The sequence below is a fragment of the Rousettus aegyptiacus genome, unplaced genomic scaffold (assembly GCF_014176215.1).
Source record: "Rousettus aegyptiacus isolate mRouAeg1 unplaced genomic scaffold, mRouAeg1.p scaffold_m13_p_18, whole genome shotgun sequence".
Classification (NCBI taxonomy): domain Eukaryota; kingdom Metazoa; phylum Chordata; class Mammalia; order Chiroptera; family Pteropodidae; genus Rousettus; species Rousettus aegyptiacus.
In genome coordinates this window covers 17,647,609-18,198,745 of record NW_023416293.1, presented here as the reverse complement: position 1 = coordinate 18,198,745, position 551,137 = coordinate 17,647,609, and the positions used below count along the sequence as shown (strand labels likewise).

The 551,137-nt window shown below is 46.5% G+C and overlaps 8 protein-coding genes, 1 long non-coding RNA gene, 3 other non-coding genes and 9 pseudogenes across 37 annotated transcripts; 12 read left to right on the top strand and 9 right to left on the bottom strand.

The window, feature by feature from the left end:
* The first annotated feature begins 66,728 nt into the window (after nt 1-66,728).
* Nucleotides 66,729-203,852, top strand: LYST (lysosomal trafficking regulator). 9 transcript variants are annotated; one of them, XR_004955472.1, is made up of 54 exons: nt 66,729-66,835; nt 82,767-82,855; nt 86,179-86,374; nt 98,011-98,101; nt 99,797-101,906; nt 103,305-104,379; nt 105,718-105,879; nt 107,269-107,422; nt 108,994-109,220; nt 109,658-109,724; nt 112,236-112,345; nt 114,128-114,554; nt 117,328-117,472; nt 118,779-118,952; nt 121,898-122,058; nt 122,900-123,090; nt 125,435-125,680; nt 126,390-126,563; nt 127,591-127,740; nt 131,125-131,262; nt 134,497-134,695; nt 136,978-137,109; nt 140,692-141,307; nt 142,199-142,376; nt 142,939-143,108; nt 144,307-144,537; nt 146,894-147,060; nt 147,647-147,796; nt 151,848-152,003; nt 152,653-152,844; nt 155,413-155,591; nt 156,245-156,451; nt 159,315-159,491; nt 160,050-160,126; nt 160,269-160,457; nt 163,119-163,448; nt 164,480-164,553; nt 165,915-165,970; nt 168,052-168,204; nt 170,929-171,173; nt 175,281-175,347; nt 176,549-176,705; nt 179,540-179,680; nt 180,888-181,105; nt 184,320-184,550; nt 185,438-185,627; nt 188,603-188,739; nt 191,549-191,647; nt 195,405-195,544; nt 195,799-195,896; nt 200,386-200,542; nt 200,954-201,025; nt 201,896-202,280; nt 203,003-203,852. XR_004955472.1 is itself a non-coding variant. In XM_036235613.1 (54 exons), the coding sequence occupies exons 3-54, from the start codon at nt 86,186-86,188 to the stop codon at nt 202,032-202,034; spliced, it is 11,616 nt and encodes a 3,871-aa protein (XP_036091506.1). In that variant the 5' UTR covers nt 66,729-66,835; nt 82,767-82,855; nt 86,179-86,185; the 3' UTR covers nt 202,035-203,852. The 9 variants fall into 9 exon arrangements, 8 of the variants coding, with proteins under 8 accessions (XP_036091506.1, XP_036091505.1, XP_036091510.1 ...); XM_036235613.1 differs by having other exon boundaries at nt 163,119-163,264; nt 163,352-163,448; nt 164,492-164,553; nt 201,896-203,852; XM_036235612.1 differs by having other exon boundaries at nt 163,119-163,264; nt 163,352-163,448; nt 201,896-203,852.
* On the bottom strand, nt 128,276-128,394 carry LOC118613466. The gene has a single exon (XR_004955489.1). It is a non-coding gene; the product is annotated as a 5S ribosomal RNA (ribosomal RNA).
* A 2,584-nt stretch (nt 203,853-206,436) lies between the features above and the next one.
* Nucleotides 206,437-240,787, top strand: GNG4 (G protein subunit gamma 4). 2 transcript variants are annotated; one of them, XM_036235608.1, is made up of 4 exons: nt 206,437-206,516; nt 219,417-219,519; nt 223,285-223,392; nt 237,311-240,787. In XM_036235608.1, exons 3-4 carry the CDS (start codon nt 223,294-223,296, stop codon nt 237,437-237,439), a joined length of 228 nt encoding a protein of 75 aa, XP_036091501.1. In that variant the 5' UTR covers nt 206,437-206,516; nt 219,417-219,519; nt 223,285-223,293; the 3' UTR covers nt 237,440-240,787. The 2 variants fall into 2 exon arrangements, with proteins under 2 accessions (XP_036091501.1, XP_036091502.1); XM_036235609.1 differs by lacking the exon at nt 206,437-206,516 and adding an exon at nt 217,908-218,484.
* Nucleotides 240,788-246,648: 5,861 nt separating this feature from the next.
* Nucleotides 246,649-249,700, top strand: LOC118613328. Its single transcript, XR_004955371.1, has 3 exons — nt 246,649-246,811; nt 248,345-248,460; nt 249,596-249,700. It is a non-coding gene; the product is annotated as an uncharacterized LOC118613328 (long non-coding RNA).
* Nucleotides 249,701-263,794: 14,094 nt separating this feature from the next.
* Nucleotides 263,795-307,077, top strand: B3GALNT2 (beta-1,3-N-acetylgalactosaminyltransferase 2). 3 transcript variants are annotated; one of them, XM_016163410.2, is made up of 12 exons: nt 263,796-264,096; nt 272,625-272,772; nt 276,247-276,347; nt 280,321-280,511; nt 284,137-284,232; nt 293,823-293,933; nt 296,168-296,246; nt 299,230-299,413; nt 301,780-301,905; nt 302,492-302,651; nt 303,243-303,299; nt 304,670-307,077. In XM_016163410.2, the coding sequence occupies exons 1-12, from the start codon at nt 264,006-264,008 to the stop codon at nt 304,823-304,825; spliced, it is 1,500 nt and encodes a 499-aa protein (XP_016018896.2). In that variant the 5' UTR covers nt 263,796-264,005; the 3' UTR covers nt 304,826-307,077. The 3 variants fall into 3 exon arrangements, with proteins under 3 accessions (XP_036091498.1, XP_016018896.2, XP_036091499.1); XM_036235606.1 differs by lacking the exon at nt 263,796-264,096 and adding an exon at nt 264,356-264,483 and having other exon boundaries at nt 276,165-276,347; XM_036235605.1 differs by lacking the exon at nt 284,137-284,232 and having other exon boundaries at nt 263,795-264,096.
* On the bottom strand, nt 305,854-360,691 carry TBCE (tubulin folding cofactor E). 6 transcript variants are annotated; one of them, XM_036235602.1, is made up of 18 exons: nt 345,402-345,489; nt 337,824-337,940; nt 334,996-335,112; nt 334,697-334,781; nt 322,402-322,587; nt 318,830-318,918; nt 315,609-315,708; nt 314,493-314,595; nt 313,335-313,411; nt 312,483-312,578; nt 311,930-311,994; nt 311,781-311,845; nt 311,312-311,461; nt 310,669-310,822; nt 309,593-309,661; nt 309,033-309,092; nt 306,282-306,373; nt 305,854-306,124 (listed from the first exon to the last, which is right to left on the bottom strand). In XM_036235602.1, the coding sequence occupies exons 2-18, from the start codon at nt 337,831-337,833 to the stop codon at nt 306,032-306,034; spliced, it is 1,611 nt and encodes a 536-aa protein (XP_036091495.1). In that variant the 5' UTR covers nt 337,834-337,940; nt 345,402-345,489; the 3' UTR covers nt 305,854-306,031. The 6 variants fall into 6 exon arrangements, with proteins under 6 accessions (XP_036091495.1, XP_016018892.2, XP_036091494.1 ...); XM_016163406.2 differs by lacking the exons at nt 334,996-335,112; nt 337,824-337,940 and adding an exon at nt 360,603-360,691 and having other exon boundaries at nt 345,402-345,535; XM_036235601.1 differs by having other exon boundaries at nt 305,854-306,373.
* On the bottom strand, nt 351,003-351,121 carry LOC118613417 (annotated as a pseudogene).
* Nucleotides 353,850-353,968, bottom strand: LOC118613418 (annotated as a pseudogene).
* Nucleotides 360,692-363,118: 2,427 nt separating the features above from the next.
* On the top strand, nt 363,119-363,237 carry LOC118613403 (annotated as a pseudogene).
* A 4,025-nt stretch (nt 363,238-367,262) lies between these two features.
* LOC118613526 lies at nt 367,263-367,381 on the bottom strand (annotated as a pseudogene).
* Nucleotides 367,382-369,021: 1,640 nt separating this feature from the next.
* GGPS1 (geranylgeranyl diphosphate synthase 1) lies at nt 369,022-377,560 on the bottom strand. Of its 4 annotated transcripts, none has more exons than XM_016163388.2 (5): nt 377,353-377,559; nt 376,739-376,952; nt 375,628-375,720; nt 373,455-373,525; nt 369,022-373,215 (listed from the first exon to the last, which is right to left on the bottom strand). In XM_016163388.2, the coding sequence occupies exons 3-5, from the start codon at nt 375,695-375,697 to the stop codon at nt 372,454-372,456; spliced, it is 903 nt and encodes a 300-aa protein (XP_016018874.1). In that variant the 5' UTR covers nt 375,698-375,720; nt 376,739-376,952; nt 377,353-377,559; the 3' UTR covers nt 369,022-372,453. The 4 variants fall into 4 exon arrangements, with proteins under 4 accessions (XP_016018874.1, XP_036091500.1, XP_016018875.1 ...); XM_036235607.1 differs by having other exon boundaries at nt 376,739-376,856; XM_016163389.2 differs by lacking the exon at nt 376,739-376,952 and having other exon boundaries at nt 377,278-377,560.
* LOC118613440 lies at nt 373,994-374,111 on the top strand (annotated as a pseudogene).
* A 351-nt stretch (nt 377,561-377,911) lies between the features above and the next one.
* On the top strand, nt 377,912-491,363 carry ARID4B (AT-rich interaction domain 4B). Of its 7 annotated transcripts, XR_004955470.1 has the most exons (25): nt 377,912-378,325; nt 379,004-379,058; nt 422,982-423,092; nt 426,036-426,101; nt 429,388-429,478; nt 432,163-432,242; nt 436,838-436,929; nt 443,844-443,982; nt 446,505-446,584; nt 448,242-448,318; nt 449,302-449,456; nt 452,302-452,374; nt 454,035-454,129; nt 455,019-455,116; nt 455,857-456,100; nt 456,396-456,571; nt 460,476-460,727; nt 472,382-472,466; nt 474,768-474,966; nt 479,734-480,939; nt 483,543-483,656; nt 484,432-484,587; nt 485,939-486,154; nt 487,249-487,395; nt 489,602-491,363. XR_004955470.1 is itself a non-coding variant. In XM_016163384.2 (24 exons), the coding sequence occupies exons 2-24, from the start codon at nt 379,053-379,055 to the stop codon at nt 489,727-489,729; spliced, it is 3,930 nt and encodes a 1,309-aa protein (XP_016018870.2). In that variant the 5' UTR covers nt 377,912-378,160; nt 379,004-379,052; the 3' UTR covers nt 489,730-491,363. The 7 variants fall into 7 exon arrangements, 5 of the variants coding, with proteins under 5 accessions (XP_016018870.2, XP_036091491.1, XP_036091490.1 ...); XM_016163384.2 differs by lacking the exon at nt 484,432-484,587 and having other exon boundaries at nt 377,912-378,160; XM_036235598.1 differs by lacking the exon at nt 484,432-484,587 and having other exon boundaries at nt 460,476-460,619.
* LOC118613495 lies at nt 382,466-382,570 on the top strand. Its single transcript, XR_004955502.1, has one exon. It is a non-coding gene; the product is annotated as a U6 spliceosomal RNA (small nuclear RNA).
* LOC118613528 lies at nt 389,658-389,776 on the top strand (annotated as a pseudogene).
* Nucleotides 416,224-416,344, bottom strand: LOC118613476 (annotated as a pseudogene).
* Nucleotides 479,164-479,282, bottom strand: LOC118613473 (annotated as a pseudogene).
* Nucleotides 491,364-496,319: 4,956 nt separating the features above from the next.
* Nucleotides 496,320-512,637, top strand: RBM34 (RNA binding motif protein 34). Its single transcript, XM_016163427.2, has 11 exons — nt 496,320-496,433; nt 496,519-496,693; nt 496,909-497,045; nt 499,477-499,708; nt 501,419-501,478; nt 502,956-502,999; nt 508,990-509,073; nt 509,218-509,281; nt 510,595-510,634; nt 510,839-510,957; nt 512,301-512,637. Exons 1-11 carry the CDS (start codon nt 496,381-496,383, stop codon nt 512,577-512,579), a joined length of 1,287 nt encoding a protein of 428 aa, XP_016018913.2. The 5' UTR covers nt 496,320-496,380; the 3' UTR covers nt 512,580-512,637.
* On the bottom strand, nt 499,967-500,414 carry LOC107520064 (annotated as a pseudogene).
* A 3,714-nt stretch (nt 512,638-516,351) lies between the features above and the next one.
* Nucleotides 516,352-531,518, top strand: TOMM20 (translocase of outer mitochondrial membrane 20). The gene is made up of 5 exons (XM_016163425.2): nt 516,352-516,595; nt 520,663-520,709; nt 522,383-522,464; nt 528,903-529,045; nt 530,443-531,518. Exons 1-5 carry the CDS (start codon nt 516,475-516,477, stop codon nt 530,485-530,487), a joined length of 438 nt encoding a protein of 145 aa, XP_016018911.1. The 5' UTR covers nt 516,352-516,474; the 3' UTR covers nt 530,488-531,518.
* Nucleotides 517,005-517,138, top strand: LOC118613501. Its single transcript, XR_004955507.1, has one exon. It is a non-coding gene; the product is annotated as a small nucleolar RNA SNORA14 (small nucleolar RNA).
* Nucleotides 531,519-551,137: the final 19,619 nt, after the last annotated feature.

The window sequence follows — 551,137 nt, the reverse complement described above, 5'->3', positions numbered from 1 at the left end:
GATGCCAGGGGCCACTTCCTCCCCTGGTGGTGGCAGCCCCTGGCACTGCCCCCTGGGACGTCCCCCACACGAACAACACGAATAACCCCCCCTCAAATTCCCCTAATGTGGGAACATCCGTCTTTTGTTGAAACCCAGCTGATTCGAGTCATAACTCTCTCTCTACTTTTAGGGATGGTTGAAATGTCTGCAGTTTTAGGAAAACGTTAAAAACCTATCTTATAATTATACCTCACATGCACTCGTGTCCAATTAGGATGCATGCTAGTTACAGTGTAACCAGCAGGTGTGAATTATACAATGTACAAAAAGGGTAGGAAATGAGCCCCATGTGTCTCCACGCTCATTGTGATTTGCAGACTGACCCTGCGTGGCAGACAGCTTGGCCCACTCACGGTGGGGGGGGGGGGGTAGTTCTAGTTCAATGAGTTCAATGAGATAATCCCCGTCACTCCGGGCTCAGACTCAGCGGTATTTGGCCATGTGGCCACCCCATCCCCCCTCAGGGATCTCCCCCAGACCCAGATCCCACCCCCAGAGCTGCAGACCCGGCGCTTAGGTTGCCCACAGCCCGCCTGGCCCATCCCAGGGAACACCCGTTCCAAGGCCAGGGCCTGATTGTGGCCGCCTCCCAGGGGTCTCCGGTCCCCACAGGTCACCTCGCGGCCTCCTCATCCCGGCAGCCCAGCCATGCGGACCACAGGGGCGCCTTCGGCCGGCCTCATCCCTCCGCAGACAGGCGGGGTCAGCGTCCTCCCTCCGAGGGACTCAGGTGCTTGGTGGGCTGCCCTTTCTTTGGGGGGGCGCCCTGCAGAGGCCCGTGGGGACACGTGAGGGGCATGCGCCCACTCACGGGCTTCCTGCCCCTGGAAAGAGCGGCCCCAACGTGGCGCCATCCTCTCCACCCCCCATTCCCCTCCCACCCCCCACCCCCGTCCCACCCCGCTCCGGGCTCTTCTGGGCGCTGTGAGGAGTGGGGGCCCCTGTGCGTGCAGGCAGGGCCTGGCAGGTCTGTCTGTCTCATGCTTTGTCCAAGGTCATTCCAACCGCAGCCCTCCTGGGAGCAGATGCAGTCCCAGTGGTGAGTCCCAGAGGCAGGGGCCGTGGGCAGGGGCGGGGGGTTGTAGAGAGCAAGGCTCCCATAGGTAACGCCTCAGATGGTCACGTGGCCCTCTGGGTCCCAGGCACTGACGCCCTCTGCACGCTGCACCCCCGCCCGCCACCGCCCTCTGCCTCCTCACGGGTGTCCAGAGAGTGCCCCGCTGGGACAGGGCTCACCCCTATCCCTCGCCTCCTCCCACAGCGCCACCCAGGTAGTGTGCGAGGGTGACAGACACCCCGCAGCAGGCAAGGGACCTGGGAATGACAGGAAATAGCCCTGCACGTTCCCACCCTTGCTCCTCTGCCCTCGGGCTCCCTGCATGCAGCCCCGTGGGCACCCCGCCCTGCTGTCTGCACCGCCTGGGTGTCCCCCAAACTCCTTCCCCAGGGGCCCTCACTGCAGGACCCTGTTCTCGCCTCCAGTCTGGGTTGTTCAGTCCAGGGCGGTCAGTAAAAGACGTTTAAGAACGAAGTCGTATCACTTTATGATAACACCTCATGGGAAATGGGAATACAAGGAGAGGGTACTCAGCTGACGGTGGCGTGAAATCATGGTCTCGGGTTCTGGGAGCACATTTGTCAGAGCGATGCGACAGCTTCGTGTCAATGTCAGCATGGACGGCACACTCGAAATCACATCTCTTCGTGACTGAGCAAACCGTGACGAAAAATGGTTTGAGGACAATGACAATGTAAGGGGAAACGATTTTGCAAACTTCTTTTAGTGGGGACTCAAGAAAACACATTCGAAGATGCGGAAGGCGGGGGAGACAAAGCCAGGAGACCTCCTCGGCAGGACTGTCACTGCCCGGCGGCGGGTCTGAAGTGGAGCCCCGGCGGCCCCCTTCCCGATTGGCTCAGGATGCGGGGCACTGCCCAAAGCTTCACTCCAACGGGTGAGAGTCCCCTACGATGGAGAAGGACCCCGACGAGGGGCCCTTGTTAGAACAACACACGATCGAGAGGTGGAAGGGCCAAAGAGGCTAGATGGACACGCAGTAGGACGGGCTTCCTGGTGGCCTGAAGCGCCGGTGGGGATAGACGAGCCCAGGCGACGACAACCTGAGCCTCCCATTTCACTCCAGGCGGTTCTCATCAGACGCACTTTCAGGAAATGCCACTAGAGGGCAGGAGAAGCCGCTCAGTGTCTCCCTGGGCGGGGTCAGCCGGGTGAGAGGTTGTGGGGCGAAGGTTGCGGTTCTCAGGCCTGGAGGCTCAGAATCACTTCCCCAAAAGCTGCAGGGTCAGGCTCTCCCGTCGTCCTGCTCAGGAACTTTCTTAACTTTAGTTGCCTAATCTACAACCAAAGGAAGTCCAAATGTTACAGTTTCCCAAATGTGTTCAAGCCTCTTCGTTTTAATGCAGATTTCCCCCAAAACAGCCCAAAGTCATCTCTTACCCAACGAACAATGTACAACATCTGCCGCACTCCTGCCGCAGCACCCCCCAGTGGGTCTTTTTTTACTGTTAAATTTATTGGGGTGACATTCATGAATCAAATTATGTATGTTTCACGTACATAGCCCGATACTACATCATCCGTTCACCACCCAAAGTCAAACCTTCCGTCACCATACATATCGACTCCCTTTACCCTTATTAATCGCCCTCTTCCCCCTTTCCCTCTGGTCGCTCCTAAACTGTCGTCTGTGTCTCTGAGTTTTTGTTTGTCTTGTTTGTTTGTCCTTTTCGGTTTTCTAGCCCACACGTGAGTGAAATCACATAGTTCTCAGCTGTTTCTGTCTGATCTATTTCACTTGGCAAGATAACCTCGAGATTCATCCATGTCGTTGCGAGAGGCGGTATTTCATCTTTGCTTATGGCTGAGTAACATTCCATCGTCGGTATGTACCACGTCTTCTGTACCCAATCATCTATCAAAGCACACTCTGGTTGGTCCCGTGTCTTGTCCACCTTGCATAATACTGCAAGGGACATCAAGGCGCATATGTCTTTACAGATAAATATTTTCAAATTTTGGGGGTAGACACCCAGAAGAGGAATTGCTGGGTCATATGGTAATTCTATTTTTATTTTTTTGAGGAACCTCCATACTGTTTTCAACAGTGGCTATCCCAGTTCATATTCCGCCCCCCCCAACAGTATATGAGGGTCCCACAACCTCTCCAACGTTTGTTATTACTTGTCCTGTTGATGGTAGCCATTCTAACAGGTGTGAAGTGGTATCTCATTGTGGTTTGATTTGTATTTCCCTAATGGCTAGTGAAGGTGAGCATCTTTTCATATGTCTGTTGGCTGTTTATATGTCTTCTTGGGAGAAGTGTCTGTTCAGGTCCTCTGCCAATGTTTTTTTTTTCCCCGTGGGGGAGACTGTTAGTTTTTTTTAGTTGTCGTTTAGTTGTAGGAGTCCTTTATGTATTTCGGGCATCAGCCCCTCATCGGAGGCATTGCTTACAAATATCTTTTCCTGTTCAGGTAGTTGCCTCTCTGCCTTGTTGGTTTCCTTTACTGTGCAGAAGCTTTTTAGTTTGATGTAGTCCCATTCATTTATTTTTGCTTATACTTCCCTTGCCTTCAAGGTCAAATTCATAAAATCCTCTTTAAATCCAAGGTCCATAAGTTTAGTACCTGTTTTCTTCTACATAATTTATTGTTTCAGGTCTTACATTTAGGTCTTTGATCCTTGAGGATCCATTTTACTTTTTGTGTGTGGTGACAGATAGCAGTCTAGTTTCATTCTTTTGCATGTGGCTTTCCAATTTTCTCAGAACCATTTATTGAAGCGGCTCTCTTTTCTGCATTGTATGTTTGGGGCCCTTTTGTTGAAAAGTACTTGCCCATGTATGTGGGTTTATTTCTGGGCTCTCGTTTCTGTTCCATTGGTCTGTGTGTCTGTGCTTCAGCCAATAAATACCACGCTGCTTTGATTGTTACTTTGTAGTATAATTTGAAGTCAGGCAAAGTGAGAACTCTGGTCTTGTTCTTTTTCCTCGGGATTGCTTTGGCTATTCGGGGCGTCTTTTGTGATTCCATACAAATCTGATGATTTTTTGTTCTATTTCTTAAAAAAAAAAATGCCATTGGGATTTTGATGAGTATTACGTTAAGTCTGTATATTGCTTTGGCTACCATGGCCATTTTAACAATGTTGACTCTTCCAATCCATAAACAGAATATCTTTCCATTTCTCTGTGTCTTTTTCAATGTATTTTAATAACGTCTTGTGGCTTTCAGCGTATAGGTCCGTCACATTCTTTGTTAAGTTTATCCCTAGGTATTTTATTCTTTTCGCTGAAAGTGCAAAAGGAGTTTTTTTAAAATTTCTTTTTCTGAAATTTCATTAGTATATAGGAACACGATGGATTTTTCGACCTTGATGTTGTAACCTGCAACTTCGCTGTATTTGTTTATTGTTTCTAATAGTTTTTTGGTGGAGTCCTTAGGGTTTTCTATATATATAAAAAAAAATTGTGTCATCTGCAATACGCGACGATTTGTTTCTTCATTCCCATTTTGGATGACTTTTCTTTCTTTCTCCTGCCTGATTGCGTTAGCTAGGACTTCCAAAACCGCACTGAGGAAGAGGGGTGAGAATGGGCATCCTGTCTCATTCCTCAGAAGGGGGCTTCTGCGTCCACCCAAGCGTATTCAGCTCTTCCAGGACCAGATGCCAGGAAGAGTCCCCCTCAGAAGGCACCAACCCTGCGGACACCTAGATCTCAGACTTCTGGCCTCCAGAGCTATGAGACCAGACGTTTCCGTTGTATAAACCCCTCTGTCTGTGGCACTTCGTTACAGCCGCCCTTGGAAACCAGTGCACACGCGATGTGTTCACTAACACACAAGTGACAGGCTCCACCTCAGTCCTTACCAATGTGGGAATTCCTGGGCATGAAAGAGCATGTGGATTTCAGAAGGAAGCCAACCTCGGCCGCGAGCGTGCGGGGCCCCCAGCTGGGAACCCGCAGGTTCGCGGCTCCATCGGAACTCAGAACTCCCCCTTGCGCTAGCCGGTGTCGGCCCTGGTGTCAGGCCCGTTTGACCCAGAGCCCCTGCGGCTGGGATCGGCGCTCCCCACAAGTGATTGCAATGTGCAGCAGGGTGCGAAACACTGGAAAAAAAAGAAATCCCTGGAAAAATGAAATAAACCTGATGGGATTTTGACAGGGATTGGGTCGCAGCTGTGGATCAGTTCAGGGAGAACCGCCGTCTTAATAACACAGCCGGCCCCCAGCAGCCACACGGGCCGGACCGTCTCCCGGTCGTTCGGGAAGAGCTGTGCTCCGAGCCCCTGCTGTGCTCTGGCCCCGGCCTGAGCCGCGAGCGTCCTGCCTCTCACTGACGTGTCCACTGCACTCTGATTTCCCCCCTCACTACGAGGGCGCTGGCAGCCCCCCACGGTCTGCTGCGGGGCATTTCATTGGCGGACTCAGCGCCTTCCAGAAGGGGTTGATAACAACGAGCGGGGGATCGGGTTATCTATAGTAACCTGGGAATATGTTCGAACTGAGAGGTGAGCGAGTAAGGAAGCCACAGACACCGCGTGTCCTGCGGCCTGCCCTTGTACGGCCCGGCAGGAGACACACGAACTTCACCGTGGTTCTCTCTGGGGAGGAGGATCTGAAGTTTTCATCCTGGACTCGCTGCCGTCATCAGAACGCATCGCATTCCAGTGACGAGAATTCAGGTTGAGAGAGCGATGGGGAAAGATTGGCTTCGTGCTGCCGATTGCAGAAACTTGCAAATGGGAAGTTCCTTGGTTCCCCTTCAGGCCGTAGTGACCGTGGAGTCATCCTGTCCTTCGAGGGTCACGGCGTGCGCTGCACACACTGCGGGAGCAAATGCGCGCCTGTGGGACCCCAGGTCCTCGGCCAGGCCGGTCGCGAGCGGAGAGCAGCGCCGCCCTCGAGATCGCGCTGCCGGTTGTCCCTCTGGGTGCGCCAGCCACCGACTCCGCCATCAGAGCTGCTGCGCCCGTGGCTACTGTGGGCCGTGCAGCAGTTCCTGTTTGGGGACAAAAGCCCCATGTGAAAGTGACAAAGAGGAAGTGGTGGCTGTGGCAGTGAGAGGGAGGCAGAGGAAGGCCACCCGGCATTGTCCCCACCCGCGCGTGGTCCTCACCTCCCCCCCTTCCCACGTCGTTCCCGCCCGCGTGGCGAAGGCTCAGCAGAACGGGGGCTGCTCCCTGGTGCTGCCTTGGGGGCCCCTGGAGACCGTGGAGTGGATGAGACCTCCGCCCTGACTCTCCCCCTCCCTTCTGTCACCACCCCTCTCCACGGCCACCTCCGTCTGCACCACCCTTCCCACGCCGAACCGAAATGACCTATTTTTTTGTGTCCACCCCCCAGACGGGCCTGTGAGTTTTCTGAGGCAAGAACTCTGTCTCACTCGTCTTTAATTTCCTAATGTCTAGAATCACGCAGGGTACATACCAGGTGCACCTTAATGCTGGATGGATGGACAGATGGACACGTGCAGCTAATGCGATGGGAGCCGCCGTGTTCCCACCCCAGATAAACGTTCCACCAGCCCAAACTCTCTCCCTCTGCCGAGATGCATCTGCACACATCAGCCTGCTGCCCAGTGAGTGTGGGACACACAGGCGTGTCTCACCACACACACAGAGAACACCCTGGAGACACGGGGTGTCCATCCTCATTGCCCCCCCACCCCGCCCCGAGTGTCTGAAAACAAGCGGACTTACGAGAATGAGAAGACAAGCTGCAGACGGGGAGAAAATGTTTACAAAACACACATCCGATAAAGAACTGGTATCCAAAACACACAGAGAACTCTTAACACTCAACAGTAAGAAAGGAAAACAAATGGCCTGATTTAAAAAATGGGCAAGAGATCTAAACAGACGCCTCACCGAAGGAGATATACAGATGGCAAAGAGCATGTGGAAAGATAGTCAGCATCCTGTGTAATTAGGGACTTATAAATTAAGACAGCGATGAGGTACCAGGACACGCCCATCAGAACAGCCAAAATCCAGAACACTGACACCAGATGCTGAAAGGGACGTGGAGCAGAAGGGACCCTCGCGCTCTGCTCATGGGGATGCAAACGGGAACAGACACTCCGGAAGGCACCTCGGCAGTTTCTTACAGAACTAATCGTACTTTTACCACATGACCCAGCAATCACACTCCTTGGTATTTCCCCAAAGGAGCTGAAAACATGTCCGCACAAAACCTGCACCTGGATGTTTACAGCGGCTTCGTTTTTTAATTGCCAACACTTGGGAGCAACCAAGATGTCTGACAGCAGGTGATGAATAATAAACTGTGGTCCATCCAGATTCGGTGCTAAAAAGAGATGAGCTATCAAAGCGTGAAAAGATGTGTAGGAATCTCGAATGCCTGTTACTAAGCGAAGCCAGCCGATGCGAAAGACTACGTAGGTACTGCGTAATTCCAGCTCTATGACGTTCTGGAAAGAAAACACTATGGAGACAGTTTAAAAAATTCAGTGCTTTCGCAGTTGCAGGAGAGAAGGATGACTAGGTGGAGCACAGAGGGTTTTAAGGGCAGTGAAACTATCGTGTATGACACCGTAGTGGTTTTCAAACACTGGACACAAGCCACAGAATGTACGACGCGGGGAGCGAACCCTGACGTGAATCATAGACTTTCAGAGCAACGTGCAGCGCCGGCTCACCCACCGTGACGCAGGTCCTGCACTGCCACACGGTGCAAGTGACAGGGGGCTGTGCATATGACTGTCCTGAAACGTGCAAAACAAAATACAGTCAAATCAAAGGTTTCATTCGGGGACTGGAGGTCAAAGTGCTACAATTGTCAGGGAAGACGTGGGGCTGTGCGAGCAGAGCGGGCCCGGGCAGGCGGAGCCCCGCGCGGCGGTCAGCGTCCTGGGGCTGCCCTAACGGAGCCCCGCAGCGCGGCCGGCTCACACGGAAACTGCTCTTCTCCCAGTTCTGGGGTCTAGGAGTCTGAGACCGAGGCGTTGGCGCGGCTGGCTCCCTCGGAGGGCTGGGAGGGAGAGAACCTGCTCCAGTCGCACCCCCTGCCCCCGACCACGTATGCGCATGCGCACACACGCACGCACGCACGCGCACGGACGCACGCACGCACGCACACGCGCACGCCGCAGGCCCTCGTGCTCACGCGGCGTTCTCTGTCTCCACATTTCTGCCCTGACGACCTGAGTCTGCTCTTTCAGGCGTCTCCATGGGGCAGTCTTGGAACCTGGATGGTGGGAGAACGCGCAGAGGAATCCCGGGGGCCGGGGCCGGCCGGCGGGGTCCCGGCACCTGGCACCCCGCACCCCTCGCCCCTGAGCACCGTCCGCGAGAACCGCGCCCGCGCCCCGAGGTTCCGGCTAGACGCGGGTTTTGGTTCCGCCACCCGGTGGGGCCAGTTGGGGTCCCATCTGTTGGCTGTCGGTGCCTGGCGAGCCCCCGGGACCAGCCTGATCCAGCGAGGTCTGGTGGTCTCCTGGGCGCTGTGAGGGAGGCCTGCTGCTATCTCCTGAAAGACCCTAAAAACACTAGGAAAAAAAACACTACCAGGGTCTGGTTTCAGGTGCTTCTGGGAAAGAAAATGCGAAGAACACAGACCCTATCACCACGGGGAAGGGGCCGCTGGGCAGGAGCTGAAGAGGGTTCCCTGAGCAGGGCTCAAGGAGATGCTCTCTCTGTCTCGGGCCACTTGGCTCCCCCTCCTCGCCTCCCTGGACTCTGTCTTGCTCCTTGGGTCAGCAGCCCCTCACCCCTGCTCTAATGGCAGTGGGTGGGGCGGGGAAGTGAAGCAGGAGGGTCAAGTGTAACAAAATATGGCCGCACTGGGCAGTGGGACCACAGTGGACGCGGGACCACGATGGACGGCTGGACCACTCACCACCCAAGGGCCATCGTAGAAGGGGCCGCTTCAGCCTTTCAGAGCTGCGCACGAGGCTCCGCACCCCACGCCTGCATCTGGCAGTACAGGCGGTGCTGGCCGCTCCAGGCCGTCCCTGGACCCAGAGGGAGCAGCTCTCCCACGCTGCGGACAGCCGACTGGAGGCCCGGGGCTGGTGGCAGGTCCGCTGCCTTGAGTGCCCTCGGCCACTATGTACTGGGCATCGCTAAATGAAAGAAGAGCCACAGGTCAAGGTGCAGTGAGGCCAGCATGGGGCTGGCATGCTCCCGAGTCACATTATCGCTGTCACCCAACCAAGCCCAATAGACTAAATGCAACAGCAGGCCTGGAAGCAGGCCGGTGACCCGGGAGCCCAGAGCTTTGTGTTGGCGGTGGGCCCGGTGCCGGAGCAGCCTGCAGACACCGTGGCCCTACAGACAGACGGGACGGGCGCTCTGGTCCGCTCGGGAGGCTTTCCGCCCAGAGGTAAGGCGACTTAACGCTATTTTAGGACAGATAACTGTATTTAATGAATTTAAATATTTCAAACCTCATCTCTTTCCAAAAAGAAAAGGAGACAGTGGCCGGTCCCATATCTTAAGGGAAACTGATGTTTTGTCTGGTAAGGAAGGCTGAGTTCTGGAAGGCTCGCTGAAAGGCTCTGTAGCCATCTTCCTGTTAGGGAAGGGCAAAGTGGGAAATTAAACAAAATAGCCTTGAGCAAAGCAAACGGTCTCAGAGAGGACTTGGTGCCTGAGGGGCTGGGAGGAAAGGGCTGGCTCAGGCATCTGTCGCCAGAGCCACCCCCCTCCCCCACTGCCCCCAGCTCTGCAGGTGGGGCTCAGATCGTGGAACCACCCTCTCTTGCAGGCCAGAAGGTGGCCACCCGGTTCATAGCTCACATTTTAGCAAAGTTTTCACCTGGATTTTATGAGCATCCCATTTCGGAGCTCTACCTGCCATCGGCGTGTGCCAGTGGCACAGCCGAGGAATCATTTCTCTGTTTTGAAAAGCTAACAGTTGTTGGTCACGTATCTCATTTTGATAAAATTTGCTTTCACATTGGGAGTTTGAGCAAAGGTGAAACTGGTCTCCTCCCCTGGGACAGTGTATCCTCAGTTCACAATTAATAAGTTCTTTGAAAAACGTGAAGACCACCATCTCCGAGAATTAGGAATTTTAGCATGGGTCTGGTTGTGATTAGACTCGCTTTGCCGTATTTATTCGTTTACTACTGAGAGATCCATCCAGTGCTTATATATTACAAAACTTTATGGCTATTCGAAAAAACATTTTATTGAGACGTAATTGACATATAACATTACTTCAGTTTCTGGTGTACAACGTAATGATGTGATATTTGTATATATTGCAAAATGACCATCTTAGTGAGTCTGGTTCACATACTTCAGCATGTAGAGCTACAATCTGTGTTTCTTGTGATGAGAACTTTTCAGATCTACTCTCTTAGCAACTTCCAAACATACGATTGATCACAGTATTACCTGTCGTCGCCATGCTGTACCTCATGTCCCAGTACTTACTTATTTTATATCGTACGTTTTGATCCCCTTTACAGCTATTAAATTCCCAATAAAATGTGTTGCTTGCTTTGCAAGATGATGAGGCACCCAACGCCTGTATTTACTCTCTGGGAATACACAGAGCACTTAACGGGGAACCAGACGGCACCAAATCCACCCCAAAGCACGAAGCGGAAGGCCACTCAGGAAGCTGGGTGGTACTGGCCACGCGGCTTCCGCCAGAGCCCAGTCAGTCCGCGCTGGGACAGTTTCACGCCTCCGTAGTTAAATTCCACTGAGGCAGTTTGTCCAGGACCCACTGTTGTCACTTGTGACTGGGCTCCTCAGAGTGGCAGGAGCATGCATGGCTCTGGAGCCAGACGACGGGTTCCAGCCCCGGCTTCCCCCTTTACGTGCTGTCGCTCCCTGTCCGAGTCCCAGCGTCCTCCTCGTGAACGGGGTCCCGTAGCCCCAGGGGAGGCGGGGCCCGTGGCTGTCCACTCATCAGCCTCACACACGAGGTCGTCCTTGCAAAGGCACTTGGGTGGCTACTGCTGCTGCCAGCTTAATCCTGCGTCTGGGTCTGAGTCCAGATCGCAGGACGTTCACAGGGTGGACACCTTTCTGTTCTCAACACGAATGACAGCTTTTGTAAGCAGACCTCACCTGCTGTTTGGAAAGTCTCATGTCTGATTTCCAATTCGTGACACTTTTCCTGTAGCCTCAGCTCAGTTTCTCGCATGCCTCATCGGTGTGAGGACCCACCCTCATCCCCTCCATCCCTCCAGCCTGTTGCCATCCACCCGCTGCCAGGCCGTCCCGCCTGCCTCCTCCCCTCCCTTCCCCTCCCCTCCCCTCCCCTCGGCCTCTCAGCCAGCCTCAGAGCCTGAGTGCGTGTGTGCAGGTGGGCGTGTGTGCATGTGCGTGTGCATAACTGACGCTGCCCCTAAGGCAGAGTTGGGGAGATGGGACAAGAATTCATTTAGGCAACCAGACTTGATTAGGGACTTCCTAAGCGCGCGGATGAGGACACAGCGGTGAAAAGACAGACAAACCCCTGACCCCCGCTGGGGTGCCGCCCAGGGTGAAGCTGTCAGGGGCCGGGGAGGCAAGGCCCCGGGTGATCTGGCTCCTTACTCGCGCCGAGGGTGGCAGGTCTGGGGCCTCGCCGGTGGAAGCTCGCCTCTCCCGCGGGCGTGCGTCTCTTGTGGGGGTCAGGGCCTGGGAGGCCTCCGTGTCCCCCGCACCAGGTTTCAGGGAGACGTTGTGAGGGGGCGGGGCGGGTTTGCCCAGGCTGCGCCAGGGCTTGAACCTCGGGCTGGCCTCTCGTTCAGTCGTCCATCTGCGGAACAGTCGGGGCCGGCACTGGACCGGGTGGGGGCAGCTGAAGGCGCCGTTGCCGGGCAGGGCCGTGGTGGAGGCCGAGAGCCGGGTACAGTGAGAGAGCAGGCACCCAAAGGGCAGGGCGCCCCCAGAAAGTGACGCTCGCTGAGGGCCGACTGTGGCGGCCCGCGCGTGGGGTCCTAGAGACGGCACGGGGAGGGAGTCCTGCTCCTCTCCAGCTGTGTGTCCCTTGGTGAGTCACGCGACCCTCTCACTCATCTCAAGAGTGTCAGGAAAGGGCCGGCATGTGGGAGGCGATACCTGAATAACGCCCATCACAGTTACTCACCGATGCGTACAGCAGGTCTGGGGGTTCATTCCCTGGTAGGAATTTTAGCCGTCTTTCGGTTCAGTGGTTCCCCAACTTCAGTCTGCATTAGCGCTCCCCAAACGGGGAGTTCAGAGGCGGGTTTCTGGGCTCCGCCCCCCGGAGCTCTGATTCCACGGTCCAGGTGGGGCCTGGGGATGCGCGATTCGCAGGGGCTCCTGCCAGCCGGATGCGTTGATGCTGCCGGCCCGGGGACCCACCGAGGCCCGCGGGGGAGGCCGCGGGCTCAGGGAGCCGACCCGCAGTCAGAGCCTGCGTTCCCTGCCCGTGCTCGGCAGAGTCTAGGCCTCCCAGCCCTGGTCCAGGCCCGGGGCAGGGGACGGGGCAGCAAAGTGCCAGGCCCCCGGGGCAGCGGCCGCGTGCGGGCAATCAGACTCCCGGCGGAGGCCAGGAGGGTCCGAGGTTCTGGGGAGAGGGCTGAGCTCGGCAGAGAGCAGAGCGCCCTGCCCCCCACCGCCTGGGAAGGGAGCTGGCCCCGGCTTGGGGACCTGGGAAGCGCATGTGAGCTGGTGAGGAACGACGTGCAAGTGAGTGATTTCAGGTGCGTGAGTGTGAGAGCACGTGCGTGTGAACGGGTGTGACAGCGCATGCGTGTGAGTGGGCGTGTTTATGCTCGCGTGTGAGCGGGCGTGTTCACCTGCTCGGGCAGCCGTAACAAAGCGCCTGAGCAGCTTAAACAACATGAATCCATCTCTTTACGGCCCAGAGGCCGCAAGGCTGAGACGAGGCGTGGGAGGCGTGGGCGGGCTGGTTCCGGGGGGTGGGGGGCACTCCCCTTGGCTCGCAGGTGGCCGCTTCTCCCCGTGGCCTCACGTGGCCGTCCCTCTGCGCATGTCTGTGTCCTCTTCTTATGAGGACACCAGTCATAGTGGGTTAGGTCCCACCCTCATGGCCTCATTGTACCAAATTACTTCTTTAAAGGTAATTAAAGGTCCCACCTTCTGAGGTCTTGGGGTTTGAGACTTCGACGTATGACTGTTGGGGGCAAACGATTGAGCCCACGAGTCACGTCTGTGTGTGTGCGTGTGCCCGTGAGCCCTGTAAGAACACCGGTGTGTAAGAAATCTGGCTTTCCTGCCGCACCCTGGGTTTGTGTTCGTGGGGCGGCAGACGAGGTCTGGCCTGTCCCAGGTCAACACGGGTCTTCAGATTGCAGGGTTCTGGCCGGATTCCTCTTCAGTTCACAGGTGCGTGCCTTCCACCGAGCGCTGCCCTGTCACGGGGTCGCCTGGCAAGCCGCCTTCAGGGCGGAAGGCAGGCGGTCTGCGAAGGTGGCCCCACCAAGGACGATGCCACTCTCGCTCCTGCCTGAGCTCCCCTGCCACGTAACCATCCTTTGTGTGTCCCTGGGGCCAGAGTCCCCATTTTTTTCAAGCTGCAAAGGACATTTTTGAGACCCTTTCCAGGTAGTTAAGCCTGTTCTTCCGCGGCGCGGAACTGTTTGTGGGCTTGACGGGGCTGTGGCAATCGAGCATTGCAGGCCTCACGAAGGCGGGCCTTCCACTTGGGATGGATCGTTACCCAACAGGCCGTCCTCGGGCAGGGCTAAACGAAGGCTTGGTGGCGCAATTGCAGCTGGTGGCTGTTCTGGAGACAGCTGGACGATTGTTCTGCTGCTGGGTGCAGCACTCACAGAAGCAGGGTCCGGGGTCCGCCTGGACTTAGTATAAATGGAGGATTCTCAGGCGGGTAGACACTCAAGCCACAGAGCAGTGAGCACCATGCTGCAGGAAGCACAGGGCCCAGCCCAGGCCCCTCTGTAACTGGCACTCACAAAATGTTTGTTGATCGAATGCCTGATGGAAGGAATGGAAGATACAATTTCAAGAGAGGGAAATGTGTTCCAGGCAGGAAAAAGAGGGCTGGAAGTGACAGACATCGTCACCAGCTTCCCTCTAAAGGGGTCAGTGCAGCGGTGGCGCTGATTCTGACAGCTTTTTAGTCAGGGCACCTGTCAGTCTGCCTGGGCTTAAGGAGCACCCACTGTACGCAGGACCCTGGGAAGTGAGTAAGAGGTGTCTTTGATTTCCTGCTTACGTGTTATATAAAAAAAGGACATACTTGCATCTACAGACATGTATTAGGGTTCTCCAGAGAGAACCCACAGGACATGCATAGAAACGTAGAAAGACATATAATTTATGTGAAAATCTAAGGTGTACAGCAAGCCTAAGGCGATGTGAGAAAGGTTTGTTCTGAGGGGCGGGCTGGCGCGATCACAGAGCAGTCCCGCGATGTGCCGCGTGCAGGCTGTGGCCTGGGAAGTGGCCTAAAGCCTCAGAACCGGGAGCCCTGATGACCGAGTGGCGAAGGCCGATGTCCCAGCTCAGGCAGAGAGCCAGGGACCCCGCCCCTCCTGGGCCTCCCCAAGGTGACACACAAAATTAACCATCATAAGACCAAAGTGAAAAGACTGGAAGGGAAATTGGAACATCCTTGTAACGGAGTGTGCTGGCGCCATGGGATGGTGGCCAAGCTCATTTTTTCCTTCCTGACTTTCCGTGCCGTTTGGGCTGTTCACATCGAAGTCAGTTTTTAAAGTACGTGAAACCCCTGCTTGTTGTGACAGCTGCCGTCAGCTCGGGCCAGGTCGCCTGCCTTTGGGAACCCTAACCTCAGTCGTAGCGGGCGGGGGTCAGCAGCAGTGGGGGGATGGCCCCAGCAGGGCAAACTCGGGCCACTACGCGGGGCCACATCTGCCCATGGCGTCCTCCACTCAGTTTGTCCCAATAACCTGGAAACCCGGCTTCATTTTCACTGTGGTCCGTCACACTCTTCCCGCTTGTTCATTTATCAGACGTTCATTGAGCAGCTTTCTGTGAGCGGTGAGTCGCATCAAGCCCCGGCTCTCTGGCGCCGGCTTACAGAAAAGGGAGACGTTTCAGCAAATGGGGACGGATCAGGAGCAATGACGTGCTGTCGGAGCAAGGAAGGGGGGCTTCCTGGAGGAGGCGGTGCATCTGAGGTACATCCCGAAGAACAGCAGCAAGAGGAACAGTCAAGGACTTTCTGCAAAAAAAGGCGCGATGCCAGAAAGGCGTGGAGGATTCAGAGGGTCACGGAGGGTGGTATACGTCGTTTATAGGAAGGGACTTCGGGGACATGAAGATGTCAGCCAGAGCCAAGGGTACAAGAGGAAGGGGACATTTTAAAGTAGGCACGGTCATCCCGTTTGATCTCGGAAGCTAAGCAGGGTCGGGCCTGGTTAGTACTTGGATGGGAGACCACCTAGGAAGACCAGGTGCTGTGGGCGTAAAAAATAAAAAATAAGGGATCGTAGGCTGACAAGGTCCTTGCAATCTGTGAGGTCAACCAAGGGTTGCCTCGCCTAAAAAATTTTTTTTAAAAGGCACAGCCAACTTCGAAGGATCTGGCCTGCCCTCCAGGGGCGTGGACTCGTCCTTCAGCAGTGGCTGCTGAGGTCTTAGGGTGGAGTGAGGACCTGGCGACACTGGCTTTTTAGCAGCAGAATTCTGGTGGCGGCCAGCCGGCGGGGAGGGCAGAGCGAGGCCAGAAGGGCGGTGAGAAGGCTGGTGAGGGCGGGCGACAGAGTGATCCGAGGACCCAGCCGTGGGCGTCAGCGAGATCCTGTGTCACCGCGACTTGCTGGCCAGTCCGGGTGGGGACCGGCGGGGCGGCCGTCAGCGTCTGCGCAGGGCGACATGCCCACCCCGGGACGCCCCTCACGTCCATTTCTGCCGCCGACACTGCCCCCACAGGCTCCTCCGGCCTGCGCGGCCAGAACGCATCCTGCAAGGCTCGGTGGGGCTCACCTCCCCCGGGAAGCTCCCCACGGGGCGTCCTGCCAGAGGGCTCCCCCGCCCCCCACAGATTCCCCGCTGCGCCATCTGGCTTTGCTGTTATTTACGTGATTTTAGCCTCCGTCCCGTCTCAGAGCACAGAGTGAGCTCTCTGCAGAAGGGACACCGTGAATCTGCCCCTCCGTGCCTCGCAGGTCGGTGGGCCATGGAGTGACTGATCCACCGTCGGTCGCCCACCTGTCAGGAGGCCCAGCAGCCCCTGCCCTCTGCGGGCTTCAGTGTCACTGGGTGGCGGGCCCTGGGCGTGCACGCACAGGCCTCGGGCCAGTCACCTGACCTCGCCGATCTGGGCTCGTTACCTCCTTTCACCTTTAATGACAACGACGAGGCCTCCTTTCCAGGCTGGGCCGTTTGTGCTCAGAAGCTCCGAGAACCAGCCCTCGCCTCCCCTCCGCCTCCCCTCAGCCTCTCCCTCCGTCCACAGTAGATTTAGAAGAAATATCGACCCCCCCCATCCCCGGTGATTCGTTCCAGGGCAGAGCCTCCGCGGTTCCAGGGTGGCAGAGGGGGTGGTTGGGTGGCCCCGGGGTCTGGGCACGGCTGGAGTCCAGCCCGAGGCCCGGGTCAGGCCGTGCTCCCTCATCACTGAGAAGCAGTTACTGCAGCATTTCCCAAGGAAGCCAAAGCTGGGGTTTGGTTTCCACTCCGGGGGAGCAGCTTGCTGCTGGGGCACACGGCCTCCGCGGCAGAGCATACCCCACGGCACGCCACGGCACGCCAGGGCCGCGCTGGCGCGCTTGCCGTAAGTGCACGACGCCCTGCAGGGGGCAGGGGCACCACGATGGCTCTGGCGGGCTGAGTGCAGGGGCTGACGGTCCGCCCTGATAACCTGAGGAGTCTGGGCTAGCTTGAGGTCACAGTTCGTGGGCAGTGTGGGGGCAAGGGACAGCTAAGGACATGACGTTATGTTTGAACAGTGTTCCATAGAGTCCCAGAGGACAGTTCCCTGCTCACCGGCAGCCACCTGAAGGTCGGTCAAGCCCACACTAAGGTGGTCCAGGAGGTCGTGGCCTGGAGCCACCCTTTCGGAGTTTGTTCTCCGCAGGGGACCTGAGCTTCTTCCCCGCCCCCACCAGGCCAAGCCCACCCCGCCCGCCCCCAACTGGCACCAGCAGGCGGGCCAGGAAGCACCCCGCCCTCAGCCTCACCGGGCTCTGGGCTCCGAGGAGAAGCAGGAAACTGTCCCAGTTATCGCAGTCAGTTGCCTCAAAAAGGCCCCAGTTCCTGGGTTCACGTTCCTCTGACCTGATTCTGGTCGTGTTTGCACTGCTTGTGGGTGATGGATGGCGAGAGCTGTTTGCACCTTTTCTAACTCTTTCCCTTTGTGTAGACACCTCGACCTAAGTCGCCAACCACTGCCTGTGGGTCATCACTTTTATCAGACTTTCACCTCTTACTTCCAGGTTGCTAACTCACTCTCTCTCTCTTTCGTTTTATATATATGTATCTCCATCCATAAATAACTCCCAGCCTCAGCGCCGTCTCTCCCTAGAGGAGCTGTGGTCAGAGGAGCCCGTTGCCCACATCCGCCTTTACACGGCAGAGTTCCCGTTCCTCTCCGGGCAGCGTTCCGTGGTCAGGCGGGATGCTGGGCCGCTTCACACACACCTGTGGGGGTCACGGCCCAGAAGAACCCTGGACGGTGTGCCGCCGATGGCGGCGATGAGGACGAGGGCGAGGGCGAGGGTGTGTGTGTGTGTGTGTGTGTGTGCGCGCGCGCGTGTACGTGCATGCGTGTGCGCGTGTTTGTGTGCATGTACGTGCACACGTGCGTGCGTGTTTGTGTGTGTGTGCATGTACGTGCATGCGTGTGCGCGTGTGTGTGTATGTGTGCGCGCGTGTGTAGAGAGGGAGAGTCGGTCAAGCACTCTCACCAGGGGCATTTGTCAGCAGAGACGACTCCAGAGTGAACGAGCTCTGTATTTTGCTCACGGGATCATTGCCTCCCTTCCATGTAGGTGGTGTTCCTGGTGATGAACATCTACTGCATAATCCAGGAAAGGGCCTAGAAATCGAAGGAGGCCCGAAGAACTCCAGAATGTTCTGTAGGGGTCTCTGGTCTCCCTCTGGAAGGACCGCCCGTCCCGCCGTGGGTGTCGCACGTAACGACTTCCCTGTGTCCCTGTGACGCTGTCACTCATTTTCTTCAGTGCTCTCAGCTGCCCGTGTCCGTAGTGGAACCTGAGAGCGACCACGTCATGGGCCCAGGTCCCAGAAGGCTCTGCGCAGAGATGTTTGGTGCACACCAGGCATTTGGCGAGCGCTTCGTACGTCCTCCTCACTGAACCCAGAACCACCCCAAAAAGCACCTGCTGTTACAACCTTCATTTCCGAAAAACCGCTTTAGGCATCTGAGACCATAGCTTGTCCACGGTCACCTGGCCAGCAACGCGGTGAATGTGGAGTTTGAACCCAGGCGATCTGACTCCAGCCTTGTAGCTTTGACCCCCACAGAGCAGCAGCCGAGGGCGTGGCTCCCGCAGCCCCCCACCCCCACCCCGGGCTCAGGCCCTGGCCTGCAACTTGCCAGCTCCGAGCTCTGGTGGGCGAAGAGCCCCCGACCCCGGGCCCTCGTGTCTTCATCTGTGCAGTGGGGCTGGTGACGGCAGCACGAACCCGGCGCGGCGGCCGTGGTGGTCGGACGACTTCGCAGGTACGGACGGAGCGCCTGTCACGTCGCGAGCGCCGCCTGCGCCTGCTGCTGCTCCCCTCGTGCACCGCCCGCTCCCGTGCTTACGCCCCGACTTTGACACGGGAACAGACGTTTAAACTTCTTATTTTGAAGGAACTGCAACCTTACGGAAAATTTGCAAGAAAAGTCCAGTTGACACATTCCTCAGACCTAATGGTTAGGATTTTGCCACACATGCCGCCTTTTCTCTGTGTGTACAGGCTATTCTTGCTATTTCGCTAACCATTTTAGAATTAAGTTGCAGTATTTTGCCCTTAGCCTCTAATAACAGGAACATGTTCTTACGTAACCACGATGCAGTTGTCACATGCAGGAAATTTAACATGAATGCAACATGAGGCGTGGTAAACACGTCCACGGCCACATTTCACCCGTCGGCCCATGACGTCCTTTGGAGAAATGGCTTTTCCCTGTTTGGGGGACCACCCCCCAGTCACGCCTGGTTTTCGCTCCCGTGTCCCGCTGTCCCCTTTCATCTGGATCCGTCCTCAGCCCTGCCTTTCATGTCAGGGCACGCAGCGTCTGCAGAAGCCACTCGTGTGGGCCTAATTTGTACCTCGTGAGTAGGTACAGATTATGCACTTGGGCAGAAATGTTACGTAAGTGATATCTTCTTAGTGAGTCATGCCAAGAGGCACATGATGTTCATTTTAATCTGCAGGGAGGTACTATGAGACTAAAAATATCCGATTCCTCTCAAACTTGCCCCCAGCGGTTTCTAGGACAGCCTGGAAGGCCACACACCGCGGGACACGAGTGTCGAGTGTGCGGCTGGCAGCCCACACGTGCCCTCACGGTGCGTGTTCCTCCCTTGCGCCCCTTCCCCACTTCGAGGACAGGGTCCGCTCCTCCCCTTCCCCCTTCGCCCGCCCGTCACAGAGGTTTGCACTGAGCAGGATCTCCACAGGTACTTGTCAAATCAAAATAAGTAAAAAATATATGATCCGAGGTCCTGGATGTCTGCTCAGAAATAAGTGTCTGCAGTAGCCTTTCAGAAAGATTTCATTTATAGCTCACGGCGGTGGTACCCCCAACAGCCTCAGTTCCAGAAAGCACAGAGGGGAGGTGTATTTGTTTCTTTCTATCTGGCAGTAAAATCTCCCTTCCTCATTCTTTTCAGACCTCGGGTGCATTCGGCTGAGACGCCTAAGTTCCTGGCCTCCTATTACCCATCTTTATATATATTTGTTTTATATAAAGAATACAGATATCTTACTGTCATCTGCCTACGGGGGACTCAGACCAACAGAACTTTGATTGGAATATACGTTAAAACGAAAGAAGAAAGGAAGGAGAGAGAGGGAGAGAGGAAGAAGGGAGGAAAGGAAGAAAAATGAAGGTAACTAGGGAGGGGAACATGAATGTGGCTGCTTATATATTAATATGAATATGAATATTGACTTAAGTATGACCACACCTCCCAAGCCAGCACCTCCACGTGGTGTTTATGGGAGCAGGGAGTAAGCGACTACCTCACCGGAGAAATAAAGAAGTGAAATGTGGATGCACACTCATTTATTTATTAAGAGCCTAATGTGGCCTGGTGCTATTATTGCTGAGAACACAGCTGTGATTAAAGCGAAGCGCCCGCTCTCACAGGACTTATGTTTGAGTGAGTGCTAACAGGCAGCAGACGTTACCCACATGCTCGTGTGTGTGCACACGCACCGGGCAAGGATGGTGTAATACTTCGCACTGATAGCAGTAGTAAATTAGATTTACGGACAGTAATGTGAATAGAGCTTAAAAGCATAGTCAGTTGGAAGAAGGCAGAATATACTGGTAGCACAGTACAATGCACAGACTTAAGAATGCGTGTGCGGAATGATGCTATACGTGTATGTATGTGTGTGCATTCGGGGTACACGTACCCAAGAACACATGTAAATACGCTGGTGCGCAAACCTAATGGGGATGGGGCTGGAATTTTGGAAGGGGGATAAAGGGGGAAAATATAAAATGAAACAGGAGATCAGCTTTGCCTGGGTGAATGCAGGGAGGCCAGAAACCGAGGCGTCTCCCCTGAACGCAGCTGAGGGCCCGAAGGAGGGGGAGGGGAGACTGTCGTTAAATGCGAAGAAGTGAACGCGCTTCCCCCCCGCTGTGCTTTCCGGGGGGGGGGGGCGGAGGGGACTGGGGCTGTTGGGGCCTCTGCGTCTCCCTCTGCCCCACGAGGCTGCTGCAGGGAGCACCGGGGGGCGGGAAAGGAGCCCCTCCCAGTCTGTGGCCGCCGTCACTCGATCACCCAGCCGCGTTCACACGTCGCCCGCTGGATCTCGCTGGAGCTCAGTTTCCCCATCTGTGAAACGGGAATGGCAACGGTCGCCACCGCAGAGGGCGGTGCGAGGAATCCAGGGGCCAGCGCACGCCAAGCCCTCATCACGGGGCCCAGACCACCGTGCATTCTGGGAAACTCTTGGTGGTTGGCTTCCTTCTCTTTTGCGTCCCTAAAAAGATCACCAAACTAGCTTCGTCCCGGAACGTCTCTCTGCGTGTTTGGAACAAGGCTGACACACTGGTGACTTCTGCCGAATGATGCCAGCAGCTTCCCCCTGGCAAGCACCTCGAGCCCGAGTCTTCACAGTCCGCTCCCAGGATCCAGAGCTGGAGCTGACCCCGCTACAGACTTCACCTGGGCTGTGCCTGTGCACGAACCAGAGGAAACGCAGCACCGCCCGTCGGCCGCCTCTCTGGGAAGCTGTCCAGTCGCTTGTGCGTAGTTTTCAACGCACTGTGCTCAGGGCAGCACACTTTTTCTTACACTGTGGGATGGAATCGCATAAGCAGTTGGGTCAGAGTGCCAGAAAGAGGGTTGTCCGTGTGTGTGTCTGTGTGAGTGTGCACGTGTGTGTGCCCGTGAGTGTGTATCTTACTCTGGTGGTGACCAGTCCCCATTTCCGGTTTTCATTTTACGGCGCCCGCACTCATCTCTCGGCCCAGGCATAGTAGGTCGGCCAGTGTTCATGTGATGCTGGCACGGCAGCCTTGGCAGGAATCATGAGCACTGCTTTGAAATCCGTACTAATCAGATGGCTCAGTTCGCAGCGTGGCAGTAATTACAGGACAATCCTGAGTTCCACTAGGGACAGAGGGTGGAGCAGCTCTTCGTGGCTGAGATTACAGAGGGCAAACCTGCTCCGCCCGCTTCGTGGTGGAGGGTGGAGGAGAGGAGGCCCCAGGAGGAGGGGCACACGGAGGTGAGGTCCCGCCTACCACATCTCTACCCTCAAAAGCACAAGTGAACGAGGGTAACACGTCAAGGACCCCTCAGCGGCCCGCAGCGGACGCCTGGCTGTGAACTCTATGTGGCCGGGGACTGTGCCTCATTCACCTTGTTCTCCCAGCAGCTGGCACAGGGCCTGGGTCGAAGTAGCTGTTCAGCAAGCGTTTGCAAAATAGAATTGCAGATTGAGGAAATTCGATTAAAGCTTAAACTTTTTGTAGCGCGGCCGGCTAAAATCAACACCAGACCCTACGCACGTACGGGCGTCTCGCTACCACCGTGGTGGCTCCGGGGTGTTTTTTCCCTTTAGAAATGCAAGCTGCAGGGGCTTCGTGGAGGCCGTTCAGTCCTTCACAGGAACACGCTTGCCAGTGAAGCACTGTGTAGCGTCCGTGTCCTGCAAAGTGCCTCCGATGGTTCTTCCTTTTCCTCACTCTCCAAGGCAAGGTCACCGGGACATCCCCAGCCTCCCCGCGGGGTCCGGTGGGCTCAGGGCAGCAGCAGAGGAACTGCAAATGTCTGGGGAGGAGAGAGAGGTCGATCGGTCTTTCTCTAACCTGCTGAGTCAGACCCCCTGCTACTAAAAGAGACGAACCGAGGTTTCTTCTGCCCTCTCGCGTTCTGTATCTGGTCTTCGAATCATTTCACAGCATCCTGTTTTTCCAGGTAGCTGCCGACAAGCTGCTGTCCACCTTAGGCAGACACGGGGACCCAGCACCGAGCTGGCAAACTTCTCAAACCGAGTGCGACACTGACTCCCTTATGCTGTTTACTGTGAAGAGCTGCGTCTAGAATGAACACTTGTCCCTGCTTCCGGAGTCACACACTGCCACGAATATGCTGCTCCCTGTGGAAGGGTTATCTCCCTCGAACACCCCCAGGCCGTCGCAGCCAGTTTGGAACCGGAGAGGCTGTCTCTCTGGATAAACGACGCCCGCCAGAGAAAGCCTGTCTTCTTAGTCACCGTCCTGCATGCAGTGGGAGCTGAGTCAATATTCTTTTTCTCCATCAGCAGATGGATCTCAATTCTGAAAAGAATGGGCCGGCTCGGAGCCAGAGGGTCAGCCTCAGCACAGAGGACAAGGTTTCACTTTATTCTAAGTCAAGTTCTTCGTAGAGAAGGGGACAAAAACCACGGTCCTCACCGCTAGGTATCAGAAGGGGAAATTTAGAACTTAAAAACGGAGTGTCGTTTTGCTTGGCGAAGGTCGTTTTGGTTGAAGCGGGCGTGTCTGCCAGGGCGCCATGCTCTGCTGCCACCATCTGAGTCCTCAGCAAAGTTCGGAACCTCCCTGCCCCGTCTGCCATGGCAGCTGGCCTAGCTGAACAGCTAAGGCCACACCGAGGCCCCTGGCTTCAAATCCTGGCCCTCTGCGTATTTTCAGAGTGACTTTGGACAAATCGTTTAGTTTGGCCTCAGTTACCTCAGTTGTAAAACGAGAAGAATGATCATTCCTACTTAGAATGTCTCAGGACTAGATGACTTCATTTATGTAAACCTCACAGAATAATGCCAGGGGCCAAGGCGATCACTCAGAAGAAGGAAAAAAGAGCTAATATTATCACGCAATGGGGCAATCCTGCGCGTGCTGCAGGAGAGCGCGGGGAGAGCAGGGCGCTGTGCTGACCTGTCAGGCGCATCCAGGTCAGGTCCTCCGCCACTGCCCCCGTCCCCGCCAACCCTGTGTCAGGGTGCCTGCCACGAGGGCTCCTGAACACGAGCAGGAGCACTGGAAAGGGGCAGGAGGGGGACGCGGAGGAAGTGGGCGGGTGTGTGAGGGCACGTGGGGCGCGGCGGGGGGCACGACCCACAGCACCATGCCCCCGAGAGGTCTCTGCCCCTCGTCCTCTCCGGCAGCCGCTGTGCCGCTGGCCGTGCCCCACGGCGGGGCCGGCCCCTCCAGGACGCCGCGCTGGGTTCTCTCTCCTTGTCGGTCCTCTGTGTGTAGGGTGGCTTTGTCGCGAGGGTGGCCCCCAGCCTGGATCCCGAGGCTCAGGGGCGGCCCACCTTCATCTGGAAGTATTGTCCATCCTCAGACAAAGGTCAGCACAGTTCTTACAGGGACACACAGAAACCGTTGTTGACTTTGCAGGCCACTCAGCGCTGCCGTCACAGCGCTAAGCGCCGGAGCCGATCCCTACAGGCCGGGCGCGGCAAGGCTCCAGTCAGAGGTCGTGTGGGAGCACTGAAATGTGCACTCGATTTCACGTTCACATGTCACAAAATACTAATATTCTTCTCTTGATTTTTTTCCTCACTTATTTGAAAACATGAAAGCTGTTCTCGGGGCGCGGGCCCCGCAGGAGCAGGTGCGGGCGGCTGTTCTCGGGGCACGGGCCCCGCAGGAGCAGGTGCGGGCGGCTGTTCTCGGGGCGCGGGCCCCGCAGGAGCAGGTGCGGGCGGCTGTTCTCGGGGCGCGGGCCCCGCAGGAGCAGGTGCGGGCGGCTGTTCTCGGGGCGCGGGCCCCGCAGGAGCAGGTGCGGGCGGCTGTTCTCGGGGCGCGGGCCCCGCAGGAGCAGGTGCGGGCTGGGTCTGGTGCGCGGGCCACGTCGTGCCCATCCCCGCAGATGCCTTGTCAGGCCGCGATTTCCTTTCACGCCATGTGGACGTCGTTTATCTTTTATCTAGAAGGTGTCGGGCTTAACGCCAGCCTTACAGGTTCAGCGTGACACCAGGGAGTTTTCTCCCGGCTCTGACATGACTCCGATCATTGCATTTGTGCGTCTGTGACGTATGGTGTGGACTCCTGATAATGGATTTGGGCAGCTTTGAGCTTTTATTCTCTTTTCATTTCAATTTCTGAATCAGTGTCTGATGGGCATTTATGAATTTTTTATTATAATAAAATACGCATAAGATGAAAATTACCACTGTAACCATTTTAACGTGCACAATCGAGTGACAATAAGTGTGTCCTCAGGGTTGCGACATCACCATTGTCTGGTTTCAGCGTTTTTTCGTCACCCATCATTCATTCACTTTTCCACCCCTTTGGAGGTTACTCGTGTTACAGTGCCGGCTCCCAGAGGCAAGGGCCCCGCCACCTTGCAAACAACAGACAACATTAACATGCATGAAAAGAACCCACCTTCATTAAATTCTGAGTCAAAGAGAGAAATCGAAACAGCTAGACTGATTTTCGGGGGGAAGGGGAGAACAACAGTTATTTTAAATTTTTCTTAATATTTACTTTCTTGATTTTTCCCATGTCCTATTGTCATTTTGAACACACAGTTATAACCACCATCATTTTGCAGGTTTTATTCAAGGCTCATCCAAAACACCAAGGACATTCTCTTCAAATAGCTGCAACTTCAGCCCCTCTTTCTCAGTGAAGAGTGGCACCCCTAGACTGTGGCCACAAGGACCAAACCGTGGTGTCCAGTAAAACAGGTGTTTTCACTCTGTACACATAGACATCTTTGACATGTTGTTAAAATAACAAATGATGTGGAATATGACTGATACTGTACCTATGAGCCATTTCTACTGCCGTTTGTAAAATAACCCTCTATTTAATACAAGGAAAGGCCTAGCCGATCCCTGTCGCACTGCCCATAATGATTTGATTTCAGCTTTTGGTCACACGTCTGATTCCTTTAAAGCGGGCATCACGAGACTCGTGCAGAAAACGGATTTGTAGACCCCAGATCCGCATTCCAGAGTCCGAGTCCCACAAGACAGAGTTGGGGCTCTGTCAGGCAGGGCTTCCAGACAGCCTGGCTTCAAAATCCTTTTAGGTGGTTTTTCACCAATAGAGGCTTTCACTTCAATTTAAACTTGTCAGGGAGAAGGTGCCAGAAGGTCATGCTCCCGGCACGCCCAGTTGGCAGTCTTCTACCTGTCCTCCCAGTTCCTGTTTCTGTGCAGGAGGAGGAAATCACTTGACGAATCATGTGACTTGGAAGATCCAGGGTTGGGGTGGGGCGAGGAGTGAGCATGTGGGAGACTTAAGTCCCTGGTCACAGACAGACGTGGGGGAATCAGTTTTGACATAATTCTCGTCAGTGTTTTACGTATACAATATATGTGAATGTGTATACGTGTATATTTGTATGTACGTATATACGTATACCTGCACATACACAGGTACGTATATACAGAAACCCGTACATGCGTTTACATACACGTCCACATGTGTGTGTGTCTGTGTGTGTGTGTGGGGGGAGGTAGGGGAGGCGGTAGGTAGACGGAAGACCGATGGGTGACCTCTGAGCTGTGTGTTAACCTTAGCGTTTCAGACATCTTCTTCCTCCAAAAGGAGGGACGATAAATTGTTGGCTTAGATTCTCGAGCTTGACTGGAGAATGCATTTTCCCCGTGATCTGTTCTCAGGTGGAAGCGTCACGACGCCAGGGTGTGAATCCCACCACCGAAGCGCCTCTCAGCTCACCTGTGAGCATCGCCGTATGTGACAGGCGAAACAGCCGTCACGGCAGGCGAGGGGCCTGAGGCCTCCGGCGCGGAGACCGTGCAGGAGGCTGGGGAGCCGCCCGCTGGGGCCGCCGCGTCTGACGGCTCTCGTGTTGCCAAGGCAGCAGGACGGGGGCCTTTGCCGGGGACGGGTGTGGCGGAGGTGGACGGGGCGAAGTCCCTGTGACGGGACCGTCGGGTTTGTGGGCGCCGCGCTCGGCCTGTCCGGCTGACGCGTCTGGACCACGTCGCCGCGTCTGCAGCGTCCGGGGGCGTTTCCAGCCGGTGAGAGGACCTGAAGCATGGAACGGCTTTCGGAGGCGTCCGGGGCCGGCGCGCCCAGCGCGGGGCCAGCAGACTCTGCTCCAGGGCACAGAGCGCTGCCCGCCCACAGGGCCGGCCAGAGGAGCCACCGAGCGACCGCGGGGCCCCACTCAGAAGGGCCCCGGGCCGGTTTCATGCGCTGCTGCTGCTGCTCTCCTGAAGTCCTCAGATGTTGAACGGGGACGCCTGCATTCTCCCTCTTCCCCGGGGCCTCGCGAGTCAGGGAGCAGCTCGGCTGCTCGTCCCCAAACCGGGCGCGGCGCGTGCGCAGACCATTGGCGGTCGCCTAGGACCCCGTCCTCGGATCCTGCTGCCTCCTGCTTCCTGCTCTGCTGCCGAATCCACTTCTGATCCTGGGTGTTCCCACCTGGGTCCATGCTGCCTTCGCTTGACCTGCCTTGACCCCTCAGGCCTGACCTCTGAACCTGGCTTCCCTGAGTTGACAAACACTCCACAGGCCACCTCTTGCTTTTTCCCACCCGTTGTGACTCAGGGTAAATCCGTCACCCACCCCGGCCTTAGTCCGCAAACTCCTGACCCAGACACAACTCAGCCCTAACGGTCCGTTGGCTGGTTCTATTTATAGAGAGCTATTTTGGACTTTGGTTAAAGATTATTTATATTGAGCCCCAAATCTACTTCCCTGTAACTCCTATGCATTACCTGGTAAATGTGATTGCTAGTTATTGAGTCAGCAAGCAAATTAGTGCAAAAACGAACGTGTTGAAAGTGAGCACGTCGCTCTAGTCGACAGTGTGGAACAGTCCCGCCCCCTGCATAAAGGGCCGGAATGTTCCTCCAGTCACTGCTCGCTCTCCGTCCACAGCCAGCCCAGCCTCAGACTCCCAGGCCGCCCTCCTTCGGGCCACCCCCGCCTGGCCTCTCCGCCTCTCTGCTCCCCCGGCTGCCATTCACATGGGCCTGCGCATGGCTCCTTGTCCGGGCTGTTCCCTGACCCCAATCTTCCCATGTAGTCACCAGACCTGGCATATCACTTCAAGATGACAGAAGTCGTCCTAAAAAACTTCCTTCCCTGGGTTCTGCCTTTGCATCCCTCCCGCTGCGAGCGCCCCCGGCCCCACGGCCTGCGCTGTTCCCCGCGGTGGCGCAGCGGAGGTATTTCGGGTAACGCCGTGGGTGTCGCCACGCCACCATGGCCTGACCCGTGCCGCACACCTGCCGTCTGCATCACGATGTCAGCTCCAGCTCAGCGCTCTTAACGGTTAAGTCGCAGCATCTCAAACGGTGCAGTCTGGCATCCGAGCCCGAACACCTGGCCAGCCCGTTCCACACGGCGGTGGTCCCTAACGTGCGGTCATCAGAATCGCCCAGAAAGCTTGTTTCGTGTGTGTTGCGTGGTAGTGTCTCAGACCGCTGAACCAGAGACTCGGGTCTGGAGATTTCAAACGCCACCCAGGCCGAAGCAAGTGTGGGAGCCACGGCCCCACCAGCAAGCCACCCTCCCCCAGACATAAGCGTCATGGACGGAGGCGCCCGGCCCTCCACCCTGCATTAGCGCAGGTAGATGTCGTCATCCCAATTTTACAGCTGGAAGGAGTGAGGCCCTGGGGGACTCCGGGCTGGCTCCTGCTGGGGGGCAGAGTCAGCTCCGCGTCCCTCCCCTCGCGTCTGGGGGCTCGCTGCAGTCTGCTGTTCCTTGGCTTGTAGAAGAGTGACCCTGACCCCGGTCTCCATCCTCACGTGGCCGACTCCCTGTGTGCGTGACGGTCTCACACGTCCCCGGTTTATAAGGACCTGGTCATGGTAGAGTAGGGCCCGCGCTGTGACTTCATTTTAATTTGGTTACCCCTGTAAATACGGTCGCATTCTGAGGTGCCAAGGGTTAGGACAGGAGCATAACCTTTTTTGGAGACACAATTCAAACCACAACAGCCAGTGACTGGCGTCATGACTGAGCAGGTACCTGAAACTCAGACTCTCAGCTTCTTCATCTGTGAAATCGGGATTTAAAAAAATCTAACTATCAGATTAGATAAGGCACTTGAAATTTCCTTTTAAAGCGAGGTGAGTTGCTGCAGCCTGGGTTACAGGGGTTGGGCAGCACCATCAGCTGAGATTGTCTAAATCAGGGGTCCCCAACCCCCGGGGCCATGGGCTGCAAACCAGGAAGGTCCATGGCCTGTTAGGAGCCCAGCCGCGCCGCAGGGGGTGAGCGGCAGGCGAGAACGCGAGGCGTCACCTGTGTCCGCAGCCGCCCCCAGCGCCCGTCACCTGTGTCCGCAGCCGCCCCCAGCGCCGGCACCGCCGCCTCGGCTCCGCCTCAGACCGGCAGGCGTGAGATGCTCATCAGAGCGTGGCCCCCGGCGCCAGCACCTGAGGCAGGCTCCGACGGAAACCGCATCAGAAAACATGGTGCAGGTTTTCACTCAGATGCGAGGGTTTACTTTATCATTACTGAAATCAAGAACTAGACACCTTTGGTGCTGCTAAATTGGCCTTACTGTTTTGTTCGCAGTTAGCTGCATGTTCCCCCAACTCTCTGATCAGACCTCTTAGCAGCACAGATCCTCCTCCTCAGGGAGTCGGGTCAATTGGTCCCGGCCAGCCCGAGGGCTCTGCATTTCCCATCTCCTCAGGGTGCCTCGATGGACGAGCCTGGGAACAAAGGCCCGGTGAGCAGTCCCCGAGGGGCCAGGGTCAAGTCCCTGAACATGGGCAGCGCCTCCGTCTCCTCGACTTTAACCTTGTGCCTGACTCTGAGTTGAAACCTCAGAGCCCTTTCCAGCTCGAAACGCCATCCCTTCACTCGCGAGTTCAGACTTGTCTCTGTTACGATACGCTCCTTGAACTACCTCTGACCTCCCGGCCCCTGTCTTCCCGCTGGCTGGAGAGATGAGTGTGCTGTGCCCAGTGCGTGTCCAGCCCAACTCACCTGCCGATGGACCAGATGAAAACGTGGAGAAGAAGAGCAGCTGGCGGGGAGCCAGCATGGCGCCAGGCTCCGGGGAGGCGTCTCCGTGTGCCCGCCGGGGGAGGTCGCTGCGTGTGCCGTGTGCCGGCTGCGTGTGCCCGCCGGGGGAGGTCGCTGCGTGTGCCGTGTGCCGGCTGCGTGTGCCCGCTGGGGGAGGTCGCTGCGTGTGCCCGCCAGGGGAGGTCACTGTGTGTGCCGTGTGCCGGCTGCGTGTGCCTGCCGGGGGAGGTCGCTGCGTGTGCCGTGTGCCGGCTGCGTGTGCCTGCTGGGGGAGGTCGCTGCGTGTGCTGCCGGCTGCGTGTGGTCCGGGCTCATCTTTTAACAGGGTCACTTTGCGAATCATGGTTGAGGAAAATGGTTGGTTATTTAAATGCCTTGGCTGACTCAGTGTTTTACCAAGAGCAAATTGTTTTATTGATTTTGTTTTATTTCATTGAGAGAGAGAGAGAGAGAGAGACCGACCGACCAAGACCTTCCCAGTGGAAATGCAAAATAACGCAACTGCTTAGAAAACCAATTTTTCCGTTCCTTAAAATGTTAAATATAGAATTACCATATAGCCCAGAGATTCTCTTCTTAAGCATGTGCCTTAGAGAAAGGAAAACGGGTCTGCAGAGGGACTTGCATGCCGGAGCCCGTCGGCAGAGATCGAACAGCACCTAAAATGGGGGTGGGGGGGTGAAGCCTCAGAAAAAAGAAGACAGGAAAGCACTTGGGGAGGGCATACGGTCACTGCTCCAGCCCCGAGTTTATTTAGCACAGCCTTTATATAAGTTTTTGGATACAATAGTAAAGCGCAGAGTACAATACCATAGGAATGCTGGCATTGACATAAGTTCCTATACATCCTTCCCTCAGGGTACAAACATCCTTTTCTGGGCTGTAAAACATTCCACTATCTTAAAAGGATTTCTTTAGGAGGCAAACCTCCCCTCCAGGGTCAGTAACGTTGAACTCCACACCCTGCTTCCTAGAACCGTTGTTTAAGCAGCCTCAGCAGCTGCTCCATGGCTACCAGCTAGGTGACTTCTTCAGTGTCTCTTAATGGCTCCCGACACTTGCACATTCGTGTTCACAGCAGCATTATGCACAGTTACCCGGGTGGGGGCAGCCGGGGCGCCCGTCAGGGGGTGCCTGGGCGAACAAAGTGTGGCATGGCCACACGGCGCAGTGTCACTCAGCTGTGAGGACGGGTGAAGGCCCGTGACAGGCTGCCGCTTGGATGGACCTTAAGACGTAATGGTGAGCTAAAGGAGCCAGACATGTGAGCCGCGGACTGTGCGAGGCTTCTCTGCGACACGCCCAGGCAGGTCTGTAAAGACGGGCAGGGGCCTCGTGGTCTGGCGGGGCCGGGGAGGGGCATCCGGAGTGACACTAGTGCCTCCGGGGTGTTCTTCTGCGGGCGAAGACGTTTGAAACTGCAGAGAGGTGATGGGCGCAGCGCACTGGGGATGCCGAGTCAGCACTTCGAAGTGGTTGATTGTGTGTCGTGTGAATTTCACATCAGCAGAAACAGAAGGGGGAGGGGAGGTGGAGGAGGGGCGGCAGGGTCCTGGGGGAAGTGGGGGGGAGGCGACCTGACATGGGTTTTCTTGGTTTGAAGGGCAGTGTGACCATTGTGTCACTGAAATAGAACAGAGTGTACTCCGATCACAGCGACCGCGGATCTCCTCTGAGGGCTCGAGGCTCCAGCACTGCCCCCTTCAGCAGGAGCAGGCTTGCACGCCACCGGTCACATGGCGAGACGGAGCTGGGTCTGGGGGGACCGGCTGAGGCCCCTCCGCGGGCTCAGTCGAGAGGACTCTGCTCTGAGCCTGAGCCCCTCACGGGCTTCCAGCCCTGGTCAGCAGCCCTGGGGCTCAGGGGGCCAGCGGGGCCCCCGGGGGAGGGGGAGCCCTTCCGGGCAGCAGGATCTCCGGCCCACACGTCAGCTCTGGGCTGTGCGAGTCGTGTTTTTCTGAGTGCTTGCCAGAGTAAGGACTTGGACTGAGAAAACACAAACCCGATGTGGACTCAGGCTGGACAACAGGGAAGACGAACTGCCTGTCAGTCAAGAGAAGCATCTGGAAGGTTTCAGCACCAGTTGCTCGCCGCTGGGCTCTGCTGGGTCCCTTTCTAACAGGTGGACGAAGGTCCCAGGCAGCGTCAGCCACCACCACCAAGCAGGCCCCATTCGGGCTAGAATGGAGTTCTGCAGAACTCAACTCTCGGGTCAGACGCACAGGCTCCTCGAACGATGCACCTGACTGCTGGCCTGGATGTCCGCCCGGACCCCACCCGGGACTGGCATCGACTGGCTGGTGTCGGCCACCCCGCCAGCGTCACCCTTGATCTGGCTGCTCCCAGATCTCTGGCTGGGTCTGTGTCCAGCGCGGGCGCTCAGCGTTGACTCTGCCCGTTCCTGGACTCACGGTCCAGAGCCACGGCTGCTGCAGGACCTCAGCTGAGGAGCCGTTTGAAAAGAGGCCATTGCGGCTCCCAGCACGGCCTCGCTATGGGCGGAGGGAGGGCCTCGCCAGGCTGCCCAAAGTGCAGCTGCCGCCGGGGGCCTGGGGAGGCAGAAGCCTCCACTCGTCTGCACCAGGGCAGACTCTGCGGTCACCACGACCTCCAGGCTGCCCCCTCCAAGTTCACGCAGTGCTTCGCTCAGTAGATGACCCTCTTAGCTTTACAGCCGCGGATCCTGCCGGGGCCTCCTCCGCAGTGGGAGGGAAGGGGTGGGCCTTGAAGGGATGTCTGTAGGGTCTTTAGGTTCTGCTGCACGGAGCCTGTTCAGATACAAAGCTCACAGTTCCCCAACATCCCCATTATTGTTATCCTCTTCTTGTTGGAGTATTTTGACCAATGACTTCGTTGTTCACGAGCCTAAGACTTTCAGTAGAACATATTCTTTTAATCAAATAATGAAAATTAAATGAAAAATTTTATTCTTACCTAAACATTTAAATTTTATTTAAAATTGGATGAAAACTGAATAGTATTTACTTCTACTACTTCGCAGCAAAGTTGTGAGGCTGGAATCCTGACCCGCTTTCCCCCCTGGAAATGGTGGTCCTGCCTGCCTGAGTGCCACCGCTGATCCGCAGAAGGGATCTGTGCCACATCCTGTCCCCAGGGCCGACTCATGGCGCCTGTCACATGCTGCGGCCGCTCCTGCTGCTTAGTCAGAGCATCAGTCTCCAGGGCTGGAGCTCAAAGCCTCCGCATCACGTGGCGTGGCCACTGATGTGTCTTCACCAGAGCATCAGATGATGTTGATGCGATTCTGCTTTTATTTTTAACAAAGCGTCTTCCCGGTGGGGCCTGTCTGAGCCTCTGGGCCTGTCCTTGGCTTCCTTCCAACAACCCGACTAATTTCCTGTGTCGAGGGCCCTTAGGCGAAGACTTCTTCTCACGTGAGCCACCGCACTGGGGCCCGAACCTCCAACCTATTCAGTGTCGTGGGAGGGAGGGCTGCTTCCCAGGTGACTTGGGTCCTGTGACAGAGGCGCTGGGCTGGAGACCGACGTCCGGCTCGAATTCTGGCTTCGCCCATTAGGAGCCGTGTGACTGCGAAGTTAACTTCTCTGGGCTCCCACTTCTAGATCTGCAAAACAAGACTTACCAACAGGATTCAGAGAGGAATGAGCTTGGTCCCCAGAGTGGGACAGAGATGCTGTCACACCCCAGCCCTGGGGCTTGCTCGCTGGGGACGCCGACAGTCCCCAGCCTTCCGGAGCCTCCGCCGGCCTCTGGCCGCTCGTGGACATGAAGAGAGGAGCGCACGCACCGCGCCGGGGGTGCAGCTGGGCCCTGAGGGTGTCTGTGTTGACTGTAAAATAACGGTAAACCACACCATGTATTTCCTCTGTGGACTTGTGAAATGATCAGATTCACAATATATGTGAAAATGCACTGCGAACTATAAAGCGATGCAAAATGTCATCATCATTATTTAGAATCTGTTCTCTTGGACCTCTCAAACCTTGAAAAGGATGGGAAAAAAAATAAGGGTACAATAAACCACAAAACATCCGTTTTCTGGACTCAACAGTTATTAACATTTTCTCAATCTCTATTTATCTATTTATTGTCTATCTGCGATTTGTCGAACCATTGGCAAGCACGTTGCAGGCATCATGCACTTTGCCTCAGTGCCTTGGCTTGTATCTCTTAGTGACCCATTCTCCTGCATAGCTACGTACCCCGGTCACCGAGGCCCTTAACACGGATGCAGTGGCACTGGCTGACACACGGTCCGGACTTGCACTCCCCAGGAGCTCCGCGGTCTCCGCATAGCTCGTTTTCGTTCCCGTACAGGATCGCACGTTTCATCTGGTTGCCACGTCTCCTTAGTTCTCTTGAACCCAGTGTTGCGCCGTTCAGCGCGGAAGCCCCGGTCACATGTGGCTGTTAAGTACTCGAACTGTGGCGGGTCCAAACTGATCACACTAAAGACGCAGCGTGTACACCCAAAGGATGAAGTTACGTCATTCGTAATTCTGTGTACCGATCGCATGACGAAATGGTAATACGTGGAATATACTTAACTAAAATTGTGTTATTAAAGTTAATTTTACCTGTCTACTTTTTAACGTGGCTGTTTAAAAACTTTTAATTGCATATGTGGCTCACATTGTATTTCTGTTGGACAGCGCTGTTCCAGAATTGTCTCTCCTGCCTTTTTTTTTTTTCTTTTGTGACATGGACCTTTTCGAACAATCTAAGCCAGTTGTCTGTAGAATGGCCTGTAATCTGAATCCTCCTGTTTTCTTTCGACTGGATCTGGGTGACCCTTTCTGACAGGGACAGGAACACGACCTCCCTGGGATGGCCCCTCAGCTCATGGTGTCGGTCTGTGTCATTGCTGGGGCTGCGAAGTCCGATCACGTGGCTACAGCAGCACGCAGCAGATCTCCCCGATGCGAGGGCTCTTCTCCCCCTCTGTAATCGACAAGCCACCTCGGGGGTGATCCTTCGAGGCCGTGCGAACGTCCCGCTCCCACGGCCTTCTACCCGGCGGTTTTGGCACCCCGCGGCCCCCTCCGCCTCCATCAATTATAACGGCGGCGGCTGCAAACATCACAGGTGTCTTTCCATTTGAACTCAGTGGCTCGGCTAATTTTCTGTCTGTGACTTTTATGCTGAGATAGAATGAACAACTCACTACTTGCTAAATTTCATCATAATGCTGGTTGTTTAGCATTCCTTTCTGTAGAATCTGGAATGCAACGTAGTTTACATAATTTTTACTGATGATTACTTAGGCCGATTCTATTTTTTTGCTATCGAAGGGTGAACATCCTTTTCCACTGTTCGTTCAGTCACTTCCTTCTCTGAGTTTCCTTCTTAGAGCTCCTTCTTTGAGTTCTATTCCTAGAAGTGAGATTGCTGAGTGCGTTTAATTAAATTTCGACACATGTAGTCAGGTTGCCCTCCAGAAATATCGCACAGTTCACACTTTGAGTCAGCCATCCAGGATGCTTTCAGCTGCAAAAGAACAGTAACCCCAGCACAAACTGACTTAAATAATAGAGACATTTATCAGAACTCCAGGTGAAAGGTAATGATGTTCGCCTGATTTCATCTTTATAGAAAGACACTGGCTGTGACCTACCAAACAGACTTCAGGTTTATAGTCTGAAAAACACTGGCTTCAAACCCTCGAATTCCATTCTGGAGCTAGAGAGGGGTGACCACCCGAACGAAGTCTGCCTCCTGCTGTGGAGGGAGAAGGGTGTCCACGTCCCGATCGACATGGGGAGCTGAGCGCAGCTTCCCCCAAGCCCTCCTCATCCTCAGCGGCCTCCTCTTTGCCAAGCTGAGTGAGTCGACTCCCTCTCTTTCTAACTCTCGTCTGTACAGCGGTGGGCGTTCGTGGGCGAGGGGTCGTGCGCCGTGCAGGCGCCGTGAGCCGCCCGCTGGGGCTCGTTATCCGGAGCCACCACTGACCAGCTGTCTGACTCTGAGCAAGTTACTTAACCTCTTTGAGCCTCTGGCTCCTCCCACCTAACATGGACATAATATCCACCTCATAGCTTTGTTATGAGAATTCAAGAAGAATTTGCATGAAGTGCTGAGCACAGTAGGTGCGTTTCGAAAGGCAACTGCTTTTTCATTGGCGGCTGACCGTTGCTCCGATGGGATGAAACTGGGTTTGAACTCACCACACCTGGGAAAAGCCGTCCACAGGCACTCGTGTTCTGTGAGGACAGCTGTGTCCTGGGTCCCCAGACCCCACCTGGCTCCTGTGACATGAGAGCTCAGGGAAGGACTGCGGGGGCCAGTGAGGACCGAGCCCCACGACACCAGGAAAGTGGGGGACAGAGAGGACCGAGCCCTGCGAGACCAGGAAAGCTGGCGAGGACTCTGTCTCCCGGGGACTTCGTCAAGGAGAAGGCGGTAAACGGGGGTGAAAACCCGCATGCACTCAGCACGCTGTGTTCACGTGCAGTCCCCGGGCTCCTCGCCCCTGCCCGTTCCTGGGTTTGCGAGGCCCCGCCTGTCGGCCTTCGGGGTCCTCGGTTCGGTCTGTGCCTCTCGAGCCTCGGTCCACGTCTTTCCATTTTGGACCGGTGCCGGTGCCTTGCGGGACCCACTGTGAGCGCCGAGTCGATGGGAGGTGACTGGCTAAATAAATGTGACTTGTGACTATGCCGCGGAAGGTGCTAGAGTCACTGGAGTGTTGTTTCCCCCTGGGATCCGCAGCGGTTCGTGGACAGAACCTCATGGCCAGCGTCCCCTGGCTTGCGGACGGGAGCCTAAGTATCCAGGGAAAATGCGAAGTGGCAGAGGGATTAGGGGACAGAGAAGGGCGCGTGTGCCTGTAGAGCGGATGCCGTCAAGGGGTCAGGGCTGTGAGACATGCAGCAAACTGCGCGGGAACCGTACGTCCCCGTGGCCCAGCGCGGCCCAGCGCCAGGCCCGCCTCACCCCGCTCAAGGGCTTGGAGCCCGGACAGCACTGTCGTCTGCACGTGAGCTGATCTCAGCTGAGATTAACAGGGAAAAGGTGGCTGCTCCTAACTGAAAAATGGAGGGACGATGAGAGCAGGTAGATCCTGGGGTAACTCAGATCCCCCAGAAGCAGGACAATGTTCGGTTGGCGTCACTCGGCCAGACGGCGTCTTCGCTGATGCCAGCCGGTGACTCGTGCATGCGGCGGGTTGGCGTCGTGGCTTTCGGGCGACAGCAGTCGCGGCTCACGCCGCCAGCGGCCTCGTCCCCGTGTGACGTCGTCGCAGTGCAGCAGCAGAAACCCGTAAGCGAGGGACCGTTACTTCCTGAAGCAGGCGCCATGCCGAGCACCTGACGTGACTTGTCTCCTTGAGTCCTCACGCCGCGTCTGTAAGGTCGATGTCTTCGCCCTCCTTTCGGACGCGAGGAGCCAGAGGCTCCATCACAGGGAGGGTCAGCGATGCGCCCAGCGCCGCCCCGCAGACACGTGGGCTCCGACCACGAATCCGGGCAGGCGTCTGTCCCACACGGCCCGCTGTGCGCGGTGTCGCCTGCACACGAGACCTCGCTGGCACACAGACGGAACGAGAGTGCGGCTCTTTCCGAAACGGAAGCGTACTCCGTGCTGTTAACTCGGAGTCGAGATACCGTGAGACAATGGCGGTGTTGACGTTGCCAGTGACCTTAAAAGGTGTTTGGGGTTTTGGGGAAGCCACGTCTTCGACCTTCACTGTGGGCAACTGTCAAGTGGAAGTCATCTTCACTCTGTGACTAATAGGCTTTTCTGCCCCAGGAATGACTAAGGCACAAGACAGATGGTTCGCTAAAGCCCCCGGCTGCACAGGACCAACTCCTGCTACGCCAGCCTTGAGTCTGGGCCTGGAAGCGAGATTGTGTCTCTGCCTTTCAAAACCCGGTTAAAAGGGGCCATTTCTGCTACCGTCACAGCAAGGGGCTGGTGCTGTCCTTCCGATGCTCTCTGCCCTCCCCTGTGAACCTGCTTCCGGCCCGTGTGGGGAGCTCTCCGCGACCTTGCCTCCGGAGGGGTGTTGGCCTGGGCCAGGCCCCAGGGGCCATCGGGGCCCTCGCCTGCGTCACGCCCGCCTCCCTACCCCCGGACTCACTCGGTGTCACGGTGTCACGGCGCTCAGGGCCAGGGGGCGGGCGGTGCAAGGACCCCGTGCAGGCAGCAGGCACCGACACAGACCCCTCTGCAGTCCTTGCTGACGCTGGTGTCCTGCGATCACGGACCCTGATCAATGCGGATCTGGATGGTGGCGCGCACCGCAGCCGATGGCTTCCTTTGCGGCATATAAACTTCGCGGGTCAGCAGTAAAGAACCAAGTAAATCAAGTACCTTAAACCGAAATTGTTTCAATTGTTGAAACAGAATTACTGAAATTGTTTGAGTTCTAATTATCGATGTGCGTAGCCTTTTCTCAACGAAAATCCTGGCCTTTTCTTAAGTTTCTAAACATAAAGGACATCTGACGAGACCGCGTGCCTGCTTAACGCTCTCGGTGGCTCTCGGTGGCTCCCTTGCGCCCCCAGGGCTAAGCCCAGCCCCTTCGCTGTGGCAGAGAGAGTTCCCCATCCCTCCCGGCTCTCTCCTTTAGCCTCATCTCCCGACACCCCTCACTTCCGCCCCCAGCTAAGCCTGAGACCTGCCGTACCAGCTCACCGAGGTCTCTGTCTCTTGGTGGGCCCGGGGCACCCCCATCCTGAAACACCCCGTTCTCGCCTTTCCTCTCCACCCACTCTTGGCTGAGTGACTCCTCATGCGTCTCTGCAGCGAACATGGCACTTCCTCCTGGCCACTTCCCCCTCCGGCCCCCCCACACCCTCACCTCCCGCCGCCGCCCCCACAGGTGTGGGTGCCACTCCGTGGACCCCCACGGAACAGCGCAGTGGCTTTCATGCTGCTATAACCGACCCTGGATCCGCCCCTCTCCCTCTGACCATAAATCCCGAGAGCAAGGACTGTCACCTTCACGATGTGTCCCCACACCCGGCCGTGGTGTTTGGCACTTAGATGCCCGATAAATGTTCCCGCTTAAGTGTTACTCATGCCCATGTGATTTTCGATGTTTTTACTATTCAGAGTAGAGTTTCCATCCTCTGTGCACTCTCTGCCGGTCGCCGAGAACAACGGAGTGACTCACATTTTCTCCCACCAGAAGCTGATGCCTCCTCGGGCTCAGACGGCTGTGCCCCCCGCCACCCCGCCCCGCCCCCGCACGCAGGAGGAAGCCAGCCTCGGCCCCGCTGGGTCACGCCACGTTCGTCCCGCTGGAGAGCCAGCTCTGACTCGGCCAGGCAGGCGAGGAGAAGTGTGCCGGGGACCAGGGGGGTGTGCAGGCGCAGCGCCAGCGCAGGACGGACACTGTCACGGGGTGCAGGAGGGACGGGCAGCGGGAGGACACGACTGAGGGCGGTCGACAGGGGACCGCGACGATGGGCAAAGCAAGTCAGGCTACCGAGGAGGAAGGGCCACATTCAGACTGAGACAGGATGTGGCAGTTCATTAGATAAAGGGACGAAACAGAGGCTCGAAGTGGCTTCCGACTCCTGGGTCTAGGAAAGGGGGGGTGGCAGGCGACACCAGCCCAGAAGCGGGGATCGTTAGGGGGCGTGCGGCGTGGTTTGTGTTTTAGGGCGGAGGGGTGTGTGTTTGATGTGCCAACAGTGTACAAGTTAAAAAGCTCAGTTCTTCAAGTAGGACAGCATAACATGTTTTACGTGATCGTCATGTGCCGATCACTTTATCAAATTAACTTCTTTAACTACTTGCTACAAGAATGTGAGATAGATTCTGTTATTCTCCCCATTTGATAGATAAAGAAACCGAGGCTTAAGTCCCTTGTTCACATGCACGCAACGGCAGATGGGACTGGGCGCTGTGACCCCAGCACCCTCGCCGTGGAAACGGAGGCCGGCGAGGGGGCTCAGCGCTCTCCGTAGACTCCAGGGCAGTCGACAGTGGGGTGCTGATCAAACCCCGTATCGGATGAGGCGATCGAGAAAGAGCTGGGGCCAGGGACAGACGTGGAAGGCTGAGGGTGAGCAGGCAAGGGACAGCGACGAGCCCACGGGGACAGTGACACGGGGCAGGAGCTGCCGGGCAGGGGAGCGGGCGGAGTGAGAGGCGGCAGCCGTTCCGCGGGGAGTGACCGCGACGTGGAGCGCTGTACGGGGAGGTGGAGAAGGGGAAGCCACTCAGGACCACGGGATGTCGACGTTTATTGCTGGCCGTCGGTCAGGGTGATAATCTGTTTCCTGAGCACCCCGGGCATCTGCGGGGTGGAAAGCAGAGAGATGTCAAGGAGGAAGTTGGGTGACAGCCGCAGCGTTCACAGCCGTGCGTCTGGGACCCGCGCAGAAAGGTGAGGAGACATTCGTGCTGTGGCTTCCATCCTCCGAAGACGCAACGCTGTGACAGGCCGGGAACGATCACTGAGGCTTCCTGGGCCCCGCAGGGATCTGCCCGGCAGAGCCGAAGCCTCAGAATCGCTCCAGGTTAACAAGTGACGTTTAATCCGGACACATGATCCGAGACAGCCTGGCCTCCGGCGTGCTGGGGCCCCGAGCACCGTTTGCCGAAGATCCAGATCGCGTTTCCAGCTCCCCCGCCAGGCTCCGGCGGCAGAGAATGTAGCACGGCCTCTCCTGAAAGGAGCTGGAATGGTTTTGCGTCTGGACCATTCGACTCATACTTCATGCGCGACGGCAGAACTTACAAACCAGGTTCGTTCTCTTCAACTTCGCCCACTGCGAATTCATCTTCCAGCTCGGTCTGCAGGTGGCCTGAAGCTCAGGGAACCTAAGATGATCTCTGCCGGCCCTGGCCCCTTGGGAAGAGGAGAAGGATTTTTTCCTTCTCTGTGGTTAAATAATAAATGAACTGGCATCCGAGATGCTAAGACTGAACTACCATTAGGTGCTTAGTGAATTCACAGAGCGCGTGCGAGTGGGGGAGGGGCAGGACCTGCCGGTCGTCATGAGAAATCGTAAGATGTTAGCACCAAGGAAACAGAACCATCTAGCTCAGGGCCTTATTCTGCGGATGCATAAAATGAGGCCCAGAGAAGTAGAAGGATTTGCTCAAGTCTCAGAGCTCGTCAGTACCGGCACTACCCCCGGTACCAGTACCAAGTCTGGAGCCCGAATCTCTTCACCAAATCCAGTTCTTTCCACTGCACTATTGCGAAAGAAATGTACCAAAGTGTGTATTTCACAAAATGTTCTTGATTTTAAAAAATCGTTTGTAAATTATCCATTGTGTTTAAGTATGCCCAATTGATGTGATAAGAATTTTCATTGTCTTATAAAGCCTTGATTATCAACAGGGGTAAAGCAGATATTGTGAAACTTTTTGTGAATTTTAAAAAGTGCAAATAAAGCAGCCATGTTTAAAGTAAAAAAAAAAGAAAAAGAAAATCCACCCACAGATTTTGTCCTCTAGCATTTAGCCTCTAGTGGTCCTCACTGTCTCTGCTTGAGGCAGGAGAGAAGGGAAAGAAACCGGCAGCGAGCTCTCCAACAGGTACTGAGCAAGTTCCCCGGGGGCTTTTTAAGCAGTAACACAAACTTTGGGAAAAGTCCGCCTGGGCTTTGGAAGACCCAGTCTTGAACGTTTTCCCCGGTTTTGTTGAGATGTAACTGACGTCACTCTCGGTTCTCACCTTAGCTTCATCCTGTCTAACATGACATCAGACACATTATTACTTAAAATCTGTATTAGTTTCCTATTCCTGCTGTAACATTATCACAAACCCAATGGCTTAAAACAACACATATTTTTTAGATTATAGTTCTAATAGGTCAGAATGAGTCTGATAGATTACAACCACCTGCGGATAGGCTGGGCCCCTTCCGCGGCCCTAAAGGAGAACCCGTTTCCTTGCCTTTTCCGGCTCCTGGAGCCACCTGTGTCCCTCGGCTCGTGGCCCCTCCCTTCCCTCACCCTCTTCTGTCATCCCGTCTCCCACCGCTGACCTTGACCTTCCTGCTTCCGTCTGACATGGAATTGCATTGGGCCCACCCAGATAACCCGAGATATGTCCTCTTCTCCAGGTTTTTAACTTAATCACATCAGCAAGTCACAGGTTCTGAGATTAGGAAGCGGACATGTTTGGGAGCCAGTATTCTGTCATCCATAAATCTTATGAGGCTCAGACAATTCTGGAAATAATAATTTCCATTGAATAGTGATGAGACATCCCTTCCTACGATAACACTTCCTTGGCAACCCAAAACCGGGTCTGAGCCTCCTATGCGGGTTATCTCTCTGCCCTCATAATCCTGTAGAATAATTATTCGATCATCATTATACCTTCCACACTAGACTGTATAACTGTGTCCAGTTTACTTTTCCTGTCCCCAGCGTGGTGTCTGGCACACGATAGTTGCTCAATAAATATTTGCGGTCGTGAGGATTAAATGAGACCATACAAGATGCCCAGTGGTGTCTGGCTCACACAGGTGTTCGGCAGGTGATGGGAGCCTTTGCTAACACCCGTTATACCCAAGACAGAGAACTTCTGTTAGTGACAAGTAAAACGTCTCCATCTCTAACGGGAAAGTGCAAGGTTGCACGCTTTTAGCTCAGAGTCAAACACTCCCTGGGCAGTGAGTGGCAACGTCACGGTGCGCCTTTTCTGTTTTTATCATAACGTTGTCGTGCCCGGAACCCAGCTCACATCCGCTAGAGGATGAGGGCTCGCTGGCTCTCGGAAGCCCACGGGCACGGGAGCAGGGGAGAAGGAAGACGCCCCCACTTGTGTTTCTTCACCTCACCTGGACAGAACAGGAACTCAGCCCGGGTCTGTCGTTGCCGTGTGAGGTGCAGGGGACTCTTGGCTTCTGTCTCCTCTCCTCTCGATGGGCTGCGGCTGCTTTCCTCTGCTGATGTCGCCACCAGGCCCAGTGGGGGGACGCGTCGACGGCAGCCGCTGGGAGTCCTGGGCAGGCGTGTGGCGCTGGATTCTCGGACTTGCTGCTGTCTGGCCCTCGTGCCAACCATTCCTCTCTCCATTTCTGCATCCATAATATGCATGACTCACCTCGCAGATGCCAAGAAACTCAAAGACTTTGTGTTCCTGCCAATTAAGGGAGAAGTTAACTTAAAAAGCTGCTGTCGACATACCTATCAGGCTATTATTAGACCAAAGCCAAAGTCAAGGCCAGAGCAGGCTGCGACTCCATTTCGAAGCATGGAGTGGAGCTCCGGCGCCCGGCCTTACCGGCGAGCCTCCCTGCCCAACAACGTGGACTCAGACTCAAACGTGTCCCGATGTAGGGGCCCTGGACCCCTGTAAGTACATGCAGCAGGACCTGAACCAGCCACGTAGCGACGTGGGCCGATTGCGCCGCCAGCCAGAATCTGGCATGCCAGCCGTATTTGCTGACAAAATAAGGTCCCATTGCCCACGGAAGAAATGTCTAATGATTTGTTAATTTTTATAAAAAGTATAACGAAGAAACAAATATTAAACCAAGCTTAGTTTTGCATTCAACAAGATACTCTTTTTAAGAAGAAAAAACTTGTACGCTTAGGTCCCTGTGAGCTCCTGGAAGACTACCCTGTTTTATTTATTTTCAAATCCCTTTCTTTCAATTATCCTTAAAATCGTTTGTGCTAAATAAATGTTGACTGTTAATTATTCGTCAGACGCTACTTGCACTGTCTGTTGCAGGGGTGGAAAGGGACTAGAAGACACAGCCTTTGCCACCATGGGAGGCGACAGGCACGTGGATTAAAAAGACACAGCAAAGGAACTTCGTGCAAGAGAAAACACCGCGTTGACGTGGAGCTTGCGCGGGAGGCAACTGATCGCTCGTTCACTTACTCTCATTTTCTCACACACAGTTCTGAGACAATTATCTTCCGTTGTTTGAGCCCCCGGTCCACGGTGCTTTGCTGCAGCAGCCTAGCAAGCTGACACGACCAGGGGCCAGCAGAAGGCAGGGATCCAGCGGGGAGGGGGAGCCAGAGAGAGGCCGAGGGAAGACTCGGGAGGGTGTGGAATCCTGGGCGCCAGGGAAAGGCAGCGCCCGGGCGTGGAAGCGGTCGCCCAGTGCTGCCGAGAGCGGCAAGGGAGGGCAGGGGACGTCGTCTCTTTCACGTGGCAGTGCGCTGTCTCTGATGACCTTGGAAGGGTAGTTTCGAGGGCGGAGCAGCGAAGAAGCGCAGCCTCGCCGGAGGGAAGACTCCTCGTGAAGACAGGGCCTCGGGGACAATGTGCAGCCCGGAAGACCCACAGACGGAGGGGGAAACCGAGGGTGCCTGACGGGAAAGCCCTCGCGACCGCGAGCGCCTCTCGGAAGGACCCGGGCTGTCGTCCAGGGTGACGAAGAAAAAGGCCGAGCGTGAGAGGCTGATCTTCAATTTAGTTTAGCTTCTCGCGCTCTCAGTGATTAAACAGAATTTAAGAAAAGGAGATTTTTTTAAAAAAACAAATGCGCGAGTAAATGATAACAGGCGGAGTCCAGACGAGAAGGGTGTGTTGCCCGGGGGGAGGGCAGCGGGTGGCGGCAGGGGCAGTGTGACCCGCGCAGTTCGCCTCTGCGGACTGGCCGTTTAGGGGGAGAGACGGGAATGGCGCTGTTTGCCGAAGCGGGCGGGGGAGGCTGTGACTCAGGCCTCCACCCCCAGGTGGCTCAGGGAGCTGTCCCTGTGGCCGCTCACTGACCACCTCCGCCGATGGGAAGCGTCAAGGCAGAGACGTTTTGAAAACACCGTGTGTGGTAGTTTAAAATCCGCCATACCTAGTTCGAAGGCGATAAACAGATCCTCTTCATGTCGTTTCTTCCCGCCTACCTGGCGTTGAGACGCTGCCTCTGGAGCGGGGCATTCCGGGAGTTCAGCAGCAGCACGACATTGGCTCCTGGTAGCTGTTGACCTGTGGCCAATTGCATACTAACAATGATACAATAATAATAAATGTATCGAGCACTCGCTACGTGCTGGTCCCTGAGCCGAGCGCTTCAAGTCTGCTTTCCTCTTTAATCCTTATGTAGAACCATGAGGTTTAGACAAGCAGCCTTCGCATTCTGCGCAAAAGAGCCCGAGGCTCCCAGCAGTTAAGTGACGTGCAGCGTGACAGACGTGCTCTAGGCGACTAAGTCCCCCCAGTGTGACAGAGGTGGCCCTCGAAGCCACACATTCCGTTCACCTTCTCCGAGCCTCGGTTTGCCCGTCGCAAAGCGGGACTGGACACACGAGCCGCGCAGGAGCGTCCCGGGCTCCCCGACGTGACGCAGCGGCAGCGGTTCGAGGACGTCAGCGGGCACCACAACCCCGGGAACGTGGGCACTTTAATAGAGGGCGGGAGGGGGAGAATGCGCGCGACATGCCCACGTGCGTGTGAGAGGCAGAGAACAGTGGCGACCTGAGCCAGAAATGGGAGTCGGTGAAATTCTGGGTGTTGGTCAGGGAGAGTCTGCGGGGCGTTTTGCCTTCGCGCCTTGAACCCCATGGCATATAGTCGTTCTTTGGCGTGGCCTTAATTTTCAGGGCCAGGACCAGGGCGAATGAGGTGCCAGCTTCTGTGGAACGTTAAGGGGACCCCAAAAACCTCAGTTATCAAGATGAATTGTAGTCGCCATGCTGTACGTTACACGCCAGGACTCGCGGCTGCTCTGTCCAGCCCCCCACACCCCCTCGCCAGGCATCCTCGTCGTGGGTGGAATTCAGTCACTGCTGTGTCACCCAGCCCTTGACTCCAGCCCTCGACTCCGCTCTCTCTCAGGCGGCCCGCCTCACACTTAATCAGTGACCAGGTCTTGCCGGTTTTAACTCTGAAAGGGCCTTGAAACGGTCCCCAACTCTGTTACTTCTGCCCCAGCTCAGCCCCTCCTCAGATTTCGCCCGGTCTCCCTGCTTCGGGATGCGTCCTCAGAGGCGCCCTTCCCCACCCCCGTTAAGCTTCCGGGGGCCCCTTGTGCTTAAACCCCTGGCCTCTAGCCCCGACTCCTGCCCCCCTTCAGCGCGGGCTCAGGCTCCCAGCGCCGTCCCCGCGCAGATCCTGCCGGTCTTTCTGACTTGCACTTTGTGGTCTAGCAACAGTAAACTGCTGTTTTCCTGCCCCAAAAATGTTGCTTTTCAGTTCCAAATCCGGGCTCGTGCGGTTCCCGGGTTTGTCATGCCTTCCTCCCCTTTATCGGCTCAGATCCCGTGACATGTCCTCCAGGAAGCCTGCCCAGCTCTTCCTCTCTCTCAGACTGAGTTAGGTGTCCTTCCCTTGAGACTGTCTTTGTCTTCTGTGTAGCAAATCACTGCACTGGCTACATGGTGTCTCCTTATTCCCTCCTGGGCAGCCGGCCCCTTGAAGTTAGGAAATGCTGTATCTTTTTTCATCTTTGAATCCTGAGTGCTTAAGATAGCACCTGGCACTTGGTAGGCAGTTATTTAATGAGCATGTAGCGAGCCCATGACTGTTTATCGAAACCCTCGAGGCGAGTGCCATTCAGCGGGGGGTGGGGTAGCTCACGCTAAGGTCGGGGGAGGCGCTTCGAACACCGAACGGTGGGAAATCGCAGGCATTTCGCTTCAGAGCCGCGGAAGGTGAAACAGAAAACAGGAACTCGGGGTCGGGGGCTGGGAGGGGTCGGAAACGGCGTGGAGAGGCTCGGATCAGGAAGAGCCGCCTGGGTGACGGCCACAAAGGTGGGACAGCGACCTCGCCACGTCACGCTGCCGTGGGTCTAGAAGCCACCGAACAGGGGCAGAGTGAAGCGGTCGTTCACTCCCTCGGCCAGGGCTCTCTGAGCATCTCCCTGGGAGCAGGGGCTGGGGCCGCAGCGGGACGAGCGGGCTCATTCCTCTGGTCTCACCGAGCTCACCCGGAGTGGGCTTGGCGGAAGACGCCAGGGCAAGCGCGCGACCCTGTCATTACGCTTGGTGATGGGATCTGTGAAGGGACTGAACAGGAAATGGCAAGTAGGCCGGGCAGGTTTCGCTGCGGAAGTGGTTTCCAAGCCGAAGGTGGCAAGGACAGGGAGGTGGAGCCGCCGCGGCTGGAGGGGGACGAGGGGCGGAGCGGGGGGCTGCGCTCCTTAGCGGGGCAGGTGGACTCAGGTGGGCGGGGCGGGTTAGGGGCCAGGCTTTGCTCTGCGTGCCACCGCCGAGGACGGGCTCAGGAAAGGGAGTGGTGCAGTAGCGGGGTGCGATCCACATTTGGGGGGCACGCCTGGGCCTCGGGGCGAGACGAGCTTGGAGAGGAGCCCGGAAAGGGAAGGGAGAACAGTCAGAAGTGTATGAGACCAGCGTGAGGTATTTAATACTTCTCTTTAGGAAACACTTATCATTTATCCCATTTCATAGCCGAGGAAACCACGGTTCTGAGCTGGAAGGCGGACCATGTCCGCCCTGTCCCGGGGTCAGCACTGAAGCTCCTGGGGCCTCTTGGGGGGCCCTCGTGCTCAGTGACACCATGTAACTTCCAGATGGGCAAAGACTAAAAAGAATGAGCATGTCCGTGTTTGCAAGGCGAGGGGGGGAGGGGGGAGGGGGATTTCCACCCCCTGCAGAGGGGCCTGTGCACTGGTACAGTCTGTCCTTCTAGAAAAAAACGCGATGCCTAAACGATGTGTGTCCTCTTAGGGTCCCAAAATCCAGGTTCAGGAACCCTAAAAATAATCAACTACTGGACAAAGATGTCTGAACAAGTCTCATTTATTAGTGCTTGTAATAGTAAAATAGGTCATTGATAAAATAGACTCCAGGATTATGTAGTTAATAACCGGTAATGGAAAGACCACTGTATACTGCCCAGTGAGAAAATTGGGTGACGAAAAAATATAGAGTGATTTCATTGTTGTAAAATACGTGTGTATATATATATATACGTATATATGTGTATATATATGTATATATACATACGTGTGTGTGTGTGTGTGTGTGTGTATATATATATATATATATATATATATACACACACAGACAAAAATTCTAGAAGGTTCTACGTCCAAATATTAAGAGTGGCTGTCCCTGGAAGACAGGAAATCTGGAGACTTTTGTTGTTGCTGTTTATCTATAGCGTCTATTTTTTCTAAATCCAAACTTTTAACTTTTTGTTGAAGTACATAGTGCAGACAGAAAAGGGCACAGCTTCTGTGCTCGCAACTTGACGAGCGGTCACAACCGAGCACACCCGTGTGAACCGCACGCAGATCGAGAAGTGGACACGCCCGGCCTCGGAGAAGCCCCTTCGCGGAGTCCGTCAGGCATCTTCCACGCGACGTCATGTTTTGTGCGATTCTTCTGTGTGGTCGCACCGAGTTGCAGTGAATCGATGGTTTAAAATGTTTAATGTTGACACCTTATCTTTTATAAATATGACACCTTAGAGTTTATCAGAGTCATCAGCATTTTCATCACCTCATAAAGCACTGTTCATGGATCGTAGCTCCAAGTATTATTATCCTCACTTAATAGACGAAGGGCCTGGAGCGCAGAGGGTAATTGACCTGACGCCCGTTCACACGAAGCTAGCGGGTGGCCAGCACCGGGACTGGCTCGTGTCTAAGGCCACGTTCTGTGGCCCCACCTCATGGGATTGAGTAACAGTGGATCGAGTGAAAGAAATAACTCGCTCACCATTAGGCTCTGTCGACATTGAGACAATTAGCTGGGGAAGGTGTTCTAACTCCTTTTCTGAGAATCATTCAGAATACAACATGCAGACGCTTCCGATTTGGAAGGTGGATATCCCATAAGTATTCCGCCTATTTCAGTATTTACCGTCACTGGAGAGAATTTCTTTTGCTAATGATCTGCGATAGCATTTCCCATGTCACACTGTATGTACACAACACAGTGTTGTATGTGTATGTTCTGTACTTGTCATGTGGATTTTACAGTTGCATGTGGCCACTTTCCAGCTTTATGGATGACATTGATTATAGCCTCTTAGTGATCACATGCAGGAGTTTCACTTCTCATTTGCAGATGGGAAAATCGAGGCCCACTGGGTGGGGCTCAGAACGGCTGGCTCTTTGGACCACACCTCACTGAGTAAAGTGAGAAACTTTTTTCTCCCTAGAAACATAAACATCCTGATTGTTCATTAAACTGTGAGAGGGCTAGTGTTGTTTTCAAGAAAGTAGGACTGCGTGACTTAGCTTCACATATCGTAAAATCGTATTTCACTGTAAGATCCATGATAATCCTTCTTTAAAACAGTTGTGGCTTAAATCACAAATGTGATTGATTCTACGCGTCTGTATTATGAAACGAATTTCACAATCCAGTATGTGTCATAGGAATTTCCAAAGAAATTAGGTGAATTAGTAGATAAAACACGAACATTTGCCTCAGCACGAACACGAGCATCCTTGGCTTCCAGGTGAGGCGATGAGCCCTTAAAGGCTGAGGGGAAGCAACAGACAGGCTGAGGCTGAGCCCCCCCCCCCCTTTGTGTGTGTGTGAACTTTAGGGAGAAAACCACAGACAAGCAATTCTCACCTGCAGTCTTTGTGCATCTGAATCTGGTGCCGCATGCACTGTACGGGGAGTGTCGGAGGCGCTTGCTGGAAGTAGACTCTCCTGGTGACTCTCGGGAACCCCAAAACTGGAGGGCCTGTTTTTCCTGACTGCAGAACAGTATCTGTGGGTCAAAGGATGACTGATAAGCCTATTTGTTTTCCCAGAGACCTTGGCCAGGCCCTTTGAGTTCTTAGCTCTTCCTGGTCAGCCTTGCACAGCCTTGACCAGGCCCCGGGCCACCGCTGCACCCTCCTGGTGGGCCTTCCAAGCCTCCCCTTTGAGAGCCTCTTGAGACTCTCTGTCGTCACAGTTACCTTTTTATAAATAAACACTGAGCGGGGGGGGGGGGGGTAGGGACTAGGTAAAGAAACAGATGAAAGAGCTCTTGGAGCAGCTGCCCTTCTAATGACCTCTAGACATGAGGGAAATATCTTGGCAGCGAAGCGAGGGGCCCTCTGAGCTCCGGACGTCCCCTGTGCCAGCCGGGGTCCTCGCGGGGGCGGTGCAGGTGCACAGCTCGAGTGCTGAGCGAGCAGAGAGCCTTCCCAGCTTCCGCGGGCATTCCGCCCCTGAGAACCTGCCGCGCGGCACTATCTGTGTCTCTGCTACAGGAATGGCCGGGCTGGGGCTCTGGTCTGTCGACCTGGACTGCAGCACTCTGAGAGGTCTCCATTTGTCCCCAGGCTCAGAGAAGTCAGCGCACAGTGTGGAGGAAATGTGGAGTGCCCGGCGCCGGAAGGGGGCGGCAACGGCCGATGGAGAGCATGGCCCTCGGAGAGGTCCGTGGCGGGACAGAGCCTGCGGGCTGCGTGGCTGGTAAGGGTGAAAGTGAGTTGACCTCTCCTCGAGCCCGAAGGCCTCACGAAGTCCTCTGTCAAAGGGCGGCTGACACCTAGTGTGCCGATGATACCCGTGTTAGGCTCTTGGAATGAGAAGCCCCCCAATCCAGATGACCGCCCGTCGGGAGGGGCCCCAGAGAAAAGCATCAGCGAGGTTTCATGTCCATGCTGCTGTTGTTGTTAATTTTGGGTTTACAGGAAATCGCAGAGACAGTACAGGTTCCCCTGTCTCCCTACACTTAGTTCTCCCTGAAGCTAACGTCTCACACAACCACGGTCCGTCTGTCAAAACTGAGAAGTCGGCATCCGTGTGGCGACACAGACCTCGTTCGGATTCCAGCCGTTTATCCACGAATGACCTTTTTCCGCTGCAGGATCCAGCCCAGGACACCACATTGCGCTTGGCACGGCCATACTGTTTTATAGCTTTCAGAAGTCTGAAGAAATTATGGCAAATTGAAGAGTCGATTGAACTTTCTGCAAGAACAGGACGTTCGTTATATCACCTTCTGGCTAATAGAGGGGAGTGTGACCTAGTGACGATGAGGGAGGCTCGAATTCTGGCTCCAGCCGCGACGTCGAGTGGCCGCGTCATCCCTCTATGCCTGACTGTCCTCACTTCACAAGCGGGGTAATCATGGCACCCACGCCTTAGGGTCGTTCCGAGGCTTAAGTGTCTTACCTGGTGTAAAGCAACTGGAATAGTGCTCAAAAAACGTTGGCTGTCATCATAAATTATGTGCATAGACGGTCCCGACTTACAGTGGTTCTGCTGAACAGCTTTTCAGTGTTACGGTGGTGTGAAAGAGAGACGCGGTCAGGGGAAACTGTGCTTTGAACTTTGAATCGTGACCTTTTCCCAGGCGAGGCCGGGCCGTGGGGCGGCGCGGCCGCCGTCAGCCGCGCGCTCCCGGGGCTGACGGGACGCGGCGCCAGGTGCCAGGCGCCAGGTGCCAGGTGCCAGGTGCCAGGTGCCAGTGTTCTGTGGGTACTGTGTTCTGAGCGCGTTTAAGGGGGGCTTTGGCTAAGCTATGATGTTCGGCAGGTTAGGTGCATAAATTGCATTTTAGACTTAAAATGTTTTCAGTTCGTGGTAGATTTATCAAGTCTTGACCCCACTGTCAGTTGAGGAGCATTTATATAATGTTTCACCAAAAACAACTGTTTAAGTTCCTTTGGGCTCCTCCGGATCCCAGCTTAACAGGAAGTAACCGTGTCCTCACTGGGTTCATTCCCTGGGCCACAGAACATGCCACACTGTGAATCTTTCATGTCCCAGCAATGCACTCCACCCAGCACATCATGGGGCACACGGGATTAGGGGTTTTCAGCCCAAAGGAAGGATAAACAGGGCGGAAGGGTAGGCCTGTGGCGAGACTGCCCCCCCACGGCACCCGTGAAGGGGGCTCAGGGCCGGGGTCAGGCAGGGTGTGTGTTGGGTCTGCGGGGGCTGCATTTGTCAGCTCAGGGCGTTAGCGGTGACGGAAAGGAAGACGGCATGACGTCGTGGCGGGTCCCGGCTCGGAGCAGAGCGTGGATGTGCGGACCAGGGCGCAGAGGAGGCTCCGAGCCGCGCTCCGGAGAGCCACGCGGGGTGGAGGCGGGGAGGCTTCTCCACCCCGGCTGAGCTGAAAGGGGCAGGCACGGGGACCCGTGACGGGGGCTCCTCCCCGATGGCGGAGGAGCAAGCCCCCGCCCTTCCTTTTTTTATTTAATCATTTAAGTCAACTAAGTGTACAGTTCAGTGATGTCAAGCACATTCATAGTGTAATGCAGCCATCACTCCATCCATCTCCAGAACTTTTTGCTCATCCCAGACAGAAACTCTGCACCCGTTAAGCCCAGCTCCCCACTACCCCACGCCCCAGCCCCCGGCATTCTACCTCCGGTCTCTGCGAATTTGCCTCTTCTAGCACCTGTGTGGGTGGAATCGTATAGCAATTGTCCCTCTGTGTCTGGCTTATTTCACTTGCCATAATGTCTTCAGGGTTCATCAGAATTTGTTCTCTTTTTAAGGCTAAACAATATTCCATCGTATGGATATACCACACTTGACCCATTCGACCTGGGGCGCTCTTTAGGGGACAAGTGATTTATTTCTCCTTGAATTTTATGACAATTAATTTAATGCTAATTTATCAGGTAAAAGATAAAAATATTGTTTTGCTTTGACCTGTAGTATCCATTCTGTTTCTCTTTTTGCTTTGGTTGCCAGAAATCTAGCCCAAATCCAGAGCTCAGCTATAATCATCAGCTCATTGCAGGTAACTGGTTAGATTCACCCATTTACAGAGTCCTTGATGAATTCTCCACCTTAAATTACCCTATTTAAAAATTCTCTCTAAGTATGAAAACTACCTCGTGCCCTTTGAGAACTAGGCAGGGTATAAAGTCTGAGTAGATGAAAGTCGCACTACATACACCCGTAGGAAGTTAACTCTGCCGTGTGGCCCGAGTCCCACTTCGCGCATTTCCGCAATAACTGTACACAGCAGTTGTCACAGCACTGGACAGTCTTTCCGAGTCGGAAGTGTCTTAGAGAAAATCGGGTTTACTGTTTGTGTCACCCTGACTGACCTGTTTATCTGGCAAAATCAGGCCCTCTGGGAGAGGATCCCGCACTGAGGATGTATGTACACCAGGCGCTTGGGGGTCTGCACCCGCCCTTCAAGGCTCTCCGTAGCGCTCCGTGCTCAGAAGCATGCTTAGCTAACTGCTAGCGACTTGACTTGGCAAGTTCTGCCTTCCAAACGAGTCATCTGCGTCCCAGTCATGGACAAGGGCCCCACGGTCACAGCCGGGGCGAGGCGTGGTACCCTAGAGAGAAAATCATTGACTCAGTGCATCGCGCCGGTGGGTGATCAGAAAGCGGTAGAGCTCAGCGAGGCAGAGAGTGTCACGGTAAGTGACGGGCGTTCGGACCCTCCAGAGCTTCCTCGTGCGTTACGTGAAACAGAACTAGCAAAGCCTTCCAAGTAAAGAGGGTTTTTTCCCCTAGCGGTATACGTTGACAATGACTTTATTATTTATAACATTCTGATAGTTTGCAGGTTGGAAAATTAAGAGCTTTCTCTGAGTCCCTGTGACCCCGACGTCTCCGTTAAGTGTGTCACTGACTTAAACCAGAGCTGATAGGACGATGGCGCGTGTCATCAAACCTACGTCATTTCCCTGAGTGTGGCCGAGGAGCCACGGACGTGGCCCGGACAGGAGCAGGCATCGTAGGCAGTGACTCGTTGGAAGATATTTACTGAGCGCCTGCTGCATACGCGGCACATGACACGTTTGAATACATTCACAGCTCTTAGTTTCAGAACTAATCCTGACGACTCTGCCAGGCGCTTTAAGGCTCAGCCAGGCATGGGAATTGGGCACCTTAATAGTGTGCTGATATCACGCACAGGCATCCACGCTAAGAGCCATTTTCTGGGCCTCGCCATGTGTCACGATATAAATCTCTTCAGCTATGATCTGCATCCAGCATATACCAAGATTAGTGTCGATTTCCAGGTCAGGTACAGCGACAACCCTGAAAGTTCTGAGCAAATACATACGATACTTAATAGCCATTTAACGAAAGTTCTGAGCAAATACATACGATACATAATAGCCATTTAACGGATGCTCATCACACATCTCCTGTGCACGCCGTCCACACAGACGCACGACGCACGGCGCACACAGACGGCCGTCTGGTTAGCAGTGCAGAGCCTGGAATCGGACGTTAACAGGCCTGGATCAAGTGCTAGCACCGCCTTTAAAGCAGCGCGTCGTCGGGTAGGTCTCGGGTTCCTTACCTGTGAAATGGGAACAACAGTACCCGCCCGGGGGAGTTGTCGTGAGGATTAAGGGTGAGTAAGTGCCAGCCCAGGGCCCGGCTTGAGTGCCCAGCTGAAAATGGTTTGGAACAAGGTGGGCGTGGGGGTTGCACAGTGTTTGGAAAGAGCTAAATGCCACCGAATGGTTCACTGTAAAATCATTAATTTTATGTTATGTCAGTTTCACCCTGCAATAAAAAAAAGTTTTTAAAAAGTAGTACTTTATATATACATAAATGTGCATACACGTGAATCTGTTAGTAAGCATATTAATTCAGTAATCCATAAGGGGCATGGGATTGAAAAGATGATGATAGTGTTTAATAAACAATTTTAAAAGAAAATAACAGCATCGGAAAAAGGGAAGAGGCAGAGGTCAGCACGGAGGCAGAACAGTTTGCTGAAAGTTTGCAACCAGATGGCAGCGGCCGTGCCCAGGCTCAGGACTCATGCCGGCGTTTCCTTCAGCCCTGCGCCCTCCAAGGACTGCAGACTCCTCGGAGCGACAGTGCCGATGCTCTCACGGGGCCCAGCGCGGGCCCCCCGCCCCCCGACGCGAAAAGCGGGGCGCTGTGAGTCACAGGAGCCACCATGAGGTCACTGACTGGAAATCCTTGCTGCAGCTTCACCGCAAAGGGATTGGACTCGATTTGCCAAACTCCCCATGTGATCCAGGCAGGGCCACCTGCCAAAGAGACGGGAGGAGAGAGGGCCACTCGCTTTCCTGGCAATGCAGAAATTTCCCAGCCCCGTCGCCAAATGGAACAGCAGCACCGGGCTTCCGGAAAGCCATCTCCAGTGACGCTTCGGCTTCGCTGAGAGGGTCCGCAGAGCCCGAGCGTTTGGTGCGCTGCCTCCTTCGGCGGCTCATCCATTCTTCGTGGGGGACAGGGGGGACTTGCTTTCTCAAGTTCTTGTGGTGCATGAAGCCTGTGCCTTCGCCATCTGCTTCTGCATCTTCCTCCGGTGACATCAGAGTGCAGCCAGAGTTGCCTTGGCCATCTGATGGGAGCGCAGGCAGTTTGACTCAACTGTGCACGTTCTGCAATGCCCGGGGAACGAGCCCCCCCCGCAAGTCAGCCGAGCAGACGCCAGAAGCTAAGCACAGACAAGCGACCCAGGCTGCTTGGTGGCAAAGAACCAGTCCCACTGCAGCTAAGGGCGGATGGCTGCGAATGACTGTGCAGTGAAGATGCCGACAGAGTGACGGCCCGAGGGGCGAGGTCCTTGCACACCCGAAGCAGATAGTCAACGTGCAGGTAGGTTAGAGGGTTCCTGCGCCTTCCCAGCGCCAGCCAAGAGCAAGGCAGCTTCGGTGGGCAGGTTGGGCGCGGGCAGAAAGCTTTCGAACCACTGAGGAGGGTGGTCAGCAGGCGGGTTCCTGGCAGCCCCGGGGCTCTCGGGAGCTGGTTCCTACGAAGTGCTCGTGCAGAGTGGCCAAACGCTGCAGAAAGGAAGGAGAATGTGGAGTGGGTGGGCCGCGGCCCTCGTGGAGAGATGCCAGCTCTGAATCTCGGATGCCAGTAAACCGAGATTGGGGCATGGCGTGGTTACAAGGACTCGCCCAGTAAGCGGGTGCAGACAGGCTCACGTGGGGCGCCATCCGGTGCGGTACACCAAGCCCGGGGTATCCAGAACGCTCACTCATGCTCGCTCTCTCGCCCCTCGTTGCTGGCCCTCCCTGGCTCTTCGGCCTCAGTCCTATTCCCGACCTGTGTTAAGGGTGTCTGGGTCCCTCTTTACTGCCCCCCCCCAACCCATCTGAGAGACTAGAGACTGGTCCAGCTGGAGGAGGGAGCTCGGAACCAAGGAGTGGAGCGGGGGCTTGTGCAGGAATCAGTAAGATTGATTGAGTTGGCTGGAGTCTTAGAGGAAGGAAACCCATGGGCGAGATTCAGGGAAAAGCTAGGAGGAGCCCGGATGCCCGCCAGATCGGGAGGGGCCGAGCAGAGTGTGCAAGTCAGGGGTTTAGAGGTTGGGAGTAAAGAACAGAGCCCGAGTAGGGTCAAGGTTGGGAGGTGTCTTCAGCGACCTTTGTCTGAGCCAGAAGACCTGGAGAGCACCCAGCTGGGCGAGAGCAGAGTGGATGGGAAAACAAGGCCATCCACTCGGAAGCCAGCCACGGTCACCCCCCAGGGTCCCTGACCCTTTCTCTCCCCACCCTCCGCCCCATTTCTCACATGACTGCCAAAAGCTTGGTCATGTCCCCAAGCTTAAAGGACACTAGTGGCTTCCCACTGCCTGCCGAATAAAGCCCAGACTTCTTGCACGACACACAGGAGCCTTCGAGACCTGGCCCCTCCCCGCCATGGCGGCTCCATCTCCAGGAACTTAGCTGCAAGCACCCACTCACCCGGATGACTTGCTGTTCCTTGCGTAGACCTCATGATTGCCTTCTTTCTTCTTGACACTATTCCCTCAGTCCAGAATATTTTTTTTTTCTGCCCTGCCTACCAAACCTCTCCTCATCTTTCAAGACAAACTTACCTCCTCTGAGAAACCTTCCCCATCCCCTCCCTCCAGATCAGGGTTAATAGTTCCGTCTCTCCTGTGTGTGTGTGTGTGTGTGTGTGTGTGTGCGCGCGCACGCGCGCACATATGCATGTGTGCAATCAAATAAACATAAAATTTACACTGTAACCTTTTTAAGTGTAGAGTTCTATGACGTTAAGCACGTCCACATTGTGCAAACGTCATAACCGTCCATCTTCCTCTTCCTAACTGAGACTGTCCCCAGAAAATGTCAACTCCCCCTCTCCCCTCCCCCAGCCCCAATAACCACGCTTCCATTTTCTGTCCCTGCGTTTGACTACTCTAGGTGCCTCATATACATGGAATCATATAACACGTATCCCTTTGTGACTGGCTTGTTTTGTTTGCATAATGCCTCGAGGTTCATTCTTTATGGAGCATGTGCCAGAACTTCCTTTTCAAGGCAGAATAATAGTCTGTGGTATGTAGGCACCACACTGTTTATCCGTCCAGTTGTCTCTGGACACTTGAATTGCTTTCGCCTCTTGGTTACCGTGAATAATGCTGCCGCGAACATCGGTGTCACAAATATTTGTTTGAGTCCCTGCTTTCGATTCTTTTGGGTCTTTGCCTAGAAGTGGAATTGCTGGATTGGATTCTTTTTCATCAAAGGAAATCGTGTGTGTGCTAAGTGTGCATCTCGGTATGATAATGTAGCCACACACGCACCTCCCTGGAGAAATGTCAGCGACCACAGGGCAGACCCTGCAAAGGGTATTGGACTCTTCCTTGCAGCTAAAGTACGTTTTCTACATAGAGAAGTTGCAGAGCAGTTGAAAAAGATAGTGCTAATAACACTTGAGCTCTAAAATTAGCCTCTGGCAAAATACTCCTAAGAAAATCCTTGCAAGAAACCCATTAGCAGTTTCGCAGTTCTTACTTTGTTAAGACTTGTTTAGGAAGTTGGCGTCAAGTACCTGAGTTCTACCCTGCCCTGCCCGTTGCTAACAGTTGTTACATAGCTTTCTAGGCTCAGTTGGACCCACGGTCCTCTCTCAAAGGAAGCGAAATGGGACTCCTTGACAGATGAAGTCCACCAGTACCCGGTCATTCCCATTTGGCAAAGAAAAATCTTTGAGTCGGAAGCGGAACTCCAGGTACCTTCGAAGGGTGACAGGAAAACTACTGGTCGAGTTTTAAAACATGGCAGTTGAGGAGACAGTTTTCCATTAAGTAAGGAACATACACAGAGAAAGAAAGGCCCGAACCAAGATACTCTCGGTAAGAATAGATGGGTGAGTCCCGTGTAGCGTGTGTGCGTTACATCCAGGCTGTATCGATGTGAGGTTTTGTGAAAAGCTGTAGATAGAACAAATACTCTAACTTACTTCACATGGTTGTTTCCGACCTATATCGTACATGTCAGGTGTGGCAAAGATGGACTGGTGCCAGGTGATGACACTTTTATTGAGAACTAAGTCTTAGGAGAACTGACCGGCCAAGCTACTGTTAGACCTCACAGGCCACGTTCCTCTCTTCCCTGCTTTCGGAGCATCTGCGCTATCGCATCTTCAGAAGGCGAGGCAGAATGAGGCAAGACCACTGATTTTTTTTTTTTCACATAGACTGATGAATTAACTTTGAATGGTATATATTCCCTCTCTTCCATTCCTCCCTCTTCACTCCTTGAAATTAAAGAAGTGGCAAGTGAAAGGAATACATGTTCGGAACGACTACAGGATTCAGGTGGCGGAACGAGTCACTTGTACGTCTGAGGTAGAAGGCACAGGCCTGCCTGTGGGCGCAGTCAAATCAGAGGGAAAATGAGGGCAGCTTTTCTTCTGAAGAACTTCTGAAAATTAAGATCCACTTTCAGGGCTATGAGTTTATGGATCTATATTTCTTAATTTTAAAGAGTTCAGAAACAGCCTGGAAAATGGAAAGGAATTTAGTACGTACTAGAGGTGGCATTTCTAATGAGAGGAGGAAAGATGAGTTTAATGTTAAAACAAGAGATGATCCATTTGGAAGAAAGCGTTTTTTCACTTTCCGTTTAAATGCGTCTTTCTCTCTAATTCTCGGGCATCCGGTTAGGGAGCCGGTGAACAGAGGTGGCCCCGGGGGCCCCACTCAGCAGCTCTCGAGGCGAATATCGCTGGCGCTCATCCAGCTCCCACCGTATGTTCCATCTCGGCCAACCCAGTCGCCAGTGGCCAAGGATTTGTCTTCTTGTTGAAGACGTCTACGACGTGTCTGACCTGACGTTATCAGGTTTTGGGAAACCCCCACGTGACAGCAGGCGGGTCCTCCCAGGGATGAACATTCTAACGCCGTTTCTTTTTGTTCCGACGCGGCTGCGGTGGAAGGGTGCTCACCTGACAGACAGCTGCCTTCGCGGTGTGACAGGTCGGTTGGCGGGGCGGCCCGCGTCCCGCGTGGCGGGCGGCAGGCGCAGGGTTTAAAAGCCAGATTTCCAGCTGTTGGCAGAGGCGCGGCTGCCGAGACACGCGGCGTTGTCTGCGTCCCATCAGGACGGCCAGCTGCCGAGGTCCACAAACGGTGCCGCGGGCCGGACAGGAAACAGGTCAGGAGAGGTGATCCTGGGATGGTGCTTTGCAGTGCATTTCCTGGGGCATCTATTGCTCTGATTTGGTGACCTTGAATTCTGGCCGACGGTTTGAACGGTTTGAACGTGGGGAAGAGGCTGGTCTGGTGTGAGCAGCAGGAGCCGAAGCAGGGCCGTCATCATCGGCATGCTGATTTCAGGTCGCTGGTGTCTGGTTCTGGGGAGAGTGTCCGATGGTGGGCGGAGGAGAGTAGAATGTGGGGAGGGGGGGGCTTTTAGAAATTACATGGAATTCAAGAGAAGCCGAGAGGAGTGGCAGCTTGCGCATTGGCCAGGGTCCACCGGAAGGGGCAGTCACTCGCCACAAAGCCACTTCCCCTTTCCCCGGGGAGACAGTCCAGTGTGGTGAGACTGTCTCCTGGCTGAAGGCTGAGTTCACCTGCCCGTGGGCTTTGCTGACTAAACTGCTCTACCATGCCGACATCTGTGAAGCGACGTCATGATTTCTTAAAAATGTGGATGAAAATCCAGAAGATGATGTTATTCAATAGGGTCAATATTTTTTAAATGCCTTGCTCATTTAAGACCCTTTAGCAGGTCTTATCCCATAAACTGTTTTCCTCAGTTACAGTCCTGTAATTTGGAACCGCCCGTACCCCGCCCCGCCTTCTCTATTTTATATTTCAGTGATTAACTGGATGTTGTCACACTCCTAAACAGATGACAGCATGCATTTTCTCTCCAGCAGGATGGCACCCCTGGGCTGCATTTAGATGCTAAATGAGCAGCTGCCTCAGAACTCGATTCCTGGAATAGCTGCTTTAAAAAGACAAATGTTGGGCAGTGGCCGCCTGTTTACAGAAGGAACCCTGCTTTCCAGGGGAGGCCCCTGCTTCCTGCCCTGCTCTGACCTCGGCAGGAGCAGGGCAGGCAGAAGGCTTTTTGCTTCACTGAGTCTCAGGCTAACCTCTGATGGAGGGCGTGACCTCCTTCCGCCAAGGCCGACGCACCGCAGGCCCCTTCACGCGGCAGGTGGGGCCACACTCTCTCTTCTCTGGTGCCAGCAGTTTGTTGCGTGGATAGTAAGGCAGTGCTGCCTGGGACCAGAGAGCCTACAGACATTTTAGGGAAAACAGGCCTTTTAGTTTTTGATCTCGGATGCCTTTGAAATATCTTTGAAGTCTCAGGACTTAGAAATATTTAGAGTGCTGGTGGGGAGCAAATTTGGATGGCAGACACCTGCTGTGTGTACAGCCACCCCTGCCCTCTGCACCCCAAGTTCTGATGAGCTTGGGCACCAGAGGCCCTTAGAATCGAGCTTCCCCAGAAGATTCCGCACTCACTCACAAGCCCTTTAGGACCCTTGCAACTCCCACCACCTGAATCCCAGAGGTAAGTGTAACTTAGGCTTGGGGTGGGACCAAACCGCATTAATATTCAGTTCTAATTCCAAATATGTGGCAGTTCTATGTCTCTCGAATTAGTTTACATAGTGAACTGAGGAAATAACTTTGTAATTTTTCAAGCTTGATTGCTCTTTGGATAAAACAGTACTTTACTAACAAACGGGATACCACCTCAGAATGCAGACAGATATAAAATGTTTTGATATTTCAGGCACAAAAATCAGGATTTAAATAAAATCTCCCAAAGTGTAAACGACACATAACCTCTGACAACTGTTCACCATTTGACTATAGGTCATAGGGAATTCTTCCAGCTGCTTGGATTCTTCTGTATCATCATCTTCCTCATTTATTCTAAAAGCTTATTGAGCAGCTACTTGTTGAGTCAGGCACTTGAGAACACAAAAAGCTAAAATACAGTCCTCATAACTTAATAAACTCAAAGTATATTTGAGAAGACAAATAACAGTAGTCATTAGGAGGTGCAGAAGGTAGGGAAGACTGTCAGGTTGTGTTCTGGTTGTACTTTGAATTAATCAAATGATATTCTGTGTTTCATGAACCCGCTCATAACTTGAACTACCCCTTTATTTTTCTAGTCTTCTGAATGAGCTACCATGAGATTTAGAGGGTTCTTATGATATTTTATTTATTTTTTAAATATTTTTTTATTTTTCAATTACGGTTGACATATAATATTGGTTTCAGGTATACAACATGGTGATTAGACATTTATATACCTCATGAAGTGATGTGCCTGATAAATCTAGTACCCATCTGACACCGTATATAGTTATTACAATATTGTGGACTATATTCCCTATGTTATACTTTACAACTCCATGACTATTTTGTGACTATCAATTTGTACTTCTTAATCCTTTCCCCTTCTACAACCCACTGCCCAACCCCCCTCCCATCTGGCAACCATCCAAATGCTCTCTGTATCTATAAGTTTGTTTTTGCTTTGTTTATTTTGTTTTTTTAGATTCTATATATAAGTGAAATCATATGAAATTTATCTTTCACTGTCTGATTTATCCACTCAGCACAATACCCTCTAGGTTCATCCATGTCATTGCAGATGGCAAGATTTCATTCTTTATTTATAGTTGAGTAATATTCTGTTGCATAAATATACTATCTTTTTATCCATGCATCCTTTGATGGACACTCAGCTTGCCTCCGTATCTTGGCTATCGTAAATAATGCTGCATTGAGCATGTGGATGCACATGGCCCTTCGAAGTCGTGTTTTGGATTTCTTTGGCTAAATACTCAGAAATGGGATTACTGGGTCCTTCTTCATCTCTTGTTATAGACTTTGTTTTAAATTTTGTTTTGTCTGGTATGAGTATTGCTATCCCAACTTTTTTCATTTGTTTGTTTCCATTTTCATAAAATATCTTTCCATCCCTTTACTTTCAGCCTGTGTGTGTCTTTTGATCTAAAGTGAGTCTCTTGTAGGCAGCACATCTAAGGGTCTTGTTTTCTTATCCACTCAGCCATCCTAGGTCTTTTGACTGGAGACTTTAATCAATTTACATTTAAATAATTGTTGATAGTTATGTAGTTATTGCCATTCGTTATTCATATTTTTTATCTTTTTCTCTTCTTCTTAAAGGAGTCCCTTTAACAATTCTTGTAATATTGGTTTGGTAGTGATAAACTCCGTTAGCTTTTAAGTTGTCTGGGAAGCTCTGTATCTGTGCTATGATTCTAAATGATAGTTTTGCTGGGTAGAGTAATCTTGGTTGTAGGTCTTTGCTTTGCTTTTCATCACTTTGAATATTTCGTGCCAGTTTCTTATGCCCTGCAAACCTTCTTTGGAGAAATAAGCTGACGGTCTTATGGGAGCTCCCTTGCAGTTAACTAATTGCTCTTCTCTTTCAAGATTCTCTTTTTGTCTTTAACCTTTGGCATTTTAATTTTAATACGTCTTGGTGTGGCTCTTTGGATTCATCTTATTTGGGGCTCTCTGCACTTCCTGGGCTTATATGTCTATTTCCTTTGCCAGGTTAGGGAATTTCCCATCATATTTTTTGATGTTGACAAATTTCGTAGTGTAATGATATAAGAGGTTTTAAAGCAGAGTATACATACTTTTGGGAATTTAAAATGCTATCAGTGATTTAGTAGAGAAAATTACATTAAAGAATGTATTTTATTTAAACTTTTTAGTTTGAGATAACTTGATTCACATGTGGTTGTAAGGAAAGAATCTTATTAAAACCTAATCTCATCAGTTTTGCAATAAGGAGCGGATGTGGCCTAACAGCGTAATGGAGACATTCTGTATTGACCTCTTCAATAAAGTTACGAGGTACCTGTGAAAAGGCAATTTCTTAAAGATCCGTCTGCATCCTAATCAAGCACTCCAAAGCTAACTGTATGCATCTATAATTATTAATACAGCAGTTGCTTGGTCTGTGACCGAATATGGGTGATCTGGGTAATTTCGACCATGCCCCCGTTACTGAAATGGCAACCCTTCGTCCTCTCTACCACTTCTCTACCAACCCATTTCTGCTCCGGCGCAATGCAATGGGCATCGAAGTTGTCGGACATCCCCAAAATCACGATTAACTCGCTATTTAGATATTTATTTGAATTTAAAGAAAATCCTCTTAAACCATTCGATGAATATCGACCGCACTTCCTACCTGCCAGGTGATGCTCTGACGCTTGTGGTGCGTCATACAGAGGTCGCTGCTTTTGTGGAACTTATAGTCTAAATGTGGCCGACCATAGAAATAAACATAATAAGTGGGTAAATTAAGTAGTATGTTAAAAGCCGACAGGTGCAATGAAAGAGATGACATTTAGGGTCGCACTGTGCTGACTCTCAGCTCCAGATGCCACTGACAGAGAACCTGCATGTGCTTTAATAAAATTACTTTGGGGGCGTATTAGTCTTCTAGAACTGCCATAACAAAACACTGGAGACTGGTTGGCTTGAACAAAGAAATAGATTTTCTCGTAAATCTAGAGGCCCGAGGCGAAGGTGCGAGTGGGGTTGGTTTCCGGTGAGACCACTCTTCCTGGCCTGCAGACAGCTGCCTTCTCACTGTCCTCACATGACCTTTCCTCTGTGCATGTGTGCAAAGCTCAAGTGTCTCGTCCCCTCCCCGTCTTATTAGGACACCAGTCTTACTGGATTGGGGCGCCACCCTTATGACCTCATGTAACCTCCATTACCTCCTCAAAGGCTCTATCTGCAAATACAGGGTTAAGACTTCGACATATGAATGGAGGAGGGACAACTCCATCCTTAACAGATGGTGTTTGTGATATGAGGCATGCTCAAGTGTGGGGTCTGGCGCAGAGTCCTAAAGCTGCGTTGAGGTAGGCGCACCTCTTTGAGAAGGTGACTATCTGAGCAGAGATGTGAGTTATCCCTGTGGCTATCTGGAGAAAAAGAAGTTCAGGCAGAGGGAACAGCCAGTGCGAAGGCCATTAGGCAGGACGTGTCTAGAATGTTTGATAAATGGTAAAGAGGCCAGTACATCCACAGGAAGGCGGGAGTAGAAAGGGATGCGATTTTGGGGAGCCAGATGGCACAGAGCTCTGTAGGCCATTGTAAGGAATTTGGTTTTGACCCGCGTGAAATGGGGATCCTTGTAGGTTTTTGAGCAGAGATGTGACATGATCTGACTTACATATCCATGTAGTTACAAAATTATTGAACATGTTTTGATGAATAATTAATGTGAAATTATACACATATACATTAACTGCATCTTTTAGCACCCTGATTTTAGATTCTCATTTTAGAATCTCATTTTGGAGTCAAATTATCTGGAGAATTTCCTACGTACAAAGTTTTCCAGTGTTTGATGTATATAAAAGTAGGGCTTCCTTCTATGTATCTATTACTTTTTCTTTATTCTTTCTTCTACTGCATATTCTGATTACATGTTTTTATGTTATTTGAAATATGTTTAACTAAGCTTTTTATGATTTCAATTTTTCAATTACAGTTGGCATACGATATTATGTTAGTTTCAGATATACGACAATGATTAGACATTTATATAACTTACGAGGTGATCACCCCAATAAATCTAGTGCCCATCTGACACCATATGCAGTTATTATAAACTAAGTTTTATCTAATATGTATACTTAATATCTGTGTTCTAAGATACCCTTGAACAAAGTCAGTACTGTGGTAGCTTGGTTAAAGTACTTTATAACTCAGATATACAGACAAAAGAATAGCCACGAATGACATTACTTTGTACTTTTTACAAATAAATAATATTTTGAGGGCAAATTGTGTGCCATTGTCATATTAAGTCTGTTTCATTCTCTTTGGCCTTAATGAAATCACGATCATCTATCACCTTCCATTTAAGAGGAACAGAAACTGGCTTCTTAACATTGCTATGACTTCTTTTGTCCATTAACAAAAAAATGAGGCATTTTGAGATCAGAAGGTGAAAGTTGATGTGTAAATGAGTGGGCTTAGTTCTAGGTAAAATTGTGAAATAGGTCAAGTTAGGTTTCCCTTCCTCTTTGAGTTCAGAGAAATTCACCGAAGATCTCCAGCACCTAGCACAGTACCCAACGCATAGTAGGTGCTCATATACAGTTGTCCCTTGAACATGGGTTTAAACCGTGTGGTTCCACTTATATATGCAATTTTTTTTCCAGTAAATATCCACTTGGCCCTCTGTATCCCCAGGCTCTGCATCCATGGATTCAACCAAGTGCAGACGGAGGACAGTAGTTTCCATCCAGGGCTGGGAATCTGTGAACGCAGAGAGGCGCACTGACTGTGTGCATCGTTCTAGGCCATGTTACATCGGGGACTTGAGCATCGTGAATTTTGGTATCTATGAGGGTCCTGGAACCAATTTCCTGTGGATTTTGGGGAACAACTACAGTTAAGTTTTGGGGGAGTCAAAAGTTATACATGGATTTTCAACTGTGCAGGGTTGGGGAGTGTCAGAACCCCTAAATCCCCTACCCTTGTTCAAGGTCAACTATATTTGTTAAACAAGTGACTATTTCCCTGAGACATCTATTTCACTAACTTGTTAGGGATTTCATATTGTAGGGGTGGAGAAATTTTCCTTTCTTCTCTTCTAGAGACTTTGGCTTGTCTAATAATTAGTTGACATAAGACAGATTAATAGGAGAAAAAACAAATTTAACTTCATATATATAGGAGCCTTAAGAAAATATGAGACCCAAAGGCAGTCAGGCAATTGAGGCTTAGATGCCATTCTGAGCTAAGGACTAGGAGAGGGGCCTGTGCCTCAAAGGGATAAGAGGGAAATTGACAGGAATAAGAGCAGATGTTTGGTAATCGGATGTTTTGCCCTGCCAGGTAAAAATACTTCTCTCTGGTAATAGGACTCTTCCTGGTGTAGGCCCCCTATCCAAATTCTTTGAGGAAGTTAAAGGAGAGATCAAAGTTTTCCCAAGTCTGCTAGGTCTGATTGTCTTCAGCTCAGAATAATCCACATGCCAACGTGGCACGTTTTGGAGTGGCATATTTTGCTCCCCTTCAGTCTGTTCCCCATCGCTGGAGTATTTGCACTTTAAAAGCTTGCCAGAGGAAGTGGGCAACCTCTGTCCAAAGGTGAGAACTGCTAATGGCGGACTTCAGAGGTCATGGCGAGACTGAACTCCAAGCGGGGAATTTCCCCAGAACGCCTTCAAACCACATCACTGGGCAATTATTTACCTTGCTTGTCATTAAGTCAGATGGGAGTTTGAGGTATTAAAAGCTACATTTGGTACACAGCCTTAGAATATAATATCACAAATTATTTCTATTTCTTGATTCCTGTGCAAAAATGACTGAGGGGGTTGATTTTAAAGCAATTTCTGTCAATTTGTAGGCCACGTGTTCACAGGTTGCATTGTTAGGTAGCTCTTGAAACCTAGATCCTCAAATTTCAAAATTGAGCCTCTTTCCCAATATTTCGCACAAGCCGCATGGCCTGTCACAGTGACTGGATGAGGGGGGTTGCCTGTCATCCCCGCTGGGCCCGGCGGCCGGAGGCGATGCTACCGAAACATCGCTGTATTTAATCCACGTCTCCCATCTCGGAGGCACTGCTTTTTTAAGGCACATAATGTTGACAGTGCACTGTAAACAAATATATTGGAAGACGGTAAAGTTGGCAAATACACCTCTGCGTTGAATTATTACGACGGTGGCTTCGTAAACGTGTTTCTTGAAAGAAGCCTACGCTAACCTTTTCCAAGTAACTTTTCCTCCTTCTCCCGACCCCGTCCCATATTTCTCCGACCCAGGGAAGTAGCAGCACAGCCTAACTCACTCTCCCCGGGTTCTGACGCAGAGGGTTTCGCAGGGCCCTGGGGTGGGGGGAGGGAATGGGCACCGCCCCACCCACCTCTCTCCGCCACTGGCTGGGACGGCCCTCCTCCATTCCCCATTGGTTAGAACGGCCCTCCCAGAACGGCCCTCCTCCTTTTCCCATTGGCTAGGATAGCCGTCCTCTCTTCCCCATTGGCTTGGCTGCTTATGCATCACGGCTGCGACGCTGGAGCCGCTCGACTAGCGAGGGGCGGAGCGCGGGCGGGGCCAGCGCGCACGCGCAGGCGGGAGGGTCTGGTCGGACGGGGGGAGGGGCGGTGTTCCCGGTTTCCTGGGTTACCTGAGGGGGCGGGGGCGGGATCGCCTGGCAGCGGCGGCGGCGGGCGCGAAGAGGGTGACGGCTCGGGATTCGCCCCATGCGGGGGAGCGCGCGGCGGCGGCAGCCAGACAGCAGGTAAAGGGACGCGGGGCGCCGACGGGGCCGGAGGCGGGCTTGGTCCCGGGTCCCGTCCGTGGCCTACAGGGAAGGCGGTTGGCTTGGTGGTCATCAGCCCAGGCTGGGGTCGCGGCCCGGCGCCCGGCCTGGGGCTTCCTCTCGGGTCCGGTGCTCCGGGTCGCCTCCCTGCGGCCTGTGGCAGCCCAGAGCTGCAGCGGGACCTTGGCGGCGGCGGCCGCGCGGCCACCAACACTAACTTTATTTACCCGCGCGGGGTCGGAGGTCGAGCGGGCTGCTGTGTGGCTCGTGTTGACCATCTCGTGCTGCGGCGCCCGCTACCCCCGCCGGTCCCAGACTGCCTGGTTGGCGGCAGGAGTTGACACTGACCGCGCGGCACCACCCTGCGGCTCGCTGCTGGCGCTCTGGCCCCGCGGCCGCTCGCCCACCTGTCATCTCCCCGGGGCGCCCTGGTCCGCTCCTGTCTGTGACACCCTTTCCCCGGGCGGGAGACTATCCAGAGGCTCCTCTGAGACGTCTGCCATCTGTCCCGAGCATCACTGGAGCCTTGGCTGGGATGCCCCTTCGCCTCCGGTGGGATTAAACTGCGTGGGAAATAACCCAGGAAGCCCCCGGCAGTACCAAGCGGAGGCCATCGGGTTGTTTAGGGTTGGAGGGGCCAAGCTCAGAGGCTTTAGGAAATGCTTCCCAGCCCGGATTCCTACCGGGTTATAACAAAACAAAACATCCCCTATATGCTCAGCAGACCATACAGACCCGCTGGCTGACAGCACTTGCTAGTTGGTGAGGCTCTTTTTAAGCAGATAGAACATTTTAAGGGATTTGAATACGTTGATGTTGAATTCGGACCAATGTTTCCTTGAATATTGACTTTAACTCGCATTTTCCTAGGGTTTGTGTAACATTGATAGGACAAACTGAATTGGGCTTTTCTTCCTGTTGATTCTTGGCTATTCTGCTCTTGCTCTAAACTTCCACACCCAGAAACCTTATGCTAATAAAGACGATGACTGAGCGTTCATTTTATCGATGTAGTTAATAACGGGTATCTGATTTAAAGAGCTTCCCAAGTAGTTCGCAACTTTTTTTCATATAATTCTCTGTTGTCATCCATATTGGTACTGCAAAGATTGGAGAATTTGAACAAAAGGGAGTGTAAGGAGAAAATGAGTTACTATGTAACTTAGTTTACATAAAAGCAATTTATAAGCTATACAATTATGTATAAGTTTAGTACATATTTATTGAGCACCTACTGTGTACCAGACAGTTTTCTAAACAGATAAATATCTCCTTCATGGAGGTTACATTCTACTGGGGGATCTCAGATAATAAACAAAATGAATGCGATGTCAAACGGTGTTAGGGACTGCAGGGAAGGAGGCGAGGGAACAGGAGACAGTTGCAATTTTAGCTAGAGGTAGCCAGGGAAGACTTTCTGGAAAAAGATGACATTTAAGCCCAAGACGGGAAGGAAATGACAGGGTCATCCACACACCTTCTGCGGGAAGAGTGTTCCACAGAGGGAAAGGCTCTTGCAGAATCTTCCAGGCAGGAGTGTATGCACATGTTGGAGGAAAGCCGAGAAGCCAGCTTGGCTGTGAGTAAAGTAAGAGTCGTAGAAATGAAGTAAGAGACAAGTTGGAATCAAAAGTCAGATTGTGTAAGGCCTGTAGGCCTTTGTCAGGACTTGGGCTTCCACTCTGAGTGAGACTCAGCCCTTTGAAGAGACAAGGAATATAATCAAATTGCCTTTTAAAAGGGTCACTCTGACGGCTGGATGGAGAATAGACGTTTGAGGGAAGGGGTTGGGCAGCAGCAGAAGCAGAGACATCAGTTTGGGGCCTCTTGCCATAGTCCAGTCCAGAGATGATGCAGCTTGGGCCAGAGTGCCGCTGGTGGAGTGGTTGATGCCCAGACAAATCGAGGGTAGTAGAGTTAACAGGAGACTTAAAAGACCCCAGAATTTTAATCCTGAGCAAATAGAAAAATAAAGTAGACATGTACTGTGATGAGGTCTATGAGAGGGGCAGTTTGGTAGGGAGACGTTTGAGAGTTGGTTAGAAGACAAAATTAGAGGCCTTGGTAGCAGACTCTAGTGACTCTGTTTTGAAGACACTTTTTATGTTATCTTGACTGTACCAGGGGTTTAATATTTCCACCCATGAACTTCCACCTTGTATCATGCCCATTTTATGTTTAGCTCTTCTGAAACAACCTAGTCATTCTTTGGACCAAACGAAGTTTTGTTTTTATTTACTTGCACTCAGTGCGTGTTTGTCAGTTTCACTTACAGAGAAAAACATGTAATCCAGAATTTCAGAGTACTTTTTTATTTTGTTACTGTATTTCATTTGAACATCTTCATTAGATTAATCTTTTTCTGAATTATGCTTAGATGCTTGGCTTAAAAGTTCAAGAATTTTAAGGCTCAGAAATCTTGTTATCCAGTGTGGCTTCACTTGGACATTTGTGAAATTGCAAGGGAAATGACCTGTATTTTAATACTTTACTAATAAGCCAACAATATACAGAGATTATCATAATTCTTCTGTTTCATTAAAGATAGCTTTAAATAAATGGGCCATCACATGTTAAATGGAGATCTTTTAAGCAGTATTTGGAGCAATAGAATTCAACCTGTATAACGCATATCAAAAATATATCAGACTTTTAGAATTTAAGGTCTGCCCCTTACATTAAGAATCTGAGTAATAAGCCAATATTTTAAAATGGATTTTAAACCTAAGTATATTCTGCAAGTATGTGAAAATATGTCAGCTTAATAGCTAATTATAAACTGATCTTAGAGTCCCTGGGAACACCATTTTCTCTTCGATTCTTCTTTCTTTTGCTGTTGCTTCTCACCAGAGCTTGTCCTGTGTCTCTTGATTCTCCTGACCTGTTTTACAGTAATTGAGAGATCTGACACATTTGGAAATTTTGAATGCTTTCCAGGTCTAACTGGTGAGAAGAAAAACAAACAAAAATCTTACCTAATAATATGAAAGAGCGATGCTTAAGTGTGATCATCTTAATTAAACAAGAATCAACCCGTTTTCCAAAAGGCTAATCATTGTTTCATTCAAATATGATTCTTTGAAATTGAAGCTCAGAATGGATCAGGAAATAAGAGAATTTCTAGCCACTTTCAATGAGTGGAAGAAATACATGAAGTATAATTCATACACATACTTCGAAATGTTTATACAACTGCTGCCACTCATCTTTAAAAAGTAGAGTAGAAGCTTTTTGCCATCAACCTGAAGAATTGAATACTTTAAATTTAGAAGTGGGGTGAGGGGACATGAAGCCCAGAAACTATATGTTGAACATCTTGACACTAACTGATTCCTAGAAAAATTATAGAACAGATGGCCAAACAGATGCTTTGCGATTGAAAAAGAATATACTGGTTATTGAGACCCAGAATTGGCTTTTAAAGAACAAGTCATATCAGGTTAATGTCATACTCATTTTGCCAGTGATATAGTAATTTTAAATAATCTTTGTCAGCATCTGACATCTTAGCGTGCATTCCCATTTAGTATTTCATTTAACCTTCGCAGCATGCCTATGAAGTCGGAGCCCTGGGAAGGCACACGGAGCCAAACCTGGGGGATTTTAGAAAGGATTTGCTTAGGTGTGGGCTGCAGGAAAGGAAGAGGAGCTTTAAGGTTTCTCGATGGTCTGACTGGGTGAATGGTGACGCTGGTAATTGATCTTAATTTTAAAAATACAGGTGGAGGAGTAGATCTGGAGATGGGAAATTCATCAGTTCACATCAGTTTGGTGGAAATAGCTGTTCTATGTTCTTTGTTGGAACTGAGTCAGATATAATCAAATTCAGAGTAGCCTGGCCAATGGGAAAAGGGGATTATCCTGCTGTGACTTGTAGGACAGCTGTTTATATCTATCACGTTGCTCTTACACTGCTTTTAAGTATTTGTTTGTCTAGACTTTATTGGACCTTTAATGCGTCATGACTTAGATCAAAGATTAAAATCCTTTGCCGTTTTCTGGATTTCGTCTTACTGGTGCTTCTAAAGGCAGTAATGCTGATAACTAGTCTTGAATTTTTTTTCTCTGTTAGCTTACTTAAATATTTGGGAGAATATTTCTAAAGTCATACGTTCCATACTACTAAAATATATTTATTTTATCTACACCTTATTTTTAAAAATAGGATCCCAGTAAGGTATTTTTTGATAAAACCTGATTATGCACAATTTAAGGAAACATTTAGAATGTGTCATTTTAACCTTAAGTTAATCTTGAGGCTTACCATTACCATATTAGTATTTTCTAAATGTCATGCTTTCATAAAAATTCACACCTTAGAAGATATTTAGAGATCATCTAGTTTCTGTTTTTCAAATATGCGTGAGAAGAATGGTGATCAGAAAGGCTTAATAAGCATGTCTCCTGAGATGCCAGAGAGAGTTTGAGGCAAACCAGAAAACCCGCGTCTCTTGAGCGTTAGTATTCTTCCCGCTGTACCACCAACCCCTTGAATGCTTTTAATGCATGTTAAGAAAGTGCCCTCACAGCCAAAGGGTGGCTTATACCCACAGAAAGTAGTAGTGCTTGATTTCTAGTACGCAACTCGTTTATAACTTGCACTTTTTTCTTTATATGTGTCTACATTTAGGCCACATATAATGATAGATAAGTGGTGGAAACTCAGTTGTGATGAGACCCAGTGTGGTAGAAAAAAATACTAAGTGTAGGTCGAATTTGAAATGTATTTGCTCAGAAAGCGTTTGTAATGTGTATTCCTTTCTTTTTTCTGTTCTCTGGTCACTCCCAGTTTCTGTGCCCTTTAATCCTACTGTCTGTCCTTCTTCATGGCTGGCTGGCGAGCAACAGATTAAGCAAATGGATCTCAATTTGATCTCACTGTTATCTTTTATGATGTGTAATGTTTTATAACAGTAAACACATTTGTCTGTTCTTGATTGCCTCCACTAATTTTTTTCTGAAGGGAAGCTGATTTTCATTGTGTCTGTGAGAATCAGGAAGGAATAAGAAGCTCGTGCTGTCCACACTTGCAAGCTGTCTTTCAATCTTGTAAATATCTGTGCTCATTTTCTGAAACTTATTGTGCAGAATCTTTTACCTTGTATAAAATATATATTAAAAACTATTGAACGTTATGGTGTTGCTACATAAATTATTTTTATTATTTTCATTTCTCATTTAGGATAAGGATCCAAGCTGTGTTTTTAGTGCTTTTTTTTTTTTAAAGGAAGTGTGGAAAATCATCATGCCTGCAATTGTTAAAGAACTATAAAACTCTATACTCTGAATTATAATCTTTAACATGGGAAGAATAGACATCCAAAATTTTATTGCTGAAGTTTTTTTTTTTTTTGATCTAAAAATATTTCAGTAAGGTTTTTAGGTGTTTCTGTAGTGCTTGCTGTGGAACGGAGAGGGGCTTTTATTTCTCAGGGCTTTAGCTGTGGGAAGATTTCCTAAAGGAATTTGAGTATTAAAATGTTTTCTATCAGAGTTAGTATTAAATGAATTTGTGTTTATTGAGTTCGTACCATTTGTGGTACTGTTAGGCACAATGATTTTTTGAAGAAATAAGACCTGATTTCCCTTCTTAGGAAAGCATAATGTAGCTTGGAAAGAAACAGTACAGTCCTATCATATGATGTGATGAGTCCTACAATCGAGGCATGTAGAAATATTTAATTGACAATTAATGGGGATTTCCGTAGTAGCAGCCACATGATTTTAAAAAGTAGTGAAATAGAATCGAGAAAGTGATACCCTTAGGAGGGATGCCGGGGCAGGACAGTGTGTCATGGGATGTGTTTGCAGAGAGATTAGAAAGGTTAGATGGTGGAGGGAATTGTATAACGTGGTAATGAGGAGTTGGGCTCTTATTCCCCAGGAAGGGAAGTGTCATTTATGATTTTAAGCAATGCGAGTGACATTTTTAGCAGTTGTATAATTTGGATTATATGGAAAATAGGCCAGGCAGAGTGACCAATGGAGAGACTGTTGGTACCACCAGTGAGAGAGGCGAGGAGGGCCTGGGGGATGGACGCTTCGGCATAAGGTTCCTGCGGAAGGACTGGATTCAAGGTGATGATTGTAGTGGACAATAATTATTGATATTGTCACAATCTGCCAGGCACTGAGCTATGCATATTATATGAGTTGTCTCATTTAATTTTAATATGCACAGCAGCTTTAGGTGCTCTTAGGAACTCAGTTTTATCGAGCTCGTCTGGTTTTTCTCCTGAGTGACTGGCTAGAGGCCATTGAGTAAAGTAGGAAAGTAGGAATGAGAAAGGAAGGAGGAGTCAGTGTTTGCTTTGTGGAAAGACATTTTTATAGAGAGATTGCCTGGGCTCGGATCCTGCCGCCGACACTTAGTAGCTCTGTTACCTTGATCCGTTGCCCGACCTCACAGTGCTTCAGTTTCCAGCATGTGACAGATGGGGATGTGGTTGTGCTCACGAGACTGTTACGAGGATTAAACCGGCTCCTTTACTAGGGTGCCCGCAGTGAGCCCGACGTGCAGTGGTCGGTCCCCGTCGGTGCTGGCTGCGTCACCGTCGTCATCGTGACCCATGTTCTATAAAAGTCCAGAGTTCTCTTTGGAGGTGGATGAGCTACTCAGTGTGAAACTCATAGCACTTTCCTTCTGGCGGAGACATAAAGCCAGGGAAGGTGACGTACCTGCACGGGACTTCAGTTCCTTTTAGTGCAGCCTCGCTCGGAACCACAAGGTCTCAGAATTCCCATTCCCTTACGGTGCTCAGGGTCCAACGCAGATGAAGCAGCGTGGGACAGCGAGGCAGGGGGGTCCCTGCCCGATCACGGTGGCACTCCGTGCCAGATCGTGTCACTAACAGGCTCTGACGACCGGCGTTCTGAAGGGCGTAGTTTGGCTCTGAGAAGCTTCTCAGAAATTTCACGCAATGTTAGAAAGAACATTGGACAGGAATCCGAGGACCCAGCCGGAAGTCCTGCCTGACTTTTGGGAAATCTCTTAGCCTTAGGATTTGTATCCATAAAATGTTGAGGAAGGGACTAAGATCGTTTCGTTCTCTGAGTATTGATCCTAGAGTAGATTCTCATTCTCAAATAACTCATCGAATGCAAACTCCCCGGCAGTGCTCCTGCACAGACGGTCAACAGGCTGCTTACTCCAACATTAGTTGAAAAACTTTGAGTTTGGCGGTTACTTCTTGTAAGTGGCTGTGTTCCAAAGGTTCACTTGTAAGATGGTTGTTCAGCACGTCTCCGATTTGCCCTTCCCAACGGACAGTATTCTGGATGTCGTGCGAGGTGTTTATAGCCACAGGGCTCCACTCTGCCGTGTGAACTGTAGCGGGCCCGCCTGTGGCACTGTGCGACAGCCCCGGGAAGGAGGTTCGGAAGTGCTGGGATTGCTTCACTGAGCTTAGCTGGCCCCATTTGCCTCGCAGGCCACTGCCCTACTTTTGGAGCCCTTTCCAGGGCATGGGAGCCGTCACCAATGGCCCGGAGGTGTGGGAATCCCTTCCCCACTTAGCAGGCAGGCAGGGGACCGGGGAGGTGGGGCAGAGCCTGTGGCTGGCAGTTCCGGTTGGAACTCTGAATATGACTTTTGGAAAACTCGTTTTCCCACGGCGGGGGAGGCAGGGGTGTTTGTTACGCAGAATCCCCATAGTTCAAAGCCTGGAGGACCTTGAGTCTCGAAAGAGCTGGGGACCACCATCCAAACTTCATAAGGTTGTGTGACATCCTTACCATCTGAGATTTTTTAGTGTGGAACTCGAAAAATCAAGTTGAGTATTTGTCAGGAAGGGCCTGAGCTCTAAACAAATGCTATAATCTAAACAACTGTTTAAATTCTTTTGAAGTTAATTGGTTCAATGAAAGTTGAACATCCACCCAAATATGGTGAATTATCAATAATTATCTGATTGTGATTTGTCTTGCAGACGTTTCAGTTTGTGGAACCATTAACGTTATTGCTAACGTGGTTTTATGGATTCTCGGATTCAGTTTTTCAATTTAGAACTTTGTTAAGGTGTCATATCCTCATCCCCATTTTAGACTTCAAGAATTTTATAAAAAAGCCCACTGAAATATATTTTAATTTTTCATATTCAGTGACTATCAAATTTTACTTCAGTTTTCTCAAGAGAATATTTATTGTCCACTACAACACACATTGTAAAAATGCTTATATTAATAAAAAATCAGTGGAATGTAAATAATATTCTAACGAACTTTTTGTTAAGTCTGTAGTTGGGACTCATTCTGATGGTTATTGCTCAACATATGTAGTATGACCAGAAGTTTATAGGATAAAGTTTAGATTAACAGATATTTGCTTGCTTAAATAGTGTATAATTTAATAAGCTGATGTGCCTTAACTATCTTATTTCTTAAAGAGAATTCTGTTAATCTGATCAAGGTCAGTTTAGAGTCTCTCCCTCGCCCCCAAGTTTTCTGCATTTCATACATATAGCTCTGTGTTGTAATTACAAACGTTTGTAAAGAGAGATTTTAAAATCTTATTTCCAGGTGTACAGATTGGAGTCTGGTGAACTTGAGTAAAGGTTCTGGATAACATTTAGAGACAGTATTTAGTACTAAGGAAACGTCTTTGCCCATTTTCTGATTTTTAATTGACCTAACAGAAGAAGAAAGGCTGCGTCTTCTTGGTTACCTTAGTTCCAGTTAATTAGCTCCAAAAATATCACCAAACGCCCAGACAGCCGCCACGGCGCTAACCGTGGGACCGTGGGCCCGCGCACGTCCGTTCTGTCACCCACAGAGTGTGGGACTGGAGGACGCGACGTCTGGAGCTCCTGCCGCTGCGAAAATGTGTGTTTCTGAGTTATGTACATTCCTTTACTCGCGTCATTTATGAAGTGGTACACATTATGTAAATCATTTCTTTCTCCTAAAATTTTTTGATTTGTAGTGATGTGTTGCGAAGAATACATGAGATCTTTTGGACAGCCGCTAACCAGTCTGTAAGCAGCATGCACTGGGCTGTGGGGAGAAGGGATTTCGTTCAGTTCAGGATCCGTCCGTGCCAGCCAGCCCTTATTTTCAAGAAGGCTGTTTCAAACCATGGCGGATGCCGATTCACTAGGACTCGTTGAGTACTTATTATTCTGTACATTGTTCAATCCTCGCAGTAAACCTGGCATTTATAGCAGTCTTCTCCTTGTTGGTACATAATACATTTCTGAAAAATATTCTTTCCCATGGCAATTTCTCTAATACCATCGTAATCAAGAAATGTAGTAACCAAATGGATTTGGGAAAGGATAGGAACTGAGTCCTTTAGATGTTACTATTTGATGAGGAAAAAAACGTATGTTTTCTAACCCGGCTCTAACCTTTCATTATTACAACCTTTTCTCTTGTCTTTTTCCCTTTACTTCTTTTCTGTTGCGGTCAAAAGGCAGGGAGAGGGCGAAGGATACAGGTCCTCGCTGCTTTTACCTGCAGCACTTCCGTGGAGGCTGCATCAGCACAGAGCGGAGCATGAGCGTTCCCGGCTGTTGGGAGAGAAGGCTGCAGTGACCCTCTCTTCCTGCAGAGGGCACTCTCTGCTGCGCTGAGTTCCGCCGGTGCTGCACGTGTAAAATACAACTGTAACATTTACCAGGGATGTTTACTGACTTACATAATCCCCGAAGATCCACATGGCAGCTCTATTGAATAGACATTTTGTGGAAAAGGAAGCCGGACTTCACACAGCTCTGTATGGCCGGCTAGTGATTGCTGCCTTTGTTCTCACCGCTGTCACAGTGCTATTCGACTATTCAGAGCAGATGTCAGAAACTAGCAAAAATAGAATGAGCAAGCAGATTAGTAAATATTCATTGAAATGTTTATTGAATAAGTAATATTGGTTGAATTAATGAATGCATTAATGAGTTGGAGGAAAGAAACTAGCACAGTGGCCTCTTTCTTGCCTGTCACTGTGGCTACCGGGCTATTTGATAGTTCTCGAGGAGGGAACTTGGTGCCTTAGGGAACACGTCTCGTCTTGTTGCTGAGTGAGATTTTATTTTCAGTGGTAAATGTAATGTCATCAGTAGCACTAATTGAAACACAAAGTGACAAGACATGTAGGAAATGCCTAACAGGGAAGGATGTGTAGGAATGACTTGGGGTGGGGACAGGGGTTAGTAGTGCCGGATGTCACGAGGACGAATGTGCGAAAAGCCACGAGACTGAGGGTAACAGCTTAATTGTGTGACCTGCTGGAAAACAGGTCGTGGAATTAATCACAGAACCAGAACAGAGCTAAGGTGCAGAGTCAGCTGTGTGTGGGAAGTCTCACTCAACGAAAGCAGGGCCACCGTTGACTTATCTTATTGACCGTTTTATTTCAGAAGGCAAAGGAAATGGTCAGGGGAGCTATGAGCCCACTGTGCCCACTGCGAGGGCCTAATCGACAGGTAAACGTAGCAGGAAGCCTGAGAGAAGAGCCAGCCGCTCATTCAGCACATTCGGCAAATGATCGGATGCCTTCTCGGTGCTGTCGGCTCAGCAGTAGATGCTGTAGGCACAATCCTGGTCGTCAAACAGCTTTGGTCTTAAGAGGTGACAAAGAAACTAGCCTCATGGTTGCTTAACTGCTGTGACCTTAAGTTCCACTTCACGTCAGGCCCCTGCCACAGCGTCACAGCTGGGTGTTCTCAGCATCTGGAACTGCTTGTTTCGGAAATCTGAAACTTCCACTAGCCTTCCTTCTGCATTTTCTGTTCTTCAGTTTCACAGTAATTGACTACCTGTAGTTCTCCTTGTGTGGAAGTATCTGCCAGGCTGTTTCCTCCTCCCTACCTGGCCTGTGCCCTGTTTTTGACCATGTGGCTTTGTTCTCTCACTTGCGCCCTTGATTCACTTCTGCTTCTGCTGCCTCCACCCACCAAAAGCCGATTTCTAGATCAGGGACGCGATCCGCGTTCTCTACTCTTAGAGCTCCTGGAGAATCTCAGACAGCTGAGAAATCGATGTCACCAGAATTCATGGTTTTCAGGCTCTGCTCAGCTGCAACCTACCCGTAAAGTCTTTCATTTTTCCTTGGTCACTGCTCTCTCCAGCCTTGTTCTCCTGCTTCTCATTTTGTGTTTTGATACTGATTGTCATTCTCTCAGGGACTTGACCGGAGCGGCTCTTTCCGTTTGTATATCTGCCTTTCCTCTTGCTCTGCCTTTAGCTGTTCCATATTTACTCAAAGCTGCCTTCTTTGCCCATTCAAATTGAGCTCAGTGCCCCCGATCAGTCTGTAATACCTCATGTACTGGTTTGCCTTTGCCACCATGTTATCTTCTTGGGGACAGAGACTGGGATTACTCTTGCATTTTGGGTTCTTAGCATCTGGCATAAATTAGGTGTTTAGTAAATGATATAGCTAAGTGAAAAATAATAAACACAAAGAGGAATGTGGAGCAAAGCTGGAATTTAGAGAATTGGAAATACAGAATTCCTAAATTTCAAAGAGAAGATAGGCAAGATGCCATGGGCACAGTCTCCTGGAGGGACATTGGGTGTCAGGTAGCCAAGGACAGTCTTTACTGAGCAGTCAGAGATAAAGTGAAGGGAAGGTGGAGGTAAAGTGGCCACCTGAATCGGACTTCAAAATAACGTGCAAAAGAGGAAAAGAAGGGCATGAAACAAATGCATGTGTGTATATTTCCATATGTTATGTGTGTTATATATGTGACATATAAAAGGGAAATAACCCTAGGCGAATGATGAACTGAGGTTTTAAAAAGGTTAAGGCTGACCTTTCACATTTTATATGTAGAAAGTGAAAACAATAAGCAAATTAGTAGATTCTTCTTATTAACAAACCGAGCCTATAATCAGAAACGGGTTAAATGAAACTCCCAGTGCCTTCTCTGACGCGAAGGGGATCTCCACACAGACTGGAAGGGCACACGTAGGAGAATGCGGGGCGTTTTCAGTCTGAGACAGGAGGAGGGTGCGCCAGAACTCTGGCTGCTTTCAACGAGTTCACGTCTCAGGCTCAGATTCTGAGAAAATGCGTCAACGCCGTTGTCGAACTGGTAATCTTTGAGTAATTATGGTGAATTTGACAACTTTTAGAGGACTGTCGAGGAATAAAGTTCCAAAATTATGAAAAAGGATTCCGTAGCTTCTAGTGCACTTGTCACCCCCACAGAAGAGCATCGGGCTCGCTTTAAAGGTTCACGGGCGTTGACAGGAGGGAACAGGAGCAGGGCCCATCACGACTCTGCTCCAAGGAAGGTCACCCCAGGTCAGCCAGGCTCCGCTCCCCACGGGACGCCCCGCGCGGGTCGGGAGAACGCGGCCGCGGCCGCAGGTGCGCGCCCAGGGCCTTCGCCGTCGCCCGTCCTGTCGCCCACTCCGCTACATGGTACCAAGCTGGGGGAGGCAGTCAGTGACCGACAGCACTCGGTCTGCGGGGAGCCTCTGCGGCTGCCGGTTCTGGCCCGGCCACTCAGCCCGACGCCTCCCGCTGCTCCCTCTCGACGGCGACCTGGCTTCTCGGCCGGACCTGGAAGCGGCCACGTCTCTGCTCCCGCTGCCCATGCGCCGTCTTCCTGCGTCTGTCCTTATTCCGTGAGATGGGCTGTCACTCCGCCTCCCACGTGTGCCTCCATCCTCTCCACCTAACCTGCTCGTTCTGGAATGCTCTCTCACTCTGGTTTTTCATCTGTTTTCTCTGCTGGACAAGCGTGCTGGGCAAGCGTGCTGTCATGTTTCTGCTTACAAACATCTATAAGGCATTATTACAAATAGAAACCTTTGTCCCGTGTCCCCTTCTGGCTGCCACCGATTTCCTTGCCACCCTTTAGGGCGGAGCTTCGTAAAAGTTCTAAGCTCCATGCCTCTGCCGGCCACGCGCTCTGTCGCCCTGCGGGGGCCGCCCTGGCAGGACAGCAGTGCCCTCCGCGGGCCCGGCGCAGACGCCACCCTCGCCCCTGGCTCTCCTCCGCCCTCGCTGCGGGGCCGCTCGCGGTCTCTGTGCCGGGGGTGCCGCCGCCCCTGCCCCGCACGCGCCCCTCCTCCGGGGCCGGCCCCTCTCTGGGCGCCCCCTGTCGGGACTGCAGCCCCTGGGCATGGCCCTGTCACCGCCGGAAGGTCCGTCGGCGGCGCTGCTCTGGGACTGTCCCCACGTGTCGCGTTGACGCCCCTCTGCCTGCGGGACAGTCCGGCCGCTGGCCAGGCCCGGCCTCCCGCCCGAAGCCGCCCGCTCGGCAGCCCCTGCCTGGTGTGCGAGACACGTGGCACGGTTACGGTTCCGGCGCCGCGCCGGGGCCCCGCGCCCTCCCGGCCTGCCTCGGCCCGGCCTCCCCGTCGGGGAGCTCGCCGCTCGGCACACAGGCTGGAAACACCTGGTGGTTTTTGGGGGGGCGGGGGACGGGCAGAAAGGAGACTTCCATTCCTAGGGAGAGACCGTCCCCGGGGGTCCCTGCGTTTCCTCTCCCGCCCGGAGAGACCGTCCCCGGGGGTCCCTGCGTTTCCTCTCCCGCCCGGACCTCCGTCCCTGCGAGGCAGGAGCGCGCGGCTTTCCTCGCTCGGCCTCGGCGCCCCGCTCCCGGCGCCCGCGTGGCGGGTGTCCGGCCCCCGGCCTCCCGCCCCCGGCCCCCGGCCCCCGGCCCCCGGCCCCTGCCCCCGGCCCCGGCCTCCCGCCCCCGGCCCCCGGCCTCCCGCCCCCGGCCCCCGGCCCCCGGCCTCCTGCTTCCTGCCAGCGGCGGCGCAGCTCGCGCGACCTCCGCCCCGTCTCGGTGGCGGTCCTGTCGCGCTGCGCCCTTGTTCTGTTTTGCTTTCCCCGTAGCACTTAGCACTGCCTGGTCTTACGGTCTCTGTCTCTGCCTCTCCAGGACCCATGAGGGTAGGAATTTAGCTTCTGCTCTGTGCCCAGTGCCAAATAGAGTGGCCGGCGTATGACAAGTGTTCAGGAAGCAGTCGTCGAATCGGTGGCATGCTGATGAAGATCTGATGCCGTCCTGCCGGGAGGAGGTGTAGCCAATGCCTTGTCGGTTTTTGTTTTTCGTTTTGGCCACTTGTATTTTACACTTTACCAGTCACTGTAGTAGACATAGTGAAACCTGGTAATTTTCTGAGGTCACTTATGTGATTATAGGTATTTTGTAATTGTGCTTTTTATTTATGGTAAATTTTAAAAAGATGAAAGTTCTGGTAATGTTGGGAGCAAGTTTTACTTAATATGGCACTATAAACAATAATTATATTAGAAGTTGAAAAATCATAAGAATAATGATAAATTTGAAATTCGGCATTATGGCTGTAAAATGCAAAAAGTAGTAAGACAGCGTCCCTGGTCTTAAGCAACTTGTGACCTCGGCGGTAAGACAGTCACATAGGATAAGGCGCTACGAGGTGTCTGTGAAGTGTGGGAAGAGAGGCACGTATACATACTGCCCTAAAGGGCACCTTCGAGCTATTAAAAATACTGTATTTCCAGACTTTATGGATACCCGGTACGTTATAGGACGATAAAAATTAGAACGTCGCTGTGTGTAGAAACCGGCAGCAGAGTAAAGGGGACACGGCCGACCAGGCTGGCAGAGGGAAGGACGAGCCAGCGTACAGGGAGACTCCGCGGGGATCCACGTGGGGCTTTGCTGCATGCAGGGGTGAAAACGCCATGCCCCATGCCCTCGTAAGAGCATTAGAGAAGTCCCGCCTCTTGGCCTAGAAATGTCCCCTGTAAGAGAACAGATCCAGTCGTCTGTCAGCTTTCGCTTCTAATGGCCACGCTGTTAGCTAGAGTCATCTTAGCATGGCATGACAGATGGCTCCACCTGTAGGAGTCCAGGCTACAGGGTGCTAGTCGGCGGAGCAGTTCATACCATGCCATCTCTAACCTCGCGATTCGACTGCTCGTTTCCCCGTCCATAGCTTTAGAGGTAGAATACATGTGCATGGTTTTGATTAGCCCAGGAGGCAGCAGGAGCAGATTCGGAAGGCACTGGGACCCCAGCCCAGGCTTCTCCCTCTGCTTGGGCAGTTGAGCACGGGCCGCTGGTGCTCGGCCAGCAGAGCGGGCCCAGAGTGACCTGAGCTCCAGCCGGTGCCTGGTAGCTGCGGGCCTGCTGTGGGGCTGCGCCCGGCTGGGAAGAGGCGTTTTCCTGCCTCGCAAGAAGTCCTCACGGCAGCTCCGCCCCGTTTCCCGCCTGCTCGCCCTCCGGCGCCGAGATTAGTGTGTGGTCCAGGAACCGCTCACAAGCTGAAAGGAATTCAAGACAATTCTCTAGATTTGAGCATTTTGAAGCAATTAAAGATCATTCAGATTAAAAAAAAAATTATGATTCAAAATAAACCTTCACATCTGCCTTATAACTAAAATAAGGCCTCGGCCTGGACAGAACTGCGGAGAAGAGGAAAACAGGTAACGAAAGGGAAGCATTTTGTTGCTATCCCAGTAGGAATTTCTCCTCTAGTATTCTAGAAACAGCCTTCATTGTGTCATTCACAAAAGATTAGTTCATTTAAAAAATTCAACAAGGATATGAAATTTGGTGGTCGTTTATTCATCGTTTGGTGTTAGTATATTCTGAGTTCTCACATATCCTCAAATACCTTTCACGCGTACAGAAAGGAGGAACTTGGCTGGCCGTAACACGTAGATGATATTCCATTGCTCTTTGTCCTTTAGAGTCAACCGGTGATTCCCCTGGAGGCTGCAAGTTAGGCACTGGGGGAGGAGGGTCGGGAGCTATGAGCAGGCTGCCTCGTTTGCCTCGTTTAGATCAAGAATGTTCCAAGATTCGCTCTCTCAAGACCCCGTGTCTGAAGCTCCATGTGCTCTTGAGATTCCAGAATTCACTGGCTCTTTCATACATCAGATACGGAGACTGGCCACTGGTTTTTGTCAGAACTTTGTTAAAATTATTTGTTTCACTATTACCATTGATATGGCTTTTTTTTTTTGTAGGTGAAGCTTTATGCTAAGAATATTTGTTAATCTAGTTCATGAGCTCAAATTGCAAAGACTCTAAATGTTCCAGAAGTGTTGAAAGATTGGTGAGTATTTAATGTAGATTGGTAAGTATTTAATGTAATAAATATTAGCAGTTAAAATACTTGATTTGGTCTAAGGCTTTGAAACTATGTAGTCACATGACTTAACGAAACCCTGAAGTGAAAACAACTAACCTTTCCATGACTAGAGATGGATGTGTAAACCGCGGTTTATTCACACAGTGGCTTATTGAGAGTAGTTTAAAGGAGTGAGCATAATGTTGAGGAAAAAGCAAAGTTATGAAAGGATACATGTAGCCTACTATTTATATAACTTTTTAAAATACTTAAAAAACAGTACTGAATATTTTTATGGCTATAAACAAAGAAGTATAAAAATGTGTATGGGAAATGATAAACAACTAGGGAGGAGTGCAGCTTTCCTTACAGTGAGCTTTGATTTCTTTACACACACACACCCCTACACACACACACGTACACGTACACGTGTACCTGCAAGCTGGCCTGAGCATAGCATAGTGTTAATGCTTGCTAGATCTGAGTCTTGGCTATAACCTCATGTCATATATTCTTTGTGTACTTTTCTGGGTATTTGAAATATTTTTAAAGATCTTTTAAAACTGTGCTGCAATCGTCTTTTCAGTGTCGGCTGGCAGTGCTAACGCACGCACTGAGGGGGTGGGAGGGTGTGCGTGTCGGGCACGAGAACTCAGAATTTTTATTGTTTGTAGATGATAGAGTTTTCTATCTGGAAATTCCACGAAAAGCAGTAAGACAGTTCAGGGAGAAGTTTGGGTATATGATTACTGCATCAGAATAATCCACTTCCTGTATGCCTCCTAAATACAGTATCTATCCTAGTTAGAATATGTAATGGAAGCAAAATCCCATTCAGAATAATGGAGAAAACTATAAAACACTTTGATAGATATGTAAACATTTCCACTTCAAGGAAATGATAGAAGAAATATGCAAGTAATATAAGGATGTTCGTTGCAGCTTTGTTTATGATAATAAAAAACTAGAAATCACCTAAATATTCAACAGCGAGAGATTGGCTATATATCTATAGTACATCTGTATAATCAAATATACATAATATACACATGCAGTGGAATGCCATGCAGCTATTAAGAAGAAAAAGAGAGCTCATGGGAAAAGATTTCTAATCCATCTACATGAATCAAAGCAGGTTGTAAATTATTTATATGCAATACCCTATTTATGTAACTGTGTATATAGCTTATGAACAGTATAAAATCAGGAATAATGTACATTCTGCATATATTACATGCTTTTTATTGACAAGGCATCTTTGTAGGAAATAGGATTGAAATTATTAGTTGTAATATCTAAAAATTCATGTGAATGTGCATTATCTTAATTTTTAGAAGATAGGCCCTAATTATTACCACAATTTTTTTAGCGCTCGCATGGTTACTATTTGTAAAGCTGCCGTGGGCCTTGCAGTTGACGGCGTCTCACGAGCACCGTCGATGGCTGCGCTTGTGAACGAGTCGTTAATGCCGCTCACGGGGGAACTTGCTCCGAGTGGGTAATGTCAGCACTTCAGTCGAGTTACATTGTCAGCGCCATATCTGACGAGTTTTAAATGTTTCCTGGTTGTTTTCTGAAGCTTTCTGCTGATCCCATCTGGGAGATCAAGAAAGCACCCGCATCAGAACTTACGGAAGGAGGTCAGCAGGAGTAATAGAGTAGCACTCTGAAGAGTATTGCCTGGTGGATGGTCTTGACCCAGAAGGGGATAGTGTATGGAAAATTCTAAGTGCTTAGAAAGCACTGTGCTGTATTTAATTGGAAGGTGTTGTTGCTGTTGTTGTTGTTGTTGTTTTGTGGTACACTGAATAATTGTATATCTTAAATCAAGGACAGATTAGGAGAAAGAAGTGAATAAGGTTGGATAAATATGGACTGAACAAATTAGGTTTTTTTGATTTATTGAACAATTTTACTTTTAAAAAGCTTATAAAAAACCCAATAGTATATATAATCGAGGGTTTTGGGATAATGAGTAAAGTACACTTTATTTTTTAAATACTTTTTTGTCTTTTTCTTACTGTCCAATAATATTAAAAATAATGGTATCTGTTATACTAGAGAGGGCATCGTTATTGTAATAACACCCAGAATCCTGTGGGAATCCAGGAGTTAAACTGCTGGCCCCAGAACGAGCAGGAGCCGAAGTCGCAATAGGAATTTCTTTGTCTCCCCCTTTCATGTTTATCTGTTTCTCTTGGCCTCTTGTTGGTTCATTTCCACCAAGTTGCCTTCTCCTCAGTGTCACCTACCTCATCGTGACCACCACGGGCCCATCACTGTGCGACTTTGCCGCACATCGAGTCTGTCCCTCTGCTTACATTCCCGTGAGAGAGAGGAAGTCCGACCGGCCCAGCACCTCTCTGCAGGCTGCGCAATGCAAGTCACACCTTGCGGCCAGCGTGGTTGTTGGCTGCTCCTGGTCTGCGCTTCAGTCACTTAGGACCCAGGGACTGGCTGCACCTCTGGGCAGTGGGCACAGTCGTGTGGCCCACTGCTGCCTCTGCGGGGACCAGCGTGGGTGAAGGAAGACTCTGAGACGCACATTTAATTTAACATCTCCAGGTTAAAACGTTTCTAAAAGTTATTGGATGTCTCAAAATCACCTGTAGCCCTAAGATGAAACTATTTTGAAATTCTTTGGGCATTTTATTGTTTGTGATTTTTCCTTTCTAAATATTTATACACTTTTTATATTTGTGTTTTCCCCTTTCTTGTTTGCTTTACCTTATGGTTTTTCTTAACCTTAAAATGTCACATTGCCCTTTATTTGTTTCAACTGTGTGGTAAGAAGTGAAGGCGTAACTTCAGCTGCTCGATGCTCCACTTTCATTCACCTGGTGATAAACCTTTTCTCCTCCACTAAGTGAACTCTAGTTTTTTGGGAAGGGTGGGGCAGTGATGAAATGAAAAAGTTTATCTTTTTAAAAGATCCATTTATCTTTTAATACAGGTAAAGCAAAACTATTTTCTAAGTAATGGGTTTATTTCTGTTCTGCGGTGATGCTATTTAAGATAGAAAGTCAGACTCTGCCTTAACTGCCACCACTCACTGGCCTCCTCTGTTTAGGCGCTTGCACTTAGCCGTCCCGGGTCACGCTCAGGCATTTCACGCCCAGGACTAATTTCTGTCGTGCACAAATACCTAAGGAGCACCTGGCTAGGTCAGAACTATGTCTGAAAACATGATAAAGTCCCAGTGCCCAGTAACTTAAAGTCGGTCTTTAGTTAAAAACAAACAAACCCTCTTAGTTTTGAACGCACTGTTTTGTTTCCTAATCTTCTCTTTTGTAATGTTTATTTTGCAGCTCGGTCATGAGCACCGACAGTAACTCTTTGGCACGTGAATTTCTGACCGATGTCAACCGGCTCTGCAATGCGGTGGTGCAGAGGGCGGAGGCCGGGGAGGAGGAAGAGGAGACACACATGGCCACCCTCGGACAGTACCTCGTCCACGGTCGGGGCTTTCTGCTCCTCACCACGCTGGATTCTATCATCGACCAGGTAACATTTCCGTAGAATTTTTTTCATCAGTATATTATAGTTAATCATAGGCACATAAATTCTGGCTCACAGAGTTTCCGAGAGTCTCTGATCAAAGACAAAGTCGTGTCTCTCACGTCGCTCCAGCAAAGAAAAGTAACCCCATTTATGAATAGCTTTTATTTTGCTGCTTTACAAAATGTCTAAAATATCTTACAAAATGGTTTCGTATATACTGTTTTTTTTATCCTCAAATGGTGAGCAAACCATGATTATTAGTAGAGATATAAGATTATAATTCAGAAACATATGAATTTGCACTTTCAATAAATATCAGATATGTTTTGAAAAGTTTGGTGGAAATTATATTCAGGGAGCTTCCTAATAAATATGGAGTGGAAATAGAGAATCCTTTGAAGTAACAACAGCTGAGTCCTGTAGCTTGTATGCATCCAGTCTTTGTGTATTGCTGTGTTTGCTTCAAGTATGGGATGACCACGTGGCATTGTGCTGGTTTCTTGTTATGGAGTTAACAGAATTTTAAAGCGAGTCGGGGCTATGGACGTGGTTTCATCCAACATCCTTTTTTAGATGAAAACATGAGATGCAGAAACGTTAAGTCAGACGAGGTTCACTTGAAGCCCAAATGTTATTGTTATCTTTATTTCATTTTAGTAGAAAACATTTATTTATTTTATGAAAGAAAAATACCATCTGCTTTCAGGAAACTAATTAATGTAGTTAGATAATATTTTGGTTAACTCGAACTGAAAGACAAGAAGGTCTCTGTATCGCCAATATGACAGACATATTTAAACACTCTAAATGTTACTGGCTTTAGATGTACACTTAACCATTGTTAAATTTCTTTGTTGTGAAAGCATTTTTCTAATAAGTACATAGGTTGGGTAATAGAGTTAAAATTGAACAATGCCTCTGTTTACCCCGTAAGCAGAAGAGCCTAACGCACATAAGGAAGTGTTTGCTCACTGTGGCTTCCACCTGCTGTGGAATATCCCAGAATATTTGCAGGTTTATGTGTTTTTATTCTTTTTCATGGCTGTGACTTGTTAAATGCCTGACTAAATGTGACTTAAGTTTTATATATTTGTATGTCTTTTCTATAAATAAATCAAAAATCAGAAAAAATTTGTTAGACCACATGTAGTGACTTTTATTTTGAAATTTTGATGATTTAATATGCATATCATGCTCCATCTTTTTTAAGCTACTGTATAAATAGCATCAAAATATCAAATATCCAGGAATAAATATAATAAAATATGTATGTATGTATAGAATTATTGAGAGAGACTAAAGAAGACCCCAATAAATGCAGAGCTACATAATTTTCATGTATTGGAAAAATCAATATTGTAAAGATATGTTTCTCCAAATTGATGTATAGATTCCAAAGCAATCCAATCAAAATTCCAATGGCTTTTTCTTAAAGACACCTCCATTCACATATAGAATTCACCCATTTCATGTACAATTCATTGATTTTAGTGTAGTCACAGCTATGTGCAACTGTCACCAAGTCAATTTTAGAACTTTTTCTTCGCCGCAAATAGAACTCCTGTGCTGCGACACCCCGTCCCTCCCCTCCCCCTCGCCCCTAAGCAAACACTCATCTACTTTTTGTCTTTATGGGTCTTATGCTTTCTCTTTTAAGTCATACAATATCTTTCAATATATTGTTAAATGACAGAAATCATTCAAGTCCTAACTGAATTTGTTTTCCTATGGTGACATTTTTTAATCCCTTTTCCCCAGTCGCGTCCTTTCTGGAAGATGTGTAGCAATGATAGGAACAGTGGACGTAGAAGTGAAGTAAAATCAGTAGGCTTTAAAAAATAGTGCTCATCAGTTTATTGGATTGTTTAAACCAGGGAATGGAGGACGAGCTTGGATCTCTAAGGGGAACTTACTCGCACAAGGTTTAATCACTGAAGGCGGACTCAGGACGCGGGAGTCACAGCTGTGCCTTTCCAGGGGCGCTTGGGCTTCGTGCCTGTGCTGCCCTGCGGAGCGGCCGTGGGGTGGGGGATGCCCTGGGAGAGAAGCGGTTCCAGTCCTTGCCTTTCTCCTGCAGTCCTTTCGCTCCGTTCGGTCGATATTTAATATAAAGAATTAAACAGACTTTACTGACATCTAATTGACATGTAAAAAATGCACAGGTGTTGAGTGTATATTTGGATGAGTAATATATCCACCTGTGTCGCCAGCACCCACATCGATGTCTAGGACGTTTGTCATGCCCATTTGCAGCCCGCCCCTGCCCTGCAGGGTAACTGCTGTTCTGGTTTCTAACATCTGAGTGTAGCTGTGCTTGTTCTAGAACCTCACGTGAACCGAATCGTGCCGCGTGTGCGCCGTCTCAGAGGCGCACGCACGCTGCGTGCATCAGCGGCCACCGCGTCTCGCTTCCCACTGGCGTGTCGCTGTCTGGACGAGTTGTTTGTTTATTACGCAGTTGTGATAGTTCTTTACATATTCTGGATAAAAATCTTTGCTGGGTTGCAAATATGTTCTTTCAATATGTTCTTTCATGGCTTGCCTTTTCATTTTCAACAGTGTCTTTAGAAGAGCAATATTTTTCTTTTGGGAATAGTGCGTTCTGTATCCTGTCTAAGAAATCTTTGTCTTACAACCCCAAAGTTGCAAAGATAATTATTCTCATGTTTTTTTTCCCCCTCCTAGGAACTTTGTAGTTACTCTCTTTACTTCTAGTTCTCCGATCCATTTCGAGTTGATGTTTGTGTGTGGAGTGACGTAGAAGTCGTGGTTCTTTTCCGCCCTTCCTCCCTGGATGGTTTACTTGGTTGTTCCAACAGCATTTCTTCCTAAAAGTCTGCTCTTTCCACCACGAAGAACCTTGGTGCCTTGGTTGAAATCAATGACCCTATAGTTATGGGTTTATTTCTAGACTCTCCGTTCTGCTCTGCGTGTCTGTCGTGTAGTCTTTGACTAGTTCCACACTGTCTCGATTACTGTGGCTTTTAAAGTAAGTCTAGAAATTAGGTGGTATACACTCTCCAATTTGTTCTTCATTTTCTGGAATTTTTGACTACTCTGGGTCTTTTGCATTTCCATATATGATTTAGAATCAGATTATTTTTCCTACAAAAATGCCTGCAAGGATTTCAGTTGTAATGGCATTGAATCTGGAAGTCAATTTGGAGAGAATTGACAACTTAATAATATTGAGTTTCTCAATCCATGAGCATGGAAAAAACTGTTTGAGTCTTTCTAATTTCTCTGCAGTATTTTAAAGTTTTCAGTGTAGAGGTTTTACATATTTTTTGGTTCAATTTATTCTAAATATTTTATTATTTTTTAGATGTTATTGTAAATGGCATTTAAATTTTTTATTTTCCTATTTGTTGCTCATAGAAATACTTCGATTTATATGTCCTGTGCCTTTGCTAAATTCATTTGTTTCTATTTATCTTAAAATTTTTTTTAGATTCCTTAGTATTTTCTGTGTACACAGTCATGTCATTTGTGAATAAGGATAATTTCACTTTTCCACTTTCTATACCTTTTGTTTAATTTTCGTGCCTCGTGCGCTGGCTTCTGGTACAAAGGTGGATGAAAGTGATGGCCGTGAACACCTGCCCAGGGCGGCCCGTGGTGGGGGAGCATGCAGCACGTCACCGTTACATGCGATGTCAGCGTTAGGCTTCCCGTAGGTGCTTTTCATCAGAAGGAGGAAGCTCTAGTCCCAGTTTGCTGAGAGTTTCCATTCGGAATGGGTGTTGGATTTTGTCAGATGCCTCTTCTGCATCTATCGAGACTCTCATGTTATTTTTCGTTTTTATTATGTTAATGTGGGTGAATGACATCGGTGCTTTCTAAATGTTGAACTAACTCTGCATTTCCAGGATGAACTGCCTTTGGTCGTGATTTATTATACACAGACATGCTAACCTATTCTTAGGAAAAGCTCTGTTTAAATAGCAAAAAAAAACCAATATTCTTTTCAATAGTTAAAGATGGCAGAGTTGAAGTTTATATTCAGACCTTTACAACATTTTTGAAAGAAATTTTGCCCCGCCTGAGAAGTAACAGTCATCCTCAGCTGTAACTGTGGCTCCAGTGTCGACCAGACGGGTGGCTTTAGTCCATGACTGATGGCTCCAGCTCTCAGTGTCCCCACCGGGAACATAAGTGAGTCTAGCTGGATGACGTAAAGGTCTCTTGCAACATAAAAGTTATTTGTTTCCATGTAATATTTGATTACAATAGTTTTTTATTTCTTCTGTACCCCAATTATGACTATAAATAGCTAAATTCTGATGTAATGAGTAGAAAATTGCAATGATTTATTACCAACAGAATATGCTAAAATTGAACTAGTATACACACCATGTATTATAAATACTACTTTAAAATTTTCAGTGTTTTTAAGTTCCATACCTATTCATACTCTCTGCATGTTCTCTAGAGTTGTTACTTATTTTGCTAAGTGAAATGAAGTTTTATTGAAAGAGGGAATACATTTATGAACAATATATTATTTAAAAATTATAATAGGTTTCTTTCGTTTTCAGCTTTTTTCTGTGTAAGAGTATTTTATTCTTCCTATATTTTTGCATCATTATCACTTTACAATACTACATGAATAGCCTATTGTAGTAATATATAAAATAAGTAAATAGAAAAATGCCAGAACTTTTAGAGTGTGGCTGCGTGGTTCCTCCCCTGGGTCGCTGCGCAGATCATTAGTATCTACTTCGTGCCAGCGCCTCTGCTGCTCAGAGATGAAGAAGCAGGCTCTGTCTTTACCAGGAGCTCTTAGCTCTTGAAGGGATGGACATATTAAAAAAAAAAAAAAAATGGCGAAACACTGTGAAGTACTCGGGGAGTGTAAGGAGGGGGCCATCGGAAAAGGCCTCGTGAGGAATCGACACCTCCAAATTGACATCTCTGGGATTTGCAGTGTGACGCTCGAGGAAGCATTAGACCAAAGGACCTGCAAATGCAAAGCCTCCGAGGCTAGAGAAAGACCCGGGACAGCCAAGCAGCTAGTGGGTTGGGGTGGGAGAGGGTGGGCCCATTAAAGTCTGCTTGTTAGGGGTTGGCTGACACTGGAAAGCACAGGCCATGTGACGGCCAGCCTTCCGTACCATATTCGGGACACTTAATTTTATTCTGAAAACACTGGGGCAGTTTTTAAGCAAGAGAATAGACAATTAAAATTATGTTTCAGATTTGACAAGTAAGTCATTGGAAATATTAGCAAGAATTGTTTTGGTAGGAGAATAATGAAAACTTTTAAATTTGGTAAAGGTAATACTCAGTGAACTCTAATTCACTATACCTGGTTCTGCAGGTCCTCTTTACAGACCTGTCGGGACTTATCTGTGCCCAACCTGTCTGGCGGGGATGGGGGGCTGTGGGGACGCTGGCGCCCCTGCCTCATGGAGTGATCGATTGCCCCGGAAGCCTTAGCCGCTGGACAGCGGTGGTCTCCACGGGGATGATCCTTTAGGTCACCTCCCTTGAGCCCCATGTAACAGACTTAGGCATAATGAGCACATCAGTCGATTTCCGTGTAACAAACCACACTGCAGAAACTTAGTGGCGTAACGCAACAATGGTTTATCTGCTCGTCATTCTGCGAGTTGGCAGCCAGCCAGGCGCCGCTGGAGAGCTGCGTCTGCTCTCGTGGTGTCCGCCGGGCTTACGTCTGAATTCACAGTCAGCTGGCAGAAGACCGAGGGCCGCTGCGCTGCGTGCGGCTGTCGGCCGGGCCGCCTCAGTTCTCAGCCACGTGGCCTCTCGTCTTCCGGTCGGCCGGGCTCAGCCTCTTTTGGGGGTGGTAGAAGCATTCCGAGAAGGTGAGAGGGAAGCGGCAAAAAGACACAGATTTACGGCATGGGAACGTAGACTCCATCACTCGATAGGAGGAAATGATAAATTTACGGCCCTGCTTTATCGACCATAGTCCCTTCTCGGGCCACAGTTGTTAGCATTCCTCCCACACTCCCTCTTGGGGTGACTCTCAGAGTGTCACCCCATCATGGCCTCTGGCTCGAAGTCCGTGACCTTGCGATAGGCATGGGTTGTGGATGCAGCTGAGCCTTCCACGTTCAATACTTTGGTGGCAGTTTTTCTTGATTGAGAGACTTGTAAACTAAAAAGCAAGGTATCCGCCTTCCACACACCTTGTGTACAATGATGAGACGGTACAAGTTAACCACAATAGATATGTAAATGTTTTATATTTATACTTTATCAATAAATAAAATCCGTAAGTTCAATGAGGAGAGTGACAGGAGGCACACAGCTGTCACTGGCCCACTGAGACCCGGGTGGGCTCGCGTTCCCTAACCCGTGGTTCCCCAAGACTCCTGCCATCCGGAGGTATCTTTCTGTCCCACACTAGCCAGTAATTTGCTGCCCTGCCTCCTGCCTGTAGAGAACCAAGGGGCCTGGAGCGTTCTTTTCATTTTGAACTGCGTCTGTCCCTTTTAGTTTACGCTGTTAGTATTTTTTAATAATACAGCTTTCTCTAAAAATGTTGTGGATGTCCTCTCATCTCGATGGAGTTCACGCCATGCCTCAGTTGTCTTTGAGACAGACCTCTCTCTACTCCGGGCTCGTGTAGAACGGCGCCCTCAGAACTCATAGGAGCACTTTGGTCCAGCTGGCAGGGTCCACTAGGTACCACCTGTCTTCACGGAGTCTTAACAAAGAGTATTACAGCCAGTCAATCATTTTTTTGTTTGTTTGTTTGTTTTTGCTGGGAGCAGAGGAGGCAAACTGTGGTCTGTAGGCTAAATCCTGCTGTCAGTGATCTGTTTTTGGACAGCCCACAAGCTAAGAATAGTTTTTGTATTTTTAAAGGATTGGTAAAGACACAGAAGATTACAGGACAGAAAACATACATGACATGCAAAGCCTAAAATATTTACTGTTTGGCCCTTAACAGAAAAGGTTTGCAACTTGTGGTCTAGTTCAAGAAAATCTATTAGAATAATGTTCTATGGCTATGAGAAAAACAGTACTTATAACTGTCCTGAGAACTCAAAAACATTTGACAGAATTCCTCTATTCTTAACAAAACCTCTAAAAATAAATTAAGAATAGAGGGTTTCATATGCAAAGAATAGAAAAACCAATATTATTTTTAATGAGAAGCTCTAGAGTAGAACCAATGTAAGAATAACTATTACTATTACTACTTGATACCATGTTTTAAAAACATGAAATAATAAAGTGGACTATGAAAGTGATAGCTAAATGTGAAAATGGTAGAGAAATGGAAATATCATTTTTAAAGTGGTGTGTACAAGAAAATCCAAAATAGTATCCCGAAAATGTTCAGCAAAGTTACAGAAAATAAGACAAGCATATACTGTTTTCTTTAGCTATAGCTATACAGCTAGAAAGTAAAAGAGAAAATGATTCTGTTTATAGTACTAAGGAAGGAATATTCATGTGTGTATAAACACATTTATTAGAAATAATTATACAATTTTGATAGAAATAAAGGTTCAAAATAAATAACGCATATACATATAATTCTGCTTATGTCTAGAATATTACTTTTAATTAGTATGTCAAAATACTGATTTAAAGTTATACCATTAATATCAACTTCCACAGTCTTCCATCACATTCTGGGTACAAACCAAGTTTCTCACCCTGAGGTCCTTGAGCCCACCCGCCGCTGCAGCCTCAGCGATGTCAGTCTGGTTTGGGATCCCAGCCCGGCCCGTGCCTGACTCACTGGCCCTTTCTCTCCCATCCTGCCGCCACTCCTTCTGAATGGCCAGGGTAGGCGGTTAATATAAAACCAGTCTTAACAGTAGAGTTGCGAAAGGGACAGTGCCTGGCACCTTGTGGGTGTGTAAAGTGTGTTTCCTGAATTGGACTGAAAAATTAGCACCTGTTTATTGTCACTGTGGCAAATTAAAAAGGTATGACAGTCGTTTTCCCTGGAGAAGGAGAAACGTAAAAATATAAGTGTTAAATGAGGAGTGGTGCGATTTCTAGACATGGGACAGTCGGAGTAGCTGGGGAGTGGCTCTGTTTATGGCATTTTTGGCTAATATGGCATGTCGAGAACTTTCCTCTGGGATGGCATGAGGTAACACACTCCCCTGGGTGCTGTGTGTGCCTAGGACCTTGGGAGATACAGCTCAAGCTTGGTTTGAAACAGAGGGATGCAACTTTTGTTTGCCCGGGTGCCCACAAATAAGAGAGATTGTATGACTTGCAAAAACATAGGATTACGTACGTGATTTCTTTAGGACTGGAAAGGATAAATAAATCTGAGAATAGACAACAATTGAAAAAGTTCTAGGCCTGGAGGATTAGAGAACGCTGCCCCCGTGATGAACTGGGTTAGAAATGATTGACGGTGATGGGGTGTGAAGCAAAGGACGGTTCCCACTGTCATCTCGGGCAGCAGGGAGGTGAGGGGTGCCCTCCTCGGGATAGCAGTTCCAACAGAGGTGGCAAAAAGCAAAGCCCTGCACTTGCTTCAGCCTCATTCTTTTGAAAGGCCCTTGGTTTCCACGACCTGGGCGGCTTGGCGGAGTGGAGGCAGCAGCAGGGAGCCCAGAGCGCGGGGAACAGTCCCGGGGCTCAGTCCCGGGGCTCAGTCCCAGGGCTCAGTCCCGGGGGGCTGGTGCGTGGGAGGGGTGGGGGCGGGGCCTTGGAGGCGGAGCCAGCCCTGGCTCGGTGGGAGGAGCAAGAGCAGTTCAGACTGGGCATGCTCAGGCCAGGAGGCGGGAGCGCCTGTTCACTGGTCAGTGATGATTTGGCGGTGTACTGTTGGGGGGCGTAGAGTATGTGCTAAGGACAACATGTCTGGGGCACTTCTTCACACACCCTTGAGGTTTCTGGAAACTCTATTAGAATGTTGTGAGTTCATCCGCACAAGGTGAAGACGCTACAGGAATGACGTGCCCAAAATTGGTTTACATTTTTTTAAAAACCATGTACATTTTGCTGCATCTTAAAACATGTTGAGGTGTGTACCAACCTGAGCTGTGCATGGAATGTCTCTGGACAGCTTTAGGCTGGCTAATTTCTAAGAGAAGCACACAAAAACGGGGTTCTGTGATACCATTTTTACTTTGCATCCAGAATTTAGTCATTTGCACAGATAACGTTTATTAACACCCAGCTGTGTACTATGCATTGGGAGGCAGAGGGAGCGGTTGCTAAGGACTAGGGCCCGTGCCCTGCAGGACTAGGACGTGAGAGTGACAAGCTTCCCATGTATCTGGAGATAAATCAAGCTCCTTTGCGTGGGCCACGGGCCGCGTTGGATCAGACCAGCTCGCTGACCTGCACCCTCCAGCCCCATGCATCTCCAGGGCTCCCCCGTGCTGCGTCCCAACCGCGCTGGCCCGTGTGCTGCTCTGCACCGAAGCCAAACCCATTCTCGACCCCCAGCGGGCTTCGTAGGAGCCCTTTTCTCCACACTTTCGCATGGATTCCTTCTCCTCATCGATTAAGTATCTGCTCTAGTGGCCCACCCCGCACAGTCTGTCAAATGGGCCCCTTTTCGCTACTCCGTGATCCCTCTCCTCTTTAATTTTCTTCATAGCCCAGCATCTTTCTGAAACTTTCTTCTTTGTACCGATCATTTAGTCCCCCATGCTGGAGGGTCAGCTTTGCGAGGAGGCGATCGTCGTCTTCCTCGTCCCCACTGCATCCGAGTGTCCGGCACGTGCTGGGGGCTCGGCGAACGTGTGGAAAGAGTGGAAGAGGGGTCGGCGCTCGGACAGCGCTAGGTCGGCAGGCTGGCCGCCGTGCGGGACGCAAACGGGGGCAGGAGAGCGAACTCGGCTGCCGCGGGCTTAGACTGAGTCGGCGGCGGGAGGGCCGCACGAGCGAGCGGTGCGTGTGAGGAGGGCGCAGTGGGGGTGCGGCGACCGGGGGTGTTCGGGGGGACCCCTGTCAGCTGGACGTGGCGGGGTCGGGTGTGGTGGAGGTGGAACCGGGCTCGCCAGAGGAAGCATGTCGCGAAGGGCCCTCGAAGCCCGAGGGGAGTGTAGGTCTTGCTCTCGGGGGCCTCCGAGCCTTCTCGCGGCCCGCGCGCCGGAGGCAGGGTCTGCATGCCGCCCGTTGCTCCCTCACGCCCCTCGGCTCTCAGCCCGCTGTGCTTGGACGCGGACCCAGCGGCCCCAGTAAAGCCGCACTTGTCGAGGTCACCGGTGACCTCTACTCAGAAGCGCTTTCTCCGTCATCTCGCGCACTGAGGACCAACGGCCCCCGCCTGGCACACTCTTCTTGCCGGACCGTTCTGCCCCCTGATCTCTCGGTTCCACGTCCCTTTGGGGAGCTGCTGCTCGGCCTTCTCGCAGGCCCGTCCTTGGCACTGCCACCCCGGTTCCCTCGGTGTCCTTCTCCAGAGCTCCGTGCTCGTCCCTCTTCTCCTGTTGTCCTGTGTCCTCCATTTGGACATCCCACAGACACCTCAGACGAGATGGACGCGTTCAGGTGGTATGGCCGTAGACTCAGACATCTCAAACTCAGCATGTCTAAAGAGTGAATCCATCACTGTCCTGTCTTAGTGGGTACGTTTTCAGTCTCTCGGTGGCCTAAACCAGAAACCTTTGAGTTCTTTTAGATCTTTTTTTCTCCCTTATAACCGCAGACAATCAGCCACAAGCCGTGTCCGTTCTCCCTCGCAGTTTCTCAAATATGTCTCCTCCTTTTCAGTTTTGCTGTCAGAGCGCTTCGCATCCTCGTCTCCTGTCTGCTTTGCTGTTTCCTGCCCCTCACACCCGTCGCCCCCGCCCCACTCTGTCCTCCGTCCGGTGGCTGGATAGGGCTGTCTGACCGCAGACCTGGTGGGACCACCCTGACCCTCTCCCCAATCATTGATGTGAGGAATTGAGACTTGGCTTGGCATTACTTTCTTGACCACCCATGTCCCAAGTGTCCCAGCTCCAGCTCCCTGGCTCTAGAGCCACTTGCACACTTACAGCCCATACGATTGCTCCTTTCTGTGCACTTCTAAACCGAGCGCCTGTGCCACACCTGGGTACTCACGCATACCACACGCCTTCTGTTCTTTACCTGTTTGTGTGTGTGTCTTATGGACCAAATGAGGGACCTTCTCCAGGGCTTGGACCGTCTCCTCCAGGAAGGGTAAGACAGTAAGCGCTGTGGACAGTGTGCTGCCAATAAATACTGGATTACCTTCACTAATGAGTCTTTTGTTATATATGTGTTATTAATTAATAATGTCAATTTCTCTTTTTATAAAATTATGTTCTCTGAGTTTTACGTTTAACTGCATGCAGACTTCACATTTTTCTAGTAACTTTGTTATTGGTTTGCTAATTAAAAGGGCTTAATTTCATTTTCACCTAGCAAATTTGTTTTCTTCAAAGGTGAGGAATTCTAGCAATGTGCATGATGGTGTAACAGCTACTTTTGGAAAAATCAGCAAGAATGTGCTAAATACTGTCAGATACTCTTACATGCTTCTGACACTGGAAAGGTTTATAAATTGAAAAGTATCGCAGCTTTAATTGGATTTAAGATCAGTTCATTAAATTCTTCGCTTCTCAAATGCAGCCTTGCAAGAGAAAGGATTTTTTGGTTAAATTTAAGCCAGGGCATTAGGAATCGATGTATCTCATGACCCGAGAACATGAAGGATTCTTTCGTTTCCGACACAGGCGTTGACGTGTAGAGAAGAACTCCTTACTCTTCTTCTGTCCCTCCTCCCACTGGTGTGGAGGATACCCGTTCAAGAAGAAAAGGCAGCAGGTGCGTTCCTTCCCTTTATCGTATCGCTCGTGTTATCAGAATTCCACTGAGGAAAAACGGTCCATTAAAGTTACTTCTGCTTTATTGGTTGATAGAGTTCAGATTCAGAACAGTATTGTTATGAGTGGCATTTAATGTGAAAAATTCTTTAGACAAACTTTTTTATTTCTTCTAACTATACAAAAACCATGGTGCTTCTTACAGGATTACTGGAATGTAATGATAATTAGAAAGTATATGAAGAAGCAGAATACTTAGCAAAAGGAGTAAATCTAGGCATGCAACATGACATCTGTGAAATGGATAGTGAAAAATTCGAAGAAAGACATGAAAATTCCTTTGCTTATTTTAAGGACTGTTTTCTGTTACACTCTGTCGATGACTTTGGCACTTCAGTTTTTCTGTTTGGTTGCTTTCAGAGGGTAAATTTGAAGTAATCTTTTGTTTCGAAGCTGAGTAGAGCTACTCTACATCAAGATATATTTTTAATTTATGATTTTGAAAAAATTAAAAGATATACGTATATATCTCCCACATTAAGTATATGAAACTTAGTTTAAATGTTTCAGTGGAATGATTCACAGTTTTCCCCCTTGACCATTTCTGTGATCTGAACTGTGAGACTTTTAAGGCTCTCTCACGTTAAAAAAAAAGAAAAAAAACTTCTGTATTGTATTGTCTGTTAATGCCACGTGCGCAGCGTAATGAGCTTCTGATATGGCGCTCTTGTTAGGGCATCATCTAAGGTCTTGTAATGTCATCCTGCTGATCAGTTGATTCGCTAACTCTGCTCTTTCTTCTGAATTTGTAGAATCTACAAGTTGTTAATCACTTAAGATATTGGATTAGTGTTCTTTTGGGGATGTTGTCTTCATTGCTTGCATCTTTGCCAAGGTGCAATTTGTCAGACTCCTTCTAATTTTCCCCCTCCCTCTCCTAATTAAGGCACAGACCTCTTATTTACAGATTTGTATTTACTCATTCTAAATTGCAGCTGTATTTTCCACATAGGTCTGATTTCCAGTTATTGCAAAGCAAAAGGCCAGTGTCATTATCTTTTAATTAGTAAGAAGGATCTATTATTTCTCCCAAGAAATCAGTATCGCGTAGTGACCTCATGCCAGACCCTCCGTTCTAGGGACTGAGGACAAAACAGTGATGCCTGTGCCTCGTTCAGTGTCTGGCCCGCTCAGTAAATATTTGGAGCGAAGATCTTTTTTAACTTCAGTCTTAGAGAATATTTGGTATCTATTGAATTGTTTCGAAAGAATTTTGGAAATTCTTAAAGTTCTTAAGTTCTATCAGGGCTATAATGTAAATACTGTTTTTGAGAATATAACGTGCCCCATGTCTTAGTCGGTGGCACTTCTGGAGGAGACTTGTAAAGTGGCGTGAACAGTAGTGCTGAGTGCCAGTTAATCTAAAGAGCCTCTCATATAGATGTTAGAATGCAATATATGGTTTTAAATTGGATTTACTTTTCTAAGTCTGATCTCCCCAAACCAGTATGCGTCCTTTGAACTAATACCAATTGGTACTAAATGTAAGAAAGGTTAAGTGTGAGGGGAAGTGACCCAGAGACATGACAATAGTGAAAGGAAACCAGCCAGAGTGAAATACAATGAGGTCAAACGCCTCAAGTGGATGCTAAATACCAGTGGGGTCATGCTAAGTTTCCCTTTTGCATTTCCTTAGATTTTAATCTACCATTCTCCCCTGCTATAATCCTGACCAAAGAAAAGAACTCAAATTCACAAAGATCTGCTCAGGAAAAATTACATTTAGAAGGCAGTGCCCCATCTGGTCAGGTTCCTGCGAAATTCAGCGTTTTTCGGAAAAGCAGACGACAGCGTAAAATCACTCATCGCTATTCAGTGAGAGATGCCAGAAAGACGCAGCTGTCCACCTCAGAGTCAGAAGCCAACTCAGACGACAGAAGCGTAGCAGCGAATAAGCCGAGGCGGCCGCATCAGCAGCCGCGTCTTGGAACACAGTCTTCTAAAGAAGACGGCCTTGCAGCTCAGCCTGCCCGCCCGTCGGCCAAAGAACAGAGTCCTCCTGGTACCGAGGCTTCGGAAAGTTTCCAGATTATGCCAGGACAGGCGGCAAACACCGATGTTTTAAGCGAGCCAGCTGCCTTATCTATCATCAGTCACATGAACAATTCTCCGTTTGACTTATGTCACGTTTTGTTATCATTATTAGAGAAAGTTTGTAAGTTTGACATGGCCTTGAATCACAGTTCTGCCCTCGCAGCCAGTGTAGTGCCCACGCTGACCGAGTTCCTCGCAGGCTTTGGGGACTGCTGTCATCTCAGCGACAATTTAGAGAGTCAAATGGTTTCCGCAGGTTGGACTGAAGAACCCATGGCCTTGGTTCAGCGGATGCTTTTTCGAACAGTGTTGCATCTTATGTCCGTAGATATCAGTACTGCGGAGACGATGCCGGAACGTCTTAGAAAGAACTTAACGGAATTGCTTAGAGCAGCGTTAAAAATTAGAACTTGCCTAGAAAAGCAGCCTGACCCCTTTGCACCAAGACAGAAGAAGACACTACAGGAGGTTCGGGAGAGCTTTGTGTTTTCCAGGTGTCGCCACAGAGCCCTTCTTTTCCCCGAGCTTCTGGAAGGAGTGCTGCAGATCCTCGTCTCTTGTCTTCAGAGCGCAGCGTCCAATCCCTTCTCCTTTGGTCAGGCCGTGGACTTGGTTCAAGACTTCATTCAGCACCACGGATTTAATTTATTCGAAACAGCGGTTCTGCAGATGGAATGGCTGATTGTGCGGGACGGCGCCCCTCCCGAGGCCGCGGAGCGTCTGAAAGCCCTAATAAACAGCGTGCTGAAGATCATGGGCACCGTCAAGAGAGTGAAGTCGGAGCAGCTTCATCACTCGGTGTGTCCGAGGAAGAGGCACAGGCGATGCGAGTACGCCCACTTCCTGCCCCACCACAGCGACCTCGCGGGTCTCCCGGCTTCGGCTTTTAGACACCAGGTTTCCGGAAACCCGTTCGTGGAGTCCGCGGACGGCGACGAGGGCGACGGCGCTGGCGAGGGTGACGGCGACGCGCGCCGCCCCGCGCGGTGCTGCTGCGTCGCCGTGTGCGCGCACCGGTGCCTGCGCACGCTGCAGCGCGCCGCGCTGAGCAGCACCTGCGTGCACATCCTGGCCGGGGTGCATCGCGTCGGGGTGTGCTGCTGCATGGACCCCAAGTCCGTCATCGTTCCTGTGCTCCACGCCCTCAAGTTGCCGGCGCTGAAAAATTTTCAGCAGCACATCCTGAATATCCTTAACAAACTCATTTTGGATCAGTTAGGAGGAGCCGAGGTTTCACAAAAACTTAAAAAAGCCGCTTGTAATATCTGTGCTGCCGACTCTGATCAAGTGGCCAAATTAGAAGCAGCCCTGCAGGCGGGCTCCCGCGACCCGCAGCCGCGCGCGGGGACCCCCAGCCCTTCCTGCGGGGTTCAGGGGACCCTGCCCGGCGGCGGCTCTGAGGACTTGCTGAGCAAGTGGGACGCCCTGGAGGTGTACCAGAGCTTCGTGTTTGAGGAGGACGGGCTGCGCAGCGCGCAGGTCGCACAGCACGTCTGCGGCCTGCTCCTGAAGGGCAGCGTCGCCGTCCAGTGGAAGCTGTACAGCTGCGTGCTCGCGCCCGTGCTCCGAAGGGGCGTGGAGCTCGCGCGGCGCTGTCGGCGCCTGCGCGGTGCCGCGGCCCAGGCGCACGTGTGCAGCCATCCGGACCAGTGCCTGCCTGGGGAAGTGCTGCAGATTTATTTAAAAACGCTGCCTGCCCTGCTTAAATCAAGGTTTGTATGGCGCATGTGTGTGGATTCTTTTTTAATGTATGCTTTTGTATATCTTTACCCTTTATTCTTTCATAGGATTGAATTTTTAACAAAAAAGTTTCCATCCCAAGTCAGATATTTTTACATTAATTAATTTATCATTTATATTATTTTTACTGAGGGTTTTAGAGGAGAGGACAGAATGATTGATTTTAATCTCTCAGTGGAAGAAAAGTAAAATTTTAAATATATTTCTGAGAGAAAACGGACACAATACACATTCGCTAGCAATTAATTATTTAATTATTTTACACTTACTTGATGGAATATTATTAGCCATTAAAAATAATGGTTACAAAGGTCATGTTGAGACATGAGAAATTACTTAAAACATTAAGATAAATAAATTAAAAATATCGCCCACTTATTTACCACTATTCAAAGTATGCTCATACATGAAATGGTTATTATGTATTGAGGCAGTGGAATTAAGGGGATAATTATTTTTTAAATACTGTATTTACTTTTATTACCTAAGCAATAGATGTAGGAAAATCAGAAAATACAGAAAATCAAAAAGAAAAAAATCAAAATTACTTAGAATTCCACTAGTGAGTCGTCTAGATTTTACGCTTGTCAAGTCTGGTACTTCAAAAATGATTTTATAAATAAGCTCGCTTCTGATAAGTAGCCTTCCCTTTCAAATGAATGCATACAGCATTTTAAAAACTGACAATAAACTATAACCTATGTAGCATCATCTTTGCAATAATTTTCACAAATTCCTGTTCTGACATTATTTACATAGAACTGACTTTGATTTGAAAGTCTGTAAGTCATTGGCATGTTTGTGGACAACCTGGATGTTTGCCAAGCTGATTTATATTAAAGTCATTACCTCGATTCCAGTGATCCAGACCTCTGAGTCTCACCTGAGACAGATGAACATCTTCAGACCTGTAGTTGGGCTCTTTCCTTTCCTGAGGTGCAGATTCAAAACAAAGACCTGAGTGAGCCATCAGGCAGAAGAACGAAAGGACTCACAAATGCCTTTCATGTCTGCCTTCGCAGTATCCATCTTCAGTGCGGTGGTTGTAGGATTTAGAATTTAGATAGAATTTGCTATTTGGAGAATATCCTTCACTGGATTGCTTCAATTAACTTGGGACACATGTAATTCCTTCCTTGTAAATGCCGAGGTCATACATGCAGTGTTTGAAGAAGAACATGAGAGTAATTAGAAAGTGGTTTGAGATCTTGGTCACATCTCAGAACTTCAGCCAAATAATTGATTAAATAAAGGTAGTATTTGGCATATGGCACATGCAGCAGTGACATATTTGAATAGTATATGTACCTATTTATAAATGATCTTTCTCTATGTAAAACCTCTTGTATGTTTTTTTTTCTCTCTCACAGGATAATAAGAGATTTGTTTTTAAGTTGTAATGGAGTAAGTCAGATAATTGAATTAAATTGTTTAGATGGTATTCGAAGTCATTCCCTAAAAGCATTTGAAACTCTGATAATCAGCCTCGGGGAACAGCAGGAAGATTCTTCAATCTCAGGTACCGATGGCCTAGACACTGAGCAGAAGGAGTCGTCATCTTTAAATGCAGGTGCTTCTTTTCATAACCAGCAAGCTTATCCGGAATCACCTCCGAGTCTTCGCAAATTTTATGCCAGCCTCAAAGAAGCTTATCCAAAGAAACGGGGGTCAGCTAACCAGGATGTGCACGTCAACACGATAAACCTCTTCCTCTGCATGGCATTCTTGTGTGTCAGTAAAGACGCAGAGTCCGATGGCAAGTCCGCCGGTGATTCGGAAGCCACGTCCGGCGGTGACGGCGCAGCGGATGGGCCTCCGCTCCGCGGGCTGCCGCGCGTGTCTCTCGAGAGCCTCGTCTCGCCTTCGCGGGAGCACGTGCAGCAGGCGGCAGACATCTGGGCAGTGTGCCATTGGATCTACATGTCGAGTCCAGTTTTCCAGAAACAGTTTTGTAGGCTGGGTGGTTTCCGAGCGTGCTATAAGTTAATATTTATGATCATAGAGGAACTATTCAGAAGTCATAAACAGGAGCAAGGAAAGAAAGGAGATGTGAACGGGAATGAAAACCAAGGTGTGATCAGAACTTCTCGGTCGGAGATCCCCGTGGAGGAGGATTTCTCATCTCTGCCTGGGGAAGGTCTCCCCACGCCGTCAGGACCCGGTGTCAGCCCAGAGCTGAGTGCCGACCCGTCAGGCGACCTGGAGTCACAGCAGCTTTCCCCCGTGAACGTGGGACAAGTTTCAGCTACTGCAGCTGCTCCTGAGGAAGCAGGGTTACCTGCGTGTCAGGAGAGCGAGGTGTCCCTTCCGAGCGAGGCGAGCGAGGTGTCCCTTCCGAGCGAGGTGTCCCTTCAGAGCATCCGCCTCCTAGAAGCCGTTCTGGCCATTTGTCTCCACAGCAGCAGAGCCCATGAGCAGAAGACGGAACTGGAGTGTCCCGACCAGGTACTGACTTGTCGCTTGGCAGGCTGTTATGTAACGTGTTTTTTAAAGTTCGATGTCATGCTGCTGTCATTTCTTTTTCCTAAGACTCTAGTTTGAGAAGCTCCCGTTTGCTTAGACGGACAGAGTCCGCCCTCTAGACGCTCCCGGTTTAGTCTGGAATGCTGCACCCACATGTGACAAAGTCACCAGCCCTGATAGGCGCTGGTAACGCAGTGGATGTCAGCTGAGTGAGCATGATGTCGTGTTTCAAAGTCCAAGCCCTCCGTCCCCAGGGCGATGCCGTGTGGTGCCCTGCCGGGCTCCGGGGGTGTCCTCGGCCGAGACGCCCCGTCCTGATGCCCAGAGGCAGCTCCCCAGTGCTGATGGGTGTGGCTCTGGGGGCGGGGACAGCCGCACTGTGCAGGCTCCAGCGCGTCCCCTGGCTTCAGGTGGGGGCCGGGCACTTATTCCGAAATCGCATCTTGCCTGGGTTCCCCCCCGCCGACATACTCCGTTTCCCTCACGCCCTTCCCCGTTTCTCCTGAGAGCACATAACAGGGGCCCCCAGTGCAGGCCCTGCCCCTACGGAGCCTCGAGTGTGGCGGACCCTTCTGCCCTGTTGCCTTGGCCCTGACTGCCCTCCGGCCACCGGCTCCCCGGCCGCCTCCACGTCGCCGCCTGTCCACGCTGTGCCCCCCGGATGCCATTCTTTGTCATTCCCTGTGTCCCGTGCCTGTTCTCCATTGTGTTCTCCACGCTCCTCCGGGACACCTGCGACAGGCCCCTCAGGCACCTGCGCTCTGTTTTCAGGGCGCTGTGTGTGTGGCTCTAGTGCGGTCATCATCACATCTTGTCTGTACGTATCGCATGGGACCAGGAGTTCCTGACAGGAGGCGTCAGCCCCTTGTCCATCTTTACGGCCTCGTCACCTAAGACTAGGGCGAACAGATCTTGTTCCCGTCGAGGGCAGAAGAGAAGTCATGGAAAGGATCAGAATATAAGCGCATCTTAGAGTCTTAAGGAATTTGCAAAATCTAGAGATGGTTAATCAGAGCTGAAGTTTCAACTAATCTTTTTTGTGATACAATTAATTTATAATGCATTGAAATTCAAAATGAGAGTAAAGTGTATGATAAATAAAAAGGTTATTAATTGTAACATTAATTGATGTTTTTGTAAGAGCTAGATATTTATTTATACAGTTATTTTACTTTCATAGCAACTGCAAATGAATGGGCTAGCTTTCTCCTTGTTCTGTAAATATTACTTTATCGTTTATTTTGTCACTGCTTCGTTTTTTTCTTAAAGCATGTTATTAGTTCTTGAGACTGATTCTTGGTCTCGTTTATTTCACCTTAGAACTTGTCTGTGGAAAACATATTGTTTGAAATGAGGGACCGTCTCTCCCGGTCGAAGGTGGTGGAGACGGAGCTGGCGAAGCCCTTGCTGGACGCGCTGCTTCGCGTCGCCCAGGGGAGCCGCCGGGCGGGGCCTGAGCACAGCGACGCCTTGGCCGAGAAGGTAGGACCGCGGACTGCCGTGCTGCCTGGCCACTGCCCGCAGCAGCAGCCGAGAGAGGTGGGCGCGGCCGTGGGCGGGGGCGGCCGAACACACGGGCCAGCGCTCAGCGGTTCCGGGGTCCTGTCAGTCCAAGATGGACAGGGCCTGCGCAGAGCTCTGTCTCGTGAGAAACAGGACAGGAGAGCAACATGGCTGACTTTTTTCCCATCTAGTCTGGGATTTACTGAGAATTACTCCCGGTACGACAAAAGTGTGTGATCTGATTTGATGTCTTCCATGTGATAACCAGTGGTTTATTAAATGATCCTTCAGGGATGCTGACAACTCGAGTGTCTTATCTGATCATATATGGGTGCAGCCGATATTTCCAAAACACACCCTCACTTTAAATCACTCCACATGAAAATGAATAGTACTTGCATAGGCGATAGCAATGATAGTGTTTTAGTTGTTTTAATATTTTTTTTCTGAAACTGTGATGTACATTTAGTTCATTTTCCTCTTCTTTCATACTTATTTAATCTTCAAGTAATTGTTACCTATCGTTTATATGACTTAGTTCCTTAGTCTAGCAACATGTATGACATTTTATCATGTCCTGCCATAATATTTTATGTTAATGTTTGTCATAACATAAAAATTTATGGAAATAACTACTAATGCCTTTGTCATATTACTGAATCAGTTGGTTAACTGGAAAATGTTAAAATACTTTATTCTAACTTTTATTCATATTGCAATGATAAAGTACTCTGAGCATCTTTAAGTGAAAATGTTTTCTAAGTGAAGATATTTGCACACTTCTGTAAGAAAAGGAAAATTTCATGATGCAAGATTTTGCACATAAAGTTAATACTGTAACTCTTGATTGTCGAGATGCTCATTAATTGATATAAATAATTGTGAAATCTTAAAATTAATCCTTTGAAAAGTTTTCATGTCTCCTCTGGTCATCTAATTTTTAAAACATTTTATATAACAAGAATCCTGTGGAAAAATCTCTTCATGAACAAATATGTGAAAAATAATGTATATTCACTAGCATTAAGTTGTAAGAAGTATAATTTCACCTCATTATGGTTTTTAGCCATTTCCTATTATATAACTGGAATGAAAAATCTTAGACTTATTTTTCAGTAAAACTGAAATGCTTAATCTGTTAGAGACACCCCCCTTCCACCACCGTTTGTAAAGTTATTGAAGAGATTCTGGAAATTTTTGCTCCATGAATTTCATAATTTATGATAGTTAATATCAATTTGTAAGATTTTTTTTTTAAGGAACATACTAAAGCTGTTTTTAAAATGACTTTTGCATAATAGATATTCCATTACTAAAAATGAGCAAATGTTATATAACTTTTACCTTTTACTTATACCAATCTTCTAGGGTCATCAGTCTGAAGAACTGTCATCCCAACCTGGAGATTTTTCAGAAGAAGCCGAGGATTCTCAGTGTTGTAGTTTTAAACTTTGGGTTGAAGAAGAAGGTTATGAAGCAGATAGTGAAAGCAATCCTGAGGATAGTGACACCTGGGATGATGGTAAAATACCAGTGAAGTCCTCGTGGGACTTGCAAGTCAGATTACTGATTAACGAAGTGGTTCATTATATTACTTTAGGATATCGTATCGCCTTACCGTTTAAAAGGTGCACTGCATCTTCAGTTTATTTGATCTCCACAACAGATTCTGGCACTCACGTGCCATTTAAAACGATGAGGTTTATTTCGTTAGCACAAATGCTGGTTGAGTGTCTCAGAATACGGGGGAGAGAAAGTCCCTGCTCTCTCAGAAATTCTGGTGGAAGAGATAATGAGTGTCAGAAATAAACAGTATGAATAAATAAAGCAGGGCGACTGATGAGCACAGGATGTTATATATATTGAGGCTTAAATAAAAAAGACCCATCTAGACAAACATTGAGAGGAGGAGCATCTCGGGTGCTTTGTTATAAGGATTCAGCGCCATAAGGAAGGCAGACGTCTGCAGCTAGGTTTCTTCTTAGTTCTCCACAGCCCGGCTTGTCTGTAGGTGGAACCACATTGCACAAGAGCCCTTGTCTCTGGCCCAAAAGCTTAGGCGGGAGGGGAAAGGTATCTGATCAGAGCCAAGCGATCTCCATCTCAGAGGAGGCTCCGCCTTCTCACAGCTGGCCTTGACCACCCCAGGGCTGTCAGTCTTCACTAAGTTTACATGGCTTATCTTGCCCTAAGTGTGTTCTCTTTCCCATCGAGTGCCTGGTAGTAATCACTGATGTCCTACTTAAAGGGCCGGGTGGACCCATAGCAGGTGTTTTGTTTTTACCATGAAGAAAATGAGAAGAACTAAAGACTGTCCAGAAATTGAAAGTGTATATGTGTGTCTATGTGTGTGTACACATATATATTCTATGTAGCTTACTTGATTCATTAAACTTTTGGGTTTTTTCCAGTTTTATTGAGAAATAATTGACATACGTCACTGTATAATTTGATTTACTTGTATTGTGAAATGATTATCGCAAGAGGTTTAGTTAACATCATCATCTTATATAGAGCCAATAAAAAAAAAAGAGTTTCTTCTCGTGGTGAGAACTCTTAAGATCGTCTCTCTGAACCTCTTTCCTGTGTGTCATACCTCAACGTCAGCTGTGGTTAGCACGTTGTGAATATCTTCTCTAGTGTGTATTTGTGTAACTGGGAGTTTGTACCTTTTGAGGACTTTCAGTGAGACTGTTTCTTATGAAGAAGACAGGGTATCGAATTCATCTAACCAATAGCCAAGCCTCCTGTTTTCTTAGGTTAGAAAGTTTGGGATAGTATTTTTTTTTTTCCAGTGGGTAAGAGGAGTGTGTTAAATCCATATCACATGTCTATATAAAAATTACTGTTGATAAAATTTGTAGTTCTATTGAAGATCAAAATTAATTTTAAGACTACTCATGTATCTTCAAAATATCTCTCAGACTTATTCAGGAGACTCATAATCAAAAGTCACGTTGTAGGGAAAGGTTGGTTTTGTGAACATCTTATAAATAGCACTTCTGCCACTAGAACTCCTAAATGATGAATGAGATTTGAAATATTTATTCAGTGTTTAGGGGATAAAAATAATCTTTTCTTTTCCTCTTTTAGGGATAGAAGTAAAGCCTGAAGCAGAAGGTTTTGTTGCATCAAGCGGTCCAAATGGCTTACTCGAAGACCTCAGCCAAGGGGAAATAATATATCCCGAGATTTGTATGCTGGAATTAAGTTTGCTTTCTGCTGGTAAAGCCAAACTTGACGTGCTCACCCATGTATTTGAGAGTTTTTTGAAAATCGTTAGGCAGAAAGAAAAGAATATTTTTCTGCTCATACAGCAGGTAAAGGATGCAATGTGATGAGTATTTGTCACACTCATGTCCCGAGTACTAATCTTTCTTTATAACTCAACTTGCCTGAAGATTATTCGAGATGTTATTTATCTTTTATAATAACTTAGATGTGTTTTTACCTACATATAGTATTCTAAAAATCCTCTAATTCCCTACTTCTCTAAAGTAGCATGAAAATCGATGTCATTGGCTAACTAATAATGACTCCTACTACATTTCTGAGAATGGGTAATATTTTTTAAAGTACATTTAATTTTGATATATGGTCATCGTGAAAAATGAGAAAGTTATGTGTACTCCTACACACAGCCTTCTTTTTAGTTATTTTTAAATATGTATATACAGTAGATTATCAAATTATTACAGTTGCTTCATGCTTTCATGAGCTAAGAAATTTAATTTATGTTTTGTTTTTTAATCTTCAGGGAACTGTGAAAAGTCTTTTAGGAGGGTTCTTGAGTATTTTAACACAGGCTGATTCTGATTTTCAAGGTGCGTTGAAACTCTTAGTTTTAAGCAATAGTTTTAAAATTATTTTGTTGCTATGTGAAGTGCAGGGCTGATACTAATGACTTGCATTGGCGTAGTGCTGCTCTGTGACTTGTAAAGTAGCTTTATATGCATCATCTCTTGTTCCTCAGACCCACCTTGCAGCAGGCGTAGTGTAAGGATCTTGATTTTACAGAGGAGAATCTAGGTTCTAAAGGACGGAGCGAGTCGTTCAGGCTGGTATACACAGAGGTGGCCTTACAAGGACTGTGACTCAGTGTAAACACTGCACAGGATTCTGCTTTATCAGGTAGTGACCACGCACCTGCTCCCCACTCTGAACTTTCATAGATAGCTGAGAAATTCATTATGAACATATAATGTGATTAAGGCTAACATACAGGAAACATTAATGTGGGTTTGTCGAGTGTGTCCTTACGACTAAATTCCTGTTCCGCGTTCTCGGCAGACGTACCTCATGCATCACATTGGGGGGTTCACGGTGTCTGCGTCTCGTTATTGGTGATGTCGACTTTGATCACTTGGTTCGGGTGGTGTCTTCCAGGTTTCTCCCTCGTAAAGTTACTGTTTTCTCTTTAGAATTAGTAAGTATCTCTTATCAGGAGATAACGTGAGACTATGGACATATCCCTGTTTTCATGATAATTGAACCCACTAATTTTAGCATCCGTTGATGATTCTTGGCTCAAACAGTTAAGACTGTGATGCTTGACGAGTAGCGATTTTCTGATTTCGCCATTCCTTCTGCATTTATCAGCTGGGATTGTACAGGAAGGAAAAGCTTCCCTTCTCCCCCATTTACTTGTTGGGCACTTGGTGGACACTTTTGACCTGAAGACTTATTCCAGCTTAGCCATGAAAAACTCTATTCCATGATCTTTTAATAAGAGTTTTGTTGAGATATAATCATATAATATGCAATTCATCTATTAAAAGTATACAGTTCAGTGCGTTTTAGTGTAGTCACCATCACCACGGTCAGTGTTAGCACGTCTTCATCATTTCCTGGAGAAACCCCACACCCTTGACAGTCACTGCCCGTCTCCCCCCCAGCCCTCCCTCACACACGTCCCTCTGCCACCACAGATTTGCCTGGTCTGGATATTTCATGGGCGACAGGACCAGACTGTGCAGGTATACCTGGTGGCCCAGGGGCTGGCCTCCCACTACACATCTCAGCTTCTGTCTGGCGATTCATTCACTTTCTTTAGAGAAGAGTTTCAGGTTTGGGGCATAAGGGTAAATGCTGAGCTCTCTGTGCCCCGTACCCAGCATCAAGGCGAGGAGTGATGTTCACGGTCTTTTGCTAATCGTACTTCCTCTCCAGATTTCAGACAGGTCATTGGCTCTCCACTCCTCCGAGCCCCTTTGTAACTCAGAGATTCTAGGCTACAGCTTTCTCTTCTACCTACTCTTCCATTTTCAAGAAATATTTTTAAATCTCTCATCTGGTGTGCCCCAATGTCCACTGCCTCCCCCACATTTTTTTGCTGTCGTGTGCTTTTTCTTTTCTGTAACTCTACTTTTAGTTCAGTGACTTTCCCGTGGTAAACTAAAGCAAACACTCTGTGTGCGTGTGCGTGTGCGTGTGCACGTGCGCACATGCTCAGTCCCCCATTTTGAACAGGAAACTGTCAGTTTTGAACTGGAAAATCTAAGCACGTACACTTTATTTTGATCATATTACTTCCTTACTCCAAAACCTGTCGTGGATTCATGTTACTAACAGGGCCAAGTCCATGCCCTTCCACAGTCTCACTGCGAGCTTCCGGCCAGGCCCACCTCCTAGTACGCTAGCGCACACGTCCACTGCTTCTGCAGCACACGCTGCTTCCGCATGGCCTCTGTCCGCAGGCTTCGCAGCAGGGTTATCTTCGTCACGTCTAAAGTGGAGACGATATTTAATTTCTAAGGATCAGCTGAGATAATGCATGTAAATATACTTTGAACACTGTAACGCGTGCTCCAGATTTTAGCTATTGACTCAAAAGTCCTACGGATTTGTGTGCCATCGATTATATTTAATGCTAAACCTCATGATGGAATAAAATGTTCAAACTAGTTGTTTGCGATGTTTAAGCATTTTCATAATCTTCAGTATTTCTCTTATTTATGTCATCTAATTTTCTATTAGAAAGTGGTGGTTATAATGTAAACATTTTCAAGCTGAGAAGGCTGCAGACTATTTTATGGTACTAAACAGTGTCAACTTGTTTAACAAATACTCTGTTAATTCATGCTTCTTTAAATAATACCTTTTCTTTACTTGGAGCTAACCAGTCATTAAGAAAAGTAGTTTTGTTGTTTTTTATTGGTTGGTTAGTCGATTTGCATTTAAACATAGTGCTATTACTTCAGCAAATTTTTGGATTATTAGATTGTTTTTAATCCATTTGAAATGTGATAGTATTTGACCTCTTTCAATGAAATTGCTTATTTCATTTCTTTAATTGTGTTTTGGCTCTAATTTTCCCCCATCTTTCTTTAATTTAGCATGCCAGAGAGTATTGGTGGATCTTTTGGTATCTTTGATGAGTTCGAGAACATGTTCAGAAGAGCTAACCCTTCTTTTGAGAATATTCCTGGAGAAGTCTCCTTGTACAGTAAATATGCTACAATTTAAAACTGTTTCACCAATATCTAATAGAGTATTTCTTTAAGTATTTGGAAATCATTGGCTCTCTCTTTTGATGTAGTAATTGTTATATACTGTCAACTCCAGGTTGTCACTTGCGAAGTTCCCGATTGTTTATCATTCGCACATCTTCCCCTCATTTTGGTTAAAGAGAATGTCACTGGGGTCACAGCCCCTTTATGTGACCGCAGCCACCCCAGTCTTTGTGCTTAAGGAATGCTAAGTAATTTTAATTACTAAAGAGAACTTAACTACAAGGAATTACAACCATCTTGAGGATTATCCTTTTCTCAGAAAATCATTATTTGCTCTTCAGTTATCTCTCGTCACTTCTCCTTTTATGGGTGTAGCTTAGTGACTTTTAAACTGTTCTTTGCTGAGGAACCCATTTTTATGATGAAATAAAAATGCATAAGCCAATAAAACAACCCCTGGAGCGGCTTTCTCTGAAGGAGGTCGGAGGCCGGAGGCCCCTGAGCCCTGCCGTTTTCCCGCCTCACTCTAGCCATCGTGGGCCCCGAGGGAGCTTTGTGGAACCGAGGCCAAAACCACCAGTGTGGACCGCCAAGAACTGCCTGCCCGTTTATGGAGTCTTCCTGTTACTTTTTCCGAGCGCGTTTTCCACTGTGCTAATCAACATGAGGTGTTTTGTGCGTGAGCGTGGCGTCACCCTTCGTTGCACTTTGGGGTCGTCTTCTCTGTTTTTTTTACTTGTCCCCTTAGTCATTGCTTTTCATTTCCTCTCTCATCTATACGTTCTACATTTCAGTTTAAACAAAACTGATAATTATAAATACGACCTAAAAATCTTATTTTCGTTTACTAAACACAGATGAAAGAACATTTATTTAAGGAAAAGGCATGTAAAAGAAATTGGAAAGTAACCGAGTGCTCACTTTTATGAAGCCAGTCACAGCATAAACATCCCTCAGAACCTGGAGGTGCTGTAAGGCCTCTGGTTCTGGCCCTCACTGAAAAACAGTCGAGAGAAACAGCTGTGGTCCACGTGGACATACATGTCTCCCTTTGGCGGAGATGAGTCCGACGTCATTATTGTATTTAATTTCTAATACTTGAGGCCAACTGATCATGTTTAGGTTTGTACCATAAAAGCATCTAAACTTAAATTAACCACAAGAGAGTACCTGTTTTAAGAATGAAATCACTCATATTTTATCTTTACAAAAAATGAAATTTTTTATATTAAATTAATCGGAGTGACACTGGTTAGTAAAATCATGTGGGTTTCAGGTGCACAGGTCAGCGATGCGCCGACTGCGCGTTGCATCGTGCGCCCGCCTCCCAGAGGCACGTGTCCTTCCGCCACCACGTGTCTGACCCCCGTCGACCCTTCACCCCCTCAGCCCCTCCCTCTGGGAACCACGGAACTTGTCTGTGTCTGAGTTTTTGTTAGTCTTACTTGTTGCTTTTGGTTTCATTTCCTACATGTACGTGAAATCATATGGTTCTCAGCTTTTTCTGTCTGACCTATTTGCTTATTAGCAAAATCGGCCCATGTTGCAAATAGCGGTATTTCACCTTTTCTTAGGGCTGAGTAATAAATATTCCATTGCCTATATGTACCACATCTTCTAGAAAATTTTAATTATATGGTAGACAGCAAAGTATTTAAGTAGGAATGCTGACTAGTATATGGGTGTGTTTCTATTTTCATTATAACCTGAATTTAAGACTATTATGTACCTTGTCACAAGATCGTGAAGTTTTGTTTGTTTCTCTTTTTCCCTAGGAAATTCTTCTTCTGGGCATTCTGAAAATCGTCGAAAGCGATGCCGCTGTGAGCCCTTCGCAGTACCTGACATTCCCCTTCGTGCACACTCCACAGTCGAGCAGTGGTGTTTCGCCACAGGGGAGTCCTGGGATCCTCAGCAGCAAAGCCATGGGGTTACTGAGGCGAGCACACGTGTCACGGAGCAAGAAAGAGGCTGGCGGCGACACCTTCCCCCAGCAGCTGCTGTCCGCGTGGCACGTGGCCCCAGTCCACTTGCCACTGCTGGGCCAGAACTGCTGGCCACACCTGTCGGAAGGTTTCAGCGTCTCGCTGTGGTTTAACGTGGAGTGCGCCCAGGAGGCCGAGGGTGCCGCCGAAAAACGGAAGAAGATGAAGAAAAGAAGCAGATCATTCATTCTGCGGCGCGGTAGTGCTGACGGAACAGGTACGAAGACAGCGTTACGCGCTACGCGCAGCTGTCCTAGACGGCGAGTTAGGTGACCGGCGAGAGCACAGCGACGTGCCCTTCCCCGCAGTGCCTCCGTAGTGCCGGTCCCGGCTTGCCAAAGCCCGCGTTGTCAGAGAGCCTTGAAAACCCCATTTTCTTGTGCACTTTTGCTTGGGGGGGGGGCGGCGGGGAGGGAGGGCCACCCGCCCCCTTCCTGCCCCTTTCCTGGTCCCAGTGCTGGATTAGGGTGGCCCCCGACGTTAGGGAAGGAGAGGGTAGAACCCTGGGGCCCACGCCCAGCTCGCCCCTGCCCGCCTCTCAGTTCAGGCTCTACTCGGGCCGTGTCTCACCCCGGCGCCCCTCCTAGTGGCTGTCGCAGAGTCCGCATGCGTCAGCCACACTCCGAAGGTGGAGTCTGTCCGCCCCGGTCCTTCCGGGAGCCGTCGGGGTGCTGTCGTGCAGCCGCGACATGGCATCTGGTGGTTCTCTGAAACCAGTGCGCGGCGCTGGGGCCGGAGCAGCGGGCTCATCCACAGGGCCCGTGAGAGTGTGGCGGCCGGACGGGACGGACGCTGGGCCCCGCCTGTGTGGGGCGCTGGCCCCGGTGGCCCCGGAGCTCGCCCGCCTCCCTGGAGCTCCCTGGAGACGGAAGTCCGAGGTGACGCCGTCAGCGGCAGCAAAGGGCGGGCAGTGTCGCCAGTGTTCACAGTCGGGGCTCTGCATCCGCTCGTCCCTGTCGTCAGCGGAGCGTACTTACGTAGCTTTATGGGTTAGACCAGAAGCAGGTAGTTCGCAATGTTTCAGGTAGTTCTAGCTTGTGCGTGTGTGTGTGTGTGTGTGTGTGAACTGAATGTCGCCAACTAAGAACGGAGAGCTTTGAAACAGCATGGGACGTTACTGACGCCGCCGCCATCTGATGGGCGTTAGTGCCTCGCGTACACGTCACTGCCCAGCTCTGCACACCTGTCACCTTCGCCACGACTCAGTGAGGCGAGTGCCGCACCCTCTGTGTTCACAGTCAGAGGTCAGCAGCGTGATGGCTTTGTCTAGCTGGCAGGTGGCAGAGAGGGGTTTGCACCCACCTGTGGCCAGCACGCGCGAGACGGTGCCGATTGCTGTCCCTTATTTTAAGTGAGGGCAATCACAATGTAAACCGTCTCTTATAAAGCAAATAAGTATACACAGTGACCTGAGAAAAGTAAATATTGGGAAAATTTTTTATCGTGAAAATGTATTTTGGAAAGATGATTTTGCATAAGCATTTTAAAGAATATTTAAAAACACCATACATATAAAAACATTGGAGATGAAGAAAATGTTAATTATGGTGAGAATACATCCTTTGCCACTAAACCAACTGTGAGCCATTGAGCAAGTTATTAACCACTCACCACCTCGATTCTGTCACACTCAAAATGGGGATGATATTTACCTCATAAGATTGTTGTGAGGATTAGACTAAGAAATGTTTATAATAGTCCTACTCTACAGTTCCTGTGTAGGCACTCGTTTTTCTGGCCTCTTATCTGTATAAGTTTAGATTAGATATGGAAAGTTTTAAAAATACCATATCAGATATGAGTCTTCCGTATATCTTATATCTTGGGCAATAGTCGTCAAAATAGTCAATGAATCTGTTTTCCTGTTTAGAACACAAAGCGCAGCTCACTGCCACTGTTCCCTGAACATCACGCGTCAGATGCTACATTTTCTAGGATTTGGTATTTTCAGCAATCGAACTGCTAGAAACCATGCCGTAAATAGAATGATGCCATTTGTTTCCAAAGACTATCGATATACTAGAGCGATGCGAAAATAACAATAAAAGCGAGATATTTCATGTCAGTCTTTGGGGGCGAGGTTAGGACTGTCATCTGCACATTATCTTGGGGTAAATGCTCCAGCCGCAAATGCCACCAGTGAGTATTCTCAGGGCAAACGGGAAATGGGTTAACTATTCTTTTTTAAGACTATCGTCATTGATGAGGAAAGTAGTCTTAAAAATTGGTGGTTATGTCTGTTGAAAAATGGCAACAAATACATATGCAGTCAGTAACCAGGAGTGTTCGTCTTCTTCAAACGTCCAAGCCTTTGGGTGTTCACTTCGTGTTTTGGTCCATCTCAATTCACATACTGTACACTAAAGTCGTGCGTCATGGTACTAGGCAGCGTGGGCGCTGGAGGACTCAGCTCGTCAGACGTGGCCAGCCAGTGCTGGGTTTTACATGGTGAGAAAGAGAGGTCAGGATGAAGAACCAGAAAGCCCAAAGCGAAGAGAAGCACTGTAGAGTTTCAGAAACACTTAGCCGTTAAATTCAAAGCTCACTCATCAGGGAATCTAAACAAAGAACATTCAAACACCAGCATATTTCGAAAAGGAATTTTAATATGAAGAATTTTTTTTTTAAATTGTGCTATTGTAGTAGTTACGAGATGGCTTTTGGGAGTGCCCAGCCTGTGGTGATGGTGCCTGGGCCGGGTCCCCGATGTCAGGGTGGCCCGACCCGGGCGATCGAGGCGTTGACAGTGCAGTGTCGTGTTCACGCCTGCAGTTAGCCCTCTATTACCATATTTTAAAACATTAATAACTTTTAATGCGCTCAGTTACTGTTTCCGCGCCTCGTGCTTTTTTGGAGCTAACATCTCTACTCTGGAAATGTTTGCAGCAGGCCAGGTTCAGACATTCTGAGTACATAATTTACTACAAGCAAAGACTATGCTTTGTATTCTTTTAAATTCACTTTTCCACTCTTACATCTTTTTGTCATAGAGAACAACAGGCCAGAAGGCGCAGCGTACACGAATCCTGGTGACAGGCTCACAGAAGAAGGCTGTGTTCACATGATGTCGCTGGGGTCCAAGGCGCTGATGATGCAAGTGTGGGCCGACGCCCACGCCGGCTCGCTCATCTTCCGGTACTGACTCCTCAGCCCCCACCAGCAGATCATGCATTTAAATAGTTTGTGTGAGAGCCATTGGCGGGAAATCCGCTAATAAAGATCACTGCAGCAAAGCAGAACAATCCTGTTAAAAAAGGAGACACATTCTAACGGTTATTATTGCCGCTTTGTAACAACATATTATTGTATCCAGAAATCTGTGATTAAACTCTAAAGTACACTATGTTTCTCAGCTTTTAGACCGAATGCTTAGTGCAGTCGTATCTCTGGGGAAGTATTCTGTCAGTCGCAGTGATGTAAGATGTTACTGTCAGCTCCGTTTTCCATGCAGATTACATATTTAACAGCCATTTTCTAATGAGCTTATGTTCTCCTTGCCAGCCTATCCTTTTTCCCTACCTCCTCTGTAACTAGTAAAGATACAAGTCTTTTATTTGTATTGAGTGAGAATGAGTAGTATGAGACTATTTTCATAAAATGTAAAACTAAACAATGTCATTTAGGGGCGTATGCTTCGTTAATGTTATAGCTGGTACTGGGTACTGCATGTACATCATATCCTAATTCTCACAGTAATCCTTCAAAGTAGATTAGACCGCCAACACATCCTGCCGTTTACACATTTATGTGCAATATGTAATAAAAATTTTTTCCAGTTAGAATTGACATACAATATTATGTTAGGTTCTGGTATACGATGTAGTGATCAGATCTTTATATAACTTATGAAGTGATCACCCCGATCATTCTAGTATCCGTCCGACATAGTTATCACAATATTACTGACCATTTTCCCTGTGCTACACCTTACCCCCTGTGACTGTTTTTATAACTGGCAATTTGTACTTCTTAAGCCTGTCACCTTTTCACCCAGCCCCCAAACCTCCTCCCATCTGGCAGCCATCAATTTGTTCTATATCTATGAGTTTGTTTCTTTGTTGTTCATTAATTTTGTTTTCTAGATTCCACATGTAAGTGAAATGTATCCATTTTTGTATAAAGCAAATATTACATTATGATTTCTAAAAGAGCATTAATATGTAAATGGTAATGATAAAATAATTTTTATACAAATTGAGTTCTGAAAATTATTGCCAAATTATTAAGACTAGAAAATGAGCCTAATTTATCTTAGTTCATGAATTGAGATAATAATATAATAACTAAGAAGATTATGGTGTAAAAAAAGACCTCTGACTTTCTAAGTAAGTTTAAAAATAGAACAGATTTTTAATCTCACTTAACGATTGTTACGCATGTGGTAAACACTGGGATTGAATGATTCATGTTTTCAGCCTGTGCCTTTTCTCTCTCTGCGTAGTGTGTGCGTGGATTCAAATGGTGACGCGAAAGCTGTTTTACTGGCGCAGGCTGAATCTCAGGAGAGTGTTTTTCTCCCAAGCAAATGGCAGCATTTAGTCCTCACCTACTTGCAGCAGCCCCAGGGAAAAAAGAACGTCCATGGGAGGATGTCCATCTGGGTCTCTGGACAAAGGTATGAGGCATTCTTAGTGAATGTTTCTTAACCTCAGTTACGAGGTTTTAGTCTGCTGTAGTTTCTGAAACAGGCTACAGAACACTACAGATAAAATGTACTATACAGTGCCATAGGAACCTATGTCGGAGTTGGATATTTTCCCGTTTATCACCTCCATACAAAATTCATTTCCCGTAGAAATAATTGTTGAAAATTAATATTTGGGTTTGGGGAAGCATGCAGAAATCTGGACATTTAGACATTTATGTGAAATATATAGTTGATCAAGGAACAAACTATAATTTGGTCTTTCAAGCCTATATATAATAAAATTAATCCACAAGGAATTATTAGCTAATAAGGTGCTGGAGTCAGGTGGAGTGCTGCATGGCCTTTATGGAGAATTATGCCTCAAGTTCGTGAGAAACATTTTCAGGAATATCTTAATATAAAACTTAACACCGAGAGCGCCACAAGGTATTTTGGCCTTTCGAGAGTTGGGAAGTATTTTATTGAATAGAATAGCATGAAGGGGACACGGAATCGGGAGCTGGTGTGGCCTGGGGGAGGGCCAGGCCGGCTGGAGGGAAGGGCCGCGCTGCATTATGGGAAGGACAAGCGCATGGACGTGGCGACGGGGCCTTCGCGGCCAGGGGCCGAGGTTTGGTCTAATGGACCGTGAGGAGTCGCACACCTGCGGCGCTGCAGCGCTTTCGCCAGGTGCACCATCGACATTACCTCCCAGTTCTCACAAAAACCCCTCGAAGTGGATTAGCACGAACACACGCGCACGCACGCACGCACGCACACACGCCCTTAGCGAGCATTAACCTCTTTTCATTCATCGTTCATGCATCACATGTTTATTGAGGAATTACCGGGTGTGTGCCAAGCACATGCCACGTGAGGCCTGAGGACAGCCACATCCCCTGCCTCCTCGCGACCACAGTCTAGTGAGGAAGCAGACAGCGAGGAAGCGCAATTAAATTTATGCAGATTACAATGAATGTCGCGAAGGTAGCAAACAGGTCCCCGGACCACAGTCTCAGGTGGATCAGGGACGGCCCCTCTGCAACCAGATTGTTCACACTGACACGTCACTGAAGCTTACTTTCCATGTTCCAAATAAAATATTTTCTGAGATGCTCTCAGTCTTCACAGCTGCCTAAGCCTGAGTGGCAGCTGTCGCCGCCAGTAAATTGGTGTCCAGAGCCTCGGGCTGGACGGGTTGGAGCTGGGGAGGGGCTGAGTCCAGAGCCTCCTTCTGGACTCTCTCTCCTCCTCGTTTCTTGAACTCTCACCATGTGGCAGAGGAACACAGTCCTCCCAGCTGCCCTGCGAGGCGGTTGATAGCTCTGTGTTCCAGGGGAGGTGGCTGAGCCCCAGGGTGGGGCAAGTAACTTAGCCAAAGTCATGCCACAAGTAAGGGCTACAGCTGACACTTGAACCTGGACTCTGACCCCAGACAGTGCCCACGGGTTAAAACCCAAGGCTTTACCCCCCAACAGCCTATTTCTGAATTGGGCCAGCTGACAAGTATAGGAATCGTGAACTAATTATTAGACATGTTCAGAGCGACAGTTCAGATGATCGTTGTGGACAGTTCTGAAGTTAGTGGGTATAGTCACTTGGTTCACATAGTACTCGATCTTGTACCCATCCGCTTGTTTCTACATTACTTTGAAGGGATTTTTTTGCCATTTGTTACAAGTTAATGAATTCATCTGTTAATAGAGCAATGACCAAGCAACCAAGGATAAATATATTATTATTCTGTTGATTTCAATTTGGTACTATGTTTATTATTCTCTACAAATAATACATTTCAGAAGCCATTTTAATAATACATAATGACACTGAAAAACAACTTACGAATGCTTTCTATTAATCATTACTTGATGAACAGCACACAAATCTGGTAGGAATATGTGGCACATGGTAGATAATCAATATCTGTGGAATTCATCCTGCATTGATCCTGCTCTTAAAAATTACATTGTCATACGGCCACTAGGTAGCAGTAGTGTATCAGTAATGACCTTCTATTTGGTTTGAGAAAGATGCAGTGGAAGTTACTCTAACGTATGCCAGTTATACCTCAATCAAAAAAAAGCTATGTATTTCCTTTATTAAAAATATTCCTATTAATATTTAAATTTATGTTAAATATGAAACAGAGAGCCTTAGGGGAAAGTTTCTAAATAAACATATTCCAAAGTAGAATTTCTCATTCAGAGCTAACAATGTTAGCTTATTCTAAGTCTTCGTGTATTCACAAACTTTGCCTTTACAAGTTACCTTCATTATCATAGTCCAGAGTTTAAAACATTTGTGAAACGGGGTAGAGCTTGGCACGCTGCAGTTTCGACTGGAAAGTGATGTCCTCCCATTTTGTGTCTATGAGAAAATGTTAGTTTATCTTTTCTTGAAAGAATTCCTGTGAAAATAAGAAACCAATCAAAAGCTCCATAACGAGGTACCAAAAAAGTGAAAAAAAAAATCGCATTTCAGCTGCTATTCAGAGCAAAACTTGGAGGTGATATTTTTCCCTGATTCGTCTTCGAAGGCCTCACAGAGGACGTGGGATTTTAGGAATTGTCTACCCAGGTGGGAGGTGTCTTGGTGAAGTCAGGGAGAGGCGGTCGCGTGGTGTCTGTAAACCAGGATCACATGTGCAGACGCCAGGTGGCAAAGAAAGCTTGCCTCAAATGTGGGGTCACATTTCCTGTGACCTGGTGTAGGCTCGCCAGGCATTTCTGTTCTGCTCCCCAATTTCTAGGGCTCGAGGACCACCAGCACCTCAGATCGAGACCACAGAGTCAGTTCTCTTTCTCCCCATCACCAACTATTTGATGCTGAACCAAAAAGACTATTCAAGAATTTCCTGTGCTTAAACACTCGTGTGTTTAACGTAGTACTTAGTCCTCACCGAAGTAACTGATTTCACTTTTTTCTTAATGTAGGAAACCTGAAGTTACTTTGGATTTTGTGCTTCCAAGAAAAACAAGTTTGTCATCCGATAGCAATAAAACCTTTTGCATGATTGGCCATTGTGTGTCATCTCAAGAAGAGTTTTTGCAATTGGCTGGAAAATGGGACCTGGGAAATTTACTCCTCTTCAATGGTATATTTTTCCCCATCAGAGCATTTCCAAATTTTTCTTTCAATTAACAAGTATTAAACTAAGTAAATTATCTTGATAAAATATGGATCTCTGTTTCTTTACTTGTACTTAGTAAGTATTGTATTTTCTAGATTCCAAGATGACTTTAAAAATATTTTACATTTTCATAATCTAAATGTTTTCTATAATTGATAATACATTTAATGTAGAGATGTACATTGTACTCCTATACCTGCCCCCCCCAAAAAGAGAAGTTTATATTAAGTCAACTTTATTTTGTAATTCTGGAAAATGCAATTATTATGAGAGGTAATTGTAGAATGGTTGTCTATTTTATTTATAACTTTAGTATATTCTATAAAAATACCAAAACTTAGGAGAAAAAAGAAATACGATTTAAAAACACATCACAAACCTGGCGCATAATAGCATGCACACAGTGTTTATTGAATGGATGGATAGAGGAGATACAGATACCAGTTCACGTTACATTTTAAAAAGGAATTTACTGAGCTATAGTTTCTATTTATTAAAAAAAGGCTAAATGAAGCAAAACAAATTTTAAAAACACCCTGTTTTCTAGCTCAAGGAGCAAATAGAATTTCATGATTTTATTTTACCAGGAGCTTCACAGTTGGCCTTATATATAGTAATTCATCTTCTGTCTATAGTTAGCATAGGCTGTTTGCTCATCACACCCATTTGGAAACTGAAGCTTTATCACTTTTATAGGATATGGCGACTACTAAAAGGATCTGGCATAAAAAATTCTTGGCTTCTTTTTGTGGAAAATTCTGGCTGGAATATTTTAAATAAGTAACTTTGTTTTTCTGCTGTTCAGGAGCTAAGATTGGCTCACAAGAGGCCTTTTATCTGTATGCTTGTGGACCCAACCACACGTCTATAATGCCATGTAAATATGGTAAGCCTGTGATCGACTACTCCAGATATATTAATAAAGAAATTTTGCAGTGTGAACAAATCAGAGAACTTTTTATGACCAAGAAGGATGTGGACATTGGTCTCTTAATTGTAAGTTTTCATTTTACAAGTTTTACCTTTATAGTAACTGTACATATGTATGTTTATCGAATGTGTAATTAGCTATGAATTGGATTCCCAATATTTCTCTTTTTTGTTTCTCAACATTTTCTTTCCTCAGAATGTGTTTTTTTCTGAAGAAAAAAAAATTAGAATACCTAGACCTTCTCAGAATTGTTTCTACATTTCAAATTTCCATCCCTTTTTCCTTGAAACTGTATTCCTTTACTAAGTATCAGTTTAGTTTACACCTATTAATCATTAAAGATAAATGTTTATGATCTAGTACTAAAACTAGTAGATCTGGCTATGAGACTGTTTCTTCTCTTTTTATGAGAGAGACAGTTATACATCAGAGAGATTTCTCACTGAGGACTCCTGTTCTGGAATGTATTTTGCTGCTGTTGTGAATGAGGTATAATTTCATAAGCAAAATAAATTATACTTTAAAACTGTAACACTTGACTAAAGTAAAGAAGAAATTCTAGTACAGATATTTTGTAAAACATATGTCTTAAGTGGTGTTAAATATATATGAATAGATATATAGAGATAGATAGATAGATATACGTATATATAGATATATATAAAATAGATGTAGAGTAGATACTAATGGCATTTAACTAACTTGATATTAGGCATTCAATCTTTTTCTCCCTAAGGAGTATTTAAGAATGGGGGTTGGGCATTTTGGCCGTCTACTGTCCCTGAGTGGAGGCTGGGGACGCTAAATGTTCTGCGCGGGCAGGGTCATGCGACACGGGACGATCCTACCATCTAAGGAGCTCACACAAGTGTTGTTCAACTAATGCTGTTCACTCTCTAGTCTTTGGTTAACCCATTTCCTTTCACATGCCCCCCAAAAAAGTCCTTCATCCTTTTATTTGGCCTGAAAAGAATATACATTATATGTTGTAAAATTCAACAAATGATCACAGACTAAAATTCTACGGGTTTTGTGTGACAGCTCCTTTTCGGAAGCCAGGTTCTAAGCCCAATGTGGCAGTCGGGCTAGGGGGCCATGAGCGGGCCATTGGGGAGGCACGGGGCCTGCGCTGTGGCCTCAGGGGGGCCGGCATTTTGTCAGCCTTCTGATGACAGATGCACGGCTTTAAAAGTCTGTTTGACCAGCATGGTCGGGCGCCGTGGGCATCGTAGCGGTTTCGCTGGTACGCACATTTGCGAGGTGGTGTCTGATGAACGTGTCCTTAAATCGCCGTGGGTGGAGAGTGGCCAGGGCCCCGGCGTCTGTGCAGAGACGCTGAACGGCGTGACTTTTCGAGGCCCGGGGTCCCGCAGCCGCCGCCACTGCGCGCTCCGCCAAGTGCCCACCGTGTTGTAGGTTCGCCGTGATACCAGGATGCGCCCCCGCCCCGCCCGCACTTCCACGCTCTGCACTTACAGTGACCCGGGGCCAGCCGCGGTCCAAAAATGTTCAATGGAAAAGTCCGTAGATAGACAAGTCGTAAGTTTTACATTGTGTGGCGTTCTGAGTAGCGCGATGAAATCCCATGCAGCCCTCTCCGTGCCCCCCGGGACATGAGCCGCCCCTTCGTCCAGCGTCTCCATGCTGTAGGTCGCCACCTCCCACACCCCCCTCCTGTCGCGTAGTAGCCATCGAGGCCCCGCAGTCCCCAACCCCGGGTGGCCTGTTAGAAACGGGGCTGCACAGCAGGAGGTGAGCAGCTTCATCTGCGTCTGCAGCCGCCCCCAGCGCCGGCATCGCCGCCTCAGCTCCGCCTCAGGTCATCGGCCATTAGATTTTCATGGGAGCACCGGTCCCTGGGGCCACAAAGGTTGGGGACCACTGATCTAGGCGATCAGGTCGACCCTTGCAGTATTGCAGTGTTTGTATTCAAGTCACCCTCATTTTGCTTAATGATGACCGCAAAGCCATTCCCATAACTTTTATCGCAGTATAGTTATAATTGTTCTATTTTATTATTAGTTGCTGTTGTTAATCTCTTGTTATGCCTAATTTAGAAATTAAACTTTTTCATAGGTATGGATGTGCCTGGTGTGTAACGGGTGAACCGTAAGCTTTAGCTGTTGTTGGTGGTATGAATAAGTATACTTTCTTGTTTATTGTAAAATGATCAAAGCTGGAATGTCTCAGCCTTGATGTGGGGTTCAGTGTTGACCACAGAAATGAAACTGATCTTTTCCTTTGTGGGGAGCCACCTTGCTTCTCATGTTCATTTTTGTTTAGTGTAATGTGTCTTTTTTAAAACAGAGAAAATGATTTGATGGGTGTCTTTTTACTTTGGAATATTCATTTGCTAGTTGATAACTTTAGGCCGTGTTTAGTTACTGAAGAAAAATCTCTGTGTTTCAGGAAAGTCTTTCCGTTGTTTATACAACGTACTGTCCTGCTCAGTACACCATCTATGAGCCGGTCATCAGACTGAAAGGTCAAGTGAAAACCCAGCTCTCCCAAAGACCCTTCAGCTCCAAAGAAGTCCAGAGCATCTTATTAGAACCTCATCATCTAAAGAATCTCCACCCTACTAAGTGTCAGACTATTCAAGGCATTCTGCATGAGATTGGGGGAACTGGGATATTTGTTTTTCTCTTTGCTAGGGTAAGAATCGTTCGTTATAGTTTTATCTAAAGAGGAACTTTTTTATTGATAAATTTTAGCATTTCTTTTTGATTACAAAAAAAGCTGTACGTCAACTATATTAAACTTTTAGATAAAAAATTGCACGTTTAAGGTGTCACCAAGTTTTCTGCCACAGATGGTTAAAGTTTCTTGCAATTTATGAAGATTTTAGAAGTTTTCCATTGTCCAGAAATGTAATTAGAACAATTAAATGTTAAATTATAAGATTAAATTTGCCGATGAGAAAAAAACATGCTGTAGCGAGTGACAATATAGGAGAACTGTGTTCTTTAAAATAAAGTTTGTGAAACTTGTTTTTCCCATGACGCTTCCAGACGTGTGGGGAAAATAAGGGTTAACAAACAAGTACAGAAAATAATCTGTTGATCGATTCCTTATCAAAAATTTGAGGCATTTTGCTGACATTTCAGATCATTAATAAAATTCTGCTGACTTGTAAGATTGTTAATGTTATTCTAGTTCATTTATAGCATATTTCAGAGACTAAAGAGCATGGCATTTAGGTGTCCTGCTTTTGTTCGTAATTCTTAAATTACAACGCAAGTGGGACCAATAAAAAATAAGCTTTCAAGTGAAACTTTATGGATTGATATTAGGTAGTGGTAGATAGTCCCGTGAAATTTTTACTCTCAAAGTAGAAAAAAATATTCATGTTTTGTTTTTTTAGGTTGTAGAACTCAGCAGCTGTGAAGAAACTCAAGCATTAGCACTGAGAATTCTCCTCTCGTTAGTTAAGCACAACCAGCAGAGAATACACGAATTGGAAAACTGCAACGGGCTTGCTATGATTCACCAGGTGTTGACCAAGCGGAAGTGCACCGTCGGCTTCCACATGCTGAAGGTTCGTCCTCGCGAGACTCCTCGCGGCTTCGCGGCCAGGGATGCTTCTCTCTTTATCGAGGTCGTGGCGTTTGTGTTTCAATTGCTCGCGAGGAAAATGAAGGAACCTTAATTGTGTAAATTTAATCAAACTAAGGTACTCTTCCGCTTTTTTCCTTTTTTTTTTTTTTTTTGACAAGGGCTAAAACTATTTTTGTTTTAAGATGCAATAAGAAATAGGTTGTTCCCGTGAACCTTGTTTACTATAGTTTTTCTTGTTTTTTGCCCCCTCCTTTTTCACCATCATGTGCGTTTTCATGTACGAAGCCACGTTAGTGGCGGCACTTTAGATGCAGTCGTTCCTCATTTTCCATCATTTAAATAGTTGCATTTTAATTTTCACTAAAGCATTTCAGGAAAGTAAGAGAAAACACAGACGCACAGAGTGTTAGGTCGGGCTGGGCCCGGAGGCGGCTCCTGCGCCGGCCGCTCCCCCCGAAGGCAGTGGAGCCGAGACCCTCGAGGCAGAGACAGCACGGTTCGCTGCAGCCCCCGTGAGGGCCGCAGCCCGGCCCTCTGACACCCCGAGCTCCGCCACTTGCACGCGGTGGTGGCGCCACGCGGTTCAGTTCTTCCTCAAAGCCCTGTCGGCGGCATCGGGCGCTTGGACAGCGCTCCTGCTCCCGGCGAAGACACCGCCCCGGCCTGTGCCCTGCCGCAGCCCCCTGAGCCGCAGGCTCTCTGCGCAGGGGGCAGGGGCCCTGCCACTTTTGGGGAAAGGTTTTGACGCCTAACAGATACATTGAATTTAAAAAAGAAAAACAGTGGGGTTTATTTGAGCTCATGTTTGAAACTGAGAATTGTAAACATTTAAAAGTTTGTGTTTTTCTAATTGTTTCCATTGTTTTGCAGAACAAAGCTACTTTGTGACATTTAGACTTACCAGTTTTCCTTTAAATTCGCTGTCATGAGTGCTGAGATCAAAAGCTTAAAGTTTCTGTTAAATTTAGGGATCAGCCGATTAATGGATTAATGCTGATTTTCCGTAGACCCTTCTTGAAGGTTGCTGCGGTGAGGACATTCTTCACGTCAGTGAGAACGGAGAATGTGAGCTGGACGTGGAGTCGAATGCCATAATCCACGACGTGAGGCTGCTCGAGGAGCTGCTGCTTGACTGGAAAATATGGAACAAAGCAGAGGCACGTCCTTCTTTTCAATAGTAAAAAAACACGTGACGTAAATTTTCCTTCTTAACAAATCCTAAGTGTACAGTATGGTATGGACTGTGTACACAGCGGATCTCTAGATCTGCTCCGTGTCGCCTGACTGAAACTGTAGCCATCGAACGAACTCCACACCCCTCCCCCACCCCCCGGGCCCTGGGGACCGCCACTCCTCTTCCCGTTTCTGTGAGTCGATTCTTATAGATGCGTCATAAAAGTGGAATCATTCGACATTTGTCTCTTTGTCATTGGCTTGTCTCACTTAGCATCACGTCCTCAGGGTTCATCTGTGTTGTAGCATGTGACAGGATTTCTTTCTTTTTTAAGACTGAATAAAATTCCAATGTACATACCGCATTTTCTTATCCGTTCATCTGTCAGCAGGCATTTTGTTTGCTGCCTCATCTTGGCTGTTGTGAATAATGCTGCAGTGGACGTGGGTGTGCAAATGTCTCTTCAAGATTCTGTTTTCGGTTCTTTTGCATTTATTTTATTTTATTTTTATTTTTTACACCCACAGCACCCGGTATTCCCAGGCGGTCTCCCAGCCAAGTACTAACCAGGCCCGACCCTGCTTAGCTTCCAAGATCGGACGGGATTGGGCACGTTCAGGGTGATATGGCCGTAGACTATTTTCAATTCTTTTGATTCTAAATATCCAGAAGTGGGATTGCCAAATCATGTAGTGATTCCAATTTTAATTTTTCAAGGACTCTCCATGCTGTTTTTTTGGTAAGAGCTGCACCATTTTACAGTCTCACCAACAGTGTGCAAGGGTTCCGATTTCTCCACATCCTCACCAACAGTTGTTCTTTTCTGTTTCTTGATGGTGGCCATTCTGTTGGATATGAGGTGACATCTCATTGTGGTTTTGATTCGCATTTCCCTCATGGTTAGCACCTGTCTCTATGTGTCTTCCTTGTAGAGATGTCCATTCAAGTCCTTTGCCCATTTTTAAATTGGATTATTTGACTTTTTAGTTATTGAGTTGTAAGAGTTTGTTATATATTGGACATTAATCCCTTATCTGATACGTGGTTCGCAAATATTTTCTCCCATTCCTACATTGCCTTTCTACTCAATTGTTTCTTTTGTTGCACAGAGAGGCACGTGCTTTTAAATATTCCTCTAATCATTCTTCTGAAGAGTAGAACAAATTTGCTGCATTGGTGTGATGTCAATTGTTGTTGAAATGCGGAGATTATATTCTGTGCAGGGTTTTGAGCAGCCATGAGTAGTGCTGGGCTGGCAGGTGGGACTCAGAGCCTGGGCTGGCCCGGAGGACCTGGAGCAGTATAGTATGCAGGCTGCGGAACGTGGGCTCATTTGAGTCAACTGGACACTTGCATTTACCATAAACTCTGCCAGGGGATGCTGCTTAGCGTCTGCAAAAGTGAGGTTGCAGAGAGGGAACTGTGCACACCCTGAGTTCACACTCCAGTTGCCCAGGGGGCATAGAGCTGCATCCAGGTTATGCAGGGCCGGACTCTGCTGCCTCAGCTTCATCACAGGCATAAGCTGAGCCACGTGGTTTGATCTTGGGTTGAGGCTCAGCGTCTCAGCAGCTGCGTGGATGGGCCGGTCGTCACGAGGACCCAGCCAGGGAATGGATGTGGAGCTGTTCCCTGTCAGCCCTGGTTCACACAGTCTTCGTAGTAGAGGCTCAGGCGAGTTGCTTAGTTCTAGCATAGACTGTAGACTCCCTAGAGCTATTGAGGCTAGAAAAAAATTATTGTCACACATAATTAATTAAAGAGCAATTCAAAGCATATACCTTCAGAATTTTTAAAAAATTGGTTATTCCCAAATTTGACAGTTCTCCAAAATTACTCATATCAATAATGACTTGTGACGCTGAAAGAAACTTTCTAATCTGTGATTAATAAAAATAAGTTCGACCAAACATGCTAGAGGAAAGATGGAATTAGTTTTCTGTTTTTTCTTTAGAGAATTAAATTCCAAAATTACTGTCGTATGAAGAGGCAATCAAGTAATATGCAGCCACAAGACGTGGGAGGGAAGTATTACGGAGTTGTGTCAGGCAGCTAACTACACTGTTGCTTTTTCTGGATTTTGTGGTACTCATCAGTTTCTAAAACTTTGTAATTTGTTATGATTTCTTTTCTCATTCTGAATAAATACTTTCAGAATAAAAAATCCATACATATGTATGTATAAAAATATGTGCAGTATTGCAAGGAGAGAAAGCAAATGAACATGCTGATATGATATATAAACACTGACTCGAAGGCGGTGTGGATGAACACACGCAATAAATAATCAGACCGGAAGATCACACCTAATAAATACTGGACAGTCGTTTTTGTATTTCAAAGGAAGATGCTACTTTGTGATTGTTTGATTAAAAACAAACATTTTTTATTGAATTCAGAAGCAATACGAATATTTCTATAGGTCTGAAATAAGGTTTCCTTTCCTTTTCTGGTTTTTGTTTTTTTGTGGTTGTTTATTTACTTTGGTAGTATTGTATTTGGTGCTATTTTTCAGACTGAGTCAAGGGTCATACTCGGGCTGCTCTGTCTCCCAGTGTTCAGATGCCATTCTTAGGGCGTCTTGGCCCAGTCTTATGACGAGAGCAGCATGATAAAGCTGTCGCTGCGTTGGCCTCCTCGCTGTGTGTTACCGTCAGATGGTGGTGATAGGCAGAGCGAGGCCTGCAGCCCAAGCCCGTTGACTTTGCTTTTCGTTAACAGCTTTGTTGAAAGATCATTTGGGGTAATAAAATGAAGATTACCTTTCAGCGTTTGTTATCAATATAAGATTCCCTTTTCTCTATTATTATGGATAATTTAAGATTGATTCAGTATGGGAGAAGCGTTTTAAGACACCTTAAATAAATGCTAATTGGAGATGCGCAGTTTGTAATTGTGCAGAGAATTCTGTTACTTGGGCTTAAAAGTAAATTAATCCCAAAATGTAAATTTTCACATCGTTGGTGACTTTCAATTTAGTACAGTTTGTTCTTAAATTATTTAGTTAAATGCTGTATACACAAATTAGCATTGAAGTTTATACATTTTTAATAATGCTCTTTGAAAATAAATTTTTGTCAGTAATTATATTGATAAGGTATGTTTCTCTCCATTGAATAAATTTCAGGATAATTCACCTTTGAAAATACTGTATATCATTTAATGCCACAAAACAATTAATGTACTAAAGCGACTAATGCAACATCACATCTAATATATTTAGACGTGATGTACGGACAAAAAGGATGGTCTGGGAGTGAACATTAAGATTTGCTTTTCCGGCGGGCATACCCTCTGACCCTGCCTGCCACACCGCGGGCCCCCCGCCCCCAGAAGCCTGCTCACTGGCGCGTGTCTCTCTCCGCAGCGCGGCGTGTGGGAGGCGCTGCTGGCCGCCCTGGGCGCACTCATCCGAGCCGAGCACCAGCAGCAGGTGCTCAACGTGCGGCAGCTGCTGGAGGCGCGCGTCGTCCACCACTTCCTGCTCACCTGCCAGGTTTTGCAGGTACGCTTCCCGTTGCCTTACTCTTCGAGGTGTTTTCTGGAGTTACTTCTGTTTAATAACTCAGTTCCCTGGACCCAAATCTGCGTGAGACTTGCAGGGGAATTTTTTTCTTTCCCAGCTTCCCTATTCTCCCGGGTTCCTTCTAACTAAAACGTGACCCCATGTGCCTTAAATATTGAGTATGTACTGGCCGAAGATCTGTTATGTGCGCTGGAATTAGCATATTGAAAATATATCCAAAATATCACATGAAAACGTGGCGCTAACTCCGCCAGTCACGTTGGAGCGTCTGCTGTGACCTGGCTTCTAGTTACCTTCTTTTTCTCTGCCTTCGTGGATGTCCGTTTATCAGCCTGTTTGGTGTATTGGACTATGTTTCAAGTTCGTCTGTGTTGTCAGTGTCCGCGGCCGCTATTAGAGCGGGACCGAGTCAGACAGGTGCAGCTGTCCCCTGGCGTCAGTGTTGTTATTATGTGTTTGATGCCTTTGCCGCGGCGGCGCCACTGACTTCTCATTGTACTTGGGTTAAAATCCAGAAGCTGTGACGATACCCGTAAGAAGGCACGTGTGACCTGGCTGCCAGTCCGGCCTCCCCTCACGCCACTGCGGCCCCGAGCTGTCCTCTGCCCGGGAGGGAGCCTTCACCGGCCTCAGGCCACGCGACTCCCGCTGACCCAGAGCTACTGGACGCGCCTGTCGTCCGGCCCTAGCCCTCCCCAGCCTTTCCACGTCGTCACCCCCCATGCTGCGCTCACTCCCCTCTGCACACGCTCGCCTGTCGGTTTCACGTCGCTTGTGACACTGGTGGCGGCCGGGAGCTTCTATTTCCCTCTGCCAGCCTCCCGAGGGCAGGACTGATTCTTTTGTTGATCACACCATAACCCCAGCACCTGGCACACGCAGCGCCCAATAAATAGTTGTTGAACGAATGAATCCTAAAAGATCGAAATCGAAAGCTTTTTATCGCTTTCCTCGGCCCCTGTGGTAAACCGGACCGCCACCCCGGGAAGAGTGAAGGGCTCGCAGGCCCCGGGCCCACTGAACGATTTATGTACCATTTGTGCGTCCGCTTTGTTCTAAATTACTTAATTCGCATATCCTTTTTGAAACCTGTTGGCCAATTTCCGGTGAGTTCATGTGACAGTGTGAAGTTCTTATTCAGTCTTTCCACGTCAGAAAAGTAACATTGATAAATTCGGAGATTGTAATATATATTCTCACTTCCATGTTACTTTTAAAATGCTAGAAAAATCCAGATACCAGATCCTTTTTCTGAAAAGTATCTTTCTTCACCCTTTTTCATTCAAAGAGTCTGGTTATCAAATTAACAGTTATTAAGAATAGCTTTATGTTAAGTATGGTGGGAAGTGTATAAAGAAATAAGCTTAGTTAGCTTAACGGTGTGTCAGAGTGTTTAAGGCAGGTCGATGAACTGGCAGCGTATGGGGCGTGAAGTGGTTTCATTAGTTCATGGGCACAGCGTAAAGAACCTGAACTCGGGTGAGAAGAACGGGAGCATAAAAGTGGGGGGCAGACCTGCAGGAGATCGTAAAGGCAGAATTCATGGGGCTTGATCCCGTTTAAGGAAAAGCTGCAGGAGAATCAAACACGTCCTGTGAGACGTTCCGCTGGGCGGCGAGAAGGAAGCGAGCGGGGGAGCGGGGCGTGCCCGCCTGTGCCCCCGCGTCTGGGGCTCCGGGGGCTGAGACGAGCAGGACTGGGACTGGGGACAGGGCCTGGACGGCGAGGTCGGCGACGGTGTGCACGGGGTAAGAGCGGAGCGCTGGCGGCACGCAGTGTGGCCACCGGTCACGCACCTGCGGAAACTTCCGCCTTCAGGGTGGAGGGGGACGGAGCTGTAGAAGGGGACGGACGGGGAAGGAATGTCACGGAGGTGCAGGTGCGAGAAGCAGGAGACCCAGGAAGGCGCGAGCCGGGGCCGTGGGGCAGCGGGGGGCGGGGGAGGCGCTTCCGGGGACACGCGGACCCGGACGTCCTGGCTGGCGGGCAGGGTGGCCGTGGATGAGGAAGAGCCCGTGGCGGGACCAGAGGTGGCACCTGCAGGGTGAGAACAGGTGGTGACTGAAAGTCCAGCAGCAAAAGGAAAGAGAAACAATGCTAACAAAAGGGTCCAAACGGGTCAAGTGCAGGGTTTTTGTTTTGTTTTGTTTTGTTTTTAAGAAATAGGATGCCAGCAGCCGTTTGTCAGGACTCGGTGGAGGGGCCGGACTGACAGCAGGCTGGGGGACTTAGGAACGAATGACTGGAGTGGCGACCAGGACGCCGGGACAGCGCGGGCGCCGTTTCAGAGCCAGGCGGTGTCACAGCGGAAGGCGCACTGACGGGGGTCGGGGGATGTGTCTCGTGCCGGCACGGCCACCGGCAGGGGTTTTGTGCTTCTTCTGTCGACTCAGTTACATCTCAGTTCGTCGGACTAAATAGCTGTCACCCACGGGGAGGGTGAGGTGGAGAGCAGGATTTGCTTATGTCCGTCTTTACCTGCAGTGACTAGTTGGCATCCGGCCCGGTGTCATTGTTCCAGGTGATGCAGAACGAAGGAGGCAGAGGCCCGAGTCATGGCTGCACTGCCTACGTGCCTTCCCTGTGTCACATACGTGACCACCCTGAACCTTCGTGTTCTAGAAACGGGGGAGAAAACCTCTCAGAGCTGCCGTGAGAAAGCGCTGTGTGAGCTGGGCCCACTGTTAACGTAATCGGTTTTGTTATCAGAAATTTGCCCGCTGACCCCCTAGCGTTAGTGGCAGGCGTAGCGGGAGCAAGAGTGGCACAGCTCGCCCACACGGGCGACGTCTGTGTGGGGCTCCCTGCGTGGGAGGCGCCGCCCTGAGGGTTTACGTCACCTACGCTTAGTGCCATGTTACAGGAAACTGATGTTAAATGCGAAGGTATTAAACGTGCCCAGTGTCACACAGCGGGGTGCCAGGGTGTCAGCCTGGGCGGCTTGGCTTCTGCCCGTGAGTGCCAGAATGCGACTTCCCCTCAGTCAATTAAAGTGAACGGGCTAGGATCGAACGGGCATCAGTTTTAGTGAGTTTTTAATAGGATGGCTTGAGTCGAGAACCAGCAGCCCGATGTAATGGTAACTATGCCTGTCACTCCAGAGAAGTAAACCAACACAGTTGTGTCTTAAAAGGAATATTTGCTTAAATGAAAAATGTTGGCCAAGCTGACCGTTCTCTGTAAATCTAAAGAGAGTTTGGTTTTGTTTTCCAGGAACACAAGGAGGGGCAGCTTACGTCCCTGCCGCGAGAGGTTTGCAGATCCTTCGTGAAAATTACAGCCGAAGTCCTTGGATCTCCTCCGGACTTGGAATTATTGACAATTATCTTCAATTTCCTTTTAGCAGTCCACCCTCCGACTAACACTTACGTTTGTCACAACCCCACAAACTTCTACTTCTCTTTGCACATAGGTGGGTATAATCGTTTTTGTTAGATCTGGGCTACTCTGCTTTCATTTTTTCTTCCCACTTAGTTCACATTTGTTTGATATTCATCGAATGGCCTCGGTGTAGTAGAAACTGCCCTGATTATACACTGGGGTCGGGATGGGGCAGAGGGCTCTGAGATGAACCAGACATGGTCTCTGCCTTCAGAGACCTTAGTGCCGAGAGGAGAGAGGAGACATATACTCAGCTCTAGTAAGAAATGATATTTGTAAGTACCTAATAGACAAAGAAAAGGGAACTCATTAGATTTCAGAGGAGTGAGGGTTTCATCAGACAGCTGTGGAGAGAGAAGATTTAATAGCTTATAAATCTGACATGGGCATTGAACAATTTAAGTAGAATTTAATAGGTAGATTGGAGAATTAGCATTCCAGGTGACAAGAATGACAATAAAGGGAGGAAAAATAGAGAAAATAAGGAATAATGACTTACCTAAATATAGGAGATCTGTAGAGGAATAGTAAGAAATAAATAATACTATAAATACAGTTTGAGACTATCGTTTTTTTCCTCTAAGTTCATATTGGGTCCGAAAGTGTAAAGCCAGAGAGTTTGAACTTGTAGCATCCTTGTTAGGGTTCACTGCCGGGTTTCGTTTTGTGTCTGTTTTGAGCAAAGGGATATGGTGTAAGTATGTCTTTCCAGTAAAATTCAGGAAAGGGAAACGACCCGCGTAGAAATGAGTCGAAGCCCTGAGAATAGATAGAGTCACTGAAGAATAGCGGAGAGAGAGAAGGAAAGAGGAAGCTAAGGATGGAACTGTTGGTAACGCTGTTTAGAGGTTGGGATGAGAAAGAGCGATCAGGATGAGAAAGATGGAATAATCAGTGTTCCGAAAGAACGAGGAAGATGTCTCGTGAGAAAGCGAGGCGCACCGGACCTGGGGGGAAGCTAGACAGTCAGTGTAGAGAGGAAAACCAGGTGTAAAACAGCCACTTTAAGGAACGTGATCATGAATAGAACGATTCAGCAGCAGTAAAAATTCAGATGAAAGCGGACAGCATGGCTTCAGTTTGGTTCAGCACACATTAGTGAGTAAAGCGCTGTCAGGTTCTGGGCACCGGCTGATTCAAAGACGAGGACGATGTGGTCCCCCCCTTGAAGAGCTTCCAGTCCAGTGGGGCGGGGGGAGCCAGACGCAAACAGGTGATTACACCATGCGGAAGGCACGGCGGTGTAAATGTTTTGTTTCCTGGTAGCACAGAGCAAGGCGAGGGGGTGTTTCCTGGAGGAGGGTCGCCCGCTCTGAGCCTTAGGGGTGGGGAGGGTCGAGGGAAGGGCTCCCGGACAGAGCAAGCGGCTTCGATGAGCAGCCATGAGAAGCAGGTGCTGCCAGAGTGTAATGTAAGATAAAAGGTTGGAAAGGGGCCTGGGGGCAGATCGTGGAGATTCTCGTAGACAAGGCGCTTGGACTTCGTCCAGAGTGGTGAGGAGGCAACATGGAGCCCCTGGCAGGTTTGGAGCCAGGGCTGACATTTGGTGGAATTCTGGTAGCTGTGAGGATGTGAGGGTGACCAGATGTCCATCACGGGTGCCATTTAGAAGTCTGTGACAGTAATCCAGGTGAGAGCTGATAGGAGCCTGCATGACAGCTCTATGCTAAGGACGTGAAGAGTTCAGGAAACAGAAAATACGATCAGCGGCACCTGGGGACGGACTCGGCGTGGGTGCAGGGAAGATGGAGGTCGGAGCCGGCTCCGGGTTTCCACGCGCAAAGTGGGGCCTTTCACCAGACCAACCAGACGACAGAACAGGAGTGAACACAGGGCGGAAGGACGAGTCGGGCTCAGATGTGTTGCATTTGTGGTGCGTTGAAGAAATCCATCAGTTGAACTTATAAGTGTGAAGCTCAGAAAGGGAGGTTAAGCGACAGGTACCGATTTTGGAGTCACTTTGAACGTGGGAGAGGATATATAAAAACACGAGACACAGCCCCGGCCCATGAGCGAAGAGATCAGATTAATATAAAAATTGAATAGTTAGCTGTTCAACTATAGAAATAACTAAGTACAGCTGGAATTCAAGGAAAATAGAAATTAATGTGGCTAGTAATAGTCAATAATCTATAGGAAGAAATTGTCAAATGTACTCACAGATCAAATGTGCATTAGTATAAAGTATGCCATGCTTTTTTGCTTTGAACATCGGTTTATAAAAATATGTATTTAGTGATTTGCTTTTAAGGTTAATTTTTCGTTTTATCCTTTTTAAAAATTTTACCACCTCCAAACTTTTCCCAATTCTAGATGGCAAGATCTTCCAGGAGAAAGTCGAGTCGCTCATGTACTTGAGGCACTCCGGCAGCGGAGGGAGGGCTGTCCCCAGCCCTGGACTGGTGGTGATAAGCCCATCTGATTTTAGCGCTTCGCCGCCTGAAGGTAAAAGTAACAAGAACGAAAGTGTAACGCTTTCGATGTAGTTCTGGATGCTAATCGGCACATACAGGGGCCGTGCTTTAGCAGTGTAGTGCAACCCGATGTTCAGACGCAGTGAGTGACAGGTTCAGCTTAAATCTCATAGACTGCACTTCATCCATGTCACCGCGCTCTGCTGTCAGCACCTGCCACTCCACGAGCTGCTCAGGAGAACGTAGGGTCAGACAGGGCTGGTGCTGGCTCCCTCCTCCGCCCTCCGTCCCTCCCGTCACAGGCGTTTGTCCTTCATTCAGCTGCTGATTTACTTTCCCACTTCAAAAGCCGTGTTTGGCTTCCTCTCCGTTTCCAACCGAAACGCATCACGCGGGACACCTTCGCTGGCCGGATGGTTGGCCGTCCCGCTGCGGCCTTACGGTCACGGACGCTGGGGACTCCCCTTCATCTCCCAGCACGTGCGCATCGGTGCTGGACCTCGCCATCGTCGGGGATGCACCCCACTCTGACGGTCCAGAGTCCCCGTCTCTGAGAACACTCTCCTCGCTCCCTGGTTTCTTTATCACCCTCCCAAGCTCCCCTCCAGCCAGATGCCTTTGGCCAGTGGTTTTCTTAACACTGTCTTGGGTGTCCTTGTCCTCTTGGCCTTTCGTTGTTCTTCATCTGAAAACCCTGACCTTCCATCCATCTAACCATCCTCCCCCTGCTGAAAGCTGTTAGAGTCATTGCTGAGGACACCACCCCTTTACAAGGGTCTTCAGCTATAGCCAGCCTTTTCCATGTCGACCGCCCTGTAATTTTTCTGCATGTTCAGAAGCAATTCTCCCTTCTTTCTCCGCAGCAAGCAGATTCAAGTTTTTAAGCTTAGCGCGCTTTCCTAGGCTCCTGATTTCCTCCCGACGGACCTTATGTTTGCTGTCACAGAGGGAGAATCGGTGCCCCCGGCTGGCAGACTGCCTTAAGTCTGCTGTCACGGAGGGAGATCCGGTGTCCCCGGCTGTGAACAGGCTGCACGCTCCCTTCCTGACTGCTAGCCTGTCCCCTCCCACACCGAGGCGCTGCTTTCAAGGCCAGTCCCATCCAGGCTTGTCGCTGGCGGGACGGGGACACGGGCGGGCAGGACGAGACGCGCGGGCATTCATCTGCAGTTTGTGTCGCCCCCAAAGTCGCGGTTATTCCCTAGCACGTTTCGTGGCCTCTTGTGCTGTTTTAGGGCCATGTTTTAGTTAGTTTGGTAGGTAGTTTGGCACCATGAGTGACAGGAGTGAAGGCCCAGCTCTAGGGCCACAGGCCCCTCCCTGGAAGACCCCCCTTAGGGACCTCCCAGAAACACCTCCCAAGTTAGGGTTACAGATCACCCCAAATCCTAGAGCACAGAGGCCACAAAGCTGTTGGCTAAACCACAAACGTGCGCATGGAAAGTACTGCCCCAGCCTCATCATAACACCATCATAACATCATGCCTATGCCCGGAAGTGCATGAATCACAATTATAACAGACGGAATTCTGGGCAAGCACATGCGCGGTCGGCAGTGTTGTATAGCAGCCAGCTGTCAGTCAAGGTGACCTCGCATGCGGATCATCTAGGACCCGCCATCACGGCCCAGATCTAACAGACCTTCCCACCTCTGCGGTTACAGCCTCTGCTGAAAACCCGCTCCTCCCGGGGAGCCTGCTCTGCCTTTTATCTTCGATCTTTCCACCTCCCAAGCCCCACAGGGCGCAGCCTTCCTTAGCGTGGCCCGTCTCCGTCTAAGATGTACTTTCAATAAGCCTCGTAAACCTTGCCGAGCCGCGATTCTTTCTGCAGCGCCACGAAGACCTGAGGCCCCGTGTTCCCGGGGCAGTGCTAGAGTGCAGGGCCCCAGACGGGAACAGCTTTATTTGGAATTTTATAGGGGATGTGTATTTTTTCATTTATGCCTACAGCACCTGGTCTTCCTAGGTGGTCTCCCGTCCAAGTACTAGCCAGGCCCAACTCTGCTTAGCTTCGGAGATTAGACGAGATTGGGCACATTCAGGGAAAAGTGTATTTTTAAAATCATTGTGCATCACTCTGAAGCATTTTCAGATATAGTTATACCCCCATTTTTTCCAGATCTTTTAATTTTATTATTATTACTTTTAACATTATATTTTTATATTTTCTCCCTCCCCCCCCCCCACTCTGGTAACTACTAGTCCATTGTCCATGTCCATGTGTCTCTGTTTGTTTTTTCCTATTCATTTGTTGCTTTCAGGTTTCTATTCCACATGTAAATGATGTGATTTTTAACATTTTCTTTCTGGCTTATTTCTCTTAGTATGATTATTTCAAGTCGCAAATGGCAATGTTTCATCTCTTCTTATGGCTGAGTAATATTCCATTGTATGTATGCACCACAGCTTCTTTAGCCAGTCATCTGTCGTAGGACATTTCGGTTGCTTCCACATCCTGGCCACCATGAATAATACTGCTATGAACATCAGTGTGCAAATATCTTTTCAGATACGAGTTTTCAAGTCTTTGGGGTAAATACCAATAGAAGGATTGCTGGATCTCCAGATCTTTTGAACAGAAACTTTCGGCAGCCTTAGCCCTCCAGCCCAAATCCAGCAATAACTAGGAAAAGCTTCTGAGCTGTGGAGCTATTTTATTGCCATAAAGTCTGTGCCCTAAAGCAGTTCGTTCATTGCCTGTGTTTTCTATATCAGGGCTTTTCAAGCTTTAGCGACAAAAAAAAATCGCCTAGAGCTTGTTGAGTGCAGATCCCCGGGTCCCCCTTACCCGTGCTGACGCGGTCGATCTAGGGTGACGCGTGAGCCACACAGGAGGCGCCGACGCCCACGCTGCTGGTCCGTGGACCTCGCCTGAGTAGCCTTCGCTGTAAGGCGCTGGAATGAGTGATGTTTCTGGTCTCCCACACAGAATGTTAGAAGCAGCAGATTGGAGAGCTAGGGCAGGAAGCGAAAAAACGATTTTAATTACTCACAGCAGCAAGAAGTGACTGCGGTAGTGGAGGCAAGAACGGTCTGGGCCATTTGGTCTGGCGATGACAGCAGCCTGGCCGCGGGTGCGCGCGGGCAGCCCCGGGTCGTCGCCGGGCGCGCCTGCCCCTCAGCAGCCTTCACGGCGGCCGGGCCGAGGCCCCGCTTTACACGTGCATGAATTAACTCACGCCATTAGATGGTTTTCCCGGCGCGCCGACCGGCAGAGCCCACCCGAGTCCAGTTACACGTTCCCGGGAAGCCCACGCTCTTTCCACACGTCAGGCTGCATTTTAGTGGCTGCAGTAAATTCACCTTACTTAATTCATTTAAGTTCATTACCGTAGGACCACCAGTCCTAGTGATTTCGAGTCATTCAGTCTATGTTGTATTTTGTTAAGGAGACAGGAAAAGACATACATTTTTGGAAGATATGAATAAAAAGTAGTTAAAAGGAAAACAGTTGTGGACTGAAGAATTTTAAGTGTTAGCGACTAGAACATCGCCCCGCGTGGAGTCTCCGCCGTTGCTGGGTAAACGGGCTGTGGCTGGGGCCGCGGCAGCGCGGCAGGGACGTGACCCCCGGGCGCACGTTTTCAGGCCTGTTCCGTCTGCTTCCCCAGGGATCGGCCCCTCCGGCGTCGCGCCCCCGGCCGCCCTGCGGCGCTCGCGGAGCCTGCCCGCGCTGCCCACCGCTGCGCCCGCGCAGCCCCAGAAGCTGGCCGCGAGTTCGGGTTGTGGTATCGACAGCTTGCAAAGCCCTGCAGATCGTGGCGTCGACCCCCAGCCGGACACATGGGGTCCCCTGGGGAGTTCGGAGACGCTGAAGAAAGGCCCCGAAGACGCGTTCCTCAGTAGCTGTGAGTCTGCGAAAACCGTCTGTGAGACGGAAGCCGGCCCTTCAGGACAAGTCTCCGTCAGTGGCGTCCCCAAAGGAGCATGGGAATGTCCGGCCGCCAAAGTAGATGCTAAAGAGTCGGGAGCGGAACCCAGATCCGACGACGACAGCCCCGGGGACGAGTCCTGCCCGCGCCGACCCGACCACCTGAAGGGACTGGCCTCGTTCCAGCGGAGCCACAGCACGAGCGCGAGCCTGGGGCTGGCTTTCCCGCCGCAGGACGGGTCTGCAGCCGTCGGCCGCTGGCCCAGCCTCGCTGACAGGGACGCCGAGGTCTGGGGAAACGCCACCTTCTCCCTTGGTTATGAGCCGGACTACTCGCGACCTGCGGACGCTCACAGGTACCGACGCGTCCGCGCCCCCTTCCGCGCGCGTACTGTCCTCCGAAGACTCCGCACTTCTGAAAATGCCGTCGCTGTGTCACGTCTTACAGGGTGACGCACATGTTAATGACAAAGATCCCTCTCTCCTTATTTTAATACTAGATAACATTGAATTCCATATTTAACCAAAGGCTAAAACACAAATAGCTCTCAAAGAAAAAAAATCTTGTGCTTTATTTAATTATTTATGGTTATTGGAGAAAAACTCTCCGGTTCGGGGAAATTATAAGATTTATTGTTGTTTCTGGAAGCATCTCAGGCATCACGTTCCAGTGGAGCTGCCTGCGATGACGGAAGTGCTTTGCCTGTGCCGCCCACCAGAGCGGACACGGGCCGTGCGTGCCTGTCGAGCACTTGAAATATGGCTGGTGCAGCGGAGGGCTGAATTTTTAATTTAATTTTAAATAGTTTCAATAGCACAGGTGGCTGGTCGCTGCGGCATTGGACTTCATAGGTAGGTACACAGTAGAATCGTGTTTTAGCAGACTGTATGCCCTAAATATACTTCTAAAAGCTGATGGCAGATTCGTTCGTCACAATTAAATCAGGAAACGCTTTTTAAACCTCCTGAACTCTTGCTTCACACGTTAAAATTACTGCTACGTTCACACACCACATAACAACGTTGTAGTCACGACGGACCACTTGTCCGACGGTGGCATGACAGACAGCCTAGGTGTGTAGTGGGCTCTGGCACCGTGCTCGCCCTTGGGGAAGGGCTCTCTGCCACGCTCCCACGACGGCAGAATTGCCTGACACGTTTCTCAGAGCACGTCCTCGGCACTCAGTGGCACTCAGCACCATTCCTCCTCCCTGACGTGTCAGTAAGTCTCCCTGGGTCTGTTTCAGCGTGACGGAAGACTGCTTGGTGCCCATATGCTGTGGACTGTACGAGCTCTTGAGCGGGGTCCTCCTCATCCTGCCGGACATTATGCTGGAAGACGTGATGGACAAGCTCATCCAGGCGGACGTGCTGCTGGTCCTCGTCAACCACCCATCCCCTGCTATACAGCAGGGGGTCATTAAAGTAAGGCAAACACTGGACGTGTTGTTTTAATTGGGAAAAACAAACGTGTGTGTGAATTCTAATTTGAATATGTGTGTGTGTGTGTGTGTGTGTGTGTGTTAAAGTGGACCTAAAGCTTTATTTTATAACTTAAGAATAATGGACTGGTATATTTGTCACTTCTTATTTTATTTTCATATGTATTATCTAATTTGAAGTCCTCTGTCACGTACCGATTCATATCACCGTGCTTTTTAAGTCTGCCGACGACAAGGGGCTTGTAGCTCACGGGACATCTTTCCTGCCACATCTTAGGCATTCACGTCAGATCTGAGCTCAGATGTTTGATATTGTTTAATCACTTCAGTGCAGCCCAGTGTTAATGAGTCCTCGTTAGTATTGTGCAAGAGTCAGAGATGGGGTTTACTTTGTTTTGCTCTGCAGGTGGCTTTTTTTTAGCTTGTGTTCTATGTATTATTATTACATTACATATTAACATATTACATAATTTTAAACAATTTACAAATATACATTATATGACATTTCAATACATTATCTAAATTGTCTTAATTTTTTTCCTTAGCTATTAGATGCATATTTTAATAGAGCATCTAAGGAACAAAAAGATAAATTTCTGAAGAATCGTGGCTTTTCCTTGCTAGCCAACCAGCTGTATCTCCATCGGGGAACTCAGGAGCTGTTAGAATGCTTCGTGGAAATGTTCTTTGGTCGACACGTTGGCCTCGATGAAGAGTAAGTGGGTTCTCCCTCGGCCCTTATTATGGGTCTTTTTTCTTCAATGCAAAGTTTATTAAACTGGCTCTTGAAATTATTTGGTCACTTTTAGAAAAAAAATCTGCTGAAAGTCATTTTCCAGGTGAATCAATTTATTGTTTTCCATATGTTTTTTTCTAATGTAACTCCTCCTTTTGTATTTCATTCGCTAGCTAGAAACAGACAAATACAGCATCAATGGAAGATACTGATACTAATGATGATGAATATTAGGCAGATAGTATTAACACAAGGACAGCATGGCGGCTCATGTCTTCTCGGCTGCAGATTCCGTGAGCGATCCACGGAGAAGCCCCCGAATCCCCACAGAGCCGTCAGGCCTCCTGGGAGAGGAGCCAGGGGTGTGCTAGTTACTGAGGGCCGACCCTGGTATGACCCCGAAGGGGGAGCAAGCAAGCGCAGAAATAAAAGAATATTCTCTCCCAAACCAGAAGCTGGGCAGATTAGTTAAACTGATATTTCTGCCTGTGACAGAGAGAAATGTGTCTCGTTATTATGAAGTGTCTGCTACGTATTAAGTGGGCCAGTTCAGACCTTGAGGAATTTACTTAGTAACTGCACTGATGGTGGTGGCACGTTTCATTTACACACAGCTTTTGGCTCCTTCAAAGCAGTTCTTCGTTATCTCATTCGATTCTCGCAACAGCCTTCAGAGATAGGAGGGGACATACCACCGCCCATGTCTGACGGATGAGGGAAGTGAGGTCCCCGAGCCCCAGCAGTCTCCCTCCGTCACAGAGGCGGGCGTACGGTGCTGGGGCAAGAGCTCAGGACTCACTGCTTGGCCAGGCCGCTCTTCACTGCCTCACTGTCTCTCAGGCGTTTTCCTTGTGCACTTGTTCCGTAGACCCCTCGAGCAGGGCTTCCGTGGACACCTAAGGGGCCCACAGAGACCTTAAAGTGAGTCAGTTAAAACCATACAATCGTTTACATTTCGTTTGAAAGTTTATGTATTTACCTTGGGTCAAACTTCTAGCAATATCTTTTATTGTTGGAAGGGTCTGTGATCGGAAAAAAGTTAAGAATTCTTGCTCCCGTGTTTATTTTTTATAGCTTCAAAGCCAGGTAAACAAGATGGCCTATATTGCAGTAATTTTTTCTTATTTCATGGTAAGTTACTTCTAACATGCTCTTAACTGTGTATTATTTATTATAGATTTGATCTGGAAGATGTGAAAAACATGGGACTTTTTCAGAAGTGGTCTGTCATTCCGATTCTGGGACTAATAGAGACCTCTTTATATGACAACGTGCTCTTGCATAACGCTCTCTTACTTCTTCTCCAAATATTAAATTCTTGTTCTAAAGTAGCAGATATGTTGTTGGATAATGGTCTACTCTACGTGTTATGTAATACGGTAGCAGCCCTGAACGGATTAGAAAAGAAGTAAGTTTCAAATCATTATTTAAAACTACATTTGATAAGTGCTTTGGAAAGGGAAAACTTTAGTAATAGGTTAAGATAAGCATCTGGTTTTTCATAATACTTTCAAAGAACTTCTTTCTCATAAAACCGATTGGATTAAATTAAATTAAATTTGGAGGGTCCTATTTTCCATCATTTTCAATGAAGTTTGGTTCACAAGGTATTAATATTGACCTACTTTTAGATATTTAGAATCTGAAGACAAGTTATGTAAAAGTGACTGTCCTCAAATATATTTATCAAGCTTCCTTTACAGTCTTTTAAAAGTTATTATCGCTATAGGACTAGGAAACCGATGATCAAAGAGAGATAGTAACTCGTTGACTATCACACAGCTCGTAAGTAGAAGAGAACTTGAGACTGAACGTGTCTCACTTCAAAGCCTGTGTTCTCAACTCACCGTGCTGTCCTTTTAGCATATTGTAGCTCTGTCTCCTACCAAAAATTAATTTCTAATTGCCAAGGTCCATTGGCAAATGGCTACCCACCAAATTGATTAACAGCTTTAAAAATGTTACAAAGCGTGTCTTAGAAGATGGCTTTTAAGTTTTCTGTTGTTCTGTCTTAATCAATGCGATTAATGTATTCTGAAGACCCTCAGTGATCTACACAATGCTGACTAATAGGAAATAATGTAGAATGAGAAATAAGAATAGTAAGATTTGCAGAGCTAGATGTGCTAACTACCAGATTTACAAAAGGTCTTCACACACGTTGGTGTTCAGAAACCATTCAAATTGAGAAATGGGAATGGAACTTACTGAGGATGCTTTCAGTGTCTCCTAAACCGCAAACGCAGGAAGTGAGCACGGCCTGGCTGGAAGATGAGGAGCTTCCTGAGGCGCTTATCTCCGCTGGCGTTAGCACTCCAGACCTTCCATACCTGGCACAGGAGCTGAGGCAGAAAGTTACGTTCTAGTTAGATTGTATTTATTCTTTTTCATTCATTAGTGTAAAATTTTATACTAAGTAACAAGTTTCTAAGAAAAGAGGAGAGAAGATCAAATAAAAAATAAGAGATCTTATATTTGAAAAGTTGGACTTATTTAAAATAGTGTTTGCAAAAGTTAGGTAAAAGGCATTAGTTAATGAATGCAAAACTTACCTCTGGTTGCTGACTATCTTCCGAAAATTAAACATAAGTAAGAGAGTGTGGTGTGTTGCTAAAATACTTGGTAGGAACTTTGTTTAGGCTTAAATTATCTTGGAGCACTAACTAATATCAGATCACTTATTGATAAATGACCATGCGCATGCACTTGTCTGAGAGCTTTTTGTGATCGATATTATTTAATCCTGACAATGCTATGGGAAAAATATATTAAGAGGTTATAATTTTATTTGAATTTTGTGTCTTTGGTGTTTGTGTTTATGATGTGCAGTATAACATTTTTATTAGCATAATGTTAAAATATAAAGTTCCATCTTATTGCATGTTCAAGCATTAAACATTATCTGTGTTTTTGCAAAGACAGAGCACATCTTTGGCGATCCTCCAGGCCAGCGAGGCTCTGTGCATGTGAGAGAAACTCCGCGTGCTCAGTGCAGTTTGATTTTGATATTTAAGATCTGCGTGCTACGCATATGAGAAATACAAAAAAATGCAAAGTGTTCTATTTCCTCGAAACACTTAGTCTTGATTACAATACAAGCATCTTCTAAAAGTAGCTTGTGGTTTTATAAATAAATTATACTTCTGAACATCCCTAATATGCTGCTCTGTTAATTGGCTCCAAACAGTTGCCATTTCTAACTCACATTTGGTTTGGAAAAAGTAAATGGAGATTAATATTTATTCTTAATATCACACAGAGGTAGATTATCAAGGTTAAAAATTGAGAAACAGAAGTGACTAATTCATATTTATTGAGCATTTATAAGTGGTTAATAAATATTCAAACCTATTATATCCTTGAATCCTTAAAATAACTACAATTCGTGTAAGTGAGATTCAGAGAGATTAATTAATTGATTCAAATGCACCTTCCCTGAGAAGCCTTCTCAGACTGTGCCTGTTTATACCTACCAAATGGCCTTCCCCGAGGGCTAGGACCCTGCCTGTGGCTTCCCAGAGTGTCTGGTGTTAACCTCTGTTGTTACACTCAACCATTTACTGTTTGTAGTTGACCTCTTTTCTCGTCCGGTCCTCTGCACGACAAATTTTTTGACAGGCGTCAAAGCGTGTCCTCTTATTTCGTGTTGCCTGCCACAGAGGAAGCAAGAATAGTGTTGAATGAGTGCGTGCCTGAATGGCGGCTGGTGGAACAGGAACTTAAACCGGTTCTCTTTGGCTTAATTATTTGTTCTTTTTCCTCAGCATTCCTTTGAATGAATACAGATTGCTTGCTTGTGATATACAGCAACTTTTCATAGCAGTTACAATTCATGCCTGCAGTTCCTCGGGCTCACAGTATTTTAGAGTCATTGAAGACCTCATTGTACTGCTTGGATATCTTCAAAGTAGCAAAAACAAGAGGACGCAAAGTAAGATTTCATTTCTATGGACTTTGCGGGGAGTTGTATAGTAGCCAAAAACGTTATTGGAACCTAATCTCTTTCTTCTTGGAAACTGTTTTACTACAAATGTATACTTAATATCGTGACGATGTCTATCAGCTTTAAAAAGAAGCCTTTTTAAGTGGAAAAAAAGTGATGCCTTTATGTAATTAGTAGCTGGCAACATATCATTCAAAGGAGCAGCTGATTTTTCTTACCAAGTAGAATTAAATGGCCCGTGTCGAATAATAATGCCCGTTAGTTTTCTTCAGTGGCAAGTATAAAAGCGAAGATAAAGCTTGTTCTTCAAAACAGTTATATAAAGTGAAATAAATCCTCGCACTAGTATTTTTCCATTTAATTTTTAATAGTGACCATTTGGAAATTTGCTTTAAAATTGCTTTGAAAAACAATTTTTAAAAATATTTACTACCAGCCAGGAGCCCTGTCGATTAGAACATTCGATGTCTAATAAAACATCGACAGTTTAGCTACCGCATGACTGTAAAGACCAGGTCAGTGCTAACAAGTCGACGGCCTCGCGGCTGGAGACATGGGCGCCCGCTGTTTGCAGACATGGCCGTGGCGTTGCAGCTGCGCGTCCTGCTGGCCGCCCTGGAGCTCGTCAGGACGACCGCCCGCCGCGACCCCGCGCGCCCGGCGGGCCCGCCCTCGCCGAGCGCTCCGCACCACGCAGCGTTCCAGAAGCGCAAGAGCATTGCCGGTGAGTCCCGAAGCAACTCTTTAATCTTTAACAGCTGTGAGCCGAAGGGAATGGGCTTGCTTACGGTCTGATGCCGCCCGTGCTTGTAAAACATTAGTCGTTTGAAAGTTAAGCTATAAAGTTTCAGAAAATTTCCCTCCCAGAAGAAGCGACTCCCCCACTTTCGCTTTAGTGCCGTTCTGATTCTCTTGTCCCTTGAGCATCTCCCCCGTGCTGATGCGCACGGTGTCACATGTGGACGTGACAGTGACAGGACCTGCCCTCGCGGAGACTGTAACGTCGCAGAGAGGGGTGGGAGGTGGGGGAGCCTCTGAGGACGTGGACTGCCGTGTGGGCGAAAGGGCAGAAAGGCATCCCCAAGGTCACAGGAGGGCGCGAGGCCGGGGACGCCAGGCTCGCTCGGGAACGGAGGAAGGAGCCGCTGGCCGGGGGGCGGCGCGGGCGCGGGCGAGCCGGGCAGGCTGCACCACGTGGCGCGGCCATCCGCCTCCGGTCCCTGTTCCGGAGCTTAGACTCCATCCTCACGGGAGGTCGTCCACGGCGTTGAAGTGGGCGGCATGGCGCACGCGGGCTCGTTCTGGCTAGACCGCCATGGCCCCCGTGTGAGGAGTGGGTGAGAGGGGAGCGCGGGGGCGGCGGGGGGCCCGGGCCGGAGGCCGGCGCAGCAGTCAGGGCAGGCGACGTGGTGGCTCGGGTGTGGGCGGCACGCGCACGCCATCAGGGCTTGCTGTAAACGAGTGCGTGGCATCAGGTGGTAAGTTTTAATATTGTTAGATCTCCTTGTTTCTCCCAAAGAATTCGCTATGACCTTTCTGGATCACACACGTAATAGAAAATAGCATGAAATGCCCCCCACACATGGGGTACACATGCAGACACGCGTGTGTCCGCGTAGTGGACTTGTCGTGCACACACTGTCTCCTGAGCACGTGGCAAAGTACAGTCTCAAGGGCTTTGGAATCCAAATCCTCCTCCTGCTGTGGTCAGCTACGTCGTCGTCTTCAGTGCTGTGCCAGATTTTAGAGCCACGTGCAAAGCTCATCTGCAGAGAAACGCTGCTCTGTTCAGACGATGCCAGCTCAGAGCCGACGTACATACAGCTCCTCAGACGTCCACGTGGCCCCTCCGCAGCCTTCCTTCGGCAGGACCTGGACAGTCGCTCCCCTTGAGTGGCCGCCCCGTCCTGCCCCTGGCGTCTCAGGCACAGCTGCACCTCACACCAAGCCGGGCAGTCACGCTCCGCTCCCCACAGGCACGAGGAGACTTGGGAGTGCGCTTCCTCTGCGGGGCGCTGTGTGGCCAGTGACCGCTGAGACGGGCCTCGGCCTCTGTCGCTCTCAGAAGATGCCGTTGCCAGGCCTTCCTGTCACCCTCTCTCACTCTCACGTTTCTGTCTTCTCTGCCGTCATCCCAGGCCCTGGTGGCCGTCATGATCAGCATGTGCCTGGCCCGCACAGTGGCCCCCTGGCCGTTTTCCGTTTGCTGGGACTTCTCTAACAGGCTGTCCTCTCTCTCCAGACACTAATGAGCATTTTCATCACCTAGATCCTCAGCGCCCTACTTGGCTCCAAGCTTATTTATTATTTGTTTGAGTCACTTTAAAGTGGATAATGGACTTTTAGTCCTGTCTCTGAGCCATTCTCCTTTTTATTCTGACTCTTCTAACCCCCTGAGCTTAAATTTTCACTTGAAGTCAGTGCAATTGCTGTAAACCATGAGACTTATAGAATCCTACAAATTTGATAAACGACCTTAAAAGTCACACAGTCCAGCGTCTTGTTTCACGGGTCCCTGAGGCGCAGGGTCAGAGGCCGTGAGGACCAGCACACGATGCTTCGCTGTGTGTCCCTCAGAGCCACGTCCGCCCACTCCGCGTCCGCCGGGTCTGCAGGGCGCACCCTTCTGGCCTCTCCCAGGGCTTTTTCCTGTTTTAAACGCTGACTTACTCAAATTCTGTCTTTGTGAGTCCAGTTTACAAAACACCACTTCATGTGTGTTACTTTGCTGCTTTGTAATTTTTTTCTTGTTGTTTTACTTACGTATTTGCGGAAAACTGTGTCTTATTTCTTCACCGTTAGTGGAAAGTGCGCTGGCTTCGCACGCTGGGTGTGAGCGGTCCGCAGAAGGGAGCCGCGCTGCTTCCCGGCAGTGCGGTTCTGAAGCCCGCTTAGTAGGTTTGCTCATGGTACAAAAGGGACTGGGAGGGATTTCCGTCATTTAGCTCAGGGCTCCCCAGGTCCGTGGCCCGTCAGGAACCGGGCCACTCAGCGGGGAGCGAGTGGCGGCCTAAGCGTCACCTGCGTCCGCAGCCGCCCCCTGCGCCGGCATCGCCACCTCGGCTCCGCCTCAGGCCGTCAGGCGTTAGAGGCTCATAGGAGCGCCGGTCCCTGGTGCCAGCAAGGTTGGGGACCGCTGATTTAGATGACGAACTGTTCCTTTATAGATCTGAAACAGGCTCTTCTTGTGAGTTGGGGGGGGGGGTGATGGCTTTTTTCTAATGAGACCCACGCGGCGTTCATTGAAAACCGCCGAGCCAAGCGGCACCTTCGCCTCGCTGCCACCGCCGCACCTCCGGCAGCAGTTTGGGGACAGCCGGCGGCCCGGCCTCCGCTAGGCCTCCAGCGCGGCCGCGACAGTAGAGAGAGGCACCGAGACCGGGGCCGGGTGTCCGTGGCCCGGGCTGGCGTCCCTGCGGCAGCCGAGGCTCGGCTCCCGCCCCCTCGGCGGAGCCGGGCTCCATCTCATGGCCGGTTAACCCCGGGCAGCCGGGCTCGCGCGGCTCCGCTCAGCGGCCCAGGGCTTCTCTGCTACCGACCGACAAGGCGCCGGCTCCTCGCCTGGTGCCTTTTCCTTTGGTGTAGAGATACGAGAGAGAGAGAGGCCATTTTGCCCGAACAGTATAACATTCTACCTTCCGTTTGTAAACTGATTTCTACTTCTAATCAGTATATTATAGACATCTTTTCACATACTGTAAATACTCTTTATGTTCCCCGAATGCATAACCTATTATCTTGATTTGCCGTGATTGTCTTTCCTAGAGCTTAATCAATAAACAAAGGTTTTTCTTTTTTACTTTTTTGTGTTTACGATTATAAACAGCGTAGCAATGTACATTATATGTATTTTTTCACTGCTTATGAATATGAATATGTCACCTTGATACATGAAGGTAGAAGTGTTAGGGTATTATTTAAAGTGTGCACGTATATTTAAACTTATAAATAAATATGTAAATGTATGAATTTCCTTTATATTTCAGCCATTAATAGCAATATCAACTATTAACAACTTTTGATTCTTTATGTGAGATAAGCGTTGTGTTTTATATCCATTGTTTTATTTAAAGCACAGAACAACCTCTTTACCATTCTTCCAGCATCAGACAAATTTACTGAGCATCAGCCATGTACCAGTCATCATTTTATCTGCTCTCATGGAACTTATATTTTTTTGGAGAAAATGGTCAGTAAGCTCGTAAACTATCACATTTAATGTAATATCCGATAGTGACAAATGTCTGCCTGTGAGGCAGGTAGACATTTTACTTTCTAATGCACATCGCAACATGAGGAGACTGAGCTGAGAACGAGGTGTGCTCGAGGCCGCACCAGCTCAGCGTAGCTTCGCAGCGCGAGCTGCAGCACCGCCTTGAAGTGCGTAGCGCTGCAGAAGGCGTCGCATTTCCTTGCCTGGTGTGTGGCGGAGCCTCCGACTTATGACTTACAGCTGCTCACGCAGAAGAGGGCTGTCAGGCAGGCATTAGGGAGAATTTTCTTAAAGATGTAGTGTGACAGTATTATTACTGAATATATTCTGGATATGATTTTTTTTTTCTTTTTATTTGCTTTGTTTTGTCTCAGGTGACTCTACCCACCAAAATGTTAAAAATACGTATCACCTAAAATGCTGGGCAATCTAAAATGCTAGTAAAATATTTAAATATCCTGCAGGGCGAGTCATTAAAACCTGTCATGTTTTAGTCGTGTGTAAGTAATGTTTATAGAGGCTATTTATGGAAATTGATATGTTTTCATAATTTGAAACGAAGGTTCAATTCCAATGAAGGGTTCCTCTGTTCCTCACCTCCCAAGACGCCATTTTCGTTCCTACGGCCACCTTCCGATGCCCTTCGGTTCGTTGAATCAAGACTCATGCCCCCCGCTTTGTCCCGGGTCCACGCCCTGTGCGGCACCTCCCAGAGCAGGTGCAGTAATGGCGCAGGGACCCCAGGCCTCCCCGCCCGGCCTGAGGAGGCATTCCTCAGGGAACACTGCCGTGGGATGGAATTCCAAGCGATGCATGTGCACCACATCATTTCAGGGCAAATCACTGGAATGATAGTCACCTTTCTGGGCTCCATCTTCATTTGACTGATTTCTACTATGTCGCTATCTACATTTTTCAAAACTACTGTATAAAATCAATGGTAATTATCCGGAAACACTCATGTTCTCACCACAACACAATGTGCTTGAAAAATCTATTGATTATTTTGGAAAACAAGGAAGTGAAACAGTACGCGAAAATATTTTGTCAAAGCATTCTGAACTCCTTACACGTACCCTTCTAATGTGTTGAGTTCGTTAGGAGACCCAGATTTCGCCCTACGGAGCTGTGTCGCTAGCTTCAGCATTCTCATTTGGGACTCTGAAACCAGAAGTACTGTTGCACTTCTTCAGAGGGGAGGAAAGATCACTTTCTCTTAATCACTCTCTTTCCTTTGAATAAATTACCTTTGTATTAAATAAGGTTCTTTACATGGTCTTATAATCAAAAGGTTACAGCCAAAATCGATTCCTTGATCCTTGCTAATTCTGGCCTTTGATGTTTTAATTCAATTCATATATTCGAAGGTCCTCGAAAACTCCCCCTCGCTCAAACCGATTCTCTTCTGATGAAGATGCGCTCGGTGGCAAGTGACGAGCTTCACGTGATGATGCAGCGGAGACTGAGCCAGGAGGACCCTGTCCAGGCCAGCGAGGCGGAGCTCGCGCAGCGGCTGCAGAGGCTCACCGTGCTGGCCGTCAATAGGATTATTTATCACGGTAGGGCTGGAGCACACCTGTCTTTGCTCCGACATCAAATTAAAAGGAAAATTAAGAGAGAACCAAATAGGTTTCAGATTTTAAACAGTATCACTTTTTCATTCTTGACATCCATACTATTAAAAGAATTACTTATTTGGAATGAATGGTCTTGAATAAAAGTCCCCTTTTCACTGCGTTACGTGCTGGCCTAGATTGACAGTACAGCCTTTTCTTGGCGATGCAGCCTTCTCCTCACCCCCAGGGGACGCCCGAAACCGCAGACAGTCCGAGAGCCTGCGCGTCCTGTCTTTACTGTGCATACGCACCTTTTCACCCAAAGGAAGCGCTCCACGGCAGCAGGCCCCGGCCTTTTTGGCACCAGGGACCCGTTTCATGGAAGATGATCTTCCCATGGATGGGGTGGTTTCGGGGTGATTTAGGCACATTATGTTTATTGTACACTATTTCTATTATTATTACATTATAATATATAATGAAATAATTATACAGCTCACCATAATGCAGAATCAGATGCCACTATAGAGCCTGCCACCAGATGCAGCTTAACTGTCACTTGCCACTCACTGCTAGGGTTTCGATATGAGTCTGAAAGCAGTTGATTTATTATGGTCCCTGTGCAGTCAGACCTCTCTGCTCATGTTCATCTGTATTTGCAGCCGCTCCCCAGGGCTGGAATCCCTGCCTGGGCTCCCCAGCTCATCAGGCATTAGATTCTCACAGGAGCGCAAACCCCATTGCGAACTGCGCATGCGAGGGATCTAGGTTGCGTGGTCCTATGAGCATCTAACGCCCGATGATCTGAGGCAGAGCTGAGGCGGGTCCGAGGCGGCGATGCTAGCGCTGGGAGCAGCTGCAAATGCAGACGAGGCTTCACTCGCTCACTGATACCCATCCGAGGCCCAGGGGTGGGGGACCTCTGCTTTACGGCTTCTCTTTGGCATATCGGAATCACCAGCATCACTACGCCTGCGTTTGGGGGTCATTATTAAATAAAACAAGACTTGAACATAATCACTGTGATACCATGACAGTCGTTCTCTTAACCAGGATGGTTACTAAGTGATTGACAGGCGGAGAGTATGTGCAGTGTGAGACACTGGACAGAGGGACAGTTCACACCGGGGGGGGGACAGCCGGAGATAGCCTCATGCCACTCAGAACAGTGTGCGATCTAAATCGTATGGATTGTTTACCTCTGGGATTTCCCATTTAATATTTTTGGACCTCGGTGGTCATGGGTAACTGAAACTGGAAAGAGAAAGCGCGGATGAGGGGGGACGACTGAAATCCGAGGTTCGCACACAGTTGTTGAGAGATCACAGAGGGAGCGCGCGTGCCTCGACGGGCCGTGCAGAGCTGCCGGCATCACTTCCCGGATAACGGCAGCGACAGCCAGGAGACAGCTTCCGTCCGCACGAGGAGCCCGATGCTCCGCTCTCTCCCCGCCGTCCCCGCCCTCAGTCGCTGGCCGCCTCCAGCCGCTCCGCATTTCTATTCTCATCGTCTCAAGAATGTTACGTAAATGGAATTGTGCAGAATGTAGCTTTGGCCTTTTTCGCCCAGCATCATTTTCTGGAAAGTGGGCCCGGTGGTTACATTTTCATTTTTGCCGAGTGTGTTCCACGGTGTGGATGTACCACAGTTTGCTAAGCTACACACCTGTCGCAAGGCCGCTGGGCTGTTTCCAGTTGTTGCCTCTTACAAGTTAAGCCACTGTGGCACTTACGTGCAGGTTTCCGTGAACATAAGTCCTCCTTTTCCTGGGATGAATGCCCAGGAGAGTAGTTGTTGGCTTGTGCAGTAGTGTGTGTTTTGTTCTTGTTAAGAAACTGTCAAACTTTCCCAGAGTGAAATATGATTTTTACATTTCTATCAGTAGTGTATGAGTGATCCAGTTATTTTCACGTTCTTACCAGTATTTGGCGTTGTTACTGTTTTTAATTTTAGCCATTCCGATAGCTGTGTAGTGATGCTGCATTATGGTTTCAATTTGCATTTCTATAGTGGTTAGTGACTTATAGCAAACAAACACACTCAAACCTCTACAGATGAGTCAAAGTGGAATTCTAAGAAATGTTCACATAACCCCAAGAAGACAGGAAAAATAAAACAGTAGTTGTTAATCATTAGAAAAACATAATATATCCAAGATTTTAAAAACTTTTCTGATTTATATTTGGAGCAACTGGCCCCAGGCTAAACTTCATAGTTGGAGCATTTTTATCGAAGGCACGGTAGCTAACGGAATGGTGCGCGCAGTGGGGCAGCTCCGCACATCCATCGACGTAAACACCGTGGGGTCTTTCTGTCCGGTTTGTGCAACAACCTCGTGGTCTTAATAATTTTTCAGTTTAATTCATCTTCATTGGTAAAAAAAAATCTTTAGAATTGCAAGACTTAAGTATGTTTCAATTCCTGTATTGCTTTAGGGGAGTTCGCTTTCTCTGGTGCACTCTCCGTGTACGCCACTGAATAGTAACTATGTAGAATTTTCCCGGCATCATTACATTTGCAATGAGTAGATCTCAGCCAGTTGCCTAATTTTTTATTCTTTTTGTAATTCAGACTTTAATCCAGAGATTGTTGACATTTTGAGTACTCCAGAAAACGCCACTCAAAGCAAGACCTCAGTTTCCCAGACTGAAACTTCTGAAGAAAATATTCACCGTGAACAGCCTTCCATTTTCAATCCGTTTCAGAAAGAAATATTGACATATCTGGTAGAAGGATTCAAAGTATCTATTGTAAGTAAATTAATTAAATGGGGACTTTTCATTCACACAGGCGCGGAGGGCCCTGCTGTCTGTAGCACGTGTTTGGATAATTCAGCGGTGCTCGGCACCTCCACACAGCCGTGCAGCCGACACCCCGTCCCCTCCCCAGCTTTTCGCCTTCTCAGCCTGCCCCCCCACCCGTGAAGCAGCCCTGCCCGTTGCCCCCGGCCCCGACGACCACCGCTCTGCTTCCTGTCTCTGTGAATTTTTTACATATGTCACACGAGTTATTCTAATTCAGTGTTTCATATAATACCTGTCCTTTTGTGTGGCTTACTTCATTTAGCATAACGTCTTTAAGTTCATCCGTGCTGAAGCATCCCTCAGTCCTTCGTTCTTTTCTGAGGCTGAATAATGCCCCGTTCTGTCTGCAGACCGCACTTTATCACGCGGCCGTCAGGGCACGTCTGGGCTGTCTCCACGCTTTGGCTGTTTTGAACAATGTACATCGATGTGTGTCCATCTCTTTTAGACATCATTCGTATGGATGTGTCTGTCTTTCTAACTTGGACTGTCTTAAAAAGTCTAGAATGAAACATGTCCTGTGATCTTCAGTTCTGGGCTGCGATTAGCATCTTATTGCTTAGGAGCCTGATCCCACTTCCTTCCCGTTTCGGTTTCAGGGTTCAGGTAAAGGCAGTGGTTCCAAGCAGCAGTGGACCAAGATCGTGGGGTCTTGTAAGGACACCTTCCGGACGCAGCTCGGGCGGCTGCTGGTGCACGTTGTGTCGCCAGCCCACCCTTCACAGCAGAGGAAGCAAATCTTTGAAATAGTCCGTGAGCCGAGTTACCAGGAGATACTGCGGGACTGCCTTAGCCCATCCCTGCAAGTAAGTGTCTCAGCATTTCACAAGCAGGAACTCTTGGCAAAACACAAAATTGTACACAGCGAGAACTGAAATCAAACGGTATTTCTGTGCCAAACATCATAGCTATAGTTTTCGTCCCTTTAGATGCTCTGCCCCAGACTCAGTTGACCTCTCTGTTTATTTCCCATTCCATTTCCAGTGCTTGAATTAACTTCTGTGTGTGTGTTCCTGCAAGACCCTGTGTAGTTTATTCCTAAATCTTGAAGTGTTTAGGAACTGTTTAGAGGCTTTGTTTTTTTAAAGCATTACATTATTCATGAAACATCTGTACCAAAAAGCTCAAACAATAGTACATATGCCATATTTCAAAAAATATTTATAATAAGTCGAAATAGAAAAACATTTGCTGATCATTTAGACTAATCAAAACCAAATGCTTAAAAGAATTTCAGTCTATAAATCCTGTCACTTCAAGAGTGATAGATGGAGAATTTAAATGGTGTAACCGTTTTAGAGAGCTAATTAGCAGCTTTTTATATACTTAACCTGTGACCTTAAAATTTCATTTTTTTGGTATTTACCAAAGAGAAATTAAAGCATACATCGTAAAAAGATTTGTACAAAATATCCATGGAGCCTTTTTACTAATAGCCAAAAACTGGAAATAACCCAAATGTCTATCAACAGAAGAATGTGCGAACAAATTGTGATATATTTGTACAATAGAGTATTATACAGCCATGAAAAGGAACAGACTACTGATATACCTACCATTATAGATGAAGCTCAAAAACATTGTGTTGATGAAAGAGACAGCCAAACACAAAAGAATACATATTCCCCAAAAGTCCAAGAACAGGCAGAGTTAAGACGCGGTGATAGAGTTTAGGACAGTAGTCGCTGCAATGGGGAGGAGGCAGTGAGGGGGGGAATCGCATGAAAAGGGGCACCGGGACGTCCTAACTTGGGTAGTGGCTACGGGGGTGAACGCAGTTGTCGAATCTCACAGAAACGAACTCTTACTATCTGTGTGCTGTATTATATGGAAATTACACCCATGTTATTGCAGTAATAAATGCTACATCCCTTTTAATACCCTTCCTCCCTTTCTCTAGCCCGCTCAGAACTCTTCCTCCTTAGAAACTTCGTGGAAATTTTATTATTTTCAGCATTTTTATTAGTTTCTAAGGATTTGCGTTTAGAAGATTCAGTTTAGTTTTTCAAGGACTGAAAACAAGACTTTTTTTGTGTGTGTGTGGATCCCCAGTCACACCTTTTCTAGTCCTAGGAGCAACGATTAATAAACAATTGATCAGAGGATGTTAAAATGAGATGTTAGAAACAACTCCTGTGTCTAAGAAAAATGTGTTACTTTATTCAGAGAGAATAAAAACATTTCCGATAGTTTTTCAAGATGATTTTAGAATGTCATTGAATACTAAATGGAAATGTTTTTAGAGTTATATTAGGAACCTCGCCTTTAAGACACATATGAAAATATTCCAGTCTTCTACCATTTCTCTTTATTTGCCAACTTTTCAGGCCTTTGACTCCCACCGCATCTGTTCAGTTTTCTCTTTTGGCCGGGAAGCAGCTGTCTCCTGACTCATTTAAAATGTTTAAAATGTTGCATTAAAATGAGCTTTGCTATTTTCATCATCGCATATGTTCATCTTATGCTTTTGGAAAGTGATATGATGCCATTCAGTGTGCTAATTTAAATATCGCCCAAAATGTAATAGTTTCCAAATCCGTTTGTTGACATTTACTAGCCCTCACAGTTTAGAATGTCATAAAGCCAAACGCAGTGGTATTTGTAGCAAATGAAAATTTTTAAAAAGTAAAATTAAGTGTGTTTACCTTGTTGACAGAATTAATGTCTAATACATGCGTACACATAACAACAGTTGGGTGTAATATCTAGAGCACAAAAAAGTCACTTAAAAAATCATGAGTCCAAGTTTGGTATAGGTTTATGCTGTGAAGGACAATCGTCATTTCCTTAAGTGACAATGGTCTAGTTCTGATTATAGGGTCTCTTCAAAAAGGGTTGTCCTCAACAGCGCTTCTCTGGAGACGCAGTGGAACTGCGTGCAGGTGTCTGTCTCACTGGGTTCAGACTTTCCCCTAGGGAGGAGGGAACGCTTATAAGCTCATCCAAAGCTGGGTTTTTGTTCTGGAATTTTCACTAACTTTTATTCTACCAAGCAGAAGTAAAGGAGAAAGAAGAAATAAGCATAACTCTCTCACCTTAAGATTTAAAGGAAATTTCTTTTCTAGTTAAGTTTATCTATGAGAATTATTATCCCTTATTCTAAGCTTATTTCCTGTGTTCCTTTAGCAAATCCTCTCCAAATTTCCTTCCCCTAAAGCTTACTGGCTTTTCTTTTTCTTTCTCTCCTTCCTTCCTTCCCTCCTTCTTTCCCTCCCTTCTTTCCTTTCTTCCTTCTTCTTTCTTTTTTTTACTGTTTACAATGAAAATTTCTATTATTCTAATATAATGAAAACTATACCACTATCATCCAGATTTAACAGTTGTTAATATTTTTAGTATATCAGCATCAATTTTTCTTTTTCTGAAGTAAATTATAGTAATTTTAAAATAAATTATAGAAATCACGACATTTTCAAGACATTCTTTATATAACCATAACTACATCATTGCACCTAACAAAATTAGTATCCTCCCTAATGCCGTCATATATCCGATATATAATCGAATTTCCACAGTTGTCTCCAAAATGTCTTTTTTAGCTGATTTATTTAAACCAGATCTAACTAAATAAATCTAGCAATGTAATTTAATTTAATTACTGTTAAATAATTTAAATGTAAGAAATAAAATTTCTTTATGACTAAAAAAAATTGTTAACTTTTTTTAAAGCATGGAGCCAAGTTAGTTTTGTATTTGTCAGAGCTGATACATAATCATCCAGATGACTTGACTGAGGAAGAATTGGGCACAGCAGAACTGCTCATGAACGCCTTGAAGCTGTGTGGCCATAAGTGCCTGCCTCCCAGTGCATCGACGAAGCCAGAGCTTCTTAAAATGATCAGAGAGGTGAGTCCGTGAAACCACACGATTTCCCAGTCCCATTGACTATAGTGCGAGAACGATCGAAAGCTTGTGCTTTGTTATAGAGTATCATTGGTGATGAACTGAAATGATCAGTTTTTTTACTTTGTATTGCTTTTTATTTTTTTATTTTTTTTTTTACCATGAGAGAACAAACAGGCTTATTTTAAGGAATGTTTTATTCTCTGGTTATTCTTATCCATTATCAGCAGCTTTCAGTGAAGGAAAAACTTATAGTGACAAACAGATTGAAACATCGACCTTGAATTATGGGTCCCTTTAATGAAAAAGCAGAATAAAGGAGCAGACAACTAATGCAAGCCCATCAGGTTTGGGGACTCTGGCTACTAACTGCTCTGCCCTAATTCCTGTGACCCAAATTGTGTGCAAACAAAGGGGAATTATAGCATTATTCAAGTGGTTGATGTATTTTAATGTTCTCGTCTCCTGGGGACAATATTTTCTATTGTAAACTTGGTTTTAAAATCTGTGTCAATGTTAAATGATAAATAATAAATAGACATTGCTATTTAAATATTTTAGGAACAAAAGAAATACGAAGCTGAAGAAGGTATGAATAAAACCGCCTGGCAGAAAACAGTGAATAATAATCAACAAAGGTAGGCTTATATGTGTTCTAAAAGTCATATCTTTTAGAAATCCATTAAATTTCACACGTACTTTTAATTTTAAAATATCATGCTTCGATGCACATTTCATGTTCCACATATGCTTAACTTATGGGTAGTCTTGTTTGTTTAGTCTCTTTCAGCGTCTCGATTCAAAATCAAAGGATATCTCTAAAATAGCTGCAGATATCACACAGGCAGTGTCTCTCTCCCAAGGGATTGAGAGGAAGAAGGTGATCCAGCACATCAGAGGGATGTATAAAGTGGACCTGAGCGCCAGCCGACACTGGCAGGAGCTTATCCAGCAGCTGACACACGACAGGTGAGCAGAGTCGGAGGCCATTGCAGGTCGTCTTGCACGAAGATTTTATGTATTGATGTTAAATACTATTTTCATTCTGGAATAAAGACATAACGTATGTAGTTAGTTTAAAATTTTTTAAATCATTTGTGATTTATTTCATCTTGAAAAATAATCCTATTAGAATATTTTTTTTTAATTTTCAGGGGAAAAAAGTAGAGACAGAGGCATAAGCTGTTCCAGGTAGTAAAATCTGTATATTGGCTTCAATTTTAAAATGTAATCTTTGCAAAACAATGGAGAAATCACTGAAACGGGATAGTTGGGCAATAGCTCGTTTGTTAGCTAAGACTTTAATGATATGTATAATTTAAAAGATGCATCACCAACAAGAAGAAGAGGGAAATTAAAGTGTTTTTCTCTAAATTTGGTTAAGATAACTGATTATTTTTAAATTTATTTTTCAGTTATAGTCAACACACACAATATTATGTTAGTTTCAGGTGTACAACATGGTGACTAGACATTTATCCCCCTGGTAAGTCTGGTACCCACCTGGCACCATAGTTACCACAACATCGTTGACTGTATTCCCTGGGCTGCACTTGACATCCCATGACTTTTTAAAACTGGCAGTTTGTACTTCTTAATCCCTTCACCTTCTGGCCCATCCCCCAGCCCCACTCCCGTCTGGCAACATCCGTTTTGTCTTTTATACCTTTGAGTTCGTATTTGTCTTTGTTTCTCTGACTTATTTCACTTAGCAAAATACCCTCTGGGTCCATCCGTGTTGTCAAATGGCAAAATTTCAATCTTCTTTATGCCGAGTAATACTCCATTGTATGCCTGTGCTGCATCTTCTTTACTCATTCATCTATCGATGGACGCCTAGATCGCCCCATACCTTAGCTATTGTAAATAGTGCTGCAGTGAATATGGGGGTTCATATGTCTTCTCATTTCTTTGGATAAATACCCACACAGAACTGCTAGGTCGAAGAGTATGAGGCGCCCAACTTAAAAACCCACCACCAGTACCTGAGCGTCCCTGTCCTGCATGCTCTTGCCAACACTTGTTTCTTGTTGATTTATTTGATAACAGCCATTATGACAGGTGCGAGGTGACACTTCATTGTAGTTTTGATTGGTATTTCCCTAATGATTACTGAGGTTGAACATCTTTTTCTGTGTCTGTTGGCCATGAGATAAGTGATTAGTATGTCTTTGGGATGCTAAAACATGCTAAAGCAAATTTCAGGTGAACAAAAGATTAAACTCAAAAGTTTATAAAGTAGGAGAAAATAGGGTATTTGTCAATTCAGTGGATGGAAGACTTTCTAAGATCAAACACAATAGAAGAAACTACAGAGAGGAAATGAAGGAATTTGAACTTTAATTTTTCTAGTGTGTTTAATAACTGTAAGAAGCATAGCAAACTATGAAAATTTATTTTCAGCAAATATGTCAGAGTTAATGTTGTTATAATTTTAAAAATTCGTAATTTGAAAGTAAAATACTAAGGTCCCAAAAGTTTGAATAAACAAAAGACATAAATACACTTTTTACATAATATAAACTATTAATAATCCGATGGGAAAATATTCAGTATGGCTAAAGGCTAATTCGGTTTTTTAAAACTTTTGAGACCATATTTTATGTTACAAAACAATATTTTAGGTGCTAATATCCACAGGAGGAAAAAACTTGTCTTAGTCCTTGGTCAGAGGTTTGGTGATTTTTGTACACTTGGACGTAATATGTCAGGAACACTTCAAACATTTTATTTCTAGCTCCAGTTGTCTCGTTTTGGTGATTCTGTCCTAAGGAAAATAGTCAGAATAAGGAAAGACAATAAAAATATTTTCATCTCTGTATTATTTATGCGAGTAAATGAATTAGAAACAACTTAAACGTAATAATTGTAAAAGAGTTAAGTACATTACAATGATGCATCCACTCAATGCAGTATTAATCAGTCATTTAAAATGATGATAATTAAGATTATAATGTGTTCAGTGAAAGAAGGTAGAATATAAAAATGTGTATATTTGATAATTATAATTGTAATTTTTTTTAAAAAAAGTAATCACTACCTGTATTTTGATATGTTTAAGATAGTAAGATTAAGGGTAACTTTTTTCCCTCTTATTTTTTTCTAAAATCTGCTATTTTCTTCCATTTAAAATATTAAAATAACTATTAATAAAATAATAACCTTAATATTTAAATTATTAATAAAATATTTTATTTTAAAATATTTTAATAAATGTGATTTATGCTACAAAAATAAACAAATTTTGTTTGTTATGTTAGATATGAGGCAAAATGAGAAATGTAAAACATTAATTTGGAAAATGGGTTTTTTTCTCTAGTTAACCATATTAAGCCCACTGTACTGCTAAAGCATAAACATTACTAAAGCATTCATAGTGGTCATCTCTGTAACTTTTACAATTTAGTAGATACAAGAAACTAGTCATAGGCAGGGACTGGGAGACTAGGATACTTACCCTTCCATGTTATTCTCTTGTACTATGTGTGTACATCTCCTACTCTTTATATAAATAGTTAGAGTTTTAAATTAACTAGATTAATTTTAATTTATTCCATTTCTGCAATGATTTTTTAAAGCTACAAGTGCTTCAGATAGCCGCTGAAAACACTGTCCTGTGTTGACTTGCAGAGCAGTCTGGTACGACCCCGTCTACTACCCGACTTCGTGGCAGCTGGACCCAACAGAGGGGCCGAATCGAGAGAGGAGGCGTCTGCAGAGGTGCTACCTGACCATTCCGAACAAGTATCTCCTTAGGGAGAGACAGAAGTCAGAAGGTGCTCGTGGCTTCTCGACTCAGCATGTACATAGAGCACATGACGATAGCCATTCAATAAAGACAATATCCACTCTTTCCTCCACAGATTTGGTCAAACCGCCACTCTCTTATCTCTTCGAAGACAAAACTCATTCTTCTTTCTCTTCTACTGTAAAGGACAAAGCTGCAAGTGAATCTATAAGGTAACTTTGAATCCATGAGACGTCTTCTCTTTTGTCGAAGGAGCTAAAGATGTGCACATCTGTGGTAGTGTCTGTGTCGTATAATGCTGTGGTTTTAGGAAAAGTCCTAAACGTGGTTCAAGGGTGGACAAACTTGAATGGCCAAATCCAGAAGGAAAAGACACTCCCAATGGGAAGGATTCCCCAGCCCTCCGTCACACTCTGACCCTCATCCTCTGTCACCTCTGGCCCTCATCGGCAACACTCCCAATGGGAAGGGTTCCCTGGCCCTCGGCTGAGCTCTGGCCCTCGTCCTCTGTCATTCTCTAGCCCTTGTCGGTGACACTCCTGGCGGGAGAGGTTCCCTGGCCCTCGGCCACTCTCTGGCCCTCGTCGGCACACAGGTGTTTCTGCAGTTGAAATTTCTGACAGCTCTGTGAAGTCCACGGCTCTGCTGGCGGCGTCAGGGGCCACCCAGTGTGTGATCTGGGGCCCCTCCTCCTTGCCGTCTGATCTTGGGAAAGTTACTCTCTGTGTCGGTTTCTTTATCTGCTTTTTACACGAGGGAGGTACTAACACCCACAGTATCCTAGCATCGACCCAAAGTAAATGGGTCACTTATTATCATGCCCATCTTACAGCTGAAAATCTGAGACTCAGAACGTAAGTGACTTGACTGACGAGTGGAGGAACTTTTCTGACTCTGGCTCTCCTGTCTTTCCTAGAATACTAGGCGTCTTTTATGTGTTCAAAGCATGGGAGGCATGAACCAGTGTTACCTTATTCACTGGAAAATATAAAGTATCGAAGTCCATCTTAAATAACTGAATCCTTGTCTTCTGCATACAGAGTACAGGGATTATCAGTCTTTTCTAAAATTTTTAGTCATTTTTCTCCTCTACTAGAATGTTAAAAAATAATATTTTTATGTGAGTTTTGACAAGACATCGTGTGCTGGAAACTCTAGTTTGCTTTGCTGAAATCTTTTATTAGCTAAAATAAAGCGTATACTTTCTAAATATGGTCAAAACATTTAATCGTAGTAATTTTAGATGTTTTGACAGAGTGAATCGAAGATGTATCAGCGTTGCACCGTCTAGAGAGACAGCTGGCGAATTGTTACTAGGTAAGTCGTGTTTTGAAGAGTTAGTTACACATGTTCGCTCTGCCTTATTTTATACTTAGATGACACACTGCCATTAAATGAGATACACTCTCCAGCATCACGTAGGTATGTAATGCCTGTGACACGTGTGTGAAGAAACAGTCTTATTTTGTGAAAAGCACATAAATAGCATTAATTTTTAAAAAGTCGACTTCATGAGTGTACTTTTTATATTTAATCATTCCTTTTACTGTATATCAATTTTTATTTTTAAAGTGAAGAATTATTAGTATACTTATATGGCTACTGCTTTAACAGATATATCTCTGCGTAAGGAATGCGTCCACCTTGAGCTTCATAATTTGTATTTCCCATTGTACTTCTGAGAAAGGCCAAGATTGTTGAGCTCTCGATACCTGTATAGTTACATTTGGTGAGAAATGTTTTCTGTCAAGATATGAAAGAATGAAGTTATACCACTATTCCCTTAAAAACTAATTTGTATGTCGTGGGCCAGTTGTCCTTAAAGTGCGGTTCCCAAATCAGGAGCATCAGCATCATGTGGACGTTTTAGAAATGCACATTCTCGGGCCCTAGCCCAGGCCGACAGAATCTGAAACTCTGGATGGGGCCCAGCAATCTGCACTTCGATGAACCTCAAATTTGAGAGTCATTGCTGTAGGCTAACGCTACACCCCCCCGTCCCGAATGCAGGGCTCTGACCTTGCCAGGACTGAGCCCCAGAGTCACATGGTGGGGACAGCGTCCCTCTCTGCGCCAGCCATGCCCGGGCCCCAGGGAGAGCAGCACACAGTGTGGAGCCCCGGGCAGCTTCTGCCACTTTGGATACGTGACGTAGGGACCTGCGGTACCAACAGCCTGTGAAGCAGGAAAAACTGGGGATGGTTTTTTAAAACCTTTCTTCCCTATTGAGCGTTTAAGTAAACAAAATCATTATGGGTTCCTCTTTTGCTAGAATATTTGGTTTGCAGCTTCAGTTAATGTGTAACAAAATCAGGCAAGATAATATGCTAGTAACAGGGAGAATACTGATGATAATAAATAGCCATTTGTTTAGCACTGAGTGCCAGGCATTACTAATAAGCCTTGTACACACATTCTAAGTTAATTCTCATAATAACCCTGTGAGATAGAGTCCTCTCCCTACCCCCCTGTTTTCATAAGGAAACTAAGACACAAAGAGGCCGAGCCACCTGCCTGAGCTCTCATGGACGCTGTTCAGAAACAGGTGCCGAGTGTCAGGGCCTGTGTCAGGTGCTGGGATGCGAATTCAGGCCACAGACTCCAAAGGGTGAACTTAGAACCACATCAGGTCGCAATGCGCACGCATTTTTAAACTCATCCACGGTTATCTTCTGCAGGTAAATGTGGGATGTATTTTGTGGAAGACAATGCTTCTGATGCAGTCGAAAGTTCGGTAAGTAGAAGGTTAAGTTTGCACTAATTAAATCCACACAAATTCCCGAAAATGTATAAAGTCAATGTCACCAGACAACAGGTAGAGCCGTTAGAACTCACTTATTGTCATCACTCTGTGTGTAGATTTGTCTGAATTCCAAAGATTGTTTTAAATACAGTTTTTAAAAGAAGACCACGCCGTCCCTGCCGGCTCCCGATCCGAGTCTCAGGGCGGGCGGCGCGACAGGTCAGGCTCCCTGCCGCTCTGGCCGCTTCTCCTCACTGTCCTCGGGAGCAACAGTAACTACTCCCCGCCCCCCGCATTTACGCTCAAGCACACTTGCCTTCGAAAAGAAAGAAAAATGTTATATAATTGAATAGCTTAAGTTATTCTTGTATTCACAATGCGTAGAATCATAATTTTATTCTTTTGGAATACTGATAATAACCGGAAAATTCAGGACTCTTATTTCACATTTTTTAAAAATTTTCTTTTATTATTAGTTTCAAGTATACAGTACACTAGTTAGACATTTAGCATTTTTTACATAGTAAACCTTTTCATCCATTTGAGTTCTCTTTCATGGTTTTGAAATCCTTGTCATAGGAGAAAGACTTTTTGTTTTTGAAAAGTTCTAAAGCTGGAAATTCCGAAAGGATATATCAAATAAGATTATGTATGGTATAATGGTGAATATGTTTTTGAGGCAAAGAAATGAATGAGTGAACATATAAAATTTCATTGTAAAACAAATGTAAAAAATTATAAAAATATTTAATATAGCCTTCAAAATTGAGTAGACATTCTTCCATGATTTAATAGCAATTACCACAGCATTTATACCAGTTAGTAAAGGTATAGTTTTGTTATTTTTCAAAATGTGTCTTTGTAACAACAAAAGAATAGTTGATACATGAGGCAACATTTTTCTGGGTCCAAAAATGACATCGTCCTCCTTTAAAATTGTCCTAAAAATACTCTTCCTTTTAAATAGATTGAAGGACCCTTCCTTCCATTGTACTTTATAGCATTTGTTCTTACTTCATATGTGACATTTGCTATCTTACAAATATTTAGATGTGTGTGCAAATATCTGTGCCCCTTTTCATCGTATACGGGTTTATTTCATGTGGAGCCCCTTGCCCGTAGATGCTAAGCAAATGTCTGTTAACTTGAATGTATGTTTAATGTTGAAGTTAAACAAGGAGGAATTCGATTTTAAGTATGAGGACATTACATTTTCATCAAAACATTTATTTTGTAATGTATTTCCTGTCTCTACTTTTAAAAATTGGTTGGGACCCAGGACAGTGGTAAAGCATACATAGACAGGCCACAGTGGCACTCCCTCCTGACCTCTGTTTTTCAAATTTACTTTTATTTTTGACTCTCGGATATTTCATTTCCCTAGCTTTCTCGCAAGCTCAGCTTCCTATTTAAAAGAATATTTGCTTAGTAGAAGACGTCAGTCCGAACAGGCTGCGGACTGTGCGATTCCAACTCTGCGACCTGCTGGCAAAGGGAGCACTGTGGAGACAGTGGAAAGATCAGCGGCTGACGGGCGTTCGGGGGCGGAAGGGACAGGCAGACGGGCACGGGGGACTCTCAGGGCAGCGCAGCCGTTCTGCGCGATGCGGGAGAGGCGGGTCTCATTAAACATCTGTCGGAGCCCACAGGAGCGTGGCACACCACGCTGAGCCCCGACGTAAGTGCGGACGTTAGTCGGGAGCGTGCGTTAATGCCGGCGCATCAGCGTGACAAACGCACGGCGCTAACGCGAGTCGTGGGTGACAGGGACCGAGTGTGGAGAGGGGTGTGTGGGAATTCTGTACTGTCCACTCAGTTTCCTTAACCCTAAAACTGCTCTGAAAAATAACCTATTAAAAGACAAAATATCTATTGATAAAAAAATTTCCTGAGTGTTACTCAGCATTTGGAAATGTTTAGTAGCGGGGGGATGTTCTGAGACTCTGATCTGCCATTTTTCCACAGAAGGTAGACTTTGTGTTGTATTGTGTTATTTTTTTTTAATCTGAAATGAAAATGATTATTTACATTTCATGTCAAGCAAGTACTTTCTTCTCTTTCCTCTGTGCTAGAGCCTTCAGGGAGAGTTGGAACCGGCATCATTTTCTTGGACCTACGAAGAAATCAAAGAAGTTCACAAGCGTTGGTGGCAGTTGAGAGATAATGCCGTGGAAATCTTTTTAACAAACGGCAGGACACTCCTGCTGGCGTTTGATAACACCAAGGTAAATTTGGCTTTATTAATGACGTATTTGGAAGTGATTACGGGACCAGTGTAACTACTCACATTGCTTAAGTGAAGGTTTAACTCATTTAAACTTTCATTCACTGAAAGTTTCCGAAATCAAATAAAAATTGCTTGCTTTCTAAGTCTAATTGAAGTAAACCCTTGCTTATTTTAGGATTATTTTAGTCCTTCAAAACTGTATTCAGTTTCGATTCCCTGAAGTGACTGTATCTGCAAAAAATAACCGAGCGGATGCAGAACCAACCCGAAAGGAGTTGTTTAAACTTGTTTCGACTGTCGCCAAAGCCTCTCGGGCCCACACGCCCCTCAGCTGCTCTTTGTCCCCTCTCCGTCACAGAAAACCTGTGGAAAAAGCGGCGTCCGTTGCAGGTCTCTGTGGGAGCAGCCCAGCCGGGTTCCCTTCCTACCAACCCCAGGGTCACCAGTGACTTCGCCATGCAGCTAAACCCTCTGGTCACATTTCTCAGTCCTTCTCTTACGGGGCCTGTTAACAGCACTTGACACTGCTGATTAGTCCCTTTCTTCAAAAAAAATTAAAGAGAAGTGAAGAAGGTGGAGCGCCTGGGCTTGTGGGTCGTCACTTTCTCCGTTCTGGGCCTCGGCGTTGCCCCTGCTCAGCCCCCCCGCCATAGAGCCCCCCCCCCCACCGGGGCCTCGGGGCTCACTCTTCAGACCTCTTCTCTTCTCGTCCTGTCTGGTGGCTTCAGATACTGCCTGTGTTCTGACAGCGTGCAAATGCACACCTCTACCCCAGCCTCTCCCCGAGCTCGAAAACTCTGACCTCCTTACCGAGGCTCCACTTGGAAGTTTGATTGGCACCTCAAATTTAACATGTGAAAAATTGAACTGCTCTTCCCCCAAATCTCTCTGCAGTTCTCCTCATCCCAGTAAATGGCAATTCTCATCTTTCGGATTGCCAGAAACCGTGGGAATAGCCGGGCCCCTCCTGTCCCCCAGTCCCGCATCTGCTCTGTCAGGAAGTCCTGTCGGCTCCCTCCCCGAAAATGCGTCCAGGCTCCGAGCACTTCCGCTGCTGCCATCTGGGCTAAGCCACTGTCATCACTCACCTGAACCACTGCCCTGGCCTGCTAACTGGCCTCCCTGCTTCCCCACGACCCCGTCCCTTACACTGTTCGCAACGCAGCAGCTGAAGTATGTCATCGGATCATGCCATTCCTCTGCTTGGAGCCCTCCGATCACTTCCTGTGTCCCTTGGTTAAAGCCAGAGTCCCTTCCCGGCCTGACAAAGGGTTGCACATTCTGGCTCCTTGTTAACGCTGGCCTTACCCGCTACCACCCCATCCCGCGCTCCCTCTGCCCTGTGCCCGGCGACTTCCTGGAGCCCAGCAGGTGCGCCGACGCCTCGGACCTTTGCCCTCACTGCGCTCCAGAATGCCGCCTGGGATGCTTTTCCTCCTGGAAACTCACCGGGCTCGCTGCCTCGCTTTTTCCAGATTCCCAGATCAAGTGTCTCCTCTTCAGAGAGCCCTTCCCTGACTGCTCTAAATGTCAGCCCCTGTCCCCCTCCTGCCCCACGCCCCCCTTAGCTGCTTTGCTCCATGTTTCTCCGTAGGACTTGATATTGCCCAGCGTTGCCAGCCCCCTAGGAGGACAGGGCTTCGTTCCGATGCTGCAGCTCCAGCACCTTGGCCGCACCGGCACGTGGGTGCCCAGTAAATATTTGCCGGATGAATGAACGCGCCCTCTTTCCCGCAGAGTTTGTCGTGCGGATCGTCACGAACCCCCTTCCATCAGCCTTAGCTTCAGCAGTTGGCAACCTTCAGGTTTAGCCCATAGCTTTTAGTTTGGGTTTTGGTTTGGTTTGGGGTTTTTTTTTTTTTTTTTCCTTTGAACCTAATTTTTTTGTGTGGTAAAAAGAAAAAAATACGTAACATAAAGTTTATAACACTAACCGTTTTTAAGCATACGGTTCAGTAGTAGTAAGTCCGCTCGCACAGCTGTGTAACATATTTTCAGACTCAGGCTCTTAGACACTCGGTGACCTCGCCTGGCTCATAACTGTAGCTCCTTCTTCTTCTTTGCTGTTAGGACCATCTCTGTCCACATCTGTGTCTCTTCTTCCAAAGCCTGAAGCATATGTACATTTAAGATGCATATTTCAAATTCCTTAATAGCAAAGGCCTGACTTATTTTTTTTCCATCTATTAACAATCGTTTCATTGCTTTCAAAAGAATCAGAATATCCCTTTTCCGTGACTACTTTTGTGAATCTCTAAAAAGAGAGTTTATGTATTAGTGTTCAGTCAGTGAAAATCAAGTATCTTCTTTTACATAGGATCTTTTAGTTCATGTTCATGAAATGCATATTATTGCCCCCATGATACTGATATTATAAGTGCAGCACAAAGGATTTAATCAGGAAAACAGACCAGGTTTGTCTAATTCAGAAAACCGTGCTCTTTTTTCTACATCATGTCGCATTTATTTAGATGCAAAAAATGTTTAGGACCAGTAGGTAAGTGACTTTTCTACGTGAATGGTTCTCAGTTTCCGCCGAGCAGGTCGGTCGTCCAGCAGCACGGCGGAGTGGTGCGAGCCCGCCTCTGGCGGGAGGCCTGCATCCGGGCCTGCGTCCGAGTCTCCGTCCTCCGCCGGTCCGCAGCGTGCCTGGGCTCCCTCGGGTGCTCTGCAGGAGGGTGTCACTAAGCCTAAAGGTGAAGTCTCTCTCCTGCCCTTGCAGGTTCGCGACGACGTGTACCACAGCATCCTGACGAACCACCTGCCTAACCTTCTGGAATACGGCAACATCACCGCCCTGACCAACCTGTGGTACACTGGGCAGATTACTAATTTTGAGTACCTGACTCACTTGAACAAACATGCCGGCCGGTCCTTCAATGACCTCATGCAGTACCCGGTGTTCCCGTTCATCCTGGCGGACTACGTCAGCGAGACCCTCGACCTCGGCGACCCAGCCATCTACAGGTAACCGCGGTGTCCCCGCGTTCAGCACCGCCAGTGTGCTGTGTTCACGTCATTCCACTTCATGTCTTGAGAAGTTTCAGATACGCACGCGACGGAATGAATACGTAATGAACCCCCGTATGTCCGTCACCCAGCCCCACAGTCACGACGGTGTTTGCCAGACTCGCATCTCTTTCCTTTAAGGCCAGGGATGTCCTGTCACGTGACGCCTGTGTTCTTCACATCTCTTACGAAAAAGAGAGAATGATTTTTACATAGCCAAAGCTCCGTTATCATAGCTAAGAAAATTAACGGTGATTTCATGGTGTCGCCTAATGCCCAGTCCACTTTCAGATGTCGCTTGATGTCAGAGACGTCTTTTCATGGTCAGTTTTCTTGAGTCAGGCCATTGTCACCCTTGGTCACTGTGTCTATAAAGACATTCACCTAGAGCAACGTTCATCTTCATGTATGTGTTTTTCTCAGTCTTTCTTCCTAACATTGACTTGTTGAAAAAACCAGGACGTTTATCTTGCGGGATGTCCCTCATTCCATGTTAGTGTTTAGCCTTTTCCCCCAGCCTCCGTATTTCCTAGAGACCGGAAATCTCTTCTAAATGCCTCCCTAGGTTCAGGTTCCGTTTTTTTTTTTGGCACAGACAATGGTGTAAACTTCACGTCGCCTGGTCAGAGGCTTATGGCACCCCACTCTGATGGTGCTCAGGGGGATGTGTGGGCTCAGCCTCCCACTGAACCTGTTTCTTTCATGGATGATTACTGCTCAAGTCACTTATTTCACTAGGGCTTATAAAATGGTGATTTCCTGTTCTCTCATTTCTTATACATTTATTAGAAGAAAACGTACAGGGTGAGCCTGGGATATTTTGAGAGCAAGGAAACATACAGTCTTATCAAAAAGCCATATTTGCACACCATGTTCATTGCAGCATTATTCACAGTAGCCAAGAGGTGGGAGCAGCGGGGGTGAATGGATGGGGAAAATGTGGTACAGCCGTACGAGGGAGTATTACTGAGCCTCAGGGAGGAGGGAAATCCCGTCACATGGTGCAACACGGATGAACCTCGGGGACGTTGCGCTAAGTGGAATAGAACAAGCCGGCCATGAAGGGACCAACACTGTGTGATACTTACACGAGTTGTCTGGGGTAGTCAGGCTCATCGAGGCAGAGGGGGAGGGGGAGGGGTGGGTGGTTGTAGTTCAGAGGTACAGTTTCGGTTTTGCAGCATGAAAAATCCCAGAGGTCTGCTGTACAGCAATGCAAATACCGTTAACACTGTGGCACTGTATGCTTGAGGATGATTATGATGGTAAATTTTGTGTTGTGTGTTTTTTACCACAATTAAAAAAAATAAAGGACTCAGAGCCCATTCCAAGGAGCTCTCACTGCTAAAGATAGGCTAATCTGAGCATCAGAAAGAATAATGGCTGCCACTTGGTTAAAACACATTTAAATTAAAAAAAAAAAAAAAAAAAGCTTAAGTTAATCACGATATATTTTGAAGGCCCAAAAAATAAAGCAAAATTAAACTCATTGCCCATCATTGGATATAACTAAGGCACCGATTTCTTACTCGTGGAATTTGGCAATTAAAGGAAAAGAATTAGACTTTTTCCCTTCCTTTCATGAATGAATTGCATTTTAGTGTAACCAAATAGCCCTAGGAGATGAGGGAATATTCTGTTTATTTAGTTAAAAAACTTCTCTGGCTATGAGCGCTGGCGAGGATGTGGAGAAAGGAACCCCCATGGACTGCTGGCAGGAAGGCGATCGGTGCAGCCACCGTGGAAAACAGTGTGGCAGTTCCTCAGAAAAGTAAAAACGGAACCACCACGTGACCCAGCAATTCAACTTCTGCGTGTTTATATGAAGAAAATGAAAAAACCCAGTCGAAAAGATCTATGCATTTCTGTGTTCATTGCAGCGTTATTCACAATCGTGATCGAGGCCTAGTTCAGATGGGTTTCAAGATACAGAAACAACCTAAGGTCCAAGAGTATTCAGCCACAGAAAGAGAATGAAATCTTGCCATTTACATCAACATGAAGGAACTTGAGGACATTATGCTAAGTGAGATAAGTCCAAGAAAGACCAATATCATATGATGTCACTTATATCTGGAACCTGAAAAAAAAATCAACAAACCTAGGTCAGAGGCACAGAGAACAGACTATGGTTGCCAGAGGCAGAGGATGGGGATCGGGTGGAAGGCTAAAGGGCTCCAAAGGTGTACACTTCCAGTCATGGAGTAAGTGAGTCCCGGGCTGTGATGTTCAGCATGTAACTGTTATCAGGAATGCTGTATTACATATTTGAAAGTTGCTAAAAAGATAAATCTTAAAAGTTCTCATCATAAGAAAAAAATTCTGTAACTATGTGAGGTGATCTATGTTAACTATATACATCGTGATCATTTAGCAATATATACAAATATTGGGCCATTTGTACACCTGAAATTAATAGAATGTTGTATGTCAACCTTAATTTTTAAAAATTCTTTTATTTAGTTCAAAGAAAAATTGACTACAATTATTCTACTTGGTGTATTAGGGTATTTTAATTATCACTGCTGAAAGGTAGGCCTAGTCCCAACAGTTTTTGAGAAATCAGATTCAGTTCAACGTATTCATCAATTTCAAAAAGAACAAATGCATGTTATTTACATTTTAGACATTTTTACACACTGCTGACGGACATCGAAATTTGCACACTACTGGTATCAACAGGCGCAGTCTTTCTGGAAGGCAGTTTGACAGCACGTAGCCAGGGAATAAACTCTTCAGTGTGCACGGCCTGTGTCGGCGATTTGACTCCCAGGGCTGCTTCTCAGGGAGTAGTCAGGCTGAGGCAGACGCCCTGCGAAAAGTTCCCGCTGGAAGTGAGTGTGGCGAGGCAGGAACGCGCCTCGTCTGGTCCACTGCCAGTGACGGCGCCTGGGACCGCAAGCAAAGGCCGAGCCATGAGGATGGTCCTCACGTCATTTTTTAAAGGGCCCAGATCTAGAAACAACCGAAACGCACAACACTGGGTTTGCGTAAGTTATTATATGTTGCAGCCCTTAAAAATTATATCGCAGAAACGTATATGGCAGGCAGGCAAAGACGTTCTTTTTATTTCAAAGTGAAACGCATACGAAGACGAGCAGGAAAACGCCCGGAAGGGCGATGCCAAACCTGCGGTGGCAGCACCATGGCCGATCTGCCTCGTTCTGTTTGCTCATCTGGTTTCTGATTGTTCAGTCACAACAGTGTTACTTGGGGTCAAAATAACCTATTTACGCTATGTAGGGAAAATTTTATGCCAGGATTTTAAACATAACTTTCCCTATTTTGGCATGTGAACTCATGTTTATTCTATAAAACCGTTTTTACTTTTTAACAAAGTTTTTAGGATTAGAAAAGTGTCAAAAGCGAAACTAGCGTGCTTACGGTCACGAATTTCTATGTCCCTAGGAAATAATTTTCAAAAGCAGACAGACGAGATACGCCAGTGTCTGGCGAGGCAGGCAGGGTTCGAGCCCCTGGCACTCGGCAGGTCTCGCCAGCGAGGGCTCCTCCTCGCCTCCGCCGCCCCCCGCGCGGTGCAGACGTCGCAGGGGCCCGGGCCGCGGCGGGCCTCGCTCACACGCCGCGGACCCGACGGCCAAGTGCCCGTCTCCGCGCTCACACTCCCTGTCTCAGCGCGGCCGTTTTGAGCCTGTGTGGTTTTTCAGTCTTCGCTGACTGACCTCATGACCGCCTTGCCTAAGAATCTCCTCACGGCCGTTTTCTCTCCAAACCGCCCCCGGCTCTTCAGCGCCGGGCCGGGAAATGGGGCAGGACCCCCGGCGCCCGGCAGGCCGCCCCGGGGGAGGGGGCGGCGGCTCTTCCCTAGAAGCGCTGGGCCGGCACTGCTGACACCGGTCGGGTCAGTTTGGAGGATTCCACCCGAGCAGTTTGCGACACGGTCATTTTGAATGGTGACTGTCAGTCGCAAGGCAACATGTGAAAGCACTCATCGACACGTGATTTTTCTGTCACTTATTTACGCAAAGGATGCAGACATCTAGGCAGCTTAATCCTGACGGTCCCGAAATCCTTCCTGTCTTTCCATTGTCTCTTCCTTTGTAGAAACCTCTCCAAGCCCATCGCTGTGCAGTATAAAGAGAAGGAAGACCGGTACGTGGACACGTACAAGGTAGGCTTCGGTTTCTTCATATTTTGGTAAAGGAAAACGAGTTTTACTTTATAGACTTATGCTTTACTTGATTTTTCTGTTTTTCGTTTCCTTGTGCTTTAACTGACAGACAACTAGAAATCTCATGAGTTTAAATATTATTCTCTATCTCAATTCTCCGAAAGTACTTTGCCCAGAAAAAGAAGTACACTTCTTGGGGCATAAATTAGAAGTTAATCTCCATTGTCATATTGAAAAATAGAAATAACCGTATTCCTTATAAAACTCACAGGTTCCCAGGGACGAGCTTGGTGTAACCCAAGTTATTTCTGTGACAGGTCACTAGACCTGTGACGTACCCTGATCCCTTGTTCTTCATAGTCAGCCAAGTACGCATCACCGTATTAACAGAAATTACCAGATTTTTGAAGTTTAAAAATAGAAGTGAATTACATCTGCGAAATTAATCTTAATGAAATTCTGTTTGGAATTCAAGTAAACGCATTAGTCACATGCTGTATCATCATGTCCACCACGTTATTTCATGTCAACATTCCGGAAAGTTCCCTCCAAGCATGTTATAACTGTCACTGCTGGATTGTCTGTCATTGAAAATGGGGCGGTGCCGTGGGGATTGGGGAGAAGTGACTGCAGAAATTCGCTGTCACCTGACCTTGTCGTCAGAGCCAGGCAGCAGCCCTGGGAGATGAGAAGGGTGGGAAGACGGGAGTGGCGGGAAGTCACCGTGTTCTCGTCCCTGTGGAGCTGCCCTGCGAAACGGCCACAAACGTTCCACGGAGAATTCCCGTAACGCGATGGTCTTACGCTTCTGTGCAGTCGCACTGCTAGAAGGCGCTTCGAGAGGACACCGCGCGTGTCCTGAGCCCATCGTGACACCGCCGTGTCTGGTGGTGGCAGCAGCTCTGGCGGCTGCTCCGCGGGCTTAGACACCAGGGGCCCTGAGCTGGCGGAGCTGGGGAAGGTGCAGAACAGGTAGAGGCCCGACGGGCCGATGCCTCCTGGAGCCCGGGCCTCGGCCAGGCACTGGGGAGGAGAGCCCCGGACACTCCCGGCGGCGAGGCCCGAGCACAGCGCGAGGGCCACATCGGAGGATGGTGTCACAGGGGCGAGGGGGGAGGGGGGAGCAGAAGACCGGGGAGGCTTTCCCAGCTTCGCCCGGAGCGCGCCGTCCTGAAGTCTCTGGACCCCCTGTCCCCTGCAGTACCTGGAGGAAGAATACCGCAAGGGAGCCCGTGAGGACGACCCCCTGCCCCCCGTGCAGCCCTACCACTATGGCTCCCACTACTCCAACAGCGGCACGGTGCTCCACTTCCTGGTCAGGATGCCGCCCTTCACCAGGATGTTCCTGGCCTATCAAGGTAAGCCACCGGGAGTGCGGTGACTTCCCAAGGGCGTCAAGGTAAGCCACCGGGAGCACGGTGACTTCCCGAGGGCGTCAAGGTAAGCCACCGGGAGCACGGTGACTTCCTGAGGGCGTCAAGGTAAGCCACCAGGAGCACGGTGACTTCCTGAGAACGTCTGAGACCAGCCAGACCCAGGAAGAGAATTCCGTGTGTTCCTCCAATAAAATTCTCAGAAATTCTGCAGCAAGCCACATCGTCTTGGAAATATCTCAGATTTTAGCTTCAAATTGAGTAGGTCTAAGTTCACAAAAACGAAATTTACATACCGTAGTTCACATACCGTAAATTTGCCTTTTTTACCCTTTTAAAGTATGTGCAATTCACTTTTAAAGACATTTAGCTTAATGATGATTCCAGGTCACGTAAGGTGTGTGAGAGCCGTACATCATGTTGTCATTTCTTGTAAATAACTCCTACGTAAACCTGGGAGAGCCACACTGCCACCTTAGCCGCAGCGACATTTATCCAGGCCGTAACCCTCGACCTTGGTGCTGTGAGTGGCCCCGCAGGCCCGAGGACGCCGGGCAGGGGCGAGCCTGCTGGCGTGCGCGCGCGTGGGGCACACCCACGGTCTCCAGTGGCAGCCGTTCCCACGGCGCCCACAGCCCTCCGTGGGCTCGGGGCCCACTCGTCTGCCCGCCCCCCGGAACTGCCGTGAACGCCGCGCTCACGTGCGTCTCTTGGGGAAGTGAACTTCGTATTCTCTCTCCGCGAAGGGGCTTTTCTATGTTTTCCCTCCATTAGTACACAAAACAAATGTTCCGCGGGACGGCCATTCAAATATGCGAAGATTCCTGTCCCGACCCCTTTCTCCCTCCCAGGGTGGATTGTGCCCAGGCTGATTATCCTTAGTTAATTTGACGTCAGGTCGAGAGCCTTCTCTGTGCCAGGTCTGAGCCCAGCTGCTGCCAAGAATGCAAAAAGTAAATAAATAAATAACCAGGACAGTCTGTGCTGAGGAAGGAGTCTTCAAAACCAGTGTTCAAGCCATCCTTGAACACTGGGTTTCCAAACCTGTCATATTGCGATCATCTTTCTGGACGTGTTCCGACTTGTGAATGCCCTAATTAAAAAGTGGCGTCAGGGTAAAAAAGAACTCTTCAGGTGTGGTTTGGGACCCCCGCGGTGTGTGACGGAGCCATCACTGCCCTCCGTTTCTTTTAACCCAATATGAAACTCCCAGCCAAGTAAAATTTTTAAATTATTATTACAAATGTTGTTCTTATGATAGGTTCTCTTCACTGTGTATGTAAGAGCGGTTAGTTAAAAAGACAGGGACTCACCGAGCCCCCCATTCAGTGCCGTCTGATTGGCAGTCAGTGATTACTGCTGGCTTTTGGGCTTATTTCTAGACGTCTGGTTGAGATGTCTGGGCACTGTAAGTCATTTGAGCCACGTAGTCCTCTGCCGGGCGTCCTGGGCACCGCCGACCGTGAGCAGTATCCCTGGTCTCCGCCCACCGGGTGCTGGTGGCATCTCCTTGACCAGCTCTGAGAACCAAAAATGTTTCCGGACACCGCCAGCCGTCCCCGGGAGGCCAAAGTGCTGCTGGTTACGAAGGCTAGTTTAACACGCGTCCTGGGGATTTGTGGTGGTACCTTTTTTTTTTTTTTTTTTTAAACTAAGAAGCTGCAGAGAATCTAAAATTCGGAACAGAACTCCCCGCCTTGTACCCCAGTCCCGCAGCCTCCACTCCAGACACTGACTCTACCACTCGCTTGCAGAATGCCTCTGATTTTCCTGCCGTTCGTGTAGATTGGTAACTTTTGTTCCTGAGTGAGTCAGGAGATCGTTTTCCAGTGGCCCGCCCTGCTTCCTGAGAAAAGGGTGTTTGCAAACATTCCTTGCCCTGCCGAGCGGCAGCCGGTGCCCACACGGCGCCCACGCAGCGCGCTGCGGGAGGAGGTCCCGCGGGCAGCAGCGAATGCGCTGGGCGGGCCGCGCGGCTCTGGGGACGCTGGCTCGCCCGTTACCCCTGTGCCTTGCGTGATGCCGAGGCTGGTCTGGGATGGTTTCCAAATGACAGGTCGTGCTCAGGTCTTCGGCTGGTGCCAAGGAGTCTCAGGGAGCCGACTCAGGCCCTGAGAAGCAGCCTCACCGCTGACGTCAGGGGCCTGGGCCGCCTGTCCCCGGCCTGCCTGGGGCTGGAGTCCGACAACCACTGATGGAAGAGAGACGGTCACAGCTCAGTTATTGCCTACTGTGGTCTACACCAGAATAGCTAAGCAAAGGAGTGATTATGCCTAGTTTGATTTTCTTTCATAGGAAATAATACTTAATTATTTTAGAGTTAGAGTATCTAAAAGCAATGCCCCCCCCCCCAAAAAAAAAGAAAGAAGCAAAAGCAATCTTAACAATTAGAGGTGAAGGAATAATTGCTTCCTGATGGGGAAAAACCCATTTTGCCCACTTGAACTTCAATTTTACTTCCTTATCATTCATTCAACGAATAAACCATCACTGAGCAGCTAGTATGTGCGGGCGACGCCCCCGACCCTGCCTCACGGAACCTTCGTTCCACTCGGGTGAAAGTCACCAATTAAACACGTGACACACACGCATCCAGGTATGTGAACTGTGAAAACGTAATACGGATTTAAAATAATATGACGGGCTCAAGTTACGTATGGAAATATTTATTTTCAACAATAAATGAATGTCTTTCAAACTGTGGACAAGCAAAATGAGCATCGTTTACATCTTTTTGAAGTAGCAAAAATGAATGATGACAGACTTCAAATGGAGTTAGGCCCTTGTGTCTTAACTGTGTTATTTGTATTTCTTTATAGATCAAAGTTTTGACATTCCAGACAGAACATTTCATTCTACAAATACAACGTGGCGTCTGTCATCTTTTGAATCCATGACTGACGTGAAAGAACTCATCCCAGAGTTCTTCTATCTTCCAGAGTTCCTAGTTAACCGAGAAGGTATCACAGTAAATCACTTCCAACTTGTTTCCGAGGATTTGTTTCTATTTTATAATTGTCCAAAAACAAAAAATAGCTTTTGTAAGTTATAAAATTTGAGTCTATAAATGAGAAATACCTTTATTAAGTGTATAATTTTATTTCCAAGTAAGCACAAGGATTTTAAGTATTTTATAGGACCAAATACATTTGGAAAACTAACTTTTAAGTATCAAAGGTATTCGTAAGTATGTATTATGATTTTATTATAGAAATCACTTTATTTTTTCTCATTGCAAAGGTTATAGATATGCTCACTGTTTTAAAAAAATGAGTCATGGATTTATTGAAAGCATAGTGTAAATTAACTAAAATCTCAGTGATTTAATGAGGAATGACTGAGTTAGAGATGAAACACTCTAACCAGAAATATAATAATGAAAAGAAAATTTTCTGTGACGCCAGTGACCAACAATCTTGGTCAACCTCACCTCTTCTTTAACAGAAGATCAATTAACCTTTTAAGAGGTATTTTTGGGTTGTTTTCCAATATTGTGCAATTCTACATTTTCTGCGACCTTTAGGAATATACAAAGTTAACAATTATGTCTTCAGAGAAGTTAGTGTTGGGCGAATTACTGTAGAATCCCATTCTGTACTAACGGGCCCGCCCGGCGTTGTTTGGAGAATTGTTAGTAACGAAAGCCGCACGGGGACCCCTGGGGCGCGTTTCCTGGCGTCCCCATGGGACTGGAACCAGCACCCGCACTGTAGGGTCTGGCCGTGCGGCTTTCGCTTTGGGGCTCTTAGTTAAAGCTGTGCTCGTTCTCTCTGTCCATCACCCCGATAGGTAAGTTCCAGGTTCTATGACTGCACGGCAGATAACCCCAAAACTTTGTGGCTCCAAACAATAAATGTGTTACACATCACAGTCTTCGTAGTCAGAAGCTCGGGAGCAGCGTGGCCCGGCAGCGGGGGGTGGCGGGCGTCTCCCCCTTCGCGGGGCAGTATAGTTGAAAGAACGCGAAGCCGACTTCGTAGCGTCCATCCGGGCAGCGCTGTCGCGGGCCAAGGACGCGGGAGCGGTGGCGTTACTGTCCGCTTCGCGGCTCCTGCTCCTGGTCATAGCGCACAGCGGCTGTTTCTGTGAACGCTGGAGACCCGCTCAGAGGGCCAAGCGAGGCGTGCTTTGGGGGAGATAAACATGAACACCCGCCTTCCTCCTCAGGTTTCGACTTTGGGGTGCGGCAGAACGGCGAGCGAGTCAACCACGTCAACCTCCCGCCGTGGGCTCGGAACGACCCTCGTCTCTTCATCCTCATCCACCGACAGGCCCTGGAGTCTGAGCACGTGTCCCAGAACATCTGCCAGTGGATCGACCTGGTGTTCGGGTACAAGCAGAAGGGGAAGGCGTCCGTTCAGGCCATCAACGTGTTCCATCCTGCTGTAAGTGGCTCCGAGCAGCACCTGCACGTACGTCAGGTCGCCCCGAGTGCCGAAAGGGTGGCTGGTAGGCCGTTTCTTTACAGTGCCTAAGTCAGCCAAGAGAATTGGCGTGACACTAAATGGCTGCCCAGGGTTTCCGGGTTTCATATTTCACCTCTTTAAAAACGACTAAGGTGCTGTCTGTCCCCGGTCGGGGGCCGACTTGAGGACTCAGCGTGTGGTCGTGCTGACAGCTGAGGTTATCACAGCGACACGGATGCAAAGCAAAATCAACAGAAGCCACGAGCTTCCCCCGGGAACCACAGAACACAGTTGCTCCCTCCAGGGCCAGTTATGACAACGTGTCATTTACCAGAGAGGCTCGTTAGGGACTCAGTGCCCAGGGTTTGGACAGGGGCTGGTGCCGTGGGCACCTCTCGGTCTCTTGTGCTGCAAGTCCAGATGCCCGGGAGGAAAGCAGGTGTTGAGCATGAACCAGACGGTTTCGGCTCGGGGTTTCGGCACGGGGAGCCACTCTCGTCAGGTGGGGGCGGTGGAACTCTCCAGAAACCCCCGTCTCCGGTGCAGCCCAGGCCGCCTTGCAAGCAGCCTTCCCCAGCAGAGCGGCTGAGGCCCGCCGTGCTGACTCCTTCCTGCACTCTGTCCTGTGCACGTGTTGTTTTTAAATGGCACCGTTTTTTCTTACTGCAGAATGGTGTTTGTGCCTTGTTAGAAAAATGTATAAAATACAGACTACAAAAGGAAGAGGAAATTTAAAAATCAACTTCGGTATCACCGTCCAGATAGAACTATCAAAACCACCTTCTAGACTCTTTCCTATCCATCATTCCATTTATATAATAATATTAATGCTAATTCCTCTTCCCAAGTAAGGCTATATGATAATTTATTTAACCAGTCCCCTATCGTTGGATATTTAGTATGTATTTGCTATTAAAATTAATATTGCTGAGGTTATTTCTTTCTGTACATCTTTATTTCCTTAAGATAAATTCTAGAAGTAGAATTGTTACACTTTCACATAGACTTTTTGATGTTGTTAGGCTACCAAAATTTATCCAGGAAGCATTTTGCTCACCTCCGGGGATGCAGGCTACCAAAATTTATCCAGGAAGCATTTTGCTCACCTCCGGGGATGCAAAGATGAGTAATACTCAGGCAGGGAGATGGGGCTGCGAGGAGAGCAGGGGCCGGAAGTGGGACTCGGGGCGATTCCTCACGGCTGAGGGGCCGGAGGGAAAACCAGGGGAGACAGCCGTTCCCTGTGCTGCCCCGGACTCCTTAAATGCTGAGTAAGGGCGGAGGAACCAGCAGTGCCCTGCAGGGCCGCTGAGCCGCTTTGTTTTCCTAACTGTGAAGTCTGGCGGTGGAATCAGAGAGATCTCGGCCTTCCCCTCCGGTTGCGGTTTTCCGTGTAGACTCATCAGTGTTTACAGCAGATTCAGCTAAAATGCACGAGCAGAACCTACAGGAGCACACTGCGTCCGGGCTTCTTTATGCCGGAGATCCATTCCCGAATAGTAGTTTTAAAGTAAAAACCTCTTTAGTCCATTTCGCTGAGTAATTATTTTAAGTACTTCTAAGGCGATAGAAAAGTAAACCCCCTAAGGGACCTCAGGGCTGGAAGGGAGAATCAGACCCGGGACAGCGACTCTAACAGAAGAGGCATGCTCGGCGCAGCGTTCTGAAAGGGGCCCATGATGCGGTTTGGCTGGTGGACGATAGTTTCATATTAGAGCAGCGTAAAACACAGGCGAGGCTTCAGGTGTGACTTTTGAACATTCATATTTGATCTAAAATGTAACTTTAAAAGCAATTAGGAATTTTGACATTAATCTTAATATGTTCTGTGCCTATAATCCTGCCCTATCTTTTCAATTATTAATGTAAAGTTCACGTTAAAGGTATCTGCGTGCTGAAACATAGCACGTAATTCTCATCTTGCTGGGTTGTTTTTTTTTTTTTTTTTTTCACTAATTCTTTGGAACTTTAAAACTTTAAAAAGAGAGTTTATGCCATTGTTCTAGGAATTTTATAAATTTAATTCACAGGACAAAACCAAGTGTAATGATTAAGGGCACAGTCTCTGAATTCGGAATTGACTTCAATTTCTCACTTTGTAACTCCACCACTTGCTATGTGACCTTAGGCAAATAGCTCAACTTCAAATACACAAATTTATAAAATGAGAACAATAATACCAACCTCATAAATAATGAAGGACATTCACATGGGATAATGTCTGCTGTGCAGTTAGGTGCAAGTAAAGGTTAACTTTTTAATAAGGAATGTCTTTTGGCATGAATTCATCGTTCACTAACGTGTGGGTTTCGCTTAGAAACCGATACACAGAACGTAAGGCTGCGCTGTCTTAAAACAAACAGTCGTGGCTGGAGGATCATCCCAGTCTTCACTCCTGGGCACGGTAAGTCAGGCAGCCGCGAAGGACGACCCCGCTCAGATGAGCGTTTGCGCCGAGGATCCGGCGAGGAGTCCTGCGGGGAGGGAGTCGTGCGGAAGGTTATTTCACATCTGAAGAATCCTTGACGTTTCATTTTGGCACTTACAGAAATACCATATCTAAAGATGTAAGCGAAATTTGCTATGACTGATTAAATGCGAAAAGATAAATTTTATGAGTGAGTTTGCCCAAAGCGTGGCAGATCTGTGCCCAGCTGCCGACTGCCGGCTGGGGAGAGAGTTCCCGTCGCTGTCGCTCTGCCCCTGAGGGTGACGACGCTGAGAGGAGGGCGCGGTGACGGCCGCGGCACCCGGGAGCGTGGGATCCCACTGCGGCTCCCTAACGCACTTGCAGGTTTCATGAGGACTGCGAGACCCGAACCCCCTGCTGCACCGCCACCTTAACTTCGCTTTAGCCTTTACCTGGGTGTCACTTTAGACAAATCGTTTTTTCCATAATTTAGTATCATGTGATATGCTCTGGTCTTGAGCCGAAAGCAGTTTCGTGAGCATGCTTCCCCAGCACGCAGCCCGCCGAGGCGCGTTGTTTTCCCTCGCCCATCGAGAAATGCGGTTGCTCCTGTGCTGACCCCCGTGCGACCCCGAGGCCCCTGAGCCTGAGGGGCAGCGTCGCGGGGTCATTTCCATGTCAGATGGGAGGGCAGCCGGCCGGGAGCAGGGCAGCTGTGTCTGCAGCGGGGTCCCCGCCGCCCTTGCCGGGCACAGACCCCCCCCCCCTTCGCTCTCCCCGCAGACGTACTTCGGCATGGACGTGTCCGCCGTGGAGGATCCCGTCCAGCGGCGCGCCCTGGAAACCATGATCAAGACCTACGGCCAGACGCCACGCCAGCTGTTCCAGGCGGCGCACGTGGGCCGGGCCGGCGCCAGGCTCGGCGTGGAGGGCGAGCTGCCGGCCGCCGTGGGCCTGCTGGTGCAGCTGGCGTTCAGGGAGAGCCGCGAGCAGGCCAAGGAGGCTGCCTCCCCGGTACGCGCTCTGGGTTTCGGGGGGGTTCAGCAGCTCCGACCTGCACCCCGAGGAGTCGGGCCCCCGGGCAGGCTCGGGGCCAGCGCGAGTGGCTCGGTGGCCGCCGTAGGCGTGCGCCAGCCGGCGGCCGCGGCGTGGCGGCAGCAGCGGGGTCCCCGTGCAGTGGGGGCCGGGTCGGGGATGGGGAGAGGGCGCTCCCGGGAGCTCAGCTCGGGTCGTGACCTCGGAGGGTGACCTCCAGAGGTCACCGTAAGGGGCGCTGTGACAGGGACCCGCGGACCAGAGAGGCACCGCCCCGGACGGGGGTGGGGGGTGCTGGTGCCCATCTCCCCCTGGGATCCCCCGCCGGAGGCACGAAGGTTTCAGTTTACAGTTAACACGGAACCTTCCAGAGTCTTTGCCCCCGCAGACCCCAACAGTAAAAGTACTGCTTCTTAAAATAGGAACTCGGTATAATTTTTACTTTGAAATAGAAAAATAAAGCCAAAAAACCTTAAAAGGAAGATGGATTCCAATCCTCAACTCGATTCTCCCTATAAAAGCAGCATGAGACGGGACACTGAGGTGAAGGGTGTCACGAGGGTTTGCCACAGGGACGCAGAAGGTGGGAGGCTCGGGGAAGAGGCCGCGAAGGCCCTCGGGGTGAAACGAGGCGGCGAGCCTCAGACTGGCCTGCGATCCATCTGAAGAGGAAACGGTTTTCAGACCTTGTTTGGACGATTGTTTCTTCTTTTAATTATTTTTTTTTTATTTTTTACGCCTACAGTGCCTGGTCTTCCTAGGTGGTCTCCCATCCAAGTACTAACCAGGCCTGACCCTGCTTAGCTTCTAAACAGTATTTACTACCTTTTTTGAAAAATCATCCTCTTCCCTTCCCTCGGTTTCAGAGTCCTTTGCCGTGGATCAGAGGCTTGAAGTGGGGGGAGTACGTGGGCTCCCCAAGCGCCCCCATGCCCGTGGTCTGCTTCAGCCAGCCGCACGGAGAGAGGTTCGGTTCGCTCCAGGCCCTGCCCACCAGGGCGATCTGCGGTTTGTCCCGAAATTTCTGTCTCCTGATGACGTACAGCAAAGAACAAGGTAAAATAAAACATAATGCCAGTCCCTCCCAAGAGATCCAAATGTTTCCAGCTTATTTGTGCTGCCAGTGGGTTTTATGTCTAAGTTTCCTGAGTCCTTGGTGAAAACTCTGCTCAAATGTGTGGTTATTTATTATAAAGCAGGAATTAAAACGTACTTCATGAAAAAAGAAGGGAATTAAATGCAGCACCAATGGAAATGAGAGGAGCACAAAGGACACACGGTGTAAACTGTCGCGCTCATGGGAAGGCACACGCCGCGGCTGTCAAACCCCAGAGCAGACGACTCGCATGCCCAGCGAGTCTGGTGCCTCGGGAGATACAGTTACAAGAGCCAGTCGAAGAACAAAGGCCCGATGGCCTGGAGGGTAGTTCTTAAAAACACGCGTGCCCGGAAGGCGGTCCTTTCTCAGTCTCTATGCACCGACTCACTGAAAGCAGCGGGTCGTAAAGTGCTATGCGGTCACGTCCTCTTCCTGTTCCGAACGTCACCTGGACACCGAAAAACTGGGGACGTTTGCCACTGGAGTCTTGCCCCAGCCCTTCCAAATGAGCCGTTTCAGTAAGCGCAAGAGAACCCTCCCCGCTCGGCAGGCGTGGGCCTTGCACGCCTGAGGCGCACGGCGTCAGGCGTGTGCAAGTGTGCCTGACCCAGCACGTGGGCCAGGGCAGCGGCCTCTTAGCTGGCACACGCCAGCATCTAACGCTGCGTCTGTGTGCTGTGCTCCTCGGGGTCCATGTAGCGCCCCCCGCGGACAGCTCCGTGACGAGGATGCTGGTCTCCCCAGACGTCGATCGTGTGCATGGAGTGTGCGGCTGGGCCACGGTTCTTCCAGACTCACCCTTAACTCTATCACGAAGTGAACGATATAGTTCATTTTATAGTTAGAACTAAGAGAGGCTGCATACCATGTCATTTAAGTTTCATGAGTTATAAGATAAGCCAAATCCGTTTAATCGTGATTATTGTGGTATCAGCGATTTATTCTCACTAGTGTGTATCAATGAGCTGTGTAGTGTCACAAGTAGTAATATTTAAAGTACCAAAATGTGCAAGTAGTTTACCCTTAAAAAAATTAGAGTGGATCGAAGTTTATCTCTGCGGAGCAGACGAGAAAGGGCGGGTCTTACCGCTTAGCATGATGGGACCTGAACGTGTCCCCCGTGCCGTCCACCCGTCCCACATGCGCTGCTGCAGCCACAGCCTGAGCGCGCCCTCGGGAGCGGTGTTCGTCCAGACTGCACTGTGTCCTGGCAGAACGTATGTGGGGTTCGCCAGAGTCCGGGCGTGTCCAGGGCGGCGCTGTAATCACAGCAGTGGTGGCTGTGGCCTGAGTTTGCTCCTCAGTGCTGTGCAACCTTGAGGAACTTGCCCACGCCCTCCGGATCCTGGCTTTTGACCTATAAAATGGGACTGGCAAAAGGGTTCGCCTCACAGGGCAATGGCCGTGAGGACTCAGTGACTCTGTGTGGGGAGCTATCAGCACAGTGCCTGCCTCATTCCAAGTGCTTCAGAAATGTCCTCCGGCTGTCAGGTCCCCAGGGCAGGTCTGCAGCCATGGCGGCACAGCCCACGTGGACAGGCCAGGGGGCCTTGGGCGAACGGGAGGGAAGTCGAGTCACACGCTAACAGCTGCAGTGCTGAGCACTTGCTGGGTGAAGTAACTGTAGTTTGGCTGAGTTACACATACACAGTGCATTATTGCCACCAAGCAGTCATTGTTTTAACAAACAACGGTAAGCAAAGTGTCTCATACCGCCCGAGGCGCTTCTGTTCAAAATATACATGTTTGGGTCTCATTTGAGAAACACTGCGTTACAATCTCTGGGGCTTGAGTAAAAAATCCACTGTTCTAATAAGTAAAGGAGAAGTTTATTTAAAAAACAAACAAAAAAGATGCTAATAAGTACGGGAGGAAAAAAAAGATGCTGCATTTTGCGTGACTGGGATAGGACCCTTAGAACAGTTATGAAACGTGCCTGGTCCATGGAGCAGCGACCCCAGCCCAGCGTTCCGGTAGAGTTTGTTGGGGGGGGGGGGGCGGGCGGCACTCACGGGGTGTGGTTCCTTGCCCTGCAGCAAGTACTTAGAAGAATGTGTGCTTACTCAGCAAACGCTTCCCGATGCCTTTGTTGCCAAACCGAAGTCAGCATTTGCTGTTTACTCAACAGAATCCTTGGTTCTGTTTTCAACATGCCGTTGATTCATTTAACAAAGATTTATTTGGTGTGTCCTTCCTTGCGATGGGCGTTGGCGAGGTCCTGGGATGGACGAGGCGCTGTCTCTCCGTAAGGGACATAAAGCGCCCGAGCTGCAAGGGCAGAGCCGGTCACAGCACAGGTGCTGCGGTAGCCCGCTCAGCATCCCGCTCAGCATCCCGCTCAGCATCCCGCTCAGCATCCCAGCCGGGCAGGGCCCGTGAAGAGCGCCGGGAACGAGAGGCAGGAGGTCCCGTCTCTATCCCACAGGCGGTAATGCTCGGTTGTAAGGGAGAGAGAGGAGAAAGGGGCAGACCTTGCCGAATGAGGGCCGTCCACGCCGTCCTGACAGCGGGGGGGGGCCCCCTCTCGCAGGGGCCGTGGCTTCCGCTCCAACACTTCCCTTCCCGGTACCCACAGTTGTCATAGGCCTTCTCAGCAGGGTCATCTCGGAAGCATTTAAACAGCATCTAGTTCATGTTTATTTTTAAAGGTAAAGGTGTCGCAGAACATGATCGGAGTAATAAGCCTGACCGTTTCTGTCTTTAGTAAAAATTTAATGTGAATCAGAGTAAATACAGTACCACCCTTAGAATTTCCTTAGCATTCAAGGAACGAAACAAACATAAACCAGTCTCGTGATATAAAGGTGATTTTGCCCCGGAACGGTGCCGCGTTCTGCTCTGTGAACTGCAGCCTCCGGGCCGTGGCATTGGGGGGTGTCACAGAGCCGCGGAGCGGGGGGCCGTCTGACGCTTCCCTGTCTCCCTTCCCGAGGCGTGAGGAGCATGAACAGCACGGACATCCAGTGGTCGGCCATCCTGAGCTGGGGCTATGCCGACAACATCCTCAGGCTGAAGAGCAAGCAGAGCGAGCCTCCGGTCAACTTCATACAGAGTTCCCAGCAGTACCAGGTAACGTTCTCGATGACCACTTCACGGTAGTGACAAACCGTGATGCTCGCAGGAGGGGCCAGGCGGCTGGCGGCCGGTCCTTACGATCCAGCGTTCAGTCCAGTCAGGAAGCCGCTGGTGGTGGACGCGCCGTGTTCACAGTGCTGACCGACAGCTGAGCCTCCACCGGTCTGCCATGTCCCCAACATCGTCCTCTACCCTTTATCTCACTGGGATCATATAATAACCTCCGACCCGGCGACAGCCGAGGGTATAGTGTTCGAACAAAACCAGCATTGCTTCCTCCGCAGTCTCCCCCGCCTTCCGTCACCCTGTCCTTCTCCGTAACCAGAGTGCCGTCTCCTGCGCCTGGTTTTCCCTAAGTGGATCCGGTATTTAGGCATCGCAGTGTGGCAGAGCGAGCTTCGGGCCCAACTAAACCCAGTGACCTGCGGTGGCGCCTGGCGCGGTCTTCCCTCTGTCACCTTTGGCACGTCCCTCGCTTCACCTTCCGCCTCCCCCCCTCCTTGGCTCTGGGATAGTCAGCCTTTAACCATGCACTTGCCAAGCTGTCGTAAGGTGTTTCCGAAATCCGTGGGAGTTATTACTCCGGACACTGAACGCCACGGGTCTGTGTATGTCCCGCCACAACTACTAGCGTGTGTGGCTGCCTCTCCGCGGGAGGCTCCTTTACCGTTTCCAGACGTCCCTTACCGACGCAGCACCTGCTGCCCAATCGTGTGTCCTAACAATCACCCCTGTGCCCTGCACGCCTCAGAAACGGAGCAAGGGGCTTTTGGGGAATTTTGGGCAGTGCGAGAAAGGAGCGCGATGACTTGCACTTAACTCTAAATGTTCCTGAAAAAGCGCCTCGTGTTACCTGGCTTACCAGTAAACCACAAGGGTGAGAATGAAGGACAGCGAAAAACCACCTCATTAGACCTTTTAATTAGAATTTACACATTGCAGAATTATTTCTATCGTGAAGTCTGGCACACAAACATTGTTAAAGATGAAAGAATACACTCAAAATCCTTCTAGCAAGACAGGGTGATTCAGATGCTCTTAGCAAAATACTGTGCGGTAAAGCACTTCCGGTCAAATGGCTGACTGGACGAGAACGCCGTGTTTCGTTTTCGTTGTCAGAGATCCATTGCTCACTCATTAGTTCTTCAGTTTGAGAAAATCCACCTGGGATGTGATACGCAGTCTCACACTGACCAACTTCGCCCATCACCGTTAGAGTCTTGCTGTCTCTGTCTTCTGATTGATCACAAAATTGTGAAGCATATTCCTCTGTCAGTTTTACTTTTTCTGTTGGAAGAAAATGGAAACTGCTGAATTTCCAACTGTGCCCAAGAAGGCTGAAAGCAGACTTCGGAAATGGTGCCTTCAGGCTTCGTTTTTATTTTCTCAAGAGATGACAGCGTTCTCAGGGCAGTGCATTGAGGAAGCCAAGGGATGACAGTTTATTCCACAGGTCACCCTGTCCCACCGGCAGGGCCATCATTCTTTCGTTTCCTTGTTTTATTTTATTTTAGCAGAGTTGGGAATAATTGATGAGTAGTGATGAAATAATTCCTAGCACGACAAAATAGCAGAATATTTCATGATAAAGGAAAAAATAAGATCGTTAAATTCTGTAATGCCACTTGGGTTTGTAAAAGATTTCAGCAGACCCGTGTGGCAATCGCAAGACAGAGTGAGTTTTATTCTCTACATAAACAAGTACACGTTCTCTTTGTATTTTAGAAGACCGCTAAGAAAGACTATAAGTTAAGAAATATCAATTCTTACAAATAGGACTAGTCAAGAAAGAAACTCAAAAAATAAAATTGGATTCAGTGACTCTGATGATATATAGAGTTAAGAGCCAGGGTCAGAAAAAGTCACTTTCTAAGGCAGCAGATACTTGAACACAGTTGTGGGTCTGAGGGAGAAGCCAGCAAAAGACAGTTTGAAATTCTGAGAGAGGACAAGGTTTCTGAGGAACCTTGAGGCTGGGGGCAGGGCCTCCTCCACGAAATCAGGCGAGGATGCGGCAATAGTTTGAGGCACAAGGGAGGGAACAGGACGTGGTCCGTGGCTGGTGACCTGCGTCTTTCCAGTGAGGTGAAATGTGGGGCTTCGCCAAGTCGGGGAGGGGCACGTGGGAGCAGAGCTTGGGGGATGCGGCACAGGGGGGTCGGCCAGGGCCGGGGGACACTTGTAATCTTGAATGGGGTTAGGGCCCAAGGGTTCATAACCCCAAAGGAACGAGGCTGGATTTCTGTCTCCATGTTCAGGTTTCCTTTGTCTCCCGATGAGCAGTCTTTAGACATGTTAGGAGCGCCCGCTATTTATATGTCCTTGTTTCCCCACCGAAAAGAGAAAAAAGAAAGGAAAAGTAAAAGTCAATATGTGAAACACACATACGCACATTCAGCCTTGGATTTGGGCAATCTCCGACCGTTTTGTTTAAACTTCTGAGGAACAAATGGCTGCGTGTTTGTGTGTTTGCGTGTGTTTGTGTGTGTTTGCGTGTTTGTGTTTGCATGCGTTTGTGTGCATGTATTTGTGTGCACGTGTGTACATGTGTGTGTGCGTGTGTACAGAAGAATGTAAAACAGACAATGCATTGCAACACGTTTTCATTTGGAAACAGCGTTTCGACATCTGGCTAAAGTTACCGAGTACTGAACCAGTACATCTTTGCAGCATTCTAGTCGTTTCAAGTAAAATGTTTCCCTTAAATTTTGCAACCACGTATTTTTTAAATGGTCATCAAAAAAGTAGAAGCGTTTCTGGTGCTTTCCAAATGTGACCATCTTTGATTTGTCCTTCTCCGAAGGTGACGAGTTGCGCTTGGGTGCCCGACAGCTGCCAGCTGTTCACCGGGAGCAAGTGCGGGGTCATCACCGCCCACGCGAACAGGCTCACGAGCGGCACGGTAGGTCCGGGCCCGGAGGCTCGATGGCGTTTTCATGTCGGCGAAGTGTAATTCACTTTATTCAAGGTTCACTTAACATTTCTGTACTTGAATGGTTTATACGCTCATCTTTTCTTCACATAAACTCTTAAAATGTAAAAGGGTATATATCTAACTTTATCTGAGGCTTTTGGGGTCATGAAAAATTTCAATAGGTAGGAAGGTCGTATTTTTTGGCGTCGGAGGCAGCACTTTGAGTTCTGGTCTGTCCCGTAGTGAGGCTTTTCCGTGACTGACGCCCGCCCACGTTCTCGCTGTCGCGTGACGGCCCCGGCGGGGACACAGATTCTGCGACGCTGGGAGATCATGACCCCTGGCGGTCGCCTGGCTGTGCGCCCCGGACCCGTGGACGACAGCGAGATCCACGGCGCCGGCCCGGACTCCCGCCACCTGCTGGAAGAAATTGTCTTAGTCATTCACCGACTGTCAGGAGTTAAGAGTTAGATGCTAAAACAGGGTGGTGAAGGAAAGCGGACACATCAAGCAAGGCGACTTCCGACTTCCTGCTGCCCCTCTGGGATCAGCCTCCACTGTGCTGTCGCGGGTGGAAACGTGGTCATTATCGTTCTAATTTAGAACTTTCTCCGTGCTCTTTTCTTCTATTACAGTTTCCGCCATTATATTATTAAGTACGTTTTACTGGGTGAAACCTGTATCCCAGTGTAGGGCGACACTAAGTTCCTCTTTTCTAAGCTTACTCCCTTTTAAACCTTCGTGAAGGTTCTTTGCCTGGATCCCCGGGGCACAAACGTGACCATCCGCCGTTTCTGCCTCGCAGTGTAAGGAGCCCTGCCGCTCGGCGCGGGAGTGACACGTGGAAGCACGTGGAAGGGGCGCGAGGCCGGCAGCCGGGGCCCCCGCCGCGGCCAAGGGCAGGAGACACGCGTGGGCGGATCCGCGCAGGCCGCAGGGCACGGGAGGGCGACCCGCTGGGCGTCAGGGCGCCCGAAACGCCCCGCCCGAGCCGGGAGGGTCATTCCCGTAAGTGGAGAGAGGAGGGAAGAGTGTTCGGGCGAAGAGGCCAACGGCGCGGAGCCAGAGCCATGGCGCCCCGGGGTGCCGTGCTTCGCCGCGTGGTTCTGAGGCAGCGTGCGGGAGAAGAGGGAAGACAGGGCGGGAAGCGGGCGGAGGGGCGGGCGGAGGCGGCTCGCAACCCCGGAGCGCAGGCCGGCCCGGCGGAGCGGCGTCTCGCTGTCTCCTTCTCGCTTCTTTTCACTCCCGGACTTACGAAACACGTTAACTTTGCGGCGTCTCCTTCCGCCTCCTGGCTCCGCCCTCCTGGCTCCGCCCTCCTGGCTCCGCCCTCCGGCTCCCCAGGTCGTTCCAATCCACGCTGCTGGGGAGTCGTCCGCCTGGGACTCAGAGAATTCCACGGGATGCCACAGACACTGACTTAAAAACCAGCTTCAGCTTTTGTGTTTCGTTTCCCCCTGCTTTTCCCAGCACTTCCAACAGCTTCGTGCTTAGTTTTCTTACCTTCTCCCTGTAATGTGAAATTTTAATTGTGCACTAAACAGTATATGGTATGAGTGTGAAAAAAAGCTGAGTCGTCAGCACAGGAGCGTTACGCACAGCGCAGCCTGGCACGAAGCCCGTCGAAGGGGCCACTGCTCTCATTTGGGCACAGCCAGACGCGCGCTTCCTTTGGTCTTGAGGGTCTCGTGTGAAGGCTTATGCTGCTTACCGCTCCTCAGTTATATGCATTTGCCTTGAAGTAGATTTTTCAGCTTGTTTATAGGGGTTTCTTTTTCTCCTAAGTATTAATAGCATCAGGTAATCAAGTCACGAGATTAACAATTAGTAGTTAAACCACGTCCAAATGTAGTAACAAATACACAAAAGAAGGCCACACATTTACAGATGAGAAAATGAATATCTAAAAAGTCAGTTATCATTAGAAAACTACAATTTAAAGCAACCTCGATTATCATTTAAAACTTGGGAAATTTTCAGAGATTTAAGATTGGGAGGTGAGTCACAAACTCAAAGGCTACAGAGCTCAGGCCGGGGGTAGGGGAGCTCAGGCCTCTGGGACAGGGGCGTCCTTGGTCCCAGGTGCCCTGAAGCATGGTGGACGGGCTTCTGGCCACATCCCTGTGGCCCTGCGGGAGGGTCGCAGTCAGAGGAGAGCCAGACAGACCCGAGACTCTCGTCCTTGTTAAAGGCTCATCTGGCCGCTGTGACCGTGTTCAGGAAAACGCCGCATGCCCGCACTCAGCAGAAGCGCCTGCTGCACAGCTCAGCCACTTGTCCCGAAGAGGAATGTGGGGCTCTTCTCTTGTCGTTTGATTCTTTAGGTGTAAAATATGTGTTTTCATGTGAATAAAACACTGGACTATATAGCACTTAAAATAGATGAGCTGCTGCTAATATTTTAACACACGTTTCAAAAACGATGGTGAACAAAAAGGCAAGATGCAGAAGAAAACAACACCACACGTGTGATCTGTCGATGTGGAAAACAACTCAAGGTGTTGTTTATGAGTATAGCAGCACGTAGTAGGACGCGTGTTCTACACACGTGGGAAACGAGGATAGACCATGGGAGAGTAGTCGCCTCTGACAAGGGAGAGGGACGAGGCCACAGGACAGTGTACACATTACGTGTCCGGTGTGTTCTTGGTTTAAAAAGTGGGCCGGTCATGCAAAACGTTAGGATGAGTTTAACTGCGTGGTCAGCATATGTAGTTTTCTATCGTACTTGTCATTTCTACTTCTCGATATTCTTTGAAGTATTGATGTAGCTAATGGCAATGAACAGCCAGCCCAGTGCAAACGAGAGCGAGACCCTGTGCGGGCATCCGGCATGCGTGAGCCAGCGCGGGCCTCGAGCGGCGCTCTGCATCGTCAATTTAGAAAACCAGTCCGTAGCAACGAGGAGCGGCGGCCGGTGTTAGTGCGCCTCGCCGTTGGTGACAGCATGAGTTGGTGCGATGCTGTCAAGAACTACGAAATTATTCGTATTCACTGATCCACCAGTAGGATTCTGGAAATGCATTCTAAAAAATAATTCAGTGAAGAAATAAAAATGCTATACATGAAGGATTGAATTATGGCATCTATAACCTTTTAAAAATTAGAAACAACTTTTAATGTATCAATAAAGGATGCTCAAGTAAATTATGGTATACTAACTATAGAATATAACACTAGTAAAATTATTTTGACGACAATGCGAAAAATGGAAAATGCTTATGTGAGAATGTGTAAAATACAAAATAGACGATCATTTGTAGGGCAGTAGATAGAACTATAAAAACACATGTGTATTTGGGCAAAGACCAGATAAGTATAGGTAAAAATTAAAAGTGTATTGATGAAATTGTGAGCAATCAAAATTCTTTTATTATTATTTATGCCTACAGCACCTGGTCTTCCTGGGTGGTCTCCCTTCCAAGTGCTAACAAGGCCTGACCCTGCTTAGCTTCCAAGATCAGAGATTGAGCTTGTTCAGGGCGGCATGGCCGTAGACCATGGACTGTGGCTCCACTGGGGTGTCCTGCTACACTATGGAACCATGTTCAAAAAATAATAATAAAATTAAATAATAAAATTTAAAAAAATTAACGTCAAGTTCTTAGAAAAAGTGGAACTGAAGTGGATTGAAAAACAAAGTGTTTGAGAATGTTTGAATCAATTTGCTTGTTTTTATTTTGAGATAAATACTAGCCTACCTTTTGATACTGTTTTGATCTTACACTTAATTTCTTAATTTCAGCCTTCAGAGATAGAAATGGAGTCTCAGGTACATCTCTACGGGCACACGGAGGAGATCACCAGCTTGTTCGTCTGCAAACCATACAGTATAATGATAAGCGTGAGCAGAGATGGAACCTGCATCATATGGGACTTAAACAGGTACCGCCCAGCACCGCCCGAGTGACGTCTCAGTGCGTGCTGTTTGGAACAGGTGCACTAAAGTGGGATCTTTACACGGCGATAATTTTAAGCATGAATTATAAACTTGACCTTTGTGACCTTATTATATTATCGAAACCCAGGCAGGAACACCTCACGCATAATAGGTGCGTGTACTGAGGAAAAGACATCTACCAGCGAGAGATCTTATCTGATGATCATACGCACATACATCCCTGTCTTTGGTCTTTCAGGTTGTGCTACGTACAAAGCCTGGCGGGACACAAAAGCCCTGTCACAGCCGTCTCTGCCAGTGAGACGACAGGCGACATCGCCACTGTGTGCGATTCAGGTGAGCTGGCCCCCGAACCAAAGCACGGCGCCTCCGGCAGGCCCGCCGGCCACAGCGCAGGTCAGCTGTCAGAGCCGGAGCCGTCCCTCGCCCCTCCCCCCTCCCGGGCTCCGTGCTGGGCGGAATCCCCACACCGCGCATTAACGCACAGCGGGGTCCCAGACTGAATCAACAGTTTAGGCATCAACTATGCAAAAGTTAGCGTTGTCGGAATTTAACTCTTTTCCTCATGTGTGTATGACTGCATTTGAGCACATGTGAGCAAACTGCTGTTATATAATCATCTGGATTCTTTTGGGTTTTGTTCTCCTGTTCCTTTTTCTTGTGCTTTTTAAATGACTTTGCTACCTTCCTCCTGAAATGAGAAGCATCCGTGGATGATCCGCTTGGACTGTGTGTCTCCCAGTCCTGAGAGAGAACAGTAGTGTAGAATGACAAGCGGAGGTTCAGCTGTCACACGACAGAGATCTGTCTCCCGATCCAAGGTCTCGTTTTCGTTTCGCTTTTTTCACGTACACACATTTTTTAAAAACGTGATGCATTCAGCAGGAAGGAAACTTGGGAAATTGATGAATTTTCTGTTTGTGTTTCTGTTCCTTGGGATCTTAACATTGAAGGGGTCCTGCGAAAGTCTACTCCTGAGCGTCCTCGACACAGCCATAATGGACAGCCATCTGTCCTTGGCTTGCATTTTTGATATTATTCAGTTTTTATCTCAGACACCAAACAGTTCTCCAATTCTCCAATTCTCTGATACCAAGTGGGCATCCAATAATGCAATTCAATTCTGACACCCACTACTTAAAGTCAGCCAATTTGGGACTGCCCGAGACCCCCGCCAGGTTCAAGAATCCTCTAGAAGGACTCACAGAACTAGTAAATCTCAACCCTTATGACTATAGTTTATTATAAAGGATAGACATGAACGGTCAGCTGCAGAGGTACAGAATGACATCAGCTGGCCTGTCCGTGTGGCAGCAGAGGGCCCCACCCTCCTGCCATGGGGCCGTCTTCCCAAGTCAGAAACTCTTCCGAGCCCTGCCACGTGGGGGTTTTTCTGAGGTTTCATTAGGTCAAAGTGGCTGATGAGGTCACATGGTACCAAGCTGCATCTCCAGCCCCTCTCTCCCCTGCAGCAGGTGGGGAGCCGCTGTGCTTGTGTGGTTGGTTTTTTCTGGAGACCAGCCCCCACCTGAAGCTGTCTAGCCCCCTCTTTGGGGGGTCATCTCAGTAGCATACAAGAGACAGTAAATTACAAGGGTTTTAGGAGCTCTGAGACAAAGACCGAATATCTGTTTTTTATCTTACTGCAGACATCTCTCGGAGTTTTACTGTTGTTTTTACAAAACGTTCAGTCATTCTCGTATTCAAGAAAAGTAATGTTTTTAGTCATGCTTAAAGATTTCAGATGAGACATATTTTCCAGTCTTAGCCCCAGTCATAAAATAATGTTATGAAAACATTTTTATTTCCTGATCAGCAGAACTAAGAGGAAGTTTTGTTTTGTTTTTCCCCCACTTATTTATCGATTTTAAGGGGACGTTCTTAAACACTGGACTTCAATGATCTGTGTGGCCGGGTGATTGATGGCTTTGCCAACTGTGCTTCCTGGATTTGTACATTAGCAACTTTTAGCATATCCCCTCACAGGGACTCTGGAGAAATCATGTAATGATTACTTATACAGAGTTCTCTACTTTCTTGTTTGGGCAACGTTTGGAAGTTAGGACTGATCCTGAGGGAGCTGAATTTTATAAAGTTAATTACTTTCCTGCTGCCAGAAGTGATTTATATCTGTGCTGCTGTATCAGCTGGTCACATGGGAACAAGAGGCAAAATTACTTCTGCCGCAGTTGCTAACCCACTAGCACGTGGGTGGGTGTCCCTAGGCAGAGCACGGTGTAATAATGGCCGGGCCACTTTTTTCCAACTTGAACAAAAAAGGCTTCTCAATTTTTAAAGGTTTTTCGATACATGTATAAAGAGAAGTTAGGAAGAACATTTGGTATATAGAGAACATTATAAAAATAATGATTTTTTAAAAGAGAGGCCAAATTTATGTTTAGCGACCCAGACTGGAATTCGTCCTCCCGTTCTCAGTCCAAGCGGGGAAAAGAGCGGTCAGATTCAGTCTGCCAGACCCTCCCGTCAGCACTGTCCAAGAAGCTCTTAAAATCAAAATTAAAGATAAATACACATGTCTATGTGTATGTGTGTAGATTATGTGTGTGTCGTGTGTCTGTGTACACATGCACGTGTATACACATGTACACACACGTATATTCTCAAAAACTCCTTTGGGGCTGAGCTTACAGTGAAGTTACATCCTTATCATGACTCCCCAGGGCTTATTATGGGATGTGGTTTTTATAGCGATAAGATGGGAAATTTATTAAACTATATAGATGCTATACCAGATGGTTTTGCACTTGTTAGAATCATTCCGTAACGGGTTCAAACACGTGCCCATTTCCCGGGGTTCGTAGACTGGCCTCTCGTTGCCAGCAGTGTCACGGTTGGTTGGGCAGGGGGCCCCCCCAGTTTTCAGTGAAGATGTTTAGGAAGAATGGAGTTTTGTTTTGTTTTGTTTCAGGAAAGTCCAACTTTTGAGTTTTAGTCGATGTGCTAAATCATACATGAAAGCAGCCTGGTGTTGGGGGAAGGGCCTGGGTATTTTTTCATATTTAACAATCTTAAGCAGGTGTGTGGTTTCTTGGTTTTGTGGCCCAAGTTGCTGGGCGACCTGCTAGGGCAGTTCTTTGCCTACTGAGTTCCGGCCCGTGCCCCAGAGCACCCGGGGCTGCATGCAGATGGTATGTTTTGAAGAACTAAGCTGCGCAGGGGCCGTGGATTACAGCGCCCCTCCCCCACCTCCGCACCACCCCGCACCCCCCCCCGCACCACCCCGCACCCCCCCCCCTGCACCACCCCCCACCCCCGCACCATAACCTCTGCGGCTACGGGCCACTGATGCCCACAGCCTTCTAACCCTGCTGGCACGCACCCGCTTGCTCCGTGTGCTCTTAAAATCCTTCATCAGCTAGTAAATTCAAAAGGAAGAGTGACATAGAGTCTACTCATGGAAAGAGGAGTCTGTCGCCTCCCGCACAGCCCCCTCCATCTCGATGCTTTGTTCAGGTAATCTCTCCTCATCAGTGCTTTCCAACGCCAAGTCTCAGAACTTTGGGCCTTTTTAAATGTGTGTGCACGTGTGTGTTAAAATGTAGTTCCCATGAAAGTTGTCATTTAGACCATTTTAAATTATACGATCCAGCGACATTATTACAATCACAATGTTGTGTGACCACTGTTTCAAAAACGTCCTCATCACCTGAACAGAAACACTGGGAACCTCTATTCTACTCTCTGTCTCTATGAATTTGCCTGTTCTATATATTATATAGACATGGAATCATGCAATATTTGCCCTTTTGTGTCTGGCTTATCTTACTTAGTATAATGTTTTTAAGGTTTGTCCATGTTGTAGTCTGTGCCAGAACTTCATTACTTTTTATGGCTGAATAATATTCCATTGTATGGACATACCACATTTGTTTATCCATTTATCCGCGGTGGACATTTGGGTTGTTTCTGCCATTAGGCTGTTGTGAATAGTGCTGCAACACCCTAGGTATTTCGGTCTATGATATTTGAAGGTCTTTAGCATATTTTTAAACAAGTATTTCCAATATTTGTTCCTTTACTATAAAATATGAAATCTTTTCATTGCCTTAGTAAAGGACAGACATAAACTCTCTGTTCATTCTAATAGAGAAATAAAATTAAGTGTAGTAATAACCCTATGTCATCCAAACTTTATCACGCCTCTCAACCTCTCTGTCAGCATGAGAATCTTTCTCCGAAGAAGGCTGGCCCGATCGTCAGGAGGCCCCAAATCACCGGCCCATTTATAGAGGATGACAAGCAATTATTGCCCCCTCCGCCACCTGGAAAATGACCCAAAGTCTGGTTACTCAAAGTCTCTGAAAGGAAAAAAATTAGTTTAATAAGACTCTGATTTATAAGATTCAGTCTCAGACATTCTGAAGAATTAGGTCTTTTTTGAAGAATTAGTTTTTAATTCAGCTTTAACTGTAACTTTTTCTTCACAAATCACATGAGTCACTTCTAGATCATTTCAGAGCCATTTTCTTCTTTTTTTGAGATTGCTTAACTTTCTGGGGACCGTCAGATTCAGGTGTGGTCATCCACACACTGGCGTAGTAAGATTCGTCATTAACTTACCTCGTTGCGTTCTAGCACAGATTTATTTTTCACTATTTCACTGGTCATCGTCTCTAGATAACTATGCAAAGCTCCGTGTGACTTACAGTAATTCCGTCTGTGCAGTCTTCAGTCAGGAGCTGCCTGTAAACCTCGTCCCTTGGAGGAGCGTGGTCCCCAGAGCTGTCGGTGCCCCCTGGGACCCGGGTGGCCGGCTCTGAGACCCCCACGCTCCGGTGACCCGGGGGCGGTTTTGGCATTTTAGCTGGCGGAGGCAGCGACCTCAGACTCTGGACGGTCAACGGGGACCTCGTGGGACATGTGCACTGCAGAGAGCGCGTCTGCTCCGTGGCCTTCTCCAACCAGCCGGAGGGCGTGTCCATCAACGTGGTCGCCGGGGGCCTGGAGAGCGGCGTCGTGAGGTGGGCCGAGTCCCCTGTGCTTTGATTGCTTTTGTTCCTCAGGACACTGCGGTTTCAAAAGTACGTTTTCACGTCGGCACATGTTAATACTGAACATTTAAAGATGTCGCATCACCTTCAGAGATAGTTGCTTCAGTGATTCCTGCCTTACTTCTGACTAATAGAGATAGCCTTAGTTCAGTGTTCAGATGTCACGCTGTTTGTTCACTCTCCAAGATCAGCAGCGTGAAAATACCCAACGTTAGGTTTCCTTACTCACACCCACCCCGCAGACTTCCCAGAAGTAACTGCTGTTAATCATTTACTGTGTTTCCTTCCAGATGATTTTTAACAAATACACAAATATGTAGGTTTTCTTAGTGAAGGAGACTTTAGTTTGCATAATTAGATGACGACTTTTTTCTCCTCTAGGTTATGGAGTACCTGGGACCTAAAGCCTGTGCGGGAAATCACATTTCCTAAATCCAACAAGCCCATCATAAGGTAAAACCCGCCTCCCATTCTTCACAATTTACTTTTTGACTGTATTTTCGTTAAGAGAGAGATCGAAGGACACAGACCTAAAGAAATGATGAGCGTCAAACAGCCGACGTTTACCAAACACCAGGTTGCCCAGGCCCCAGTGGCAGGAGGAGGCATAGTGCTTGTCATCGTGGAGCTTAAAACCTGAGTCAGGACCTGAGTCAGGCAGACAGGCGCTGGGCCAGTGCCCAGCGAAGCGCCCCGAGTTACAGACGCGATATTTTTCCCTTCGTTATTGAAAATACCATGATGACCGACAGCTGCAGGAGTGTGCTTGACAAGACTGATAGACAACCAGTTACCTCTGCTCTGTTCACGGACCGACTTTAAAAATCCAGTTGGACATAAGTGATTCAAATTCTGCTCTACTGAAAGAAATTTATTTTCAGTGTCCTAAATTTAAAGTTTAATGAATTTAAATTAATTTATCGTTACATTTTTGCCCGTTCCTCTTTCAGGGAAATATCTCCATAATAATCTTTCATTTCTGTAAAGAGGAAATGTAGAACTGTTACATTTTTTAAAGTTTCCTATACCCAAATATTTGTTATTTAAGTAATAAAGCATAAGCAAGAAGGAAAAGGAAATATGCAAAGATGGAATGGCATCTGCTGACCTCTGGGATCCTGGTTTGTTCTGTATCACCTGATCGGAACAAGCTTCACAAAACCCTGTGAGTATCACAGTGGGCAGCAGTGCGCGGTGGCGGTCTGCGCCAGTGAAGACGCCACACCTTCTCCACGCTGACTTCCGTCTGATCACCAATACGCTAATACAGTTTTAAGAGCCATGATGTACAAACGGGCTTGTCTGTTTGTTTGTTTGTTACAGCCTTACCTTTTCCTGCGATGGCCACCATCTGTACACAGCGAACAGTGAAGGGACCGTGACCGCGTGGTGTCGGAAGGACCAGCAGCGCTTGAAACAGCCCATGTTCTACTCCTTCCTGAGCAGCTACGCGGCCGGATGAGGCCGTGCGCGCTCTGCACGCACTCTCATTCCAGACCGGATCTGCTGACTTCCCCACTTTTAGGAGGTTGAACCCGAAGAAGGGGACGAACCAAAACAAGCCACCTAACTAATTTTAAAATCTGTTCATTTCCGCAAAACTCGGGCAGTGTCACGAGATCCTAAGAGGACAGTTTTGTTCTCTGTCATTGGTAACCTGGAGGGCTGCGTCAGCACGCACTGGCCAGTCTGACCGAAGTCTTGCACAGTAAGTTAGAATCATATTCTCGAAGTTCGTTTTCTTCAGGGTATTCTAAAGAAAAGATAAGGGTCTCTCCTTTTTTATTATTCCAAGAGGCTCGGTAGAATTTAAATCGGTTAGCTAATTGTTTATATAAAGTAGTCTTTAAAAATTATACTTAAAAAGTTTTATCGATAAAACCCCTCCAAAAAAAAAAAAAAAGGAAAGGAAAGGGTTAAGAATCCAGGCCTTGACAGTTGCCTTCTTTGAAAAGTAAATTCGGCAGGTGCGTCTGCACCGAGCATTTGTGGCGTAAGCCGAATGCTGGAAACAGATCCAATGCTCGCGTGGCGAAGCAGGCTCTGCCGGAGGACAGCCACCAACGAGGACCGCGGCATCTTTCTGTCAGACACGTCCTGTCCTCCATTCGAATCTTACAGAGAGTCCCTAACACGAGATAGTGACTGTCCTTAGTTGAGTCATGAAGGCTTAAACGTAATGATGATTCTTTTAATATCTGCCATTTACAGAGCATTGAAATGTTAATTTCCAGTAGAAAGCCTCCACTATGCAAAAAGTTTTCACAGACATTAATAATTCAGGCCAGATGAGGCGTTTATCTACTGTGCAGGAAGAGTTTTCTTCCCCAAAACACAACGGCAAAAGAAAACGTGATGGCTTACTTTGTTTTAAACACTAGGCAGAATAATTCCTTTAGGATACAGTTTCCACTCTTTCTACTCACCTAGACCTTCTGAGAATTCGAGGAACAACAGAAAAATCTAAGCGTCGGCCACAGCACGCTTACCCGCCGCGAAGACAATTCCTGAAGCCCCGGGAGGGGTCTCTCCCCGCCACGGCCTCACGGCTGCTTTTCCTCGGGCTGCTGCTGCGTCACTGGCTTTGCAAACACTGGAAAAGGAGCTCAGTAATACGTCGCCGAGGGGTAAAAATACGTGTCCCCGCCCGAGAATAACTTGCGTGTTCGTTACGGAAATTGACTCACATGGTGTTTACAGAACTACTTTTGTACCTTCCAGACTTTCTAAAACATTCTGCTTAAAAATTGTATAAAATACAATCCCCAAGTCTCTGCCGTCAGGACCGACTCGAGAGGCAGCGCGCGCCTGCGCGCGCAGACAGGCGGCCGACAGGTGCAGAGCGGAGCTCACCCTGTTCACGTTGAAGTGATCCGCTTTGTTTAAAAGAATCCCAGCTCTTGTCTAGCTTCCATTTTTCTACTGAGAACTTTACACTAGTCCCCTACTAGAAGAGGGTTGCTACTCAGTCTTTTTTTTTTTTTTAAGGCTGAATTTCATCATTTATCTAAAGAGGAAATATGCAAAATAACTGGTCTTGTTAAGAGTGCAATATTATATTTTTATGTAAGAATAAATTTGGGGGGATTATTTATTCAGCATGGAACGTTGTGTGCGTCTGTTTGAAACACTTCGTGATGTGCATGTGGACGAACGTGTCTGTGAATTACCGCACGCTCTGGCACCTTTGTACACACTGCCACTTAGCCTGGGAATAAATTTCATAATAACAGATGCGAAGACCCAGTCTTTATGCAATTTAAATATTACAACCGGATCTCAAATTGGTGTCTTTATTTGGTAACCCACATAGGTTCTCTTTAGCTTCCCTATAAATTTATGTCACTAGGAAAGGATGATTTTCATTTCTTAATTGTGGTCTTTGTGAGAAGTCTTATATTTCGAGCTTTACTGCCCTGAAGCGGAGGTTAGTCAGCCCCAACGTCAAGGCACCACTGCTCCCCACCCCCGCAGGCCTGGGCGGAGCCCCGACTGGCACTCCAGGGCCACAGTGTTCCCCGAGCCCCTGGGGCTGCGAGCTGCTGGGGAGCCCCGCCGCGACCACGTGCAGCGTGTGTAGCTGCAGCCGTGGTCAGTGCCGAGCAGGTGGGATGTGGGGTCCTCTGAGAGAACGCCACAGGGAGAGTTCGATTTAGAGCAAGGGGAGCCCATCCTAAACTCTGCCATTAAAAATGCAGCTCCCTCTGCCAACACAAAAGGCATATTCTTGATGTACATCGAGCCGGGAAGGAGGTGCCACTAATTTTATTGTGTCGTATGACCTGAACAGAAAAGTATATCTGGCCACTTTAGGGACACTGGGTTGCAACTCAGCTATTTGAGAGAAATTAAATAATACAACATGTCCTTTGAAGCCAAAAAAAAAGGACTAGAAGATGATTTGAGACTGATCTCTCACAAAGAAAGCACTGAGCTGATAGCTCCTCTTGTGAACAAAGTTAATTAGAGATGACTTAGAAAAGATCGTTTTGTGGCAAATCTTGGCTCATTTCCAATGTGAATTAAACTGGTCTCACCAAGCAGAACAGACACAAAGGAACACACACCACGTCCTCTTATAATCGTGCTGGGAAAACCGATGGTGAGAAGAAAATCTTAGAAGCGGACGTGGACGAAGATTCGTTACACGCCCGGAACAGCGGTCATGATGCTGCAGACTAATGATGAGGAACCGCGAGCACACGGTGGACGCCTCGACCTGCTCCGAGCTGTCAAGCTAGGAAAAGATCCCTCGGTGACGAAGGCAAAACGAAGACTTACTCAGACACAAAGGAACCGCCAGCAGATCTACATTACAAGAAATGTTAAAAGACGTTTTTCAGGCAGGAGGACGTGACACCAAACAGAAATTTGGATCTTCACAAATGAGTGCTCCACATCAGCAGTGGCGTTGGTGAGGAGGGGGGTTGGGGGAGACCCTCAGGCACTGTTGGTACAGCCACTAAACAGTATGGAGGCTCCTCAGCACATAAAACCTGGATCCACTATATGACACCCCAATTCCTCTTCTGGATATTTATGTGAAGAATATGAAAACACTAATTCGAAAAGATACCAGCACCCCTACATTCACTGCAGCATTATTCACAGTAGCCACAACATGGAAGCAACCCAGGAGTCCCACTGAGAGTTGAACGGATAAGGATGTGGCACCTACACGTAACGGAATACGACTCAGCCGTAAAAAGGCGGAACATTGCCATTCGCGACAACAGGTTATTACTGTCAGTGAAATAAGTCAAATGGAAAAGGACAAAGAACGTATGATTTCACTCATGTGGGATGTAAAAAAAAGCAAATGAACTAACAAAGCAAGAACTCACGGATACAGACAAGGGGGGGGAAGGGTGAAAAGGGGTAAAAGGGTCAAATGCGTGGTGACAAACGGGAACGAGGCTTGGATGGTGCGCATGCAGAACACAGATGCAAACTGCAATGCCGCACACCTGAAAATCACGTATCTTATCCGTTACCTCAAAAAAATTAAAGATGTTTAATAAAAAATACTTTTCGAAATCATTTTAAAACTCTTCAAAAGAAAATTGTCAGGTTAAAGTAAAAAAAAAAAGCACTGTGGGTTTGATACATGTAAAAGGAAGCTGCCGAAAACACGCGGGATGGCGGGGCGGCGTGCGGGGCCGAGGCCGCGGGGCCAGGTTGGAGGTGCGGCAACCCTCGGGCCGCGCGAAGCGCGGAGGGCGCGAGGCAAAACCTGAAACAATTGAATACCGAAGTGTTCCGTGATTTCAAAAGGAGGCCGGGGAGAAAAAGGAACGAGGAACCATAAGACAAGTAGAAAGCGAGTAGCGGGAGGAGAGCGGTCCAGCCGGCCACGTGACAATTACGTAAGCACCGGACCTGACCGGCGCGACCCGAAACACCGCGTACCTCGGGCTCAGTGAAAAGCAGGACCCGGCTCTTGCCCGCGGCCGCTGCCCCCCGCGGGCTCGCGGGCGCCCCCACCCCCTGCCCCGCCCCCCGGCCCCCCGCCCCCGCCCCCACCCCCGGCCCGGCGCCGCGCGCGCCCGCAGGTGACGAGGGCGCCGCGCCCGGCGTGGCCCCGGAACGACCCAGGCGGGGATGGGGGTGCGGGAGGCCCAGGTCCTGGGCCCGCGAGCACCGCAGCGGGGGACCCACGGCCACGAGCGGGCCGGCGTGGCGGCGTGGCGCGCGGGGCGCGGCAGCAGGGGCGCGCGGGAGCCCCGGTGACGCGCCGGTGACGTCGGCGGCGGGCGGGATTTCCCGGCCCCTCCCGGGCTCCCGGGGAGACCCCGCTGCGTAGCGGCCGCGACCGCCGCGGACTGGCCGCGCCCGGAGCCGCGCGCGGGGGGCGCGGGGGCGCACGGAGCCCACGGAGCCCACGGAGCCCACGGAGCCCGCGGGGACGATGCGGCGCGCAAAGCCCGCCCGCGAGCGGCGCCGGGTGAGTGGGGACCGCGGGCGCGGGGGCCGGGCGGTGCGCCCCGGGGAGCTCGCGGGCGGCGGGCACAGGTGCGCGGCCAGGTGCGCTCCGCGGGAGCCGGCGTCGCTCGCCCAGCGCAGGTGCGGGCGGCGCCTCCGAACGCCTCGGGGGGCGCCGGGGGTGCGGCCGCCCGCCCTCCGGCCCGCAGCTCCTCGTCCGTACGCGGGTCACGGAGCCGCTGCGCCTCTCGCAACGGGATGTCCCGGAGGGGTGGACGGGCCGCTTGGTCGCCGTATTCGGGGAGATGCTTTGGGCGAATGCCCGCAGGAGCCCCCTTGATTCCCAGCACCCGGGACGCCTGCCTCGAGAGCGGTTCGGTTCGGGGCGACCGAGCGAGAGTTCGTCCCCACCCTGTGGCGTCTGTCCCCGAGGCTGGTGCTGAAATGCGCCGCGTTCCCGGCGCGCGCCCGGCGGCTTTGGGCGGCGTTGGGTTAATTTTTTAATTGCGTTAGAATAACGCGGGGCCGGGGAACGGCGGTGTGCCTGGAGAGGGCTTCGCGGTTTAGGAGGATTTGCTTATTTTCGTGTATCTTGAGCTATGGTATTGGGGAGTCCAAAAAATGTCAAAGTTCGGTCCAGCGGTGGAGTGGGCGGTGGGCGCCCGTCTCCCTCCCCGCCGCCGGGTTCTCCTCTCTCGCTCTTCTCCCCCCGGGGCTGTAAAACGCTGGTCACACCAGTGCCAGCACTGATGTCCCCATGAAAACGTGTTAGTCCGGCCATCTGCTCCTGAGTCCCTCTGAGATGCCCCTCTCACAGTGGGACCGGAAAATACCGTGGCAAACGCCGCAAAACGGTGGCGAGGGCGCCTGGGCTCCTGAGGGCCTCGGTTCCTCGGGGAAGTCCTTTCCCCGTGGTTTGCCAGCTACAGGGACCGAGGCGCCCATCATGGGTCCGGGCCCGGCGCCTGCAGAGGCTGCTGTGGGAACAATGGGGGTGACGTGTGGAGAGGCCTTTTCAGTCCTGAGGAATGAGACGCTGTACCTGCAAACTGTGAATTATTTCCGAAGTGCAGGGTTGGCCCAGTTATCAGGCGTGATGAGAGGTGGGCATAGCACTTAAAAAGCAGTTGAAGTCAGTGTAAACACAAGGTGTGCTGTTTGCTCTGTGATTGTAGCAAGTAGCCTCACATGGGCTTATCAGGCTGAAATGGCTGTTTAGGACAATGGGCTTCCTGTTTGCTCCTCCGCTTACACTTGGCTCCAGTCCCGGCCTCCCTAAAATTGCCTGGAGAAAGCCAACTGAGAAAAAGCACCGCGGAAGGCCCACTCCCTCTGTCCCTTAACTGGCAAGGCCATCACCTTTGTGGACGGTGGAGAAGCCAGGAAAAAGCTTTGGCCACATTCATTTTACAGCCCCAAAAATCTCTGAACATTCTCTGGGAATGGGGGAGCAAGTCCCAGAGCCGTCCTGGAGGAAGCATGGGCTGTAGGAGTGACTGTGTGTGATGCCACTTGTCACACTCACACACAGCTGCTATCCCTGAAGAAAGCAGCCAAACGACTGAGGAAAGACTGACTACACCGGTCGGTTCCGTTTATTTATAGCCAGTCTCACTATCACATTTCTTTTCTCCTTTGCCTTCTGCTGGAAGAGGGGAGAGCTGTGGTCCAGGCATGTCACCGGGCTTTGTCTTCAGGGGATGTTGAAACTGTCTAAGATATTGCCTAGTTTGTTCTCAGAACACCTTTGTGAGCACAGGCTATCTAACCTTGCAGATTTTCCTTTTTGTTTGGCCTTTTTATTCACTCTAGACATACACAGGCATAAAGAGACTTATGATTCAGGTAAAGAGGTTACTTGTTCAGTTTTTATAAACCAGAAACGGAAATTTAACTTCTTTAATACACCAAAAACACTATAAAATATCCTTTCAACAGTAGCCAGCCAGGGCATTGTAATCGGAAATCGGAGAGGCTGAGTGTCAGAAAAAGAAAAACGGGGTGGTCGACTGTAATACACAGACGTTCGCGTAACACCGCCGGAAGGTTTCAACTGGCTGGTTAAAACCATGTGAAGGCTAAACCAAGTCTCTGAAATGATCAGAAGCAAAAAGAAATACAAATGAAATTTACACTTGGGGAAGGAAGTGGAGGCAAGAAATGCTGAATTAAAAACTGCAGGAAAAACCGTGGGGGCTCAGAGGTGAGTCCGACACCCAGGCTGGAACGTTCCAGATCACTTCACGGGGGCTCCGGTCAGGTCGGAGGGCAGCCGGCGTGCAGCACTGGTCCTGACGGACCTCGGCCGCCGTGGCCTTTCTCGTCGGGCGGGAGTGCGCGCGAGTCCAAGGCGGGGTGGACGCGGAGCGGGCTGAGGAGGTGCGTGTGGCTGCGGAGAAGCCAGTGGCCCTGAAGTGCAGAGGTTCGGGTCAGGGTCCAGCTGGGGAGGGCCGGCCGGGAGCAGCCCAGGTGCCCGCGGCCGGGGCGGGGCGGGCACGTCACAGGCTGGGCTCGGTAACGCCCAGCACACCTGCAAAGGCGTCGCAGACCGCGCCTTCTGTCAGGGACTCTTCCAGCACGGTGGGTGGTCGGCCCGCTGCCTTGTACTGACCGAGGAAAACCGTGCACACACGCGACGTGGAAAGAGACGTGCCGTGTGTGCGGCCCGCCCCGGGCCTGTGCGCACGCTCCGTCCCCGAAGGACGGGATGTGCGGATGTGCTCGTCCCTCGTCCCGGCGTGGGTCTCTAGTGGGCCGTGTGCTGCGAGGCTGAGGAAGGTCAAAGGCGCGGAAAGACTTCAGCACCCCTCGGGGCCCGCGTCGCTTCCCCGCCCACGAAGGCTCCCACCCGCGGAGCGACAGCGCCCCGTCCCCGCACTGCGCCGTCCTGCGCTCGCGTCCGGTTTTCTCCCGCGCCCCTCCCCGCGCCACCGCCAACCGAGGAGGAGCCGGGCCGTGGCCATGGGACGAAGGGCGTCGTTAACCGTGTCTGAGACTCGCAGGTGTGCCCGCGAGAGCCCCGCCCCCGAGCGCACCTGTGCTGGCTTCTCCCATCACGCGAGCACGTGCAGCATGCGGGCCCGGGCAGGAGACGTAGAAGGACAGGACGGGAAGGGCAAGGGACACCTGGGAGGGGACAGCGGAGCGACGCGGGAGGCCGCTGCCAGCAGCGGTTCTCCACAGGGGGGAGCGGGCTCTGTGGCCGGGCTGACACTGCCGGAGGGGGGCAGACGTGGCCGAGGGGCGCAGACCAGGCCAGAGGGGCGCAGGCGGGGCTGAGGGGCGCAGACGGGGCCGAGGGGCGCAGGCGGGGCCGAGGGGCGCAGGCAGGGCCGAGGGGTGCAGGCAGGGCCGAGGGGTGCAGGCAGGGCGGGAGGGGCGCAGGCGGGGCGGGAGGGGAGCAGGCGGGGCTGGCAGTCGAGGCGCTTGTGCTGGGACTCCGCCCCCAGGGGGGTCAGGCACCTGGAGGCGATGGGGGCGGGAGGCGGGCAGAGGTCCGGCAGCAGCACAGGCTGGGACCGCCCGCACCTGCCGGCCGCCCACCACGTGCACGGCGCACCTCGAGGTCTGCTTCCAGGTCACGTGACTGCATCCAGGGTCAAATCACTGATTCACCTTGGGAAGAGCTATGTTCTCCCCCTGATACCCCTTCAGTGTGTGGGGGGGTGGCCTCTGGCCGCCCAGGACCCTCACAGACTGCATCTCTGCTGCTGGAGGACCCCCTTCTTACCTGTGGGGCCCCCTGTCGCAGTGGCCTCCGCCCTCCCGTCTTTCCTCCGTGTGAGGGTCCCGGCATGCCCGAGAACTGGTGTCGTCCTCTGCAGTGTTTGTCCAGCCTGGCGGGGGCAGGGTGGGGGGTGGGGTGGGGGGCACTCTGGGTACCTGCCGTGCACACCCTTGAAAACTGGGGGGGGGGCACTTTTCCTTTACTCTCTTAGGTTTCGTGCCTGGGGCCTGTGAATTAAACTGGCAACGGGCGAGATGAACAGGAGGAAGCCGCAGGCCCACAGGAGCTTCCCAGGAGAGGGGGGGCGCGAAGGCGGGGCCGGGCTGGAGAGCGCATGCGCCATCCGAGCGAAGGCAGTGACGGAAGCCTGGGAAAGTGACACAAAAGGGGGCTTTGAGCGTCCGGGGCCGGTGAATTGTGGGAAGGTAGCTGTGCAGTGGGGGCGGGGGGGGGAAACTCGAGGAAGGTAAGGGTCATTCCGGTGAGGTCGTGCGTGCGGACCGCGTGCGTGCCGCTTTCTCCCCCCCGCCCCCCAGTGACGTGGGGGATGGAAGAGGGAGGGGTGCCCCTTCACAGAGGGGCATTCCCGCCCTGCTTCTAGGCAGAAAGGGGAGGCCCGGAGTTCCTCCTGTGTCCGCTGCTGCTTAATTGCTTGCAGCTCAAACTAGTCGGGGTCCAGGTACCCGCGGGTGGCCTCGCTGCATCCAGATGCCCGCGGGTGGCCTCGCTGCGTCCAGATGCCCGCGGGTGGCCTCGCTGCGTCCGCTGCCGCCCGCCGGCCTCTCCCCGCAGCGGCTGGAGCCCCGGGCCGCGGTTTGCCGAACCAGCGCAAACAGCCGCGCTTCGGCTTAGTTCCTGCGCTCCAGTCTGGGACAGCGCCCGACTCAGCTCGAGCCTCCAGCGAGCAGCACAGGGAACCCGACGGTGGCGTCGGCCTCCGAACTCTCTCTAGGACGAGGCGAAGTGGGTCCACTGGTCACCTTTCATCATTAGCTCTCTTCTTCATCTGACAGGGACAAGGTCCCTGCAGTCTCTGCTCGCCCGGACCTCTGGGTCTGGGAAGGCCCTGCTGTGCACCCCACCTTGTCTCCATCTCCGAGCGGCCGCCCCCCACTTCCCTGGGGGTGGGTGTCTCAGCACCGTTTGCCCCCCACGTGGCTGGCCGTGGAGAACGGGCTCTCTCCACACAGCAGCTAAGGTGCCCACAGCTGCTGCTGTCCTGTCCGCACCTCCGGGCTGTGAGGAGGCCGCGGGGCAAAGCGCTGTGTGTGGCCCGGGGAACCGGCCCGCAGGCCCAGCTTCTCCGAGCCCGCCAGCGGCTGCCACCCCTCCAAGCTCCCCCGGTTCTCTCCAAGCCCTGTCCTCATGCTAGAATTCGGTACAGCAAACAGTGTCTGAAGTAAACTGATCGTTGGCCTGGAGCCAGGCACAATTTTAAGAAACAAATTTTCTTTGTTGTGGGCTTTGCGTCCCGGCCTTCTGGGTCCTCACCGTGACCCGCCCCCGGCGTGGTGGGCCCGTGCCCGGTTCTCCAGCTCCTTGCTGCTGCCAGGCACGATGCAGGGACTTTTCCCCGCACGTGTCTTGCTGAAAGCAGTCGCCTGTGTGGAAACTGTATGTTTTAAGACGTTGTTTATGGAACGGGTGACGGGCACCGGCGAACCGAGCACGTACTTCAGGCGCCGACGACGTCAGGGTGGGCAGGACGCGGAGCCCTTCGCAGAGCTCAGGGTCCGGAGGGAATATGTGTGTCCATCAGCTCCCCACCCCTGACCGGTGCCGTGACGCCTGTCTATAGTGGGGGCAGCCGTCAGGTCTTCAGGGGCCCTGGGAGGCTGAGCAGGATTTGTCAATCCAGACAAATGAGAAGGGGCTTCCGAAGCGCGGGACCAGCAAGTGCAAAGGCTCAGAGCTGTGGGTGGGGGCGGGTGGGGGCGGGGTGGGGGCCAGAGCAGAAAAGGCAGAGGGAGCCAGGTGACAAGATGCATGAGGGGCACGTGGAAGGGTCCGTCCTGAGCGTGCGGGGCCCGGGGCCCGGCGAGCAGACGCAGGGTGTCTCGGGCCTCACCGTGGCCTCCGATGCCCTGTGTGCAGGTCGCAGGAGGGGGGCAGGAGAGGGAGGCAGGGAGAGCTGGCGGGGGGTGGGGTGGGGGGGCTGTGGTCTCCCCTCCTGTCGTAGCACTGCTGCCTGGCCGGAAGGGAGCAGGAGGGGACCGGCAGGCGTCTGGGGGCCCAGAGGAGCAAGCCGGGAGTGGGGGGGTCGGAGTGGGGTCCCCCCGCCAGGTGAGCACGCGGCCTCCGGGTGGAGCAGGAATCCAGCTGGAGGCAGAGGAGGAGTCGCTGGCGCCCCGTGAAGGGACGGGGTGGGCGACCGCAGGCCCCGGGTCCCCGAGGCGTGGCAGGCGCAGCAGGGAGGCTCCAAAGAGCAGGCATCAAGTTTGGGGCAGAACAAATTATTCCGTAAGATCACCCCCTTTCTCACGTAGGCTTCTGCGCGTTGAGGTCCCGGGAAGGGTCCCCCACCCGCAGTCCCCGGGGCTGCTCGGCTGCCAGTGCCTGCGAAGCGGCAGCCAGCGCAGACCCTCCGCCCGCGCTCGAAGGTGACTCACCCCGCCCGGTCCCGCAGCCACAGCTCTGCCCCGGCTCGTGCTGCTGGGTCCCCTAACACTGGCGGGTTGGGGCTGAGGCTGCCCCTGCCTCCCGCCCCCCACGACCCGCAGACGTCGGGTGGCGCTCATCAGCCTCGGGGAGCGGGTGGGTTTTTGCTTCCCATCTTCCCTGAGCCCCGTGGCCCCCCTCTGCCTGCCCCCAAGCTCTGGTGGCCCGAAGGAGAAGGGCCAGCCCGGGCCCTGCCCTGTGGTAGCCATGGCAGCTCAGACTGGGGTGCTGGCCGGCCGGCCTTCCCGGAGCCGCCGCCGGGAGGCGCCCCCGGTGGGTCCCCCTTTGCCTCCCAGTTCCTCGCCGTCTGTGCAGAGCCCAAAGCAGGCAGCGCGGGGTAAGGCGCCCTCGGCCCTCGCAGGAGTTGCGTTTTGGGGGAGGGGTCAGACCAGCGACAAGACAACAGCAAGTCAAAAGCGACTTAAATGAGGAGGTTGATAAAGAAACACGGGGACAGGGAGTAAGTGCTGAGGAGCATAACGGCGGAGGGAGGCGGGGAGTGGGGGGGGAGGTGGCAGGTTGTAGCCAGCCGCTGACCGCAGGCCTTGCCGGCCCGACCCAGGGTTCGGGGACCGAAGTGCCCCCATCTACTGGGAAGCGGGTTTCGACCGGGCACGTGGAGACGGCGTCTGCTCAGCTGTGCTCCGCGCCGGGGCCAGGCTGTTTCCCTCAGCCTCCTCCCGCCGCGTCCCCAGAGAGCGTTTGGTAGCACGACTCAGGGCAGAGGAAGCGGCTCCGAGCAAAGTGACACACAGGCCAGAGCTCTCCCGCACCAAACAGCCGGACCGTTCCGTGGATGCGCCTCCAACCCAGAGGCTGGGCTCCCGATGGAGCAGGCGCCAGGCAGAGGCCGAAGGGGGACGGAGCCCTGACCGGACTGTCCAGAGGGGCCCCCGGGAGGCTGGGCCAGACACCCCCACGTCTCGAAGCTCTGGGGCTAACGAGAGCTACCAAGAGCTTGTGGGCCGGGCGGGTAGGGGGGGCGGCTCGCCAAGGCCGGCTCCCTGCGTCCTCGTCCCCCCCGGCCGCGGTTTCGCTTTCCACGGTTGTCGTCGCCCACGGTCTGCTGAGGTCCCAAATATTAAAAGTGGGAAATCCCAGAAGTCAACAGTCCATCAGTTTTAGGTGGCACGCTGTTCTGCTAGCATGCTGAGGCGCGCGCCTACCTTCCCGCTCCATGCCCCAGGCGTGAACTGTCCCTCGGTGGGGCGGGGCGGGGAACCCTCCCCCCGCCAGCGTCTTTACCTGCACGGGCTGCCCGCCCGCTTGTCGCACAGCCACCTCCGTGACCAGATCCGCCGTCGTGGCGTCACACTGCTGTGCTCAGGTCACCTTTGTTTACTCAGCGGTGGCCCCCAAGTGCCAGAGGGATAATGCTACTGAGTTCGGATTTGCCACAGTGCTTCGTTTACAGAAATGTCTGTGCAATTTCTGTGCATAAAAAACACAGTATACGCAGGGGTCAGTGCCGTCCGTGACTTCAGCGCCCACTGGGGGCCCTGGAACGTGCCCGCCTCGGGTCGGCGGCGAGTGCCTGGCGAAGGGCGCCCGGCCGTCCCTCCCCGCGCTACACGCCGCTTTGGGAAACGTTTATCTGTAGCGCAGTCTGTCTGTAACCGCAGGCAGCCCCAGCAGCGGCTCCCAGACCTGGCTGCATGGCAGGACCACTTGGGCGGTTTTTCAAACTTCTGCTTCTGGCCTCAGCCCTGGACATTCGGGCTCCACAGGGAAGCTTCCAGAAGGAGGCCTCAGGATTCAGCCAGAGGAAAGGGTTGGGGCCGAGCTGTGGAGTGGCGAAAACCTCCCAAGGTGAAGGTTTCTGCTCGAGCAAATCAGAGCTGACATTTATGGAGTCCTTGCTATGTGCCAGGCTCCCAAGTGTTTCATATTATATTAGTTATTCTGTGACAACTGTTATGGTAGAAAAAATAACAGCCCCCAAAATGGCCACACCCTCATGCCTGGAACCTGCGAACATGTCACCTTGAAGAGCAAAGGAGCATTCAGAGGGGATTACTCTCGGAATCTCAAGATGGGAAAACTATGCTGGATTATAGGGTGGGCCCCATGTCATCAAGTGCCCTTCTAGGAGGACGGCATTGCCAAAGAACTTGGGAGATGCTGGCATGCGGGCTTCGAAGGCGGAGGAGGGGCCACTGGCCGCACGAGCAGCAGCTGGAAGCGGAAACAAGGAACCAGCTGGCCCAGAGCTGCCAAACCGTAAGATAAGCTCCTGCCGCTATAAAGATCAATATGAACTGATGCAACGGTTTCTCTTCCCGTTTTGCATTTGGAGAAAGAGGTTAAGTATGTGCCCCAAGGCACATGGCGGGTGAGGAACAGATCCAGGATTCTGAATTCAGGGGTCTGGCTCCAGTTGCCCTACTGGCCCCTTCTGGCCTCTCTCCTGCCTGCCAGGGACAGAGAAGCAGACGTTCGGGGCACCAAAGCCTGTCGGGGAGACCAGGAGCCTCAGAAGACGAAGATGCAGGCGGGAGCCCGAATCCTGGGGGCCCTTCTCGGTCAGTGGAGGGGTGGTCCCCATAGCCTGTGCTCCTGTTTGGAGGTCTGCTCAAGCCCATATCCATCTGTGAGCGTCCCCCAGGGTCAGAGGTCCGCTCCCCAGGCCCTGCTCACCCAGCTATGCCTGGCGCCAGGTGCAGACTGAACCATCGGCTGACCCAAACCTTTGCCTCCCTGGCCAGGTAGTGAAGAGGGCGGGGCTGGGCTGGTTTAGCACGGCATCCGTATGCTTTTAACATCCGCCTGTCTTCAAACATCTCTTTCCACCTCGTAATCCTTTCATTCGTTCCAATTCTGTTACTCTTACATATAAAGCACCCTGATCCTTCCGCCTTTGCCTGACATGACTGGTCAGAGGAATTTGGGGGCAGTAGTTTAAGCTTTTTAAAATGTTAAACACATTACCTGAAACCACCCCAAATATGTCCTCTTAATTTACATTCCAAGTACTTTACAGGCGGAGCTGAGGTTTTCCAAGGAGGAGCAGCCAACATTTGATCAGCGTCTTGTCCACAAAGCATTCGTGCACAACTCACTGAAGCGTCCTTGCCCCGCCCACTGGAGCATCCACGCCCCGCCCACTGGAGCATCCGCGTCTCGCCCATTGTCCTTGGCAGAGGCGCAGGCGCAGGCGGGAACCTGCTCCCCATTCCTGAGAGAAGCTAAGGCCCAGGAGTACAACTGGGCCAAAGCGCACACAGCGCGGACGGAAGTGGCTGCTACACTTCCTATTGCATTATTTTGCCTCTCAAGATGAAAAAAAAATGTACCCAAAACACCCTCTCAAGGAATGGGGTGCCAGGTTCCCGGTCAGAGGTGCCCCTCCCAAGTGCCGAAGTAGGTGGCGGGGCGTGTGCACACTCCGCCTCTCACGTGCCGGGACCCTGCCCTGCGGGAGGCGGTGCCTGCCACCCTGGGCCTCTGACGTGAGTGTCGCACAGGGCGGTTTGGACGAGACTCACACTGTCGCAGGGCACAGGCAGTGGCTGGCAGAGCTGCTGCATGGCGGCGTGGCCCCGCGTGGCCACGGGTTGCGGCAGGCGCGGCTCGCAGTGTGGCAAAGACGGCGCCACAGCTCCCGAGTTCTCCCTGCTGTCCTTGCGCCTGGGTCCCCAGGCCCCTGCGACGTCCCGTGCCACTCGCCGCCCGGTGCACGTTATGTTCTTTGATGTTTCCGTGGGTAGTGGGCCTTCGATGTCCAGGAGCCATCCCGCGGCCCCACAGCCCTGCAGAGGGCGGATCCCAGCCACTCCCTGGTAGCCTGGGGCAAGAACCAGAGACGGGTGGCCAGACCGGTGTCCATACAGATGGACGGACGTGCGCAGGGGCCAGTCCCTGACGCAGCTGTCGCGCCCAGCCCTAGTTTAAGAACACCTCACGCGCGTTCCAAGAAACAGGAGCCAGCTCTGAGGTCTTCAGCAGGAGGAAGGTTTCCTGTGAAGTCGCTGGAGGTTCACGGCCTCCGCAGCAGCCGGACGGGCTTTGCTCCAAGGCAGGATGGAGATGGCTCCGGAGGCTGGGGCCGGGCCCGTGTGGCGAGTTCCCCGTGGCCTCTGAACACAGCGCCACTGCTGCCAGATGCCACCGCGGTGCCTGTCAGTCATCTCGCCGTCCCTCTGTCCACAGGCCTTGTTAGGCGCGTGCGGCCAGGCCACTGCAGGGACACCGAGACCAGCCCCAGCAAGGAGGGGTCACTCCAGCCCGACCGGTGCACGGACTTGGAAGATGTGGTCGTCACCGCCCCAAAGGGGCTAAGCAGATAGTCCCGTGAGCCCATCCTCCTCCCGCCCTCGATGGCCTGAACCTCCTCCTCCGTGAAAGCAGCCATTGTTGGAGCTGCTGTGTATGTCGTTTTCACGGAATAAAGAGAGAAAGGACATAAACAGAAATTTTCAACATGTTACGGAAATGACAATGAACTCGCAAGGCAACTTTAACTTTATATTTTCCTGTAGAGATCTTTATAATGGTCACGTAATTAAGGGAAAAACTGGGCCGATTCCATTTGGAAATAAACGCGCCCTTCAGAACAATTGTCGAGACCTGGAACCTGCAGCCGACGTATTCGAACCTCTGCGGAAGCCGCAACATTTCTGCCTCTGTGGCATTAGCTCAGGCAGGAGTTGGTGCGGGGTTGTTTGTTTGCTTGCTTGTCCATTGTTTTTGCATTCGATTCAGTTTACATTAAATATCTACTGCGTGGAAAACCCTTTGCGAGGGGCCCTGAGCGTATAAAATTGAACCTGACGGACTCTCTGCCCTCAGAAGAGCAGGCCCTCTGGAAAGGAGGAAGCAGCAGTCACGTCATTTGAGCATGATTCCGAGGTCTAGTGCGGCGAGGACATGAGAAGCCCAGAAGGGTCATAGAAACGGAAGTGGCCGGCTCAAGACAGCTTTTTTCGAGCGGGCGGTAGAGCCTGAATGCTGCCCGGAAGGTGGGTCGAGGCGGCTTTAAGTGTGTGTGGGTGGTAGGGGTGGGGGGGTCGGGATAGTAGAAGCAAAAGCCTGATAGTGGAGTGTTCCCGGCGCCTCACGGTAAACTCAGGCAGCCGACTCGGGCTGGGTTGCAATTGGATGATTTTGAATATTATATGGAGAAAGTTGGGTACCAAGTTTTTAAAAAGTCTCTGTAACTGACATTTCAGAAGAATTAATTGAGCCATTATGTTCAATGTGGTCAAAAATAAAATAATGGCTTTATCTGAGTCTCTGTTTGTCTTGCCTTATAAAACGTCAGCCTCACCTGTCTACTGATTAACTCGCTGCGTGAAAAACCAGGCAGGTGTCTTACTTCATCACTTCCAAGGAGAGCAGATGCCACTTTTGTTCAGAGGGGAGCTGCTCGGAGCCCAGCCCTGCTCAGTCCGTGGGCTCATGGGGCGATTAATTTGAGGGTGGCCCCACCTCTGGGGTCAGTCCCAGAGACCCCGAGGAAGTAACCTTCAAAGAGGCAGCCTGGCGACCAACGGCTGGTGAGCCAGGTGAGATGCTGTGGCTGGGCGCCCTCGACCAGGACCCGTGGTCGCCCCGAATCGAAGGAGGCAGAGGACTCTGATGCGAGCGAAGGAAGCAGCTGCCTGAGGTGCTCGGGACGGGGAGCTGGCTCACTCGGGATGGGGACCTGGCTTGCTGCAGGATGGGGAGCTGGCTCGCTTGGGGCAGGGAGGTGGCTCGCTCAGGACAGGGACCTGGCTCGCTCGGGACGGGGAGCTGGCTAGGGAATCTGTCCACCGATTCAGATGTGAGGAAAGGTGATCCTTCTGATTTTCTGTGACTCGACTTTAACTGAAGCATGCATCCTGCTGTCTGGCGAGGGACTTCAGCCCCTGCTTCACAGGGTCCCCCAGAACTTACGCAGCAACAGGGTGTTGGGACAGGTGCCCTTTTGGTCCTGGAGGCATCTGTGTGCCCGGCGACCAGTGAGACCCCACCGTCAGCTAGGCACGGCCCTTGAGGCTGGCGGCCCTACCCAGCTGGGCCTGGGCACAGAACCCAGGGCTGCCGCTGTGCCCCTCCGCCCCAGGCTCCAGGCCACTTTATTCTGGGGTCTCGCCAGCCCCCTTCCCCGCCTGAGAAGGCTTCACCTCACCCCCCAACCCCGCCAGCTGCCTGGTGCAGCTCAGCACTTCCTCTGCCTCTGGCCGGGGCATTGCCTCCCGTGCCCTGAATTCCTTCCCGCCGTGTCTTTTCATAATAACAAAAACATCCGTTTCTGTTCGGCAGAGTCTGGCCGGAGGTGGGATGGCCACCAGGCGTGTGCGGGCCAGGGCCGGTGTGTCTGGGAGGCCGGGGACCTGTGGCCTCAAGACGGCCCTGCTCTGCTCCATGTGGACCCGGGCTCTTCTCTCTCTGCCTTTTGCCCCCCCCCCCCCGCCTCCCTGTGCTCTGATGCGAGAGTCCCCAGGCTTCCAGGGACAGCTGCGGAGCATCAGGAGAGGACGCTGCGGGGCTGGGCCACCCGGGGGCCACCTGGCTTCTGCCTCATATGTCAGCTCAGTCCTGTTGTGATTTCAGGTGAGCCTCGAAGCAGGAGCCCTGAACCAGCCTCTTGCCTGACGACTGCCCGCAGCTGCTGTCGCCAGCCGGTCCCCTGCCCAGTCCCGTGCCACCTCAGCAGGTAAGCAAGTGACAGACCCCGTCCAGGAGCGGATCCCGCAGAGCCCGGGTCTCAGCAGCAGCGACATGTGGGCCCGTGTGGGGCTGAGCCGCCAGGGCCCTTCCCGTGCGGCCAGGTCCTCACCCCGGCACTTTGTCCCCTCAGCAGTTGTCATTGGCCGGACCGCGGTGTCCCGAGTCAGGTCAGGTCAGCAGCCTGCAGCTGGCCCACTTCACACACCCGCCCCCCACGCTGTTTACTGAGTTTCACACCACGGGGTGCCTCCCCCCCGTGGGAACCTGCCGTGGACCCGTCTGTGTGGTGTGTACCCGTGTGCGTCTGACCCAGAGGTGACAGAGCCCGTCCCCGGAGCTATTGTCTCCTCGACAGCCAGGGGCCGGGCGAGTTGCCCAGCGGTCTCCGGGGCGTGACCTTCGCTCCGTCTCCATCTGTCCCCCATTCCCTTCGTCCTCTGGGGTCGCGGGGGGATGCTCACGCGCACGCCAGCGCGGAGAGGGGCGTCCACCCGTCCACAGATGGGCGCGGTGTCCGGACAGTCCCCAAGGGCAGAGGGGTCGTTTGGGCGGCGGGCCCAGCGGGGACGGCAGGCTTCAGGAAGCTTCCGTGGGCTCGCGTCTTCCAAAGGCTCGCTGGTCTTTACTTCTGGTGGCGAAACCACTCCCTCCTCCGGGCCCAGGCAGCGCCACCGCCTGCACTCAGAGTGGCCCCGTCAGTGGCCCCGGTCAGTGGGGTGGGGGCGGTGAGCAGAGGCCTGGGGGTGGGGCAGGCTCTTTCCGCGCAGCCAGGAGAGCTTGCTCAGTTCCTACCGACGGCATCTCTGCGTTCGTTTCTCAGGGGCTGCCTTCCTGAGCGAGAGTGGAAATGGGGGGCGGGGGGTTCTGTTTTGTTGGCGGGGGTTGTTCTAAGGTGAGGAAGAATTCATAAATATACTCGAACGTGCTAAGGGGAAGGCATCGGGGGCAGGGACGTCACGGGGCACGCGGGGTGAGCGGTGGGCAGAGCCGCGGGGGGGCGCGGGTCACCACGTGAAGGATGAGCCTCGGGGAGGGAGGAGCCCCCCCCCCCCCCAGTGACTGGCGGCCCACGCGCACGGCCCGCGCTGCGAGGCGTGTGTGCTCGCAGTGTCGAGGGTCACCCCGCTCAGGGCTCCAGGTCAGTCTCCCCGTGAGTGCCCTGACCGCCCCAGGGCAGTCCCCAGAGGTCAGCACGAGACTGAGTCAGGCAGCTAAAGACGGGGGTCTCTCCTCTCGTGTCCACCAGGAAGAAAAGCCTTCGCTGCAGTGCCCCGCAGACTCCCGCGTGCCCCGCTGGTGGGGACAACTCTCTGGCCCCACGGCAAGGGAGGCGGGGAGGTGGGAGCCTGGTACCTCAGCCCCTGGAGCAGCAGGTGGCCCTGCCGGCTGGGGCAGCGGCTCGGGGGCAGCTGTGGTGGCCAGTGTGGGCCCCGGGGCAGAGGAGCAGCGGCTGCAGGAGCGGAAGTGAGGGCGCAGTGGACGCGGGAGTGGCGGGGGCGGGGCAGTTCAGGGGGGTCCCCCTGAGTGGGCCTCTCTCCGTCCAGCGGAAGTGAGGTCATGCACGCGGGATGACAGGGCGACATCCTGAGGTGAGAACCTGAGGACTGAGCCGGGAGGGGGCGGCGGGGCCTGAGGACCCGCGAGACCGGGCAGTGGCTCTCGGGGCACCAGCTCCAGCGTTTGGGGGTTCTCCAGCACGCTCAGCAGCCTTCAGCGTGGGTGGACAGAGGTCAGAGTTGGATGACACGATGTCGGGTTTTAGGGACAAAGGAAGGAAGACGGGTCTTGGGAGAAGGTGACGGCCGTGCTGGGACACGCCGCACAGGTGGCCCGTGCGAGCGACGGGCCGGGAAGCGCTGAGGACGCTGCCCTGGGCGAAGCGGTGCTTCGAGGCTGAACGAGGAAGGTCCCAGCGCGGGACAGCGGGCGCCGCCCTCCTGGCCGTGGACTGAAGTGGCCTGACGTGGAGGGCACCAGGCGGTGGCGACGAGGGGGTGGAGGGCCTACCAGGACGGGACCCCGCACCAAGAGGAGCACGCAGCCCCACGGGGGCCTCTTCGTGAGCCGAGCGCCCGGGCCCCCTCCCGCGCAGTGGGGTGGGGGTGCAAACGCCCCGGGGGAGAGCAGGAGGCAGCTCCGCGGGGTCAGGGGCTGCGGGCGCGGCCAGCCCCCCCCCCCCCCGGGTCCGGGCGTCCGGCGCGGCCTTCTCCGTGCGCGCACGCGCTCCCCACGCCCGCGCACGCCACAGAGCCTCGTGCTGGTCCCGGGCTCACGGCCTTCTCAGCCATCCCTGTGCCCCCCACTTCCAGCTCCTGAAGCCCAGAGTCAGTGATGGGGACGAGAAGGGCCGCTTCTCGGGGGGAGAGTGGGGAGTGGGGGCCGGGCACTCAGGGCAGTGGTTTTAGGACCCTTTTCACATGCGTCAGGCTGGGGACGGTTGGGAACGAGATTGTCTCCTTTTCGCGGGGACACAGAATTGCAGACACACAGCACGCACCTCCCCTGAGGGGCAGCCACACACGTGCAGACTGGCGCAGGGTGGGCGCACACAGGGACACTCAGACCTGGACACACATGCGCATCTCTGCCGTGGGGGTCGGTGGCTGCTCCCCCAGGTTTCAAAACCCCCAGCTCCTCACGACTTTCCTTCTCTACTTGTTCAGTAAAAGTCCCCAACCAAGGTAGGAACACACTCTGCCTTAGATGGCTGATCTGTGTCTTAAAACAAACTTATTTTTCAAACGTCGCCTGTGGACAAATGAAGCTGCCGTCACGCCTCGTCTGGGCCACAGGGCTGGTGTGTGCGGGGAAAAAACTCGGAGTGTGTCCTGCCCAGCAAGACGCTGGCCGAGCCTTCTCACGCCTCAGTCTGTGCCGTGGGAAGCCGTGGTCACCTATGTGACCCGTCCCAGCCCTCAGGCTTGGACGACTGGGCACGACTGGGCGTCCCCTGAGCCGTTTCTGTTAGATGGGTCAGCTGCTCTGCGGCCTGAGCCTTCTCGCCAGACAGTCAGTGGCTCGGCTGTCTGTGGCTGGTCAGTCGTGTGGCATCGTTTCCTGTCTCGTCCAGGAGAAGTTGTTCCTTCTGAAAAAGCAAATTTCTGCATGTGTGTGTGTGTGTGTGTGTGTGTGTGTGTGAGGCTGTGTGTTTGTGCACCATTGTGTAAAAACAAACTCCCAGCACAAAGTCTGTAAACTCTGGAATGACAGCCGGCTTTAAATTCCTAGTACAGGGTTTTTATCCCAGGAGACGTGTGCTTGAAGCCCCGATGGCCAGCGAGGCCGCAGAAGACCACAGGGACAGCCCTGGGCTGGGTCCGAGCTCAGAGTCTGGGGCTGAGTCCACAGTCTGGCTGCGGGACCTCGCACTAGTGGCTTGAAGTCTCCTTTTTGCCGGTTTCATGAGCTGCTGGAGGAATGAATGGGCAAATGTGTGGGGAAATGACTAATCCCTAAGAAAGCGCTGTAAGGTGACGAGGGACAGCTTACAGCTGCGGCCGCAGGGGCGGTGGACTGGCCTGGGGCCTCTGTGACCTCCTGCCCGCCCTCCCCAGGCGGAGACAGTCTTTCCAGACAGAAGCGTGGGCCCTCCGGGGGCCGGGGGCGCACTCCTTCTCCTTGGGGGAAGGGGGAGGTGCTCCCACGTGCCCCGGCCGGATGGAGACGCTGTGGGTGCTGGAGGGGGGGACACGGAGGGCTCAGCCTCGCCTCCAGAGCAGCAGCACCCCGACGCCTCCGCTCGCTGTTCCAGGGCCGCAGGATGAAGGAGGGCGTGTCCAGCAACAGCACCACCAGCATCTCCCAGGCCCGGAAGGCCGTGGAGCAGCTGAAGATGGAGGCCTGCATGGACAGGGTGAAGGTAGGCCCCGCCGCCCCTGCCCTACCCCCCAGCCCACACGCCACCAAACAGCCCGCCTGGAGAGCATGTCACCCAGCAGGGCACCCGCCGCTCCGCTGCTGTGACATTTACAAGCAAGCGCTCGCCCCAGGGCTCCGAGTGCCCGCGGGCCACCCCCCCAGAAGTCCCCACAGGCGAAGGGCTCCGCACGGCACCCGAGGCGCATGCGCGCTACGCCAGGCGCGTCTGTCGCTCGGATGGTTCCCAGCGGGGTAGGCGGTCCCAGCGGGGACTGTCGTGGAAATGGCTCGAGGTCCCTCAGAGGGCCTCCCGGACGTGGAGCCAGCCAGCGACGGCCACGTCGGTTCGGCCACAGCCGGCACCTTTGTCGGGGCGCAGCGACCCCAGCACCCGCCCTGCGGGGCCGCAGCAATGCGCTCGGGTGTTTCTTGCTCACACAACCGTGAACATTTCTTTAGTTTTTTTTAATTATGATAAAATACGCATAACGCACTTTACCAGTTTAACCATTTTAAGTATGTAACTCAGGCGCATTAAGCACATTCACCGTATAGTGCAGCCGTCAGTCACCACCAGCCGCCTCCGGAACTTTCCATTCTCCCAGGCGCGGCCGGTGAAGCGCGCGCACCCCGCGCGCGCCCCGCGGCGCCCGGCGCCCTGGCCTCGCCTGCTCTGGACACCCCCGTTCGCGGCCGGGCAACGCGCGGTGTTTGTCCTTCTGCGTCTGGCTGGTTTCGCCTGGCGCATGTCTTCGAGACTCGTCCCCACTGTCGCGTGTGCCCGACTGTCATGCCCTCTCACGGCCGCATCGCACCCATTCACCTGTGGACGGGCCCCTGGGTGCTTCGCCTGCGAGCTGCCGTGAACGGCGCCGCGGCGGACCGGGCGGGCAGGTGCTTGCGACCTTCCGGGCGGGCGCCGGAAGGGGGACCCTGCGTCCCGCGGTGGCTCTGTGCTCAGCCGCTGGAGGAGACGCCAGGCCGGTGCCCACACCGGTCTCAGCCTTTTCCTGCCCCCCCCCCCCAGCAGTGCGCGGGGCGCCAGCGTCCTCGCTCACGCGCCTTGTTTCCCGTCCGTTGGTCCTAGTGGGCGTGAGGCTCGCACACGGGTTTAGGCACCCGACACCCCTCACTTCAGGGATCAGCGTGTCTGGCGGAAAAATCTACTTGGCGCGACTCTCGGCAAAGAAAAAGGTGTGCATCGACATCAGTTATCCAGACAATACAGTCAGGAGGCGGAAAGCCAGGGACGCGAGCCATCGAGGACCCTAAGGACAGGGGGCTTTCTCGGTGAGCGGGAAGTCGCTGCAGGGGAGGAAGAAGGAAAAGGGGGCCCGGGACACTCGTGGAAGGTGGGGAGCCGTTCGTAGACTTCCCTGAAGTCACGCAGACTGCGCGGGGAAGGCCAGGCGCAGATGAGGGAGAAGAGGACAGGACAGGCCGCTTGGGACAGTGCAGAAGGCAGGTGTCCACAGGGCGGGCGGAGAGGGGGCGGAGCAAGCCGCGGGGGAAACAGCTGGACGCGCAGGCGCACGGGAGGAGGGAGGAGCGCACGGGAGGAGGGAGGAGCGCACGGGAGGAATAACTCCGGCTCCGAGCCTGCAGGGCCGGCTCGCAGGCGGCAGCATGCCGGTTCGCGCGGAGGATCCCCCAGCGAGGGCCGTGGGGTTCGCCGTCCTCCCAGCGGGGTCCAGCAGGGAGGCAGGAGGGCGTGCGCAGCTCAGGAGGATGGAGGGGCTCTGAGTGGGGGAGCTGGGAAAGGCTAACTGCATCTGGGCGTCGCAAAAGTGAGGAAAAGGAATAATACAAACTTCGAGAGGTCTGGGCAGTTCCCGGAGAAGGAGGCGACCGAAACACCCACCATCATTTTCGGGTCCTGTTTGCCCCCCGAAAACATGGGGGCGAAGAAGGGAGGGCGGCTGTGCCCCCACGTGGCCCAGAGCCAGTCCCCACGCCCACACAGTGGGTCCAGAGCCCCCCGCACCCACCTCGGCCGTCCGGCTCCCCCACCTTCGCTGGCTCAGTGTTCGTCCCGTACCTCCCCCAAGGGCCTGCCTGCTCCCCGGGATTCAGAGAGCCCGTGTGGCCTCCCCCAAAGCAGAGGCTTGTGAAATAATACCCAGGACCCTAAAAAAGGAGTAAAGCTCACTAAAGGAAGGCGCTGCAGGAACTCGGTCCCCAGGGAAGGGGCGCCCACCGCATCGCTCACAGACAGGAGGCTCTGCCGAGCAATCTCGCTGGACACGCGCCGAACACAGCTGGATGCTCAGGCGGCAGGTCTCGCAGTGGCCGGTGCCCCTCCGTGGGGGAGCGGCCTCCCCGGGCTCCTCTGCCCCGCCCGCCACCTGTGATGGATGCCGGGCCCGCCAGGGGTACCCGCGAGGTTCCCACCAGATCATCGTCCACCACCCCATCTCCCAAGGCTGACCCGGGTCACCGGTGGGCGGGCTGCTGTTTCGGGAAGGCCACGCTCCCATTCCTGGCCAGTGTCGGAGTCCCCAGAGCACACATTCTCCCCAGGCCTCCAGCAGCCTGATCCCCTGTGACTGGGCCCCAGAAGCCACAAGGAAGCAGCCTGGTGGCCAGCCGAGCAGAGCCCGTGCGGGGCTCCCATCCTGAGTGACCACCCCCTCCCCCATCCCATAGACTAGGCAGCCACAGCAAGCAGAAGGTTCTTCAGTATCAAAACAGCAAAACACCGAAAGGAACTTGAGAGGGCCCCTTTGCCGTGCTATTACACGCAAGCTTCCTGACGCCCAGTGACCCTGTGCCTTGCACCCAGTGGAAAATACATGGCAGGCGGCCAGCAGCAAAAAGAGGGATGGAGGGGAGGGGAGGGGGAGGGGAGGGGGGAGGAGAAGGAAGGGGGGGAGGAAGAGGAGGTCTCCATTGCTGGCCTGTGCCACCAGAGGGGCATCGGCTGAAGAGGCGCCATCCCACAGCGGGGGCACAGAGGTCACAGCAGCACCTCTGGGAGCCACCTCTCCATTAGGCGCCCCTCAGGGTGCCTGGTTCTGCTGCCCCAGAGGACAGGGGAATTGCTGACCTTGGGCCAATCCACGTGAGCTCTGGAAGGGGGCAGACAACCTTGAGCAAACTAGTAGCCCTCAGCCGGGGACCAGGAAACAGACAGACTTGCCAGGAAAATTGGCCAAGCAACATAGGGCCGGTCTCCCTCGTCTGCGGCAAGGCCTGAGGCGGGCCACTCACAGCTGTGGCGTGTGTTGACAGTCCCTCGGAGACTGCCACGGGGCAAAGATGGTGTCAGCCAAGCCTCCCCTGCTGATTGCTGACTAGGAGAGCAACCTGTGCTGTATTAGCCTGCAGACCGGTAAGGGGTGAGGGCAGGCCATGGCCGTGCTGAAGAAGAGGTCCCACGGGACAGCCGGCCATGGACGTCGAGACAGAGGACTGTTGCAGAAAGGCCCTGGAGAGGACACCGTGACAGAGGAAGACGGTCATTCCCAGTCCTTCACCATAACACGGAAGATTTGGAAAATATCATTTGAAAAAGGGAAACAGCATTAGGAAATAAAAGGAACATTCCCATTTCCTCTTTGACACTGAGGTTTTATAATTTGGCGTTTTTACAAGACAAGAAAATACGTGATCAAAAACTATTTTAGACAAGGTACACCAGGGCACAAAAATTGAATTTAAAAGTCTTCAAGATCCATCTTACATACGCTCCGCTTACTCTGTTTCGATGTTTTTAACCATAAACATGAGAGTGAGTCGGAGATGCGCAGGCTGCCCGGGGAAAGAGGCGGACGCGGCGGCAGCTCGAAGTGGGAGGGTGAGCATGCAGGAGCCCTCTGCGGGAGCTTTAATTCTGGTTTTGAGAATGATGCTATTTCTCCTCATAAAAATGGTACTTGTGAATTTCAGAAAATTTGGAAACCAGAAAAGTATAAAGAAGAAAATTTAAACTATCTATAACCAGTACATGTTCGTGTTTTACTATCTTGCTGTTCACATATTTTTATTTTTATAAAGTTATGGTTATAATGTACACTTATTACTTTTTTGCAACCCGATTGATCATCGAATAGTACATTGTGATTATATATCCAGGTCAGTAGGTACCCTCCCAAAATGCCATTTTTAATATTTCTTTTCTCCATCATCTGATGCACAATAATTTATTTAACAGGTCCTCTATCCTTGAACATTTCCATTATTTCCAATTTTTCAATATTATTTTTTAAAGAACTGCGGCAAACACAATGGTAGATAAAATTTGCATATCTGATCGTTCCTTTGGGATAAATTCCTACACACCAAAACGTCTTTGGTCAAAGGATAGATTATATTCTGAACCATTTGAATCAATATCAAATTTTCCTCTGAAATGTGGTTCCAATTTTTATACTCACATCAGCAATGTGAAGTGTTTGTTTCCCCGTTCCCTTCCCAATGCCTTTCGTTAAGCCGTACCGATTTGATGGATCATAGATAATAATAGCAATAATAATGGGGAACATTTACTGAGTGCTTACTATCCGCTGTTCTGAACAATCTCTATTCAATTCTCTCAATTCTCATCACAGTTTTCATCGGCTGGGCACCTTAACTGCAGTGAGCAGGTACTGCTGCCATTCTCGCTTTGCAAAGGAGGAAACTGAGGTCCCTAGAGACCAAGTAACAGGCAGCGAGGAGGTGGTGGCAGCTCAGAGCTCAGAACTGGGAGTCTGGCTCCTGAGACTCATTCTTACTTCTATGCCACACCATTTCTTCATTGTTGATAGCTTATTATTATTATTATTATTATTGATATCTCATTTTAACATATGTTTATTGACTCTTACTGTGGTTAAACTAATTTCATATGTTAAATTCTTCTGTGAATTGCTTTTCCCTACCGGCCCAATTTTCTGTTGTGGTACTTAGCTTTTTCTTATTGATGAGTAACAGTTTCTTGCATCTTATATGTTACAAATAGTTTTCCACATGGAAGGAAATCATAAACTAGAACACAAAAGAGATTGTAAAAATTTTTTAAAAAGGAAAAATAAAAGAACAGAAGCAATGCCAAATATATCCATCTTAACGATGAGTCCTAAGGGGAACAACTAATTTAGACTCTCATATTTCATTTAAAAAACAGACTATGTTTTGCATTAGACATTAACCTAAAATAAAGTGACTCAGGCCGAATGTAAATGGATAGGCAAAGTACACCAGATAAATGCAATATATACACGATCTATATAAGAGAAACTATAATCATGAACAAATCAAAAATCTAAATGAAGAGATATTCCATGTCCATGGATAGGAAGACTTGATATTAATAAAATCTTCCCAACTTGATCTATTGATTCAACACAATCCCAATCAAAACCCCAGCAAGTTATCTTATTGATGTTGACAAAATGATTCTTAACTTTATATGAAGAGGCAAAAAAACTCAGAATAGCCAGCATGATATTGAAAGAGAAGACAAAGAAGACTGACTCTGTCTGACTTGAAGACTTACCGCACAGCTACAGTAATCATGACAGAGTGATGCCGACAGAAGAATAGACAAATAGATCGATAGAACAGAATACATAGTCCCAAAATAGACCCACGTAAATATAGTTAACTGATCTTTGACAAAGAAGCACAATGGAGGAAGCACGGTCTTTTCAACAGACGGTGCTGGAGCCGCTAGACACCCGCATGCTGAAAACGATCTAGACGCAGACTTTACACCTTGCATAAAAAAACTAACCAAATGGATCATAGACTTAAACCTACAAGGCAAAACTTTCAAACTTCTAGAAGATAATATGGGTGAAAATCTAGGTAACCTTGGGTTTGGCAATGAGTTGTTAGATGCAACATCAAAAGCATAATCCATGAAGGAATATTTGATGATTAATTCAAATTAAAGACTTCCCTGTGAAAGGAACTATTTAGGGGATGAAAAGACAAGCCATAGACTGGGAAAATCTTTGCAAATACATATTTGATAAAGGACTGGTATCCAAAATATACAAAGAACTCTAAAAAGTCAACAATGAGAAAACGACCGCATTAAAAGGCGAAAGATCTGAACAGACACCTCACCAAAGAAGATGCAGATAGTAAAGAAGGATTTGAAAAGGTGCTCGACATTATATGTCACTAGAGAATTACAAATTGAAACAGCAATGAGATACCACTACACATTTATTAGAATGGTTAGCATTCCGCAAGCTGAAGCGATCTAAGGCTGACACAGGTGTGAAGCAACAGGAACCCTCCCTGCTGGTGGGAATGCAAAATGGTACAGCCACTCTGGGAGACAGTGTGGCAGTCTCTTAGGATGCCGAACATAGTCTTACCATGTAATCTAATTATATAAAAAATACACAATGCCAAAAAACATACACAATGCAAAATACGAAGAAATGTCAGGAAAAATGGGCAAGTCATGTGAGGGCCTCGTATATCTTTCTCAGTCCTTGTTAGATGAACTAAAGTTTGATCTGAGATATATGTGTGCATATGTGTGTCATTTATGTATAAATGTATATAATATATGTACATATAACATATTTTACATACATATGTATAATTTTATCCAGAAACTACCAAGAACACTCTTCCATAAGCACCGCTCATGGAACGCTTCAGTACATTCTAAAAAGTAAAAATGGTTCACACCACATTCTTTGACCATAATGCAATGAAATTAATGGTGACAATGGTAGGGAATGGATGTCAGCCTCAGTAATTTTTTAAACTATCTCTTCAACAATGGAAGTGATTTTGAGAATGCCGTATGTAAATGTGTCAGACATGTATTTTTTTGAAACAGTCAAAACATCAAAGAGCATAAAAGAAGACTTGCAGCGGTACCTTGTTCTTGAATAGGCAGAGTCGATATTGCAAAAATATCTGTTCCCTTGAAATTAATATATAAATCGAGTGCAAATCTAACCAAAATTCAATTTACCTTTTTGGAGAAAGCGAATACTAAATTATTAAAATTCCATTCAATGAGTCAATGTGGGAGAGTATCCAGGAAGTTTTTTTTTTTTTTTGAAGGAGTGTATGTGTTCAATGAAATTTTGTAGAACTTTCTTCCCAGGTATTAAAATGTATTATAAAATTATAGTATTTAAAGATTTATGACACTTCTTTAGGAACAGACAGATCAATGGAACAGACAAGGAAGTTTCTAAATAGACCCCAGTGTGTTAGGAACTGCTGTGATCCAGATGGCATTTCATGTCAGTGGAGAACAGATTATTAATAAATGTCGCTAGAAATTGCTGGCACTTTGGAAAATAAATAAAGCTGCATACATCACTAATTTTATCCAGATAGATTTCAGATTCTATTAGCCAGCCCAGGCTGCCACCACAGAATGCCACAGACTGTGTGGCTTAAATAACAAAAGTTTATTTTCTCACAGTTCCAAGGATAGTAGTCCACGATCAAGGTGGCCACAGGGTTGATGTCTGGTTAGACGGCTCTCCTCGCTGCCTTTGCTCTGTGCTCATTCAGAGAGAGAGCTTTCTAGTGTCTCTCATCTTTTTATAAACACCTGGTCCTATTGGATCAAGACCCTGCCCTTAGGACCTCGTGTAACCTTAACTACCCCCATGAGGCCTATACCTCCAAACACAGTCACTTCTGGGGTTATGGCTTTAATATCTGAGTTTTGGGGGATACAATTCAGTCAAAAGATTTAAGTATAAAGAAAACCATAAAAGTACAGGGAAAATAGGAGCAAATATTTTTATAATATGAGTTGGGCAGGGCGAAGCCGATCACAAAATCCAGTTCATAAAGTAAAAACTTTGACTGCATTAAAAAAAAAATACTTTTTATGTGGTAAAAATCCCCCAGTCAACAAAGCAAGAATAACATTTGCTTCCTGAATAGCAAGGGGTTAAAATTGAAAAAGAGCAAAATCGGGAAGTGGTCATCGTCTGTCTGATAGGTCACTGGCAGCAATGAAGTCTGGCGAAGTCCAGGAAAGGATGTAATTAAGCCCATAAATGACATTAAGGTCGAGGAGATGACATTTGTAAAGGAAAATATATAATGTCATCTGACCCCGCCAAAAGTCCAGAGGCAGCGCTGATAGATTCGCCCTTCACTGGGTCGGGTCGGACTGCGGTTACCCGCCTCGCTCCGCCTCCTGCCAGCTCAGCAATTTAGGATCAACTCTTGTCTTCCTGTTCTCATCCTCTTCCAGAAACGTGTGTAGCTCTTGCCTGGACCTTTAGAAATTAAACAATGCAGATGATAAACTTTCTACAACCAAATTGAGAAATAAATGTATAACAAGGAAATGTGAATGAACAATTATAGAACAGTATCAGAAAAAAGGAAAAAGTCTTTGAATTAAAGAGTAAAACCCAGAAGAAGAAGATGAAAGGCGGATTTGAAAAGGAAGGGCCCTTCCCCTGCAGGGGGGTCTGGTTGGGGGCACTCCGGTCATCCAGTTGACCTAATAGTTTCTGAGAAACTTCTTCATGTCTATTTCTCAAAATTTTTTCAGTCCTACTAGAAAGTAGCCAAATTAAAAGTGACATAATGACACGCCATGTGCCAGCCACAGAGCAGCAGGTGCGGCTCTTCCCGTTGACAGGAGGGAGGGCCGAGCATGTGGATGAGCCAGCTGAGCGCCGAGGGCAGCAGGGCGGGGACATCGCTTCCTGACTCGTGACCCTGTGCTTCTGCTCTAGTGACGCCGCTGGCTTTCTAGAACCCTGTAGAGCTAGAACCTCGTTACATGTTCATCTTTCACCTCAAACTAAGTCCCAGAAACCTCTTGAGTGACTTACTAGGTTTCACCCAATAAATTACTCTTTTGGTGATCTTGGCAAAGTGACTGAATTATGGCTCTTTGTAGAAAATCGAGGTATATCAAAACAGAGGTGGTCAGGCAGGACACGTAGCACCTTGTTGGAAGGGTTCGGTTAAGTCGATGTCCAAGGTGGATCTGGGTCACTCCTTTTAAACAAGCTAAGTGAGGAATTCGCTGTTCCGGTGGTGAAGGCTGCATAATAATAGCTCTTAGGTGAACTTGGGAATATTAAAACTCTCTTTCAAGCTTCTCAGATTTGACTCTTAATGTGCAATCAACTTTTTATGTAAGAAAAAAAAAACACCTTTATACTAATGATAGTAAACAGTAGGGAATCTGCTATTATGGACGCTTGACTTTAGAATTCAGAGAGGAACTCTGTTAGATTATTCATTTGTTCACACATATCTTCCCCACCTCTGGTTTCCTCCGGGTCTGACCTGACGTACTAGATGCTGCCTGTGGCCGAGGACCCACTGGGTGAGCAGAAGCCATACAGGCTATTAACCAGCTATAGAGAGTTGTCCATAACGATCTAGACTGATATAGCGTAGTCGCTGGATCTGCTGGAATCCATGTCTTAGTTGTTCGGGTTGCTGTAACAACCACAGACTGGCTGCCTTGAACTACGGAAATTCATTTCTCATAGTTCTGTAGGCTGAGAAGTTCGAGATCAGCGTGTCAGCACGGTCAGGTTCTGGTGAGGGCTCTCTTCCTGGTTTACAAATGGCCTCCTTCTTGCCGTGACCTCACATGGCAGGGACAGACAGAGAGGTCCTTCCTGTAAGGGTGTTAATCCCCTTCATTTGGGCTTTACCCTCATGACCTACTGACCTCCCGAAGGCACCACATCCTGACACCATTACACTGGAGACTCGGGCATTAACAGTAGTTCGGGGGATGCAGACACTCAGTCTATGGTGTCAAGATATGGAAGAATCTAGAGATAGCCCCAAAACCCATGTGGTGGTCACAAGTACTCCCCACTGTTAGAGGAACGCAAGGAAAGTGCACAAGGATCCACCTTGCTGTGTGTGCCCAGAACTTAGAGGTGAGGCACAGACCTATAATATCCGGAGGGCGTCGCCAGGGTAACAGCATAGGATTCTATCTGTTGGAGCTGCCGCCAAGTTTGACCTTGTCAAAGATAGGGGTGTACTGTGGGGGCTGCAGCCTGACTGTGCTCTCGACTCTGATCCTGCTTTGTTTTCTTGGGGCGGAGGGAGGAGCAGGCAGAGACATCAAAGATGCTTGTAATTGATTCCAAGAAGCATTGTTAATAGACCGGGATGGCTGAGAAATAGGTGTGAGCTGCTCTACTTTAGATGCAAAGGATAAATGCAGTGGGTGTCACAGCCCGAATAGTAATTATGTCATCTGTCTTGTCTAGAATGTGACTATAGTAATTGCAACATTTTCTCCCATCATTGAAGCTAGTAATTATCGTGCAACTACCGGGATTCTGTGCTAACTTGGGCTGTTTTAATCACCTCTTTTCCTCTGAAATGTAACGGTAAAATTCCACAGTTGTTCCCAGGGTGCCGATCCTTTTCAGCATCTGTTACCTTGTAACTCTTAACAGTTCGGCACCAACGAGAGGAGGCAGAGCTGCCCCGGGCCTCTCCGACAGGCCTTTAGCCTGTGAAGCCGCGGGGAGGGTCGATGGGAAAGCCGACACAGTAAGGGCGTTTTAATTCCTAACCAGAATACAATTTTCTCTTCGAATGTGAATCATCTACTTTGTTTCAAAGATGGGCAGATTTATTATTGGATTCGGCTTGTCTGCAACCCATATTTTTTGTGTTGAAAGGAACTGTCAACCATAAAAATCAGTCCAGGGCTGATTAAGAAGCCCCCACCCCAACCCAAGAGCACGTTCGGGTTCAATTGGTGCCGGGCACCGCGATGTGTCAGGGCCGCCTCCGATCTTGACGGAGCTCGTCGCATGCGTTTCTCTCTCCAGATCACAGTTCCCAAACTTCCGGGGCCCTCCGAGGTTCCGCTATACAGGGGTAAAGGGACATGGGACACGACGTGACACGAGGGGACTGACGGCCGCGGGGGAGCACTCCCTGGACTCGTTCGTCGTGGGGTGACCCCCATTCTTAGATCCCCCCTTTCACTGTGTAGATAATCCGAGTGCACCCAGGGAGTCAGCCCTGCCGTGCCACACCGAGCCACGCTCAAACAGGGCGCCGTGACGTCATCGGGTACTCATTCCTGAGGGTGCCATGATGTCATTGCGTACTCGTTCCCGCAGGGCACAGTGACGTCGTCACGTACTCATTCCCGCAGGGCGCCATGACGTCATCACGTACTTGTTCCCGACGTGCAGGCGCGGCCACGCTGAGCGTGCTTACACCTCAGCAGATGCACCTGTTACCCCAAAACGACAGCAGGAGGCAGTCTAAGGACAGCTGGTTTTCCTGAAGGGAGCCTCGTGGCGGCAAATGCAGGGTCCCCTGTGGAGGTGACAGGAAAAGCCCTAGATTAGACCTGCGGGGATCCGGCAGGGCCGGACCCCGATGGCACAGTCGTCAGCGCGTTGCGGACGCGGGGATGCGAGGGACGCGGACGGCCTATGTGGGGCGAGCCTGGCGGCGTCTCTGTGTCCCCAGCCACCCCTGGAGTCGCACTTGAGCCCCCAGCGCCTGGGACCACGCGCACCCTGGGTGACGGCGCCGCAGCCTTGGCGACGCACCCCCTGGCGGCTGCTGGGGACGTTAAAGGAGCCAAATCCACCCCCAGGGACACGGACGAACCTCTGAACAACTGACACGGGAAGGAAGCTGGACTCATGGCTTAGCAAGCCGGCCGCACCCCGAGGCGCACGAGCGTGTTTCGCCAGCTTACTTGAGCGCGCATCGTTCGGAATCGGGCAGCGCGAGAGCGAAGGTGGTTAGCAGTGCCCTGCCGGGAGCCGCGGACAAGACGCAGAAGCCAAGCCAAGCCGTTGTGCGGCTGCCGGGTCTGCAGCCTGGTGGGCTGTCCGTGGTGGGTTGCTCGCAAGTTTCACTCCACGAGCCCCGGAGGCACTGACACCGGCTTAGGTCTAAGCTCATGCAGGCCACTAAGGCGTTAGAGCCACCCCAGTCCGATGGCGTCCTTGCTTCAATACTGTGACAGTTGTCAGTCACAGCCGAGAGGGAGGAGCCTCAGAGGTGACATTGGCAGTGTACGCCCAAGCCTAGGGGAGAGGAAGCGGGTCCCAGCTGAGCAGACTTAGGTCAGGGTTTCCTTGGCCAGTCCATCCCGAGATTAAACGATATAACCTAAGAAACTCTAGGTTCGAGGCTCTTCCTCTGGCCACGTGTGTCCCCAGGTAGGAGGTCTAGAAGGGCAGACTGTGCTGGCCCAGAAGATGAGAACATTCCAGCACTCGACAGTTCCCATTTTCACTATCAGTCCGTCCTGCCCGGCAGCCTCTACAGTCTGGCCAGACCGCTGAGCTTTGAAGTCTGGCTTCCTGTCTTACTGGATATGTGACCTGGGGCAGGCTCCGCAACTTTGTGCCTCAGTTTCCGCATCTGTAAAGTGGCTTTAAGAATGTTACTGAGAAGAGTTCCATGCGTTACTTCAGATGGTGATGCGTTTAGCACGGCGCCTGGCACTCATCTTTACAGACTGTTTTGTACAGCTTTCTCCCTTGAACTTGTGTCATGTGGACCTGCTGCACGAGGAGACCCCTCGCAGCATTCCAGAAAACTGCGGATCTGCGCCTATAGGCTGGTGACTAGCCTCTGGACAAAGGGCACAGGGTCGCCAGGGTACCTGCCACCCGGGGCTGGATGCGATGGACAGACAGCCGTCCGCCTGCGCCAGGCGGTGTGGAGCTGTTCGTTGGGTGGCGATGCCGGTCATTATGGTGACCTCGTAACTCTTCTGCCTCCCCATTTAGATCTTCTAGGAGACAGAAGTCTTGCCTTATTCTTTTCCCTATATCCTCTCAATTAGCTAACAGATTTATTCATCTAAAACTCAGTAAATCCTCCCTGGATAAGATAGTGAGCTTTGTAGAGAATTCAGAACGAGTGGAAGCGTGTCCAACAAATGAGACAGATGGGAACAGTAAAGACCGGAAAACCGGAGAGGGGGCGGGGGCCAGAGAGGACATGCCTCAATGAGCCGTCCAGAAGAGCTCGCTGGAGTCAGGGCCTCAAAGCCCGCAGGTCCAAGAGACTGGTGGCTCTTAGAGGGGGAACGTGGTGGTCCCGACACCGCCACCCTTGGGTGTCTGTCTGCTGGCCTGAGCATCAGATAAGCGCCTGCAGGCTTTGGAAAGCCTCGTTGGCAGGGTGAGTTCACGTGCAGGCCACTCACTTGCCAGCACATGACGCAGACCCTGAGGGCAGTGGGCTGGTAACCTCATCTCTCTCTCAGCGAACGCTCCTGGGCGCCCTGCCCTCTCCCGCCCAGCAACTTTTCTCCAGCTCCCTGGACCTCAGCAAGGAGATGGCTTGGTGTACAAGTGCCATGTGTCCCCAGGCTTCAAATAAGCCTGGAAGAAAGATGGAGGGGCAAGAGCCTTCTGGTGAGGGGATGGCCATTCGCATTAAACCCTGTGCACTTATGACCCATAGCACATGTGTGTTATGTGTACATCACTCTGTGACCCGTAGCGTATATGTGTTATTTGTATATCACGCTATGACCCATAGCGTATGTGTGTGTAATGTGTGCATCATGCTTATGACGTGTTGTATTGAGGAGGATGAAGTGTCTCTCCGTGTTGGTCATGAGAGTGGATTACAGTAAGACAGTTAATAATAATAATAATAATAATAAATACGATCACACTGGCTTGGTCGGGGCCAGCTCTGCTTTCTTCATCTGGAAATGGCTTCACAGAGCAATTGCGAGCCCGCTGGCCCGGAGCCCCAGCTCACCGCTCACCCAGGAGGACGGGCTTTCTGGGTCCCCCTGCCGCCCGCGCTCCTCCAGGCCATGCTTTCCCTGCGGGCAGCGTCTCTGTCCAGAGGGGTGTGCGAGCGCCTGCCTCCCCGGTCTGCACAAAGCCTCTCCCCAGGCCTGGCCACGCGCACGGCAAAGCCTGTCCTCGGGCTTGCGCACGCTCCACGCGGACCCTCAGAACCGGCCCCTGACCCCACTCCCGTGCTGTGCCCCGCAGGTGTCCCAGGCCGCCGCCGACCTCCTGGCCTACTGCGAGGCCCACGTCCGCGAGGACCCGCTCATCATCCCCGTGCCTGCGTCGGAGAACCCCTTCCGAGAGAAGAAGTTCTTCTGTACCATCCTCTGACCGCTTTGTGAGCAAGCGCCTCCTCTCCTGTCAGTAACGTCCGTGGGGACCCGCATGCCCGTAGCTCCAGGGGCGCCCCCTCCCTTCCCGCCCAGCCACGTTCACAGGGCAAGTCTCCTCTGTCCCTGGTTGTCTTCATTCCATCGATTTCACTTTTTCTTCTTGTTTTCTTGTTATTTTCATTATTGGCAAAGAGAAAAAGACCTTTTTGTAGCCAAATAACAAATATGCCAAGTGAAAATAAGTAACGGTTTAAGAGCTTAGGTTTTTAAATATCAATTCCCCAGTTTAAATACATCCAGTTAATACATTTCAGTGGATAATTTATCGAAAACATGTATCTAACAATCTCCATTCCCAATAACTCAGCATCAAAGGAGAACATTTTGACACTGGAACAGATGGGTAAGATGTCAGCCCCTCCGTGAGAAAGCAGTTCCGGAAGGTCTCCATTTCCTGCCCTTCCATCATCCTGGTAAAAAGGGACTAACCCACAGCATGGAAGGGTTTTCTCGCCGTGTGTCTTCCTGGGGCCCCGTGGTCCAGACACCGCCGAGAGCCCAGGCCGGTTTCCCACTGATCATCGTCACTGAGCACTTTGGAGGTGGCCCTGGCACAGATGGGTGGATACCGTAATAAGCCTGGCCGTGAGTGTACACGGCGACAGCCGCTGGTCACGGGCTCCGCTGGCCGGCCACGGCGTCATCCGCCTCTCCACGTGCCACCTCCCCCTGCTGCCTCCCGTGCCGCTCCTTGGTCGTTCCGACACGGGCTGTGTTAATAGGGGCCGTTCCAGGTGCAGCGCTGGGCCCCGTGGGTTTCGCCGGGGTGGCCCCTGCCCCGAGGAGTGAGTCACAGGGGCGGCAGCTCACTCGTGCCGCCCTCCGATCTGGGTGTTGACAAGTATTATTTAATCCTCTCGCAATAAATAAATGCCGTGAGTGTGCATCTGTTCTAAAGAGGGGAAACCGAGGCACAGAATGATGGCGTGGTCTCCCCAAGGTTTTAGGTAGTAAGCTGGAAAACCCGGGCCTGAGTCCAGGCAGCCTGGTCCCGGGGCCCTCCCGGAACCCCTGGGCTACGCTGCCTTCCAGGTCTGCCTGTTTGCAGGTGGGTGGACCGGCAACGACCTGCAGCGCATTCTGCGACGTGCTGCGGCCGCGGCCCGCCCAGCGGCACGTCTCTGCCCGTCTCTGCCAGGAGGGGCCTGCCAGGCTGTGACGGGAGATGATACGTGGAGGGCTCCGCAGCGCTCGGCTTTGCTGAGGCAAACTTGCAGGCGCCGCCCAAAACCAGCTCACACCACCCCGACCCGCGGGGCGGGCAGCACTTGTCTGCCTTCGGTCTAGTCTGTTCGGTTGGAAACTGCCTCTGTCCCTGGTTGGGGCTTGCTGCGTGACAGAGCCAGCCGCCGTGGGACAGCAAGCCGCCGTGTGCCTGAACTGTTCCACCTGCAAAGAGGACGTGCTAATTACTCCTCCCACCTTCGTCCATGGGAGGACGTAGAGCGGGCCACACCGAGGGGAGCTCTGATGATCATTTACAGCAAATATGCCACATGCCAAGCTGTGACACATTGACTAACGCACGACTCAGAGGTGCCCTGGCTCATTAGAAAGCTAACGTAAAATTGCCCACAAAGAGGCACGTGGAATTTCAGATCAGTTAATGTCTTGCTGCCCTTGTAAATGGCTTTAGTGCATTTTTACTTCGTTGCTTTTGTTGAAACCCATTCTTAGCTTCGTTAAACCTCACCAGTCACACCAGGGCTGTTAGGAAGCCGTGCGCTCCAGCCACAGCAGAGTCGCGTGCTGTGTGTGATAGTAGACTCCGAGCCCTTCCCCCTTTGGGTTCGCGACCAGGATCCCTTTATCCTGTGGCCCACGTCAGCATCGTTAACCCGATAAAGCAAAGCACAACCCATGAAAGCACATGAGAGAAGCTGAGGGGGGGGGCACACGGAAGCCGGCCGAACCAGGCTGCGGAGAAGACGTGCTTCCCGTCACCCCCAGATTCGCTGTCCTTCGTCTGTGCCTTTTCTGCCCCTCCGTACTCTGCCTGCCTTTGCCTCCCCTTCCATGCGTTCTTCCAGGCGATGCTCCCGGCCTCTCACTATGCCTTTCCCTGCCAAACCTACGGTACTTCGTGTGGCTCGCCCCTTCTCCTGTGTCCCTGTGTCCCTGAGCTCAGTGCCGTCTTCTCCAAGGCAAGGCCATGCTCATGGGCCGTGAGACACGCAACGTGTGAGAGCCCCTCCCCCTCCGAGCTGTCACTGGGAGGAAGACGGGTGGGGGGCAGTCAGTCGCCATCTTGCATTTCCAGTTTGGCTTCCCAGCGTCTGACCCCCTCCTGTAGGAAGGAATCACCCTTCACATACGGACTCGTTGGGATGCGGTGCCCCCTCCCACTGTGGATGCTGACGTGGAGAGGTCTTGCCCGTCTCTCAGGTGTGGCCCATTTCTGGCACCGACCCACCAGGGAGTGGCCAGTGACCTGGGGTGAACCACTTGGACCCCTGCTTAGGATGTGAACCGGAGCCAGCAACGCGGAAACGAGTGGTCGCTGAGTTCACGTCCCGGGAGCCCATGTGGGTCCAGGGCGGCCGCGGCCCCTCAGGGGATGTGTCTGGGACCCACGGCTTCAGGGGTGGTGTGTCCACTGGGGACAACGTCCAGGGCTACAGAGTCCCAGGCCGATCCTTCCTGCTCCGTCCCTTGGCCCACTGAGCTTCCTCGGCCCCCACCATCTTTCTGGGGCTGATTTCTAGCTTCCCATCAATTCTTCGAGCCCTCAAGTTCTACCCAATAAATTCCTTATTCTCCCATGAAGTAGCCTAGGTTGGATGTACGTGTCGTACGACCTCGCAACTCCACTCCAAGGTGTGTGCCCAACAGAAATGTGTGTGTATATTCACCACAAGAAATGCATTGTGTTCGTAGAAGCACTACTCATAATAACCCCCAACCGGAAGGCACCCAGAAGCGGGATGAGTGGATAATAAACAGATAACGACAGTTCACACGGTGGAATCCTGTACAGCGGTGCGCGTGGCCGAGCAGTCATCCGTGGCACAGGCCCCCCGAGGTGAGGCAGGCATGTGCCTGAGATTCTGGTCCCATCAAGAGCAGCAGCTGCCCCAGCTGACTTGTGCTGGCGTAAGCTGGGGCGTCAGTCACTCCTGATGGGGTGGTAATGGGGGCAGGCGAGGAGCCTCTGGGGTGTTCTGTTTCTCGATGTGGACATACTGGGTGTGTCCGGTTTGTCAACTTTGAGCTGTACACTTTCAATCTGTGCACTTTTCTGTATTTATGTTATACTTCAATAAAAAGTTGGGTTTGGTGGCTAGCAGTCAAGCGCCCTACTGTTATTTTTTTTATTATCATTTTTTGGGACTTCGCTCAACCTTTTACTCCTTAGGGTGGGGCATTTAGGAGTGTATCCAATAATGTTTTGAAATAGGGGGTATTTAGAGCCGCAGCTGTCTGGGTGCAGAGCAGCTTCAAGCGCCTGCGGACGGCGCCTGTGGACAGGGCGTGCAAATGCCGTGCGGTGGGACTCGTGTCTTCTGGGAGAACGGAGGGCTCCCAATTGGAGCCGCTGCTCTGTAACCGAGGTGGGTGACGTCCTCAGCCCTTCCTACCGCTGACCACCAGGAATGGAGGGGACGGCCGCCATAAAACCCAGCTGCCAGACACCCCCGGGGGAGGGAGGGTCCCTGAGGCAGCAGCGGGCTCTGCCAGGACGCGCCCGGCCTCCCGGGCCCTGGCCCACAGGTGGAGTCACTGAGACAAACGGCTTCTTCAGGGCTATGGCCACCGCGGGGCTCTGGGCCCCCTCCCAAAGCTCTGGTGGCTTCCGAGGGCCCCCAGGGCTGCTTCCTTTGCTCTTGGCGGCCACGAGGCTCAGCCATTCTTGTCACAGCTCTCGCTTGTTGAAAGCCAGGGCGATCACGGCGGCTTCACGCTGGGACTCCTGCGGCATGAGTCAAAGGTCTTAACTTTCCTTCCATGCTCCAGCCCCACGGAGCTCAACAGCGAGTCTACCTGTCGTCAGCAGCCCCGCTCCAAGGGCACCGTGGCGGGGACGCAAACCAGAGGTCGGGAGGAATTTCGTCCTGGCGACTGTTCAAACTTAAGATGACGATCATCTAACGACAACTAACGTTTTGACCTGAGGAGGATGTGGACCCTGGGAATAGATTTGACAGATCTGTTTGTCCTTCCATTTCCTTCGACTGGTCAGGGTGGTGGGAAGACACCGGGTCAGGGGGAGGTCTTAGGAGGGGGCGAACGATGCTCCCTGCTCCGCCTCGAGTCTCTTACGAAGGGCCAGAAAGATGCTCCCTGCTCCGCCCCGAGTTTCGGCCTCCGCCGGGGGCGGCACACCACTCTGCCCGCCCCAGGGTACGCGGCCAAGGACAGCGGTGGCGGGGACAAGCCCGGCGTCTGCGCGGTTTCCGTGCTTCTGGAGGTAAGGGCGGATGAGTTGGCGCTGACTGGCACTGGGCACGGCCCGACGTCCCGGCCACCCTCTCGCGTAAGCCTTACCCTTGACTCTGCTTTAGCTGTGAGTAGTTTACTAACTGGTAGACTTTTCAAGCCCAGGTATGATGAGTGACCACGTGCTCTTGTTATTATAACCACTTACCTTACGACCCCCTGGCGACAGGGAGTGGCCCCCAAGGCCCTGACCGCTGTGGCCCCAACTCACTCTGTCCAGAGTCACGTTCGCTCCTCACTCGCCCTCAAAACGCTGAGCTCCAGCTACACCGGCGTCATCCGAGCCTACCTCCCCGTCGCCGCCCCGTCCCCTGCGGCCTCGGAGCCCCTGCGCGTGCCTGGTACACCTCGTTCCTCCCTCGCCGGTCCGCTCAGATCCCTGGCCGAGCAGGGCTGAGTGTTTGAGCCTTCCCTGCTCTCCCAACCACGTCAAGCCTGCTTACAGGCGCTCACTGCACTGAGAACCGGTCCACACAGCACCCGGCCTGCTGTGACTGTCCATTTGCACAGCACCTGTCACAGCACCTGGCACAGCACCTGGCACCTGTGTTGACAGGCGCTTAATACGTAGTAGCCAAAGAAACGAGTGCAAGTCACTGCTGGTCCTTTTGCGCGCTGAGCACCGCCCCTCGGCGTTCCCCGTGCGCTGCCCCCTGCGCATGCGCCCTCAGAAGACCCAGCGGAACGGTTGCCTAGGGGAGGTGGGCGGGACCGGGGGAGTGGGCGGGACCGGGGGAGTGGGCGGGACCGGGGGAGTGGGCGGGACCGGGGGAGTGGGCGGGACCGGGGGAGTGGGCGGGACCGGGGGAGTGGGCGGGACCGGGGGAGTGGGCGGGACCGGGGGAGGTGGGCGGGACCTGGTTTGCGCCGAGAGCATCCGGCAAAGGAGTTCGCTTTGAATCCTCGCAATTGTGAGAAGACTCTCCGTCATTCTGTCCATGCGTATTCCTCAGATGCACACGAGACGGTAAGTTCGAATGAAGTAACTGGCCCGTGGCAGACGTTACCAAGTGACGGGATTCAAATCCCCGTCAGTCCTGCCCCGACACCACCCTGTGCTGCCTGTCGCCACACCGAGGTGCCTAACAGATGAAGGCTCTCGCTTCCTCCACCCCATGCTTTAAAAGGAAAAAAAAAAAGGTTAATGGGAGACTGTGAAGCATGCTCTTGACTTTAGAGCAAGGGTCCCCAACCCCGGGTCACACAGCAGGAGGTGAGTGGGGGGCCAGCGAGAGAGGCTTCACCTGCATCTGCAGCCGCTCCCCAGCGCCAGCATCACCGCCTCAGCTCCGCCTCAGATCGCCAGGCATTAGGTTCTCATGGGAGCACCGGTCCCTGGTGCCTGAAAGGTCGGGGACTGCCGCTTTAGAGTCTGGTTGTGCTTTCTGGCCATTTAAAAACTATAGAGCACCTGCTCGCTACAAATGCACCTTCACACTCTGCAGCTGGAGCCTGCTTTAATCACGGCAATTAAGGCCGGGGAGGGCCGCTCCTGGGCGAGCAGTGGGAGAACAGCTCGAAGAAGAAACGCTGTCCTGTGAGGCAGGAAGGTGACATTAGCCAGGTGAGTCCGCTCCTAAAGCCCGTTGTTTGGAGCGGGGAGTCGAAGTGTTTCTGTGAGGAACGTGAGCTGTTGTCGCCACAGGCCTCGTTTCTCTGACTCGTTCTTCCAGCTCAGTTGGTAGATTTCTTACCATTTACTGGAGCTTTTACGTTTTTTTATGATGTCTTATTTTATTGTTCGCTTTTAAGTTCGATTAGACCTCATTCGACTACGTTCTAAGTACAAACCGGTGCCTGGAGCAAAGGAAGCCAGCGTCCCTGACGAGGTCAGCGTGTCGTGGCAGACACCGCTCTCACGATACCTGTCTGCTGGGCGAACACCTCAGTCCTCAAGGGCCTCAGAGTCACACTAGCACGTCTTCGGTTAAACGACACAGGAACGAGAAAATAAAGGAGAGGATGGGCCCCGTGGCAGACAAATGATGATTGAGCAAGGAGGCAGTTAGGCGATCCCCTGACAGTTTTGAATGAATGTGCCCTGGGCCAAGATGCCAAAGGCTGGACGCCTGGCCTCCAATGCCAGGTCGCACGGGGACTGAGGCATGGCTGTCACGGCCTCAGGCTGGGCTGTAAGGAAGGGCCACCTGCTGCCCAGCCTGATAGCTGTAGGAAGCCGCCGGGGGTCTGCCAGCAAGAGAAAGTGCTCGGCTCAGGGAACGAGCCAGGCTCCAGGCACAAGCTACCTACTTATCGTTACAGGCTGAGTTGTGCCCCCTATAATTCCTGTGCTGATGTTCTAACCCCCAGCACTGCCGAATGGAACTGTATTTGGAGACAGAGTCTTTAAAGAGGCGGTTAAGGTCAAACGAGGCCACGAGGGTCCAGTATGACTGGAGTCCTTGTAAGAAGAGGAGGAGATTAGTCACAGACTCACACGGAGGGTCGACCACATGACGACACGGGGAGAAGACGCCAAGGACGGAGGCTCGGAAGGGACCAGCCCTGCCGGCACCTTGGCCTCCGACGTACAGAACTGTGAGAAAGTCCACGTCTGCCGCTTCAGCCACCCGGCATGATGCTTCGTTATGGTGGACCAAGGAGACTGATTCGGTTTTAGATCCTTATGTAGAACCTGCCAGGTGCCAGTCCACCTTCTGGGCACGTCACAGCTCCTTTTCACGACCCAGCGAGAGGATGAAACCCATTTTAGAGATGGCAAAGCGAGGCGCGGAGAGGCCAAGTGACTGGAACCCGGGCCGTCAGTGGCAGGTACACGCTTTTACCCACAGTGCTCTGCGGCCCTCGGAGTAGGTGAGAAATAGTTGAACGAAAATAGTGAGCCACAGAACAATGGCCCGAGGAGTGCTGGGGCCTTTGGCAGGTGAAGAGGAAGGAGCCCAGTCATCATGGGGACAGGAGGCATGGACATAGGGACAGCCATGGGGCAGGGTCGCAGGGCCAACTCCCAGTGGTGACTAGAGCCACATCCAGATTCGTGTACTGTCGGGGAACTACAGTTTGCCAGAAGAGAACTCAGGGTGGAGACGGTAACAGAAGGCTGATCCTGCCACGTGGGACCCGCAGCGGACAGGACTCAGGCCACACAGGGGGCGGGACTCAGGCCTGGGAACCCCGGGCAGGAGCCTCATGAGCAGAACAGGTGCCGAGCAGTGGCAGAAGAATGTCACAGGGGACAGGTACTGCCTTCCGAGTCAGCCTCATCGGGAAGGGTGGGGACGAAACCCTGCAGACGTGGCCGAGGTTACACAGACTGGAACTGAGCGTGTGGGACTCAGGTAGCGTGGCTCGGGGGCCGGAAGAAGCAGGAACCGGAAAGAGTGGGGGCCCGGGCACCCTGTGGGGTGGCTTTGACTGCCCGAGGAGGCGGCACCTGTTTCTGTAATTTTCCTGGCACATTGCTGAGCTGGGACAGACTCCACTAACGGAGGCTGTCTTGGGAAAGGCTCACCGCTGCGAGGGGGAGCGTCCCCAGGGGCAAACAGGTCTGCCTGTCGATGGAAGAGCGTCTTAGAAGAGAAGCAGCTTCGCGGCGCGAATCCAGCCTCCTCCGTCTGGGAAACGGTGTCCACATGCCTTTGGACGCCGTCATCTTTTCACATGTTGACATCTTGTACTTTGTAAACATCATATAAGCAAGCTATTCTTTTTTTCTAAAAAGGGCAGTCTTTTGAAGAGGTGAACTTATAAGCATCTTGGTTGAAGAGTTCTACGATATAAAGTGGCCTGGGTTTGGAATCTGTGATGACTTTGTGATGATAAAGTATGCATTAATAACACTTTTCTTTCTATAATGCAAATGCTGATAAAATTAGGTTAAGATACACATATTCCATTAAACATGAAGACTAATGGAAAATGAGGCCCCCCAGACCTATTGAAAAATGATGAAGGACTCATTAAGAAAACACCAAGCTTAAGCTTTATCGGTATATTTATCTTTAAATACATGGATGTGACTAATTCATTAGCAATCAGAGTGAGTCAGATCTTCACAATATGTATTATATTTTTAGCACTCAGTCGATGGCAGTATATTACCAAGAGTTTATTTGCTCACCAAAGCATTTACTCGCATATAATTAATGCGAATTTTCAGCATATGTTTTACTTCAACACGGCCATATTAACTTTTTAGAACATGTTTGATTACTGAACTACGAACGTTGTAATAAACTATCATTATGGTCTTTGCCTTAACTGCGAGAAGAAAAATAGGAATTCGAAAACAAAATTCTAACAGCTAGCCAAATGAAATGTGTATGACAAAAGTAATCTGTGCTAGATTTAGAAGAATTCTAACTTCACAATGATGTGTCATCGGCGTCTGCCTTATAAACGCTAGACCACACAGCTCCTGTCAGCAATGAGCTAGCTGTTCTAAGGCCCTAATTAATCTTTGATTTTTAAAAGTATATTACCAATATGTGTGCTGGATCTGGCTGGCCGGGTGTTTGAAGTTATGGCAGCAAGAGGCGCATGGAGCCAAAAGGTTCTGGACCGTAGAAAGTGGGAGCAGTGCCAAGAGCAGCCCACAGTCACGGAGACTCCCCGGCACCAGGGAGCATCTGTGAGCGCGTGCTCGCAGGCGTCTGGGCGGGCCGGGCGCGCGCAGTCCGCACTCCTGCGTCGGGGGCGAGGAACTAGGCGGTGGCCCCTGGTAAATGGCGAGACAAGGCGTGGGGAAAGGCAGGTGCTGCTTGGCAGCATTCGCCCGTTTCCATGGCGTAAATGCTCCCATCGAGTTACCGGAGGGACCACGACAGGCTTTCAGAGCTCCTCAGAACTTACCAACGGGCTGTCATGCCACGAGCAGATCAAGTCACCAGCTCACGTTCACGGAACACGATCAGTGAGTAAAAGAGCTGTGCTTGGAGCCAGGAAGGCTGGCATCAGAGCCTGTGATCTCGGGCTACATCGTCCTATTTTTAGGAAGAAGAGGAGGGGAAGGGGGACCCTGCTCCACGGGCTGCACCTGCGCGGCAGTCGAGGTCGGGAGTTCATGAGTGTCCAAGTGCACTAACCCGAGACTTCAATTAAAATAGGGAGAAAAAGTCAATTGTGTAACATAATGAACTCTCAGGAAAAAACTGCAAAAGTTGTCGAGCGATACCTTATAAGTTTGAGGAGATGCTCTATCTCTTTTGTTTTTTAATAAAAACGGCCTGTTCCAGAGATATCCCTAGGCGGAGGGGCAGACAGTTAAGCCGTCTTTATTTGGGGAGTTGTCACGAATTCCTTTAACGGAGTGGGACACCATTAGGAACACCAGCACACTGCAGACACGTGCCAGGGCAGTGTTCTGGAACATTCTTCTTGGCTAGTCTTCCCTCCTCTTCACTCCTGTCAGAGGTTTTGTGGAACGCCTTGAGAAACATAAAAAGCATTGTTTCTCCCAAATCTGTTTTTTTTTTTGAAATACACACGTTCACCACATTTTGATCTACTGCCGACAATGCACTTTGCACCTTGGCTTTTGAAGGTCAAAGAGAAATTTCTTTTCCCCATGGCTTTCAGGGCAGATGCCTCTGACTGTTGGGGCTCCGGGCTGTGGGGCAGTGGGCTCAGGTCAGAGACTGGGACACCCATTGTAGGGAGTTGGAAGACAGGATTTTCTACCCTGAGATCCAGGAGTTATTCAGATTTTTCGAGGCCTGAGGCTTGCACAGTCCAGGTGACCCACTTTATGCGAAGGAATTCCAGATTCCAAAGTCACGCACCGGGGCTTGGCACAGGCTCTGACGCTTAGACTTCGTTAACCTCATGGTAAATGTTGTGTTTCTGCTGAGATCTGAAAAATGAGTAGGAGTTAGGGGAGCAGGCTGAGGACCTGACAAGTACAGAAAGACAAACGCGGGTGGGGGGTCGTCGTGTGCAGGGCTCGGCGGAGATGCCAACAGGAGACCCAAGGGCCTTGGCGTCGGAGAAGCGGAAGGGGCCCAGGTAGGAACTCGTGCCCAGACCCCTTTGTGTTGTGGTAAAAAACGTGGCATAGATGTACCCTGTTAACGGTGTCTGAGCAGAAGTACGGTGTTGTTACTTATACGCACAGTGTGAGAAAGGGTCCAGACGCCTTCATCTAGCATGACTAAAATTCTAAATTCTGGTCCCCACCCGCGGCCCCTGCCAGTCACGTGACCCTTTGCGTCTAGGCTCTCGTTGCTGTAGGTGCCTCCTGGAAGTGGAGCCAATCACATTTGCTCTCTCTCTGTGTGTGTGTGCGTGCGTGCGTGTGTGTGTGTGTGTGTCCGTCGTGACTGGCTTATTCCGTTGAGCATAATGCCTTCAGGCTCCCCCATGCTATAGCCTGTGCCACGCTGTCCTTCCTGGCTGAAGAATATTCCGTCGTGTGTTGCCCACAGTTCCTTTATCCGTTTGTCTCTAGATGGACATTAACCAGCCTCCAGCTCTTCGCAGCTGTGACTAGTGCCACCACCATGAACGTGGTGCCAAGACTCCTTGGAAGAACTCACGGCATCTGTCAGAGCCAGTGCTGTCAAGGTTAGTGCCGGAACCTGCTGGAATCAGCTGGAATTGGCACGTGCTGAGTGTCTCACGTTTTTGACCGTGGCCCACAAAACAGAAAGCACATTTTGTATCACAGCTCAGGACATACACACGCTGTGGTCTAAAATATTTGTGTTCCCCCCAAATTCATATGTTCAAATCCTGACCCCAAAGGAGATGATGTTGGGGGAGTGGTTTAACTCATCGGGCGGAGGCCTCACGAATGCGATCAGCGTCTACAAACGAGGCCCCAGAGTGAGCTCTAGCCCCGTCCACCAAGTGCAGATGCTGTGAAAAGGCACAGCTATGATCCAGCAATTCCACTCCTGGGTATTTAGCCAAAGAAAATGGGGAAAAAATTAATTCAAAAAGATGTATACACCCCTGTGCTCATCGCACCATTATTTACAATAATCAAGATATGAAAACAACTTAAATGTCCATCAGTAGATGGATGTATAAAAAAAGACGTGGTCTGTTAGTCAATGGAATATTATTCAGCCATAAAAAAGAATGAAATCTTGCCACCTGCGGCAACGTGGATGGCTCTCGAGGGCTTTACGCTAAGTGAAATAAGTCAGGCAGAGAAAGATAAATATCGTTTGATCTCACTTATATGTGGAATCTAAAAAGAAAGAGTCAACAAGCGCAGAGATACAGAGAACAGATCATTGGTTGCCAGAGGTCGGGGGTGGCAGGGGGCAAAATGGGTGAAAGGGGTCAGAAGATACAAACTTCCAGTTCTAAAATAAGTAAGTCCTGGGGATGCAAAGCACAGCATAGTGGTTATAGTTAATAATACTGTCTGCATATTTGGAAGTCGCTGAGAGAGTAGGTCTTCGAAATTCTCATCACCAGAAAAAAATTCAGTAACTGTGATGGTGTATGTTAACCGGACTCACTGTGTCGATCATTTCACAATATATACAAATATCGAATCATTACGTTGTACGCCTGAAACTAATACAAAAAAAAAAGGAAAGCCATCTGTTCTTACAGCACTAACATTGCAAAAAATGTATTCAAAACATCGTTTTAGGCCAATGTACTGAATCCCCTAAGTGGTTTAGCAGACTAATGAGTTAAATTTACAGGCCGAAATTATACAGAGGAACTGTCCGATTCCCAGGTAGGTCGCACAGTAGCGTCCAGCTGTTCGAGTGTGTTCGTGATGAGGGGAGAAGCAACTGAGAAGAGTCGCTGATTTGACGTGGGCCATCTGTCACCTGTCTGCTCTCAAACCTCCTCTTGGGCAATTACAGCAACAGAAAAGAGCCAGTAGTTAGAGCTGGAGAAAATGCCAACTCTTTAACTGCTCTGAATTCCTTCAAAAACTCGGCGCCGTTCCGTGACACTTCCTGCCCCAGTCTACCACCCGGACTCAGCAACCCCAGTTCTAGGTACAAACCACAAAGAAACTACGCTCGTGCCTATGGCAGCAGCATGAGAACGTAAGGGGAGACAGCTGGGGGGAAAGCTGAGACACCTCGAAGAGGCAGCGCGGCCCAGGGCTTCAGACAAAGACCCCAACGTGACGTGATCCGCCTCTGAACCCTGATTCCACCGTTCCAAGCTGTGTGGCCTCAAAGGGGCTGCTTGCCTTCTCTGTGTCTCACTGTCCCGTGGGTATAATCGGGTTATGTTATGAGGATACGTGAACAGGAATTCACGTGCCTACCCGTCCATCGGTGTGGACACGCAAGGATAAACGGAGACGTAGTCATCCAATGGCCTAGTCCCACACTAAACAGCAGTGAAACCGGATGCATTAGATCTGCAGACGCCAGGCAAGACACGTTTTGGAACTGTACTACTGAGTGAGAAGAGCAAGTCGTAGGACAACATGGAAAACGTGCTCTTTAGGTAAGTTTGAAAAACAAAGTAATACTGCATATTTTGATGGACACACACACACACACAGAGACGGCTAAAGTATAAAAACCTAGGCCAGAGGCTATTCCCGAAGATCGCCATGCTGGGTGACCGACGAGGCAGAAGAGAGGGAACAGAACTGGGAAGGGGACCAAGAATACTCCAGCTGGGCCGCGGCGGTGCCGGCGTCCCCTGGGACAGAGGCCTCCCCGCTGCGCAGGCCGAGGCCCGGGCGCTCCGGAGGTGACCCCACCAAGTGCTCTGCCCCTCTCTGCACACATCTGCCTGCCAGTCAAGGGCCCTGCCCACCCCAAAACCGCGCCTTAGTGTGGCGGGCCCTCTTTCTCTTTTTCCCTGTTAAACCCTACAGCCAGCCTCAGTGTCTGGCTCCGAGCAGGTACTTAATCATTCGCCGAATTAAATTTCAAAACAGGAAATTTCAGTAACACGTTGGAACAATTTGAATGTCAAGACATTTACAAACTGGTGAGATAGTGACGTCAATATGGTAATCTACCCTACGGTGTGAGAAAAGCTGTGAGTTAGCTGTGGGCCTCGGAACGGCGGAGGGCGTCTCCGCGAAAACGGATTCGCAGCCATGGCGGGCCGGGGAGCGGAGCGTCACGTGCTGGAGGGCAGAGACAGGGGTTCGATGAAGTGGGTTCCACACCACAGATGCATCGCCGCCGCGGTGCGGAACCCCGAATGCAGCATCTGACGTACCTGAGCGCGGGCCGTCGGGTCCCTTCTGAAGTCGCGCATCCAAACGGCTCGCTCCCAGCCCGAGCTCCTGTCCCCCGTCTTGTGGCTCACTCACAGCCACTCTCCTCCTGCTTCCTCTTCTCGAGGCCCCTCGCTTCCTCCTACTCGCCCAGGCCTTTCTTCCCCTCGCTGTCCTCCCTCATCGTTAGTCTGGTAGCCACGGCGCAGCCTCCCTCTTCCGACTTCCTGGGTTCCCTTCCCCTACTTTCTTTGAGCCCACCTGGCACGACCCCTGCCCTGGGTAAATCCACCTGCCAACCCCGTTGTCCCCTTCCTCCTCAGCCCGCCGAGCTCTGACATGATGTGGGAATGTCTCCGATGTGGTGGTGACTGTCCCTTCTGCAAGGGCCTCAGAACAACACCGGCAAGGCAGAGCCACCCTGCCGACGCGCAGTGGGCAGCGGCCACCCCGGCCACCAGCACGGGGTCGCAGCTCACGCAGCCTCCGCCCCTCCGCGCTGCTGGGCCCAAGGAGAAGGGGACTCACGTGGCCTGGGCACCTGTTGGTGCCGCATGTTTACACACACGGTATTAGATTTAATTGTTTCAAAAATCCTCCCTGGGAGTCATTATTTGTCACATTCTACAGACAAGGAAACGGAGGCTCAGAGAAATTAAGTAGCATATCCAGAGTCATAATTTTAGTCAGCGACAGAGTTAGGATTCCACACCAGGCCTTCTGACTTCGTAAGAGAAACGACTTCACTGCCCAACATGTTATAAAAATGAGACGAGGTCGCTGGGGTACCTGAGTGCCATCTCCACAGAAGACAATCACGGGCTTCGTCCCCTCACATGAGTTCATCAGGGGAGAGAGAGTCACATCATCCTACCGAAGTCGGAGGGAAACAGTGTTTAATCGCGTGTGAGAGTCGGATCTGGCGGCGGGAGCACAGAAAAAACTCACCCCAACACTTACATTAATGTGGATAATGAGCCCTGTGCATAATGAGTTATTTAGAATTATCCTTTTATCTTTGAAGATCAAAGGATCATCGTCCTGTCCTCTGACTCCGAATGGCTCCAAGGTATTCTTGCTGAATTAACGGAATGTCACTCTGGAAGCCTAATGCGTCCTCTCTCTAGTGTTTGAAATTAATGGGTCAGAAAGTAGCTCTGCTTTCTCTGGCAAATATAAAAACTGTTGATTATTAATCTAAACCAAATACAGAAGTATGGGAGAAAGTGGTTTTTCTTCCTCTTTGCTCTTCTGGAAGCAAGACTCATAACATGTCTAAAGCTACAGAACGAACAAGGAGGAGGAAGATGAACGGGGAGGGGGCGGGGGTGGCCTGGCCGCGTCAGCCAGGCCCTCAGAGCACGTGGAGTAGTCGGGGGTTTCTCACCTCGGGGAGAAGGACCAGGAGAGACTCACCGCCCTACGCACCATGTGGCCAGAAGGAAGGCCGAGGCGCAGACCTTCGGACGAGCGCCCCGGAGAGGCCCTGCGTTTTTCATCGAAAGGGATTTAATACGCACTCGGAGTGGGACTGCATTGATTGAAGACAGTTAAGCAGTAACGACAAAGAGACCCAATATGACTTAGGTTTTTTAAACGTGCCCATGAGGACGATATATATTTCTTTAGGTTTTTCATTTTTCGCGTCACTTTATGGAGCCCGACGGCCAGGCACTGTGTGGGGCACCTGCCTCGCCCGCGTCGCGGAGCAGATGGCCGACCTGGGTGGGGGCAGGGCAGCCGTGGGTGGGTGGGGCCGTCCTGGGTGGGGGCGGGGCTGTCCGTGGGTGGGAGCGGGGCTGTCCGTGGGTGGGTGGGGCCGTCCGTGGGTGGGGGCGGGGCCGTCCGTGGGTGGTGGAGGCTCCGCACGCCGCCGCCGTCTCCTGCAGAAACGCTGCGGGTTCTTCCAACGACCCCCTTCGCTCTCCGCAGCTCCGCCTTGATTCATTCATGCCACGCGGAGCCTGCGCTGGCCTCAGCTGTCACCTACGTCCCTGGCCGGGGCGCCTTTATTTAATCAGCCCCGGGGCACGACCCAAACGGGCCCTCGGCCCCCCTGGGCGCCTAGACGCCTGCCCGTGGCGAGAGCTCAGGGCCCCCTCGGGCGCCTTAAAGCCGCAGTTTAGAGCGTGAGGGACGCGCGCGAAAAGCCTCGGAGCGCAGAGCGAGTCCGTGGACAGGAAGCGGAGGCAGTGCTCGGTTTGTAATAGTTTCGGGGTCTGAACCCCAGTGGGAGCCTTGCCCATTATTAATACTTTTGTTTAACTATAATTATAAAAGTCTCTTTAAAAAAATAGGTGGCAATGCTTACGCACCTGCCGGTTAATTCGTTTCAGTGGGGAACCTAGCCACGGGATGTGACGGCCCCCATGGTGACAACACTATATCCTGAGTTTGATGAGTTTTAGGGAAAATAGCAGCCTTGTTCTGTGGGGTGGGTCCGCGCCTTGCTCTGTGTGTCTCCCTCACTGCCGCGGAAGCTCCGCGCGACAAGAACCAAGTCTGTTTTGTTCTCATTTGTAACCTTAGTGTTCCAGGCGTATGTAGACACATAATATTTGTTGAAACAAAGAAGGGGGAGGGGAGATCGTTATCCAAGTCTGGCAAATTTTTACGACAGATGATCTTCGATTCCATGGTGCAATGCTGAGCCCGGCTTTGAGCCCGGCTTTGAACCCGTCCCGTGGACTTACTTGTCTGAGCAGCCCCCTCCCACCAGCCTTCCTGCCTACACTCCTCTCTGTCACGTTCCTCAAACTTGAGACAGACTCTAGCCACTGAAGTGTGCAAAGACGGAGGACGAGCCAACCAGCTGAGGAACAAAGTCGTTAATGCTATCAGCAGAAAGACAAGAGCACACTTGAGGGAGTCTCACAGAGACAACAGACCCTTCTTGTTTGCTGTCAGAGCCATTAGGGACTCTGGCTTTGCCAGTTCCAGACTGCTGGAAGGGCCCTTCTTGGCACCTCTTGTAAGAATGGAAAGTTTCCCAGTAAGCTAGTTACAGGGAAGCGATAGGGAGTAACATCTTCAGGCGCCGGCCCCCAGGAAAAGAACTAACGGCCGCCAGGATGCAGATAACAGGACCGTCTACAAGGCCCCGCGTCCAAGTCAAGCTCTTTCTTGGACTTATGCACAGGTGGCTTCGCTTGTTCCTTAAGGCCCTTGAGCCAGTTCGAACCCACGACAGCACTTTGTTTAATATACTTAAATATGAAGAGCCCAGCGAAACAACTAAGTAAGGATACAGACACACAAACAAATAAGATTGCAAGCATGCTCGGGTTTATCCATACCAGATCCTGATGGCTTTCAGTCCTAGCAGACCACCCGGCGATGCCGGCTTAGACAGAAACATGATGAGCAGGAACGGCGCTGTATCAATGCTGGGTCAGTTGCCGGTCGATCAACCGTTGATCGGCGAAGAGGCTGATGGACAGAGTCTTGGGCCAAGAAGGAAATCAAGGGACAGAGAGACACACTCTTGTGAGACAGAGCGAGTGCTCTGATTCGGGCAGAGAGTCCTGGAGATTTTACGTGTAGTGGTGACGTCTTCAGTGTCTTATCAGCCAGGTGCACAGGTGTCTGGTTATCACTCTTAGTCAAAACAATTTCACTCTTGGGGTAAACAATTTCAGTTCGGCAAAACAAGTTGGGTACATTTCTAAGGTTTAACATTAATGGAGCCATTTTACACACGTGTAATATAATTCAAATCTAGTTCACACAAGGCAAATAAACTCACAATCCACATGTAACAAACCACTGCAACACCCCGTTTGATCTAAGATTTAGGAGCCCCCAGAAACAACATATCTTTGTACCAGACAACAGCCACCTTCTGCTTTTGTAATCTGCTTGCTTGCTTGATCAAAAGCCCACCAGGATGTGATTTTAGGCTTATAAGCTGCCTCCTCTGGAAGCTCGGGGCTGATCCTTTGACCCTGCGTAGGGGAGAGTTAGTCGCCGGCCGGCTAATAAAGGCTCATAATTCACCTCAGTTGGCTTCCTGGGCCTTAGATTTGAATGCGCCATAACACTTTGACCCCTGTCATGTCGCAGGGCCCTGCGTGGGGTGGCCACCAGGACCAAGCGCCACCCCGGAATTTTGAGGTGGCCGATACTGTGCATCGCTTTTTAGCATTTCCTTTAAGCTGAAGAGGAAATGGAAGGAGTAACAGAGTGATATATAGTTCATTAAACTAAAAAAGGCAGATGCAGCCCAGGAGTTTGGAGTCTGGCCCTCATCTGAATGTTGCAGAGAACCCCTTTTGTCCCCAAATTCCCTTGTGGGGGAACTGCTCCCTCTGCCAGGATTTACCTGGACAATGGAGCTCTGAGAGGTAAAGCGGAAAAACTGCGGAATTAAGGTGTGTCCAATCCTTTCTGTTTGTTGTTTTGTTTGTTTTGAAACAACTGTTAGAATTCATCTTTGTGACATCTTTTCCAAGGGTTAAGCTTGCATAGGCTTAACTTCAGTCTGCCTGTCTTCATGCTTGTGTTTAGAGGAGAGTGAGAAACTGACATTTAAAGTCTTTAACCACAAGTGTTCACATGTAATATTCAAATCAACTCATTGAAATGTGCCCTGAGTCTCATTTCAAACTAGGGATCTGAGACCTGAGGGGTTAAATCCTTTCCTTGCTCAAGGTCACTTGCTCGGAATCACATAGCTGATAAACGTGGATCTGGGTTTTGACCTCAGATTCCTCTGATGGATCTGCAGAGACTATTCTAATTCTTATAAAGTTTTTAAATTGTGCGACGTTAGAGTCTGCCCAGATTGCCTGAGTAAATTTAATGTATGCTCTTTCACTTTACCGTTCTGAGCTTCTAAATTTTTTTTGTTTTTGGACATCTCTAGTCGTTGATAACAAGGAAGTTGGTATCATTTGTAATAGTTTTAAGTATTTATAATATTCAATAGCAAGGTCCCCCAAGATCTATCAAACTTGGACTTGACTAAAAATGTACATATACAAATAAGAAATGTGTGCGTATGGCAGCGCGTGTGCCGAAGTGGACGTGGTAAAGTGAAGAAAAATTATTCTGCATTAGGAAGAAGAAAAAGTTCATCTGTTCAAGGTAAAATGACTCAGTGTGAAAAGACAATACAACTAAAATTTTATAATTGCTTAAATATTATTTTTTCTTTGAGGTGATAGAGATACTTCTTTTCTTTAAAAAAAAAATGCTGCAAAGTAAATTTTCCCAAAGTAAAATCTAAATTAAAATCTCCTATTTTGAGCATGCGCCAGTGGCTAAACCAACCTTTATCAATACTTGGCTGCCATCCAAAAAAAAAAGGCAAAAGGAGGCAAGCTTTCTACTGCCACCTACCGTTAGAAAGCGGAACGGCGAGCTCGGTGCAGGGAGGAACGGCTAACCCAGCACCTGCGCTCCGGATAGCGTGACCGCAGGTCCAGGTTGCAGAAAGTCGTGTTGTCTTGGCATCCATCCGATTTAGCATTTGTCCTGTCCCTGTCTTCTCTCAAGACTCTGATCTGGACGTCAAGTAACTCGGTTATTACTGGCTGTTTCCAGGCATCACTAAAAGTATTCGAGTTCGTCTCACCTCTCCCGCCCACATGCGCAGACGCTTCTTCAGCCCGAGCCCCCCTCTCAGCTACAACCCTTCTTTCCTGTCTTCACAGTGAAGCTTCTCGACAGAGTAACCCGTACGCACCTCCGCTTCATCTCCTCTATGCCCTGCTCAGCTCACAGCGCGCTCCCTTCTGCCTTAGGCGCTGCTCAGAACCGCCAGGCACCTACCACCCGTCAAATCAGCAAACACGCTTCTGTCTCTGCCTTAGTGCGTTGGGGCTGCCGTACCGGAGCACAGCAGACTGGGGGGCTTACGAACAGCAGGTATTTATTTCTCACAGTTCTGGGGGCCGGAAGCCTGAGATCGGGGTGCCAGCGTGGTCGGGTTCTGCTCGGAGCCCTGTTTGGGGTTGCAGACGCCAGCTTCTTGTAGACGGTGACCTACCTCTCTGGCGTCCCATCACGGGGGCTCCACCCACTCACCTCCCAAAGGCCCCGCCTCCTGAACAGTCTCAGTGGGGGTAGATTTCGACTTGTGAATTTGGGGGACACACTCAGCCCACGAGTCTTTCCCTCGCTCTGTGTATTGGCCGTGCCGTGTCCCGCCCTGTCTCCCTGCTTGTCTCTGAGGCACATTCTCCTTTTCCTCCTGCGTCGGGCTGCTGCTAGGCGCCGTCCCTAGGTAACCACGCCCTGTGAGTTCCATTATAATCAGCTGGATAAGGATTCCCAAATTCATTCATTTATTCATTCTTTTATTCTATAAATACTTGTGGAGCGCCTACAAAGTGTCAGTCACTGCTCGGGGTCCTGGGATATGTCCGTGAACGAGATAGAAGGGGAAAGCTCCTGCTCTATGTGGGCAGTAAGACAAAAACCATGCAATCGATAAGCAACCTGGACGGTGTGCTGGTCGGAGAGATGACAGAACAGGGTGATGGGAGTCGGGAGTGTTGTCGCGCAATCAAATCTGAGACCCACAGAGCCAATGGAGATGGACTGTGAGCCTTTATTAGCCGGCTGGCGACTGACTCTCTACCACTCAGGGTCAGAGGAGATCAGCCCCGAGCTTCCAGAGCAGGCAGCTTATAAAGCCTAAAACCACATCAAACAAGCAAGCAGGTTTACGGAAGCAGAAGTTGGCCACTTGAAAATTTTCCACCTTTAACATTCCCCTCTGGTTTTCTAGGGGAATTCAAATCATTGATTCGTCAACCTGGATCGGTGGGTAGTGAGTTCTGAGAACCATGATTTTTGCCTCCTGCACCCTTTTTGACATAGTTAATTCTCTCCTATTCTGTCAAGATTCACCTAAAGTCATACAAAGATCCCTTTACTTTAGGACAGAGAGAATTAAGATGGTCCAAACTGGACCCTTGATGGTCTTATCTTTAGTGGGCCCTCTGTCCGATGCAGGGTCCATTGTTCTGATGTCTGTGGTGGATGCGCGGCCTTGATCCTGGTACGGTGAATCCAATGACGGCATCTAGCTACCTTGACCATGGTGGGTGTTGTGAGGGTGACAGGGAAAGGTCCTTCCCAGTGGGGCTCCAGAGAAGCAGGCTGTACCTTCCTCACCCAGATCCAAATGCCTGTCAACGGTCTTGTTTCTACCCCACCGCGGAGCTTGAGTCACTGCCACCAGCTCAGCCCGCTGAGCTGAAGTGCCATGGCTTAGGGCTTGGGCCCAGATGACAGTCTCAGTGGTAACCACTGCAGCCCCGGCATACCTGACTCCTTCCGAGACGAAGCTACTCCCATCCGTAAATAGAGCAGCGTCCGTATTGACCAAGCGCTGTCTGTCAGGTCTGGTCTGGTGCAGGTGACATTCTCTAGGACCTCAAGGCAGCCATGCAGGGGTTGGCGAGGGTCATCGTCAGGCAGTAGAGTAGCTGGGTCGAGTGCGGCAGTTTTCAGGAACTGTATGTGGGGTGGGTTGAGAAGCAGGCCTGATACTGGGTGATTCGAGCATCGGAAATCCACCGGTCCGGTGGACTGCACAGCTCCCGTGCCCACCGAGAAGTTCACAGGCTTGCCCCTGACTTGTAAAGTTACCCTGGGCTCCCGGGGGCTCATAATGTAAGAGCCCTGACCTCCTCATTCTGCGTCCTCGAGGAAAATGAGGGGGGCCTTCTTTTTGGGGACTTGTTCTTTTTCAGGGCATCCTTTTCCTTGCAATATGCGCATTGGTCCTTCTCTAACCCGACTCTCCTGGGTCCATCGTTCACCCTGGGTGCCTGTTCTCGGCCTCTGCCTTTTCCTGGTGGTCCCTTTGGCTGGGCTCCTTGCATGGTTGCAAGCAGGACCTTCGTCATCTTCTTAGTCTGTGCTCTATCTACCAAATACTCTTTGGGGTATCTCGACCAGCTCAGACAGGTTCTTTCCTTCAAACCCTTCCATCTTCTGCAGTTTCTTTCTAATATCTGGGGCCGACTGACTGACAAAGGCTAAATTCACAGCCCTCCTATTATTAGGGTCCTCCGGGTCAATAGGGGTATACAACTGGTGCAACTCTAAGAGTCGTTCCAGGAACGCTGCCAGCAACTCATCCTTAGTTTGGATGACCCCGCTTACCTTAGATAAGTTAGTGGGTCGTCAGGCGGCAGACCGGAGGCCCTGGAGCAGAAGCTGGCGATACCGTTGGAGAGCCTCCTTACCTTGGTCGGTGTTGGGGTCACAAGGCAGACCGGTGTTCGGGAGAACATGTTGGATGCCGGTCGGGTCAGTGGAAGGCTGCCCGTTGGGCTCTAATACTGCTTTTGCGGCCTCCCTCTGGATCCGCTCCCGCTCCTCTGCGGTAAACAGGACCTGGAGGAGTAGGTGACAGTCGTCCCAGGTCGGCTGGTGGGTAAAGAAAATAGTCTCTAGGAGAGAAGTTAATTCCTGGGGTCTCTCTGAAAAAGAGGAGTTCCAGTGTTTCCAACCCCAGTGTGGGAGGACTCAGGAGGGGTTCTGACTCCCTGTTAGGTGGAGACAGGACCAGGTCACAAGGGGCGTAAGGGTCCTCGGGGTCCTCAGGGGGTGCCTGTAAGACGGGGTAAAGAGGGTCAGGTGTCTGTCTGGACAGTTTCTCTTTTCGCCCCTTTGGTGTGGAGAGAAGGACAGACTTGGGAGTCGCCTCTGACTCTGGGCCGCAGCGGCAGTCCTACAAGTACTTGGGGGCATCAGAAACAATATCGATCCACACATCGATATATGGAGCCTGATCAGGTGGCCAGGATTTCCATAGATAATATTCCACACCCGATAGGCTGTTTGCAGTTCAAGTGACCCCTCTGATGGCCACCCCATTCCAAATGTGGGCCAATCTAACTGGCAAAACCTCTGAAGGTCAAAGGGAGTGACACTGGCTCCGTAGGCTCGGGCTCGTCTCCTGAAATCCTTAAAATGGTTAAGGAGGCACTCAATGTAAAAGATTAATACCCTTAACATATAAAGAACCCAAATAAATGGCCAACAGGTAAAATACACAGAATTTACAAAAGAATAAAAACAGGTAATAAATATAAAATATTCAATTTCATTAGTAAAAAATATTTTGTTCTTTGAATTAGGAAATAATTTTTTTAAATGCTAGAGTAGGTGGGATTAGATAAAACTCGTTGAAGGCGGATATACACATTTATACAATACCATTATGAACAAAGGGGCTTAAAATAATATTTAAAAAGGAAATCATCTGAAATCAGGTGAAGTTTTATGCACAGAAGTGCCATTATTATTATGGTGGAAAAATGGAAATGCCTTATCTGTCCAATAATAGGGGCCAGGTAAGAAATTGTAGTGTGGACGAATGAGTACATGTTTTAAAGTTAGTAGTTTCTAAGACTACTAATTAAATATGAAAATGATTCTGTTATAAGGTGAAAGTAAATGGATATAAACTCATATGATTGCAAATTTTTTTAATTAAAAAAAGAAAAACAATATACGATTTGTATTTCAAGTGATTTAGGTTCTTCTTTATATTCTTCTGTAGTTTCCAAATTCCTTTTTATAATCATGTTTTATTTTTATAGTGAGAAAAAAAAACATCCCTCCCCAGAGCCTTCAGTACTGGGCCTTCGCACAGCGCACGAACACAATCTGGCCTTTCCCCAGGCCTGGCTCCCCGAAGGTCCTGGCAGACCGCTGCCTTTCCCTAATTGCTCTGTCATCGCCATGGGGCGGGGGCAGGGGATTTGTTTGGATTTATTTATTTTTCGCTTGAGGTGCTCTCGAGCGCCCTTCCCGCCCTCTGGCCTTCTTAACTGGGCTTTGCTGTCAAGCCCCAGCCCTGGTCAGGGGCACCTGGCCTGGGTCAGACCCCCCCCCCTTTTTGCTGCCATAGCCCTGGTTTCTTTCTCCTAACACTCATCACACTGAACTGCAATCAGGGTGACCAGCCATCCCACTTTGCCTCTCTGATTCTAGTTCTCTGTTAACTCGTTCACACCTTAGATTGTGAATACCTTGACTGCAGAATGTTTGCAGCATCTCTGGGTTTTGAAAGTTTCTTCTTTCCATTATACATATTGTCTCTCTTATGATCTTTACCCACCTTAGTCTTGAGTTTATTAGGAGATAGAGGACAAGTGAAGCGAAGTGTCACTGGTCCTGTGAATAGGAGACATGGGTGGCTCCCTGTGCCGAGAGCCACTCCTGTGAAGATGCTAAAAAGTTATGCACAGGGATTTCTGTCATAGGCCTGTCAGAGTGCCAGTGAAGGCTCCTCTGAAGGTTAATGCATTTTGGAAATTGGGAGGAACATCTTGATTCATTAATATAGTAGGATGGTTTTTATTCCTCCCTTTAGTTCTCATTGTAACTTTGAACAGTTGTTTACTGCTATTTAATACTGCAGTCTGCCCCACATTTCCAAATCCCCAACCCTGCTCTATCTTGTATATTTTCTGTAGCACCTAACCATCTTCTCCATGCTGGTAACATGTATTTCTCTGACGTCTATAGTCTATAGTCCATCCCTGCCCCCATTACAAGACAGGCGTCTTTGTTTTGCTCATTTATTTATCCCAAGTACCTATGAAAGCGTCTAGCACATAATAGGTGCTCAGCAAGTATTTGTTGAATTATAGGCCTAAGTTAGAGTTATTCTCTTTTTGGGTTAACTCATTATAATTCTTTAATCGCAGAATGAAAATTTCAGGTTATCGAGATACCTTTTACTATGTTTCTTAAGGATAAAACCAGGACACCCTCAGAGACAATCAATTATTACTTTCTTGGCAGTTTCTTTCATTGAAATATAGAAAGTAGGTCAGCATAATGTCTAAGCAAAGAATTTCTAACAAACTTGGAGACATTATACATTCTTCTTCCTTACCGAGATACAGACAATGATCTGGGAAAGGGGCATGCAGATCTTGTGACATCTGCCAGAGAGCCACAATGATCACAGCCTGCTAGTTCCCTTTCCCACAAGGAAAAACGGTATTCAGGGGCCGCGGAGAGTATGTAGGGGCCCTAAAGACTCCTCAAACTGTTTAGAAAGGGTAGTGTTTCTCCAATTTGCATAATATACTCTGGTAGCCAGCTTCTAAGATGACCCCCAATGACCCCTGCTCTCTGGCATTCACACCCTTGTGTGGCGCCCCCCTACAGTGAATTAAGGCTGGTCTGTGTAACCAATGGGACATTGCAGAAGTGACAGAATATGTTCTCCAAGGATTCATCATTAAAGGCACTGGATTTCTAGCTCTTGGGGAAGCAAGTGACCATGGTGTGGGGACAGTAAAGCAGCCCACTAGAGACCCACTTAGAGAAGCCAAAGGCAGCACCAACTAGCCAGCCAGGTAAGTGAGCCACCTAGGAAGCAGATTCTCCAGTGCCAGCCAAGCCTCAGATGACCACAGCCCGGCTGCTGTCTTCCTGCAACTCTGTGGGAGACCCTGAACCAGAACGCAGCTCCCCAATTCCTGACCCACGGAAGTCGTGAGGGATAATAAACTGTTTTAAGAGTTTTGGAGTAATCTGTTAGATAGTAATGGATAACTAAAAAACATACACATAGGGAAAAAAATTATTCTGAACCCCGTGTGTTACTTTTATTTTACTTAAGTACAAACAATATAAACTCATATAAACTCATAAACTTACAGCTTTCATACAACTATTAAACAAAACCAGATTTCGAAATTAAACAACATGGACATTACAAAACGATCCAATAAAAAGTCATTTTAATAGAGGGTCTTTTGTTGAAATCGCCACTCATGAGACGACGGTACGAACAGTGCCTGAGACATCTCCGCCAGGACTGTTCAGTAACTTGAATAAACTGACTTTTTTTCCTTAAGTCTGTTTGAAGCGGATTTTCTGTGGCTTTCGAGCAAGACTTTTGAGACACAATTTGTGAAACGTCAAAGAAACAAAATACCATAAGCAGGCATCCTTTTCTGACGATCTGGCCTCCTCACCCGGCCCGCACCACGCGTCTTTCCCTCGTGCGCCTGGCCACGTGGCCCGAGGGGCCGGTGCAGGGGCATGAGCTGCACCTGGGGGGCGTTCCGCCCGCGAGGAGCGCGCAGGGCCCGACCCCGCCCCACGTCCTCAGCTCACGGGGCCCACGTGCTGCAGGAGGCGCGCACACACACCTGTTCACTCCTACTCTGCAGCGTCAGCGAGAACCCGGGCACGTGGGCCTTCGCCCGTAGCTCGGTCCCCTCCCCAAGTGCCTGGAGCTCAGAGCCCGGCAGGACCAACACTAGCTGGTTCACCGCTGGGACGCGGCATCAGACCGCCTCGCCCCCTCTTCTGGCCGAGGATACATCAGCACGATCCCGCCTCACGCATTCTGTGTGACTGAAAACAGGAGTCATTAGTGGCTCCTGAGACCGTCGCCCCAGCTGTACTAACCAGCGCAGCTGGGGCGGCCTCCCAACGCGGAGCCCGCTGGCCCCTCCCCTCTAGCTGCGGGGGCCAGAAGACAGCGCGAAGGGATGCGCATGCTCAGTGTGGGGCCTCGCGCTTCGCCTTTACTCCCGCCGAGGGGCGCGAGTGCGTGGGTTTCTGGGAAATGTAGTTCGTGTGCCTCGGCGTCACTGGTGTGCCCCGTGACAGGGCCCGGAGCCGGACTTCAGCTCCCGGCTGGCCAGCGGGCGCGGGCGGGGACGCGGGAGAAGGGGCGGGGCGAGTGAGGAGAAGGTGGGCGGGGCCGGGGGAAGGCCCGCGGAGGGGCGGGGCTCCGGCCTCCGAGCCGCCGCCGCCTGCGGTCTGAGGTACCGGAGCTGCGGGGCCGGAAACCGCGAGGAGCCTGGACGGCAGCCGGCGCGCCCGGAGTGGTCCAGAGGGCGTCGGCCGCCGCCCCTCGGCCGCCCCGCTTGCAGGCCCCCTCCCCTCCACCGGGACGCGGGAGAACCCGGCGCGCGGCGGGGGCGCGAGGCGGGGCCGGCGGGGGCGGCTAATGCGAAACTGGCTGGTGCTGCTGTGCCCGTGCGTGCTCGGGGCCGCGCTGCACCTCTGGCTGCGGCTGCGCTCCGCGGCCGCCCCCGCAGGTGAGCCCGGGGCCGGCGGGCCGCGCGCGCCGCCCCGCCTCCGCGGGCGCTGGCGTCGGCGAACTTGCGGGCGCTCTCGGCGCGTCCCGCCGCTGCTCGCCCCGCGGCTCTCCCGGGCGGCCCCGAGCCGGCTCCGGCCGCCGCGAGTCCTGCGGCCGCCCCGGCCTGGGCCGGGCTCGCCCGCCCGCGGGGCCTCGCGTGCCCTTCAGCCGCCTGCGGTGCGGGCCACCGGGTCGCTTCCTTCCTCCGCAGCCTGCGGGGTCGCGTTCGGTCGGGACTCCGAGCCCTTGGCGCCGTGGCCCGTGTCCGTGAAAGGCGGCCGGGCTTAGCTTTTAGGGAATACCCGCTGCGGGAAAAGGCCACTTCGTAGTCTGTGGAAACCGCGCTGTAAGTCGGTGGAACAGGTCCAGACACGGAGCACGCGCGCAGGGCCGGCTTCCCGCGGCGGCGGCCGTGCGCTCCGAGACGCTCTTGGGGACGCGTCGTGCGCTGCACGGCGGGGCCTGGAACGCGGCGCCCGCGGCGGGGCCGGCGCGCGCGCGTCTGACCCTGAACCTGCCTACGGCTTCCCGATTTTTCCCGTTTCCTTTTTGAACGGCTTGCCCGAGAAGGCTCTTTTTAAGTGAGGCAGTCGTCCCTTTGTGTAACTATGTGGGGATTTTTATTTTACTTCTCTCCACAACAGCTGTTTTCTTGTCCAAAAGTTTTTAAAAGCAGACTTGAATATTTGCAATTCCGTGTTGGGTCTGTGCCTTTTAAGGAGAAAGTGTAGAAACTAACTTCGTTGGTCCTCAGAGCGATCTCGTTGGTATACTTAGAGTTCTTTTATTCTGGTAACAATCCACTAAAATCTTTATTAGACAAACCACAAGCTCTTTGGAAAGGCTATTTGTGTCACTCGAATAGAATTAAAATACTATTTAAATGATGTAATGAAAATACAGTGTTACCGATTAGGGTTTTTTGGGTTTTTGTAAACTGGGTTCAGGAGAGGCTGCCATATATATAAAATGCTGTGTAACATTTGCTGGGTTTGGGTTTTACAGGTTTCCTTTTATTGCATGGTGAGTGAGCTCCCCTGGAATTTACTTGCAGAGCGTCCTTAGGGTATTTTTGACCTTAACAGTCTTTCAGGTTCTATAAACAAGCAGAAATCCTGCCTACAAGCTCAAACTCTACCAGCTTGCCAAATATTTTCTCAGTTTGAGATAAGTTTGCCCCACTGCCTTAGTGTTGGCGTGATCTCCTCACCTGCCATCTGGTTAGACTTGGTTAGATTACCGGAAACTCGGAAGTAGGCCGTGAAAAGGGACGGGGCTAACGGAGAGGAATCGGTGCTGGTTATATAAGTTAACCTTGACGTTAGGTGGCATCGTGCATCGAATTAGATACGAGTATCTTAACCTAAAAAACCTGACGGTCCTAACTTTCCTTTTTCACTTGTGATACTTTCGAAACTAAAAGCAGTAGAAGCGCCTCGATTGCTAAAGTAACCCCCAGCTCCCTTCCCTCATTGTGTTGTTACCATGTTTAAACTAAAACATTTGGGCATTTTTACATTTCAGCTTTAATACCTTATGCCTCAACCAAGAAAGAAAGAACCCAAGATTTTGTTGTGTTCATCCCTTGAAAATGTTGTAAGATTTGCTTTTGTTCTCTTTTTCTCTCCTGCCTCTTTGTCTTTCTCCAGTCTCATTAAGTCACAGCAGTATTTTTTTGAAAAGAGGATTTACCTTCCCTGAATGTTAAAGAAGGCCCTCTGACTTGCAGTTGATTCAGCAAATATTTGAGTGCCCACTCTGTCCTGTCGTGGGTGTGGAATTAAGCAGAATCAAGATAAAGTCCCTGCCTTCATACAGTTTACAATTTAGAAAGGAAGACAGAACACAGAAAATAATTGCTGAATATCGAATATCATAGGGGATAGTGATAAGTTTGGCGACAAGAATAAAGCCATGTAAGAGGATGAGAATGAGGTGCTGCCGTTTTAAATAGGCCAGGGCAGGCCTCTAAAGAGGTGACAGTTGAGCGGGGACCTGAATGAAGTGAGTCACGTTTGACCTGGTACTTTTCTAATATAGTGACTCGCTTTAAACAGCTGAAACACGGTCAGGGGGAGGGCAAGAAGGGCGCTTGTGAAATCCAGCACGTTTGGGGGTAATGGGGAAAATGGAGGCAGAGGCAGGCATTGGACTAGAGAACATAGAGGGTACCTTGATTATAACATACTGGTCGGGGCCATGCCTTAGCAGGAATGTGTTAACAGTTAATTTAGAAAAATGATGTGATAAAAGAAGCCTTCTCTTTCTAGGCCATTTGGAAAGAAGCGTGTCCAACAAATGCTTGGGGTGCTAGGTGTTGTGCGAGATATGTAGCCTCTGCTCAGCCTAATTGAAACAGACATGGGGCAAGTAGAGGCCAAAGACGTATTGAGCTTGCTTTGAAATTTTGCCTGGGGCTGGTCATCCAGAATCATCCCTGTGTGCTAATCTTGTCTGTGCTTGTTTTCATGTTTATAAAATGATGACTCATAAGTTTTTGCGAAGATCGAATAAAACACCCAGAACAGTGCCCGATTTACAGTAAACTCCGTGGTATAGTGGCTGATGCCTCTGTTGGTGAGGTCTGTTGGGACGTATCTGAAATTGACCGGGGCATGCTGGTAGTGTGTGTGACGATTGTCCTTATCAGTAGATCTGTGATGAACTTTATATAATGTCTTCATTTTCAAGATTTCTGCCTACTTTGATAAATGTCATCTGAGAGCATGCACATGAGGGTGGCAATTTTGGTCTTATTTTTAAGAATCCTTGGGCTTATTTTGAACAGTCAGTTCTAAAGTCAGTCTCCCTTAGTCTTCAATGGACTTCTGGTTGCCCACTCCCAGTGCAGAGCCAGCAGGTTGCCAGGCTTGGGGTATATCACATATTAAACGAGAAATGGCCATTGTCCTCAGGGAGCTTGTGTGGGGTTTTGATTCTTGACACTGAATATTTGTTTATTGCTATATGTCTGCCATCTAGTAATTAGAAGGAATGAATCAAAAGAATAAAACTGGCAAAGTCTGAATTTGTCACTTATAGATTCTTTTCATATTCTGTAATGACCTTATTTAAATTTTTATAAAAGTAAAACATTCTTTGTAGAAAAGTTTGAAATTATTTTTTAAAAACAGCTAAGAATGATCTATACTAAGACAGTTTTCGAATGCACGTGGGGGAAATAAGTATTAGAAATTTTATTGATGTATAATATTCAGAAAGGTGCATGTAAATGTGCAGCTCGATATTATTTCCACAAACTGAATATACCCAACTAATCAGACCCAATTAAAGACAAGAAAACTGCCAGCACCCCAGAAGCTTCCTTCACGCTCCCTTGTATTGTCGCCGAGAGTGGTAGCCACTGTCCTGGTCTTTAATGGCAGAGATTTGCTTGCTCTTGCTTTATGTGAATGGACCATACAGTATGTATATAGTTCCTATAGCCTGTTTATCTCAATATGGTGTAGAACAATATTTAGTGATTTGTTTACGATGTCATTTTAATGGCTGAGAGTAGTGTATAGATAGTAATCCCTTATTTTGCATCTGTATAGTTTTTCATTATTAATAAGTGACACCGATGGATAGAGGTATTTTCTTCTTAGTCTTTCTTGTCCTATTTTGGGAGACCAGCATCAGACTAGCTATCCTGTTCTTGTAACATGGAGCAGAGGGCAAGGAAAGGGTAGACCCAAGCCCTAGCAAGGGAAAGTAGGAACTTGGAGGTTCGTACCCAGGTATTTATTGAGCATCCACTCTGGGTTTTATACTGTGTAACGCACTACTCCCAAGTCCGTCAGACTGATTTACATTGATGATATGTGGTAGAAGAAACCTTTTTAAAATTGAGATATATTTGACATTATTTTCAGGTGTACGACATGATTCGATCCTATATATTGCAAAATAATCACAATACATATAGTTAGCATCCGTCACCAAACAGTTACAAATTCTTGTGATGAGGACTTGAAAAATCTGACCTGCCAATTTTCAAATATACAGTGCAGTGTTATTAACTTTAGTCACCCTTCTGTACATTACATCCCCAGAGCTTCTTTATCTTGTAAGTGGAGGTTTGTACCTTTTGACCCCCCTTCCCTCATTTTGCCCACTCCAGCAACCACCAATCTATTCTCTGTTTGAGTTCAGTGTTTTGTTCTGGTTTTTCTTTTTTTCTTTCCTTTTCTCTTTCCTTTTCTTTCTTTCTTTTTGGATTTTACATATAAGCGAATTCATGCAGTATTTGTTTTTCTCTGACTTATTTCACTTAGCATAATGCCCTCAAGTTCTATCCATGTCATTGGAAATGGCAAGATTTCCTTTTTTATGGTTGAATACATTCTGTTTGTGTATATAACATTTTCTTTATCCATTCATCCATTGATAGACAAAGGACGTTTCCATGTCTTGGCTGTTCTAAATAATGCTACTATGAACTAGTATTTTCTTTGGATAAATACCCAGGAGTGCAATTGCTGGGTCAGAAGGTAGTTTTATTTTTAATTTTTTGAAAAATCCTCAGACTTTTCAGTAGTGGACACACCAGTGTACAGGGTTTTCCTTTTCTCTGCATCCTAAGCAACACTTGTTATTTCTTGTCTTTTAATAATAGTCATTCTCACAGGTGTGAAGTGATATCTCATTGTGTTTTTGACTTGCATTTCCCTGATGATTAATGATCTTGAGCATCTTTTATGTTCCTGTTGGCCACGTGTATTTCCTTTTTGGGAAAATGCGTATTAAAATCCTCTGCCCATTTTTCAATTGGATCGTTTGGGTTTTTTTTTTTTTTTTCTGTTGAGCTGTATGAGTTTTTTATGTGTTTTGGATATTAACCCCTTGTTAACCTCTTATCAGGTATGCGATATGCAAATATTTTTTCCAACTCAGTAGGTTGCCTTTTCATTTGGTTGATGGTTTCCTTCGCTGTGCAGAAGCTTTTCATTTTGATATAGTCCCACTTGTTTGTTTTCACTTTTGTTGCCTTTGTGTTTGGTGTCAAATCCAGGAAATTATTAGCAAGACCAGTGTCAAGGAGCTTACCGCCTCTTTTCTTCTAGGCGTTTTATGGTTTCAAGTCTTAACGTTCAAGTCTTTATTTCATTTTGAGTCCGTTCTTGTATGGTGAATAAGATAGTGTTCCAGTTTGATTCTTTTGCATGGAGCTGTCCATTTTTCCCAACGTTTATTGAGGAGACTGTCCTTTTCCTATTGTATGTTCTTGGTTCCTTTGTTGTAAATTAATTAACCATGTATGTGTGGGTTTCTTCCTGAACTCTGTTCCATTCCATTGATCTGTCTGTTTTATGCCAGTGCCATACTATTTTCATTACTATAGCTTTGTAATATAGTTTGAAATCAGGAAGCGTGATGCCCCTGACTTGGTTTTTCCTTCTCAAGATTGTTTTTGTTACTTAAGGTCTTTTGTGGTTCCATACAGATTTTGGAATTGTTGGTTGTATTTCTGCGAAAAACGCCATTGGAATTTTGATAGAGATTGCGTTGAATCTGTAAATCACTTTGGGTAGTATGGACGTTGTAAGAGTATTAATTATTCTAATCCACGAGCACTGCATATCTTTCCATTTATTTGTATCTTCAGTTTCTTTCATTCATGTCTTACAGTTTTCAGGATACAAGTCTTTCATCTGCTTGGTTAAATTTATTCCTAGATATTTCATTATTTTTGATGCATTTGTAAACAGGAATGTTTTCTTAATTTCTTTTTCGATAGTTTGTTATTGGTATATAGAAATGCAACCGATTTTTGTCAATATACAAAAATGATTTTGTATCCTGCAACTTTACTGAATTCGTTTATTCTAAGATTTCTGGTTGAGTCTTTAGAAACCTATTTTTCAGTATTTCTGGAGGCAGAAGTTCTCTGACAGGCCAAAATCTGCCATATACATCTCCTCTGGGGGGAAAAGAAGAAATGCATGTAAAGCTGTTCAACAGAAGCAGCTTAGACACGGGTTAGATGCAGGGAGGGTTGGCAGTGGCAGAGAGAAGTGGAATGAGATCAAAAAGTAGTTTTCAGCCATAATCCATGAGATTTTCTCATGCCACATGGTTACCTTTGTGTTTATTTATAGAGAACTCTCGTTCGATATGGAGTGATATGGGAAGTCAGGGAGAAACTGTTAGGACCCCCTTGTAACAGTCCAGGTGAAAGAGAAAAGTTTGAACTGAAGTAGCAGCTGAAATTAATGATGAAAAGGATAGATTTGAGAAATTTTTTATGAAGATTTTGTCATCAAGGAAAGGCTAAATTATGTTTCGTATTCATTTCTATAAAAGGTTTATTTTTATCCATCAAAATAAGATAATATTTACATTTAAAGGGACGTTTCAGTTATTTTGAAATTTTACTCGTGTGTAGCAGCCTTGTTTACTGATGTCAGATAAATGAGGCATTTAGGTTAAATGAGATCATTTGCTTTTCTACAGCTTTTAATCTTTTGAAAAGACATTTTGAAACATGAAATAGACTGAATATTTGGTATCGTTTTCTCTGGTTCGGGAACTGAGGCATAAGGAAGGGATTTAAATAACTTATTACAGATACTGTGAACCATGGTGACTATGGAATCAGTGTTACACATGTCTGGTTACTACATTCGCCTTACTCCTGTCACTAAAATGTGGCTACTATGAATATTTCTCGGTGAGAAAGTAGGGGAGAACTGTGGGATATCATTACGAATTTCACATACGCATTACATAAGCATTTAAATTATTCTTCAAATTCAGGCTCTTTTCGCAATAGGTACAAGTTTCATTGTATAGTTATATAGAGAGATAGGGAGGTAGGTAAATATATGTCTGAGGAAAAAAATGTTCCCGGGCCATGAATTTAAAAAAATTAAAATGCTAGTCAGCGTTTTCAGTGATTCACTTATTCAGTAATTCACTACTTTAACTGATGTTATAGCTAAAAGATCAGAATTTAGAATCAGATGAGCTACGTTAAGCTTTATCGCTATGGAATTGGATAGCGATGAAGAATGGAGTTATATTACCTGGGATTAAATTTTAGCCTAGCCATTTACTAGCTGTTTGAGGTTACTGAATTGTATGTCTGTTTCTTCATTTGTTTAATAAGGAGCCTAACATTACCTACCTCACAGGGTTGTGAGCATTAAGTGATACTCTGTACATAGTGCTTAGCACATAGTAGATGTTCAATAAATATGGTCTGTTAAACTTAATCCATGAAAATTTGGATTTACATTAAAGATAAATTTTACCTTTATAGAACAATTCTTTTTGGTACAAGATTATGGTTGGGTGAAATAACAAGTATCCTCTTCCATTTAGAATTGAAGTACCTTTTTAGAAACAGATCTACTGCTGAGAATAAGGTCTGTACAGAAATTCCTGTATCCCTATATCGTTACAATGTAATGTCCTTCAATTATCCTATTAGAAGAATCTGTCCCCAGATATTATTTTAATTAGTTCTTTGAAAAAAAGTCGATGTCTTTTTGTGATCTTTTGACCGAATACCTAGCTCCTATGGCATATAAAAAACACTGCAAAGATCCCTGGCTTTCAATAATTTATTCGTGGGAACATTTTGGATCAGTGCTCACCACTGGAGAAAGATGACATGGATCTCTCATCAGAGCTGTTTATAAGCTCGTAGCTCTCCAGCTTTGAAGCTGGTGACATACACGGACAAACTTACTTTCCTTCTGTCTTCTTTCTCAGGACAAATTTTTAAAGTGTAACCCTGCCCATGAGACCTTATGACAGTAAAAAATGAGTTATCGTGAAACTTGTGACTTGATTTTTTTTTTTTTTATCCTAGATATTGCTTCTCCTTCATTCTTTAGAGTATTTAGCAAGTGATAAAAGGTTTGCTGGCTGTAGAATTTATTGACGTTAATAAGGGTTCTGGTATTTTCTAGCATGGAAGTCTTTCAGGTCTATCTCCCAAACCTAATAACTGATACTAATGTAGGACTTCACCTTTGAAATCACACTTTTGTTCTTAGTCGCTATCAAATGTGTACCGTTTGCCTGGTACCAAACCAGGATGTTTATACATGTTATCATTTAATTTTTACAATAGCTCTATAAAAAGTATTATTCGTAGTTAAGGAAACTGAGGCTCAAGAAGTTAAGTAAGTTTATATGTAATGTAAAAAGAGCCAGGATTCTGACCATGGCCTAATGGACTCTTAGTGTCCACTGTGTTTTATGCCCCATTGCTTTTTTTAAACGGATTCTTGTCATAAATATCTTGTTTGTTTGAAGAATTGACATACTTATGTGAGCATGAATACTTACACGTGTGTGCAAGACAAAAAGACTACACCAGGATGTTGTTAGTAGTTCTCTGTGGATAATGGGTGCTTAAAAATTGTTTTTTGTTTTTATTTGTATTTTTTGTATATGAGCATAGTATTTTGTAATAAACATTGTTTATGTTAAATGTTAAACTGACATTTCTAATCTATTATTGCTTATTTCTAGATCACTTGGCCTTATTTCCTCGGTGGGAATCGAGCCACTATGATGTGGTAGTTGGTGTGTTGTCAGCCCGCCATAACCGCGAACTTCGAAATGTGATTAGAAGCACCTGGCTGAAGCATTTAACACAGCATCCGACACTGAGTCGGCGGTAGGTTTTCCGAGTTGGCACATTGCCTGATTTACTGAATCAGAGTTCTGTAAAACCTCTTCTCGGACAGTCAGACATGCTAATTTAGACATGCGACCTCTTTTCCTGGGAGAATTGGCTATTTTGCTTTTCCTCCATATAGTTGAGCCCCAAAAGTAAATTTAACCAAGGTTTTAAGCCAAAAGATAGTTGTGGAGAATATAGTCATTGGCTGACATACCTGCCTCGTTTTTATAGATGCCTAATTTGTTTTTGCTTTGTTTTGGAATAACAATTCTTAAAAGGTTCGATTCAGAATTGTTATTGGTTTAGACATGTTTGTGTTGAAATATGCTTTTCCCTAACGTCACAGAGATAGACTTGATTTTTTCAGTTCAGTCATTTTTTTAGCAGTGTGATCTGCAGTGCGTGTGACACGCCACACTCTTCCCGACCACCCTTCCAGGGCTGAGCTTCGGTAGCACAGCTCGCGTTGACATTAGTTGGCTCGATTACTGGTTAGGAGTCCAAGGCCTTAGTCTTGGACCAGCCTCTGAAGATTACGTAGGGAAGCGTTCGTGGGAGAAAAGCGCGGAAGGTCGACGCCTGGTCATGCGAAGACCCTTAGGTGATAAGCAGAGAAGGCCCTCTCAGGATCGTATTAAACCGTCACATTTGTAGCTGAGTAGCTGTACCACTGAATTGCAGTTGTGAATTTTCTTGTCACCAGCAGTGAACATTTATAGATTTTCTATCTTATTCATAGCACTTTTATTTCTTTTCAAGACAGGTTTCTTTAGCTCATGAGCGCAGTGATAATAGAACCTATTACACTGCAAATGAGAGGCTGCACGTCATCAGGCGGTCACAGCCGCCTCCCGGACCTGCTCCTGCTGTGCGGCCTTTCCCCCCGCAGAATAGCGGCCCCTCTGCCAGTTGCGCAGACCAGAAATCTGGGTGCTCGTGTCGTGAAGGGAGAGGAGCAAGCCCCCCTTGTGGGGTCTTTAAGGATCAGTCTGGTGCGTCCACAGAAATTACACTGGGCAAGGCACATGAAACGAAAGGGTCTGTTACACTCACAGGCCCTAGAGAGAGGCCCGGCCCAGCCCAGCACGCGGGCCGTTTGGGACGGGGCTCAGCCCGGCAGGCGGAGAGCGAGGGTCATGGGCACGTGCCATTGCTGGGGGTTGTGGTGGAGGGCACGGCTGACCCTTGAACAACACAGGCCCACGTGTGGATTTTTAAAAAAATAAACACTGAAAATGTATTTCCTCTTACGATTTTCTTAATATTTTCCTTAGTTTTCCTTATTGTAATAATACAGTATATAACTCATGCAACATAAAATATGTGTTAATCAAACGTGTTATGTTATCATTAAGGCTTCTGGTCAACAGGAAGCTATTAATATTAAGTTTTGTGGGAATCAGAAGTTCTACGTGGATTTTTGGCTGCATGGTGGTCAACACCGGTAACCCCCTGCATCGTTCAAGGGTCAGCTGTACAAGCAGAAGGCGCGAGGGGATCTCATTGGGGCATTGGAATGTCACTGGGTCACAGTCGAGAGAGGGCACGAAGAGGAGCGAGTGCAGGGACCAGCCTGCTCAAGCCGAGGCATCAGGGAAATAGGGAGTTTTAAAAGTGTGCGGTACAGTGTTACCCTGATTCTTCTTTCTCGCGCATGCCACATCCAGTCCATCAGCATATCCTCTTGGGACTACCTCGAGGTCATTTCTAGAATCCAGCTCCTCACCACCTTCACCACAGCTGTCAGAACCACCATCCTGGCCTAGGCCCATCACGTCACACCTGGGTTATTGCAGAAGCCTCCGGACCTGAATTTCCTGCTTCGACCTTTGACCCTCTATGTTTTATTTCTATTCAGCAGCCAGAGTGATCCTTCTAAGATGAGTTAGTTATGTCTGATCAGCATGCCGTACGCTTGAAACTAATATGAAATAATAATGTCAACTCAATATTGAAAGTTAGTTATGTAGATTTTCTGCTCATACCTCTCCATTGACTTCCCTTGCTCAGAGTGCAATACCAAGGCTTTATGCTGGTCCGTGACCTCGTTACGTCCCCCGCGCCTTCATTTGGCCACCTTAGACTGCGCTTTGTGCGCCAAACGTGCTCCTGCCTCAGGGCCTTGGCACGTGCTGTCCCTGCCTCAGCACTTCCCACCGGGGAGCCTCGCGGCTCACTCCCTTTCGTCAGGTGTCTGCCGGGATGTCGCTCCAGCAGGCAGCCCCTGATTAAATCGCACTGCGCCCCGTTCCATCTCTGTCTTCTCTTACTTGGCTGTATTTTTTTTTTACAGTATTTATCACCAGTTAGCATGTGAATTGTATTTAGTTGTATGTTTATAAATCGTCTTTCCCCACTAGAGTATGTTTCGTGAGCTTAGGGGCTTTAGTTTTTTTAGTTGATATATTTCCAGAACCTAGAACCTGACTTGGCACAGAGTAAGGCACCTATCAATTATTGAGTGAATGACTCAGAACTAAATGTAATGAGTAAAATTAATTTAGCATTCAGTTATTCACCAGTAATTTATTTGCCATTATAGCATTCTTGCTTTAAATTTAGTAAGTTTGGTGATTTATTATATAAAAATGATAGAATATATATAGAAAAATAGGTATTAGCCAAAAACATCTTCCTAGAGTAGAATACTTTTGTGGATATAGTAAAAGTATTTAAGATGGCTTAAAAAAAACTAGTAAATCTGCAGTAATTTAATTAGCAAATTTATTTCTGTTTATACTTTTATTCTAAATACTCATCGTTTATGAAAGGTATTCTGCCTGAATTGGGCATTAATAAAAGAGTTTGCATTTCTGTGGTTATGGTTTACTTTTAAGTCTTTGCATTTTACTGAGGGAGCCAGACTCCACATATATTTCAAGGACTTTAATTAAAAACCTTTGTAATAAAACTACAAGTTATTAGTTTCACAGGTATTTAATAATGTCTTATGTATAAGGTAGTAAACAGAAATTAATGGCGGGACTTACCATATTTATAACATGTAGGAAAGGAGCCACAGGTTATAGGTAACCAGTGAAGCAAAGCCGAGGCAAGGAGAGGACCTCCTCTCGCATAGGAAGATGAATCTTGAGTAAAAGGACCACCTTCTGAAGCGGAAGAAAGCTGGTAGAGAAGGTTGCAGACGTAGATGGGATTTTAAGTGCGGGGACGAGAAGCCAACTTTACTGCAGTTTGCATTTAAGTGGTGTGAGCATTTGCTGGTAGCCAGGCCAGCCATGTTCACACTAGGCTTTACTCTGTACGGCACTGGGCTCACACATAAGTCACTTGGTAGTTAGCACCTCAGGTTTGCTTGATCCCCTTTTTTGCTAGATGAGAAGAATAAAGTTAGAGTGAATCCTAATAAATACGGTCTCTTAAAGTAAAAGCTCTGAGACGGGCGTGAGGAAACGTGCACATGCAAGGCCAAGATCAGTAACCAGTGTTCATGCCACCCCCCCTCAGCGTGCTGGTCAAGTTCATCATAGGTGCTCGTGGCTGCGACGTGCCTGTGGAGGACCGGGAAGACCCTTACTCCTGCAGACTGCTCAACATCACGAATCCAGGTGAGTGCTTTCTCGGCCTATGACTACTGCGTACAGGTTTGATGTTGAGGAAAAGTGGCCAAGCTGAGCAGTGTGGCGTCTCTTTTTAGCAAATGAAAATCAAGCTTTCATCAAAATTTGTTTTTCATCCTTTTTTGACAGATTGACTATTCACTCTGGGTATCTATGAAGATTCTTTATACGTAATTTCAGGATCCAGTAAGATAAAATTTTCAGGATGATTCAAATGTGTCTGGAAATTCCTCGTGCAGAGATAAATCCTCAGTTTCTGAATTTCGAACTTTTGGAAAACTGCTGATTTCACCAGCCTGTTGATCTCTAATAACCTTGATAAATACTGTGAATCAGCTTTCTCTTAGAGTTATTGCCTGAGCTTCTGCAAAGGAAACAAAGTAAAAAACTAAAAACACAAGTAGTACTTTTTTATTCCTTACAGTTAAAAACGTGTAGGAGGAGTCCCGAGGAGGAGGAAGGAAGGTGGTGGTAATTAGCTTTGTGTGTTACCTCGGAAACAATTTTAGGAAGTTGGTAACTCTTACCGCCTATCTTGTGTGTGGGGTTTTTTTTTTGTTTTTTGTTTTTTTTTTAGCATTTCTTACTATGTTCAGTTGTGGTTCTAAGGCAGATTGAATTTTTCCAAATCTTAAGTGTGCTAATGATGACTTCTGGTCTTTTAAGATTTGTTGAACCTGTGTAATTATGCTTCTCTAAGCTGCGGTGGTGGTGAAGGGCGTGGCTTTCAGTCCAGGCTCTGCTGGTTTCCAGCTGGCTGACCTTGGATCAGTTATTTACTCCTCTGAGCCTCAGTTTTATCATCTGAAAATGAGATAAAAGTACTTACCTCATAGGGAGTGATGTGAGGATGAAATAGATTGATACATATAAGACGTTTAGAATAGTTTCTGGAACATGGTAGCTGCTTAAGATTATTTTAAAGAACCTGCCTTTTTATGAAGTTGGATTTCAGTTGGCTTGTTAAATAAATTAGACCCTATTCTCAGGTCTGTATTGTAAAGCAGAGAGGTTTCATACTTAGGATTTCTATGAATTTAGTTAACTTTGTAAGTGAAATTTTGTGAATAATTGTGTTGTTCTGGGGAGGGGGTCCTTTAATTTTCACTGGAGTCCCAAGGTAACCGTGAACTTAATAAAATGTATTACTGATGATTTAAGAGTAGCCCAGGACAAATCACATTCGAAATCCAGAACCAAAGCGAATTAAAAAAAACCTCATCTTTAGATTAACCTGACTTTTATTAAAATGCTACTATTCATTGATAGTAAAGGAGTAGAGCTTTCCATTAATAGAAAAATTTCATATATATATTACCTAGGTTACATATTTTAAGATAGGTGTAACTAAATTCATATTGAACCTAATTTTATCTTTTTGATGATTTAAATGGCCTTTAGGTTTATTTTAATACCTTAAGGTCATCATGAGCATTAATTATAATACTTTGGATGTGTAGAAGTTTTGATTAATAGCGTTATCAAAGTAGCAGGATTTCCTGTGTTCAGGCAGCTTGAAGTTCAAGGTATGTTTGTTTTGAAAATATGTTATATGTTATAATGTACTTAACCTAGTGCCTGTGGTAGACGTTTCTACTTTGTATCTCTTTTATTTACTGAATGTATTAAAGAGAAAAACTTTTGTTACCCTCCAGTATATCTGGAGTCTAGACTCCTGCCAGTGCTTGCCCAGGTCACAACAAAATCTATATCCCCCTTTTTCCCCCTCCTGCTCATATATGTAATTGTGTAGGAGCCATCAATGCTGTTCAGTCACATTTTAATGAGCATCTACTAAATGTAAAATAGCATTCTAGGAACTCTAAGGCGGGGATCCAAATGATCCTCTGGTGTATAGGAAGAAACAATTTTTATTTATCTGAAAACAAAATGTAATTTTTATTAATACTAACTATATTGACAGTAATACATGTGTATATTTTATAAATAAATATGTGTACAAATGTTTTTAGTTGATAGGGTTGTGTGATCAGCAAAGTTGGAAAACAGTGGCTCTTAAAGATAAAAGAACTTAGATACAATCTTTTAAAATAGGTTTTTATGTTATTTCTCAACATGGACTGATGTTCTCAGCCATATTAAGTGCTTCGTGAAATTTATCCTGAGTCATTATGGTAATTGAAAAAGTTATTCGAAAAGGACTGTTTTTGACCTTGAGTAGACAGCTGCAGGGGAGTGGAAAGGGCACTGAATTTGAAGTCACTGAACTTGGGTTTGATTCCTGGCTCTGGCACTTTCCGTGATCTTGGCTGCGTTACTTACTGTCTCCTGGCTTCCGCTTCTTAATCCGTAAACCGGAGGTAGCGCCACGGCCACACAGCGTGGTTGCTGCAACGCGCGTGCGCGGGCGCGGCGCAGAGAGGCGGCCGGGCTCGCGTGCCGTCGCACGTGCTCTCATTTCTCAGGTGCGCGGCAAGGCTTTTCCAGTGTCGTTCGAAGTGATTTCAGTTACTCTTGTCTGTGATAGGTGCCTGACAGCACAAGGATTTTAAATCGCCCGAGAAGTAGGATTTTTGGAATTTGCAGAACAAGACTACATTTACTCATTATTTATGACTACAGTCAGTACCGTTTTCAATATCCCCATTTATCCAACCTTTCTTAATAGATGCCTTTGAATTTAATATTCCTCTGTGCTGTTGATAGATACAGTGTACACACATGTGTGCAAAAATCTGTTAAAGTAGTTCTGGTAATTAAATAAATATTTTGCTTCGATGTGGTTGAAAAGTTTGTTCTTAAATTTCCAAAAAGGACAATCTACTGTTCGGGAGAAGATATTAACTAATGACACATCTAATAAGGAGTTAATATTTAAAATTTATAAAAAACAAAAAAACAAACAGTCCAATTAAAAAATGGGCAAAAGGCCTGAACAGATACTTCTTCAAAGAGGAGATACAGATGGCTCATAGACATGTGAAAAGATGCTCAAGGTCGCTAACCATCAGAGAAATACGAATTAAAACCACAGTGAGATATCACCTCACACCTGTCAGAACGGCTATCATCAATAAATCAAAAACAGCAAGTGTTGGCGAGGATGTGGAGAAAAGGGAACCCTCACACATTGTTGGTGGGATTGCAGATTGGTACAGATGCTATGGATAACAGTATGGAGGGTCCTCAAAAAATTAAAAGTGGATCTATTTTCTGACCCAGCAGTTGCACTTCTGGGTATCTTTATTTTGTAAAGATCCTTGCACTCCAGTATTCATGGCAGCACAATTCGCAATAGCCAAGATATGGAAGTAACCCAAATGCCCATCAACAGACGACTGGATAAAGAAATTATGGTTCATATATACAGTGGAATATGACTCAGCCATTAAAAAAAAAATGAAATCCTACCATTTGCAACGACATGGATGGACCTAGAGGTTATTATGCCAAGTGAAATAAGTCAGAGAAAGTTAGTTACTATATGATTTCACTTACATGTGGTATCTAAGGAATGAAAAAAAAAACAAACTAATCAGAAACAGACTCGCAAATATAGTGGACAATTTGGTGACAGGCGGGGGTGGTTGGGAGGCTGGGAGAATGGGGTGAAGGGTTCAAGAAGTACAAATTAGTAGTTGATAGTTGGGCACAGGGAGCATGGCAGAGGGAATGCAGTCAGCATTAATATGATGGTTAAGGAGGGTAAAGGAAGGGAAGGAGCAATTGGGATCATTTATGAACATTAGATGTCTGACCAATATGCTGTGTACTTGAAACTAATTTAAATAAATACATTCATTTAAAAAAATTCCCAAATAAGTTTGGTTTTTTCCCTAGAAGCAGCCATATTTCTGAAGTACATTTTAAAATTACTGCCATTGTGAAAGAATAATATAACAATTATCTAGATTTTGCCATTGTGGCCACTTCATTACTTTATACTAGTAAAATAAGACTATTCGATTACGTAAAACTCCTTTTTTCCTTACTTCCTTAGTTTTGAATCAGGAAATCGAGGCATTCGGTCTTTCTGAAGACACTTCAGGGCTCTCTGAGGACCGCGTCGTCAGCGTGAGCTTCCGAGTTCTCTACCCGATCGTTATTACCAGTCTTGGGGTGTTTCATGATGCCAGCGATGTGGGTTTCCAGAGGAACATCACCGTCAAGCTCTACCAGGCAGAACAGGAGGTACGCCCTGCTTCGCGCAAGGCTCGCCCCATTTTTCTTTTTTAAAAACATCAGCTTTTCCTCAGCTTTTCCTGTCCGTGTAGCATAGGTTGGGAGACCGCGTTTCTTCCCTATCGACTGGGTACCTTATCGTGTAATATGTTATAATGGTGGCTCGGGGAAAGAATACCAATGCATAAATGTGCCATACGCAGAAAAGAAGGGGTTGGATCAGATGTGTGATTCCCATTTTGAGTTAATTTTTGTGTATGGTGACCGCAGTCTAGTTCATTCTTCCGCGTGTGGCTTTCCAGTTTCCCAGCACCCTTTGTTGCAGGGGCCTTCCTTACTCCGTCGTGTGACTTTAGCTCCTTTGTCTACACTCGTGTGCCCACGTACAAGGGTTTGTGTCTGGACCGGCAGTCCCGGCCGCTGGTCCGTGCGTCTGTTTTCCTGCCGGTGCCACACCGTTTTGGTGATTGCTGCTCCGTAGTGTTGCCTTCTTTTGGGTTAACTGAGTGTTTTTAGAATTCCGTTTTAATTTGTTTCCTTTCAGCTGCATCTCTTTGCACATTTTTCGTTTGTATGTGTGGCTGACATGAGGATTAGATTGTAATCCTGAACTTTTCAGTCTTCATAAAGTTAACGTCGTGCCCTCCGTACGGAACAAGCGCGCGCAGCCGCCCGATTCCAGCCGCCACTTCCTGTCTCTGCTGCTCCGGTTGTCATATGCGTCACATCCACGTACACTGCAAACTCCACAGTACAGTGTAATAATTTTTGCTTTAAATAGCTTAATATATACTCACGTAATGTGGACAACAGTAGTCTTTCACATTTGCCCCCAGTTCCATCATTTCTGGGGCTCGTCACTCCTTCCTGAATATCCATGTTTCCATCTGATAACAGCTCCTTCGGCCCAAAGAACAGCCATTAGCATTTCTATTGTGCAAGAAGTGTTTGTGCTGAATTCACTGAGTTTACTTGAAAATGTTTTAATTAGGCTGTTATTCTCCTCCCCCCATTGTTATTGTGGGCTGTTCTCTGGATACAGAAATTTCTAGTTAACTTTCTTTTCAATATGTTAAAGATGTCACTCCAGTGTTTTCTGGTAAGAAATCATTCATCTTGTCATTTTCATGTATGATGTGTATAATCTGGTTTTTAATTTTGTTTGTTTTTCTTGAATGCCTTTAAGATTTTCTCTTTATATTTGGTTTTAAGCATTTTGATTCTGTCGTACCTTGCAGTTTTTTCTTTGTCTGTTCTGCTCAGGGTTTGCCAAGTTTCTTCATTGTGTGAATTTATCCTTTACCAAATTTTGGAAACTTTCAGCTATTATTTCTTCAAAAAATTTTCCCCAGTCCCAGTCTTTCTACTCATTCTGAGATTCCCGTTGCATGTATGTTAGACCTTTTGGTACTATCCCACAGATCACAAAACTGTTCTATTTTCTTCAAAGTTTTTTTTTTTTTTCTGTTTCCAGATTCCATAATTTCTTTTAATAGATTCACATCTACTGACTTCTGTCATCTCAAATCTGTTAAGCCTAGCTAATGAATTTTTAATTTTAGATATTGTACGTTTTGGTTCTAGAATTTCCACTTAATATTTCTTTATAGTTTCTATTTCTCTGAAATTTCCTATGTTCATTCATTTTCATTCATGTTTTTTCCTACATCCTTGACCTTAGTTATAATAGTAGTGATAAAAATCCTGACCGTCCTTACGTCTGAGTCCTTGGGGGTCAGTCTTTATCGATTGTCATCTTTGCTCTTGAGTGTGGGTAACGTTTTCCTGTTTTATATCAAGTGGCTTTGGATTGTATCCTAAATATTGTGAATAATTCATTGTAGGATTTCTGGGTCATATTACATTCCTTGAAAAGTATTGATTTTGTTTGTTTTAGCAGGCAGTTAAATTAGCTGGACACAGAGCCTAAACTGTCTCCTTGCACTGGACAGAAGCTGAAATCTCTTCAGTTCTTTTGGACTTATATGGTCTGCTTGGGTTCTGTACCAAATGTGTGTTTCATGAGTCAGCCGCAGATTTGGGCAGAATTTATATGAGGAACTTAGGGCACTCTCTCTGCGACCCTTTCCTTTCTAAGGTTTTCCTCCTCACTTTTTAGCTGATGTGTTTGGCCCGACTCTTTTCTCTGATTTTGCAGCCGGAAAGACTGCAGGTTTTTAATTGTAAATTTTTAGTTGCCTCAGACAAAGAACCACAGAGCGTGGGAGCGGCATACACACCTCTCTCTCTTCTTCCCAGTATGGATTTTCTTCCCTTTTCTGCCTGCTTTGTTCGCATTCCAGTCCCTTCAGGTCATTTTTTTTTTTTTTTAATGTTTTGCCCAGTGTTCATAATTATTATCTGTAGAATTGGTCTGATGTCACTGGAAGCAGAATTCTGTTCAGGCTTTTTTAGATATCTTAAAAAGTTTTTTATATTATTGCTAACGTTGATTGTTACTGACAGATACAGTGTTAGTGACCAGTAACTATACAAATGAATTTAAGATTGAATTTCTTTTTTGCAGTTTGTCCTTTCCTACTTCCTCTTAAGAATCCATGTGGTTTGTAAATGTGCTTAATGACATGAATATGCGAGCGGGGACAAGTCCTCATGTTGATCACCACCGTTAGGATTACACTGAGAGCCCTTTATGAAGGTTTTGTGTGTAGGAGTTTATGTATTATGCTGGTTAAAAGATTTCATTTATTTTGAATTCAGATTAGTAACCGAAATAGCAGTACTCTGAATTCTGCTGCTATCTTTATTTAGAAATTAGGATTAATCTTGAACGTTTTTGATATACGTATCAGTATGTGTAGTCTTTTTTTAACTTCATAATGTTTGAGTATCAGTCAAGTATTTGGTTCAGATGTACAAGATTTTGATAATGTCGATTTAATTGTTAGTTGCCATATTTTTAGCCAAGGAGAAGTTAATTTTTGTCCTAATCTAAGGTGGCTACTAACGGGTTCACAAGTCATCACCATGTTGCCAAGAACTGGTGTGAGTGAAAGAAACAGACATAATTCACTAAGACCCCCTTAATTCTGAACTTCTGCATGGTCTTGATAGTTTTTCCAGAAGTTTCCCACATGGTAAGTTGGTATGTAAGAACAGGCGTGAGAATAAGGAAATGTTCTCGCCTGAAACAACCCAGAAACACCTGGAAACAGACATACTGAGAAATTGTGCTCTTTTATAGGCACTTGTGTGTGTTTGTTTTTTCTTCTAAAGGTGGTTCTGAGAAGGGGGATTTGTGAGCACCTTTGTTCCATCTAGAAATCTGTGATCTTGCAGGTTATCCTTAATCCTTTGGAGTTAAACCTAATAAGATGGTTTAATTTAATAACACTTCACTCTTCCCCTAATGTTTCTCATTATTTTAAGGTTATAAGGGTTATATTGAGTGCTTTAGAACTTCATGACAACTTTGGTCATCTTAAATATCTGTATTTAATAACCTGATTGCACCGAAAACACAGATGGTGCCTAAACCACAGGAGAGTGACGTTGGTAACTACAGTTGGGACCTCTGAGGATTTAGTTGACCAAGACGTCAGCTGTGTGAAAACTTGCCGCATACGCAGCGTCCAACGTGAAGTATTTCTTCTTGCCCCCTCCCCATTTGTAGGAGGCCCTCTTCATTGCTCGCTTTAGCCCTCCGAGCTGTGGCGTGCAGGTGAACCAGCTGTGGTACAAGCCTGTGGAGCAGTTCATCCTGCCAGAGGTACGAGGTGGGGTGGGGCCGGTGGCACCGCGCAGTCCCGCGTGGGCCTGGGGCTGTGCTCCCCGGGCGGGCATTGGGACAGCTCTCGGGTGGGGGGGTAGATGAGGCTCCCAGCTGGGGTCTGCTGAAATGTCACACTCTGCATTCATTCCTCTGGGGAGCTTCATGATGCCTTGGAGGTTCCAAAACCACTTACCATGGTTTCCTTAGTGGAGTAGTGAGCTGCACGGTTATTTTAATGACAAAAGATAGTAAAAGATATGGATTCATAGAAAGACCAGACACAAGTGCCATTTGAATAAATGAAATAGTCATCTAAAGATGGGGGATGGGGTGCAGACCGGATAATGGCAGAAAGATCGGCCACATTTCTAAGATAAATAAAACTTCTCCAAGTTGCAAAAGATGTCCGAAAACTTAACTGTCACCTTCCGGGTCCCTCTAGGTCTAGCCCTGAGTAAATATGCGCTGGAGCCCACTTACCCACAGGTGCCCTTGTTAGTCCAGAGTGGCCCCCCAGTCTGGCCGCAGAGTGTTACACAGTCAGGATCGAACGGATTATCCTCCCATCGGCCTCAGCCTTTCCTGCTGTTCCAGTCTAGTCCAAGGACATTCCCGGTCTCAGTGCTTTGGAACCACCTGGGGTCAGTTTCCCAGACACCCGTGGGAGCCAACTTCGGGTCAGCTATAGGGTTGATCCTGTGACATCAGAGCCGAATTAGGACACGGCAACGAGACAGTTGACCGGCCCCACTGACCGTCCAGGACACGCTTTCCTACCGCCGTTTGATGGGGGCTGTTTGCATTTATGCAAAAACAGAGTCATGCATTTTGTGATAGGCTGTGGGTCTCTGGCGTCAGGTACAGGTAGTTGAAACTGTGCTAATCCTGGCAGAGGCGTCCCCATATTTCACCTCTGCGAACTTCCATTTAAAGCATTTTAAATGAAAGCAAAACTAAAGCACACTGGAAGAAATTTTCTAATTTCTCAGTGTTAAAAAGAGTCTGTAGTGAACATCTTTACACCTCTTTTGTGTACATAACTGGTTATTAGGATGAATTGTTCAAATTTATGCGCGTTTTTAAGGCGTGTGATTTTCTGGCGGGCGGTTTGTGTCGGTGGGATAATCAGCATCATAACGAGGATGCCTGTGTTTCTGCCCTTTTTAAGTGGCGCGTGTGACTCTGCTTGTTGAGTGAGGTGTGCGCCATCGGCGGCCTCTTCACCTGCAGTTAAGAGCAGCGTCTCAACTAAGAGTTGGCAGATGTCGGACAGCTGGTTTGAAGGAAGCCATTCTTCGGTTTGCTTATTCACTTACTCAGAAAACATTTATTGATACCTTAGTTCGGGCCGAGCCCTGGGACTCTGCGAGGCTCCCGTACGAAGGTCTCTGACGGTAAAGCGGCCTCGTCCTGGCGGGGAGAGAAGCGGACACGGTGTTGTGTGCAGCCGCCCGGCCCGCTCCGGGCCGGCCGGGAAGCCCCGTGGATGGAAGCGAGGCCTCCGCGAGAGCCCGGCCTTCCTCGGGAGCCGCGTGGGCAGGACCTGGCCCGGACCCGTGCGGCCCCCGGGGTGGAGCGCAGGGGCGTTGTGGGGGTGCAGAACTGAAGAGTCTGAGGCCTGATGTGGGGTCGATCTCGGGGGGCTTCCGAGGTGGGCACGAGCAGGAGGGGGAGGGCGCGCCAGGGTGCACGGGCCTGAGTGGGCGCCTGTGGGTGCGGCGTGGGTGAGTGAATCCCTGCTCTGCCACTTGGTGGCTCTGTGACCTTGTGCAACCTGCTTCATCTCACTGTCTGTCTCCTCTGTCAGGCGGGGGTGCGACACCACCCAGCCCAGAGGGTTAGCCTAGGGACTGAAGGACTCGCTAGATGTCGAATGTTGCGAACGCGCTGCCGCGCGGCCGGCACCCAGCGCCCGCACGGGGGCCGTCCCCGTCCCTGCTGCTGCCCCTCTGGATGGGGGTCGTCGTCTTTAAGAGCCGTGTTTCTGCAGCCGGGGCAGTCTGCTCCTGAGGGGACATTGAGCAGCGTCTGGAGACACTCAGTTGTCACGGCTGGTGCGGGGCGGTGCTCGGCACCCCGCGGGAGAGGCCAGGGCTGCGGCTGCACTTCTGCAGTGGCCGGGCCGGGACGGTCCGGCCCGGGGTGTCAGCGGGACCGCGGCGGAGAAACTTCCAGAGGCAGGAGTCACGGGATGGGGCAAAGAGGAAGAAAATAAGCTGTACTTTTTCAGGCCGCTCAGCTTTACAGGCTGCTCCGTTATCTTGGTCGCCCTCAGAGAATTACCGATTTTGATTGCCCACAATCTTTCCCTGAGAATGTCCTTGTTCTTGGGAACTACAGGATAAAATGTCATGAATCTGCATTTTACAGGCAATTCGACAACAGAAAAGTAACGTGTGTGTATGTAGGCAGGGGTCAAGCAAATGTAGCTAAATGTTAACATTTGGTGAGTCTAGGGGATTTGGGTGTTAAAATCAACATTGCTGTAGGTTTGAAGTTTTTTCGAAATGCAAATTGGGTTGGAGCACGGCCGCCCTCCTCGCAGGTGTCCGGGGCGGCGTTCCTGGCGGTAGGTGCCGATGGTGGGGAGTAACCCAGCCCGACAGCGAGAGGCCGTTGCCGGTGAGACTTCAGTGCCCGTTGCCGTGTGCGCCTCGTTTCGCTTTAAGCTTTCAGCGAAATTGACTTGATTTTTCATTTCTTCTCAGTAAACTTTTTTCTTTTAAAAACATGCAGTTATTTAACAGTGGCTTACTCTAGAGGAGGCAGGATTATGGATGATTTTCATTTTTTGTGTACATCTGTTTTCTAAGTATTCCAGGATAAATACGTATTAGCTTTATAAAAAAGAAAAACTTAAAAGTTAAAAAGTATTCTTTCCTCTTACACATAATTCTATTTTTGTTGAAACCGTGTTTGATTTTACATGGACGGTCATTTTTGCTGTATCAAGCCTAATGCGGCCTGTTGGCACAGACACACTGACGGTGAGGAGCACGTGGCCGCCCGTCAGCAGAGTGACGGGAGGAGCAGGCCGTTTGCGAGGGAGGAGATGCTTCGTTCACCTGGTTCCCTCCACACTCCGTAACCTGCTACAGTCACGTGCCAGCCATGTAGCTTGTCACGCAAACAAATCTCATCGTGTGACTCACTAAAGCATAAATCTCAGGGAGGTCACATTTAAATGGAGATTGCTGTTTCTTTTAAAATATTTATTTCTCTAATTTCATATTTTACTCAATGCTGCAATTGAAACCTAAAACAAATTTCGCTAAGACTGTTTTTGTTCACCTGAATCACTAGAGATGTTATTGTTAGCATTATGGGTGCTGACACACTTAACTTTTTATGAAAGTTAAAACGGTTCAAGTGTAATCATTTCTCCAATCCACAAGGAATTGTTAATGGTTACAGGCACAAAAGTACTACATGTTTAAGCTACTCTGTTTGGATGACAAATTAGAAACAGGACACAAGAATTAACGTGTGAAAGGAGTTGCAGGTAGCTTGCTTATGTTACGGTGAGATAATTTGTGAGGCCTCATTTTCCAAACTATACCACGCTGTTTTTTCTAACTTTGTTTTGGGGCTTACGATCTTATCGGAATTGCCATAAATAAGTTGTTTTACATCTGAAGAGATTCCTTGCTTTATAATTACTTTGTCAGAGAATAGAAAGTGGGCCTGTGTGAGAAGTGACATTAGACACAGCTGTGACCCAGCAGGACCAGTTCTGGGGGCGGAGCAGGCGCCGCCCTTCCGCAACGACAGAGCAACAGCTGGGTTCTGTGCGTTCAGGGGATAAACCAGGATCCTTCTTCAGGCCAGTGAGGCGTGGTAATTACCCAGAGTAGTCAAAGTTGTTGACGCACCCTGACCCCGTCACAAACAATGGAGTTTCGTGCCAGCAGGAGCCGCTGGGAAGTAGCAAGTCAAATGCCAAGTTTCCGTTGAGTGGACAGGACAGAGAATTGTTCTGTCGTCACATTGTCTGGATTTGTAGTTTCAAGGAAAGCGTTTTGTGTGGTCACTATCGCTTTACTTTTGGCGTGGCTCATTTGGAACAGCAGTCGCGAAGGTTCCCAGAGACCTCGCTGCCACCTACAGGGCACTTTTGTCCTTAACCTGGTTGACGGCAGCTGCTTCTTGGCCTGTATCACACAAATGCTTTTGCGCAGCCACATCGGGCGCGGTCCTTCCTGACGGACTCTGTCCCTCCTCTGCTTTCCTCCTAGATAGTAATCCTTAGGATTTGATGTTCCGCCGTCTGTCGATTGCACTCTTTCTTTTCAGGCAGTTCCCTTCATCACCAGCCATTCACTGTCACCGCAGCCCAGAGTCCTCTCATGAGCTCCCCACACACATCAGCGGCCCGCTCAGCTTCTCCTCGGGAGTCTTCTGCGGCCACTTGTCTCGGTCTCCTTCCCACCTGGATTTTCAGCCTTGGATAAAACCCGTGCTTTTTCTCAGACACGCAAACCAGAATTGTGGGGTTTACTCTCGGCTCTCATCTAAGCACTCACTAAATCCTGTCAGTTCTTTCTCTTAAACATATTCGGGAGCATCCTTTCCAAACATTATCACCTAGGGCGAGAGGCGGTCTCCAGGAGAAGGACGTAATGAGCCCACAGCAGCCTCACCCGGCCATGGGCCGAGGACTTGGCTGTCCGGGCCTGGCACGGACCTTGATGTTGATTCATCTTTAAAGAGTATTGGCTTATGGGAGCGATTTAAAAGTTCACGACCCCATCTAAGGACCTCCTTCTTGGTATGTCAGGCACCTAAAAAACTGAATCTGAACTGTACTTGGTTTGGGCATTGAATTTTATTTCAAAAGTGGGAGATGTGTGTTTAGCTCATTCAGGCAGGATGGGACCCTAGTACAGTATGTCTTCCAATTACTGGCTCTTTCTCCCTCGGACACAGCTATGTGGCCCAGATTTCTCAGCCCAGCTTTCCCGCAGTGGCCAGTTGGTGAGGTATTGATTAAAGTATCGATTTTATTAATTAAGCTAGATCTTAGAGCTCTTTCAGTTATTAGCAACATTATTTCCTTAAATGTAAGAATTTAATTCAACTCAGAAGGCAGTCTTTTTTTTTGTTGTTGTGATATAATTGACAAAACGTTAGTTTCAGGGGTACAATATAATGATTCAGTGTTTGTATTTTGCAAAATGATCACAGTAAGTCTGATTAATGTCCATAACCACTCAGTTATAAATTTTTTTTCTTATGATGAGAACTTTAAAGATCTACTTAGCAACTTTCAAACATACAATAAAGTAGTGTTAACTGTAGTCACTTCCCCAGGACTTATAACTGGAAGTCTGCACCTTCTGACCCCTTCACCCATTTCTCCTCACCCCGTCTCTGGCAACCCAAACACCCATATGTTCTCTGTGTCTGTGAGTTTGGGGGGATTTTGTTGTTGTTAATTTTAGATTTTACATATAAGTATAATCATACTGTAATTACTTTATTTCTCTCTGACATTTCCCTGAGCATAATATCCTCCAGGTCCATGTGTGCTGTAGCAAATAGCAAGATTTCCTTTTATTACTGGCCGGATAACATCCCATTGTATTTATACAACTTTTTTTATCCATGGACCTATCAGTGGACACTTAGGTTATTTCCACGTCTTTGCTCTTGTAAATAATGCTGCAGTGAACATGGGAGTGCATATATCTTTTTGAGTTAGTGCCTTCATTTACCCAAAAGTAAAATTGCTGGATCTCATGCTATTTTTAAGTTTCCAAGGAGGCTCCATACTGGTTTCCATAGGTTTCCATAGTGGCTGCAGCAGTTTACAATCACACCGGTCATGCGAAGGGTTCCCTTTTCTCCACATCCTCGCCAACCCTTCCTTCCTTCCTTCCTTCCTTCCTTCCTTCCTTCCTTCCTTCCTTCCTTCCTTCCTTCCTTCCCTTCCCTTCCCTTCCCTTCTCTTCTTTTCTTTCTCTCTCTCTCTCTCTCTCTCTCTCGCATAACCGTTCTAACAGGTGTGAGGTGAGATATCATTGTGATTTTGATTTGCATTTCCCTGATGATTAATGACATTGAGCATTTTTTCAGGTACTCGTTGGCTATATGCATGTCCTCTTCGGAAAATGTCTTTCCAGATCCTCCGCCCGTTGTTTCATCGGATCGGTTTTGCCGTTGAGTTGTATGCGTTCTTCACGTACTGCGGGTACCGGCCCCTACCACATACGCTCTGCACACGTCCTCTCCCATTCGGTGGGCCGCCTTTCATCGGTGGGCGGTTCCTTTGCCGTGCAGACGCCGTTTGGTTTGATGTGGCCCCACGTGCTTATTTCTGCATTTGTTGCCTTTGCTTTTGCTGTCAGATTCAAAAAGTCGTGACCAAGGCCAGTGTCAAAGAGCCTACTACCTATGTTTTCCTCTAGTTTTATTGTTTAGGTCTTACGTTCAGTTCTTTAATCCATTTTGAGTTGATTTTTGTGTGTGGTGTGGGATGGTGTTGTGGCGTCGTTCCTTCGTCTGTGGCTGTCCAGTTTTCCCAACACCATTCAGTGAAGAGACCGGCCTGTCCCTGTTGTGTATTCTTGCGTCCTTTGGCCTAAGTTACTTGCCCATACAGCGTGAGTTCATTGCTGGGCTCTCTCTCCGTCCCATTAATCAGTGTGTTTTATGCCATACCATACTCTTCGGATTACTGTAGCCTTGCAAAATACTTTGAAATCAGGAAGCGTGATGCCTCCAGCTTTGTTCTTTTTCAAAATGGCTTTGGCTTTTCAGGGTCTTTTGTGTTTCCATCAAATTTTAAGATTGTTGATTGTATTTCTGTGAAAAATGCCATTGGAATTTTGATAAGAGATTCTTCTTTCTGTCAGTGTTATTTCTTACCCAGGAGCACTGCGTATCTTTCCATTTATTTGTGTCTTCAGTTTCTCAGAGGTCAGTCCTCATTTCTAGACGACGGGTGCGTGCTTCCTTTCACCTTGGACTTTTGTAGTAGTCCAGTGGCCACTTTCCCGCCCAGCCGGTGTTCTCCTGCCGTTCTGTGGTCGCAGTGACGTCTCTAACCTTGCAGGCGTGGTCGTGCCGCCCTCGTGTTTGCGGCCTTCCGTGCGTCCCGCCGCCTCCTGGGTGAGGGGCAGACTGCGGGGCAGCGGACAGAGCTGACCCGCAGCCCGCCCTTCGCGTCTCCTTCCCTCCGCCTTGTGTTGCAGCGCTTTTACGCTACTGAACATTCCTCCGCACGTGCAGCGCTGGTCCGGGTCCGTGCCGTTCGATGTGTTGTTTTGTCTGCCTGCCTCCCACTTTTCTGACCCGAACTCCTTCAAGACTTAGCTCAGCTCCCACAGTCATTTGAAATTCTGGCTGACTCCCAAACAGGATAACTTTCCTTCATTATTGAGCCTGTCATTGTATATTATGATTATTTGAAGAAATGGGATGTTTCATTTTTTTTAAATCTTTACAGATTGCCCATAGCCTGGTACCTAATAGACACTATAAAGTTTAAATAATGCCTCGCGTCTGAAAGAAAATATACCCTAAATTTACTTCGTTGTGTATTTGTTTAGTTTAAAAATCTTTCTTCCTGATTATGAAATTATATGAAAGTAATATATACTCACTGTTGAAAACTTGACAAAACTGTATGTAGAAAGGTTAAAAGAATGTGGTGTCATCCATCTCTTCCCAACACATTTGGTATATTTCTTCAAGTCCTTTTTTTCCCTCCTCTGTTGGTGAGAATATTTTTTGCTTTTACAGAGTTGAGATTTAACATCAAATTCAATAGAGAGTTAAGGCCACCCAGGGAATGTGTAGAAATAATCGGCACCTGTTTCAAAGACAGGGCCGTGGAATCTGTTACAGAGTGGTCCGCCCCGCGCCCTCGCGGGTGGTCAGGCCGTCGTGCTGGGCAGAGACACTGGGCTCCGCACAGCGTCCTTCGCCTCAGACAGCCCCGGGGCGGGGACGCCGTGCGGGCAGTGATGGCAGCCCAGGCTGCAGGGTCTACTCTGAGCACCCTGGGGCTCCCCCAGGTGGACCAGGGGGCCACAAATCACGAAGATTAAGGCACGTTAGCCGAACATAAAGGGACAGACTGCCTGAGGAGCCTGGACTCTTTCAGTGTTTTTATCCGTTTTGGTAGAGAAGTTTTATTGCTTAAAAAAAGCTCGCAAACCACTGGCCTAGTTTATTGGACAGATTCAGTTTCGTATCGTTTGCTCGCGATGCTTGCTAAATGAGACGTTAAGCACTCATCTCTTAATACATGAAAATTTTTTAGAATATTAAGGCTGTATCTTTTATCGCATGCTCTATACCAGAATTAGTTCTCATTGATTTGGAATTCAACATTAAATATTTTTGAGTGCTAGTTATATGCCAGGCCGTTCTGGTGCCGGGGATGTTGTGATTGACAAAGCAGACAAGGTCCCCGCTCTCAGTGTTTGCATCCTAGCGGGAGCAGTTAGTTCGTCAACAGAGGAATAAACTGGAAATAAACAGGTTGATGTGACGGGGAGAAGTTGGGGGTCGGTCGCCTGCTGTTGCATCTCTGGGGAGACAGTGCGGGGCTGACCTGAGCAGTGCTGAGGAGCCAGCCGGGCAGACACTGAAGACGGAGACATGGAGAAATCAGCAGACGGAGGAATTTAAATGTGTATCATACCTTGGGGGAGGGGAACGGAACTTCCTAAGCTCGGAGCTTAATAATCACCAAGGAAAAGCTTGCCAGGTTTGACAAGAGAAATCTTATGGACCTTTGAACTTCAAAAACAAAACGAGTCTGAAAAAATATTTTTAGCGTGTAAAACATATATAGGATTGTCTATTAAAAGCTCTCAGAGATTAATAAGAAAAAATATAAAATTCGGTAGCTAAATGGCAAAGAAGCATGACAAAGCCATTCCCAGAAGAGACTATGTAATTCATAAAGATCAGTAGAAATCGAAGGAAACACAATTAAATGAAGAATCTTTTTAACCTAACAAATTAGTTTAAGTTTCTTTTACTAATGTCCCATACCGGAAAGAGTAGAGTGCACACAATGGCATTTCCATGAAATGCTAATGACCCTATGAAGTAGTATAATTTGCTTTTGAAAAACAGTTTGGCACTATGTACCAAAATCCACATAAAATGCCTCTATTTCTTGGCTCAGTAATTTCACCTCTGGGAATTTTAAATAAAAAACAGATTATTGGGGAAAATCTCAACCCCAAAATGTAGCTCCCGTGATGTGCGTAGACGTGTGGTCTGACGGCAGGGAAATGTGGGCGTGAACCAGGCGGCGGCCGTCCGGGGGCTTGTGTACGTGCGTGGAGGGGAATGCCTGCGGCAGCCGCAGCGGCCCGAGGGGTTGCTTGTGACACAGCGGGAAATGACAGACGGCGGCTTGCAAAACTGCCATCTGTTTTTTCCCACATGTTCAAAGACAAAAAATGGAACGGGGGAAGGGTGGGCACCAAAATGTTAACCATTCTGCGGCAGAGCTGTGGGCTAGAAATCTAACCTCTGCGTCTTAGAAAAGAAGTATTTTTTTAAAGAACTTAAAAACCTAAATGATAACAGTAGAGAAATTGACTCACTTTTCATCTCTCACAAAGAGCTTTGAAGGGACAATCGTGTGGGAGAGCCAAGACCTCCAAGGCCTTGTGTCAAGAAATCTCCACAAAGTGACAGTAAATGACGGAGGGGGAGTTCTCAGAGTCGTTACAGTAAGTCTTTCTTTTCTTTAAAGGTTGTTTAGTGTACTTCAGCATTTTTTAATACATAAAAGTGTTTTTAAATTTATTTTTATACCAACTCAGCAATATGGAATAGTGAATCTTGTGTGTTTTAGAATATGTGTAGTAGAAAATGTGTAGTCACTACAGTAAAGATGAAAAACTCAAATGTTCTATGATATTTTTTAACTCGTAGTAAATATACAGTTTTGCCTTAAAATGGTGCATTTTTGAAAGTGTGATATTTCATTTCTCAGTAGTAGTTAACATAAAAACATTTGCTTAACACAATTTAGAATATTCACTCTCTCACCTTGATAGTAGGACGTTGATTAAAGCACCACAGATGAAAGTATTAGAAGTAAGCTTGAGTTTTGCTTTCATGTCTGTTGCTGCAATTTCTGCCTCGTATTTTTAATTTATTCAGATTTGCTTCAAATTTAAAACAGTTTGACAGATACATTTCTCAGAGTAATTGTATGGTGATAGAGAAGGTGTAAGCAAACTTGAAGTAACAGACTCTAAGTGGTGTTTGTGGTGGGTCAGAGACACAGTCTTGAATTCTCTTTGATGTTCGGTCTGATTAGAAAAGTACTTGGCAGTTAAATTCACAAGCGTAGTATCTTTTCGTTGCATGTTAATCTCATTCACATGAATTAATTCCTGAACTAGACGTGCCTGTCGTGCGTTACGCTGTTACCCATCCAGCAAACACGGACTGCCCACCCAGGTAGCCAGGCACGGAGAGGGGAAGGCAGGGCCTCACTGGCCCGCGGTGGAACTTGTGCGCCAGTGGAGAGGAAGACGTGAGACAGATCACGGATTCGTACATAATGACAGACTTAGCTTTGTAGGCCGTGTTTAGGATCTCGTCCCTGATTATGAAGTCTTCTATTTAAGATAGACTATTCTGTGGAGTTTATGGGGTTTCTTTCTTTTATTTTCAAGGCAAGTGTCTTTAATATCTTGTCTCCTTTTATATTTATGAAACTTAAAAATATACAAGACGTAGTATTGAGTCGGTTACAGAAAAGGAAATCAGATTACTTCTGAGTTGAGGACTAGGTTCAAATGTAAAGAATCCAGGGATCTACTTTGGGACTGAAAATAGTTAGAGGGCTAAAGGTAGCTTCAGCACTCAGCTAACCTTCAAAAGACATTAGGTAACTTAGTAGCCTCCTCCAAGAAACCCCCTGTGTAAATGCAGGTTTTCATAAATGCTTAGAGCTGAAAGTTCTCCTAAGTCTTTCTCCCTTGCTGGCAAGTGATGTCAGAAAAATTTAAAAGCCAAAATAAAAGCCAAGCTATGACCTTTAGTTAGAAGTTAATAAAACTACCATCAAGTTCTAAAGCTCAAGTGGGGTATATAGCATATATAATAAAAAGAGTGTGGTGCCCTTTATGGAACTGCGGAGCAGAATCTGTGGCATTCACCTTGTAATTTCTGCCACATTCAGCTAGAAACCAGATTTTAAACTAGACGATGTTACCCCCTTCGCCTCAAGACACTGTCCCTCCGCCAGCCTTAGAACATTGCTTCGTACGGTGCAGCTCTGCTGAACAGACGCGTTCAGAGGGGAGCCCAGAGTGGCCCTGCCGGCGGGCGGGTGCAGGGGAGCGCTGTGAACACGCGGCCGCATCCCGCGCAGCAGCGGGGGACGGCCCCGCAGCCGTGCCGTGTAGGGGGGCCACACACGCAGCCGAGTCGCCTCCCCGAGTAACTGGTGAGGCTAAGAGGTAAATCTCCAATCAAAGGGCCTCCGGCGCTGAGCGGGCCATGGGCCGGTGGCCGTCAGCGCAGCGTCACTAAGCAGTAGGGCTCCATCCATGCTGTCTGTTTAGGGGGCGCCTTTGCCACGTAGTAACCCCCCTTTAAACTGCCTGGGTGTGTCGAACTCACAGCAGTTTTCAGTGTCCAAGAAGTCAAAGGTGATCGTTTTTTTTAAGTTGTAGGGTTATGATGCAAAGTAAAATTGGTTTTCATACTGTTATGGTAGCAATTTCAAGAATACATGATTCTCTGTAAGTCAGACTTCTGAACCTGCACATTCCTGATCTGTAACAAAAACAACGCTCACGCCATCCCGAGAGTGTGTCTGGGCACCGGCAGCGTAGACAGTTTATCTGCTCTGCAGTCACGTTATGAATTTTGCTAGTCAGTTCTTAAATATAATAAAAGTATTTTTCATAATGAAACATTGAGCACTTATATTCTTGTTTTTCAGGCTGGGGAGGGTTCACTGCCTCATGAGTTCATGGAAGGTGTGGAGGGAGTTGCAGGTGGTTTTATTTATACTATCCAAGGTAAGTCAGCTGGTGGAAAGTCGAAAAGCGTACTGAAACTCAGGTACCTAATCGTTATAGTTTGATGAAAAGATGATTTATTTTTTTGTCATAAAAAAGTTGTATTGATAATTCACGTAGCACATCATTTATCGTTTTACAGTGTTTAATTCACTGGTTTTTCGTATATCGAATTCTGCAACCGTTTCTGTCCCTCCCAAAAGAAACCCAAGACTCATCATTAGGTCGCTCCTCCTGTCCCCCTCCCTTTAGCCGCAAACAAGCACTAATCTACTTACTGGACTTTCTGATCTTAAATGTAAAGATTTATTGGTGGATTCTCAATTCTTGTCTTACACCAGAACCGCACTGCCGTTGCACTAAGATTGTAATTGGGAAGCGTGAGTCCTCTAACTCTTTTCCCAGATTGTTTCGGCTACTCTAGGTCTGCAGCATGTCCATATAAATTTTAGGGTCAACCTGTCAGTTTCTGCAAAAAAGCCAGCTGAGATTTTGAAAGGGGTTGCATCGAATGTGTAGGTTTGGAGAGTGTTGCCATCTTAACATGAAATCTCTGATCCGTGAGCATGGGGAGTCTTTCCGTTTATTTAGGTCTTATTAAATTTAGTTCAGTTATGTTTGTGATTTTCAGAGCACAAGTCTTGCATTTTTTTGTTAAATTTATTCTTAAATACTTTTTCAGATGCTATTTTAAGTAGAATTGTTTTTTAAATTTTATTTCCAGATGTTTATTGATAGTATAGAAGTACAGTTAATTTAAAAGAAATATTTTGTTCAATTAGAATTGACAGTCATTATTTTGTATTAGTTTCAGGTGTGCAGCCTATTAGACATTTATTTTTTAAAGTGATTCCCCAGTTGTTACAATATTATCGACTGTATTACAGTCGACTTTTGTATATTGCCGTTGTACGCCGCAGCCTTGCTGCACTTACTAATTCATAGTTTTGTGAGTGGCTTAAGGTTTTCTGTGTACGAGGTCATATCATCTAACAGTTCTGCTGCTTCCTTTCCAATCTGGGTGCCTTTTGTCTTTCTTGTCTAATTGTCCTGGTAGGGTGTCGCACAGCAGTGGCGAGAGCGCTCACCTTGTTTTGCTCCTGCTCCTCTTCTGTCCCTGTGCTGGAGACCGAGCGGTGGCCTCAGCTTCCCCTCCCGCTTCCTGTGGAAGCTCTGTCCTCATCATGTGACTGCTTAAGTGTACGGTTCCTCACAGGGTACAGTTTTGTACATGCTTCTAACATCCCATCAAGGATGAGTTCGTTGAAAGGATTTCTTTAAAACTTAAGGTCAGAGGCATTAGCTTAAAAATGATTTTCAAACTCAAGGGAATTTGTTAGGAATAACAATGGCTGTCTGTTTGAATTACACTCATTTAAATATCCACATTTGTGAATTCCTGAGAATTCTTTTCTGATCTTTAATGAACACTGTCACTGATGCAGTTGCTATTTTATCAGTCACCTGTCCCGAGCATCACTCTTGGAACAAAGGTGCCCAGCAGTGCTTCTGGCTGAAGGCTCAGAGCTCTGCTGGCCATAGGTTCCTGTAAGGGAGTTAGGACCCAGCTTCCCTGGAGGCTCTCGGTGACTGGGGAAGACAGAGGCCCAGCCTAAGGGGCAGGTCTCAGGGACTCCCCGGATGGGGTGGGGCGGGGCAGCATGTGGCATAGCAGCCTCTCGGGCCAGGCCTGCGCCCCCGCGGCCCCCGCGGTGTCTTCCAGAAGGAGCCCGGGTGTCTGTTCACACAGCTCCTTCGGCGGGTTTGTGACCTGTGGCTCTTCCGGCTCGGGGCCTGGGCGTCTGCTCAGGAAGCGTCCCTGAGAGGCACTGCTCCTCTGACAGATGAGAACGGGGCCCAGAAAGCTGGGACCTGTCCGTCCGCCGCCACTCAGGCCCTGCCAGCAGCGGACATCGGACATCGGGGACTCCGGCCGCCGAGTCCCCATTCCCCGTCACGGAGGGCGGAGCGCTAGCTGCTATTTAGTGCCCCTTCCCCACCCCCGCCTCTCGCTTTCCTTATTTTTCAGAGGTTTTCTCCAGTTAGATTGAGACATTTGAGAAAATCCTGCCCTAGTGAAAGAATTGCTGCCTTAAGCAAATCCATAGGGTCCGAAGACAGTCCCTGCATGAATGCGACAGATGATTCATTAGCTTGTGGTCTTTCAAGCGCAGTAGTAACCATGTCGATTATGGAATATCGTAAATACACGCAAAATAGGGAGTGCTGTCAGGAACGCCCGTGTGCGCGTTGCTCAAAATTTACAGTGTTTACCTCGTCATATTTGCTTTTTTCTTAAGAAATAAAGCCTGACAGCTTTATTTCTTAAAAAGCCTGACAGCTTCAGCGGCAGCCCCTGCGGGTTCTCCCAGGCCGCCCCCCGCCCCCTCCGGAGGGGCCACCGTCCTGAGACTCGGCGGTGCCCTTCCCATCCTGCCTCGTACTCCAGGCATACCGTCTTTAACTGCATGGCGTTGAGCGGACTATTTTATAATTGATATCTGTGGTATCATATCGCGTATATCAGTTAGCAACCTACTTTTTCTCAGTGTTTTTTTTTTTCAATGCCATTCCTTTTAACATGCAAAATCAGGTTGATTTTTTAACTGCGGTATTCCACTGTGTGACTATGCCACAATTTAGTCATTCCTGTCAGTGGGCATTTAGCGCGGTTCGATTTTTTTCACTGTTATAATTCTGCAGTGAATATCCTTGCGATCAAGTGAAATAATGTCTCCAGGGATGTATCTATGAGGGGACTGTCGGGTCCTATGGTGTATGCACCCTCGGCCTGGCCCAGCATGGCCCACCCACCCCCAGACAGTGCGTCCCTTATGCTGAGAGTCCCTGTCCCCACCGCAGAGCTCCGGCCCGCTGGATCCTGTTAGCTGACCTTGGACAGGGAGTTAGTGGGCATCGTGGAACATTCTGGTCCCGACTTTGTGGCAGCATTTCCTCTCAGCCCTCACCTTTTCCTCTTTAGAGGGCGATGCCCTCTTACAGAGCCTTCGCTCTCGCCCTGGAAGACTCGCTGATCACACACGGAGCCTCCGCACGGAAGATGCCTCGCTGCGGGAGGAGAGCGGTGTCCATGGTGACATTGTTTTCGTGGATGTCGTTGACACCTACCGGAATGTTCCTGCAAAGTTGCTGAACTTCTACAAGTGGTAGGTTGTAAAAGTGTTGCATACCTAGAATTGTTTGTTGTTCTTTTGAGGTAGAAACAATTTATCAACATCAAACCACTGAGATTTTTAAAGAAATAAACCAGCCTACGACCCCTGAACACCTGGAACGTGACCCCTGAACACCTGGAACGTGGTCTGCCGGGTCTGGCTCTTTGTGAGGCTCGCGCTCCTGAGATGCCGCCACGTGTTCAGATTGGCAGGTCCGCGGCGTGCGTGCCAGTGGTCGCCAGAAACGAGCGGCAAAGGCGGACTCGCTGCGCCGTTGCCCTGGTTCTCCCAGGCCAGCGCCAGATGAACACCAGTGAGTTTGAAAGTGGCCCACCTCGTCGTGGTCACACCCACCGACCCGAACCCCCAGTTACAGTCATCACACCCCGGTTACTGGTCTGCGTTCTCATCAGCTGGACGGGCAATTACATTTCCATTCTTCACCCATTTAAGAACTACTTGCCCTGATTCCCAAAGTTATATAAGATAAAATTCAACAATTTTTACTTAGTCTATCGTACTCATAACTTCCAGACCCTCCGGTGTTTCTCAGATCTTAGCTGTAATTCCTACCTGTATAATAGCAACGATCATAGTAACTGTTATGTATGTGTGTGTGCGTGTGTATGTGGGGTTGTCGATGTTATTAGTTCCTCTAGGATCCCATAATTTGCTGTTGAGCCGGATACTGTACCCTGACTCTGGAACTGAAACCTTCTGTCTGTCTAGACTAAACCCGTGAAGTGTGTTCATACCTTTGCTCGTTCTTTTAAAACCTTATCAGCGAACTTGTTTCTTGGCGACCCCCAGAGTCTGTCTCTTTCTCCTGTTGCCCTGGGCAGAATGGAATATCATCAAATGCTCTATGGATATGGTCCCCTGGTCCCAAGGGGTCAGATGGTCCAATTAGTTGATGAAAGGAAATGTTTCAAGCTAGGACAAGTTAATAGGACTTCGGAGTCACCCTGTGGGTGGAGGGCACATACATGTAAGTAGGAAGTCTGGGTGTGTCTAGCATACGGGAATGAAGTTTGGACAGCTGCAGTGAGAACAGGAACCTTCTTTGAGCTCAAGGCCACTAATGGGCGTTCCCGCTGTAAGTGGTGCCGAGGCAAGAATGTAAAGAGGTGCAGGGTGGGAATGGAGGGCCAGGAAGTGGGGGCTCAGTACTGTGGAGTTCTAGGACTTCCTATGCGAGCCGATTCCCAATTGTGGAAGTTCAATTTAGTTTAGATCTTACCTTCAATATAATTTTTATCTCCTCTGCTCCTTCCATGTTTCTGAGATCTTCTTAGCCTCTCCCCTCAGTGTGTATGGCCACGGTCTGCTTTGGGCCGTCCCCACCTAACAGCTGTGCTTTGGGACCCGCTTCCCCATGAGCCTCCTCCACCTGTCTACGCTCCGCTCCGCTCCATAAAGGACACCTCCATTAGCCTTTATTCGTTGATTCATCAAGTGACCTCAGAGTCCCTCATCACAAAGAGTTTACTCCTGTTTAACAAATAACTGTTACGTGTGTCCTGAGCTGTTAATTAGAAATAAACTTCAGAAAAGCAGAGGGCGATGTTATTTGGTGTGGACCCACTGTTAACTTCGTCGTTCTTTGACCTAGTTAAACTTTTCTCCAGATTTTTAAAATTCAGATTTTGTCATCTGACTGGTTTCCGAGAGACTTTGGGTTTTTAACAAAGATGTGCGAGGATTGGCATTGGGAGACGAAGGCATCAGTTTTGTCTGTGGTTGTCGTATTTTTTTTTATGTCTAGATAAATGAAATCACTCTTCTGTGCTTTCCAAAAGGTCATTTATAATAGTTGATTTGCTGGAAGTCATTTCCAAGGGAACTGTGTTTTAATGTTATAACTCAGTTTTTTTAACTATAAAATAGCTGAGTGTCACATGAACAAGAGCATGTTGCTACTTGTACATTAGTGTTCTGTGTGAGAGACCAGGTGTGACACCTGTCCCTCGTCCCGGGCCCCTCTCATGGAGAACACGGTGGGGCAAGGTCCACATGTGTAACGGATTTAGCAGCCTGCCTCCAGCGATGCCTGTGGCGCATTTGTTTGATCATAGGTCCCACGTGAGTCAGGTCTTCTTTTCAGTGTTATTTTCCTTTGCACCTTTTCAAATCGCCTTTGTTCTGTTAGGCCCCCTGGTGACTATCAGGTGAGGGCTGGAGTTGGGACCAGCCTTCTGTCACAGCAGACGATCTCAACACTGGAGGCGTAAGAAACCGAAAAAGTACACAGGGAGTCGAGACCGTTCTGATTACGACGTTAGCGCTGTGCCCGCGTCGGCACCGCTTGGTGCTCCTGTGCGGACGCTCCGGCTTGCATATCCCTTTGCTGCCAACAGGACCGTGGAAACGACCAGCTTCGATTTACTGCTGAAGACAGACGACGACTGTTACGTAGACCTGGAGGCTGTGTTTAACAGAATTGCCCACAAGAACCTGGATGGGCCTAATTTTTGGTGGGGAAAGTAAGTTAAACATCGTTAGCGCGTTGGCATTCATGGCCCTGATCAAAGGCAGCTAACCTAGAACGAAATGTACGTGTCGCTTTTCATAAGAACATGGTCGAGATGGGAAATTTCCCTGTTAGGCTCCTGGGTTATTTTATTTTATTAACCTACAATTAGAGGGACAGAAACTTTAAAATGAAAAGCCTGAGGTAGCGTAATGAGGGGAGGTGATGCGGCCTCCTCCGCGTGCCCCGGAGCGAGCGGCCCTGGGTTGGGGTGGATTCGTGACGCGTTTCTGAGACTGCTCCATGTTTCTTCGGGAGCGTAGTATGGATTAGCGAACTTTGTAAAAGTAAATGGACACAGGATGGTTTGGTACTTTCCATTTGCAAACTCTACAAGAGCAACTTTGAGAGAATTTAACATACTAGTCTTTTATATAAGTAGATATAAAGCACTAGATAATTCTTTTCCAAATAAAAAAATTTATTGTTCTTTCCTTGCTTCTAGTGTATTCCTTTGTAGTGATGATTAAAGAGTCAGGCTGAATAATGCTAGACTGTGTCAGACCAGCAAAGAGAGGCCGACTTATTTTGAATCTCAGTTTCAGATTGAACTGGGCCGTTGACCGAACTGGAAAGTGGCAAGAGCTGGAGTACCCCAGCCCCGCCTACCCCGCCTTCGCGTGCGGGTCGGGGTACGTGGTCTCCAGGGACATCGTCCACTGGCTGGCCAGCAACGCAGGGAGGTTAAAGACCTACCAGGTAGGGAAGGGTTTGCGACCCAGTGGCAACTCGGCAAAAGACTGTCCTTCACCCTGTGTCCCTCCGCTGAGCGCAGGGCCAGCTTCCCCTGGGGAAGAGCATGTTACTTTCCGTCGGGGAATCACTCTTTGGACATTAGGGACACCCTCCTGACCCTCAAATCTGGCTCTAAATTCTACTCCTAACCCTTTATTTGAGCCTCCTTACTATATTTTCGGCCTGTATTTACCAGTCCCTGGAGGGGTGAGTGAAGATTTATATCGAGAAGGAAGACGGAAAGCGCTTGCTTGCTGCCCAATCTGGGCCGTGTCAGCCAGCGGTTCTGCCTCGTCGTTAGGTCCATTGTTTCCTGCTGTTGGACCCGGAGGCCACAGTCCACGAGGAGTGTGCTGGTCGCCTGCAGGATGTGGTTATCCTATTAAAGGCCACCAGCTTTTACCGTGTGTCCGTGTTAACACGCGTTTGGATTTCATACTAGATTTACGAAACAAAGAGGAAGGAAGATAATCTATGAAGGGAATGGGTGTGGCGCTGTCTACACAGATGGCGCAGCAGCCAAACTTTTGCCTTTAAACCTCGCCGTGCGTACAGGGTGAAGACGTGAGCATGGGCATCTGGATGGCAGCCATAGGACCCAGGAGATACCAGGTAAGCAGGCGCGCGGGGCTGGCCTCGGTTCCGGGGAGCTGAGCCGCGGGGTCCGTGTCGGACCCCGGGCGGGAACGGCGAAGACCCAGCGCCGCAGCTGTGTGCGATTTTGTTCACAGACTCTCACACAGTATTTTTGAGTTTAAGCCACAGGAAATACTTGGAATGGAATTCTCCCGCCCCTAAAGAATTAGGATTTTTTATATTTGATCAGAACTCCTTTGCAGCTTTAAATCTCAAAGAACCAGCTGACGTAAGTTTCCAGCAATGTGGTGGTCCAGGCACCCTTCAGCCCTTCTGACTGAGGCAAATAAAATGTTGGCTAAAACACGGTGCGATGTCTTAAAATACACCGGTCACCGAGCCAGAGAAATAAGCGACTGCCCCTCCCAGAAAGAGGCATTCGCGCCCTGGGAAAGCGCCTCAGATCTGTGCTGAATTCTGGATTCTTTTCAGTTTCGCTTCGGCCATAGAAGGTGCAGGGGACCGAAGGAGCCTGGGCCCACCGCAGTGCCCCGCGACTTCGGGGGGACACACGGAAACGCGGTGCAGTCGGTGGGCTGGGCAGTTCTGCCCCTCTGCTGTGCGCTCAGTCCCGTCTGATTTCCTCCACGCCGAGTATGCCCCGCGTCTGACCTTTCTGGAATCTGGCCCTGCGGCTCCGAGTCTGTGGCGAGGGTTCTGCGGACTGCTGCTTACGGAGCTTATTTCCCGACGTGTTGAGCTGTTTTTGTTGTGGCCCGTGGTCCTTGGACACTGGGGTCTGTATGTAAAACACTCCTGCAGGGAGGGCTTGCGTCCGCTCCGCGCGCCCTGAAGGCTGTTCCCATCCGTGAGCACGTGTTTCTGGCCCGGGACCTGGGGGCTCCGCAGAGCGTGCGAGCAGCCAGATCCCCACCGCAGTGTGGGCTGGGGTTCCAGGTGCTCAGGGGAGACCCCTTCCCGCCCCGCGCAGGGTCAGGGCTGAGGCCGAAGAGCCTCCCGCCCGCCGCGGTTGTTTACGTAGCGCGCCTGGGTCGCCCCCAACCCCCCCCCCCCGCCCCCGCGCGCGGGCTGCAGCACGGGCCGCGCTCCCGGGTCTCCTTCCCTGCGGTTCCGCGCGCGTTCCGGACGTTTGAGGTCGCGCCTGGCATTGCTGTGTTCTCTGGTCGGTGGGTCCTCCGGGTCTGCACCCTGCTCTGTTGCTGGGGACAGAAGCGAGTCCGTGCGGCAGGGCGGGGGGCTCCCAGGAGCGTGACAGGCCCCGTCGGAATCCGTCCCACCGGGCGTCAGCTCGCCTGGGTTCGCGCCCCCGTGTCCTCGGGCAGGGCACGGCCCCTCAGGGCCAGCGGGTCCACGCGCTGATCGCAGGGCCCCGCTCTCTCCCGCAGGACGGCCTGTGGCTGTGCGAGAAGACGTGCGAGTCGGGGATGCTGTCCTCCCCGCAGTACTCCGCGCGGGAGCTGGCGGAGCTCTGGCACCTGAAGGAGCTGTGCGGCGACCCGTGTCAGTGCGCGGCACGGGAGGGCGGCCGTCGCCCAGGGTAAAGGTCAGGGCAGGCGACCGCCAGTCCGCGGAGGTCTGAGGACAGCCGAGGTCCGGCAGCGGTTCTGCGATCCTTCCGGGCGGGCGCTTCTGTAACCAGTGTGGTGGTTCTTGACGTTTGCACAAATTTTCCTTTTTAAAAATCAACTGATACTGTAGCATAAGAAAAACTTTATATATTGGAAGATGATTTGAAAAATACCAAATAGTTTATAAAAGAATATTTGTAAATCCAGATAGATCATTTCTAGTTAGTAATTACGTCATTTTTCAAAACACCTGGCTTGTTCAGAAATTGTTAGTGACTGAGAGTTGGAATTTCAGCTGGATTGCAGCTTAGCTGCGTGTAGCGTAATTATGATTAACATGGGCCAAAAACGACTCACGGAAATGCTGTGTGAGATGTGAGCGGTGGTCACTCGTACATACCAAAGTGTGTGATTTCTGGGAATGACGCCAGATTCCCGTGGACGTCTGAATGAAGTGGGCAACTGAAGCCAGTTAGTTCTCAGTTCTGGACCTTGGTCTTGAAGTTTTTATTAAGTGCCCTAATGTGAGTTTTCTTTTGCCATATCACATAAATCCTGAAGGTCAGTTGAGCATTTTTTTTTTTTTAACATAGTAAAATCAAGTACCTCTCAGGGTTTTAAGTAGTTGCCACTTTAAAAGAATTTTGCTTTCCTCCTGTCGTTGCCTGATGGTCACCTGACCTCTCATAGACGCTGTGCTCAGTGCAGGTGTGGCCGCGGGGGAACGCACTGCGGGCGAGAGATCATGGTGTGAATGTCATACGTCGCGGGGGGTGTGCCTCCCTAAGTTTACGGGACATTCCCAAATGACCACCCTAATCATTTTAGTAACCTTCCAAACTGGCAGTAGCAAGAGAATTCCGTTAAAAGTGGTCTTGTGACAGACATTAGCTGTGCTCAGATTTTGTTAGATTTAGCTAGGTGCTATTTGACATTGAAATCTTCACATAATGAAATGCAGTTATGACCTATAAAATATGAAATAAAATCGAAATCATTAGTAGGTGCAAAGCCTTTATTGCTATTATATACAAGGTGAGAAATGGTCTCTTCCCAAATGAAAAAATACCACCTTTTCTATCCTGAGGGCACATTACAAAACATGTCCCAGTCGGTCCTTTACTTTCAGCGAACCCTAGTCACAACAAGCAGCCTGGTGGTCTCGAGCTTTGTTCGCTGCTACCATCGCACTAATAGGCAGTCTCCATTTTCCACAGAATAAAACTGTAACGACTGTTGGTCACTTTCTAGTTCAATCTCTCTGCCCGGCATCTGAAATCAGAAAAGGGGGGCTGATTAAGACAGATCCGACAGAGCATTACGTATGGCACCCCCAGACAGGTGTCAGGTCTCCATGTGGAATCAGTGTTATCAACAGCATGTCATCCTGTGGGGGACTCAGTGTGACTGTTTTTGTTGGGCAACTTACTTTGGGACTTTCGTAGGACAACAGAAGGTCTGACGCAGGAACTCTGAGAAGACGTGACAGCATTCCTTTGACTTTTTGAACTGTCATGGACTCTGTCACAGAAAGAGAAAAACCATCAATTCTCTGATACAACGGTTACCTGTATTTCTGGCTCACGCGCCAGTTGCTATGACAGGTGAAACTCATTTCACAATATTACTTTACCCAAGTAGACGATTCGGGAAAGGCGTTCCAATCACGTACTGCACTGACCGAGTCACTTGGGGACCAGGCCAGTGCCTGACCCAAGCATCCTCTGACAAGGAGTTCACACACCACTTCCTCCGAATACACCAGAAACCATTAACTTGTCAAAGCTCTTAAATCTGTGCTAGCGTGACTGAAAGCGGGTGGAGCGGGTGCTCGGCCCCCTGGCCTGGGTTTCCCCCTCTGTGAAGTGAGGGAAGCCTGGCCACAGCGTCCCCTCCAGGCGGCCAGCCCAGCTGTCCTGACGTGTGCTTGACGCAGTGGTGGCCACAAGGCATGGGAATGTGACTTTCGGGTTTGTTCAGAAAACACTATGAACTTTTTTTCCAAAGATGGGTCTGTGGTAAATACTGGATATTTTGATTAATAGTTTCTTTGCAGCTTTAGCTGGAGGTACAGCAATAGTGCGGCGTTCCTATAAATACCACATGTATTCAGACATATTTTTCTATCAAAAATCATTTTTGGAAAAGCTGTTTTTATGCAACTTGTGATAATAAATGTTCTTTATTTTAGAATAAAAATGGACTTAATAAGTTTATGCATTGAATACGGGCCTATAGTTTTCATTGTCACGACTTGCTCTTATGTGTGAACGTGATACCCTTGTCCTTTCAGAAGGCGGAGGAGGACTGGCTATCAGTGCGGGGTCAGCTCCTGCGCAGCAGTGGGAAATGACACATTCCTAAGCCGCGCCAGAAGCAAAAAGTTTGGTTATCGAACGGTTCTGATAAGAAATGTGTCTATAGAAGTGGTAAACTGCATGTGATAAACTATTACTATTTTTAATGCAAAGTAACATGATTATCTTAACGTTCGGAAAACAGAGGTAGGTAATTTATCCTTCTGCCTCCCTATGACCAATGATACGTTCGACGGGTGGACTTCTCCAAGCTTTTTCGTTTATATAAGGACGTACTGGTTTCGAGACATACGTTGGTGTGCAGCTTACTAGCGACATGCCTCCCGGGGACCTGCACTGCCCCCCACAGCAGCTGCAGGCGGCTGCTGAGCACCGGAATCGTGAGTGCGGCTAAGGGGCTGGACTTGGTTTTCTGTCGATGTAATGAATGTAAACTGCACATGTGACCGGTGGCAGCCATGCTGGACCTCCCAGCATACACGTATTTTAATTTTTTATGACTACAAAAAGTTGACACTGACTTTTAATGCTCCGCATGTTTAATTTTTGCTAACCTGACAAGCAAAAAAGGGCTTCAGTGTTTTATCACTTCCCTTCTTCATGGACAGTTAGTGGCTGTAGCGCATGTGGCGTAAACAGCAGGACTCTGACTCTGCTGGCTCAGCGCCGCGATTACAGGGCACGTCTGCACAGCCGCCTGAAGACTGCCGCCCAGCGTGAGCGCGGGGTGTTCTAGCAGGTGACTGACTGTCAGGACGGACAGCATGGACAGGAGAGGGTGCGGCACAGGCTGTCACCGCCGGCGTCCCGGCCAAGGGGGCTGACCGAGGCACAGACCTGAGAACGCGCTCCCACGGACGGGTTCCGCGCGTCCAGACCGTAAAGGGGGAAATGCAGGGCCACCCGAAGCCTGTTTCACTAGCAAGGCCTGGTCTGCGCCACTGTCCCCACCTTTACTGACAGCTTAAGTCTGACAACGAAAGGGGAACCAGTAACTTCAACTTCACGTGACAGCAAAATATTGTATCTCAGGAACAGGAAGCGAACCGCTGGTGCGGAGGAGTGGCACCGGCAAGCTGACGCCACGGCGGCGCGCGACGGGGACGCGTCCACGGGCGACGCCAGGGTGAAAACTGAGGATCAGTGCGCTTACTGCGCCGAAAGCATTTTACGAGTCATTTAGGGTGATACCCATTTCTCCAGATCCTCACTGCTCCGAATTTAACCTGTTTACATTTTAGTACTTAACTATGAGTCAAGTTTAATCTCAAGAATTCACAGCAGCCTACTTAGTAAAGTTTAAGGTAAGTTACATTGATCTAGTTTGTGACACAAAAGTATTTTCCAAATAAAACTAGTTCGGTTCCAGTAGCACAAACGTCTAAAGTTCTGAAGTGTGTCCAGGTGAGCATCAGGGCTAGTGCCGGGACGGGACCCCTGACCAGTGAGCAGCAGAATGTGCGAAAAGTCACAAATGTCCAAGTCACTATTCTACATCCGTAGGCCACGTTTGCTGTTCTGTGAGGGATAAGACAGGAGTCAAGCCCCAGGGCAGTTTCTCCCGAGCAACTTGAGAACTGGACAGCAGTGGGCATGGGAACCACTCTGGAAGGCTCGGCCATTCGCGCTTGTGCCTTTGGCTAAGGATGTCTCAGGATAAGCTGGGAACATTATGCAAAACTTGAGCTTTCAAGGGGGAAGACAGGAGCATAACTAACTGTATTTTAGAATATAAAAGACTAGTGAGAACCTGTGAGCTCTGGAAAGGCCACACTTTCAGGTAGGAGTGAACTATTTTGCTTCCTGCCAACTAAGACCTGGGCCAGCGACTCAAGGTATGAGGACAGGAGACGCATTCTTACCTGGCAGTTGCTTCTCTATGACTTTCTGGTCAAGTTGATGAGGACATTTTATCTTAAGTGCTGGAAGGAAAAAAGAAAAGAGACAAACTGAGACGTGGTGCAGTAAGGATTTTAGTGACACACGCGCGTTTATCGGGACTGCCACGGGACACAGCTGCTCAGTCCAGCTTGGCTCAGAGCCTAACGAAGGAATAGATCTTACTGACGTTTACAATTCCTTCTACTAATACTTCACAGGGGGGAAAAAACTTCACTGAATTATGACAGTAGCTTCTCTCAAGTACCTCTTTCCTGACAATGTTAGCTAGGTTTTCAAGTGTAACAAAAATCACAAATTTCCAAATCATATTCTATTCACTGCTAAGACACTGCTCACATTATTAGCACTATTAAATGCATTTAAAGCAGGGAATGGCTAAAATGTTCAATTTGAAAAATGTTTTTTTTAATCGAAGTACTCATTTAGGTGCTTAAGAGAAAGAATTCCTCTTAGGTCATCAGTGTTTCTGCACCTACGCACTGAAATACAAATCGGCTGTCACTGAATCTGGGGTTCTTACTTAGTAGCTGGTTTTTGAGCAGAAAGGGCTGTTGTGTCTTGAGCTCCCCGTCTTCAGGTGCACCATATCCTGTGTAGGAAGAAATACAGGATGAACGATAAGCCAAAACCACTGTGGGGACAGTGGAGGCCAGGTAAGTGTCGCCACAGGGTCAGCCCCGCAGTGGCCGGACGTGAACCTGGGATCTGCCTTAGGAGGGATGGACGGCGGTCACCTCGGCCCCCTCCTGTGCGTTGCATCCCTGGTCCTCAGCGTCCTGCCTCGGGCCAGCAGGCGAGGCTGTGCTTTCAAACATGTGACCTGTTCAGTACCAGCCCCAGCTTTGCTACGTCTCCCTTTCTTACCGAGTCCCGAGAACCCTGGCCCGAGTTGGGACACGACCCCCGACACCTCAGCCCACTTCAGCCATGTCGGGCAGCGCCGCGCACCAGGCCCAGCTAGGCACAGCCTCACGAGGCAGGTGTCCGGGCAGCTGTGTGCAGCGCCACCCCGACTGCCTGCCTCCCGGCTTCCTTGGTGGGGAAGGCCCGGGCCATAGCTGCCCCCTGCCCCGCAAGCGACTGCGAATTCACCTCCAGCGGCTGGGAAATGGGCCGCGGGGGAGGAACCTGAAAGCAGCTCCCACAGGAAGCCTTTGCTCTCGGAAACGCCGTTCCCGCTGCGGCGCTCATGCAGTGCGCTGCTCACGTTAGGAAAGTTCACGTTAGGGAAGCCGCAGCCTCCACGCCCGAGGGCCCGGCTGGCGCATGGGGGCCCCCTGCACACCCCAGGCCAGAGTGCGCTGTGTGAACACCACGCGCCCCCAGCCTGTGAGATGTTAGCATTACCCGGGGGCCTGGGTGCCACCTTCACATGCTCAATATTTAAAGCCCCAGAGGTCACAGCCAGGTCGCTGGAGACGGGGTGCTCCCCTCCCTGCACCCCCGGAGACGCTGATTTATCCTCTGGACAACTGGTTAACTGCTCCCCACTTGCTGAAGCAACCCCAGGAAAGTGCCCATGAATAAGCCCTGGGGAGAAACGTGACACCCTGGGGCCCTCCCGACTCCCCAGCGGCAGGCACGGGACCTACGTACTGAGGCAGAGTGACTGGTATCTGGGGTGCGCGGCGCGGAATTCTGCACTGGGCCGGTTCTGGTCTGGGTCCTGGTGCCCGCCCGCCTTCCGCCACTCGCCGCCGAAGGCCTTGCGGTAGTCCAGCTCGGCGCCCCGCCGCTCCTCGGGCAGGATCTGTCGTGGGGAACAGACAAGGTGCGACAGAATGCGGGAGTTTATTGAAAAAGACATTTCGGTTTGACACGTCCCTTCGTGACCGGGTCTGCCCACAAGCTGGGTTCCAGACCCCGCCAGGTGCCTGTGGTCGCCCACGGGACGTCAGCCCAGGCCCCGCCGCCCACCAGCAGCCCCTAAGTGCTGGCAAGGTGCCAGGGATGAGCGCCCTCGCCGAGCCCCGGTCCCAACTTTCCACCTGTGCCCCCCGGGAACGGGGCAGGATGCGCGTGACAGCTCATCGGGCCTGCGGATCGCAGGTTTCTCTGCGTGAACCAAGTGCCACTCGCCTCCTGAGGGGCCAGGACAAGGCCCGTCACTAAGACATGCACGCCGCATTATCATCTGGAAGAAAACCAGCCCTGCCCCCCACGGTGCTCGGCACGCGCTCCTGCGGTCCGTCCGAGTCTGTCCCGTATCGGAGGCGCCCGGGCCGGGCGCCGCGCTCACCTGGCACTTGTTGAGCACCTGCAGCTGCGCGACTCTGGCGATGATGAACTGCCGCGTGGAGTCGGCCCTGCTCCCCGCCGTCAGGGGGTTCCTGAGGCAGGACAGCGCCTGCAGACTCTCCAGCTTGTCCAGCTCGTTGATGAACGACCACTGAGACCCAATGGGAGGAGGTCAGTGGGCGTGACAAGTTTCAGGCTCACTTTTCACATTACTGGGCTGGCACCTGAAGGGCGGAGGGGCTGGTTCCGCCCGAGGCGCAGGCGCCGGGCGGCCCCGGGAAGCGCACTCTTAGTCTAAGCGTGCTTAAGTGTGAGTTCAACTAATTTCTTAACGTTTATATGAGGAGTTCTACTCTGAGGAAGCATTGCTCTCTCAACTTAAAACATTTTTAACAGGAGGAACGTACAGGCTCCGCCATGACCGTGGAACGCGGGGACGGCGCGGGGCACGCCTCCTGAAGGAGCCTTACCTGCGATATCTGGTTGTCGTTGACCACGAGGTACTGCAAGGAAGTAAACATTGACGTTTTGCACCCTAGAAAGAGAATTAAGTTACGTAGTAGAAGGGAAAGGAACAGCTAAGCACGGGGGATGGGAGGGGACGCAGTGTCATACACACCGATTTCAGTGTCTGGAAAGTGGAGAGAAGAAAGCCCCACATCACTGAGGATCAGCTGTTCTAACCTGAAATCACAAGCGTCAGTTTGACTTCACAGAACAGTACGGAATGCCACAGACTACTGGCCAGACGCGACCTGTGACTTCTTCCTACACCTCGGGCTTTCCCCCCCAGGTAAAAGGCTTAGAAGCCACGAAACCCAGTTCCGGGCACGCAGGGGGGATCCCATGATTCCACAGTCACCTAACAGTCCCGGGTGCCGACAGCCACCCTGGGAGTCAAGTGGGTCTCAAAGAGGAAGGAGACACGGTCCCACTTCCCAAAGCTTACTGAACGAAGACTTGGACATTAGCCCGAGGCCATGCCATCCACCGTGCTGTCACCTAGTGCAGACGCAGCTGCACTGTACGTGGTTCACAAGTAAACTCTCCATGAATCAGAATAAAAACTCCCCGCAGGGAATGGCCCGAGCTGAGAATTCCATCTTCGTCACTGTGTTTCCACTGGGGAAGCACACTCAGCACTCATACTAGGCATTTTAGGAGCAAATTACCTGGGTAGATACGCTATTAGAAACAGCTGATTTTCATCAATTGATTGATTAGAGGAAAGGTCTAATAACTTGACCGTCTGTAGAACGTCAGTTGGCCTGCAGGGAAAATAAAAAATTTTCAACATGAATTTAATCTCTTGTTTTCAAAGATACCACCTTAAAGCCCTGCACTGATGTGAAGGAGAGGTTGGTGGGGGGCAGCAGGGCCAGCGACCCTTGTGATGGAAACTGGCTGCGGGACGGATCAGTATCCTGATGACACCAGGCCAGGGCTCTGCAGGATGTTATTGCTGGGGCACACTGGGTGACAGGTGTGATTACGTGTGACTCTAAGACGATCTCGGAATAAAGTTTAATTGTTAAGACCCTGCCTTTGCCTGCATAATAAATGAAAATTATTCTGTACAGTAAAATTTCAACTTGAATCCTTTGAGGGTTTGTTGGAAATCTGCCCACATTTAATTTATACAGTAATTTAATATCAATAAAAGAGGAAGATGAGAACAACATAATTCCTTAAGATGCTTTTTTACTTTGGTGCATCGACTTTAACAGATGGTGCTAACCACAAATGTGCTATTTAGTCCTTAGAGCAAATACTACGGAATTTCCATTCAGACACAGAGTTAGACATTTATGTAAAACTAGTAAAAGTCACGTCTTCAGAAACATTGACCGCAGGGCCTCCACCCTCACGGTTCTCCCTTGATTAGTGAAGTTCTAGTTGACACTCTGACTTGTGAAGGCGATGAATAAACATTTTTCCTAAATCTTACTTGCAAATCCTTCTAAAAGTTAACAGCTCTGATTGAGACTATTCAGAGTGACCACGTGGTGGCAGGTGGCTGTTACCTTTCCAAAATGGCGATGTCGTTCGCAGCGAGGTACAGCTCCTCGAGGACGGGCCAGCCGGCGGCGCAGCGCAGCACCTGCGGGGAGGGCGGGTCAGGGCGCGGCGGCGGCCGCCACGCGCGATCAGCTCTGCCGCTGTTTAGAAGCAAAGCGGCTTCCAGACTTCTCCCTGCAGACCATTTCCGGCCGCGGGCCGACACTGCCGTGTCGCCAGCCCACGCTTAACGGCCTGGGGCGTGACCCGCAGCGCTGACCCCTGACCCCACCGAGGCTTAACGACCTGGGGCATGACCCGCAGCGCTGACCCCACCGAGGCGGGTCTGCGCGCCGCACGCAGGTGCCCCCGGAAGTGGCCCGGCGGGGCCCACGCAGCACGTGCTCGTCACCTGACTCGGTGCACTGACGAGGGAGGGGGCGGTGTTGATTCTCGGTCCGTCTGGGTTTGGCGTCGTCAGCCAAAATTTCTCAGTGCCTGTCCCTAACCTTTCTCATTTCACCTTTGCTGCCATCTCCGCCACCTGCATGTCTGTGTGTCCGTCCTGTTCTGATGCTCACTCTGACCCCAGACAGGAAGGAGCCCTCGGAGAGAGGCTACGGGGACCCAACTTCTGTGGCCACGTGGCGGGCACAGTTCAGGGCGACACCCCACGGCCGCACGGCTGGGGGGGGGGGGGAGGCGCTGCACTTGCTGCGCGCGTCTGAGCGCGGAGGGATCTGGGCGTGCGGGGCCGCGTGACGCGCGGACGCGCCAGGCCGACGCTCCCGACGCGGCCGACGCTCCCGGCGCCGGAGCCACGTGCCCCGCGCTGCGCACGCGAACCGGAGCGTCCAGAAGCCGAACTGCGAACAGGAGCAGGACGTGCGCCTTCCTGCGGCTCGTCCTCTGCCCTGAGGGCGCGTGGAGGGAGGCGGCTCCGAGGCGGTAACCCCGCGTGTGTGGCGCGCCACGCGGGGCGCCCGGGGGCCCCCGACCCAAGGCCGCTTCGCCACAGCCGCCCCCGCCTGCCTTCGGAGGGCGGTTTAAAGAATCCCATTATTTGGATAATAACAGGATAAAACGATGATCAAAACGAGGCCGCGGGCGGGCTTCGGTTCCCTATTAAACCAAGAATTTAAAATGGTTCATTTTTGAGTAATAAAGCAGAGAGATGTGATTACCTCAGCCCACGTTATCCCCGTTCGGCTCAGGACTAAGACCTTGAGTGCAGAAAACGTGCCGGCCGGCGACGCGGCGCCCGGGGGGAATCGCAGCTTGTTCTCACTGCGGAGAGAAGGCGCAGGGGGGCAGTCGGTTCGTTCCACCCTCGAACGCAGTCGTCACGCGGGGAGCGGCCCACCTGTCCTCAGTGTCCACCGTACCCGCCCGGGGCTGTGACACGCCGGGGCTGTGACACACCCGGGCAGCCGCGGGGCCGCGCGTCTCCCGGGTCGGGCGTGTGACGGGCGCCCGGGTCGCCGCGCGCGCCGCACACAGCGACGCTGAACCTCACGCCACAGACTCAGGACGTGCCAGGCCCTGGCTCAGAGTTCCGCTTCTCCAAACAGGGCGGACGAGATCACGCTGCCCCTCCCGTCCTCGTTCTCGATCCTAACCTCAAAACACCCAGTCCTGACCGTGCGTTTGAAAGAAGATGCCGTAGCCCTCCTCCCCTCCCCCCAAGAGGAGACACTGGTCAGATTCCAGCCTCTGCTCTGTGTGGGGCACAGCTAACTGAGGCCTGACTACCTGCTACGCTGAACCTACCTGAGCCAGGTACAGCTCACCTGTGTCCGTAAAGTTGGCTCAGGTTTGAAAAAAGGTTTGAAAGCTCTTGGAAAGTTAGGTTCTGAGATTAAAACTCATCAAATATTTGAGAAAGCCTGGAAAATTACTAAAATATGTAGATTAGCGAAAAATCCTAATCAGACCTGAATTACACAGGATTCCAATGAAATTACTCATCCCTAAAGCAATTAAAGGCTAGCAGCCCCCCCCCCCCCCATCGTTTACAGTTCCAGTCAGACTCTCCAGAAACATCGCCTCTAGGTTCAGGAGGTCGGCCTACTCCACGCTCCACTCAATCAAAAGTAAAACACACTCCCCATTAATGAATCAATCGCCTCATGTGACCATCTGAACAACTATATTAATCAAAGAATGTGAAAGAATAAGTTAAGCTTAGATAAATTCAACTAAGCCATCCCGCCCACCTCATTCCCACTCAGCTTCTGGGAGGCGCGGGGAGCCGCAGGAGTTTTAGGTCACGTGACGATCGGGCACCCAAGGGTTCCTACCTGAGATTAAGGACCTCTAGGTGTCTGAGCTGATCAGCGATATCTGTGACGTCGTCCCATAATGACAGCAGGTTTTTTGACAAATCCAAATTTCTGATATCTAAAAGCACGTGTTAAGAAACAGTAACAGAAAAACTCTCAAAAGATAAACTAATTACCTCTTTATTCTGGAGCCCAGGATCTTTTTCACTTTACACCCTCACTTCTGTACATATTACTTTTACCTTTTTAAATCATCCAACTTCATTAACTAAAGTTCGGTTTGAGACAAACACCTAAATTCAAAGGAATGAGAACCAAACGCCGTGGTACCGCACATTCCGGCGTTATCCGGCAAGAAGACCGGAGCGGCCCGCCCAGCAGGCGCGCCTTCTGACAGCGCGCGGGGCCTCCGCACCACAGGGCCGCCCAAACCCCCGGTGGCATCTCCGGGAGAGCCGGCGGTGAGTGACCCGGGTCTCCCGCAGACGCTGGAACAGGGATGCAGAGATGCGTAACCGGTAGCACGGGGAGTGGTGGCAGTGCCTTCCCGGAGGGGCACGGCTCAGCGGAGCCCCAGGCAGAGGGCGAGGACAGAAGCCCGGAGGACTGGGCCAGCCAGAGGCCGCGCGCGCTGTCTGGGAATTACTCGTCCGTTCCGCAAGGAGCTGCGGGGCGCGCGGGGCGCGGCAGTGCGGTGGGGGTGGGGGGCGCTCGGGACCCGCGAGCACCCACGGCCGAGCACCCACGGCCGCCAGCTCCAGACCCGTGCTCGGAGCAGCGAGCGGGGCACGCAGGAGGGGCAGGCGGAAGACCGCCTTCTCCGTCACGGGGTCCTCTGAGCAGGGGACCGAGGGAAATGAGAGTCCAGGCCCCCGACAGGGACGGCGAGCTCTGCGGTCCCTGCGGCCGAGGGGCAGGGTGCCGGGACGCGGTCGCATACCCGGGACGGCAAAGGGCTCGCAGGCTACTCCGCGCCTAACGCAGCAGGCAGCAGGGGCGCGGCCGAGGTGCCTGGGCCCGGCAGCGGGGGTGTCAGGGCTGGCCCCTACCCGGCACCGCTAGGCCGCTCAGGGTTTGGAGGAGAGCGGGGAGGAGGGAAAGGTCAAGAATCACGGCAGGGCTTCCGGTTGGGCCACGGGGGCTGCCGCTTGCCGAGATGCGACCAGCGGATGGAGCAGGTGCTCAGGGTCCGAAGGCCCCAAATGTGTTAAAGGTGAGACGGCCGTTTGGGCGCCTGGAGGGGCGAGTGCGGACGCGAGAGGCGTGGGTAGGGAGGGTCGGGCGGGGCCCCCGGCCTTCAGCAGAGGGGCCTGGGGGGACAAGGCCGGCGAGCGGGGCGGGCCACGACGGGGTGACGACGGCGACGACGACGACCGTCGCCAGCACGAGCACGATGCTCCGCTAGGTGCTGTTGCCTTCCGCGTCACGGGAGAAAAACCTGGGAACGGAGTGTGGACTTACGCCCGGCCCCAAGCCGAGGTCCCTCTCCCTCGACCAGCGACGCAACCGAGTCTCACGCACAGGAGACATGCTCGGCGCGGCTTGGGGGGACCGGGGACGGGGGGAGGGGCGGGGAGACGACACCGGCCGCGCGGCGCCTGCGCAGAGCTCGGTTTCCCACGGGTCGCGGTGGGTGGCCAGTCAGGGCCCACACGACGGCCACAGGCCTGGCCCTTCTCTGGCTCCTGATCCAAAGGGGGCTCGAGAAGAGCCTGGGCCAGCGGTGCAAACGCGGCCGAGGACGCCGGGGGCAGACGCGCACCCCACACGTCGTGGTCGCCGCCCGGCCATCGGGTTGGTGACGCGGGGCTGCAGCGCGGTCACTGCCCCCGGGCACCCGCCCCGCGGGGTTAGACGACGTCCCGGCCTGCGCAGGCCACCCGCGGCGCCTGCTCCCAAGCTGAGCCAGGGGCAGCCGGGGAAGCAGGGGCAGCCCCTTCGCCCCCAGAGCAGCTCCCGACCTGCCGCGCCCCCCGGCCGCCCTGCGTCCCTGCCCGGGAATGACCTCGGGGTGCACGCCAAGTACTGGGTCACACCCGGCGGATCTTCCATCCGGAGCGCGGACGTCACTGTTTTGCGCACGTCAACTGGGCCTTCCTTGCCCAGCAAACCTCGGTTCTTCGTCTGGGGGGACATTTCTCTCCGAAAGCGCAGTCTGAACCAGCGAGATGCTGGCTGTCCCGTCACGGCTGGCAATGCCACCAAACAGCCCACATTCCCTAAGGCGTTGCCCACCCAGAACTTTCCTGACTGTTGAAACGACCCTGAAACCGCCCAATCCCCAATCTGAACCCGTCCAGAAACAGCCAGGAGCTGTACCCCAACTCTGCCCCGGCCTGGAGAGGGACCGGTTTCACAGTCTGCACACCGGGCCTGGAGGGGGATCCAGACCCCCCCTCCTCCTGCCCACAGACCCCAAGGCTAGCGGAGGACACCTGAGACGCCCGGGCGGGCAGCTCTGCTCTCACTCCTGTCATCACAAGGTCTGGACCGTCAGGTGGCTGGAAACACTGCGAGCACGCTACCCGCCTGCCACGCCCCACTCGGGGAAAACGGATCCCAAGCCGCCATCTCCTACATAAATTACAATGCAGAGATGAAGCCGGCTTACAGAATTGGGACGAGACCTTTCGAAGTTAGGGAAAGTCTTTTTGATGCCACAAGGAATTTTTTTAAAAGCTTGCCTCCTATACTTTTGCTTGTGGGCATAAAAACAATATATGGGGAAAAGAGCGCAGAAGGTAGAGGTCAGAGATTACAAACTTTGGAGCGAGCTGTTTTGAGTTATTTTAACATGACTGCACTGGGCGGCATGAGAACGGTACAAAGGGAAGGGTTCCCGTTCGCCCGGGAAGGCGGCCCAGCGCCGTGCGGTGGCCTCAGGACACCGGCCAGGACTTGGCCCCCTCCTCCATCCTCCCAGCCCGTGCTGGACGCTTTCTTCACACTTCCCGCTGCCCAGCTGGTGTTGTCTGCTCGCCAGGCTAGAGGGAGGTGCAGGCAATGGGCAGAAGGCAGGTGCCAGCCTCGTCTGTCCCCTTTTAAGGATCCCCGTCCAGAAACTTCCGCTGGACCTCTCACTGGCCAGGGTGAGTTACTGACTCACCTAAAAGCAAAGGGGCCCGGGAAGGGAAATAATGTGTCTGGGACAGTGGACACTGGGTAGGCGACAGCGGTGTCTGGCACAAGTGTCAACCCATAGTCGGATTCCGGTCACGAGTCGTCACTGAAAAGGATACTAGGACACGCTGCGGCAATGCCTCCTCTGTCACCAGCACAATTTACTGCGCAGCTCCGCAGAGAAACGTCTTGCAACTTGCTCAGCTGACTGCATGGAAAACACAGTTCACATGTGCGCATGAGCACGCACGCTTGCCACTGGCCCTTTAAAAAGTCAGAAAGCATTTCAGACACGTAACAAGGTACCAAAAACAACAAATATGGTACCTACCACCTGACGTAGGAAATGAACATTACTGAGCAGAGAAAGACGGCCCGACGGACACGGCCCGCCCTTTGCGCTCTGGCCCATGCCGCGCTGGCCTCCGCGGGGCCCGGCACGCTGCTCCCGGCGTCTGTCCACAACTAAACATTTCCTAACAGTGTTACCATCTATTTCCACATCCCTAACAGCCACAGCATTTTTGAACAGTATAAAACGATACAAAGGGTACGTACGCTACTGCCCATTTCCTCCTGCGAACTACTTTTCTATACTGCTCAGCAGTGAGATTTCGCTGTAACACACGTACCCTAGAACCTTCTTTTTCACATCCTATAGTTTACCATCTGAACAAGTGACAACTGATCTACTCCTCTGCTGACGTTTAGATTATTCCCAACAGTGCTGAAGCAAACACTGGTGCATACTTCTTGCACTCAGTCTCTCGAGGGGTTCATCTCCTAGACACCCCCTTTTTCAAGTGCGGAGGATCTGTTTTCTATTCATCAAAAGAGCCCATGTGTTCCAGCGTCTACGTGTCTACACAGAGTCTGGAGCCTGACTGCCGGGTTCAAACCCCAAGTCCACCAGCTCCTTCGGCCGTGGGCGAGTTAACCTCTCTTCGTGGCAGAGTCCGCGACTTTAAAACGCTACGATGCGCACCCACGTCCACAGCGGCATCACTAACAGCAGCCGAGGTGTGGACGCGACACAAGCATCCCAAGGGGTGACCGTGGTCCAGCCACACAACGGAATATCGTGCAGCCTGAAAAAGGAAGGACAGTGTGACACAGTCTGCGACGGGGGTGAAGCTCGAGGACATCGCGCTGGGTGGAATAAGCCAGTCACAAAAGGACAAACTGCGATTCCGCTTGCACAGGCCCCTCGAGGAGTCACATGCAGAGAGACAGAAAGCAGGTGCTGGGCGCCGGGGCAGCGGGGGAGGGGCGGGGCGCTGTTTAATGGAAACGTCCTGCGGACGGACGGTGAGGACCGACGGCTGCGCGACCCTGTGGATACGCTTAATGCCGCTGAGCCGTATGCTTAAAAATGGCTAAGGTGGTAAATTCTGTTACGTGCACTTTATAATTTTTTAAAATGCAATAATTTAGTGCGTTAGTATTGGGGTGAAATTCTCAGACTACTACCTGACATACAGTAAGTTATTTCATAAGTACTTATAAAAATAAACATAAAGCTGACGATCTTTGGGTAAAATGCTAAGAGACCATGCAAGGCACGCACGATCGCCACCATCAGAAACCAGGGCGATGGGCAGCAGAGCGGCTCTCAGGCAGAGGCTCCCCAACTTTCTCACTCGTGGGGCCCGCGGTGTTCCAGTGAGTTCTTCACGGTGCCTGAGCCTAAAGGAATTACTAACCATTATGTGCAGTGAGTGGTTGGGGCCAAACAACTGGGTATTCACACCCTATCAACTCGGTGTCCGCCAGGCAGTGCGGCGCCCCGAACCCAGGGACCGGACGGGACACCACCACCTCCACGCCCCGTCCCGAGGGGTGTTCAGGAGGTACTCGCTTTTCATCGCAATCGACAAACCTGGCTTCGCAGGGATGGGCCGCCCTCGAAAGGAATCACAGGACCATGAAACTGTGAACTGCCTCAAACTAGTAGTGTGCGCCGCGTCCGACAGATGTCACCGTTTCCCTTTAAAATGTAAAATACTCCACTGGGCCCCAGAGAGTTTGCTACCTGCAGTGCCAAGAAGCTGGTACAAAGGGACCTGGGTCTCAATACAGACCTCGCAGCCCAGAGCCAAAGCCACCTCCAGCAGATCTCGGGCATGAGGGCTCCTGCTTGAGTCCTTTATTCTTAGCGTTACAAACGCCAAGCTGGCCAGCTGGACGTCATTAAGGAGATAATGCGATGACCGGCTCAGAGGCTTCCATCCCGAATACGGACAGGGATGACCTCCGCTCTCCCCACGTCTCAGCCAGCTCAGGGCCGATAAGCCCACTGGTGTCAGAGAGGCTCAGCTGACACCTGAACCCAGCTTTGGGTCCCTTCCAAGAAAGACACTAGTGAATCACTGAACACTCAGATAACGCAGTCATTCACCAGGAAAACTCATGAGTTACGCAGCTGTTTCCAAACGCGGGGGGAAATCTGTCTGCAATGTGTTGGTAAAATCCACAGGGCCCCGGGCAGTCTAAAGAGATTAACCAGGAAGAAAGGTGTCTCTTTTGAGGTAAAAGATATTTAAATACTTACATCTTAAATGGGAAAAATAACTCTATGAAGCACACAGTTCTTTAAATCACATAAATCAGTAGGATAAACAGCAAAAACCATTCGTGATTGTTATCTCTCGGTGGCGTCATTACTTGTGGCTTTCTTTTGTTCAATTTATATTGTCTAAATTTTCAAAACAAATGCATATTGTTTTGTAATTAACGATCAAAGTGTTTTTTAAAATCGTGATTTGAGGTTTTTTAAAAAACTGGTTATCTATGTTAAAAAGCAGAGCTATTAAGAAATTTATTTTTATTTTATCATCACACTGTGGAAAATAAAGTTAAATGTTACAATGTAAGTAAAATTCAATTTCATAATAACACAAATTTATTCTTCAACGTTGTCCCTATGTGCTCTTTAACTTCTGTATGATGTTAATTCTCAATAATAACAATGACAGCACCAAAAAAGATAGCAGAGAAATTTACTGCGAACAAAGCCAGTTTAATTCTTTTACTTGAGACTGAAAGTAAAAGATCGCAGGCCTGAGCCAAACAGCTGCAAAGCTACTCTCCACAGTGTCCACCAGGGGTCACTACTAGGACGCCTCATCCGGGTCAGGGTCAAAGAACAGCCCTGACCACGAAGCCCGCGTAACCTGGACGGCTGTCGGACACCTGTGTTTCCGTGTGAACATCAGCTTCCGCTCTGATTCAGTTCATCAGAGCGCACAGTGGGCCTCTCGGGAGCCAGAGAACAAGGCTGTTTGGACTCAGCAGTTTCAAGACCCACTATTTCGTGCCCCTCCGACTGCCACGTAACTGGGGTGCTTCTTAAAAGCAAGTGCCCAGGGTGTCCTGACTCAGGAGGTTTGGGACGGCGCCCAGGAGTCTGTATGTCTCAAAAGTGCCCCAGAAGGTACGAGGGTGCACTCGATGATGGGAATGACCGGGCCCGAGGTGGCACCAGCGTGCCATGCAGCACAGGTGACAATTTAGATTTGTTTCAACTCTGACATCAAGCAGATGGAAGTGTCACCATGAAACGGAAAAGGACCAAAATGTCAACCTGAGTTACTTGATAAGCAATCAGTGCAAGACGGTGTGGTATGATTATCAATGACGGGCAAATCGACACTTCCATCCCAATCTGCCTCCCATTACCGATTCCGCTCACCTTTGCTGTTTTATGATAGAATCAAAGCCGACCGTTTCCACGGGTTTATTTCCAACTGTGACAGTGTGCCCTTTCCCCACTTCTGCTGCTTCATCTCCTAACACATAGCGGTGCTTGAGCGCGGTAAGAAAGTCTACTCCAAAATTTACTTTGTTTGGACGGATAAAGGATCCTCCTGTCGGGTGCCTGGAAAAGGAGAAAAACGGAACACAGAAAATATCATCCGTGGGGACATTTCAAAAGATGACACACGCAGAAATCCTTTATGCACTGTCACTCTGCCAGACTTATAAATCTGTTTACAGATACGTTAGCAAATAAAATCATACAATTTTAAAAAGAAAGAACTCCACTAAGAATAGCGGTAAGTGCAGTATTGTGAAGGTATTCGAAATGTTCTGCATGCTGGACAAACCAAAATCAGCATAAAAGGAGACAACATGCTAAAAAAAAATACATAATTGATGTGATTGATCATAAAGGGTTGTGCTTATGCAAGCATGTGAAATCCCAAGAGATTAAACAGACAAAAAATATGGACCCTAAGAGTCAACAGAAGTATTAAACCAATGGGGGAAAGTTTTACCTTGCTAATGATTAAGAAACGCAAATTCGAATAAACTGTTTTTTGGAAAACACAAAAATAAAGAAAAATCATAACACCTTAAAGACTGCAAGGTTAGGTTTGTTTTTGACTGTACAAACATACTCCTTGAAATTTGTCAGCAGGCAATTATTAAAAAATAAAAACAAAATTGCATTTAGGAAGATTCTGCATATTGCATTTATTTGTAACCAAGGGACTCTGGAACCCATAAATATGCCCAGCTGGAGAGAAACTATTAAGTAAACCAGATAGTCACTAAAAAATTCTAATTGAAACACGTAATAGAATTACTCACAAAATGCTGAGATTTCTAAAAATTGAACCAAATTGTACATGATACAACTAGAGAGGAATCCTATTTACAGAGAGATAAAGATTAGACAAGGATATAAAGAAAGGAAAACATTTGTGGGTAAAAGGATTATGCACAGCATCTTGTAAATGACAGCTTAAACTTGAACTAAATACATTTTAAACATGGGACGGGTGGAAACAATTCTACAGAAATGCAGGATATTTTACCACAATTTATATTCAGGTTTTATAGCAATTTTTAATAATCTCTAGCAGAATTTAACAGAAATATTAATTATATTGCTATACATAATGACCAGTCTGCCAGACTTTCCAGGAGATTCAAAACAGGTCTTCAGACCCACTAAATATCAGCATTCAGCATGACATCATGACAATGACATTTTATTTTCAGGGCAATCTAAGTGTGCCCTATACAACAGCTGAAAATGTGAACACCATTTGATCACTATAGAGAATAAATGATGAAATACATGAACTCACAAAAATTGTATCAGAATCACTATTTCGGCTAAGAACCTTTAACCCTTAAAAAGATCGGTGCTTGGCTCGCCTGGGTCTCCCGCCTCGTCTGCCGGGGAGAAGACCAGCCGCGGGACTCTCTGGGGTCATGGACCGCGGGGTCTGAGGCTGGGAAAGGGGAGCCTGGGAGACGGACTGCCCCCCTTTCCCCATCACCTCTTTCTGCTCAGAGGGCAAGCAGAGGAGTGGAGCTTTAGAAAGCTGAGGGGGCAGAAGGTGCTGGAGACTCTGGTAAACGCACCACTGTGACGCGAACGAGGATCCTGCACGTTAATGGGTTTAGTGGAGAGGACCCAAAGGCTGCAAGATGCGACACTGATGGTAGCGAGGAGGCCGCCCCGTGCGGGACATCAAAAACCACCTGGCGGAGGCCAGTGGGACCATGGTGGCTGCCACGAGCAGGCTGGTGGCCCGGTGCGGATCCGGATCCGGGCGGACTCCGCCCTGGGCGCGACTTCCCTCCGACCCGGGGAGCGCGTGCGGGGCCAGAGGCCTGCGCCCAGCGCTCCCGGGCCGAGACCCCCCGCCCGGCGACCCGCACCTGCTCCGCTGCCGCGTCCCAACTTCGGGGGTCTTGGAGACTAAGTGCCAGGTGGCCAAAGTCCTGTTCCGCGTGAGCGGCCGGCGCGAGGCTGCGACAGCACGACTGCCGTCGTCTCGGCGGTGGCCGGCAGCAGCCGCGGCGAGGTCGGCGAGGTCGTGCGGGAGGACGGCCGGACCGATGGCCGCAGGAGGCTCTGCCGCTCGTCGAGAGCACCGGGGACGGGGACAGGCGGCCGCGCGCCCCCCGCGGCGGCTCCACGGCGGGAGCGCGAGGCCCCGGGGCGGCCCGGGCTGCGCTGCCGCCACTCGCCACTCCTGACGATGCGACTCCCAGCCCGGAGGGGACACGCGCCACGCGCCGGGAGCGTCTGAGAACCGCCGCGGCCAACGGCTGCCGTGACGTCATCCCGCCGCGCGCCTGCGGCAGCACGGGGGACTCCGCGCGAACCCCACGTTCAATTACAGCCTCGCGCAGCTAATTAAAAGTGAAACGTAACTGTACACGCAGCCGATCACCCACCACAGGGCGTGGATAACAAAAGCGACCTCTCCCTCCCCTCCGGGGACTCTGCGACCCCCTTTTCTGCTGCAGTTTGCTTAAATATTCCAAATTTAGAAAGCTTAACGCGGCCTACAGAAAGAAAAAACAGGCCACAAAAGTTCCCTAAGTAAACGAAATAACAGCAGCAAACAGACAAATGAAATACATTTTGTCTTGTGCAGCATTAAAAAATCAAAATAAAATTGAAATATGGGCAAAAAGAAACCGGACCTTCCTAGAAGTCGCCATCACTAAAAAGGATGAAAACTACTACTGATGATAAATTTTGCCAATATAAACACGTGTACATTTTTCTGGGATGTGGGTCCACAGAGATTACCAGATTGTGAACGGAACTTGTGATCCCCAGTTAGAAGTGGCGGAGCTAAGAAGTGCCCCAGAGACTATCAAATCCCGGAGCGCGGGTCCTGGAAGCTAGAGAAGGAAGTGGACAGCTGTGTCCAGCGCCAGGAAACCGGAAGCTGGCCCCTGACCCGACCAACGGGTGACCGCGGGTCAGCCCCGCAGGGTCGGGCGGCAGGGAGCACGGACTCCGCTGGGCCTGACCAGCTTCACTGCAAGGGGAGCAGGGCCGGGGCGGTAACTGCAGGGAGCAGGGGACTGAAAGTGGTTCATTTAAGACAAAAGATAACAAGCTTGTAGCTGATGGAAATAACCCAGTGGAGAGGGGAAACTGACAACGCAGGAAATGAAATTCTGTTGCAGCAAAATCGAGTTCTGAGTCTGCTGTGATCTCAGAGGATCACTGGCCACCGGAAGCAGCCTAGAAAATACCTCATTTTAACCCTTGGAAAGGCTCCTACTGCAAACACTTCTGTTCTAACAAACACAATTATCTCTCTCAGCTAAAGAGATTAAACATAGTTAGAATCATTTTTTAAGAGCTCTAAGTGGTCTGCCTAGGAGTAATCTGGTCCAGGGCTTCTCAAACTTAACCTAGAAGCAGAAAGTCACCTGGAAGCTAACTGGACCCGACCCCGAGAGGCTGCAGGGGGTGAGGAGTCCAAGAATCTGTTTAAAACAATGCTCAGGGGATGGTGATGTAGGTGGGCCTCCTGTCCCCCTGCTTAAGGAACGTTGATCTAACCCATCCCGTTTCAGCTTGGCTACTGGGGACACTGGGGTCCACCATTACAGAGGCATCGCCACCAAGACCAAAAATTGTGGATGGCGTGTGGTCCTGTCCCATGCTGCTGTCCTGGCTTACAGACACAGACCAGTGACTTTCTTCGGTAAATTAAACACATTCCTTAAATTAAAATCCTACTTAACATTTATAGGCAGTCCTAAAATGGGTGGGGAGATGGGGGTGGGGTCAGCACGTGGGCGGAGTTCGCCAAAAGCTGGGTCAGTTCCTGGCTCTATGACTAAGAGTTGTGTGACCTCAGGCAACTGAATTTACATTCTCAGCCTAAGTTTCCTCATCTATAATATGTACAAGAATTAAATAAACCATAATAAAATATAAACCATCACTATATTGCTTGGCATAAGATACAAAGTTACTGTACCTAATATACTATTCAGAATAAACCCACCAATTTGAAATACCGGGAGAACCCGGAGGCCATACTCTCTATATTCAGGCAGAGGCTCCCGAACTTGTTCAGAGGGGCTCCTGTTACCATTGAAGGCAACGTCATCTCCTCATAGGAATAGGTACAATTTTGTTAAGAGAAAATATCATTATAAACATATGCCGGGTAAAGTCATACACAACCTCCCGTATCTACTGCTACCTAAAAACCACCCCAAAGTATAGTGGCTTAAAACAGTGATTTGTTATTTCTCACAATTCTGCGGGTCCGCGGGTGAGCTGGGCTCAGCTGAGTTGATCTGTTTCACATGGTGTCCATCGTGTGACTGCAGCCAGCGGGGGGCTGCCTGAGGCTGACCTACCCATGAGGGTCCCTCAGACTCCTGGCCCCCGGCATGGGTGGCTGGACCAGCTAGGGACTCTGGCCTCTCTTCCCAGCAGGGTATTTAGGATTCTCACGTGGTGACGGTCTTGCGAGAGAGCAAAACCAGAACCCACATGGCCTCTTAGAGCCTCCTGACAGGAGAAGCCACGTGTATGAATCAGAACAGGAATTATTGGCCGTCATCTTTGGAGACAATCTAGCACACTCACCCCTCCCAGAAAACACCTGCCGCACTACGCAAGGTTGGATGTGTCCACCTGCCCGTCGAGGCACAGTGGCTTTGCCTCCATGAACATGATGCTTCTGAATTTGTGCAAAGTCAAAGGACGCCCCCTGCCACACGCTGGCTGTGGGCGCCAGGGTCTAACGCGACCCAGCCTGGGGGAGGCAAAGAGCTAGACCCCGCCGCAGCGTCTGGTGTCTGGATCCGTGCAGACCAAAGCGGCAGGGTAGAGACGACCAAATCTTAACTGCTTCCAAACATGGATTAAGAAATGTAAAGGGGCAAAAGAGTACAATAAAGGTTAAAGGTTATCATTTTTTAAATTGTGATTGAAAACTTCAAGAAACATTGACTTATGAATTTTTCATCTTAAATGTTCATGAGCAAGTAAAAAAACATATTAAACACCAATGTTTCTTTTCACAGTCCCGATTTTAGTTTCATTTGGTCACACACGCTTTCACACTTGCAAAATACTCAAACGTTAGTACTCAGAAGGGCACAAAACAAGGGGCGTATAGGCTTAAAAAGATACCCCAGGCTTCAGAACAAACTAATCAAATATTTAAAATTTCTCTGATCAAAAAACAAAGATTTTTAATGGAATTTAAGTTTTTGTTTTTTGTTTCTTTAAAGGAACACTTTAGGGGAAAAAAACTAAGCTCCTTACATGGCCTAGGGCAGAGCCTGACTTCTCCTCCTTGAAGGTCTTTTGCAAAACAGATGCCAGCATTCTCTGGCCTCCACGTTCGCACCCCCCTCACCCCCCCCCCCAGCCCCACACCTGTCATCTGCAAGTGCAACACTCTGGGGACCAATGGCAGGGGCTGCAGAGCAGCCAGGGCTCCTGTCACGGTCCCGAGACGAGCTTCTCTTCCCGAAGGCGCGTCTTTCTTCAGCTCGCCCCCCAGCCGCGCGGCTTCCACGGCGACACCCGCTCCCGGCCCTGGGCACCCAGGTCCCGCACTGCGCTCGCCTGGCCGCGCGGGTCGGAGCCCCGACTCCGGCCTGGACCGCGGCGGCGGCAGCACCGGTCCAGGCCTCGGGCTCCCCCTCCGGGCGCTTCTCCCGCGCTGCGGGCGGACACACCCCAGGACGCCTCGTACCCACCGAGGGTCTCGTCGAAGCGACGGCGGAGACCTAGTCTCGCTCTGCGATGCAGGCCACCTTCCTCCCGGCTTCTGCGGCTGGGTCCTCTGCGATGGAAAAGTCCAGCCTGACGTAGAGGACGGCGGTGAAGGACAAGATGCAGACGGCGCCACGGTGCGCGGTCCCCGGATGCTTCCGCAGGCAACAACCGCAGGGCCGCCTGGATGCCACCCGGGGCGGTGCAGCGCTCCTGGGCACGGCCGGTTTCACAGGGACTGTCACCCTGGGCGTTCCCGGCCCCTTCAGGCAAGACGACCTTCACGGGCGGGACACCTACTGCCAGTCACCAACGCCAAGCCCCCGGGTGTGCAAGGCTGTCTTGGATTCTCCAGCCAAGGTCACTTGGAACAAAGACGACCGTCTCCACTAAGCTCACCCAGGTCCCCGAGACAAAGAATCGTGAGCCATAAAATGGTTGTTTTAAGCCTCAAGTTTTGGGGTGCTTTGTCATGTACCAATAACTAACTGAAACACATGGGGAAATCATTATTTTCACTAACTTCCACTCAAAATTCAGTATTTCCTCCAATTATAAATCCAGGTAACAAACCCTAGTAGTTTCATAGTACTTTGTCACCAATAGAAATCAGATATTTCTGTATCATTTTATAGTTGCCGGTCATATCATTAAAAATCATTTATTCTATCGCCACTTCGAAATTTAAGTAGTTATTAGACCCATCGGTAGATATTGTTATTTAATGTTATTAAAGAAATATATATAACTATATCCTAATTTTAAAATATTTTGTTAGTTTGTTCCAATGAGACTAAATTTCCATTGTAATGCAATGTATCTTATTTTCTGATTTTAAAAATATTATTTTATGCTTCCCACAAGGGTCTGTAGCACGAAAGGATCCCTGGTCTCGTGTGGATTCACACCAGAAGAACCTGAGCTGGACCTTGAGAGATGAGGAGGGGTTTGGTGGGACGGTGGTGGCACTTGTGTCCTGCCATGGGCATCGAGCAGGCCCCTCACGCAAACACCTATGAAAATAAACACAGTTGCGAAAAGTGGCCCAGATGACAGAGGCTCTGTTCATCCCTCCTGCGACCAAATCAAAGTTGTGATGGAAACAAGGAGCAGTAACCAGGAAAAGCCACCCGGGATCTTGATGAACAAGCCACAAAAATGGGGAGAAAGCCAAGAAATCATCCTGCACCAGCGGAAGGTAGGACGGGGCGAGGACGCGGGGCCGCCAGGTCCCCAGCAGCCGAGGGGGACGGAGCCTGCGGCAGCCGCGCATGACTCTTCAAGGGGCCGCGCCTGCAGGCGGAGTCTCGGTGTCGGACCTGCTCGCTCTGAGCACCAGTTCGGCTGCGTGCGGGGGGCACCAGGGACTTACGGGGGACACTGAGTTGTCAGAGTGAGGGTCGATGTAAGACCTGCCCTGTGCAGAAGTGCCGGCGGTGTCTACTGTTCCCTCTTGAGCCCCCGTCCCCCCTAGTGGGCAGACACAGCGCAGCCGTTGCCATGACATCATCAAACCGGATAACAGAGGTCGCTCTGCCCAGAGGATTCCCTGAAACACCGCCTCCCCCAACTCGGGCCCCACCCAAGCCACATCCAGATGTGACCTCAGCGGGTCAGGGGCTCCTTGCAGAGCAGCGCCCAGACTCACTGGAGGCAGCTGGCCTCAGTTTTTCCTTTTTTAAAAAAAATTATTTGTTATCATTTATGCCTAAAGCACCTGGTCTTCCTAGGTGGTCTCCCATCCAAGTACAAACCAGGCCTGACCCTGCTTAGCTTCCAAGATCAGACACTGGGCTTGTTCAGGGTGGCAGGGCCGTAGACCACAGACCGTGGCTCCACTGGGGCACGAACCCAAGACTTTCTGTGTGTAAAGCAGACGTGCTAACCACTACTTATGGAGCCATGTCCATGGCCTCGGTTTCTGGTGTGGCCTTTTGAGGCAACTATAAGCACACTCAATAAGAATGGCAAGAAAAAAGAAGCCAAGACTATAACAGTAATTTAAGAAGCTTATGAGACACTGTTAAAGGTAAAAATATCCATGTCATAGGGGTACCTGTAGGAAGACAAGATGTTGAAGAGTTTTTTGAAGAAATAATGATGGAAAACTTCCCTAACCTGGTAAAGGAAACAGACATACAACCCCAGGAAGCTCAGAGAGTCCCAAAAACCAGGAACCCAAAGAGGCCCACACCAAGACGCATCATAATTAAAATGCCAAAGGTTAAATACAAAGCGAGAATCTTAAAAGCAGCAAGAGCAGAGCAGATAGTTACCTACATGGCAGCACCCATAAGACTGGCAGCTGATTTCTCAAAAGAAACTACGCAGGACAGAAGGGCCTGACACGAAATAGTCAACGTGATGAAGACCCAGGATCTGCAACCAAGAATACTTTATCCAGCAAAACTATCATTTAGGGTTGAAGGACAGATAAAGAGCTTCCCAGATAAACATAGGCTAAAGGAATTTATCACCACCAAGCCAGTATTACGGGAAATGTTGGAGGGACTTAAGAAGAAAAAACATGTATCAACTACATACCTATCAACAAGCACCTCAAATGGAAAAGAATAAAGTGCTCTGGACAAAAGATAAGAGTGGCTGAAAGGATAAGAAAACGAGATCCCTACACATGCTGCCTACAAGAGACCCACTTCAGATTAAAACACACAGACTAAAAGGAAGGGGATGGGAAAAGATGTTGACTTGATGGACCCAGAGGGTATTGCGCTGAATGAAATGGGTCGGATAGAGAAAGACAAATATCGCATGGTTTCAAGTACACGTGGAATCTAAAGAACAAAATCAACAACAACAAAAGCAGAAATAAACTCACAGAGAATATTTAGAGGGACACTAGAGGGGAGGGGGCTGGGGGACGGCAAAAAAGGCTAAGAGGTTAAGAGGTACGAGCGGAGAGTAGCAGAACAGACACGGCGATGTAGAGTGTGGCATCGGGAAGGTGGTTAATAACGTAATAAACATGTCAGGGGGAAGCGGGGTGCTAGATTTAGTGCGGCGATCGCTACAGGTTATGTGGCTCTCTGATCGCTATGCTATACAATGGAAATTGGTATATTATTGTATGCCAACTGTAAGTGGAAAAAAACTCACTGAATTGTACAATGTAAATACAAGGAACTAATTGTCTATTAAATTTCAATAAAGACAAAAAAGATGAAAAAAGAAAATAAAGACAGTAGCAAGCAGCAGCAGTTTTACCAAAAATAAAACATTTCTAGAGCTATGACATTTTAAATCAAACGTTATGGTTCAACAAAGGTGCTTTTTCTGAAATGAGCTGCGGAGCATCTTCAGGGCAGCCCCTAATGTCCCCCGGGACAGCACACGGGGTCCTGTGTTTATGCCCCGGGACAGCACAAGGGGTCCTGTGTTTACGAGCATCATTAACGTTAAACACTTCGCGTGCCCAAGGCTGAAATAGGTTCCAAGGTGTTTGTCGGACATTGGAAAAATAATCTCAGACAATGTAAAAATTAGTTTATATGCCTCAGCCTATCTCAATGTGTACAAACGAGTTTTGCATCTAGGAGACTGTTTCTAGAGTCTCACATTTATAAAACAGGTTTTGATTTATGGAATAGTAAAATTTGAAATTCTAGTGAAATGAAATTTCACAGTGAAATAAATTATAAAATTTATGAAAAGTACTTTTTCCTTAAAGGAGTAAAATGGGGGGAGGGTGTGGAAATAGACATAGGAAAATTTATTTTTCAAATATTATGTGATTTAAATGACAAAAGTATGAGAGCACAAGTTTAAAAACTAGTACATTTACAATACGTGAGAAAATAACAATGCAAAACAAATACCGTGGTTTTCATTTTTGTCCTAAATTTACACTTTTTGAAACAGTGGTTAATGAATAATTCAAGAGACCTTCTCACTGCTTCCTGTGGCTGCAGGCAGATGAAAGGATTTAGGTGAGGTGTGAGGTCGTTAAAAATGGATGCTGTGCCCTTTGTAGATCAAAGAACAACATCAGAGATCAGTGTCCTCTGCAACATCCCAGAAGGCTTCTCAAAAAACAAAGGAGCCCAGAAAATACGGAAAACCGCTTGGCTGCATGAGTGCCCGTTCACGAGACAGCTCCAGAGATCAACTGAATTTTCACAGATTTCACGGAGACTCTAGATATCGCATCTAAACACCGAGATTCTGAACGCCACCCGTAAGAAAACGCTTTGGGGGGGGGGGGTTGGTGGGAGTCCAAAAATCTCTCTCTCGCGAGGATTCGGCTGTTTGCGGTCTTCGTCCTCCTGCCCACCGATTCCGGGTGCTGCTGGCGACATCGCCATCCCGACCACGCCCGCGCGGAAGTGCGACAAGATTCAACCTGCCTCGTGACCCCAGTAGTTTTGTCAGATAAGATCCAGGATGCCCAGTTAAGTGTGATTTCAGATAAACAGCAAATCATTTTTTTTACATCAGTATGTCCCATAACTTACACTAAAAAGTGACTGTTTATCTCAAGAAAACCCGAATTTCTCACTGTGTATTTTGCGTTTTTGTCGTGGGGCTGTAGATGCCGGATGCTGGGGAAGGCGGGGTCTCTGGGGAGTTTCTGAGGAGTGTTGCTGATCCCGACACCGTTTGTCACCCGGCGCTGGGCGGGGAGAGCCGCGCCTGCTCACCAGCTCACCGCGTACCTGCGGTGCTGCAGAGCGGGCCCCGGACGCAGCCCCGCTGAAAACCAGCTCCGCGGCCGGCGCGGGGCTGTCGCCCGCTCCGGAGTGACGCGATCTGCATTTTGCCCCGATTCAGGGCAGGCTTCCAAAAATAAAATCCCTCCTTTCAGCTTTCCCAGAGATGTCAGTACATTTAGTGGTTTTTAAAATCATTCCAACAATTTATACTTCAAGAAAAATAAATATAAAGAAGAACAGCGCTTTCTACTGAACATTAATGCTCATTCAAGACCCTCAGCATGCTGTACAGCAACCGCGATGCACACAGGTAGGGGCATCAAGGGGACTCCAACGAATTTCTTAAAAGGAAACAGGTGTAGTAACATATTAATAAGAGATCTGGCTTCGCTTAAAATAAACGCACATGGCGTGACTGTTTTGTCTGACGTCGAGATTCGGAGATGGGGCACAACCTGGCCCGCTGCAGCTGGGTCCTAATTCGTACCAGCGCGAGCGTCAGCACCCACGGGGGCCCGGTGGTTGTCCACCACATCAGACCCAATGCTCCCCGACACCCTGAAACAGAACGCGCAGGTGACAGTCCCTCCCCAGAAAGGACTTCAAAGTCAACACAACAAAAGTAATTTTCAATACGTAGATGCCCAGGCATGACCGTACTGGGAGACAGAAGAAGTAAGGAAACGCTCACCCCAAGGGGAGGCCTCCGGACAGAGCCGACGCCCCAGCCCCTCAGGGCCAGCGCTGACCCGCGTCTGGATTTCTCCACGAGCGTGACCACGGCTGCGCGGGTCTCATCCACAGAGGTCAAGGGCCACGGATCCGGGGGGGTGGGGGGCGGCTGGGGCAAGCTTTTAGAAGCGCCGGGTGTGGGGCGTTCTGCAGGGAAAGGCCGCCCACAAAGTTTTTGTGAGGTCGCAGGCCAGTCCGGGTAGGCAAGGAGCAACAGGTCAGGTAAAGAAATTTCCATCTCCACACCCTCTTCCTCCAAGAACCGTGGCAAGCCTGTGAGCGGGCCACACTCCGCATCCGCCCTCGCGCCTCCAGAAACAAGCTGACTCTTCCTCTGCCCTGACTTTCCAACATTAAAGAATGGTGGCCTAGGAAACACGTTCTGCTATTATCTAATTCTGACCTTCATTTTAGAGGTTAGCGAATTTTGTGTTGTTCAGGGACAAAAAGAATGTTACGAGCAGACTTAGAGAGGCCTCTTGATTCCCAGGCCAGGCTGTGCTCACTGAACCACAATTCAAGGAAAATAAACTGAATGTAAGAAATCCTTTCGAGAAACTAAAACCTAAAGAAAACAACAAAAATGTTTAGAAGACTCTGCCTGAGATTCCCCGCCGTCCCTTTCAGAGTTTCCTGTGGTTTCTCAAAAATTAAGGGGCTAAAACTATTAGCTGACATGCGACATGACAGCTCTTTCGTGACAAGAGTCTCTAAGTGTGGCCTAGCATTCTGCTACGTGGATGTTCTGTACTTTGTTCAACCAACTGCTTCTCATTGGCTATCTAGGCTGCTTCTCTTCCCTTTTACTCAGTAGATTGCAAACTGTTAATAAATGAAAAATGTTTACATTCATGCAATAAAGCAAAAACACAAAAAAAGAAAAGCAACTGCACTTGTAAGGTTAAGAGTAAGTTTTGAAAACATAAAAAAAACCTCTACAAATAGAACTGTCTTTTTAAAAGATGCCAAATTCTGCAGTCGAACTACCTCAGGAGCCGAACATTTCTTATCTCCATCCCCCTTTATCAGTGAGTACTTAGACGTGATCGTGCCGATCCACGCTGAGACGTTACCTGCATGTAAAGTACACGGTCCCCTCGTGGCGGCCATCATGCTTTCCTCTCTCGGGGTTGTCCCATTCTACGCCCAACCAGGGTCCTGGCAGAGCGAGAAAAACAGAGCGAGCGGTGAGTGACGACGGAGGCCGCGCTCGACTCTTCTCCGAGCGAATGCCGCTGGCAGATGCCACGCGGACGCCGCTGGGGGAGAGAAACGTCTTTGGGAAAGAGCTCGTTAACCTCAAACGTGGGACTCGACTGGCTGCGACGTTCGCTTTCCGGAGCTGGTCTGGAACTGAATGACAAACACGCACCTGGAGGAGGGAAACTCAGAGTTGAACCTGCAGGGCACGTTGTCCCTCTCATGGCGTCTGCTGGGTTTCGGTAGGAGAGGCCGAAAAGCTGAACAGCTAACAGAGCTCTGGGCAGATCTGCGTGCAGGGCCAAAGGTCGGGAGTCAAGGTGTGAATGGGAGGCGAGTCTCTCCCACGCTCCGCCTGGGAGGGGACCCCGCTCTGTCCACGCAGCGTTACCCCTTCTCTAACAAACCTCCCTCTGACTCTAACTGTGGCGAGCGTCTGAATTCTTCCTTGCGCTCAGCCGAGAACCCTGTCTTGGGCGGGCCCGGGGTTCCCCGCGCCCCCTCGGGGAGATGTGCTCTGCCCTGCGTCACTTGGACATCAAGACGCGTGAAAAGCCAACGGTCATCAAACCTGACTTCACTGGAATCACGAGTTTTAAAAACCATGGGTCCAACTGCTGTAGGAAGGGGCGGCAGAACGAACCTTAAACCCAGCTGCACTCAGAGGCCGCCAGGGGCTGCCGGGCCAGGGGACACCGGCGGAACACGGGAGGACTCCCGCTGGGATGGGCCCACCGGCCAGGCCCCCGCGCCGGGCAGCAGAGCCTTCGGGTCGTGCCCTGCGCAACGGAGACCCCGCCACGCGAGACCCACCTGTGCCCTACCCCGCACCCCGGGGACCTGCAGAACAAAGGCTGAGGCCCCGACATGCCCTCAGTGCGCAGACCTACGACAGGACAAAAACAGGCAAACGAAGTCTTTAAACTGTACTTCACAGAAACTAAGGACGACGCGTAACTGAAATCCCCGCGCGCGCGTCTCCGCGAGGAGCCTGCGCCGTCCCGAGCTGTGGTCCTCTAGCAAACGCTGCCTTTGTCCCGGGCTCTGGCTCGCGCCTGGATGCTTTCCTGCGCGCAGTCAAGGACCAGCTCCTCTCAGAGTCCCCGCTCGGGTAGGCCGCCTCTCGTCCTGAGTCACCACCCAGCAGTCGCACTAATGCAGGGAGGAGGCGGAGGCAGGCCACAGCCAGAGGCTGCGGGGAGCCAGTCCGCCCTGCGGCCAGGCCAGGAGGACCCTGAGGAACTCAGGGACGTTCCCTCTGGGGCCGCCGGCAGCCCATCCCCCACACCTGTGAAGGGGAAACTGAACAACACCAGACGGAAGGGTCAGAGGCTGGGAGCCCCGGGCAGGCCCCTGCTCTCCAGATTCTCACCTTTTCAGCCGCAGACCCTTCCCCTCCTCACTGTGCCCACATCGAAGCCTTTTACACTGTAACTCACGGGAACTAAACAATGACACATAAACTGCACCAGGGTCCCTCTCACTCTCTCTGGGAGCTCCTTCCTGTCTCACGGTCCTCACCTCTCTCGGGCCCTCTCACTGTCCCCCTCGCTCCGCCTCTGAGAGGGGACCGCACTGTGGAGTGTCACCCACCCCTTTCCTAATCAACTCTGCTCTCGACTGGGCTTCGGCGCACGTGTTGAATTCTTCCCACACTCTCGGCCAAAGGCGCCCCTTCTCTCGGGGCAGGGCTCGGCCCCCCACCTCGGGGGAATCTGCCCTGTCCTGCATCGACACCCCTTGGTGTCCATCCAGATGGGTTGAAAACTTATGTCCACACGAAGCCCGCACCTCGGTGTTCAGAGCAGCGTTAGCCGTGACGGCCCAAACTGGGAAGCGTGGACAGACTGTGGTCCATGCAACGGAATATTCTTTAATGCTGAAAAGAGACGAGCCATCAAGCCATGAAAAGACATGGAAGAAACTTAAATACAAATCCCTCAGTGAAAGACGCCAGTCTGAAAAGGCTCCAACGAGCGCGAAGGGCACAGACTCAGCTGAAGGACACCGCATTCGAACTTCCTTCTTAAGGTGCGTGCTAGCGGCGTTTCCTGACTCGAGCCTCGGGCAGAAAGCCTGGTTTCGCGAAGGTGGTTACACGATGGGCCGCGACAGCTTATTCCACTTGCTAGTGATTTCCGCGGGTGCATCCTAAGGAAGGACACCCTAGCCATTCCCCGCGCGAGCGGGGCACAGAACTCCCGGGGGATGCTGACATGAGGGCCTGGACCCACCCCGGCCCACGGTAAGACTCGCCGTGCGGAACCTGAGCGCCCACGCTCTCAGCAAGGGCCCCCCCGGCCTGCGGCCCTCCGACACAGGAGTCCCCGCGGCTGGGCCTCTGATGCGCTGAGGACAGCGATTCCAACCGGAGTCGCTTCGGCTGGAGAACGGGCGTTCCGCACCGCTAGCCTGAGCTACGTGGCCGCGCGGGTAAGGACGACAGTTAATCTGACCAGTACAGACCACACTTTCTGGCCCCGAGGGCCATAAATTACAGATTTTTCATTGATTATACTGATCTTCTAGCAGATGACAATGACGTGTCACGCTTTAACAAAAATCAATATATTAGGATGATTTTCCTGTAGGAGGAAATTAAACGTCCTGACAAAGGAGTACTTTTTTTTTTCTAATTCACAACAATAACAGCAAAACAACAATAAACCCTAAAATTTTAGATCCCTGTCAGACTGGGATCTAAGTGTTTTCTGTGCATGAATTCTCTGACTCCTCATGACAACCCTGTGCACACAGGGCCCCACTTTGGCACAGCTGTTCAAAGCCTCGAACACGCACGCCTAAGTCCAAATGTTTTCCATCTATCAAGTATGAAAGAAACGACCAGCAGCCTAAAACACGTTAAGTTAGAAATTACCAAATGCCTGTTTCTCCAATAGTAAAACCTGCTTCCAATTTTAAGTAAGGCTCCATCCCCGTAAGAAGCTATAAAAAGCATCCCCAAATTAAATGCCTTGCATACTTAAAAAAACTACTTACGATTTTTCATCTGAATACTATCACGTGTGTCAAAGATGAGGGCTTTGGTTTTGACACAATGTTTAAATGTTCTCCTAGACAACAGACGACAGGCTTAGCTGTTTCTTCCCTCGACTCCTAGGAACATGAAAACACATCACGTCATCGCCGTGTGCACGCGGGCACACGCACGCGCACACACGCGCACACACACACACGTGCGCACGCCTTTCTACTTGCTCTGGTAGAACAAAAACATAATTTATCTGAAAGCTGCACCCAACTGCTCACAAACGGGCACTGTCGCACACGCGCCACGAGGAGCCTGCCTGCCGGGCGGTCTGTGCTGACGCTGGTACTCGTGTGGCGTCATGTCATGAAGGCTATGAAGACGAGAACATGAAAAACCGCAATAACGGCAGCAACGAAACGACACTAATGACGTCCGATCGATAAATGTTCTGTGAGAAAATACCTTGGCCGGTCCCGGTGTCTCTCTCTCCGAGCCGCCTCTCGCCGTCCCCGTCCCGTCCCTCGCCGTCCCCGTCCCTCACCGTCCCCGTCCCGTCCCTCGCCGTCCCCGTCCCTCACCGTCCCCGTCCCGTCCCTCGCCGTCCCCGTCCCTCGCCGTCCCCGTCCCCGTCCCTCGCCGTCCCCGTCCCGTCCCTCGCCGTCCCCGTCCCTCGCCGTCCCCGTCCCGTCCCTCGCCGTCCCCGTCCCTCGCCGTCCCCGTCCCTCGCCGTCCCCGTCCCGTCCCTCGCCGTCCCCGTCCCTCGCCGTCCCCGTCCCTCGCCGTCCCCGTCCCTCGCCGTCCCCGTCCCCGTCCCTCGCCGTCCCCGTCCCCGTCCCTCGCCGTCCCCGTCCCTCGCCGTCCCCGTCCCCGTCCCTCGCCGTCCCCGTCCCCGTCCCTCGCCGTCCCCGTCCCTCGCCGTCCCCGTCCCTCGCCGTCCCCGTCCCCGTCCCCGCCTCTCGCCGTCCCCGTCCCTCGCCGTCCCCCTCACTCTCTGCCCCTGAGAGACCACACTTTCTGTGGAGTGTTACCCCTTTTCTAACAATAATAATAATAAAAATACCTTGGTCTATAACTCAGATCATAAATAATGTCAAAACCCAAAATAGGCAGATGAAAGTCTTAAGATGTTAAATAAACAATTTTCTTCTTTGGTGGAAAAAAAGATTAGATGCGGATTTTCTTTATGTGGGATACCAAGAAACTCATATTTAACATTAGTCAAGAAAAAAGCTAGTGAAGAATGTTGATGGCATGAAAGCAGATGAAAAGACCTGTCATTTTTAAGGACACAATGACTCATTTCAAAGAACAGACCCACTTGGGACTAATCTTCAAGGACTTAGAAACCAAGAGACTAATCAGGACAAAGGTTTTCAATAATCTGACTTACCAGTTTAAAAAAACTATCAATATGACAATATGAATCACAATTTAAATGTAAAATGTACATACTATTTTGTAAGAAAAGATGTTTTTTATAGATGCATGGTGAAGTATTTAGGAATGCCACAATGGGTATCATTTAAAATGCTTAAGCAAAAAAATAAATAAAAGCAAATATGGCAGAATGTGAACGGCTCAATTGAAATTCCAAGTGTATACAGATGTTCCTTGTATTACTCTACTTTTTTGAGACTTTTTATAATTAGGAAAAAAATTCACATTTTCCTTAAATCTATTCTACTTCTAAGAATTAATCCTACAAATTAGTGGACAAATTAGCTTTGTCCACTAAAAAAGGCCTAAAAGCAATGACCAACCCAGTAGCAATGAGCGCCCCTAGAGCACAGAGTGTAGCCTCCAAATGCTGTTTGCCACTGAAAAACAAACAAACAAACAAAAACATAGGATCTTGGAGAAAAAGCTGGTTGTGTGATGTGGGGCAAAAACGTATAATATGAACCCTGCATGTCTGCGGCTTCCTTATACCACGAAGGAAGCTATCAAGAACCATCTGGCCTCACCAAGGCACTCAGGAGCCAGCGTGGAGGGGTCCTGACTGGCCAAAGATGGGACAGTTTGCACAGCAATGGACTGAAACTTGTCAAATACGTTTATGGACTGAAACTTGTCAAATACGTTTAAACCCATGACTTAATGAAGATTTTTTAAAGTTCATTGGTCTTGTAGTGAATCAACTCATTATTATGAAGACTGATAAATAAAAGGAAAGATTTATGCTGCCTTTCAATCACCCAGTTATTTTGGAAAGCAATTAACACAGGGAAGATCTCCATGATAAGCTGCCCAGCTACTTGGCTTATTCATCAAAAGAACGATGACAACAGAAAATGACTGGAATTTCGCCACTTTACGACTCCAACTGAAACAGTGGGTGTAAGTGATATTTATCAGTAGCTGCTAACATCCCAAAAGGAGATAAACCAGGCATTCTGTATGTACTTCCTGACTGAAACACATATCACCTGTAAAGTATCTGTAAGGAAAAAAATCAAACCTGATCTGATCAAGCTTATATAACTATCAGTTTACAGGAAATGTAGAGGACAGAAAACCATGTTAATAAAATCATACAGAGAGAATCAGAAATACCCAGAATACAGGAAATTTTAGAAGAAAAGTAACACAGTTTTTCAACAACTATATTGCAAAGAAGGAAAAAAGGAACATAGAGGATCAATCGGGAAATCTCATATCCAGCCAACTAGAGGGCCGGGAAGAAAAAGCAGATAAAATGGAAAGGCAAAAATTATTAAAGGTATCTTAGAAGAAAATTCCTCATGAGTGAAGGAGCTACATATAACCTCAGACCGAACAGGTTTAAACCAAGAAGACACCACACTCAGTGAAAAAAATGACCCGGCTGCTTTTCAGCATGAGCCTTTCTGCACTATATTTGTACCATGTTCCTGCATTATTTTAATATTAAAAAAACCACACACACAGCAGCAAGACTTCAAGAATGCCCCAGAAGAGTAACACTGTCACTAAATAAAACGTCATGAAAATCTTATTGTTATGATAATTTTTAAAGCAAAGTCATCTAAGACCTAAACAAAAATCTCCTTTCAACATGGAAAATTATGGTAGTTTTCTAAAAACCAAGAAGAAAATAAATTTGATAGAATTCCCGTGGTGGGCTTCAGAGACATGCTCAGTAAAAGCAGGCCCTTTGGAGATCCAAGTCCGAACTGGAATTTGGGGTACTGGAAGTTGGTATTCAGGTTTTAGTCAGATGTGAGAAATGGAGAAAAATAAATAGACCAAAAGCAGACTTCTCATTCTTCTCGTTAAAGTTAATTGTGAGCCCTTGTTCCTTGATACATTTGGATTGCCGGTATTTACATTTCAATAGGTAGCAAGGCATTTCAATCATTATTTGGGATCAATAAACTGTGCAAAAAAAAAAATCCTCCATAAGAACCTAGGAGAAATATGTTGCAACTATTAGATTTAAAATTAACATTAATAGTAATATAGAATAAATGATTAGTATAGGATAAATGAAACCCAAAATACTGTAGGACCATTTAATTTAGTCACTGCATACTGGAGGCAATAATATCAGATTCTAGTTACCATAAGACGTGTTACAAAATAATTACTAAGAGCAAAGAGGTTGAAGACAACCACCTGAGAAGAAATAAAAGCGCTGTATATTTATTGACATGAGGCAACTCCAAGTATGTGGATAGAATATCCGAGCAATGACTATGTAATTTTTAAGCATATAATTGTATACTAATCAAAAGGGCTACTTATAACATTTCATTAATTGCCTTACATAATCATACTGTAAATCACATGATATAAACTAGTACACTAATTTAGAAGTAGTGCTTCCTCACCCCAATTCATGAAACAATTTTAATTAGAGTCTTCAAATGCATTTCTGACACCCATGTCTACGCAAGATAAATGTATTAGTTTAAAGACCCTCACACAATTATGCAGGACATATATATTCGTTTCCAACTGCTGCTGTAAAACAGCACAAATTTATTACCTTCCAGTTTTGGAGGTCAGAAGTCTGAGGAAGGTCTCACTGGACCAGAACCAAGGCGTGGCAGAGCTGTGTTCCTTCGAGAGGCTCTGCAGGAAGACCCACCTCGGCCCCTTCCCGCTTCTAGAGGCCACACACAAGCCAGGGTGGCGACCCCGCCTTCTCGGGCCCTCGGGGGCCCGCCCTCCACCCCCGCTCCCCACGGCTCTGCTATTCTACCTTCTGATTGCCCCAGGCCCACCTGGTTCACCTGCCTGTCTCAGTCAGCTGACTGGTGCACGTCATTCCACCTGCAACCCTGACTGCGTGGACCTGCCCCGTGCCCAGGGCTGGAGCCACCTCCGAGGGGAGCAGCGTTTACTCTGTCCTCCGCAGCCCCCGTGCTTCAACGTCCCTTCCATCTAGAGTTTTATGTAAATCGATATGGAATCCCATCTCGGGAAATTAAATTTCCAACCACGAGTAGCCATTTACAAAACGTTAGGGCTGTAGTTATTTCTCTTTAATTTCTAAAACGTTTATTTACAACAACGACAACAACAACAGCTAGCAGTATGCAGCGGCAACTGGCCAAAGCGCTTGGAACACACCGCGCCTGGTGTCACGGCGGCCCCACGGCGGCACGCAGCGAGGTGAGCCCGGGCTACTCACGAGACCGCAGTCGATTTGCCGGCATCTTTGCACCATTTCCATCAGATGACCTCTAAAAGGAACCCAAAACCAGCACCGACTGAGGAAAAGTACCGGCGAGGATGCCCCCGAACCAGAAGAAAACCGCTGAGGAGGAAACACGCAGCAGCTCCCCCTTTACGGAACTGTAAAACTCAGGGGAAAGCTTTCCTGACAATTCACGTGTGAAGAAGGTGTCAAACTCACAGGCAATTTAATGAATGAAAAAATCCTGCGCCGCCTCCTCACCCACCATCACCTCACTGCCGCCTTGTCACTGCATTTGCCACGCACCACCCGATCTACCTTCAGGACCCGGAACTCCCCCCGACAGCTGCCGAGTGTCCCCTCAACTGCGAGCCAGAGCCGTGCTGTAAAACGGTCACCACTGGAAAAAGCACCTGGCCGGAGGGCACACCCCTCCACCCAACCAGAATCCATCGGTCGTCACCACAGGTGTGAACCCCAGCCCCTCAGCTCACCTGGGCTAGAGGCCATCCTCAGTTCAGGGTGCCCCCCAGGGCCAGCTGAAACCTCTAATTAGGCCTCATCACAGCCTAACTTCCTCCTTCACGGACCCTCCCCTTCCTGCTGATCCCAAGCAAACTCCCTAATAAGCTTTCTGTACCCTGAACTTCCTGAATATGAATCTCCATCTCAGGCTGCTGCCCAGATCTGGGAGACGGGACATAGATCCGACACTTTCAGACAGCAATTTGGTGAGATACATCAAGAAACTTAAAATATTCACATTCTTAAAGAAGCAACAGGGTAGAAAGGGCGGAGACCTGAAGCACACAGACTCGAATCCCAGCTCTGCTGCATGAAAGCTTTGAGACCTGAGTCTTGGTCTCCTCATCTATAAAAAAAATGAGACTAATAGTGTCCATATTTTAGAATTATTACACTGTTCAAAGTACGGAACGATGCGACAGCACCTGGCACACGGTAATTGCTTAATTAGCAGTTAAGGTTGTTAATCAGCTGACTTTAAGCCTACATGTTACCTTCTTCCCCAGCCAAACAAGATAAAATGCCCTCTCCATATTAAGTATCCATTTAAAGACTTCCACGGCAAGCTTAGGTCCACCAAGGCAGAGTCCACCTTTACCAGCTCAGTGGCTCTCAAACCGCAGTGGGCATCGGAACCCCCTGGAGGGCTTCTTAAGACACAGATTGGTGGGCCCCACCTCCTGGGTTTCTGGGGTAAGGCCCAATAATTTGCATTTCTAACATGCAACCAAGTGACCTCACTTTGAGACCCTTTGGTCTAAGTTTATCACTGGAACCTGTACCGATCCAGGCCAGTTCCTAAAACATGGAAGATACTCAGATATTTATTGATTGACTAAGACATATAAATCAGTCTACTTCATTGTTATTTATAAAAGTATAAAACTAGAAATGTGTAAAAGCGGGATATAAATAAATTACACTATATACTAAAAGTAACTATTAAGAAATACAAGTAAAACCATCAAAAAAATGAAAAGCAACCTACCCAATGGGAGAAAATATTTGCAAATCACATCTGACAAGGGGTTAATATCCTAAATATAAACAACTAATACAACTCAATAGCAAAATAAAAACAATCTGGTTAAAAAATGGGCAGAGGTTCTGAACCTTTAGTCCGAAGAAGACGTACAGATGGCCAACAGGTACATGAAAAGATGCTCAACATCACTCAACATCACTCAAAACCACAATGAGACGTCGCCTCCCATGGCAGAATGGCTAGTATCCGAGAGACGGGAAACAGCACGTGCTGCCGAGCATGCGGGAAGCGGCCTTGCGCACCACGGGTCCGCCGCGGTGGGCGACAGGACGGGGGTTCCTCAGCCAAACGACAGAACTGCCGCAGGGTCCAGAATTCCACTTCTGGGTGCGTCTAAAGGGAGCTAAAACACTGTCTCGAAAAGATACATGCGCCCCGTGTTCACTTCAGCATTATCTACGAAGCCAAGACGTGGAATTACCCAGGAGTCCATCATAAAGCACGTGTGGTGGACAAACGCGACGGCATGTCACTCAGCCATAATAAGGAGGAACATCTTGTCACGGCAACGTGAAACCTTGAACGGGTTATGCCAAGCGAAAAAGGGCAGAGAAAGACAAATACAGTATAATCTCGCATAGAGGCAGCATCTTAAAACAAGAAAAGAAAAAAAAGAACTCGTAGACACAGAGAACGGACTGGCGGTTGCCGGGGGCCGGGGGCCGGGGGTCGGGGGTAGACAACATGGATGAAGGGAATCAAAAGCAACAAACTTCCAGATATAACTTAAGTCAGCCCTGGGGATGTAATGCACAGTGTGGTGACTAAACTCAACGATACTGTACTGTATTTTTGAAAGTAGCTAACAAAGTGGATCTTAGAAGTTCTCAACGAAGAAAAAAATTTTTGCAATATATGGTGACGGATGTTAACTAGACTTACTGCGGTGGTCATTGCACAATATATACAAGTATCAAATCACTATGTTGTACACTTGAAATTAATGTTGCATTTCAATTACATCTCGATTTTAAAAAATATAAGAATGTTGTAGAAACACAAATATATACCAAATAATAAGTGAAAAAAGTAACACAAAATTGTATTTATATTGAATTAAATTACATTAAATATATATTAATAAAAGATATTTCAAAAAATTACTTAGCTTTTGAGTTTAGCATTATGAGAAATCAAAGTTTTTTTTTGTTTAAAGTTTACTCAGAAGATATTCTAAGGTTGAATTAATAAAAATAATAACACTAAACAAGTAAACTCTATAATTAAAATTTAAAACCATAGACACCACAGGATATTGTCACCAAATAAAATGGTATATAGGAGGCATTTATAAACTGGTTGTCAGTTTCCTCAAAATTGGTGTTACAAAGCACCCCTGAAAAGCATACACAGGTGACCACAAAATACGTACATACATGCAGAATCACACATTACCTGCCACGGGAGGGATAACGCCATAGAAACGCACTGTTGCATGTTCGCCATTAACATCAACTCTGCGACCGATGACGTCTGACGTCAAAGTGTCATTCATTATAAATACAGCCAGGATCCGAAATATATGAGATCTAGGAAGAAAATCACATGGACAAGAACGTCATAAAATTCTTCAAAAAAAAAAAAGTTTTTAACCTCAAAAGGGGTCGATGTTTCTGACCAATTTAGCCTTCACATCTTGGTGAAGCGAACTCTCATAATTTGCTTATCTTTATTTTGATAATCTAATGTAGTTTTTCAAATCTTGCTTAGGTCCAGTTAGCTCACATCACATGACTTGTCTATCCCGGCGCTTACCGGAGGGGGTGGGAAGGAAGGAGAAGGGGGGGTAAAGTGACAGAGAGCTGGGAAGGGAGGCAGGTGAGGTGGACCGCGTTCTCTCCGCGGGAAGGGAGAAACACACAAATGCACGGACATAGGACGCGACACAAAAATTAAACGTGAATCAAAACGCAGGGCCCTAAGAATGAAGAGACGGTCTTAGAAGGAGCCTGCGAGAAACGCATCATCTGTCCGGGAGTGATAACTAGACCCAACCCCACTTCGCAGGAAAGCAGAAGACCGGGGCGCTTGCTGACGGCGCCCCAGGCTGCGGGCACCCAAACCCCGACGCGACGCACTCTGCAGGGCAAACACGTTGGTTTCGTCGGCACATGAAACGCAAGCAGAAAAAGAAACAGGCGGAGGGAGGACAAAGATGAAAAGAAACTCGAAACGTCAACCAACTGCAACGTATGGAGTTCATCTGGACCCCGATTTTTAAAAACTGTAAATGATTTTAAAAATAAGAGAGATTATGAGAAAACTGAAAATCTGTCCATGACTAGATATCTGATGATAAAGAATAACTGTTTCCAATAAGGCTGATAAGTCCACTTATTTTGGAAAAAAAAAGAAAGAATAATTGTTAAATTTTTAACTAGGACAATGGTATAACGGCTACGATTTTTAAAAAGCCTTTATCTTTTAAATACATATTAAAATGTTCACAGATCTTTTAGAATTGCATTTTAGATTTACCATGCCAGCGGCAGGGTAAACAACACATTGAAAGCAAGTAAGAAACAGAGTGGCCAGTCGGGGAAATACTGCTGAACTCGGAGTCGGGGCGCTGGCCTTCGCCCCCCACGGCGCGCGCTCGGCACTGACTCTGTCCCGGCCCCCGCCGGCCCCCCCAGCGCAGGAAACCTCGCACGTGGTTCCTGCCTCAGAGGTGCACGGCCCGGTGGCAGGCAGACCTGGCCGAACATGGATTTCAGCAAAAGTTAAGAGCTCGAATCAACAGGGTTTGGTAATTAAATGAACAGAAATGATAAAGACTAGGAAGACTCAACATTCTGTCTTGGGCAGACTGGTGGTGCCAGACATTGAAATGAGCGGTGTAAGGGGAGGCCCAGGTTTGGGACGGAAGACAGCGAGCTGGAGGTGCCTCCATAATGTCATGATGGACGCGGGACGTGGGTCTCTAGTTCAAAAGACAGGACTTCACTAGAAATGTGTATCTGGGAGTCATCAGCATGATGTATAATTGGTACCGTGAAAGCAGAGGAGACTGAAAGTTGTCCTAGGTGGGAAGAAGCGGCTCGAGGACAGGACCCCGGGGAAACACGACATTTAAAAGGGAGAGAGAAGAAACGCTGCAGTGCGAGGGTTTCGAAACAAATTACAGGACTAATCAACGAAGTCCTTTTCTACTTTACTATTACCCTGCAATGTGTGTAGGAAATTAGAAAAGCATGCTCTGCTAATCACATTCCCGACAACTCAGAAATCCATGTGCGGACAGCTGAGGTCTCTACCATTACTGCTTCTCTACGTAAAAGCAGACATTTCCCGTATCACAGGAGTTGTCTGTTCGCGTACAAAAGAAGAATCTGAGCGTTTTCATCTATCAGGTTACAGTACTGTGTGGTCTCGATCACATGCTGCAGCTTCTCAGAAAATACCTTTCCCAACTCCTGTGAGAAGACCCCTCGCATTTGACAGTGTAAATATGGGAGGACAGGGCAGCCAAGAAGGGACCAAGACCTGGGTCTAAATCTACCTTGTAGGTTTGAAAAGCAACAGAGAAGTCGTCAGAAGACGTCAGAGGAGCTGGGGAGACCGAGGCGGGCGGGGCCGGCCTGGGAAGGCCGAGCGCCATGAGCTCGGGCACAGCGAGCAGCTGAGGGCGCTGGTCACAGGCGGGGCCCGCTCCCAAGCCTGAGTCCAGACGCGAAGTTCTAGTCCCTGAGGAAGAAAACCTGCAAGGTCACTGCGGAGTGCCGTTCCCACAAGAAACGCGGGGCCGGGTGGTGGGTCCACGAACGAGGGCGGCAGTCACGCCCAGGCCCCGCGCGGCGAGGACGCCTGCGTGGGGACAGAGCCCCGGTCACCCGAGGAGCAGGAAACCAGGCGGCACAACAGCAGTGTGAGGAGAGGCCCGGGCAGCCGTCTGCGGCCCCCTTAACCCGGGGACGGGACTCAGGATCGTCACGTACCAGGCGACCAAGGTCAGCACTTACCTGGCTCCGCGGCAAGGCAGTGTATGACGACCCTGGCTGGTCTCCTAATCCTCCTAGGTCAGCTTTCTCATACCGTGATCCTCCGCCAGGCTCCAGAAACCGGACCCTTGTCTGGGGTCCAAAGCTGGTACCCCCTCCCTCTGGCCGGTCACCCCATCAGCCGTGCAGCTGTCAGACCTGCTGGAGGCCAGTCCCGGGCCACTGGGGCCACCGCTGCCTGTCGCTAAGATCCCCCCACCCGGGCCCTGCCCCGTTTCAGTGCCTAGTCCGACTGTCCTGAAGGCAGCGGCTCACCTGGTGATTTTCTCTGGCTGCCTGCTCTGGGCCCTCTCCTGATCACCTGAACCTGAACGTGAGTGGCATGTCCCTGTTCCTGGGTTAGGTTTATTCGGGTGCCAACCAAGCCCCGGTTAAGATGGATGCCTTTTATTTAAATGCACTTGCTCACGAGCTGCTGAAGGCGGCCGTTCCGTTTTCGGGTGGCCCTGCTTGTCAGAGAACAGGAGGTGGAACACGCCTGTCATTCCCAACCCTGGGTCTCAGCCCTCCTCCTGCGCAGCCGCAGAGAAGCAAACTGCCCCCTTCCCGGGGTGGGGGGGCGGTTAGGGATCCGAGGCCACCACTGCGCCCTTGCTTCCCCTCCGTCCCTTCTGTCCCCACCCCTCAGACCTCCACCAGGGTAAGCGTGAATTCCAAGCTCCGCCCCATAACTCATTTACCGATGCTCTTCTTAAAATATCTAAAAATGAAAACCGTACTCCAAATGTGACTTGACCTGTATGTGGGTTCAATGGTCTGAACATTTACCTAATAACGTAGCCTAATATTATTCACTTTTCCCCCTTTTCATGGGAAAGACTGTTCCTTACTATTACAACTGAAATTAACTAAACTCCATAGCCATTTTTGAGTCACTGTCACTTTATGATCATAAAATTAAAATGTTTAAATTTCAGTATAATTACTAAAAAACAGTTTTTATCACAACAGATATACAACTTCTGTGAATGTTTTAATTCTACAACCACCTTTCTATTCAGCCAGAGAATCACCATTAAATTACTTTAATGTTGACAGCAAGAAACCACAATTTACTTTATCATTACTCTACTGTTACGTGTCCTCATTGTTTACCATACCAAAGAAAACAGGTAAAAACATCTTTCATTTTTAAATTATTACTGTCCTTTGAAGTATTTCCTTGGAGAAAAATTCAAGACAATTACTCAAAGTAAATAAATATGTTTAAGATTCTAGAAAGCCATGGATAAATTGTTAATCAAAAAAAAAAAAAATTAACTCCTGACACTGACAGCAAGAGAAAATCTACTTCATCCACCTGTTTCTACAGCCTTCCGAATGCCCACCAAAAGCTTTGAAAGGTCTTCTCTATCCTGCCCTGTACAACTAATTCCTGAGACAGGAGTTAAAACATTGTATTATGTATAAATGTAGGACTTTTATATATATTAAACATCCAATAATCCAACGCATTAACTATCTGATACCCCTGGCTTTGCCCTGTGCCATTTTTTGTAAAAACAAGACCAAAAAAACCAAACAAACCAACATAGGACACCTACCTACCGAAGACAGAAACCCACACGAACAGTGGGGGAAATTGTTCAGCTACCAGCGCTCCTATTATTCGGCTCGCATTCAAGAACATCATGAGCTTTGTGAAAGGCCTCACCGAAATCAAAACACACTATCACTGAGGGAATATGCTGTCAATCAGACAGAGGAGGAACGGGGTAAGAGAAGTCTTGCACTTTATAACTTATACACATTGAAGTTGTATGATTATTTTTGGAATTATTTAGTTATTTTTTCTAGCAATAATGAGGAGAAGGAAAAGGAGAATGATGATGAAAAGAGAAAGGATATAACACACTGTTCCCTACGAATTTCCCTGACTCATCAAGGAATCACAATCCAAACAAAACCTGAGGCGAATTTAACAAAACTGACTAAACTCTCTCCAGCTCCTGAGACTATTTTCTAAAGGTTCGAAAACATCTTTCCTAAAAATTATATAACTCCCCTGTTCATCGCTCTTCAAAGATTATGAACAGGAATTTTTGCAATCCTACTGGCCAGTTCTTTCATAAATTACTGGATGTAATTTCTCTTAGGATGGAGAGTAATTCAAAATGGCCAAATATCATTCTACCTCTTTTTATCTTCGACATGCTTTTAATCAGATATTTTTTGACAAGTCAGGAATCATTCTCCATAAAAAGGACAAAAGATAAGAAATTGAATCAACCTGTTTTTCTCTCGTCTCTCATGCATCACATATATCTTAACAATATGAGTCAAATGTGAAATATTAATTATTAAAGGCAACAAGTAGATGGGTGTTTGTTATACTTTTCTCCCTATTTCTCTATGTTTGAAAATGTTCAGAATTAAAGATAAAAGAAATGTATTATTACGACAAAAGTGCAGACTTTCTTGTACTACTTTTTCTTCTAAATAAATCTGAAAAGCTTCTTTCCTCATGTTCACATTTTTTCACAAGTTGATTTTGAGGCTTGGCCTTACTGACAGTTTTCCCAAGCGGTCTGATCAACTGTCTAAAGGTCATTGTAAGAGCCTCTTTTTCCAATTCAGTAATGCCCTTTGTATGTTTCTCTGCATATCTCTCTCACCTAGGTTTGTGAATAGATGACACTCAAAAGTATCAAAGGGACAACGAAAGTTCCCCTTTCACTCCCGCCAGCCGCCACCCCTTCCCACCGGCGACGGCCTTATCAGTATCTCATACACACTTCCACGCGCATTTTACGCTTACACAAGCAAATATATTATTTTTCTTTCTTTACATAAATGATAGATAGTGTACTACATAAGTGGTTCTATTCCTTACATTTTCATTCAATAATATATCCTAGAGATGTACCCACAGCCATGGCAGGGGCTCTTAATTTTTTTTTTTTTTTTTTAGGCAAGGCAACCCTTGGTTGACCTCACGAATTGTAAGGACCTTGTCAGCTTACAATTCCTTACTTTATTTTATTTTATTTTTGAATGCCCACAGCACCTGGTCTTCCTAGGTGGTCTCTCATCCAAGTACTAACCAGGCTCGACCTTGCTTAGGTTCCGAGAGCGGATGGGATCAGGCTTGTTCAGGGTAGTATGGCTGTAAACAGGAGCTTTTAAATGTTTTTTGGCTACACATTTGTGTAGGTAAATCACAATTTATTGAAATGGTATTGCTGAGTCGAAGGGATGTACATTTTTAATTTTGATAGCTAATGACAAGTGTTTTTGGTAATTTTTGTTTTTTTGATATATCTCCTTGGTCACAAGAAACAAAAGAACAAATAAACAAATGGGACTACATCAAACTTAAAAAGTTTCTGCGCAGCAAAAGGAACCATCGACAAAATGCAAAGACAACCTACTGAAAGGGAGCAGATATTGACCAATGACACAACCAACAAAGGGTTACTACCCAAATTTTACAAGAACACATACAACTTAACACCAAAAAAAGAAAATCCAATCAAAAATGGGCAGAGGACCTGAATAAACATTTCACCGAAGAGGACATACAGACGGCCAACAGACACATATGAAAAGATGCTCAACATCGCTAATCATCAGAAAAATGCAAATCAAAACCACAAGCAGCTATCACCTCACACCTGTCAGGATGGCTGTCATCAATAAACCCACGAACGACAATCACTAGCTGAGGATGTGGAGAAAAGGGAACCCACGTGCCCTGTGGTGGCACTACACACTGGTGCAGCAGCTGTGGAAAACGAGATGGCACTTCCTCAAAAAAATTAAAAACAGAACTACCTTATAACCCAACAATTCCATTTCTGGGTATTTATAGGAAGAAATCTAAAACACTAATTTGAAAAGATATATGTACCCCTATGTTCATTGCAGCATTATTTACAATAACCAAGATATGGAAGCAACCTAAGTGTCCAATGATAGACAACTGGATAAAGAAGAGGTGGTACATATACACAACAGAATATTACCCAGCCATAAAAAAGAACGAAATCTTACCGTTTGCGACGACATTGATGGACCTCAATGGAATTATGCTAAGTGAAATAAGTTGGACAGAGAAAGACAAATATCACATGGTTTCGCTTGTATTTAGAATCTAAAGAACAAAATAAATGAACAAATAAAACAGAAACAGACTCGTAGACACAGAGAACAAAATGATGGTTGCCAGATGTGAGAGGGGTCGGGGGGCTGGGTGAAAAAGGTGAAGGGATTAAGAAGTACAAATTGGTAATTACGAAATAGTCACAGGGATGTAAAGTATAGCATAGGAAATACAGTCGACAAAATTATAACAACTTTATAGTGTCAGGCGAGTACTAATCGGGTGATCACTTCATAATTATATAAGTAATCGCTATACTACTGTACACCTGAAACTCATATAAAATAACAATGTCAATGGAAAAATTAAAAACAAGAATTCCTACAACTCAAAAAAAGACAACTAAAAAATAGACAAAAGATCTGAATAGACATTTATCCTAAGAAGATATACGAATGGCTAATAAACACATGAAAAGATGCTCAACATTCTTAGTAATCTGGGAAATGTAAATCAAAACCACACTGAGGTATCATTTCACACCCACTAGATGGCTAAAGTCAAAATGACGGATGGTAACAGGTGCTGGCAAGAATGTGGAGAAATTGGAATTCCAATACACTGCTGGCAGGATTATAAAGCAGTGTAGCCACTTTGGAAAATGGTGAGGTAGTTCCTAAAACTGTTAAACATGGAGTTAATACAGAATTCAGCAATTCTACGCCTGGGATACGCAAGACAAATTGAAAATGTCCATATAAAACTTAAATGCAACTCTTCATAGCAGAAGTATTTACAACACTTAAAAAGCAGAAAGAGCAAAAATTTGTATCAAGTAATGAATGGGTAAACAAAAATTTGGACTATCCAGGCAGTGGATTTTATTGTAGAACACCAATAAAAAGGATTAAAGTGCTAAAACATGTTACAATATAGAACCACCTTGAAAACATTATGCTAAGTAAAAGAAGCCAGTTGCTGAAGGCCATATGTTGTATAACCCATTTACATGTAATTTCCAGAACAGGCAAATCCATGGATTAAATAAAGGGGGATGTGTATTTTTTTTGATAGCTAATGACAAACATTCCTTTTAAGTGGCTGTACCAACTTACAGTCTCATCGGCAGTATGTAAGTCCCTGTACCGTCACAACCTTGCCCTTCATAGGATATTAACAAACTTTCAGTTCTTGTCAGTCTAATAAGTAAAATATGGATTTTATTTGCATTTCCTTTCATGAGGGAAGCTGAGCATCTATTCATTTTGGTTTCTTCCCCCCTCTGAACTACCTGTTCACATCCTTTGCTAATTTTTCTATTAGTTTATTGATCATTTTAAAAATGTTTTTAAAATCTAAACATTTTTAAATGTTTTTAAATGTTTTCTATATGGTCTTAACAATGGTATTACTACGTAATTCCTGAAGTAAAATAATTTGAAAAGAATTGAAAGGAGGGATGCAAGCAGACAGTTGTATGCCCATGTTCATCATATTATTATTCACAAATTGCCAAAAGGTGTAAACAACACACGTCCATTAATGGACAAATGGATAAACAAAACGTGGTCTGTGCATACTATGGAATATCACTCAGCCTTAAAAAGGAAGGACATTCTGCCACATGCTACGACATGGATAAACTTAGAGGACAGTATCCCATGTGAAATAAGCCAGTCATGAAAGGACAAATACCGCAGGCTCCACTTTGTTTTTAGGCGAGGCAACCCTTGGAGGACCTTACAAATTGCAAGGACCTTGTCAGCTCACGATGCCTTATTTTTTTTTTTTTATTTTTTATGCCTACAGCACCTGATCTTCCTAGGTGGTCTCCCATCCGGGTACTAACCAGGCCCCACCCTGCTTGGCTTCTGAGATCAGACAGGATCGGGCTTGTTCAGGGCAGCAGGGCCGCAGACCGAGTCGCTCCACTTTAACAAGGTCCCTAGAGCAGTCAAAATCATGGAGACAGAGAGCAGGACGGCGGGTGCCGGGTGCCGGGGGCTGAGGCCAGAGGGGGTGGGAGTCGTGTCATGGCTGAGTTGTTCTGCAAGACGGAGAGCGCTGGAGACCACGGTGGGGACAGGACCCTGGCGATGCGAACGTGCTCCACACGCAGAACCGCGCACTGAGACGTGGCGGGAAATTTTGTTACCTGTACTTTACCACATGTAAAAATTGATTTGAAATCGAATTCCCCATATTTTAGGTAACACAGAGCTTTGATTTCCTACAACTTTAATTGGGACATTGCATCATTAAGACTATGATGGGTCCTCTGCATTTTTTCGAAATATACTTTCCTAGTGGCCAAGGAAGCAGTTTGATCATATCTGATTATATTCGACATTTTATTAGCTTGGGCAGACTTAAAAATGGCAGTGTCTTTGCCCACAATATTTCAAATCCTTCCACTTCACCTGTTTCTTCCTCCTTGATGAGAATTTAAACCAAAGAAATTTTTCTCCTCATTTTTTCCTCTCATCCAAGGAACTTACATGGTCAAAAGAAAAAAAAAGAAAAAAAAAAGAAAATCAGGCCGTTTCCAGAGAAAACAGGCCTCTAGCAGAATTTCAGACAGCCGAGCTCGTCCGTCACGACGCCATCTTAGTTTTGTTCCACCTTTATAACCTCTATCAGAAGCAACTACTCTGTTCTTGCCAAATGGTATACGGCACGGCCTCTCTCTTCTGTCTCTTACCCTGTTTATCGTTCCCTGTGCTAGCTGCCCGAATGCCACTACTCCTGGCTCCAAACAAGTATAGCTGTCTTCCTGACACACACTCCTCTCTCACATCTCATACTGGATTGTTCTGAATGAAGACATACATTTCCATTCCGGTAACGAGCCTATCCCAGCCAATTTTAGTGATAACCATGGTATTGCATCTATCTTCCTGGAATGAAAACTTGAGACCATGAGTTCAGTTACTGTGTTTTTGCCAGAGTATCTCTTCTTAAAATCTTCTGGCCATTTCCTCCAGTACTTTGATAATATATCACACTCGTTCTTCTCAACAGCATCTAATTTCAATAGTTTCGTAAGAAATTTTTTTCCTCTTTGTAAAAGTTTAATATCCATTTTTCTCAATCCTATTCATTTTGTAGATTCCCACTACAAACTATTTTCCTAGTTCCTGTGAGAGGCAGAATACTTTAGAATAAAGCTGATCATTATTGAGGAGACAAGAAAAAAGGAGATGGGCCAAGATCTGAATTACTACATTTGCCATATTAGGGAAAAAAGATGGGAGGGACTACATGTCAGTGGTTAAGTCACGACCACCAGAAGTTCAGATGGAAGGAGGTCAAGGTTAATATCTGGCACCAATGGATTCAAGAAACATAGATGGCTCTCCCTAAAAGGAGGGCGAGCACAGTGATGGACGGTCCAAGCAGATGTTTCTCAGAAATGCAGAGGCTGCATCCGGGAAGCCTGGTAAAGGAGCATTCAAGTCAAAAGACGAGCGCGGAGCAACTGATGAGCGCAGGGCGCCCTCGCGCTCCAGGAAGCTGGGGAACTGGGCTGATTACGTGTCCGGCCCAAGCGAGGCGTTCTTTCCCCAAGGTCCCTGGGCTCGCCGGCATCCTCTAAGCCAAGATTTTCACTAACTTGTTACTGAAATTTTGCATTTTCCTAAATTATGAACATTGATAAAAAGAATCAGTTGGATCAGCAGCACCTACGATCACAAATATTTTGTCACACTGCAGCTATTACTGATATCTCAAAATATTTTACATCCGTCACTATTTCACAAGTACAGTATTTATCATACCTGCCACTAGATTCTGTCATTTAATGGACACATATTATTCTATTACAATTTTAAAGTATTTTAATAACTTTATTTAACATAATCGATTTCATTTGAAATCCTATGTATTTTCTGCCTTTAAAAACATGCTAACAAGGAGTTCACATGCTTCATCAGACTGCTAGAGAGGCCTTTATCTTAATCAATAGAGAATACTGGAAGAAATGAGAAGAATTTGGTGGTGAGTCTCCAGGATACTAACAAAGCAAATTATTGAAATGAAATTATGTAGCACTTCACGACCTACTTTCATTTTCCTTAATTGTACGATATTAGTTCAAAATTTTAACAATTTCTTCAATTCTTCTAAAAATAATTTGAAAGGCCCCTAAACAGAGCAAGAGGTCCATCTATGCCACCGAAACGGTTCTCACCTCCCATCTCTTTTAGCCCAGCATCTCCCTTTTAGGGAAGCGCATTTTCTCTGCCTGGTGGACTGCCATTCACCCACGAGAGAAGTGGACAAATGGCCCAGGAGAGCCACTCTGATGACCCTTCACCTCCATTTCCTTGCACCCAGCAACTGGCCCATGTGTGAAAATCGTAACCCAAGCAGAGCCAATATTTTAGGAAATGACATTAGTCCTTAAAGAGAGGATTCATCTCTTTCCTTCCTGAAACTGTAAAACAAAAGGACCACATAAACCTGGAATAGCTAGGGGACACCTCTGCCACTACATAGAAAAAAATCTATCTGCAAATAAAGCCAAACAGAAAAGCAGAGTCAATTCAGCCATACCAAAGCCTTCATTAAATCAGTTAAATAAACCACTAGATTCCTTTTTCTGCTTACATTCGTTTGAGCTGGGTTTCTTTCTCCTGCAATGGAATGCTGAAAAATACATAAGAATTTAGATCATATTTGTTCCTCTCTGTTATATGGACATTATAGGCAGCCAGTCTGCTGGATAGAAATTCTACCTCTCTTACTACATGCCACTTACGGGACATCTCAGTTTCCTCATCTGTAAAATGTAGATATTAGGACCTACCTCACAGGGCTGTTGTGAGAATTAATGCTATTACATGCACTGATGCTCACCGCAAACAGTCAGCAAATGTCGACGTTAAGATCATAAAGACCTTGATTAAGACCATGCTAGATGCTATGTTTAGATAAGGGGGAAATATTCCATAAATCCAAAGAGATCTATTACGAGTTCAGAAGAACAACGGAGGCTGATCGTTACCACAGCAAATCACAGCGGCCTGCTGCTCACAGTCCGGATTCCATCGTGTCGCCGCTTCCTGACTTCTGTGGCCAAGAGCTCTAACAGACATCTGACGCATGGTGACGGGTGAAAACACTGGCACTTTATGATTATTTTTGGGAAAAGACTTTTCAGTGTGAGTTCTATTATCTTGTTAAATGTACTTTCCCAAATCTTTCCCGAATGTGTGTTCGAGATTGTACCAAAATAAGTGGTATGTGGTCGGACATATCATTCACACACTGACACCCGTAAGTAGGAAATTCACCCTCAATGGGAAATGCACTTAACTGACATGTAGGAGCCCTTGGTAGTGACCCTGGCTCAGGCACTAACGAGCTGTGAGTCCTTAGAGTCCTCCGCCTTTCTGCCACAGAGAATATAAGGAAGGAAAAGACATGCTTACGTGGAGCCTACAGTCTAACTGGGAGAGATGATTAACAGTACAACACTAAGACTGAAAATTAGAAATGCGAGGATCAAATTCATTGACAGGAGAGCCAGGTAGACAGAGTGAGGGCCCACGACCCCGTTAAGCTGCTCTAAATGGGCAGTAGAGAGTAAGAGGACAAACTTTCCAGGGAAATCCAAGAAATTTAGGGCGAAAAAAGTAGGGAAATGTAAGAGGGTTTCACTAATTGGGAGTTCAAGCTGGGAGACTGAACATGGGAATATCTTTAAATATTCAAGGGCAGAAATGTCATCTGTTTTTAAATTACTACTGAAAATGTAACAAGTTCCAAGTATTTAGCCCAATTTTAAACAAAACCCATCTGCTGTCCTGTCTAAAAAATGCATTTGTGCTGAAATACACAAAATTAGTCACCTAATCATTTTTTTAGGTGCACAGTTAAGTGCATTATATTCACACTGTTGTGCAATCAATCACCAAAACCTTTTCTCAGCTTGCAAAACGGAAACTACTCCTTAAAGAACGCCCCATATCCCTCCCTTTCCAGCCCTACCTTCTGTTTCTACGAACTTGACGACTCTAGATCTCTCGAGTGCAATCCTACAGTATTTGTCTTTTAGGGACTGGTTTATTTCACTGAGCAGAAAGTCTTGCTGTCCTTTCATGTACTTCATGCCTGATGTCACAGCCTGTGACCAAGCTGTGACCACAGCTCCTCTGCCCTCACATACTAACTTATGTCACATCATTTCAAGTAGCTCCTCCAAAAAGCTTTAGTCATTTCCAAAGATGCTGTAGGCATGTCTTCTCCTCTCAAAGACCAATGACTTAAATCTACACCAAATCCACAATTTTTATGACAAAACTATATGCAAGAAAACTAATAAAATTGATAAATAAGCTTTGCCCTTTCACTATACACTTTTGAATACTACCAAATCTTCCAAATCACTTCTCTATAAAGTCATTGCAGCAACTCCAGATAACTGGCAAACAGGTGTTCCCCTTTCCTGGTCACCCCTGCTTGCTGGGTTCACTTCGCACTTAATATGTCTAGCATATTGTTTTCATTTGACTCTCTTGCAAACTTCTCCACAAAATGCTAAGGCAGGGAAAGTATCACAAACTTTAAAAAAAATAAACTTTGAAGTGCTAAGTATACGAAAAATATTCTACTAAAATGTATAAATTGACTTCAATAAACCAAAAAGAAAAAAGATCAAAACCACCAGAAAACACTAACAACTACTAGCTTTATTGTTGAACATCTACATTTCACAAAAATAATTATGTATTGAGATGATCCAGGAAGCTTGTTTAAACTCAGTAACTTAAACACAAAAACAACGTTTTCTGCAGTGTTAAGAGTCTATGAAGACTGAATTGGAGTCAATTAAGTATGCACAGTAAAATTAAAATTCAAAAGTTAACCACTATAACAGCAGAAATAGAGTATATAGGTTAATATATCTTCCGAATGGGAAGGGAAAAAGTGAAAACAAAACTTCAATGTTAAAAAAAGGCAAGAAAAAAGATTTATTAAAAAGGCAAACAAAGTACAAAGTATAAGATGCAGAAAAAGTCCAAATGCATTAATTATGAAGAGTGTACTAAAAGCCAGATGCTGTTTTAGGCACTAGGGATTAGCAGTAAACAAAATAGAAAAATGCCTGCTTTTATGAAGCTTCTATCCTAGTGGGGCGAACATAATAAACCAAATAAATGAACAAATCATATGGCATGCCATATGATAATAAAAGTACATAGACCAGTGCAATGACGATGTAAGGAAAGGTACATCCAGGAAGGTCTCATTGAAAATATTCAAAAAACCAAGAGGGAGTTTAAATGACTGAACCATGTGGACACACAGGGGAAAGGCATTCCAGGCAAAGTGCAAATATCCTGAGGCTAGAATGTGCTACAGGAGGCCACAGAGTAGAGCAAATGGGAGAATGAGATCACAGGTAAAGCAGGATGGCGTCATACAGGATCTTAGGGGCCACTCTACAAACTCTGGCTTCTTCCCCGAGTGAAATGGATAGCCCGTGGAGGATTTTTTGAAAGGAGGAAGGTAATCTGATATATATATTTTAGAATCATTCTAGATGCTCTGATGCAGCCTGAAGAAAATTTCGAAAAAGAAGACGGGACAGGTGGTACTGCGGTCTTCCAGGCAAGATGACTGTAGCTTGGACAAGTTAAAGTGCTGAGAAGGGTTTGGGAGTCTGGCCAGATTTTGGAAGTGGCGCCCATAGGATCCGCTGATAGATCATGATGTGTGCTGCGCAAGAGCTGAGTCAAGGATGACTCCAGAGGTTCTGGCCTGAGCAAGTACCTCGCTAGTGACAATGACTATGTACAATAAACCTGCCCATCCAAAGGCAGGGACCGTCGACTTATTAAAAAAAAAAAAAAAGTCCCCAGAGGTACGCTGTTTATGAAAGCACACAGAAAGGCTAAAACTAAAAAGATGAAAAAAGTTGAGAGGTTATCAAATGACAGCAGCCATGGCTGTATTAATTAACGTCAGACAAAAGAGGAATCTGCTCTCTCAACCTCCAACAACTGTCCTTCCCTAACAGTTTGGCACTGGTGAACCGTCTTCCCAGTGGGACCGTCGTTTCTTTGGGGAAAAGGGTGTCACAACCTCACTGGGGATTCTCCCACAACTTAGGGCAGTACCAGTTGGTAGTCAGCACCACGTAAAAATTTTAAATATTCTCCACTCACTTAGTTCTCCTTCATCACCAGCGTTATATGATTAGGAAGGACAGGTCTGTTTCTCTAAGGTGACACCGAGTCACTGGTCGCCTGTAAGCAACACCATCTCTTCCAAAGTGACAAGCAAGTACGGCGTCTTGGGAAGCGCAGGGCGGCGCTGCCCACCCTGCTGCGCCCGGCCAGGGACCCCGCACGCGGCACCCAGACACGAGCCCGCCCGCGCGCCTGGGTCCCGACAGAGCCGCAGGGAGCACGCAACGCCCGGCTCTGGCCACCTGGCAAGTTTCTAAGGAATTTCTAGGAAAAACCGAGAGCACAGCAGGGCGGCCACCTGCCGCGGGCAGCCGGGAACGCTCGCCCCTCGGCTCCCAGCCCCTCCGGCGCTCACCTGCCCGCTGCCAGCCGGGTGGTCGGGGCGGCGGCCGCTCGTACGCGCCGTCCCGCAACGGAGCTTCCGGCCCTGGCCGGAAAAGCTGCTTTAGGAAGACCGGAAGTCCCGCCTCCGCAGGCCTGAGCGACGGCCGCCGGAGCTTAGACTCCGGGGCCAGCGGGTTTTGGTAGCCGGCGGTTCGGTCGGCCTAGGCAGACCCGGCCTACGCAGACCCGACCTCTCGCCCGGCCCTGTGCTGCCGGAGCGTCGCCCCGAGCCTAGGGGACAGAACGGCCCGAGGAACGCTCACGTTCCCGTTCACTTGTTATCACGGAAGCGCGTTACAAAGCCCTGCGGGAAATTCAGCTCCGTGTTTACTGAGTCTACCGCGTAGAAAGCATGTGGTTGGTGATCACAGGGAAGAGTAGTGTTGACGCCTCAAAAACGGGGGGAAACAACTTAACCGGCTAAAACATAAGGCAGAGTGAGAAGAGCAATAATGGAAAAAGCAAACTCCGTAGTTATATCAATTTGTAAGTGACAGTCTCATGTGAATACTTCTGATTTGTTAGGATCAAATGAGATGACGCATAAGTAAACGTCTAGCAGTGGGGTCTGTCAGGTCCACTCCCCCCGGAGGGGCTGAGTCATGTGGTTCATTCTGACGCTCTTCCAGTCCAGGTGTAGAGCTTCAAATACGAGGTTTTCAGATGTAGCATCTCACATTTACTTTAACTTTGTGGTTAACTTTGTGGAGCCTGCTTCACAGCTCAGGTCTGAACTCTCCTTACCGTCACTCCTCCAAGTTCTACGCGTTATCTGGCATTCCCCCCACCACCCGGCATTTTTTAAAGACTCTCCAGTTCCTCTGGTGTGTGGCCTCCCTTGTTCCAGCAAGTTAATAAACCTAACTTTGTTAGACTACAGGTTTGTCTCTCGTCACTGTTGATTTTTGCCAAGCCTGCATGAATGAAGGTTGGAGACACCTTTAGTCCCATCTTAGAAAAAAAAAAACTTAAGCAGAATAAAGATAAATTATTTACTAAGATGAATCTGTGACCTGAAAGGAACTGTGGGCTTTTTAACTTAAAAATTTTTAGGTTACTTTTTGACAGAGAGGGACCAGTTTTTGAAAATTATTGGCATCCACCAAATTCAGAGCAGCCTTTCTTTTCTTTGTACAATACTTTCTTCTCTCCACTAAGTCATGACAACACTTGCCCGGTTTTGCCTAGAGTGAAAGGATGATCCCTCCCTGCCTTGTATTTTCTCTTCATGTTGATCCTGCTTCAACCGTGTTCATCTCTGTGACGTGCTTTCTCTGCTCAAATTTTCCTTAAAAGAGGTCTGTACAGCCTGTCTCGTTCCTCAACTCCCGCTCACTGTAATCCTTTGCAGCTTGGCCTGCTGGCTCCTCTATTCCCTCCAATTCTTCAATCACCTTCTCGAATGTCACCAGTGACCAAATCACCAAGGTCTCATGTCCCTTGATTTCTCTACGACATAGGTTGATAAGGTTAATTATCCCCCTTTGTTAGAAAAATCTTATTTAAACCATTGCAGAAAAAGCTCAAACTTAAAATACTGAATATTTGCAATGCAATCCACTTTGAGTCTCATCGTGCATTAAGTAAATATTTAGTAAGTGCCAGCTCTGCACCAAATACTATTTTTAGGCACTGGCGATATAGCAGTGAAAAAGGGATGCAATGTTCCAGTCCTAGACATATTTATATCCTAAACATATGAGACAGATGATACATAATTTCAGATTACACTAGATGCAATAAAAGAAATTGATGGTGCTATGATTAAGAAGGTACCAACTTAAAGTAGAAAGGCCAGAAATCAAGATAAAATAGACTCACTAGGTTTTTTAAGATAAATGTCAGTGTCCTTGACAACAACAGTTTTGGTAGAGTGCTGGACTCAGAAGCCAAACAGCCGAGTTAAAGTAGAAAGGAAGTTGAGAGACAAAGCTAAATAACTGTTAAGAGATCTTTCAATTGCCATAGTCAATGAACATTCCCCCCCCCCCTTTGGACAGGGAGATACAAATCACTTTGGAAATCTTTTGAAAGCTATTCGCATACATGCAAATTTTGCATATTCTTGCAGGGAGTTAGTTAATCCTTTGAAGGCCACTAATGGACCCCAAAGGAGTCCATGGGTCACAAATTAAGATTCTCTCTTTTGAGTGACCCGGGGTCTTCTTCCTTCCTGGGTTTCTCATTCCTTTGCTTGCTCCCTCGCTGGCACCAGGCCTTGCCTTCCGCTCTTCCTGTGCTACACTCTCTCAATGACCACGTCTGCTTCCTTGACTTTTGTTATTGGGACCGTGACACTTATTTTAGTAGAGAAGCCCTTCGGTAAGGTAGAGTAACTTAAAAAAAGAGTAAGCTCAGAGTTAAGCCAATACAATTTCAGAGGGTTTATTTGATTTCATAGTGTCTAACTGTACATTGTGGGAGTTGAGGCTATGATAATTGTTCACGAGGACATTCAAAAAAGGTTTGTATTAAAAAAAAGCAATTGTCTATGGCCACGCCACCCTGAACACACCCCATCCCGTCTGATCTCAGAAGCTAAGCAGGGTCAGGCCTGGTAAGTATTTGGATGGGAGACCACCTAGGAAGACCAGGTGCTGTAGGCGCAAATAAGTAAATAAACAAACAAACAAACAAATAAATCTCCACTTAAGAAAAAAGTAATGAAGGAAGAAAAAATGGTGTAGATGACAGAAGCTCTGTTCATCCCTCCTGCGACCAAATCAAAGTTGTGATGGAAACAAGGAGCAGTAACCAGGAAAAGTCACCCAGGATCTTGATGAACAAGCCATAAAAATAGGGAGAAAGCCAAGAAATCATCCTGCACCAGCAGAAGGTAGGACGGGGCGAGGACGCGGGGCCGCCAGGTCCCCAGCAGCCGAGGGGGATGGAGCCTGCGGCAGGCGCGCATGACTCTTCAAGGGGCTGCGCCCGCAGGCGGAGTCTCGGTGACGCACCTGCTCGCTCTGAGCACCAGTGCCAGTTCGGCTGCGTGCGGGGGGCACCAGAGACTTACGGGGGACACTGAGTTGTCAGAGTGAGGGTCGAGGTAAGGCTTGCTCTATACAGAATTGCCACTGTTCCCTGTTGAGCCCTCCTCCCCCCTAGTGGGCAGACACAGCTGTAACATCATCAAACTGGGTGACAGAGGTCGCTCTGCCCAGAGGATTCCCTGAAATCCCACCTCCCCCAACTCGGGCCCCACCCAAGCCACATCCAGGTGTGTCCTCAGCTAGTCAGGGGCTCCTTGCTGAGCAGCGCCTAGACTCACACTGGAGGAAGCTGGTCTCAGTTTCAGGTGTGGCCTCTTGAGGCAACTACAAACACAGCCTCTGTGGATTGCTAACTGAATCTTAACAGGTGGTCCTGTAGGGGCAGAGGCTGGGGCTAAATTTGGCCTGCAGCTGAACACCTACTGCATAAATTCATACTAATAAGATGGGGAAACTGGGAGCTTTGCTTAGCACATAGAAACAGACACGGAAAGGCAGCCAAAACGGGAAAACAAAGCAGCAGAAACCACATGAGAGAACAGAACAGTGATCCAGATATAATGGAGTCAAACAATCTAACAGATGCAGAGTTCAAAACACTGGTTATAACGAAGCTCAATGAATGTTTGGGAAGTGTAGATAAATTCGGCAGAGAGATAAAAAAAATAAAAATAGCAATGGCAATTATAAAAAGGAATAGTCAGAAATGAAGAACACATTATCTGAGATGAGAAGTATATTAAATGGAATAAACAAAGTGAATAAAAGATCAAATGCCCTATCTAGAGGATGGGAAAGCCAAGGAAGCACACTCAGAATGGCAAGAGATGAGATGCCAAGACTATAAAAATAATTTAAGGAGGATATGGGACACTATTAAGATTCCAAATATCCATCTGATCGGTGTAACAAAAGAAAATCAAGATGTTGAACAGCTGTTTGAAGAAATAATGATGGAAAACTTCCTTAACCTCATAAGAAAATGGACATAAAACCCCAGGAAGCTCAGAGAATTCCAAAATTCAGGGATCCAAAGAGACCCACACCAAGACACATCATAATTAAAATGTTAAAGTTTAAATACAAAGAAAGAATATTAAAAAGAGCAAGAGAAAAACAGATCATTACTTATGAGGAATATCCATAAGACTGGCAGCTGATTTCTCAAAAGAAACTATGCAGGACAGAAAGGCTTGGCAAAAACTATTCCACAGGATGAAGATCCAGGATCTACAACCAAAAATACTTTATCGAGCAAAGCTATCATTTAGAGTTGAAGGACAGATAAAGAGTTTCCCTACAAAAATAAGCTAAAGGAATTTATCATCACCAAGCCGGTATCACAGGAAATGTTGAAGGGACTTAAGAAAAAAACATGTCTCAAAAACAGGAATAATGAATGGTAATAACTACATTCCTATCAATAAGTACTTTAATGGAAAAGAATTAAGTGCTCCAACCAAAAGATAGAGTGGCTGAAAGGATAAGAAAACAAGATCCCTACGTATGAAAAGAAAGGAGATGGAAAAAGATATTGCTTCGATGGACCTAGAAGGTATTTAAGTCAGACAAAGATAAACACTATATGATTTCGCTTATAGGCAGAATCTAAGGAATAAAAAGAACAAACTAATAAACAGACTCACAAATATAGTGGACAATTTGGTAATGGGCAGAGGGGAGGTTGGTTTAGGGGGCTGGGAGAAAGGGGTGAAGGGTTAAAGAAGTACAGATTAGTAGCTGACGGATGGTCACAGGGATGGGGAGCCCGGCATAGGGAATGCAGTCAGCAGTAGTACGTTGGCTCGGTGGAGGGTCGGGGAGGGAGGGAGCGATTGGGATCATTTCATAAACTATACAGATGTCTAACCAATGTACTGTATACTTGAAACTAAATTAAAAAAAAATATTAATTCCCTCGTAACATTTTACAATCTTCCAGATCTGTCCTTCCAGCTCCATCACAAGGCGGAGTCAGCCTTACACCGTGAGCTTCACAGTGGCATTTGTGGCACCTTATGACATGCAGCTTTTCCTATGGGCATGCTGGGTTGTGAAGGTTAATTTTATGTCAACTTGGCTAGGCCACGTTGTTTACTGGTGCTTTATTTTGTGCTTGTTTATTGTTGCTTTTCTTCAATATTTGAATAAACACATGCTTCAAAAATCAAAATAAATGTGTACAGTGCAAGTCTCTCTTGCTACGCCTGCTTCTCAGAGGGGGACCAGGTTCAGGTTCAGGAGAAAGAACCAAGACAGAACAAGAACCAGAAAAGAACCACAGCAGCAAGTAGTGTTTAGCCATTAGGCCAGTCTGCTACCAGACAGTGGACTCAAACAGTTTTCTTCACTCAAGAATCTCCCTTTGACAGCTGGGCAGTGGGAGGAAGGATGAGCGACTTCCTGCCACCCTTGGGCTTCTGTTTGGGAAGGAGGGGTACTCTCCTTGGCTGCATAAAACTGGGAAGAGGTAAATCACCAAATTGAAATAGGCATGTTATTAGGAAGAATTAGGACGGGGAAACAGCCAATAAACAACAAAAGGTGTCCCCTACAGGGGCTCATGCCTTGTTTTATTTTACATATATAAGTAACATTGTAACAAAAATAACCTAGGTTGACAGTGGAAGTCCAGGATAATTGTTTTTCTTTTAAAAGAGACGAATAGTACATTTTTCAAGTTGGAGACACAGTTACAAAACCCCATTAAATGTTTTCCAGCGGCCTTACAATACAGCCAGCATCTCGCTATCAGAGAACAATTCTTCTGTTGGTAATAACAAAAAGACCCTTTACTGAGTCAGTCATATGCCTTTTAATGGATATTACCTTAGTTAACTAAAGACCATATTTAAGCTTTGCTTTTAAAGGTCTCTACTAAATACTTATTTAAAGGCCATTCTCTTACTCATTTTCTATTCAGGAGGAAGGTATGGTTTGTTTCTTCTAGTTACACATTACCATTGTTATTATAAAGACATTCTGATTTGGAAACAATGTCTTCAGCAAGTTAATCCAACCTAGAGCAGATTTAATGGGTGGCAGGGGAACATTTTAGAAACAAGTATATTAGTACAGGCATGAAAGCTGGAAAATGTGTTCAGGTGAGAATGAAATAGGCAGTCTCAAGTGAAGAAAAGGGATACTAGGAGATAAAATGGGAAGCAGATTACAGATAGCTCTGATGGTGAAGATCAAGTATTTGTCCTACAAGGAAATTATTTTTGAACAGAGGCATACAATGAAAGCATGTAATTAAGGTTAATTTGGTAACTGTGTGCAACCTGGGCTGAAGAAGAGACAGGATTTCAGGAATACAAGTTAGAGGACACTAATTATCCATACATGCTTTGATGGTGTTCCAAGCCAGGAGGAAGTCACTGATCTTTTGTTTCTTGCAGCAATCACTAGCTAAATGATATTCCTGTCTGAGCCATGATATAACAGAGTGAACTCCAATAAATTCTTCCATCAACTTCCTCATTAAATTGATAGCCATAGGGTGATTTTGGTCTCAATAAATTGAGAATTTCTCTTAATATTTATTTTTTAGGCGAGGCAACCCTCGGTTGACCTCACAGACTGCAAGGACCTTGTCAGCTTACAATCCCTTATTATTATTATTTTTTAATTTTTTATGCCTACAGCACCTGGTCTTCCTAGGTGGTCTCCCATCCAAGTACTAACCAGGCCCGAACCTGCTTAGCTTCTGAGATCAGAAGGGATCGAGCTTGTTCAGGGTGGCATGGATGTAGACAGAATTTCTCTTAACATTAATGACCTTCTTCATGGTGCTGAATCCTCTCTTGGTTTTCTCTAAACTATCAGCAACTATATTTAATTTTTTTCTAAGCCTTGTAATACTGTCTAAAATTAGACATTTAATACCTTTAGTGCTAAGTCACATAGTGAATGCAGTAATTTAATATTTATCGATCCAGAGTTTTGTGGACCAAAACTGGCCAAGTTTAGGATTACATACATTTAACAAACTTAACAAATTGTTATTTCACTGTTATCAAACCACAAAAGCATTTTCATAAAACTTACTAAAAAATCTATTAGTCTCTTGGAATTGCTGTTTTGTTTCAAAGGGCATATCATTGTTTTATTTTCAGTTTCCTTTAGTTTTACATGTCTGATTTTTTATAGTTAATTGACTTTATCTGACAGCTTTAATACATCGTTTTTCTTATATTAACACGCTGGAAAATCATTTATTAAAGCTAAAAATCTTTATATTTTTTATTTTTCAAATGTTTATTCCCATTTTGCAATCTCTATTCAGTGACTGCAAGTTTGGGTAGGAACTAAACCCACCTTCCCAGGCTACCATCAGCCCTGTCCCCCCCGCTGGGTCCATAGCTTCCACTGCTCATTATACCAATTCTCAGACATTCGGATATTTTTTTACTTACAGTAACAAAAGTAATTCGAAGATGATAAAATGGCCATCCTCCTAAAGCACAGAGTGCTTTATAAAGAATGTCCGTGAGTTATTGGTGCCAGTATTTCCAGGATCTTTATGAAAAGATGCCCATTAAGCAATGGTCATGAAACATTCTACACAATTAACTTGAACTAATGGGTTATTAAATTTTACATTACTAATGTTATTGCTTATTGCACTATTATATATTTTTAACAACCAGTACAGAATACAGTAAAATTATGCTATACTACTTATAAGGTCCAATGTATCTAATCACATAAAATGTGAGATTGCATTATTCCATGATTAATGAAATACCACAGGAAGTCTGTAGTTTGCCAACTGGAAGTGGTGGAAGTTGCAGAGCCAAATGACAATTGTATTATCCGTGAATTTCCACTGTTTTGGTGGCCATCATCATGAGTCTTTTTCTGTATCTCGGCCACGAAGTAACAGCTCCTCATTGTACAGCAGTAAAGCCTGTTCTCAATGCAAAGGGAAAATGGAAACTAGGGGACAGGAAAGAGAGAGCTCAAAGGACAAACTGTATGACCTGGGAGGACTGGATAGATACAGGAGGCAGGGGTAAAACTCCCACACTCCTGGATCGCTGAAACAGCGAGGTTGGTGGTAGGCAAGGCCGGGGAGGAGCGGTTTCTTACCACTGCTTGGGTTGGTAGAGGGGTAGGAGGGAAGGTGCACGTTGGTTTTAATTACATTATGTCAAGGTGACAACAGGAAACTCGGGTGAATAGGCAGCTATAGATACAGGAACAATCTGAGAAAGTCAGTCTTTGGACAGAACTGGGAGGGGGAACAGTCTAAGAACGCTTTCAGAATGGAAGAGAAAGTTGAATAAGAATCGTTAAAGAAGTAGAGCTAGAAGAACCACATTAACATAAAAGCTAACGTGAAGTTTATGATCTTTTCGCATTATATATTAAATGAAACCTTTGAGAGGTGGATTAGTTTCAAGTAAATTTATTCATTCATAAATATTTAAGTGCTACTGGGAATATCAGGCTGAATAAGTCAGTTCTTGTCCTTAATGATTTTCCAAACCCATGGAAGAGGCAGACAAGTAAACAAGTAATTAGGGGCACTGGTTCCAGCACTCAGGATACTGTTTAATAATTGGCTATTTACTCGCCGGTCTCTATTATAGAAAAAGCACATTCGGTTAAGGGATAGTATCTATCACTCTTACAGTTCCAAAGCCTAGTAAAGGATCTAGCACACAGGCACTCAAGTAATAAATACGAAAGCAGACTGTCTCGGCAGTGATGAGCATTCTATCCTGGCAGAACATAAGGTGTGTGAGAGTAAAGCGTTAGGAAACATGGCTAGTCAAGGTAGGCTGGGGCCCTGATTTTGGAAAACTTTATACAGTAAGCCAAGGAATTTACAGGTGGCCTAATTGGGGATGCAAAGAAAATTTAAAACATGAGAATGACAATCAGATCTGTGCTTTGGAAAGACAACTGGGTTGGTGTGTGGGTAGACTGGAGTGGGAGAAATTATAGAAAGGAAACTTATTACAATAGGCCTGTGCTTTCCAGAGTTTTAAACACATTTCAGTGTGTATACAGAATGGGAGGCCGACTGTGTAAGAGCAAAGTGCTTCGTCTCGTATTCCAAGTCCTGGCTCTGCTCATTAAATGCTTAAAGGAAAAACAGAAAACATCTGGTACCAAATAGGTACTTTATAAATGTACGTTTCCTTTCCCTCTGTACACTGATATAAAGACGCGACGGACAAATCCTGAAGATATGAAGTAGGGGATGAAATTAGTCCCCAAGAGACAGAGGGAAGGAAAACCAACAACAGGAGAGCTTGTTTGGCCTAGAGCAGGACAAGGCAGACTATTTGAAGACAGACCTAGAGGGGAGGACGTTCCGGAGAGTTGACATTTCCTGGGAGAAGAGTGGAGAAGCAGTGGAAGACTTTAGACCGACCAATTTTTAATCTCCATCAGAATTAAAAGGGCTAGTGAGGCTGTAACACATTAACTTGCAATGGCTACAACAACAGTTTCGAAAATATTTCCCAGCAGCACTCAGCAACATGGGAGGAACAAAGAATGTGTTTGGCTGGATTCATCCAAGACTGGGAAGTGGCAGGATGAGAGAGCTCAGAGAAGACAATGATCTGAGAAGGTTCTTGAAAGGCTCCCTGAAGTGAAGGATACAGGGCACAGGTTAGCAGGAAGGGAAGCTGAGTTAGGCCGTTGACAGAGTGGTGCAGAGATGATTCAGTCTTGCTGACGTCAGAAAGTATTTTATGGCAACACAACCGGACTTTGTTCTTTTGATTTTTGCAAATAAAATCTTTTTTATTAAGCTTCACAGACTAGAAACTGTGAAAATAAATGTTTTAAAATTCCATGTCTTCAGAACGACAAAATCCAATTCTTACTTGGGTTACCACAGGATATTCCTTTATGCAGAAAAATGATTGTACTTAAACTAAGTAGGTATGTTAATACCAAGTGGTCCCCAACCTTGTTGGCACCAGGGACTGGTGCTCCTGTGAGAATCTAATGCCTGATGATCTGAGGTGGAGCTGAGGCAGTGATGCTAGAGCTGGACGGCATCTGCAAACACAGGTGACGTTGCTCTCTTTTGCCTGCTGCTCACCTCCTGCCCTGTGGCCCAGTTCCTAACAGGCCACTGACCTGGTAAGGACCCGGGGAAGGGGGGTTGTTGGGGATTCCTACATTAAACTACTCATTATATTCTGTTTTTCTTCTGTATTAACTGTGACTATAGTTCAAGTGAAAGGAATGGATCTTTGATTATTCAGTAGATAAAATGATCCTTTATAAGTCCCCAATTCAATGTTCAGCATTTGTCATTGACCTTTAAAAGCAAAATAAAAATGACGAATCATGAATAGCACCAGGCTGAACTTAAATTCATTAGATAAGGAATATCTACTTAAGCAGTGTTTATCTTAAAGTAATATTTTGTCTACATAGTTAGTATTAGATCTTTTTGAGTAATCATTAAGCTTTTTTTTCTTTTTTAAGTTATGGGGTCATAAGCACAAAATTCAAATTCCCATAATGTAGCACAAATACTCTTGCGTCAATTAAATGGAAGATTCAAATTATCTTAAAAATTAGTAAAGGCATATCCGACTTTTCAAAAAGGTTCAGGGTGAGTACTTTGCTGAGTAATTCTCAGGCAAGAACTGGTACTAGATCTCAGATAACATCCTACAGGAACCAATCAAGGAAAACACAATGTTTCTGGGAAATATAAACTTTCATTTTGCGATGGCAGTAACACTTCCAACACAGGATTCAGGATTTTTTTCCTACCCACAGAAGGCTGGCGGGGGAGGTAAGGGGGTTGGTGCTAGAAATTACACAAAAGGGATGGTGAGGGTTAAGGCCCCCAAAAAGCTAATTAGTTAGTGCCTGAGAGCGAGCCTCCAGGCACCAGCTCTCGGGTTCACACTTTTCTTCCCTTTAATGGTGGAGATTAAAGATGCCTACTTCCCTTCCCATTCAAGTACCAACTGCCTTGGGGGAGGGCCGTGGGCCTGGGAAGGAAAAACAACACTTCCCCTTGCTTTCTACTTGAAGTGAGCCAACAGCTTTTATAATTCTTACTACTACTGATGGGAAAATATAAAAAGGTTTTAAGGCTCCTTCTTAAAATACTTTTCCATGTACTTTTCCTAAATGGAAAGACACTGCTATGTTCAGATACTAATCAGTTTGGGGGCACCAGTTACATTAGGAAGAAAAAAGGAAGAATTGAGGCCAGTATGTAAAGGAGACTCCTTGGTTAAGGAGCAGAATTTGCCTGGTAGGAAGAAAGGGGAAAAGGAAGGCGGCAAGAAAAAGGGCGCGCATGCTTACTTCCTGTCACTGTCAACCCACTCACGGAGGACCTCGGCAAGGGCGTTTCTGGGGAGGAGACATTCGCTGCAGCAACATTTCGGAAGGAGGCTCCGTGGTCTTCAAGCTAGCTCGCGAACAGAAACTGGCCTGAAGTCGTGCCTGGCTTGGAGCTGGGGTAGATGAACTGGGAGCTGCTCGTGTTTCAGTTAGGAAGAATCTGGATAAAACTTCCTGGAAGCTGAAGTCTCTTTTTCGACAGGAATGTTCATGGCAGAGTAGGCCACAAGGAACCAACAGGGCACATTCTGACATTCAAATGAGGCCGAATTAAATGCAGCTCCTTTTGACTGTTTGATGATGATCATGTGTACGGAGTGGTTCTGAACTGCGACCACCTCACCTACATCACCCCTAGTCATTCAGTTTTGAGACAAATGTCTAGGACCAAATTTTTAAAAAGATAACTAAAAGATACCCGTGCCCCCCCACCCCTCCCCAAATCGACTAAAATAAGCTATCAGGCCTAATCAAGAATGACTTAATGTATTATTCATTCTCTGTTTTGAACATTTTACTTAAGTGCTTTATTAGAGCTATTAGCTCAGGGTTTCCACCAAGTGCATCAATTTGTTTATAGGCTTTAGATTCAAGCTCTTTAAGAGTATTTCGAGTGTATTCGAAAGAACCTACATTCTCGAGGTAATATACACAGTATTTTTTAACATCTATGTTTTCGGTTCTCTGGCGCAAGATATTCTGCACCTGGGTGCTCTCTGGCCTCGACCGAATAGCATGAATAGTAGGGAACGAGAACTTCCCCTCTGTGAGATCTTCACAAAAGCTTTTGTTTTCACTATATTCTTTTGAGTGTAGATTAGCATAATCATCTCTAATTTGGAAAAAGAGCCCGAGTGTATCAAGTAGTGGCTTTAAGTCATTTCTGTAATCAGAGAACAACTGCATGAGACCCACTGCTAATCCAAAGAGTCCGCCTGTCTTCTGCAGCACCATAGCTTTATATTCCTCTTCGGTGGGACAAATGTAGTTATCCCTCCAATAAATATCTAGGCATTGTCCCTGATGGAGCACCAAAAGCTGGCGGGTAAAAATCTTTACTGCGTCTGGCTGATCAAGGGTTAAGACTTTCTCTAGGCCAAGAAAATATATGTAATTGGCAGAATTGATAACAGATGGAATTCCATAGATGCTGTGTGCCACTGGAAAGCCACGTCGGAGTTTTGAGTTGTCTTCAATATCATCGATGAGTAAACTGGCATTATGCAACATTTCAGTCACTTCAATGATAATCTAACAAAAAGGCAATTGAAAATTTTTTTTCACATTTGAACTATCCAAAACAGCTTAAAAATATCTAATTATAGTAATAGATTACAAGGGTTCTCAGGTTTCTAAGTTTTTAAAACTTTAGCAACTCCAATATAAATAGTATATTGCATGAGCATTAAATGGAATTAAGAGCTAGGAGCATTTTTACGTGACACATTAATTTCTTGGGGTTAAGAACAAGGTTATAACAGCCTAAATACCTGTAGCTTGTCTTCTGGAACTTTTAGCCAATGATTAAATGCCTGTGAAAGTTTGGTTCTCACTTGTTTACCTGCAATTAAAGAATAAAATTTGACAATAAATTAATTTCTTAATTATAAAAAAACACATTCAGAAACTTCCCCTAAAATGGATCAGACTTGATCAATCCAGCGCCATCAATCCAATAACCGCTGCAGACCCTGTCTTCTACTGCTGAGCCCCAACTGGCCCCTTCTGTCAAAATTCACATTCTACAACCTACAACCTCAAAATTAGGGCAGGCAAGAGACATTCTAAAGATTGCACTGGCCCAGTAGCAAGCCCACTATTTTAATTTTAACTTGTATCAACAATTTTGGAATGGAATGGAAGTTTTAGAAATTCTGATCTAATTCATTCCTTTTTGGAAAAGGAAGCCAGTCTAGTTAGCAGCAGTTAATTAGCACTGTCCATTTCAGAGAACATATTCAGAGAACACTGGGTATTTTTAATGAAATGTACTTTGCTATTGAATTACCTCTTAAAATTATCCACCACTGCCTACTGCCATGCCACCCTGAAAAAGCCCGATCCTGTCTGATCTTGGAAACCAAGCAGGGTTGGGCCTGGTTATACTTGGATGGGAGACCACGTAAGAAGACCAAGTGCTGTAGGTGTTAAAAAAAAAAATGTTCTATACGCTTCCTGCATGCATAGTATCATCCTAATGTTAGGTTTCAGTAAATAAAAACAGTATTTTAAGTCCTATTTATGTTTTCTTTATACCAATCACCCAAACAAATGAATATACAAACTGGGCCATACTGACAATGCAAAACTGTGTGAAGTGACCCATACTGCCGTAGCAAACAAGTTTAAGAGACAAAGAACACAGATAATCCAGGTTGAGCCACATTTTCCTTCTACTTCAGAATGTATATAGAAAACAAACAATGGCTTAACTTAAAAGTACTGCAGTTTTAATATTTTTTTCCTCTGACCAGATTCTAGGGTCTGGCTTGATATTTTTAAGCCCTCAAATCGTTTCCAAAAGGCACTAGTCGCAGAGATCCCTCAAAAGTAAAACAATTACTATTTCCTTTTAAAGATCTTAGCATTATCAACTCTCTGTAGCCCATCTTCTCCACTCCCAACTCCACCCTCCACCTCCCACTGCAAAGGCCTGGGGGCCTGCACTGGGGCAAAAAAGCAAACATAAATCAAAGTCATTCTACTTCATTCATTTCAGAAAATTCTAATACCAATAATTATTTATGATTATGACCTTTTATTAGCAAGAGTAACTTTATAACAGAATAAATGGTCTGGTCCACCTTTAAATCATTTTAGTAACATTGAAAAATAGGTTTATTATGGATAATGCAATTTCCTATTTAGGAAAATCCTTTGAGATTATATTTTGTCATGGATGCAACGATATGTTTGTGGGTAACCATTATGGTTTAAATGTAATGATAGGCAGTCTCTGCTTTGCAGAGTGGCAGAGTCTCTGGAACAGGAGACACTCTTCAGACCCTTGTCGGTACTGATAACTGGCGTGTTTTATGGCAGCCCAGTTCCAGCCAGGGTTTGCCAAAGGGTTACAAAGCGGTGCAGCAACAGATTGGTAGAGTGTGGAAGAAAGTGTCATATTTCTCACTGGAAGACCTAGGAGCCTAAGAACTGCAGTGTGTGCGTTCACAGTAGCAAACGTGAACGTGGAAGGTGAATCTTTTCGTTGCTGCACAAATTGGCACAGACTTCCCTGGCAGGGATGCAGCAGGAAACAGGCACGTGTGGCATCTGTAAAGAACACAGCGCTCATGTGTTTTCAGTGTTTTTATTTTTCAAGTATGTTACATAATGGTATATTTTTTAAAGGGTATCTCAAAATTTTTCCTTTTAAGGAGAGAGAACTATGAAGTTCTATTTATCATTTTTCTTATAGGTTATCACCTTAAATAGAAAATGTATGTAGAAAACAGACAACGGCTTAACTTACAGGTACTGCAGTTCTAATCTTTTTTCCCTCTAACTAGATTCTAAGGTCCGGCTCGATACTTCTAAGTCCCCAAATAGTTTCTAACAGGGACTAGTCTCAAGAGTTGGAAAGTCTAACCCTCTGCATGCTAACGTTTGCATGACCAATACTCTAAAAATGACCCTATACATGTCTAGTTACTGAAGTACTACCTGGTAATTGAAGTAAGTACTTGTAGGGTTCTAAAAGAATTCTTTGGGCTGCTTCTTGAGTCTTCTCCATTGTGTTTGAGTTTCAAAGCTGATCTGTTAAAAAAGAGAAACAGAAATATGTTTTCATTAACGAAATTATCTTTGAGTGTCAAACCGCAAAGAAATTTGTGTCTCAAGATGTTTTTGTAAGGGTAGACTTTGTTTCATTTTTAAAGAAAATTCTACATGTATGAAATCTTGAAAACATGATGCCAAGAAGCCAGTCACGAAAGACCATATGTTGAATGATTCCATTTATATAAGATGTTCAGTAGAGACAAATCTATAGAGATAGAAAGTAGATTAATGATTGCCTAGGGTTGGGGTAGGGAGAATGGGGAGTGACTGCTAATGAGTATGGAGTTTCTTTTTGGAGGCACCAAAATGTTCTAAAATTAGATCGTGATGACGGTTGCAAACCCTGTCAGTATACTAAAATCTGTCAAATTGTATACTTTCAATGAGTGAACTATATGATATGTAAATTATATCTCATTAAAAAAAGGAAAGTTTCATCAAGTGACTGGTCAAAGTATTCACCTGGATTTTAAGTTACAAAACTTATATTAAGCCTTTCCTATTTATTCAACCATAAAAGGCTTAAATCATTGACATCAAATCAATGTTAAATTCACAGAATTAGATACTCATATATCTGATTACATAAATTAGTAAATGTACTTTTTTCTATATCTATTAAGACAAATTAGCATGTTTTACATATTTAAAATTTAAGGGAACACTTCTCTCCTATATTTTTTCTATAATCAACCCATTTTAGAGATTCTTATATAAGACATGCATTAACTTGAATGTAATTGTTATTAAAAATAATCCCTTAACAAAGTCTGTGAGATTTTGCGTCCTACCCCCTCCCCATACTTTAAAAGTTCCCTTTTGACACAAGGCTTCCCACCACGTTATTCTGTCTGTAAGGCTGTTTCCTTAGCTCCTGCGAATCCTTCAACTCTCGGGTCGATCCTCACTTGCTCGGGAAAGCCTTCCCTTAGCTTCCTAAGCCAAATTCCCTACCTCTAATTCTATCACCATGTAGATCCTTTGTAGCACTCACCGCTGTTGTAATTTCATACGCGTTTGCGTGTCCACTTTATAATAAATATCCGTCTGTCTCACTAGGCTTGGAGGTCTACTAAGGCAGGAGCCGTACCAATTCTTCCACGTGGTAGGATCTCAATAAAAACATGAAGAACCGACCGAAAAACGGAAAGTGCCTTCTAACGTGTTAGGTGAAAATATCAAGGGAACGGTCTGGTTTCGGCGACTAACTAGAGACATATAAATATAAGCGCAGCTGTGAAGCGCAGTTTACCCTTCGACTCAAACTGCGGGAGATGACGGGTCTGGAGAAAACCGCCTGAGAGATGCGGGCAGGGCATTTAAACAACCCCGGGGCCGATTTTCAACAGCGGCTAGGCAGTGAGCCTCCAGTGTCGTCTCTGCCGGCAGAGCCGCAGGGTCCACGAGGCTCCCGCTTCCTCTCGGCTCAGACTCCCCCTTCCGCCCCGCTCAGTCCCCCACCTCCCTGCCCCTCTCTTCCAGAGAGGGGACGGAAAATTCGTACACAATCCGGTTCAGCATCCGGGTCCTCACCCTCCTTCTTTCTTTCCTCCGGGTCCCGCCCTCCTCCCCATCCGGGTTTCCCCAGCCACCACCACAGCCGCTCACGGTTCAACGATGAGATCACAGCTTTCGCGCCGCCGGTCCGGGAGTCGTAGTACTCAGCATCAACTTCCTTCTTTATAGTTCCCTCTCGCTGCCTACATGAATCCCTCCCACTACTTCATCCCAGAACTCTCCGCCCTCCTCAGCCGCCGGCGACACCGCATAACTCGACGCACGAAAATGCGCCATCCTGGTCACACTGCGCAGGCGTCGTTGCCGCCTCCCCTCTGCTTTGTGCCCCGCCCACTCCCCCCTTCCGTCTCACGCAGGCGCGGGGCATTGAGGGTCTTGCAGTTCTCACCTGCAAGGGCTCGCGCGCTGGTCCCTCAGGCTGGACTACATTTCCCGAAAAGCTTTGAGGCGTAACTTTCTGTTTCCATAGAACTGGTGGGAAAATGGCGTCGTTGTTTGTATGCTGGGGGCCAATAAGAACAGGGTGTAGGCGGGCTCTAAAAAACCCCAGCCAATCCGAGGTCGTCTAATCCGGGAACGAGGTAGGGGAGGGGAAACAGCGTAGGGGAGGGGAGAGCGGAGAGAAGGTGGGGGACTCGGGGTGTGGGGGGGGAGCGATGTTTGCCAGTCAGTCGAGTCCGGAGTGAGGAGCTCGGGTGCTGGAGCGGAGGAGACTCTCGAGCTTAGCCTGCCGCCGCCACGGCCACCGCCTGGATCTTTGCCCGCAGGGAGCCGCAGAGGGTCTGTGGCCGCCGTCCTCTGGAGGGCAGCGCGACGGGGGCCCGGACTCCAGTCCGGGAGGATTTTTCATCGTCCCCCCTCCCCCCCAGCGAGGAACCCGAGCGGCCGCCAAACAAAGGTACCAGTCGCCGCCGCGGGAGGAGGAGGAGCCGGAGCTTCAGCTTCGGCCGCCGCTGGACCCGCCGCTCTTCTCCCCTACCTCTCCCCCGGGCCTGCTGGTTTTGGGGGGGAGCCGGGGAGGGGACTCCGGACGCGCCGGCGTCTGCGCTCGCCTCCCAGGAAGGTAGGGCATTTCTGAGGCTTTCGCGGGCTCGTCAGGGGTCCTTGAGGGAGTCCGGGCCCGGGCGACGAGCGGGGAGGACCGCTGTGGTGCGCTCGCCCGGCGTCCAAATTCGGGGCCTCGGCCCTGGAGCCCCCGGCGCCCCCGCCGCCCGCGGCAGCCCCAGCCCGGCGGCCGTGGTCGCGGCTCGGCCCGGCCTCTGTGGGGGCCCGGCAGGCGCGCGGGGGGGGGGAGCTGTGCCGCCTCCCGGCCCTCCCCTCTCCTCCCCGTCCCCGGGCCCCGCGGCTGGCTACGGGGTCCGCTCCGCTTGTCGGTCCACGTCTCGGAACGGGACGTGGGCAGCGGCCCCGGCGGGCCGGTCCTGCGGCGGCCTGCGGGCCCTCTGAGGCCGCTGTCCGCTCGGACGCGGGGTGCGCCGAGGCCCGGCCGGACCCGGCTTGTTGTGAGTTTCTCCTCTGACAGAAATGGCGTCATTGTCAGAGACGGGAAACTCCGTCGGGTCCCGACAATGGGGACGCGAAGCTGCCGAGCTGTGTGAGTGGCGGGTGTGCGGGGTGGCGAGGCCACCGGGAGCCCCGCATCGGCGTCTCGCGTGCTCGACCGTCGTTTTTGGCCCCTCCGCCCCCGCCCGTGTAGGGGGTGCCTGTGGCGCTCACTGGGTGTCTTTTGTTTCCCTTCCAGGTGCAGGTGAATCTGGTGTTTTCCAGGGGATCGCGGTCCCGGAATCATCATGAAGGTGAGCTTGCCTGCAGAAAACGAAGCTCGGGGCTTGCAGTTTTCAGGAAGTGGGGGGTTGGATCGATGTCGTGGGGCCTCCGAGCGTTACCGAGGGAGGTGTGCTTGGTGGCTGGGTGCCCGAGTCCTTCCCCGGGAGACGACCGGGTCAGCTGGTGTGGATATGCATTTGTGGGCTGTGCTGTGGAGTTGGAGCAGCACCGCGCAGCTCACTGAGGCTCCTTCTCCCGAATCGGAAGGCTCTTTTTGCAAGGAATGAGAGGGATAGTTGCATGCAGGGGAGGGGGTGTTTTAAAAGGTGAAACGGAAAAAAGCAGGTCAAGTAATCTGACTCTAGAACCTGAACTGTATTATGTTTCTATCGCTTACACTGATGAAAGAAAATCTCATTTATTGTGTTAACAGTACTGTGAATTTTCAGCAGAAGACTGATTAGGCACGAAAATAATCTTATTTGAAAGATTTAAAGGAATTTTTATGATCTTTACAAACTCAGAGATAGCAGGTTCCTTGTATTTCCAGAGACTTAAGAGTATGTGATTTATTTTTCTTTATTGATTTGTTTGGTCTGTGAATTGTTAGATGCTGTATTGCATTGTGGAAAGCTGATGACTGGGTTCTTCTTAAACTGTAAACGTGTTAAGTGGAGGATGTTGTCTAAAAAGTACATTTTGCTTAATTGGTGGAAGAAATTATAGCAATAAAAGTACAATCTGTTTTCCACTTTAGAGAGTGTGTGATTGAATGCTGTCATGTTTTCAAAGGCGCTCTAGATATCCGATATGTCTAGATTCAACTGGTGGGACTTAGAAACTGGCAGATATTTTTCATCCATCACAAATTCAGAAGTGCTTGAGAAGGGTAGAGTGTGTTCACAAGTATAGGAAAGCAACAGATAGTATGTGGAAATGGAAATTCACATACCTTTGATAGTTTCTTTGAACTAATTTTAAACAAATTCACTTTTCTTTAGAATCAATATTGCTTTTATAGTACCACATCCAAATTAAAATTTGTAATGCTTATGTTTATGGAAGTAAGTAAAAGCTATGGCTGTCTTTTTTTTTTTTTTCTTGAGTTTGAGGTGCCATAAACTACCTGAAACGTTTATATCTGCTGAATTGCTGTCTCACCTCCATGTAAATGAAAAACAGTGATTTCAGTAATGAATTCCTTTTGTCAGTCACAGATGCTGCCTAGAACTTCTGTGACCTGTATGAAACAGTGACAAGTGAGTTTATTAGGAAAAACTTGTATCTTTCTCGGTGATGGACCAGAATTTAAGAAAAGCGTTGGGTTGAATGATATGTAAGAGATCAGCAGCCGGATAATATAGGATTTAGTTTAGAATAAATGTTGTAATCTGTCACAGTTCCCAATGTAGTTAGGGCCAGGGACATCTTAGGGGCTCTGTTAATGTCTGGTTAAAAGAAATGTAAGTTGAAGGTCTTTTAGATTTAAATTTCCCTTTCCTTTCCTTTCTTTCATTTCCTTTTTCTTTTTTCCCCCCAATTGGTCTATTTAAAAAATGAAAGTATGTTGGAAACTTTAGCCTTAAAAAAGTTTCATAGTAAGTATTAGGCAAATGCAAATTTTGGGGTATCATTTTAGAACAACTAATTTTAAATGCTCAGTGTTTACATCATTGCTGCCTTCAGAAAAAGCATTGGCGATGTTAAAAGGAAAGCGTCATTAAAATAAATTTCTGATTTGATGCAAGAAGAACTTCCTATTTTTGTAAGTATGGTAAGTCTTCTTAGGGAATCTTCTAGAAGTCACTAGTACTAAAACCTTATCTTATTTCTTGGAAGCTAATGTCTTGGAAGCTGAAAGTTGAGAGGCTGCCCATGATTGGTATTTTGCTTGAACACAATCACAGTTCAAAAAGTATTTAGCGTCGATCATATTGAGTTTAAATTTTCTTTTTAAAAATATGTTGCCAGTTTCTATACTGTAATGACAACTGAGCTATAGAAAGATTTATGCCATCTACCTGATCTTACCGTATTTGTACTTTGAAGCAAGCTTTTAAGTTTGTATCATCTGTCCTGTTAGTCACAACAAATTTTAAATTTTACTGAGTGACAGAGTATTAAGATAATTGAAAAAGTGAGTAGCAATACTCATGGTTGTTTTAAATCCCAAAATAAAAATGTATATATCCTTTTAGTATTATATGTTTTAGAAGCAATTTTCCTGTAGTACTAACTTCAAGAATTTATTTAAATAAATAAAGCTGCTTTACTGACTAGTATACAGTATCTTATATTTTTGCCTGGTGCATTTTTGAGAAATCTAATAAAATAGCAATTTTGTGCTTTAACATAGATTGTGATGTTGGTGTTAAATTTGTTTTTCATACTTTTGATAGACCTTTCAATGTCAGCGAGAACACATCAGGAAATGACAGATTATTAAACTTTCTAAATAATTTTAAGACTTAATTATGTCAGATTTATTTCGTACTCTTTTTCTAAATAAAACTTTTTTCTTCTGTATTGCGCATATTATTAACATCTCTGATTACATTGTTGTAAATTTTCCAGTAAAATGGACTGGATAGTCTAGACAGTTCAGAATCTTAGGGGATAAGTGACTTAGATGGTTGTATTTAGAATCTGGGGAGATAGGGCTTTTTCCATGTATCATTTTCTTTTCAGTAAATGTTGGCTTAGATCACATACAAATAACAGGTTAATTACAAATGTCTTTTTTAATGCCTTTTGCTTATGTGCATGTTCTCACTCCTCTGCCCCTTCCCTCCCCCCTTCCTCCCTTCCCCTCTTCCCCTCTTCCCCTCTTCCCCCCTTCCCTCCTTCCCCTCTTCCCCTCTTCCTTCCTTCCCTCTTTCCCTCCTTTCTCTCCTGGCTCCCTCTCTCCCTCTTTCCTTTCCTTCCTCTCTTCCTCCTTTTTTTAACCTCTCTCCCTCCCCAACACTCCCTTTTCAGGGAATCTACTAGTAATCAGTAGTACTAAAAACTTAGCTTATTTCTTGGAAGTTAACGTCTTATGTGGTGAAAGTTGAGAGGCTGCCCATGATTGGTATTTTGCTTGAACAAAATTGCAATTCAAGTAAATTATTCATTTAACAACGACCCCTTCCAAGTGTAAGGCAGTGTGGAATGAGGCTGAATAAACTATCAGAACTGTTCTCAAGGAGCTCACAACTTAGGAGCTCGTGGAGAAAGAAAAACAGTGCATATCGAATTATAAGAGTATTGATTGCAACATATAATTGTGATAAGTGCTATGGGAGGACGGAAGAGGGCGTCTAAATCAGAAAGCCAGGGAAAGTCCTCTGGTAGAATGGACATCTAAGCTGAGTGGTAAAGCTTTCACTAGGCAAAGAAGGATAGAAAAGAGTGTTTCAGACAGAGTGGAAACAATATTGGGGGAAAAAATGCACGCGTTTGCTTCGGCAGCACATACACTAAAATTAGGCCAATACAGAGAAGATTAGCCTGGTCCCTGTGCAAGGATGACTCGCAAATTCATGAAGCATTCCATATTTTTTTAAAAAATCAGACAAACAAAAACCAAACCCCCCAGGATGCTGTATTTGGAAACTGAAGTAGTTCACTGTGGCTTGATTAACGTAAAGCATGATGTATTTGGGGTGGGAAGAGGACATTGGTTGGAGATGAGGTTAAATTAAAGAGTTGAAAATTTTCTCAAAAGCCACATGGAACCACCGAAGGTTTTTAAGAAGGTAAAGATGTTGGATTTCTATAATACAGAGATCACTTTGGTAGTTTTGTAGTGAATACATCAAAAGGGAGATCTGAATGGAAAGTCTGGAGATTCCAGGTAAGAACACCCGTGAGAAGTGAGCACGGGCTTGAACTAACGCGCTGGGAGTGGAGCCGAGGGGTAGACCCGCGACAACTCCGAAGTAGAGTGCAGGATCTAGGAATTCTCCCCAGGGACGAGGAAGATGGAAGGTTCTTGGGCGCACGAGACGGATGTTGTTGTCACTGGAAGCAAGTTGTCATTGGAATATGGATGAATAGGGTTTTAGGTATTTAAAGGACCTGTAGGAGGCCCCCATCCTAGTGGATCTGCTTATTAAGATGTAAGATTAAGAGAGCAGGTGGGAGGAAGAGCAGTCAGATGTGGTTAATCCAGTGTGAATGTTAACCTCATAGTCAATGTTTAACTATAATCTTCTAAGAGATTTAGAATCATGATATGGTAAATGTATTTTGTCCTGTAAATTTATCATCTTTTTGATGAAAGTAATTTTGTAAAATACCAACTTGTTTTCTGTCCCGATTGCCAGTACTTTGCTTACTGTAATTTTTAAAAGTGTGCTAGATGACTACATATTTCACTGAAAAATGTTTTCGCTAACTTGGCCTGTAAATTCAGGTTGGCGTGACAGGGTGTTGCTTTAGATTAGATGCAATGAAGGGCCTGTTTAAAGAGATGACATTGAAGCATCATGTGAAACAAACGATACAGCGAGCCAGTTAGTTATCTGGGGGAAGAGCATCCCAGGCAGAAAATATAAGTGCAAAGGCCCTGAGGAGGATCGTTTGGCTTGTTTGACCTTGGCATGTTTAAGGAACAGGAAGAAGGCCTGTAGGGCTGCAGTGCTCGGAGATGAGGCTGGAGAGGTCACGAGGCCAGTACGGTGTAGGGCCTCGTAGGCCATAGTAAGGCTTTAGAGTCAAATCCGGGTGTTAGGAAGCCATCGAAGGGTTTGACCGAGAGAGTAAAGTTATCTGATAGACGTTTTCTGGAAGAACAGTTACTGCTGTGTAGACAGCACCGCGAGGAGCAAGAGTGGGAGTGGGGGGTGACTTGAACGGCCACCAAGTTCTGGTGGGAGGTGGCGGACTGGGCACGCCAAGGGGCCGTGTTGAAGGTGGGACGATGGCAGGATTTGAATGGAAAACGTGGGAGAACTTCTAGGAAGGAACACTTCTGCTTGCTGCTGCCGACAGGTGACACCCCTCCCCCCTTTAAATCCCTGCTGTGATTAGTGGGTGGGCGGGATCCTTAAAACCGAGTACAGCCAGGCAGGTATCCCCAACCCTTAGCCTTCTCTTATTAGTGAGCAGCGAGCATCCAGCCAAGCTATCCTTTCCATTTTACTTGGCTTTGTTTTTGAATTTTAGAAAATGAGATAAAATTCACTTTTTTTCAAGCGTACAATTCAGTACTAAGTATTTTTACAAGATTGTGCATCCGTCACTGTTATCTTACTTTAGAATGTTTCATCCTCCCAAAAGAAACCATGTTCCCATTAACAGTCACTCCTGTTCTCCCTTCCCTCGGTCCCTCCCCTGGGGATCACTAATCCCCTTTCTGTCTCTGAGGACTTGCCACCTATTCTGGACATTTCCTATTGATGGAAGGATACAATATGTGGCCCCACGTGTCTGACTCTTTTCACTTAGAATAGTATTTTCCAAGTTCATTCATTTTGTAGTATATGTCAGTATTTCATTCCTTTTTCTTGTTGGATAATAGTCTGTTTTGTTGACATACCGTATTTTGTTAATCCATTTATTAGTTGTTGAATGTGTGGATTATTTACTTTTTGCCTATGAATAATGCTTCAATGAACATTTATATACAAGCTTTTGTATGAACATGTAATTTTAATTTTCTAGGGTCCTATTAGTGGACCGTTTCTGTTTTTAAGATAGTAATACTACCTGTAGTAACCTTGTTGAGAGCTGAGTGTTTAGCTTCAGATGTTCTGTGTCGTTGTGGTAAGTGGCCACCAAGAAAATGGACATTTAAAAATTTCATTCAATGTTTATTGGACATTTACATGCTAGTCTCTGTACTAACCACTTAAGGTAGGATATATCAGTGAACAAAACAGGTAGAAAGTCCTGGTCTTGTAGATCTTACATGCTAAGGTGCGTCTGTGGGATGAACAGACGGGTGAATAAACAAATAATCTAGTTTCTTAGGCTGTAAGTAGTATGGAAATAAGAGGGGAGCAGGGCAAGTCGATTTAAATGGCTTTCAGGGTGATACAGGGTGTGAGGGAGTTAGTCCTGTGGCCTCAGAAACAGCTTGACAGGTTCAGTAAACTGCACAGGAGGCCAGGGTGGCTGGAGCACAGTAAGGAAGGGGGGGCGGGTCAGACAAGTAAAGGGGTGCGGGTTGGGGGCAGAGCACATCAGATCAGGTCACCTCGGACCTTGAGGCTTTTGCAAGGATTTTGGCTTTAACAGTAATAGAAATAGGGAGCAACCGGGGGCTTTGAACAGAGGAGCGATGCAGGCTCATTACAGAGCAGCAAATGTCATTGTATTTTTAAAAGATCACTGACTGCTGTGTTAAAAACAGGCTGTAGTAAGCAAGTCGGAGACAGTGAAGGAGATGAGGAGGGGTCAGATTCTAGATGTCTTTGAAGGCAGAGCCAGCAGGCATTCCTGTCAGAAGGAAGGTAGAGGAAGGAGAAAGTCAAGGACACCAAGATTTTCTGGCTGAGTAGCTGGAAAACGGGTTAGGATGAAGTTAGGGCTGTATGATTTTTGAAAATAAGCATTTATATTTTATATTTGTCAAAAGTGCTAACTGGTATATTGCTTTGTGAAATGTGGCTGTAAATGAAATAGACATGCTGTATTAATTTTTTAGTAACAGACACATTTTAAAAGAGCTGCAAACTTATTCTCGACAAACTGTTTCAAAACAGGACTCTTGCTGCCTTCCTTTTAGTGTCACAGAACAGATGTTTCTGCGCTCAGGAGAAGCATGCGCTAGTGTTCTGTGTAAGACGACACCCACAGGAAGCAGAGGAAACCAGTCACATTAATCCTTTTGATATTTAAATGTTGCACATTGTAGGTGTGAATTTTGATAAGGCATAAACTGCAATAGAATTATTAAAACTTTGCATGGATTATCTAAATGCACAACACTTTTAGCTCATAACAATTTAATATAAAGACAAAGGAAAATATTAAGGAAATTATGTCAGTGTTCTTTTCAGCTGGGCCTCTAAACCGAATGGGCATTGAACAAAACTTAAACTTTAACGACCTTTTGCTCCCAACATAATGTATTTTCATTTAATTACTTTACGTTAAAATAAGACAGTATATTTGTTACCTCTTAAACTACTAATCTGCATATTTAACTTAATTTTAAAAGAGAACTTGCATTATAGAAATTATTACATTTCTGTGCTTTCAGGAGCACAGGAAATCCTGACAAAGTTTTCTAGGGAAGATAACGCGGTTCTAGAAATCTGTTAATTTTCATACTATGATTAGAGACATCATTCAGGTTTGGGGAGGAAAAATGAGTTTATAAAGGTATATGAACAGTTTACTGGAAAATAAAGGGCAGATTACTACCGTCAGCCTACAGAGAGAGAGAGAAACCAAGCTTCAGGCTCATCTTACTATACCGATGGTCTTATTTTAGGCTGGTAAATAGAAGCAAAGGACAAAATAAAAGAGGCAAAAGAGGGAAAGTTTTAAAACAACACTTGTCTTATTCCGAGTACAGTTCCCAGTATTCCTTAATTAATACTTGCTCATATTCTACGCAGAAGGTCCAAGTCTAGGTATCAAGATTGCTATAAATCTCTTCCCATCCCAGAGTTATGTGCAGAATTTCACATTGCCGTACACTTCCTTGGGGAGAGGAACCGTAGCTCTTCCCATCAGCTTCTTGATGGAACGCATGATACAAATAGTAAGAAACAGTGCTCTGTAGTACCGTCTGTTAACGGATCTGCTGCCAGTCATCTTAATAAAAATAGTTGTTTGCTTCCTTTCTACTTTACCATTAAGGAACAGGTAATCAACCATCTGGTCACTACTCATTTTATTTTTAAATTTTCCTTGTTTAAATCACTGTACAATTAGAAAAGAGTTGAGTTTATTGTTTCTGAAATGTTAGCATTTATGTGGAATTTCTGTATAACTTAAAATGTTTGCCTATTTGAATTTCTAAGAAGAATCTGAATGTTTTCAGTTACAATTATAAAGATCCTTTGATTTATGGAAACATTCTATGAGATAAGTTTAAAAAGTTGCTCTGAAAATCTGGAAGTACAGTTTTTAGCACACTGGGTATTTATGAAACTATTTAAAAAGTTAATGTATGTTCGCTCTTTCCTTTTCCACGTTCAGTTATTTGTCTAATAAGGTCGTCTGTAACAAGGATAATATCTAATTGAATAACCAGATGTACTTAGCTTTAGGATACAGTTAGAAGTAAGTATAAAATTCTACATTACTCTGCCTGGTGTGAGTGTTTTTCCAGCTTAACATTGGTGTTGGTAGTCAGGTGGTACAGAGGCTGATTCTCTGGGCCATTATAATGATTTGTAAAGAAGAAAATTTTACAGAAAATACTGGATGTATCATTTTTAAATTACAAATTTAGCTATAGTCAAAAGAATAATAAATCTGCACATAGTTTTATACTGTTAAGATATGTCAGATTACAGTATATCTTGGACAGTAAGATGGATACTTTACATGGACTTCTTATTTAAGCCATTTTCGCCTAGCTTATAAATTTTTGTCAATGTGACTTAACTATAGGATATTTAAAGTCCTGTGTCAAGGTTTTGATAAGTAACAGACTGCTATCTCCTAATTTGATAATCTTGCAGGATAATTGCTTATGAGAGCATAGTTACCTAATAAGTTTGATACCTAATAAGTTTCATTGAAAATCACACTTATTTTTTATAATTTAATAGCATAAATAAAGATTATACACTATCAAACTTTTGACACAGTGTAGCTTAGTGATTAAGAGCATATGGCTTAGAAAGAGAGATCTTGTTCCCAATACTGTTTCTCTCCGTTCTTTGCTGTTGAAGTTTGGGTAAAGTCACTTATTTTTGAAAGTAGACATTAATTTTTTTTTCAAAATGGTGTTAATAGTCACAAGATTGTGTAAGTACTAAATAAAATAACATTTAGAATGCTTTTTATTGTGCTTGGCATAGTTCTGTGCAGTGAGTACATGGCGGGTGTATTGTTCTGGTAAAAGCTTGTCTCCTATTATAAACAGAATGAGGTGTCTTTAAGACTGCTTTGGATTGAATTGGGACTCTTTATCAAGTTGTGGGCATTTTTCTAAGAATGCTGGTGTTCTTGTCTGGCTTTAGTACTTATCTCATGGGGTTGTAGGGGGTGACTGACTAATAATAATAGGATCTACATAGTAAGTTCTCAATAAATTGTAGCTATTAGTAGATCTGTGATGAAAATGTGTAAACTTTTGTCAGTTTAAATAGGCTTTCAGGGTGATACAGTGACTAGTCTTTTTTTTTAACTCAATTTTAAGTCGATTTGGAAGTTTAGGAGAAAAGTTGCAATTTTCTGTCCTTTTTGTCTTTATGAAATTCTTAAAAGAATGTTTAATGGAAGGTGAAAACTAGATTTCTGTATTCTAAGAACTCATTGTCCCATTTCACACCTTTATCCAAGCCCTTCCTGATACAGAAGCTTCTGGTAAATACAGTGCGTGTCTGCTCAGATGGGTTTCTTTCAAGGGAGAATACATTTCACTTCCAACCCTAGAGGGTTGTTGACGGGTTAGATGAACCACCAGAGGTATTTGTTTTCTGCGTAAGCGTCCACCTCTAGCCTTGCTGATTTATGTAAGGCACATTTTTTTTCTTCTTTTGATCGCATCACGGTTCTGATGTGGCAGTTAGTCACCTGAGGCTGGTCTAGCATGGTGAGCCAGTGTGGGCGGAGTGAGTGAGTGAGTGCTGGGGCCCTGCCAAACCTGAGAGTCTTTACTCTGGAGAGGAGTGAGAGGCACGCCGAACAGGTTTGAAGACAAAGGAGCCACCACTGCTCACCAGAGTTTTAACGGGGCAGCTTGGCTTATGTCTGTTTGGGAGATTTTTTAAATTTAGATTTTCATATTTTCAATTTTATCTTGGTGAGGATATCTCACCAAGGACCCATTTCTGTTTTTTATCCATATATCCTCACTTAAAGTAGTTAAGCGATTTTTTAAAAAGTTAAAGTTGCTTTGCCCCAACTTGGAAAAAGTTTTCTAAACTAGCTCTATTCCTAGCAGAATTAAGGAAGTTTTCTGTTTATTTTAAAAGCAGTATAGGTTTGTTGTAAATATTAAAAATTACAGAAATGTATACAGTGACTAGTAAAACCTTACCCAACCTCACTTCCTATGGGCACCTTCGGTTAACAGTTTGGGGTACAGTCTCGCACACCTTTCTTCTTTGCACATATAAACTCGTGTGTGAGTATTTATTTCATGTTTGATTTTGCAAAAATGGGTTCATTTATACTTTTTACATCCTTCTGTGTCAGTACTATGGCATTCTTTTTTGATGGCTTTAGCAAGATTTTATTAGTATTCAATATGCTACTCTCTCTACCACCAACTGATTTACGTAAGGAGTCACTATGTTTCTTTAGCTTTACATTTTGGCAGATATGTAGAGGCCTCAATTATAGCAGAGTTTAGCATTCAGTAGGTATTCAACAGGTATCATTAATTTATTTGACTATCTAGTACTACTAGGTGGTGAATAACTCCAGTCATCTGTAACATTTACTGTAGCCTCTCATAGTCCTATTGATTGTTATGACAGCTACGATTAATGAAGTGTAACTGCATGAGGTTGCTATTAAAAGGCCATACCACCCTGAACAAGCCCGATCCTGTCTGATCTCGGAAGCTAAGCAGGGTCGGGCCTGGTTAGTACCCGGATGGGAGACCACCTAGGAAGACCAGGTGCTGTAGGTGTAAAAAATTTAAAAAAATAAGGGATTGTAAACTGACAAGGTCCTTGCAGTCTGTGAGGTCAACCAGTGGTTGCGTCACCTAAAAAAAAAAAAAGGTTTGGAGGGTCAGTGACGGGGAGCCCCTGTGAGGGTCAGTGAGCGGAAGCCCCCGTGCTAAAGTGGATAATGCTGTTCTTGGGATCCTTAGCAACATTTACTAGAAATGTTGATTTTGGGACAGACCACTTTAGGCAGGGCTAGGGTTAGAATATGTGGTTTCCAAAGAACTTTTTTAACAGGACAGTTATACTGTTTTCAAATGGCACATTATGTTCTTAAAGTTTCATAATCATTAGTTATTTATTAAAACATCCCTTTGAGGTGGATCAGCAGCATTTTTCCTTTTTAATGGTTGAAGAAGCAGATGCAAAGATGTTGAGAGATTTGCCCACAGGCGCACATTAAATTGATGGCAGAATCTGTCTCGGTCAGTAAGCGGCAATAAGCGGCAACCGCCTCTCTGCTAGTTAGGCGGGTGATAAAGTTGTTGCTGTTTAGAGACCTGTTGATGACTTTATGGAATAGTGAATGTGTTTTGAAACCTTTTACCTACTTTCTTTATTGAAAGAAATCAGTTGTAAAGCTAGCATTTACTTGCACCGTGGTATTAAATGTTTTCTGTAAATTTCCCCTATTCTTTTAAAAAATAGAAGAAATCATCTGAAAATGTATTTAACAGTGGACTCATTTCTTCTGGGAGAACCTTTACGTGCTTGAAAATTAACATTGTGAATGAGAGGAAAACAGTACAAGGCTTTGAAGAGTTAATATGTTAAAGTGGGGGAAAATGAATCCTCAGATAATATCACCACGGGTAATTTTGAGTTAAAATATTGTGGCCCAGAAAACCAGAAGACTTTCAAAGAGCCTTCGGCCCTGGGGATTTAGACCCCAACTATTATGTCAGATGACAACATAAAAGGTTATCTAGAGCAAAAAAGTATTCACAGTCTGGGTGGCATTCCTTAAGGTGTACGTTTCCTGTTCTCTATTTACTTATTTGGATTCGATTCTATTATTTCATTTTCTTTCCCCCAATATAATTATTTTTATCTGTATGTGTTATCTTTTTTCCTCCCAGTTGAAAAGAAGCCTGTCATCTTTCTGTGTTGCTAGAGGAAGGGTGGGAGGAGTTTTCAAGTAATAAGTGACTGCTGTAAAAAGATTTAATTTCAGGAATCATATGGAGCCTGAGAATTACATATTCAGTTTGAGTAATTGCAGTTTTAAATTGCAGTTGTTTATGATTTCTTCATATATTGATATTCTTTTTTGAGAGTAAACTTGGAGAATTGCTGTTTTTAATATTGTCATTTCTTAATTTTCTTTTGAGCCACCTTTTCACTTAGTTAACTCAGAGTCTTCCAGCTCTCAAAACTGTCGTGCTGTGACACAAGGTTCAGAGTGACGGAGCAGGCAGTGGACATGGCTGTTGAAAAACCCCTGCCAAGCAGAATCCTAGGGGCGGACAGATGTCTTCTTTATTGTTTGTATTGCCAGGTTAAAATTTGGGGGTGTGCAGCTCCAGAATAGATTTAGCACAATTTGTACGCGAATATTCACTAAGTCGTTTTACAGATGTTAGAGATGGAAAGAGAGGTCCGCTAATTTCTGTCTTAATACAAACCTGCTCCAAGTAAGTAATTGAGATTTTATCAGTTCTGTGGTTGGAAAAAATGGTTTCTTTTGAGATTGCAATTATCAGGTTTAAGCTAGAATATCTCTAAAGATGAAATTGTGACCAGTGATTTCGTTCCAGTACCGTGACAGGGTTCTCCAACTAGGATCTCTCCCGATTCAGACCCTTCTGTCCCTTGTGCCATCGCTATACTTATGACACGTTTCTGACAGTGCAGCTATAAACCACAAATGACAGGCAGTAAATAATAGACGACCACTTGTATTCCTAAATGCATCAGCATAAAATCAGTCTCACAAGTCCTGTGTACCCTGAGTTGTAAATTTATGCTATACAAGTTTGTTTTATATATATCAAGTATTGTATGTTTCTTATATGTGAACGATTTCAGTTTGGTGATACATTTGGTACTGTATACAAATTGGTATCTAACTTTTAAAAAATAAATATCAGTATGTCTTTATAATGGAGGTGATAAATTCAAGAGCCATTCTTCATTGTCAGACTTCATCAGAGGTGTATTAGAAACAGAGGAGGATGAGGCAAGGTGTGCTACCCTCACTCACCTCGTCATCACCCTGATGATACAGAAGGAGTATAATGCAATAGGATTTTTAGGTTTAAGTCCTCCTCTGCCTCTTAACTAGCTTCAGGACCGTAGGCAGTTTATTTCTTTGAGCCTTTTCAGCACGTGAAATATAGAGAGAATAACATTTACTTTGTTGTTATGAATTAAATAAAATGATATATGCAAAATACTTATCACTGTTTGGTTTATAAGTGCCAAAAATAATAACTAAGATATTGTAGGGTGAGGGGACACTTTTACTATTGTCCTCACATCACCGACTGCTGGTAGTTTAGAAGACGCGCTTAATGCAGTCAGTGCGCGTCGCGTTGTAGAGTGCTCGGTGCGCCTATTACGGGAAGCCGGATTCATACAGTTTTGGTTAATCTTTGTTCTTGGAGCCTCACGTCTTTTTTTCTTTCCTGGTTCTTTTTTTTTTTTTTTCTCCATAGCATTTAATAAAAAAGGGAATTGAATGGAAATTTTCCCACTGGAAAATATCTGTTTTGGGGGCAATGTTTTCTAATTGTATAAAATTCAGGAATGTAAAGTTAGGGTGGTAGATAGTAGAGCCTCAGTGGTTAAGAGTACAAATATTTTAAAAGCTTAATTTTTTATCGAGGTGGCAGTGGTTGATAACAGAGTTCAGGTGTTCAGCATTATCATTCTTATCTGTATAGTCTGTTACGTGCCCACCTCCAAAAGTCTGGTTTTCACCTGGTACCACATATTTGGCCCCCTTGATCCGTTTCTCCTCCCCCTGTCCTCACCCCTTCCTCCTTGGTAATCACCAGCTGTGGTCTGTATCTGAGTTTGCTTTGGTTTGGTTTGGTTAGTTTGCTGCCTTTTTGTTTTCTGTTCCACATGTGAGTGAGATCATAGTTTTTGTCCTTTTCCGTCTGACTTATGTCACTTAGCACAGTGCTTTCAGGAGCCATCCCTGTTGTCACAAATGACAAGATTTTATCTTTCCTCATCGCTGATTAATATTCAGTTGTGTGTATATGCACCACATCTTCCTTATCCATTCTTCAATTGATGGACACTTAGGTAGTCTCCATGTCTTGGCTATTGTAAATAATGCTGCAATGGTCATAACGCTCTATAGGTCTTTTCGAATTAGTTTTTTCATATCCTTAAGTTAAATACCCAGAAGAGGAATTGCTGGATCGTATGGTAGTTCTATTAATTTTTTGAAAAATCTCCATACTGTCTTCCATAGTGGCTATTACCAGTTTACGCTCCTACCAACAGAGTACAAACCTTCTCATCAGATTGAATTCTAATCCTGGCCGTTTATTACTATTTATTACTTGTGACCTTGGACGAATGATTTAAGCCTCTCATGCTTAATTTAAAGTTCCTGAAATGAGGGTAATGATAAAACCTACCTCCTTCCTCCTCCTTTGGATGGATTGAATGAGATAATCCATGTAAAGCATTTAGCACAGCGTCTAATATTGGTGAACAACAGCTGTTAATTGTCGTTAGTATTAGAAAGGGTGCGTAATGGGCAGGTATCAGGTGCTGCTAGGATGGATTGTTTAGAGAAGCGTGGTCATTAGCAATATAATGCAAGCAACGTGTCATGTTAAGTTTTCTAGTAGCTGCATTAAAACAGGTAAATTCATTTTAATAATCTGTTTAACGTGGAATATTCAAAATATTGTCATTTTAACATGTAATCAGTATAAAATTATTAGTGAGATATTTTACATTTTTTTTTTCACACTATGTCTTTGAAATCTGATGTGCATTTTACACCTATAGCATATTTTAATTTGGACACTAAATTTTCATTGGAGATACTCATAAAATTTACAGTTGAAAAAAGAGATTCACATTGTTCTTAATGAGTAAAAGTTTTCTAATAACCAAATTGAATATTAGCTTTTAAGTTCAAAATAAAATTAAAATTACCGGATCACATGGTAGTTCAGTTATTGATTTTTCGCGGCCCCTCCGCACTCTGTGCAGTGGCCACATCCGCCACGTTCCACTGTTCCCGTACGGCCGCTCATCGTGGCCTCGTTAGTTGCTGGACAGAGCGAAGACACAGAGGGATGTGTTTTTCCCCCCTAGTTGGTTTTCTGGGTTTCTTTTACGGAGGAGGTTGGAGTGGTGAGATGGAGGGGGAGCGGGACAGCGTTTCAGCCATTGGTTTGGGTCTTTTTAGAACAGGACTAAATATTTAAATTTCTTCTGGGCCAATGAAAAGATTCCCAGTACAGCTACATTCTTTTTCACCCCCAGATTCTTTGTATCGTACATTTAAAAACTGTCAGGGACTCCAGACTCTTCCGATGGTCCTAAATGAAGCTTTAAAACCCTTTCCAGTATGGTGCTTTAGGCAGCTACCACTGATAGACAAGAATTATGAATTGAAATTCTGGCGAACCCAACCTTCTTGCTTGGCTCCCTTGACTCATAGTCCAGTGTTCCTTTCCATGTACCCAGAGACCTGCTCAACTTGTAAACCAGTGCCAGGATTCACATCTCACATGGCAGGGTGAAATAGTGACAGGCAAGAAGCGTTTCTCTGAGAAATAACTCCTTGATGTATTAGTATCTGCTGGTAATTTTTGACGAGGCTGAACCCTCAGTGTTTGTCGTCATTAGGATATTAAACTTTTGGGTATTTTTTAAAAACACATAGTTTATCCCCTAGAAAAACACTAACGAGCTTTTTATGTATGTGGACTTGGATTAGGGTCAGACTTTAAGGTGGCTGTAGAAAGTACAATGAGAAACTTACAAGACTGCAGTTACTATTTAGTGAGTAAAATGCGCACGTGTGTGTGGATGGGAGCCAGCTTTTATGGCAAACCTTAACAGGGTGGTTTAGTTCCCTATCTCCACGCCCCTTAAGTTATCACTTAAATTGTCCTGATTGTAGTATTAGCTGAGATTAAATGTTGAAACAAATATAGGGTCCTAATTAAGTACAATGAAGATCTTAAAATGGAAGTGAAACGGAGCAGTTATGTTACCTAAGCACCATTCTGCCAAACAAATAACTTAGCCAGTCTAGTGAGTAGGCACAGTCACTGTTTATAATGCTGGTAGTAATTTTTATATACATTTAATGTAATGTGGTAATTAGTTGTCAGATAAATGTAAATATTTGAAACACTAAAATTTTTTTATGTTTTGGAAAATTCAATGATAACTTCTAGAGACTGAAAGTAGAGGATTAGAAATAAGTGTACTTCAGGGTAACAAACATCTTAGTGATACAGCTTCAAATTTTATTGTGGAAATTTAAAAAACTGAAGTTCAGTAAAACTTCACGCACGTACCCCCAGCTTCAGCCGTTGTCCACGTTTTGCCGTTCTCGTTTTCCCTGTTTCATTCCGCGGCCCCCTCTTCTCCCCCTGCCCCTTGCCATGTAGCATTCTAAAGCAAATTCCAGGTATCATTTTACCTATTTTTTTTTAACCCATATCTTTTTACAAAGCGTAACCACAGTGCCATTGTCACAGCTAATAATATGAACAATCATTTCTTACTGCCATTCTATAGTTAGGACATGTTCAAATTTCTGATTGTTTCAAGAATGTCTTTTTCAGTTGAATTGTTTATATTAGGATCAAATAAAGCCCTCACATTTACAGTTAAAAGATAAATCTCTTAAGCCTAGTTCCTTATTCTATAGTCTCTTCCCTTTTTATGTTGTTTATTTGATGAAGGAACCATATAATTTTAACCTGTAGAATTTCCCACATTCTAGACCACTGTATCTTTGTGGTTTTGTTTAACCCCTGTATTTGCTATAAACTGGTAATTAGTTCTAGAGGCTTTTTTGGTGAGCAGACTTCATGGGAGGTTCTGTATATTCTTTCGGCTTAACTTGGTGTCGCTAAGGCCGGTCAGTGGCTTCAGGTGCTGTCAGCCTTATCTTATCTGTCTTGTGTAAAGCTCCTGTCAACATTCACGCAATGGTTTTACAGCCACTAATGATTGGGGACGGATCCATTATATAAGGACAGCAAACTGGTTTTCTAATTATAATAACACATTTATTAGTCGAAATCTATATATTTAGTGACTCTGCGATACAGAAATGAAAGATAAGTGACTATTTCCCCTCTCATGTCGCAGTTTTTAGAATAATGAGTTTGTGCCCTAGGAACCTCCTAAAATGACCAGTAAATCATTTTTGTTTTAGTTTGTTTTTTAGTATTAGGGATTTTAATGTATTCTGTGTGTTTTAATGCATTCTGGAGGCTGTTTTTGTTATTCAGTTGTCTCATCTTCGGCCAGTTGTAGTCCTTTAAAATGAATTTCTGTGTTCTTTTGTACATGGTCCCTTTAGTTTTTGATAACATCCCTGTTTTCTGGTCCAGAGACCTCAGGTTCACCTTGTACGTTTCCTGCCCCAAACCTGGCATCATGTTTGTTCAGGGAGCCCGGTTTCCTCAAGTGGGAAATGGCGGTTCATGGGGGTTTTCACCGCTGCTGGCTTCAGAACTGCTTCCAGGCTTTTTTAGGTTTTAGACCCAGCAAATGAGGTGGGTTTTGTTTGTTTCTTTGTTTGAAAGGAAAGGTAAATGACTTATATCGGTATTTCTAATTCCTATGAAAAATTAGAGGTTTGATTTCAATTATTATTTTTTTATTTTTTAATTTGATGCTAAGAATCTCAGTTCCTAACAATGTTAACATACACTTCGTAGAACATATATAATATTGGTCTTATAAGACTAACTGATACAATTTAAGATTCCTTTGTGTATCTTTTTGTTGTTTATATTCCACTAGGGATATAACAGAATACTTACTTTAAAGTGACTGGAAATAATTGTTCCAATGTGCTTATCCTGTCAACTTGATAAACAAGTCATTTACTTCAGTGTATTTTTGATTTTTAGGGATTACTCTGTTCTTTCCTGAAAAAATTTTTTTATGTAAAATGTTTACATGATTTCATAATGTTGAGGGATGCTGCTGGTCGACATATCATTCTCCTTATATTCTATCACTAACTAAAGACACGAAGTATTATTTTGCCATGTGTCTTTATTTAAAATTTAATTTATGCTTCCATGAGTTTTTGAAGGTTCAAATTTAAAAGCCCACCGTAAATTTTCCAAGTCACCCGATGGTTGCTGGATGGCAGTAAATAGTTCTTATTTCTTTTTAGAATTTTCAATATTTTACTGGGTTTTGAATATACTGCATGTCATTATAAGGGAGATAGAACTATAATCACTTAAAAGTTATGATTTGATATCTGCAGACAATAAATACTCCCTGTAATCCTGCCCCAATCAATTAATAATGATCCAAAGATATTTTTCAGGCTGATACATTGAAGTTATGATTTAGAGTCAAACGTCTAGATTATATCATGCAAATTTGCCAGCGTAGGGGACTTTTCTAGTAGAGGAGAAAGAAGAAACTGTTTGCTAGGAGTCTGTTACATGGATAGTTTTGTGTAATGCCCTCGATACCGTGGAAATAGGTGTTAAAGTCAGCTCTTGAGTAGGGACGAGGTAGCAGACTGGCTATACAGCTGTGTTGGTTTGCTCGATTTTATTTGGTCCTATCTTCCTCTCATTCTTACTCTTTTTCTTCTTTCGGTATTTGCGCTTTTTAGAATATTCTTTGTGGTAAAACTTGAAGGTAACTTCCCTCGATTTGGGACATGGTTTGCCTTTGCTTACATTTGTACTATCTAGATAAGTAAGATGTTCTACCTGACAGATTACTGAATTGGCACATTAAAAAAAAATCAATTCTTACTGGTTCAATACAGTTAAGGGATATAGATTGGTATCTAGATGTTTTTGTGTTTTTTTCCCCTGCTTTATTGCTTTATTGCGATGGGCTCATTAATCGTCTATGCTTCCTCGAAAAGGTCGGGAAGGACCTGCAGCAAGTTGTTAATAGTGATTCTCTAGGGGGTGAGAGTATAGAGAATGTTTAGTGTCTACTTTGTGCAGTTACGATATTTGTTTTTTTATTAGGATGCACTGCTTAATTATAAAAAATTTCCACTTCTAAAAATTTGTATTAGCGATCAGTAATTCAAATGTAGAAAAGACTGAGGGAGGAAAGTGGAAATCCTCTGGTAGCGTATATATTTTTGACCTTGACTCTGACATTTAATTGTGATGCTCATTCTTAGTTACGACATTTAGATGGACTAAGGATGACACTATCTATGTCACAGTGTTTTTATGAGATTAAATAGAATAATATCACTAAAACTTAATGCCTGGCACTTGGCGAGCAGTCAGTAGCCTGGGAGCACCCTGGTCTTGTTAATCCTAGATTTGCTGCCTCATAGGTTTTGGGGAGGGGTATATGTCTATATGGAGGGGAGTGCATTTGGGGTCTTAGAGGAGCTTGGTATTCGTCTGCGTTCACAACCTTCCCTTAGAGCGTTCTGCCTGACTGTTCAGTTTCTCCGTCCGCTTTTCTCCCCTGTACGTTTCCAGCAGGTTTATTCCTGTTTTTCTGCCCAGCAGAGACTTTGGGGTCTACTTTGTGCCTGTTCTGTTACTGTTACCTACAGATAAATAGATGTGTAAACTTATCTTGCCCAGTAAAAATTTAAAAAGTCAAAACTTCAAGTTTTATGTCTATTGTGGATGACTCTGCTTACCCACCCTGAAACGGGGTCATGTGCGTTAAAAAAAATATTTTTTTTTTTTTGGTGTTTCTTCCAGGTGTCACTATAGATATAACCTGGAAAATCTGGAATTTCCAAGAGCCTTTATTGATACATAAACCAATAACATTGAAATTAAATATTTGGAGCTGGCATTGTTCCCAGAAAATTGAGGATGCGAGGTTTCTGGAGGCATATGCAAAGGGTTCTTAAAAGCAGACAATCCGGATGGCTGCAAAGTGACATCAGATATACAGTGAGCCACAGAAGCAGTCACCTTATATTAGAGGATATAGCAATATCGTTGAAGTCCAAATATCTTTTTTAACTTAATATTTTGAATAGTTAAAGTATTTACATGGCTGAAAAGTTAAAAAAAAAAGTATAAAGGAACATAAACACCGTTCATCCCACTCTTCCCTCCACGTTTGTTTCCCGTCTTTCTGTGCAGATAGGACCGTTGTGTCTGGTACATCGTTCTGTTGTTACTTAAGTCATTAGAAATGTGAAAATCAACTTTTGAATAAATGTATTGGGTTATGCCTCTATCACCACAATCCAGTTTTAGGCCATTTTTTGACACCCCCAAAAAGTTCCCTCCAGCCCATCTGCAGTCAGTTCTTCCCCCCATCTTCTGCCCCAGGCACCCCAGGTCTTGCGTTTCTGCAGCGGTACCAGTCAGGCTGCGATGTAGCTCTCTAACCCTCCCTTACTTGTGGGAGTTTGGGTTGTTGACCTGCGGCTCTTGCAGCAGTTCTGAGCTGTAACTTTGTACAGGTGCAAGAGTATCTGTAGCGTAAATTCCCCAAAGTAGGATTACTGCTGGAAGGGTATATGCATTGTTGATTTTGATAATTATTGCCAGTTTTTCCCCATGTAGGTTATATAGATTTTCATTCTCCTCAGCAACATGATTGCTTGTTTTTTCCAAACCTAACCAGCCAGTCTGTTACCAGACTTCTGAATTTTTTGCCAGTCTGATTGTGAAAATGGTATCTTGGAGTCATTTTTATTTGCATTTCTCATGAATGAGTTCAAAGGCCGTTTCATATGTTTAAGAGCCACTTGAATGCCTATGGCAACTAACTCTTTAATATGTCCATTTTTTCTGTTGAATGGTTACTCTCTTTAAAATGTTAATGCCAGGTGTGTTTTTATATATGGGAGATTAGTTCTGAGTGGTATGGATTACAAATAATTTTTTTAAGGTTTGTCATTTGGATTTGCTTGCTTTATGTAGGTATATTTTGGATTTTTTTGCCATGCAGAGTTTTTTTATGGTTAAAAATTATTAATATTTTATAGCTTCCGAACTTTGAGTTAATTTGCTATTTAAAGTGAGGAACATATTGAATATTTTTCCAAGGTCATAACTCATTAGCACTTTGAATTAAATTGTAGATTTAGACAGATCTACAGACTTGTACCTGTGATGAATACCTTTGAACATAGGTTATCTCACAGATGTACAAGTATATCGTGGATGAATTTTGGCATATGTTGCTGGGGCTAAGATTACATGTGTTTTTAATTTTGATAATAATCACTAGATTGAATACATATACCTTCCAAGGCTATTCAAGTATCACTTTGATAATAACTGGCAAAGAAATTAATATGATTTGTGTTCAAGATGCCAGACTGTTACCTTGCTCTGGTACTGAAAAAGCTTTGATTGGAAATAGAACACTTTGCTGTAAGTAAGGATCTTCTGTTTCATTATGTGTTGGTCTTCAAGGCACCAGAATTACAGCTTAGAAATTAGTCTATGGCCATGCCACCCTGAACACACCTGGTCCTGTGTGATCTCGGAAGCTAAGCAGGTCGGGCCTGGTTAGTACTCGGAATACCAGGTACTGTAGGTGTAACCAAAAAAAAAAAAAAGAAAGAAAAGAAAAAAGAAATTCTAAGAGAATTTGCATTAAATCTTAAAATGAGAAAAATATGCATATTCTGTGTTTTCTTTCGATATCTACCCTAGAGCAATGCTTGTACAGGTACACAAGGAAGTCTGTGTGGATGTGCTTATGGAGCTTTGTTTGTAATCATGAAAAACTAGAAATCATTTACTGTCATTAGTAGAGGACAAGCTAAACAAACCGTGGTAAATTCCTACAAAATAATTTGATAGTCAGTGTTTACTGATTGGAAAGATCTCCAAAACATTTTTTTTGTTTTTGAATGAAAAGGAAAAGTTAAAAGATAACGTATTACATATAGTACCAGTGACGTAAAAATATATTCATAGAAACATTATATACATATATATGGATATGTATACATATATATAAATGAAAAAGTCTGGAAAAAATCTAGAAAGACATATGCCAAAATGATAAGAGTGATTACCAATGGGAAGAGTTGAGATTGGTGTGGTAATTTAGGACTTAGTTTCATGTTTTATTATTTGTACAAGGATAATGTGTTCATGGATAGTGTAACTAAAAGCTAATTTTAAACGTATGTTGCCAGCGAAAGCATGTTGTTTTGTACACAGCTCCCTGTAAATGCAGAGAAAGGAAACTAAAGAAACCCTCACTAGTTGATGGTGAAGTTCATGAAGGATGTGAGGCAAGATGCAGAGAGACAGATTTACTTGTATATATCTATAGCTTTATATTTTTATAAAGCAAATTCATGTGTTAATTTGTGTGATGAAAAAGAGACTAAAATTTGGGAATCAAGAATTCATATGAGAATTATGAAGTCATTTTTTTAGGCTCATTTAACAGTTCTTAATGAAAATAGCTGCCAGTTGAGTCACTAGGTAGAGAATAAAAATATAGTTTACTAATTTGCTGATAATTAGATATTAATTTGCTTGATGTGATACATGTTCATCATTTTCGGGCAGATAACAAGAATGGCAATAGGTAGGCCCTTTCTCACCGTCATAAGTACCAGTAGTTTCTAATACATTCAAGATCGTAAACAGAGTTCTTCCCCTGTAGCTTCATCTGGAATGTTCTCTTGTCTTCTCCCTTGCTCCTAGAGCCTCTCCTGCAGTTGGAATTTCTCCAGCTGAGTTTTCTTAACTTACTGGTCCGGGGTCAGATCTGTTTTTATGAAGTGCGAGTCAGCAGGGAGAGGAAGACAGAAAGTTCTAAAAGGATGATCTTCCTTATCCCTTTATTCAGTTAGCCTCTGAATATAAAGATGTCTCTGGTCAGTCTTTCTGTCTCCATCCCTGTCTTACATCTCATTCTAGATCATGGCAGGAGATTCCTAAGCAGACTCCGTGGTTCTGTCTTCTGTCCACGGAGTCTATTTTCCACATGGCAGCCACAGCGATCTAAGACATACATCAGATCCTGTCACTCTGAATAAGATTTTGTAATGTTTTTCCTGTTGCTGTCAGGCCATGCTTCTCCACTATCAACATGCTTCTTGATATGGTCATTAATAAAATTGTAGCCTATTACATTGCCAGCTTTCCCCTCGCACTGTATTTCTCCAGACTATATTTCTCATTATAGGTCGTTTCACATCTTGATTCTTTTCCCAGACTACCGTTGTCGTTCACATATCCTTCCCTAGCATCCGAAGACTGAATTACATCCCTCTGTGCGCTCCTTGTACAGAACCTGGTCAAAGTAGTTCTGTGTTGTAATTGCTCACTAGTTTAACTGTTTCCTCCACCAGTTTCTTTGAAAAACAAAGACTAGCTCTTGGATCGCACATCCAGTTGCTAACTAGTCCCTGATATGTTTATAGGCTTTAGGTCAAATATGTGAATTAGCAAATGTTTGGTTAATCTGTCACACGACCTGACTCTCAGCCATTTTTCCCCTTTACCTCTCTTTCTCTTCCTCTTTCCCCACCTAGTGATAGTAGGAACAGAAGAAACAGGGCAGAGGGCAGAGGAAGGAGGAACCCGAAGACGAATGGGAGAAAAATTTGCCGCTAGCTTCTTAGTCTTAGTCTTCTATGCCAACTCCCCCTCCTCTCCCCTCCCACCAACACACACACTCACTCTCTCTCTCTCTCTCCCTCTCTCCCCCGCCCCTCCCCCAATGATACAAGAATTTATTATTGTTATTGCAAAGAATGGACATTTCAGTTTCAGAGTTCTGGGCAGGGAATGTGGGTTTTAGTTTAAAACCTAGAAAGGCAATATGTGTGCTGAAGCATTCAGAAGAGTCGACTGATGTCTGCCATTTAACTTTTAATTCCCTGATATTCCAACATTTCTGCCACGTCTGCGTCTGGTTCTGATGCGTGGTCTTCTTCTCCAACTGTTCATATGCCTAGTTATTTTTATCAAAGGCTGGATGTGACGTATGGGGTAAAAGGAATTGAGTATGCAGCCCTTAATGGAAGCTTTTACATTGAGTTAGACTACATTTGTTGTTTGCTGTCGCTGTAGGTGTCAGAGGTTAAAATTTCCTCTGGTGTCTTTGTTTTTGTCTTAACGCTTTCCTCGAGACTTCTTAAACAAGGTCTGATACATGCGGTTCTTTCACTGGGAATCTTACCGCTGGTGTGATGGAAAGGTGTGGGGGCGGGGAGGCGTTCTGTAGTCCTGTGATCTCTTAGTGAGCAGGTGTCCCGAGGCTCTGACCTTTTCAACCCAAGGGCGTCTCGGGCCCTTCTCTTCCTTAGATGAGGTGGGAAGGCTTGAGAGGGCTGGAGCTGAGCACTTCCCTTCTCACAGGTCAGTTAGGTTCTGGTAGAACAGTTTCTCTTGAGGGGAAGGCCTCGTTAAGAAATACAGAATGCCTCTGGGCCTATTTCAAATGGTGAAAGTTTTTCCTCTTCCTCTGCCAGGAGGGGAGTTTTCTCTGATCTTTGAGAACCTGGTAGTTGGCTCATGAAAGTGTGGGGGTTCCCCTAACACTGATCCTCCCTGGACTTTTATACTCTGAGTTAACTGAGCCCCCGGTAATTCATCAGTTGGAGTTCAGGCCTTCCTACCCCTCAGTAGCTCCGGCAGAGCGTTCTCCTGCACGTCTTCCCTGCTCCGGCGTAATGCTCCGTATTTGCCGCTTCATCTCTCTGATTTTGGGGGCAGTGCTTTGTCCCGGGACCTCAATTCTCTAATAGATCTGAGAAGAGTTTCTGATTTTCAGTTTGTCGAGTTTTTGTCTTGTTGTGTGGTTGGGAGTGATGACTTCCCGTCTCCTTACAGGAAGTCTCCTGCCACTCACTTTATAAACGATTCTCAGAGGGATGGTATAAAGATAAGTCATAAAGCAAGTAGAGTCAAACATTAATTGTAAAGTCTGTGCTCTGACCTGGGGCACAGAAGTTTGGAAGAATACAGAGACTTTGGGAAATTCAGAGTTGTATTTCTGTTTATGCAGAACTTTGGAGAATGAGAAGGGAGAGGGCTGCTCCAAGGACATATAACCCTGGGGCCAAAGGCCCCGTCGGTCGGGAGAACTTGAAATGTGAGCAGCCTGACGCGGCTGAGCGCAGAGCCCGGCGGGCCCCCTGATTTTGAGTCTCTGAGCCTTTGTTGGTCATGCTTTCCGGCACCCACGCCTCTAGCTCCTCCACAGGGCCAGCGCTCGGAGCCGGCGCTCTCATTCTTTGCTTTGGCCTCAACCCTCAGCCATGTCTTTTGGTGGGTTTTTAAGGGAAAAAAAAATAGCTCTTAGGGTTAAATAGTGTATTTCAGACTTTGTTCGAACATAATTTTATATAACCTCCCAATACACGTACATACAATAGACACTGGAAACACAAATTTCCTAAGATAATTTTATGTTTATTTCACTCTGATATTTTCTATTCTTTTTACTGCGTTTTTGAATTGCTGGTCAGGACCTACCAAATTATCTTTACAGTCAGTCATTAGTTTAACTCACAGGATGTAACTCACAGTTTGATGAGCACTGTGTAAGGGAATCTTGACCTACCAGTTGGTACTCCCAGAACGAGAGCTCTCGTCTTACGCCAGACTTATTCCTGGTGTTTAGTAATTCTTTATTCTATTGTAAATGGTATTGTTTTTAAATTTCAGTTTCTGATCACTATGTTCAATTTCTGATTGTTTACATGTAGGAATACAGTTTCCCTGTATTGATTATATATGTAGATTTCCTTTGGATTATAGCGATCATGTCGCCTGCCAATAAAAGCAGTTTTGCTCACTCTATTTCAATCTAAATGCCTTTTATATTTCCTTCTTGATTCAATCTCCGGTACAGTGCTGAGTAGAAGCGCGAAGTGGGCAGCCCTCTTGTTCTTCCTTGTCAGGGGAGGGAGTTCAGGCTTTCACCAGTAAATACGATGTTAGCTGCAGGGTTTTCCTATTTGTCTTTTCTCATCTTGAGGAAATTGCCTCTTGTCCCTAGTTTCCTGAGAGCTTTTATCAGGAAGGGGTTTTGGATTTTCTCAAATACATTTTGTGTCTTTGAGATGATCATGTTTTTTCCTTTTCAAAAATTGGTCATGCTTAGTTACATTTAGTGACTTCTGAATTTTAAATCATCCTCCATTTGTAGAATAAGTCCCACTTGATCATGATATGCTATCTTTTTCGTGTATTGTTGGATTCTGTTTGCTAAAATTTTGTTTAGAATTTTTATGTTTATGCTCATGAGAGATACTGGCCTGTGGTTTTCTTTTCTCATAATGTTGTTGTACATTAGGATAATGTTGGCCTTGCAGAGGGAGTTGGAAATCCTCTTCAGTTTTCTGGAAGAGTTTGTGTTGAGTTGAAATGATTTCTTCTTTAAATGTTTCATAGAACTTACCAGTGATGCTATTGGGGCCTCAAGTTTTCTTTGTGGGTAGGTTTTGAATTACAGATTCAATTTTTAAAATAGATAGAGGTCTGTTTCAGTTGTAATTTCTTGTCCAGTGTGTATAGTTTCTGTCTGTCAAGGGATTTGTAAATTTCACCTGAGTTGTTGAATTTATTGGTATGGAGTTGTTTCGAACATTTTCTTATTTTAATGTGTTTGTAGACTCTGTAGTGATGTCATATCCCTCATTCCTGATAGTGGTAACTTGCATCTCCTCCCTTTTTTTCATGATCTACCTGGATAGGTTAGTAATTTTATTAATCTCAGCAAGTCAGATTTTGTTTTTATTAATTTTCTCTTTTCTTAATTTCACTGATATTCATGTCGATTTTTATTATTTCCTGTCTTCTACTTCAGGTTTAATTTGCTCTCCTTTTCCTAGTTTCTTAAGCTGGAAGGTGAGGTCATTGATATGAGACCTTTTTTGTTATTATCGATAGTAAGTATTGTAAACTTACGTGTAAGTACTGCTTTAGCAACATCCGGCACCTTCTTTGTTGTATTTTTGTCTTCATATTGTTCAAAATACTTTCCGATTTTTCTTTTGCTTTCCCCTCTGATCTAGGGTTATTTCGATATGTGTTACTTAGTTTTCAAATGTTTGGAGACTTTTCAGAGATTTTGTTATTGATTTCTAAATTAATTCCATTGTGGTCTTATTTCGTTTAGCTTAAATGCTTTCAAATTTATTGAGACTTGATTTATGGTCCAGAATATATTCGTAGTGGATGTTCTGTGTGCAGTTGAGATGAATGTGTATTCTGTTCTTGTTCAGTGAAATGCTGTAGACGTTAATCACTTCAAGTTGGTTGATAGCGTTACTTACTTGTGCTTGGGATTTGAAATTCTTGGCTCTCTAGTTTTATAGTTTTCATATACTTTGGAAACAGTTTGGCTATTATTTCTTCAAAAAATTTTTGCTTCCCCCTTTCTTCTTTGGCGACTCCAGTCGCATGTATATTGGGCAACTGGAAGTTTGCCACAGCTCCCGATGCTCTTTTTCATTTTTCATACGTAGGGTTCTGCACCGCCCACCCCCACCCGCTTCTGTTATATTTTAGATAGTTTCTGTTACTCTGTCTTCTAATCTTTTCCTCATCTAATTTATTTTCATCTCCAACATTGTAGTTTTGACATCCAGAAGTTTTTATGTATTTGACGTCTGTAGGGGTTAACTCTAACATCTCTGACAGTTCTGGATCCGTTTTGAGTGATTCATATTCTCGTTATGGGTCGTGTTTACCTACGCCTTTGCATGCCTGATAATCTTTGATCCGATGCCAGACATTGTGAATTTTGCCATGGTAGGTACTAGATATTTCTGTAGTCCTCTAAATCTTCCCGAGCTTTTCCTTCAGATGTAGGTATTTGGAAACAAGTGATTTTTTCAGTCTTGCTTTTAAAATTTGTTGGGCCCGAGCAGTACTCAGACGAGGGCCAATTACTCTTCACTACTAAGGCAGCCTTCCTGATTGCACTGCCGGTGTCCCATAGTTCATCAGTCCTTCTGGTCTGGCCGGCAGGAGCCAGTCTGTGTTTGGCCCTTTGTAAGCACCAGGCGCTGCTCCCCCTAATCCTTTTGCTGGCGGCTCTTTCCAAGGCCCGCGGTCGTTTCCGCCACAGGCGTGTGCCCCTCACAGGTCCCCAGGGTTCTCTGTCTGTGCAGCTCTCTCCTGCTGGGTGGTTTGTTCTATGAATTCCAGCCACCTCCGTCTTCCCGGGTTCTTCTGATTCTTCAGCATAGTGAGTCTTCACGGCCTTTTTCCTGGTTCTCATCCTGTGCCGTGGCCCGATAACTCTCCAGACAGTGAACCTGGGCAGTTACAGGACTTTCTCATTGTTTTTCTGTCTCTTAGGAATCTTTGTTCTTCTTTGCCTAATGTCCAGTGACTTGAAAATTATCGTTTATTTTGATTGTTTTTTTGTTTCAGACTGGATAGTGAATCCATTTGCTTATTACTCAATCTTGGCTGTCAGAGAAGACTAATAATATTTTGAAAAGATAATATCTTACACATTTTTTAGAAATCAATAAGCCAAGATTCCAGAACACAGAAATGGTACATCACAAAATGCCACATGCCCAATCAGTGTAGTTTGCTATATTCATACGATTGGGACTGAGAATGTTTATGTTTAAGTGTATGAATTCAAGGAAAGGTCATGCCATGTGCACAGTAACAGTACCTACCTCACAGGTGGACTTAAAGGAGTCAATGTAGAGTGCTTAGCGCAGGGCCTGGCATATATATATCGTAAGCGCAAACGTCAGCCAATAATTTTAACGTAAGCATTTTAAAGTCTGAAAGAAGCGCTTTTAAGATTAGCCTTTTCTGTATTAAAGTAAAACTCAGTATTTTTATCCACAAAGTTTGTTTCTGAAATTAGGATCTATAACTTATAATAGCCATTTGGCCATTATACAACTGATCAAGTTAATAGAAAGTTTGCATTTTATGATAGTATTAAATAGTTATATTACTCAAGGATGCAGTAAAACTTAGGTTTTCTGTAACCTTTGGGAAAAGAGAGTCACTTCTAGATAACTAGCTACAAGGTTTGCCTCTTTCTTACATCAAGCCATAAAAATTATAAAATGTTTTGGTACTTCATGTCATTTAAAAAATTGTTTTAAACTTAATTTCACTTTCCCGATGAAAGTGTCTATTATTGGTAAACCTTAGTGCTCACTTAAATATGAGGTGTAAGTTAGAGTAAAAACAGTAGTAGGATGGTATGTTGTGTTCTCTGGTTAACCAAATGCATCTAATCTCTGTGGAAGAAGTATAATTACTTCTTTTTGATAGCCATAGAAATGACAATAGGGTCAGTTATGCAGAGAATAGTGAATTTTTTGCAAAGTGAAAACCAAGTCCAAAAATAGAAAAAAGAAAAGCCAAAGTGAACATGTATATTATTTGCAATTAAGTCATTTAATTTTTAGTTGAAACAACAGGCCATCGTCACATTATATTTTTAATAGGTACACTTCTTATATAAGTATAAACAGATGGAGAGCTAGTAAAATCAATGTCATTTTCTCAATTTGATCATTTAATCATATTGCATCTTAAGATAATTTTACAGTATACTCGGAGAGCAGGTGATGTTGGACCTTACAGAATTAATGGAGATTTATTAAAAATACAGGGGTAAGATAATTTCATTTCCATTATAGAGAATCTAAGCGAAAAAAAGAAAATAGTACAGCATTGGCAAGAAATCTTATAACTGCCTTTAAGTAAATATTAAATATTAATGTTTAATATTTTATAATAAAAGTAAATATTTTATTTGATTTAAACAGTTTCTGTTTATTAAAAACTTAGACAAAATATGGAAAATCTAGAAAATTAGGGAAAAGATTACGCATAATTCAAACATCGCAGAGATAACTACTTTAACATTTTAGTATATCTTTTTAAGTCTTCACATTTTAATGTGTGTGTATATGTATAATACTTGGTAACAGTAATTTTTCTTTTAATATTTGTAACACTGGCTCCTGAATGGGTAGATGTATATTAGTTATAGATAGATTTTTAAAGGATGATGATAGATTGTTACTACGTGATAGGGAGGATGGAATAACATTGAGTAAAAAATCCAGGTTTACGTGCTTTTTCTGCCTCTCATAGTTGTGTCCTTAAAATCACTTTAAGTTCCACCCCTGTTTGCTTATTGATACCAGTGGTTAATAGTACTTTTCCTGAATTCTTTGTTTGTTTGTTTTAAAAGATGTGTGTCAAATCTATCATTTTGTTATAATATTAAATAATATCTAAAGCAGTAAATATTTCTATATCTGGTTAAATCTGATTACCTTGTTTCCAGGCATTCTTTTTCTTTTCCCTTTCCGTATTTTAATTAGATAGTCTTTATGAAAAATCATAATGCAGTAGGAATTCTTAAACTTTTCTGGGTCTTTTGAAAGCACAAGTGCTATATATTTTTTCAGAGACTGTGTGTGTGTGTGCACGTGCGCGCGCGCGCACACACACACACACACACACACAGTCTCTGCAAATGCTTCAACCACAGGGTCGAGAGACCTGCAGAAACCCTTTTATGGCTTCCAGGTTGACTGTTCTCATGTATCTGCTGTCTTCGTTCAGGGTCCACAGCATCGTGGTTTACTTAACGTATGCTTCCAAAATCTGACACACCCGTGAAACTTAATTTTTGTGTTGACTGAATTTGCGAACTGTTATCCCAGAGTCTGCCAGACGGATTGCCTTTAGTTTATCGTATCCTCTGAAGTAATCCAGAGCAGACTGTTTCCTTCTTTGAGTTAGAGGCAGCAGTGCTGGGTAACATCTGAAGATCTTGGGTGTGTTAGACCACTTAAAAACTTCGGCTGTTGAGGGCGTAAATAAGCAATTAGGGCCATACACAGTTTTCACACGCTGTCACAGTGTTAAGGGCAGACCAGGTGAACATGGGTTGCCTGGGACGCACTAGAGACCATCGTTAGGCTCCATCATGCTTTACATAGTGATTGTGTTTTTGATGATTTTAATCTCTTCAGATATGCTACTAAATTCTATGATTAGTAATTATTAATTTTCATTTATATATCTAATGTTCCTAGCATTTCTCCTGGTTCTTTTAAATGGTGTGAAGAAAAGATGTTGGATATCACCCAGCGTGCTCGTGCTTAATAACTAACGCCTGCTCCCCCGAGGTGCGCCGTGTAGCGTTGCCGTGGTGAGAAGCGGCCTCGTGGCGAATCATCACTTGCAGTCTAAAGCCTGTGACTTTTTAATTTGGGGATCACATTAGAAACCACTTTGTTCTTTCTGTATTTATGTCTTAACAACATGTCAACTAACTATCAGAAGTTACTCAGGACTCTAGGTTTGAACTGTGGGAGATCATGACTTCTTAGAGGTGCTTCCCAAATTTCCTCGAAAGTAAATGTTGCCTTTGCCAGTGGCCCGATTTGGAGGTCGCGCAGGTCGCGCAGGTCGCGCCTGGGCCTTCCAAGCCTGTGTTCCACCTTCATTTGGTAACAGCAAGCCACTTGCCCTGAATGGACTGTCGGTGAGGGTGCCCTGCCCTTACTGGCCCCGGCCGGAGCATGCGGTTCAGGTTCGACTTACCAGATATGTTAAAAAGACTTTCTTAGTGGAATTGGAAATAAAATATTAAAATTTTTATTTTATTAACAGGTCAAATAAAAATAATATAACATGTCAGATTTGCTGAGATCGTCACTGTCTTTGACCCCGTTCTGTGCCTGTCAGAGCACTCACAATAGAAGTGAGCCGATCAGGGAGTCCTCAAGACCCCCTCAGCTTTGGTAGTTCACTGAGAAAACTCACAGGACTCGGTGTGTAGGCATCCTTCGGCGGGATGTAATGCAGCAGAAGGCTACAAAGCATATTCAGCAAAAGGAAAAGGTGCTTGGGGTGGAGTCTGGGGGAAACCAGGTGCAGGCTTCCAGAGTGTTCTCCCAGTAGAGTCACACAGGATGACTTGTGACAACGTATCTGAACTGTTGCCAACAGGAGAGCTTGTTAGAGATGCAGCACCAAAAGTTTTTATTGTAGCCTGGTCACATGGGCACCCATGCCTGGCACACAGCCAGATTTCCAACTCAGGGAATGAGAGCAGGTGTTGAGCATGAACCGTATTGGTTCTACCCACAGTTTAGGCACAGTGACCCACTCTTAGAAGTTAATTGTGGGATCCTCCTGAAATCCAGGTTCCAGATGCCATCCAGATGTCATCCAAGGGCCAACTTTACAAGCAGGGCAAAGATAAGCAGTCAGGCCGCTGTATCAACTCCTTTCTGCAGAGAAGCATTAGGTTTCAATTTCCTTAGGTTTTACTTTTCCCATTGATAGGTTTATCTTAGTAATTTCTTTGCTAGAGTCTTCTTAAGCTACTTTCTGCATTATATTATTTTAAATGAGGCAGTTTTTATTGCCTTAAGTAATTCTATGTGCATAATAAGTATTTTTTTTTTTTTTTCACTATCACCATCCTGACATCTTTCAAGTCTTATGGCTTTCAGTTTGGCCATCCCACCATGAACCTCATACTGCATGTGTCAGGAAACCACATGGGGAATCTCTTAGTCGCTGAATGTGTCTGTTACACATTCCCAGTGAGGACCTAGAGAGAGAACCTCTAGGTCATTGCCCTCAAACTGGGGTGCATCGGAGCCCTAGAAAGCTAGTTAAGACGCAGACTGACGATTTCTTCTCCCTGAGTTTCTGCTCCAGGCTGTCTGGAGTAGGGCCTAAGAATCTGCATTTCTACCAAGTTCTCTGGTGATGCCAATGCTGTTGGTCCTAGGAGCACATTTTGAGAACCTCTTTTGTAGTTTGTAATATCCACAAACTCATGTAAACAAGAATAATGTAATCTTCAAAATTTACCTGTGCGGGCACACCTGACAGCGTGCTGAAAGCAAGGCCGCCCCTGCGTGCTGTGCGACCCCCGCTTCCCCCCGAGGATGTTCGCGTTCACAGGACACAGGGCTCATGTAGGTCAGCACGAGAAATATTTATTAACAAAGCTTACTTACCTATTTTTAAGCTAAATAAAATACTCCATATTTTTGTGTCATCAGTGAATCCTCCCCCAACCCCTTGAAATTTATCGTCTCTCCCAGGTAACCATAGCCCAGTGGATCCTCTCTTCAACATTTTCTTCAGGAAGATGGATCAGCAAGTGAAATGCTAGAACTTAAGGGCTCCGATGGCTTTTCTCTCCTGCTGGGAATGCTTATGGACGGAGATGCCAGTGAATATATTTTACATGGCCTCCGCGGGGTCAGAGAGCCCCAGGAGGCGGAATTTAGCTGATGGGGAGGTGGGCGTGGTCTTCTCAGCGGATGGCAGGGAAGGCTTGATGATGAAATTCTGAAAATATTCTGATCCACATGGGATCCCTAGATTGATAAGCAACCTCTTAACTTGTTTGAGTTATAGATTTTTTTCAATGGCGAGGTCTGATGAACAATCTGATGTAATTAGCATTCACTTTATAGAATCACATTTAAGATATGGAAGAATGTTCAGGCTTTATTAAGTGAAAAACAAAAATTTACAGTAAACCAAGAGTGGTTGACCCAGCTGTCACCTATCTATCTGGATATTCTGCCAGGGGAAGGTGTCTGGAATAGTATTCTGATAGCCATCCTGAGAAGAACGATACTTCTGTGAATCTGGTTGTTTCCCTTAGTTTTCGAGTATTATTTTTATAAAGCAAAAATGTAATACTGTTATTTTCAAGTCATCCGAAATGGGGTTTAAAGGGTTATTATTATTTTTGATAAGCAGTCCCTTAGAAAATATTCTCTAGATGAATTCATAGCGACTTATGATATTTCAAAATGTTCTCCTTAATGCCTTCTAATTCCTGCCAGTAGATATTACTGCATGCCCAGGGAAGATACACACCGTAAGGTCAGTTTATGGTTTCTCTTTGTAATTCTGGTTTTTGAACTGACTGCATCACTAGGCTCCTCTAGTTTCCGCTTGATCTTATCCAAAAGGAGAATGATCCTCCTCTAATTTCCAGATCATTAAAGTTTAAATATTGTAAATAAGCATGGTACGTTCTGAGAGTAATGTTACCCTAGAGCAGATTTATTTGCATTCGAACGAGGTTTTGACCTACCTAGCAAGATAACAAATAAGATTAACCTCTTCTGAGGGCAGAATAAATTGGCTACCTTTGTGTTACATGAGGAAAGTGCTGTTGCTTTTAGCATGTAGAACAGTGTCTTAAATACAGTAGATACTTAATGAACGTCCCTCCCCGATGTATTTCTCTCTTACCTTTTTGGGGATGATGAACGTTCCAGTTAGAATGTCTATTTTGAATCATTTAAATTTCCAGGGATATGCAGATACCCTCTGTTAATATTTGAGAATATGCAGGCATCTCTGGTTAATAGATGTGGGTCTAAATTCTTAAGAGTAACTTAAATTTCAGGAGGAGTGTTAGGAAATATAGGTAGCATCCTGAGAAGATTTTTGTATTTGGGGGAAGGGGTTGATTTTAAAAAATTTTTAAATATATTTAAGAACTTATACAATCCAGTAAAAAAAAATGAGTGACTCAGAAAAATGGGTAAAGAACATAAAAGAACAAATCATGAAAAAATATATGCAAATAGCCAACAGATATGTGGTACTTTAAAAAATAATTTATTTTTCAGATAATTTTAAATTTACAGCACAGAATTAATGTAATGTCTATGTCGTATGTGGGTATATATATATGTGTGTATGTATACTAGTTATCATTATCTTTAAACTTTTGTGATAGCAAGATGCAGACATGATGTCCTATTACCTCTTAATACCCCAGTGTATAATTCCTAATGAAAAAGGCATTCTTATTCTGCATTCAGCCCCTTAAATCAGGAAATCGGCATTGGTGTAACGCTGCCATTTCGTCCGCAGACCTGTTTCACATTTCGTCAAGTCTGCTAATAATGTCTCTCTCTCTTTTTCTGGTCCATGTTCTATCCTGGAATCCATGTTGCGTTTGATTATCATGTCTCTTCAGAGCGCTTCAATATAAAACTGCTTTCCAGTGTTCCCCATATTTCATGTTCGTAAGGTTTTGAGGAATATAGACTTTACGTTCTGTGGGGTAACTTCAGCCTGGGTCTGTCTAATTTTTCTCGTTGTCAGAATCACTCTTGGCAGGTACATCCCAGAAAGGCTACTCTTGTCTTCAGTGCATCACAGTGTTGCACTGATAACTCAGTGTTATTCCAGGGTTATGCCAACATCCTGTTCCTCGTGAAACCTCCACTCATCAGTTTAGCATCTGTCGACAGCTCTGAATCTGTTGCCTTTTTGATGGTTGTTGCCAAAAGTGGATTCTCTATTTTCTATATTTATTAACATTTTACTATAAGGAAGAGCTTTCCCTTTTCTGCATTTACTTATTTATTTGTCAATATGGACTTATGGATGCCAGTTTAATTGAATTGGTGATAATTTGTTATTAACTTTTTAAACCGAGGTATAATTTACTTAGTGAAATACATACATCTTAAGTCAGTTTCAACATATGTATAGTTTTGTAATAGGACAACCAGTATTTATTTTAATGCTCAAAGTTTCCCCCATTTGGTCAGTAGGAGCCCCTTCAAGGTGGCTCCTGTATCCTTTGAAATGTCACCATCATTCATGAATCATTTCCTTACCTTCTGGCATGAGATGTTTCAGATTCTTCTTGTATTTTCCTGCTCAACTTTGAAATCAACCTTTCCCCCAGGATTCCTGGTTCCTTTTAAGGAAAGTTGGAATTAGAAGTCAAGATTTTAGGCCATTGCTATGCTTTTTGTTATTGGGCCTATGTTTTTGTTTAGTTGCTCTTAGGTCTTCTTGGTGGACAGAGTTAGGAAAATCTGGGGATGTACACACACACACACACACACACACAAATACACATGTATATGCACATATACATTTGTTACTACTTGTTCATTTTTCTGTATGTATGTGTATATATGTTATACAACCATGAATTTGTATTTCTAACTTCAGTCCAGGACCTTAGACTTCTTTATAGCCTTTCCCCTTTCTTCTTTTTAAATTTCTTTGGCAGTGAGAAACATGTCCCTACTATCCTCAACATAGTCACTTATTGATCAGTCAGTTTACTCTTTGGTCAGTGTGACACATCTTCCAACCATTCTGCACATTTCCTGTCCGTGCTCAGCTCCCACCATGACCTTAGCCGCGGGGACTGCCTGTGCTTCCATGTGGCTCCCCTAGACTCCTCCTAAATGCCACGTATACGCATCATCTGTCCCTTACTCCGGTGCCCCCCCGCCTTACCCCTTACTACCATGTTCTTAGTACCCCATGAAAAGGGAGATAGGAAAATTAGATTGCACTGGTTAGTTTTTCAATGTACTCATTTTTGGTATGTCCTAAAATATTGTGCATTTTAAGTTTAGTTTTTAAATGATACACCTTTGGTATATAGGTGGGAGGTTTTTAAATTTATCTGTTGGAATTATCTCCATATGGTTTTACTGCCTCTGAGATTGTCATGTACAAAAGGTTCTTATTATAGATTTATTTGTGTGTTTAAGTGTATTTACTGAGCGTTTTAGCATCAAATTTAGTCCTCGTATTTAGTTTTTGTGTTCTGGCTGCATTGGCACCGCCTTAGTAACCAGTTTGAATGCTTACTCTTTTTAAGAAACTCTCAGTCAAATGTCATTAGCATGTTTTGCTTTGTTAAAAAAATAAATCTTAAATCACCGAATATTTCCTAGGCAGTGTCAACATTAGTCAGCCATTTGGAGAATTGATTCAACTACTCTGTTTCTAAAACATTTTATATATTGATGTACTGCAGCCCAAGGCACATTAGAGATTACTGTTGAATCATTTGGGCATTTACATGGCATTTTGGCTTCTTGCAGGATTATTATCCACCAATAGCTAATTTAAAAATCGCTTATGCTTTTTAGTGTTCCCGTGGAATTAAGTGGATTTTAGGTGCCAGTGAGGGCATTTGGTAGATTGACTAGAAAAATAATTGTTTAAGCAGTGCTGGATAACGGTGAGGTAGCTGTCGCCTTGACAACTAGAAAACTGTTCTGTTTGCTAAACAAAGGAGTGGTAATTTAGTAGTTTAATTTCCTTTTTGGCATGGAGGTGCAACATAAAAAACATTTTATTTTAGCCTCTGAGATGGGCCCATGTTATTGGCCAAAATTAGAGAAGCAGAGCAAAAAGAAAAGGTTTTTTTATTTTTTTATTTTTTTTTAGGCGAAGTAACCCTTGGTTGACCTCACAGGTTGCAAGGACCTTGTCAGTTTACAATACCTTTTTCTTTTTAAAACTGCCTACAGCCCCTGGTCTTCCTAGGCAGTCTCCCATCCAAGTATCCCAACCAGGCCTGACCCTGCTTAGCTTCTGAGATCAGACGGGATCGAGCTTGTTCAGGGTGGCAGGGCTGTAGACTGACAATTCTTTATATAGTTCTACATTGGACCAAAGCACAGTCACCTCAAAATAGATGTGTAGTCTTGATTGTCTTTGCCAGGCTGAAGGTTTGTGATAAGCTTCGTTATGGAGCATCCCTGTAGACAGTCTCTTGCTACTAAAATTCAGCATGATTACTTCATTTCTGATTTGAATAAGGAAAATAATATTTAACACCCCCCCACACACACATTATATTGGCATCTGCTGTATATGCAAGATCTTTTTTATGTAGGACTTAAACATTTTTTTAATAATTTTACCCCAGATTATTAAGTAATACCCTTTTTTGTTTGTTTTGGACGCTGTATGCTGGACCCTATTCTCAGCATTTAACATGGAGCATTTCAACCCTCATCCTCTATCAGATAGTCACTATTATATCCTGAGGCACAGAGGTCTTAGTTCAAGGTCACCCAGCAGCTAGGTGGTAGATTCAAACCTAAGCCTCTAATTCAAGAGCCTGTGCTCTTAATTACTCTGTTATACTGACTCTCATTACTGTAGTCATTCCAGATACATTGGAGAATACAGAAAAGTATTAATAAGAAAATTCAAAATAATCCATAATCCCAATTTCTACAGATTATGTATACTTGTCCCTCGATTTGTGTAGATTATCCATTCCACATGTCTTTTTTTTTAATGCAGAAGAAAACCACATAAAAAGAGCCCACCATTATGAAAAAAAAATCCTAAATAGGCCAATATAAGTCACAAAAATATTCCACATATTTCCACAAAAAATTCTAATGAAAATTCAGAAAAACCAAAATAAATTTTACTCACTGTTGGTGTCTACTGTAATCTAAAGCAGTCAACCTTCTCTTTTTAATTGGCATAACGTCACTATCTTCATTGCTGAGAATATTTGGAAGTGCTGCTTTGGTTTCATTATTTATGTTTTTAGATGATCTTTTTCCAATCCATCTTTTGTTAAATTTTCATGAATTTTCGAATATTCACTGCAACATTCAAAAAAATCTTTCCAAAATTTTAAGGCTCATTGGATGTTTGGATCAATATCTGGAATTGCAGTTTTTAGTTTTGTGGCCAATTGAAGAGCTTTGTAAATATTTTCTGCAGTGAATGAAACTGATTCAGGGTTACTGCCATATTCATTGGCAGAATGGGCTTCAGTTATTAAGTGAATTAATTCATTATCAGTCAATTCATGATCAACCAGTAATTTGTTAGTATTATCTACATTCAAATTGTCAGAGCCTTCTTGAGATTTATTTAATAAATCAATAATGCCAGTGAGTCACTCTTCAGATGCTGGAACCATATTCCCTGGTATAACCAACCACTTCTGACCATATTGCTTTCCAGCAAGCACTTAAAGTTGACAACTTCATAGCACTCAAAGCTAAAGCAATATTCTCGATACAACTTACGGCTACCGTAAGTGATTCATTATCTTCAAGTTTATTTAAAATATCATTAAAACTTCTTTTAATATAATTAATCTTAAAGGTGGAAATAATGCCTTGATCTAAAGGTTGGATCAAGGAAGTCGTATTTGGTGGCAAATATACAGTGTTTATGTTTGGATGTTCTGAATTGTGTGGATGAACAGGTGCATTGTCTAAAAGTAAAAGTATTTTAAAAGAAAGATTTTTTTCCTTCGTATAGTTGTCAACTTCTACAGCAAAACATTTATAAAACCAATCCCTCCAAAATCAGGAGTTGCCTGTGCTTTTTTATTCGCCATCCAATGAACAAGATCATTAATTAATTGTGTATTAGTAAATATTAGTTCTTTATATGTTGCTGAGTTAAGCTATTGTTTTTTAAGGAAGAGCAATTGCCAGTAATGGAAGTGAAAATAAAAGAACCGCATAAAATGAGACCGTGTCAATGGAAACTGCATATTCAGAGTACCGTGTAAAAAAAACTTGTAACCGCATAAATCGAGGGACAGGTGTACTTCTTTTTACTGTTCTGATGAAGTGATATAATACCTGGGGTTTCCTGCAAAATAATGTCAGGAATGGGGAGGGGCATAGATGAGACACATCGAGTCGATCATTGTAGGAACCAGCTTATGACTAGATGTTAATACAGTTCTATCTTCTTTGGTATCTGTTTGAAGTGTGTCTTAGTATACATTTTAAACAGCAAAGGATATATACCAATTGTAAAAAACCAAAAAGGAACATTTTCTTAAAAACAAGACTGAATAAAATAGTTTCATACACCTACTCTCCATTCCACTCCCCTTCCCATAAATTAATCCTTCTCTAACAGTTCCTGTCTTTATTGTGTATGCTTTTTCTGTGTATAATGCAATATATGTACCTTGATTACTTCTGCATGTCTAGAAGTAGAAAAAGTATAACATTTTAAAGACATACATATCACCAAATATCCTGTAGTATTTTCTCGTTAGAGTTAGTACTGAAAAATACTATATTCTGAGGAGTATTAACATTGGTTGAAAAAGTGAGGAAAGTGGTTTAACTTTTAGTTTACATTTATTTTTGAGGAGCAGTCATTTAAAATGAGGTTTTGTCTCTTGCATGTTAAAAAAAAAGGGTGTCACATCTGAGTTTACATTGGTTTAATGACTTGTTTGCCCACATTGAGCATTTTATAATATTAACAGTAACAGTAGCTAAATAGTTGAGGCATCAGAACTGAATATTTTCTAATATTGATTCCATTTTCCTTATGCGGAGACTGAAATTTAGAGAGGTTCGGTAGACTATAAAAACTCATCTAGTTAGTGTAAAGATTGAGCTGAGCTTGGGATCTTGTCTTTCTGCTTTGAAAGGCTGTCCTATTAGTCCGCTTTATTAGCTCATGTTATAGTAATGGCAGAGCGATAATTTATGGTCCGTTAAAACTACAGATACAAATCTGACCGTGTAGGTTACGGATTTTGTTTGCTTTTCTGTAGAAATTCTCATTCACAATTTTGGTTAGCATCGCTTCACTTCTAGATAATTATGTGTCTCCAGATGTCCTATCCTGACTGTCTTTGGAACCCCAATGCTTTCATATAGATAGGCTTGTTAAATGTATGCAGAACAATAATTATTATGTCATCTAATGATGAGAATTTAGGAACAGAAAAGTAGCTTGCCTAATAAGATGATGCAAAAAAAAAAAAAAAGTAGAAAATCAGAACATGGGTCTTTGTTTGCCCTACACTCTTAAACAAATTAGCACTACTCTCACAATGTAGCTTCATTTTAGCAGGTTTTGTTATACTTTAGTTCCCTTTGCAAGTTTTTTTCTAATAGACATTTTCTTTCCATGCCTTTCTAATTCCATTTCGTGTATTCTAGCTTGAAGGAAAGAAAATATTACCCTTAAGTAATAATTTAACCCATATTATTTGAGACAATTATTATTCTTTCTGTCATCCTTGATTTTCAGGTTCATAGGATGTGGGATGGACTTAGTTTGGAGAAAAAAAAATTCTGTCTTTCAAATCCAAGTTGAGTAAATCTATTCAGTAGCATATTTATAATATTCTATACTTGGAATATTGCCAGTATAATGCGAATATTAATGAAAAGAACAAATAAATGGGTTTCTGTACTAGTAGTCTAAATACATTACTAGTCTGTTTCTTTTTTTGTTCAAGATGTTCTATAATAAAAATACCTGAAAAGCTAATTGCTTATTTATTTGTTCTTGAGTGGGCACAAATGTGCAACTTGTTGATTTTTTGTTTTCGCCCATATTTTGCAATTTCTGGTTCCTCATTAGATTTCACTTATCTTAACTATACTATTTGTCTGTGAAAATAACATTTTACTGGTCATTAAGTTGCAGGGCATGCCAATGGGAGAAGGTCACATGTTTTGGACAGTGATGAGCCATGGTCATAGGCTTTTCTAGCAATAACACGTAATACCAATTGAACCACCAAGTGAATTGTTGTCTTTTTAAATTTATCTTAAAATTTCTGGGTAAAGTGAGGTGTGAGTCCCTATCATATGCTTGCTAAAACAAAGACACTACTTTGTCTAGAATTTAACCAAAATTTGACCAAGGAAAATGGTATTTTAAGGGGTCAGACAGGTGTGTTCTCTCTTAACTTCAGGTGCAAGAGCAGTGCCAAGTTACAATTGTAGTTAGTTAATGATATCAACAAATTTAGAAAGTAGTAATGCAGAAATTATTATCTGTGTATACTTATGGCATAAGTGAATTGGAATCTAGGCATTTTCCTGAGTAGATTTTAAAAATCGTATACTTGATATGTTTTGAGTTCCTTTTTAAAATACTTTTCATGAAATACATGGAATGGCCATTAAGGAGATTGGCCTGATAATTTTATTATATTTTATCTGTCTGTCTATCCATCCATCCATCTGTCTATCCATCCATCCATCCTATCTATCATTTGTTTGTTTGTTTGTTTGTTTGTTTTAATGCCTACAGCACCTGGTCTTCCTAGGTGGTCTCTCATCCAAGTACTAACCCGACCCTGCTTAGCTTCTGAGATCAGACAAGATCAGGCATGTTCAGGGTCGGCCCAATAATTTTAGCCATAGCACCCTTGTCTTGGTTTATATAATACTTCTCACCTTTAAAAAAAGTTACTAAAATTAATTGATATAATTATGGGCACTTTTGTCAAAGCATTGGAATAGTGCTCGCGCTCTCGCTCTCTCTCTCCCTCTCTCTGCCACAACTATTAGGGGCGAATTTATTTTAAGATACAAATGAAATTGATATGTCATTATTTGTTGCTATATACAGCATTTTCCACACTGTGTTCTATTAAGTTTCTACAGGATGCTATTAGATATTAATGAGGGGAAAAGGTTATTTGGACAAATAGATTGGGAAATAATTAGACAAAGTGGGAATTCATTCGATGGACTGATTTTCCCAAACTCGTCTCTCATTTTCTTTTTGGTGACCATCTTGGATATTAGTATTTCTTATAAAACACTTTGGGAAAAGCTACTAATATAATACCTTTCTTTGGCTGTGGAATTGATTAATATAAACAGAACTCCTTAGAAATAAATATAGAACCTATGCAGAAATATACTTGATTATAAAAAGTCAGAGCAGCTGTATTAGGACTATTGAAAACTAAATCACAAGTGGGGAAACTGAAAATATTATTTAGCATGGAAGGGCAAATAGTAAACACAGGCATCAAAGCACTTGAGACATTTTGGCTAATTGTATTTGAGACTTCCCAAACCGGATTTTTAAAAATCAATTAATTTTGTTTTTTATGGTGACGTTGGTTGACAAAATTCAGTAAGTTTCAGGTGTGCAGTTCAACAGGAAGGCAGACATATATCACATCGTGTGTTCACCGCCCATAGTTTTCTCTCTGTCACCACATATTGGAGCCCTCGTCCTCCGGCTACCTCCCCTCTCTCTGACGACCACTAGTCTATTGTTCATGAGTCTGTTTGTTGCTTTTAGGTTTATATCCCACATATAAATGGTATCATGTGGTTTTCAACTTTTTCTGTCTGGCCAATTTTGCTTGGCATAACTATCTCAGTCGAGGTCCATCGCTTTTGTCGCAAATGGCAATATTTCATCTTTTCTTATATATATATGTACCACAGCTTCTTTGTCCAGTCATCTGTAGTAGGACGGTTCGGTTGCTTCCATGTCTTGGCCACCGTGAATAATGCTGCTGTGAACATCGGGGTGCAAATACCTTTTCGGATATATGTTTTCAGTTCTTTGGGGTAAATGCCCAGTAGAGAGATTGCTGGATCGTGTGGTAGATCAAGTTTTCAGAGGAACCTCCAGTTTGCAGTCCCACCAGTAGCGTATGGGAGTTTCTTTTTCTCTGCATCCTCTCCAAGGCTTGTTATTACTTGTCCTGTTGATAACAGCTATTCTAACAGGTGTGAGATGGTTTCGATTTGCATTTCCATAATAGCTAATGATGTTGAGCATCCTTTCATATATTTGTTGGCTATTTGTATGTCTTCTTGGGAGAAGTGTTGTTATTGAGTTGCTTGAGTTCTTTTGTATATTTTGGGTCCTTATCGGAGGTGTTGCTTGCAAATATATTTTCCCTTTCGGATGGTTGTCTCTTTACCTTGTTGACTGTTTCTTTTGCTGTGCAGAAGCTTTTTAGTTTGATGTAGTCCCATTCATTTATTTTTGCTTTTCAAATTGGATTTCTTAATGTAGTTTTCACCAGTAGTTTGAGTACATGTAATTCTCCCCACCCCTTTTATGCCATTCTACCTTAGAATTGTCTAGATAGTAATAAAACAAAGCTATTATGATTTTGGGTGGCTGTCAAGATATAGCCTCAATAGTAAAAGAAATTTTCTCAGACTTGGAGCTTTAGGGCTCTGCCTTCTGTTTAAGTGGTCCCATAGTAAATAAACATTTGAATGGCTGGCAGGTGAAGGTGTGGATGGAATGATAGACTTGTGATTGAACTAATTCATATTATGGACCATATGTATTTTGTAGAGAGAAAACGATGTCTTTATATTTTATACGGTGTACGTTTAGTGCATTAAAAGAGCCTTTGTGATACAGATTTTACTTATTTTTAAGTTATTTTATAGATTTTTGTTAACAAACTATGACAGGATTAGATCTGCCCTTCTGAGATCTGATTGTGGTAGAGAGTTTAAATCTAATTTGTTTGCATTTTTAGGCCCTTGACGAGCCTCCCTATTTGACAGTGGGCACTGATGTGAGTGCTAAGTACAGAGGAGCCTTTTGTGAAGCCAAGATCAAGACAGCAAAAAGACTTGTCAAAGTCAAGGTACAGTATATGTTGATTATATAAATTTTATGTTCAGTATTTGATATTGAAACATTAACTTGATGAGTGTATTTAAGACTTTTTTCCCTGCAAGGTAAGTTTAATTTTTAGGAGTAATGGTCGTAAAATACCTATAAAAAAAGCATCAGTTGTCATTTTAGAATATTCCAGTTGCAATGAAATTAGATTAGTACCGTTGGTATTTTGAATTCCATTTCACTACAGACTTAGTATTGTTAGCCTTTTAGAGCTAAAAATGACCTTAGAAATCACATAATTTAATTCATTAATTTTATTGTTAAAAAAGAATTGAGTCTTATAAAGAGTTAGTCATTTCTCCAAGGCTGTTAATAGCAAATTAGTAGCAGAATAGGAATTATCACAATTTCTTAATTTTAAGATCCCTTCCCTCCTCAGTTTTAACCAGGAAACTGAGATGTGATTTATAATCGATGGTGGCCTAGATAATGTGTTTTGTCTCAGGTAATACACAAAAAGAAATGTAGTTGTGTATATTTTAATAAATTACAGTATTGAAAAATATGGGACAAATGAAATATTTGAAGGTAGATTCTTGTTCACTGGTCAGCTATTTATTGAGTAGCAAACTGTGCAGGATACTTGTTAGGTGGGGAGGACCCGCTAGGGGTGTGAGAATGACCCGCTCTCTGTCCCCAGGGGATTTATCATCCAGTTTAACAGATACCCTGTAAAAGGCTGCTTTAAACAGCACCAATTGGACGGGCGGTGGGGAGTGTCCCAGTCTCTTCTGGAGCTTTCTGCATATCTGAATGCTTATGTTCCTTCCTTTCTTCCTTATGCATGGGTGTGTTTAAAAAAAAAAAAAAAAAGCTTCCAGGTGATTCTAATTTACGTTCCTAGTTAAGAACCCTTGTGATGAGGCCTTTTACAGTAAGCATGAGACCCTAGTCTCGGCCCCACCCCCCCTTCAGTTTTCCGTGCTTGGTGCCTGTGAGCCCGTTTGTGATTTGATTACATGGGTGCTCTAACATGCTCTTATAGTGGCATTTCCTGTTTTGACTTCACACACTGGTGTTTCCTGAACACTCAGTTCTTTTTTGTGCGTTTTTGCCGCTATTTTAGAGATGAAAAAGCTTTTTATCAGCGTTCTCACTGTTCCAGACAGAGCCTCTGCTAGAGCAGGTGTGACACCTTAGTGTGCATTAGACAGAAGCCCTGCGTCCTGGCGGAGGGCCCCTCAGCAGAGCTTGGCATGCGCAGAAGCTCTCCCTGCCAGTTAGAAAAGGTACTCCCACTGGGAGGGGTAGGTCTGCAGAGCACAGGCTGCATTTTGGCCCTGACTCCACATCTCAACTGGGTGCCTCTGTGTAGTGAATGAACCACTAAATGACAGGTAACTTGTTCTGCCATTTCTTGCTGTAATAAAAGGAAGAAAACTGTTAGTCTCTACTGCCTCTGTTGGTAGCACAGAGTCCCAGCACCTTGTGCCTTATAAATAAAAGAGTTTCTAAAACTTACCGTTAATTTTTTTTTGGCTGCTCTAAAATCTGTTTATAATTCAAAGTTAATGATTTTCTCAATAGTTATGGAGCTACACATCTCTACCAGTTTCATTTAAGTTTCATAGTTAATACAGGTTTTCAACAGTTTGTTGATATACTTCTTCTTCACCATTTTTTACTTACTGAGTATTTCCCATGTGCTAAGCAGTATATTAGGAATTGAAACATCAGTGTTAAGGCCTGGTCTCGATTCTTAAGTGGCCTGTCGTCTAAGTGAATGACACAGTTGCCTAAACCCACCATTTAAATAAAGTGTTGTGTTTTTGTGAGACGGGAATGTCTGTGATGCTGTGAGCACAGGACATCGCCTGTCGTAGCTGGTTCGTGAGCCTGTGGCCGAGACTGACTGCCATGCACCTCCGACAAGGCCGTGCCGATGGTTTGGTCCCTGTAAGAGGGAGAACAGCTTTTCCTGTATGGAATACTGGACGCTCCCTTGTTTTGCACCAACTAGTTAAATGTGTAAGCTTGAACCCCTTATTTCAGTCTAACGCTGTCACATCTGGGCGCCTGTTCTCCGGGGAGCACCGGAGAGCCCTGCAGCGCGCCAGCCGGGGCCGGAGGCTCGGCCCTCCGTGGACCAGGCCTGGGGTCTTGGGCCACTTACTTAAGACTTCGTGCCCCAGTTTTCTTACCAGCAGAGTGGGAACAGTTATACCTACCTAATAAGGTTATCCTGAAGATTATATGTTTGACACCTGAGCCTGATTAAATGTTTGTTGCTACTGTTCATTATCCAGCTCAGCCTTCCCCAAATGATACATAGTTGGCCCTTTAACAACATGGTTTTAAATTGCGCGCGGGTTCATTCATGCACGGATTTTTTTCAATCAATACTGTAAATATATTTTTTCTCTATGATTTTCTTAACATTTTTCTCTAGCCTTTATTGTAAGAATACAGTATATAATATCTGTATATAATGCACAATATAGTATGTAACACATACAAAATTTGTGTTAACTGACTGTTGATATTAATTACCGGTAAGGCTTCTGGTCAACAGAGGCTGTTAGCAGAAGTTTTTGGGGAGTCACAAGTTAGATGTGGATTTTCAGCTGTGCTAGGGGTCGGTGCTCCTAACCCCTACATTTTTCAGGGGTCAACTGTAGTACCTAATAGCATAAGATCGCCACCTCTTTTTTTCCTCGTATTTTAGGAAAAGAAATTATACAACTAAACTAATAATTAATAGTGTTAAATAAAGTATGATATGTGAAACATCAAGTAATTTAGTCTGGGAAATTGTTTAATAAAAATTTCAGTTAATCTGCTTAGGAATTGAGATTTTGTATAAAATAGGCAACTGTTTAGATTACATGTGATAAAAAGGAATTCATGTGTCAATGAGCTTGTGTTGTTTGATTTTTGTGTGGCTAATTAAATCTATGATCTCTAGGTAACTTTTAGACACGATTCTTCAACAGTAGAAGTTCAGGATGACCACATAAAGGGCCCACTAAAGGTAATTCATTTATTTATTCATTAATTCCATCCCTGGGATACAATAATTATATATGGTCATTTCTGTTTTATTTATTGGCTAATTTGCTATTGCGTTGATAAATATGTAATTCTATATAGACTAATAGAAAAAAGTAGATTTAATGTTCACTAAAACCTGTGTTCAGGAATGAGACGAGCATCAGAAAGCAGTGACTGCTGTCTATTTACCCATCCGTTTCAGTCTCACCATGCTTCACTTACTAAAATTGTAGATTTTTGGGGAAGGGCTCCATAGCTCAGGGGTTAGAGCACTGGTCTTGTAAATATTAGAGATTTTCCAGAAATTTGTATTTATTTTCCCTCATTGGCCAGTGAACTAAGTGCTGCTTTACTTTCTACTGGTGAGCAGGGTAGAGGGAAGATATGGGTGGCCCCGTGTGTGTGTCCTTTGGCCCTTTCGAAGATCTGAAAATGGACATTGGCCTGGCTGGGTGAATTTTTAGAAATGCTACGGAATTGAAGAAACATTTGTAGATGCAATAAAAATCCTTTACTGACGAAGTTGTACTTTTCAGAGATTTAGATAGATGTGTGTATCTAGCAGTTTTGTTTGTGATTCATTTTAAAACTTTTAATTGGGTCCCCAGGGCATTGGTTCCTTGCGTGTATGTATATAGTAGGTACCGTGGTGGACTAAAACTTCTTTTTTTTTTAACCTTGCGTTTTAGAAATTATTTTCCACTATTTCTATTTCGTCGGTGCCATCTTTAATGTTACATGCACAGGTGCATCCAAGTTCGTCACTTGGAGGGACAAAAGGACAGAAACTTGTGCACTTAAATGGCATTAGCCACCATTTATTTAGCACTTAGGACGTGCTAGTACTGTCATGTCTTTTGCACATAGTATTTCACATGATCCTCACAACAGTTCTTTACAGAAGAGGAAACCGAAGGAGGTAAAGTAATCTTTTGAAGGTCTCGTGGCCAGTACTGGCTGAACCAAAACTCTGATAGGTTCACAGCCTGCAGTGAAGTATTGTGCCCCGAATGTGCAGAGCACGCACACCTCTGTGCCTTATTTGTGTTTCTGCCTCAAAGCGTAGTTCTTTGCTGCCTGACTGCCCTGTTTTAAACAGCCCGGTGCAGGCCAGCGGCAGGTACCACCTACAAAAAACATATTCGGTCTTGGGAAGGGAGAGAAAAATCAACTTCGTATCTTCAAACATCTTTCTGTCCTACCGTTCCAGCCTCTTTGATTATGGCATAATTGATTACTTTGCTTGTTTGCTTTTTCTTATTAAGTCGTTCTTTATGTGTGATTGGAGATTAGGAATATTTTGATTTTGACATAGGCAGATGTATTAAATTTTGGTCTCAAGATTGTTAAAATAATTTTGTCTATAGATTTTTTTGTGTGTATAGATTTTTAATTGTTCCCTAATATATTTACTTTGTAGCTTTCCATCAGCCGATTGATATAGAATGCCAGCATTTGTATAAATGTTTCTCTTAAAGGAAATAAAAGTGGTGGTCATTTTATCTAAATCGACTTGTAATGTGTTCACATGAAAATAATACCTAGACTGCTTGAGTATTAAATTAAGAAATTGTACCACATATTTATTAACTATAATCACGTAATGAAAGTTCTGTTAACTCTCCAGATTTTCCTTTCCCCTTTTGGGCGTTGTGTGGCCCTAACAGTCTCTTCTCCGGAGAAGTTTATTTTGTTATCACTATAAAGACCGTATTTGTTTTATTTTTATTGAGGTATAATTGACATATCACATTATATTAGTTTTAGCTGTACAGCATAATCATTCTACATTTGTATTGCGAACTGAACACCACAATAAGTCCAGTTAACTTCCATCACCACACAGTTAAAAAATATATTTCCTTTTTTTTCTTGTGGTGAGGACTTTACAGATTTACTGTTAGCAGCTTTCAAATATGTAACATGGCGTTGTTGACTGTAGTCAGCATGTATACATTACATCTTCATGACAACTTATTTCATAATTGGAATTTGGAGCTTTTGACCCTGTTCACCCACTCTCCCCTTTCCAGCAGCCACCAGTCTGTCCTCTGTATCTGAGCCTCGATTTTTTGGTTTGTTTTTTAGATTCCACATGTAAGTGGTAGCAAATAGTATTTGTCTTTCTCTGGCTGACTTATTTCATTTAGCATAATGCTCTCAAGGTCCACCCATGTCACAAATGGCAGACTGCCTTCATTTTTATGGCTGAATAATTAAACACACACACACATATCACATTTTTAAAAATCTGTTCATCTATCAATGGACACAAGTTGCTTCCATGTCTTGCTATTATAAATAATGTCACTGTGAACATGGGGGTGCCCATAGAAATTAGCATTTCTATTTTTTCCAGATAAAATACCCAGAAGCAGAATTGCTGGATCTTATATGGTAGCTCTATTTTTAATTTTCAAGGAACCTCTGTACTTTTTTTTTTAAGCGTCTGCATCAATTTACATTCCCACCAACAGTGCACAAGGGTTCCCTTTTCTCCACAACCTCACTGACTTTTTTTTTTTTCTAATAATAGCTGCTGTCCTGATAGGTATGATTTTTTTTATGATTTTTTGATTTTTTCTGATTAGTAATGATGATCTTTTCATGTACCTGTTGCATTTTTTTTTTATCAGCTAGTTTCTTGTTTTTGTTGTTTGCCGTTGAGCTCTGTGAGTTCTTTATGTATTTAGATATTAACCTGTTATCAGATTTGTGTTTTGCAACTACTTTCTCCCATTTACTAGGTTGCCTTTTCATTTTGTTGATAGGATAGTTTCCTTTGCTGTGCAGAAACTTTTTAGTTTAATGTAGTTATAGAGACCATATAAGTGTAACTCAGCATGTTCTTGATGAAACAAAAAATATTTTAAATGGCGGTTATTAGTGTTAAGTTCTGACTCTTAAGGAGACTTCAAAGCTATTTCTTTATCCCTACTCTCCCCAGCCCTATTCAAATAATAGTGATAATATGGGACAAGGACAGTCAGTTTCACATACGGTGGTTCTGGTTCTAAGAGTGCAGTCCAGTGACCCAAGGGGGTTCCCAAAACCCTTTAGGACTGTTTTCATGATAACAACTTAGATATTATTTACCTTTTATTTTCACTGAATATATAAAAACACCGGTGGGTAAAACTGCTGGTACTTTAATACAAATCAAATCAGTAATTATTTTATCCTTTACACCATGCACTCAACTAAATAAATAAAGCCAGGTTTTGGTTGACTTCTAAAAGTTTTTCTAACCTTTTAAAATACTATAGGTCGGAGCTATTGTGGAAGTGAAGAATCTTGATGGTGCCTATCAGGAAGCTGTTATCAATAAATTAACAGATGCGAGTTGGTACACTGTAGGTAAGGGAATAAATCTTTTAAAAATATTTTCAAAGATAATACAACGAAAGCAAAGTTTTCTTGATTTACTACTTTGTCTTAATCCTGTAGATGTTATTACTGTTAATGGTTTTTATCTTTCCAGATACTTAAAAAATGTATTTCATTAATGTGTGCATAACATAATTTGAAATTATTTAGTGTATGTATTATAGAATTGGATTTTTAGCTTGTTTCACTTCAAAGTGTATCTTAGAGAAATTTCTTTTTTTTATCTTAACTATTTTTAAATGTACATTTCAGTATATTGTGCAACAGGTAAATTTCTTTTAACTTATATTGTATAATCATTACATAATATTTGATATTATGATATTTGATACTATAACTTTCTTTTACCCACGATGTTTCAATTTTCTTGCTGTTCCAGTAAATGCTGGATTAATGTCTAGTGTTCTTGTATTTCCCTAGTGTATGCGTTGAGAACCAGGCATAGATAGAAATAAAATGTACTTTTAAACTTCAGTCGGTAATGAAAACCACCTTCCTCAAAAACTATTAATTTTTAATTTATACTCCCATGAACAGTGTATGAGCGTTCTTGTTTTCCCAACCCTTGTCAAATTTGATGGTAGTGATCTTTAAAAACTTTTGCTCATCTGGACACAAAATAGTATCTGTTTGGTTTTACTGTGCCCTCCCATGATTACTAGTAGGATCAAACATCTTTCCACATGTTTATTGAAGATAACATCTTTTCATTTGTATTTCTTTTCTTCTGAATTGCCAGCTCATATAGTCTTCCCAATCTCCTTTTCCTCTTGAGATAGTTGTCGTTTTCCTATTATTTTTAGGATGTGAGTTCTTAATATATTTTGAGTGTTATCCCTTTGCTGTTTAGCTGCAGGTGTTCTCATATCGCTTTACTCTTATCTCTACTACCAGTTTCCATCGTTTACTTCTGGTCATTCCCCCCCCCCCCCACTTTTACTTTTGTTAGCATTTATTTTGATGCCGAGTTTATTCAGGCCATACGTTTTTTGTTTCTCCAGTTTCTTCTGGGGTTTCTTTTCCTTCTGTGCAAGCTCCTCTTCTGCTCTAGGAACATGTGCCCTTTTCCCGTGAGGGTCGTCTCAGTGTGGCAGGGGAGCGCGTGGGCGTTCGTCCGCCCACGGGCTCTGTAAGCTCTGCGCCATTTCTTCGGAGCTTGGGTCACCTAGCTGTGCCCGGTGACCAAACAGGCTCCACCTGAGCCCTTAAATGCAGCATGCCTCTCAGCACTTTCAAGCACGTGCAGCAAAAATTCTGCCACAGACCCGGCATCGGGCCCCACCCCCACTGTTTGGCCCGGGCATGCCTAACAACTCCAGCATTGTAGTGACGTAATGGCACACATTGCTCTGTCATTGACATCCTGTAGATGCTTGGTGACATTTTGGATATGCATACCCTTGATGGCCTGGGCAGTTTCATGAGTGTCCTTAAATTGAACATGAAGATTTGAACCTCTTGATTTGCGTGATTTTGTGGAGTTTTTTGGGTCAAGTGAATCGCAAATGACTTTGAGTCACCTCAGGCCTCTTATGGGAAGAGCTACCTCTGGTCAGTTTTTCCTCTGTAATTTAAGAAGACCTTTCTTGCATCAGTATTATAAATTTATTCTTCAGTCTAGTCTTCAATTTATAGTTTTGTTTTTGTTTTATAAATAACACATAAAGATTGATGTCGGTTATGAGACTGTGAGCAGTTCTGTAGTAAACCTAATGGTAGTTAGGTGTGGACTTCAGTCTCATGAATATGGCACTTTTATTATTGAATATTTTAGTTACGGCATTAAAAAAAAGTACTATAAGTTATTTATCCTGTCTCACAGAATGTACAAGAACCGAATTTTGGTACTTGGGCAAAAACTATTTCTTAATTAAGAATTTGCAACATTATTTAAAATGGAGGTATTCTCTTCCCCTGATTTGTGATAATAGTATATGTTAAAAGTATGTCAAATATACTTATATTCTGTGTATATACAAACTTACAGTAAATTTGCTGGGACATGTTAGCGCTTTAATTAAGGAGTTTTCCACTGTGGGCAAGTTCACCACTCATGAAACGTTTGACAATGTCCAGGGACGTTTCTGCGTTATCACAGCAGGAAGAGGGGCCGCTGACATCTAGTGGCTGGAGGTCAGGGATGCCGCCGCATGTGCTGCCGTGCTCAGGACAGCCCTGGCGAAAAAGAATTTTCTGGTCCAAATATCAGTAGTGCTGGGGTTCAGAAACTCTGCTTTAAATAATAAACATGGAGTCATTTTTACGGACAATCTGAATATATAAATTTGTACTCTTTCTTATTCTTAGGTAAATCTGTCAGTATCAGCAGGAAAAACTTGCCTTTCCTTTACATATTGAGAAAGATTAATTAGCACTTAGTTTTCTTCCTGAAATGCTAACTGCTTATTTTTATTTAGCATTTTCTGTCTCAGTGAAGATGTTTTCATTTCAGGTTTATTATTTCTTTTTTTGCCATACATTGGAAAAGACACTCTATTTGAAGTTGTCTGATAGTAAACATAAAATGTGAACGGAATATCAAATGTCATCTTAAACAATAGCTGTCTTTGCTCTCAGAAAATTAAATAATTTATGTCATTATGTTGATCTTTGAAAAACTCTTCACTAGTTTCCATTTTTACCTCCCCTTGTAGTTTTTGATGATGGAGATGAGAAGACACTGAGACGATCTTCACTGTGCCTAAAAGGAGAGAGGCATTTTGCTGAAAGCGAAGTAAGTGATCATTTAACGAATGAACATGTCCTAATATTTTGTATTGGGGGGGCAAAGTTTTGCTTTCTCAACTCAAGCAACTTATTTGTTAATCAGGAAAATCGATTAATACATAATACCATTATAAATGTAATCCGCGAAAACTATTAAAGGCCTTGTGTTTGAATACCAAGTTCTATATTCTTTTTTGTCTAATGTTTTTTAGCACTTGTCCACAAAGAAAATGCAAGGGGCTTATTTTCTATGGACTAATTTGTAAATGATCGTAGAAAGTGATGCCTGATTTGTAATCCACTTAAACCCCCTCACCGTTAAAGGATATGTAGATATGACAAGCAGTCCCTAACTACTGCTGCTAGTATGCGACATGGTTATAACCTCTTCTTAAAGAAGCCTTGCCTGGCTGCCCTTTCTAAAATTGTCTCTTCCATTCCTCTTAATTTTTTTAGGTCGATTTTGTTTTCTTTATAGTGGGTATCCTTCTCTGACATCAAAATAATTTTATGTGCTTAATGATTTGCTTATTGTCTGCCTTTTTCACTAGAATATGTCACAAGGGCAGGGATTTTGTATGTCTTTTCACCACTTTGTTCCCAGTTCCTAGAACAGTGCCTGGCACAGAGTAGGAACTGAATAAATGTGAGATGAATAAATGAAATGCTTATATTTCCCAAGGACTTTGCTCAGGGCTTTGCAATAATGGTAGATACCGTTATTATCTCATTCTAAACAGTTGATGAAACTGATGGTCAGTGCTAGTTGTCAAACCAGCACTTTCTAGTACCAAATCCGTGCTCTAAAATTGGAAGGTGTTACTCAGTTCCTAACATTGTTATTCAGTTACAGAGTTTATAAATCTGTAGCTTGCTATTCAGAATTTTAGAAGTAGATATAGTGTTATAGATAGTTCTATATTCTTTGGTCCAGTATGTAAATATTAATGCATAGTGTAGCCCAATGAGTGATTTTTTTTTTTCCCTAGTCACTATTTAAAACAGGTTTTAGGGGGACATTTTAATACTACTTATTTAACTATTAGACTGTGGTTTTTTTGGTTGTTTGAAAATATTTTTCTTCTCTTAAATGATTAAAATTTCATTTTTAATTAAGAATTTATACTATGATTCTAGCCTGTCTTTTCAGTCTCATATTCTACCCTTTCCCTGTATTTCTGCCTTATAAGGCTACTTGATATTCCAGATTATGGTTCATACTTTGTTTCCTTGGTTTCTGCTGAGCCCTGCTCTTCTTAAGGCCACTAGAAATGCTTCACCCCTCATGATGTCTTTCATAAGCTCTCTAACCAAATGTGATTATTTTATCCTTTGATGCTTTTGCATTTCTGTTATTTTTATTTTATGGTCTTTTTGTTTAATTTCCGTATTTTCCCTGTAAGATTTTAAGCTGGAAATAGCCCTGTTATTGTCATCTCGATGGGCTCTCCTTTTCCCAGCGGTGTTTACTAAGCAGAAGTCTTCAATAAATACTTGTTGGATTAATTGTGAAGGTTTACATATGGGAAATGCGTACAGCTTTGGGGCAAACAGTGAATTCAGCTTCTAAAACTGATGAAGTAACAATTCTGAGTTTATGTAATTCTTAGAAATAATTTCATTTCCCTGAGAACATGTGTACAATTATAGTAGGTCAGTGAATATGGGGGGTTCGAAGACTTGATTTTAAAATTTTTTGTTAAGCGTGTGTCTTATTTAATCCAGAGAAATATCTCAAATATTAATTTTGTTTTTGCAGGAGAACTTTAAGCGGGAATAGGTTGTAAGCCAGTTGCAGTGTAAAGGCTGAACCAGGAGCTCAGTGCGCCTCTCCTTCTTGCCTCCAGGAGGCCCAGTTTTCCCGTGTGCGTCTGTACACGTTGCACTTGATGTTTCGCTAGGGGGTGATTGGAATCCTGGCATGTGTTTTTACCTTGTTCCCACTTGCCAGGTGCTGTGCTAGGTACTGGGGACATAAGGGTGAGCCAAGTAGATACGGAATTTATCCTCGGGTAACTTACCACCTGTTGGAGAAGAAAAAGTATTAACCAGTTAGAAATATTTAAAAATTAAAAGTGTATTAAGCTCTATGAAGACATGGCCAGGAGTGTATTTAATCTACCATCGGTATATTCTTTCCCTGTATTTGATATTTAAAAAAAAATTTTCACTTTCTTTGAAAGATTACTCAGCAATAATGATTGTTATTATTAGTAATAACTTTGGCCTTCGAGAGAATAGCCACATCATAGTAGCAGTATTTTGGGTCCCTAATCCCATTAATAATCGACATACCTAAACAAAGACTTCAAGATTTCCGCGAAAGAGGTCACAGCAGCACTTCAGTCAGTTTAAATTCCACCGTACAAATCACTGGTTCTGGCTGAATGCGGATGTTGCCCTCGACCTGACGTCTGTTGGAACGTCGGGTGTTTCCACAGAGCGTTTCTGCCTGGAATGTCATGCAGAGGCCGCTTCATCAGCTGGTATTCTCTCTGTGCATGTACTGCATGCAATGAAAACTCTAAAGAAAGGGTCGTATGTCCTGCAGCCCATTTCAGGTAGCAGGGCTGTAGGTATGTTTCAGGCCTATGGAATTTTCTTTGAGCCTTTAATATGCAAAGAGTCTCTGGGTTTTTCTCTTCAGGACAAATTCTACCTTCCCCTCATTGTTTTCTGTCACTTGAGGTAAAGGTTCTCCTGCTTTCTGAGGCTCGGATTGAGGCGTTTGTTATTGATCTCACTCTTATTACGTACATATCAGGGAGAGACAGTGGTTTATTTGAAAATTCCTATGTGTGATTCCTAGATAACTTAGAAATTCTGGATATTTTTTTTCCTGTAAGCAAGTGAAATGACAAGCAGATGCTTAAAATAGAAATCTCAGTACGTAATAGGAATCTCTGCTTTGGAGAGAGCAGCCTTGATTTTAGGGGAGTGAGAAAGAGCATTTCTTCCGTCTGTTAGCTTGGCAGAAAGGGATCCAGGTTAATTTATTTTCCCTGTTTACCAAATGTAGTACTTGGAAATTTTCACCCTTGGGAAGTATAATTAGGCGTTAACGACAGGTTGACTTTGAAAGCCTTCTGTGTGGCATATTACTCTATTTGGGCCAACTTTGACTCCAACTGATATTTTTTAAATGCCCAGTTTACAAACTAAATTTGAAAGATTTTTGCCCCATCAAAGTTATGATTTTTGTCTTAGTTTTTGAGGAATTAATCTTTATTTAATGTTTTATAGCTAGTACTATATTCTTTGTCAGTTGGATACATATGTACCTTAAGTACATTTACATATATTCTAGCAAGTTATGCAAAATGGATTCTTAATACACTTCCTGTTTTTACATTTTAAGTAATTATTGTCTCAACAAAATTATCTCAGCTTTAAAAGTAAAAGTTAAAAACTTCCTTTTAAATATAAGCATTAGTTTGTACTTAGAGGTCTGATCCTGAAATCTAAGCTGACAGGCACTGTTCTGTCCGACACTGTGGCGTGTAACTTTGAGAAGCCTTTATCCTAAGTAGTTCCTCTCTCTCTCTCACCTCAGTCCTGATGTTTTCGTGGGCTTTTTAGTTCCCCTAATGTTATGAGTGTCTGTAGTAGCAAAGGTTTTTTTGGAGGGATGGAAGGATTAGCAACTGTGGAAAATCTTAAAAATGCAGAAAAAGTAGGAACAGTATCAGAATCAATACAAGATTCTGAGTTAGTTGGGATAGCATCTTCAGATTGATACCTTAACTTTTGGGATATGCACACTTTTCCAGGAAATAACAGCAAGAAAATCTAAGAAGTGTTTGCTATTGAGACACAACTCCAAAATCCCTTTTTCTTCATTTTGCTTTTAACCGTCAACCGATGCCTTGCCTGGAAATCGTTATTTTTGGATGGGGTTAGGGACAACCAGGTTGACGTAAACCGTCAGTTGGTAATAAAGAAGTGTTCATTTATTGATTATTATCTTCATACTAAGTACAACATTGGGTACTGCAGATTAAAAAGGAATGGAAAATAAAATATGAAATGTAAAAAGACTAGTTTTTACATTTTTCTTTAATAAAGGTTCATTTTGAAAAATGTTTGCAAAGTAAAAATATAGTTTATCTGAAGCCTTTTCTCAGTCAGTTGATGCTTATTCTGGTAATTTTGTTTCTGTTACCAGTTAAGAATTCTGTTTTATATGTTATGAGACTCTGTGTGCAGAGAAAAATTTGAGCTGCAGATGGCCCCAATCTAGGAGTTAGTTAGGTCCTTACATATGGGTAGTTGTCTTACCTCTCAAATGTATGTTTCCACTAAGTTGTGTTTGTTTTGTATTTTAATCATTGTTAGAAGTCTGTCAACCTTCAAATAGGTAATGAAATCATCTAGAGAGAAGAGCTAAATTTTTTTTCACCTTTTCTTTTTCCAGTAATGGGCTCAGTCATCTTTATTCTAATACCTTTAAATTTTCTATCTTTAGGAAAGTTGTATTTTAGTCTTCCTTGGGAGAAGTTTTTAACCTCAAAATCTAAGCATATTTTTAAACTGATTTGGTTTAAAAAGAAAAAAGAACTTGCAACGTAATAACTTGTGATGGGTTTATGTTCTTACCCACAGACATTAGACCAGCTCCCACTCACCAACCCTGAGCATTTTGGCACTCCAGTCATAGGAAAGAAAACAAATAGAGGAAGAAGATCTAACCATGTGTAAGTCCATTTTCATGACTGTTAGTTGAACCTGAATTAATTTCTCCTAGTATTGTTTTAAAAGTTACTAATTTTAAATCGTAATTTGCAAAATGCTAACTGGATCTAATGGTGATTTCAGATCTAATAGTAACTTCAGACTCCTTAGCGCCGGTGCTTGAGGCTCTCCGTGCGCGGCTGACCTCAGCAGCTGTGTGTCTGCCTCCCGGTTCTCCCTGTGTGATTCTCGATGCTGTGATCAAAGTGGAGCGAGTCGATACTCCCTGAACGCATCCTTTGTTTTCCTGAAGCCTTGCTTTTGTTCATGATTTTGGGGTCTTGAATGCCACCCTTCCATGTCACTGTCTCACTCGTTCTTCAGTTCTCAATAGAACCATTCTGTATCTCCCCACTCTGTTTTTGAAAACATACGTTTTTATCCCCTGGACTCTCTCAATTCTTTTCACTCATCTGTGGTCAGCATCTCACCTCGTGTGCTCATCGCAGTGTTTCCCCTTCCCAGCGCCTCTAATCCCCCGACAGCAGGGCCGCCCTCTTCATCTCTGCGTCTCACGGTTGTGGCGCGTAGTCCACATACTTAACAAAGTACCCTCATCACAATGCGCCTGCGCACCCAAGGGCTCCAAATTAAAAAGGATCGCAGGATCAAGGGGTCATGCGATTTCAGGTCATCAGAGAAAAAGAAACAACCGTCAGACCGTTCCAGAAAGAGAAAATTGCTGAGGACTAAGAAGAAAGGCATGAGACAGACTCAGTAACTCTGGATGCTGGGAGTCCGTGGAATGCGGAAGGAGGAGAGGAAGTCCCTGTTAGAAAGGAGGACTTGGTCACCCAGTGTAGTTGCAACCGTGGAGGGGGGAATGAGAGGTACCATGAGAAACAGAGAAAAAACTAGCAAAGGCGTTTGATCCCTGCATCCGAAATTGTCTAAGAAAGGAGAAAACAATGTTAGGAAGGTGGGGAGGTGGTTTAGGTATAAAAGTCCCTTATAACAACAGGAAGTCAGGTTAAAATGTGTTTAAAATGTGTAAATGGATACAAGCGTAAGAATATTATTTAGAGATAAGGTAGTAACTATCAGAGAAATCGCTGAAAGAGTTAAAAACTCAGTTGCCTCCATGAAGCGGAAGGAAAGTTGAAAGGGTTAGGGCAGGAGAATATAGTTTCTATTTATTCTCTTGGAGATTGTTTTAAAACTATTTTGAATATTTTACTTTAATAAAATGTTTAAAGTTTTAATGTGGCTAAGTCAACATATTGTTAGTAGCTATTAAAAATAAATATTAATCAAATTATTGAAAACTTCAGTGTAAGCGATTTGAGTCACTTATGAATAGGTAACTTATGATTTGAGCCATGCCTTTTTTTCCCTCTGAACCTTTTAGAAAAACGTTTTTCTTAATTACTAAGTGAATAATTTCTTGTAATATAGCTTGCTGCTTGATTATTTTTAGAATACTCAAGGTGTAAACTATTGTTTACTTTTCTACACATGTTAAAAATTGAGTGTTCTAGTTAAAAAGAAATCAATAATGTGTGATGACATTAGTATGAAAGAGTCCTATTGTGATTATTAGATATTATTTTTATCTAATAATGTTTTCACTTGTTCCAGGTGGCTATTATGTTGCCATGAAATATTTATAAGTTAAATTTTTTGATCTCTCTTTAAAAGTTAATAACTTCAGTTGTAAATTTAAGATTTTGCCTGCCAGTGATCATTAGAGTCTTCCTGTAGTTCTATAGTCATCTCTTAATTAATCATGATTAATGACATCAAAATAGTGGGGTGGGGTGTATTTAATGTAAAATTATTTCATTAGTGAAGATTTCTACTTCTGTGGCTCCTGAGGGTGACGATGTGGCGTAGTTGTTTAGAGTGCAGACGGTGGAGCCAGGCGGCCTGGGTTTGAATCCTGCCTCTGCCACTTCCTTGCAGTGTGACCTTGTGCAGGTTGCTTAGGCTGTTCGTGCCTTAATTTTCTTATCTGTGAAATTGAGTTTTACCTATCATAGTATTACCTATCTCTGAGAGTTGTTACAAAGATTACATGAATTCATATTTTTAAAGTATGTATATACTAAGCACTGTGTAAGTACTAGATATCATCATGTATCGAATGAAAAAATTTTCATAAAATTATTAGTATGTAACATGATTTTGCTTATATGCGAGTATATAAGAATTCTGCTTACTAGTGTTTATGTCTGGCAAGTCGGACTGTTTGAGGCTGTGTTATTTTTTTTAAAATAACATTCCCATATTATTTTAGATTACATACAGGGAAAAGTTTTTTAATCTTTTAAGAATTTTTTGAAAAAATTATATCTCATATTTAGATATATGTCTACAATGCCATCCAGAAGTGTGAAAATTAAAATAAGTTAATTTATAAAATGTCAAAGATTGATTTATAAAAATGACCAAAAATGATAATCTATTACAAAGTCGATTATGTTTCTTCGCCGAGGTCTCCCTTTCTTGAATATATGACATGCACTTGTCACTGAGCAAATTGATCTTTTGATTTCTAAAGATTTTAGCGAACACTCTAAGTCTGTGATTTTCTGGCCGAGAACTTGTGTGTGTAACAAAAGACTTGCTATGGGATTGTGTCGTACTTGTGAAGAGGGCGGGAAGGTGAGGAGTGGAGCCCGGGCTGTCTGGGTCCGCCCCCCCCCCCCCCCCCCCCCGCTCCCTCCCCCGACGCACGCCATTCCCCTGTCCAGAGGCGTTGCGTTCCTGCTGCGCGCTGCGCTGCGAGCCTGGGCGCGTGAGCACCAGGGGCACGGACCACAGTGCAGTGAGTGCCCGTCTCCTGAGTCACAGTTCCTCGGAGTTGTTGTTCTGCCTTTCTTCAGAGTGATTTTCTACAACGAAGTCTTGGACCTAGATCTTAGGGTCATTTGTCTGACCTTCATTTCCTTTTCCATTATTTAAGTAAAAATGTCTTCATTATTGTTCTCTGTCATTTAAAATTTATTTTTGTGCAAAGATAAATGAGGCTGTCTCTGCCCAAGATTCCCCGGACTCCGATGTTCCGACAGCACGTCGCTACCTTTGTTTTCCTTTTGACAGCCGCTGTTCCCCGTGCCGGGAACCTGCCCCCAAAGCTGGTGATTTATGCCAAGTCCACAATTGGTTATTTTTGCCACCTTCCTTTACTGGAGTTCTGTTTACATGCTACTTTTAATTCTAACATTCGGATGTTTTCTTTTTTAATCATTATCATCCTTTAGCTTAATTTTTTAAAAGAAATCGTTGATACTTTTAATCCGTGTATAACTTGATTAAATTTTGCCCTTAAAATTTGCCCATTATATGCAGAGGTCTTATTTTATTCGGCCTAAAGAATAGAATGCCTGGAATATCCCGCCCCCCAAGTCGTTTTTTCCAGCAACCCGGCGACAGTGTGTGTGTACCCTGCTCCAGTGGGAAAGCAGCTTACTGGCTGTTTTTTCTTCCCCTTCAGAAGAGGAATGTGGCATAATAAGACCTGTCAGCATTCTCGTTAGGGATTATTTATGGGTGCAGATTTTACCCCGTGACGGTGCTAAGATTTACCCAATATTCTAAGGATTTCAATGTGGTGTTTACAGGTGTGCAGATCTTTAAAAAAATTTTTTTTATTGAATCATAATTCACATATCTTAAAATTTACCCTTTTAAAGTGTGCGGTGTCCGGTGTTTTTTATAGTGTGTTCACAAAATTGTGCAGCCAGCACCACTAGCTCATTCCAGAAGATCTCTTTCTCATTTGCCTCTTTATTTTGTTATGAGAATTTGATGTTGGTGTCCTTCTTGATAAAAATGGGGGAGGGGGATTAAACCAAAACTCTTTCATTGCTTATGTCTGTACATGTCCGTATATTCCATACACTGTAATCTCTAAGAAGCCGTAATTGTCAGTCTCCCTGATACTAATACAGATTTTTAATTTACTGTATAAAATTTGAAACTGCGTTAATCACTTGACAAATACTGAGGACCATTGAAGTTAGAATCGCATGTCGAAAACTGAGCCTCCGAAGTTCCTGGCTGTTTTCTCTTTCCATCTCAGCATTTGCTGTTCTATGGCACGTGTCTTGTCTAAAGTCCTCACTTGATTTACAATTAATTTAAAATTATTAGTGCATGCGATCAGCTTTAAGTGATTAGCTGTTAGTCTGTTGTGGGAAACGTTACATGTAATTAGCTTTGTTTCCAGTGGCATCGTCAGATATTATTTCACAGAGTCAGTGTGTTATTTTGCTGCGACTCTGTAAACAAATAAAACAAACACTGTAGCACCATAGAAGCGATAATATGGATAATATCGAGGGTAGGAGAAACCACGGAGGTTCTCTGCTTGCACTGTCCCTGCTCCGTATTTTAGTTCATTAGCGTATCGAGCACTTGTTTTATGTAAACAGGTTCCTGGCCAAGCTTCTCTAAAAGAGAAGTTAAAGGAGCCTCGGGTACAATGGTGTGGCTTGTGCTGGTTACGTGCATTCTGCTGACTGTATACACTGTGTGATTTCAGGAGAAATAAAATCAGAAGTACCCCAGTAGAAAGAAATAGATAAATTCATTTCATTTATTCAGTTGACAAATACTTATTGTCTACGCTGTGCCAAGCACTGTTCAGGTACTTGAGATATATCAATGAACAAAACAGGCCTTTTCAAAATCTCTGCCTTTAGAGCGTATGCTCTCCTATTGGGGGAGGTGGACAATAAAGTAAAACTACAGAAAACAAGTACATTATATAGTATGATAGATTTGTAAGTGCTGTGGAAATAAGAGTAATATGAGGGGTGATCGGGGTGAGCAGCTTGTAAATTTGCATAAAATGGTCAGGGTAACTTAATTGAAATGATGTTTGGACCGAGACTTACGGGAAGTGAAGGCAGAGTGTTCCAGGCTGTTCTGCCACAAAGCGGGGGAGCAGAGAAGCGAGCCGGTGGAGGAAGTGAGGTTAGGGGATTTCTTTTTAAGTGGAGGAAATGACAGCATAGTGATGGAGATAATAGTACGCTGACGGGACTCGTCCCAGTGGAGGCGAACAAAATCGATAGAGGAGGGAGAAGCAAGCATCGCCGGGACGAAGCCTTGCAGGGGAGGGGGGGGGCCCGTTCACACACGGGGAAGAGTTTTAGGGTGGAGCCTGGGCTTGCACTCCGTGAGGGGGCAGGCGATTTACGTCCCCAGTTTATATATGTGCACGCACGTAAACACAAACACCTTTCTGGTGTCTGAAGTCTTCGCAGTTGTTAAGTCTTAAGAAGGAAATTAAACAATTTATAAAGATGCAGATGACTTTGTTGGTTAAATAAAGCCCAATATTCTCGAAGATTTTGAAACACGTTATCTGCGACATTGTGACTTTCTCTCTTGCTAATGATAGTGACATAGTGCCTGTAAAACCCTAACTAAATGAGTCTTCTATGACTACATTAAAAAGCAGTCATTACGATTTTAAGGTTGGTTGTGTTCTGCAATCATTAGAAAGTGGAGAGAGAAAAGTCATCTTTGAGATATCTTCTCATCAAGTAGAAACCAGACCTGTGAAGTCTGTCATTACCGTCCCAAGCCATGTGCCTATTTCTAAGGTGTTATGCTCTGTCGATAGGAAGGTAGGCTGGTTTTTCCTACTGCCTGTAATCTATTCTCAGTAGGGGTCAGTTAAGTGCCATTCAGAGTACAGTAGTTCTACTCAGTTAGCAAACTTTAAGATTTGCTTTGTTTTTTTCCAGGGGATAATTTTTAAGTTATTTGACTGATCCTTGAAATCAAATAGTGATAGTTATCATATCAGTCTAAAATATCTAATATTATTATGTTTTCTCTCTGTTAAACTGTATACATATAAAGGGATGACATTTATATTGTCATTCCTTTGGAAAGACATGGAGACAAATATAGATTATACTGGATTTATCCCAATCAACCAAATAGATAAATCATGTTTAAAGTTTTAAAATACCGTCAGTTTACATTTTTGTCAGTGAACTTGGTCATTGCTAACTATCTCAAAAATATTTTTGTCTCTGGAGATAATCAGGAGTAGTCATTATTCCGTTTTGTTTTTAAAAAAGAACTTACATTGCAGTCTGTTTAATTAACATGTTTTAGTGTCTTATTCTGAGCATTTTGAGCAGTCAGTTGTTAGAATATTTATTTTCTCTAGCACTGATTGTGGGCTTTCTTCTTACAACCAGATTCAGAGTAGAATTTTTTTAATTTTGTTTCTTTTGTCCTTTTTAGTTTTACTTTTTACTATACTTCCCTCTAACATCAAATAGGTGGTTTTAGTTCCTTTTCCTCATGTCTTTCTCATTTACTAGTTCAGTATACAATATAACTGGCAGGACTTTTTAACATGATAATACAAAAGAACCATATTGCACATTGTATGAATACCTAGTTTGTGTATATTTGGTATTGGGGACAGCAGTGGTGATCTCTTATCAGATGGTCTCTTCTCCCTACCCTCACCCCGGTTGATAAAGACCTGCCTTCTCTTTTTAAAATTAGCTTTGTATTGAGAGTGTACAGTTACTGTCTCTAGGACCCCTTTAACCTGTGAGTAAGATCTAGTTTATTTTAGTATATATAGAACTGGGGTATTTTATATGGGGCCTTTATCCTTTTATGAGAATTTGAAGACCAGTGTTATTCTGTTCAATATTCCTCTTAATTTTTTAAAATAGCACTAAATAAACTGAGATTTTAAGGAAAACGATGTGCTTTCCTCTCATGATAACCCTTTCTGTTATTCTTTGGAAATTTTAAAAACTTAAAAAATTTAAATGGGCCATTCTGTAGGTTTGAGGAAATAGGATAACATTTCTAGAATACTTACATTCATCAACTTGGTATGCTTACTCTTTGTGAAGATAAATGGAAATACCTTATTGTTTTCTTTCCCTAGACCTGAGGAAGAATCTTCTTCATCCTCCAGTGATGAAGATGAAGATGATAGGAAACAGATCGATGAGCTGCTAGGAAAAGTCGTGTGTGTAGATTACGTTAGTTTGGATAAAAAGAAAGCACTGTGGTTTCCTGCACTGGTGAGTAACTTTAGTATAAAAACGTTTAATTTTTAGCTATGTAAGTTCATGTAAAAACAATCGATTTTCCTACTAGTGTTTTTCATAGGTAAAAGATGGGGAAGTGGCTTTGGCATCATTCAGTTCACACAGAGATTACTTTCAAAATCGTCTGAGTACATAAGTAGTCTCATTCAGTCCTAATTGAGATTGAAAAATAAGTCGTATTTACCCATCTTATGGGGAGGAAGTTTTTGCTTCCATTTCAGTTTTCTTCCCTGTTTCTCCTCTAACCAGGCTTTAAATGTTGTTGTTCAGGGTTCAGAATATATCTCTCTGTATTCTTTTTAGGATGATCTCATCCCTGGTTATATCATTGGTTGCAGAAATAACAGACTGAAATACCTTAGGGACCAAGTAAACAACACATGTGGGCGAACAGGAGAAAATGTGGATTGTGGTTCCTAAGCTGAATGAAGGCTGAACCCACTGCTCACGTGCCGCTGCCAGCTCTGGCCAGAGCTGTCACATGTGTAGTTTTCAAAACCCTAAGCTCATGAGCAGGAGACAAAAGGGTGAATTTGGCTCGTAGGTTTAGACCCCTGCTATTTAGACTGTTGACTCCCAAGTTTCTATCTTGGAGTTCAAACGTCTCTTCTGAGCTCCGGACTTCGGCATCTCTCGCTGCAGTATTCCGTTTGAACATCCTTTAGCCACCTCACAACTTAGGCCTGAAAGTAAATGTATTCTCTTCTCCCCCTTTCCCGAACTTGGCCCTTCTCCATCCTTTCCCCTCATAGTGATGGACACCATTTGCACGAGGCAGAAACCTAACCATCCGCTTCTCTCTCAGCTCTCCACTTCCCTGATCATCTCTAACATTTCTCATTCCTTTAATTTGACATTGCCACCGCCACTTTACGTTCGAGACCCCATCTTTCACCCGGATGATCGTCAGTAGCTTAGTCTCTTCCAACTCTTGCCCTTCTCTGATCCATTTCTTCGTAACAGCTAAAGTAATTTTTTAAAAGGCAAATCTGTGAGGATGCTATCTTTCTTCAGACCCTTTCGTTAAAGAGTTTAGATTTTGCCCTGAGAATTAACATCTATAAGACTGAGAAATCTGAACCCTGCTTCTCGTTCAGCCCAGGAGGGAAGTCGGCCGCGCCGACCTTTTACTTCCTGGAATGGGTTCTGTGCTCGCTGTCTCAGGCCCTCCTCGTCGCCTGCTCTCCGGTCACTGCGCGGCCCTGTGCTGTGCACACACGCTCACGCGCACAGCCGTGGTTAGGCCGAGACCTGCTCAGGCTGCAGCGCTGAGCCGGAATGTCGTCTCCTCCGGAAAGCGGGCCCTGACACCAGACTAGGACTTAACTTCCTAGCCGGGGTGCAGGCCCGTGTAGGGGGACCGTGACCGTCTAAACCTGCCTTCTCCGGCTCCCCGTGCAGCAGCACCTCGTAGTCGTGGCCAGGTGTGAATGAGCGAACCAGTATTAGTATTTCCTTCAGGGCTCGTTTTAAGTGACAGCGACGTTTCCGTAGATGCTAATGCATGGGAAAGGCTTCCATTAGTGAATTATTTGAGAATGCCAGCAACATTTAAGGAATCCTTAATGCATTATGATTACAGTTATGGAAAATTAACTTTTTTAAACGACTGAATTAGAACTAACCTGTCTCTAGCGCCTCTCTAGCCTGTGGTGGGAGTGCCTGCCTTTCTGTACCATTGTGTCACTCTCCAGAGCTAACGAGACAGGTCTTAAAACAAACCTGTCAAACTTAGCCCATTCTTTACTTAAAAATGTGTCTATACTGTTAACTTTTCTCACTATATACATAGTGGGCTGTCTTGAAATTAGAATAATCAGAATTCATAGGCATCTCTCGTTAGCACAGCCCTTAGGAAGACATGCTTTATCCTTACTGTAAATAACAGCTAAGGCGATTTCAAATAAAAGAAACCTTCAAATGTTAGTAATAAATCCCGTACAGATTCCAGGAAGGCACCCACTTTAAAATGTTTACTTTTTGGAGTGGGTAGTATTATGAAGAAATTGCAGAATGCATCAAAGAATATACTTAAACGTAAATACTAGTAAGACCTCACCTCTGTTATTTTTAGGATGGACACTACTCTTACTACCGTTCTGATACCTGATCCCATTTTGGCTCCTGTCCTCTGAGCCATGACGCAGACCCTCTGTCACGGCCACGCTCTGCCTCTCTTGCCGTCCCCTCCCCCCACTCCCGCCGTTGCTCGAGCTTTGGTCTCTGACTAGGACTGGGCCACAGTCTCAGCCTAGCCACAGCCGCGCCTCTGCTTTAAGCCCGTGCCTGTGCCAGGGCCGCGCGGGTCGCCCAGAGGGCTGGGAGGGCGTAGGATGTGCATTTAAAGTTATTTGTGTCTGTTCGCACCGTTTGCCCTCAAACTCAAGTTAGTTTTAAAACTAAACTGCAACTACTTATAAAATATTTGAATAGTTGGTATTTATGTAATAATCTATAAATGTGCTCTTATAATAGTTTCACGCTTTTTTTTAAAGGTGGTTTGTCCTGATTGTAGTGATGAAATTGCTGTGAAAAAAGATAATATTCTCGTTCGATCTTTCAAAGATGGCAAGTTGTAAGTATAATGCACTCGGTATGAAAAATATGCTGTTTTTCCAAATTAGGATGGTAAATGATAAAACCGTTATTTCCAGTGACATTACCCTTTTAAATTTCATCATATAGAATGTTTCAAAGTATCATTTTTCATGTTAGAATTAAGTGGGGTTCTTACAGTGTCTGTCTCCTTCATTTCAGTCTATGCTTAACTAGACTCTCAGTACTGTCTAATTTGTCAGCTTTGCTCGTATTGTAGCCGGTGATTTGCTGCGGCAAATTTGATATATCTATTTTTATCTAATACTTGGTTGATATGTCGATGTATTTATTTTTCTTGAGTGTCTAATTAGGACTTTTAGGTATTTTTAATTATGTCTAAATGGCTGTGGCGATGATAACCTGTTCCACTCCAGCATCCGACTTCCATAGTCTGAGGGTTAGAATGGGTTGCTGTAAACGTCACTTAAAGCAAGTGATTTTTCATGTAGAACTTTTTTAAAACGAGTTACGAATTTCAGGGTGTTTGGTTTTTTGTTTTGTTTTGTTTTGTTTAGAATCGTGTGACTAGGAAAGCCATTTATTTTATACTTTACCTTATTCGGGTTATTATACCTTAAAAGGATCATTATGTTTTAAGATTGGTGTTTGAGTTTTCAAATTCTAAAAATTGACTCTTAAAAACAATGTATGAAAACCACTTTAACAAAATTTAGATAATCAGAAACGTGAACACCGAAATTTAGTACTGGTTTGACGATAGGAAGGATTTGTTAATTTTAAAAGTATGATGATGGTATATTTTTAAAACTCCATAATGTAATATCATAAATTATATGTTGTTTGGGATTTTCTTTATAATAATCCAGTTGGGGTGGGAGTAGGTAGAGGTATAAATGAAGCAGTGACTATGAGTGCAGGATTATTGTAGTTGGTTGATGGGTATGTGGGAGTTCATTGCACTGTTCTACCTACTTTTGTATATATTTGAAATTTTTAAAATAAAAAGTTTAAAAAACAAGCAAGCTGGAAAATGTATTTGGAGTAGTTTTCAGGCTCTTGTGGATTGATTGACACAAACCAAATGCATTAAAGCTGCATAATGGTGTAAAATAGGAAATCTGTATGACATGTGGGATAGAATCTCCCGTTGCTTGCATCTGACCGCTCCTGCTGCTTGGGGAGTTCCATGAAGGACAGTAAATTGTATATTCGAAGCTTGCTTGTGAGCCTAAAATCTAGAACATTTACATTGTAAACTAGAACATTTTCTTCCAGTCTTAAATTTCATAATTGCTTATGATTATTCCAAGATAATGGCTAATTCTTACTGTTTGACCTCTTTTTTATTGGATTCTGCTCTCCGAACATTTTTATTATTATTATTTTTATTATTTCAGTATTTTCATTATTGGTTTTAGACAGGGACCCAGATATTTGAGAATGCCTTGTTGTTTATAAAACATCTCTCACGTTGGGGTCCTTTTGTAGATGATTACATATTTTAACATTTTATCTAGCATTTTTTATTTGGGACTTGCAGTCCTGTGTACAGTCACTTTTCATTGTACATTTCAGTATTCCCGTATTTTCAGTAGCTTTCTGTTGTGCATAATTGGACTCTTAATCTCTGTTGTGTTTTTTTTTTTTAATTTAAAATTAAAAATTTACTGCAGTACTTCAGTACCAAGAAAGGATGTCCATGAAATTACTAGTGACACTGCACCAAAGCCCGATGCTCTATTAAAACAAGGTAAGGGAAATCCTGGAATAAATTATAGTCAGTTTAAAAACTGATGAAGTATTTTCCAAGATTAAATTTTCTTTCATTCTTTAAAAAAAAATTTTTTTAAAGTTGTCTTTAAAGTTATATTTGGTCCTCTGAATTTTACTTCTGCAACCCATGTGTCTTTTGTTATCTTATGTTTCCTTTTTCTTTTTCTAGCTTGTAATCAGAGGCAATAATTTAAAAGTGGGAAGAACTATAACATCAGCTATTACTGTAGCCTGGCTGTTGCCTACTAATACAGTGTTAGTTCCTGAGGATGATAGAAACAGGAATCAAAGTAACTTTGATTTTTATTTCTCATAATATAACGATAGTTATATTTTTTTGAGGAATATGCAGTAATTGCATTTCTTACTTGATATTTGGCATTGTAAATAGCCGTTTGATTAAAAATCATCAAGAATTTATGGTTTAGAATTTATTTCCATGTATTACAAATTGATAACCGTAGCTCATTTTAATTGAAGCTAATTGTTAATCTAATTCAGGTTTAACTAGAGATGTAGCAAACATATTTGTCGTATATTTTTAGGTATTGTATTTTATTACAGAGGCTCTGTGCTTGATATATAATACTGTTTAATAGTCATTTGTTGGCTACATGATTAAAGATTTACCTATCAAAGTTGTTTTTACTAGACATGCTTAATTTTTGTTTAAAAGAAGAAAACTGCTTTTTTCTCTTGAAATTGTTTGAACCAATGGAAGGTGTTCCAGTGGTAGCAGTTTTGCCATCTATGCAATGAGCGCCTAGTGCTTAAGACTGTTACGATTGAACGAGCTGCATGGAAAAGCGGCCGGCACGGTGCCCGGCAGGAAGTAAACAGTTCATAAGTGTCAGTGGACTTATGAAAACAGTGGTTTTCGTTTCTTCATCTCGTTTACTGTGTTTTGACAAATCAGTTGTCTTATTTCTCTAGTTCACATAGTCTATGGTCTCTTTCCAGCCTTTGATCAGGCACTTGAATTTCACAGAAGTAGAACTATTCCTGCTAACTGGAAGACTGAGTTGAAAGAGGATAGCTCTAGCAGTGAAGCGGAGGAAGAAGAGGAGGAGGAAGATGACGAAAAAGAAAAGGAGGATAACAGCAGCGAGGAAGAGGTAAGCAGGAGGGTGTTCGCCTTCAGAGTGGAGAACAGAGTTGGGTTTCCTTTGTGAGTTAGCGGTCGGCATAAGTCATTAATCACTTAAATATTTTTAGTATTAGAAACATTTTGTAAAACAGTTTTATTTGTGATACTCATCATAATCAAGTAGTTTGCTTACTTACCTTAAAATAGAAATATGATCTTATGAAATTAAAAATATCAAGTATAGTTATCCCAATAACCTCAAAGTGTTTCTTAATCTTGCTGTGCTTTTGGTTTATCAGATAATTAAGGAAATATCCACCTAACATAGCAAAACTACTTTCACATACTTTTGACCATCGTGTAGATAGTTGTCACCTCATACAATGTTTGCACCTACGTATTTTATTAAAATACCTAGAAAAGCATAAATATATATTCTATCTAGTATTAAAAGAATAATCAACAAAAAAGTAACGATTAGTATCGCTTTGATTCGGAGAATCTTAAACGATTTTATCTAATACAAATGGGTAGGTGGTTCTAATTAGATCATAAATAACACATCTCTTAATGTATATGGATCAAGGAACTGAAGTTTTGGAATTATTGTAGCTGGTACTTTAGGTCTAGTAGTGACAAATACCAAGAAAGATGTCCATGATATTACTAGTGACATCGTGCCACTGTATTCTTTAACGGTTTGTTGAACAACTTCTTAAAAGTTACTGGTGAGAAGTGCACATAGTGAAGGCTACGTACCGTATTTGATTATGAAGTGGATTGTACTTAATGTTTTTAGGAAACTCGGGTAATGTCTATGTAATGTTTTAGGTATTGTAAAATTCTGCCATTTAGATGTAGTAACGACTGTTAATGAGATAGAATTGTTTGTGTTCGAGTTTTATGATCTGGTGGTGCAGAAGGACAAGACAGTGGAAAAGCCTCAGTCTTAAGTCTTCTCCCCGACTTTTCCTATTTCAAACGCTGAGACGAGCAGGCGGTCTCGCCTAAAGCCTCCTTCATGGCTTCTTACTGCTCTAGTACTCAGGCTTCACTCCCGGGACCTCCTTGCAGTCCAGGCCCTGCCGTCCGCCCCTTCACTTCTCTCGACATGCCCTCCTACTTGCAGCCTCATGCCCTGGCAGTATCAAATGATGTCCCTTGCTGCTACTCAGCTGCACACATGCCAGCCCCTCTGTGCTCCCTCGCCCAGCCCGGCACCCCCTGCTCAGCTTCCAAACCCGATTTGAGTGTCATTGTCGGAAAGGGAAACCGCGAACTGTCATCACATTTCTCACGGCAGGAAAGTTAGTCACCCCACGTGCTAGTCTAAACTACTGCTGTTCTGTGTACATGTTTTGCATGTGTGTGTGCGCGCGCGCACATTTATTGATGTCTGTTTCTCTTCTCCCCTAACCATGTTTAACTGATACTCATACTCAAAGTGTCTGTCACAGGGTATAACATGTAACAGAAGATTAATAAATGCTAGTTACCAAACTTTGGTTGCTTAGATTTGTTTTATAAATGTTTTTGTAAAAGCAAATCTGCTTCCAGTTTAAATATTTTCTTATGTTAAATACAAACTTCACTTAAAAGTTTTGCAACAGGAATGAACTTGGCAGATTTTGAAAGTTAAATATTGTACCATGGGGACATCTAAGATAAAGTCTAGAAGGGATTTCCTTCAGCTTCACATCTGGCTGCCTTCGCAAAACCCAGCATACATGGGCCATGCTCAAATTGAGAAATGCAGCTTGATCATAAACAAGTTAATAATTGTCACACTTTTCTGTCCAACTAGCATGCCTAATGGTTTATCAACCTGGGTTTTTGTTTTTAACTTGCCTTCCTCTGCTTTGCTACCTTATAAAGGGTCAAATCTCATTCAGTGGCATTAGGCACATGATTTTAAGAATTAAGATGGTGTGCTTAGACTATACATTGAAAGTATGCTCCTGGCTTTTACTATTAGAAATACATTTGCCTCAGCCAGAGCGACTGTAAAGCCTCGGTGTAAATTTTGAATCATTTCCTTTGCCATCACCCCAGTGATGCTCCGCAGTAGCAGGCTCCATCGCTCATTTCCCGTTTATTTGATTCAGCACCTGACGTAATGGCTATGCTGACTGGTGCTCATTAAATGTTTGTTGAGTGGATGATAGCCACTGGATTGACGAGTTCCTCCATCTCACCTACTACCCTGCTCCTTGCAGGTTGCTTCAGGACCAGCTCCCTACTGCCACAGCCCCTGGCCACAGCAGCAAGAAGCTAGTCCCTCCCTTGTAATTGATAAATCGGGGAACTATTTTATTACTTGAAGATTTCCCTAAGTCTGAATCTTCAGGTATTGTAGATCAAGTTCGTTCCCCATTTTACGGATTTGCTAAGCTTTGAGTACTATACAGTGGGGCTCTGTGTAATGAAGGATGCTTGTAGCTACAGCTAATGGGACCCACACTTGTATAGTTCCTTGAGGACCAATAACAGTCAGTTTTGTTGTTAAACCCCGACCCAGTTTAATGTGGGTGAGAGGAGGTCTTCTTGAGCCTGTGACCTTAATTTAAAGAATCTACCTCTTATTTGGTAAAATGTTTGTGAATCATTTTTAGTCTCATTTTTTATATGAGAATTTACATATAGGGTTGTCACTATTGAGATACCTTTTAGGATGCATTCCTCTGTAAAGCGTAAAAGGTCTAGACTTTTCTGTCTTTGAACAGTTTAGTTTTAAGAAAGAATTTTTATTTGGTAAAAAGCCATTGAAGTATTTTAGTGAGTATTAGTCTTTGCTATTGATAGGAAATCTGCTTATATTATTAAAATTTTTAACTGAGGAACATAATTTTCTATTCTTCTGTGACTAAAATTAGGAAGAAATAGAACCATTCCCAGAAGAAAGGGAGAATTTCCTTCAGCAGTTGTACAAATTTATGGAGGATAGAGGTGAGTGTTTTTTCTTTTGTTCAACATTAATGTTGTCGACATCAGGTAGTTACTACTTTGAAAATAATAATTCTGTCCATTGAGCGTCACGTCACTGGTAATCATGGCCGTCTTCGATTGCCAGCATCCCAGCAGCTAGCAATAGTGTCTGTCACCTGGGAAGTGGAATGAGGAATTGACAGTATTTTGATGACTGTCATGGCCATGGACCCATAAATGCCTGTATTCTGTGCAGTCCTTTCCTCCACCCATCCATGGGACCCAGGAAACCCTTACACTAGGGAAAAGCAGCAGAGTGGGAATCAGCGCTGTTGTTTGCACGCGCACAGATGCCTCTAGTACAGGGCCTCCTTCTACAGAGTCACCGCTTGGTATTCCCAGGGTGTGCGGGGGAGAGACCGCAGAGAAGGAGGGAGAGGGGAAGAGAGGGAGAGCGAGCGAGAGATGCGCGACGCGCCATGCGCGACAGGGAGGGCCGCACTCGAAGACGCCGGGAGTCTTTTTATGACCCGGTCACAGAACTGGGAAGAGAATGAATCTGTCCATAGAGAGCCGGAAGGAGGGAAGGGTGGGAGTCCCAAGGTGAGCCTTGGCTCAGTTTGCTGAATCCGCCTGATGTTAAAAGAAATGCAAGGATTGGGGCAGAGCAGGGTGGGCGCTAACCTTCCGTCCACAGTGACGACCTCGTGCTCCAAGGTCCGGCCGCGATGCTCCTTCACTCTTGCTCATTCGCTGTTCACAGTGTGGTTTCTAGATTGAGGAGGACAAAACGAATGAATAGTACTTGGAAATGCAGCTGTAATCTGGAGATTAATGATTTTTAAATCATCATCATTTGTATTTCTAATGAGTAGAAGCCGGCTCTTTTTGTCTTATGTTTTGATAAATTATAGTGGCTATTACAGCATGGGTACCTTTTTGTTCTTTAATATAAAATGTCCTTGATTCCAGTGTTATATCTTTGTATTAATGGAGGCGTGGCCTAACAAGGTAGGCTATTTCTTAGGCTTTTGTATAAGATTTTAAAAAAAAGTGAAGAAAATGAAAACACTGGAATATTAGACCAGAGTAACAAATATGTCTGTGCCTGTTGCACGTAGTTTTGAAAGGGCCACAGGTCATGATCTCTGTCGTGTTTTTGCCTCCGCCACTTTTAAAGGTCTGATAGTGGCAGTGTCCTTGCCCTACACTTTCCCGTGTTAGAATGAAAAACAAAAACAAAAACACAACCGTGGCTTTCCTCTGAGTCATTCATAGCAGTGGTAAATTGGTGAAACACAAAGTGTCATGAAAATACCTCTCAGTGCGAAGCAGTTGCCCAGTTATCTCAGGACTTCCTAAGTTCTGCCAAACCTCGCTTCCCTAATGTCTGTACATCGTGTTTTATTGGAATTTTACTTTGCTCTCTCCGGTATTTATTCTTTTGTCCATTAAGGGAATAAAAAATAGTATAAGGTTTCAAAAATCCGACATGAGGAAAAATGTTTTAAAATGAAATGGCCTTAAGGTAGTAGTCATGATGTTTTTGATTAACAAGGGATATTTCTCCACATACAAGTTTTGTGCTATACTCGGTGGTAATATTTGAATCTTTTGAAATTTTAAATAAAATATGTAGTGTGGTTTTAATATTGATTACATTTTGTGTTTTCCTTAACAGGCACACCTATTAACAAACGACCTGTACTTGGATATCGAAATTTGAATCTCTTTAAGCTATTCAGACTCGTACACAAACTTGGTGGATTCGATAATGTAAGTATTATAATCACAAGTGAAACATGTTTTTCATACATGTTTTCTCTCATACAAAATTGTTTTTCAAAAAAATCTAAGAAGGAAAAGAAAAATATGGAAAGTACAAATTAGAAGCAGAGCTAGCTTCCTCAGACCAAATTTAAATTTAAAGTTTTTTTTTTTTTTAAATGAGCTTTCTGACTGACTGACTGTTAAGACCGTCAGACTTTCTGAAACCACCCGTGAGTGTCTATCACTGCACAACTAAATCGGTAGAAATTCTTTTTTTCTGTGTCTCTTTTCCACTAGACTGTAAAGTCCTTGGGAGCAGGGATTAGTCTTAATATTATTTATATCATTAATTTCTTCCATTGCGCCCGATATATGTAAAACATATCATTTATATGTATATGTGCATATTATATAAACATGCAGAAGATCTTTGTTGAAGTGAAGAAATTATCTTAACTTTGCCATAGTGGATGGTGCTTATCCAATTAAGACTGTTTTGAGGGGAAAATTCTGTAGAATAAAATGTTTAGTAAGATGCATAGAACTGCTTTGATTTATTATCTTGTAAGTTTTATGGGAAATTACACATCATTTAAAAATTTCTATCTGTTTCTTCATTACAAATTTTGATTTAGGAATGTGGATATTACTATAGCACAGTTTATTTTAAAGTCAAAGGTGTAATATTTCAACATTTGTAATTCTCTGAGATGTGTTAGGACCCTAAAACTTTAAAATATTATTGTAAACCAGATTTTTGATCTAGCATTTATTGAGGGCTCTTTTTCATTTCTTTGAGATTTTGAACCAGTAACTGTATTTATACATACTGTATCAGAGTTTTATTATATCCTACCTCTTAACTTGGGAGTTTTCATTTCCCTTTGTGCATTAGATTGAAAGTGGAGCCGTTTGGAAACAAGTCTACCAAGACCTTGGAATCCCTGTCTTAAATTCAGCCGCAGGGTACAATGTCAAGTGTGCTTATAAAAAGTAAGTTGGTGTACTTGATGTGGCTGTGGTCAATATTTTATCTAGAAAACAGGATGGAATTTATAACATAACTTAGGTCGATTATGTCTCCTAAGAAGAAATCAGAAATTTTTGCTAGAGTTACCACTCTGTAATGTAGCATTTACTAGCATGTATTCTGTGAATACTACTAAAATCGATGAGATACTCTATGAAGAAAGTTTTCTTGGCTAAGTACATTTGGAAAGTAACCTGTGTAGAGGTTAAAATGCCAAGGTGTTAAACAAACAGGTTGGAATCCAAGTTCTGCTGCTTAGCTTTTGGTACCTTTAGTCCATTTACTTGTTCTCCTAAGCCTAAGTTTCCTCATTTGTAAAATGAGATGATACTGTTTGCCTCCTAGGATTACTCTGATTCAGTGAGATTTTCCATGTACTAAGAGGCCCAATGCTGGGCATAGATGAAGCACTCAGCCAGCGGATGCCGTTACTAACCCTTCTGACGCCTGCTGTTGTTACGGCTACTGTTTTTAAGATCATGACTGCCTTTTCACTTGTAGCATAGTGTCCTTAAAAGAATATCTTCTTTGAAAACTACTTCTATTTGGGTTAAAAAGATTGGGAAGAACTCAAATTGAATAAAATCAGAATATTAATTTGGCTCTATATCTGAGAACTTAAATGCATGAATTTAAAAAACCGTAACTCTACAGTGGTATTTTGAAATGTTTTCCCAAATATAATTTCTCTTCATGTTTCTAGATACTTATATGGTTTTGAGGAGTACTGTAGATCGGCCAACATTGAATTTCAGATGGCATTGCCAGAGAAAGTTGTTAACAAGCCATGTAAGGAGTGTGAAAATGTAAAAGAAATAAAAGTTAAGGAAGAAAATGAACAAGAGATCAAAGAAATAAAGATCGAAGAGGAGGAAAAAATAATACCAAAAGAGGAAAAGTCTACTGAAGATGATATTGAAAGAAAGGAAAATATTAAACCCTCTCTGGTAAATCAGATACTGTCCTTTTTTTTCCTTTGGTACATTTTCTATATCCTCTAAAGTTTTCATAGTGAAATTTTGTATAATTTTACTTTATTCTTTGGTAAGTGCCATTTTCGTGTTTAAAAGTGCCGTTTGCTGTTTTCACTTAGTGTTTTAGGAATGGCAGGAGTTTCTTAAAATAACTAATAACTTTCTCAATATTAGTATTGGTTAGTACCTCTTTTTGCTAACAATTAGATCATAATTTAGGTTGACAATTTTTACTTTTGTTGGTTTAGTTCCTCTGATCTTTTTCTAGGGAAGTAAAAAGAATTTATTAGAATCTGTACCTACGCAAACTGATCAGGAAAAAGAAGTTAACATGAAAAAAACAGAAGAAAATGAAAATCTGGAGGGTAAAGATGATGAGACAACTGGGATAGATGAATCCCTCAGCAAAAAGGTAGAAGCCGAAGAAGAAAAAGCAAAATCTGGGTAAGAAACTTGTTTTTGGTTAAGATGCATTTCGGCTCAGTGAATTCCTATAATTTGTTCTTCGTATGTGTGTATGTATGAATCTAAATTTAATTGACAAAATATAGAATAATGGTATCTGCATTTATTACACAAACAGCATTTGCTTCCTTCAGAGACCCTACTAATGCAAATTTGTAGCAAAGGATCATATTTTTGATTCATTCTTCTTGCTCTCATCACGGAAATTTTTAAAATTTTGAGCTTGAGAAAAAGTACTTCCTACTGCATTAAGCTTTGCTGAATAACCAGATAATACAAACTTGGGAAGATGACTTTCTACAGTGTTTTGTAGATGGTATGTTGGCTGTAGATTTTGAGAGTTGTATTCATTTAAGCAAAAAAATAAGAATGGAAAAGTACTAATAGTCTTTAAAAGGCCAAAGTTGTTTTGTTGTGTTTTCTATGACAATAGTGATTACTTGTTTTGGTCAGTTTGGAATGATGAATTATTTGCATTGTAATTTGTGCATTGCCAGTGGGACCCCTGGACTTTATAGGTGGTTTCTGGTGTCTAATCTTATTTCTGAGGGTCTAAACATCCCTATTGTTATTGATCCTTTTAAATAAGTACAACCACATTTTATTTTTTGATCATTTTAGTATTTTTCTGAAATTTGGCCACAGCATGAAGCCAAACAGGGAGGAGGAGAAAAAAAAAATGATTAGATGATTAGATGTGTTTGTCAGATGAAGATCATAAAAGGTGTTCGTTTATTATCTTTGTTATATATCTGTGTGTATAAATGTGTATTTCCAGTACTCATTACTGCACTTGGAAATTATTTCAACTATTAAGAAAGTAAGTATTCAGCTTTCGGCCTAAATCTCTTGGTCATTTTAGTGTTTCGAAACTTTAGCCTCAGCATGCGAATAAATCTGGAAAAAGAAAAACTGGGTTTAGACGGACATAGTTAAGTGTCCGTTCATTAGACTTGGTCGCGGTTCTCTGTCTATAAACGTATCTGTGAAGTCCTCCATGCTGCTGCTGGAGACTCTTTCGACTACTATGAAACTTAGTGAGGATTCAGCTTTTTGCCTGAAAATCTGACTTTTGCGTCTGCTGCTACTTCTGGAGCAGCGGCTGTGTGGCAGGCTCTCTGATAAGCCTCTGTGTCTTCTCTTTGTCGCTAATAATTATCTTAAACTTAAAAATTAGTACTTTAAAAAGGTATTTATAGTACAAACTGTATTTTGTAGTTTTTTATTCATTTAATTCTTCAACTATACTGCTTTTCGACTTCTGACAGATATCTATCTGTGAGTGCATCAAAGCACAGACTTCTGAAGTCTGCTGCAGCCCCCTGGCTGTCTGTAGAAGCGTTACGCGCTGGCAACGTCCAGAATTGAGTTCTGAATTTTATTCGATCAGCGCAATAGAAAATTTTACAAGTATAAAGAATTAATAAAATATTATAGTGTATAAACTTAATGTGAGTAATTAGCTACTGCCAAGAATTTTTAGTGTTCTTCGTCCATATTCCAGGTATGAGAGATTAAATAAGTTAATTTAAAATGCCTGGTTCAGTGCCTGGCCCGTAGTAGGTATTGTAGCTTTTTTTTTCTTTTTTTTCCTGTTTAAATTTCATTGTAAGGCGTGTGGCACCGAAGTGGGAAATTTTGATAATTGTGAATTCAGATGAAATATCTTTACTGGTACATTTGGTTTCCCAAAATATAGTTGTTTAAAAGATAACTAACAAAATGTGTTTGTCAGTGTAATGTATTCATCAAGTTAATTTCTTTAACATATATGCTGGTCGCATTTTATACTTTCAAAGGCTATCTTTCTTGGCATTTTATGTTCTATCTCGATTAGTGCATTTACCTCTGATTTTTGCCACTGAATTCTTAGTGAAAAGAGTAGAGTATTTTCTTTGAGTAATAGTCAGTAATTACGTTGTTTTCTTTATACTGCAGAATATTATTTACATGACTTTAATTTGGTTTGTGTCTGAAGTCAATATTCAATTCGAAATTTTTATTTTTAATTGCTTTGATTTATTAATACAGAACATGAAATGTTTATTTCAGATTAAATACCGATTGCCCTGGCCACCACTTAAAGTAGGGTTGTGCTCACTGTTACTGGCATATGCTTTTTGTGTTTGGCTTATCGTATAATGTAAGATACACCTTGGAGTTTGTTTTCGTTTTTAAAAAATCTGGACCTTTTATTCTATATCTCTTTTCTCTCTTATATGATGATTTTGGGATAGATGATAAATCTCTTTGGTCCAAAATCTTTTCTTGTGGCACCACAATACACTTTCTGTTCTCTCTGATACTTTAACAATTTAATTTATATACGTATTTATATATTTTTTTATATACGTAAAACATTTATTTAAATTTCTTAATAATAGTTTATTATCCATAAAACCCTCTCATAATTTCTTAGATGTTTTAGCCTTACCGATAATTATTTTAATATAGAAATGTTAATGTATTTTCAGTAATAGAATTTTTTTTTTTTAATCTCAGATTGTAGCTGATTTCAATTAGGTTTTCATTTTAAGTACCTATTCATTTGACTGTAGAAGAGGCTTTACAGTAGGTCTACTTCTTGAGAATCTTTGTAGATGTGGTGATGCATTTCAGAGAAAGTTGACACGTTTGGTCCTTTTGTGAACTCAGACATAATTTCCCAGTCTCTGGTGCCTCCTGCCTTCCTCCTGCCTCCCTATCCGGAGGGAAGGCTATAGGAGAAGGAGCAAGCATTGAAGTGCTGCTCGGATCACTATTAACAGATAACTTCTGTTGCCTATGTAATTACATCATTAGAAGTGATAAAGTATGTTATTGCATATAAGAACATAAAACTGAAATTATCAGTGGAGGTATGCTTTTTACATAAATATTAACTTTTAAAGCTTCTTAGTTGCCCTGTGGTTCTGTTCTATGGTGTTTATTCATTTCTCAGCTGTAAAGGAGTAGATTCTTTTTGAGAGAAAACCATTGTGATAAGTATAGACGTACTGCAGAGCAGGTAAAAACTTAACTAAATAGAGTCGAGAATTTGACTGAAGGTTTTTTTTTAATCTAAGTACTTGAAAATATAATTTGAGATTTTTTCTGACTTGTTTGATATAGACTTGTGGCTAAGATGAATATAAACGCTCAGTTTTAGAAAGTGCATCATATTGAGAAGATCAGAATGTACGCAGTGCTGCTTCCGAATCGTTTAACTTTTGTTTCATTTGGAACTTTGAAGTTGAAAGAATTGGTAAGAAGCGTTTCAGTCAATAAAGTGGTAAAGAAAGCAGAAATTGTGGTGAAGTTTAGAACAGAAAAAAAAATTCATGTGATGTTAATGTGAAGTTAGAATATTCTTTGAAAGGTAAAAGAATATTTTAGTATAATATTTGAAAATTTGGTTGGAGTACCTTCTTAAATTGTTTAAGACTAATCATTGGCTAGTACAATGTTTTGTTTTAAACATCCTGAGACTGGAAATATTTGAATGAAAAATAATTTTTAGTTAGAAAATAGCTCTGAGGTGTAATGATTTTTGTTTCTGTCAACCGAGATGTAAAATATTTTTATAATAAAAACATGAGAAAATTGTTAGTCAACCGTACTAGTTTCTTGTGATTTAGCATAACTTCTGTTCTTTTGGCTGTTGGAGATTTTCCTTTAATGCACTTATTTTTCAGTGTTCCTTTTCTCTAACCGTATCTCTCTGTAACCATGGCCATCTGACACAGTTTTATTTTTTAATATTAACCGAAAATCAGAATTTCGTACTCATGGAACCTGCCATTTCCGGAACAGTCACAGCCACGATTTTATCAGTTTATGTGGTTTGGAACTGAAAAGCGTATGAAGTGTCTTTTATTAACTGCCATTTTTTAAACCTTTCAAGAGATGAAACGAATAAAGAGGAAGATGAAGAGGAGGAAGAAGTGGAAGAGGAGGAGGAGGAGGAGGAAGAGGAGGAAGACGGCGCCGGCGACAGTGCGCAGGAGGAGTTTGAGTGCTACCCCCCAGGCATGAAAGTGCAAGTGCGGTACGGACGAGGGAAAAGTCAGAAAATGTATGAAGCTAGTATTAAAGATTCTGATGTCGAAGGTGGAGAGGTCCTTTACTTGGTGCATTACTGCGGATGGAATGTGAGGTAACTTGAGTTTTAGCTAGTGATTGCTACCTAAAAACACTGATAAAATCATTTCCTATTTTCAGATTTAATTAACGAATCACAGGCTTATTAGTATTTTAATCGAGGTCCTGGCACCATACAAAAAATACGTAGTATTTAGCGCGTAAATGCCTTGCTTAGTGACTTCCTACCTACGTTTTTCAATGCTTAGGTGTCTTAGTGTCTAGAAAATGGAATCTACACAGTCGATTTTTATGTTATACCCGTAGATTAACAAAGGCAACATTAGTAGTGAAATGATAGAAAATTCTCTTTAAAAGGTGAAAGATTTGTGCTTCCTGCCGCCTATGAGCCAGTTAGCAGACTTCTTGCTCTCTCGCATTTCCAGCTACTTTGCCATAGCAACCTCTTCGTAATCTTCTTAAGTCATCACATTTCTTTCCTTCAGTAGGCAGGGATTTTAAAGTTAAGATTTGTTAAGAAGCTTTAGCTATTTCAAGAAGGTCTTCTCTCCTTTTAACAGCGCTCGCATGATAAGCCTTTTCAAAACCTCCAGAACTCATTTGTGTGTTTGAAACAGTGTAAGCAAGCCGCTTGACTACCATACAGTGCACTTTCTGGCTTCCCCCGGCCTAGGGAACCGAAAGGGAAGGCTGAGGTTTGGTTTCAGGCTGTGAGCCAATGACCGAAGTGTTTTTCGAACGCAAGTTTCCTTTGGTTTATCCAAAGAAATTTTGTATTTGAATTTTATCCAAAGTTTGTAAGTCAGTTTTGGGATCCGATTTAGATACCTTTTAAGAAAAACTTAATTCCTTTTCGAGCGTTTGCTGTTCTGTTCGAAATATAGCCTATGACACAGCCTTGTGACCCTTGCGAGTGGTTAACCATAGACGTTTTTTAGGTGGTGGTTTCATGGTGTGCCTAGTGTCTTCGAAGAGGAAGGAGTGCAGCTCTCATGCTTTCTACTTAAATTCTCTTCCGTGGCTTGGGAAGTTAAGAAAACATCCTCTCAAAGTCTCTTTAAAAAAAAAAACACTCTTTTTTTAAAGTACATTTTGGTACTGTCCTGTTGCAGCAGTAGGAAGCTCCAGAAGCATGTCTAATCTAATTTCTTATTTTGAGATCCAGAAGCATGCCTAATCTGATTTCTTACTTTGAGAAAAGTGTGATTCTGATCCGTTCTGAAGCTTGGCAGAAAACAGCAACGTAAGTCATAAGGGACTGTTCAGGAGTTTTGTCTGGGACTCTTTCTTTGTTATTTCTAACCTACAAGATTAACAGAGTTTCGCACTGTAAAGTACCTGTCATGAGTGTCATCCTGAAATAAGCTTTTCCAGATGCCACGTTAACAGCGTGTGTCATTCATCCTTGTGACTTTTGGTTCTTCTGCTGCCTCTTCGGTGCATGATTTTTCTCACCTGAATGGCTGGTTATTAGTGGACCATGTTCAAAGGGAGATACTTGAAATCTCAGCTGCAGCTGCTGTAAGAATATTTTGTCCAGTCTTTGATATTTAATAATTATAATCCTAGTAAATGAGCTTAGAGGGAGTTCCATTTTTTGCCTAGGATATAAATACAGATTTTGAATATGTTAGTTTAAAATTAGAAAGAAGTCAAATCAGCAAAAATTAATAGCTGCCAAGCAGTGCCCGCAAGAGCCGCGGCATCTCTTAGCCTCTCCTTTCCGTTCTTCTCTCCTGGTTTTGCTCCTTTATAAACGAGGCAATTTTCCTGGGAGCCTTCGTAGAGTGCTTTCAGTTCTGTGACGAATGAATAGAATTTAGGGATTCTCTAAGTTTCACTCTAATCAGGGCTCGATTATTTATTATTGTCTCGTCAAACAGAAGAGGACTTGGTATGCATGAGAACTGAGACATTCGTAAACTTATTCTGTGATTACGAAGCACCTTTCCGTTTTGTTAGGAAAAGACCGACTAAAGGAAGGAGAATCCTGTCATAGGAGCAGTTGGATTCTAGGGGGTAGAATGGTAGGGGGTTGGGTAGGATACGGAAAGACTTCCAAATTGAGACATTCAAGTTTCCGATGACAGAGAGAGGACACTGAGGCCTAGTTCAACAAGACATGCTTGTGTCGGCGAGAAGGACGCCGTCTCCTCCTGACAACGCAAGCGTTTGTGTGATGTGAACATTGACAAGAAGAACCCTTACCATCTCGGTGAAGACCTGTAGGGTGGATCTCTCCAGCGCCAGACAGAAAGCACCTGGGCTGCAGTTGATTAAGCAGTTACTTTTCTTAGCCAACGCGACAGCGTCCCTTTTCCTCTGCAGTGATAACCAGAGTCTGTCCTGAGCAGTCATTTGTGATTTTTTTGCTGCTCCTTCATGTCTGAAGCTAATCTAATGAGGACTGCAACAAATCCTCATCATCTGCAGCCATTTTCTTATTTTGGGCGGTTCAGCTTGATCTCTGAATTGACACATAAGAGAAGTGAAATTAGAAACGAAGACTTACGCGTGAAGGTTCATGAACGTAGTTTCCTCTTCAGTGGCAGCCATTCATTAAAATAGCGATTTAGGAAATTTTGTGTGGACCTGTTATGTTGAGTCTGAAACATCATTTTCTAGCAAACAGAGTTTTCTTGAAAATATTTTAGTTAATATGGTTTTCCTTGTAATTTTTACACTATTCTTTTTTTCTAAAGTGCTGTATAAACATTTACATTAATTTCATTTGTACTCCTATCTCACAACTGAAAAGTGTTAATTTTTGTTAAACAAAGGATAGTGTGTGGACTAGTTTTTTTTACAATGAAAAAAAAAAGGCATATCTTTACATGCTTACATTAATTTTACTGGAAACAGCCAGAACTCTGGATTCTAAACCACATAATGACTTACGGTGACCATATATAAAACTATTGTCCAAAACTGTAGAATTTCCTAAGTCTCCACATGCTGGGAGTAAATCACTGCTTTTTAAAAAATATTTTTCAACTCTTCTGAAAATAGTATTCAACCTAGAAAAATGGGAAAATATATAAAAGAAAGCTATGATTACTATTAGTATTGTAATGTGCTCTCTTTTAGTCTTTTAAAAAGTGTATATACATTTTTTAAAATTATACTCATACTTCAATAACTTCTAATAGTAGGCTGTTATATTTTTTAAAATTTATTTTAGTGATATTAATGTTTTATAGAAATTTTTATTATTATCTCTAGCTAACTGATCCTTTTACCTCTCCAGTTTCTAAGTCATACCATAAACATGGGATTAATTTTTGAAAATAAAGTTACGCTTTCAGATTCACCTGCCGCAAACTCTGCTGTGCGCGTTGGGCTTATCCTAGTTCGTAACAGCCGTCACGGGATTTAAAATACATCAGTATTTTATCGATGCTGATTTATTTTTCTTCATTTATTTAGTTTGGCTTTTTATAATTAAAGGTTTGGGAGTTTGATTAAGAAATATGTATATTTTTTATGTTGCAGATCGCCAGCTGCATTATAGGATGCCCTTAAGTAAAAGAGTAGAGACTCTAAAGTTTCAACAATAAAACTCTTAAATTTTAAGTAACAACAGTTCTATTCCATATTACAAGTTACAGAAAACAGAAAATAAGATAAATTGTACTTAAATATATTATTTGAAATACAAATGTATCTCATTTAAAAATATCTTATTTCTTTAAGCAAATTGGCTCATCTTTGGAATGGTGGGGGTGGACTGGCAAAAAGCTTTCACGAATGAGTTCAATCCCACTTTTTGTGAACATTCAGCTGCTTTTTATCAAGCATTATTCCTTTATTTGGCAAACATAAGTTCAGTAATCTATGTGCCAAATACTGTGCTTCGCATTGAAGGTACAGTACAAAGAAATGTCCCTATTAAGGGATTTATTGTCCCGGGAGGGAATTACCCCGCCGGCATTTACAGCCCACGATCCTGTCCCTCCTCCCCGCGGTGCCCTCCAGCCTGTCCTTGTGTTGCTTGCGTTCTTCTGTTCTTCAGTCACGTGTTGGAATGTTTCCCCTGTCCCCACCCTCTCCTGCTGCTCTGGTGTGACCCTGTGGTCCTGGCCGACATGCCGGAGGGGGAGAGCGGCGCCCCCTGCGGCTGCGCGGCGGGGCTCGGCTGGAGGCAGCAGACGGGTTTCGTCTTAAATTCCTAACTGTGAGCCTCAAGTGTGCACTTACGTCTTTCCATTTACTCTCCTCCTTTCTTGAAGACTTTTTCTTTTTTTTCTTAAGGGACTGTTTATTATCTCATTGAGATATAATTGACAATACAGCATTGTATTTCGGTGTGCAAGATAATGATTTAATATATGTGTATATTGTGAAATGATCATCACAATAACTCTAGTTAACATCGTTGGCACACATAGCTACAGAAATTTTTTTTCACTGTTCTTATTTCCTCAAATCCTCAGCATCCTTCCCCATCATCACTTTTAGCTGCTGACCTGGCGTCTTGAAAAAATAAAATGAGAATTCCTACGCTTTCACTATATCTACCTCATTAACCACATCTGCTGCCACATTCTCTGATGCTCATCTTCAGCCACAGGTGAATGAGCAGGCTACTTACTGTCCAAGGCCAGCCTTGTAGTCGTCATAGCTTCTTGTCTAGGTCAGAGACGTGGGCCTGGAGAACCTCTCCCACTTTCTCTGTCGCCAGTTTCCTGCTGTGTTCTCCATCATTCCCATCCACTTAGCGAGCTGCAGTTATTTCTCCCATCTCAAAACCCACTTGAGTTTTTCCCTGCTGTTCCATTTCTTTGCTCCATTTCCACCTAGTAAAACTGTTTGAGTTATCTGCGCTTGTTACCCAGTTTCTCTCTTGTTTTTGTGTAAACCCACAATAAGGCTTTTGCCCCCACCAAGCCCCCAGAACTGTCACCACGACCGCATCTAGCCAAGTTCTATCCTCATTTCTTGACCTCTAGTTTCTTTGCCTTTATCAGTGGCACTTGACCCAGGTGTGATCGCTCCTTGCGCGGTCCTTTTCACTTGGCCTCCAGCTGCTGCAGCCGCAACCGTTTTTCTTGATTTTCCTTTGTCTTTCTCAAAATTAAACCATTCCTCGGTTCTGTTGTTTGTCTCTTCGTCTTTGTGCGTTTTCTCCCGCTATCGTTCCTTTCTTTTATGCAGGTATGTTTAATATAAAACATACATTTAATGGACATTTTGGTGGTTTTGTAGGTTGGCAGATGCCATCAGTGTATTTGTCTAACTGCACAAATGCTAATTCCTTAAACTCGTTAATAAATTTTTGGGGTACTTTAAAAACGTCAATATCTGAGTCACAAAATACAGTGAGTGCCACAGTGGTCTTTATAAATCAAGCCTGATCTAAGTGCTCTGTGATTTGTCAGTAACTCTACCATAACTCCTTCTGCCTGAGGCCAGACTCTTTAGGAAAACCGATTGAGAGAATTACTACACTATTCTCTGGGGGGTGGTCATGTTAAGCCTTAAATGTGAGGATGCTATAATATTCATGTTTCTATCATTATGCTGTTATTTTCTGTATTATGATGAACACCATTCCTGTCTTTGATGTGGCTTTAACAGTTATATGAAGTAGAAATATGAGATGTTAATGGCATGCTTAGAATTTTTATTTTTCAATAATATAATACTTTTGTTATGTTTTAAGTACGTGACTAAAAGCAGTAAATTATATTCAGTGGGTCTTTTCATAATTTTTGCTTTAGATAGTCTCTCAGGTTATACATAAATTGAGATTATTATGGAAAATTTGGCAAGTAGGTAAACATTGATAAAATTGTTAATTAAGTTTATAACTAATAATAACAGGTGCTACTTTTCATCCTGACATGGACCTTTTTGCTATTACAGCATCATACCTTTTTTTCCTCATTGTTTCTTAATTAAGGGGGAAACTTCCTTCCCTTGCTAAGATAACCTAAATTTCCACTTTAGATGTGAGGTTTTTAAAAGCTAAGTTAGTTATATGACATACATTAATTTTTGTGTGTGTATATGTGTATATACACACACAGAAATATATAAAATAAGTATTGTTCAGCAGTTACTAAATGAGTTTATCCATTACAGAAAGCAAAATACAAATGATTTTAATATTTTACTTAAATTAATGGTTAATTATTAGAATTTTGTCTTTATTATAATCCGCATGCATATTTCAAATAGTGAGTTTTTAAGGATATTGTCAGTTTGGTTTTGCTTATGAAATTATTTTTAAAATATCCTTATTCTACGTGTAATTATTTTTTTAGTCTTTAAGATGGTCTTTAGGGTATGTATTAATGTATTCTGGTAATATTTCTTTGGAAGTCGTTTAGTTGGGTTTAAGAACTAAAATCTGAATCGATGTGGGCACAGTCACCATTTTGGTATCTTATATCTGGTAGACTAACATTCTTTTCCATTTTTATTATTGCTAAATGATTTCTTAGATGATTTGCCAACACATCCACACAAAAATTATAAAGCTTTTAGAACACGGTTTTTCTCTGGTGAGAGCAAGTACACTGTGGTCTCTGAATGGTTCCTCCTAGCTTTGTGTAAATATTTTACTTTAACACGTTTAAAAAATTCAAATATTTATTGATATGGCTTCCTCTTCCAGAAGGTTCAGAAGGTTTGTATTGTTCCCTTTGTCATTGCCGCTTCGCGTTGTCGTCTCTGTGAAATTGCGAGTGGCTGGCGGGAAGGAGCCGCGCCCCGCGCCGCGCCCGCAGCGGGCTCCGGACCTGCTTGCGGGACGGAGCAGCCCCGAGCGCGCTCTCCGGCTTGGAGTTGCGCAGAATTTTCCATTCCAGGGACCCTCTGGCGCAGCTGCTCCACTTTATGTAGGTCAAGGAGCAGCCCTGTGGCAGTTCAATGAGTTATTCATGTGTCTGTTCTTTGTCATTTATTTCGTTAGTTGAATGTTCCATGATCTCAGTAGAAATATCCTCAGATAAGTCATGTATATAGTCTGGAGATATTTCCTTAGTACTTCACTTAAATATCGGATGAGATGCTTCACTAGATTCTGTGCATTAATTACAATAAACTGATAACGAAGTTGAAATAATATGGTCTAATCACTAACAGGCTTAGTCTTAATTTTTAACTCAGCGTATGTTTTTAACATTTGTTTTTCTTCTTTTTTTTGCTTTTCAGTATTTGTTTTTAAATGAATTTAGTGATCTTCTCTTCCTGGCAAGCTATATTTCCTTTTATCATGAGAGGCCAATTACTTTCTTCTGATCATAATTTCTAAAGCTAAAGTCCAGTTAAAGGCAGGATAGTTTTATCAATAATCCAAACTCTACCCAGTTTTCCTCCGACATTCTCATAAAACTCTATTGCTTGGATCTAAATACTACAAACCATTTTGTTTGTAGGCCAACCACTTAACTTAAATTTCTCCCCAGCCCTCAAGTTACGTTATCTTCAAACATGGTAGCCGACACAACAGGCCTGCCATCCTTGGAGAGGAATCTAGATATTTAACGATAAAGTGTTTTCTCTAAAGACCTGTTGCCCTAAATAGCTGTTGCGCAGTGTCCTCCCCATGCAGGCGAGAGACCCATCAAAACCTGCACTCTGATGTCCTCATTCCCCTGTGGCACTTAAAACAGAGCCGGAAATTCCAGTGCAGCCCTTCGCGGGCGTGCCTGTTGGAGCCAGGGAAGGGCGCGTGCCAGACCGAAATGCACTTAGTTATGAGTCTTATTCTTTAACAATGTATTTTGAGGGATGGACAGATGCCTTACTTGATAAGGTAAACCAAGGAGAAATTGAGAAATGTTGTATGGTCTTCTGTTTCTTAGCTGCCATGTTCTGCTCTTTGTTACTTGACAGTAATTTTAATTTTTATGGTATTCAGGATATTTGAAATGGAGCAAAATTATCTTGTGTTCATTGTTCATTGGCTATTTTCTTATCTATTATACCTAAAGGAAAAGTAGTCTGTAGTCTCTTTTTAATATACATTAAATATATAAAAAGTAAGTGTTTATATAGAATAATCAGGATCAACTGCAGCTTTTTCTTGTAGTTCTGAACTATTTTCCATTCATTCAGGTCTTTACTTTAGGTACATGGTAGGGATTCAGAGATCCTGACCCACCGATGCTACCTCCTTTATTTAAATTAACTGGCACCATAAAGTCAAAATTAAATCGGTCTAGGTCTTATGTAATTTAATGTCTGTAGATTTTTTTTCTCACACAAATTTCTTCTCTATTCTTTGAAAGTATTCTGTAAAGAAAATAGAACGCTTGAATAACACTCTAATGAGTAATTACATAAAGGGAAAGAACACTTCCTGTTTTTAAAATACAGAGTTCTAGCTTTTGCTTTATTTTCTGATCATCTTTTTTTCCTCGTAAGATTAATCAGGCAACTAAAGTGCTATTTAGAACTTCATTCGAAGTTTCGAAATATTTCTTAATGTTTATCAGTGGTCTCAACCTCTATTTGATAAGGGCATTTGTAGTTTTGAAAAAGCTTTCTTAACCAAAATTCTTGTTTTCACTCATTCGCCCTCTTCATGGGTTGGTTCATACTGTGCATTTTTATGAGGCTTCTCAGTTGCTGGTCTGTTCCTCTTCTCTGCTTACTCTGAATAGGACCTGGCAGCCCTCTGCCAGCCTTCTGGTACTACACGGTTTAACAGGCAGTCTGTGGCCCCTTCTTCCCTAACTTTCCACATAGCGCTTTTTGACAAGCCTGTAGCTTGCAAGATCAGCTTGCTTCCATGGTTTGAGTTTCTTAATCTGAAATAAATTCATCGATAGTTTTTTAAAGGTATGATATAGTTCCAAAAGCTATTAATTATAATAACAATAACTGTTACTACATTTTATAAAAAGCATAAATTCGGCTGAGAAAAGAAAACATCTAAAAGAATACTGTCAGAACACAGGAATGCCTGAACAAACAAAAAGCATTGAGAAAGAATAGAAAGAGACAAATAATAGAGTCAATGATATTAGCTAATATTTATAGAACTACAAGTTACCATGTAATTTACTCCAGTGAGAAACATAAGAATTTTCCAAGGAATTTAAAACCATACAGAGTGTTTTTAAATTTTGAAATAAAATTGTTATCCAGAGTAGTAGGACCATAGTGTTTGATTACTGCTGTTCACATGTCTTAGAAGTGTGTGTAGTTTCATCTAATTCCAGAATTTTTCTTTTCTGTTTCCTGCCTGCTCCAACACTCTTTCCATACCTAGATTCGCTGTTGAAGTTCTTCTGATAACCAGTCCTCTCATACAATCCTTATTTTATGATTGATCAGAAGAGAAAGTCATTACTGACAAGGAGAAAATTAAATTACTGTAGGCCAGAGGATGAAAGGAATAGGCAAGAAAGGCTATTCAGTTAACAGCTTCGAGAAACCAACAAGACTGCTAAACGCTTCGTACAGACTGTGCACCCAGAGCTAGCCTCACTTCCTCTTCTCCCACCCCCTTCATCTGTCCTTCCAAAACAACTTCCATCTTTCTTCCCCAAACTTACTGTTCGCAAGAGCCGCGTGAGCCTCAGGTCATGGACGTGCAGCCTTCTCCATCCAGCCCTGCTGCAGGTGCGGACCTGGTCCATTTTCTGGCCAGCATGTAGCTCAGTAAACCCTTTCTTTCTGAAAAGCTTTCAGCCACAAAAGTCATTGTCGAACATCACCATCCGGCATCTGGGCAATGCTGGAGCTGAGGCAGGGAGCCTCAGCTGGTACCGTTCACAGCAGCCATTTCGTTTATTAATATCTTGTTATCTTGCTCCTGAGGGAATTTAAGCAGCATACATTGTCTCTGAGTCACAAAGATGTCTTCCTCTGTCACAGTGAACATTCTTACTATGGAGGCAGTAACTGTTTTTTGCTTTTTTGATGTGTTGGGTGCTCCGTATAAAGCATCTAAATATACAGTATTGTGGTGGTAGTCTTAAATTAAAAACTTCTGTTTTACCCTAATTTAAATACAATTCATGTCAAAAACCCAAGTCGAATTAAGTGGTATTATTGGCAGTAAAACTGTCTTGTATTATTAAACTAACTATAAAGCATATAGTCTGGTTAAGAAGGATAAAAAACTATTATCTCTTTGTTTAGCTTATGTTGGTGTTATGCATAACCATCATGAACTGTCTTGAAGTTCATAAGAACATAGAAAACTTTTTTTTAGGCAAAGTACATAGTGTTGGTTTCCATAACTATATTTAAACAACAGCACCTTCCAGGAGTTCACATTCCACTTTGCAGAGGGCGGAGTTATTTTCTGTTTCTCCACCTGCCCTCCGATTTTGGGAAGAACTAAATTGCTTTCTTCTCAAGCATCCTGCAGTCGTCAGTATTAATGGGAAAGTTAAAAGTACGGCAAACGTATAGGGAGGTGCTACCATGCCAGTAGAGATAACAAAAGGAGTGTGTTAGTAGAAGAATACTTGGTTTAAAACTTTTACAGTACTTATGTATTTGATCCTTAAAAAACTAGACGTGATATGTAGCCTTATTTTTATTTATTTATTTTTAAAAATACAGTCTTCTACAGAATAAACTAAGTCTGATGTCAAGAATGTCTTGACCGGGGCCACGTAACTAGTTAGCAGGGATTATACAAATAAAGACTTTTCTAGAATTCATTTCTCTCTTCCCTTGTTCTCTTTAATTATCACTGTGGCCTCAACAGCTTCCCACAGGTACAGACACCCTTGTGGGGTGAGCCCCGAGCTTCGCTGCAGCCCAGGGGTCATTATAGGTATTTTCTAGGGCTGCTCTAAGCAGGAATATAATTTATTAGTCCAGGAATGACCCAAGTCATTTCTTGTTGACTTAGCACCTTTATTATTTCGTTTAGTGCCTCTAATAATGAGTACATTTGAATTTAAAAGCTCATTTTCAATTCATGTTCTAGAGTTAAAAATGTCCATGAGTTTTCCATTTTCCACAAGAAATGTGTACAACTTTGGAACATAAAAAGAGGCTAATTTGTTTCTGTTGTTCTTTCTAGTGAGTTTTTACAAAAATAAACTCATTCTTTTTTGCTTTGAACAAATAGCTTTCTTGCAGTCAGTGGTAACTTGCACTCTATAAAATCATGCTGGCCATCAGCATTGAGTGGAGAGGCCCTCACAGCTGTTGATTCTCGGCTGGCTGTCTATGTAGGAAGCGCCTCAGAATACAGAAGAACTTGGCCTAGTAATGTTTTCCTAGTATTTTATGAAAAGATATTTTTTCTAGGTGATTTTGCATTGTTCATAAGTTATATGCTCATCTACCACACATTAATATATTATTATATTGTTATATGTTCTACATACAGTTATTTCAGCCTAGGGCATATTACCTTAGCTTCCTGATGTGTCTAGAAAAACGGTTGCCAGCTTGTAGCTTAAGAACAGTAAGTTCTGTTATAGGAATATTGTGTGTCCTCCTAGGCGTTATCGTACAGATTTAGTTTCTCTTTGGTGTAGCGGAGTAAGGAGTGCTGGCCTAGGACTCAAAGATCGGGCTTGCTAGCAGATGACATACCCTTGGGCCGGTCCCCTCCTCTCTCTCTGGGCCTTGGTAGCTTTATGCATCAAACCCGGAAGTTGAACTAAAGATCTCCAGGGTCCTTTCCAGTTTTGAAATGTTCTGATTCTATTTATGAGTTTCCCTTTAATATGGCATAGTTCTGTGGTGTGTGTTCTGCATATGTATATTAATTTCTTTTAATTTTAGATACGACGAGTGGATTAAAGCAGATAAAATAGTAAGACCTGCTGATAAAAATGTGCCGAAGATAAAACATCGGAAGAAAATAAAGGTGAGTGCTCATTTTGATGTATGTCATAGCTTTTAATTAAAGAACTTTTCCTCCAAAATACTGCTTTAAGTGTGTGTATCTGTGTGTTTAGTGTTAGTACAGTTTCTCCAAATCCAGATTGGAAAAAAGTTCATATCGTCAGCTTGTGGAAAGACATTTTAGAAATGTTTTTAAATGAGTTGTGAGGCTTTTTCAGTTTCAACGTTGTAGAAGGCCACCCGGGTAGATTTCACTTACCCATTTCAACCCTTTCTTGTCCCTCCGGTCTCCAGCTGGGAGACCTGGGAGTCCCGGGTCACTGTACTAGCTGCAGACTGCTCTGGAAGCAAAGGAGGTGTCTGGAAGCAGAGGACAGCCTTTCTCCTGTCTGTAGCTGGCTGTCGGTGGTGGCTCAGAACACAGTCACGGAACCCTGTCAGCCTCACGCTTCGTAGCTGCTGCTCATGTGGGAGTTAATGTTCCTTCATGTCTGATCTAATTACTCGCCTTCTTCCTAAGGCGAAATCTTATAATGTCTTATTAGAAAATAGACCATTAACTAGGTTTTAGAATGCTTTTTAATCTTTTTAAGATATTTAATATTATTCTACAATTCAGTTTTCACATTCAAAGTGAGGGGCTATTTATTTTCCTACTAAATGATAGTCTGGTGGCCCCAAAGAGTGAAAGCTTTCTCTTCCAGTGGTTATTCTTTCACTGTAAAATCGGGTCCATGTGTTTAAAGTGGTGGCGAAGCAGCCCTGCTACAGCTCAGGCCCTCTCAGACTCCTGTCACCTCTGCTCTCGTTCTTCATTGGGGAGTATGGAAGTCATGCTGTATTTAGCAGTGTTTTTATCTACTGGGAGAATTTCATGTGCATGGCCGCAAAAACAAAAAGCCAGTTTCCTGACACAGAGCAGGTTTTAGGAGTATTTCTCAGGTAGGGGTGGGAGAAGTAATATTAGACTATTATGTGGAAAGTATTTTTCTAAATACTGATTTCTCAATTCAGTTCTTGGCCCCTCCTGGTCATAAGGAAAGCAGCATGCAGGTTTTGAGAAAGCTTCCTGGAAAATATTGATACTGTACGCCCCTCTCTCTGTCTCATCCGAGCCTGAGAACCACTGTTTTCGAGGCCGTCTACTTAGAGCGATTTAAAGCCATACTTGAACTTTGAGCGGGTAGACTGTTTCTGCCTTCAGAATGCATAGTGTATTATGACGTCTGCTATAAAGTAATGAATTGGTGAAGCGGCAGCAGCAGAAAAGTTAGACCAACACTAATCTTGTTAGGTTATGGTGGTCTCCATGCTCATATGCATCTCAGCACATTCTGAGACTTAGACCCAGATGGCCTAGGTCAGTGAATCTCACACTCGAGCATGTGTGAGAGTCACCTGAAGGAATTGCTGCGGCTTACATTGCTTGGACCCATCCCAGCATTCCTAGTTCACTCGATCTGAGTCTGGTCTCAGGAGTTTCCATTTCTAACAAATCCCTAGAAGGGGCCGATGGCGCTGGGCCAGGTCCTCCCTAGGGGAGCCACCACCCCGAAGCTCGCTGCGTGGAAGGAATTCCCTCCTCTGTGTCCAGCTTGGCACCGGCCACTCATCCTGCAGCCTGACTGTGTAGCAGGGCCTCAGGGTTCTTTAGCGAACTCGTCTGAATTGTTTTTCCTATAAATTATTTAAAAAACATTTAAAAAATAGTTTTTAGGAAGTATATTAGCCTTTGCCCCACCTACTTGTAAAGAGAGCTATTGGAGAAAATTTCTCATTTTTACCCTCGAAATATTAACTTATCAATGAGATAGGAAGGTTACCTCCAACCTGACTTTACAACAGGTAATTTGCTTAGAGTTCCTCCCAGCAGTCAACTGAATGAAGGTACTTGGAATTTTGTCACTCGCGGCCCACATTTTATATTGAGAATGTTTCAGGTTTTAAAATTACCAGGTTGACATTCTTTCTTTCCTTTTTTTTTTTTTTAATGACTAATCCTATTATGATTTCGTTTTGAAGGATTTATAATACCAGTTATTAGCAGTATTGGAGGTTTGCTAGTCTTAATTGCCTATCTCATCGCTCATTTATTTCCACTATTTAAATATAAATATTAGACAAAAACTTTTTGCTCGTTCTGCTGTTTGTTAAATAACTTTGAAAAAACATCTCAGGCTGTTTTGAGGGGCTTTTTATACTCTATTTATGTTATTTAATATATATTTTATAACTGAGTTAAAATGAGTATTAACATTGTTTACTATTTAAATGCCTCATGATACATTATGGTTAACATGAGATTGTTTTCCTTGTAATCTAGAATAAATTGGACAAAGAAAAAGACAAAGATGAAAAATATTCCCCTAAAAATTGTAAACTTCGGCGCTTGTCAAAACCACCATTTCAGACAAATTCATCTCCTGAAATGGTATCTAAACTGGATCTTACCGATGCTAAAAACTCTGATACAGCGCATATTAAATCCATCGAAATTACTTCAATCCTTAACGGACTTCAAGGTAAATATAACAGACGTCTCCTGTCGTGTGCAAATGTTTTAGTTTGTGTAAGTCAAATTCTACAAGGGTACTTCAGTGACATTATTAAATTCTGTTTTTTAATGGAACCAGAATTTTTTTTGGCTCCATTATTACTTGAAATAAATCAGCCATTGATTGGAAATATTTCTCTCATTAGTAGATCCAAGGGCACCATTACATTTTAGTTAAAATTTAATACTCACACTTGTACTGTTACTGAGCTTTTTTTCAAGTACCGTTCTTTATGTTGCTATGTAAAGCATAGTAGTTTGTATTATGCCGTATCAGACTATAAAATTATATCGATTTTTCCTGTAAAGAATATTTAACTTTGCTTATCTCGATTATATTATGTTCTCTGTTACAGTGACATTTCTGTTTAATATTTAAGGCAGAATGAAGTGTAACTATCAAATAATAAAAATGGCGAGGACTGGAGGGAGTTAGTTAATCTGACTGGCAGGCCAGTGCGGCGGGGGTCTGATCTGTCAAATATAGTTGAAGAATGTATCTCCATAAACATCTTTTACATTTCTCTTAATTTTAAAGGAGCCATAAATTTTTTTATCTTCAGTGTAATGGAGATTACACTCAAATAGATGTTTACATGAACTCATTCTATAAACCAAATGCTGTAAATATTCTGAAGTTAATTTTTAATAATTTTATAATGCATCATACATACAGAATAGTGTATGGAAAATACATAATTTAATAATACGAACATTTTTATATCGAACATGGTGATGAATGAATAGTATTTACTTAAAAAGATTCTGAATTCCTTTACTTTTCTTTAGAATTGTATTAAATCCACATACATATATTCCTAAAGAGGATAAAAAATGTGAGTAGCAAGCATAATAAGCTTAGCTATGTTTAAAAAAAAAAAAGCATCTTTCCTCTTAGTGAAAGCTCCCTGAGAATTTTTTCTGAGTAGAGTCTCCAGGGCATATTCTGATTTTGTTTCCGCTTCTCTGAGTGTCTACAGAAGCCTCTCAGGGAGTTCAGTGGGGCAGGGTCTCGGGGAGACATCAGGGAGACATCAGGGAGACATCGGGGCTCACCACGGGAGGATCTGGCCCGGGGCTTTCTGACCCCAGGCTCGCAGATGGACCTCTAGCGTGCGGGCCAAACAGAACCTTTCTGCTGGGCGAAATGGTATCGTTAGGTGATCCCAGTTAGTGGCCCACAGAGGGGACCAGTAGAGTTCATCACCACACGGTTAAAACGAGCTGAATGTAGGTAAAGATTCCGGTCGCGCTCACGGGCGGAAGGGGCCGGCGGGCGAGCCGGCGGTGCCCACGCCGCGCGGCCTGCCCCGGATCGGCTCGGCCCGTCCGCACCGTCTCTCCGCCGCCGGCGCAGGGCGCCCTTCGCGGGGCGTCCCGTTCCGGGGGCCCATCTCGGAAGCAGCCCTTGGCGTTCCTTCCGTCCCCATCTCGCCCGTCGTCCTGTGCGCCCCCTGGTGTAGTCTCATCGCGGTGAGCGCGTTCCCTGGTAACTGGTTAAGAGCCCGCGTCTCAGAGGGCAGGAAGGTCGTCTAGAGGCTGCACGTCTGAAAGTATCTTTGTCATTCATGGTTTAGCCAGGTTGGAACTTGACTTATTGGCATCGTACAGTCGTCGTATTTTGCTTCCAGTGTTGTTTCTGTGAAGTCCGGAGCTTTTCCAATTCCTGATTCTTACTATGTGGCTGGTTTTATTTAATTAGTTTAAGATAAAATACATTTAGGTTATTTCCATTATTTTTCTGTTGCAAACAATTCAGCAGTGAGCATTATATGGCCATACTTTTTAACATTTCAAATACTCTTGGTGTATTCTCTTTTCCTTGGTGGGTTTGATTTTATTTTGGCCATAGGTCAAATTCAAGACACTTCAGATATTTCCACTTAGAAGATGATCGTTGCTGCGTGTGCGCATACGAGTGCGTGTGCATAGGTAAAGACAAATGGATCCCATCTGTGAGTGCAGAGCACAGATAGCTAGGAGTTTATCCCCTCAGCGAGAGCCCGGCTGGGAACTGGATGAGCAGGGCGGGAGGTGGGCGGGGGTTGGCATTCTGTGGAGAAACTGAATGTCGCCAGATGATTGTTTTACCACTAGAGATCCCCTTGAGTAAACTAGGTCCCTGGTGAATCATCTGACAGAAAGCTTATCCATTAATAAGTCCTGTCGCCACAGTGGTGCCTGTCACATTTTAGTAGGTCATCCTTAAATGTAAGCAGTCAAGGAGAGCTCCAACAGAAAAGATAGGAATTAAAACAAATGGAAGAAATGACCTTTGACGAGAGAGAGATGAAGGTAACAAAAACGAGCTATTAATCATCTCTCTGATTATTAAGTAGTCTCAGAGAACCTATAAGTATCTGTTGATTATTAAATAATTTGAGAGAACCTACAAGTATCCGAAACCAAGGACGAAATGAAAAAGGAACAAAGAACAAGAAAAACTCGAAATTAAAAATGGAAATTAAAATTCAATGGAGCACTTAGAATTTAAAGTTGAGGAAATCTTCCGGAGAACATGTGAAAGCAGTGATGGAAATTTTAGAGAAAAGGTAACTGAATAGTGAAAGCAGAGACAAGAAACTAGTAACTGCACACACGGACCACTGTTGCTTGAAAGTACTAATGTGTTTTTATGTCTTTCTGTGTTTGTAATGGGGAGACACTAGCATTGCCTCTGAAATCGTATCAGACAGTATGAGGAATCATGAAGCCATGGAAACAGCGTATCTGATTACACAGAACTGTAAAAAGCAATTGGATTAAAAAAAATAAACAACAAAAACCCAACCATGGTTTTCTTCTGAACTGTCTCACAACTGTGTTATTGATTTATTGATTCAAACCTCATTCCTTAGCGAGTGTTACATGTAGTGCTCGCCCTCTCTCTCCGTATGTGTATCATGAGTGTCAAGAAAGCCTTGGGTTGGTGGGGGGGGGGGGGAGGTGGGGTGGAGAGGGTAGGAGAAATAAGCAAGTAACTAAAAGAGGAAATGTTTCCGGAACTGAAGGCATAAATCTTTAAATGGAAAGAGCCCACCGAGTGCCTGAAGTAATGAAGAAAGAGCCATGCCGTGGTACATTATCATGAGATTATAAAATAGCAGGAATACAAAATCACCACAAAGGATCGAGAAGACCAATGAAAGTAATGTTTTCAACACTGTAAGCAAAGGAGCAGCACTTTCAAAATTTTGGAGGAAAATAATTTTCAACTTGGAATTCTGTACCCGGTTCCACTAGTCATCACACAATTAAGTTTGAGGGGAAGGATATATTCAGACGCGTGAGGACTGAGAATATTTACCTCCATGTACCTGTTTTAGGAAACTACAAATGATGTTCTCCAACACAGTGTGGGAGATACACCAAGAAGGAAGGTGTGAGATGAGGTCCCAGGAACAGCGAGCCTACGTCAGGAGAAGTGCAGGGCATTCGGGGTGACGGCTGTTAGAACTGACCCAGGAGCAGGGTGGAGGACTGGCCTCCAGGGAAGACACTTAAGGAGCTGAATAGAATGCTGGGCTTAAGGGATCAATTGAGATCGATGTGAAAGGCAAAAAAAGGAAGACATAACATGTAGGAAAAGACTTTTGGAAACACTTGGGAAAAAGGGCTGTATGAGAAAGGAAGTGTATTATTTATTTCTGCAATCAACCACATTTACATGTTATCAATACTGTATTTAGTTAACTAAACAGAGAAAGTATGGCAGAAGGGAGATGGGGTATTAATGCGAAAGTCCTTGTGGCTTATAGCAGACTAAACAAATCAATACAATATTGTGAAGAGACGATACTCGTAACTATCACAAGGAATAGAAATAGAAATGCTCAGTGTCTCCTGAACTGTAGAATGGGGCTGCTGACAACAGAGACCTCACAGGGTTTTTGTGAGAGCAGATGAGACAATCTGTATGAAGCACGTGGAAGTACCTGGCGTGCAGCTGCTTCTCAGCAGATGTCATGTTAAAATCATAATAAAAGCCATTTTTTATACTTAATTGAATTCATTTAATATAAACATCTAAGAAATTCTGTAAATATTTTTATGTAAGACGATCAGTTACTTGTGTAATTCTTTTTAAGTGAGGCAGCCCTTGGTTGACCTCACAAATTGCAAAGACCATGTCAGCTTACAATCTGTTATTTTTTATTTTTATTTATGCCTACAGCACCTGGTCTTCCTAGGTGGTCTCCCATCCAGGTCCTAACCAGACCCAACCCTGCTTAGCTTCTGAGATCGGACGAGATGGGGCTTGTTCAGGATAGCATGCCTGTAGACCGATTGTGTAATTCTTGAAAGCATCCATTGTGGAAATCCATTGTTCACGAAATCTTTGAATAATCACTGCTACACTGAAAATAAGGGCTAAACTTTTGTAAGAATACAGATTTCGGAATTAGAACTGCTTGTAAATCGGAGAGGCTTCTTTTTTATCATCAGCTTTATTGAGGTATAATTTACAGATAATAAAATTCACGACTTTTATGTTTACAGTTTTGGTGAGTCTGGGAAAAGTACACAACAGTGTAACTGCCACTCCAGTCATGATACAGAACATTCCCACCGTTGGATGAGTGTCTTAACTCTCTGAAGCCCCGTTTCCTCACTTGTAAAACAGGATAAAACCTGGCAACTGGGGTGACTGTAAACATAGCTCGTATATAACGTGCCTGGCACAGAGAAGACATCACTAGTCTTTTATACTCATCGTTTTTTTCTTCTTTGCCAGCTTCTGAAAGTTCCGCCGAAGACAGTGAGCAGGAGGATGAGCCAAGTGCTCGGGACATGGACAATGACGGCAAAGAGGAAGCCAAGAGTGATCATTTGACCCACGCCAGAAACGATCTTTCAAAAGAGGAACAGAACAGTTCATCTTTGCTAGAAGAAAACAAGGTCCATGCAGAATTGGTACTATCTAAACCAGGGTCGAAATCTCCAGAAAGACTAAGGAAAGATATAGAAGGATTATCCGAAGATACTGATTATGAAGAAGATGAGGTCACAAAAAAGAGAAAGGAGGTCAAGAAGGACACCCCAGATAAATCTTCAAAGCCGCAAGTAAAACGTGGTAAAAGAAGGTATTGCAACACAGAGGAGGGTTCAAAAACCGGGTCGCCGGGCAAAAAGGATGAGAAGGCCAAGAACAAAGAATCACTGTGCGTAGAAAACAGTAGCAACAGCTCTTCCGATGAGGACGAGGAGGAAAAATCGAAAGCAAAGCTGACGCCGACTAAGAAATACAACGGTTTGGAGGAAAAAAGGAAATCTCTACGGACAACTGGTTTCTATTCGGGATTTTCGGAAGTGGCGGAAAAAAGGATAAAACTTCTAAATAACTCTGACGAAAGACTTCAGAACAGCAGAGCTAAAGATCGCAAAGATGTGTGGTCAAGCATCCAGGGGCAGTGGCCCAAGAAGACGCTGAAGGAGCTCTTCTCCGACTCGGACACGGAGGCGGCGGCGTCGCCCCCGCACCCCGCGCCCGAGGACGGCCCGGCGGAGGGCTCGCTGCAGACGGTGGCCGAGGAGGACAGCTGCTCGCCCGGCGCCGAGCCGGACACGCCGCCGCCGCCCGGCGCCGACCCGCCCGCCGGCGAGAAGCAGGCGGAAGTCGGCGACAGGAAGGCGGAGTTTCCCAGCAGCGGCAGCAACTCAGTGCTCAACACGCCGCCCACCACCCCGGAGTCGCCGTCCTCGCTCACCGCCACCGAGGCCGGCCGGCAGCAGGCCGCAGTGACTGTGCCGGAAGCGCTGGCTCCGAACCAGGAAGAGGTCCGCAGCGTCAAGAGCGACAGCGACAGCACGATCGAGGTGGACAGCGTGGCGGGCGAGCTGCAGGACCTGCAGTCCGAGGGCGCCGGCTCGCCCGCGGGCTTCGACGCCAGCGCCAGCTCGGCCAGCAGCCACCAGCCCGAAGCGGAGCACCCCGAGAAAGGTGAGCGCGGCCGCCCGGGCCTCGTTCGGGGGGCCCCGGCCGGGGCGGGGGCGGGGGGGCGGCCCGCGGCGCGGCGACATGGCGCGCCATGCGCACGTGGCGGCGCGGGGCCCGGAAAGGCGAGCGGGGGGACCGAGTGTCCTTGGCGCCCGGGCGCAGGCCCGGCCCCGGCCGGACGCCCGCTCCCCGCGGCTCGGCCGGCCACGCGTTCGTTTGCGCGCCATTGTCCTGGCAGGGGGAGCGTCCGGTTTCTCACGAAGGTTTCGCTCTGCTGGCGGCCCCGCCACCCTTAGCAAGACCTGCGCGTAGGGGTTTGGAGCGGCCGCTGCCCAGGCTCTGCCCTCCTCGCACCGCGCGACCCTGGCCCTCCAGCCCGACTGGCTGGGGCGCGTCCCCAGAGAAGCGTGGCGCTTGCCCGCCGCGAGACTTCCGTGCTTTTCCCTGAGGTGGTTAAAGTTGGAAATTCAGATTAGAACTTTGCAAGAGGGGTAGGACCCGTGATAGTGCCATAGCTATACTTCTGTCGTCATTTTCCTCACGAACCACTTCATTTAGGTGTCTTTAAACCCGTGTACTTTAGGCCGACACTTGGCTTTGAAACGCTTTTTCATTGTAAAGGTAGCACACTAGGGTATCTAGATTTTATTTTAAGATGATATTAGCTAGCTTTAGGTATTTACCCAAGTTTAAGAGTTACGATCTAGATTAGATTGGTTTAATCCATGTTTTCTCTCATAAATCTTTTTCAATATTTATTGAGATATAATTAACAAAACGTGGTCACACAAATCTCAACTTAAAACATTTAATACTAAGTGAAATATATAGTTGCAATTAAATTGGGATGTTCTTTGTTTTTTTCACATTCACACGTCCAGCCTCCATGATCTGCGTGTGCCATACTAGTTCATGGGACGGAATTGTCCAGGAATAAATATCTTCAAAATTATAGAAGCCTATATCACAGATGATTAGAAAGGCTTTCGACAATAATAATATGAAGTTTTAATAATTATCCTTCTTAACAGGTCGTATCCTTATTCTTTGTGTTCCTCATATCTTATGAAAGCTTAATTTTTTTTTTTTAAAGATGTTATCTTGTCTGATAGACTGTGTCAGTATTGCCCTGCTGCATCTCAATCTTGGGGTTAAAAAGTAAAACCTGAGAATTCCCAAATTTAGGGTAACAGAGACCGTCTGTTTATCAAATCAAAACATTTTTAGAATTTCTCTCTCTTCAGGGATAAAAACTTAAGCACGTATTTCATATGGCCTCATTTTAAAACATTTGTCTATTGATGTTTGAGAATTTACATTAAAAGTAGAAATGTAAGTTTTTATAATTTAGACATAGGATTTTCCTCTAATGTAGCCTACATTAAGCTTTTTATTTCTTTGAGCTGAAAGTTTCAGAGTTAAACTTTCCTGGAGAAAAACCTGGCAATTTTCTTTTTAAGATTCTGTTCTTCAGTATAGTCAATATTTAAATCACCTCATTTATGTTTCACTTCGTCATATGAAAATAGCATTGGGAAAAAATTATCTGTGAGATATAACCCATTAAAAAAGAAAACTAGGAACTTCCAAACAAAACAGTTAATAGCCTGTTCCAGTTTGGGCCATGGAAGCCATGTCTTACATACTCAAGGTTGACTTTACCATTGATAAGAGGACTGAGAAACTTTTCGTTAGCAAACATAGCCTGATTTTATCATGTCAATTATATCACGTCAATATAGTATCTGACATCGGAACTGGACAGAGATAGGACTTTACTCATCCTCTGGAAAAAGGACCCTTACTGTATAGTCTGGGAGAATATACGTATGATTAGAAAGGTACAGAAACACAGCAAATGCTGAGGACCAAATTATTAATATAGAAAAATGTATAGAAATTACAGCTTAGAGTAGTGATTAATCAGCGAACCCTGGGCATTAAGAAAGATTAGTGAAGAAATAGGACTTGGGCTAGTCCTTGAAGAAAAGAGAGACATTTCTAATGTTTTGGGAAAATTTTCTAACAAGAAAATGAAACGGTTCTTAGAACTACTATGCTGGATTGTTAAAATGGTATATGTGTTAATCAGTGCCCTGGGATCTAAGTTATTGTTGAAATAAATTTGTAATATAACTAAGTGTAAATTACTACTAAAATTTATCCCACTAATATCTCATTTAAAAATTATATTAATATCATAAGATATATCATTAATGTTTTACCCTGTAATTAAATCTTAATATTTTGGTTTTACTGAGTTTTAATAAACTTCAGTTTGTATTTTCAGCATATGCATTTTTTGAATTACTATTAATTAGACTCGTAAGCTCCCAGTATTATACCAAGATCTACTCTGTTTACATCCAGTTTTCCAAAGAAGATTGTTCACATTTTGCTTCTTAAACTTGCTTTTATCGTATGCAAAGATTCAGCTTCTTAATGACAACTTATTTTTAAAGTTTGTAATTTCAGTGATAGTTTATAAATCTCATAAAGAACATGTATAGTTTCAGAATTATTCTGTGCTTCTAAAATGTGGAATTTATACCTAGGGAAAGCTTGATTTTATTTAGTGTCACTTAATAATTTCTTTCCCATCATAGCCTGTACAGGTCAGAAAAGAGTGAGAGAAGCTCAGGGAGGAGGAAGCTCATCAAAAAAGCAGAAACGAAGCCATAAAGCAACAGCGGTAAACAACAAAAAGAAGGGGAAAGGCAGTAAGTGTGAAACCTTTCATTTTTAAATGTAAAAATAATTGCGGATATGATGATCACTTCCTAAGGTATATAAATGTTGAATCACTATGTCTTACACCTTAAAGTAGTATAACATTGTATGTCAACTACAATTTAAAAAATTACAGCGGATATATTTTTTTCCTCATTAAGAAAAGAGTATTCAAGATGTGGGTTAGTTCAATATTCTAATTTTGTCACTACCCTTAAAAAAGTCACACAAATCTTCTGATCCTAGGTAAATTCTAGGATTAAGCAAGTTTGGTCTTGGTCGTAGCAGTGATATTGATTGCTGATGAATGAGCAGATAATCTTTTCTAAAATAATAGCCAGCATAATATAAACATCACTATCTTTATGCTAGTTTTATGTTCTGTTGTGCTTTCTACTTCCAATTATATATATATATATCACGTTATGAAATGCTTCAGTTATGTTTTTATTACAATGAAATTCATTGCTTCGTAATTCTTCAAGGCAAAATTAGCAGAGAACAATCAAGATAGCTTTAGAGCTGTAATCCCAGCAACTCCGGTTACTGCCTTTACCTTGGTACCCCAAACTATGTGCCCAAGTGCAGCTGTAAGCAATACGTGCATTGGCTAAGGAGTGCTCTACCTAAAGACTTGACTTCGGCAATGACTGTTCATCGACCTACAGGAATATATATACTGTGTTTCTCCTGAGAGCTGCACATTTTATCTCTCTCTTGTAGGAAAAGTGAGAAGCAGAAAATATGTAAAGAATTTTTTTTCAGGTGCCCCACACTGACCTCCTGCTGCTCTTCCAGGAGACTCCTGCCACCTCCACTGCCTGACCTTTGCTATCGGCCGGCTTGGCTGCACTTCAGTGCAGAAAAGGGTTATGCGGCCAGCTCCCCGAGGTTCTGCTGAGCCCATATGACTTCCAGGCGGTGAATATGGCGTCCCTTGGGGCCCCGGGCGGCTGTGCTCAGCAAGGCCGTGAAAGCCAGGCTGAGGAAGACCACTGCATCCGAGTGGCGCCAAGCCTCGGGGGCTTAGCTAGGAGTTGCCAGGGGTTCCAGAGCAGCAGTGGGGGGCTGGGCGGGCATTCGCTTAAGAAACGTGCTGTAAGAGTGGTGGAGAGTCTTTATTCCCGAAACACCACAGCGGGTTGCCGTGTACCTTTCCTATCTGGAATACCTTTCAGGCTTTGAGAGCCAAACTAGTTTTTTTTTGGTAGCCATCGTTAAATGAAGAATCAATAAATGTATGCCGATTTGATCATCAGTTATTTGGAGTAACTAACAGGCTATTTTAAAGTGCTTTTTATAAAACTGCGATGTTTCTGTCTAAAAGACTACCATTTAAATGACATTTTCTAAGGGGCCGCATCTTCAACAAGTCAATTAACATATTCATGTAATTTAGAGATACAGCTATTGATTGTATTCTCCCATTTTAATTATTGGGCTAAATACCTTTTTAAATCAGAATGAGGAAACCATTCTCTGAGAATCATTTAGTTAAGTGAACTAACTCTTATGGAATCTAAAATAATACTTTGTATCCAGAAAGAGGAAATACCAATGCTATCACCTAGTCAGCGGGTGCACTGTCCAAGTGTTAATTAAGCTTTTCTGTTCTAGTACTGAGAATTTAGTCAGCAAAGGCAGCTGTAATGTAATGTTACATAGACTTCGGAATTCTTCATAAATTACTGCATGTATTTATGAGTAAAAGCGATGGTTTCATTTTTAGTCCACGAGCTACAAAGTAAGAGTTACCTAAGACATTCATTGGGTATACCAAAGTTTAGAGTTTGTTCCTGGAGAATTCTTTATTAAATACGATGATTCTGCATCATTGTTACTGGCCAAAGGAGTAGGAAACCACTCTATGTATGCAGTGTGTATAAATATTAAAATTAAGAAGTTTCTATAATGAATTAAAAGGTGCTGTGTTTTATGTTATGTTCATTAACAGAATAGAATAACAAGCCATTCAGATATTACTATGTATTTGATAGTCTACCAGGTATAATGGAAGATTAGGTTTTTGTTTTTTGTTTTTAAATGGCAATTCAGGTAAGAAGAGTTTTTTTTTGTTTTGTTTTCCTTAAATGAGATGCTGGTGCATTTGTACATCATGGTTTTCCATGTTTTTAGGCAGGATCTATAAAGCAAGATCTTTACTGCAGTCATAAATTCTCAAATGGTTAATTTTAAATTGTCTACTAAAATCTGCGACAAATTCTTTGTTACTTTTCTGTTTACTAATGTTTACTTTTTATTTTTCTTTTAGCAAATAGTAGCGATAGTGAAGAGCTTTCTGCTGGTGAAGGTGTAGCTAAGACTCAGCCAGTCAAATCCGTTTCCACTGGAATGAAGGCGCATGGCACCAAATCTCCTGCGAGGACGCAGTCTCCAGGAAAATGCGGAAAGAATGGTGACAAGGACCCTGATCTCAAGGAACCCAGTAATCGATTACCCAAAGTTTACAAGTGGAGTTTTCAGATGTGTAAGTGATATCTTTTAAACCCATACTCGATGAGTAGAAACGTCATCCTAGTAACTCTCAATGCCATTAACTCTGAAAAAGAGGTTTAGTCAGACTTAGAGACATGATAACCAGATGCATCAGAGAGACCTTATTTGGATCTTGACCTGAATAAACAAATTGCTAGAAGAAAAGTTTTAAGGCAGCTGAGGAAAATATCAACATCGACTAGGTATTTCCGATATGATGTTGGAAATTTGTTTTTAAATAATCTGGTGTTGGGGGTGGGGAGTGGATGGGGTTATAACTGAGAAGATTTTCCACAAATTGTTGATTACTGCAGCTGGATGACGGGCATGTGGGGCTGCATTATACTTTCTCTGTACTTCAGTGTATTTGAGGAATCTCATAATAAAATAACAACAAAAAAAAGACTACCCCAGAGTTTCTCACACAGGGGAACTTCAGAGCTTTTGAAAATTTTTCGCCAATGTAAAAGTTATACATACTCATAAAAAAATCTAAAAGAACAGAGGACAAAAGAAAAATTTATCCACAGTGCTGACATTCAAAAATATATACAATTTTTACATTTCGGTGTCTCTCCAACCTTATTTGATTTTTTTTTAAATTTATTTTTATGGCGACATTGGTTAATGAAATTCAGTAAGTTTTAGCTGTACGCTTTAACAGTAAGGCATATACATATTTACACTGTGTGCTCACCTCCCATAGTTAGATCTCTTTCTGTCACCACATATTTGACCCCCTTTTCCCCGTCTACCTCCCCCTTCCCGCTACCTCCTACTCTCTGGTTAAGTATGATTCTTGACACTATACAGTGCTGATTCTGTGCATGAATGTGGAATTTTTAGCATACATGTTTAGAATATAAAGTCTTTAATTCTACCCACTTATTAAATAGCTTAACAGATGTCGTGCCTATATTATGTGCCAGGCATCATTCTAGGCTGGAAAAAAAAGTAGGGAAACAGGCATTCGCAAGCCATTTTTTTAGTTTGCTTGTCTTAACCTTATTCTATAGCCATACTATGGTTTCTGTATATTAAAATTTTGTTCAAAAATACATATTAATGAAATTTTTAAATTCACAGCGGACCTAGAAAATATGACAAGTGCTGAACGCATCACAATTCTTCAAGAGAAACTACAAGAAATCAGAAAACATTACCTGTCATTAAAATCGGAAGTAGCTTCCATTGATCGGAGGAGAAAGCGTTTAAAAAAGAAAGAGAGAGAAAGTAAGTGTTTTTACCTTACTTTACTTAAACATAAAGCAGTTTATGATTTTGCAGTGAGACACATATGAGTTTGTCTCTGTATCTTCAGGCAAGTTCTTTAATTTCTCTGCCTTCCTTTCCTCTTCTATTAAATGGAAAAAGTTTTACTTAAAGAAAAAATTACCTCAAATCGTAATGTTCACTTTCATGGAGCTTACAGTCTGCCGCCACAAAGTCTGAATAGATTTTAAGTTAGTGGAAAGCAGCATGACGAGAATAGAGTGAATGTGAGGGGAAAGAGTCGTCGCCGTCTCTGTGCTTGGGCCGCCATAACGAGGGCCGCCGACGGGGCGGTCCTAACCCCAGACGTGTCTTTCTCTCCATTCTGAGGCTGGAGTCCAAGGGGAAGGTGTCAGCAGGTTTGGTTTCTCCTGAGGTGTCTGTCCTTCGTTTGCAGATGGCCGACTTCTCACAGCGTCCTCACATGGCCTTTCCTCTGTGCACGGGGAGACAGAGTCCCTAGTGTGTCTTTGTCGTATCAGGACACTAATCTCACCGGATCAGGGCCCCAACCCGTGTACCTCTCGAAGGCCGCGTCTGCAGATACTGTCACATTGGAGTTAGGGCTTCAACATAGAATTTTGGGGAGACACAGTTCAGTCCATAAAAAGGTCCTAGGCAGAGAGAACAGCAAGTGGTCCCTAAGATAGAGTTTCTCAAATTTGGAGTTATTCATGTTGTGGGCCAAATACCTCTTGGCCTTGGGGCTGCACTGTAGGCTCTTCAGCAGCCTCCTCTGTCCTCTCCCCACTGGATGCCAGTAGCACCTCAGAGTTTTGACAACCAAAAACATCCCCAGATGTTCCAGATACTCTCCAGGGGACAAAATCGTGCCAAGGGGGGAATGCTCTCGGTGCCTCTCAGGAGCAGAAAGTGAGCCAGTGCAGAGAGAAGGCTATAGAAGCCTCAGCTGGGTAAGCAGGAGCCAGATCCTCATGGGGCCAGATGAGGAGTTGAGATTCTACTCTAAGTAGATAGAGAGCTGTTTGAAAGTGTTAAACAGGGAAATGACATCACAATTTCTAGCATTATAAACATTTCCATCTGCCACATGGGAAGTAGACTCTGGGGGGGCAGTGGGAGCAGCGGCGTCGATCGGGATTGCAGTACGTGGTGGTGACATGGACCAGGATGGTTTCAGGAGAGACGGGTAGCAGTGGGTGTCACGTTACCAGCGCTTGCTGACGGATCAGTTGGTTGACGAAGAAGAAACTAAGGCTGACTCGTTGGTTTCTGGCTGCAACAACTGGATACGAGGGGCCAGGTTTGGAAATGAGGAAGCTCTTGCAAAGAGGTTATAGGCTGGGGAGCACAGAAAGGACGTTTTAGCTGTGTTCCTTTTCGATACGCCTAGTAGGTGTCCACGTGGCATGTCAGGCGGGCCACGCATGTGTCCGTGTGAGCTCAGGGGAGAAGTCAGGACTAGAGATTTCATTTTCTCAAGTCATTGGCATCTCTGTAGTACAGTCGTTACTGCAGGTGGGTTTTCAGGCCCCTGTACTTGAGTGAATCCACGAGGGAAGAAACGTGGGTAGAGAAGAAAAGACAGAAAGCTGGGGCAAGCCAGCCTTCACAGGTCGCACTGAAGAGGAGCCAGAGCCGGCGAGACTTGAGAAGGAGAAGCTTTGAGCGGAAATGGCGGCCACGGGAGGACTTTGTGGAGGACAGTGGTCAGCTGTGTCAAATGCAGTAGCCGTGCTATGAAACCTTTAAGAAGCAGTTAGTCTTCCATTCTCATCGCCATTTAAATTCATAAGAAACTTCAAACATAGAAATAGGAGTGGGGAAAAGATTTTCAGGTGGGTTACAAATTTGTCCTTTTGGATTCACACCCCTTTGACATTCATTTCATTTTACAGAAAGTCTGTTCTCTTATTTCAATGTCTTAATGGACCAAACACGCGAATTTTTTTCCCCTTTTGTCCGTGAAGGAGCATTTCCTGGTCTCTCTTTTTTTATTACTCATGTGGTTTGGCACGGTCTGGCTACTGAAGTTACGCTAGGTTTTCCTTTTCTTACATTATGGTACTGTGAGAAGTGACTACTCTTTGTAGCTAAATGATTTTGGAGAATGCAGCAGAATTTTGGCCTAAGGGCCAGCGTTAGCCTCGTTTTATTATGGCGACCCGTGTTTCGTGGCTCTTGACCTGGTTTCCCTTGCCCGCAGGTGCTGCTACGTCCTCATCCTCCTCTTCACCTTCGTCCAGCTCCATAACAGCTGCTGTTATGTTGACTTTAGCCGAACCATCAATGGCCAGCTCCTCACAGAACGGGATGTCAGTCGAGTGCAGGTGACAGCAGGACTTGCTAGAGCACTTTGCACTTAATGGCTGGCGAGGGCCACGTCTTTTTTATACTGCACAGTGGCACAAAAAAAATGAGACAAGCACTATTTTATATTTAAAAATTGTTTCTTGACAAGCTGACTTGGCACTTAAGTGCACTTTTTTATGAAGAAAAAGTACAATGAACTGCTTTTCCTCAAGCAATAATTGTTTCCAACTTGTCTGGGAATTGTGTGTCTGGTAACTTAAAGGCCTTCCACTGTGGCGAATGGAGGCTTTTCACTGCCTGTAGAGACAATACAGTAAGCGTAGTTATTGGGTGGGCCAGAACATGGTAAGATAACTTACTGTATATGTATTCCCTTGTATTTTGTTAAAGCTGGAGCATTTGATATTTTTCCATTTATTTATGAAAAAATATGAACCTATTTTCATTTGTACAAGCTAATTGTTTTTTAAAGCAAGTCACCTTAGGGTGGCTTTAATTGTATAAGTCAAGCACATGTAATAAATTCAAAACCTGCAGTTAACAGGATATCAGACATCAATCCTGGTAACCAAATATTAAAGATTCTCTTTAAAAAAGACTGAACATGTTTACAGGTTTGAATTAGGCTAAAAGGTCTTGCAGTGGCTTTTCATGCCCCTTCAAATTGGAATGGAACTACTGTACTTTGCCATTTTTCTATAAATCAGTATTTTTTTTTAATTTTGATATAATACATTGTGCGAAAAAAGAAAATGGCTAATAAACTGTATTAAATCTTAAACAATGTATAAAGATTGTACTTAGCCAGTTCAAAGTGTATATTTATTCATAATGAATTATAACAGTTATATTTTTGTGTTTTCTTGTAAATGTTTCTTTTCTTTAAATACAGATAATTCATTTGTATTGCTTATTTTATTATGAGCTACAACAAGAGGACTTCAGGAACAAGTAAAACTGTATTTGTATGGTTCAAGGTTATTGATATGAACTGTCTCAAACGGATGGTGGTTCTTTTAAGTATAAATAGCTAATCAGAGTGGTAGGCCTATAACGTTAAATGCCTTGTATAAAATCCAAAATGAACGCAAAATCGTTTTCACTTGTATTGACTTTATGTTGTATGATTCCAATCTCTGTTCTGTTTGGCACTTGTATTTAATTCTACACCTTTGTAAGACATTTGTATATTGCGGGTGTGTTCATTCAAGCTATTTAATACCTGGCACTGTTAATACACAGTACTTTACTGTACAGACTGTTTTACTGTTTTAATTGTAGTTCTGTGTACTTTTTTTGAATGGGGCTGGCATGTTTTATTTGTTTTCTGGCAATACGACGTGAGAATTTCGAAGCGTTTTGTTGTAGATGCTAACGTGTCAGAATCCTTTACATTCAACTTTTCTAAGAAAAGCATTTTTAGTCTTGTAGTGTGTGCTTACAGTAACTAATTTTGTTGAAAATGGTTTCAAGTTAACTCAAATGTGTACAGGACTGTAAAGATTTGTTGACAGCAAAACATTGAAGAAAAAGCTTATAGAATAAAAGCTATAAAGTATATATTAGGATCTGCAAACAATGAAGAATTATGTAATATATTGTACAAATGTAAGCAAAGGCTCTGAAATAAAATGCCATAGTTTGTGAATCCTTGATTTTGTTTCTAAAAGATTAAGTAATTTTAGTTCATTCGTGAATGTGATGGCCGACTGGAACATCTATCTCCAGCAAGTATTGTCAGGAGGAATTAATTGACATGCAAAGAAGGGAATATTCTCCTTATAAAAATTAAAAGTCCACTAACCAGATGTGGGATTTATTAGGCATTTGTGTATCTTTGCATACACTATTTTGCTTGAGTCTGAACGTGAGTACTTATGACTTGGAGATTTGTCTAAAGAAGGAAATAAAAGTTGTTTTATTTTTTTCTTTAACACGCTGGAAACCATTCATTACCAGCAGCCGGGCCCCCTCCTCCTTTTGGTGTTTTAATTCGAATGGACCTTTGCGGGTCGCCTACTCTTTCAGTGTTCTCTACTCATTGCACATCGAAATCGCTGTGCATCCTTAAAACAATAGTCCAGACTCAAGCCCAGACCTTTAAGAATCTGAGATGGTGAACAACCAAAGTGACTCCATCTTAGGTATAAGGCTCCATCTTAAGCACAGGCCAGTTCCCGGAAAAGCTGCAGATAGCAAGACGATCACCCCACCCTAGATTCAGCCAATCAGAGCAACTATGGAAAGTAACTCTCCAAATTCCCCGCCATCACCCAGCCAATCCTGCTAAGAGACAAGCTCGTTGTACCAATCCTATAACGCCAAGACATCGCTCCCCATGCTTACGATTTTTCCCTTCAAATCCCCCTGAAGCCCCATGTTCGAGACTGCCTCCTACTCACTGCTGCGTCGGTGTGCGGTCCGGACTCCTGAAATAAACTCCCTCTTGCGGTGTCGGCTTCTTGGCGGTTCGTGGAGATACGAGTCGGGGCATAACAATGGTACCCGGATGCCGATCTGTTTGTAAAGGTCTCCAGTGATTTTAATACGCATCTGGGTGAGAAGCACCACTTTACTTCGAAACTTTTAGACTCGATAATTAGGGTTTTATTTCCACCCTATTTAATGAACTTTCCACCAAGAGAATATCCTTCCTTTAAAACAAAAAGAAAATAAACTTTTTTTAAAGACCTATGAAGTTCAAATTATATTTTTAACGCATCTTTGGGATGATCCTTTATTTTCACAGAAATTTTAGTTTAAGGGTCAAGTTTTAAAAAAATCTATTAGTGCTTCGTAAGGTCCTAAATACTGGACTCCAGAAATGCCCTGGGAATTCGATGTCAAATGTATTTTGGAAAAGCTGTATGTAGTGCATTCCCTTCTTAAGAGATTCAGTGTTCCTTGGAGTTGAGTTGCATACCCTTGGGCTTCTCTGCCCTCTTCCTCCCCTTCCTCCCTTCTTCCCAGCTTCTCTGGAGACTGAAAATTTCATGATACTACTAGAAATCTGACTTAAGTTTTCTCCTGGTCACCCAAACTACATTTTATCAACCTAGTTTACAATCTATGATAAAATTAAGAGTCTTAGTGTTTTCCAAGACCTTTTTTTCCTACTGAAATACTGACCTGAGGCTGAGGTCTTATTAATTTTCTTAGCCTGGGGAGATTGGGGAAGATGAAGCAGATCCCATGAAACCCCTAACTTTTTTTTTGTTACATGTTTTCATCTGCATTTTCCTGGGAAAAGAGTCCTTATGTTACCAGAGTGGGATCCTCTCCCAGCGCGTTGTCCAGGTTCTTGATGAACAAAGAATTGAGCAGGACACTGAAATACAGCAGAAAAGTTTTATTAGAGGGGAAAGTCCACTTCCAGAAGTGGAAACGGACCTGAGCAAGAGGAGCGTGGCTCAAAAGGTCTAGTAACTCAGCCTTCGAGACTTTTATCCCTTTCTGCTGTGGGTGGTTACTTTTCTTAGAGGAGTGGGCTTCCTTGATTGACAACTTAGATCGACAGGATTCAGTGATCTATCATTTTGCATTCTGCGCATGTGTGTTCCCAGAATTCAGTCTGTTATAATGATATTAATGAACTTCAAGGCATGTGCATCATATAATGATGGTATAATGAGGCTTGGGTGAGTTGAACTTCCTTGGAGGTCTTCATTGTGCAGATGCGAGTGACTGGCTTAAACTGGCACCTAATTCTCTGCCTAATGGTTTCTTTCTGTGAGTTAAAAAAAAAAAAAAATGCCTTCGGGCTTGCCTGATAGTGGGCAGATTAGGGCCAACCACTCCTAAGACAGGATGACCTCAGTGTCATTGAGGGCAGACTCAGAAACCCCCCTAACTAGTTTTCCTGCCTAATTCTTCTAAGAGCCATGAACCCCCTCCTTATTAGTATGGACAGGAGGTCTCTTCTTCCTTATCTGCTCCTTGCTGAGAATGGCAGCAGTCCCTTCCTGACTCAGTCAGAGTGGGGTCTTGGGTTTCCTGCTGGAGGGCCACCTCAATCCCTAGACAAGGAGAAGAAGATATGAACTTGTTATTTAAGTCATATCTATTTCTATTATTGATTTGCCTGTTGAATAATGGGAAACGGTCTTGGTTAATATATTTCTTTAAAGAGTTAAAGAAAAGAAAAAGAAAAAGACCTTTGGCCTAAAGTCCCCTCCTCGCTCAGACTCTAAGTGCCCTGCCTGGTTTAACAGCATTTCTGCTTAACAATGGGCTGATGACCCTTATCAGTAGCCAGAGGATCTGAGTCACCAGGGTAATTATGAGAATTTGAGGGAGAGGGCCTTGTTCCAAAGAAAGGGGGGAAGAAAACAACCGGGTTGCTAAAAAGATTAACTCTGCGAGAGATGTCCCATTTCATTTCCTGCTAAAAGATTAAGAATTTTACAACTGATGTCCTGTCTTACCTGTATTTTAAGAAACTCTTAAAAGGGTTTAATTGTCTCTAAACGGTTAAAAACCATTTCTGAACAGCAATGGAGATTGTTTTTGTAGCTCTCTGACTTCGACCTCTCTCATATTCTTATCGTCTAGAAGCGTGTGCTGCCTTTCATTGTGAGTCCATTTCTCCAACTAATTTTAATCTGCTATTTAGAGATTCGGGGCTAACATCATATATAAATTGTAATCCCCCGGAGGAATGGTTTTATGGTTTAGTTGTGTAAGTAATATGTATAAGATTACGTATTAAATGTTATGGACAGGGAAACAGGTGCACAAGAGTTTGAAGTGGCCAGTATGTACGCATACAGGAACGTGATGGCCAACGCCCAACGCGATGGTGACAGAGAGATGCAGACCGGCACACTCAAGGGCGGTTTACTGGAAGTGGAGTATGTGAGCAAGAGTCGAGAGGAAGAATAAGGACAGCCAGATGCGATAGGGCTGCGGCCCTCCACACAGGAAGTGATTCTTGGCGTACCGTTGGGAAGACGGGAAGGAATGGCATTGGGAGGGAGACACGGAAGGAAGGATGGGTAGAATTTCTTCATTAGGCTGCGTAGGAGAGGCGGAGATGCTTGAATTGCAAATAAGGAGAGTTGGATTTTTCATCTTTGCGAAATACTATACGGTAATAATTATGGCAAACCAAAATAAGGGATTCAGAAATCAAAACCAGGGCCAAGCTGTTGGATTTTTTTTTCATGAACTGAGGTGGGATATAAAAGGTCATATATATTCCCAGTGACTTCTGTAAAGCCACTTTCAAAAACCCAAGTCTGTTCCCATGGATTCAAAGTCAAATTCTATTTTACCACCGAAACTGCTGTTGTGGTGCGTTCGAATCCAAGACCCATGGAGCCAATTGAGGTTAATTATGAGCCTTTATTAGCCGGCCGGCGACTGACTCTCCCCACTAGAGAATCAGCCCCGAGCCTGCAGAGGAGGTAGCTTATAAAGCTTAAAACCACATCAAACAAGCAAGCAAATTTATAGACGCAGAAGTTAGCCATTAGTACATCTTTGCACAGGACATCTCCTAGAACTACACCCTAGTTATACATTAAGCAGATTATAGAAGCAGAAGTTGGCTGTTATCGTCTGGTGCAAAAATGTTTCTGGGGGACTCTTAAATCTTATAGCAAACAGGGACTGATAGACAGTTCTGTTATCCGCATCCTGGCGGTGATATTATTTTTCCTTTGTGAGCTGGCGCTTGAAGATACCACTCTGTCTTGCCTTCGTGACTAGCTTAATAGATTTTCCACTTTTACACTGCTCAATTCAATTATCTATCTATTATTTTTTATCACTTGAAAGTAAATTTACCAAATATTGACTAGCTTTGGTAAATATGGAGATACAGAGTACAGTGTGAATAAGACACCCATTTACATCTTAAGACTGAATAACACTAATGCAGATATACGGAGGCTTGGAACAAGATTATACCTCTTATAAATGCCGGAAAATTTCCATAAGCGATGGCATCTGAGGTGGTCCTTGAAGGATGATTACAATTTTGCAGGTGAAAATGAGGGGTAAAGAGCAAGAATAAGAAGGAGTAACGAAAAGGAAAGGACTAACAAGATGGTGAAAAGGGGCTGGAATTCTAGTAAGGGTTCGGAGAGCGACGAGTCTGGGAAGCTAGGCAGATTAAAAAGCAATTCTGAGTGCCAAGCATGGGCTTTTCCTGGTAGGACAGCATGGCAGACCAGGTTAAAGCTGTGGTCTCCAACTGTTTGTTTTTAATTTCGCTTTGAAATAATGTCCAATTTCAGAAAAGTTGCACGAGCAGTACGAAGTAGTCCCATGTACCCTTCACACCGGTTCGACGACAATTAACACCCGAATCCCCGCAACCTCCTTCCTTGAGAACCTCCTCGCTCTCCAACAATTCCGGGGTTTCGTGCGCCCTCTCTCTCTGCGGGGACCGACCCCCACTTCTGGCCTGGCTGATTCCCATTTACACTTAGGGCCTGAGCTACTCCTGGGAGATGCTTCACTCCCAAACTCGGTTTCTCGGGAACCGAACCCGGAAGAGAGCGGGCCGCAGCCCGGCCCCGCCCTCTGGTGGCTCCCGCCGCCGGTGTCTCCGCCCACGGCGTGGCCCCAGGGGCGCCGAGGCGGAAGGGGCGTGGTCCCGGCCGGAAGTCGCTGGGACCCGGAAGTGCAGGCTCGTGTGCTGTGGCTCCAGAAGTCCTCGGGCTGAGAATGGCTCCAGAAGGGAAGACCAAACGGAGGAAAAAGAAGAGTGCTCAGGAGGGGTGAGTCTCGCGCGCCACGGGACCCTGCGCTCGGGGGGGTGAGCGGTGGCGCCGGTGTTGCTGAGTCTCTGGCGTTCGTCCGCAGGGAGAGCCCGGACGACGGCGGTCGTGGGCCTCTGACAGGAGACTACCTGGTCGGACAGGTCGCCGACAGCTTAGTCCACGGCGCGCGCCCCTCCGGAGGCGCCCCAGGTCGGCTGGCGGCCCTCTTCAGCTCCGTGGAGCCTCAGCTTCAACCCGTGTTCGTGCCTGTGCCTAAGGTAAGTCACCGTGTTCCCCTCCTAGTGGCTCGACAGAGCAGCTTGGAAGTAAGAATGTGCCATGCAGGCTATGATTTCTTAACTGGGGCAGATAGGATGAATTTCAAGTAACCTTGCATTATTAGACATACCAGTGAGAGAAAAAAGACTTAGAAAGAGCCTCCCAAATTATTGGAAAGGATGAGATCTCACACATAACTTCAAACTTTTAAAAGGAAACCACCAGAAAAAGGACACGGGATGAGGAGGAAGAAAGTACAGCCCAAAATCAAAGACCACTTTTGCAAGAACCTGCAAAAAAAGTGAAAGTGAAGAGGAAACCTTCTGATGCCGAGAAAAAGTTGGCAGACAGGTTAGTAAAATTCTCTTAGTTGATTGAAGAAATTAGAAATTGAGGAACTTAATCTACAATGGCTATCTTAACTTTTTGCTCATTTTGTAGTTTTTAATGTGGAAAATCTCATACACATTCAAAAGTTGAAAAGATAAGGACCCCCCTCTCTGCGTATCCAACATCAACTATTATTAAGATGTGGCCAGGCTCATTCCATCTTTACCCCATTCATATTCACCTCATTAATTGTAAGCAAACTTAAATCTTACATGTTTCATTTGTAAACATTTCAGCATGTATAGAAAAGATGAGTTTGATTTTCTTAAACTTATTCAGAGATCACATTTTCTCTATCAGCCTAGGTTTTTTTTTTTTTACAGTGAATTTGAATCATGATCCACATAGCATAGCATCTCGGATTCCTAGTTAACTCTCTTCGATCTCCCAAGCCACTCTTCCATCCTCTTTTTTTTTTGCGCTCAGCAGGTGGTCTTGTCTGTTCAGAGAGCTGTCAGTTGCTAACAGTTGCAGTCTGTTACTTTTTATCCTATTTAATGTATCCATGTGCATCCTTAGTTTTCTCCCCTTTTGCTCAGGGAAGTTGTCGTCTCGTCCCAGATTAATTCAGGCACCGGTGCCGTGTATACCGTGCACCTCCTCTTCTGCCCCCTCCGGGATTATGCCATCAGATGTACTTTTCTGTTTTACATATTCTTGACTTATCTACCATATATACGTGCTCAAGAGTTTCACCTTAAAAACACCAACCGAACGAAACCCTGCTCACAGTCCCGTGTCTCTGGTACCACTCCCTCAGTTCCTCCCTTCACAGTCAAGCTGCTAGAAGCAGAAGGCTTCATGTGCACGCTCTTCCTTTTCTTGATCTGTTTTCTCTTCCGTGCCCTTGACAGTCTGCGTGTCGTGCTTGTCTTTCCTTGATCTGACCATGTTTCTGAAGCAGTCACTGAAGCCATCCTGACCTATTTGTCATCTTTAGCAGGCCAGACAGGCCCTGTCTTATGAGTCTTCTCTGTTAACGTATCACATGGCTGCTTTTCTTCTGGAAGCTCTTGGATTTTTCCATAAGTCTCCTCTGATTCTCCTTTTGTTTGTTATTGGTGGAACCTTTTATTCTGACTGCTCCTTCAGTGTTGATTTTCTTCAGAATTCTGTTCTCAGTCATCTCATGACCTTTTTTCTCCCTTCATTCTGGGCCATCTCATTTGTGCCCGTGAGCCACCATTCTGATCTCTTTCCTGAGCTTTAAAAATGTATGCCGTTGCCCACTGGCTGCTGCACCTGTATGTTCTGTGTACATTTCTAATTCAGGACGCTCCAGACTGAGTTAGTAATCTCCCTCGTCCAACCTTATCCCCTTCCTAATTATCTTCTGCTCTGCTGCCTAAGTAAGCTTTTTTTTAGGCATTCTGGACGTCCTCGGTGGCTCTCCAGCTTCTGTGGGCACAGTGCTTCTTGACCTGGTTCCCGCCCTACAGGACTATCTCATTTCCTTTCCTCCTGCCGGGGCCTTTATGTACCGTAGCGAGCAAAACACGAGACATGGACCTGCTCCTCGGTGGAGCTCGTGTTCTGCTGGAGGACTCGTCACGGCTAGCGTTCACGTGCCAGACACCTCCTTTCCTCTGAGAAGCCTTTCCTTTTCCTCTTGTTTCTTTTATGTTTTTACACCATGTATTATAAATGTTGCCATTTTATTGAGAACTTCGCCTGTCTCTTCAGACACTGTACGACTGAAAGGCCTTGCATTGTGTTGGCAGAGGCTGGAAGTGAGCAGGCACCCAGGAAATAGTGAATGCATGCGTAACGCGTACTCCCCAGTGTCTCCCCTCACTCCTTAGGATCCCGGATCAGTTCTCTTCTTGTCGGAGTCATGCTCAGACCTCACTTTATCCGTGGCCACCAACACTTCATATTGTATTTGCTATTTCAGAATTTACTTTTGACAAGCAGTGCTTTAACTATTACAAACTACTGTAAGTAGGAAATCTCAGTGTTCCTGTTGGCCAGATTGCTTTTACGTAGCAGCATTTTGCAGGCATATTAGCCTTTACAGACCCCGGGGAGTATTGCCGTACCTCTGGAGCCGTAGAGCAGAGAATGGAATTAGGCAGCGGGAGAGTGTGAGCTAAATCTCGAAGAGCTTTAAATGAAGCGATTTTTGTTTAAATGAACTTTTGTTGTTTGCTATTACCTGGCAGTTTTAACATCTTCAAAACTGAGCTTAACTTACTTTTATTCTTGAGTGAATGAATGACTCCTACTTCTATTCTAAAGATACCAGTTACTTTTTGATGATGCTACTTTTAAAATTTAGATACATTTGTGAATGGTAAGTTTATATTTAGGAAAGCCAGAAGTGGGTGGAAAATATTTCTAATCACTGTGTTTGTCAAACTAGACTTGATTTCTTCTTTTTTACCTTAAAAAGAGAAAATGCTCTAGCAAGTGCTGATTTAGAAGAAGAAATTCACCAGACACAAGGGCAGAAAAGGAAAAATTCTCCATTTGGTGTTAAAGTAGCCGGTAAAGACGTACTTGATGATGTAGATCACACATTTGCAAATCAAAGGAAGAAAATTCAGATCAACCAAGAAGAAGAGAGATTAAAGAATGAGAGAACCGTGTTTGTTGGGAATTTGCCTGTCACGTGTAATAAGAAGGTGAGTATGTGATCTGTATATTGTAAGGATTCAGAGAAGTTACTTCATAACTTTATTTACTGTTCCTTTATTGAATGAGCACATAAGTCATGGATATATAACTTTGTTATAAATGATTACAGAAGTCATTCATAGGTTGATTCCTGTATCTACTCCTCCTGTGCATTCCCTTGGTCACTGTTCCAGTTCAGATTTTGACAAATCTTATTTGAACTATTGCAGTGGCCCCTATCTGTTGTTGTTTTTTAATTTTTTTTGACATGTCTTATTTTTTTCAAATACCAGTCTGCTCATACATGGTCCAAGAACACACAAATAATAAACCAAGAAGAAACAGATGTTAAAGATTGGTCTTCAAACATTATAGCCAGTGATGCCACAATTCCCTATGATCTCGCCAACATAAAACCATATCCACACCTCGGAGGCCACCAAACCATTCAGCAGAGCTTCCTTAACTGTGAGCTTTTTGAAGCTACCAGTTTGAGCGCTAGTGACTATTCTTTCAAGCCCTGAATAACTGTAGGGATCTCAGCAGGAGTTGGAGGAACCAGCTCAGCCTTGGTATAGTGCCACAATGTGGCCAGTCGTGGCTTCGAGTAAGTCACAGCAGCGTTTTCCAGCGCCGGGGCCTTCTCCGTGAGGTTTCGGATAAACTGGGCCATAGTTCTAGGATGGGACGTCCGTGGCCTTCAACGGCTGGTTCCTCCTTTCTGTTTTTAATTCCAGCCTTATCTCGTGTCACAGGCCACGAGAAGGAAAGCTGAATTATGTGCAGGGATGTTTATCTTTCCTTCACCGCTTTTTCCCTAGCACTCGAAACAGTGCCTGGGCCATGGTAGAGGGCTGAAAATATTTGTTGTGTAAATGAATGAACATGTCCTAGTTTCCCCACTACGTGGAGGGGTCACAAAACCAAAACACGCCCTTTCCTTTGTGTTCATGTGATAGGCACACCATCAGCAGTCTCTGGGGTCAAAATCCTGCTCTTCTTTTGAAGGACAATTTGAATTCCACTCTCTTAAAAACAAAATGGTACAAAAAACCTACTTCCTGGTTTTTCCCTTTTTCCTTTGCACTTTTGTCTCCTCGCATTTGATTTATGATTATTTTGTAGAACAGAACACATTTCTTTGTAGCATAGCTTTGGTTATCCAGCTTCCTGTTAGATTTTAAGTGATTCACAGGCACTGGTGCTTTGCACATTTGATACATTGTTTACAAATCAGGATTGAGTGTAGTTCTAGCTGTAAAACGTACGTTCTTCACATCCTGAGCCAGTCTAAGAATAATGTATGAAATTCACACTAGAGTTTTCTTCAGTCCTAATAGTCCTGTTTCCAGACAGTTGGGGAATTTCTCATAATGACATTAGCTTCCTCAAAATTCATTTCTGGTTTAAGCCAAAGTGAAATGATGAGAGAACCTGTGGAATATATAATCTTAATGTACATGTAAACATTATCAAAGATTGAAAGACCAAAATGTGTACTTATGGATCCTAACATGAACTTGAACTGTGTTTTCTTCTTTTTTTTGTAAGTTTCAGTAAAATTTTTTTGTTTTTCAACTGAATAGTCACCTGCTTTTCCTGAAATGTTCTTAAAGCCTGGCATTAAAAGATTATCACACAGTTTTACATAATTCCTTTTTATAGCATTTATTCGGTGTTCTGAAAGTGGACTAAAATATGTGTGTTTTTTATTTTAGAAGCTGAAGTCATTTTTTAAAGAATATGGACAGATAGAATCTGTACGATTTCGTTCTGTGGTATGTTTTCTTCCCCTTTAAAATTGCATCGTTCTAAATGTATTGCATTTAAATCAGACGTCGCTGTGTGGTGTTAGTGGGGGAGCACTTGACTTTAGCCTTTCGGGTCAATAGATTCATATCCAGCCCAAGGGAAGAGTCACCCTTAGCATCTGTTGCTGACTCTTGTCTTTGTTAAATAGTTCAGCGAGTTCACATAGTGAAATCCTTGTCACTAAGGCCAACACTGTGTTTGGGAGGGTGGAGGGGCGACCTGTTTGCTGTGTCAGTCGAGTAGGCGGAAACGTGAATACTTCCTGAATAGCATTTCTGGAATCATGGGCATTCAACATGGGGGTTTGTGTGGCTGTTGCAAACAGACTTGTACTCTGAGCATAAAAGGATGAATTGTTTTTTTGAAAATCGATTTAATGTTAAAACTTTATAGAAATGAATGGTATCTGACTTCATCAGCCGAGCACCCTGTAGGCCAGTTATAGCCATGTTTCTTGGAACATGAAAGAAGCACCATTCATGTCTTTTAACATAGTTAATGTGTTAGAATATGACATATGTATCAGAAATGTTTATTCTTTGTCTCTGCTCTTACACGACTCAGAATGGAGTTTCTCAACCTCGAGCCTGTTGACATTTTGTGCTGGATAAGTCTTTGTTCTTGGAGGCTGCCCTGTGCATTATGGGATGTTCAGCAGCATCCCTGGGCAGTGCCCACTAGATGCCGGTAGCTCCCGGCCAGCCCCAGTTGTAACAACCAGAAATATCTCCAGACATTGCCGGACGTCCGCAGAGGGCAGAGCGCCCACCTCTCTAAGTGGACGTTTCCCAGGGTCTGGCCACGGTCTCCGTGATCGCCATCATGGCGTTTGTTTCTCCCTTTCAGTACATGTATTTTGTCTGCCCCTCCGAGTCCCACTTCCTAGCCTTGCTGGGCACCTCCACGTGGGGGTCTTGCCAGCACCCCACTTTCAGGACATTCGCATGGACCTGCAGCTAGCCCTCACCCCAGCCCATGCCGGGTTTTCTTATGACTTGGTGCCACCATGCTGCAAGCTGTGTCCTTGCTCTCGACTCTTCTTTGGCCCACCCATTCTACTGTTTGTCACCTCTGTCTTTCACCTGTGCTTCCCAAGGTGCGTCATTCCTTTATTTTTCCGTTGTTCCACTTAAGTTCTCCTTACTTCTTGTAGGAATAGCTGCAGAGGCCCCTTGTGGTTTCCACCTGCAGTCTACCTTAAATTTATCCAGCATGCCACTGTGCACTCGGTCTTCTCAAAGGACTTCTTCCCGTGACTCCTGCCCCACCTCTCACCCCCAGCACACTGCAACACTGTCGTTCTGATTAAGCATTTCCCTAGAGTGTTTTTAATTACATTATATCAGAGTAAGATATTTAGAATTCAGTTAATTAAATATAATTAATTAGAAGTAATATTTCAGATAATGAATTTTCTTTAATGTTCTTTTTTCCTCTTAAAAGATTCCAGCAGAGGGAACTCTGTCTAAAAAGTTGGCAGCGATAAAGTAAGTTTATAAATTAAAGGGAGTAGTCTTAAACTCTTCTATTTTATTTGGATAATACATTATGCTTTCTTAGTTTCCTTATACGTGTAATAGTGTATATGTTTCTCAGATGTTCGTCGTCAAGCCTGAACCTAAATTGTAAAGTCATGGAAAGTATCGTAAAATAATTACTAGAAAAGGCACCATGAGAAACTTTAAGGATGTTTAATTGGGTGTAGTGTTTGAAGAGAATAAGAAAGTTTGTATCCAGATATTTTAGTATAAACCATAAATGCCATATTTCATCAATTCTAAGGCACACCTTTTCTCATATCTTAAAATTTTTGAAATTAAGATATATCAAAATCAGGGGTGCCCCATCGTCGATTGGCTGGTCAGGTTCCAGAGAGAATTCCTGTTTGCTTCCATCGGTCCACCTGGGGTTACTGCCAGCCAAGACCTCTTTAAGGTCTCTCTCTGAGGGTTCGGGGACCATACTGGTCGTGTGGCAGGTGCTTCAAGTTCTCAGGGGACTTTTCCTGACCCTTTTTCTTTCTAGTCCCAAGGGCAAGATATGGCAGGTTTTCTTGCTCTCCATTTATTTCTTATTTTTTTTTTAATTGAAATATAATTGACACATAACAATATGTAAGTTTTAAGTCATACGACCTTGGTTTTTAATTTACCTTTAGTTTTATGCAGGAATTTTTATTAGTCTCCCAATCTTGGCAGCTTCTTCTGTCTCACCGGTACTTGAAATGATGGATTTTACAACCAGAGATGTATATATTAAATAATACCCATCCCTCGATTTACGAGTTTTTTTTTTTTTAAGTGAATTTTTTAATACACGGTATATCCCCACCCCTACCCCCCACCCCTGTTTACATGGACTTTTTATACACGGTTTCCATTTATACGGTCTCATTTTACACAGTTCTTAAATTTTCACCTTCATTATTGGCGATTACTTTTTCTAAAAAACAATAGCTTAACTCAGCGATGTACAAAGAACTAAACTAATACTAACACACAATTAATGATCTTCCCATTCACTGGCTAGCAGATAGAAAAGTGTGGGTGACTACTGGTTTTTTGGGATTGGTTTTATAAATGTTTTTACTGTAGAAACTGAAAATTATGAAGGAAAAATGTCTTCCTTTTAAAATACTTTTAAAATATCGTTTACATAATGCACCTGTCACACAATTTTAGAACATCCAAACATAAACATTATATATTTGCCACGAAATACAACTTCCTTGATCCAACCTTTAGATCAAGGCATTTTTTCCACCTTTAACATTGATTATATTAAACGGTGTTTTAATGATTTTAATAAACTTGAAAATAATGTAGCACGTACAGTTTACAGAAGCCTGGATTAAATACACAATTTTAAGTTGTATCAAGAATATTGCTTTAACTTTGAGTGTTATGAAGCCGTCAACTTTAAATGCTGGCTGGAAAGCAATATGGCCAGAAGTGGTTGTACCAGGGAATATGGTTCCAACAGCTAAAGAATGACTCACTGGCATTATTAATTTATTAAATAAATTTCAAGCAGAAGGTGCTACCAGTTTGAATGTAAACGATATTAACGATTTACTGGTCGATGACGAATTAACTGATAATGAATTAATTCATTTAATATCTGAAGCCCTTCCTGCCAATGAATATGGCAGTGACCTTGAACCAATTTCATTCATTGCAGAAAATATTTACAAAGCTCTTCCATTGGCCACAAAACTGAAAACTGCAATTCTAGATATTGATCCAAACATCCAATGAGCTTTAAATTTTCGGAGAGATTTTTTTAAATGTTGTAGTGAATATTTAAGAATTTATGAAAACTTTCAAAAGACGATGTTGGAAAAAGATCATCCAAAAACATAAACATAAATGATAAAACCAAAGCAGCACTTCCAAATATTTTGAGCGATGAAGATTGTGACTTTTCGCCAATTAAAAACAGAAGGTCGATTACAGTAGACACCATCAGTGAGTAAAATTTATTTTGGTTTTTCTGAATTTTCATAAGCATTTTTTTGAGGAACTATGCGAAATATTTTTATGCCTTACATTGGCCTGTCGGTTTTTGTTTTTCATACTGGTGGGCTCTTTTTATGCGATTTTCTTCCACATAAAAAAAAAAAAGATGTGGAACGGATAATCACGCAAATCAAAAGACAGGTAAATATTAGAATCCGTATGCGTAGTTACATTAGATAAAATATAACGATGTACTTTAAAAACATTTCTGGGAATCTTGTCACACCAAGAGTTTTGAACTGCAGCAGTCGCATTTGGCACCTTGGCGAGCTCGTTCCCACGTTCGTTTCTGACGTGGAGCTGTTCGGCAGGCCGGGCTTTCCCGGTGTTCTCCCATAACCGTCTCAGCCCCGGGCGCACAGTGCTTGAAGCCATGTGTCCTTGACTCTGGTAGTGTTTGTCGAGATGACCAAACACGAGCCCTCTTGTGTCTAGGGAGTTGTTTAGATGCCGTGAGGAGCGGATACAGCCCTTCCTCTTTGGGCCGTACGAGCTTTTATTGCTGATGAGGCTGAAACCAGGGTCCTAATTTTCAGCAGAAACAAGGTTCCGAGAGGTGTATGTCATAGCGGTGCTGAGAGGTTGGGGCGCCAGAATAATGGAGTTCGCGCACTGTGATGGCCATCAGCCTACCCTGCCCCCAGCCGAGAAATTTTAAATTTAATTGTTTGGATAAGTAACGAAGCAAATGGTTAGAAATAAACAACTATAAAAGTGTACACAGTGGAAGGTTTCGTACGACACCCTTTTCCTGGTCAGCCAGTTCCCTGCTCCGGGCAGACGCTGTCTTGACCTCCGCGTTAACCTGCCCGGCCAGGGACGGTTTGTGCATTTACAGCTCGGGGCGCGTGTGTCCTCCACCTGCTGACGCGGCGGGGTTCAGCATGCGCGCTACTCCTCGCCTTGCATTTTCCACTGACCCCCTCGGAGGTCTGTCGCCAGCAGTGGGAACACTGCCTCCCCGTCCGTTCTCTTCAGAGCATCCTCGCATCCAGAAGGCGCACGGCAGCTCGCTTTACCCAGCCCTCGGTGGGCGTTCGGTGCGTGCAGTCTCGTGGCCATCGCCATAATGCTGGCGTGAGTGACCTTTGCATTTAGCAATTTTGCACGTTTGTGATTTTGTCTGTAGGATAAACTTCTAGAAGTGGAATTGCTTAGTCGAAAAGGTGTTTGCTTTTGTAGTGGTGAGTGCTGTCCCATAGAAGTGCAACCTACTTGCGGTCCCACACCTTCGAGCGTTTCGATCATAGCCTGATAGGTGAAAGTGGTATTTCTCATTCGCATTTCTCACGTGAGAGCATCTTCTGTATATTCAATACCCTGGTGATTCCTTTTATCCGAACTGTTGCTTCCATTTACCGTTTTTTTCTGTTGAGTTGTTTCTCTTCCTGATCTGTGAGATGTCATGGAAATCAGGCTTTTGTGATTTGAGTTACAGATATTGTTTCCTGTTTTCATTGGCTGTTTTGCTCTGCTTATGGGGGATTTTGCCATGTAAAATTTTTGCTTTCTCATTTAGTCAAAGAAATTTTCTAACTTAAAATTTTTTTAATTTTAAAAAGAAATGTAAAGTTTTTCTATTAAGGTATAATTTACCGTCAGTAAACTGCAAATACTTAAAGTGTATGATTTTAACATTTCGTATGCACTTATGAAATCATGGCCACAGTCCAGATACTGAATACCTCATCACCCCACCCTGCCCCTAGCAGCCACTGAGCTGCCTCCTGTCTGTATGCGAGTCTGCATTTTCTAGAATTGTCTGTGATGGACTCATCATGTAGAATGTACTCTAGTCTGACTTCTTTGGCTCGGCGTGGCGGTTTTGAGCTGCATCCATATTGCTGGATGCTCAGTGGCTTGTTCTTTTCCTTGCCAGTGGTTCCCATCACGTGGACGTGCCGGTCGATGGACGTTCACTTGCCTTATCTTCTGCGTCGCTGATTTGATCCTCCACTTCATTTGATCTAACGTCAAGTCTCCCTGTTATATTCTTCCTTTCTGACTGGTTCTTTTTTGTGTTTAATATCTCCATATTTGTTTTCTGTCTCTTTGTTAAAGTTCTCATTGAGTTTATGTGCTCTTCCCCTAAGTTCATTGAGCATCCTTATAACCAGTGTTGTGTGTGTGTGCTGCCGAAGCAAGCACTATAACCCAGTGTTTCAGTAGATTGCTTGTCTCCATTTTGTTAGTTTTTTTTTCTGGAGCTTTGTTCTGTTCTTTCACTTGGGACATGTTTCTTTGTCTCCTCATTCTAGCTGCCTCCCTGTGTTTGTTTCTACATACTGAGTAGGGGTGCTAAGTCTCCTGGTTTTAGTAGGAGATGACCTGGGACTCTAGCCGTCCTCTGTCTTACTCAGCCACCATCCCCGCTGGTTTTCACTGCCAAAGTTGTGGAGGCTTCTCTCCCTGGCACTGGAAACCTGGGCTGCGGAGCCTGCTGTGGGTCTGGGACCCTTGCCCCTCAAGGGGGACCTCCGCTGCTGAGAGTCCTTCCCGGTTCTCAACCACCCCACGCTGGTGCAGATCCAGCCCGTTTGTGTCTCCGCCCCCTCCTACCAGTCTCCATGTGGCCTCATGTATGTCCCCAGTTGTAGGACTTCTGTTCAGCTAGACTTCAGGTGACTCCCAGTGATGGCTATTTATGGTTTAGTTGTGATTTTGATGTGGTTGTAAGAGGAGGCAAGCACAGCATTTTCCTACTCTGCCCTCTTGACTGGAAGCCTGTGGCTGGCCTTTTTGAGGGTGTTTTTGAAGAGCAGTGTAGAGAGTACTGCTGTTTGGCGGTCTGGTGGGGACAGGGGATTCTCTGTTGTCCTGGTCTGTACTCACCCAGGGGTAGGAGGCTGCCCTTCCTCTGGCCACAAGGGGTCTTCTCTGTGCCCTGGGGGGACAGGGTGTGGCACCCCTTGCCCTGGAGGCTGAGCCTTCCCCATACCAGCTTTGGCCCTTTGTCCTCCAGGCCTGACCACCAAGGACGCGCTCTGCCTCCTGCCTGCATCGGTCGTTCCCTGGGACCCTGGCAGAGCACAGTGGAGCAGAGCCTGCAAGGGCACACTTCCCGTGTCGGCGGCCTCCGGGGGTTCCATGTCAGGCTCACCACACACTTGGATTTAGCAGTTAGTACGATCATAGCCAAAATCTTCCCAGCCCACTCGTGCCGGTCAGGTGCCTCGCCCGCGAGCCTCTGCTGCCTTCTGCCTCCTCAGATAAGCCTGTCCTGTCTTAGTTTTCAGGCTGCTTGGTCCCCCATGATTTCAGCTCTCTGATGGCTTCGACAAAAGTTACAACGTTCTAGGTTATTTGGTGTCTTCGTCTTTAGGGTGGGAATGATGCCCTTTCTGGCTTTCTCCCTTCTGGGTGGGAATAAAAATGTAGATGTCACTCAGGGCTGGGCGTGTGAGTCCGTTCTTTAAAAATCCTCCGTCAGGCTTGATTCCGGACGTGCTCTTGCCAGGGGCGCAGGCCAGAGCCGCGAGCCTGCGGTCCCGGCGCCGAGCAGCCGCGCGCTGCAGCCGCTGAGATTTTCGTAAGTCACTTTCGTAAGTCACGTCGATGTCGTCTCAGGGTTTGTCCCAGTCTATTCAGGCTGCTGTAACGAAATGCCGCGGGCTGGGCGGCTTGTAAACCACAGCATTTATTTCTCACGATTTCAGGCCGGGAAGCCCGAGATAGGGGTGCAGCAGCGTTGTGTCGCGGCGACGGTTTGTAAGCCAGCCCTTCTCTGTGTCCTCACATCGCTGAAGGGTCTGGCGACTCCGTGGTGTCTCTTTTAAAGAGCACTAATGCTGTTCATGCAGACCTTACCATCATGACCTAAGCGCCTCCCAAAGCCCCCAGCAGAGATGCGAGATAAGCGAGACGAGTCTTATCTGTGTTGATCGAAAGCAGAAAACAAGCTGTGTTTATTTTAGTGACTTTGACATTAACAAGTTTTATATTGTATTGTGTGTGTGTAGACGTAAAATTCATCCCGATCAGAAGAACATTAACGCTTACGTCGTGTTTAAGGACGAGAGCGCCGCGGCCAGAGCTCTGAGCAGGTAACCTCATCTCTCTGGAGGTTTGAGTAGTCACTGTATTGAAGTATGTGTGAGCTTTTTTAAATCTTTGGTTTCACTTTAGAGCAAATGTGACAGTAACTCTGCTCATTTTTAACCGCCATTTTCCCTTTATGTGTAATACAGAAATGGGGCCCAGATTGCTGACGGATTTCGTATTAGAGTTGATCTGGCATCGGAGACCTCATCTGTAAGTAGTACGTGACTTGTTTAAAGAAGTTAACTCGAGTCTCACAGAGAGGAACGTTTTCCTCTGAGCTTTTGTTAGGAGGAGGATCAGCAGCGCGCGCGAGGGGAGCACAGGGGGAGGAGCCTTTGGCCGCTGCGGTCACGGTGTTGGTGCCTAGAGCAGCACGGGCCCGAAGTCACATCAGCTCCAGGAGCGCGGCTTCCCACTGCCACCGTTATGCATGGCCGTGGGCGATGGGCTGGGCAGACACCTTGCTTTACAGACTGAGGTTTAGAAAGTTAGATTACTAAGTAGCTTTTGAGGCTCTACTCTGTCAGCTGTCAGTGCTGTAGGAGGTCCCAGTGTAAAGGTGAAGATGAGCGGATGGGCAGATGATGGCAGCCTTTTCTGGTAAGCGCTGTCATAAACGCACAGGAATGGGACATTTGCCTTGGCGAGGTAGCAGCAAGAAGGACAAAGGGGAGTTTCTAAGAGAACAGGAGTTAATCTGTCTTTCAAGAGGAGTTGGTATTACCTGGGCAAAAAAAAAAAAAACTTTAAGACGATGAGTCCTGAAAAACAGTAGAAATGGCGGCCCCGCACTGGATTTGCGTAGGGATGGCAAGAGCTCGATGCAGTTGGGGGGCGGGGGGCAGGGTGGCGAGGGCAGCAGTACGAGCCGCCGGTGGACAGGCAGGGGGAGGCTTGGTCCCCACGGCACGTCTGGGTCTGTCTGGGCCGCACAAGTTCACACGCCGAGTGACGTGGTCAGGTGTGCGTTTTACAGCGGTCTCGCGAGGCGAATGAAGGTCGGGTTGTAAGAGGCGTGAAGGACATTACTGGCGGCATCGGTGACCTAGTCGAGAAGTGGCAAAGGCCTGGTTGCCATCCCTGGCTTTGATGGTGGACCTAGCACAGGGTCAGCAAACTGGCCCGAGGGCAAACCCACCGTCCCCCGCTGCCTTTTTAAATGAAGTTTTATTAGCATGCAGCCACACCCGGTAGGATAAGTATGGCGCTGGAAGGGCAGAGGCCCCGCGGCCCGTAGAGCCTGCCGTCCACATTCGCCGTCCGGCTTCACCCGCACGGAGCACACCTGCCCCGAGCACGGCCGGTGGCAGGCAGTGCTCCCTGTGAAGAGACGCCCACTCCCGCAGCCTCCCTCGCAGTCCAGGGGGAAGGGCAGGAGAGACAGTCAAGCGAGGGACCCGCGTGTGGTTAAGTCAGGAGGTGGAGGCCTGTCACACACGTGGCGTGAGGAGAAGGCTGGGTTTAGGGTGGCTTCCATCGTCTGCTCCAGTGAATGATGTTTATTGATCCTCTTTGTGTTTCAGAGAGACAAGAGATCGGTGTTTGTGGGGAATCTCCCGTACAGTAAGTTTGCTTAAATAAATGGGCTACTTCTGATTGTTAAAATAATGGAAATAACCACTGAGTAGTCACTTCATGTTTTGCTCTGAAAGTAACTTTAAGAAGTGTGGACCGTGACCTGGCTGGTGTCATGGGGTGCTGGCACGCTGTTAGCAACGGCCCCAGCGGCTCCAGGCTTCACCTCCACCTGGTCGAATGTGCTTTTAGAGGTTGAAGAGCCTGCGGTCGAGGAGCACTTTCTGGACTGCGGGAGTGTCGTGGCAGTGAGGATCGTGAGAGACCCGGTGACAGGCGTCGGCAGAGGGTTTGGCTATGTGCTCTTCGAGGTATGGAAGACTGATGTGTGTCACTGTCCTTTGAAATGTACCTGGAGGGCTCGTCACCACTGTTCATCATTCAGACACACCTGTCACTGCCACCTTCAGGCTCTACCTTAAGAAAACTAAACTCATGACGCGCCGTGACAGACTCGTGCCTACCCAGGCGTTTCAGTTCCTTTATCCTCCACGCCAGTGTCATTAACGTTTTAGATGCTGGATATTACGGTATAACTTAATCTCTACCTTCTGTAAAATGGAGAAAAGGACTGGCTGTTCACTCTTTATACAAAATTGGTTTTATTTAATTCACTAAAACTAACCTACGTTTTGTGTCCAACGTTAGTGGACTCTACCGTCGTGTGGCTCTTCAGTTTTTCTAACTCCCATGACATTTGTACATTATCTCTCTTTCTTGTGCCTTCTTTTTCATAGTTGAACTTATCTGCGAACACACAGGTTCGCAACCTGTGTTATGTTGTTTTCCGTGGTGTAAGCATGTCTTGAGCGATGTAATATAACTTTACTACCTTTTCCCTAATGTTTCTCAAATGCCGGACATTTACAGTGTTTTCTATTTTCCCCTGTAAGAATGAAATTGGAGTGATTATGTTTTTTTCTCTAACTGTTCACCTGCATTTTTGGGTTACTTCTTTAGGACAGATACCAAGATAAGTAACCATTTTTAAGGCTCTTGACATGTATCACCAGATGGCTTTAAGAAAGGTCTTCGTGGCCTCATTGCCGTATTGTATCATACTGTTTCTCTGCTCTGTCTTCTATTACTTGACAAGTTTCTAAAGTCCTTATAAACCATCTCGTATACTCAAGATTGTTAGCATGTAGTGGCTCTATATTAGAATAAAAGAATAATAGAATTTTGGGTCTGAATGGTACCCTCCAAGGCATCTACTCCAGCATCTCAGGGACTGCTCTCAAACCAGCAGATACAGGCGCGCTTTTGTAGAAAGGGCCTAGTGAGAAGGAATTCATTGGTTTGAAAGATTGCATATGACTCACCTAGTTAGTTGAAACTTCGTTTTACAGTAAGAAAAACCTATTGGATTGTGATTTACAGTTGTTAGGCGAAGTTTCAATTAAGTAGATATTTGACAAGGCAGCTGGAGTGCTTCCTGGGGGAAAACGTGGGGAGGAGGATTAAAAGCGGACCGCAAGTTCGTAAGCTTGCTTAAGCTTGGGGGAACACTGGCCTTGGACTTCTTGGGTGTGGAAATGGGAGGGGCTTCTTTGTGCAAGCTTGAAAACTATTCTGATCCATTAAAGTTGTAATTTTACTAGTTTCTTTGCAGACGCATTTCTGATTGAAATTAATATGTTGATTTTTATTGCAGAATACCGATGCCGTTCATCTTGCTCTGAAATTAAACAATTCTGAACTGATGGGAAGAAAGCTCAGAGTCATGCGTTCTGTTAATAAAGAAAAATTAAAACAAAATTCAAATTCCAGTTTGAAGAATGTTAGTAAACCTAAGAAGGGACTTAATTTTGCTTCCAAAAAGGTAGGACATTCCGAAAGTTTATTTATTGGAGAAAAAGCTGTTCTTGCCAAGAAGAAAAAGAAAGGACAGAAGAAAAGTGGACAAATTAAGAAACAGAAAAAACGGAAGTAGCAGTCCGAAGCTTTCTCTTTCCCACTGGGTACTGGTAATAAAAATGTGGTAAACCCACGTAATGAGTTTCAGAATTTTTTATGGATGGCATATGTGAACATGGAAACTTTTTTAGTTTATTCATATTTTAATAGTACATTTGAAGCATTTAAGATGTAGGCAGATTAGACACCATGGATTATGTGTTATTGCTGATGAGATGATTTAGACATAGGGTAAACGTTTGGAATTTTAGTGGTTATATGTTATTTTAGTGAGTGTTAGAAATATTTAATTAACACTTCAGTTATTTCGAGAATTACTTGGAATAAGACTAAATTAAAAAGTAAATTTAAAAATAAAACAATAAACTTGAATACTGATTTTATCTAGACAAAGTATCTAAACAATTAAAGTGGGATTACTGATCAAAGGTCCAATAATCCCTAAGAAGAAAGGTTTGAAGGCTACTGTAATTTCCAGGGACCGGGCATTTTATGCTTAGTGTCCTCTCTAGTGCTGAGAACCTTGTTTTTCATAAGGAGGATTCAGTAAATACTTGTTACTTGATAATTCTTGAGCATTTTTGCATCTATTTCTAGTTAAACTTGTATTAAGATGCATCATTTATAGACTATAGACTCCGTATAGATACATACAGTTTATAATTTTACTGGGTATATTTTATTTTATAGTATATACTTACATAAATTTATATAATTTTAGTGTCCTTAACAGAGAGTGTTCCCTGCAGTTTCTTAGGTTTTCATGTAAAGAACCCTGGACTGGGGTGTAAGGGCACCTGCTTCTTAACCCAGCCCTCTGGCTGTGCACACGTGACCTTGGACAAGCCTCTCTACTCCTTATGTAAATATCTTGGTGAAATAAGGGGCTTGGACTGGATCCTTGGTTTCACACCCTTGACTATGATCTGCAATAGCTTTAACTTTATATTGTGATCAGTATGAACCTGGATGGATTTCACTGACTTGGAAATTTCACATGACAGTACTGGTCCTTACTGCAAGTGTTGGTGTCTGATTTTTAATTTTATTTTATTAAAAACACAGGTGATGACCCACTAAGGTCATCTCACAACCCACTAAGGATTCCACTCAGGAACGTGTGCCTCGGGGACCTCCAGGCTGTTTCTGTTCCAGGATCCTACGCTTTCAGGTGTTTTACAGCAGATACGTAGAAATGTAGCTGGGTCAAGGGTTTCGAGGGCATGGATGTTGCTCTAACTGCACTTTGTATCAAGACGTTACCTGGTCTTTTGTACCTCATAGTAGTGACCTCAGCGTTTGTGCCGTATTTACTGTGCACAGCACAGGGACGGAGAAGAGTAGCATGTTCGTTGTTTATTCGGAAGTCATAATCTAGTGGCCACCTAATCTCAAATTTTCAAGAGTCGGGTTCTAGGTCTTACGTCACATTTATGTTGTATGGCCTTGGATAAGTCTTCTGTGTTCCAACACAGCTGTGGCTCAGGACACACCTCTGTCAGTTGAGGTCACTGACAACTTTTTGGCATAGGAAGAATCAGATCATATAAGGAAAAGCTCTGTGTCTTTCTGTTGTGCGCAGTCCTCTGATCTTGGTCGCTGTCTTGTTAGGTGCATGTGCACCCCCACACCCCTCCTTTCCCTCATCCCAACGTTGGCAGTGCACGCATACCTTTGGTCTAGTTTCCAGTCTTCCATGGGGTCTCAGCTTCATTATCAACCAGGCAGACAGCTTTCTCAGGCTCCTGGACCAGGTTATGGCCTCCAGTTGTGTCGTTCCCATGGTGCCCTTACAATGTCTGAAGCCAGCTACTCAGAGTTAGGCCAGACTTCATAGATTAAGGGGAACGGTCCTCTATGAGATTGCCTCACTTCAGACACCAGTCACAAATTTGGGGGGTCCGCATGTCTTTTGAGCAGCTAGCTACTAATTTGGGGGTTCCCACTGCCTCCTCAAGTTCAATAGTTCATTATGAGGACTCAACTAACTCAGGAATGTGCTATAGTTATGATCATTTTTATTCTAACAAAAGAATTCAAATCAAAACCAGATGGGGAAAGATGCATAGGGAGAGATCTGGGCAAGTTCTAGATTCAAAGCTTCCATTGTCCCTTCCCTGTGGAGTCAGAACACCTCAAGGTCCCTATACATGGCACATTGCCATGTAACTACACGGAGTATTGCCAACCCTGAAAGCTCACTCTGGCTATAGTCTTTATATGGGTTTCACACGTCGATCTCAATTCTGGTCCCTTTTACTCCCCAGAGGGCTGATATCACGTGGCTCAGAGTCCCAACCTTCTATTCCCGTTGTAAGGTAAACGCGTGACTCACCGAGAGAAGTTTTAAAAGCACGCCTTTGTTGGGAGAGCGCTCCCTGGCGAGGTTCTCTGGTCCCGAGAGGAGAGGGGCCAGAGAATCCGCTCCCTGGGACTGGAGGGCGTAGTTTTAATAGGGTTATGTGGGGGCAGGGTATGGAATGGGGACCCTCAGTTGAGCATCTGGATTAGTGTGGTGGCGGATTAGGGGGTTAGGGTGGGCCCTTGTCCAATTCGATGTCAAGCTGGGAAGCCTCCAGGCAGAACCCCACCGACCTAACACCCAGCACCCGTGTTTGGTCTTTCCCACCTGGCCCACCCCTGAGCCACCTCCTTAGCATAAAGTACCAGGTCCTAGGGAGAACACAGACCTTCAACAAAGGCCAGCCAGGTTATCACCTGTACTTCTCACCTTGTTGTGGCAGGTTCAAATCTAAGACTTACGGAGCCAATTGAGGTTAATTATGAGCCTTTAATTAGCCGGCCAGCGACTGACTGACTCCACTACGCAGGGTCAGAGAATCAGCCCCAAGCTTCCAGAGGTAGCTTATAAAGCCTAAAACCACATCAGGCAAGCAGGTTTACAGAAGCAGAAGTTAGCCATTAGCATGTCTTTGCACAGGACATCTAGAACTACACCCTGGTTAAACATTAAACAAGCAAGCAGATTATAGAAGTAGAAGTTGGCTGTTATCGTCTGGTACAAAGATATATTGTTTCTGGGGGACTCTTAAATCTTATAGCTAACAGAGCCTGGTAGACAGTTGTCATCTGCATCCTGGCGTGATCCCCCTGCCCCTTGGGAGCTGGCGCTTGAAGATATCACTCCCTGTCTTGTCTTTGTGACTAGCTTACTGGAGAATTTTCCACTTTTACAACCATGCGCCTCATCACCTTGCGGTTCTTTAATGTCTGTTTCTGCCCGTGGTTTTTTTGGGGGTATGTGTGTCTTTTTAAATCTTAACTACATATATAATGTTTTCTGTGGCTATACGACAACTCACGTTTTCTATATATTTTTTTAACCTCTTTTACCAGTTATATTTTTTCAGCAATTGCGCCATTTAATTTTCTTCCACTCTTCACGAAACCATATTGTAATATTTGGGAATTGAATCACTAGATTGAGCTTGTTGCATAGTGGATCGTGACTGAACTTGAAAAGCATATTCAGTTAAAGTCAAAGAAATCACAGGCTGCCTGTATTAGTATTATATAAGAATAAAGTGAAGCATTCGTCGTCAGCGACCTTCCGTCTTTGTCTTCGGAGTCGGGCTCGGTGGTTCCTAAGGCGGTGCGCGGCGCGCGCGCCGCCGGGGCGTTCACTTCGTGCCTGAGCCCCCTGCGCAGGCGCAGGAGCGGCGCGCGCGCTCCCGCTCAGGCACTGCCGCGGACAGCCCGGGGCCTCTACTCAGGCACTGCCGGGGACGGCCCGGGGGCCTCGGGCCACGGGCCGGAAGCGGCGCTCGGCCTTTCCGCCTGCCTCGCAGCGGGCGTCATTCGGAGCGGTGCCGTCCGCTCTCGGGGTGTGTGGTCCTCCGCTCGCTCCCGCGCCCAGTGGGTTTCGGACCCCGCTCCACGGTCGAGAGAAGATGGTGGGCCGGAACAGTGCCATCGCCGCCGGTGTGTGCGGGGCCCTCTTCATCGGGTACTGCATTTACTTCGACCGCAAGAGACGGAGTGACCCCAACTTCAAGAACAGGCTGCGAGAACGTGAGTGTGGGTCCTACGCCCCGGGCCTCCCGCCCGCGCCCCCTCCCCGCCGGGCGGGCGGCGAGGGCCGCCGCGCGCGCTGCTGAGGGCCGGGCGGCCGCGAGCAGCGAGCCGGAAGGCGGTGCCGGCGCTCCGCGCGCCCCCAGAGCTGCTCCTGGCCCTGGGCCCTGCGACATCCCTCCATTTTGGAGGAGCGATTTTCCCATTTTGTTTCCCCACTTTCGCCGTGTAAATTGCACTCGTTGGTCTTTTGATTTACGTCGTGTGTGTTTGTTGGAAGGTGGGGTCTCGGGTCTCTTTTTTTTTTTTGCGTTCACCTTTTAGAACCTCTATTCACTGGAAAGTCGTGTTTTGTACATTTTACGAGTCTGCGTGAGTCTGGGTCTGCGAACCCGACGCGGCCTCGTCGTTGCATTCTTAAACCCTCTTGGTAGCTTCGCTCTAAACGCTTCCAAGATATGAGTGAATGCGATAGAAACTGCAGGGGAGTCCAAAGGCTGCGCTTCTCCTGTGGCTCAGTTTTATTTCATACCTGCGACATCTTTTAAGAGATTGATGAGAGGGAAATCGTTTCACCAAAACCACTGTGATCTTCGAATTTAGGAGGCGTACTCATTTGCAATAGAAGAACAAATTTGCTGCACTAAGAAACATTTTTTGTAATTTATCTGGTTGCTCAGTTGAAACAGTTTCCGGAGTTAAATTGATATGTAGGTTATTAAAGACCAGAAAGTACAAAGAAGTGATTGTTCTAGGTCATACTTTTTAAGCTGTTAGTCATTTCAGGCGTTCGGGAGCCACACGTGGCTAGCGACTATGGTATTGGACTGCGCCGATCTTGTACCAGATGCCACAGAATTCCCACTCATGTTTAGGAGGCAGGGATATAGAGATAATTTATTTAATTTATGATTAGGTAGACTGACGGAAGGAATCTTATTTTGGATGAGTTTCCAGGCCCAGGTTAATCACAATTAGCAGTACAATCTTGGCCTTTCTGAATCTTATTTTTCTTAGTTTGTGAAACTAGATGATACCACCTGCCTCTGGTTGGTTTTGTGGAGCTTCAGGGAGATGTTAGAAGTGTCCATCTCTAGTCCCTACATGGGCAAAGCCACTCCTTTAATGCTAGTGGCAAGTGCAGCTATGGGGATTTAGATACTTTTCTTATTGTTTCAAAAATAGTTGGGGAGGGTGGTGGTGCGGGTGCAGATGCATAGGTCTGTGAGGGTGGGGTGACCTTTTTCTTCCTTTGGAAACGGGGCAGTCCTTTTGTTGAAAACCTTGAGAAAATGAATTTTTGGTTGAAATAATATTTCAAACAAATTAACTCTTTAAAAATTTTTACCAGTGCATTTTTTTCTTGCTTGAGCAGGGTAGCCTAATGACTTAAGTGGTCAGGCTTGAATTATAAACTGAATAACCTTGGGCAACCGACTTCAAGCTTTTTTTTTTCTTTTCTTTTCTTTTTGTAAAATAGTGTAATGAAGGTAGAGTTTAGTATAGTACCTGACACATGGTAATTGATGAATGCTAAAGATTGTTTATGAATATAACTTTTTTGATATTTTCTTAAGCAATTAAAACTAATTTACAGTACTTTTGCAGTCTGTTTAGAGTTAATTACACGATTGGCTGATTTTTAAGAACTTGAGGGCGTCTTACATTTGTGGAATTAAATTGATTTCCATCTTGTAATTTTGAGTTCTTCTAGTCTTATTTCTAATGGAATATTTACACCTGCAGTTTCTCAAATCAGTCATTTTGGCTTGTTGAGTTTTCTACTAATTTTTTTTTTTAAAGGAAAAGAGTCTTGTAAAATAAGATTTGAGATTGGATCTGGGCTTCTAATTTATTTAGATTTTTTGTCTTCTATTAGCAACAGCAGATTATGGGGCCCCTTAAAGCATAATTTTTATCTGACTTCCAAATTAATACAGGTGTGTTTACTTATACGCTACTGTATAAAATGATTCATCATTTTTAAAGATATTAAGAAATCTTATTTAAATGAATGCTGTACAAATGATTTAAATTTGGACTTTTTATAAGCTTATAGTTTATATGTATTTTTAAAAGTAGACAAGTTTTTTTTAATTCATTAATTACACAGTAGCACCTGGGACTAATTTCTAACAAATACTGAATCACCGCCTGATTTTGCTGATTGAATGTGTAACTCTGTGGCTTTCCAGTCTGTTACCATCAGTCTCTTTATCTGTAGATAGTGTAGTACCACATGTGGTACTGTATCTAAAAATAAGTTAATGTAACAAGGTAACTGTCTTATGAAACTGAAGCCAAGATTTTCATCTTATTGATAGAAACTTAAAGCAACTAAGCAATCTTTAGAAGTTGGTAATTGTATCAAACATTCAACAATCACATACTCCTCTCCATCCCATAAAAGAACAACTATAAAATTGGATGGTATTGGAAACTAAGTTTCTCTCTACTGGGTTTCATTATCTTTTATAAAGTCTGGTTTAGCAAATGGTATTTCTCTGTTTATTCCACAAACTTGCCATGTTCATTTCTGAGGTGCCTTGTATTGTAATGGGAATGTCTTCACTTCAGCTGCCTCGGTTTGAATCACTCACCACTCCACTACCCCTGGTTGTGACCATGGCAGAATTTCTCATCTGGAAAACGGGGATGGCAGCAGTACCTGTCTTAGGGTTTCTGTGAGAATTAAATAAGCTGATTGATAACATTCAGAATCGTGCCTTGGCATACCGTTAACATCCCAGCTTCCGGGTGTCTCGTTCCTCTGCGAAGTCTTCTATTTCTCATCTAGTCTTAGTACTCTCCGTCCAGCACTCGCCTGTGCCATGATATTGAGAAATTAGTCACTGTAGTCTGGTATCATTTGTTATTTTCTGCCTAAAGCGGTCCAGACGAAACCCTTAAGCAAACCAAGGGCAGAATATGTGTCCAATCCCCACAGTCAGTTGCCCAGTAACGAACACCTAGGAAAGGTAGTTTGTTAGACAAATAAGTAGTCTTCAGATTGATAGTCGAGATTAACTTTAACCTGTATTTTCCTGCTGAAACTGCTAGAATTGTATTAAGCCTTAGAGTCGTAGCGCTCTGCATTCTGGGGGATAAGGCTGGCAAGAGACACTGGTGTGGTCAGAGCGAGTTTGTAAGGTTAGATGAAAGAAGGCTCCCTGACCATAGTAAATGAATTGGTACGCAGGCCGCTGCCTCTTCAGTTGTGCGTTGGGCCTTGGATTTGTGGAGGACTTCTGCTGGTTTTATGGCTTCTGTTTGTCACCGTAGTGAAATTAAAGTTAAGTATGCCTTATTGTCTAGGTAGCGTTTAGTGAGTGACTTTGGGTGTTTAGCAAAGCACAGCGCCTTAACTGAAGAGTTGGCATTGAACTATATCCATAACAGATACTTATGTGGCACATTATAAACCGGGCATTGTTAAAAATAGTTTACATACGTTTGGTTCATGTAATCTTCACAATAACTACAAAGCAGGTACTATTCTTGGACCAGTTTCACATATGGAGAAAGTGAGGCACGAGTTACTGTAACTTAGCCAACATCGCACTGCTAGCGAGTGGAAGAGTTTTAAAGAAAATTTCTCGAACGCTGATTCTCCTCATCCCCGTACCCCACCCTACCCCTAATTTAAGAATGCCAGACAGTATTCAACATTCACTGAATGGATATGTTACATTTTGGTAATAAAACTCCCTAACAGCGGTGGCTTGATTCGTGCTCATGTTTCGTGTCCGGCATAGGTGGGGAGGGCGGGCTTGCTCTGCTTATGGTAGTGCTCTGGGGCCCCAGCTGTCAGAGCTTCTCCAGCTTGGAAATGGCCGATGCTGGTGCGCTGGAGGAAGGAAAAAGCTTTTGCCCAGAAATGTCACAATGCTCAAAGCTCCTTGACCAGAAACTATTCTGTGACCCTGACAAATCACAAGAAGACCTGATAAGCAGAAAGCCAGAGTCAGTAATATTTTGGAAACAGGATGAATGACTGCCACAGCAATTAGATTTCTTTTGATTCCTTATTTAATAATGATTAAATGAAAATATTTCATTTCTTACAGGAAGAAAGAAACAGAAGCTGGCCAAGGAGAGAGCTGGACTTTCCAAGGTAATCCTCTGCCTGTATTTGGTTTAGATTGTATTATGTATTTTATAGAAATAATTATTTAAAACTCTGCATCGAATGTGTTTCCAGAAAGCTACCTGATACCAAATATTGATGTTCTTTTTAAAATATAACTTGTTTTTAGGAATAGTTATTTAACTCAGTCAACCAGATAATCCTGTCCTCCATTATTTCCTCCTTGTTCGCATTATCGCAGACACCTTACTGTCTGGGAAGTATTTAAGGGACAATAAAGTGATAGTCTCTGGAAGACATTTGCACCAAAAGGTTCAACTTATCTCACTCAGCTGCTTCAAAATAATAAAATAAAACATTTATTAATTTTTCTATTTTTTCCTTTAAAAGAACCACATGTTATTTATTTCAAAAGTTACATAAGATTATTCATAGCCACTGATCCAGAACCCCATTGCTTGACCGATTTTTACCTTGCTGGAATATGTCAATGTAGATATAAATCTTTTTATTCATTTTTTTTCTTTTCATAGATCCTGTGTTCATGATTATTTTAAATGACTACATAGGTTTATCTGCTTGATAAAAAATGTTCTGTGACATGTAAGTAAGTAAATGTTAATAATTGTGCGTGTAGGTTTTCTTTTTTGATGAACTTAGTTCCATTGCCTGGATTCCCAGGACTTGGACTGCTGGATCAGGAGTGGTTCTTTTTGGAGAAAGTCAAGGCAAGGAAATGTTAAATGATAAATGTTACATTTTGTTATTTCGAAACAATTGAGTAATCAACAGCTAACTGACTGGACGTGATAATAATGAAGTGAAACGGAGGCAGCCAGGCAGTTGTCCTACCCGTGTGTCCAAACCTGCTTTCTGCGACGTGTAATGTGTTGATTTGTGTCAGTCTCCTTTTTAAGAATACAGGAAAATAGGTAAAGACGTGTGCATCAGTGTGTACTTTTAGATTCAGGTATGATCAATCAAAGTCTTGCTGTGTGCTGGGATAGTCAATGAGACTTTACTTAGAGAAGTTAAAACTTTTTCACCCACGTTGGATTATAGGAGTGTGCATCATAATCCAAGAACCAAAAACCTCCATTAATAGAACTCTAGAGTTTTAAATAAAAAGGAACTTTTTAATAGTAGGTTTACATTTTCTAAAAAGACAAGCCAAATAGCTGGCGGCATTGCATATTACCATAATCGTTGAGTCTGGTAAATGTGACAAACTATAAAAACGTATTTAAGTAAAGGTGCTTGTAAGTATATTAACAATATTTGGAATAGCAAAAACAATTACAAGTACCTCAAATGCCCAACAAATATATAGTGATTATGCACTTACACATTCTTCAATGGTATATTCTTTTGTCATGTAAAAATAATCTTTTAGATGTAGTAAAATCCATACAAAATAATGTTGGAATAGAAGAACAAATTAGTTCATACATAAAATTCTATAATGCAATCAAAAAATAGTGTTGAATGGTAAAGCGCATATTTCATGGTAGAGATAAATAAGTTTAAGTATTTTTTCCTTGTATTCATTTCAGTGTAGACACTAATCCTCGCTAGTGTTGTCGAGTCCTTTTCTCATTTAGAATGAGCTTTTCAGTTTTTTGTTTTATTTTTAGCGGCATGGTTTTCTGCGTATTGATAATGTCATGTTATCAATTATTAAATGTTTTACTTCCAAACAGTTACCTGACCTTAAAGATGCTGAAGCTGTTCAGAAATTCTTCCTTGAAGAAATACAGCTTGGTGAAGAGTTATTAGCTCAAGGTAATAGTCATGTAAACAAACAAACTTCAACCAAGTAAATTCGAAGATATAACCGGCTTCGTGAAGCAGTTCAGGAATGGGGCAGCATCTCATCCAGCAGCCAGAGGCACTTGCTTCCAGGGATCATACAAAATGGGAGATTTTCGTAGGAAGCAGGTGGGGCGAGGAAGTGCTTCGTGAAAGGAAAACAAGGAAAATTTGGGGGAAGTAAAGAGGAAAGGTTTTTGTCGTCGTAGGTTGCTGTTTCTCTCTCCGGGGGTGGTGAAGGGCCTATATAGCAGATTACCTTATTGGTTCTTGCCCAGAAAATCCCAGACTGGTTCATTAAGATTGTTTCTGAGAGAGGTCGAAACTGCAGTTAGATCAGGTATTAAATCTGGAGGTGTAGTATAATGCTTTTAGCAGGACTGACGCCATTTGGGACCAATGGGTTTTGTTTTTTTTTTAATAGTCATTAAATGACTAGGAAACTAGGTAGAATTGATCACACTGATATAAATTGATGATGATGATGGACTTTTTCGGTGTATTGTTGTTGAGACCAAAGTTGCCGGTCGGGCACAGAGAAGCCAACGTCCAAAGCAAGAGGTTTTTGCAGACAAAATGGTTTATTCGTCAAGCAGCCGAGTGAGGAGACTAGAGTTGAGGCTTAGATCAGTGTCCCTGAGTAAAGACTCGGGGTGCATTGGGAGGATTAGGGTCTGGAGAAACGACACGTATTTATGTGTTCTAATTCAGGAGTCTTGAGGGTGCAGTCTTGGAACTTGGAAGGTGGGAGAAAGCTCAGAGGAATTCCAAGCGGCAGGGTCTGGCCGGCGGGATCCAGGCACCTGGCATCCCTCGCCCCTGAGCACTGTCCACGAGGACCATGTCTGCGCACCGAGGTTCCGGCTAGAGGCGGGTTTTGGTTCTGCCACCTGGCAGGGCCAATTGGAGTCCCATCTGTTGGCTGTCGGTGCCTGGCGAGCCCCAGGGACCAGCCTGATCCAGCGTGGTCTGGTGGTCTCCTGGGCGCTGTGAGGGAGGCCTGCTGTTATCTCATCAAAGATCCTGAAAACATTAGGAAAAAAACTAATAAGGTCTGGTTTTGGGGTTAGCGCCCGGTTTCAGTATGGCTGTTTCTGAAGAAGGTATTCTAAATACAGTCATGCAGCACATAGTGATGTTTGGGGCAGGGATGGAGCACATATGATATTATAATGGAGCTGAAAAATTCCCGTTGCCTAGTGACTTTGTGGCCATCGTAATGTCTTATGTAGCACAACACATTAGTCATGTGTTTGTTGTGCTGCTAGTGTAAACTGAAGGGGAACAGAATGTCACCCCAAAATGTGTCTCTTTGGCATAAGGATTACTTCAGGCTGGTTAATACTAAGAAATGCAGACAGTGGAGAAGCTCTGAAAACCAAGGAGACATTGCCCCTTGTAAAAGTTGTTGACATTGTAAGGGGGGGCTCTCTCCCCGTGCGGGGCAGAGGGGGCTGGTCTTATCTCTAGAAACTCTTACCAGTGCAGAAGACGGTGACTTAAGTCTGCAGGAACCTCACTCTTGTTTATTGTGTTTTTTCTGGTCACCTCCCATAACTGACTCCTGCCACCTCCAACGTCGTCATCTGTGTTCTGCAGAGGGTATTTAAGGTGGTGGCTTCAGCCATTTTGGTAATGTTCTCAGTTTTCCTGGGTCTCATATATATAGGAAGTATACGTGTTATTAAACTTTTGTTTTTCTCTGCTACAAAACCTACCAGGCTGCCAGTTGTATAAAACTGCATACAGTGCCGTTTAGATGCACAAATGCTTATTGTGCTACAGTGGCCTCGTGACACTCGTCAGTACCGGAGTGTGCTGCACAGGCTGTGGCCTGGGCACAGTGGGCGTGCAGTGGGCCGTGCTGTCCAGGTTTGGTCAGCACAGTCTGAAATTGCCTAATGATCTATTTCTGGAGAATGTAATAATCTTTACAAATGAGCTTTTAAGTAGTTTAGAGAATATGGTCAGTGAAATCTAAAAAAAAGAAATCCTATTATGAAATTAAAATAATCACATTAACAAATTTGAGAACTATAATTCATTCAGTAATTTAGTCTTAAGTGTATTTACAAATGTTTGTGTCAAGTTAGCTCTTATCTCAAAATATCTCTGAAGTAGTTGCTTACTAACAAAGAATGCCATCAAGTGTCACATTTCTCTTATTCTCATTGTTGTATCATAATAGATTTAGGCAGCGCTCACTACATGATGGGGCATTTGTGGTTTTCTGTTTAATAGGAAGAGATTAAATGTTTAGGATGGTGATGACCATCATTTCATCATCTTTCTCAAGAAATAATTTTTTTTTCCTTTTTTTTGAGGAAGCAGTTATGTTTTACTTGGGTGGTATAGTATATTTATATATAAAAATGGAAACGCCTTACTAGAAAGTAATTATGTGAGTTTCTTTCCCAGTATAAATAGAAAAAAATGGGAGGTTCAGTCAGGACATTGAAATCTTCTCACAGAGCATTAGAGAGGCTATAGTCATATTTGATATCTGGAAAGAAAAGTCTACGTCTGTAGTAATGTCTGTGTCTAAGGGTGTAGTTCGTAGTATTTCAATTCATGCAAACGAAATTCTCAAGTATATTTTGTTCTTCATGAACATAAAGATGTCTTTTTATACTCAAAATTTTCTAACCCCCCAAATTTAAACATTTTAAATTAATTTACTAACATTAAGATTTTAGAATATTGTGCACCCCTATTTATTTATATTTGGATTATCTTGGCGGTCCACGCACTGTGGCTGTCCATCTGTCCGATTTGAGCTGTTAGATCCACATTGAGAAGGACAGTTGCTCCCAGTGGTGGGAAGTCAGGGAGGGACAGGAGGAAGAGTTGTTCTTTTTTTCCAAGTTCACTATCCACACTTCAGCTTAACACGCCCAGAGGATTACTTAGCTGCCGAGCTGCCCTTCTGGTGGAAACTACCGGTCTGGCCAGAGGTAGAAGACAGGTGGTGAGAATTAGGGGAAAGGGGACCTCGGAGCGAGCCAGGCGCAAGCAGTTCGGGCGGCGTGCTTCATCGCTTGGCGGGCTCTTCCCTCAGGTATGTCCCTGAGTGTCCTGTTTCATTCCCGGGCAGGATCTCGTCGCAGGGCGTGTGAATGGGAGCACGTCGCCAGTGCAAGAGGAGATGGTTCGGTGTCTCCTGCACTGAGCTGTGGTCGTTCGTGAACCGTTCCCGTGTGTTTTGAAGGACCGGGAGGTTCTTCGAGGATCCGAGTCTTAGGGGCCCCGTGCGTTCTGCACGGACCTCTCTGGCAGCAGCTCTTCCCGTGTAGTAGTGAGGATTCCTATCCTCAGGCAAATCCCCTTTACTGCCTGTCACTTCAGCGGCTGACATGAGTGCTCAGTGGCCAGGTGGCCTCTTAACATCCACGTGGGGGCTGCTGAGTTTCTGTGCTCTCACTGAGCCTGCCGCTCTCCTGGGACCTGTGTTCACCAACCCAGAAAGAAGCTCAGGAAACAATTTCTTGACAGAATTGGCTCAGTTTCACCTAAAGAGTTAGACATGGCCCAGTTCCTGGTATTCAGGTTGCTAACAAACTAAGATTATAAACAAACGGACAGGAGAACCAATCGGAGCGGGAGCGCGGGGCGCGAGGCGGGTGCCGGCCAGGGAGGCGTCCGGTGGTCCGAGCGGCAGCCGCCCGCCTGTGCAGCGGCACCGCTTGCGTCCCCGATGCGGGACTCGGCCCGCCCGGGCCGTGTGACGGCGGCCTACGTGACGCTTGCAGAGACCTTGGTACAGTTGTTCCGCCCGGGCCGTGTGACAGGTGGCTCACGTGACGCTTTTGGCGCTCTTGGTACAGTTGTTCTGCCTTAGCCACCGGGGACACGTTCCAAGACGCCCAGTGGATGCCCTAGACTGTGACGGCGCCCAGCCCTGCGCGCACCGCGTCTCTTCCTGCACACGCACGCTTCACGGCTCCTCGTCGGTGTGTTCGAGTTGCCGGCATCACTGCTTTTGCACTGAGGGGCATCACTAGGTAAAGTAAGGGCTATTCGAACACAAGCCCCGTGGTCCCAAGACAGTCCGCCAAGATGGCTACCGAGCGACAGGGGTTAGTGTGCACAGCGCGGAGGCGCTGGGCAGGGGCGGTCGCGTCGCGGGGCGTGGAGCAGGATGCCGTGAGAGCCCATCACGCTGCTCAGGACGGCGTGCGATTGCAAACCTGTGAATGGTTAATTTCTGGAATTTTCTGTTTAATACTCTTGGTCTGTGAGTAATCGAAACTGGGGGCGGTGAAAGCGACGGGGGCGGAGCCGCAGCATCCACGAAAGAGGCGCCACGTGTGATCCCGCCGTCCGCTCAGCAGAGGCCGCGGCGGCGTCCCTCGCACAGGAAGGGAGCTCGAGTTGCTGCGATTGGAGTGGCCGTTCCTGAGCGCGTTCTGGACACAGCTGTTCGGCATGGCTGTGGCATCTGGAGAAAGATCGTCGCCCCTGCTGATCAGCTTCGACAGAGACTGAAGGACTTCATGGTGTTTGCTCACAAGCAGGAACCGACTGCCAGCCGACTCGTCGCTTGATCACCGACCGTCGGCTGGATCAGTGCACAGCTCTGGCTTGGCCTTTCGTGATGGGCAGCATTATGACATGATTTCAGTTCCTAGGAAAGGAATTAGCCAAGCAGGTCAAGATGGTGGCTGCCACATCCAGATGACAATGGCCAACATGGTCAGGGAGTATCCTGGACCGGTGTTTGGATGGGACATTCGTAGTCCCCAAAGTGGCAGCGGAGATTCAGAGAGGTTACGAAAGTCTTAGAAGCCTTCGCCCGTGTGCGGGTACCATCGGACACCCCACAGTCGCAGACTTTGCTCAAGAGGTTTCCCGGTGTCTCCACAGCAGCCAGTTGGTGGAACAGAAGCACACCATCACTGTATGGTGGATTCGGGATCCAAGAGTGAACACTGGGAATGGCAGTCACTGTACCCGTGCCCGTGATCAGCCAACGAAGCTGCGCCCGTGGGGTCTGGTGGTGGAGACATCCTCCAAGACTCCCTGAGTGCCCTCAAGCCTGACAGGGCAGTAGGGTGTGACAGCTGCACCAGTCTACAGGGAGAAGAGGAGATGGGTAGGGACAGCATGAGACATTTTTTATAGTCGCAAGTGGCTTTCATGAGGGCCGTGGGCACAGCAGTTTTGCAGTGTCCTCGACTCGTTTTATAGTAGGCCTTCCCATAAAGAAAAGTTGAATTGGGAAGTTTAGTTATATGAGCAGGGGCTTAATGACTTGAAGTAAATTTCTAATTTTTCTAAGCCTCCATTTCTTCAGATATAAGGATAATACTAGCACCTAACTAAAGACGGGTGAAAATGACATGAACCTATTCATAAAAGCCACTGAGAACAGTAGCGAATGTTAGTAGCCGCTCATGTTAAGGCAGGGAACACGCTCGGGCACTGTAGTGACGGACCCTGTTGTCATGCGTCTGTCCAGCCTGTAGAGGTGCACGAGGCGTGAACCCTGATGTCAACGGTGGATTCTGTGCAATGACGATGTGTTGATACAGGTTCACTGATTGTGACCAATGTCCCTTCTGGCAGGGGGTGTTGATGGGGAGGCTGTGGGAGTCTCTGTACTTTACTGAGGTTTTCCAGTACATGAAGAGGATTTCCTGCATAGCCGGGTCCTATGCAGAAGAATACTTCATTTGAAACCAAATTTAACAGTGTGAGGTTCATTCGTTCCAAGACAATTTTGGCATTTGATTTAAAATGGGAATAACTGAGGGTAGGGACCGCCAAGCAGATACTTGGTTCACTTAAGCAAACCTTTAAAAACTATAAACCGTGTGTATTATTTTTTTTTTCATAGGTTGCACATCTGTTTTAGGAAATTTATAGGTAAATAAAAAAATCCCACCACTCAGGAATCACTGTTTTGTTACCTGTCCCTGCCACCTCAACTATTGTGAATATTTTGCCTGTTAGCATTTCTTAATAAAATTATTTTTCTTTAATTTGCGTGTGGTAACGTTCAGATGGCACAGGGGCTTAGTTTAAAGTGAAATTGGGTCTCCTTGCTACCTCTGTCCCCAATCCTCAGTTCATTCTTACACGGAGAGGCACTATTTCATTGTTAGCAACTTCTTATGTGGCCTTTCAGAAATATTCTAAGTATATAAAAAGTGATGTGCTTGGACATTCTACTCCTTAATTTTCCTATTTTTGTATGTGTTGAAGACACCGCGTATCAGTACATATAGTCTGACTCCTGCTAATGGCTCATAATATTCAGTAATATGAATGCACTGTAGATTATTTCCAAGTTTTTACTTGCATGATCTTTTGGCACTATCACTTAGAGACACAGTGCAGACTTCAGAGTGGAACTTTGGATGAAGGGCAAAGCTTCTCAGGTTATGCATGATTTTTATATAACTCTTCCAGGTGAATATGAGAAGGGCGTAGACCATCTGACAAATGCTATCGCTGTGTGTGGACAGCCACAGCAGCTACTGCAAGTGTTACAGCAAACTCTTCCACCACCAGTGTTCCAGATGCTTCTGACTAAGCTTCCAACAATTAGTCAGGTAAGGATTTGAAATGTTATGAATTAAAAGTAAAATCTAAGAATTAAATATTTAGGGACATTAGCGTTTTAAAGTGAGCCTCGTGGATGTGGTGGAATCATGAAACTCCTCCATATAATGAAAACAGTACTCAGGATAATAAGTGAAATTTTCTTCCCTAATGGAAAGATATCCAAAAAGCTGGCCAGAGGTGGATCAGGAAGTGTGTCTCTTAGAATAAAATCTCGGGCTGTAGTATTCACATCCCAAAATTCAGGCCACTCTCGTCTGCTTTCTGAAACTAGCTTTCTGCCTACTCTTGTGAGACCACGCCTTCAGTCCAGTGGCATGGCAGGGGACAGGAGCCACCGTGGCACAGCCTGGAAGTTAGTCATCAAGGACCCTGGCCCTCCTCCTGACCCCACCTGTCTAAAGACCTCAACCCCTGCTGCTGCCAGGGGGTGGCTTGGAGTTAGGAATCGCTTCACTACATCCCCAAATCCCTATTGGCTCGTGCAAAATACCATTTGTCTACATGCAATCCATAACTTAAGAGTTAATTAAAATGCATTTTTAATCCTTCCCAAAGAGCCCAAATGAATCTACTCTTTGGAATAGCATGCCCATTCCATGTATTAATTTCCACATTTGGTGTGATTAAAGATTAGTAAAATGACAGCTTGATTCTTCAAACTGATCTTTACTCAACTAGATTGGAAAGGAACGAAAGAATGGAGAGGTCCCAGAGATTTAGGGGAGAAGGTTAAAAAACCAAGGACTTGGTTTTAATCCTTTTTATTTACTCTAATGTGGTTCCCAGTCTCTGTCAGAATTCTCTGTTTAGTGTAATTTGCACTTTGAAAAGCAGCGTAGTGGTTTGGGGAAAATTGACATGAGCTTGATGTCTTTTGAAGCATGGATGGATTCAGGGTGATGCCTAAATTCCTCTCTATAAAGATCTTGTTTGCTCAATTAACTTGTTAACATGTTATTTGGAAATGCTTTCAAAATGCTAATTTCAGAGTACTGTATTCCTTCCTCATATGATGGCTTTGAGCATTTCCAGGCCAAAAAGGGAAATGTTTGAAGCACAGAATGATCAGTATTCTTAGCACCAATCAGTATTTTTAGTTTACGTGGGAGTAAGAAGAGATCTTAAATTCATTTTCGTTTCAGTTATGTAATTGGCTGACATGTCACAGTATAACATGTAATTGGCTGACACGTAACAATATGACGTTATGCCTTCGTTAATTTGAATTTTGAAATGAAAGTGACAGTAAGATGATACTGTATAAAAGGTTTGGTGTTGAAATTTGAATCTTAGACTACAAAGAGCATTTTATATTGAATTTAGAATCTCGATTAAATGCTTATACTTTTTAAAAGTTAAAAAAAATTTTTTTTTCCTCTTTCAGAGAATCGTAAGTGCTCAGAGCTTGGCTGAAGATGATGTGGAATGAAAAACAAATTTCAACATCATAATAACAATTAAAAATATTTTTCAAATCCTAACTTGGAAGATGAGCAGCTGTGGGGGAATAAGGGCAAATACGCTTGCTGTGGACTGTCCTACACTGAAATCTGCCAAAGTTGATTTTTACTTTGTGTAGATCCATTTGTCTGTTTTATTTATTTTTCCCAGTGAAAAGTGTATTTTGATAGAGAGCTTTTCATTTTATAAATACACTATGAGTTACTGAAATATCATGGATTTTGTTTATCCCTAAAATATGTAATTAAAATGTACATATAACATCATATTACTTAAATCAGAAATACCCAGTGCTCAGTTTTGAAAGGCAAAAGAAGTGAAGGAGAAAGCTGAGGAATGCACGTTTTTTAAGCTAATACATTTTGCTACACATCAGAAAATTGGATCGAAACATTGTGTTGATCAAAACTGAGTATTAAAATCTTCGAGATCACTTGTTTGCATTTAATCTCTTAAATATGCGAGATGTGCTGCTGTATTGTATTAACAACCTCCCCCCCTCCAGTCCTATGTATCAGTCTTGAAAGGTTTTGTTTAAATCAGTGGCTTAATGTGTTCTAGATACTTATCTCCTGGCGCTTTAGATAATCCGTAGTTGCAGATAGCCCCGGGAACTAGGTCCGTGTGCCTCTCATCTGGCGAGCTTCGCCCGTGGCTGCCTGCCCGCTTTCCTCGTGTCTGGCGAGGGGGCTGGCCACTGGTGCAGAGAGGCGCCCCTTCCGCCTCGCATTCGGTCGGTTCTGTTCGGCATCACCAGATCCACCCTCTCCTGGGGGTACTGGTTTGGGCAGCCAGGCCTTGCAGTGCTTCCGTCTCTGAATTTTGCATGCTTGCTTGACTTAGTATTTCTGAAGCAGTCTCTTATTTTAAGGTATAACGTGTTGATTTTCACTGAAATCATATGTTCTGTCACTACTCTTGTAAATTACCATGAAACTTAATGTTTAAGGTAACTGGGATGAAATGCTTATTAAAATGTTTCTTTGCTTTTATCTTCAACGTACTTCCTTAATCCTTCAATCTGATTCATTTTTCTTGTTACAAGAATAAGGTGCAGCTCGTAGCTCAAGACTTGCAGAGAATAGGGGTCATGGGACCGCTTATTCGCAAAATAGTGACATTATCTGTAGTCACAGATTCATCGTCAGACCTGCGAATAAGGATCTTCGGTCCTTGGTGGCATCTCTGAACTGAGCAGTGTTTCTCATTTAAAGGTTGCGTTTATTCCGTCTGAAAGTCTGGAGAGACCCCAAAGGGATCGATGTGCTAGGCTTTTACTTTTGTTTTACTGAAAACTTGTCTTCGCCCTGGGGTTTCATGGTGGCTGTGGGGTGGCGCATCTCTGCCTCTGGAGAAATGCCCGGCCTTGGACACGCACATCGCGTTGCCTCTGAAGTCACCCAGTATTCTCGTCTGTAAAAGTAGAACCAGGTGACTCCCGTGTAGTGACTGCCCTGGGTGCCTTCCAGGTCTGTGGTCCTGAACCTTTAAGACAGGGCTCGCTTTGATTACACCCAGCATGCTTTTGGGGGTGGGGGTGGCCAGTACAAACATGCTGCGTAGTCAGTTTCACTAACGAGGTACCCCGTTTAGAGCAGTGTAGTGGGGATTGTCTGATTGGACACTCGCCTGTCCCAGACAAAGGGAGCACCAGGACGGGCCTCTGAGGGGCGCGAGGAGTGGGCAGAGCTCAGGGCCCGAGGGGCGTGGATGGGGCAAAGGAGCAAGAGAAGGGTGGGCCCGAGGAGCTGCCAGCCGGCTGGCGGAGCGAAGGGTCTGCTTCGATTCGGGGCTCCAGAGACCGAGTGCCCTGGAGGACTGGTGCCGACAGCCAGGCGACACGGCTTCCTGGGGAGTGCCCAGGTGTGGTGTGATGCTTGTGGAAAAGGCGGTGGTGTCTTCAGAGCTAAGCCAGGCACGTTTTCTTATTTAAATGGCAGCTTTGGCGCTTTGAAGGCAGATACGAGTTTTGAAAGGAGCTGTTAGTTTATAAAGAATGTTTTTCCCTGACACGTAATTGCCAAACGCTGTTTTCGACCTAACGTTTTACCCATAAGATGGTGGGCCCAGGCGGTCACGGTGATGCTGGCCAAAGGGAGCGCAGGCCAAGGTTTAAGCAGAGTGAAAACGGCTCGAGTGTTCCGTGTGCGTGTGTTGCTCTCATGATAAAGCTCTGGAAATGCGGTGCACACGCTGCTGCCGGGCAAAGGTCTGTCGGTGGGTCCCAGAGTTTGCACTTAAAGTGAAAGCGTTGAGACTGTGGCTTACCTGGTGGCAGCGACGCTGGTGACGGGTAAGCAGGACTTCACACTCAACGTACGTAAAACCCGGTACAGCGAGCCTAGCAGGCAGGCAGCATTCCAGTCCTTTTCCGCTGGATAAGTCTGATGTTTGTGCCACGCAGCTGCCTGACATTGAATCCACCTGCGGACCAGAGTGTGAATGAAAATACTATTCCAGAAGAGATTTTGAGGTAATTGGTATATCGTGCAGATAATCATACAATATTTTCTTTTTGTAACATAAAAATGCAATTTTATTGATGCTTGTGCCTCAGCTGTTTAAGTGAATATTAAAGGGCTTGGAGAAAATACTGGCTTGGTGTGTATTTGCAGAAGTGAATTCTGCTGAATTTGATGACTCAGAATAGTGGCGCCTAACTGACGTGCCTTTGAGGATGTTGACAGCTGTGCAGCTTCTCCCCAGGACCGGACGCACTCGCTTTTGGCGTCACGGCCTTCACAGATCCCAGGTTAGGGGCGGGCCTCCAGAGTCTGCAGGTGCGGGCCCTGTGTGGCCGTGGCTTTGCGCCTTCGGCGAGCGTCAGCCACTGGGAAGGCAAGGCAGACCAGCCTGGCCCCGGAGCGCGGGTCATGCATGGGCTTTTCCAACAGGTCCCTGTTTCTGGTGCTGCTGGCCTGCGTCACGCTGTGACTGGGACGCAGACAGTGACGCCCAGTGGCGATGTGAAAAACAACTAGGAAATTCTTCGTAAAATGCCAGCCGCAGTAAGGTCACAGGCGGTGTACTTCAGCCTCTGAAAGTGCGGTTGGTTCATTGCGATGAAAAGCCGGCGGACGGCAGCAAAGCGCCCAGTGCCACGCTGATCATGAACTGAGGCACGTAGACCGTCGCTGTCAGGTGTGACGTTTGAGAGAGGTCAGTCCACTTAAAGGTACCCGAGGAACGTCTCAGAAAATAACCCACCAGCTGGACAGTTCAGTTAAGCAAAAATCGTACTCCCTAAGCATTTCAGTTGTGAATTTTAAAATTTTTACTCCGTGTCCTGGGTTGAATCAAATTGATTTTTTCCCTTTTTGGATACTAGCTTTCTAGACAATTATATATAAATCACACATAATATTTTAAGCCTTTCGAAGGTGACAGCTGTGTTCTGGAAACAGTCCCGGAGGCGTTGTGGAGGTGCCCTGTGTAATTTCAACTGGTCTTGATAAGGGAGTCAGGTACTTTGATGTAATTGACTCAGTTTACTCAGAGCGGCACAGGAATAGTCCCTAGAGGTTGAGCATAGTGACTCGAGTGACCTCGCCCTACGTCCCACCTTCCTCAGAGGACAGCTCTGGCCCTAGCGGAGGCCGACCTCCTCACGTGGTTTTCAAACGCTTCCGTCGGCGCAGGACTCCAGTAGCGAGTGGAAACCCAGCTTGAATGAGCTCAGGACGTGGTGGCTTTGCGGGCTCCTCGGGAAGAGGAGGTCGAGCCTTCCAGACGACGCGGCTCCGTCTGCTTCCCAGTGTGCTTGCTTCGTTTTCACTCACGAAGAAGCCGGAGCTGAATGACGAAGTCACTTCTCTGAGCTCTAGAATGTGTTAACTTGACTCTCACACTCTTGGTGGCAGCTCTTCTAGAGCCAGAGAAAACGTGCCCAGGGTTGCCTGGGAAAGGGATTCAGGCTCCTCACCCCAGCCCTACGGGGGCGCAATTAGAGATCGTGTACGTGTATGGTGTGTTCTGATGTCCGTACACATTATGAAGTGATTACCATAATCAAGGCAGGTAACGTATCCTCACCTCACAGTTACCTTCGTGTGTGGTGAGCACACTGGAGATCTACTCTGCAAATGTCGGGTCCAGAATACGTCATTGGCTACAGTCACCTCGCTGCACATTACGTCTCTGTAACTCACACCTGAACGTGAGTGCCCTCGGACCAACATCGCCCACCCCCGCCCCCGCCCCGCGCCTGGTAACCACCTTCCACTCTGGTTTCTCCGATTTTGGTGGTTTTAGCTTCCACGCGTAAGTGGGGCCGCGCAGCGTTTGTCGTCCTGTGGCTTATTTCACTCAGCACGTCCTACAGGTTAATTCATGCCAGATGTGGCAGAATCGCCTTTCTTAAGGCCGAATACGCCATTGTGTCCGTCACATTTTGTTTATGCATTCCTCCATAGACACTTAGGTCGTTCCTAGATCTTGCCTGTAAATAATGCTGTCATCGAACACGATGGTGCGGACATCGCCGAGATGGTGATTTCATTTCTTTCAGACGTATCCCCAGAGGTGGAGTTGCGGGATCACGTGGCGGTTCTGCAGCTCCCCACAGTGGCTGTGCCCGTGCACGAGGGTTCCCTTTCTCCGCGTCCTCACCGTCGCTGACCTTATGACTTTTTGATGGTACCCATTCTAACAGGTGCGAGGTGACATTGTGGTTTTGATTCGCACTTCCCCGATGACCAGTCATGATGAGCAATTTTTTTTATATGCCCGCTGGCCATTCGTATGTCTTGAAAACGTCTGCCCAGCCATTCGCCCGTTTTCAAATCGGGCGGTTTATTTCTGTGCCGTTGAGCTGTGTGGGCTCCTGACGCTGGGCCCTAAGCCCGTGTGGGACGCCCGGGCTGTGGACCGTCCCCTCTGTGCTGCGGGCCGCCCGCGCGGGCCATCGACGGTGCCCTCACCAGGCAGAGGTTTTGATTAAACACAGCCTCACACGTTTTTGCTTTTGTTGCCTGTGCTTTTGGGGCCATTCGAACCGTATCGCCAAGACCAATGTCACAGAGCTTTTCACCTGTGTTCTCTGCTGGGAGCCGTACGACCGGTTTCAGGTCCGTGTTTAAGTCTTTGATCCATTTCGAGTTGACTTTTGTATATAAAGGTGGAGGGTTACTTTCTTTTGTGTGTCTATATCCAGTTTTCCCGGCCTCTCTTATTCGAGACTGTCCTTTCTCTGTCGTATATTGGCTCCTTTGTCAAAGATGAGTTGACTGTAGACTCAGGACTTGAATTGGCGGGGGCGGGGGGGAGCTGCCACTGTACTTAGCTACTTACTTGATAGATAGGACAAGGGACTTGGGAGGACTTTTTCTACAAGAATGGGGGTGCTTTTCACCAAAGATGAGAGACATCCCGAGCAAGCAACAATATGGCCACTCTGTAATTCAAGTCGCCCGCAGAATGAACATTTATTTCTTGTGAGAAGACAGAACTTGGGGAGGATTTGAAAGCACAAAACATTGAAATCTTGTCACAGCTTTTTATAAAACGAGCTTTTGTTCTGCTTTATAATTTTGCAGTGTCTCACCTAAAAATATTTTTGCCACCTCCCAAGTTACTGAAATAAAGATGCTTCAGGAGTGCATGTCGTGAGTCGCTCAGCTCCCGTCGCAGACTGGACCAGACAGGCAGGCACTGGGTGCGGGGTGGCAGGGGAGCACGTGGCCTGGGCGGAGCCGGGCGGTGGCGCGTGGGCGGGGCCGCTGCGGAACCTGCTACTCCCGGACCCCTTGCATCTGGAAGGCCCCCTGGTTGCTCCATTCTTCCTGGGGGACTTCATTCTCAGGCTGCAGTGGCACCTGTGCCTGATGGCCCCCTCCTGAGCCCAGGCGGGTATGTCCGCAGGCACCTACCTCTAATGGCATGCACGGAACTGAGTTTATTCCCGAGCCTGCTCCTGACCCGGCTACTCCTGACTGTCAGCTGCTCACCATGCTCCGTCAGTGACCAGCCCAGGCTTAGTGCCTGCCACTTCTCTCTGTCCTCACCGCCACTCCCAGGCCGTTGTCTGTAGTTACTGCACAGTCCCTCTTGGGCCACCCCCCATGCCCCGCCGAACCACCCGCTGCCTGAGGAGCTGTCCGGGGCATCACATCCCGTGCGTGGCTTCGAGGCCCTTGGGAGTCCGACCAGTCCTCCGTCAGGTGTCCCCTGTGCCGCAGACCCAGGGACAAGTCCTGAGGCAGAGGCTGCCGTCCCGTCTGGCAGCGAACGGTTTCTTAAGGGCAAAGGACGCCCGGGCGTGTGGGCTGCAAGCCTGCGGGCGGCGGCCTTGCCCCTGGCGGGCACCAAAGAATGGGCAGGTCCCGGCTTCCACCTGACGTGCTTGACCGGGTGGGACAGCGGCCTGTTCCAGGAGCCAGGACACGGGGCGCAGGCGGGGCTCTGGTTCATGTCAGAAGGAAAGCTTCGATGTGGATCGGACAGCCTCTGGGGGCGCTTCCCCCACCCCCCAAAGGCGCTCAGACTCTGCCAGCCGGCGGCTGGCTAACCTCGCCCCGGGGACAGAGCGCAGGGTCTCTGGAGAGACTGTCCCTGCCCTCACCGGCTGGGGTGGCCCTGAGTGCGCCCTCCCCCGCGGGCGGGGCCCCCGGCTGGAGACCCTGGTAGAGCCCACGGCGTTCCGGGGTAGCCTCGATCTCGGGAATGCGCCCCTCTTTCCCGCTGCCAAGGACACACGCCCCCCTGGGCCCCCCGCCTGTGCGCGGCTCGGCTCCTGTGGAGTAAATGCGCCCCCGACGCGCGGAAATGCAGCGCGCGGAGGCGCCGGCCGGTCTCCCGGTGAGTTAGAAGCGGGGTGCGCGGGCGCGGACGTCGGTGGCGAGGGGCGGTGAGATCCGTTCTAAAAGCGACGTGTTAAGTCTCTGGATCATTAGAAACAGACAGCGTTTGAGACTAGAAGGGGATGTGTCTTTAGTTTTTCTATTTCTTGACAGCCGCCGAACTTAGCGAAATGGCAAAAACGTTTTCGCAGGCTAACTCGGCAGTCACTGAAGAAACGTGTCCGAGGTTTTCAGAAAACAACTTCGAGTCATGCTGAACTAGTCGCCCTTTCCTGGCAAGCTCGTCAGATGTGCGGGCAAGGTCTGCGCAGTTACGGTTCAGGCTGCGGCGTCTCCTCGGGCCGGGAGGACCTCACGCCGCGGCCCAGGGTCCGGTCCGGCTTCGTGCAGAACCGCGAGGACCTGCAGTTCAGTCCACTTTCACACATGACTTAATTTTAAGCTCGGCTTTCATATTCGGGAAAAGGTATTTGCTAACATGACCATGCGCCCAGTTAATGCTTGATGACAAAAGACAAGACTGCCCACCGTCTCTTTAAGTCCCCAGGTGCTGCATTAGATGCCCGGGGCGCTCCGGTCACCCATCTTACAGCGCCGGGGTGGCTGTGGCCTCAGCAGGCGCGGCGTGAAGTCCGGCTGCCTCGCGCCGCCGGGCGGACCTTGGGGAACTGGTTGCTCGGGCGCCTGATTTCTTAGCAACGCTTCGCGAGCCTCCCGCCCTCACCAGGAGCGCGCGGGAGTGAACCCATGTGCTGTTTGCGCACATGCTGCTGTCCTGCTAGACTAGGAGCTGGATCTCATTTTCCTTTGGATTCTGAGTATCTGCTCTGGCATACCAGGAGGCAGATAGTAAATGTTTGTTGAACTGAACTCAAGAAGGATGGGAGTCTGGGTAATTTAACCTGGATTAAAATATTCTAGAGCCTAGCAAAATTAGAGATGGCTTTCCTTTCTGAGCTCAGCCTTACAATGACAGATTTAATTAAAATGTTTCAGGGTGGGATGAGAAGTCAGCCAAAAGGTTTTCACCACTCCTTTCCTTTTTATCCAAAACAATACCAGGCAACATTCAGATGTGGCTTTCATCTCTCTGCTAGACTTGAGATTTCTTCCTAAACACTCTTGAACCCGAAGATTCCTCGGTTTTGAAAGCAGACCCAGGCATTCATCTGAAGCTCACGCCAGAATTTCACATGACAGTTAATTTCTCATGTAGAGATTGTTGGCCCAGAGTCCCCTTTCATTTTGGCTGGGCCAGTAAAGGAGTATTCTGCAGTAGAAACGAAATGTGTGGGGCTGTGAGGGGCAGTGGGGAGGTTGGAGAACAAAGTCATCCCAGCAGTGAGGAGTCACTCAGTCTCACTGGCACCTCCGGCCACCTCAACAGCACATCTTTCTCCAGGGTATGGCAGCATCTTGTCTTCTCCGCATCTCACATTCATACCTTCTGCGGGAGATTCCGGAGTGTTCTCTGTTGGACAGTCACACACAAAGACTCCTCAGAGGCCATTGACTTGGTGTTACCTCATGCACGTGGCCTTGAGCTTGGGCAAATCTGTGCTGCTTGGGTCTGCAGGGTTGGCTTTCATCTGACGCATTTGGGCAAGCCAGTTCTTTATCCAGAAAGATCCGCCGATGGCTATTCTTCAGCCGAGGCCGTCCTCTAGGACGACACTTAGAACTCACGGATTCCTTTTCAGGGCTGACAACTCTCCTTATGTGATCCTTTAAGCGATTTAGAATATTCCGAATTCCCAAGATTTTGCTTCGGTGAAATAAATAATAGCTGAAAGTATCTTCTGTTAGCGCCTCTAGTCCAGCCTCATAAGTCCATTGACACTAACTTGAGGAATCATCGGTGATCAGGTGTTCCCTTATTTTAGCTTATGTTATGCTCTCTTTAAATAGTGCTGTAACAAAAATAAGCCTGCCTTTGTGCGATCATCGAATTCTTGGAGGAATGTATAGGATGTTAACAGAGGACACGGAAGCATGCAGCTGTCACGTGACTTGTTCCGCATCACAAGATCAGTGATTAAAACGAGTTCAGGCTCACTTAGGTCGCGCTACAACACAGCGCTTTGAGAACAACAAGCTGATAAATAGCCTCATCTTAACAGGATGCATTGGAAACTCGCTGGGTGGTTCTCCCGTCAGAGGTCAGCTCGACCCCAGTGCTTTTTACGATCTTCGTTCACTGCTGCATTCCCAGTGTCTAGAACGGCTTCCGGCACCAGACGGGCGCCTCAGCCCAAACCAGACCTGTTCATCAGCGGATACGGGCTCCACACACAGCTGCGGAGTCCGAAGGAGGAGGCTCCTACTAGTAAAGGCTGTCCAAACTGCCCCACCTTAAAAAAATCCAAATGGGGCCCAGGTGTCCAGTTCTCACCAACGTGAAGTTCTCCCAGCAAGGGCTGCGTCCCCTGTGTCGTTCACAGGATGCGTGGTGAAGATGTCGCGGGAAGCCGCTAAGCCAGCCTCGCGCTCCGCCCTAGAGCCACCGCGCCTGGGAGGCCCCCGTGGGAAATCATTTTCCCCGGCCTGTTTAAAATATGTCACCATCTAAAATTTTTAGTTCACTCCGCGCCAAAAAGCTTTTCAGGGCCCCCGCACGGTGCGTGGAGTGAGCTCTCACGGAGTCGAGGAAAGCAGTGGACCCCGGGTTCCGCCGGTGTCTGGTTTGGTCACAGACGCTGTCCTCGTACCGGCAGCTCTTCGCGGACTCGCTGATCTGGGGCACAGGCGAGACTGCGAGCGGGGACTGTCCACACACACCTGCCTCCCAGCCTCTCAGAGGGTGGTGCATCGTGCACCTGTGCACCGTGCTGTGTCACCGTGAACCGGGCGCAGGGGCAGGTGAGCTGCTACCTGCGGTCGCCTGGAGCGAGGTGACGAGCAGCTGCCGGCCAGACTGAGCTCGCCCGTCGCCGGGGGCTCGGGGCCGCTGGGCTGGACACGGGGCAAAGCGCGAGGCCCCTTTCTCCTGACGCCCGACACCCCATGCCCCGCGCGGCCTGGCCTGGGGCGCAGCGCGTCCGCGCGGGAGCTGGAGACGCGGTGAGGAGCTGGGCGACGGCCCCTCGGTGGGCCGCTGCGGCCCGGGGGCTTCGGTGGCGCTGCCACCCGCCCGCGGGGGCCCCGGTGCGCCCCGTGGAGCCTCCAGGCTGAGAGACGTGCCGTGGCAGCGCGCCATGAAAATGCTGGAGCGTTTATTTCTTAGGAAAAGAAAAGTTCATCCCGGAAAACGCACCAAGGTGGCGTTTTGTCGGGTCTTGTTTTGGGTCCCCATAAATTAAACTCTACGTGGGAACGAGCCAAACGGGAGACCGTCATTCAGGAAAGCTGTGGCGCGGCCCGCGGGCGTCCGGCGGCTGGAGCGGGAGGCGCGGCCCGGTCCGGCTCGGCGGCGGCGGCGAGAAGCGAGCGGCTCAGGCGGCCCACGTCCCTGTGTCGCTGTGCAGACGTCGGGGGAGCTTGACCCGCCCCCCACACACACACCCGTGCCCCTTCCCTGTCGCGGATGGACTGTCCGCCTCCTGCAGCCCCTCGGCCCCCCGCTGGGGACCACGCGGGTCGCGCCGGCTGCTGCCTCCCGGTCTCCCGCGCTCCGTGTTAGGGTGACTTCCAGCTCCGTCGCTCCTGCTGGGCCCGTCCAGTCTCAAGGCTGGAAAGTCTGTCTGGACGCCCCGAGGACCCCGGAGCGGGGTCTGCGGCCTGGACTTCGGCCCTGAGCTCCAGCCCAGGCCCCAGCTTCCCGCTGGACCTCTGTCCCTGCGTCTCAAGAGGCCTTCCATGGAACGCACCCAAACCGGCCTGCGCACCCGCCCTCCAGCCCCGCCCCCCGCGGGGTCACCCCGTCCGGGAGGCTCAGGCCAGAGGTGTGGGCGTCACCCCGACCCTCCGCTCGCACGCAGGTCCAGAACTGCGGCCCGCTCTGCCCCCCGCGCACGCGGTCGCCGTCGCTCGGGTCCCGCGTCCTCACTTTTCCATTTAATGCTCGTCTTTTCCACAGAAGACGGAAGCTCCGCGCGGGCTCCACCCGCCGCTCGCGTTCATCACCGTGTCCTCAGTGGTAATGACCTTTGCGAACGCGTGAATGAAGCCATTGGCGACTAGCGGTGCTTGATAAACGGTGGCTGTTATTTTTGTCTGTCTTAGGTCCAATTTGCATAGGAAATTAAAAGAAAACCATGGCACCGTGAGGGAGCAAAAAGACTCACCCCAAGGGGTCCTGTCAAGTGGCCGGCATCTTACGAAGGGGGGAGGGGACCGTCCCGGGTGCAAAGGAAAGTGAGTGACACCGAACGCGTCGTCTGCTCCTCGGCTGAGCAAAGCAGCTTTAAAAGACATTTTTGTAACATATGGAGAAATCGAAAATTACATTGACTGTACTAGCTGTTTTAGTGATAACTGTGATTATGTATTACAATAACCATTTTATGTATAAATATATGCATGTATACAGCATTTACTTTTAGGGATGGAAAATCACGATGTCTGTAATTTCCCTGAAAACGCTTCAGCGAGAAAAGGAATCCGTGCCCGGAGCCGGCGGAGCGTCGACCCCCGCGGGCCGGGGCCACGCTGCTCCCCGCCGTGTGCGTGAGAACCGCGAACGGGAGGTGGCGGGGAGCGCGCCGCGGAACCCCGACCGCGCCGCCGGTTCTCCCGCGCAGCCCGCGAGCAGGTCCTGCGCCTGGGGGGGACCCCGCTGGGCCCCCGGGCGGCGCAGAGCAGCGTGGCACGCGCCCCGGCGGGCCGGGTGCTGCCCCCACGCAGGCCTGGCGGTGGCTCCTGGACGGTGGAGCGTGGACCCCGACGCCAGCCGCTCCTGGGGGGCGGGCAGCTCCCCGACCAGCCCGGCTCTTCTGGCCAAAAGGTGTCCGGTGCTGGGCCGAGCCCCGAGTGGTTTCTAGTGGTGCAGATCTGTGGCGTTGAACCTGGAAGGGGGAAAAAACCCTCAAATCTCAGTCGAAGGCCTGCTGGACCCACCCTCCGAGGCTAGACAGAAGGGAACCGAGGGCCCCCTGGCAGCCTAGACGGCACAGCTCCCACCGCGACCCACGCGGCCAAAGGTGCCCCTGGCTGGTCGTGTTTTCTTGCCTTCAGAGTAAATTTGGGGACCAGTAGGTCCATTTTGTTATTATCTCTAGGCTATGGGATTTGGGGCAACGTTTCTTCTTAATTACACTTTCCTGTATTTTTCAAACTTTTTGCCAGCACCGCCTGATCATTGTCACAGTAAGAGAAAACCAGGTGCGGCTTTTTGGCTGCACCTACTGTATCGGTCGCGACCGGTTCTGCTGTGGCTAATCGCAGGTGCGGACGGGCCGAGGCAGCCCAGGGGCTCCGCGCTCCCCAGGCGGGCGGGCTCCGGGGGCAGGACGGCCTGGTGTCCCCTGACGAGCTGCGGCCGTCTCTCTCGCTCTCTCCGGCAGGTTTGGCTTCACTCTCAGGCAGATGCTCCGCTGTGGTCGCATCACACTGTGCTGCCCTTGGACTTGTGTCTTTCCAGCTTCAAGCGTAGGGAGACGACGTCTATCTCGTAATTCCCGGGGGACGTGCTCTGCATCTCACTGGCTTGTGCTCGCCTAAGACCCGAGGCGGACAGGGCGACTTATGGGGTTCTGCCCACGTTACATCCTCACCCCTGCGGTGGAGGTGGCACCCTCTGCTCCGAGCACACAGGCTAGGCAGAGGGGACAGGAGGGCGTTCTAGAGGGAGTTCGGCGTCGAAAGAGGAAATAGAAAATCACAAATGTCTTTTTACCTACTTCCGGAAAGCACTTGCAATAAATAATGCAGGGGGGAGAAAGCTCAGGCGAGGGGAAGCTGCGGTCATCGAACCCAGCATTTAGCTCTGAGCTTCCTGGCAGCCAAGGCCAAAGGGAAAGGCTTGTTCGCAGAGCACGAACGCCTCAGGACCGACTGGCGAAGCAGGGGCCGCCTCAGATGAGACCGCGAAGGCCCGAAGCTCAGTGCGCCCACCTTCCTGAGCTTCCTCTGCGTGGCCAGCATTTCTCACTGGGCCACTTCCATTTTTCTTGAGCAACCTTTACCTTTCCTCTCCTGCTGCTGGGATGAGTCCTCGTCCCTGTCTTTGCCTGGAGCCACCACATGGTCTGCCCCTCTGTCTTCCCAGCTGGCGGCGGCCGAACCCCGGCTGCGGGCGAGGGTCGGCGGAGGCGGAGGGGCGGGCGGCCGCGAGTCCCGTCCCGTCCCGCCTTTCCTTGGCGTCACCTGCCCCCTGGGCTCATCCTCTTGGAAAGCTGAGGCGCTGGCCGGCCTGAAGGCGGTGCCGGCCTTCACGCGTCACTCCCGCAGGAAGCGCGTCACACGGCGGGAAAGCAGGGGTCGCCTCCACGGAACCCATTTCACGATGGTTTTGCACCAAAAAGGTTTTCAGAGATTTTCTTCCCGGACCACACAGTTTCTCACGGATCCTGGGCGTTTCACACTCAGTTCTTTTTCCGGAGCTGAGAGCGGAGGAAGCTGGGGCGCGTGGGGCGCTGGCCACTCGCCCTGTCCTCGTGGGCTTGGTGATGCAGGGGCGGCCGCCCAGCAGCAGCAGCTGCGACACCGGGGGGTGGGGTGTGCCAGGGAGCGCGCCTGGCCCGTGCGAGCTGCCTGACCCCCCAGCGGGGCTTTGGGCAAAGGGGATGCTGACGGTCACCCTTCTCCTCCACTCCTGGGCCTCGAGGCTGCAGAGTAGCCGCAGGCCACAGGTGTCCCAAACGTCGGGGAGAGGAGGGAGCCTGTGGCTTCACTCCTGCTTGGGCAGTTTCTTTCCTAGATTTGTCCTGTTTGTACCTCTCCCTTGTCGGCATTTTTTCTTTCTTTCTGGGACCGCCGAATAGGAAAGGGAGTGATGTGGAGGCTTTCCTGCGTAGTGTTTGCTCTCTGTCTTGTGTCACCTTATCGTCTGGGCTTCAGTATCTTAACTCCGCTCGTCGTGCGGTCTGCCCGGTGCCCGTCATGGGCCGCACTCCCCTCCGTCCCCAGGGGAGGGCCCTTGCTCAGAATCAGTCTTAATCCATTCTGCCTTGTGTTGGGGAGAGGGTGGGACCTACTGAAAACATGCCTCACTGCCTTGTCTGTCGCGGAGGAAGGACATGCCCGCGGTAAGGGACCTTCTTTCCGCTGCCATGTCCCTTCATTCTCTCCTAGGAGCAAGAGGCAGGTGCAAAGGGTTTCTTCTGAGACAGAAACCCCACAGGGCATTTACTACGCGTGTTATATTGTTAGAAGCTTTATTTTAAAAGTCAGATTGCAGTGGAGTGTGTCTCATGTGTTTAGACATGTTTTCTGTTTCCACTAGTTTTTGTCAGTCTGTCACGAGTGGACTAATTTTATTTTAAACAAAAAGCCTTTTATTATGCTAACCGACAATGTATAAACACAGATTAAAAGTTGTTTTTTTTTCCCCCCGAGAATAGTTGTTGAAAAACACCGACACAGAGGAATAATGAGAAAGTTTACTGATGGCGGCACCGCGTGCAGCTTTATGGTGAAGGAAAAAATTGGGCAGCTGACGCACGTTTGTGCCTTTCCTTAGCAAATGGTCACGTCTGACACGGCTGAGTCCAGGTGACACCCAGAACCCGCCCTCAGCAGAGCGACCGGAGCGATTCGGCGGGCTCGGGGACGTCCCTTAAGCAGGCGACTGCTTCCGGGTCACGGCGGGTGTCGACGTGACTCAGTCAGTGACCGGCTCCTGGTGCTCCCCGTCTCCATCTCAGCTCTCTTCACGTGAGGGAGTAAAACTTCTTCTGCCTTCTCACTTATCCATCTCCAATTAAATTACCTACAACCCACTCGCGCTAATTATCAGCTAATTTTTAAACATTGACTTGAAGTATGTCTAAGTCCTGCAGGTTGGGATGGCGCCCCAGAAATTCAGCTCGTAACGACTGTCACCGGTCCGGCTTCCAATCACCTCCCGTGGACGCAAGGGGCAAGAGCACACTGATCACCTCGACTACTGGGTTCTTTGGCAGGAAACAGGTCTTTGTTCTAGCACTTTCTACCCATTACAGGCATGTTAGGAGGAAGAAAGAGACAGAGACAGAGAGAGGAAGAGAGAGAGAGAGATGCAGGCCACCATGCAAAGAATGGCCACTCTAGACATGCGTGTGTGCAGCGATTAATTTTATGCCTCAACAACAGTGGTCCCCAACTTTTCGCCCCCAGGGGCCAGTGCTCCTGTGAGCATCTAATGCCTGAGGATCCGAGGCCGGGCCGAGGTGGTGATGCCGGCGCTGGGGGCGGCTCCAGACACAGGTGACACTTCGCTCGCTCACCCGCCACTCCCCTCCTGCTGTGCGGCCCAGGGCTTGGGGACCCCTGAACTAGAGGGTTTGGGATGAGCTTAGCATGGCGAACTGTGAGTAAGGCAGATCGCCCTCCCTAATGTGGGTGGGCCTCATCCGATCAGCTGCAGGCTTGACTAGAACAAAGAGACCTGACTTCCAAAGCTAGAGGGGGTTTCCAGCAGATGGCCTTGGGACTCGACCTACACCATCAGCTCTCCTGGGGCTCTGGCCTGCGGGTCCACCCTGCGGATGGTGGACTGGCCAGCCCCATGATTATGTGCGCCAATTCCGTATGAGAAATCTCTGCCTGTACGTGTCCTCCTGGCCGTTTCTCCGGAGAACCCTGATCGATGTGGCGTGTCCCGCTGAGACTGGCTCATCTGCGCAGGTGGACAGACTTCCAGTCAAGGGACCTTATAGGTCGACCGCTTACTTCCTCCTCGGAACCCCTCTTCCCGAAACGCGGGCCCCCAGCCTGTGTCGGAGCCTCTCCGCGCGCGCTCGGGCGCCATCTAGTGGCAGAGCGAGGCGACGCCCTGGCGCCCTCGCCTCACTCGCGTCGCCCGCCGGGCTCGCGGACCCCGTCTTCGCCGACCCCCGCCGACCCCGCCTTCGCCGACCCCCGCCGACCCCGCCTTCGCCGACCCCGCCTTCGCCGACCCGCAAACGTGCGCTCCACTCGCTCTTCGCTCGCACTCTTGGCACAGACCCGCTGGCGCACGAGGCGCCGCAGCAGGCGCAGAGCTGCGCGCCGGGCGCCCCCTCCTCCCCGGGGCTCACAGTCCCGTAGCGGCATTGAACGGAAGCAGACGATCGTGGTCACGCGTGCTCGGGGCCGAGTGACACGCACGAACGCGCAGCCGAGGCGTGAACGGGGGGGACTGCGGACCGGGCCACTGTGAGGGGGTGTTTACTGTGCCAGGCGCGGGGTTCAGTTTGCCTGCACTGCTGGCTCTGGTCACACACCGTGGCGATGGCCACCAGAGCGGGAGGGACACGCTGGTTGCCCCGGGTTACTGTCCGCCGAGGGACCAGCTGGTGGGTCACCTGGAGGGGCAGAGCTGGCGCGGGCGAGGGAGCCGTGCGTGGGCGTGGGTGACTCCAGCTGCCGGCCACGTAGGCCTCAGACAGGAATCCAGGTGGGGCGCCTGGAGACGCGGCGCCCGCCCCGCACTCCCCGTGCTGCGGGACGCGGCGCGTGCGCTGTGATCGGGACAGACTGTGCAAGCTTGTCCTGTGTCCCCTTGGAACAATCGCAGCCTCCGCGTTCTGGGGACTGGGATGTGGGGGTGAGCTGGGCTCCGAGATAAGTGGTTTTTTTTTTTTTTTAATCTGTTTTTTTTAATGGCAGATGACTCAGGGGCTGGGCAGATGGGGGTGGGTGGTTGGGTGGAGGCCTTGGGACAAGTTCTCAGGGTCGTCGGTTCTGAGTGGTGATGGTGACGCCAGGGACCAGGGCCCTGTCCCCGTGGCAGCCCCGTTTGCGGGTCTGAGGCAGCAGCATTCCGGTCCCCATTCTTGAGGAAGCCGGGCTGTATTTTTGTGACATGGCAGAGGGCAAGGGGCCCCAGGCGTCCCTTCCTGCCCTCCTCACAGCCATCAGGGAGGACATGTGGGCTCTGGCCTGGTAGGTGGGGATGGGGAGCGGAGGCCCAGATCCAACAGGGATGAAGCTGGCCACCAGCTCTGGGGCCAGGGCGGGGATGAGCGGGGGGCGCGGGGTCTGTGGGAACAGCAGGAATTAAGAAAGGGGTCCAGGGGAAGTGGGCTTGGAGCACTGGGCAGGGGGGCGGGGCCAGCTCCAGCCCTTTGTTCAGACCCTCGTGCTGGGCGCTGCGGAAGCCACCGAGAAGACACACCAGGGCCTTCTCTCTGGTTTGCAGGTCAGCAGAGGGGGTGCATTCCCGGAGGGCCTGGGAAAGTGGGGGCCTGGGAAAGTGGGGGCCGCATCGCTGGTCACGTGGTGCGGGAGCGCTGTCAGCAGGAGAAACTGGCCAGCCACCCGCTGCCTACGTCCTGGGTGGGGGCCACCGTGGGGACTCGGCCTGGCTGGTGCCTGCGACCTCTCACCTTTCCTGGGTGGCGTTTCCTACAGCAGCTGAGGCTATGAAAGGGCCGCGCACCGGCTCCTAGGGCTCTGGGTCTCTGTCACCGTCTGGCCCTCTAAACCTCAGTTTCCTCATTTATAAAATGGAAACTTGATTCGCTCGGTCTGTTTTGAGGTTTAAATGATATTTATCAGAGTCTCCGGAAGTCGGAACCCGAAATACGAGGCTGCCTCCCCGCTCAGGTTACACTTCAGGACTCAGAGTCTCAGGTGCAGGACGCCCGTCACCTGACCAGTAAAGGACTCTGGGAGGCTCAGTGTCCCTCCCCCTGCGGGCTCAACGTGGGTGGTGGAAATCTAGTGACCAATGTGGCCTGCCGTGCGGAAGCTTCCGGGGCGCGGGGCCCCCTGCTCCTAGCGGGACAGAGCTGTGTGAACCTTCAGACGCGGGACCTGGCCCGGGTCAGCCCAGGCGACAGCGCTTCCTGCTCTGTGACATCCTTGGGAGAACCAGGCGCTCCCCGCGCAGACAGTGCATGCTCGATGGACTCAACATGCGCCCCGGTTTCCCGCTGGGGCCACGCGGACCTCATCTCGCGACGCCCCGAGCCCCGGCTGCATCCGGGCTCCCTGCATCCGGGCTCCCCCTAACTCGAGCGAGGCCCGCGCCTCCTGGCGCCCCGCGCCTCTCCGCTTCCCCAGCTCAGCTTCCGCCTCTTCGCTTCTTCCACGTCTTTCCACACCATGCATTCTGACATTTAAAAGTTTCCAAGCCCATTCCGAAGCGCCACAAACACGGCCTTTGTTAGTTGCCGGGTTTTGGAACGCGGAGAATCCCGGGACGCTGGCGGTGGGGGGCCTGGCGCCTGCCCCGGGGGACGGGGGCTCCTGCGTCTGCGCAGGGCCGCTGGGCAGTGCTGCCTGGCCTCCCCGCCTCCACGCCCCCACCCTGTGCCGCCGGCCTCCTCCTCCCATTCTTGCTGTGCCAGGCCCGAGTCTCGCAGCATCCCTCGGCACCCCGTTTGTTGAGGAAGCTCACTCCTGCGTACCCCATTGCTTGGTTTCTTCACCTCTGCTTGGCCTCTGCTCATGACAGGCCCTCTGGTTCCCAGGAGAGAAAACGAACTGGGACGTCTTTGGGGCTCCCGCCGGGAAGGGCCCCTCCTTAAAGTTCTTAAGCGCCTAAATACCGGGGCCATTTTTATAGGATTTCATGTCTGGTTTGCTTTGGCCAAAAAAGTGCTGTTTTTGTATACACGTGGTGCGCAGACAGCTGTCTGCTAGTTTGTGGATGTGTGGGGTACAGGGGTGCAGGGGGTGGGCAAGCCTGGGGGTCGCTGGACCTGCTGGCCCCTGGAGCACCCCGATAGAGCCGGCCCGCTCCCTTTTGGCTCTCTTTCTGAGCAATGCTCCCTTCCCAGTGGGCACCCTTGGAGTTTCCAGGGCCTGAAGGATTATGCAAACGCTGCTGCACCCAAAATCTTAGCACGGAGCACCCCTTTCCCATCCTGTTTAGACAACACGGAAATCAGGGAGACGCACTTCTGGCTTCCTTTTTACTAGTTGTTTGCAAGCTTTTGGGTTCACGGCTGGAAAAACCACAAGGCCGACACAGGTAACCAAGTTTTATTTTGCCACCTGAAGACACGAAACAGAACAAAACTCCAGCCACGATCGCATCAGCCTCACTTCCTAAAGCAAAGTGCATTTTAAAGCCAAAAAAGTAACGGAAAGGGAATAAAATCGGAGTGAGAAGTAGTGCTGGCCCAGAGGGGACAGTCACAGACAACGTGTTCACTGGGGACCGGCGCCGACCGCGGTGGCCGAAGCTCGGCGGACTGGCGCTTCTGAGTCGGGGCCCCCGGTTTTGAGCACATGCCCAACCTCTGGGCTTTTGCTAAAGTGCAGGTTCCATTTCCTGTGTCCGGCCCGAGAATCTGCTTTTAACGAGCTCCCAGGCGAGGCCGGCTCCGGGGTCTAAGGTTCGAGTTCTGCGCCAGGGCCGATCCTGTGTCGACGGGGGCAGTCTTGGGAGCTCCTGCGAGTTCGCCGGTATCGGGGGCCAGTGGCATGTGTCCCATGCCCTTGTGCAGGCCTGGGTGGAGGAGGGGAGGGGGGGCGTGGCATGGTGGTGGGGCCGCACCCTGGCAGACCGCTGTGACAGAGCCCGGCGGCGACCCATATGTCAACATCCTCGCCTGCACGCACACGTTGCCGTCACTGAAGTCAGGTTTTATATAACAGCACTTAGCCCTGCTGCAGGTGACACACTCTGATTCTAAAAAAAAAAAAAAATCTAAAATACTGGTTCTGATCCACTAAATCGATTCGGGGCTCACTCTTGGGGCGAGAACCAGAGTATGACAAATATCCAAATCCATCAAAAGCCTTTTCTAAAAGTGAGAATACGGAACTCTGCTCTGCTGTGCAGTGAGGCAGTCTTCTCTAATGTAATAAACCCTAATTTGGGAAATACACTTAAAATTATGATTTCTTCAGATTCCACCCTGGAAGATATTAGTGTGTGTGTGTGTGTGGGGGGGGGTCCGTCTGTTTCTTGGGGACGTCTTAGAGTATCCAAGAAACTGGATGAGTGGATGGATGCGTGAACTAGCATGGCTACAGATACGTGAGTCCTTGGGTGGAAGACCTCAGGCCAAATAAATTTTAAAAAGTGTTATTGGTAGGTGTAATCCAAGTAGGTATGAACAACAAAATGTCTTTGAAATTAAAATTTATAGCCATGGGAAAATATAGTTGATTTATAAGCAACTTGTGAATACATCAATAAATAGTAGTAATAGCGTCAATATTTACTGAGTTGTTATATGCCTACTGCATTAAACAGTTTAATTCATATGATTCCACGGTCTGTTTAGAAACTACTCTTTATTTTCAAAAACAGAAGGCGGCTCTGGGGAGAGGAGGTGTATTGCACTGGGCTGAGTGGTTTTGTTCCTTAGAGCTGAGAAAAAGCTTGCAGACAATCCCGTCTAGAGCTTTTTAAGCTTTTCTTTACATTTAAACTTTTACTTTTTTCAGTTCCAGTTGACATTCAATTATCTTAGTTTCAGGTGCACAGCGTAGCGGTTAGACATTTATGTAACTTATGAAGTGATCCCTTAATTAGCCTAGTACCCATCTGACACCATACATACTTATATTATTGACTATTTTTCTTGTGCCGTATTTACATCCTTGTGGGTATTTGTAACTACCAATTTGTAGTTCTTAATCCCTTCATCTTTTTCACCCAGCTGCCCCACGCACACCCCCAATCTGGCATCATCAGTTTATTCTCTATCTATGAGTCTGTTTCTGTTGTTTATTTTGATTTTTAGATTCCACACATAAGTGAAATACAGTATTGGTCTTTCTCTGACTTACTCCATTTGGCACAATACTTTCTAGGTCCGTCCATGTAATTGCAAATGGTAAGATTTCATTCTCTGTTTATGG

What these genes read in the sequence shown, in the direction of transcription:
- LYST (XM_036235610.1), top strand. Translation starts at nt 86,186, where the DNA reads ATGAGCACCGACAGTAACTCTTTGGCACGTGAATTTCTGACCGATGTC. An exon ending in TTGTTTTTCTCTTTGCTAGG is followed by an intron (nt 125,681 to 126,389) that starts GTAAGAATCGTT and finishes TTGTTTTTTTAG; the next exon opens with GTTGTAGAACTCAGCAGCTG. An exon ending in TACAGCAGGGGGTCATTAAA is followed by an intron (nt 142,377 to 142,938) that starts GTAAGGCAAACA and finishes TTTTTTCCTTAG; the next exon opens with CTATTAGATGCATATTTTAA.
- GNG4 (XM_036235608.1), top strand. Translation starts at nt 223,294, where the DNA reads ATGAAGGAGGGCGTGTCCAGCAACAGCACCACCAGCATCTCCCAGGCC. An exon ending in CCTGCATGGACAGGGTGAAG is followed by an intron (nt 223,393 to 237,310) that starts GTAGGCCCCGCC and finishes TGTGCCCCGCAG; the next exon opens with GTGTCCCAGGCCGCCGCCGA.
- B3GALNT2 (XM_016163410.2), top strand. Translation starts at nt 264,006, where the DNA reads ATGCGAAACTGGCTGGTGCTGCTGTGCCCGTGCGTGCTCGGGGCCGCG. An exon ending in CATCCGACACTGAGTCGGCG is followed by an intron (nt 272,773 to 276,246) that starts GTAGGTTTTCCG and finishes ACCCCCCCTCAG; the next exon opens with CGTGCTGGTCAAGTTCATCA. An exon ending in TCTACCAGGCAGAACAGGAG is followed by an intron (nt 280,512 to 284,136) that starts GTACGCCCTGCT and finishes CCCCATTTGTAG; the next exon opens with GAGGCCCTCTTCATTGCTCG.
- TBCE (XM_036235601.1), bottom strand. An exon ending in GCTCAAAAACCAGCTACTAA is followed by an intron (nt 309,093 to 309,592) that starts GTAAGAACCCCA and finishes TTTTCCTTCCAG; the next exon opens with CACTTAAGATAAAATGTCCT. An exon ending in CATAGAGAAGCAACTGCCAG is followed by an intron (nt 306,374 to 309,032) that starts GTAAGAATGCGT and finishes TTTCTGTGACAG; the next exon opens with AGTCCATGACAGTTCAAAAA.
- GGPS1 (XM_016163389.2), bottom strand. Translation starts at nt 375,697, where the DNA reads ATGGAGAAGACTCAAGAAGCAGCCCAAAGAATTCTTTTAGAACCCTAC. An exon ending in GTACTTACTTCAATTACCAG is followed by an intron (nt 373,526 to 375,627) that starts GTAGTACTTCAG and finishes CTTTAATTGCAG; the next exon opens with GTAAACAAGTGAGAACCAAA. An exon ending in TTCCAGAAGACAAGCTACAG is followed by an intron (nt 373,216 to 373,454) that starts GTATTTAGGCTG and finishes CCTTTTTGTTAG; the next exon opens with ATTATCATTGAAGTGACTGA.
- ARID4B (XM_016163384.2), top strand. An exon ending in TGCGAGTTGGTACACTGTAG is followed by an intron (nt 429,479 to 432,162) that starts GTAAGGGAATAA and finishes CTCCCCTTGTAG; the next exon opens with TTTTTGATGATGGAGATGAG. An exon ending in CAAGTGGAGTTTTCAGATGT is followed by an intron (nt 486,155 to 487,248) that starts GTAAGTGATATC and finishes TTAAATTCACAG; the next exon opens with CGGACCTAGAAAATATGACA.
- RBM34 (XM_016163427.2), top strand. Translation starts at nt 496,381, where the DNA reads ATGGCTCCAGAAGGGAAGACCAAACGGAGGAAAAAGAAGAGTGCTCAG. An exon ending in TGGCATCGGAGACCTCATCT is followed by an intron (nt 509,282 to 510,594) that starts GTAAGTAGTACG and finishes TTTGTGTTTCAG; the next exon opens with AGAGACAAGAGATCGGTGTT. An exon ending in TTGGCTATGTGCTCTTCGAG is followed by an intron (nt 510,958 to 512,300) that starts GTATGGAAGACT and finishes TTTTTATTGCAG; the next exon opens with AATACCGATGCCGTTCATCT.
- TOMM20 (XM_016163425.2), top strand. Translation starts at nt 516,475, where the DNA reads ATGGTGGGCCGGAACAGTGCCATCGCCGCCGGTGTGTGCGGGGCCCTC. An exon ending in CAAGAACAGGCTGCGAGAAC is followed by an intron (nt 516,596 to 520,662) that starts GTGAGTGTGGGT and finishes CATTTCTTACAG; the next exon opens with GAAGAAAGAAACAGAAGCTG. An exon ending in AGAGAGCTGGACTTTCCAAG is followed by an intron (nt 520,710 to 522,382) that starts GTAATCCTCTGC and finishes ACTTCCAAACAG; the next exon opens with TTACCTGACCTTAAAGATGC.